Source organism: Xyrauchen texanus, chromosome 9 (genome assembly GCF_025860055.1).
Source record: "Xyrauchen texanus isolate HMW12.3.18 chromosome 9, RBS_HiC_50CHRs, whole genome shotgun sequence".
NCBI lineage: Eukaryota > Metazoa > Chordata > Actinopteri > Cypriniformes > Catostomidae > Xyrauchen > Xyrauchen texanus.
This window is the reverse complement of record NC_068284.1, coordinates 40,474,372-41,005,511: the sequence shown is the minus strand read 5'-3', so window position 1 is coordinate 41,005,511 and position 531,140 is coordinate 40,474,372. Positions and strand designations below refer to the sequence as shown.

Genomic DNA, 531,140 nt, shown 5'->3' with positions numbered 1-531,140 from the left:
ACCGGACCATTCGACTTCGATTACGCAATTCAGTTTGCCCGGCTCCTGCCCCCTTCAGGAAGCGTCCGTGAAATCACGACCCTCTTAGCCAAGGCGCGGTAGAGCCTGTCCCTCCAACCGAAATGAGGAAGGGTTTCTACAGCCCTTACTTCATTGTACCCAAGAAAGCGCGGCTTACGACCAATCCTGGACTTGCGAGTTTTCAATCGGGCCTTGTTAAAACTCCCGTTCAAAATGCTCACGCAGAGAAATATTCTGGCTGGCGTTCAGCATCTAGATTGGTTCGCAGCGGTAGACCTGAAGGACGCATACTTCCACGTCTCAATTCTGCCACGACACCGAACCCTTCTTACGGTTCGCGTTCGACGGCCAGGCGTTCCAGTACAAAGTCCTCCCCTTCGGCCTGTCTCTGTTCCCTCGCGTCTTTACGAAAGTCGCAGAGGCCGCAGAGGCCGCTCGTAGCCCTTGCCCCGCTACGAGTAGCCGGCATCCGCATTTCTCAACTACCTCGATGACTGGCTCATCCTAGCACACTCTCGAGAGTTACTATGCACACACAGAGACCAGGTGCTCCGGCACCTCAGCCGCTTGGGGCTTCAGGTCAACTGGGAAAAGAGCAAGCTCACTCCGGTTCAGAGCATCTCTTTTCTTGGGTTGGAGTTAGACTCAGTCTCAATGACAGCACGTCTCACGAGCAAGCGTGCTCAGTCGGTGCTGGACTGCCTCGCTTCCTTCAAGCCAGGCACAGTGGTCCCTCTAAAACTTTTCCAGAGGCTCCTGGGGCATATGGCGTCCTCCGCGGCGGTCGCGCCGCTGGGGTTGATGCATGTGACACCACCCCAGCACTGGCTCCAGACTCGAGTCCCGAGACAAGCATGGCACCACAGCACGCATCGGGTAAGGATCACCCCCGCCTGCCTCAAAACACTCCGACCCTGGACAGACCTCTGCTTTCTACGGGCAGGAGTGCCCCTGCAGCAGGTGTCCCGACGCGTTCTGGTCACAACCGACGCCTCCCGGTCCGGGTGGGGTGCCGTGTGCAGTGGGCACGCAGCAGCGGGCCGTTGGAAAGGGGCCCCGCTGCATTGGCACATCAATTGCCTGGAGTTGTTGACCGTCCGTCTTTCTCTCAGGAAGTTCCTCCCGTTAGTTCGGGACAAACATGTCCTCGTGAGATCGGACAGCACCACGGTGGGGGCATACATAAATCGCCAAGGCGGCGTACGCTCCCACCACATGTCACAACTCGCCCGCCGTCTTCTCCTATGGACTCAAGTCGCTGCGCGCCACTCACATCCCCGGCAAGCTCAACGTCGTAGCGGACGCGCTATCACGACAACGCCTGCCCGGCGGGGAGTGGAGGCTTCACCCCCAGTCGGTCCAGCTGATTTGGGAACGGTTCGGCAAGGCCCAGGTAGACCTGTTTGCCTCCTAGGAAACCTCCCACTGCCCGCTCTGGTACACCCTAACAGAGGCTCCCCTCGGGACAGACGCGCTGGCACACAGCTGGCCCTCGGGGCTGCGCAAGTATGCATTTCCCCCAGTGAGCCTTCTTGCACCGGTGCTGTGCAAGGTCAGGGAGGACGAGGAGCAAGTCACGTTAGTGGCCCCCTACTGGCCCACTCGGACTTGGTTCTCGGAACTCAGGCTTCTCGTGACAGCTCCTCCCTGGCGAATTCCCCTGAGAAAGGACCTCCTCTCTCAGGGACGGGGCACGCTCTGGCACCCCTGCCCAGACCTCTGGAACCTCCATGTCTGGTCCCTGGACGGGACGCGGAAGAGCTAGCCGGCTTACTGGCGACCGTTGTGAATACAATCAACCAAGCCAGTGCCCCTTCTACCAGGCACCTTCAAAGTGGCGCTTGTTCGCAGATTGGTGTTCTTCCCGAACTGAAGGCCCACAGAGATGCGCTATCAAGTCAGTGCTCCTGTTCCTACAGGAGAGGCTGGACAGGAGGCTGTCCCCGTCCACCCTCAAGGTGTATGTTGCCGCCATTGCCGCCCACCACGATCCTGTAGGCGGCAAGTCTTTGGGCAAGCACGACCTGATCCTCAGGTTACTGAGAGGCGCCGGAGGTTGAATCCCTCCCGGCCAGGCCTAGTTCCCTCCTGGGATCTCTCGGTAGTCTTGGCAGGACTCCAGAGACCTCCCTTCGAGCCGCTTGAATCAATTGGACTCAGGGCCCTCTCTCTTAAGATGGCCCTGCTGATCGCGCTCGCCTCCATCAAGAGGGTCGGGGACCTGCAAGCGTTCTCTGTCAGCGACACTTGCCTGGAGTTCGGTCAGGCAGATACGTCTGTGATCCTAAGACCGCGACCGGGCTATGTGCCCAAGGTTCCTACCACACCATTCCGAGATCAGGTAGTGAACCTGCAAGCGCTGCCCCGGGAGGAGGCAGACCCAGCCCTTTCATTGCTGTGTCCAGTGCATGCCCTGCGCATTTACCTGGACCGCACACAGAGCACCAGACACTCTGAGAAGCTCTTTGTCTGCTTTGGGGGACGGCAGAAAGGGAATGCCGTCTCCAAACAGAGGCTCGCCCACTGGGTTGTCGACGCCATCACACTGGCTTATCACACCCAGGCCGTGCCCCTACCCTTGCGGGTCCGAGCTCACTCAACAAGGGGTGTTGCGTCCTCGTGGGCACTGGCAAGGGCACCTCCCTAGCAGACATCTGTAGAGCCGCGGGTTGGGCAACACCCAACACCTTCGCGAGGTTTTACAACCTCCGCGTTGAGTCGGTTAGCGTCTCGTGTTTTCTCAGGTCCGAGCCCGTAGAACTTCGGTAACACGTGAACCGACCGGCCGGGTGGATCACTTGCGCCCAGCGCCCTTTTCCTGACGTCAATGTAAAGTAGTGCGCCTTCTTCCCAGAGGCCCCACTCGAGTTGGGACCCTGGTCGATTCCTCCCCAGCCCTCCGGGTCCGCGGTTCAGCGGAGGAACTCGCCGACCCAAGCCACTGCGGGTACCCTGATGGCCACCCTGTACTGGTATAGGGGCTCCACAGGTAAAATAAGAAGGCCTCCGGTTCGGACTCCCCTATGTGTAATTCCACGGTTCTGTCCCCTTACGAGCGGACCCCGTGTCTCCCTTAGGCAGTTACAGCTGCCCGGTCGCCGTGCTGTAGCAACTCCCCTTTCGAGGCTGGATCTACCACCGCACCATACTTTCCACACGAGCCCTAAGGCGGCCGTGTGGCGTGTCTACCACTTTTCCTCCCCAAGAAAAAGGGCAGGTGTGGTCTCCGCAGGGTCTGGGTAAGACCCCCTTCCCTATATGCGTGTAAGGGCCCCGGCCGTGATTGCTCTATGCGAGAAACATAGAGAGAAAAGAGGCCCAGCCAGGCTGGCCCGTTCCCATGTTGGCAAACATCGCCTTGTTTCCCTCCTAGGGTAACTGAAGGATTCCGATGTTCTTATGGGGCATTGGGGAAGGGTACGTGCAGCCAGGTACAGATGATGCGCGGCGCTGGATGAAATCCCTGCCCGCCTCTGTATCGGCGGTTCACGTACACGGTTCAGCGCATGGCAAGATTGGAATGGGTCCCCTAGTGTCGCTTCTCCGACACAACGTGGAGAGAGCGACAGAAGGGGAACGTTTGGTTACGTATGTAACCTCCGTTCCCGAGGGAGGAACGACACGTTGTGTCTTTCCTCCGCCATGTCGCTGAACCGAGCCACTGTTGTGGCCGGACCATTTCCGGCTCCTCAGAAAAATCCTGAATGAACTCCCGTATTTGCCCTGCTTAAATACCCGTATGTCCGGGGCGGGGTATGCAAATACTGACTGCCAACTCCCATTGGCCCTTTTCAATAGATCAGAGGTGAATATCGGCGCTCAAGAGAGACCCCTAGTGTCGCTTCTCCGACACAACGTGTCGTTCCCTCCCTCGGGGAACGGAGGTTACATACGTAACCAAACGTTATATTTCACAATCCACAAATTTTGTAGATTAAACTTTGTCTGGAATTTAAAAAAAGAGGAGACCCTCTAATCCAGACTTCACTAACAAAAAAGTACCAAACGCAGACACTATTTTTTCACCATTATCACGATTATTCTCATTTTTTTTTTATTGAGGTATGTAAGCTAATATATTTTGCCATATAATGTTTTTAAATAATTCCAGAATAAACAAAATTATGTGTAATAAATGACTGGGTTTTAGGGTCTTTCCCCAAAAAAACATTAGGAGATTTTAAAAATATATATTATTATGGAGAAGTGCAAAGTTAATGGATATCACATTAAGTTTAAAAAATAAACAAACAAAAAATATGAAATACACTTGACAGAAATGTTTTAAATCTTATGATGTATACAGTATAATTGACACAAGTGTTTTCTCTTTCCTTTTAAAGAACATACAACAACAATAGACAAATCATTTTTATCAGATTTCTCAAATAAAATCTACTTTCAATCTTGAACACAAACTCTCCATTATTGTTTATTTAAAAACTAACAAAAATAATATAGTATACGCATATACAACCAGAATGCATTAATTCGTTATTTTTTTTTATATATATATATATATTTTTTCCATTTCAGCACATTTCTACAATATCAGCAAAATTCATCAGTAAGGAGGGTGTGGCAGTGCCACAGTTACGCCTTTGCTAGAGGTGGGACAGTTTTCCTGACCTGGAGTCAGACCACTGTCACTGATCAGTAAACAAACATACTAAAGTGAATTAAGAATGACTTTGATATAGTTTGTGCTATAACATCTGATCTCTATTGATAAAAACAATCCATAACACTGCCTGTGGGATATTTCTCTGCTTGCGATCCCTTATCATGCAATCCAGTCATGTGGACATGCAATTCTATTGATGCGTGTCTGTGTGCACCATGCAAAGTGCAGCGTTTTAAAATGGGGAGGAGGATGGGGGATGTTCTTCATGTGACATAATCATCTTTATGACCTGGTCAGATGACAACCTTAATCATCATTCAGGATAGCTTCCTGTAACTTTTCCTTCCTGTAACAGACATGAGTCCACTGATGGTATGACAGACAGCAGCAAAGCCAACATGGTCTCATAGTGAAAACGTGACTCTATATACAGTTTTATACGTGTCTCCAGGTACAATTACCTGCAGTTTCCAGGTGGAATTAACACTAGAGGTGTTACAACAACTGTGTGTTTTATTCACTTTCTCTCAAATCATGACTTGAGTGGCTGATTTTGACTTTATAAACACTTCTTTTTCTCTCTATTACTCAGACCCTTCTATGGTATGATATCGAGACACTTTTACTCTAGCACATTTTTTGAAACATTATTTGCATTACAGACCCACCTACATATATACACTTATTCCAATATTATTAGCTTGCATGGTAGCGCACCTCATAGAGCATTGGACTTTGGATTCGGAGGACTGCGGTTCAAAACCAGACTAGAATTGAAGCTGACACGTCAGAGACATCGAAGCGTCACAAACTGGCTTGGTTGCTTCAGAAAATGTGCTTTCATCATCCTTCTGCATTTTAAAACACTATCGGTTAATGTAAGATTTTCGTTAAGAGTAAGGATGTCTGTTTTGTTAAACTCTCATTTCTCTTTTCAGGCACTATTGGTCAAGTTTAGGGTAAAGTTTTAGGTTAGGGAGGTACGTTTTATTAAATCCTCCATCTAAAAGTCACCTTAAAAACTTTGTCTTATTACAACCTAATTTCGCTCGGTTTTGGCACCCCCTGCTGGACATTTCCCTTGATAAATGCAACCACACACGTTATGAAGCACGCCATTTCAGTTTTGCGAAAAACTTTGCAATGCTCACGTAAAATTCATGAGACCAGGCTGGCAACATCCTTCTCAGGTTTCGTCAATCGTTCCCTCTTAGGCTCGAAACATATTCCACGAAACTATGTGAACGCAAATATTCTACATGTAAATTACAATTACATTTATTCACTTAGCAGATGCTTTTATCTAAAGTGACTTCCAGTGCATTCAAGGTATGCATTTTAATAGTTTACGTTTACCCTGATAGCCTAATCGAACACAAGACATTGCCGTTTCTCGCTTCATACTTGACCACTTGAGCTACGGGAACTCTTCAAGCTATGCAAGCTCGATTTTCATACGGAAATATTTCAAAAAGCAATAATGCAGTGCAATGCAGTGCAAGTACAAGTCCTCCCCTTGGATACTGAGGTTTGTTACCGCCAGAGGAATGCAAGAATGGATGTTAAGGGGCCGTACACAAAGAGCATGTGTTGTGTCCGTCCACATGTTTTTTTTTCAATAGTTTTTCTATATTCAATAGCCTTTGACTGTTTCACCCCAGTGCCTTACTGTTTTTCACCATTTCGGGCTGGAGCGCTGTGTTTTTGAGAAGTGGTGACATTAACAAGAACTTAAACTTTTAAAAACGTATCTCGAACACCTGTGTTCTATTCAATGCGATGTGTCTCGCTTTTTTCTTATACTGTAGTGCAAGAACGCCTTTGCTTTGAACGGCACCTTAAGTATGTTTAATAGCAGAGCATGCTTGCAATGTGTTGGCCATGCATTAATGTTTATGTATTTGCATAAGGTATGTTTCTGGCCTGACTGTCTGCACAGACCACAATCAGCAAACCTTTCTTGCTAAAATGTTGCAGCAATGTTTCTCCATGTAGCTGAGATGTATCTTTTCAACATTACCATTGTGCGCATTCCATAACCAACTCAGCTTGTCCGCTGAGGGCAAGGTGTGGAGTTGGAAATTCTTGAGACACCTGGTGACTCCACTGATCTGATCTGACATTATACGCAGCATGTATTGAACACTTTTCTGTTGTTTGTGAGTCTTTAATTCTCCAACTATAGGAGTAAAATCCATTTCTAGGATGGCAAACATCGTATATTGGTCCCACATTGAAAGCGTGGGGCTCTTTTTCTCTTTAGAGCACATAGTTTTATCTCTTTCTCACTGCTGGTGTATTACCTTCTCTTCCCAAATAGTGCTAATTTTGTTGCGGGTCCTCAAAGATTTACTGAAAATGTGACTGTGTTAGTACACGTTTATTTACAACCAGAGTAAATACATGTTGTGTTTTCTTTAAAATGGCCCCTGAAACTTGTTTGCGAAGCGGATTGTGAAAACTTGTACAGTAAATGAGAGAAAGAGACAGAGAGTGTGATACAGCTGGTCTTCATAGGCATTCAGTAGAGGTCGTTTTCATGATTATAAAAGCTTCAAAACAAACATGAGAACACAAGAGGCTCATTTAGTCGTTTTGTTCGCTGGGACCAATTCCGTAAAATAGTTTTCATGCTAAAGGGGCATGTACCGACTAATTCTTTACTGCTGCTAATAACAAGATTTGCTCTATAAACACCAGGGTATTAATTAATAAATAAATAGAATCTAAAATAAAAATGTTGAATGTGTAAAAACAAACATGTTTTGTTGATTGGGGTGGATAATGAGTTGAAAGCAGATACTCATAGCTATTGTTACAATTATTCATGGAACACGTCTTTGATACCTTTTTTCAACCACAGACATAAAGACAAGCTCTAGGGGTGCCATATATCAAATAAGAGACAAAAAAATTACAGAGATCTAAGAAAATTCCATGATATTGTTCCTATTGACGTCAAAAAAAAAGTGGTGCATTTACTAGTTTCCTTTGATGTATGTTTGCATGTTTGTTTTGGCAATGTATCTAACCCTGCCCCTCCACAATCCAACCCAGTCCCAATCCTATACACAGTCCCAATTGGTGGAGACGCCTGTCAATTATCGCCTCAGCAAGACTGTGACCATTGAGAGAAGGTAGAGGTTGAAGCATGGAAGATTCTGGCTGCTTCTGCCTTTGACCACCTTCTTCTTCTCTGACGGATTGTCATAGACTTTGGGTTTGTCCGTGTTGAGGACTATTACACGGGTGCCACGGGAACACTGGTCCTCAGCACACATTCCACTACCTGATCCGCTGATGTCATCACCTATAAGCAAGAACAAAATGAGTGATTTCATACTCATGAGATTTCAGGAATGTTCCACAGCAATGACTACCATCCAAGAGAAATTGATAAGAAGTTTGAATGAACCAATTCGCTAAAATGAATTAGCCTTCCCAGCTTTCACTAAATTTGAAAACAGATGTATCTACTTTAACAATCCTGAAAAATTTAGCTACCATTTTCAGTAGTGCTATAGTAGCAAACTAAGCTAGTTTTTTCAGTAGTTTTAGTGGCCTTTCAAACCGAACATGTTTTTGCTGCGTCTTTGAACATGTTCGGTGTAAACAGTCCTTTATAATAGCTACATCTGTTTTTAAGTCTTTTTTAAGCAAATTTGTCTGATTCGTTTGAATGAATTTGTTCATTTATTCAGTTCATTTTAATTATTCAATAAAAAAAGATTCCCCAAGCTACATTTTTAGTAGTGTAATACTAACTACATCTGTTTTTGAATAAGTTTACGCTGGAGTGTCCAATTAAATTCACGAATTGGTGCGATTGATTTGACTGAATTGGTCATTTCATTTGGTTTATTTAAATGTACATTTTGTAATGTTTGTACTACTAGTGGCACCAAATGGAATTGCCAAAAAAAAGTATGTTTTCAAACAACCTTAGACAACACGCCTTAGACTCATCATGCCCTTTTACAGTGTAAAATGCTATCTGATTCCCTATGAACATATAGGCCATAGTAAATAAAAGTTGATAAACTTTTAATGTCGTAATTAACAAGACCACTATAACATAAACAAGCCGGACAGAAAGCGTTGCAGAGGAATCAGGTCATCCGATAGCATCGCCACATTGTACGGCAGCTTGGTGTGTAGTGGATCCAGATGAGGTAGGATGGTTCTTCTGGTAACTAGTAAGCGTAACGATACATATTCGAGTATCTTATGAATTTATCTGTAGCTCTACAGTAATGAGCTAATTTGTATGACAATACCTTTAGTGTAGCATACCTGTCGAAAAGTAACTTTGTCAAACCCCAAAAATACCCTCAAAGTCCTCCACCTTGTAAATGTGATACCAGTGTTAACTCAGGTTTATCCGTTCTCTGTCTTTTAGCAAATCTTCGAATTTGGCTTTAACATCTGTAGGTGAAGTTAAATTTATTTTCCTTTGTAGATGTCTGCCATGGATGTCCATATTTCCCCAGTTGAACAGCTTACGTTGAGGTACAAAGGGATGGGTGGAGCTGAACGTGCCGCTCAAAATATAAAATCACAGTTTTGATGCAGAGGAACCTCAGTGTTTATACTTTTGGGGGAGGTAAACCCACAAATTGCTTACTTAAAATGGTCAATGAACAAAAACTGGGATAGTAGAACATATTTTGACTTAACAAATGTACATACTTGACCTTAAAAAGATTCCAATTAATTTGCCACTAAATTAGCTAGATTTTTTTTCAGTAGTGTTGTAGTAACTACATCTATTTTTAAATATGAGTCAGCAAGGAAGTCAGATTCATTTTAGCAAATCAGGTCATTCGTTAAGTTAATTTCAATAAATCAGTAAAAAAAAATATACACCGATTCATTTGTTATACCAACTTAATAAAGGGCTTTGTGCACCGAATGCAAATATTCCCATGAGAGTGTTGTTTATTGTATGTCTTTGTATCAAAGTGCCTTTGTATACCAAAGAAACGCGGTAATGTTGATTGTCGATTAGCGGCACCTATTGTAAAGGTGTGAATGGCGATAATTCACCTCACATTTAATGTGAAAGGGCCATTGATCGAATGGTGTGCATAGGTCTTAAGACAGTTATTGTTTTTGTGCCAGATAAAAAATGCTCCGACTTTAGTAAAATTGTATAATTAAAACGACTTGGTGCTGTTAAACAGTTTATATGCAGTTGGTTGTAGTGTAGCTTATTACGTTTTCCACTGGGTCACTTGACTGTAGTTTTAAAACTTTAAATTATTTGTAGCTTCTAGCTTTGCAACCAACAGTTTTAAAGTGTCTTCCTCAACACTGAGACATTTAATAGCAAAATCCACAACAACAGGTCAAGCTTTTTTTAAATCTATCTCTAAATTGGTTTACTCACTGGTGTCCTGGAAGTCCACGTCATTTCCATTGATAGCGAACTTCAGTCGGTTGATCATGATCCTGAGTTGCATGATCTGTTTGCGTACGGTCATGTCTGGTTTGGTGACATCAATCTCTACCTCAGGATTATTAATCTGGCTGGCTAATCCGTCTCCCATCACCTCTGGTAGATACCTGATAGAACACAACACAAAAATAAATATACTACTGAATTACAACAAAATAACCATCCAAGAAAATAACTATACAACTAATAACTACAAGCCTGAGTGACTCACATAAAATAACTACACAGCTGAATAACTCATCAATTTAAGGGCGTCATATCATGAGGAATCAAATTTTCCTTGATATTTTAACATTTAAGTGGTAAATGTACTATAAAAACATACTGTATGTTTCAGAACTCAAAACTTTATCTCTAGCCCAAAAAGAGCATTTATTGTTTCCACCTTGAAAAAATGACTCATTTTATAATCGGTCCCATAGTGACGTAGGAACTTGGCTCATTTGAATAGTCCCCACCTCAACAACATAATCGTTGCGGTGAATTCATAGAAAGAGAGCGGCTGAGGGACTGTTATTTTGTGTGTTTGTTTGATATGTAAGCAATTGTGTAGTCAGCCATTGTAATCACATATTAAACCATGGTTAGTACTCCAGCGTGGAGGCAAATCATGCTTGGCCACAAAATATTGATTTGGCACGTAATTATTTGTATTTTGTAAGAACATGTAGTAAGGAGTGTAACGAAACTCTTTGTAAGGCTGCCAGCTGTCTAATTTTAGCCAGGACATCCACTATTTTGGCCGCAATGAATGCGTTTGGATGCCTATCGTCCTATATTTAAATTGAGATTTGACTGAGGGAGACTATCTCCACCAGTCAACCGGCGAATCGATTGAGGTGGAATCAACCCCAGCCAGTGAAAAATCCCATATTTCTCTTGAACGCTTTCATTCTTTCATTCATGACCGCTTTAATACCTACACAACAGATAGGAACACCAGACTCTCAACAGTCTCTCTAATAACAAACATTACATTTACATGTAAAACTTAATGACCAAGTTTGAGTGTAATATAAAATAACCTACAGAGAGCAGGCCTGTTTTAGAAGTTGTGGTATACGCACTGAAGACATTCTGATTTGAGGAGTTTGAATGTGTTTCTGTTAAAACTGAGGTATAATTAAGCTAACGTAAAAATGCATTTACCTATCAACACTCATGCCGTTCCAACATCTGTCTACCTCACTGAGTCCAATCTCACGATCCACACACATTTTACTGGGCAAATGGACCCAGTACTGCATCATATCCCTCAACATTCTGGAAACATCTGATAACTGAGAAATGGAGAGAAAGGATTCATGGGTCACTGTTACAAATTAGATTTATTTGATGGAACATGAACATCTAGTAGATATCTCCACATCACACAATCAAACACTCACTAGTTTCTCCAGTTGAGCTCCAGGGGTGCTGCCGACCTCGTCTGCTGTGTTTATCCCACGTTTGATTTGGTCATCAGTGATGGAGCTCTGAGCAGGAGAACCACATGCCTGGAACACCTGAAGAACAAACTGTCACATCAGAGACTATAGTAGGACGTGGGTCTCAGGGCTTGTGTTGGGGTTTGGGACAGGTTTGATATAAGGGCTCTGGTTAGATCCGGTTTATTTTTTTAAACATAAAAATGATAAATCATGGAATTCATTGAAGTTCTTCCATGCCATGAAAATATGCCATGAAAATATGGAACATGGTAATCATAAAGTACCATGTTATCAAAGTACCATGGTATTACCATCTGACACTCATTTTTCCTGGGTCTGCCACAGTTCTTTTTGTTAGGGATAGAGCAGAAGTGTAAGATTCAGTTTAGGGAATTTATTATGGTTGAAAAAGGTAAATGTTAAGAATTTAGAAATAAGGGATAGGATTATGTTAAAGAAAAGGTTAAAAATGAAGGCGTTTAAGGTTTATAGTTAACTGACCTTATTGTTAAAAGTATTGAGGTTGTCTTGCATGTAGAGAATAGCCTCAGCAATACGCTTGGGTAGAGACAGAACCACAGAGTCCACACTGTAGGGCCGGCTCAATTTGTCAACGACCTGTAACATAACATCTACACACACACACACACACACACACACACACACACACACACACACACGCACGCACGCATGTACACATACAGAATATACTTCTTTTACATTGTGTTGTAAAAAAGACTGTGTTCGTTTGTGCACATGCACTTAAATAATCATTTTGGGTTTACACCGTTCAGTCGTCATGGCAACGAAGTTGTAAAATTAGATATCATTTTATATTAGATATAAAATGTTAGTAAGTGATGTTATCACAATAAAATTATGTTAACACATTTTTTTTCTTTGTCTTGTGGCTATAATTTTTAAACAGTGAGTATTTTAACATTTATGGATTGGCCGCATTAACTTCCATTGTAAGTGCCTCACTATAACCTAGCTTTTGTTTTTTTTTGTTTTTGAAGGACAAATTGAAAATAATTTTGATAATAATTCAACAAGACAATATATCACAAATGCTGTCGACTGATTTTAACTTCTATTGAACCCAGAGTATTCCTTTAAGATTATCTACATACAGTATTTAACCCATAATGTACCATCTGTATTTCTGTGGTGACAACCTCATTTTTTCTATATTGTCCATTGAAGCTATGAAGGTCTGTAGGTCCTTGTGCATGTAATTCTACAGTAATAAAGGATCCAACTTGGTCCCGCCCACCTGCCAGGTTTTTCCACTCAGAGTTGAGATCCGCTTGATTGGCGAGGCAGCCCTTCATTACGTTCTTACAGTAGTTTGAGCAGGGCTTGGCAAAGGCCACACCACTACAGTGAGGACAGTATGTTAGCTTCATGACAGCCCTCACACATTCAGGGCTCAGAGACACCTGCAAGAGAGAAAGAGAAACTGATCAACATGTCAGTATGCACCAAGAGTAAACATTTATTACAATAACAAGTGATTAATATGATGAGTGATTTATGACTGTAAAATATATTAAGAATTCAATAAATGTTTGCAATATTGTAAATGTTAAAGGGATAATTCACCCAAAAAATTAAAATGTACTTTTATGGAGAAGATTTTTTAAAGAATATTGATGCTGCTTCTTTCCATAAAAAGTGGAAGGTGACTGAGGCTGTCAATCCCTAACATTCTGCTAGACATCTTTTTTTTTTGAGAAAGAAATAGAAATATGTGTTTGGAACAACATTACTTTGATTAAATGATGACAGAAAAAACGGTTTCTGTTGCACCATGAAAAATGTCAAGTCTCGAGCTCCGAGCCCTTCAGTATATGGACAGCAAGCCAAATAAATAAAATAAATAAATGAATAAGTTTATCTCTTCTATACAAGATTACATTAACATACGAACTACGGATGTCCCAACAGAGCTATAACACAGACTCTCACACGCACAGAGACACAAACACTCCCAGGCACATGTATCTTTAATAGACTTGACAAAGTACAGTATGTTGGATGAGTACACCAGCATCCAGTGTATGGTGTAAACACAGATTGCATAATATTTCTGACCGCATCGATGAATGAGCTCAGCTCTCAATCTGAGCGGATTACAGACGTTCAGATTACACGGTTGAGATTGCAGATTTAAGAAACATAAGAGATTACAGTCTCAACAACACCACTCTGTATTGACTCAGTTTCCCATTTAGATTTATTTTTAACATTTCAAAATTAAAAAGAAAATGGATATAGGGAGAGATGGTAAAGACCAAATTAGTTTTGTCCAAAAATATAAGGAAAAATTAAATACACACGTTAACTTTCTGTGAACAATAATCGCTGTACCCTCCTACAGGAGCCTCATGGGAGGAACTGACAGAGGCATATTTGCAGAATAGAAGTATCTCAACATTATTAGGTGAGACACAACACAATTCAACGGCTATTTTCTTCAGTTACGAGAGATCTTTTCTTTAAAGGGGTCATGAAATAGAGAATCACATTTTCTTTGATATTTAGGCATATAAGAGGTAACTGTACAATAAAAACACTGTCAATTTTAAAACTCAAAACATCATCCCAAGTCTGAAAAGAGCATTTATAGTTACCACCCTGCTGAAACATCTCATTTTGAAATCTGTGTGTTTGTGATGTAACGAGACTCATTTGTATTTGCACATCCCAGAACATGTGTCATCTCACCCTTGTCCCCGCCCCCTGGCACGCAGTTTGCGAGACAGAGAGAGAGAGCAGGACAGACAGGCCTTGTGTGGCTAACTATTCCTGAACACCAAAGGGGACCCATCTGGACTATTTTTCATTATTTTTGTATATAAGCATGCTCTAGATAGATGTCATTGACTGTTGTCACGTATTTCACTGTGCTTTTAAAAGATGCGGTGTAAAGTTACAACTCAGAACAGGAGATGCCATTCTCTTTCATTCAGCTGCTCTGCATCTTGCTGTTTTGAGCACAAACTCGTCCTGGATGTGTTTTTCACACATCTATCACACTATTTTTAATTGTTGGAGTATGTAAATATGCACTAGATGGATGGCTTTGATCATTTTGATGTGTTTCTGGTGATGTGCGCTTATGTGCATCATTTCACCGTGCTTTGGACCATGTACGTGCATTTCTTTCAGCTTATATCAGCTTGGATTGTATGTTAACCACTCATAAAATGATTCAAGCTTTGCAAAGGAACTGTTATTGAAGGATGGGGAAGTGAAAGACATTATTAGACCTGAGGCAAAACCGTGAGTAAACAGATTAATTCACAAATTATTCAAATGTCATGACTGTTTGATAGTTAAATGGAAGCGCAGCGTAGTTCTAGCGGGAAGACTAGCAGCTGTACATCATCACATCATTAGCTGGGTAACTCCTAGCCAATCGCATGTAAGCCATTGCTTTATAAGTCTGCTCACAATCTATCACATTGCTGTTTCAGTGTGCTAACATGGCAACCTCCACCACCCCACCACCACCAGTTGAGCCCCGTCCCGCACAGGGGTAGGCTCCTCGCCCCTGCCTCCTATCTCCGGCAGGATATGATGGTTCCGAGTACAACTCCCTCGGACCGCCAGACGGGGCCTAAGCCAAAGAGAGACATTACTTTTCTGTTTTACATTCATCAAATAAATGTAATCTTAAACCTCACTCAAGCCTGCGTGTCTTCCCGATAGAATGGCGCTGATGTGCTTACAGTAAGTGAACAGTTTAATATATTCGGATGTACTGTGTTGAATGCGCGTTGTGTGTAAACCCTGAAATTTAGTTTTAGAATGTTGTGGAGCTTTGTTCATTCTGTTCCAATTGAGTTTCAAATATGGCTATATTCTAGGGGCTGCACAATGTTAGCCAATCATAACAGTAGGAGTTTACGTTAAAGTTTAAAGGACAATGAGGCAAATACCAAGCATTTCAATCATATGATATGATCATATATTACTAAATTATGAATGTTTGGTGCCAAAAAAACTTTACAAACATTATCAGTGGATCTCAGGGAAGATAATAAAATTATACAAAAATAGCATTTCATGGCCCCTTAAATAAAACATTCTTAGAAGAAGTTACAAGACTACTGGATGTTACTTGCATTCAACTCATTCTCACAATTCATGGTGGTACAAAGAAATAAAGGAATTGGACAGAGTGCTACCACATTATTGAAAAATAAGTCATGTGACCATGGATCAGCGCTACAACACATGGGAAGAAGATGCATTATTCTCTGGATATTAATACTGTGCTGTTTAGTTAAAAATAGATATGCCTCTTTCAAAGGAGTTTAATATGTCTTTAAAGTAAACATTTTAATGCATCAAGGTTGCCAAAAATGAAGTCATTTGGCCACATACTGAGACAAAAATATGAAAATCTGTAACTGAAAAAACAAGAACTTGCATCAGATTCCCACACCCCTTAACACACACACACACACACACACACACACACACACACACACACACACACACACACACACACACACACACACACACACACACACACTCACTCACACACACACCACCCTTCAGGGAGACCTGGCAGTGTTTGTTACCCCGGAATGACTCAAGCAAACATTCTTTAATGAGGAGAGAAAAGGAGAACAAGAGATAATAAGATGAGAGAGGGAGATACAGAGAAAAGAAAAATGGAGTGAATGTGAGGAGGAGGATGTGTGAAGATGCACAGGGGAGGAGAGAAGAAAAGAAAGAGAGTGTGAGAGAACAAGTTGAGGGAGGATATTATGGCACATCAAAGCTTCTGAGGATCTGATTCATCAGATCAGAGCAGGGCCAGATAGAACGAGAGTGTGCTGGCCAGTACTGCTCTGTTATGGCGTTTGGGGGGCTGGTGCAGTTCTTGAATGCCAGGCTGGGAGTTCTAGATTCACAAAACAAATGATGTCCGAATAGACAATTAATCGTTCTTTTAAAGGAACATTATGGGTTCAATACAAGCTAAGATCAATTGACAGCATTTGTGGCATAATATTGATTGCCACAAGGATATTTTCCACCTGTCCCTTGTTTATTTCAAAATTGCTACAGTATGGCAGTTAATAAATATTAAAATACACAATGTTTTAAAAGTATTGCCACAAGATGTAAACATTTTAAGTTTTAAGATGACTAGCCTAATAAAATATCTGTTCTACATGACTTTAGTGTGAAAAAAAAACTGCTTATAGAGTTTACCGGCATTGCATTGTCATGGCAACAAAGCTATAATATTGAATATAACTTCACACAGATAAGGCCAGTAAGTGATTTTCTCTTTCTTGAGTTGAACCTGTAATATTCTCTAAATCTGTTCTTTTCCAAATTAAAGGGCAAGTTCACACATTTCTTTTTATTTTCTTTCTTATGCAGAACACAAAAAGAGATGCTGTAGTGAATATCAAGAATGTCTCACATGCACACACTTTTCTCATGAGCACACAACGAACATCAAGTTTTTTGCTGAATTTTTGTAAAAGTTATTGTTTGTCTTCAGAAGACTTGGAATATGATGCATTGCATTGACTACTTTTAAGATACTTTTGGGTCCTTTTTTAAACTTAAATTGAGGCATCATAAACTAGTTATCTTGTTGAACCGTACTTATCCTTATGAATTACCTTATGAATTAACAGTTTAACATTCTTGTTTGTTTTTTCCTCTTCTCATTAATGTTATAGTCTCTGCCCCTGCCGACCCAGGCATGAGGAGACCAGAAGGCTCAGGAGATGAGTCTTTGAGTCTGTAAAAAAGTCAACATACTGAAAAAATAAAACCAAAGTTTTTTGAGGTAATGTTTGTAAACATGTTAAAATGGATTTCATAAAATTGGTATCGGAAAAAGCATTGTTCAAGATATCGGTATCGGTAACGATATAGACATTTTTAGAACGATACCCAGCCCTACTCACAGTCATTTTAGGCCTGTATTTTACTTGCCATCCACCCCTTGTATCTTAATGAGGACTCCACAGCACATATGCAAGAATCTGTCTGGCACCAAAAACAACAAGCTTTATAGAATTAGCTGTGGAGCTTATGCCATGGTAGCTTGACGGCAACAGTGTGTAATGTAATCCTGTTATCTGTTCCAATCTTATCATCTGATGTCATTAACCAATGCAGCCCTGAATCAGACACCCTGGATAACAGATTACACACCTATCTCCGATTTATGATAATTAGAAAGAACTGCTGCGATGTGTCAAAACACATGCTACACCAAATCTAATCAACAGAGGTGTTTGGAGTAACATAATAGGATAAAAGCACAAAATCAACTGACAGAGATATCAGATTTGTATTTTTTTTTAAAGGTAATGGTGGTTTTTCTTGGACAGAAATTAAGCATTATTGGAACAATGTGGGGAAATCACCATATCCAAGACTAGTTCAGAGCCGTAAATTACACTTAATTAGGCTTGTAACTGTTCCCTTCCGAGGGAACTCGCACTGCGTCGTTGAAAACGACTCTTTGGGGAACGCTCCTTAGCGTCGCCTCTGAAGTATGAATGAAACTATTCCAATCTTGATTGGTGTTAGCGTCATGACGTAACATGTGACGGCATAACGGATGCATAAAAGTGGCGCCGGCACACATACACATCAGCTTTAGCTCTTCAGCAAAGCTCTATGTATATTGTTTGTCTTATTTGGTGTTGTTTGTCCTATTTAAAAGAATTATGGCCACCAAGCAGTTCAAGAAGTGCGTGCACCCTGCCCTCGTTTTATTACGGGTAGGGACACGCCACGATTGTGTGTGAACTGTTTGGGGCGCTTAGCGCACTGAGCAGCTCTCGAGGATCTGCCTGTGTAAGTTGTGAAGCACTACCCATGAGAGTGCTGCGCTCGGTTGGCGTGCTTTGATGAGCACGGTCAGGCTCAGCGTTCCCCACGGTTCTGGTCCAGCGTCTGTTGAGGCAGCGGCGATTGAGATCGTGGGGTTGCAGCGGGATCTTGCAGATGAGAATGAGACTGCTGCGGCACTTTCTCATTCTTCATTTGAGGATCCGAGCCTACTGTGAGTGGTGCAGAAGCCGGCGTCGCGGCTTCTTCTGCCCACGATCAGGTCCCAATGCTCGAGCTCTCTGCTTCCGAGGAAGTGGAAATGCTCAGCATTGATCGCGGACGACCGTGAGCAGCCAAACGCGCCGGTTTTCGGCCAGGCTTTTGAGGAGCTGATTCAGGTTGTGGCGTGCTGTGGCCAGACTTAACATTAGCTGGCCACAAAATGAGCAGGAGCGCGCGTCGGAAGCAAATTAGGCGGCGTTTCCTGCAGCAGCGTCACAACCCCAGCGCCGGGGTTTGCCGTTTTCCCGATCTCCACAAAGAGATCTCGAGATCGTGGGATAAACCACATTAGATCCCGTGTCTCCACCCCCAGTGTGGTCGATTACAGCGATGTTTTAGGGGCACGGGATATGGGCTATGGGAAGATGCCTGGTGTGGAGGAGGCTTTGGCCAGTTACCTCTCTCCTGAGTCGGCATCTTCCTTAAAACCCGAGCTGCCTAGTAAGCCCTGCAGAGATACATCTGCATTAATAAGCAGGGCTTACATGGCGGCAGGTCGGGCTGGTTAGTGCCTGCACTCAATGGCGATTTTGCAGGCGTGCCAGGCCGATCTCCTGAAAGATTTAGAGCGAGGGAGGGGCCAACTCCCGAAGATATCGCGGAGTTGCGCAGAGCCGCAGATCTGTCTCTCGGGCAACTAAAGAGGCGGCCCGTGCTATTGGCGGCTCTATGGCAGCTATGGTGACCACGGAGAGGCATCTGTGGCTAAATTTATCGGGAATAAAAGAAAAGACAGAGCTTTTTGCTTGATGCCCGCTCTAGCCCTCTGGCCTGTTGGCGACGCCGTTACATCGATCGTCGACAGGTTTCAGGAGGCGAGGAAACAATCTGCGGCGTTCAAGCAGTTTCTCCCCGTAAATCCAAGTCTAAGTCAAGTAGGGTGGGGCAAACACATCAGCCCCAGCCTTCAGTCAACTCCTCGCGCACGCAGAGCAAAGGAGGCGTTTCCTCTAGAGCCCCTCCTCCAGGAGCTTGGCAACAGAGGAACGGCTCCCAGCGAAGCCCTCCAGCCAGGGGGCCGACCTGAGGGGCGTCCTTAAGGCTAGGAGGGCTTGGGAAGAGGTCCTAACCGGGTGTTAGAACCTCGGAGGGCTGCCCCAGCTGCAGAGCAACCGAGGTTGTTCTCATGGCGGAGTCCTCAGGAAATCGGTGTTGGTTTCCGCCCGTCTCTGGCGCTTCGGGCCACACCAATCTCCAGCTAAAGCACACCGTGCCGTTAACGTCAAAAAATAAAAAACACACATCAATTGTGGTCACAAGCACTGTATCGACCAAATCCTGCCGGTATCCGCTTCAGGAAGTCGAGAACAGTGCTCAAACTACCGAGACCAGCCTCGAGAGGCTGGTTCCCTTAGTAGATTTTGTAGAGGCATGGAATCATCTTCCCAACATATCTGCATGGGTCCTGCATATAATAAATTCAGGGTACAGACTGCAGTTCGGGCACCGCCCCCAAATTCTCTGGGGTGGTGCAGACTACAGTGGTTCGGAGCAGGCTCAGGTGATGGAACAAGAAGTGCAATCTCTGCTGCTGAAGGAGGCCATAGAACGTGTTCATCATTCAGACAGGAGTCCGGTCTTTACAGCCGGTACTTTATAGTTCCAAAAAGGATGGGGGTTGAGGCCGATTTTAGATCTCAGAGTTTTGAACCGGTCTCTGAGGAGGTTCAGGTTCAAAATGCTTACTATTCCTGTCATCGTGAGTCAGATCAGATCCGAGGACTGGTTTGTCACGATAGATCTAAAAGACGCCTATTTTCATGTATCCATCCTTCCATGTCACAGGAGGTTCCTGAGGTTCAGCTTCGGGCTGAAGCTTACCAATATCGGGTTCTTCCGTTCGCCTAGCACTATCTCCCGCACATTCACCAAATGTATGGATGCAGCTCTTGCTCCACTGAGACTTCAGGGCATCCGTATACTGAATTATATCGACGACTGGCTCATTCTGGCCCAGTCTCGAGAAATGGCGATTCGGCATCGAGATGTCGTTCTTGGCCACATTCGAAGTTTGGGGTTGAGACTCAACACAAAAAGAGTGTGTTACAACCATCCCAGTGCACAACGTTTCTGAGCGTTGTGTGGAACTCTGTTACGATGCAGGCACGCATGTCTCCTGCACGTATCGAGTCCCTTATGGCGATGGTGTCCGGGTTAAAGCTAGGCCAGGCCATCACTGTAAAGCAATTTCAAAGACTGCTGGGCCTCATGGCAGCGGCATCCAACATTGTACCGTTGGGCCTTCTACACATGAGGCCCCTCCAGTGGTGGCTGAAAGCCAAGGGGTTTTCCCCAGCGGGAATCCATTTCAGTATAATCAGAGTAACGCGCAGGTGCCTTCGTTCTCTGCTAATATGGAAGAAACCTTGGTTCCTGTCCCAAGGGCCAGTGTTGGGAGCGTCATGTCGCCGGAAAACCGTTTCGACAGACGCCTCCCTCACTGGCTGGAGCGCTGTCATGGACGGCAGCTTGCCAGGGGTCTGTGGCAGGACCATCATCATTCTTGGCACATAAACTGTCTAGAGATGTTGGCTGTGTTCAGGGCTCTGAGGAGCTTCCTTCCAGACATCAAGGGTTACCATGTCCTAGTACGTTCGGACAATACATCAGTGGTAGCTTATCTGAACCGACAAGGAGGACTCAGATCAGCCCTCTGTGCAGACTGGCGATCAGATAATTCTTTGGTCCCAAGGGAAAATACTGTCTATCAGAGCAATGTATATTCCGGGGTTCAGAATCAGGGAGCAGACATCCTGTCGAGGCAGGGGCTGAGGCCCGGGAATGGAGACTTCATCCAGAGGTGGTGAAGTTGATATGGGACAAATTTGGACCATCAGAAGTGGATCTGTTCACGCCTCGAGAGACGCCCCACTGTCCACTTTGGTTCTCCCTCTCACATCCAGCCCCACTGGGGTTGGACGCCATGGTACAGGCTTGGCCGAGGCTTCGCCTGTACGCATTTCCCCGATCGCTCTGCTCCCGGAGTCCTGGAAAGGGTCCGCCAAGAGGGCATCAGTCTACTTCTGGTTGCCCCCATGTGGCCGGCCCGAGTATGGTTCTCAGACATAATTTCACTCCTGATAGCTCAGCCATGGCAGATTCCTCTGAGGAGGGATCTGTTGTCTCAGGCGGGGGCACAGTCTTCCACCCTCGCCCAGAGCTGTGGAAACTGTGGGTCTGGCCCCTGAGGGGGTTCAGTACCTAAATGCTGGTCTATCAGCGGGGTGGTTGAAACCATACTTAGCTCTAGGGCTCCGCCTACTAGGAGATTATATGGCCTCAAGTGGAATGTGTTCTCCACTTGGTGTAGAGAACATGAAGTAGATCCAGTTAACTGCCCGGTGGCTTCAGTTCTGGAGTTTCTTCAAGATCGCTTCTCTGTGGTCTCTCCCTTCCACACTCAAGGTGTACGTGGCTGCCATTTCGCGTTCCATGCACCACTGAGTGATGGGCCTCTGGGGAGGCACCAGCTGGTCATTCGTTTTCTCCGTGGTACATGGAGGATGAGACCGACAACCAGGTCCAGGGTTCCTGCCTGGGACCTGGCGGTGGTTCTCGAAGGGTTATCCCTGGCCCCCTTCGAACCCCTTCAGTCGGCTTCAGCCCAAGGACCTGACGCTCAAGATGGCTTTTCTCTTAGCTATTACCTCTCTAAAGAGGGTGGGTGATCTTCAAGCCCTGGCAGTGACGCCAGCTTGCTTGGAGTTTGCCCCTGGCGGAGTTAAAGCCATTTTACACCCGAGACCTGGCTATGTGCCTAAGGTGCCGCTCTAACACGGCACGTGCCCACGGTCCTGCAGGCTTTTCATCCTCCACCTCATGTGTCGGCAGAAGAAGAGAGGCTCCATTTGCTCTGCCCTGTCAGAGCTTTGAGCTGTTACCTCGAGAGGTCCTCTTCTTGGAGGAGGTCGGACCAACTGTTAGTGTGTTTTGGGTCACCTAAGAAGGGGCTCCTGCCTCGAAACAAACCATTAGTAATTGGATTGTTCAGGCTATTATCTCGGCCTACAAGGTGCATAATTTGCCTTCACCTTTGGCCGTGAGGGCTCATTCAACTAGAGGCATGGCGCCCTCTAGGGCTCTCTTATCGGGAGTACCCCTCCAGGAGATCTGTGAGGCAGCCGGTTGGGCTACCCCAGCACACTTTCATCAGGTTTTACAGTCTGCACCTCCCTAGTACGCCTGGCGACGCGGTGCTCTCGCCCTAGCTGAGTGCCTGAGTTCAGTTTCACCCTAGGGCAGGCCTTTTTCGGCGCGTGGCCTAGTGGGCATTCGTTCCTCAAAGAGTCGCTTAACGACGCAGTGCGAAGTTCCCTCGAAGGGAACGCCTCGGTTATGACTATAACCCTTGTTCCCTGAGAAGGGAACGAGACACTGCGCCGCCCTGCCACGCCCTCAAGGCCTGAGAGCGGCTTGCTTCATCGCTAGGCTAATGTGTATGTGTGCCGGCGCCACTTTTATGCATCCGGTTATGCCGTCACATGTTACGTCATGACGCAACACCAATCAAGATTGGAATAGTTTCATTCATACTTCAGAGGCGCACGCTAAGGAGCGTTCCCCAAAGAGTTGTTTTCAACGACGCAGTGTCTCGTTCCCTTCTCAGGGAACAAGGGTTATAGTCATAACCCGAGACGTTTTCTATGAGACTCAAAGTGGTTTCCCCTCAAGGGGGCACTTATCGTATCAGAGAGCCAAATTCTCCATTAGGACACATTCAAATATCAGACAATATGTTTGTCAAACAGGAGGCATTTGTAAATTATTGTCCAGATTGTTATTGATGCAGTTCATGCATGGCATTGTAACGTGGTACCTTTTATTTACTCAGTGCTTGTCAGGCTGGACCAATGAGTCTCTCAGCTGTGATAAGCCCTAATGCTGAAGCTGTATTTCGCAGTTGAAGTCTAGTAGTATATGAGCGATCGTGGAGTGAGAGGCAATTGCTGATGACTTCAAAGTAACCTCTCGCTGACTTGCAGCGCTGACTGAAATGACCCAGTTTAACTTGCTTATAACACATAAACATTTTCTTATGTCACCACCAAATCTTTATCATCACAGGGAAAAATTAAAAGACTCTTATCAAGCTTTTTACACATGTGTGTTGCTCTTACACTGTTGTTTTAAATGCCAAAACTGGAGTGATAAGAAGAGTGAAACGTCTGACTACTGCTGCTCTCAGACATCAGCACTCAAGGAACATCTCTTGTAAAGTCAGATTCGAGGAACGGAATAACTGTTGTATATTACTTCATCTAACATATCTAATATCTCTATCTCTAAACAACAAGGGATTTGGTCTCTAAAACTTCAAGTAACGAGACACAAAAATGTATTCTATTCATTGGAACGTGACAGGAATATATGACATTTTACAACAATGTAATTTTAGTTTCAGAGATTGTAAGTTCTCAATTTCAGAGGAGGTAACTTATAATTATGGGAGCTCAGATTGTAATTAAAAATATCAGCTGTGCTATTGCTCTCAATATGCCTTGCCAGAATAATCTGTATTCTGCTCTGGGGTGTATTTCCCATACAACGATATAACTTGCTGCTTTACCACAATTGTTCGATGCATCCATTTACATTTTACATTTATGCATTTGGCAGATGCTTTTATCCAAAGCGACTTACAGTGCACTTATTACAGGGACAATCCCCACGGAGCAACCTGGAGTTAAGTGACTTGCTCAAGGACACAATGGTGGTGGCTGTGGGGATCAAACCAGCGACCTTCTGATTAACAGTTATGTGCTTTAGCCCACTACTCCACCACCACTGCTGCATCCTTGAAGAAATAGCTAGTCACCACTGATTCCTGAAACCCTAGTAACTATGCTGCACATCCAAAGCAAACTAACAAGAAGATATGCTTCTACCCACAGGTTAACCACAGAGCTGTAGTTTCAACCACACAACTTTGCAATGCTGTTTGCGAATGTTCGTTGGAACTGTGGGTTCGGGAAAGACCAAATCGTTAAACTATGCTGGTAACAATGGAGCTTGCGACCATAGTTGGCTAATGATGCTTTTGGGAAACACACTCCTGCTTAGGGAAAATTAGTACCACCATTTATTAGTACCAATGCTAATACAATTTGCAAGGTGTATCAGTTCCCTCTTGGACTTTTGGCTTTCTTTGACCAACTCTCTCATTATCTCATATTTTCTGCATTCAATGGTCCCTAAAAGTCAAAACAATAGCATTATAATGCCTTATTTCAACATTCCCAGCTGTGATGAATCTGTGTTTAAAAGCTAGATCTAAAGTTAAGGACTGGACCTGTGAGGTGCACCTGTGTTAGCGTGCTCAAGATTGTTAGCTCTTTTGCCTCAGCTGGTACTATCCCACATATGCACTGTGCTCCAGAGAATCTTTGTGTTATTTATTCAGCTTCAGTGGTATAATCCTTTCAACAGACACACATAAAGGTTTGCATTTTTTCATGATTTATGGAGCTCAAATCCATAAGAGCTATCCATAGATTAGGGATGTGCGAGACTAGTCGACTAAACGGTTCTGATGCTGCTAGTCGACAATGGAATTACAAATCAGTTAATATTTCCCCCATTAAACTGCTCAACATTTGTACACATTTGTATGTTTGGCTAAACTGATTAACATTTAAGCTGTGCTTAAAGTACTGCCATATTAAGGTTACATATTTCAAATAGAATTAATAATACAAATATTATTTTTAAAAAGAGGATATCTGGAGCAGATTTCCAAACGTTTGAAAGTACCTATGGATGTTTTCCCATTTGAGTCTTCTTTAAATCTGTGCGTACTTGTACGTTATTTTTCCGCTGTGCAGGCTTTTTCAAGTGCAGGTGATGATTACCATCATCATTGTGTTAATTTTGCTCATCAAAAAATATATGCGTTTGAGTAAGTAAATGGTAATGGTAAATGGCCTGCATTTATATAGCGCCTTTTTAACCTTAACAGTATTCAAAGCTCTTTACACTGTGACTCATTCACCCATTCACACACACACATTCATACGCCAATGACGGTAGAGCTGCCATGCAAGGTGCTAGCCTGCCATTGGGAGCAACTTGGGGTTCAGTGTCTTGCCCAAGGACACTTCGGCATGTGGAGTCGTGTGGGCCAGGAATCGAACCACCAACCCTACGACAACCCGTGCTAACACCTGAGCCACAGCCACCCCGTAAGTAGCCTAGAAAATGACTGTTTTAGGCTAGGTATGCCATTTTTTATCTGTTGATTAAGAAGGCTATTTTCAACGAGGTGCCAACTGCTTTACAGGTAAAACTATCTTTTATTCTGTGTGCATGTCATGTTTAGAATACATTAGGTTTATTGTAGGTTAAATCACAGGCCTATTTGTTCTATCCTATAGCTTTTTTTAACATCATAACTGTTATTGGTTAACATTCTTTACTGCACAGCTGTCATATTAGATCAATGGCTAATGTACGACTTTTCAGCGCATATTTTTCTCTAGTAGATTTGGCTTTGCCTACCTGTTGGTTATTATCAACAATGTACTGACTGTTTTAATATGTTAAGTAACTTTTACTTGGTGAATTCCGTTTAGAACAGGCTGGGTTGCTGTATTGGTCCTGCACTATTCATTCAGTTGTTTTCAATGAATATGCCTGTTAAATATTCGCTAACGTTGATTCAGTGATTGTGTGTCATGTTCTGTATTTAATGTACAGTGGTCATAATGCAAGGTAAGCACGTTGCAGATAAATGCCCCTTTTCAGCGGAATTTGGCGTCGGATTTGGAATAGATTCATTATTTTAAATGGGTCACATAAACGCATTTTTCTTTATGATGACTGTTTTATGATGGTTGGTTTCTTTTTAGACTAGTTGACTAATCGACTTCAAGATTTTCATTTAAACGTCAGTGAAATTATTCATTCCGTACATCCCTACCATAGATAGATTTATTCTCTTCTTTTCTTTGCCCTGCTTTATAAGGGTCTAGTTGTTCTTGCTGTCCTTAAATGGCACGTCTGATGAGGGATGTTTGCCTGTGTTCAGGGTTGCAGTCTAGATGTCTTTACAGCCGTTCACGCTTTAGTATTTAGAAAGAAATATGGCTGCTCTCTTCCCAGTTTGCTGAGAAAGATGTGTGGCGACTGGCCTACTTCTATAGACACGAGGAGCACACTCTGTCCTTAATAACCATGAATAAAATACAGGAACGTCTGGAGACGAGAGACCAGCTGTGCTTCATTGCTCCTTTATACTTTCATTTCCTTCCTTTATTTCAACCTAATACTTCCCTAATACTCTCTCTCTCTCTCTGTCTCTCTCTCTCTCTCTCTCTCTTTCATTTAGACTCTCCCACTTTCATCTCTAGATATTTTACTCACACAAAACCATTTTATAGCTTTTTTAATAATTGTTTTTGAATAATTGTTTGTCTTCTAAGGCCACATCCACAACAATATATGCATTTTCCTCCACCGAAAACAGATAATTTCGGAAACAGAGAAAATGTTCTCTAGTACATCGAATTTCTATTTCTCTTTCCTCACTTATTCACAATTTTTTATATAGTGGATTTCCATGATTACACTATGTCAGCAAGAAATAAACTAAATTATTGAGTGAATTTTGACACAGAGAGGAACAATACTGGAGTTTGAGGAATCATCTTCTCATGTTGCCTTAACACATGGCTAAATCTGTATTGTAAAAAGTATATTCTGATGCTCAATGATGATATAAGAAAAGTGACAGTAAACCATTCACTAGGAACATCTGTTTGCGACTCATGTTTTCTTACAGCTTTCACTTAACTGCACAAGTTTATCTAGGACACATGAAGGATTTTCTCAGAACTCATCTGGCAGCAGATATGTAGAAAATCTGAAAATATGTGGAACAAAATCACAGCATGTCCATTATTATGAGTTCTTCATGAGTTTGGGGCAGTTTGGTCAAGTGCAGTTTCACATAGAGACGGAGACTGGCTCATGTGATAAGATTTGATCACAAATATAGACTCAAAATCAGTTAAGTCATCTTATTGTGAAAAGGACAAGCATGTATTTTTAATAAATAAATGCAAAATACGGTTTCATATTATTAATAGAAATATTTATGGGCGTTGATCATGCACCAATGTATGATAACGCATTGCTGTAAGAGTCTGTCAGACTGAATTTAAGGTTATTAATCATCGTTGGTGAGTTGCTACAACACCTGACAATTTTTGATGAATTTTTTAAATATGCCACTAGAGGACAATTCCTGATAAAGCTTCAAATTAGTGACCAGAATGTACTGCTGTTTTAAGTAGAAGAAATTTTGTATTTTATTCTTTACTTGGCTATTGAAAAGGCCTATATACAACATTATTCTATGTACTGTACATAAATCTGTAAAATAAAATTCATTGGTGGTTGGCTTCCTTTTGGAACAGCCTTCATGGCATGGTGTATGTCTATGATGCCTTAAAATGCCATCTAGTAAGGCAGATCACTAGGTTTCAGAGTATACATTCTCTCCCTCATTCACACTTTGGTAAAAGAAAAACTCTTAATGATACAGAGCAGGCTAAATCTCCCAAATCAATCATTCCCCCCACCTCTGTTCACAAACATGCACACACACACTGCCCTTTTCAAGTTGTTGTCCCAGAAGTCCCTCTGTGTTGTCAACCTTGACTTATTTTGAAGAGGTCGGAAGCAGAGTAAGGCTCCCTTCACTACTCATTTACATTTCAGAAGAGGAGAAAAGAGACTTGAGATGGGAAGGAGAGGAAAAGAATGAGAAGTAACCAGGAACAACAAAAAGAAATGTAACTGTTTGAAAAAGACACCTGTCTATGTAACTTACAGTATTTATTTACCATTTGGATGTAAATCCAAATTAGATTTCATGATGATCAAGTCTGTAATAGGTATCAATGGCCCACCCCAACACAAATTATTTTAGAATTTATGGCCATTATCAATGAAAATATTCAACTTGGCAACCAGGAAATCTTTATATAGAGCAGAACAACTATTATGCAGCATAAACACTATGCAAGATCAGTGAAACAGGCCTGAGGATAAACCTATCAAGTCTACAGCTGTGCTTTAAAACTGAGAGCAGCTCCTGCTATAATCTCAGCATCAATTGAACAGGCACATTGCTTTTGTTGCCGCATGTTTGTGAGTGGGAGTATTTATTTTGTACATTGATTGCTGCAGCCTCAGGGATATTCATTATGTGTTTTGAATTCCCAAAGTATTGTTCCTACGCAGAGAACAATGCACAGAAAAAGGATTTTCAATGGATTATTTGAAATTCCCCCCCAAAATCGATAAATTCAATGATAATCACATGTAAAAAAAGAATGTCTGTGGCAGAAATCTTTATTCACATGTCTACATTTTTTATGTACAATTTTAAATAGCAAAAGGCAGTTTTACATGTTTTCTCTGTAGCCGTGGGTTCCGTATTTTCAATGAGAGAAAGGCAGCGGGAGGCTGAAAAGAACGAGGTGGCAGCTCTTATCAAGCACGTTCATGAGACAACGGCTACTTAGTTTGTATGACTGCTTACGGCACACACAGCGCAAGATAAAAATAATGAATCATTTTGCGGTTGCTGCGTGTCATTGACCATCTCACAGAGATAACCTTAATCAACTTTTATTTATACATTTCCTTAAAGCAAAGTCTGATCTAATCGATTTCTCCCTGTTCCCTATATAGTGCATTGTGTGTCAATTGCTATATACTGTAGGTAAGAGTGAACAAATGAGAAATAATTCACTCATGGAGAAATATATACAATTTGATTTGCTAAATGTTCTTACATTTTATTAGCTATAACTAAACACAGAGGAATCGCCTCATTCAGAGACAGGCCGCATGCATTCATTCACTATTGAACTGAAGGGGGGGGGGGGTGGGGGGTGTTAACTCCTAAAAAACAAAAGTGTGCCAAAAACCCTGATCCTACGCTTTTTTACTCCAACATGCACCTTCATTAAAACTAGGATCTTGTAAGAGGTATTGGACTTTTCATTATATTGCCACAGGTGTATTTTACGAATGAGATGAATTCTAAGAGGAAAGATGTTTATGAAATTGTATATTGTGTAATAACCAGAAGCGCTGCAACAAGAAATGTTTCTCTCCTCAATTAAAGCTGCAAGAGGCTATTCAAACCGAATGCCTTTTTGCGTCTGTAAGCACTGTTTTTAAATAGTTTTTCTATGTAAACATGCCCTAGATGGATGTCTTTGATCACTATGCCATATCTGGCTGTTTTTCTTTTTTTCCCTCGGACAAGAACATTTTTTAGACACCATGTCAAGTTAAAAAATACCTTTTAAAAATGTGTCTCTAGACACCTGCTTTCTGTTCTATACATTGCACTGCCTAGCTTTTTTAGTGCAAGAACTCATACAGTCTGAACGGACCCTAAAGTGATCAAATCACAGCCAATCAAAACATATTTGATGTCTAAAGGAATAGTTCACACCAACAAATCTATTATTTACTCACCCTCATGTCATTTCAAAACCATATGCAGTTATTTTATGGAACACAAAAAGTAGCTCTTGCCATATAACCACAATTTATAGTGGCTATGAAGCTCCAAAAAGTACAATAAATGCAACTTCACCACTATATTTCAAGTCTTCTGTAGCCATTAGTCGTTTAATTGATAATCTTGATAATCCTCTTCCAATGCTCGGAATTCCAAAAATGGCATGTCACAAACCATTCCCCCCATTATATAGCTATTTGGAGCATGATTCTAGACCAATGAGATTTCATCATGAACAGGGATACCACATATAATGTGATGAAAAAGAAGCCAAGGGACTGACATTTCTTGATGTGCATCTTGGCTGGTTAGGACAAAAAGATTGATAAACATGGAGGACATACGATTTATCTCTTGTGGCTTTATCATTTTGCAAATCACTTTGGACACAGTTGTAAAAACAGAGAAGAAGAAATAGGGAAAGAAAAGTTATACCTGCGAGACTATCCGAACCGCTTCACCACTGATCACCAGAGCCTGTGCAAACGTTCTGGCAGCAATAATCGTCCGTGTGATTTTGGTCTTGAGTTCTCTGGGTGTGTCTCCAAATGGCTTCAAAGTCTCTGACTGCTTGGATACACAGTCCAGATATTCCTCTCCGATACTGTACTGAGGGTTTAAAGCTTTAAAGAGCCTCTCCAGCAGACGGGTCCAGAATTCATTCAGCACCTCCTCCAAGTTGACATTGGACCCTCGGTAATACCGCCGAAGGTCAGAGTACATATCCTGTAGCACCTTTGCAGTCTGGGAGAAGAGAGATCCAAACCCGGTCTGGAAGGAGGTGTGAAGAGATGCTTCAGAACGGTTTATCAGCTCCAAGAAATAATCTGGAAACACACACACATATATATAGTACACATTGATGAGAAGTTACATAACTGAGGATAAGTGTGTACTGTATTTTGTCAATATCAATATTTTAGGTTAAAATTCTAAATGAGGGAAAGTGTATCTGTAAATTGTTACACCATTTTCAATCACATTGTTTCCTTCAATATTTAATTTTAAACAGTCTCGCAGTGCAAAAAAGAACATTTTGAAAGTATTCCTGTGGAGTTTCTCAAATAATATGAGTCCATAATAAACTGCAGTCATAATAATAATTAAATAATAAGCAAAATGCTCTTTAAATCTTTTAGAAGTTTTGGACCCACATTATATTGGGTGTTTTTAACTACTATTTACTTAAGATACAGTGTACTTATTATGTACATATGTGTTGTTGCATTGTATTTACATTTTAAGTACCTGCAATTACATATATAGTTACACTGTTAACCTTAACCCCAATTCTAAACCTTACCCTACCCCAACATTTACCCTAAAACGTAACCCTAATCTATACACTACCCCTAAACCTACATGTACCTCAACCTCACTAGCAGCAAATGTGCATATTGTGAGAATTTTGCAGAACAACATGTAGGTACACAATAAGTACATTGTACTTTATGTATTTTAATGGTATTACATAGTAGTTAAAGACACCTAATATAAGGTGTGACAGAATATTTAGATATAGTATGTAGATATGGCGCGTATATTTTACAGTATACTATGCACTATGCCGTGGGACATGCCAAAATCCCAATTTTAGAATAGCTAAAAAATAAAAAAACAATTAAGTGAAAGTCTTACATTTGTTCATTAAATATTCATTTGCTATAACTAAAGCTTTGTTTTCCCAAAAAATACAGTATCACCAGAAAATATCACCTGGCCATATTAAGGCATCCATTGAAGCTCTGCTACAGGTAATATTGCATTCCTCAATAGATAAACTATAAATAATATCATTAAAAATTATATTAGTTATACAATTTGTAAAGTATATCAGCATAGCAATTCAGTAAAAAGTTAAATAAAACAAATTACATGAATTTCTGTATCTATTCATATTTGGTATGTCCCCCTTATGCTTTAATGGCAACAGTCCAATTATATTGGGGCAGATCACAGAGGAAGTGATCTGCCATCACACACACACACATACACACACAGGCGTGCACAAACTGTATATGCCTGAAGTCGATTAGTGTGATTTGTGGCTGTTGCGTAATACAGAGATCATCATAAGGTGACAGTAACCCGGTTAGATGTCAATCAATGTCACATTATCTAAGAGACATTATTAGAACACAGTAATAAAGCAAGAAATACACACACACACACACACACACAAAATGTACTAAATGTGCTTTATGTGGTATCTAATTTAACTGGTCTAATTCAAGTCAAAAATATTATTTAAAATCACTGAATATATAAGGTCACACAAACAAAACACAATTTGACAAATTACACATCCCATCATGATCATGACTATGAACCCAAACCAGGTCTTAGATTTCTATTGTTAGATTTCTATTTTGATGTGGTTTAGGTGGTTTAACTATTGTTGTATAATGTATTGTTTTATTTAAGATTGGAAGGAGAATGACAAGTCATTGTGCATTTACCAGTGGCGTTTTCTATGAGGAGGCAAGGGTGATGAAAATAATCGACTGCACATAAATTAAACAATTAAAATATTACAAAATGTGAGATCATAAAGTGCATTATAGCATATTTCTGCTACATTCAGTGGCACCTGGGGATAAAGTAATGCACCCAAGCATGAATGTGAGGCAAGGTATTCTTGTACTCACAGCGGGTCTCCACAGAGAATGGGACGAGCTGATATAAGTGGAGTGACTATTTAAAGAGTAAAAAACTAACTGACTCGGAACAATTCTGGTCACATCCAAATCAAAATGAACTTGAAATGACTTGAAACTTGTAAGGTTTGTCAATGAGCTGGTTTTTAGTGAGCACTTGCTCTTAAAGATACAGCCCCAATCCATCATTACAGAGGAGTAGATGACTGATCCGAAAATAAGGTCAATAATAGCAGAACATTTAGAAGATACTTGATATATATACTTCAAATATGCTTTTTGCTGTATTATTGCAGGTGTTATTTTTGAAGCAATGTAAAGATAATAGTTATTATAACGCAAAACCTTAATGGAGCAATATGTAACATTGACATCAAGCATTTAAAATGGGTACTGCAGTCCAAATTCTAAATACTGTAGACAGTTGTCTCCCCTGCCCCCTCCTCCCCAGACTCGAAGCTCACATGGGTTGCCAGGTTGAGGACACGCAACAGGAACGAGCAAACTGACAATGACAAGTGATGAGCCTTACACTGTAAGTTGATCAGCTAATGTATACGTTTGCAATGTTTGTATTCTTTGAAAATTATAAACCAGCTCATGTGGATTTTTTATAACTCTTGTCAATGTTGCGTAATAGATGTTTTGCTGAATTCCATGGCTGCAGCACAACCTTTGTTTTTTGGTTGATTTTCCTTGTTATAATTGCATTTTAAAATTTTAAATAAAATCATTTAAATTAAGTAATTAGATAATGCTTTCTGCTACACAAACTGTGAAGAATAATGTGTAACTAACATGATTTTGTTTTTATATACCATGGTAATACCATGTTTGTTTTTAACATGTACAATACCATGGTAGAACTGTGGTATTCTTTGCAGTATCTTAGTCCAGGGGTTTTCAAACTGGGGTCCAGAAGGGGGTGTTAGGGTAGCAATTATTTTATTCAATTGAGAGCCGTTGTTTTAAACAGGAAGAAATAAAAAGATGCCGCCATAGAATTTCATTTATTATGAAAAAAACATATATTATTTGTAAGAAATATACTTCACTATTCTCTTTAATTTGCTTTAAAACTAAATTTATTGTGAAAAAAATTATACAAATAAAATGTCATTTAAAAATGTTTCTCTGCGGGTTTAAAAATCTTACATTACTGTTATAGACATACTGTTAACTTAATAAAAAGTAAGTATGTTTTGAAAATAAAACTTAAATACAATTTTTTTAGTAAGTACAATGGCACTAATAAAAGCCAATTAATTATTTACCATAGCATATCTTTATAATATCATGGTTACTATTTTAAACAGAGGGTCCTTTGAATCAAAAAGTTTGAAAACCCCTGTCTTAAGCCACATCCACATCAACCTACTTCATTTGAAAAAAACTGTTTTAAGTTTCTTACTTTGTCATTTTTCGAAGTATCCAGTTCTGGAGGCCATTTCAAATACCAAAATCAGTCCCACTTTATATTACGTGTCTTTAATTACTACGTACTAACATTAAAATACATGCAATACAATGTACTTATTGTGCAACTACATGTTGTTCTGCAAAATTCTCACAAGATTCATATCTGCTGCTATACTGAGGTTGAGGTGTGGGTAGGTTTAGGGGAAGGGTATCAAAGTAGTATGGTATTGTATTAATTTAAACACATAATTCTAGACCTCTTCTCAGAAATAACAATGTACTATGTCAATGTGTGCAAGAAGAAGATATGAAGAAATAAGAGATGAAGGCAGGGAAACTACTGTGACCCTCTGCTTTGTCAATTCACCCCTCTCTGCTCTCTTCTCTTTCTAAATCCTCCATCAATCTCTGACAGGCACGCAGGCATAATGACATCAGTGGCATCGTAACAGAACACGCCGGGCTGTTAGTTTGAAGCCACGATGGAGAGACAAGCAGCTGGGGACGATAGGTTGATGGAATGAGAGAAAAAGAGTGAGGGGTAAAAGAAAAAGAGGAGGGATTTGAATAGGATTACACTTAATTGTATTCGTCCATTTTGACAAAGTGCTAAATGACTAAATTAAGGGAGCACCAGCCCTCGCTCATCTTATTCCAGTTTTTTTGTAATGCATACACACAGACACAAACAAACAAACAAACAAACACCCTTCAACAAGCAGTGACAAAACAGACAATACCTAACCCTTAATTTTGACATTGTTAAAATATACATTATGTCAGCCTGAGGTGGATGAGTTTATAAGGTCACTATTTTTCTGTAAAGCTGTTTGGAACTATATGTGTTATGACTTAAATTTAACTCAACTTTATTAATTGGATTAAAGTAAACAGAATGTAACCAAAACGATCTGAATTAAACTGAAACATCAAACTGACTGCAACTGCAACTAACTGAATTGAATTAAAATGAACTGAACACAATTTAACTTAAATTGATTAAAATCAAACTGAACCAAAACAAATTTATTTGAAATTAAACTACTAGAATTGAACTAAAATGATTGAACTGAATTACAATGAACTAAATTGAACTGACACTAATTAAACTGAGTTAAAACTATTTGAATTTAAGTAAAAGACTGAATTGAACTGAATTAAAATTAATCAAACTAAATTGAACAGATATTTTTATGAAATTTAATCAAACTGAAACTAACTGAACTGAATAAAATGTTACTGTACTAAAATAAGTTGAACTGAAATGTAATTAAATCCAACTGAAACACATTTCATTGAAACTTTAGTTGAAATGAATTGAATTGAAATAAAATGAACTATTGAAAATATTTTTTTTATTTTATTAAATGAAAGCTAATTGAACTGAACTACAACTAATTTAATTTTGAGTTAAATTGAAGGAAATTAAACTGAACCAAATCTAATTAGATTAAACTGAAATGTATTAAACTGAACTGAATCACACTGAATAGAACTAATTGAATTGAGTTAAAACTAACTGAACTGAAACACTGGATTGAACTGAATCAACATGAACTGAATTATATTGAACAGAATTTTTAAATTGAATAAAACCAAACTGAAACAAATTGAATGGAAGTGAAACTTTGAATTGAAATTAAATTGATCTAACCTGAACTGACATTTACAGAAATTTGGCCTTCACAAGTACAGTAATACAAGCGTTCGCACACATAAATACTTTTGTCACTTGTTCTTTCAAAGGGTCAGTCACCTCAGTTGAAGAGGTCTGATAGGGGCTTGAGCCCACGTCCAGCTGGCAAAAGATCCAGCAGCGGGGTCATGTTCTCCACCTGTAAGTCTATCTTCACTGCGAGTCAGAAGACATGTCTTTGGAAGTTCATGAATTTCATGAGCCTTACGGTCACAAGCCCAGAGGAGCGCTTTGCAGTCCTGTGTGTGCTCTACTTTAGAGGGCCTCATAAACTCTTAAGCTCTTGCTGAAGGGTCTTAAATCAGACATATGCAAACAGTAGGAGCAGCAGCAGCTGTGGCCTGAATCTCAGAGAATGTTCTGTTTGTAACACACACATCTATAGCACCATGAGGATCTCCACAGGTGCACACAGATAGGACAGTAAGATAGGATTTCATGTTCATGCAGCCCATGATTCCACAATCTTTATATCTACACCGATCAGCCACAACATTAAAACCACCTGCTTAATATTGTGTAGGTCCCCTTGTGCTGCCAAAAGAGCACCAACCCGCATCTTAGAATAGCATTTTGAGATGATATTCTTCTCATCACAATTATGCAGAGCGGTTATCTGAGTTACCGTAGACTTTGTTCGAACCAGTCTGTCCATTCTCTGTTGACCTCTCTTGTCAACAAGGCATTTCCGTCCACAGAACTGCCGCTCACTGGATGTTTTTTGTTTCTGGCTCTATTCTGATTAAATTCTTGAGAGTGTTGTGCGTGAAAATCCCCGGAGATCAGCAGTTACAGAAATACTCAAACCAGCCCATCTGGCACCAACAATCATCCATGCGATTATGTAATCAGCCAATCATGTGGCAGCAATGCAGTGCATAAAATCATTCAGATACGGGTCAGGAGCTTCAGTTAATTTTCAGATCAACCATCAGAATCGGGGAAAAAATGTTGATCTTAATGATTTGGACTGTGGTATGACTGTTGGTGTCAGACGGGCTAGATTGAGTATTCTGTAACTGTTGATTTCCTGGGATTTGAGAAGAATATAATCTCAGAATGCTATTCTGATATGCTATTTTGGTGACATGAGGGGGACCTACACAATACTAGGCAGTACTACCGTGCAAAGCCAAAATGCAGGTTATTTTTCTGAAAACAGAAACTGGGTCTCCTGATTAGCCTATTGAAATATAACAGAGTGCTCTGAGTGACTACAGCATATAGGCTATTTTATACCAGTTTTGAACATCCAGTGAGATTTTAGATTTTAGATCCAGAACTATACATTTCATGAACTTAATTTTAAAGGGATAGTTCACCCAAAAATTAATATTCTCTCATCATTTACACATCCTCATGCCATCCCAGATATGTATGACTATCTTCTGCTGAACACAAAAAAAGGTCCATAAAATGTAAGTGAATTGGGTCAAAAAACTTTAAAGCTCCAAAAAACACATACAGGACAATCCAGTGGTTCAATCAATCCATTGATCCAATCAATGTAGGGTAATAATACCCCAAAAATAACTATTTTTTTTTACACTGTACATCTTGCCTTTGCAGTCTCAACTGACGATCATGATTTCAAGCTCGATTACTCTTCCTTTTGCTTGACGCATGTGAAACACACTAGATGGCGCTAATAAGTGTAATCGAACTTGAAATTATGATCACAAGGAGACTTATAAGATTTATAGTGACAAAGTAGTTATATTTTGGTCTGTTCTCCACCAAAACCAGTTGGGTCACTTCAGAAGAACATACTGTACAATTTTGAAACCTCTGGAGTCTTATGGATTACTTTTATGCAGCTGTTATGAGCTTTTTGGAGCTGTGCATGCCATTCTGTGAATGCTTGTGTGTAATTTTAACTAGAATTAATAGACTTCTTTCATGAAAAGTGAAGAATTTCAGTGCTTGCTTTTGGTTTCCCAAAACTGGGTTATAATCCTAGGTTAGTGTGGTTTTAAAGGACAATGATCATTACTCATATGGCCACATACACATACTGACAAACACATGCTCAAACATGCATTGCACACAGCCTTTTGTCCACCACTGGAAACTTGGGAACTGTTTCAAAATGGCATTCAGAAGATGAAGAAATAGACAGAGAGAAAACAGATTTATAACATAAAAATGGCCATGAGATAGAGAGATAGATAGAAAGAGAGGGAGAGAGAGAGAGAGAAATGTCTTTGGGATCATAAGACTGGGCCACAGTAGGTCTTTCTCAACGTGATTTGCATGCCAACGTGAAACAGCCAATGAGGACGTTCTTGTCACAGATATCCTTGTCACACATAACATCATCGGAGTTGACCTCCAACAGGAAATAATTTTCCTGCATGACTCGATGTGATTGAAAATATTTCTTCAACATATCAGCATTTGAATTGCTTAGAGCTTCAAAGAGCTATTCAAACTCAAAATCAGGACTATAATAAATGTTTTCATCTAACAAAACATTACCAATTAATCTGTAACAATTCAGCCAGAAGTGCTTTGCTGAACATGACACAACTCTCGTTTATAATGCATACATTTAATAATTGTCACAGTTATTCTCCGTTCTGTTCATTGGACTTTTATTTTGAATAGTTTTTTTGTCATTCCTCCTTAGTTTACCCTGGACTACACTACCCATAATGCACCGCCCTCATCACTGCCATCTGTTCCTATTCCTCATCACCTGTTCTCCATTCCCTCATCTGCACCCGCTTGTATAAATACCCTCCTGTTGTATTCATTCCTCGTCAGTTCTTAAAGTGTTATTTAGTTGGTTATGAATTGTTACATTGTTAAGTTTTTAAATGATGTCCACACCAGCGCGTTACCTTGACTGTTTCCCTGTATTTGTTCCACCCCAGCGTCTACTATTAAAAGATTGGAAGTTATCCCTGCCTCTCCTCTCTTCCACTCCTCGAACCAACATTACAACAATGTGATCAGATAATATAGATGAATTATCTTCTATGCTGCAATTTGAATAAATAAGTTATCTTTAACACAAACCCACACACATCTTCAGCTTTATAACTTATGACTGGACTTGTGTCAGACTCGAAACGTTCCTGAATTTAACCAAAATACTGTACAGCAATTAAATATCTTCCTCCTATTTCTGTTTGGGTTAGCTATAGTTTGAGAAAAAAATAAAAACTTGTCCCCAAAAATGGGCTTGATTTAAAAATGTATAATAAAGCAAATATTGTTTTGTTTTTTGTTTTTCAAATTCTAAAAGAACTGGTGTAACTGAGCCAGGTTTTATGGCCTCCTTTTCAGTTCTGCCCACAAATTTTCTATCGGATTGAGGTCAGGGCTTTGTGATGGCCACTCCTATACATTGCCTTTGTTGTCCTTAAGCCATATTGCCACAACTTTGGAGGTATGCTTGGGGTCATTGTCCATTTGGATGACCCATTTACGACGAGCATTAACTTCCTGGCTGATGTCTTGAGATTTCGCTTCAATATATATACACATAGATTTCCGTCCTCATGACGCCATCTATTTTGTGAAGTGCACCAGTCCCTCCTGCAGCAAAGCACCCCCACAACATGATGCTGCCACCCCCATGCTTCACAGTTGGTATGGTGCACTTCGGCTTGCAAGCCTCACCCTTTGTCCTCCACACATAACAATGGTCATTATAGCCAAACTATAACATTTTTGTTTTATTAGACCAGAGGACATTTCTCCAGAAATTAAGATCTTTGTCCACATGTGCACTTGCAAACTGAAGTCTGGCTTTTTATGGCAGTTTTGGAGCAGTGGCTTCTTCCTTGCTGAGTAGCCTTTCAGGTTATGTTGATATAGGACTCATTTTATTGTGGCTATAGATACTAGTTTACCTGTCTCCTCCAGCATCTTCACAAGGTCCTGTTGTTCAGGAATTGATTTGCCCTTTTCGCACCAAACTATGTTAATCTCTAGGAGAAAGAATGCATCTCCTTCCTGAGCGGTACGATGGCTGCATGGTCCCATGGTGTTTAAACTTGTGTACTATTGTTTGTACAGATGAACGTGGTACCGTCAGGTGTTTGGAAATTGCTCCCAATGATGAACCAGACTTGTGGAGGTCCACACGTTTTTTTGGCTGATTTGTTTTGATTTTCCCATGATTTCAAGCAAAGATTCTGAGTTTGAAGGTAGGCCTTAAAATACATCCACAAGTACACCTCAAATTTAGTACACCTCCAATCATTGGCTAATTGTCTAAAAGCTTGACATCATTTTCTGGAATTGTCTAGGCTGCTTAAAGGCACAGTTAACTTAGTGTATATAAACTTCTGATGCATTGGAATTGTGATATAGTCAATTAAAAGTTAAAAAATCTGTCTGTAAACAATTGCTGCAAAAAAATTCCTCATGTCATGGACAAAGTAGATGTCCTACACAATTTGCCAAAACTATAGTTTGATCATTTTAAATCTGAGCAGTGGTTAAAAAAAAGAGTTTTAATAACTTCAACCTAAGTGTATGTAAAATTCTGACTTCAACTGTATGTTTTAAGTTAACCTAAAATGTAAAGTTAATCTATCATAATTATAATCAACTGTATATAAAAGCAATGGAAGTCAATAGTCTCTATTTACATAGTTAAGTAAAAGTGTGTGTTACTTTCAGAAATGATCCCCTACAGTGAACAGCCTCTCCTTATAAATTCTTAAATATCACTGATAATCTCCTCACTCTTTAAGAGAATCCAATATCTAAAACAAACCTACTGCATACACATTCACACAAAATACATCCACAAGTACACCTCAAATTCAGTACACCTCCAATCATTGGCTAATTGTCTAAAAGCTTGACATCATTTTCTGGAATTGTCTAAGCTGCTTAAAGGCAGCTTAGACAATTCTTAGACAACACACACACAAACACCCTAAAAACACATTCACAGCCATACTTAACCTCCAAAAACAGACTCATAACAGCTCATTACCCTCAAACATACTCTTATGGGGCTTTTCCACTGCAAGGTACAACTCGATTCAACTCGATTCTGCTCGCTAGTTTGCAGTTTTCCACTGTGGATAGTACCTGGTACCTTTTAGAACCACCTCGGTCGAGGTTCCAAGCGAGCCGAGCCAATACTAAATGTGACGTCAAAATCCTGCAGGTCACTGATTGGTCAGGGAGAATCGTCACTACCAGCGTCACTGGATTTCCATTTAACCTGACATTAACCCGATAGTTTTAAAGTTAGCAACAGCGATCACATATAATTTGTTCACGCGACTTTCGAATTGTGAAAAAATTGACCAGCTACTGGATGCTTGCTTCTAAAACAACCAGGCCAATATAACTGTTACCAATTGTGTAAAATCACCATGCAACAACTGCTTCAAGCAGCACAATAGAACAGAATAGAATAGAATCCTTTATTTTGGTCACACATTATACACACAGTTTTTTGCATATATACAGTGAAATTTATTAGTTTTCACATATCCCAGCTTAGCTGGGGTCAGAGTGCAGAGTCAGCCATGATACGGCGCCCCTGAAGCAGATAGGGTTAAGGGCCTTGCTCAAGGGCCCAACAGTGGCATCTTGGTGGTGCTGGGGCTTGAACCCCCGACCTTCTGGTCAGTAACCCTGAGCCTTGTTTTTTTTTCGTGTTTAAGATGATGCCACAGCAGTAGAGGCGGCACAACTATGACAATCAGCCTAATCCCACCCACGTTGAGATGGCACTAAACTGCAATGGAAATGCAAGCTCAGAAAGGTAAAGCGAGTAGAGTTGATGTGAGTCGAACCGCAACATGTAGTGGAAAAGTGCCATTAGCTCTGATACTCAGAAGGAATAAATCTCCTAGAGAAAAATCACATTGAACACATTGAACTCCCACCAAACAGCACACACCTGATGACAGACACACTGGTAGATAGACAGACAGACAGATAGATAAAAGTTGAGGTCAGATTACAGTCAAGGCACACAAGAGATTAGAATTGTATCTACACCACTCATCACTGCCTCAGTATCCTCTTCTAAAAGACTCTGTTTCAATTAATTTTACAAAGCTATTAAATTTAAACTTGAAAAATGCGAGAGGAAGAGAGAAAGAAAATCTGAAATCAATGTAGAAATGAAAACTGTCTTTGAGATGAATGATTCAAGAACATTACTGCCAATTTGTTAAATAAAATGACTTTTACAGTTAGTATGGACATAAACTGGAAAAAAGTTTCCACGTCTTTGACAGCAGACCTGATTCAGAGAAGCTATTTTATTACACTCATAACAATATTGACAGATATTCAAATTTTCAGTGTGATTAAGCTCGTTGCAAGGGTCCTAAATAAAATTGCCAAATGAGAGTTAAAATTGCCTTTTTTCCAGTAAACAAATGTACTTTCCAGTTGGCCATTCATTTTACAAGGAACTACAACATAATACATTTAAATAATTTGCAAGAATGATAATTGTAAGACTGATAGATCCTAAGAATGATAATCTGACTGTCACTACAGTAAATTACCCATTTAACAACTGTAAATGTTTATTCAAACATTAACTATCAGATGCTTATTGTCAAGGTTTGTGTAGGAATGAGGCGAGAGTGTATCCAAATGCAGCTCTTTTAATGGATAACAAAAGGGAGGTGGTAAATCAACGAAGAAGATAAACAAACTAAACGGCAGTATGCTGGCTTACAATGCTCTACATACAAACAAGAATCGACAAAGAAACAAGGACAAAGAGGGCATATATACACACAAGGGTAAACAAGATGACAAGTAACATCTATGATACAATTAGGGCAAATTAACTGAAGACAGAGACATTGGAGTGAAACTCCAAAGGAACTTTCAAACAAAGAGTCTCTACAGGAGTCCAATACTTGTCCATGAACGCGGACAGGGGCAGGGGAATGGCCTCCATAGCCGTGGACGCTGGCAATGACAGGAGAACGGTCTCCATGGCAGTGAACGCTGGCTCCCTGCAGGAGGGAGAGGCTCCGAGGGCAGAGCTGCCAGGGATGGAGATTTAGAAGATGGAGCTGCAGGATGCAAGGTCACAAGGAGTGGAGCTGCAGGAGGCAGAAGCTCAAGAGGCAGAGCAGCTGGAAGCTCAGGGGGTGGTGCCACAGGATGCAGGGCCACAGGAGGCTCAGGGGATGGAGCGGGCGGAGCCGCAGGAGTCTCTGGAGGCGAAGCAGACAGAGCCGCAGGATTGTCAGGAGGCAGAGCTCGACGAGGGACAGAAGGCGGAGCATATGAAGCCTCAGGAGGCGGAGCTTCAGTAGGTGGAAAACTTGGGGGGTGGAGCCGCTGGAGCAGGTGCGGAAAGCGGAAAGGCCTCTGTCGAGGGGGTCTCCGGAACCACAGGCGCTAGGAGCAGATGGGCTGCCTCTGCCTCCTGGTGGTCAGCAGTGGACAATGTTTGAGCAGCTGGTAAGGGCAGGGAGGTCGGAGCAGTAAATTGTGGTCCCAAAGCCCAAGTAGGAACCACTGCTCCATGATTTTAAAGACTCGATCTACCACATCCCAGAAAGACCAAGCCTCCATGTCTTCCCATAACTCCCAATCCACAGGCTCATTTAGTCCGGTCAGGAAGAAGTATATCAGGGTGGCCTCATTATAACCCAAGCCTTGAGTTGCATCGAAGAGTACCTCAGCATAAACACCAATTTTGTCGGTCAGCCTTTGTCATGGTTTGTGTAGGGATGAGGTGAGAGAGAGGCTCCAAATGCAGCTCTTTTATTGGATAATGGGCAGAGGCGGGGTCTGGAGGCCTGGGATGCGGCCTCGGGGCAGAGAGGACAGAGTACTTGGAGGCGGCCGCTGGACAGGGGTCACAGGACTGGGCGGCTGGACAGGGTTCAGGAGGCAGAGCCGTGGAAGGCTCAGGGGGTGGAGCTGCTGGAGTCACAGAAGGCAGAACTGCAGGGGGCTTGGAGGGCAGAGAAGTGGAAGGCTCGGAGGGTTCGGGGGTCAAGACGACCTGGAAAGCATATGCTGGCTGTGGGATGGGCGAGGCTTCAGGGACTGGCTCTTTGACCATGGCAGATGTGGGCGCTGGCTTGTTGACCATAACTGGTAGCGGCAAGGGAGCAACCTCTGTGGTCATGCAAACAGGCAGTGACAAGGGAATGACATCTGTGGTCGTGAGCATTGGCAGTGACAGGGGAACGACCTCCATGGCCATTAGTGCTGGCAGAGGGAATGAAAGACCTCCTTGGCCGTGGGTGCTGGCAGCAGCAGGGGAATGGCCTCCCTGGCCATGAGCGCCGGCAGCGGAAGGGGAACGGCCTCCTTGTCCGTTGGCATCGACTGAGGTGTAGGTGCCCTTTTCCTCCTCCTTTTCTTCCAGGAGGTGAGGAATTCTGCTGCTGTGATATCCTCCGCCTCCAGGTGGTCAGTAGTGGGAATGACCACCACTTCCTGGCAGTCAGCAATTCTGGGCTCGGCTGATGGGCTGGGCTTTCCTCTCTGCTTCCTCCTTTGAGGTCCTTTCCTCCTGCCTTACCCCACGCAGCCTCTTGACATGCTATGCATGCTGGTGAGCAGGAGAACCAGTTAAAGAAAAAAAAAACTCTGCTGGGTCCATTTTGGCCAGTTCGTAATGTCATGATAGCAGAGAATAATGAGGATCAGGACCCAAAAGCATAGTGAAAATAAACAGGGAATTTATTAATACATAATAAGTCATAAAACAAACAAAAATGGGGGGAAAGTTTGTAGATTGTGTAAAGCATATGTTGCTTTGATTACTGTAAGAAGCTGTTCTTCCTTAACAGACAAAACTAATCCAAAATGATTTGAACAACAATCAAAATACACACAAATACACACACACACACACACACACAAACACTTGAGTAAAACACTTGCACGTGAAGACAAATAAAGTGCTGAGATATTGAAGACAGACTGATAAAGTGAGAGAAAAGGAAAGAAAAAGACACATATATACACAATTGTGAGACAGCTGCTAGTGTTTGACAAAACACTTGGCTTGAGGGCTCTCTCTCTCTCTCTCTCTCATCACTCAGGTAAAGTGACACACACACGCACACATACACACACAAACGCCATATGTCTAATGGCATTAGGAGATTTTATCAGAGTGGCTCTGGGATATGAAGCACAGGTCTGGCCGTCTGTACAGACAAACACAAACCTGCTGCCCACAGCATCAAGAGCACCAGAACTTCTAATCAAATCTCCCAAAACATTGATCTACCATCAGATTCTGCATCTCTGTGAATAAACAGTGTGAAAAGAAGGGACTAGCCCAAGCCTGTTATATTAAAGGGGCAATGTCATAGAAAACATGATTTGAAAATGTAAATATACTCTAGCATTACTCTGACAACATAAAGCTCCTTTCCCAGTTCATCCAGACAATTTATGGAATCTAACTTTTGAAATTGGGTCATCCAGAAATCATATGATGTCACAACCCCTATTTAGTATTCATTAACGGCAGTGTGAACTAAGCTTAGCCAATCAAAACAGTCTTTACTTATATATAGAAGCCTTACAGGTGCAGTAGTAACAAAAAGGGCTGGGTATCAATACATATTTCCCATTGTGATTTGATTATGATACACAAGTTCTCGATTCGATTCTGATTTTATAGAATTCTGATGCATTTGTATATATTTCAGTTATAATGTCAATTTTGCTTACATATGATACAAATTCTCTCACAGCTGATGATGTTATTAGTGAACCTTCTTACTTGATACATTATGAAAATTGTAACACTTTACAAAAAGGTTCCATTCATTAACGTTAGTTAATGCATTAGGTATCATAAATTAACAAAGAACAATATATTTTTTTCAGTACTGATTAACCTTTGTTAAAAGTTAGTTAATAAAAATACAATTGTTCATTGTTAGTTCATGTTAAAATTAACAAGATTAATAAATGCTGTAATGGTATTGTTCATTGCTGATGTTAACTAATGTTAACAAATTGAACCTTATTGTAAAGTGTTATCACGGAAACAGTGCCCAAATTATGCCATTCAATTGCTAATTATTTAATTTTTTTACAGTAGTTGAAAAATGTTGTATTGAATTCTATTATTGTATTATTACAATAATACAATAATAAATTCCAAAACTGAAGTAAACTTTAAAGTAAAAGATTGATCTTGGAATTTTTAAGAATCAATATCAGGATTGTCCAAATGAAGATCATGATTAATCAAATAAAAAAATCAACAACAACAAGGTCTGTTTAATTCTAATGGTCTCTCTGAGAGTGGAAAATAATCATGAGAAACTAAATAAATAATTTTAGTGCAACAAATACTAACATTATAAGTGGATGTCTGGGGAAAAAAACTCCAATAAAAGTTTACAATATGGCCTCTTTACACCATAACTTATATTATACACTGTAATTAGTCTCTCATTATCCTTATCTATATATGAGAAAAACATTTGATATTCTTATATGACTAAATATTATTTATACTAAGTCACACATATATGATCCTAATATGTTTGCCTTTAGCTGAATGCCATGTTAAATATATTCTTGATGGTTCAAATATTTGTCTTTTGCTCAAAATAGCAGTAAGCACGAGAATTAGCTCAGTGGGTCAATTCATCTCAAACCCATGGGCTGAATAATGGTAAAGTGGCCATTTTGCAACAAGGTCACAGAACTCAGCTTCCGGACACACACATAGACATACATGGCTTGGGTGCAACTCACCATCAAAACTCTTGTATTGGCCATTAAGGGAGGCCTGTAAGGTGCGTCCAGACTCTTTGACTTGCCTCTCAAACTCTTGTCTACTTAGGTTCAGAAGGTTCTCCTCCATTGCAGTGGTACAGCAGGTGTAAGTCTGAGGACACACCCGCATGTGCTCACCTGAGAGAGAGAAAGACAATTAATAATGTTATCATGAACATCATTATACATGCATTTAACTATGCAATATCTTACCATTACAATAAATTACAGTACATGCTAATTTAAAAAGAAAATGTTTGCAATGGATACTTTTGTGTATATTGTGTTATTTGTGTATGTTCTCTTAAAGGTGCAATAAGTATTTTTTTAATGTTTCACTCGACAATACCACAGACCTATCGGTGTAAATTAAGAGGCAAATTTACAAAGCAGTTGTGCTAATTTTGTTTGTGGTATTTCAGTGTAAACAACTGTGTCTTATTCACTAACTCCCGCAATATAGCTTAAGCAGACACAATCGTTGTTGAAATATTGCTGTGTCTTGAGTATTTAAATAATACTCAACACAACACTTGTCTATGTATATTAGGCTCATTAAAGATTGTGTTTCATTCACAAAACTCTGCAATAACCATCGCGCTCTTAACAACTGAGAAAAGCAGGTGGTGATCTGAATTTTATATAAAGAGATGTTTTTCTATTGATCATTTCTGCAAGATTGGAAATTGAGCAGTGCTTATGGCTGTGTTTGTGCCATTGCCTGATCTGCATAATTCCTTTAGTGAATCGTCGCTAAACTAGTGCAGATAAAACTGCGCTTTTACAGATTCAATGCATTCCCTCCTCAGTGTCATGCAACAGCTTAAGCAAACATTTTTGGTTATTGGTTTCATTGTATAAATAAACTTTTCACAGGTATATTTTTCACCCATTATTAATTGACTCTGTATTCGAAAGTGTCTGTTATTAGAGGGTTTACCAAAATAAGGCACATAGTAACTGGCTGGCCTGTCTGTCTGTCTGTCTGTCTGTCTGTCTATCTATCTATCTATCTATCTATATCTTTTTATGTATCTGTATATCTCTCACACACACACAAAGATCCCCCATTTAGCCTTAACAGACTGTAGGGGCAAGTGCTGTTAGCGAGCACCTATGAAGGCCGGAATGGTACACGAGGGGGTGGGTGGCCAGCACCACGCCCGACCGCCTTTGTCTCCCCAGTGACGCTGTTTTACACACCGCACCAGGTACTCATTTTAGGCTGAGTCGACACACACACACACACACACACACACACACACACACACACACACACACACACACACACACACACACACACACATATATTTTCAAAAGAAAGACCATTCCAGATCTGATGTATCTGTATTCCTAGCTTGTATACAGGTATCTGCTGTTTGCTCCAGGAATCTAGGTGAGAAAGACTGAATGAAAGTAAGAGAGAGAAGCACAGAAGTGTACACCGATGAGCCAAAACATTATGACCACTCACAAGTGAAGTGAATAACATTGATTATCTCCTAACAAGGCCACATATCAAGGTCTAGGTAGATTAGACGGTAAGCGAACAATCAGTTTTCATAGTCAATGTGTTGAATGTAGGTGAAATGGGCAGGAGTAAAGACCTAAGCGACTCTGACAATGACCAAATTGTTATGGCCAGATGAATGGATAAGAGCATCTCTGAAATGGCAAGGCTTGTGGTGTGCTCCCAGTCAGCAGTGGTGAGTACCTTTCGACAGTGGTCCAAAGAGGGACAAACTGGCGACAGGGTGCAAGGCTCATCGATGTGCGAGGGCAACAAAGTTGCATAGTCCGACAAAACAGAGGTACTAATTAGTGGACCAAAAACCTCTGCCGCTAATATATAATTTGATTCTCATTGAATTTACTGTTACATCGTCTTCAACAGCAAAGAACTTAGGTGTTATATTTGATACCAATATGTCATTTGAAAATCAAATTTCCAATGTTTGTTGAACAGCATTCTTCCACCTAAGAAATATTGCTAAATTACGATTTACGTCAAGACTAGGTTATTTTAATGCATTACTGAGAGGATTTCCATTAAGTTCAATAAATAAACTTCAATTGGTTCAAACTGCAGCAGCCAGAGTGCTAACTAGAACCAAGAAATATCTTCATATTAGCCCCATTTTATAATTGTTACATTGGCTACCTTTTAAATTTCATATTAATTTTAAAATTCTGTTAACTACATACAAAGCTTTGAATGGTCTAGCTCCTCAGTACTTAAGTGACCTTCTACCACACTATAATCCAGCATGTTCATTATGATTGCAAAACGCTGGCCTGCAAATAGATCCTAGAATATCAAAATCCACAGAAGGAGGTAGATCATTTTCCTATTTGGCTCCTAAACTATGGAACAGTCTCCCTAACACTGTTCAGGATACAGACACACTCAGTCAGTTTAAGTCTAGACTAAAGACTCATCTATTTAGCCAGGCATAAACCAAATTTATTCTTCACTACACAATTAGGCTGCTTTAGTTAGGTCTGCCGGAGCCTGAAACATTGATCATGATCTATAATTCTGCAAAATAATTTATGGTATCTATGATAATATTATTCTATTTGTTTCCAAGTCTCACCCTTGGGACTCCTATCCCGACAGGGATCCAGCCGGCCGGATCCAGCTCTATTCCTTCTTAGTATCGGACTCCACTGTACGTGTCTCTGAGTGATAAAGACAAAATGCTGCCGGTGCCAGCCAGACATCACTTCAGTCCATGGACCTCAGAGGATGAACTGATGCCAACTCCAACCATAAGACATGGGACACTTCCTTTGTCTGAACCTTGGACTTAGAATAGACCTCACCGAAATTACCGGCCGGTTGAACTGCGAAGCACCTCACTGATCTCGGCCTGGATTACCTTGGTCTAATGATGGACTACACTCTTAAAATGGAATAAATAGACTATCAATTAATTGACAACAAAATCCTTCATCAGCCATCTAACAAAGGACAATGCATCTATGTGAACTTCTGCAGTTAATCCAGGATGAACGTCAAAGAGATTAGTCATCATTAGTCATCTTTAGTAATCTTACAGTTCTTACAAAATCTGTGTTTAAACACTAGCCTTTAACACTTAGTTTAATCATTTTAACACTGCACATAAATAAGTAATACTGGCATTATATTCATATAGCAGTTAGCCAGAGTGGAAATGGACCCCAGAGTGAGTCTGGTTTCTCCCAAGGTTATTTTTCTCCCATTAACCAACGTCTAATGGAGTTTTGTGTTCCTTGCCACAGTCGCCTTCGGGTTGCTCACTGGGTTTCTAAATACAATGATTTAATTAATTATTTTTATACACACTTCATAATCGTATTTAATCAAACTACACAATGATGACTCTTAAGACTTTATAGATATTATGGTTTCATTTTCTGTTAATGCATGATTTTCTGTAAAGCTGCTTTGAAATGATGTGTGTTGTGAAAGGCGCGATACAAATAAAAATGACTTGACTTGACATGTGCTGGACCAACAAGTCCGATCGAAGGCAGCTTCACCTCGCAACTTACAGGACTTGAAGGATCTGCTGCTAATGTCTTGGTGCCAGATAAGACAGGACACCTTAAGGAGTCCATGCCTCGTGGGTTGGTACTGTTTTGGGAGCACACAAAGGACCAACAGCATATTGGCTCATCAGTGTATAATAGGTTTACAATGGTTTATTGCATGGATATAGAGATCTGAACTCATCACAGAGCAGAAACATGCTCTCAGAACTCCAGGAGTCAAGCTCACAAGCACCAGACATGACACACAAACACACACACAGAAATGATTTTGTTTCTGCTGGTGCATTGCAGATATTCAGGGGTGAGCTTCTATTTAGTAAATATGTCTGTCTGCATTTTGCAAATCTAACAAGCTTCTAGACATGAATGCACAAATACAAATAAACCCCCAGCTGAGAATTTCTGAATGTGTCTGCTATATGATTGAATAATCAGCATCCCAGCACGGTTATATAATATTGACATTTGAAACAAGAGAGAGGGAGAAAGAGAGAGAGAGTGAGAGAGAGAGAGAGAGAGAGAGAGAGAGAGCTGCTGTAGAGGGAAGGCAAGGCTAAATCGTTATTAAAAGTTTCCACTCAATCGACAAGTGTTCACTCGCGTTTGTGTGAATATAGTATTCTGGAAGTGATGACACTGTTAATCGATATTTTAAAAGCGGCCTGTCTCTTTTTCTCTCTCAATTTCAGATATAATGTGCTTTACTGGCATGAACATTTTACATATGTATTGCCAAAGTATTTGCAGCTTAGCTGCACACAAAGACAATAATGTAAAACAAAAATAGTGCAAAATCAACCAACAGTAACTGACAGTAAAATAACTGAAAAGATCAAATGGACAATTTTCAAGATAGAAGAGAATTCCAGAGTCAAGGGGCAACAACACTAAATGACCTACCACCTAAGAAAACAAATATGAACTTGGGAACAACCAAAAGACCAGCATCAGAGGACCTCAATGAGCAAGCAGGAGAGCAGGGCTTGAGAAGCTCAAATGAATATGGAGGAGCAAGATTATGAAGGATGAAGATTATATACTCTATAATAATACAATTTATGTTAACTAGTATTCTGTTCTTATTCAACATTTTAATGATTAGTTATGACTGCAAACACAGACACAGTCATCCAGGCCATTAAGAGGTATGTATTTGTGTGTGATTGTATGTATCTTGTGTGGCATGCAAGGATGGTGTCAGTATGAAAAAAGTGTTTACCTGTGTGTGTGTGTAAGCATGTGTGTGTTTGTCAGCAGGCGAGAGCACACAGTCAGAGACAGGATGCTTTCTCTAAAGAGCACAGTTCATTTCTAATCATCACATACAAATACTATATAGTAAACAAAGTTGTATATGAGTCTTATCTGAGCTTAATGTTACTGCTTGAGAAGGTTTACATGCCCAAGTCCTATAAAACGGCAAAGGACCCCGTGTGCACTCGTGATGAAACCCTCAAAAAACGTGTTTTCAGAGCGGTTTCAAAATGTCTTGTCGCTTGTTGCAGACAGCTGGTTAGGTCAAAAACTCAATGAATTAATATGGAAGAGATAAGATTTATTGCTTTTCTCACTTTGTTGCAAGCAACAGATCAAGTGGTTAGGCATTATGGTCTCAATATAATGATTTTAAACTTTATGGCCGATACTGATACGGATTTTAACAACAAACTCTAGGCCGATAACAACAAAGTTGTATTTGTTAACATTAGTTAATGCACTATGAACTAACATGAACTAACAATGAACAATTGTTAGATAACTGTTCATTATTAAAAGATAACAACAGAGATAATTAGATAATTGCATTATCTAATGTTAACGAATGGAAACTTACTGTGAAGTCCTACTGCATGCATATCTCCCTATGGTATGCATGTTCTAATGATGGTATGCCCTTATGATGTAATATTTTGCCGATTAAACGTTTTGAGATAAAACATCTCCAGTAATATACACTTGGAAAACCTACAAACTCAAATTGAGTGAATCATTAATGTCTATCCTTCAATTTTGGTCTTAAAATCCAAATTTGTCAGGTACTGTATTTGGTAAAATACACAGTTGCATGGTGGAAAGCAATTTGCTGTGATCTTTTAGCGGTTATTATTCAGTGTTTTGGCCGCAACAACCCCTGTACGGTTTGGACATGTATAGTGCTTGCTAAATTACTCATCTGAGATCAATAAAGTGCATCTCTCTAATCAAAGTGAGTTGGGTTGGAGTTCTATTCTGTTTCAATAAATTTTCGGTAATATAAATGGATTACACAGTAGGTAAAACTAGAAACATATAATCATCCTGTAAGCATAGAAGTATGCAGAAGAAAGACCTAAACTGACCCCTAATAAAATAATTTACTGTAGTATATGGTGAGTAAAGCCAGTGGTATTTTTCCATCTATGGGCACTTATAACCAGGGTTGGGGAGTAACGAAATACATGTAACGGGAATAAGTATTTAAAATACAAAATATAAGTAACTGTATTCCACTACAGTTACAATATAAATCTTTGGTATTTAGAATACAGTTACATTCAAAAAGTATGTTGATTACTGAAGAGATTACTTTGCATTTTATTGTCTTTTAATATTTAGTCCTTTCAGATGTAAAACATTTATACATATAAATGATATGATCCAAAATGCATTTGAACAGTGGTGAAACATTTTCTCATGATGTGTTACATTCATATGAGCAGACAGATAAGTACGTTTGAAGCAGAAGAAATAGAAATAAACCTTGTGTAAATTGTCAGCTTTACGCTAAGCTAAAATGCTATTTCTAGCCATTTTACATGCACGTTACCAGGCACGATCATATTATTTTTATCAAGAAATTTCATGTTAGATCATAATTTCTTTTTCTAGTAAGACCTTTGCTATTAGGGCAAAAATCATATTCTTGATAATAATTGTTGTATTGTTTTCCTTTAAAAATAACTAAAAATCCTTAAAACAATATCAATTTGATTTATCTTGTTTTAGAAACAACTGCGTAAAATATTTAGGTTTTTCAGAGAATGTATTTTTAACATGTGTATTTTCTCTTGCTGTACTGGCAGTTTTTATAGTCAAAACAAGTGAAAAAAATCTACCAGTGCTGAAGAAGTAATCCAAAGTATTTAGAATATGTTACTGACCTTGAGTAATCTAATGTTTTATATATATATATATATATATATTGGTATAATATACAGTCGTAAACGATATCTCTCTCCTCGCACCACCTTCCGCAGTCAGCCTTTATCCCTCTTGGAGGCTTAATTAGCCTGATAAGGGACCGGGTGTGTATAATCACGAACCGGCCCCACCCTCTGCCCTGTCACACATGTATTCTGTAATCTGTAGTGAAACACATTTACAAAGTAACCCTCCCAACCCTGCTTATAACACACACACACACACACACACACACACACACACACACACACACACACACACACACACACACATGTTGTGTTTCCATGTTTTATGGGGACTTTCCATAGACATAATGGTTTTTATACTGTACAAACTTTATATTCTATCCCCTAAACCTAACCCTACCCCTAAACCTAACCCTCACAGAAAACATTCTGCATTTTTACATTTTCAAAAAACATAATTTAGAATGATTTATAAGCTGTTTTCCTCATGGGGACCGACAAAATGTCCCCACAAGGTAAAAAATTTCGGGTTTTACTATCCTTATGGGGACATTTGGTCCCCACAAAGTGATAAATACACGCTCACACACACACACACACACACACACTACTGTTATGTCTACATGTGTTTTTGTTCATGTTTTGTTTTCATGTCTTTTATTTTGGAAGTTTAGTTCCTGTTCATGTCATGTGTTCCCTTGTCATGTGATTCCTGTTTCCCTCCATGTTCATGTGTCTTGTGTTCATTGGTTTATTGTTTAATTATCTTGTGATCAGTTCGGTCTTTTCATTGGTTAACTTGTTTGTTTTGTTCTCCCATATTTTGTATTTAAGCCTCATGTTTGCCATTGTCCATTGTCAAGTATTGTATGTGAGTGTAGCTATTTTTGTCAAGCCATGTTTATGTCTAACCATGTTTTAGTCAAGTCATTGTCATGTTTATGTCTAGTTTAGTTAACATTTATAGTTAGGGTTCTGGATTTCATGTTTTTTTATAAATTGCACTTGGGTTCTCATTTCTTCATCATCATCATTGCCTATGCCAGCAGCAGCCATTCGTTACAAGAACGACTGGAGAAAAAAAAATATGAGTAGGAAAACTCCTATTAGGATCCAATTAGACCACAGAATGAGAATTAAGGAAATTGTTCTTCTATTGTTTTTGTGTGTGCAAAAGAGGGAAACAGAGATCAGTGAGTTAAGGTAATTTCACATACAGTATCACAGCTTTAAAAGCAAGCTATTCTTATAGCTAAACTTGTTAGCTATTGGATGGTGTTGACTAGTGGTTACAGCAACAAAGGTTTGTAGGTTTAATTCCCAAATTGAGCAAGACACTTCGAGACTCCAATCGTGCATTGTACACGCAACTAGTACTGTGGCCAAGCTAAACGTAACTGTGTATCTAGGTCCTTTCTTACCTCCACCAGGTATCCAAACAGTAATTACTCTTTTATTTTAATACCATTTCCTTCTAGCTATTGCTAGAGGTACAGCACAAAACTCCAGACAGGTTAATTATCTGGGTTGGCACAGGAAAAGGAAACACAGAAAAATAACTGCCATTGTCTGCTTACCCATTTCAATGAATAAAGGACAAGTGTTAACGATGTGTCTTTTATTTCAGCATGTTAATTAGCTGAGTGTGCTGAGGGTGTGGAGGTCTATGTAGGACAAAGCAGGTGATGATATCAAGTAGCTGAGTCCAAGTTTGTAGATTTTTCTCTATAACCATAACTGCAAACACACACATTTTTATTTTCTATCATGATGGGGGACTTGTTCTTATACTGAGCTAATTATATTTTCTATCACCTACGTCTAAGGGTTTGTATCCTTCTGCTCTGCTCTGTTTTTCAACAGTTCTTCTATGTAAAAATTCACTAGATGGACATCTTGACTATTATGCCGTGTCTCACAGCTTGGAAAACTGCATTTGTTTTCATGCCAACCGAAACGGAGTAAAATTTTGTCTTGATACGACGAAGCAATCAACAGTTTACATAATTAATCTGTGTGTCCAAAACATCTCCAATTGTAAAAAACCCTGTTCAAACACATAAAACATAATAATTGTACATAAGAAATAATTAATTACACATGCAAATACAACAATGTATTCAAGGTATGCTTACTCTCCAAAGCATGAATAATGACATCTCAACAGCCACTTTTCCACTATTGGGCCAGTGTGAGCCTGTGCTAGCCGGGGCCAATAGCCTTTTTTCCCGAACCTGTACCGTTGTGCACTGGATACGACAACAAAAATTATATTACTGCAAGATATTAACAGCACAAGACAAACAAAAGAATAAGAATTTAGTGAAATATCTGTTTATAAAAGAAGATATTAGATATGGATTCATCTGATCTTATAATCCAATATGTTAGGGATTTGAACGCGCCAAACACCGGCAAAATAAACTGCTTTATGTAATTACCTCACTCAAACATATCCTATTTATACATTATATTTATCGCTATATCCACAACATACATGTCATATTACAACTTAACTCTTTGCACAGACAATGAAGGGAATGAACGGTTGAACTGTTGAGCGCTATTCATAATATGTAAAAACGACTTGTCCCCTGCTCCTCTGGGACAAGTCGACTGCTCAAAAACAGGGGCCACCCAGCCCCTGGCTGTCTAATGTCCTTTGTGAACATCGGACTGACCTCAGGGCAGCTGAAAGGGGATGGCGGAAATCTAAAGATCCAGCAGATCTAGATAAGTATCAGCTTCTGCTTGCAACTTTCTTTGATAACGTTAAAGCTGCAAAAACCTCCTATTACCAGACCAAGATTAACAGCACCACAGACACTCGCAGCTTGTTTAGAACATTCAACACACTTCTCTGCCCTCCCCCTCCACCACCTGACACATCACTGACAGCAGATATCTTCGCCACATTTTTTACTAATAAGGTTACAACCATCAGCAATACATTCTCAGCACCACACCCTGTCAAACACATGTGTCCTGTTTGCAACTCTTCTGTCTCTATGTTCTCTCCTCTGACTAACACTGCAGTCTCTAAACTCCTCCTCTGCAGACACTGCACCTCTTGTTCCCTTGACCCCATTCCTTCTTACCTTCTCCAGGCCATCTCTCCATCCATCCTACTTGGACTCACACACATCATTAACATGTCTCTACTTATAGGCACTTTTTCCACTACAGTTAAGCAGGCTTGAGTAACCCCGCTGCTGAAAAAACCCACACTTAACCCCAACAGATAGAACACTACAGACCAGTCTCTCTCATACCATTCATGGCAAAAACACTTGAAAGGGCAGTTTTCAATTAAATCTCTGCCAATCTCTCACAGAACAAGCTGCTGGATGACAATTAGTCAGGCTTAAAAAGTGGACACACCACGAGACTGCCCTGCTGTCTGTCACTGAATCCCTGAGACTGGCGAAAGCTGAATCCAGATCAGCCATCCTTATTCTGCTGGACCCTTCTGCAGCCTTTGACATAGTCAACCATTAGATCCTCCTCTCCACCCTCTCTAATTTGGGCATCACAGGAACTGTGCATGACTGGTTTAACTCCTATCTTTCAGGTAGGTCCTTCAAGGTAGCCTGGAGAGGTGAGGTGTCTAAGCCACATCAGTTACTTACTGGGGTACCTCAGGGATCAGTGCTTGTGCCACTTCTCTTCTCTAAATACACAACATCACTGGGACCATCATTCAGTCACATGGTTTTTCTTATCACTGCTACACTGATGACATGCAACTCTACTTGTCTTTCCAGCCCAACGACACCACAGTGATCGCTCAAATCGCTGCCTGCCTGGCAGACATCTCGGCCTGGATGAAGGAACACCACCTGCAACTCAACCCAGCCAAGGCCGAACTCCTTGTCTTTCCAGTCAACCCTGCTGTAGAACACAACATCACTGTGCAGCTGGGTACAACTACAGTATTGCCTTCCAAAATGGTCAGAAATCTAGGGCTAACCATCGATAACAATCTTAATTCACAGAACACATCTCAAAGACCGCAAGGTCATGTAGATTTACACTCTACAATATCAGAAAGATAAGACCCATCCTCTCTGAACATGCCACACAACTGCTTCTTCAGTCACTTGTCATAACTAGACTGGACTACTGTAACTCTCTAATTTCAGGCCTCCCTGCATGTGCAATTAGACCTCTGCAAATGATCCAGAATGCAGCACATGTTAGACCTCTCTTTGTCTCTCTCCACTGGCTGCCGGTTGATGCACATATTAAATTCAAGGCTCTGATGCTGCCATACAAAACAGTCACTGGGTCTGCTTCAGCATACCTAAAATCATTTCTGCAGAGCTACACGCCCACCAGAAGCCTGCGGTCGGCTAAGAAATGTTGCCTTGTTGTACCAACCCAAAGAGGCACCAAAACACTTTCCCGGACTTTCAGTTTCATCATACCACGTTGGTGGAATAACTTCCCCAACTCCATCCGGGAAGCTTACTCACTCTCTATCTTCAAAAAATGACTTAACAAATCTTTTCCATGAGCGCTTAACCAGTCACAAAAAGAAAAAAAAGATTGTTCCACTTTAATCTGTTTTGCTAGTGAAACTTTGTAGTATGGCACTTTTCGTACCACTGTCTCCTTAAGATGATTGGCTTATGTTTTACTCTTTTGTAAGTCGGTTTGGGTAAAAGCGTTTGCCAAATGAAAACAATTTAAATGTAAATGTATGGCAGGCACCGTCGATCTGATGTTGCACATTTTCATCAGCCCAAATATTCAGAGGAGTCCTGATTTCATCTACAGACCAGTACTGATGATTCGTCATTCTCTGTTGATCTGTTCAGGTAAGCTGGTAGCTAGATAAAAAAAATTGGGGAATGAGTGGGCCTGGGTAAATCAGTATTGATTAAATACTGACCACCACCCCTAGAGACACGAGTTCAACTCCAGGGTGTGTTGAGTGACTCCAGCCAGGTCTCCTAAGCAACCAAATTAGCCCAATTTCTAGGGAGGGTAGAGTCACATGGGGTAAACTCCTTGTGGTTGCAATTAGTGGTTCTCACTCTCAGTGGGGGGGTGTGGTAATTTGTGCATGGATTGCGGAGAGTAGCATGAGCCTCCAAGTGCTGGGAGTCTGCGTGGTGTCATGCACAACAAGCCACGTGATAAGATGCACGATTGACTGTCTCAGAAGCAGAAGAATCTTTGACTTGTCCTCTGCCACCCAGATGATGGTAAGAAACTGTGCCACCAGGAGGACCTACAAAGTAGAGGGAATTGGGCATTCCAAATTGGAGATAAAATTAAATTAAAAATAAATAAAAATATTGGGGAATGAGTATCTTGGTGCCGAAACCTCTGACCTGACTCAGCTAAACTCCACCTGTGACATCAACCACACGTCAAGCCCCAGTTGGCCTAATAGTGGAAATTTGTCTATTTAATTCCATTCTTTGTCATTAGAGCCATCACTGAGCAATCACTAATTAAAGTGAACGATCCTTTCTGCCCATATTTGGATGACTTCCACCTCTGGATGCAGCAATCTGAATCCTAATACAATTGGTCTACTGTTTACATGAAACATGTATGTAAAAGACAGATACTTAACTATTACTCGCTATATATTTGTCTGTGAGTAAAACAAATAGGATGGATGTATTCTTATCTTTGAGAGCTTTCTAACAACATATGACACATGGCTATTTGATCAGATTGCTGTTTTTTAACGATTACAATAATATGAACAGTGCAAATTTCAGATTTATCTGCAAATCAAAGCAGAGGTGTGTAGTCTTTCCAAGTCAAATGAGGTCAGAAGATTATTTTGGGGAGAAAAAAGTAGAAGGTCAAAATGCAAACATGCATTGTAAAGTACAGCTTCTAAGCTTTAAAACAATACCTATTTTGTGTTGGTCATATATATATAATTTTCTTATTAAAAAAAAAAAATATTCTGATGCAAGCTTAAAGGGTTAAGCCTTTTTCCAGCCAGTGGTTCCAACAATGTGTATGATTTCAGGCTTAAAAAGAAAACGACCCACGATAATATGTTGTGTTTTGGATGCTGGTCTCCAATACTGGGATTCTGGTTTGCTGGTGTCCCAAACATACCTCTTAACTAGTTAAACCAACAAGAGTTCCTTCAACCAGCTTAAAAAGTCAATGCAGCTTAGAACAGTATATTTTACTGGTCCAAAGCTAAACTAGCACTATCCACCAGCATAAACCATCCTGAAGCAGGATGGAAACTCATTATGGTTTAAACTGTTTTTTGTTTGTTTTTTAACAGGGGTGATTTAGCAGCAGGGACTATTTAGCTCGGTGATTTGATTTGAGACATTTAACACACCCGCTCTTTACCTCCCAATCAATACAACACAAGAGCCCTCAAACTGAAGACAAACACACATACTCACACATCGCTTCCCAGGTATGTGATGAATGAGTTTGCCAGTGGCATGCATTTCTCCTAACGATCCACTATAAAAGACTACGATTGTGTAATGGCTTGCATTAACAAGAGCATTTGAAGTGTGTGTAAGCTGGAATCACACACACAAACTTGCACACACATATCCTGGGAGCTTTCAGTACTATAACACAGTGGTGCTACGATGGTATAGGAATGGTATTAGATAGTATTACCGCAATACTTGTAATTAATGATTACCATATCATATACCATGATATCAACATAATCTCAAAGGAACTTCAACGAATAGCATATACTTAAAAAGGGTAATAATACTTATGGTACTGTCAGGTGCAAGCATTTCCATATAGTAACCAATTATCATAATCCTGTTCTCCACTTTAGTTATTATTAGGTTACACAAAAGAGGTCTATTATACATAGAGAGAGCTACAAGCTATCAATTCCAATAATTTCAATGACAGTTGCTAGGCAGGAGCAACTTTTGTTTTTCACCCTTTCAACCACATTTCAGCTTTTTTTATTTGTAGCCTCTTCTATCCATATGATTTCATATCACATTTGTAATAATGACATGACCTGAAATTTCATGAGAGATACACATTTTAACACAAAATTCACAACATTGGAAACTAACATGTTACATTTACTGTAAGTGTTTGTAATATGTAAAAAGTTCAGTGTGCCTGCCTTTGCTGTCTGAATGTGACCTGCAATTTATTAATTCATTAACAGTGACAGCAAAACACCTCACTTACATTTCCACGTGTAGTGTGAAGAAAAAAAATGTTTGGCTTGCAACTGGAAACGCATTTTCATTTGGGCATTTCTAAATTGCGCTGGCTCACAAGATGACAGAGAGGAGCGGTGAACACGTGACGTCGTTGTCATGGTAACAGACACATTGTAAGCCAATTTGCTGAAAGACTAGAATGAAAGAATCATCAAAACACCAACATAACATGGAATAGCAAAGAAGCAGCTTCGTTCCCTGAAAATGACACCAGAGACGATAGTTAAAAGGACATTAAGGATATTTATAAAAAAAAAACGAATCAGAGAGCATGATAACTTAAACCAGGATATGATTAAATTATTTAAGAGAACTGTTGGAACACACCTCAAGAAACCAGGGCTGTCCCGGCTAAACCGGGACATCTGGTCATCCTAATACTGTCAGTGAAAGAATCATGACATGAAAGGCAGTTGAGAAGAAATAATATAAGCCCATCTCAGGCTTTTAAGAGCCCCAACCCTCCTCACACAATCCAGCTTGATTAACCCTTTCCAGCTGGAGCGTTCAAATTTGGGAACAATTATTCTCATTGTTCCTGTCTCAATATCTTTGCCGTCCAATCACCGAGTTTATTTCTGAAAACTGACAGATCCTCAGGACAACATAAGCTAAAGGCACATATGATTGGTTAAGGGGTTACTGGGTGTGAATAATAATTGTATTGTCATCTGCGTCATCCTCCATTTGCCAGAGTGGAGCCAGAGAGGACATCACGGGAGATTACCTCCAGCATTGGATTTGCTTCAAATTGAAAACTGTGTAAAAAAAAACTATTTTAAGGTAAGACAAGATATTTAACATGTGTTGTCAATATTGTCTATTGAAAGTCAAAACGTTTAAGTTAAGAATCATTTATTTGTAGGAGTAACGCTAGTTTTTTTCTGGAAAAATTTACGGTGTTCATCGGACAGGCAGTTAGACTCTATTTTTAAGCACATTTCTGTGAAACTTGCTAAATAAACATTAGCTAGCAATACTATATTCATTTTTAGCTAATACTGATGGTATCATAGGCCTTGACCAGGTCAATAAAGCAGAGATGTAGGTCTTTTTGGAATTCCCTACACCTCTGCTGTAGCAGACGGACAGAAAATATGGCATCTGTGCAGGACCGTCCTTTCCTGAAACCGCATTGTGGCTCCGCAAGTTTCTCCTCAGCGTGCCTAGTGAGGCGATATTGAATAATCCTTGCCAGGACTTTTCCCGGCACACTGAGGAGTGAGATGCCCCTGTAGTTGTTACAGTCTGTGCGGTCCCCCTTCTTAAAGAGATCATCTCTGCCTGGTGCCTTTCAGACTCTGGATCGCTTTCAGTACTTCCTCAACAGATTGCACCTCAGCCAACCACTCACAGGGGGTGACTTCTTCCTCCAATATCTGAGGCACCGCAGCCTCAGTTGGGTCATCCCCACTTTGTCCCATGCTGTTTTCCTGGCTGAGGGATTTCCCCTCCACCTGGATATCACAGAAATGCTCAGAAAATCTGTAAACCTGTTTCCGGGGGTCGGAGATTGGATCACCATTCTTTCCCCTTATGATGGTAATAGGTGTGGTGCTGCAGCTTACTTTTTTGAAGTAACTAAAGAGTAATTTGTGATCACGGGCTGCTGAGGCTGACTCCATCTCCTCAGCAACCCGCGACAACCGCCTATCCTTGCAGTGCCTCATGGCTCTCTGAACCTCCAAGCGAAGGCTGTGGTAAGCCTCCTCATTCTCCGATGTTGGATACTGTAGCTGATGAAAGTGGCCCTGTCACTTTTTCTTAGCCAGCTTGAACACCTCCTCTGTCAGCCAGGGTCTCTGGGGAAGTCTGGACCATGTACACAAAGCAGCCATTGCAGCTGTATGAGCCACAGTCCTAAACCTTGCCCATTTCCCTTTGACATCTGTAGTACTGGGGGACGATGCCAAACCCAGTCACAGGCGATTATGAAATTAGCTAGCTGAGACCATGCCACTAAGTGTTTTAATGGGGACCTGGGTGTACACCCACCACCGGAGTGGAAGAATGGCAGGCACATCTTACAGATAACAAGTCGATAGTCAGTGGTCAGATCAGCTCCACGGCAGGACATGGTGTCAAGGATATGTGCCCGCAGCCGCTGTTCTGTCACCATGTAGTCCAGCAGATGTTCTTTCTTGGACCCGGCATGCATCCATGATGTGGTGTGGATGTGCCGATGCCAGAACAGTGTGTTGTTAATTACAAGCCCCACACAAATCTTGTAGCCTCCTGCCATTGTTATTGAGCTGATCTGGCCCATGCCTTCCAAGGTGCCAACATCCTGGCCAACTCAGGCATTGAAGTCACCCAACAAGATGACTCTATCCCGAGGGGCCACTTTAGCTAGCACCTGTGACAGGAGATCATCACTCCACAGATGTTCATCTTCAGTCGGGGCATAAGTAACCACAACCACCACTACTCGCCTCTGGTTGATGGGATGGCGATCCCAAAGTATCCTGGGGCTTACAGCTTCCCACACCTCACCGCCATGCTCCCACACCCCTTTCATTCTTTTGTTCAGAAGCAGAGCCACTCCCTGTTGGCATCCAGCACAAGCTTAATAAATTTTTTACATTGTAGTTTAGTGGTAGTTTATTGAAAATGTGAAGGGGTTACCAGCCCCTCGCACCCATCCACAGCCGCCATTTGGCCGCTGTGGTGGTTACAAACGCCATGAGAAGGAAAGGCCAATCGGAATTGGATCTCCCCCCACAGAGCTGTCCTCGACAGCATTGCCCGTCCGGCACAACACACTCACACACACACACACACACAAACAAACACACACTGGTTCTCTGATCAGATTCAAATCAAAGAGACTCTAATTGTAGATTTGAATAAGTATCTCAGATTAATTAAATGTTATCTGAGCTTGGTAATACATGTCATTTGGAATCGTTTTTGCTTAATTAATGTCTCTTGAATCAGATGATACAAAATCGATATATCATACGACAGGAAGTGGAAAGGTGTGGCCTCTTTTAGAGTGATGCACTGTTAAATAAATCCCAGACAGAAATTCCACCTACACACTCTTCCACAGAGAGAGAAAGAGTTATCAGGAACATGATGGATTACAGCACGTTTTAGAAATATATGTTTTAGATTTCTAAAACGGACACACTAACACACATACACATTGGCATTGAGAGTGACTGAATTGTAGCATTAAGGGCAAAGAGACGGGATAGATTATCCAATGTATAAAATCAAACAGTCTAAAATATCTTTATATCTACTACTGGATCACTGTGTTAATCTCACTGTGATTGTTTCCAAAAAAATGCAACTCATGTATGCATTTCATTGCTTGTGTGGTCTTCATTGATTATGGATGCATAATTATACACATGCTTAATTGTGCATCTGGATGTTTATAACACACTTCTCTATCATTTGATCATAGCAAATGTTCGTTTAAAAATAAAATTCCATTTTATTCCCTCTTTCCATGCACTGTAAAAAAAAATTCCATTGTAACGTAAAAGGTGGTAACATCTAAATTAACTGTTTTAATTTAGTCAAAATACTATTTAAATTGAAAAAAAAAAAAATTGGTGTTGCTGTTTAGTTAACCTGTCCTTTTTTGCCAAAAAATCTTTTTCCGTTTACTTTTTGCTTTGCAATCACGACACTGACAGCACAGACAGGTAATGTTGAGATAACATTTACATCATCAAGTTTTGCCGGGATGAGTATTTATGATCCACCTCCATAAGATAGTGTGTCTCGCTTATTTACAAGCAAAAATTACTTTAGCAGGCTGACTGGACAGTTTTTCACACGCAGTCTTAACAGCAGTCCTTTATCACTGTAAATGAGGCACTTGAGAAAAGATCTGAATAAAAAGTGATCAGTTGAGAAAATGAGGAGAGAAAAAAACCCTGTCAGATGCTGCATTTTTTTACAGCTGCATTACAATACGAGTGCCACCCATGACTGTGAAATTTTTGAGGAAACATTTATTTTGAGCAACTTTAGAACTAAAATGGTTTTGCAGTTGCTTGTGTAAGGGGTTGCTTGGATTTTTATAATATCATAGAACACTTCAAGTTAAAGGCCTGATATACTTCCAGAGAAGTTCTTCTGAATTCTTTGTTTAGGGATACATTTTTTTTTGAAAGAGCTGAGCAACGGTATACGGTTTGTGAACATTCAGATATCCATCTCATAGCTGTGGGAGGTGTTTAGAGGTACATTTACGTAAATATGAGGATGCTCAAAATGCTAATGTGATATTAAATGTGTTATCAATGACTTTGTCTCATTCTATGAGTAGAATTCACATTAGGTCAGTAAAATAAGCTGTTTCAACAATTCGATGATGATTTAATGTAATAGTGTATGCAGCACAAAATGTGGAATTTGTCTTGTTTACATTCTGAATTAATGACGCTAATGTGCTAACACGCTATAGTCAGCCATTATATGTGCTTTTATTATATGTGTTATCGTCATTTATGATGACACTGATACTACTGCAAAGATGGGTGTATAAAAGAGTGTTAATGTTCAGATTACAGACAAAAGAATGATAATAGGCATCTTAATCTAAAAAAACAATTGCATGATGTTCTTTAAAAATGCCTCTACATGAACGATTGCACCAACTCGCTAATAATGGCATGCCGGTGTGTTCATGTTGACTGATCTTTAATGACTGAACAACTTAAACAGAATTTGCTGTCTGCCTCAAAGTAGGTCCAGGTCATACCTACTGATGACTTGGACCAATGGAAGTAAGAAGGCGTTTAGACGTTCTTACTGCCGTTAAGACTTTTTCCAAAAGTTCACCTAGGTGAGCTGTTATGAACCACCGAAACGAACGCAAAAACACCTTTTTGTCTAGATTTTGTTCTAAATGGCATCACACCCATTTGCTCTTTAATTTCGTATGAAGTATTTTGGTGCCTTAAGGGTAAAAATGTCAAGGAATAAATGCATTTTGGACAAAAAATGTAACAGCAAGACAGACCTTGACGCTTTCTTTACAAAAAAGAACTGTGGTGGTACTGTGGTGCAGTGATGGTATCAGGTGATAATACCATAGTACATTGCTAAATACCATGGTACTAGAATGATTACCATTTTTATGTGCCATGGTATTTATATGGTACTACAAAGAATCCAATCTTATTACCAAGGCAAATGTCCAAAAGTTATGTACCATTCTATTTATTTATGCAAACCAAATAATATATTGGTACATGTTCAATATGGTACAATGATGGGTTCATAATGAAATGCCATGGTACTGTGATGTATACTATGGTACTGAAATTCATGTGCCATAGTATGTACTTTGTACTCCAAAGTAATTACAAGAATACCATTGTACTTGGTGAAAGTGAGCTGAGGGGCAGCTGGTTCTGCGGCCCATGGTACAGATTGTTTTGTTCCAGAGGCGGAGTGATTCAATGACACTGACATGACTCTAATGTAAATCATAGACTAATCTGCTCAGCTGTCAGGCACACTGCACCCATGCAGGTGAGAGCACCAATGACCTACATCTGCACGCTAGCCTAGTTTTGTGTTTGTTCCAGTTTTTGAATAAATCACTCAGCTACATTAACCACATTTGCTGAATTAGAATGAAACTTGTGTGCTTGAGACAGCTTAAACAACTACACAGCATTTGAATGATTTTTATCACATTCACTTATAATGTTATTCATGGCTTCTCCTGACACGTATCTGCATTATTTTATGCATTGCACTGGTGCCACATGATTGACCATTTTGATAAATCGCATGAATATGTAGGTGTACATGTGTTCCTAATAAAGTTCTCAGTGAGTGTATATCAAAATGACATGTTATGATTGGCCAACCTCACAGACCATCGTTAATCATTGCAGACAACTACTTGGAATCTGGAATGAGGAAGTATACTACAGCAAAAAAATCCACTATAATGTTTCCATGACTTTCCAAAGGAGTAAAAAATAGAGAGAGCTGGATAATGACAGTCAGAAGTCAGTCTCAAAAGAAGAAGTTGGCTAGATTTACACCGCTAAATTAGAGTGGAAATGCATCATCACAGAATGTGAAAAGGGTCCATAGGCATTGATATGTAAACATGGGCAGTCATTTCTTAATGTGCTCATAGTTGTGACATAATAACCGCAACTATTTTTGAACAAACTGGTTCTGAGGATTAGTTTCAATATATACTCTGGGGTGGACTGGGGAGGGAGCTTTGCATAATTCACACTGGAGGAGGTTTCACATAGTACACAATTGTTTATGTAAAGAAAGTAAGAGAAATCTTGTTTTCATGACAAAAGACTCTTAGTCCATGCCCTGATCTACAGATGGGCTTTGGTTAATCTCTTATCTCTGCTTGTGTCCTAACATTAATTTCAGTTACAGTCTAGTGGAAAAGACAATCACAATTGTGTCTATGTATGTGTGTTTTGACAGAATGAGATGAGCATGAGATACTTTTGACTTGTGTTATTGTTTGTGTCTGCGAGAGACCGAACACTCCGCTGTTTCATGCACCACACTCTAGAGACACAAAAAGGGTGTCACTGTTGTCTGCCCTGTTTTAGCACCCAGCCACTAAATTAATGTCAGTCCCAGTTTGCACATGGAATTTCCCCATCTTGCAGTCTGTTTATAAGTGTTACACTAGGGTGTGGAGAATGCATCTGGTATTCCTTAAATGGGACGGCATAGTTTCATTTCACCACTGCAACAGAGACACCTGATTCCTCCTTTTACAATGAGTGAATTCATGCCGTTTACATTTCCCATCCTCTCCATCATTTGATTATAATTTAATGAAAAGTGACCTGCTGCATCATTTTGAGTCACTTTGTCTCAGAAACATATTTGAGTTTTTAGCAATAAATGGAAAATCTTACATGTAGACAGACAAACAGACAGACAGACAGACAGACAGACAGACAGACAGACAGACAGATAGATAGACAGACAGACAGACAGACAGACAGACAGAGCTAACTTCTTCTGACAAATAACAAACACACACTATGTAACACACAGCAATCAGCTCAGACAGCAGCTGTCCATGAATCAGCACACACTGTGGTCCATCATGAGGTAAAAACACAATCCAGCCCTTCACTATCTCTCTTTCTTTCACCAGCTCTGCTCTTCACTCCTTCAACACAACACCCACATCAGTCACCAGCCACTGATGATGAGTCACACACAGATCTGTGTTTGTCTGGAGAATCTTGACACCTCAGGCTGGATCAGAGCAAGTGCAAACTTCTTGTTTAACAACAGTTTTTTTTTTCTTTTTTTTTTCTGAACCAACCCTTCTGTCTGTTTCCTCTCGAGTTTGTTCTCTTTCTCCATCTATCTGCTGTTGCTGAAATCTGAGTCAGCTTTTTCTCCAGAGAGTAAATTCACAGTCGCCTCAAACACCACGAGCAGAGCCGGGTATGTGTGTGTTTGAACTAGGAACTAGAGTCAGCTTTGGTGGAATTGATGCAGTGCAGCAAGCAAGGGTCAAAGGAGTCAACCCGAAAATAACCGAGACAAAATAAGTAATAGGAAAGAAAAATTACAAATGAGATCTCTTGAATCTCTCACTACTTTTTTCTAGACAGAAATGAAATTGAACCAAGCACAATCTGAGATTTTTGCTTAAAGTTATTATGAAATAGCATTTACTATCAATTTAACTTCTGTAGATAGATGTGTGATGTATTTCTGTGTGAAACAGGATATTCAAGGGAAAACAATGTAGGGTGGTCTCTATATTACAGGTGGTTGACTAACGACTATATGAATCTAATAATGACTATTATTGAATGTAATAACATTTTGTGAGGTTTACCACTAAATCAAGAAAAAAGAAAAATACACCTAATTAAATTTTTCAAAATGATTATCTTTTTATCTTATACAATACAATTTTGCTTCAATTAAATGCATCTCCTTTAAAGAGTATTTTTAGATGTTTTTTTCCAAGAAAAAAATACTTAAGGTAATATTTTTTATTTTATTTTTTTTGCATTGAGAGGATCAATACTCAAATTATTTATTTATGATTTACAAAATGTGAAATTTTATTATTTATTTAACATGAAAACAATTGCATTTTATAAAATTTAAAGTGACAAAAAAATACTATACTGTATAAGAAAATAGTTGCTTATGGCTGGATCTACTTCTCTTTCCGATAACCTAAAAAAAACTCAGTCAAAAACAGGGCTCAGTCAGAGCATTCATTTATTAAAATTGTGATGTTCTCTTAAGTACATGTGTGTGTGAGAATAACAACAGTAATCTGTATGTCCTAAAAGCGAACATTTTTTTTAGGCAGCAAAATATACAAAAAGAGTACTGTACATAACAGGAAATACATAAATAGGGGTATAACAGGAGAAAACATACATAATCACTTAGATAGACATACAATAATAAGTGTCAAACACACTGTGGAGGTGGGGGTGTGGTTGAGCGCTGATTTGTGAATGGAGAGCAAGACCAGGAGATGAGGGAGGTAAGGAGTTACACCTGTGGGTAATTTACTGCTGAACAGCTGTTCAGTGTTGCTGGCAACAGAGAGATAAAAGGGGAGATGAGATCCACAGAGGAGGAGAGTGACACACACTGACTGTGTGTGTGCGCTGTTTGTGTGTGTGTGTGTGTGTGTGTGTGTGTGTGTGTGTGTGTGTGTGTGTGTGTGTGTGTGTGTGTGTGTGTGTGTGTGTGTGGGTGGAGATTTAGGTTGACATTTTCTTCACCTTAAAGTGCTTAAATAAAAGATGAGAGAAGGAGAAAATTTGTTGGCTCCCGCTTCCTCATTTCAGAAGAGTAACAAGAACCTGTTACAGTAGTGCCGAAACCCTGGATATTTTTTGATGAGGAAACGTCATTGTGGATTCCTTGCCATTCGCCGAAGTCATCAAAACTCTTGCCAGCATCCACTAGACCAAACATCAGACCCTTCTGGACTTAAGTGCAGAGCAGGAGCAGCATTTCCAGGTCCTGCTTCAAGCCCAGGCAGAAGACCGACAGGTATTGCAGAGCTTGATGGCCCAGGAGAGTATTCCAGCCATGACCAAGGCCGCAGCTATAGCATCGCCCCACATCACGCTCTTGATGAGGCAACAAAATGATCCAGAGGTGTTCATCGACTGAAGTGTGGGGCTGGCCGAACACCCAGTGGGCAGTCCTTGCTGTCCAGGTAAGCCCAGCTCACAGCCCAACAACTTCCAATCCCTAACACTATAGAGTATGCGGACCTAAAGCGGGACATCTTGCAGCGGGTCAGGCATAATACAGAACAACACCGGCAGCGCAAACACTGCCGTACAGCAAATGCACCCGTTTTCCTTTGCCCAACAGCTTCGCTATGCCTGTCAGTGGTGGCTTCTGGCAGAGGGGGAGGCGTTGCCTGAGCCGTCAAAATTTAGCTCCACATCAGGGAGACCCGGAGTGAGGCTCCGCCCCTCCAAACCTCGATGCAATCCCCATAGGGGATTTCTCACTGGAGCAGATAAGAGACAAGTCTCTCAGGCACGCCTTTGACGAAGTGAGAATAATTGATGTTCAAAAGCATCAGCCCAGTGTTGTGCTTTCCTATTCCTACTTATTAAACTTATTATAGGTATAAATTTATACCAATTATTAAAGATAGGTTGTATCGAGTGACGCAGGATGCTCAATCAAAAACAGATACAACCCAATTGTTAATTCCAGAAAGCCACTGGGAACGCTTCCAGGTGGCTCATTATAATCCAATGGCAGAGCATTTAGGGCAAATGTGCATGGTATAAACGTGATGCCTTTGTCAGTTGCACTGCCCGAAGGCTTCCTCGTGACTCTTTGCCTCCTGGAACCTGGTGATAACAACATTCAGAGCGTCACCAAATAAGCCAGAAGGCGAAACCAGGGCATCGAGAAGGAAAACTTTGTCCATGTCTCTGATGCCCGACAGGTTGAGCCATAAGTGTCTATCCATGCTGACTAAAGCAGACATAGACCGGCCAATGGCGCGAGCCGTCTGCTTGGTCGTGCAGAGAGACAGATCCGTGGCTCGATGAAGCTCAGAGAAAGCCTATTCGTCGACCGTGGTGCCCGCCTGAGCTGCTGTCTTATAAGCCTTCCCCACAAGTGTGGAGGTGGTCCTGCACAGCTTTGTGGGGCGAGTGGGTCTCTTTAGTGATGATGCCGAGCCAGGCGATAGATAACCCGCAAGTGTCTCTTCTACCTGCAGCATCACTGAATACCCCCGTGCCTCGGCACCCACGATAGTCGAATATGTCGACGTCGAGGGAACGAAGACACGGGAAGTATAAGGTTTCCTCCATGAACGAGAGAGCTCGTCATGGAGGTCATCAAAGAAAGGAAGGGACTGGCCACAGCCCGAGTAACAACCTTGAGTAATTCCTCAGCCTCTTTATTATTGTGCGTGGAATGTTCAGAGGTTCAGCGTCACCCTCGTGAACCGAGGAGGTGCCGAAGCACGCTTCAGGCTTACGAGAAGGATCAGCTGGATCTGGGGAGAGAGTGAGCGATAGGGATGGACCCGTCTCTTGCTCCTCAGCCAGATCTATGCAAGAGCCCCATGATGAAAGAGTGGGCGCTGGCTCTTGGAAGTAAGCGAGACGAGTGCGAAACATTTTGACTGTAAACAGATCGCAATGCTAGCACCCGCCCCACCCCAACGCAAGAGCAGCATGCTCTTCCCCCAAACACACAAAACAAAAACTGGTGTGTGTCCATTTCAGCCACCGCTTGCTTTGTTTATCAGTCATTATTTGTCTTCTTTTTTTTTTTTAAAGGAAAGAGAAAGGTATCTGCGCACTGCCTAAAAATTTTAAATCCTAAAAGAGGAAAGTAGAAAGTTCTGACAGTCAAGAAGCACAACACACAATGATCTGAAGACAAAAGATCTAACGATGCACCTGTGACGCATCTATTTGTAGCCCTGCTACAGGTGCATCCAATGATGTCAATTGATGAAATTCTGGTCAATTTCATTGACGCGTTGCACACATATTCACAGCTGGTCAAACCTAAAGTTGTTCCCAAATCAGTGCAGCATTAAAGTGTAGCTTTTTGACAGGTAACATCTAAGAGGCATAAGCATAGAGTAGCAGAAATATTGCATTTGAAAAATGTGGGTATTTTAGTGATAACTTCTTTCCAGAATGAGGCTAAAGGTGGGCATGGTCATAGTGCATGAAAATAGATGTCTAGTGTGTTGAAAGTACACTGTATGCATTTGTCGGAGTCTGTTATCCCCATTTAAACTGGATTATTTGTACATTTATATTATATGTTTTTACAGGTTTGTTTCCAGAATTAATTATCAGTGGTGATGCTGAGGTCTTGTTCCCATTGTGTGACTGGTACTGAGCATGTTATTTCTATAGATCATTTTAAATTCCAAATCATGTTAATAAGTTGTACATTTCAGATGTTGGCAATAGATTCAGTAAGTGGTGGCAGTTTTAATTATTAGACACAATTTGTAGACATAGAAATTTCAAGTAACATTGACTAGCTTTGTTTCTCCCCAACAACTCCATTCCAACGTTTCACGCCCAGCAGGCAGGAATCTTGTCATCCAGTCAGACTTAAATTCACTCTGGAAAAATGAAATTTTCCTCATATCACCACAGGAGCAATGAACGAGAGGTGAAGGCAAATATAATTTAGCTGTCAGGATGAAGCCATGGAAGGGTTCTGCCGTTATTTCCTGTCAGTTTGTGGTTGAATTTGCATGCTGGCTAAGCTGGACAGGATAAAGCATAAAAATGTCATAACACAAACCGTTAGCAGTTTTCTTTTTCTCAGTAACAAAGTAAAATAACATAAAACTAAATTCTTACCTTTTTTAAGTAAACGTGAGTGACACTTGTAAACCTTGAGGCTAGGGTGTTGTGGTTGGATATTAGCATGGGTTCTGGGTTGCTTCTAGGGTATTGCTAGGTGGTTGCTAGTGTATTCTGGGTATTTGCTAGGTGTTTTTTTACTGGCCAATTGTCAAAAAAGCCCACCCCCAAGTCTCTGTGATATTCTGGACCCTAGATATAGCATCTATGGAATTTACCACCCATTTTTTTTGTTCGAAAATTATAACTTCGATCACATAGAAAAGTAATAGCACGTCTTCTCAAGATGCTGCACAAACGGTGCAGGACTGGTTTCAAACTAAAGTTGAATACTTAGGGTTAGAGATTTTAACGAATTTGTATTTAATTTGATACAAATTAAATGTATAACTTGGATGAAAACAAAACTAGGGACATGCCAATTTGGAAGAAACAAATCCTAAAATGATAGGCATGCTGCAAAAAAACACAAAAAGCATCTCATATGTACCAATAAAATCCAAATTAAAGCTCAAAACATAAACAACTTCTTTGCAACTCATTCAGACTATGTCAAATTCCACACTATACAGAAAGTGATTTCACACCTCTTTTATTTTCCAAGATTATCCATTGTGGAAAAAGTCCATGCAGCCCCATAACAGTGCCTTAACATCACATGGTCACCTGACACAAATGCGCCTGGGAAAGAGTCAATTGACCAATGCTGTTGACTCATGTGAGGCTATAATGTGATATTTCAGCACAATGTGTGCCTTTGAGTGATATCATACAAGCACTGGCATAAACACTGGCAAAAAGTCATCGGAAACATGAGGATTAGCTCCTTAAATCTGACACACTCCAGCCAGTTTCATACGTGAGCGTCCAGGAATTCAGACACTCTGTTTTTTAAATTCTGTTTGACTGATTTGATTTTCTAGCAACAAGTACCAAATAAACACAATATTACACAATCATTCGATCAACAACACCATCCTTTATGTCATGAAAATCAGGTCTAATATTTTGATTAATTGGTCAACTGGCATTATATCACAAATGAAGATATGAATGAGAGCAGAATTCAAATAGGAATCCAGGTTGGGGACGGAGCTGACTTCAGTTTACCCTGAAATGCTGCCCAACCAGGCAGCCTGTTGCCAGGCATCATGCCAGTCAGCTCTATCAGACCAACACAAACACACACACACACACAAACACACTGGGCAAGAAACCACAAGAGTTCATCTGTCCCTGTCTTTACTCAAGTACAATACAATTTACATTTTTCCAATTCCATCATCATTCACCCTCTCTTCTAGTCACCACCCTGAGTCCCGTGCTCTCATCCTTGTCGCTGGGGTCACAAAAAGAGGCCTGTTTCAACTTTCCCATAAAAATATGAGCAGTTGCCAAATCAAGACATGCCAAAGCTGATCCTGATTCAGCATAACACTGACTTTGTTTACACATACTTAAGGCGGGGTCACATTTATCTTTGCACAGCGGTGTTCTGAAATGTCATGTAAAACTTAGTTCCTTTCTACGCCTAAGAGATTAAGACAAAGTGGTGTATTACACCTTGGTTTCTCCCTAGGAATGTGGCTTCTGTGGTTATGTATGTTTTTATATGCAAGTGCGAGTAAAAGACTGGATGTCTAACATCAAAGGATGTAGCACTACATCATATCAGCAAGTCAAGACAGCGAAAAGAATGTAACATTTCTGGGAGTACAGTGGGAAATGGGAAAAATCACACACACAAACTTGTTTTTATATCATGGTGGGGACTCTCCGTAGACTCTCCAATGCCATGCATTTTATGGATTTTATACAGATCTAACGATTATTTCTATCCCTAACCTTCACAGAATTTTTATTTTTATTTTTACATTTTCAAAAAAAACATAGTTTAGTATATTTATAAGCCATTTCCTTCGTGGGGACCACTGGCTGGGCCCCACAAGTTAGGTGATCTTAGGTTATACTATCCTTGTGGGGACTTTTGGTCCCCACAGCGTAGTATAAACATGTACACACACACACATTATAAAATTATACCAGTTTAAACACATTAATTAAAATAATCTCGACTATTGTCCCTCAAGTCCATGTAAATGCACTTGTGGCAGGGCGGAGGGCGGGCGGGGTGGGGCCGGGTCGTGATTCTACACACCCGGTCCCTTATCAGGCTAATCAAGCCTCCGAGAGGGATAAAGGCCAAATGCAGAGGATTGCGCAGGAGAGAGAGATAGTTTACGGACATGTCAGTCATATGTGTGTTGTTGTCTTTTAAGTTTATTTTACAGCATTCAAGCACACTGACTGCACTGGGGGAATCCCCGAGATGACGTAAGAGGGAAACCCCACTATTGCAGACCAAATCTGCAGCATGTTGTGATGGAATGTTAAGGAAACAAACACAGCAACAACTTTGGTATATCTGGAAATAAAGGGAAACAAAAGAGAATAAAAAATACAATACTCTCCCACTCTGCAACAGCTCCAATGGCTACCAATTACATATTGAATGCAATATAAGGTATTGTTGATAAATTTCAAAGCTTCTACACACTTGCTCCTCAGTACATCAGTGAGTTTCTTCGCCCTTATATTCCCACTCGCACTCTATGGTCTGCTAGTGCAAATTCCCTGTTTGTCCCGAAGTTCAATGGGAGGCAGGTCATTTATGACTGTTGAACTTCGGCTTTGGAATGCTCTCCAACAACCCATTCAGGAACTCAACACCCTCTCCTCCTTTAAACTCCATCTAAATTACATCTAAAAACCCATCTCTTCACTCAGTGTCATCTCTCGGTTGCTTGTTAGGGAATATATAAAAATGTTTATGTATGTGTTATCTGTCCAATTGCTGTATTTCATGTATTTGCTCTCATGTAAAGCAACCTTGGGTTCAAGAAAGGTGCTATTTAAAACAAACGTATTATTATTATTATTATTATTATTATTATTATTATTATTATTATTATTATTATAAAATGGCCATCCGTATTTTAAAAAAGTCATCCTCGGACATGATGTTTATCATTTACTCCAGTGTTCCTAGGAAATTACACTGCTGTGGAGAAAGATGGACCCGAGTCATATCTAGGGACAAGAATATCAGTGTTTCCCACAGGATTTTGTGTAACTGTGGTGGGTGGACCTCGGACTCTCTAGTGGGTTCCGGGGGCATGCTCCCTATAAGAAAATTGTATACATTTTAAAGTTAAATGCATCAATCTGGTGCACTTAGAGAGCAAAATTAAGAGGCTAGATCTATGAAGAACTTTTTGTTCTTGTAAACAATTTTGTCTTGTAAACAAGCACCACTCCACCAAAAGTGATAGTTGACCCAAAAACGAAATTCTGTAATCCTTTTCTAACCCTCATGTTGTTACAAACCTATGTGTTATTAATTTCTTCAGTACAGGCAGAATGTTAGACTTAGTTACCATTCACTATTAGTGTATGGAAAAAAGATGCAATGAAAGTGAACGATGACTGAGGCTAATAATCTGCCAAACATCTGCTTTTGTGTTTCACAGAAGATAGTAAGTCATTATTTATTCCCTTCTGATTGGTCAAATTGAGACAGGAGAAATCATCCAGGCCTTTTTGATCTGAGGGCCTTGGGAAATGTAGTCTAATGGCAATTATATTCCGTTTAATAAAAGAAGTCTCTGCAAGATAGACATGCCAAAGATTTATTTATGAGATGGTCAGAACAAACCTGACAATCTCAGTCTCGCTCTTGACCTAACCATAACCCGACCTTAAAGGTCGGTTCACCTGCCGAGCATATAAGATCAAAAATTGACAGCCAGACCATCCACATTTGAACTCAACAACCTTCCAGTTCCATGACCTCTGGAAGTTCCTGATTGGCTAAGGCTGAGGATTCGAAAACTTTATTCAACACATTTGTCTGTTGGTTAAATATTAGTTTAAATACAGTGTCAGTATGATGGTGTAAGAGTCCCTCTGTGCATTCATGTGTGTTTGTTTAGATAAATGTTGTTGGCAGGGATATTTTAGATGTGGCCACTCATATCATTTTACCCTCCACCACAGTGCTGTACAAAGCACTTATTGTCAAACTCTTTCTTTCTCTCTCTCTCTCTCTCTCTCTCTCTATCGCTCTCTCTCTCTCTCTCTCTCTCTCTCTCTCTCTCTCTCTCTTCCTATTATTAAATGCTGTCTGAATGAATGGTTGATTCATGTTTAATTCAGTTTAAAATATGTCAGTCTGCTAAGTGCTGGGCCAAAAACAAAAAGTACATGTCAATGTGCCTTTGGATATTTGAGGAGGCCTATCTTGGTTTTTCATAATATATTTCCAAAGCATTCAATCAATAAAGGAACTGTACTGAATGGAGAAAACATTCAGCATTGGTGAAAGTCATGTAGAACATAAGAGTAAGTATAAAATGAGTTTATACATAATAATCAATTGTACAAAACATGCACAACTCACAAATGCTGTGAGATGATGCAAACAGATCTTAAAGTAGGGTGTAGATCATTGCGAGCTAATGGGAAGGTATTGGTATCATCATTGTTCCTGAGGATGTGGCATTCAATTCTACATTTTGCTGCAGCGTAATTTGGAAAGTTTTCTAAATTGTATAACCCTCATTTACAGAGAGTCGACAAAGAACATTTTATTCTCTAGTTCTTTATGCTTTGTTCATGTTGAACCCAATTCTGATTTGTTTTTTAAATTTGACCTTTAGGACTGACTGTCTGCACTGAATTCCCTATTTATTGCATAACATGCAATATAGTTCAATATAAAGGTATAAAGTGAGCCAACATCAGTGAATTAGCACATACATGTTGCTGTACAAGTACACTGTGTATGACGTAACCCATCGCCTGCCAAATTATGAAAAAAATGAAAAACCTGAAATTTGTTTTGACTGTTCAGACTGAAACTCATTTACAAAAAAAACAGATTTAAATCAGATTTCAAACCACTTACAAATGACAGTGATGTCATACAGCAGGCAACCGTGCTTCCAGGTTCTTGTGAAAACCAGTTTTAATGGTGGATATGGGCAGTGTTGCGATTTTAATAATCTATGAAGCATAATATGAAGTAATAATGTTATGTTAATCATTTTTAGTCATGGTTTATAGTGAAGAAATATATGTAGACTCTTTTAGAACTATTGACAAAACTATTTTTAATTTGATTAAATAAGCCTGTATGATTTTGTCAGACATGTAGGCCTAATTGGTCGATGAATACATACAGTATCCCTATGTCTATCACACTATCTGAAATGTGATATATAAAAATAAAATAATACAATAAGATGGGCAATATGCATCTTTACTGCTTAAATTATTGGTCTATCTACAGTAAATGATAATAAATTATAATATTTGACATATTAAATATTCAAACAGGTCATTTAGACTGAACACATTACTGAATTTGAAATAAATAGGTTAAGGTTAAGTAGTACATTATTTGTATTAGCATATCCATTTACAAACAGCCACTACTTGTGTAGACGGGTTCCGATTCATCTCGCTAAATTTTTCATGGTGTTATGAGACCATCGTTAGGTCATATTATGCCTATCCATCACCGTGGTTGGACTTAAAAACAGCCATTTGTGATCAGAGTTTGTGTGATTCCGAAGTTAAAAGTTCAGCAGCTGTTTGGCAAATACGTCTTAATAGAGCAGATGTGATAACAATGATAGTGATCCATGAAATATAATAATTTATGTCAAATCTTGAGTTTTTCCTAATGCACTGATCCTGATGGAAATCTAAAGAAACCCAAATCTACAATAATCTTTTGTAAATAGAGTGTTTCAACTCCATAAACAGTACATTTTGGACATTGAAGCCAACATTTCAAAAGCAGACCATTTGTAAACAGTAACTTAATCTATAATGTAACATCAAGAACTTTTTTAAAGGGGTTATGAAGGGGTTACAAATTTTCCTTGATCTGTTGGCATATAAGAGGTCATTGTACAATAAAAAAAAACATACTATAAGTTTCAGAACTCAAAATTCCTTCATTGTGATGTCACATAGTTGTAGTTTTATACATGCAGAAGAATTGAAACAACATGATTTTAATCTAGGAAAAACCTAATCTTAATCCTGGAATTCCACAACGTCATAAATTGAAAGACTTAGGTGCCAGTGAGTCTCACATCTGGCCAAAAAAACTAACAAAGAGACTTGTCTAGATCCCATATGACTTGAAAACTTCTCTGCAAAGAGTCCCTAATTTCAAAGGTCAAAGCAATAAAAGACAGAACACACACTCTTGGAGTTCCCGAGAGACTTGGGACACACAAGATTCTGTCCTCTGATATAAACCAGTTTGCTACACTTAGACTCATCAGATCATGTGACATCGTGATCATTGTTCAGCAAACAGCATCTTTAAAAGGACATTCCTTAATATAGAAACATCTCACACAAAGTCACAGTACTTTGCTTAATCAATCCTATAAAATATACAAGACCGCATGGATCCACATACAATACCTAGTCTTGCTAGGTAATTCTGACAATTGGTTTGAACTGTGGTAACTTGTATATCTGACAAATTAATTATTATAGCCTGATATGCCTCTTTAAAATGTGTGTAATATTTTATCCATGTGGTATAACCAGTTAATTAACCAGTATGATTTGTAACCAGGGATTGTCAGGTTTTGTTACCTACACGTATTATATCAATGAAAGAATGTCATGTTTAGTATGTAAACGTTCGCTGGCATATGCAGAGAAAGCTGATCACAACGAATGTTGGAAAGGACATCTTTGGGGATGCGGCCAATTTTAGTTCAGATGTTTCCAAACAGGAAGAACATTCTCTCTGGTCGTCTTCCCTCTCTGCTTGTCTCTCCTGCTCTTCTGATGGCTCAGACTTCGCTCTGGCTCGTCCCTCGTGGTCTTCTCTGGATCTCTTTGGAACCAGATCCATGCCATGTGAGGTCCAAGGAAGCTCGGGACTCAAAGTCCAGAGGAAGCCTCTCCCTCTCTATGGTGCATGAGAAGGCCTCGTTTCAAAGCCAACCTCATCATACATACATACATACAAATAACTATCCAATTTTACAGAGGTCCAAAACATTGACGGAGCGAACTTTCGACCAAGAGCCAAGAACCAAGCAACACAAAGAATGCAAGGAAACACCAAAGACAAGCAAGTACATCTCCAACATTGTGCTCAAATTGCTGGTGTATTAGTTAAACACGTAGGGTAATCCGATAGCAAATCGATGTAGACTCAAAGAAGGGTAAATGGTTCTTCAGGCATTGTCAACAGATTCCATAAAGTTCATTTTCACTGTATTGATAATTTATTTCACATTCTGTCACTCTTTTCACCAACCTGTCTCATGTATATATGTGTTAGATTAGATTTATGTTTAGTTTTTCTGTATTCAAAGATGCTTTGAACTGTGGTATATTTTGATAAATAATCTCATCCCTGTTTCTAAAATATTTCATTTCAAAGCTGTACCTAAATACGTGTGATATAATTTTCAATAAGCCATGAGAATAATATCACTCCAATAAGTCAATTAATCATAATTCACTTATTAAAGCTAGTTCCTTACAGTAGAAATTGTGAGTGGATTCAACAGGACGTTGTATTAGAATTTTAATGGTGGAGAATAATCAAGTTATTTGTCATTTATCTAATTTATAATGGTTGTTGAACGCAACTATTTCCATTATTTATTTCATTACCAAATAATGTACAATAAGGACAGTTTAATTTAGTTCATAGCTCACATATTTCAAGACTCTAAATTCCCTTACATATATTGGTGTTAGAAGACGGGCCAGTAACCGTTCCCGGCTAAATTCATCAGTACCAAATATCCTACATAGTAGTAAGCATTTGCATCTGACTGCTTCCACAACAACACATCAATGCCCACTTTACCTTATTACTTCCATAGTCCCACCCCGTAGTGGTGAGTAGTGAGATGGCAAGTAGAGAGAGCAGGTCAGTCAAGAGCAGAGAGCCAATCATAACAGTGGGTGTTTACTGTCAAGTATTAAAGGAGAAGCAGCACCAAAGCCAAGCATTTCTCATGGACGGTTAGAATAAGGGTGGAAAATGATTATGTTTTTACATATATATGACTTTTTTTTGTTGCAAAAATAATATTTTAAGTGAACCTCAATGAACGTTAAAAGGCATGACATGTTCCTTTTAATCTCCAAAGATCTATATAGTAAACTCAAATACCTGTCATGCATTGGAAAATAGTTATTGATAGGTTGGCTGAACCTAAAGTATTACAAATTACCACTGAAGAACCTAGAATTAGTGTAGTTGTAATATAGAATATCTTCCCATCGTTAAATGGGTAGTTCACCAAAAAGTGAAAATTCTGTCATCATTTGCCCACCCTCATGTTGTAACAAGCCCTTATGACTTTCTCTCTTCCTTGAAAAACAAAAGGGAGATGTTTGGCAGAATGATAGCATTAGACACCATTCACTTTCATTGCATCTTTTTTTAATACAATAAAAGTGAATAGTGACTGATGGTAACAATTGGCTTAAATATCTCTTTTTATGTAAGATGGATGAGGTCTGTTTAAAATACTGATACTGGTTTGAAACAATATTGATGATGGAATTGTAATTTTTGGGTGAACTGTCCTTTTTACACAACTGAGGTCCTTGGCCTATGAATATGGAATATGTGAAGAGCCGCCCAAAACAGAACACACCCTAAGTAAAGATTACGCTGAAAAACACGATTCATGTCAGGCTTTCTAAGGCAGTGACACATTCAACTCAAAGACACATCAATGCTGTAAGCGTCATCCAGAAACTGAACAGCTTGTTATAACTAAATGACCTCACATGTGAGTCATACTCTTTAAAGTCATATGTCAGAGGAAAGGAAAATGGTTACTTAAAAAAAGAAAAGAAAAAAAAACACTTCCTAAAGGGGGAACTATTCAAAATGAAATGACATTTTCTAGAGGGCTTTTAAACAGCAAAACAAATCACTCCAATTGAGGTGACGGATCCTTAAAAACAACTACTCGGTTTTCTAAAAAATGTGAGTGGTGCTTGCCGATGCAAAACCTGCTGCAACAATGCTAGGACGTTGTCATGGGTGAATTGTTATGTGGTTACTTAGGTATGCTAAAGAGGGGTTTAGAGTGTTGCTTTGCGGTTGTTAGGTGGTTGCAAACTGTACAGGCCCAAGACAAAACAATCCATCTCTATGATATTTTGGTCCCTTAACATAGCTCGGTCCCTCCTTCAATGCAAGTCTATGGGATTTTTTTTTTTTTTGCCATTCTATTGTATATATTTCATATTTCATATTGATTAGAAACGTAATAGCACACTTGCTTGCTTTTGTCTGCAATCTGCATAATTGACAGTTGTCCAGTTACTGTAATTATCAGGAGTTACTTATTTCCCACATAGCTGTGCTAGTTTCATGTCATTCGTATAACTCTTCAGTCTTTCTTTTCGCATAATAAAATAATTTTGACTCGGTTGAATACTTTTTTTATTATTTAATTATTTATTTTAGTTTGTTAAGAAGCCATATATAAAGCAGGATAATGTTCAATAAAGCCTTTTACAGTGCTAAAAGAAGACATCCTGATCACCCTGTCAGGTTTTATTCTGCTCTAATGTCCGGCTGACTGTATATTATCCCTTGCATACACAATGATATACTGTATACATGGCACTCAAAGGACTTCAAAGTATATCAATACATGGGCAAAATACATGTTGTGCATATACAACACACTTAAACACTGAACGAGAGATAAAAAAAAGAAAATAAAAGTGCATGGGAAAGAGAGAACAAACCAACTTAGCAATACACACATAGTGAAACACTCCATATCTGCCCTTCCCTCAGGATTGTGTAGGGCCCTCAGTGGGGGCATAGAGTCTCCAAGACCATGAAAAATTCTGTTTGATAAACAGTCTGAGAATTCTTTCCTTACTTAAGTGCAGGACATAAATAAAAACAAAGTCCAGAAGATTAAAAATCACGCATGTTCTCTCTGCTGTCATAAACGCACACATGTTCATACACATATTTACTGTATACACACATACTCTCATATTTAGTCTCCAGTGCTTCACAGGGCAAGAAGTTCATTTGCATGAACATTTTGTCACAATTAAAAATGCATCATATTAAGCTGCTAAATGAGACGTGAAGAGAAAGCCACAACGAGACTTTAGTTGCTTAATTAATGTCACTGTTTTTATTTATTCCTTTTGATAAATTTGTGGACTATTACTTTTAAATTATAATGTTTTATTATTATTATTTTGCATTCTTGGTATTTTATGTGTTGACTTTTATAAAAATAATTTTTTTTTAAAAGTCACTGTTGATATTTGTTTTGTACTTTTTTATATTTATTTTATAAATTTCTTAATTTAATTTACTTATTTTAAATATTTTAAAAATAATAATAAAATAAACTTAGAAATCCCAAAACAAACATATTAACAGTAAATTATTATTATTGTTTTTTTTTATTAATTACATTTTTGTATTTTACTCCATTGGTTAATATTACATTTCTCAATTTGTAATTCTGTTTAGATAAAGAAAGATGCAAGGCAAAGAGGGAACCATTACAAGAGTAATACCAGCAGGCATTTGTAGAACAGAAACAGGAGGATGTGAGGGAGAGATGGAGGATTACAGAGGAGTAAAACAAAGGGAGTGTAGGAAAAAAAATTATAGACAGAGGACAAATTGAAAAGAGGGAGACAGAGAACAAGGAAAGGAAAACGATGTAGTCTCTGTGTGTGGAGAAAAGGGATTACATCCTTGATATTCCTTAGATGTTCAATTTCTCAGAGGCATTTTAATCCCATGGGAAACAAACCCTGAGATCTCTCTCTCTCGCTCTCTCTCTCCCTCTCTCTCTCTTTTGCTCTCTCTCTCTCTCTCTCTCTGCTCTCTTGCGCTCTCTCTCTCTCGCTCTCTCTCTCTCTCTCTCTCTTGCTCTCTCTCGCTCTCGCTCTCTCTCTCTGTTTGTCTGTTGTGTCTCTTCTCTGTCTTATGTTAAACTGAAGAACAAATGCAGAGTTCAACAAGCAGTACAGAACACCACGTCTCTGCCAGAAAGCCAAATGAGCTTGAAATATCCCTTTTTCGCAACCCTCACCCCAAATAACAAACCACACATCACCCATAATGCTTTGATTTTGCCTTATCTTAATTTGGCTCTTGCATGAATGTCTACTGTCCACACCTTCACATTAATCCATGGCTCGTTATAATAAAGCATCCACAATTTTACAACAATCTCACGGGGGGCTACTTTTCTCAGTTCTTGCATCTAGTTTGATTCAAATGGAATGATGAAATATATGTTACAGCCTATATTATGGGCCTTCTTTTTTGACTGAAATTAACAGTCTCTGTAACATCTCCTTTTGAGTTACAATGAAGAAAAAAAAGGAATACTGGTTTGCAACCAGAATTCTCATTTTTGGGTGAATCATCCCTTTAAGAGTAGCCAACAAGTCAATACTCAGCACATACATTAAAAATGGCCACTCCATGTTGACAAAATACAATGAAAACATTAAAGGGTTAGTTCACCCAAAAATAAAAATTCTCTCATCATTTACTCACCCTCATACCATCTAATATGTGTAAGACTTTCTTTCTTCTGCAGAACACAAACAAAGATTTTTAGAAGAATGTCTCAGTTCTGTAGGTCCATGCAATGCAAGTGAATGGTGATCAGGCATTTGAAGCTCCAAAAAGCAGATAAAGTCACCATAAATATAATCCATCAGACTCCAGTGGTTTAATCAAATCTTCCGAAGCGATCCAATTCATTTTAAGTGAGAACGGACCAAAATATAACTTCTTTTTCACTGTGCATCTTGCCATTGCAGTCTCTAGGCACGATCATGATTTCAAGCTCGATTAAACTTCCTATAGTGCGATCTAGCGCTCTGTCCATGGTTCAAGCACTAGACAGTGTAATCAGGTTTGAAATAGGGCTGCTCGATTATGGCAGAAATCATAATCACAATTATTTTGGTTACTATTGAGATCACGATTATTTAACACGATTACTCATTGACTTTGGAAACATCATGCATTTATTGAACTTTAAATTTTTGTTTTATTTTTAACAGTAGATTTCCTTGAACTTGAAATGTAAACCGCACTGGGTAGGGGAGGAGGCTATTGTCATATGATCATTATTTTATGTTATATATGGTAGTCAAATAAAGGATAACCTCTATCACCACCATTTTTAGAAGGTTTGCTCACACTTCTATGGAATGAGATCTAAATTTTCATCATGTTATTGAAGCAAAATCTACCAAATGCCAAAATGTCAATAGTCAATAGTGAAATTTGACAATTCTCAAAACCAGCTTCAAAGCCACGAAAAATAATAACACCATCTAATATGCTAATTATGGAAGAACAGTTTTAAAGTTCATGAGTAATTATTCAAAACTAGTAAACAGCCAGTAATAAAATAACAATAAAAACAGTAAAATAATAGAACACAATTACAAAATAAGAAAATTCAGTGCTTTTTTTAACAGCTTTAAAAGATTTTAACAGCAGTATGCTACCAAGTATTCAAGGAAACATTCAGAATGAAATGCAACATAAAACTACTATTGGACTTTACTCTATGATTATAATACATTAATACTCTTTAATGCTACTAAAGTTATCCAGTCAAGAGCAGTGAGTGTTTTATCGTTTTATTGTTATGGTTGTTTAATTATTATAATGACACATTAGACAGCAGCAGGTCTATTAGCTTACATTTATACTTACAAGTCCGACATTTTAATACTAATCCGCTTTTTTCTCTGCTGTTTACGTTCACTTTAGACATCACTCTTTGTGACAGGCATTTTGGCAGAATTATGAAATGCATTTGACTGTTCAGGTTCACCGTGAGCATTTTCGGAACACACGCGCATGTTCAGCACAATCAAACAGGGCACAGCTGTTACTCGATCCCTTGCGAACTATAACATGACGTGCTCTTCATTATTGTCAACAGCAGAGTAAGAATATTAACTTTGTAATAAGTGACACAGGCCTAGGCTATCACAAATAAAGGCAATTATTTTTTCGTTATTGACGTTTTAATCAGTCTGCTTGTCCGGTCGAGTAAGTAAAATTCTCTTTTACTTGCCCCTTCAAAAATCCACTTGTCCCGAACAAGCGTTAATGTTGAGCCCTGATTAAATATTGTATTCAACATTCTCTGATAACAATATTTTCTTCTTCAGTATAGCTCCTAAAGTAAATGTATGTTGTTTTAAAGGAGTTTATGTATTATTTTGGAAAACAAGCCAAAAAAGACTAATAAAGTATTTTGTTCCAGTGCATAATGGGCTAAGACTACACTCTCTCACCTTTATGTTTACTTTAATCCATCTCTAACTCACAAAAAAACGAACTTTCTCTTCTAAATAGAGCAGCGTATGTCTTCATGATAGGATACATGTTTAGTGTGTTTTCTCCTTCTACGTCTCTCCCTTTTACAGTAAATGCACAGCACACTGAGTTCTGTCAACAAGCTCATCATCATCTCATCGGCTTGAAAGGCTTTAATCTGAGAGCCGTTGTAACACCCTATATCATGGCCCAGCTCTGCTCAAACTCAACTTGATGTCATTAGTCTCCCAGCATGCCTCATTAAAGCCTCCCAGGGTGATCATCTAACCCAAAATGCCCTGAAGTAGAGGATTACACATACAGTGACACACATCTGCACAGCAGGTGAAGTTGAACACCATCAACAAACCAGTATCACACAAGATCCACAGCCCCGAATAAAGGTAATAGATTAAGCCTACGCAGGGGACTTCAAAGGGTAAAAAATATTAGTATGTTAGTGTCATTCCAAACTTTGTAAGGTCCAGAATGATAGATATGGGTCTTGATTTATGTCATGTCAACATAACCTCTGACCTCTGTGTGCAGTATTAACATGTTCTATCAGGAAGACTTGCAGACTTGAGTGAAATTTAAGATTACATTTATTTGATGAATATAAAACAGAAAACTAATGTCTGTCTTTGGCATAGGCCCCGTCTGGCGGTCCGAAGAAGTTGTACTTGGAACCGTCATATCCTGCTGGAGATAGGAGATAGGCACGAGGAGCCTTCCCCCATGCAGGACGGGACTCAACTGGTGGTGGTGGGGTGGTGGAGGTTGCAGTGTTAGCAACCTGAAACAGCTATGTTATAGATTGTGAGAGGATTATAAAGCAATGGTTTACATGTGATTAGCTGGGAATTACCCAGCTAATGGTGTGATGATGTAAAGCTGCTAGTCTTCCCCCTAAACTATGATGCGCTTACATTCATATGAATGAGGAACTACAAGTGATGGTTTTTAAAAAGGTCTATGCTGCCTTATCAAGAAATAAGGTAACTGCTGGTGATTAAATCTTTTCTGCAGTCGTGAAACTATCGAATGTGAATGGGCTTATGTAAATCGAAATGTACCTACAAAAATACCACAGCTGGATCCAACAAAAGCTCTGTGCTTTTCTGTGCAGCTGAAGCAGTTCTGAGGAGCTGGTTGGGAATTGGAAATTAAAGAGCACAGATTTACGTAGCACAAACATGGAACCAACTGCTTATTGGAAATGTCAGAATGCAATTTCAAACAGAGCCAATGTCGATGGAGTGTATACATCAATAACCACAAAACATTCATCATTTAGGAAAGTAATGAAAGTTGAGACTAAACACCCCCAAACACCTGGGGCACAGAAGAGTGGTATAATCACACACAATCACACATTTCTCAACCTCAGTCATTGCTCTAGCGCTGACTATCACACACACAGTAAGGGTGGGTATAAGCAGGGATCTGGTGATACAATTTTAGCAATATCTGGGTCACGGTAAGTGCTTTTCCGCCAATCCTCCGAATGGTAGTGATGGGTCTTTCTTAAATTATTTGCTCATTTTATACAAATCTTTTATATGACTCGGGAATAATGAGTAATCTCACAGAGTGATACGTTCAGTTTGTCATGGCCGTCCAATTGCAAAATGTATAGTTCGTTTTTTGTTAAATTGTCACATGACAGCCGCATAGCCTCTGTACAGGAAACAGAAATTATTAGTTCATCTCCTAGTACTCGAGTATGAGTCTTCCATTCATTTGACACATGACAGCCGTTTAGGCTCTCTATTGGAAACAGAAATGAGTTCATACTCTCAACATTCCTTAAATGCAAGCGGTTAGTTAGGTTATAGTTTTTTAGCCTTTAGCCTTCTTTTCCATAACTTTGTATCTGTTAATAAAGAGTTAGTTAATGCTTTATATTTTATCTTTTATATTTGATATATTTTTATATCTATTTATATATTTTTACCTTTATATGCTTTAAAAAAAAAAAATCGCACTGATAAAGCAAGATGCCTTAAATTCAAGCCCAGTCCCAAACTGTTTATAATGGATTTACAACTTTAATCTTCTCTTCAAAAAATATCACAGACTGCAAAAGCTATGAGGAAACCAATTACATTGATCTAGAGTCAGGTACGGATTACCTGATCCCTGAAGCGGATTAATGACTGTCACCTCAGCTAAAGCCTAGAAATTCCAGACACTGTCCACCTGCTGCATTTATCAATACACGCTCTGAGTGTGTGATTGAGTCTATTCAATACAAAGCAACAAATAGCATGTTTGTTGATAACTGTGAGAATCCGGTCTAGATAGGTGTCGAAAGGAAATGTGTGCATGTTAGTCAAGTAGATCAGTATCAGGAACTGGATGGGTGTGTGAGTGTGTTTTTATACTTCTGCTGTATATCTGATTACTTTGAGGACAAAATTACATTTAAACAAAATCTGAAAAGTTTGCTGAATCTAACCCTCAAAATATGCTTTTTTGGGATGTCCTAAGGGAAGTTAAAAAGGATTAATAACAATGTTTTATATTCTAAAAATGCAAAATAATAATAATAATAATAATAAAGTTGATTTAAAGATAGGGTTAGGGTTGGGGTAAGGTGTAGCCTGTAGTAAATACTGTAGCTTTTATTTCATTATATAAAAGTCTATATGCAGTTTTTCCCAACCAAAACGAACGAGTTGAGATTAGAAATGCCTAATGTCAATAGTAAATTAAAGTAGACGAAATTGTATAAATTAAAAAAGCCTAAATAAAGGCTCATTAAATGCTTATATTTTAGATTCATAGTTCAGATATTTACATTTAGATAGCTGAACGTGTGTGTATTAGGGTCGAGCTCAGAGCTGGGAAGAGTCAGTGTATCATTTGTTTCTCAATCCATCCTTTTGTTTTCCTCCTTTTGTCATCTACAAAGAACAACATCCCAATACCGAGCCAACATATAAACAATGCAGGCCATGCCTGACATCAGACAAAATCAACAGCAGTCAGAAATCAGTACGTTTATGTAACAATGCTAATCACTCTGATTCTCAACAGCTGGACTGACTCATTTACACAAGAGAGAGAGAGAGAGACTACCTCATTTTTGCCTTCATTTAACTTGCTCAAGTAATCAGAGAAGAACGCACTGTGAACAAAGTTTTTAATTCGAATCAGTCTATGTTTTAGTCTTTGAAATGTATTTTCTTATCAGAATACACCACTACATTTTTTTCGCTATAACATAACATACTCACTAAAATGAGTTAAAAGGAAGAACTTTTAAAACATTAATTTGAAATCATACTGAATGATGGCTTGAGTAGAAGCATATACCGTCACTTAAAAGGAATATTCCAGGTTCAAAACAAGTTAAGCTCAAGTGACAGTATTTGTGGCATAATATTAATTACCACAAAAAAAAATGGACTTGCCTCACCTTTTCTTTAAAAACGTATTGTTACAGTAAAGCTCTCACAATTAAATTGAATGGAGTCCAATCAGTAACGTTAAAATACTCTCGGTTTCAAAAGTATAGCCACGTGACATAAACAATATGCGTGCTAACATGATTTTAGTATGACAAATTCATTTACTGACTTTTTCTTTGTCAAGATATATGCAATTTTACAACTTTGTTGCCATGATGATGTAGTCAACAAACCCTAAAACCTTAAAATGAATTTAATCCTCCAAAAACTGTCCTCATTCACTTCCAACACCCAGATGTTGCTTTTCTTTTTCTTTTTTTTTAAAGGAGGGACCAGTCGAAATCATTTTTTGTGGTAATCAACATTATGCCACAAATGCTGTCTTAACTTAAGCTTAACTGGTATGAACCTGGAATATTCCTTCAACCACCTCAGAATTTATTGTAGGTTTACGCATTGTCATTTATATACATTATACATAAATACATCAGTTACAAATCAATTTCTCTACAAAGATTTTAAATGAAATTGAAAAGGCCCCATGAAATAAAATTTGAGTTTTGTGGCTTTTAGTCTTTATTTAGGCTTTTTTAATTTATACAATTTCGTCTACTTTAATTTACTATCAGTATGCTTTGAAATCATTTATATGGATGCCAGTGTAGTCCTAAACAGATCAAAAATATTGATGACTCATCCTGCACTCGCTCATTTTGTCCAATCAAATGTTCGGTAGAATAAGATTGTCCTCCTACTAATACTACCTTCTTTATACTAGTGATAGCAAATCATGTTCATGGCTGTGACATAAACCAAAAGCATTTTGTTTTTTAAGAATATTGCCTTTTGTTTTTCTAATTTTCTGTTTCAACAGTAAATATTTTTGCTTGTCAAGCGATTTCATGGGGTCTTCAAATTCCAGAACCCTGCTGTTGCGATAAATTAAACCAGTGTTTCCCAACCTTTTTTTGTCTCCCGTAGCACCATCAGTAAGGATGTACCCCTTCACTGACACAAATTCCCTTAGCTAATGGTGTTAATTATACAGGGGACCTTCAAGCTTTGTACATTATGAAATCATTATTTTGCTCACATTACAGATTTTCAAAAATGTACAAATTCCATCAATAAATATGATGTCTTGAAATTGCATATATTGTATTGCATATATACAGTATGTTTTACATGCATAATTTAAATATTTACATTGATATGTAGAAGGCAAGCTAAAATAGTACTGTCTCTTTAAGACTACCAGCATATTATGAAGAGAGAATGTGCACGGTTTCTTAAGCATATCCCTGCTATTGTTTTCTAATCAGCAAACTATAAAGAACAGAATAGGTATTAAAAGAGACATTATTCAATGACAAATGGATTGCTTGGATCTCATCTTTGGACAAACATTACAACGGACTAGTCAGACCAAACTTTTAGTCTCAACACAGAGTGAAAAGATCTCGGTGCCCAACTTTGCTTAAAGTAATAGATCGATTTCGAGCATCACATTAGTGCTTGGTATAACTTGCCACTTAAGGACATCAAATATTTCAGTGAGAAATTAAAAGTATGTGCGACCCACTTCAAGCGGAATTCGAACCGGCGTCAGCCGGCATGGGAGGTGGGCGCACTAACGAGGAGACTAAAGGCTTTACACATACTGCACAGCTATCATGTACCAGCTGGCTCCCATTACATATGCACCCAAGCATACTGTAAATACATTGACATGGCAGCCACATTAACTATAAATGCACTGAGGAGCAGGAATCAATTCTCTGGAAGCAGCTACAGTTTTTTACAGATATGGTTAAAGCTTTATCAAAAACCCAATGAACAAGAAGAGGTTTTCAAGTGCACTGTAAATCAGCATTTCTGTGCCATGCAACAATGAGATTGTAACATATAATCTACTGTAATGACTTTAAGGAGAGCCCACTAATAATAATACTGATGTGTCAGCAATTCTCTCATTCAGACTACTTTTCACTCCTCTCTATGTCTTTCAGGCCCCATCCATCTCAACCCTGCCCTTCCTCCTGTGTGGATTTGTGATTCAATTTTGTTGAGTGATGCCATGCGGTTCGGTCACAGAGGAGAGGACCTTCTTTCAAAGCCAAAGAGACAGATTTCCTTTCCTTGCTGTACTAAATTAAAAGAAGCTCTGTTCACATTGACTAGCTACTGTACACCTGTCATTCAATTCCAAGAGGAGGCTGATCTGCTGTTATTGCAGTGGATGCTACTGAAGACAGATATACATACTTCAATATTTTATTTAAATTATCCAAGTTTATTTATGGATGGATAGATGGACTTTACTTTCTTCCATGGAACTGCAAGACCCCATTTACACCTGGTAATAAGATGTGGCTCAGATTATCCAATCTCAAGTGGTCAGGTAAAACACACCATTTACACCTGGTTGCTCAAATGTGTCTCCTGTAACCACCTGTGCTTAGATTACACTTCAAGTGGATTTGGGGGATACTTGTCTGACACACAAGTGTGATATTTGAGCAGTTTTCTCCATTATTTTAGTGAAGTACCTGTATTAACTGTGTGTACTGTTTATATGTGCCCTTGCTTGTTGATATCAGGCGCACTAAAGCAGTTCCGTGAAGTTCTTACTTGTATGTATGCACTTTTTCTAATTTTAGAACTGTTTTTTTAGCACAGTGGTTGACTGACAGGTGAGTGGGTGGTGCTTCGCTGCCATCTAGGACACAAGTCTTTTTGAATACCTCCATTTGTGGTTTTTGAGACCCTGTTTACACCTGTATTTAGCGCTGTCCATCTGTGATCGAAGAGGGGAGAAGAAGAACGATAAGGATTGACACCTGTGGGAAATTATCTGTGTTTCAGTGGAAGCTGAAAAGGGATAGAAATCATTATGTACATTTTGGACCCCAATGTAGATCCCAGAAAGATAGCATTTACAAGTAATTCTGGACATAGTAGGAACACCTACTGTAATGTCCAGCCCGAAAACCCTCCCTGATATACATCCATGAGGCAGCAGACGCATACTGTATATAAGCAAATACCCGAATACAAAATTTCTTTGTACACACCAGGTACAAATCTGGTAGGATTTAAAAGGGACAGAGCTCTGATAATACACCCAAACATACACATGACTGAGCATGATCTGTCTACATCAAAACAAAGCTGGATTATCTGTAATATTTATGAAAAGCTCTTGCTCAGAAGAACGAAAATAGACAAAAAGAGACTAAATATAGAAAAAGAGAAAACAAGTGATAATTTAAAGCTTTGTCTGTAATTACATACACAAAGAGATTACAGTCTATACTATTTGCACGGTGTTATCCTAATGTTAGCTGTTTCTCAGGAGAATGAGAAAGAGACATTTATCACCCTGAGCTTTTAGCACATCTAAAAATACATCATTCTCATCCAACACAGGAAAAAAAAAAAAAAAAAAAGAATCACACTCCTCCATCTCAAAGATGACAGACAGACATTATCTGCATTTAAAAACTGGTGATGAAATATCCAGCTCAGTACTGAAACCAATACAATACTGAACATGTTGTTGGTAGCACTTGAAAGACACCTTGTATGTACTGTATATACATACAATATTGAAGTATTTAAACATCATGGGAGTATTTGTAGGACATTTGGTAGATGTAGATGTACACGGTATGGATTAAAGTGCCCATTTACCTCCACCATTATATGTAGGAACAGTATGTGTGAGCTAGGAATTAAATTAAACTGTCCTTATTCTACATTGTTATGCAAGGAAATTTATAATCGAATTAGTCGCGTTCAACAACCATTAAAAATTTGATAAATGACAAATAACTTGTTTATTTGTCTGAATAAAATTCTCCACCATTAAAATTGTAATACAACGTCTCGTTATATCCGCAATTTCTATTGTAAGGAATTAGCTTTAATAAGTGAATTATGATTAATTCACTTATTGGAGTTATATTATTCTCATGGCTTATCGAAAATAATATTACACATATGTAGGTACAGCTTTGAAGTGAAATCTTTTAGAAACAGGGATGAGATTATTTATCAAAATATATCAAATTATATTTGAATACAGACAAACTTTATTTATTTTCTAAAATAAAACTAATCTAACACATACAACATGGAACAGGTACCAACAGTGAGTAAAGTGACAGAATGTGAAATAAAAGATCAATACAGAGAAAATTAACTTTGAGTCTGCAGACAATGCCTTAAGAACCATTTATCCTCTTTTGAGTCTAAATCAATTTGCAATCGGATTACCCAAAGTATTTAACTAATACACCAGCACTTTGAGCAAACGTCTGGAGATGAACTTGCATGTCGTTGCATTTCCTTGCGTGGTGTTCTTTGGCTCTTTGTAGAAAGTTTGTTCCATCTATGTTTTGGACTTTTGTTAGATCGTTGATAGTTGTTGTCTCGATGGATGATGAGGTGGGCTTTGAAGCAAGGCCTTCCACAAGGAAGACTCGCGACTCCTATTGGGTGTGTGAACCATAGAGCAGAGAGTGAGAGGCTTCCTCGGGACTTTGTCTCGAGTTTTCCTTGGACTCTACATGGCACGGAGGATCTGAAAGAAGCAAGTGACGGTTCCGAATAGAGCGGGATCAAGACAAAAGGGAAGAAAGAGGAGTTCTTCCTTGGGTAGGAAAGTTTTGAATTGAAATTGGCCGCACCCAAAAGGTGTCCTGAGCCAATCAGAAGTGACTTTCCGGAGTCACACGGTCGACTGGGCTTTCCTTTTTAAAGGTTGATATATGATCCTTCGTGGAGGATTCTTACAAACTTCCACTCAAAAATAGTGCATGTTAATCATGAACTTTTATATCTTGAAAACGGTACCAGAGACATGACATTCGTTGTCATTAACATTTTTTAATTGTCTTAGGTCCGTGGATATTAAAGTGTTTCAGTATAATTAATCAGGTGCAAATTATTGTTTAAAGGTCCGGACAGTTTCCGAAGCAGTGCATAAAAAAGTCAGTGGAACCTTTTAAATTAACCCCAAATTACTGAATGCACCTTTAATATTTGAGCCAAAAGAGGAGCAAACAACATAACCGCGCATTACAAAATTATGAATTGCGTAACATTGTGTTTTCTAGGCTATATAACCCATGTTTCATTTTACACATTTTAAGATTTCACTCCCCTTTCAAAGCTACATGTAGATTCTCATTGTCTCTTTCCACATACTGTTAATAAAAACCAAGCCAGCTAGGATGAACAAGTACATAACAGATTTAATGAGACTGCAACTTCATAAATCCAGTCTGTATCTCTCTATTTGTTTCTTTTTTATTAAAAATGTCTTCTGTTCGAATATATTTTTTTCACTTTAATTTGATCTTTTTTCCATACAATGAAAGTGAAGGGTGACTGGGGCCGCCTTCATGGAAGATGCTTAACATCCTACCGAACATCTCCTTTTGTGTTCCACAACAAAATAATCTGAAGAATGTTGGGGCTGCTTTTTGTTCCATAGAATGAAAGGCAACTGGGGCCATCTTTCATGGAATATAGAAAGTAATACAGGTTTGGAACACTTACAGCACTTTTTCCAAAGCTCTGGTGCTTTTGTATGTGCAAGACTTTTATGAGTCTGTTGTTCATACTAAGAGTTTCTCATAACCACCATTAGTGACTGCTATTACGTCAGATGCTTCCATGATGGATGAAGTGAAATTTCTCTACGTTTTCCACACCACCCTACAGCTGCTCCAAGCCCAGCCAAACTAAATATGCTTCCCCCCTTTCACTTACCTGTAGCCCTGCTGCAAATTCACTGTCATGAATGTCCAAATCAGAGTTCACCCTAACTCTAAAGGGATGGTTTACCCAAAAATGAAAAATATAATAATTTATTCATCCTTGTGTCATTCCAAACCCCCACAACTTAATTTCATCCATGGATCACAAAAGGAGAATTATTTGTTGAATATCCTGACCACTCTTTTGAATATAATGAAAGTGAATGAGGACTGGGGCTGACAAGCTTACAAATTATAAAAAAAGCAGGACGCCCCATAGAGTTTCACATGTGAGATCAAACTGCTAGTTCAAATTTCCCAGAATGCTCTTGTTTGAACACCACTTTGATTTTAGTGCATTTAGTGCCCCAGATCCCCGATCCCTGTCTCTCTTAGGTTGTGCCTCTTTTCCCAACCATTCTTTAGTTCTCACAGAACTGTAGAAGCATTGAGCTCCAAGACTCCAGGGGTTAGAGATAGGCTGCTGTTAGAAGCATCAGCACAGAGAATGTAGCAAATGCTAAAATTAAAACAGTACTTGACAATTTCTAAGAACTTTCACGATTTGTTCTAAGTTCTGTCTCTCTAAGGGAGTCATTATGGGAACCTCATGGGTTGGTTCTACTAGGTAATTTAAGAAATGAGTCATAATGAATTCCTTTAAAACACATGTCAGGAGTTATACTGTAGTTTTAACATAGACATCAACATGAAACATGCTTGTTCAACTGAGGATTCAATTTGTGTTCTGAGCCTAATTGCATCAAAATCACAATTTTAGAATTGAAAAAAAAAAAAAAAAAAAATCGCATAAAGACCTGAGGACCTCATGGAGACAAAAATAAATATAACCATTCGAGTGCATCGGTCTGGTTCTGAAAGTAAAAGACCCATTTATTTTTTCTATAGGGTAATGATTCTAACCATAACTTATAAATCTTCAAAGGAATATTCCGGATTTAATACAAGTTCAGCTCAATCAACAGTATACATTGCATAATGTTGATTACCACATCAAATAGTTTTGACTCGCCCCAGCTTTTCTTTAAAAAGTACTACACTACCCATGAATCCAGCAGCGAAAGATTCACCAATCAGAGAATCGTGACAAACAATATGCTGAAAAATTGCCCATGAGTAAACTTCTAATTATGACCCACTACAGATTATGTAATCAAGATTCCCGTCACTCTAAAACTACTTGTATATATCTGAATATATTGCACAACACTTTAAATATATTGATTCTATTCAACTTTGAATCAATACGTTTATATTTTGTCATTCTCAATTCTTCATGGGACTGTAGTTGATTCCCTCATGAAAGACGGCAAGTACACCATCTCGTACTTTTGCCTTCTTGTCTAATTTTAGGCCACATCCACACTAACAAGTTTTCGTTTGAAAACGCATCTTTTTCTCTATGTTTTGTTCTTCCGTCCATTCTGAGACGGTGTTTTTGACAGTGAAAATTTGGCTTTTCGAAAACACTACCAAGTGAATACATTTGAAAACGCCAACTTCACGTTGTAGTGAGCACAAGGAAAATGGAGATATATGAAAACGATGACGTATTTGTTGTTGTGATGCAATCATGTGATCCATTCAACACAAAACAATCAAGATGGTGGACCACATTGTAGTAGCATTGTTGTGCCTGATATATTTACTAGAATAAATAGTTAAAGATAAAGATGGGAAGTTTACTCGGAATTGCTGCTGACGAAACACGAGGACAATTTATCGCATGTGCAGTAAGGAGATTTAAGAGTTTTCATCCGTTTCAGTGTCAACGTGAAACTTTTGGAAAATGCTTGAAAACGCCAGTGTGAACGGAGAGCATTTTGAAGCTGTTTTTGCTTCAAATCAAAGTTTGTAATGTTGTTATTCACCTCAGAGCTGGTTGATTTGGTTAAAGGCTTAAAACTCTTTATTGAAATACTTTATGAAATCTTTTTGGGGGGAAAAGAGAATGGGAAAAATACCTCTCGAACCAAGACGTCTGAAAAAGTGAGCATTTGTATGGACAGAAATATGCAATGAAAGTGAATGGTGACTGAGACTAACATACAGCCTAACATCATCTTTTCAGTTCCCAGAATAAATTAAGTCATAAGGGTTTGTAACGGCATGTGAGGTGAGTAAATGATGACATAATCTTTCGGAATGAACTAACCCTTTAACAGGAAACAAGATGGAAATGCCAATCAGAGGCTTTTTAAATTTCAGGTTGAACTTCAAACAGAAAGACAGAGCAAGATATAGAGGGAGATAGCTGACATATTAAAGGAGTTTGTAAACCCTTTTAAGAGGAAGATGTCTTTAAACATGTGCATGCGTGATGAAATGTGTGTATGTGTTTGAGATAATGTGTTGTAAGTGATTGCAGTGTGTTTTGAAATGTTTATCTCTGGTCACTGTGCACATGATGTCTCTGAAAGACAATGACACAGGCTGAAGGAAGTTAAACGGCAGTAATCAGGATCAGAGAGAAAGAAACGAGTGAGATTATTCTGAAGTCAGAAAGTATCTGTGTATACTTGCAGAGTAAGGTTTTGGTATTTTACGATGAATCAACAATGCTTGTTGCAGCAGATTATTTATTATTTATTACAAATAAATCAAACTGATTTCCAGAGAACAGATTGCCCCTCCATCTCTTTCTCTCAGAGTCAGGCTCAACTAAACTTATTTTGGCTTAACTTCAACAAATTACAATATTGTCAAAGCATTCAAGTAGTTAGAGTAGAGTAGAGGTAAATAATTAAATAGTTTAAACATAAAAAAGTAACACGTATTACCATGTTTTTTGGACATTAATTATTGTATTTCCAAGTGAAAACAACAGCTTAAATCAGTCTAAACTGGTTTGCTGGTCTATGCTGGTTTCCAAGATCAAATGAAAGTAAATAGATCGAAGTAATATACAGTAAACAAATACATACAGTATTTTCACATACACATGTTTGAACTGTCATGTAAATATACAACTATCTGCTATGCAATGTGACCCTCGCTCTTTCTGTCTCTCTCGCTCTCTCTGCCTTCAAAGGATGTCACACAATAGCAAATCCATCAAAAATGTCTTCATATAAAGTCACCTTGTCCTGTCCCATGTCTCTCTCTCTCTCCTCTGGGAGGGCTATGAGTTCTTCACTCACAGGAAGGCTGAGAACTACATTACACTGCATGTATAACAATCTGAGTCAGTAATATGTCATATTTATTGCCTAGATAATTCAACAGGCCTGCAGATTTACATCACTTCTCTGTCCTGGTGTTATCTGATTTCAGAAGGATCATATTCAGCTGCGTTTTGCATCCTGGGACAGAGGCCAAGGTCTCTCTGTTTTTACAGATACAGAGTTTTATGTTTTACCAATTACCAAAAACTCAAGAGTTGGGTGTGTCTGCCTAAAATGGGACAATTACACTCAAAACATATCCATGACAACCGATCAACCAAGCTGAAAAGATTGGTTTGGACCATCATAAATTCCAGTGCTGGCTCAGACTTAACTTCACTGACACATCTCATCAACCGCCCGGTCTTCCAGGTTTGCACTTTACCACATCAGAAAAATCAGACCTTTGCTGTCTGAATAATGCTCTGGTCATTTCAAGACTGGACAACTGTTATGCTCTATTGTCCATTTTCACCTCAACTGACCAATCAGTTCAGAACTTCACTACTGACCAATCACTGTTTCACTTTCGAATACACTCTGACAAACGTAGCCGCAGAGGTTTATGAGTATCGTGTTTCTCATATGTGCAGTGCTCAAGGCTGATGATGTATTTCAGAGGGTCTAAGCGTGGTTCTGTGCTCGATACACATGAAATAAACGGATTGTGTGCTCCGATTTTGGTTAGTTAGCACTTGATAGCGCTGACCGTGTTATATAAGCATTCCAGATATACTTCAGTTAAACATTTGCTTAATTACAAATATGTTAGGCCATTAAAAGTATCTAAACATATAAAGTGTCCCTATGGCACCAGGGTTTTGTGGACCGTGTAGGAGATGAGAGCAGTTCACCATATTTGGAAGGAGGAGCTCAAAGATGTTGTCAACACAAACAACAACACATCTTCCTTCAGTTTTCTGCCAAAAGTAAGTTCAATGGAAAGGAGGAGGCGAGAACCGGCTTGGCAATGTAAATAATAGTTTTAATGATAAACTTAAGCAAAAGACACAAACACACATGACGGACATGTCCGTAAACGATCTCTCTCTCTTCGCACCACTGTCCGCAATCGGCCTTTATCCCTCTCGGAGGCTTAATTAGACTGATAAGGGACCGCTGTGTATAATCACAACCCGGCCCCGCCCTCCGCCCTGTCACAGGCTGATTGACACACACTCCATAAGCGGGGCATGAACGAGGCATGTGCAGCAAGTTTTCGTTTTGGCGCCCATGTTAACAGATTACACCCTTCAGATTGCAAACGTAAGTTGCGAGGTGATGTGTCCTAGAAGCATCTCAGATGCAGTAGTGAGTGGACAGTTTCAGCAATAAGCCTATTTTTGCCACGCAGCTCACGCTGATCTCAGTGGCTCTGGGTTCAAAACTAAAATAATCAGGAGATTTTAGAAAAGACGCAAAAGCAAATAAACACTATTTAAATGTAGACTAATATACATTACCTTTCATAGGTCTGCATGCAAACAAATACAAAATAACTAAATAAAGGAAAGTATTAATACATTACATTGCAGGACTTTTGCCGTATATAGAGAGAGAGTTTAGAAGAGACGGGCCATTGGTATTGAAATGAATGGGAGAAACTGGAACAGATGTTGAAAGGAAGTCCTGCTTTAAAAGAGCCAATCACTTCGCCAGTCTTTCCCCATTCAAGTAGATAAGAGCCGTATTTTATGTCGCTTTTTTATAAAGAAAATAGCTGCCCAGCCTGCCTGAAAGCATTCCAAAGATGACCGCAGAGTAGATTGACTTGACTTGAAAGGAACTTCAATATATTTACCAAATCACGACCAAGTATGCTGACAAACAAGTGCAAGTGACTGACTGTCGTTGCTGTGGGAACCAAGAAAAGAAATGCGGCCAATGTGAAAATGCGGCCCCTTTCACGCCCCTCTCACGCCCCAATCATGGAGTATGTTAATCATGCTATTGACAGCAGAGCATGGGCAAAACATTACTTAATTTTGGTCAGAAGGAATCATTCGTTAGATTGTAGTTTTAACACCTTGTTCAACATGAAAGTGTGAAGATAGTGTTATTACATTTGTTTAAAAAAGAAAATGGGGTGCTTCACATCTGAGGTTTCGGGAACCTGGTTCTCTATTGGTAAATGTATAAGTAAGCAAAACATATCAAATGGTTCATCCCTTCAAAAGAAAAACAATTAACCATGATTTGCGACTTCATTTGATTACTTTTTCATTAATTACTGCTGCCATGATCGATAGAAAATGTACACAAACATCTCTTAATAAAATTCAGTTTACCACTGCGCTGCATTTACAAAAATTGGAGGAAAGCCAATCTACTGTATTATTAGCCTAAATAACATAGAAATCGGGCATGTCTGTGTGGAAAGGAATGACAATGACTTCATTTAAATACTTAAGACACAGCGCTATTTAAAGAAGCGCTGCTAAATGGTCCAAAAATGGCACAACTGTTTAGTGAATTAAACCAAATTAAAATTTCTAAATAATTAAAAAAATATGATAACCCTGCTGTGGACACCACCACATGATCTCATTCAGTGGACCAGCATCCAAATCACAACATGTGCTGGTCTTTTCAGCCAGGAAAAAACATCACGGTAATGTTGCTACAGCATCGGGAAGGGGACAACACATCACAAGAGACAATATTTTATTAAAACACTAGTAGTTCCAGAGACCAAAACCATTTGTTTTTCCTGTTTAAGAGGACAGAGGATAAAGAGACTGAAGAGACAGTCTTAGTATTTCTCTTCCTCTACAATATCCTTTCTTTTTTCTTCACTGATGCAGTGCGCTGCGCGGCTCTGCTGCTCTGCAGGACATCAAACACTGTGGTGAGTTTCAGGCTCCAGAGAGCAGATTACAGCTTAATGCCTTTAACATCTACTGCATCAGCACTAAATACACTTCACTGTGTCTGTCTATGTGTGTGTGTGTGTGTGTGTGTGTGTGTGTGTGCAGCGAGGGGAAAAATAAAATGTGAGTCTGGGAATGCCCTGTTCTCCATATCTCTTCTTGTTATTGATTGGTGATTAAATGCCTTAACCCTAACATGTGACCCCCCCCCCCAAAAAAACATCTAAAATCAAAGCATTTAAATCAATATAAATAAATTCTGAACACAAAACACATGTGCACAGGCTGTTGACATTAAACACTTAAATGAAGTTGAAGTATGTCCTGCGATGTGACACGTTATACTGCATCTAAAACAGTTTAGCTATTTCTTCCATAATTATATGCATATGCATACAGATTAATGACCTCATATTAATTAATGGATTTAGAAACTAATGGAATATTTATACTTTTAAAAATATATTTTTCACTGAAAGACTGACCCTTTAAAATGGACTAGTGTAGGCTAAAATGGTGAAAAACTTACAAGAAATCTATTTGTGGGCCTAAGAGGTAAACATTCCAATTTACATTCATATACATTTTAACCATAAATCTTGATGTCTATAGAAACATCACTTCCATTAACATGTTATGCATCAATTGAACATGGACACAATACACATGCATCAGAAAAAATTGGGAATTAGGTACTATGGCCCACAGCATAAGCGCTCATGCAACTTAAATATTTAAATGTACATGCAAAAATAACTTTTTACCCCTGAGATCCTGCAGTCTATATATGTTAGCATGGATCCCACAGGGCGTTTCTCTTTCGAGAAACCATCATTTTCTCCTGTAGTGGCTGTCATGTCATGGGCTGCCACAGCTCAGGGACCTCATTAGTGTCTCCATGCTCAGCTGCGTCCATGACTTTAACATGACTAACATGACAGCAGCACCTTAATGATCACTGCCAGCTCTAAGGTCACAGCAAGAGGGCGCTATACATCATCATCATCATGGATATTACATGTTGTTGAGATGCTACAGGTTACATTCAGTAGTTCCATCCTAATACTTTTAGGCTTTGTTCACACTGCAGGTTTTCTCAAATACAATTATTTAGACTGACTGTTCAAACTGCAAGTTATATGTGGACAGATCAGATTTTGTTTTCTGTTCAGACCACAGTTGCTTTTGCTAGCAGGTCCACAATAGTTGTTACATAGTAACGATGCACAAGCCTACACACTCAAACTATATGTTCATACAGTATATCTGTATATTTTGCAACAAAACTTTGAAATTAATAGTTTTATATTTGTATAGTTTTTAACTTGATTATGTCATTTACAGTGCTTCATGGGATTGTAGTGTATTCCCTCATTAACCCTTAGATGCATTGAGTCTTTAGAGACCTGGGACCTAATTTTACCCACTGTACCTCATCCATTTTTTTGGAGTTGTGCCCACACCTCTTTAGTATTCCTCCATTTATCACTTATAAATAGTGTAAAATAAAAAAACTTATAGGGTCATTAGAGACCCTAGGCGTGTAATAACTTTTTTTTCAGATTTTTATTTTTTTTTTGCACATCCATAAATTATATATTTTTATGATTATTTAATATCTATATATAACTATCATAGGATATCTATTTTTTTGTTTAATACAAGAGAAATTAGCACTGTATATTCATACTAACCAATACTATATCATGTTGATTTTCTGTGCAACAATGGTCAATTATCAGTATCCCATATACGTGTAAATGTACATAATAAACAGTGCATGCTATTCTTACTTAAGGTGGCACTGTTGTTTCACTTATTGATTTGATTTACATTTGACATGGCCATTTGATAAAGAAAGAACATGGAAGTAAACTATAGCAAGTACAACACATAAACGTATGATATGACTATTGTCATTTGGGCACACTATTGAAATTATGTAAATTGGACATCAATTTAGACTCATTAAGTGCCTGAGAAAATACTTATATGCAGATTATGTGTTATGTGTAACTAAATATGTGTTTGACAGCCAGTTGTGTCTCATTAAATTTCAGAGTGAAAGTAATGAATCCTGTTCTAGATTTGTCCTTATTTGTTGCATTATCTCTTTGATATATGAAAAATAAAACATCATAATATATCTAAATATATTTTATTTTACTATTTTCTAGTTGCCTTGAAAATATTACATGGTTGTGGCATTTTTTAAGTGCCGGGTCTCTAAAGACCCTACATATGTAAGAGTGTTTGGTGAAATCCCCATGCATTTAAGGATTAAAGACATTACACAGTCTTATACCTTTGTCTTGTCGTCCATTTTTTTTTTATCAATTTTTGCTTCAAATCAAAGTTTGCAATGATTCACCTTGAATCTGTTTAGTCTGGTTTATGGTGTAGGACTCTTTTATGAAAGATTTTATACAATTTAAAAATAAAAAAATGAAATGGAAAAATATGTCTGGTACCAAGACAGTGATTTGTGATTAGAGTATGTCCATTGGAGAATGTTCTCCAAGTCTGACTCAACCAATCAGATTCTCCCTAAATATTTTCTGTCACATGGCATCAGTTTGCATGCTAACATTTTGTAAACTAAATCAGGACACAGTTGAAATTGGCTTGCTTCCACAAAATGATTCCTGAGCTGAGAACATTCAGATACAACTGACAAGATCTGTGGATGTCTATCACTGCATCCTTCTAATGTTAGGCTGAAATTAGGTCAGGAACAGATTGTGCATTCTCATAACCTCAAACAGTAGGTAATGTCAGGTTGTTCGGTTGTGTCATCTTTGTGGTGTTCTACTAGATTTCTACACAAGACTCACAGATATGATTGGGGTCACACCATAGCTCAAGGGAATGGGGATTCTGAAGCTCAACTAGTAGAACAAGGCACTAACAAGGCCATGGAAATGGGTTCGATATCCAAGGAACATTCATATTGATGAAATGAATACATTGAATAAATTGCTTTGGATAAAAGTGTCTGCCAAATGCATAAATGTATGGGATTCAAGTCCATCCCGAATGAGTCAGAGAAAAGCTGCTACACAATCCTGAAAGTTCTAATCCAGCCTTATAAATTCAAATGAAGCTTTTAAGACTTCACCTATCAAAAATGTAAGATACTCCTTGAATCAAAGTCTTCCATTTAATAGTAATGCGGATTACTGAATGGAAGCAGGAAGTAAAAAAAAAAATGGGAAAAAAGTGAGAAAAGTTGGAAAAAGGGTCCATGCATTCACTTCACGAAAGTGAGTAAAGATTCATGTTTGTGTTCAGATTTCCCATCCAGACTGCTGACAACAGTCATGCAATGTTAATAATCACACTCGAAAAAAATCTGATTTCCGTAGCTTTACGCATGGGAGCGTAAGTATGTCAGCTCTTGAGTGGAGACCCAGAGATATATCTCTGCTGATAATAAAAAAACTAACGCAGTATAATTGCACAACATTTCCTGGGGGAAAATTCTAACTCTAAAACAATTACTTTCGATTAATTCTCATTTTCTCTGTATGGTTAAGAAGGCACGTGTGAGCTGGAATTGGTCCCTAGACGTTTAGATGTTCTCCTGTCAGGTTCATACTGACAGAGCATGGCACTAGCAATACCACGGCCAAGTGTTCAATTCCCAGGGAACACACAAATGAATGTATACCTTGTATGCAAGTTTCTTTGTATAAAAGCATAGATGCTTTTTCAGATCATGTTTCAGATCTGCCAAATGCATAAATGTAAATGTCAAACAGAATGAAGAACCACGGCCCTTCCCACCACTGCTACCGTCTAATTGAAGCGATTGCAGTGATGGATCACTATGACTGAATGTGTCTGGACATGATGAATGTGTTTATGAGGATAATAACTCCATCACATTAACATTCAGCAGCTAACGCCTGATTTTCACCTCTACTGATCTTCTAAATGGATGATGCTTTATGATCATTACGGAATACTAGCCCGGATCAACTTGTGTGTCACACAAAGAGGATAAAATTTAAAAATGTATTCAGAAAGTAGTGGAAAGCACAGCAGAGGCATTTTAGGTTGTAGAATAATTTGTTGAAACAAAGACCATCCATGGTTTTCAGTGTGTGTGGTCAGAGCATGAAATCACTTCAACTATGTGGACAGCTCACCAGCACGCCCAGCGTGTTTGAGCCCAGCTCAGGGTCAGAGGTTTAATCATTTCAACTTACATTGTGTGTCTCAAAAAGGAAAACTCTAACCCTGCGAGATGAAATGCAACTATTGCACCCTGAACCATGCATTCACACAAACACCAGCAACAATGAATCTTTCAGACTCCAGAATTACAATGTAATCTTTATATGTAAGCATAACTATAATCAATCAATCTATCTATCTATCTATCTATCTATCTATCTATCTATCTATCTATCTATCTATCTATCTATCTATCAAGCATTAACTATTTCCTATCAAATTTAAGGATGCATAAAAGCAGACTATAGACCCATAATTACAAAGTTGTCATGTTATTTGACAACCTTAAATCATATAGTCAAATACAGTAAGAATAACTCTTAAAATGTCACTTTTAACTGGCTGATTTATGATCCGTTGTCAAATGTAGGCTAATAGCATTTTACCTTTTCATTCACTTGAAATTACTATGGGATTTTTTTTTATCATTATTGTATAAGCTACTGTACTTTACTATATATTTATTGCACAGTGTTAACACGTCTTACTGTATGTATTGTAGCTGTTATGTTGCATTTTTACGTGTTTTATAAATGCAATGAAAGAAAATAAGTGAATTTGAATATCATTGTCCTTGTAAGCAATGCACTCTAATAATGACTGTATTCGAAGTCTATAATACAGCAGGAGAGAAGGACCATTTCACTCACCGGATATTTCTGATTGCGGGACTCCGTTCTGACTGAACCCCTTGCTGTGGTAGAACTGCCGGAGTTCCGAGCATGTCTTGGCGTTACTCTCCCCGAATACCTGCATGGTAAGAGCGCACAGCACGAGCAGCACGAGCAATCCCATCCTGGACAGAATAAGTGTGATGTGCAAATCAAATCCAAAGGTCGAAGAGAAGCGCGTCCGTTCCTACGCGGGTAAACGCATCCACGCAGCTGATTTCTAAAGCAAACCTCTGGCTTCAGCAGACTTCAGTGTGCACCGGTTCCTTCCCACGCGAAGTTTCTAATTTAAAAGCAGTAACTTGAATTAAAATGTCAGAGGTCTCAATATAACGCAGAGAATATTCATTCGTATGTAGGAGAAAACAGAACAACTTATGAGGGATGTACAATGACAGCACACTGGAGCGCAGGTCCGGCGCGTTGTGGGTTGTTACTGCTGCGGCGGCGCGCTTGCACTGAGCGTCTCGTGCGCTCTCTGTCAACTCGAAATTGAGGCTGAGCAGGGCGGACGCGAGAAGGCACAATCTGCAGGGCAACGGGTTCGTCTGCCGCTGCCACCGCCCGCGATCCTCCACAGGATGTTACATCAAATCAGCCCGCTGGCCAATAAAGAATGGATTCGATTTCCCCACAGACTCGTTAAACGTCTCTTCAGCATGGATGGGATAAGGATCTCAGGGATTCCTCTTGTAATTTAGGGGAATTCTGACTTTGAGGTGTCATGACCTTATGAAGCGACCTATTTAATTTTTTGACAGGGGTAGAATACAGTCTCTCCAATGTTCTGTATAGGCTGTTGCCATGTTGACTTGAGGTCAATATTTAATATGCTGTTATTTTACAAACATTGGCCGAATTCCAATCGAAAGTGATCATCCCTATGCCCTATTCACTAGGAAAGACAGCGCTCTTGACGTGGGCACTCTGAAGGGAGCATAGCATTACAGTTTAAATATGGCCTTCACTAAAAGTCTTGTGAAAAGCCCTTTGTGAAAAAAAATAAAAATTCGTACTTTTGTTTGAAATGACCCTTTCAGTGGCGTCACCTTCCAGCAAGTGCCCTTCAATGGTGTAAAAATGCAGTTTGTATAGGTTTTTTCCCCCTGCAAAATTTCTAACACCAACTCCTCCCATACATTTCAAGCTAATGTTCACCAAACTCAACACAGACCTTCAGACTGTTCTGGAATAGCAGAAAATAAAAAATTGGAAAAATCCCATAGACTTACAGTACATTGAAGGAATGTTCAAATGGACTAACAGAATGCTCGCTATTTCAAACCCCCAACGGGCAGACATTTAAATGCAAATAAACCCCAACAAGGCCTTTAATCTGCTTGAAGTTTCTCCAGAAAACACGAGTTGTGAAAATTCTATGTTATCTCAGACCTTTATACAGCACAATTTCAATGAAGAGACTGTCAGGCCATCACTCACAGCTTCGTTTCCATTTCCATCAAAAATGTAATATGGTGCTGCTCTGAATAGGGTTCTGGAGTTATCTTGGATAATAGGAAGGTTCTATTACCCTGGATTTGTCCTGGACTCACATGTCTGGTCAAAAATTTCAAAAGGAATGAGATAAGTAATTTAGATAAAATGATACCTATTGGAATTTCAGTAGTAATTTGGGAATTTTCCTGGGATTCTGAATGGAATACTAGCATACTGCAAAGTGTGCAGTTTATGCTGAAAACTGCCTAGAGTGTTTAAAATAGTATGTGAAACAGTACACATTTTGCTACAATAAACATTCCAAACTATATCTTCATCCCCTTTTTTTACATGAGTATGTATTAATTCAGCAATCAGTGTCAAGTTATTGTTTTGGGGAAAATATAGTTAATTTGTCAAATTTACAGTAAATCTATAGAGTTCGGTACAAGTTAAGCTCATTGACTTTAGTGATAAAATCACTAACAGGGTTTAAAAGTGTTACATCGTCATGGGGACAAAGTTGTAGCTTTGTATATAACTTTACACTGATAATCCATGTTAGCATGTATAATGTTTAGGTCTTGTGGCTATACTTTTGAAACTGTGTATTTTAATGTTTATGGACTGGCCCCATTCACATCCATTTTAAGCCCTTGCTGTAACTGTAATTTTTGCTTTTTTTAAATAAATGAGGGATGAGTCAAAATGTATTATTTTCTTTTGTAAACAATATGATGCAGCAATGCTGTTAATGGAGATGAACTTGCACTGAAACCTGCAAAACCAGAACATTCTTTTAACTTTTGGGAATCAAAATAAAATAATCAAACAATGATTTGAAAAAAAAAAATGATTTTAAAGGGCACCTATTATGGAATTTTGAAAATTACCTTTCATGTAGTGTGTAACATAGATTTATGTGAACAAAAACATCCTGCAAAGTTTTATATATGAAAGTTCACCGTAAAAAAAGGTATTGTCTCTCAAAAGTAGGAGTCGACTCTGAGTCAATTTAATGAATCGTTTTTCCAATGAGTCATTTTCCTTTTCGTTGTGTCGACTACAAGACGCTGTGTTCTGAAGTGCATATCAAAAAGCGACCTTTTTTCACTGCCCAGGGACGAGCATGTGAAGAATCAGTGGCTAGAGTTTATATTTACAACTATACCACACAAGTATAGCCCGAACCTTGTGCTGTGTTCGCCTCATTTTAATGATGATTGCTTTACAAACATGAATGCTTTCAAGTGTGGATTCGCGAGCCGGTTGATACTGAAGGAAGGTTCAGTACCAAGTTTATTTGGATCAGCTTCCTCCTCCGAATCACAACCTGTAAGTAATATTAATAATTGTTGCTTTTAGGTGTTTTCTAGCATGCTTAATAAGTATTTGTGTGTGTTGTGTAAGTTACGCTCAACACAGCTTCTAGGTCTCCAATGTCAATTCTTTTTAAATATGTGAAATGTTTGTCGATGTTATTGGAGTTGTCATAAAGAATAGAGCAATAACTTGTAATGCAGTGCTTTACCAATATGTTTATGCGTTGGGCTAACGCAAACAATAACTGATTGGGTGTTTACCACCGAACTTTGGGCTATGATCGCTAACATAAATCAACTCCAATTCCTTCTCTGATTTTGATTTTTTTTACTACAAATCGGCGTTCCGTTTCCGACAATCTCTGCACAGAGTATACCAATCACAACTGACTGGGTCATCTGACCAATCACCGCAGATTAACGTCACGCAAAGGAGGGGTTTGGACAAATTAGTCGTTGAACGAATCATTTGGGAGTCGGTGAGCAAATCAGGTAAACATAAATGTATATTATAAGACAACAAAAGTGTTTTTTGTCATTGCATGCATGTAAAACTGTTGTTGGGGACTCCCAAAACAATATTAGGAACATTTTAAATGCCATAATAGGTGCCCTTTAAAAATAATCAAATTATGACATATCACAGCTTATATTAGCTCCACTTGATTTGAAATACCAATAATAAAATTTAATGAACTAGCCTATTCCATGCAATATGTTCTGTTGTATACTGCACATTTTGGCACATGTACTGTAGAAGGTCTTCCAAATATTCAGAAAATATACAGTATACATAATGCATACAAAGTTCAAGTAAAAGTATGGTGTACTATTCTGTACATGACCCAGATCTTAGAATGCACAGTTCCCAATTGGACATTCCACAATATCCAAAAGGATTCTAAGAGTCAAATAAAATCGTACACCACAAACTGAAATTCATTAAGGAATACTTGACTTGTGTTATTATCTACCTTTCTATCATCCACAAAACAGCTCTCGATAAGAGAGTTGGAGTGTTACATTGATTTATTTATGAGGGAAATAATAGGGTAGAGTCCCAGCCTCTCTATTTCATGTTGCATGTAATTGTCTGCCATACATATTATGGTCCCAGACTGCCAACCCCTCTATGGACAGACCAGATCTTGACACACATTAAAGATACAGTAAATTTCTGAACAAGCTGCAGCTCGCCTGCAACTACTACCACACACACACCAGTTGTTTCTTTAGAGTAAATGTTTTTTTCTGAGCTATGTTTTAGGCCTGCAGTTTGACAAATATGTTTGGAAACACCTCTTCACTCTGAGAGAAATAGACCGACCCCTGGACCACAAACAAGAGCCAGCAGTATATTAAAAAGATAATCCAAAGGAAATGTGTTGCTGAAAAGAGACTAAAGGAGAGGGAAAATCAACAGAAGATTGTTGATATGCAGTGGCACTAAAAAGGGTGAGCAATAAACACAGTGAGTGACAGTATACTTACATAACAACTGAACAGAGCTGCCAGGGACATTTGTGTGGTGCATTATGGGGTGTGGTATGAGTGAAGGTTAAAACCGTTTTATAGAAAGACACTGACTGAGTTAAATGCTTTGAAAAGTGTCCTTTCTTTCCTGTAGCCAAATAGTGAAACTCACTGGAATGACAGGGGAGTTAACAAAAACATTGTTTCTAAAAATAGAATGTTGTGAACCTAAGGTAGTGATGTCTGATTAACAAATGAGTCATTCTTTTGAGTTTTTTACCTATCAAATCAATTTGCAAAGCGTTTGCATATTTGACTATAAAAGGAGTTGTTTTTTGGAGAGTAAAACTATGCTTAGTGATATGTTGGAACAATAAACAATACAATATAATGCATGACAAAACCTTTTCTTCAAACATGCCCCAAAAACTACAGTTATCTGGAACAAACACAATAAGGATCTCTGTTGGTCCATACAATGCAAGTAAATGGTGGCCAGAAATTTGAAGGTCAATATCTAAAAAAGCAAATAAAGACAGCATAAAAGTAATCCATATGACTCCAGTGGTTAAATCCATATCATCAGAAGCAATATGGTAGATCTCCACTTTCACTTTCACATTCTTCTTTTGTTTTTGGCAATTCGCGTTCTTTGTGCATATCGCCACCTACTAGGCAGGGAGGAAAATTTATAGTAAAACAGGTCTTCTGTATTGATGTGTTTCTCACCCACACCTAGCATATCACTTCTGAAGATATAGTTTTTACCACTGGAGTCATTTGGTTTACTTTTATGCTGCCTTTATGTGCTTTTTGGACCTTCAAAGTTCTGGCTACCATTCACTTGCTTTGTATGAACCTACAGAGCTGAGATATTCTTCTTATTCTAAAATGTTGTGGAAAGACATGTGGTTTAATGGCTCAGATTAATCTGTGAATCAATTACAATGTAACAAAATGCATTTTTTGAAAACATATTTAACTAATGACTCTATGGATATTTTTTCTCTCAATAAAATAAAGTAAACTGAATCAGAAAAAATAAATCAGACTACTCAAATCTAAACTCATTGTCTACTGAGATCTGAATGTCTGCATAAGCTGCTAAAAATATATGGTTTGTAATAAATGCAGGCTATTCTCCAGCATTACCTCACAAACAGTAACAATCATAAATAATAAACCCAAAGCAAATTCTTGGTGCAGTTTTATACAATTTGTGCATCAACACAAGTCTCTCAGGGAGTACTCTTCCAAGTCTGAGGGAGAGTGATATGCCATTTCAGTGAATGAGAGGAATAAATTAATTTCATCTTCACAAGAATAGCATAAGCAGTCAGGACTGTTATTTTTGGGATAGCAGCCCTTGTCACTTGGTGCAATAGGTGAGATAATACATAATCAAAGAATAAGAAAACACTAATGTACCGACTAAGGTTATGCACCCTATTTGCTTACCGATACATTAAATATAAAGACAATGTGACGGTTGAGCCTGTTTCTGAAAGCGTATTTTGTCAATCTGTGGTTCAATACTCGATGAAGCTAGTCGTAAATCATTCTCGGTCAACAAATGAGAGGGTTTTTGATGCAAGTATGGAAAACGTGCCTTCGCACTGTGTTTTGGCTGGTCATTGTTTGTTTTTGGTTCATCAACCCTGACTCTTTACAGCAGATTGTTTTGGAAGTTGCATTCAAAATCTGTGTTTGTCAGCAGTAGCATGGAGTCAAAACTCGACTAAGCCAAGATAACCAAAGATTTATCAGATCTGCTGGTCTTGACCCTTACTCTGTTCTCACAGCAGATGAGGTTACCTAGTGGCATTTGTATGTTTGTGAGTGTGTGATCAGCTTGGTCTCTGTGAGTCAGGCCATCAGGGAGTCGAAAGGGCATTCGGTGGTTTGGGACCTGTATTCCGGTCTGTTCAGTCATGTGCTGAAAGGCTTTTGGGAATTGCAGGACTGACTCATCGCTGCCCACTCATCTAACCGTTCATCACAACACAGACATACGACATGCTCGTGATTTTGCTAAAAGACATGTTCCTGCAGGGTCACACGCCACAGTCTAAACAACACAGTCACCAAATCATTTTTTTTTTTTTTTATCCAAAGCGACTTACAGTGCACTTATTACAGGGACAATCCCCCCGAAGCAAACCTGGAGTTAAGTGTCTTGCTCAAGGACACAATGGTGGTGGCTGTGGAGATCTAACCAGCGACCTTCTGATTACAAGTTATACGCTTAGCCCACTACGCCACCACCACTCCACCTGTTGCTAATAACCAATAGTTTTAAATATGAATCATCTAAACGGTTGAATTTTTAATTAGACACACCTGATCCAATAATGAGCTATTCATAGAAGGAAGATGTAAAAATAAATGCTGGATTATACTCCATTTGACAGCTGAGTAGAGTTTGTTTTTAAAAAAGAACAAAACCAAGTACTAAATTTTAAGAACACACAACAAACATACCGTACAGTGGACCACCATGGTGGAATTCTTCATGGCTCAGAGTTTGCTCTTCCATAGTTTAGAAGACATAATAAAGTTCTCAGTGTCATTAAAAATTAAGTTCCCTTTACAACAAGATTCACTATGATGCTGCGCTTTGCTAAGCGCTTTTGGGAACAATCCTGCATTGTGACCAGCTGTGAAAATGTGTGTAACATGTCAATGAACATTGACCAGAATTTATAGCCTCGGCTGGTGAGATCATTAGATGCACCTGTGGCCAGACTATAAATAGACACGTCACCAGCGTGTCGTCAGATCAGTTTTCTTCAGAGCGTACTGTGCTGTGTGTCTCACAAGCCTGTCAGAAACTTTCTTTCCTCTGCTAGGATTTAGAATTTGTTAGACAGTGCGCAGTGAGCCTTTTCTCCTTTCCCTCTTTCTATATATATATATATATATCGTCATGGAGGTCATCAAAGAAAGGAAGGGACTTTTTTTTTAATTTATAAAATAGAAAAGAAAAAGGTGGTAAAATGTCGGAGAAGCAAAGCAAATGATCCCTGTCAACGTTCTATGACTGTCAGGGACGCGCATCAGTTTTGTTTTGTTTGTTTGGGGGAAGAGCATGCTGCTCTCGCATTGGGGCAGGGCGAGTGTGCGCATTGCGACCTACTTTCGGGCGAAATGCTTTGCGCTCGCCTGGCTTACTTCCGGGAGTCAGCGCCCACTCTTTCATCGTGGGGCTCTCCCATATATCTGGCTGAGGAGCGAGAGACGGGTCCGTCCCTATCGCTCACTCTCTCCCCAGATCCAGCTGATCCTTCTCATAAGCTGAAGCGAGCCTCGGCGCCTCTTCGTTTCACGAGGGGGGAGCTGAACCTCTGTACATTTCACGCATTATAATAAAGCGGCTGAGAAATTACTCAAAGTGGTTACTCGGGCTGTGGCCAGACTACAGCTAGACTGGCCACGCAAACAAGAGACCCCCTCCCCCCAAACGCTCCAAACTATAAGACAGATTTCTGTCTGGTGGCCAAAAAAAGAAATACAAAAATAAAATTTAAAATTTTTAAAAAGGGAACGCTATATTAGTACCTTCTTTTCTTTGATGACCTCCATGATGAGCTTTCTCACTCATGGAGGAACCCATATACTTCCCGTGTTCACGTACCCTCGACGTCTTTATACTCGACTATCATGGGTGCTGAGACACGGGGCTATTCAATGATGACGCTTGCGGGCTATCTCTCACCTGGTTCGGCATCATCACTCAAGAAACCCACTCTTCCCACTAAGCCATGCAGGACTACCTCCATACTAGTGGGGTGGGCTTATCAAGCGGCAGGTCAGGCTGGTGCTGCGCTGCACACCATGGCCGTGATACAGGCATACCAGGCTGACCTACTGAAAGACCGGAGTGCGGGTGCAATGCTCGACGAAGAAGCCTTTTCTGAACTTCGTCAGGCCACAGATTTATCTCTCCGTGCGACCAAGCAGACAGCCCGTGCCACTGGTCGGTCTATGTCAGCACGGAGAGGCATTTATGGTTTAACCTCTAGGGCATCAAGGATAAGGACAGCGTTTTCCCACTCGATGCCCCGGTTTCGCCTTCCGGTCTCTTCGGAGACGCCATGAATATGGTTATCTCCAGATTCCAGGAGGCGAAAAGCCATGAGGAAGCATTCGGGAAGTTTTTTCCTCGCTGCACTCAGGGCCGCACTCTGCTAGGCAGAGCGTGGCGAGTCATGCTCCCCCTCGTAAAGACTGGGGAAGGCTTGTCGCCCTCAGCAGCCCCCGAAGCAGGACCTCAGGGTCGTGATTTCTAAAAGAAAGAAACCCTGACGGTCTTGTACCCAGCCTTGTGGGGGTGGTTCCTCTCGGGACAGGGCGCGTGGACCATCCACTTCGGCCCTCCCGATACCCTCACGAAACCTCTTCACTCCCGCCGCCTTTGGTTTTTCGGGTGACAGAGGCTTCCAACAAAGAGTTGGGTGTACCATTGCTTCCTGACTTTACCCAGGACACGGAACACTCGACGTCCCCTCAACAGGAAGTGTCGAAATTGATACCCATCTCAGAGAACCTGGCAGCGTGTAAACTTCTGCAAGGCATTTCTATATGGTTTCTGAACACAGTAGAAAGAGGCTACAGAATTCAATTCGCTCGCAGCCCGACGCAGACACGTCTACTGTGGAAAGAGCTGCAAAATCTCTTGGTCAAAGGGGCCATGAAAGTGTTCCCCTTCCAGAGAGAGAGTCAGGCTATTACAGCAGATACTTCCTGGTCCCCAAGAAAGAGGGGGGGGGGGGGGTTGCATCTGATTTTAGATCTTTGAGGCTTGAACCGCTCGCTCAGGGTGTTCAAGTTCAAGATGCTAACTGTCAAAACGGTCGTGTCTCAGATCCAACATTACGATTGGCTGATCACGATCGATCTCATGGATGCATATTTCCATATTGGAATTCTGCCACAACACATTAAGTTCCTGAGGTTCGCTTTCGGGGACGAAGCTTTCCAGTATCGGGTTCTTCCATTTGGCCTAGCCCTATCACCCCGCACATTCACAAAATGCATGGATGCAGCACAGGCTCCATCGTGACTCCGGGGCATCCGCATTCTGAATTACATAGACGACTGGCTGATCTTAGCGCAGCGCCAAGAACTGGCAGTTCAGCACAGGGATATTGTCTTAGCTCATCTGGTTTCTTCGGGTCTGAGACTCAACGTCAAAGAGCGTTCTCTCTCCCACCCAGGGAATCAATAATAACCTATCTGGGGGTTATATGGAATTCGATCACGATGCGGGCACAGTTGTCTCCCGCTCGTATCACGTCCATATGCACGCATATGCCCCGCTACTCTTAAGGTTTATGTGGCCGCTATTTCGGCTTGCCACGCCTTGATGGCCGGGGTGCCTTTGGAGGCATCCTCTACTCGCTCGCTTCATTCGTGGAGCCATGCGACTGAGGCCTCCAGTTAAGACCAGAACTCCTTCATGGGACTTAGCAATAGTCCTGGAGGGTCTGGTTGAGACCCCCTTTGAACCTCTAGAGTCAGCATCTGACAGACTTCTTTCTTATGACGATTACCTCTCTTAAGATGATTGGGGATCTACAGGCTCTGTCTGTTTTGCCGGCCTGTTTAGAATTTGCCCCAGGTATGGCCAAAGCTATTCTGCATCCTCATCCTGACTACCTTTCTAAGGTGTCTTTTTCGACACTACATCCTGTCACTCTGGAAGCATTCTGATCCCCGCCGTTTTTAACGCCGGAGCAGGAAAGACTTCACTGACTCTGCCTAGTCCGTGCCCTTCAGACTTATGTCCACTGCACTAGCCAGTGGCGTAAGTCAGGGCAATTATTTGTCTGCTATGGGGCCGCAACAGGGAGGCGGCCGCTACATGTGTCACATTGGGTGAGGGATGCTATTGCCCTGGCCTATGAGGTGCGAAGTCAAGCTTCGCCAGTAGGTGTCAGGGCTCACTCCACCAGAGGGGAAAATTCTACAGATCTAGAAAAAAAGACATTTAAGAGATATTAAAGAAATGTTGTAATTTTTTTTTTTTTTTATTTGTTAGAACATTAATCCTTAAAGGAATTTTATGGGTTCAATACAAATTAAGCTACATCGACATCATTTGTTGCATAATGATATATGTTATAAATAAATAAAAAAAAGGCAAGAGTTCCAGTGAGGCACTTACAATGGAAGTGAATGGGGCCAAACTCTGAACATTAAAATCCTCACTGTTTCAAAAGTATCGCTACAGGACATAAACAACATGCATGCTAACATGATTTTAGTGTGATCAAATCGCTGACTAATCTTTTCTGTGTAAAGTTATAAACTACAAATTTTGCAATGATACACTGTACTTAGACTTACATTGACAGATTGTTCAGAACTTGACCCTAGCCACCAGAATATCATGGCTGCCCTTTTGAATTGGTTAAGTATATACAGAGGCCCCTGTTGTCCCCAGTCATATCTAGACACCAATATTTCATAGAGACATGAAATTATAAATTTGTAAGGGTCAACTCATATTTTATTCAGAAAATTTAAAACAGCTAGTTTTAATTTCAAGCTGTTAACCATTACAAAACAATATTTGAATTCCCTCTAAAAACACATTTCTCTATAATAGTGACATGGTTGTGTGGTTTGCTGATCTGGGGAAATGTGGTGGAGCCCATGCAGTGCTGGGCTGGTTTTCATAGCAGGTGGTGGAAGATCTGCTATAGGGCTGTGCTGTTATTATAATGTAAATAAGCTTCTCTGCCCATATTTGCTCCAGACAGACCCATTCGAGTTTTATTGGACCTGACCATGAAAGAGCCGTCAGCTAATGAGGAACAGGAGCTGTGAGTGTGTGTGTGTTGCAAAGGTAGTGAGACACACTCAAACTCAACTTGTTCACACAGTTTCATGCATAGGAAATCAAAGGATTGATGATGGTTAGTTGTCTAAATTAGTGCATATCATAGACTTTTGTTGATTTATATAAAGCTAATTATAATTGCTATAGACAACCTGGTCTCGTAGACTCATGGTACTGTAACAAAAGTTTTGCAAAAGTATTTTTACATGTATCGTAATACGTATCACGACAGTGAAATTAACATTTGAGGTGCTACAACAACAATTTGGCAGTGTGCCGCTGTCAATCCCGACCGCCTGGAGTGATGGAGCAGCTGCCAGGGGCGGAGGAGAGCCATCCCCCAGAAACACGGAGGGGTCGAAAGAAGACCGCCATCCGCAAGGGGAGGAGGGAAGTGACTCCCCGACCGCCTGGAGCGGTAGGGCCGCTGCCAGGGGCGGAGGAGTGTCCCCATGAGTCGCCGGGAAAGCGGAGGGGCGTTGTCTGCCAGGGGTCGTGGGTCTGACTCCGGTCCGCCCAGGGAGGAGCGGCTCACCCTCGCATGGTCCTGATCGAGGACCATGCGAGGGTGTATCGGAGAACCAGCAAGTAAGTTTATTTTTTCTTCTCTCTCTCCTCTTTCTCTCTCTCTCACTGCCACTCCTCATTGGCCTTTTCCCTCTCTTTTAAATTGTACAGTGTTTTTTGGGGGGTACTACACTGTTACAGGAAGTACCCCCCCCAACCCATTTTAATTATTTTTGTTTCCCTCCCCTTGTCCCCTCCCTCATCCAGGTAGACGGGGATGACCTGCCGACAGACGGGGCGGAAGGCACGCCCCTCCCCAGGGAAAGAGGAGGGGGATGTACATCATGCCGGGAGCTCCCCAGCCTGAGAGAAGGAGGGAGGAATGTGGCAGGGCGGAGTGCGGAGCCGGGTGGTGATTCTAATCATGCCTCCGATAAGGATAAAGGCCGACTGCGGAAGATGGTTTATATCCCTTTACAGTGTAATTAGTCATTTTAATTTCATCATTAAAAAAGTTGAACTCCAAAAGACATGAATTGTAATTTTGCAATATGTAGGAAATCATGACCACTCACATTCAAATGGATATTCCAGTCATATCAGTCACCTTATAAAAGCTGTTTTATTCTACATGGAGAGGGTCCCATATGGGGCTGCCATGTTAAGATCACATGACCAGCCGAATACTACTTAACTTAATCTCAGTAACTTAATCACAGTAACCATCCTGTTATTTGACACTTTCACTCAGTGACTACATTCTCATGGACACCAGAAAGTTGCTTATTGTGAGAAAGTGGGTTATTGCAAGAAAGAATTGTTTCCGGTTCACATGCACTGTATAAGCGGTAAACTCTTTACTCCCATATACATGCGGCTCAGTCAGCAAGCAGCTTTTTCCTCAGCAACATAATTTCCCTGCTACGTTTGTGCAAATAACAAACATGGTATCTGTGGAAGACTTCGTTTTATTCTCTGTTGCTTTGCTTTATTTCCAGGTATTCCAGAGTTGTTGCGGTGTTTGTTTCTTTAACTTTCCATCGAGATATGCAGCGGAATTGCACTGTAATAGTGGGGTTTCCCTCTTACATAGAACTCCAGGATTCCCTCAATGTACGAGCGCATATACACGAACGTGAGGGACAGATGATATTTTACATTGGTGTTTGTAAATGGTCATAGTTTATATAGCTTTAACCACTATACTCACAGAAATGTTTAATTCTTTCTGCTGCGTTGACATGTTTTTGGCTTCCATCCTACGACGTATGCACACCCCTCAAAAACCTGCTAGAACACCACTTACGTGTTTACATGGCCACAAAAGCCATGTTCTCCAGGAGAAACCTAGGTGTTTTAAATGGTGCAAAATCCCTGGAATACACTGAAAACTGTTGATTTTAAATTATGCTGCATCCAAGCCACTAGGTGTCAGTGCAAGTCCAAGATGACACAAAAACAAACATTACTGAGTGCACCTTTAAAATCCTGTTTGGGAGAAAATGTAACTCACTTTTAGCACCACACCGTTGACATTTCTCTTTGATGTGTAAGGAGCTACGTAATATAATTTAGAAAAACATTTATTTTCATGAGATCAGGCTGAATAAATACTAACACTACCTCTTAAATAAAAAAAATTTCATTATTATAAATACATCAAGTAAATAAATAATAAATTTGATATATGGTTTCATCAGATCTAGCTAACTTTTGAGGACAATTTTATTAGAATTTATCAAGAAAGTGAGAGAGAGTGTGTGCAGGTATACACTGATCAGCCACAAAATTAAAACCACCAGCCTAATATTGTGTAGGTCCCACTTGTGCCGCCACAACTGCACAAACCCGCATCTTATAATAATATTTATACCATTATCAATAGAGATGGTAAACATTATCATTGTCATTAGAGAATGTATTGGTTCTCTTCATTTTATTTCTCATGTGTACTATCATGTTGGGAGGTGTACATATCATGTGTGTTTGTGTAATTTAATAATACATTATTATGCAGTGTGGTTGTTTAATATTACATGAGGGAGGGCATAAGTCATGCTTAATTAATTTCCCACAGTCAGAACAAGTGTGCATTATATAATTATCATGGTTTAAAAAAGAGGTTATATATCATGGAAAACAATATTGTCCTTGCTTTTTTAAGTCTTTGCTCTACTACTGTATGTAGACATACTGTACTGATATATTCATAACTCAAAACAGTCCACAAAAAACATTCATTTAAATACGCTGCAAAAAAGGCCGTTCTCTTTAAGGCTGTGACATCAGCAAAAGCAATATATGTATCATTATTAAATCACTTACCTTTAGGATCATTCACACAGTGACTCGAATAAAGAGGGAGAGAAGCATTCTGCTATCCTCAGATATTGTTAATTGTCATGATCCTGCCATTTTTATCTTGTTTTATTCTTGTTGTGGCAGGGTTGTGACAGTTTCCTCCACCTCTCTCTCAGGATGTCCATGTGCTTGTGTTTTCTTCTCTCCCTCATGTTTACCCAGGTGCTGCTCAGTAGCGCAATCAGCATTGCTATGGCAGCGCTGATTATCGCTGCTTGTGTTTATGGGCAGCACCTGGTTTCAATTTCCCTTCCTCTTTATATTCTCTCCTTTGCCTTGTCTTCCCTGTAAGATTGTTGTGTTGTCTGCTTGATCCAGTTTTGTCCATTCGTCGTCGTCGTCGTCGTCGTCGTCGTCGTCGTCGTCGTCGTCGTCGTCGTCGTCGTCGTCGTCGTCGTCGTCCTTGTTTTGCCTAGTATTTTATTTATCCCTTGTGAGTTTTGTTTGTATTTTGTTGATTTCATTTTTGTTTCAAAAAACGTATGGCCATCTTGGGTCCTTCCTCAAAATAACCTGACAGAGTGATCGGACCAAACTTTACATTTACATTTACATTTATGCATTTGGCAGACGCTTTTATCCAAAGCAACTTACAGTGCACTTATTACAGGGACAATCCCCCCCCCGGAGCAACCTGGAGTTAAGTGCCTTGCTCAAGGGCCCAACAGTGGCATCTTGGTGGTGCTGGGTCTTGAACCCCCGACCTTCTGGTCAGTAACCCTGAGCCTCAACCACTGAGCACTGGAATCGGTCTCCCAATGCCTCCCCCATTTGCCAGATCCATTGGCCTGCTTTCAGCACGTTCATCCTGTTGAGGTATTGGCCCAGGCGGGATAAGCAAATTTTTTTTGGCTAGTCTGGACAAGCCCATCAGGAGCTGGGTTTGATTTTTCATTTTACCTTTTGGTATTTGGTGGACCACCATTGCTGGTTGGCAGAGATGGAACGTATGCTACGAGGGTGGAACACAAAATCCCTCTCAGTCAACGTCTCTGGAGAGGCCTGCTGAGCCCGTTATTGACCACCAGGAAGCAGCCAAGTCTACTGCATATTATTCGGGCATCTCTCTGGCCTCTCAATGCCTTTGCCAGAGGAAGTATGCTGCCGACCGTCCACCTGGAGGCGGCCATTAATATAGTGCTTTTTACCTCCCGGAAGAGAATGGTCCCTACTCTTCAGGCGCTGCAAGTGTCCATGCCATTCCCCTGTCACTGCCTGTGCTCACGACCACGGAGGCCGTTCCCCTGTCACTGCCTGTGCCTGTGCTCACGACCACGGAGGCCGTTCCCCTGTCACTGCCTGTGCCTGTGCTCATGACCACGGAGGCCGTTCCCCTGTCACTGCCTGTGCTCACGGCCACGGAGGCCGTTCCCCTGTCACTGCCTGTGCTCACGGCCATGGAGGCCGTTCCCCTGTCACTGCCTGTGCTCACGGCCACGGAGGCCGTTCCCCTGTCACTGCCTGTGCTCACGACCACGGAGGTCATTCCCCTGTCACTGCCTGTGCTCACGACCACGGAGGCCGTTCCCCTGTCACTGCCTGTGCTCACGACCACGGAGGCCGTTCCCCTGTCATTGCATGTGCTCACGACCACGGAGGCCATTCTCCTGTTGCCTGACCCTGCTCCCATCTTGGAGCCATCTGTCCTCGCTCCCATTCTGGAGATACAAGTCCAGTTGTGGCTGTCAATGAGCCTGTTCAGTTCCCTGTGGCTGTCGACAAGACCGGACAGGCTCAGGGAACTGGGCAGTTCCCTGAGGCTGTCAGCGTGTCTGTCCAGTTCACTAATCCTGTCGATAACCCCATCCAGTTTCTTGTGGCTGTCGAAAAGAATATCCTGTTCCCTGAGGCCATTGAGGATCTTGTCCTGTTCCCTGTAGCCATTACACCAAGCCATACCATCACACCAAATCAAGCTGCCATATCAAATCATGCCATCAATTCAAGTCTAGTTGCCTCTGCCACGATTAGTCAAGTCATCTCACCAATGCAAACTGTCAAGCTGCCAAACCAGCTCAAGCAGCCAAATCTAATCAAGCCATCATGCCTGGTCAAGCTGTCATACCTACCCAAGCCATCACACACTGTCAAACTGATGTCACCAAACCCAGCCAAGTTACCTGGCCAAGTCAAGTCACCAAGCCCAGTTTAGGCATTCCACCCTGGCCTGCTCCATCAGTGCCACCCTGACTTGTCTCACCAGTGCCACCATGGCTTGTCGTGCTGGATCTGTCCTGGTCAGTCCCTATTTTCTGTTTATTTGGTTGGACTTATGTTTCTGGTTACTTGTCTGTTACTTGTCATGATCCTGCCATTTTATTTTTATTTTTATTTTTTTTTATTCTTGTTGTGACAGTTTCCTCCACCTCTCACGCAGGTTGTCCATGTGCTTACCCAGGTGCTGCTCAGCAGTGCAATCTGTATTGCTATGGCAGCGCTGATTAGCACTGCTTGTGTTTCTGGGCAGCAACTAGTTTCAATTTGCATACTTCTTTATACGTCTCTCCTTTTGTCTTGTCTTCCCTGTCAGATTGATTGTATTTTGAGTCTCCAATCCGGTCGTGTCATTCAGCTTGTCAAGTTTCCTGTCAGTTTGTCTTGTTTTTCTGTTTGATCCATTTTTTTTTCCCGTCAGTTGTTTTCTGTTCTTGTTTTGTCTAGGATTTTATTTCTCCAACATGAGACTTTTGTTTGAAATTTTGTTGATTTTGTTTCACTAAAACATCTATCATTGTCATACTGCATCTCGGGTCCTTCCTCAAAATACCCTGACAGTTACTGATACACTGACATTTTGATGAATGAATATTTCATCACACCTCCCCCATGGCACAATAAAATACTTGATAAATCTGAGAGTTTGTTAAACCGTCTGCTCAGCTCAGTCCATCTTCAAAGAGATTTGAATACACATCCAAACTCTTGAAATGAACTGTCAAAGCAGTTCAAATGTCCATCCCAATGTATACTGTAACAAGTAGAAAGTTTTGAGACCTTTGTTCTCAATTAAAAGGAAATGGCACATAGGGAAAATTCTACATTATAGCTAGGCAATGCACACATATGATAAATCAACCACATGCTCTGTAGAACACAACATGCTTTCGGAATGATTGAGGAAGAGTCTGCCACAAGCTAATGACCTCTGTAAAACTAAAAAGCCAGGCTGTCTTAAAGTTCCTTAAAGCTGTTTTTTAAGAAATGTATGGCACAAAAATGCATGGCAAGACTGAGACAAAGCCACATCAAGACCTTAAACGACCTATCATTTCATTCCTACCTTCATTCGTGGCACACAAAGCATTGAGGCCTGACAAATATAATGGAAGTAGAGCTTTAAAACTAATCACTAGAATTTAGATATACTCTAACTACTGAGAGAATGACTGTGAACCCTCTGTTACAGGCAGACCGCTGGCATTGTAAAAGAGAAATTTCCTAATTACAAGAACTTCAGGCGGATGGACCTCAGGAGTAACCTATGTGTGAGGCATTGTGGAACGAACAAGGGAGTATTGAAATTATTTAAAATAATTTTTTAGTCCCTTCTACCATTTTTATCTTTTTATTCAGGATCTTTATGTTGTTGTTTTTTTATATAAATAATTGTGTTATAATAAAAAAAGTGAATTAGACAGATAGATAGCTAGATAGATAGATAGACAGACAATTAGTTTGATGCATTGAGTGCATGTGCGTGTGTGTGTGTGTGTGTGCGTACGTGCGTGCGTGCTTGTTCTCTAGGCAGTAGGGCTGATCTCAGTATTGATTGGAAGGTGTCTCTCTCCTTTGAAGCCATTCTGTAGTGGATTTACTTCAATGTTTAGGGTCATTGTCCTGCTACTATCACACAACTTCTCCTGAGCTTCAGCTGGCGCACAGACACCCTGACATTATCCTGTAGGATATCTTGATAAACTTGGGAATCAATTTTTCCCTCGATGGTGGCAAGTGGTCCAGTGTTAAATTGTGATCTCTTTTTTAAGCAATCTGTCCAATACCCTCAGCTTAAGAGAGAAAGATAGAGAAAGATACTTAGAGAAAAATAATGTGAAACAATGAAAGAGAGACATAAGCTGTGTTTCTCTATAATGAAAGATCTCTTTCTCTTAATTCTCCACAACTCTGTGTACACACTCGCCATTCAAACATGTTTAATGGGCTCTTTTGTACTGGGAGAACTGGGACAATTTACAAAACTCCAGTGGCTGAAACCACAGGAAGAGAATGACTGATATCTGATCCTTTTTGAACTGAAACAATGAGTGGAATTCAGAACTTCAAAGACATATTAAAGAAGAAATACATATTACAGAATTTCAAACATTGATTCATATACAGTGAGCAATCTCCAAAAATAGGTCCTTACAAGTTCTGAGGTCATTATGTGGTTCAAGACCCCTTCACTGGCTGAGGAGTCAAGCATAGATCAGTATGAAAAATAAGCTCTTAACACGATTTCTGAGGTTCCCATATTATTCCATCTGTATGTATATGTGAGACACTTCTCACATGAAATATGAGAAAATGTATAAGAAGGAAACACCAGAGGGCTAGTAGGAAGAGTTCATAAGTAGCTCAGAGACACTTTACGGTCATCAATCAAAATACATTTCCATAGATTAGATGCTATTTTTTTCAATATGAGGAGAAAAATTGTTAGTTGTCATTGCCTTGGCATGTTAAACTCTTTGTGAATCCTGAAAGAGATCAAGATTGTGTTTTTCTTTCTATTTCTTTCTTTCTTTCCTTCACAGATCTCACAGTAGGTATGACTTTAATAGTTTCTAAGTTTTCATTAATAATCAATTAATCTAGGGAGAAAATGAATGGTATTTTTACTTTCGGAACCAGACGGTTATGCTGTATAGTAATAGTGGCGCTTGCCTTGGCAAACAATTTAAAGAGTCTATACTGAACCAAACAGACCAGGGCCACTCCTGTATATTATTTACCGTCTGCACACCAGAGATACAAACGGATACAGAGAGGATCAAACACACTCATTCCATCCTGTTTTAGTCCTGCAATAGCTCATTCAATGCCTCTGTCTGTTTTCATTTAATAAACTTCAGAATATGCTCACATTCCTGTGGGATCGACCTTTATTATCCGGCTCTCTGAATGCATCATCACAATCCAGGTTTATTTCCATTTGGCCCTGTATATCAGATATGATTTAATACCTCACCACTCCAGTCACTGGAGAGCGAGTGAGAGACAATAATTAATGCTAAAGTTTATGTGCATGTTTATGTGATTATCTCTACTCAATTCTACCATTATCTGTCATGCAGAACTTTAATAGTACATAATTGTCTGCTCCACCCATTAATTCATCACTCTCTGATGAGGGCCTAAAGGAAAATGTAATTGCTCAGAGGTTGCTCTTTCTTAGCTCGGGTCTTAAAGGAATAGTTCACCTGAAAATGAAAATCTAGTCGCCATCGACTCACCTTAATGTCAATCTATACAAATTTCTTTCTTACATGGAACACAAAAGGAACATTTTGCAGAAACCAACGAAGGCAGGTGGAGCCTAGAGAGGCTCGAGGGGTGGAGCCATGGAAGGCGGAGCATGGGAGGCTCGTGGGACGGAGCCATAAAAGGAAGACTTTCACTGGGAGAGACTGGGGAACGACCTCCGTAATCGAGAGCACAGGCAGAGACTGATGAGAAGGTGTACCTTTCCTTCTTGCCACAGGCATTGGCTTTGGGACGGTTGAGGCTAATAGCATGAGCGCAGGCTCTTTGGCCGTGGCAGGCGTGGGTGCTGGCTCGTTGGCCGTGGCATGCGTGGGCACAGGAGCCGTGGCAGGCGTGGACGAAGGAGCCATGGAAGCAATGGACGAAGGAGCCGTGGAAGGCTTGGAGCAAGGAGCCGTGGATGTAGGTTTTGGCCCAGAGGTCCTGCCATAATCCACTGTAAAAGCATTCTCAACATATTCACTGAGCATCCAGTGAGGATCAGCCAAAGGCATCAGTTCCTTCAGTGCACTATTCAAACCGGTCCGGAAGAAAACCACCAGAGAGCGGTCTGGAAAGTGCTCTAAATTCGCTAGTTCTTAGAAATCAGTGGCATAATCCTCAACTGGATGGTCCCCTTGTTTGAGAAGAAGGATATGGACAGCCGCTAGAGCCATGTTGGGTCAGTTCTTCTGTAACAAATGGTTGCTGAGATGAGACAGGAGACGTGGATCTATGTGCAGGCTTAAATAAAAATGACAGTCAAAAAAACAACAAACAAGAACTGACCAAGGAATGCAAAAACTAAATGGTATTTATACAAACAAGAGCTAACAAGGGAATGGAAAACAGGTGAGAACAATGAGGAACAGATGACAGCGGTGAGGGCAGTGCATACTGGGTAACATAATCTGGGGGAAACACTTCAAAATAAGAGTCCAAGGAAACACAAGGGAGACAGACTGTGACAACATTAGACACAATGATTGCTAGTCTGATAAGGTCAAACATTAACTGCAGGATATTCTGGCCAAATAGACCATGGTAGTAACTCATTTATAGATTGTCATTGTTACCAACCAATGGTAACATCATTTCAAGACTCACATGTCCTTGGCAAGCCTATGACTTAAGGATTTATTTTTATAAATTATTGCCATTATGAAGACAAATACACACATGTGCTAGCAAGTGAAATGCTCTTTACCGATTACTGTATAATTATTGTATTTCACTACACACACATAGACGTGTGTGTTTGTTTGTGTTTGTGTGTGTGATTACACAGCTACACATAAACCATATCAATAAAATATCTTACCTATGGAGTAAGAAAAAAAGCCATCTCTGGGTCCCTTTAAATCCTTTCAGATCTTGTTGCCACCTCTGAAAAGCCAATGTTGATTCGGGTTTATTATAGGGACTATGTCATTTTCCCATTTTGCTTGTAGACTCTGCTCTGTTCGGGACTTCTTTGTTTTTACAACCAGTGATTCCCCGGAGGCTTCCATTTTGAATAATCCATGGTAAATTTTTCTCGTTCATTGTGACAACAAACTTTCAGCTTCAGCTACTTTCACACACGCGATACAGTAGCCAGAACTAATTTTCTCTGTATACGGATGTGACGTGACATGCACGGGTGAATGTCGTACGTATAAAATGTCCCAGTTTGGAAGATGGATTTTTGTTGCACTCTCTCATTAATAAAATGTTGTTATTTTAACAAAAAAAGTTATACATAGTTTAACTTTAAGAAATTAACATATGTGTCAGGAGGCATGATTAACTGCATACATTTTTTAACATTGTTTTTTATTCATTTAAGCACACTAATGTGTTTTATAAAAGCAGTAAAAGTACCATAAAAGTAGTCAAAAAAACTTATATTTCAGACCTTCTAAAGCCATGTGATAGCTTTGTGTAAGGAACAGATTTCCATTTCCATAGTAGCTCTCACATCTCATTCACTCTTGCACACATTCAAACCTAATTGGTCGCATGACATGTGAGAAATTATTATATTTGACATCAAACTTGGTGTGATGTGTCATAAAGCATAAGGTTTTAATATGCGTAACTGTGAATGTGATTTAAAAGATTTAAAAAAGTCTGCATCATTTCTCATTAATATGCACTAACTGGCATATGCTGGTTGTCTTAAAGAGACAGTACTGATTTAGCATGTGTTCTACATGTCAATATAAATACTTGTAAATAGTATAAATTATGCATCGCGACAGGGCGGAGGGCGGGGCAGGGTTGAGATCCCACACACCCAGCCCCAAATCAGGCTAATCAAGCCTCAGAGAGGGATAAAGCCCGACTGGAAGCTGCAGTGCGAGAGAGAGAGATTTACGGACAGATGTTCGACACCTGTGTTTGTGTTTGTCTTTTTGTTTAAGTTTTGTATTAAACTATTATTTGTATTGTCAAGCCGGTTTTTCCCTCCTCCTTTCCATGAATCCCTTTACATGCATATAAAAAATAAACTTCTGCATATAAAAATTCTGTCAGTCAATTAATCATTTTTTGTAGTTAATTGCGATTAATCACCAGTTTTGAAAGTGCTGAAATTTTACTCTTTTGCAATTAATTCCTTCTTAGGAAAGAAAACAAACAATATGCAACAATATAATGCGTTATTAACATTTTCTAAACAAAACCTTGCAAAGTATAAAGACTTGCTGCGCATCTGTGATTAATTAAAATGCACCTTACATAGCTTGAAAAATACTTTAATGTCACAATTTACATCTAGCCTTGCTTTGTACAACAAATAGCTGGTTTCCATAACAAATTATGCTGGATTGTGCTGGATTAACGGTAAATGTGTTAATCATGAGTAAGAGAAATTAATGTGTTAAACTTTACATATATATATATATATATATATATATATATATATATATATATATATGTAATTTCCAGGTATTTATTGATGGAATACACTTAATTTGAAAAATCTTCAAAAGCTAAAATGTGACCAATACAATGAAAAACTAATACGAATATAATTTCATATGTAAGTAAAATGGACATTGTAACAGAAATTTGTCCATTTGAATCGATATTGAATCAAATAGGGATAGAATTGAGAGCTTGTGAATATGAATTTGATCAAATCGGGAAACCCTAGAAATGAATGAGACCATTTTTGACATACAGTAAAGACTTTTGATTGCAGACTTTGTCATCTTGGCAAATAAGAACACAGTTTGAGACATTTTTGAGATCTCTTTTGAAATTCTAAGGGAGACACATGAGATTACTGGAGTGTTTTTTTGTGTTTTTTTTTAGAGAATAATCTATGATGCCAGAAATGTAACCAACTGGTTCCGTTTGCTCTCAGTTCAATCTCATTTTTGTCTAGAAGAAACAATTGATTTATTAAAGAGATCTCCATAGAGTTGTGGAAAGAACTGAATGTTCTATCTGTGGTATCTCTCTACACTGGACACTGGGCATCTAAATTATATATCACAGTATAACTGCAAACAAATATTTTTAATGCCGGAAAAACAGCATTTTCTCTTCCCCAAGCTACTCCTACCACAGTCTGAGTAAGCCTCCCCATTCCTTCCTCCAAAGAGGATCCAAAACCCCGGCTGGATTCTGAATCATAAATACTCATTAGTTAGTGCAGTCCAAATGCGGTTAGTTCCTCACTAAAGTTAAGGTTGAGCTCTCCAGCCCTGAGGTGCTGTATTCACTGTGGTTCTGGACTCCTGAGAGCTGAGCTCACAGGCTATGATTGGAATTAAGGCGTTGTTGACAGAAAATAATAGAAAGTGAGTCAGAGAGACAGAAAGCGAGAGAGATGGGAATATTTTGGTTTAGCTCCAGTGAGTGTGATTTAACATTCACATTTATATTGAGAGGAATTTGGTTATTTTAGATTTTCTAGAGTTAAAGCTGTGAGGAGGGCAATGTTTGAGGTAGTTCCCAGCACATTTTGAAATAGCGTTCATTAGATTAAGTGACTAATGCAGAAGAAATTTCTCCATATCTTGAGCAGTAGTTTCCATTTCATTTGTATGTGTTATAATAAGTGGAGATCCAGCACTGGAATTCGTCTTTTTAATGTTATGATGAGTGGTCGTTGTGGCCAGTGGCGGCCCTACCTAATAAGTGACATATGCGACTGCAAAGGCCCCTACCACGGGTTTCAGTATAGCCAAATAATTAGAGTTAATATCACTGGCACATATCCTGGCTCTATACATGCCAGTAATCCAATGGAAACTGTCAAAACTATTAAAATTATTGCATACATGGAGAGAAAAGTATGTGAATTTGACCTTCCTCAGCCTAAGATTTGTGATCTGTGGCTAATTAGTAAGACATTTGATCAGTTGTGAGTCAAATCCAACTTTTGCCAATTTCACTATTGTCTCCATGTGAAGCAAAGACAGACAGAGGCTGAACAAGCCATCAGAAAGTAATTTATTTTATTTTAAAATAAAAATGAATTCAAAAGGTGTAAAGAAAGCACCTGACACTTCAGTGTCATATCACTGAAATTTAGCATATCCGCAGTGTTCTTATTGTGATCGGGGGGCTCACTTAACATTGGGCAGTGCAGAGAAGATGGGCAGATGGGCGCACACACACGCCTTTACAGGTCTATAATTCTTGGTTGCCGGCTTTTACAAGCGGCATCACGGCGGCGACTCGGTTACACATTACCTGGACCTGAAGACCACTCTAATGGGACTTTTCCACTGCACGTTATGGTTTGGTTTGACTCTGCTCGCTTTACTTTTCTGAGCGTGCTTTTCCACTGCAGTTTAGTGCCGCCTCAACGTGGGTGGGATTATTGGCTGATCATCAAAGTTGCGCTGCCTCTACTGCCGTGACATCATCTTAAACAAGACATATACTTTACTGACCATAAACAATAACACGACTGCTAGCTGTTAGCTACTAGCTCATTGTGCTGAATGAAGCAGTTGTTGCATGGTGATTTTACACAACTGTAACAGTTAAATTGGCCTGGTTGTTTTAGAAGCAAGCTTTCCAGTAGCTGGTCAACTAAATAAAGTGAATATTTCAAGCAGAGTATAGAGTTATTGTACTGTGACAGGGTGGCGAGCGGGGCCGGGTCGTGATTCCACACAGAAGGGGAACACAAGGGGTCTCCCCCGCCCCTGGTAGCGGTTCCCCCACTCCAGGCTGTCGGCTGGGAGCCTCTCCCCACTCGCGGTAGCCGGTCCTCTCTTAACCTCGCCACATTTCAGCAGCTGGTAGGGGTTTACCTCCGCCCCTGGCAGCGGCCCTGACTGCTCCAGGTGGTCGGCTAGGAGCCCCTTCTTTGTTAATTGCTGTTGTGGCAGGGCGGAGGGCGGGGCCGGGTCGTGATTATACACACCCGCCTGATAAGGGACCGGGTGTGTATGATCACGATACTGCCCCGCCCTCCGCCCTGCCACAGCTGTTAATCAATTTATATCAACTCAATTATATAAAATAGGTTGTTTTCTATTACAATGTTGTCACCCTATTTTTTTCAACCCTTATTAAAATTAGCCATAGTTTTACCATTATTGTAATACCTTTGACTGTAGTAACCATGTTTTTTTGTTGTTTTTTTTTTTGGGTGGAAACCATGGTTTTGATACAGTTAACCAGTAGCAGTAGCTATGACTGTAGTAACCATGGTTCATTTTGTGGTTATTATTGTTCTACTACAAATACCATGGTTAAACTATGGCTACTGTACTAAAACCTGTTTATTTACATAAGGGAATGTCACCATAATTAAAAATATAACTATCAGGTGATATTTTTACACTTTGCAATCAGACTGTAGAATTAAATATCATCCGATTGTTATATATCTAAAACTATTTTCATATTTAACTTCAATGTAGTTAGCTACTTTTTGTATGTAGCTTGCAGTGTAACTTACTACATTTTTAAAAGAGTAGCTTGACTGCAGTTTAACTACTTTAAGTTATGAGTAGCTTGGGAGACTACAGTTTCATTGCAGCTTTCCCAACACTGCTGGAGAGAATGACCAGAGAGAGACAGAAAGGAATGGGTGTGCTTAAGAGAACCATTCAAGAAGAGTGAGAGACAGACGGGAATAGAGTAAAAGGCAGACAGGAACAGAGTGAGAGTGAATCTGAGACAGACAGACAGATCTGTGTTTGGGTTACTCAGCTGACAGTGCACTGACAAAACACTATTTATAGCTCCTAAATGAACCGACTGAATTTGTGTGTGAGACTGTTTAAGTTCCACTGTTGTTCGTCTGGTTTAGACTAACTAGCCAAACATAAGTTTAGTTGTGTATAAATGCTTATTTGTTTTCAGACTTTTCAATAAAATAAAAAACAATTACCAAAAAGTTCCTTGGAATTACTTTGGGCAATTTTTTAAATCAATCCTAAACCTCTGGGCAAAGGAATGCCAGAAGAATTGTCACTGGAATAAGTTAAGTAGCAATTTGTAATGTGATCGGTATGTTTAGATGAATCTGAAGCTGTGATGCTTAAGAAAAGCCAACTCTTAATACGCTAAGTTTAGAACCTGTAGAAGGAAAGGAAACCTGTGGTAAAAGGGGGTGCAGGATCGGTATCAGATATTCAGAGTCTAGGCCCATTTGAGAAAGAGGAAGACCCTCCAACACATTTGATTGCATTACTTCCCCTCATTCTGTGTTATTTAAAGGCAGCTTGCTGGCTAGGCAGTTGTGTTGGCTCCAGTAGTTGCTATGCATTAGCTGTGTGTGTGTGTCTGCACCAGTCTGACCTGTCAGTGCTACTGACTGAAGAGAGAATACAGAAATAACTGCATTCCTAGGCACATGAGCCGAAAGAGAAAGAGACAGACGGATTCTGGAGTGAAGTTCAAATGGAAATGATTTTAATATAATTGAACGATATTCAAAAATGAAAACAAAACAAACGAAGGCAGACAGTCAGGCAGATGAATAAACCAGAGTAGCTCTCAGTGTGTATGTGTGTGTGTGTGTGTGGAGAGCTTTTGGCTATCCCTGTGATGTTAAAATTTCTCAGAATGTTGTCAGAAATAAAACAAAACCTGCCTTAAAAAAAGTATTAAATAATAGTTCTGTTGCAAACTCTAGAGACATACTTTGCTGTCTGCTGTCTACATAGGCAGACATGGTACATGAAGATCACTGGAGTCTATACAAATTGCACTGTTCCTAGTAAAATACAAGTTAAGCTTAATCAACAGCATTTGTGGCATAATTTTGTTTACCACATAAAATAATTTTGACTTGTCCCTGGTTAATGTAAGAAAAACACATTTACAGTAAAGCACTTGCAATGGAAGTTAATGAGGCCAGTCCATGAACATTAAAATGCACACTGTTTCAAAAGTACAGCCACAAAATGTAAACATTATATGTAATAACATGGTTTTAGTGTAATAAAATTGGTTATTAACCATATCTGTGTAAAGTTATATCCAGTATTGCAACTTTGTTGTCATGATGACATAACACCAGTAAACCTTGTAAACCTAAAGCTAATATAGACTCCAATAAAGACTAATGGTAGCATGTTACTATGTTTATGGTGCAATACTCTAACCAGCACAAACAATACAAGCAATCACAAACAAATATTGGATAAAATAGAGGCATCATAGTTATATGGAATTTTTTACATTTATACAGGTGAAACTCGAAAAATTAGAATATCGTGCAAAAGTTCATTAATTTCAGTAATTCAACTTAAAAGATGAAACTAATATATTATATAGACTCATTACAAGCAAAGTAAGATATTTCAAGCCTTTATTTGATATAATTTTTATGATTATAGCTTACAGCTTATGAAAACCCCAAATTCAGAATCTCAGAAAATTAGAATATTACATGAAATCAATAAACAAAAAGGATTTTAAATACAGAAATGTCAGCCCTCTGAAAAGTATAATCATGCATATGTACTCAGTACTTGGTTTGGGCCCCTTTTGCATTAATTACTGCCTCAATGCGGCGTGGCATGGATGCTATCAGCCTGTGGCACTGCTGAGGTGTTATGGAAGACCAAGATGCTTCAATAGCGGCCTTCAGCTCTTCTGCATTGTTTGGTCTCATGTCTCTCATCTTTCTCTTGGCAATGCCCCATAGATTCTCTATGGGGTTCAGGTCAGGCGAGTTTGCTGGCCAATCAAGCACAGTAATACCATGGTCACTGAACCAGGTTTTGGTACTTTTGGCAGTGTGGGCAGGTGCCAAGTCCTGCTGGAAAATGAAGTCAGCATCTCCATAAAGCTTGTCTGCTGAAGGAAGCATGAAGTGCTCTAAAATGTCCCGGTAGACGGCTGCGTTGACTCTGGACTTAATAAAGCACAGTGGACCAACACCAGCCGATGACATGGCTCCCCAAACCAACACAGACTGTGGAAACTTCACACTGGACTTCAAGCATCTTGGATTGTGTGCCTCTCCATTCTTCCTTCAGACTCTGGGACCTTGGTTTCCAAATGAGATGCAAAATTTGGTCTCATCAGAAAAGAGGACTTTGGACCACTGAGCAACAGACCAGTTCTTTTTTTCTTTAGACCAGGTAAGACGCTTTGACATTGTTAAGCTCATGTCCAGGACCCGGCTGTGACGTGGTGGCTCTTGATGCAGTAGTTGCAGCCTCAGTCCACTCCTTGTGAAGCTCCCCACACATTTGAATGGCCTTTTCCTGACAATCCTCTCCAGGCTACGGTCATCCCTGCTGCTTGTGCACCTTTTTCTTCCACACTTTTCCCTTCCACTTAACTTTCTATTAATGTGCTTTGATACAGCACTTTGAGAACATCCAACTTCTTTTGCAATTACCTTTTGAGGCTTTCTCTCCTTGTGGAGGGTGTCAATGATGGTTTTCTGCACAACTGTCAGGTCAGCAGTCTTCCCCATGATTGTGAATTCAACTGAACCAGACTGAGAGACCATTTAAAGGCTCAGGAACCCTTTGCAGGTGTTTAGCTGATTAGAGTGTGACACTTTGAGCCTACAATACTGAACCTTTTCACAATATTCTAATTTTCTGAGATTCTGAATTTGGGGTTTTCATAAGCTGTAAGCCATAATCATAAAAATTATATCAAATAAAGGCTTGAAATATTTTACTTTGCTTGTAATGAGTCTATATAATATATTAGTTTCATCTTTTAAGTTGAATTACTGAAATTAATGAACTTTTGCACGATATTCTAATTTTTCGAGTTTCACCTGTAATTGACATTTCCCTCTATTCTGTCTGGAATTTGTTGGCAAAAATTAGGAATGATATTTTGCTATCCACCATTTGGAACAGTTTCTATGATGCCTAAGAATTCTGCCTTGATTGGGATCTCACTTGGTTTTGGAGCTGATCAAATATCTTCAATCAAATCTAAACATGCTAAAAGGCCTATTTTAGATTGTAAAGGCTTAGATATACTTCATAAAACTAACGAAAAATGTGTCAAAAGTAAGTTTTTGTGGTTTGCAACAGCTCGTCTGGGTGAACATTTAGGAAAACCTCTAACCGGCTGCTAAACACCTTGCTGCCATTGGTCCACATCATCGGTATGTCTGACCTAACGTCTATAAAAGGAATCGAATCGACTCAAATACTCTCAAGTGACCATTCACTCATGTGTCATCTGCAGCAAAAGCCATTCACACGTGTACCCAAAATAAGATATGCCTATCATAATTATTTTGTCTTTATTCTGAATATTAACACTCTTTTATGAACCCATCTTTGCAGTAGTATCAGTGTCATCATAAATTACAATAACAGAGTGTTTTTGGTGCATATTATGACCATGGATAGCATGTTAGTGCATTAGTGTCATGAATCTAAACAAGACAAATTAAACATTTTCTACTGCATATATGTTACTTCAAATAATCGAGTGGTTAAAAAAGCATCTTCGGGAAGTATATCATTGCCTTTAGTCTATTTTAAATATAATTACATCAAATTAAGACCAATAGATGTGAATGGGACGTTCACATAAGGGTATACTGTATATTCCAACATGATCACATGAGAATTCCAGTACCCTAGGATCGGCTACATTATGCCAACTCACTGACAAACGGCATCCCCGATCAGACATTTTTGCATTGGATCCAGTGTGTTTACCTTCCCTTGTTTCCTGACCGGATTCTGAGTTGAAACCAGGAAGTAATCATGCTTGCATATTCATAGAAAATCGTTATTTGAATGTTGCATTTTTTCCATTAACATTACACCCAACATCACTTACTGATTTGGTCACTGGGTAGAGATTCTCATTTCGGTAAGCACAGCCCAAATATAGTTGAAGAAAAGTCCACCTACTGTTTTTGATTTCACGGTGAGACCAGTCTGTTCACAAGTTTTTGTGTGTGGGTGGAGGGTCTACCGAAAAGATGTCACCACAAACCCACACATAAGGGTTTAACTTTTGTGTGGATATATTTGAAATTGTGCCAAAGAATGTCTAAATATAATGATGTGTCCACACAGTGTGGGCTCACATTTATGACTCAGCTTCTCTGCGGACCCCAGCTCCAGAAAGGTATTTTAAGGGTTTGTAACTCAGGCTAAAACCCACTCCATTTTTAGGGCTCCTGAACACTATTATTCTGAATCAGATGGAAGGAAATCAGGAATTTTTAATGGAGTTTCCATATTTTACAGAATAAAAAAGAAGTCTTAAGTTCCATAAAATTATCTGGAACTTTTCTCAACAATTTCAAATATTTAAAGCTCCAAAAATAATAAAGACCACATAAAAGTAATCCATACAACTCCAGTGGTTAAATCCATATCTTCAGAAGCATTAAAATAGGTGTAGGTGAGAACAGATCAGTATTTAAGCCCCTTTTCACTACAAATCTCCACTTTCACTTTCTTTCAAATTTTGAAAGCGAAAGTGGAGGTTTATGGGAAAAATAACTTTGATCTATGCCGGGCAGAGGGTGGGGCCGGGTTGTGATTCCACACACCTGGCCTCTAATAAGGATAATTAGCCCTCGAGAGGAATAAAGGCCGACCGAAGACGGTAGTGCCACAGAGAGAGAGAGATTTACGGACAGCTGTCCGACAACCTGAGTGTGATTGTCTTTTTTGTTGAGTTTTATATTAAACCATTATTTATATTGTCAAGCTGGTTCTCTACTCCTCCTTGCCCATCGTAACCCCCTTACACTATCATATAACTTTAAAGACATGGATTTAATCACTGATTTTCAGCTTTTATTTCTTTCATCACATCCCCAGTGTGTCAGAAGTTTACATACAATTTGTTAGAATTTGGCAGCATTGCCTTTAAATTGTTTAACTTGGGTCAAACATTTTGGGTAGCCTTCCACAAGCTTCTAACAATAAGTTGCTGAAATTTTGGCCCATTCCTCCAGACAGAACTGCTGTCAGGTTTGTAGGCCTCCTTGCTCACACATGCTTTTTCAGTTCTGCTAACAAATTTTCATCAGACTGAGGTCATGGCTTTGTGATGGCCACTCCAATACCTTGACTTTGTTGTCCTTAAGCCATTTTGCCACAACTTTGGAGCTTTAACTTCCTGGCTGATGTCTTGAGATGTTGCTTCAATATATCCACATATTTTTCCTCCCTCATGATGCCATCTATTTTGTGAAGTGCACCCGTCCCTCTTGCAGCAAAGCACCCCCAAAACATGATGCTGCCACCCCTATACTTCACGGTTGGGATAGTGTTCTTAGGCTCGCAAGCCTCACCCTTTTTCCTCCAAATATAACGATGGTCATTATGGCCAAACAGTTCAATTTTGTTTCATCAGACCAGGGGCCATTTCTCCAAAAAGTATGATCTACTGTATGTCCCCATGTAAATTTGCAAACTGTAGTCTGGCTTTTATACGGTGGTTTTGGAGCAGTGGGCTATTCCTTGCTTAGCAGCCTTTCAGGTTATGTAAACATAGGACTCGTTTTACTGTAGATATAGATACTTGTCTACCTGTATCCTCCAGCATCTTCAGAAGGTCCTTTGTTGTTGTTCTGGGATTGATTTGCACTTTTTCGCACCAAACTAAGTTCACCTCTAGGAGACAGATTGTCTCACAGATCCTTTCTGACACAAAGAACAGATCCTTTCTGAGTGGTATGATGGCTGCGTTGTCCCATGGTGTTTAATCTTGAACGTGATGCCTTCAGGCGTTTGGAAATTGCTCCCAAGGATGAATCAGACTTGTGGAGTTCCACATTTTATTTTATGAGGTCTTGGCTGATTTCTTTTCATTTTGCCATGATGTCAAGCTAAGAGGCACTGACTTTGAAGGAAGGCCTTAAAAAAAATCCACAGGTACACCTCCAATTCAGTACACCACTTACCAGAAGCTAATTGTCTAAATGCTTGACATAATTGTCTGGAATTTTCCAAGCTGCTTAAAAGCACAGTTAACTTAGTTTATGTAAACTTCTGATGCACTGGAATTATGATATTATCATAATTTAATATGTGGTTAAGTTTTTTTGTAATTACTTGAACTTAAGTGTATGTAAACTTCTGACTTCAACTGGTATATATATATCATTGTTTCCCAAAAGAAATTCTGCCATGGCACACTTTTTACAACAAAAAAATTATACGGCACACCACTATCCCACATAGGCTACCCATCATCAATATTTATCCTTTTCAAGAATGTATTATTTCCTTCTTAGTAGCATGTTTACTTATACTGTTTTAAATTTGGTTTCAAACATAAATCACATTGCGTTAGACTTTCTTATCGTCCGTCATTTAGACAGATTATGCATTTATATATTTATGAAGAGAACAGATGAACAACAGAGACACCACACGAAACAGATAAATGTTTTTTTTTTTCATCTGAAACGCGACATATGAACAATGCAATATTACAATATTCCAATTCAATATCGTTAAAATATGAACAAAACACATCCGCTTCGACTTACCGTGCGTTCAGACCAGAGGCAGCGAAAGCGTCAAAATTCGCTCAGGCTGCCCAGCCAACAACGCTTATGAAAATTTGTGGATGCTATGACGTATTTGAAATAGGCTGCAACGTTCATTGAGAATTCTTGGTTTTGTGAACTATATTTAAAGGGGCCACAAAACATCCAGACATGTCGACCGCACTGGGTGCTCGCCTGTAATCAAACACATCAAGGGAGACTGATGCTGAGGCAACTGTCATTAGATTTTGCGTCTTTGCCTCAGACAGACGACTTCTCGTGGCAGTTTTAATTTGGTTCTGGAGGCTGAACTAAGCGCCAAGCGCCGCATTGCCCTCCACATGACAAGAGTTGCAGAAAGCGTCACAGAGGGGCGATTTTATGAGTTTGCAAAAGCGGGAGGTGTGCACAATAAACATTGTGTATCCTGCAGCACTGACGCGAGTCGTGTGAAAGACCCTTAAAGTGTATAAATATCACTCCCTTTTACACATTAGTCATTGGTCTTCACAATCACAAAAGTGACCGATTATGGTTTCAAATTGAGAATTTCTCAAAAAGGTGAGGCGTTTGGATCCCTGAAATTATTATTTTTTTTTCATGCATTTATTTATTTTGTGGAATTTGATTATTTTCCACGGCACACCTGACAATCTTTCACGGCACACTAGTGGGCCACGGCACAGTGGTTGGGAAACACTGATATATATATATATATATATATATATATATATATATATATATATATATATATATATATACACTCACCTAAAGGATTATTAGGAACACCATACTAATACTGTGTTTGACCCGTTTCAGCCTTCAGAACTGCCTTAATTCTACGTGGCATTGATTCAACAAGGTGCTGAAAGCATTCTTTAGAAATGTTGGCCCATATTGATAGGATAGCATCTTGCAGTTGATGGAGATTTGTGGGATGCACATCCAGGGCACGAAGCTCCGTTCCACCACATCCCAAAGATGCTCTATTGGGTTGAGATCTGGTGACTGTGGGGGCCATTTTAGTACAGTGAACTCATTGTCATGTTCAAGAAACCAATTTGAAATGATTCGAGCTTTGTGACATGGTGCATTAGCCTGCTGGAAGTAGCCATCAGAGGATGGGTACATGGTGGCCATAAAGGGATGGACATGGTCAGAAACAATGCTCAGGTAGGCCATGGCATTTAAACGATGCCCAATTGGCACTAAGGGGCCTAAAGTGTGCCAAGAAAACATCCCCCACACCATTACACCACCACCACCAGACTGCACAGTGGTAACAAGGCATGATGGATCCATGTTCTCATTCTGTTTACGCCAAATTCTGACTCTAACATCTGAATGTCTCAACAGAAATCGAGACACATCAGACCAGGCAACATTTTTCCAGTCTTCAACGGTCCAATTTTGGTGAGCTCTTGCAAATTGTAGCCTCTTTTTCCTATTTGTAGTGGAGATGAGTGGTACCCAGTGGGGTCTTCTGCTGTTGTAGCCCATCCGCCTCAAGGTTGTGCGTGTTGTGGCTTCACAAATGCTTTGCTGCACACCTCGGTTGTAACGAGTGGTTATTTCAGGCAAAGTTGCTCTTCTATGAGCTTGAATCAGTCGGCCCATTCTCCTCTGACCTCTAGCATCAACAAGGCATTTTCGCCCACAGGACTGCCGCATACTGGATGTTTTTCCCTTTTCACACCATTCTTTGTAAACCCTAGAAATGGTTGTGCGTGAAAATCCCAGTAACTGAGCAGATTGTGAAATACTCAGACCGGCCCGTCTGGCACCAAAAACCATGCCACGCTCAAAATTGCTTAAATCACCTTTCTTTCCCATTCTGACATTCAGTTTGGAGTTCAGGAGATTGTCTTGACCAGGACCACACCCCTAAATGCATTGAAGCAACTGCCATGTGATTGGTTGATTAGATAATTGCATTAATGAGAAATTGAACAGGTGTTCCTAATAATCCTTTAGGTGAGTGTATATATATATATATATATATATATATATATATATGAATAATATTAAAGTGAAAGACAAAGATGCAAGTTACAGATCTCTTCAGGTCTCAACATTTAAACCAAAGCTGCATATTTATTATTTTTAAAAGTTCAATCAACTGTGGAGATTTATTATTTTATTTCCAACATGAAAAGTTTACGGTCACCACATTTTTGAAACAAGCATTGAATCAATTTATTAGACAATTAGCATACTTCTCATATGTGCTATGTATATCTGACAGGTCTTCAGCATGAACTGAGCTGATCAAACAGTTGATCAAACAAACAAAGCACAGCAAACAAACTGTAATCCTAATTCATTTTTACAACCAAGAAACAACAGTTGTACTGTATAAAATAAAATAAAAATACAAATGGTACATTTATGATTGCATAACTGTTTGGTGAGTGTCCAGTGTGCAAATTATACAACGGCTTTTAGGGTGATACATTTTTTAGAGTAAAAAAAAAACAGAACAGAAGTTTTTTAAGTGATATACTTGATATATTTAAAACTATCATAAAGGTATAAATAATGACAGGATTTATGTTTTGTCCAACTTGGTCACATAGAATGAACGTTCCTACAACTACATTTTTGCAAAGTGAGTTTTAAATGCATGTTCTGCATTTCGAAGCAGTTTCCTGATGAAATTAACATTAGGGGCACTACAACAAGTTTGAGTTTTATTAACTTTTACACAAAATAGGAGTACAAATGCTGATTATGTCTTAATAAACACTTATTACTCACATATTGCTATGTTATTATATTGAAACACTTCGAAATACAATACATTTTAACATTGCATCACAGACCCACCTACTTTTACACACATATTCCAATGTTATTAGCTTCTGCGGTAGCTCACCTGAGAAATTGTTAGACTTCAAACTTGGAAGACCGAGGCTCAAGCCCAGCCAAGCACATAAATTGACACATGAGCCATAATTGTAATAGAAATGACATGATATGAGGTGGTTGTGTCAGAAAATTTGCTTTTCGTGTCACATTTGTTTTTAGGACATTATCGGTTAGGTTTAGGGTAATTATATTTGTCTTGTTTACCTCTAATTTGGTTAGGTTTAAGTTAAAGGTATAGGTTAAGAAGGTACGTTTTACTCATTAGAACCTTCATCTAGGATTCACCTTAAAAGCCTTGTTTGAATACGACACCATTTCACACGCTTTTGGCGCCCCCAGTGGACATTTCAGTGGGAAACTGCAGCAAAACATATGAAGAAGCACTTAATTTCGCTTTACAAAAATGTTGTCACGGTCACTTCATTTTCATGAGATCAGGCTGGTTTTGTCAGTTTACCCTACATTACTGATTTTAACAAAGCGAGCAGACTACTGTTGCTATGGTTACATCTTCCGGTTAAAGGAACTTTAAATGTGCAAATGCACTTTTCGAGTAAATAAATACATGTGATCTACCATTTGTGGTTACTAAAATGTTGTTTGAAAACATTTTGAAATAATCCTTAAACAGTTGTTATATCTAAACCTTTTAGTACTTTTAAAATATATTTTCATAGATTATATTAAAAAAGTAATTTAATTATTTTTAATTCCTTTTACATTTCAAATTCACCATGTATCTGCTTTATGAGGCTGTATGGTTAACTTGCCAATGTTTAAGAATGTATAAAGATGCGTTATCATTAATATAAAAAACACTGTAGAACCTATTTTAGATATACGACAGAAATAAATCAAATAGAGCAAATGATGTGCAATCAGGAACAACAACAAAAAAACATAAAACAGCTTAAAAATGTTTACACACTCATTAGACCTTCTTTGTTTTTGTATTAGAACTAAAGCAATGTTTGAATACTGACTCTTAAATGTTAACATACAATACGCATTATGAACAGACAGCTAAAGAAGCTATTATACAAAACATTTGGTATCTCTAAAGCTCTTGCATTGTTTTGCTTTAAGTTATTTTTTATATAAAACAAAGGCATTCTGCATACTGTATATGTGGGCCTTTTAAAATCTTTTTTTTTTCTTTTTGCAACTGATTTTTTTTTTTTTCATCAAATATTATAGAGCATTCATGAAAAATCTGTAACACACTTCTGTGAGAAAAACAAAACAAAAATATTTGAAATTGAATAAAGTTTAGTGCAATTGCCATTCCCTCAAATTCGTAAAACTCAAAGAGACAGAGTATAAATGATTAAGTTAAATGTGTTTTTTTGTTGTTTTTTTAAATAGAGGCAGTGCACTGGGGTGGTAAATAGAGGATAAACAAATATGTTTTAAGGATTAAAGGGCTAGTTCACCCAAAACGGATATGTTAGGCAGAATATAAGCTGAGTCACCATTCACTTTCATTGTATTGAAAAAAAGATGCACTGAAAGTGAATGGTGACATTGTGGTGACAGTGAGGCTAACATTGTGCCTAGCATCTCATTTTGTGTTCCAAGGAAGGAAGAAAATCATAACGGTTTGGAACAAAATAAGGGGTGATCCATTGATGTCAGAATTAAACATTTTGGTAAATTATTCCTTTAAAGGGATAGTTTGAGCATTTTAAGCCATTACGGTCATAAAGGTAGAGGCAGTGCCCCAGAGCATTGTCAATACTTTGTAAGATTTACGCCATAATTGTGTGTCTCTGTGTGTGTACAGATGGGATGGATTTTGGTAAAAGCTGATGAATTGTTACAAAAATTTAATACTTCATTTAAACATTCATTGTCCTATAAATTCAGCGCCAATCCAAACAATATACATACTACAATGTGCATATCATTCATTATTTTTCAATCAATAATTATGTGTATGTATGTATGTGTGTGAGTGATGGTAATATCTGATTGTGTAGGAAGTATCAGTTTATTTATTTTTCTGTCAGCTGCTCATGAGCGATGTTTCCACAGATGAACATATTTCGTCGTGCATTCCTCAGTCTGAGACTGAGATGATAACAGTTTTGTTCTGATAATATGAATGTGAAGAGAGTGCTAATATTTAAACCCCAGGGAGGACCGTGAGTCTCTTTGATGGGAGTATTCCACAAAAAATGGGGCTGTCACAGATGCCTGGTAACATAATGAAGCAGCCTTAATATGTGAATTTTGGGGCACTGTGTGGATAAATCTCACGAAAACGGTCAAGAACATCAAACTGACATGTCATATTTCACCCCAAAATAAAGAAATAATATATATTGCAAGAAGAAAATGAGATATATATTTTTAAGACGATTAAGTTTTTTTTTTTAGCATTGTGACATTAATTCCATGACAGTTCAGCACATTTATTCTTCGTAAGATGCCTTAATGTGAAAAATCATACACTCACTGAAAACTTTATTAGGAACACCTGTGCACCTACTTATTCATGCAATCATGTAATCAGCCAATTGTGTGGCAGCAATGCAATGCATAAAATCATGCAGATATGTGTCAGGAGCTTCAGTTAATGTTCACGCCATGAGAGTGGGGAAAAAATGTGATCTCAGTGATTTGGACTGTGGCATGATTGTTGGTGCCAGATGGGCTGGTGTGAATATTCCTGTAACTGCTGATCTGCAGGTGAATTAAAGTATAATTTTCCTTTTGAAACAGCAAAATCTGCACATTATTCCAAACATTTGATCACCAGTGTGTGTGTATATTTATAAATAAATATATATATATATATATATATATATATATATATATATATATATATATATATATATATATATATATAGACACACGTATATGTGCAAATAATTAAAAATGTTTCAATGCAAAAATTCTGAATGGTCCTAAAACAGACTTCATTTTCTTTATAAAAAATGAATTTGATTTTAGAGGTGAAATATTTCCCAGACACGTCTTTGTGAGATTCAGCTACGTTTGTATGTAACCAGTGTGTGTGTGTATGTGTGTGTGTGTGTGTGTGTAGTTGAGGCCTTTCAGATGAAAAATAACTGTAGCCCCAGAGTGAGGATGATGTTGATGAAGCTGGCCATGGAAAGTGAAGCATCAGATTCAGGTTTACTCCAGATGATGGGCGACTCATGGAAAGGAACCTTCATCACTTTTTTGGATATATCATCTTCTGTTAGTGCTGGAAACAGAGAGGGAGAGTGGGAGTGAGAGTGAGAGAGAGAATAAGAGAATGATAGAGAGCAATAAAGTAACATCCTATTTACCCAATACACACACACACACACACACACACACACACACACACACACACACACACACTGTCCTGCATGGTGACTCATTGGTGAGGAAATTGTTTCTCATCAGAAAAATATAATAGAAAGCACTTCAAACCACATTACAGCCAATCAAATATAAATACGAGAAATGAGGGATATAACATCCTCCTAATTTACGTGTGTGACAAGTACCTTTATATCACATTAAAAACCTTCCCCCTCCTATAATCCAGAACTCCTCAGTGCTGCTGAGGATTTCTAAAATAGTGCAATATCATGACATTTAAAATGTCCAATTGTGATTATTAAACTGCAAAAGAATGGGATTTCAGGAAATACAGTTTGCATGCACAGCGCAATTCTACTTTTCACACACACAAACACACAAACACACACAGATTGTGTGTGATGCTCATGACACAGTGTTTTCAGCATACGAGTAGCTGTAAACACTCCATTTAAACTCTTCATCCAGTGCTGCTCTAAGAGTTTAGCCTGCGAGTATTTCAGCATTTCATTTGGAATGGGGAGCTTAACGACGATCAAATACTCACAGGAACTCAAAGGTCAAAATAAAAATCTCAACTGAACTGAAAGCATGAAATTATGTACATTACAATATAAAAATATTACTACTGTATAGAAAAACTGAATTCTCAAAGCAGTATACTACTAATAACTTTCTTTGTTGCCCAAGTATCAATTTAGTTTTGATTCCGAGGGACCAGGGCTGGTATCATACCGAAGCCAAATCGTTGGTTTCAGAGCAACCCTACATCCCTTACAATTACCGCTGTCTATGTCTTCCATGCCCTTTACTCTCACCCCGTGTTGTCTCTACATTAGGTGCAACTGTGACTGAGCCCCACCAGATGCGACGCTATTGTGTAGCAACATAATACATTTCTTTTTAAAAATAATATATTTTCCGCATCTTAAACTTGTTTTATGTCTATTATACAATACAAAAGTAAAACAATTTTTTTTATTTTCTCCCAAATTGGAATGCCAATTCCCACTTCTTAGTATGTCTTCGTGGTGGTACGGCTACTCACCTCAATCCGCTTCTGAGGCCATCAATCCGCGCATCTTATCACGTGGCTCGTTGTGCATGACACCACGGAGATTCTGCATGTGGAGGCTCATACTACTCTCCACGATAAACACACAAATTACCACGCACCCCATTGAGAGCGAGAACCTCTAATCACGACCACGAAGAGGTTGTCCCATGTGACTCTATCCTCCCAAGCAACCGGGCCAACTTGGTTGGCCACTACCTGGCTGGAGTCACTCAGCACACCCTAGATTCAAACTCGTGACTCCAGGGGTGGTAGAATTAAATATTATTTTGAAAAGCTCTATTACTAGAGCTGTTACTGTTGCGTTAAAGTACTACGGTACTTGTTTTCATTTTATAAGTACTTGGCCACATTCAGGGGTGTAGCATTCATTATAATGGCATATACATAACAGTAGCTTGACATATACAGTATGATACATTTTGACTCCCCATGCTTGAGCCTGGTGAAACCAAGGAGATCTAGGATGAGCGTTCTACCTGTCAGTCAAACGCTAAGCTAAAACAAGGTTTTTAAAATGTGCTGGTTAAAGCGCATACATGCTTTACAAGTTCACACTAAGTTAATACAGTTACTGCACATAAATAACTGACAATTTTACTGTAATAAGTATAATTGTCTAAAAGGATGCACCAATTTTATGCGCATTCTTTTTGTTATCATGCATTTTTGCGCTTTATTATTATGCGTTAAAACAATGAAGTAATGACTGATGTATGAGACTAATCAGAGACCCTATTCAAAATTCTAACAATACAAGGTAGAAATGAAGATGGTGCATGTTAATACGTATCTTAATACCACGGCACACACATAGCAGGAATGTGAGAGACAGAGAGTGAAGTCAAAACTGATGACTAGGTTAAAAAGTTTTCTTGTTTTGTTTCATTTTTATCAGTCAAAATGACAGACAGCATTTGGAATTTCCCATCAATGTTTAAAAAAAAAAATTCAACCAGTTTCCTTTTCTTTCATAGAACAATCTAATCTACAGATACCAGTCTGGCTTTAAAAAAGGACACCCATGGAGACTGTCCTCTTGTCAGTAGTGGAATTCCTTCAACTGGTGAGAGCAAACTTCAAATCATCTGTCCTTATCCTCCTTGACTTGTCTGCTGCTTTCGACACAGTGAACCACCAGATTCTCCCGTCCACTCTCTCTGACCTAGGCATCACAGGAACTGTGCTTGGATGGTTTGAGTCATACCTCACATGTAGATACGTCAAGGTCACCTGGAGAGGAGGGGTGTCCAAGTCACACCTAACCACTGGTGTTCCTCAGGAATCAGTGCTTGGACCCCTCCTTTTCTCGATCTACATCACTCAGACCTATCATTAAGGCACATGGTTTTTCCTACTACTGCTACACAGATGATATGCAGATCTACCTGTTGTTCCAGCCTGATTGATCCACCATCTCAGCTCGATTCTCTGCCTGCCTCTTGGAAATCTCGGCCTGGATGAAGGAACATCACCTTCAGCTCAACCTTGCCAAGACAGAACTCATCGTGATCCCAGCCTTTGTTCAACCAGGATAGCCTGGAACCTGGGAGTGGTGGTGGATGGCCAGCTTAACTTCACTGCCAACATTTCATCAACCGTCCGTTCTTGCAGGTTCATGTTTTACATAATCAGGACAATCAGACCTTTCCTGTCTGAATATGCTACACAGATCCTGATCCTAGCTATTGCCATTTCAAGTCTGGACTACTGTAATGCCCTGTTGGCTGGTCTCCCAGCTAGCATGATTAAGCCACTGCAGATGTTCCAGAACACTGCCGTTTGGATTGTCTTTAATCAGCCAAAGAGGGCTCACATCACCCCAATCTTGATTTTACTCAACTGGCTGCCAGTAGTTGCCTGCATCAAGACTTTGACTCTGGCCTTCGGGACAGCTAATGGAACAGCTCCCTCGTCCTTCAATTCAATCCACCAGGTCTATGTCCCAAAGCTCTCTGTGGTCAATGAATTAGCGGCTGCTGGTGGTCCCATTGCAAAATGCCACAAAGTTCATTCACAATCATTCACTCTCTCTGGTCATCTGTGGTGGAATGAGCATCCAATATCCACAGGATCTTCTGATATCTCAGCATTCTTTGTCTGTTTCTTTCTTCTGTGCTAGCATTTTTACCACTCCAGTCATTGTGAGAACTAGGCAGTGCGATACTGAAGATATTGTTGACTTTTGTATGACAAATTGCTTGTTTTGATCCTGTCGATTTGCAATTTGTATGTGGATCAATATGTCTACTAAATTAATAAATGTAAATCAGTTTAATTGATTGTTTATGCCCCACCATAAATAATGAGCCCGAGATACCAGTGCTCTTACCAAGGATTGGGAACCAAGATTCGCATTTCTGTGAATTACAGTTCCATTAACAGTTCTCGAATGTGCATTCTTGGAGAAAGGACACCGTACTAAAATATTATGACAGTGTTTTCTGCCATACCGTTCGGTGGCACGGCAACACCGCTACTAAATCCAGTCTCTACTCTCACAAATTTTTTACCCTGTTTAAAATCCCTGTAGCCAAGCATATTTTCTTTCACTATTTCTGGCTTGATCGAAGTGAGTTATTCATATTGTGTGTGTCCTGTGTCTAAACATTGGTTTAACAGAGATTAAGTTGATATTTAGATTTAAATTGGGATTAAGCTACACCAGACACTGTCAGGCTTAGCACTCTTGCGATTATGGACATTTTGAAAGATATAACATAGTACACATCACATGACTGAAGGTTTATACATAGAAACTTCAATAAAAGGCTACCTTTCATGTCCACAGCATTGTTATTAACATGTAATAATCAGTTAATAACATATTGATAGATCTGTTTTCACTAATCTTATTATTTAATAATACTAATATATGACTAATAATTCACTTTAATGTCTTGTCTACATTCAGTTCACATTTCAATGACCACAAGGAAACAGAAGGATATCTTGATTTTAAACTTGCAGTATGAGCCTTCTCTATTCAGACACCAAAGTGACGGAACACTCCTGTCAAATTTTCCACCCATTCCATTTTGACATCATAATGCCCCTATCCGGTATTCCAGACTCTGAGAGGCTCATGACTCCTTCAGCAACAGCATCGGAATCTGCAGCCTAATGCTTTTGTTGTTATTCAGAACAACAAACATTTGGGAGATTCTTGGTGAGAATAAAGGAAGACAATAAAGAATGACACATATGGGAACACACATGTAAATGTCACTATACTCACAAAAATCTCTCTGTTTCTTGTCCTCCTTAAATATCAAATAATCCAGTCAACTCCAAAAAAACTTCACCCATGCCAGACAACACATTTGTTTATTTTACATATGATTTACGTAGACTTTTGCCAGCTCTGATGAAGAAGACAAACAAAAGGCTCTATGTGTGGGATGGAAAACAACGTTCATGCCAAAAGCAGCCATGATCTCATTAGTGGCCATAGGACCAAGAACAAACTGGTCCTCTGTCAAAACTCACTTTCATGGTAATAGAGTAAACAACTCACAATCATTATGCTGACGTGCTCAATAACAGAAATGTTGTCTGAGAGAAAAATTGCCATCATCCAGTGATTACAGGCTGAGTCACCTTCTCTGAAATTTCTGGAATATTCTCCCAGACATTTAGGCCCGTTTGCCATCTAATGCTCTAGTTTAGCATTCACATTCACAGATTTCAGGGAGCTGTCAGGGAGAGGCTTATCTGGCAGATCTCTTGTGTGGTAAAGGTTGTCGTCTTGGTACATGTGTGTGAATGTTGTGTTTGTCTTTGTCGAGAGTGTGAGAGAGGGCGTTAGATAAGACTTGCCAATTACTCACCAATTAGCAGGAAACCCACACAACACTTCAACACAGACCTACATTAAGAGGTTGAGATTCATGCTAGGAATAAGTCTTTCAAAGTTTTCTCTAAATGTCAGTTTGAACAAGAATTCGTCCAGTTGAATGCATGTGTATTTACTACATTTGTTTTTATAGTTAATACAATTCTTTAAAACACATTGCATTAGTTGTGCAAAGATTACCCAGATTAATATGGAAATTGAGTAAGGAGGTGGACAATGTGAGAGTGCAGATTTGTTATCCGGTCCTTTGGTAGAAAGGAGAAAAAAAATCACCAACAAATTTGCCCATCACTGCATTTCAACACGTTCTCACTCCCAAGCCGCCAAAAACTGATGCTTGTGCAAGAGCTCAGCGCCTCAATCTACAGAGGCAAAAAGTGCCCTCCGGCATCAGTTTCTGACACAACCGGCAAGTGCATTCTTTTCAATGAGAAACCTTTGAGGTCAACTGACTGACATAAACATCGTTTAATTAAACATTGGGGTACAGTTTTCTCATCGTGAAATATGTTGGGGGAATGATTTCCATTTTATTTTAAATCAGCAACATTTATTCTCAAAAGTTAATAATCTGTTGTTTATCTGTCTGTACACATCCTGCACTGCTTAAGTGACCCATTTCATTCTGGTATTTTCCGAGTCTTACAATCATTTTATATGAAAAACAAACCCAAATGTATGTTTTTAGTCACCGATTATGGTCACGCGGCATCCACTGTAACACATCCTACACAAGATTTTGTCTCACACATTAAAAAATTTATGACACAGGTTTGATGGGCCATTGGCCCTCGCATGTCTTGTGACCGGTTGTGACAAGCTCAAGTTCGGTTGTATTCATTTTTTCAATGAGACGTGCCGGTAGAATCAGGATGACAGTGCCTTTATAGAAGGGGAATATTTTCAAAGAATAATACCTTCAGTTTCACTCTGCTACTCACACAACACAATCATGTGGTTTGGACTATTATTATAGAGCATTTTTTTAAATAAATGATGGTGACTGTACTTGTTATGTCTTTTATATTGTTGAGAACTGGTTAGGTTTAGGCATAAATGTGCGGTTGGTTGCTTTGAAATATATATACAATCGTGTAATGTACTTAACTGTCTCTTTCATGTTTTATATTGTTGATAATTGGTTAGGTTTAGAAATGGGGTTAGGTTACGGGATATCAAATATTATAAATGACGTTAAAATCAATGGGGTTTCTCAACACGTCAAGGAGAGGATGCCGGGGGCACCTTTGGCATCATCATGCAGATGTAGACGGCTTCTGCACAAGCATCAAAATGGACGTGTATGGAATGAGAACGGGTTGTCCATTTAATTTTGGACACTCCAATTTGTTACTGACAAGCGTGTTTGATAGTTGCGGCAGTTATAAGTCTGCATTTCACCACACCTGGCCACTACTTTTGTAAAAAATAAAAAAATATAAAAAACCTTTTTACTAGAAAAGCTGCATTATTTTGAAAACAGCTGAACTATAGGTAAAATAATACCATGGCTACTTTAGTTCTTGTAGATGCTGCATGCACATGTGCAAATGACTACAAAACATACTCTTTATTATCATTAAAGCAAACACACATATGCTTGAAGTGTCTTCATATATTAGAAACCATCTATTAGCAGTGCACCAGCTATATGGACAGCTGTTTATTGCTCTTAATTCTGCAGCATGTATTTGACCTCGAAAATAAACACTAGTTTATCTTACAGAGCTCATAAACAGGGCACTAATATAGTTGCACTATTTACAATTGTACCTAAATAAACCCAGACCGTCTGCACAAGCGTTTCACATTCAGTTCTTTCTAGACAGAAAAGCAAAATTACAAATCTCTCGAGAGCATTCAGTGCTGCATCGTCTGGTTTGAACACAGTGAAAAAAAGCTAAAACATGACTCTAAAGGTCCATAATAAAACGACAAAATCAGAACACCTGCCGACACTTAAAACAGTTGACCAAACAAGCCCTCAAGGCAAATTAAACCCAATTCAGGGTGACATCTGACCCCTCCTTTTTTGCAATAATGACGGTACTGCCCTACAAACAGGTTTTCCTGTGCAAATTCGTTTTTTACACTCTATTTTTGACAACACATTTTGTCAAAATGGAGCTATAACTGAAATTGGGTCTTTTAGACTATGATCTGTCCCATTACAAACAGGTTTGGCTCAGCTATGCTCAGATACAGAGAAAACGGTGTTAGAATATTTTATAATCCACATTTGGCTGGACAGCCAAAAAAGGCTTTGAAGCAATTTATTTCAGTTTCAGTGTTGCCATAGTTACTGCGTTTTGGCTTTGTAGTGCAGTTTATGTCCACTGTCGACACAACCTGGCTTCACTTACCAATGTCAGTAGGAAAGAATTTCTTAAGATCCTATCATTTGCCATGTAACCAAAACTACATGTGCTACAGACTCTGCTAAACTAAGCCACATTGGGAGGGTACTCATTTGCAATGACTGAAAAATTGTTTAAAAAAAAAAGACAGAGAGAGAGAGAGAGAGAGAGAGAGAGAGAGAGAGAGAGAGAGAGAGAGAGAGAGAGAGAGAGAGAGAGAGAGAGAGAGAGATTTTAAAGTTTTTTTTTTTTTCATCTGAACTCATTGATTATAAACACTGAATATAAAAGCTGCATTGAACCTCTTCAGATTGAGCTGACCATCTGAGATTTCAGAGGTCTCTGTTTTTATAAATCTGAGTTAGACTCATTGACATGACTTGCAGTCTCGCTGATTTTTAGTTGATTCAGCAATGTGGTGTTGTGGTAGGAGACAGACAGAGAATCAGCATTGGTGCTTTTATGACACAGACTTGGAGGGGATTAACAGCTGATGGGAAAGAGGAACCCATGATCTCACACAAAAAATAAATACAAATGTATGATTTTACAATAAGGCTCCATTTGTTAACATTAGTTAACATAAACAAACAATAAACAATACTTTAACAGCACTTATTAATCTGGGTTAATGTTAATTGAAACATTTCTACTTTTTTTAAATAAAAAGTTGTATATGTTAACATTAATGGATGCATTATGAACTAACATGAATTAGCAATGAACAATTGTATTTTTATAAACTAATATTAACCCAGATTAATAAATGGTGTAAAAATAGATTGCTAATTGTTAGTTCATGATACTTACTGTAAAGTGTTACCAAGAATTGAATGTATACATATATAGATTTGTTGTTCTCAACTGGTTGGTAGCGACCCAAAAATAGGTTGCAGTTCTTTTCTGATAGGGATGCAGCCAGGAGGACAAAACAGTGCTTAATGCAAAAGTACAATATAACTGACCAAATAATTGTCCACAGCTACAATGGCAAAATAAATAAGCTGATCAACTATAAAAAGGGAAAGGACTTCTCATATCTTTTGTTGTTGACATCAAAGGCTGTTATGTTCTGACGCAAATCACTTGGTAAAGGCTTGATAAATTTAGCAGATGCCAATATGGACAGGCTGCGTGACATGCCCCCATCTTCGTAAACTTTAAAAAAAAAAAAACTGCCAGGCAAAAGAAAACAAAAACTTTAAATCTAAAAATTGTGCCTATTGTAGGGCCAATTTATGGTAATATTAACACATATTAATCAATTAAATAATTTTTAAAGATACTATTTGCTTATTTATATGAAAAACAATTATTATTATTATTATCATCCTGAGACCTCTGCATGACTTCTGTGTGCATTTTCGATTTCATTTTTTGATTTGTAACTAGTTGCACCTAATAAATAAACAAAAAAACAAACAAACAAAAAACATTTCTCAAGCAGATATATTTCCTAAAAATGTATGTCTTCATATGTGGACAATAGGACTAAGTTGTGAAATTCTAACAAATACCAAGCTATAGATCATTAATTTGTTTATTATGTGTCCAGGAGTGTTAGTTATTCATGTTTTGAGACTTTACAGACATTATAGCTAATTTTCGAGAAAGTTTAATAATTTGTTCTAATTAAAAGTAATGGCCAGCATAATCAAAACACTGCCAATGTTTTTCAAATTTTTTAATAATACAATTCTGAATCTATGTACTGATTATCATTGTTCCATGTCTGCCAAACATTTTTAGTGGTCCAAACATCATCTGCAGCCTGAAACTGAACTGTTGGTCAGATTTTAGGAGTTAATGCACTTAGCTGCATAGAAAAGCTATAGGATGCACCCTTGCTCCCTTGCTCCCTATTTAGTGATTAACTTAACCTCCAGTTTGCTGTCTGTTTGCACTGGTATCAAAAAACATCTAAATGCACCTTGTTTTCATCCAAACTCCATATAAAGCCTCTGAAATTAAAAATTAAGTAAAATGACCCACAAATTTGTTGTCGTGAAAACTTATCTGAAATAACAAATATGTTTTTGGAACGTCTGCCAGAAAACCGGTCCACAGCACTCATCCGAGTACTTCATGTTTATCAGTGTACCAAAGAGTGAAAAATGAACAAAATATTTAAAGCAGCATATAAAAAAATCAATTAAAAAACTAGAGATGCTACTCTTTACAACCAAACAGGATTCAGTGAAAACATTTGAAGAGGTTTCTAATAAGAGGCACTTTTGTTATAGCAAATTCAAAATAGCGAGTCCTCGCATGAGGCCGCGGGGTGACACGATGTTATTATTAATGCTATTGATGCTATATTATGAAGATTTGCCATTTGTGTTCTTAGTAATTGGTTCTAAAAATAAATCTAAATTGTGTTTCTCCTTTCCTTAATCCAACAGAGATAAATATCCAGGCCAGCTTTCTGTTCCTTTCTTTTTTCACAATTACCTCCATCTGACCTTGTTTTCTGATCTCTAAAGTTCAGATGTGTACAGAAATTCTCTGCACTCTACAGGGGCCGTACTGAAGCTGGTCTCTTTCATAGGATCAATAAGACAGTCCTCTCTGAAGGACCCCAATTATCTCATGACAAAGTGTACAGCAGCCATGAGAGGAGTGCATACAAACCAGTGACTATGTGCAGATTCAAAATACCCAACAAATAATGTTCAACTATTTCTTAACATATTAATTGTCTTTTCCATTACCTGTGAAGTAAATGAGTTAAAGTAGTAATATTCCCGGTTATTAACAGCATCTGCATGCTATGGCCTTGGCATTGCTAGAGCCTTGCTCTACCAGTTGTGCAACAGGAACTTTAAATATTTGATGAAGGATCTCTCATTAAGTTAGCAAAAGTACAGGTTTCACTTTTCTGCTTTTAAACCCTGTGAGTGAGTCTGAATTGAAGACAATAACAGAAGCCCTGATGAGGAGGTGTGAAGGTGTTTATGATCAGTGACTGTCCTTTCAAGCTAAAATAAGCATATTTCACACGGATTTGTTTATTCAATTCACAGACTGAAGCCACGACGACCATTTAAATGGAAGGTTGACCTACTGTTGCATGGCAATCTACCTTAAAAGACTGACCCCCCTCTCGGTCTGATAAAGAGCATTCACTACCAACATAATAAAGGCCAGAAAGAGAGAGAGAGAGAGAGAGAGAGAGAGAGTTCCCCTAACACACTGCAACATGAAGCCCTTAAAACCTAAGAGCTGAAGCCTAAAACTATTCCCTTTTGTCAGCTGACTCTGAAACTCACAAACCCACTAACAACTAACAAACACCCGTTTCAGACCAGCACTGCTGAACAAAACCAGATCAGAATAAACCAAATCATAAAAGAAAGCAAAAATTCATATTTGGACCATTGGGAAAATGAAAGTAAAAACCAAAGCAAACTGGAATGTTATCGGACCCTAAACAGAACATATAATCTGGCAGAATATCTCCACACTGTAAGAGATCCAAAACAGAGATGGATCCTCACCAAATACAGACTCAGTGATCACAGTCTGAACATAGAAAAAGGCTGACACAGACAAACATGGCTTCCAAAGGAAGGACGAGTCTGTGCTCACTGTGACATGGGTGAGGTCGAGACAGAGACACACTTTCTCCTTCACTGTGAGAAATTTACAGAGTTGAGAGAAAGATACCTCCACAAACTCTCAAACCTCATGCCACAGTTTTCCAAATAGTCATCAGCCTAATGGCACCTGTTTACTTGCACTGTATAGTCAAAAAGAGCTGAAATGTGCTTGTAAAAATCTCCACTTCGGTTCTGCTGAAGAAGGAAAGTCACACACATCTGCGATGTGAAAGTAAATAATGTTTACTTTCATTTTTGGGTGAACTATCCCTTTAATAAAGCAATTTTTGCTCAGTAGTGCCACTTCATCATAATGTACATAATGTACTCACCCTTACGTTGTTCCCATATGAATTTCTTTCTTATGGGTAAGACAAAAATAATAGCTTGGTCCGTATAATTTTTTATACTATGGCTGTTGACAGTGACCCACTTCAATGCCCAAAAAAGCACCAACATATATCACAAAAGTAGTTAATGTGGCTCATGCATCATATTGCAAGTCTTCTGAAGGCGTACAATGGTTTTGGTGAAAAACAACTCGAAATGTAAGTAATTTTTCATCTTGACATTCATTGAGCTATGAGAAAAGCTTGTTCACAGTGTCATGCATGTTCACACAAGAACTTGCATTGGTTAGTGCACAAAACAAAGCAAGTTCTTGTGTAATTGTGTGCCACTGTGAAGCTTCTCTAATGGACCCATTATTTTCAGAATATACATTTTTAGGCAAACTATTTAATGAAGAAAGATCAAGATGCGTATCTGACCTCTAAACATCCAGACATGTGCAGCTGCACAAGCTCTTAGATCGCCTGGTTTGTCTGTGTGCTTGTGTGCAAGTAAGAAATATTGTATTCACAATGACTTCTGTAAATGCAGGCAGTTGCCACAGACTTCTCCATTGGGATGTGGTCAGACTCGGTCAGAGCTGCATGTAGGAGGACTGAACCACGAACAGAGGTCACAAAACAACACCCCCACAAACACACACACAGAATAGCGGCTTGACATCAGAAGGCTTTGTGATGTTTGGCAGTTAATATCCAAACAAACAGGCAGAGGAAGAGAATACAGGATATGAACAAAGCTTGTAGGTGTGCATTCAACCAAACACTCACCCAGTATGGGTAAAACAAATGGTCTGTGTATGTACACAGTTGAAGTCCACAAAAAATCTGGGATTCAAGATTTATTACATTTAAACAAAAATGAACAAAATAAAACAAAATGTTTTAGGATTTTGAAAAATGTGAAACAAAGGAATGTAAAATTAATTAATATTGAAAATGATTTTTTATTATTATTTTTTTATTATTAATCAAATAACCAAATCTGTGGCATTGATCATTTTAACTCTTTGTAAAAAAAAAGAAAAGTAAGATTTTCTTGTATGCATTGATACTGCACAGGATAGAGTTCATGCCAGCCCAAGTGCATGCTGTCATTAAAGCAAAATTGGTACATACTGTATTAAGAAATATATAAGAAGTAGAAAGAAGAAATTCTAGTCAACTTTTTCAACTTTTCACTTAAATTGTTCACATCGTTCAAGAGAAAAACATGGTGAAGTTGAACGTGTTTGTATGTGTCACAAACCCAGAGCACATCTATCTCTCACACTCTACATTATTAATATTTTTTTTGGCAAACACTGGAATCCAAATGTTTGCGTTTGAAAGCGTGTTTCTGTATAAAATCCGAGGACACTACACCAAAGTGTCATCAAAGAAGAGCTAGGCCACTAATGGGACATACAGTAGATATTTCAAGCATTGAAACAACACACTCCATCCATAATGAGTAACCCCACTTTTCTTCTTAATTTCTTTCTTTTTTTTTCTCACACACAGAAGTACAAACACAGAACACTGGTGGACATTTAGTCCAAAAAGAATTTGTTTCCCAAACACTGCCATTGTTTTTGTACTATAATCCACTAGTTCTCTAAAGGTGCTGCCCAGCTGTTGCGACTGCCTGAAGGGGAAAATTCCAGAACGTCCCGGGCTGTGTACAAGATGTGTACAGGATATGGACAGCATTCAACCGCCTTCCCAAGTTTAGGTCCTGATCCCCTGGATTATACCCAGGACTTTTCCCCAGCTCGCACCTAACTTTCAACTCCATGCAAAGAGGAAAGAAAATGAGTGTGCGAAATTGTGAGATGGGTGGATGGTTTCATCTGGTGTGTTGTTTAGGCTAAGTTGGACAAGAGAGATGCCGTCAACTTATACAGTCGGTTTCATCATCAGTGACGATTGTAGAGGGTCGAAAAGAAGAGTGAAAAGCCTCCCTTAAAGAGACCCCTGGACCGGCATGCTTGGCAGATGTGGACCAAGTTGGACGGATATTGCAAACCTGTCTTAGCAATTTCCCTTCTGGCTTTTATATGAGATCCATAGCAGAGACTCAATGGGTCCATAGGCCACAGTGGCTCTTAACACTGCCTATAAGGGATAGTTCAACCAAAAATGAAAGCTCTGTCATTATTTAGACTACCTTGTGTTTCTTTCATGGAACACAAAAGGAGATGCTTTAGTGAATATCACAGTTCGTCTTTTCAATGCAATGGCAGTGGAAAGTGTCTGTGTTTAAACCTTAAAGAGGTCATGTCATGAGGAATAAAATTTTCATTTCTATTTTGGCATATAAGAGGCATTTCTATTATAAAAATATACTGTAAATTTCAGAACTCAATACTTATTCCCAATGCAATAAAATATTTTTTTGAAACGCCAGTACGTCATTTGGGGGCTCATTAATTCATGACCACCTCTACTTTTTAAAAACATCAACACCTACTTTTACATCAACACACCCTTGGCCCCACCCACTGATGCTTCAGTTCATAAACTGTGAGAGAAGGAAAAACAAGGCCTACTGTGGCCTAACTATTCCTGAACCCCGAAGGGGACCCATCAGGACTTATTATTTTTGTATTTAGACATGCACAGACAGTTTTGAGAAAAAACGCAACATGGACGCGCATTCTTTCACCCATCTGTGCTATTTTTAATTGTTGGAGTATGAAAACGTGCTGAATAGACGTCTTTGATCATTTAGATGCATTTCTGGGGATGTGCATTTCAGTGCAGGATGATACTGGAAACTAGATGTGTGTGCGTTTAGTTCACACCGTGCTTTGGACTATGTGTGTGCGTCATGTTGATGTGTCTTCAGCATATTTCAGTGTGGATTGCTTGTGAACCAGTCATAAACTGGTTTGCAAAGGAACTATTATTGAAGTATAGGGCAGTTAAAAACACTTTTTTGTTTGTTTTAGTTTAGTCTTGGTTTAGTTTAGTTTTATAATGTTGTGGTGCTTGTTAATTCTCTTCAGATTGAGTTTAAAAAATGCTGTATTTGAGGGGCTGTGTTATGTTAGCCAATCAGAACAGTGGGCTTTAATGCTGAAGTTTTAAAGAGTTGCTTATGCCAAAACCAAACATTTCAGACAGAGGTCCAAAGACAGTGTGAAAATTATCATATATTACTAAATTATGACTGTTTTAAGGCAAAACAACATTACTAACATTATCAGTGGGCCTCAGGGAAGATAATACAACTATAAAAAAAATTATTCATGACCCCTTTAAATGTTTTTTAGTGCTAAAAATGTGTTTTGTTATGACACTAAAAAAAAAAGTTTTGCACCATTGATGTGAAATTGGCACAACATGCTTTGTGGTCCCTGCACAATTCGCAGAGCATCAAAGCCTTTGAACCAGTGCACATATATTTTGTGAAATATTTCAGCTGACGTGTCTTTTTCTAAGCACAAATGAATGAGGTCAACAATTCTGTCAAAATAGGATGATCAAGCTAAATTTTCTGACTCAACAGGAGGAAAGCTGCTTCTCAGAGTGTGCTTTTGTCTTGCGGTCGTGACTACACAACATCACACAACAAAATTATTCTGACAATGCTGCAAAATATTCCAGTCCAACTGCATGCCCACGTCAGCATGTCAACGCGAAGCTCATGAGATGTGCCAGACTAGCATCCGATTCTTTGGTATTTGTTTGTTTGTTAGCCTGAGTTTGCACATTTTGGTTGGCAGAAAGAGCCTTTAATTGCCACACGACCAGGATTAGTGAAGTTTGTTTCTAAAATTCACAACACATGCACAACATCATGAGGATGGTTCACCCAAAATAAACATTCTATCATCGTTTACTCAACCTTATGTTGTTCTTGAGATTTCCATAGAACTGTTTTCTTCAGTAGGGATAGCATTACCATGGTAACGTGTTAGTGTAAGAAGCTGAAACCAATTGTTGCCATGCATTTTTGGTCATATCTGTATTGCAGTGCAGTGTTAGTTCAGACACAGTAGGGAAAGACAGGTGTGCAACTGTGTGATTGAGAGGGCTGGTAATTAAGTAACGCTGGTAATTAAGGGACTCAATGGTCATTAAGCTCACAGTGGGATCTCCTTCACAGCCAGGGCTAATTAAAGACCTGTTAAATTGTGCACTTGGGAAAATGACTAAGCACTTTCCTGACATATTAAATGATGATTAAACAGAAGCCACAATGGCCAGCATTGACATATTCACTGAGTCACTCACCAGATCTGGGGATGAAGAACATTTTAAAAATGATTATAAGGAGTTAAGTATGTAACAAAAAGTCACTTGCAAGGTCAAACTCTACCTGGAGCATCTGGGTCGGCAGAAGCCTTTGAGCAGGGGTGCAGGAGTATTGTTATCCTCCCAAAACAATAAAAGAACATCCTTACCAGGAATCTCTTACCAGATTCTCAGTGCTTACAGTTCGGAAATCAAACGTGTTTTGAAAGGCATACTGTAAAATACCGGAGCACTGACCTTGTAACACTAATCTGGTAAAGGATCACAAAATAAACTTCACCAATCAGCACTTGAACAAACATATTCACCTTTTGAAACAAGACAATGACTCATATTTTTTTGGTCAGAACCAAAAATATAAGAGTCTGATCACTTTGCTGGGGGAAACAAAAAAGGTCATAACAGCTTAAAGTCATAAAGATGGTTTTTTCAAAGTGATCTACCAAGTATAAGAAGCTTGAGCAAAGTGGGCTGCCAGGTCAACAAGGTTCAAACACTGGCACAGTAGTCCAGCTGATGAACCATCTAGACCAGCTATACTAAGGGACTGACAAATAGCAAATTGTTTTTTTATTTAATGTTTAATAAAAGTGTGTAGTGTTTAAATATCTACTTAATAAGTTGTAAGTTGCTAGGTGGTGCCTCCATGGATCGGAAATGATGTTCCAGCACATCTCATAGATGCTCAATTGGATTTAGATCTGGGGAATTTGGAGGGCAAGTCAACACCTTGAACTCTTTGTCATGTTCCTCAAACCATTCCTGAACAATTTTTGCAGTGTGGCAGGACTCATTATCCTGCTGAAAGAGGCCACTGTCATCAGGGAATACCGTTGCCATGAAGTGGTGTACGTGCAACAACATTTAGGTAGGTGGTACGTGTCAAAGTAACATCCACATGAATACTAGTACCCAAGGTTTCCCAGCGGAACCTTGCCCAGAGCATCAAACTGCGTCCGCCGGCCTGCCTTCTTCCCATAGTGCATCCTGCTTCCATCTTTTCTCCAGGTAAATGACACCCACGCACCCAGCTGTCCACATGATCTAAAAGAAAATGTGATTCATCAGACCAGGCCACCTTCTTCCATTGCTCCATGGTCCAGTTCTGAAGCTCACATGCCCATTGTAGGCACTTTCGATGGTGGACAGGGGTCAGCATGGGCATTCTGCAGTCTGTGCGGTCTGCACATCCCCATACACAGCAAGCTGCGATGCACTGTGTGGTCTGACACCTTTCTATCATGGCCATCATTACGTTTTTCAGCAATTTGTGCTACAGTAGCTCTTCTGTGGGATCAGACCAGAGAGACTAGCCTTCGCTCCTCATGTGCATCAACAAGCCTTGGGTGCCCATGACCCTTTTGCTGGTTCAACAGTTGTCCTTCCTTGGACCACTTTTGGTAGGTACTAACCACTGCATACCGGGAACACCCCACAAGACCTGCTGTTTTGGAGATGCTCTGACCCAGTTGTCTAGCCATCACAACTAGGCCCTTGACAAAGTCGCTTAGATCCTTATGCTTGCCCATTCACATCCTGCTTCCAGCACATGAAATTCAAGAACTGATTGTTCACTTGTTAAATAATATATCCCACCCTTTGACAAGTGCCATTGTAACGAGATAATAAATGTTATTCCCTTCACCTGTCAGTGGTTTTAATGTTGTGACTGATCAGTGTATTTATTTTAAAAAAAAAATTCATTTGTGTTCACTCGAAGAAATAAAATCATACACATCTGGGATGGCATGAGAGTGAGTAAATAACAAGAATTACATTTTTATTTTAAGTGAACTATCCCACTAAGTCATTCAGAATGACAAGGCTGTTTAAGATTACTCTGTGATGACAATGAGCTCATTGTACGTCTTATTATATGGCCTGAAAGGACAGTTTATATATTATGCTGTATGTATAGCCAGATGTTTTTCTGTGAGCATCATACTTACAAACAATATTTGTTTGATTATTGCTCCATCTCATTTTCTGCACTTAACGTCTCTTTGAACCCAGTTAATAGACTAAATTCCCTCTGTATGTTCACGTTGACTGTATGGAGACATCAAGGCATGCTTTTCTCCCTATATTTTGATGGGGCTTTGAGCCTATTAACACCTCGATCACGTAAATATGAATGTCATAGAAATGTGGCCTTTACCATAATTACAAAAAGTGATGGATCACACAAGAGTGGAAAGGGAGAGATGCATGTAGAGTGGGTTATGCTATCAGTTAGCGAGTGACAATCACGAGCACGCTGCAGGTGGCCAATGGCAGCTCTGCACTGAATGGAGCTGGTGAGGGATGAATCGATAAGCAGACAGTGAGAGACAGTGAGTTAGAGAGAGAGAGACAGAGAGAGAGAGAGAGAGAGAGAGATATGATGGCAGTTTGACATTGATGTTCTGAAGTTTGGCTGGAAACAAAACCAAAATTGTCATGTTAATAATCATGCATGTTGTTGGGCCTATGCAGTTCATGACAATATTAATATATTTCCTGTTTGATTTTAAGGACACTTGTGTTTCATTTTTAATGATAAACAATTGTGGTTCCTTAATTGATCAGGAGGTACTTTCCAAAAAGAATGCTTTTTATTTTTATCTGAATGTCTGTACTGCCTAACAGGGTCAGAGGTTATTCAGGGCTTAGCCCAGACCTTCTGTGGATATTGATGAAATATCAGAATAGACTAAAATTTATAGTAAATGTTTAAGCTAAAGCGCAGCCCGACAGAATTGCAAAAATCTGCATTGTTTTCACATCTTTACGAATACAGCCTTTATTTGCTATTATTTGAACAATTGATAGTCTCGCCCCCAACTCACCCATTGGTTGAGTCAATGTTGTTGCGTTAGGCCGATTAAAAAAAATGTAATAGTGCCACACAAACACAGTGTTTCCAGTTTTTTGGAGAAAAATTTACTAGCGAATGTTTTACTTCCAGTTGTCTCTGCATATTAAACTGGGATTGGAGAAAGTATTTTAACACTGAAAACATTACACACTTAAGCTTTAAATGATACAACTGTGAGGTGTCATTTATATAGTAAATCTTAAAATATTACTGAAATTAAAACTAAAAAAGTCCCACAAAATTGTGTCTCAGTCTCATTTATGCTAAAAGATCAGGTGTATGCTTTTAACACAGAGTACTTTAAAATATGATAAAAACTATTTTTTGTCCCTTTCAGCGTTCCATAGTTCAACACTTGTGTACAATTGACAGCTTTATAGCCTATTATTGAATCATCAGGTGTTTTAACCTCCTGAGACCCGAGCGTGACTGCTGTGTGTATTTTCCATTCCCAACATGGACAAAAATACAAATAACCAAGCATTACAAAGTCAGATTTTTTAATCAACCTGTTTATTATGTATCCAGGAGTGTTGCTTTTTTATGTTTTTGATATGTTACAGACATCAGAAATTAGCATAACTAGATCTGATTTATTATGGCCAGCATCATCCAACCACTGCCAACCATGTTAAAATAACATTTTGCATGAAAGATTCTGAATCTTTGTACTGATTACCATTGTCTTATGTCTGCCAAACATATTGAGTGGTTAAACATCATCTACAGCCTGAAACTGAACTTTTGATAGGACGTTTGGATTGAATGCACTTAGCTGCATAGGAAAGCTATAGGATGCTCCCGCTCCCTTGCTCCCTATTTAGTGAATGACTTTAAAAGTAAACTTTGAAATGCACCTTATTTTCATCCTAACTTTGTATACAGCTCTTTAACTCTCTGGGGTCGACGGACGCGCCGGCTTGTCCTGCTGGATCTGTTTGTCATTAAAGTGGAAACAACATAGAATTATCCATCATTTTGGGGCATACAGATAAGGCTCTACTTTTATTTGTGTACACTCACTATAACAACAAAACCTTGTGCTTTTGTAAAATAAAGAAAATAAAAAGGGTGAGCTTTCAGCAGTCTCTGAAACACATCACAATAAATGAACATGAAACATATGTCTAAAGAAAGCTTAAAATGTCTACTTTTAAATAAAACAATTCAATTTTAAAATAAATATTTTCCTTCAATGTAATCTGTATGAAACAAAGCAATGTACAATTTTGCCTGGCTCAGCTAATTATCCCTAATATGATCACACCCACGGGCAGAGGGCGCTATTCATACGGTAATGTGCTGAGGCGATCAATGCAAATGGTGAACGCCCCGGACTGTGCCTTAAAAAGCATCTAGTTCATTCACTTTTCTGCGCATTTGAAAGATAGCACGATATACAGGCGAGGAAACTCCTGGATAGTGATGAAGAGTTAAAATTGTCCACAGAAGAAGAGCGGGACTCCGATGAACATTTGCATTTTGAAGAGAGATTTGATCCAGCCGAGGATACAATTTTGGATGAGTAAGTCATTTAGTTTTACTTCCATATTAGTTGACATGCTATTTTATATAAACATGTACATATTTTACAAGTGGGACTGTTTCCAGACATGCCATTCAGGATTCAGAGTATTACAATTTGAAATATGTCCTAATAGGCAGGTTTTAGTTACATTTAAATGCTGTTTCGGCTAAAGCAGGTATTTAAATTGTATGCTGTGTGATATAAATATGATATGTAATATGATATAAAAAAATATGAATGTTTAGATTGTATTTTAACTAGTGTTTATGCTGCCTCATTATCATCAACGAAGCTTGTGGTTGCAAATGTGTTTGGGTGTAAATGTGTCAAATGTGATGTAAATATGCCCATATTAGAAAATCACCATATTATAATGATTTATAAAGGATCACTTAGGGATCACTTGGGACACTGAAGACTGCAGTAATGATGCTGAAAATTCAGCTTTGATCACAAATTACATTTTACAATATATTCAATAGAAAACTGTTCTTTTAAATTGTAAAAAGAGTTCAGATGTTTTTACTGTATTTTGGATCAAATAAATGCAGTCTTGGTGAGCAGAAGAGACTTCTTTTAAATGGTAGTGTAGGTCTAAATGTAGTAAAGTCTTTATGTAAAGAAAATGTAGTCTGATTACTTCTTACTTCTCCTCACATTTAGTGATCAGGATGGTTTTCACATCATTATGTTTCAAAAACTCTAGGCTACAAGATCCAGTTCTCAAAAGTCTTGTGGACAAATGTTTAGTATGTGTTATATGGCCTAATTTCAATTACTTAAAAATGAGTTTTTTCAAAAACCATGCATAAATGTTATTTTCTCAAAAATACAAACAATTACACACATGTTGCTCACATATTATTGTAGCCCAGTTTTTGCTGAATACAGTGTTATCAGACTTTAGCCATTAATATGTTTTTAAGCAACTGAAAAAAGCACAAATGCCAAGGCATCTCAAAACTTCTCCAGGGCCCAAAACACCCAAAGCAACATTTTCCAGCTTTTGGATGCATTCATTGTGGTAATGCACTGTAAATATAGGATATTTTAAATGGAAATGCACATACAGTACACGTGGTCATTGTGTTTAACAGTGTGCTGTTTCATGATGAATAGCTCAAATTGTAAAAATGGTATATTGGTTGAAATTAGAGACTCTAGAGACTAATCTATTGACTCAGGTTTGTCCACACACAAGGTTAAGTTAGTTGAGGAAACAGCAGACTGTAAATAGACTAACATAGGTGATAATGAGAAAAGGGTTGTTAGATTTTGCAAAGTTTGTGAGGTTCATAGCACTGTGTCTTAATAAAAGTGTTTTGTAAAAAATGCTAATTTCCTAGATTATGACAAAGTTTGCAAATTTCTCAAGCACATATGTATCTATTACTCTTTGTTTGCAGGGTTATATTTCTAAATATTTGGCACTTACTGCATCTAGATGGGCCAATTCTCAACACAGTTTCTAATCTAATCACGCAATCGCGTGTCATGATCCATCTTTTTGCACGTGCACATACAAATGAGCATTGGAAAGCAGCCCCCAACAGCGCTTGCATACTGAATTGAGTTGGTATTTATATTTTAGTACCTTGATACCAAAGCACTGGTACTTTTGTAATCACTACAAGATGACAAAAATATTTGTAGCTTCACTGAAAACATTTGTGGCTTAAGCCCCGGTAGCCCTTCCCTAGTGTCACCCATGCTGCCTAATGAGAAAGGCTGGAATGGTCCACTTCACAAGCCTTCTCTCTCATTCTCTTCTCTTACTTCCCTACTTCCACATTCAGTCACTGAGGCCCTCTCAATACCCCTGTTGCCACATTAGTGCCGGTTGCTAAGAGATCCTAAAGATTCCAGAATCCCCATGTGCCCCATCTGAACCCACAACCATTTAGATGGTGTTCTGGGTTCCCAGCTTCGGTTACCAAGGGAAGGAAATTGGTATTTTGGAGGAGAGGAGAGTACCAGAGCGAGAGAGAAAGGAGGAACTCAAAGCTGAAAACATCCCATAATCCATCTTCTGCCATGGTAGCCAAATAGTTAGGCCCATAAACAAAAGACAACATGAAGAGTGATAAGCAATAATGAGCTGTCTGAAATGGTCGTCGCCTTATTCTTGGCTCCAGAAAGTATTGACACACAGCTGAATAGCAAAAAAGACAAAAAGAAGACTTGTGGCAATTTGACATTGATAGTTTGTTGGGTATGTTTGCTGTACTGTTTCTTGGAAATTGAACTGGAAAAGAAAAAACAATAGGTGGAGAAACAGTTCTCAGTGGCTGATTATGAATGTTGCTTGTTACATTGTTTTAACATTTGAAGAACGACAACATAACTATACTGTATACTACAGTATAATTCTATATAAACTAAACCTTTACACCTGGCAAGAACATGCTTTTTTACTATCAGAACAGAAAAACTAAAAAACTGATCTACGGCACAAAGCTGTTAGCTGCCGAATAACATCCATCATCCACAATCTCACATCTTGATCATGTTATTGAATGTTTATCACGTCATGTTTAGTGGTTATCCAATAATTGCTAAACTGGTGATGTGTCAGTGGCAGCTGACATTTAGGTTTCGCTGGAGCACGTCCATAAATTCCTCTGAAGTTATAAATCAGTAATTGGTCTGAAATTAATCTGGCATCCGTTCCCGCACAATGCAAACAGAACTCCATAAAAACAAGGGATGCCTCAACACCCACAGAATACTAAATACAAGGATTAGGAGGGTAAATAAAGATCAATGTGTTTGTCTGTCGCTCAGCCAAATGGCTGATAGTTCCCCTAAGATTTTATAGAGAATGAACCACATTAACACATGCTACAGCCTGATGTGTTAGCATCACTGCACCAATAAGCTTAATATGATTTACCCAAGAAGGACAACAACATTCCTATAAACCAATTAGATTTTAGATTTAGGGTCTTGAACAACATTCTTAAACTTTCATTCCGTTTAGATTTCAGTGGATGGTTATGATTAATAGGATTAGGCTTAGGTATGTGGTTTGAAATATGATTGGTTAAAAGAAATGGGTTTTTTTCCAGGACCATCAAAGGATTTAAAAATAATAGTTCACCCAAAAATAAAATGTTGTCAGAATTTACTCAACCTTATTTCAAAACCTGTCATGGTTTTATGTGTTTTTGTTCTTGTCTTTTACTTTGGTAAAACAGTTCCATGCCAAGTTTGTTCCTGTTTCATTGTCATGTGATCTTGTCATGTGTTTCCCATGTTCTTGCATCTTGTCCCCATTGGTTCATTGTGTGTTCATTGGGTATCACTGTCATGTGTTCTCCCAAGTCCAAGTATTTAGCCATCATGTTTGTTATTGTCCATTGTCGAGTATTGTGAATGTATCGTTGTTGGTGTGCAGCGTTCCATGTCAAGTTTATAGTTAAGCCAAGACACGTCATGTCAAGTTTTGTCAATATTTCTAAATCTAAATCTAACAGTCAATCACAATCCTTTTGAATGTTTTAAATGTTGTCATTTGTTGGGGCAAAGTGAACCAGCCTACACAAGGAAGATGGTATCACACTAAAAACATGGCAATGGTGAAAAAATTTAACAGCTGCTTGGTTTAATTATGATATGAGCATTTGATACAGCCATAAATATATACTACAACTGCCTAGGCGTAACATTACAGGATGAATAAATAATGAAAATATTATTTGCCATGTCAGCCAAATCTAATGATGAAACACAGCTCAGTGTGTGAACTATTCAGCCTCCTCGTATCGAACAATGGTGGTATTAATTATCTAAATGTTCAGTTTCTGTTCTGACATTAGCTGTGTGGAACACACCTGCAAATGAATTAACAGCCCTGGAGTCAAAGTTCAAAGCATTTATCACACTGAGCCTGCAGGTCTAGTGCCATGGCCTTGTCATACTAAAGCCCTATCAATTTAAATGCCTTGTCTTCATGACAACGACACCACGAGGCACAAGCTCAGGGGTCAAGCGAATGGTGTGCAATGGTAAGCTTGTGAAATACTGACCTTGAAAATGGGATTCATGGAACTTTAAATGGCATGAACATGATGGAACAGAATCAGAATTAGCTTTATTGCTAAGTATGCTTACACATACAAGGAATATGTCTTGATGACAGTAGCTTCCAGTACACAAACAATACAGCAACAAGATATATATATATATATATATATATATATATATATATATATATATATATATAGTCTTATTGTGTATTTGTATATATACTTATATTATTTATAATATATATGTGTGTGTGTGCATGTTTGTGTCTGTGTGTACAATATACATATTCAAATCTATTATATACAGATGCAAGGGAATGTATGGCAGAAGAGGTATGGTATGTTGGATAAATATAAATAGACTAAGATGTGTATTGCACATAATTATTGCGCAATGTGGCAGTTTTAACTGTTCATGAGATGGATAGCCTGAGGGAAAAATTGTTCCTGTGCCTGACGGTTCTGGTGCTCAGTGCTCTGTAGTTCCGTCCAGAAGGCAACAGTTCAAAAAGGTAGTGGGCAGGGTGAGTGGGGTCCAGAGTGATTTTACCAGCCCTTTTCCTCACTCTGGAAGTGTACAGTTATTGAAGGGAGCACATTGGGCAACCAATAATTCGCTCATCAGTCAAAACTGTCCTTTGTAGCCTTCTAATGTCTGATTTGGTAAAAACTGTCCTTTGTAGCCTTCTGATTTTGTAGCTGAACCAAACCAGACAGTTACTGAAGTGCAGAGGACAGACTCAATGACTGCTGAGTAGAACTGTATCAACAGCGCCTGTGGCAGGCTGAACTTCCTCAACTGGCAAAGGAAGTACAAACTCTGCTGGGCCTTTTTCACAATGGCGTCAATGTGGGTCTCCCACTTCAGGTCCAGTGAGATGGTAGAGCCCAGGAACTTAAATGACTCCACTGCTGCAACAGTGCTGTTTAGAATGGTGAGCGGGTCAATGATGGGGTGTTCCTCCTAAAGTCCACAATCATCTCCACTGTTCTGAGCATGGTCAGCTCCAGGTTGTTCTGACTGCACCAGCGAGCCAGCCATTCAACCTCCCTTCTGTATACAGACTCATTGTCGTCTTGGAAGAGGCCGATGACCGTAGTGTCGTCTACAAACTTCAGGAGCTTGACAGAGGGGTCCTTGGCGGAGCAGTCATTGGTATACAGGGAGAAGAGTAGTGGGGAGAGCACACATCCCTGGGAGGCACCAGTGCTGAATGTGCTGAATGTCCCCTGTCTCACTAGCCGCCGCCTGTCCTTCAGAAAGCTGGTGATCCACTGACAGATAGATGTGGGAACAGAGAGTTGGTGTTATTTAGTCTGGAGAACAGCTGGGACGATGGTGTTGAAAGCTGAACTGAAGTCAACACAAAGGATCCTTGCATATGTCACTTGGACTCTCCAGATCTTGGAGGATATGATGCAATCTCATGTTGACCGCATCATCCACAGACCTGTTTGCTTGATAAGCAAATTGAAGGAGATCTAGAAGGGGTCAGGTTATGTCCTTCAGGTGGGCCAACACCAGTCTCTCAAATAATTTCATGACCACAGACATCAGAGCGACAGGTCTATAGTCATTAAGTCCTGTGATTTTGGGTTTCTTTGGGACAGGAATAATGGAGCGCTTGAAGAAAACTTGTTTTTTAGCTTATCAGAGTAGCTTCTTTTAGCCACTCTGATTTCCTTATTCCTGGCCTGATTGTACAAGATTGTATCCCCACTTCTGTAAGCATCCTCTTTTGCCTGACGAAGCTGCCTGAGTTTTGCTGTAAACCATGGTTTGTCATTGTTGTATGTTAAATAAGTCATAATAGGAATGCACATGTCCTCACAGAAACTGATATATGATGTCACAGTATCTGTGTGCTTTCCAGATTGGTGTCTGCAGCCTAAAATATACTCCAATCAGTGCAGTCAAAGCAGGAGGTTATGTCATAAAGGGGGAGTATTCTCTGAAATACTCATGCATGGATTAACCACAGGGCCAATTGAGCCGTTGCCCATGGGCCTCTAAACACAAGGGTCCTCGACGAGCTCTGAACATTTTTTATTTTTATTTAATGAGATATCTATTATAAATCCATGTAAATGTCAGCCTTCTGTGAAATGACTTTTGCTTGGCCGATCACATGCTGGACTATAGCAGTGCTAGCACAGGCACTCAGGGAAGTGTCTCATTGGTGCAGCATGTTTATTTGAAGGACTGCAGAGAACAGCCTCTGGTTTAAATTAATTTGTTACTGTATATACGCAACATAATTCATGCAATGCAGAATCTATGGAGGACTTAAAAATGTTTAGGTCCTGCATGCATTTAATATTTAATGAAAAAGTGATAATATGTCTTAATAATGCTTGATCTTGCTTCGGTTCATAATTCAAAAGAACATATAGGCCTAATTGGTTGCGTACAACATTGCTCACATTTTTCACTGTAATAATTACTACAAAATGTTCTTAAACTTTCATTCTGTTTATATGAATAATCTGCCAAGTGTCCTGTAACAGAGAGCATTAAAGGAGAACATAGTCATGGAACTAGTGTCATGTAGTGGTAGTAATAATAATATATATTGTGGTTTTTTTTCCCATTTCCTCCATGGGCCTCTCAGTTCTTAATCCGTCCTTGGAATACTTGTCACTGATTGGTCAATGGTGCAATCCGTAGTGAAATATTTGGTATATTAGCCACTAAACAGTCAATTGACTGTTGTCTAAAATACTTTATTTATAAATGAAACCTGATCAAACACAAAAACAACAAAATAATATCACACAATGACAATCTATGTTTTAATGTCACATTTTGTAAAAAAAAATTATAAAATAAAAAAAGTCACCACTGTTCATTTTTACCAACTGCAACTAGTTTAGAAACTTTGCTTTCAAACACAAAAGTCACATATGTCAGTCATTGCTACCTCTAATTCACTAACTCTGTCATTGACTCAAAAGTTCTCAAACATCTCCAGCACATCTGCACATCAAGATGTCTCATCATAATCTAAGAAAACACCTTCTTTTGGCACATGACACGTCCAGAGCACCTATCATAACATCTAAACCTTAGAAATGTGTCTTCTTCTAAAAGACAGTGGGAGGGAAAACAGTTTTTTGCTTATTTATTTTGGTAAGATTTAGTTGATTTAGTTCTAAGGTAAATAAATAAAGAAATATGTGTTTAAAAATGTCCCACTCTTATTATTGGAGCACAGAGGGTGGTGGATTCGAGAACATTCTGTTTTTGGTCACTCCTAAGGTTTACATATTTACCTTTAAGCACCATGGTAAAACTGGGCATGTATTTGGCCTTGCAAGTGCAACCAGAAACAGAGGGAGAAGGTAAACACAGAGAGAGCAGAAGTTGGCATTGCCTTGCAAAATCACAGATGCAGTAGCTCCAAAAACATTTAAAGACAGGAGGCCTAATCCAGTTGACCTCTCTTTGTCAGTTGCCCTGAGCGGTTGGTTGCTGCTGCAGTTGTTCTGTTGTGGTTGGCACTTTCAGTTCTACAGCAGTTAACAGCAGATTCGCTCTCTAGTTTAAGGGATAGTTTGCCCAAAAATACAAATTCTGTCATTATTTACTTAAAGAATGTTCAAGCTGCTTTTTTCCATCATATAAATGTTGGCAGTGATTTTTACTGGTAAGCCTCCCAAAATGACCAAAAAGCACAATATCAGCAGAAATAATATGATAGCTTTAGCGCAGTGGATCCCAACCCTGTTCCTGGAGGCCCCCCAACACAACACATTTTGGATATCTCCCAAATCAAACACACCTGATTCAATTTATCTGATCGTTAGTGGAGACTACAATTGGGTGTGTCAGAAAAGGGAGCTATACAAAATTGCAGCGTTTGGAGGGTCTCCAGGAACAGGGTTGTGTACCACTGCTTTAGAGAAAAACTTCATCTTCACATGTCATTTTGGAACCTGAATAACAACTTAAATTTCATTTCATGGCTTCAGAGGACTTACTGTACACACACTGTATGAATATAGTGTAACTGTCTGGATCAGAAAGTAAAATCCCATACATTTTCTTCCACGTGGGAATTGATATTTAAAAGCTCCATCTAGTGCGCTGCATATGCATTAAGCACTAGGAAGTTCAATCGAGCTTGAAACCATGATTGTGCCTAGAGACTGCAATGGTAAGATGCACAGTGAAAAGGAGTTATATTTTGGTTTGTTCTCACCCAAAATCGATAGAATCGCTTCAGAAGACATGGATTAAAACACTGGAGTCATATGTATTACTGTTATGCTGCCTTTATGTGCTTTTTGGAGCTTCAAAATTTTGGTCACAATTCACTTGCATTATATGGGACTACAGAGTTGAGAAATGATTCTAATAATCTTTGTTAATGTTCTACAGAAGAAAGAAAGACGAGGATGATTAGATGTTGAGAGAATTTTCATTTTTGAGTGAACTATCCCTTTATTTAACATAAACAAATGATAAACAATACTTTTACAGTAATTAGTAGTCTTGGTAAATGTTCATTTTAAGAGGTAGACCGATATATCGATTCTATCATTTAATCAGTGACAAAAGCTACTTTTGGAACTAGGGTTATTGAAAAATCTAAGCTGATATTTGTCGACAGATTATTTATTTATTTATTTATTTATTATTATTCCTCTGTGTTACACTATGACCAGTAAAACCTTAATCTGGTGAATATATAGGCAATAAATGCTTCATTTGGTAAATACTTAAATACAGATAATTGTAACAGAGTATCCGTCATTTTAAGTTATTCCCTTGTGTGTTTTGGGCTTGTTCATGTTCAAAAGTCCTGCTTTATGCACCAAATGTTTATTTTTTGTGGTAATTATTGGAAATTTGGTTGAACAATAAACTGCATCTGGTATTTTATTTACTTTGGACTCTTGTAGCCTTTATGTCATAGTAATGAAATACTAACACATGTTTTTAACATTCTTTAAACTGGCTGATTAATCGGTTGTGTCACGATTCCCTTGTTGTCTGCCCTGGGTTTCACTTGTCATTGTTAAATGTACTACACTTCCCAGAATCCACCTGCCATCACCACTGCCATTTTGTTCATTGTTCTCACCTGTGTCTAATTCAGTCATCACTCCCTGGTTATTTAAGCCCTGCTTTTTGTTCACTCCTTGTCGTTCATTGAATGTTGTCAAGCCTGATCTGTGTTTCCCTGCCTGAGTTTTTAGTTTATGTCTGTTTCCCCCATCAAGGGTTTTTCCTTTGTGTTTGTTTTGTATTTTGTTAATAATAAAGAAGCCTGCATTTAGATCCTCTCTCCTCGCTGCCTCATTCGTAACAGAACGAACGACCGACTATGGATCTAGCAGGGTTCCTCATGGAGCTGACACAGGCGGACTTCTGTGAGCACTGGGAGTTCTCCTACTTTTTCACCAACGTGGCCAGTTGCACCGGCTGGGATGACCACACTCTGAAGGTGGCGTACCGGTTCGGTGTTCCCAAACACCGGTGGTGGGAACTCCCGGAGACTGCACCTGGCGGGAGTACGTGGGACTCATCTTGGAGGAGTTCACTGCCGGGGAACCACCTCTCCAGATCCCAGCTCCCGCCTCTGGGCTTTCCTCTCCAGCCACGGTGAGTGAGCCAACACCCATGCCTGCCGTGGTCAACGAACCAGCGCTGCTAACTTCATCCGCCCGGAGGAGGAGGAGAAGAAAGGCCTCTGCTCTCTAGCCTCCGCTAACCACGGCCAACCAGCCAATGCCTGCAGCCTCGAAGGTCAGTGAGCCAGCGCCTGTAGCCTCGGATGTCAGTGAGCCAGCGCCTGTAGCCTCGGATGTCAGTGAGCCAGCGCCTGTAGCCTCGGATGTCAGTGAGCCAGCGCCTGTAGCCTCGGATGTCAGTGAGCCAGCGCCTGTAGCCTCCGGATGTCAGTGAGCCAGCGCCTGTAGCCTCGGATGTCAGTGAGCCAGCGCCTGTAGCCTCGGATGTCAGTGAGCCAGCGCCTGTAGCCTCGGATGTCAGTGAGCCAGCGCCTGTAGCCTCGGATGTCAGTGAGCCAGCGCCTGTAGCCTCGACCATCCAAGAGCCAGTACCTCCCGAGCTTTCCAGAGCTCCGCCTCCCGAGCTTTCCAGAGCTCCGCCTCCCGAGCTTTCCAGAGCTCCGCCTCCCGAGCTTTCCAGAGCTCCGCCTCCCGAGCTTTCCAGAGCTCCGCCTCCCGAGCTTTCTACGGCTCCTCTCCCAGAGACTCCCGACCCTCCTGCGGCTCTGCCCCCAGAGCCTCCTGCGGCTCCGCCTCTCGAGCCTTCCAGGGCTTTGCTTCTGGAGCGTCCTACGGTGCCACCTCCGTCGGCTCCGCTTCCAGAGCCTTCCTGGTCTCCGCCTCTAGAGCCTCCTATGGCGCCTACTTCCACGCCTCCGCCTGCAACGGCTCCACCTCCCACGGTTCGGCCTCCTGAACCTGTCCTTGCCCTGTGGCCGCCTTCCAGGCCTCCTGAACCTGTCCTTGCCCTGTGGCCAGCTCCCAGGCCTCCTGACCCTGTTCTTGCCCAGTGGCCAGCTCCCAGACCACCTGACCCTGTTCCCGTCCTGTGGCCTCCTCCCAGGTTCCCCAAACCTGTCCTTGTCCTGTGGCCAGCTCCCAGGCCTCCTGAACCTATCCTTGCCCGGTGGCCAGCTCCCAGACCACCTGAACCTGTCCTTACCCTTTGTGCCTCCTTGGACTGCCTGTCTGCTCCCTGTGCCTCCTTGGACTGCCTGTCTGCCCTTTGTGCCCCTTGGACTGCCTGTTTTCCCCTTGTACTCCCTTGGTCTGTCTGTTTGCCCCCCCCCCTCACTCCTTGGACGATATATTTTTTTTTTTTTCTCTGAGGAGCGTCTGGAAGCCGCTCCTTTGAGGGGGGGCTATGTCACGATTCCCTTGTTGTCTGCCCTGGGTTTCACTTGTCATTGTTAAATGTACTACACTTCCCAGAATCCACCTGCCATCACCACTGCCATTTTGTTCATTGTTCTCACCTGTGTCTAATTCAGTCATCACTCCCTGGTTATTTAAGCCCTGCTTTTTGTTCACTCCTTGTCGTTCATTGAATGTTGTCAAGCCTGATCTGTGTTTCCCTGCCTGAGTTCTTATTTTATGTTTGTTTCCCCATCGAGGGTTTTTCCTTTGTGTTTTGTATTTTGTTAATAATAAAGAAGCCTGTATTTAGATCCTCTCTCCTCGCTGCCTCATTCGTAACAGGCTGTTGCCCTTTCCACCACCTCAGATATCGGTATCTAAAACAATCCACTATTGGTTGACCTCTATTAAATTTGGCATAAATTACTATATGTAAAAAAAAAAAATGTTTTATGTATTATAAACTAACATCAAATAACAATGAGCAATTGTATTTTCATGACTTAAAATTAACCAAATTCAGTAAATGCTGTAAAAATATATTTTTCATTGTGTTACCAAAAATTTTAATGCAAGTAAATCACAGATTTTTTTTCATTTTTTAAATCAAGGCATGTTTTCAACCTTTTTTTTTTTTTCTTCCACTAAATGAACACAATGAAAATGTATATTTTAATATTTTATAAAACAATATAACAATACACGATAATTAACTACAATATTATACTAAAACATTTTAAATATCTAAAAAAATAATGCCACTCAGAGACTTCCATAAATATTTTTGAGTGGTGATGCAAACAAGTCGATTTCTTGAATTGAGTCGATTTATTGAAATTGACAGTTTGAACTGATTCATGGAAATTATTTAAACTTACAGTATGAACTTTAACAGTTTTTACTGAAGTTTAAATTGGACAAAACATTTTAAGAGACATCTGTCATCCCACTATTGCAAATAGTGAGGGATCTCAACTCTTTTGGTGACACACCCATTAAAATCTTTAAAATATTCACAAGGTCATTATACTGTATATCGTTAGCAAAGTTATCACAAATATATAAATATTCAATATCAACCATCTCTACTGTGTCATATGTAGTATTTTCACCCAATCAAACTCAATGAAGATGTTTTTATGCCTCAGTCTCATTAGAGGTATACAGGTAAAAAGGTACAGGTTTATCTGAGAATAAATTAGCCATGGAGATCCATGATGGTCTAAGCTGGTCTTTTTAGCAGGGAACCACGTTGCTGAAAGTGGATTTGACATGTGTACTCACAGGGTGTGACCAAGGATTCTCCAGAAGCTTCACAACCATCTTCATCATCACAGTCACCACTGGAGTCCACCCCACTGCCGGTGTCATCGTCCCAGGATTCTCTGTACCCCACACCTGGCATGAACTCTTGAATCTCCTAAAAAAAACATTTTAGATCTCTTTTTAGCTGAATCAAATGTAGAGGTAAATCATTGTGTACAGAACAAAATCCAATATATCAATTAAATCCAGCAGCCACTAGCAGTGAATCCCCTGTGCATCTGTTGAATTTGATGTTAATTATTTGCAGGAACAAATAAATTAAAGTAAAACAAGTATTTTTATGTCTCCACTGAGCTGCCCAAATTGGTTCTTTAATAAACAAGAAGTTCTAGAAGTGAGACTCAACTAACAGAAAACCAGAATGTTGTTAAACATGATCTTTAAAGGTGCACTCTGTAAATTTTTGGTTTATGTTCGCTGACAACTAGCGGCGTAGATGCAGCATCAGGAAAAAACTGAAGTTCCCATTTACTGATGTCATTGTATAAATGCTTTATTTTCAGTCAGGCATGATTCATTTATTACAAGAGTAAAAGTGTCCAATTACAGTGGATTATTGAGATAAAGTAGGCAATATTCGGATGGACATATGACCTAAACGTGGCAGCACTAATAAATATACACTCACTTATGTACTATGGTCCTATTAAAGTGCCCAACACGATCTTCTTCATTTGTAGCCCATCCGCCTCAAGGTTCGACATGTTGTGCATTCTAAGATTCTACTCTGCTCACTACAATTGTACAGAGCAGTTATCTGAGTTACCATAGCTTTTCTGTCAGCTTGAACCAGTCTGGCCATTCTATGTTGACCTCTGTCATCAACAAGTCAAGTCAATTTTATTTGTATAGCACCTTTCACAACACACATCTTTTCAAAGCAGCTTTACAGAATATCAGCATTAACAGACGATAAAACTAATGTCTATAAAGTCGACTAATCATCATTGTGTAATTTAGATAAAATACAACATATCAACAAGGCATTTCCGTCCACAGAACTGCCCCTCACTGGATGTTTTTTTTTTTTTTTTTGGCACCATTCGGAGTAAATTCAGAGAATGTTGTGCATTAAAATCACAGGAGATCAGCAGTTACAGAAATAATCAAACCAGCCCATCTGGCACCAACAATCATGCCATGGTCCAAATCACTGAGATCAAATTTTTTCCCCATTATGATGGTTGATGTGAACATTATCTGAAGCTCCTGACCTGTATCTGCCTGATTTTATGCACTGCCATGTTGCCACATGATTGGCTGATTAGATAATCGCATGGCATGATTGTTGGCGCCAGACAGTCAGGCTTGAGTATTGCTGTAAATGCTCATCTCATGAAATTTTCACACAAAACAGTCTCTAGAATTTACTCAGAATGGCGCCAAAAACAAAAAAACATCCAGTGAGGGGCAGTTCTGTGGACGGAAATGCCTTATTGATGAGAGAGGTCAACATAGAATGGCCAGACTGGTTCGAGCTGACAAAGTCTGTGGTAACTCAGATAACTATTGTGGTAATTGTGGCATTATGTTGATTACCACAAAAAATTATTTTGATTCGTCTTCCTTTAAAAAACAAAAAAAAGCCAGAATGGAGGTTACAGTGAGACACATACCATGGAAGTGAATGGGGCCAATTTTTTAAAGACAGAAATGTGAAGCTTTTAATTTTATAAAAGCACTTGCATCAGTTCTTCTGTTGAAATGTATAATTTAAGCTGTACAGTTTTTTAAATCATAATTTTTACAGTCGTTTTAGGTTTTTGGGGTTTGTAGACTACATCGTCATTAAAACAAAGTTGAAAGATTTGCTATAACTTTACAAATAAATGGTTTGTAAGTAATTTTGTCACACTAAAATCATGTTAACATGAATATTGTTTAGGTCTTATGGCTATAGTTCGGAAACAGTAAGTATTTTAACATTTACAGATTGGCCCCATTCACTTCCATTATAAGTCACACTGTAACCTCTATTTTTACCTTTTTTTTTTAAGAAAAGGAGGGCCAAGTCAAAATTTTAGTGGCAATAAATATTATGCCACAAATGCTCTCGATTCAGCTGAACTTTTATTGAACCCGGAATATTCCTTTAAGTGGCTTTTGCTATGTCCAATAATATTTTAGTTTTTACGTACCATTTTCAGATACTGCAAGGTATTTCAAAGAATACCATGTCATCAAGGTCCATGTCGAAAAAGTAGTAGTTTTTAGATTTCTATTCAGGTGTAGTTCCAACAAGGAAATCCAAACAAGTCGAGCTCAGTTTTTAATTTGTGAACATTAGTTTGGATCTATCTATTTTAAATCTTAACACTCTCTAAGAAATAGTTAGCCATAAATAGCAGTGCAGCTTGTGTAATAAGGGGGTTAACCTGCAGGTCTGAGCCAGCCAGATCTGTGAACAGCGGGAGTTTGGCATTTCTAAATCAAGACTTGGACACATCCAGCCACTTGGTTCGGGCAAGAGCTGCTCCAGAGGACGAGTGGAATGGGTTTGCCCTTGCACAAGCAAAGGATATTTTAAACCACACACTAAGAGCCAATGTGCATGTGAAAACTGTACATACTGCAGGGTCAAAAAGTCTGAGACCACATTGAAAATATTTAAAAAATATATATATATATTTTTCTTTTCTTTTTTCATTCAAACCTGGAAACTAACTGAAAGTTTTAGGATTTAAAAAAATAAAAAAAAATAAGTTATGATGTAAAATGCCAGCTTGAGTGTATGTTGACATTAAAAGGGATAGTTCACTCAAAATAGACCCAAATAAAAATTCTGTTGTTCCACACTCATATTACATATACATATATATTAGAAGCATTTTTGCAAGTAGTTTAAGGTTTTTAGAGACTTCACTGAACATCCAGTCAAATCCACTCCAACACTAAATTAAATCTTTCCACTGACATTTCACTTTAGATTTCTCCTCCATTCCAGTAAAAGACTTTTGAGTGTAGCGAGGTAAAGCATTTGATTTTAATCTTTCGCAGCCTGTCTAAGACTAAATGTCATAACACTTCCTTAGTATACTGTACACTTCCTCAGAAGTCACGGAAGTGCCCAGCAGGGACATAAATGTCAATGTAAAGTTCGAACTCAGATGACCATTCAACCATTGAATCAGCACAATCAGGAGTCGTCAGGCTGCTCACATACATCTTGACCTTTCACATACATCATGACCTTTCACCCCCAGCCCAGGGAAGTTATAAGTCAGCCAGGGAGAGACATGGCTCTATAGAGAAACACGGGAGGTCAGACAGGAGCAAGAGAGACAGGCAAAGAGACAGACAGATAAATATATAGAAGATATTAATGGACAGTAATGACAACCGGCACACACACACACACACACACACACACACAAGGCTAAAACTTCACTGCAGCGGTTTCTAACTTTGTCCTGTTAATGCACATGGGGGTAGATGAACGGCATTTCAAAAACAGCCACGTGCAGATTCTAGCGAACACAGAAGATAAATTGTAACCTTAATTGTCAGTCACCAGACTCTGGAGACAGTATTTAAATATTGTAGAGGGCAAATTTAGGGTACACTTTGGTGTCTCGTAATTTGTTTTTCATTGTCATTATTTCACGCACAACAGTATCTAGAGTTTACTCAGAATGGTGCCAGAAACAAAAAACACCCAGTGAGCTCCAGTTCTGTGGACGGAAATGCCTTGTTGACGAGAGAGGTCAACAAAGAATGGATAGATTGGTTCGAGCTGACAGAAAGGCTATGGTAACTCAGATAACCACTCTGTACAATTGTAGTGAGCAGAATAGCATCTCAGAATGCACAACAATTTGAACACTGAGGCGGATGGGCTACAACAGCAGAAGACCACGTCGGGCACTTTATTAGCACCATAGAGTTCCTGATAAAGTGTTCAGTGAGTGCATGTATATTCTTACATTAAATACTCAAAACTCCCTTCCCAGTCCACCCAGACTATTTATGAAGACTAAGCTGCAAAACAGGTTGAAAATGTCATGCGTATGAAGTCACAAAATTAAGTACATTAACATATGAAATAAATAAAAATATATTATTATCTCTGTCTTGTTGTTGTATTGTTTTGTTGAACACTGGAAGCTCCTGTTACCTAGACAAATTCCTTGTATGTGTAAGCATACCTGGCAATAAAGCTGGATTCTGATATTACCACCTATATTTACTGTACGAATCAACACTTGTTCAGAATTTAGCAACTTGGCCCGCCCTGATGAACAAAGTCTTTTTGGTCAAAGACTTCACTTGCTGTCCTGATAGACCAATTAATGTTTAATCATGTAAAGTAGCCAAATTAACACATAATTAAATGATGTATTTGTGGTTTTGGGACTATAGTCAGCAAACCAGTGATGATCTAAACCAATATGGACAGAGTCTAAATCATTAAATAGAGGGGTCTCTAGAATTTATTTCTCGCTAAAGCACTCTAATTAGACACACTGTAAATAATTAATTAAAGAATGAAAGACTCAGAGGTCGCAGTGACCATGGTTACAGTTGGCTAAAGGCCGAGTCATTCCAATCTGTCTTTCCCTTTAATACTCTGAATAATGGGATAAGGCAGTGCTTTACAAATGTGCCAACAAGTTATTGGACCTAGTGCTGTTTACACATTAAACAATCCTACTGGGATTTCACAGCATTTTTTCTTGATTATTGCGGCCCAAAATGACTGAAATTAATGTGCCTTTTTCTAAAATAAAATTATGCCATTTGCAGTGTGATATGGCTAATACAAGTTCAAGTCCTTTAATATATATATACACCAATCAGCCACAATAAAAACCACCTGCCTAGTATTGTTCATACTTCATTACACCAAAACAGCACCAACCTGCATCTCAAAATAGCATTCTGAGATTATATTCTTCTCACCACAACTGTACAGAGCGGTTATCTGAGTTACCGTAGGCTTTATCACTTCAAACCAGTCTGGCCATTCTCTGTTGACCTCTCTCATCAACAAGGCATTTCCGTCCACAGAATGGTACCATTTGGAGTAAATTCTAGTGACTATCCCAGGATATCAGCAGTTACAGAAATACTCGAACCAGACCATCTGTCACCAATAATCATGCCATGGTCCAAATCACTGAGATCAAATTATTTCCCCATTCTAATGGTTGATGTGAACATTAACTGAAGCTCCTGATCCGTATCTGCATGATTTTATGCACTGCAATGCTGCCAGACGATTGGCTGATTAGATAATAGTATAATTTTGGAAATCATTATGTATTACTAGAACTAAGTACTAGTGCAGTATAACAACACTGAGTAATATGCAGTATATGTGTGGAGGAATTTCATTATCATCTAAGCAAATCCATGGAATCATCTACAAGCATAATACACTATTATGGTACTAACGTAACCCAAAACCCCAATTAAGGATTGATGTAACTTCATGTGAAAATACTGATAAATATTAAGCTTTTTTCATTTAAACAAGGCACTAAATGCAGTAAACTGAAAGCACCTAAATTTGAACGGGGGAGAAATGCTTCAAATTTAGAAGCAAATTCAAACGTGCAATTAATCCTGGTAACTACAAAAAAGATCACAATTATTTGACTCTATTGACAGCCCAGTTAGAACACAATAAATGTTAATTTGATGCCTCTGGAAGGAATAATTTTATTTATTAATTTTTGTTTGTTTATTTCAACTATTTTAACCATAATCTGTATTGACAGTCTGGCTACTTTGAAAGTGCAAAATGTCCGAATTTTTGTCAGTATAAAGTTATGCAAACTGGGAATTCACATGGAATATGAGACATACTCTTTCTGTCTTTCACATACTGTATGCACTAAATATATTCCACTGCTAAAGAATACTGTATAAAGAGAGTTTAATATGCACATAAATATCATCGCCTGTGTATTCCTCTCTTCCTGTTCACAGAAGATCAGGGCCAGAATTGACGCCCTGAGAGAGCAGAAATCACAGCCAGCACAGACATCTGCTCAAGATGATTCCCAAAGCAAGATCGGACAACCTACAACTAAAACACCCCAAAGGGTTAAGTCTCTGCTAGAGTCACTGTTGTTACCAGCTCATTTGATGATCTGCATGTCACTGGAATGCTCAGAAATATCAAGCATGACGTGGTAAAGTGAGAAGCAATAAATCACGTTAACTTAATCAGATTTTTCAACAACAGACACTGTGACAAGCGATACAAGAGGACATTTTGTCAGTCGCTTGGTTTTTATTTCATTCTGTGCTTGGTTGCTCCGCCCACTGTAAAATCTCATTGGTCAAATGTTATGTACCAGTGCTCATATGGGCAACTTGAGTTCGAATCTGGCTTGTGACATTTCCTGTGCTATCATTCATCTACCTTCCCATTTACTTTCTCCTTTAACACTGTCTATAAAAATAGAAAAAGCCAATTAAATTGAGTAAAATTATAAAACAAACATGAAAGTTGTTCTGATTGTCTGTGATTGTGCCACTTTACAAATGTGTTTGGCTTACCATGTTAAAAGCAGCACGAAAAAAAAAAACTATTTATATATCCGATGCATCGCAATCTTCATTTGAACGATTCTTAAATCCAATTAGCGATATTTTACTTTATTAACAACTCTTTACTATGCGAGTAAATCACTTGCATATAAGAACAAATTTGACTAAAAATGTGATTAGCCACTGGCTGGTAAATGAGTTTCAGGAATGAGGAAGTGGGAGAAGGTGATTCCAACTCAGGAATGTCACTCTTTTAGTGTCAAGTGATAAGCAGAGGTGAAAATCATTCACCACTCATCTCCCCAGCTTCACTCTCCACAGCCCGGTGCTTTGCTACACCCCTGCCTCCACACGCTCTTTACTGAACTGCCGGTTTTCTTAAAGAGACAGTACCAATTTTAGCATGTGTTCTACAAATCAATATAAATACTTGAAAATATTATAAATTATGCATTAAACAATAATCATATAATAAAATATAATATATAGATGTATATAATATCATACATGGAAAAAAGCTAAAATGTGACCAATATGATGAAAAACAATTACAATATAATTTGTAAAAATATTTTTGTAATGTTCCTAGTTACAAGATCCCTTATATAATTAACAGAAATTGTGAATAATGTACATTATAACTGAAATACACTCATATGAATCGATATCTAATCAAAATCAGGATCAAATAGAATCGAGAGCTTTTGAATCAAAATTCAGAATTCTGTATCAACAACCAGCCCTAGTAAAAAAGTGGACAGAATTTTTGTTTTTTAACGCAGGACATTTGCAAGGAAGATTTATAAGAAACCTGTTTTAAATTATTATCTAATTTTTCATGTACTTCCAATGAGTAATCGATAAGTTCAGAGTGGTTGCGAAACTATACGTATGAGGGCTGTAGTAATGTGTAATGTCTTTGCTTTCCACCGCAGAATCACTCTGGCATCCAAAAACAAATTAGGTATTTACTCTAAAATGTTTTTAATGTAGCATCTCCTAAAAAATATACAAACTACCACTCTAAAAAATGTCTTAAAATACTGCAGCTCTCTCTCTCTCTCTCTCTCAAACACACACACACACACACACACACACACACACGTCCAGTGGAATGCACAAGATTAAATTCCTCTCTATGTGCGCTACAGTTTCTATTGACTGTAAATCCCATGTTGCCAGAGTGACCAATCTTTTCACAAGAGCAGGCTAAGGTGTGTGTAAGTGTGTGTGTTTGTTTTAGTGGCAAATAGATCATGCTGGTTTGCTTAAAAAAACAAAACAGCGGGGCTCAAGAAACACATTCCAACAGTTAATGACCAAAATGAGGGTAAAATATTACATATTTACCACACCCTGGCATCAAGTAAAAGAGAGAGAGAGAGAAGTTTGAGGGAGAAAGAAAGAAGGAGTGAGAAATTAATGATCAGGTTTATAAATCTTAAAGAAGGACAATAGCTAACTAGAGAGCTGCCAAAAATGTAAGAAGACATTATTAAGACATTTAAGGGCAACAGAGCAGCAATGTGTGTGTGTGTGTGTGTGTGTGTGTGTGTGTGTGTGTGTGTGTGTGTGTGTGTGTGTCAGGCTAAACTCCAAGCTTTCTTTCACACAACTCACTGAAGAGTTTTTTTTATACAGCTCTCTCATGACAACTCACACACGCAAACAAACACACACAGATGCAAACTGGTAGGGTGTGTGTAGTTGACAGCTCCACCCTAAAACAGCCAGTCTCCATCACCTCATGAGAGCCTGTCTGGACCAGTCTAACAACACTACTGACAGAGAGAAGTCTGATTTTTTCTAACCTTTCCATTGCTTTGCCAATACATTGTAACTTGTGTCATGTCAATAATAAAGCACATTTGAATCGAATTGACTTGGATTGAGTTGAATTAGAAACATACAGACAAAAAGTGAGATAGACAAAATAATAGACACAAAGACAAGCAGAAAGAGAGACAGAATAACAAATATTGTGAGACAGATGAAAGTGAGACAGACGGAGCGAAAACAAATACAGACAGAAAGAGAGACATTTAGACCTGAGCAACGCTCAGAAGGAATTTTGGACCGTTCTTCAGTACAGAACTTCTTCATCTCAGCCATAATCTTAGGATGTCTGGTGTGAATGGCTCTTGAGGTCATTCCACAGCATCTCTGTTGGGTCAAGGTCTGGGCTCCAAAAGATGGATTTTCTTTTTCTGGAGCCATTCTGTAGTGGATTTACTTCAATGTATAAAGTTGTCCAGCTGCATCGCCCAACTTCTACTGAGCTTCAGCTGGCATTCCACCACCCTGACATTATCCTAATAGGATATCTTGATAAACTTGGAAATTAATTTTCCCTTGATGATGGCAAGCAGTCCAGCCTCTGAAGCAGCCCAAAGTCATGATGCTTCCTCCACCGTACATTACCGTTGGGAGGATGTTTTCATGTTGGTATGCAGTGCCCATTTTACGCCATACGTAGTAGTGTGTTCTTCTCAAACAATTCAACCTTAGTTTCATCAGTCCACAAAACATTTTCCCAGTAGCGTTGTGAAGTGTGTGGTCTTTGGCAATCTTCAGGGCACAGTGACGCTTTTGTTGGAAAGCAATGTCTTCCTTCGTGGTGTCCTGCCATGATGTTAACCAGTTCCAATGATTCCTTCAAGTCTTTTGCTGTCACTCAAGGGTTCTTTTTGACTTCATTGAGCATTCTGCAGTGTGCCCTTTAAGTCATCTTGGCTGGACAGCCACTTCTAGGGAGAGCAGCCAGAGTACTAAATCGTCTCCATTTATAGCCAATTTGTTTAACTGTTTGTTTGTTTATAGCCAACTCCTGACTCTAATTATCTTTTGTTGATGTCATTAGCCTTTGGGTTCACTTAGTTTTTCCAACCTACACTGTGAATGTTTGAATGATGTATTTAATTTGTACAAGAACAATACAATACTTTGTGTGTTATTAGTTCAAATATACTATGCTTGTTTATTATTGTAACTTAGATGAAGTTCAAACCAGATTTTAAGACAATTTTAGACATAAATGCAAGCAATTAAAAAGGGTTCACCTATTTTTGTTGAAGACAAAAATAGACAAAAGACAGACAAACAGAGCGAAAGAGACTTATTGTCAAGACTAGGAGAGACAGTCAACAAGATAGACAGACAGAAAAATATAAAGACAAAAGATAGACATAGAGAAAGAAAGGAAGAGAGACAGAAAAAAGATTGAAAGAAAAGCACTGACAAAGATTGAGACAGAAAAAATACAAAAAAATGTATGAGATACAGAAAGCGAGACACAAAAAGATGGACAAAAAGTAAGAGTCTGACAGAAAAAAAGAGACAGACAGACAGACAGACAGACAGATAGATAGATAGATAGACAGACAGATTAGACAAACAAAAAAGTGACAGAGGTTTAGAGGGACAGACAGAAAGGCTGAGAGACAGAATTGTTTCTCAACCTTGGCAATAATAAAGCCATTTTGAATGGAATTGAATTGACAGGATGAAGAAGAGACTGAAAAACAGAGACTGAGAGAAAGAGAGAGACCTTCAATCTGAGCCTTTCGTCTCCAGGACAAACAGAGCACGGTGTCTGGCATGGCATACTGCTAAAGTCACTGACCTCCTCTCTCTCTAAGGAAAAGGGATTACACCCACTTAGACTGCCTGGCAAACATGCTCATATTTTCTGTAGACACAGAAGACGTGGTGCTCGCAAGGAGCCGTTATGGAGTCATGATTTCAAATTCAACCCTGAGGATTAATGCTGTGAAATATTGTCCATCAGCCAGTGAATTAACAAGATAAAACCCTATAAGGAAATGTTTGTGAGTCACCAGAGCCCTGTCTCCCTCCAAATAGACTTATTCTATTCCACTAGTTAGCAGCAAGCACTGGAAAATCACAAAATCCTTCAGTCCTTAACCTTTCATCACAAAATCCTGATCTGAAATGTAGGTGCCACTTTAACGCATTTTAGCCCTCACAGATGTTTTTTGTCCATAGACATTCAGTCTAATTTTCAGTTCATGCACCAGCCCTATTGTTTCATTGAAAATCTCAGCCTCTGAGCGGACTAGAAGCTCGGTCTAGATGTTATTAGAAAGCTAAGATCTTCCCCTTTGCGATGATTTATCATCAATTGTCAATAACATATATTGCTTATGATTTGTTTAGCATGCTTTTCCTGCTGGACCGCATATTTTGTTCTGGACATCTAAGATATAACATTGGATTATTCACACAAGAAAGCTCACAGACAAGTAAAAATGGCTCATTTAAAAAAAAGATAAAAGCATATATACAGTTTTTATCTATTTTGGGCTTACAGCAGCAGTGATCGGCACAGAAGAGATGTTTGTATTCGATGTCATACAAATATCATATTTAACTTTGTGATTCTTTTGAAATCTTTCAAACTGTTGTTTTACAATAAACAGTTACAGTAACACACAAATAAACTGTACAGTCACATTCCTGAGAATAAGAGCTTTCATATGATAAATGATTTGTCTATTTAAGCCAAGTAATATAGCTGTATGTTGTTTATGGTTTCAAGCAACATAATGATCGAAGTTCATTTTTTGAGAGGTTTGTAGCAACATATAATTCACAATAATATAGAACTCTTAAAAATGTACAGAAATTGATGTGCGGTCACAGTTGTGTGTCTGTGTATTTAGGCTATTTTACAACATCTTTAACATGGCTCATCCAATAAGAATTTGAAGATGGAACTATACAGTATATTCAATCTCAGCAAATTAATATGTAAGAATTTACACAATCAGCTCTACATTAATAAATCATTTATGTTTATTCATTTAGCTTTTATCCAATTTGCAACTGACTAACAAATAAGTTGAGTGTTTTGTATTTTGCTTGTTTATTTGTTTGATGTGAATGATAGGAGTAAGTGCCCTCACATACATGACTATGAATTAGTTATTAAAGTGTTCATGCAGTTGTCTATATTAAAGCAATAAGCCACAAAAGGCAGTGCATAATTGTTTTTGTTTTTTTATTGTTTTTTTTTAACATGGTTAAGGAGTGTTGTTAAGGACGACAGTATCCATTTTATCTTCACTGGACTGTTACTGGACATTGTTGATTATATGCAGACTGTGAACTCATGGTTGTGCTAAGTTGTGGATCGTGCAGCAGACGTGCATTGGGGAGTGTTCAGTGAACTCTTTAAAGAGCTCTAGAATTCACTAGCCACTTCAAACAGTGCGCTCTGTTCTCCCTGAGGCCACAGACAAGAGAGACAAGCCTTTGATACAGAATACTACTGTGTGGTGACACACACACATACACCTGATACCCAACCAGCAGTGAAGTGAAGAGACCATTAACACAGAAAACTACAGGTCAAGTGAGCAACTGATCAACAAATTCTGCAGATGACCCCATTCTGGCTGCCTGCCTAGACAATTCACACTGCCACCAGTAGGGTGACCAGACGAAATCCAAGCAGTTGTCCCGAATCCCGAATCCTGCCCTAATTGTCCCGAAAATTAGAACAAAGTCTCAAGAGCAGACTCTCGAGTAGTTATAGTGTGATAGAATATAAAAAATTGCTCATTGCCGTCCTGCAGCCAGCTCCTGTCGGCTGCTCATTGCAACCATAGACAGTAAAAGAACGTAGAGAGCTGCAGTAGGCTACGTAGACTACGTAGGCGGCAAGGCGCAATTTCATGCTCAAAAAGTCACAAGGAGTGATTTGATTGGATGTTGCTGATGTTAAAGCGCAGTGTTTGTTTTATTTGTTTCATGATGACACTTGAGTTCAATGGTTTTTTTTATTTGTATTTCCGTGTTTACATGACAGACAGTCATTTCATTCAGAATTCCTCAATAAATAATTTTGCCCAGATTTTTGAAATTCATTAACCCCCCCCCGTTTTCGTCCGTCCCAAATTTTACCAATTCTGATCTGGTCACCCTAGCCACCAGTGTGTGTGTGTTTGTATGTATAAGTGTTGTGTGACATGTAGGTCTGACAATGTTTACTTATATTAACTAATGAGATTATATGAGTTTAACAGCATTACAATGACCGGAATTGGTGCATTTGCCTAATTTAACATTACAGCTGCCTCCGGTTTTGTGTGATTCATCGAAGAGCTGGTCCCTTGTTTTCAATTAAATGATTGGGGGTGCTTTATATCAAATATTTCATTTTAAATCAGGCCCAGATGGGAACTCATTTAACTGCATTTAAACAGAATACACTACATTTAATGGAAACAATAACCATTTATGGGCAAATTGAATCAAAACCAAATCAGTCATGTTAAGTACAAAAGCATTTTAATAATTGTAAAGCCCTAGGGCTATTATGTTTGGTGTGTAAGGCTTTATAATCAAATTTAAATGTTTTTGTGCATGTTTGGGTGTATTTACACAGTGACCATGTACTTACATGTACTTAAGAAACCGGTTTATTCCAGGGTTTTTGCAGAAATCGGCATTGTGAAATTAAGATTACTCCAGTTGTTCTTTAAGAGTAAGCAGTTTAACATACCTTGGTTTCTCCCTAAGAACACAGCTTATATGGCCATGTAAATGTATGAGCATCATTCTTACAGGTATTTCAAGAAAGTGCATGTGCGTGGAATAGACCGGATAACTAATGTCTTAGGATAGAGTCATACATCATACCAACATGTCAACACAGTGAAAACAAACCAATAACAGTGTGCATGTAAACACATATGCCAATTTCAAGTCTTAAGCAGCTTTCTCACAATAAATGGCTTTCTGGTGTCCATGTAGACAAGCTCGTTGTCTTAACTTGTCAGGCTAAACATGAAGTGTTCAGCATCTGTCCTCTGAATTTGTCTGCAAACGTACTACACTGAGCAACTGGCCTTGCAACAATATTACAGCCAATCAGAACATATTTTACATGTAATATTCAACTATGTCGAGCGACATTTTGGACCAATGATATTTAATGAGCCCCACAGAGGGTGGGACTACACAGCATAAAGTGAAAGAAATAGAAACAAGCGACCAGCTGGTTAGGGCTGTCGCTGTCCTTTTCTGCATATCGCTGCCCCATTCGGCATATCGCGGCGCCGTTTTGTGGCCCGTTCTGCATAACAGGAAAAGTCCCAGTTCTCCCGATGGCCAGTCCGACCCTGCTAGCAGCCCAAATGAGGTGGTTATTAAATTTGTTCTCTGTAATGCAGAAAACCAGACTTCCTGTAAAAGAGCAGGTGTTGGAGTACAGTAGTGAGTCCGGTCAGCACAAACCCTCTAGTGATTATTCTGAAACTTATAAAGGGGAAACATTCCCTTTTTATCAATCTCCCTTGACAATATTTACACTCAAGAGTGTAATGGCATGTTGTTTAAGTGTGAGTGTGTGTTTGTGTTTAAACACATTAACACACACACACACACACACACACCCAAAAGCAGCTGTGCCGTTGGCCTGTCCTCCAGATTCCAGTTGGGGATATTTACAGGGAATTAGACGTTTTTATTAAGCTTTAACTGGAGGGGCGGCCCACCGGCAACCTGAACTACAGACAACACACCATGGCTGGACTATTTCACATCTTGTTTAGCATTCACCAAGGAGATTTAAAATTGCATCACATTTTTATGCCCTTCTGCTTGTTTTCAAGTGCAGTTTTGTAACTGTTTGTATGTGCGTGTCATTTGTTTGTAAATGCATTGTGAGCCTAACTTTCTTCCAAACCTTTGCTTGTTCCTTTCATGGAACACAAAAAGGAGAGATTTTAGGCAGAATGACTAAAGTCACCATTCACTTTCATTGTGTGGAAGAAAGATTAATTGAAAGTTAATAGTGACTATTGTATTGTTATGACTAAGACTAACATACTGCCTAACATCATCTTTTTTTGTTCCACAGAGGAAATAAAAGTCCTAACGGTATGGAAAAAAATCGTGAGGGTAAGTAAATGAAGACTGGAAGGAATTCCACCTCGGGTCCAGAATCCAAAACACAACATACGCCTTTTAGCAGGTGAACCATAATCAGTTGTGATTATTTCCCTTGATTAAAAATACTTTTTTGTGGGGCAATTGCAAGCCATATCCTTTATTTAGGCTACACATCCAAAATAATTGCAAATGCTCAGATTCTCCAGACATTCATTTCCTGAATTTGGGCAATAAATTGTTAAATTACAAATAATGAGAACTGGAAGGAATGAGATTAAAATGCAGACTAAAGTGGAGACAAGTCCATCTGAGATGAGTCTACAGACTACAGACACTCTGTTATGTACACAAACGACCTTGTGTGTGTGGGTGGGTGGGTCTCACATACTCAACAGTTATTTTGAAATTTTAATATGAGTGGTGTAGTGTTAGGCCAAAATCTGGAATGGTCAAAGCTCTCTCTTTTAATCCATTTCAGGCTCTTTTCACTTTGATTTGATTGCTTGGTCTGAACCCAAGTTGGATTCCATGCATTTGCAGAGGTCTCTTTTTTCACACTGTAATTATTTGGCCCTGAACTGTGGTGTATTTGCATTAATACTAGTGGCAGGTGTTTACAACTATAGATTAGTAATTGAGTCCCTTTGGTTTTCCTACAAAACTTAACATACACAAAATGTCCCCAAACTTGGCTTTATTGCATTGTGACAAATATTACATGGCGAAAAGAGACATTTGGGAGAGAGGTTCTTATTTTTTATTGTACTTCAATTAAAACATGCACTTGACAGACATCTTTGACTAAACTTTCATTAAATGATCCCAACTCATGAAGTCCTCTTATGACTCTGTTGAGTATATGTGTGCATGAGGCAGATTGAACTGTCTGACACCTCTTCAATGCTCATATCACAGCGGACACAAACACTATTAAACAGTTTAGCATTCAGATTACAAAGGTCCAACAAAAATAACTTGCAATCTCAGAGTTGCCATAGTGACAGGTGTTTCTGAACAGTAAATTACAGATGTCATTCAGACATGACTGAGACAGTCATTCACTGCCAGACAGTAGAGAGAGAGACAGGTGAAAATGAAACAAATGAAAGGCTGAAAAAGAGACATACAATAATTGAGAAAGAAAGAAAGAAAGAAATCATGGTATTTAGGACAAATCAGCTTTTATTCCGAAAGTCTTTTTCTTTCAGTGTGCTGCCTGCTATTTGCATCACAAAAACAGCACTTTACGTAGAGTCGATCCCATCAAAAATCCACTGTTTTCTAAGCATCTGCCTTTTTACATTTTCAATTCTCTCTCTTCTTTATCTCTATCTCTCTCTTTTTTTTATTCCTCCATGTTTCTTTAAACACATATTTCCCCATTCCCCATTTGTCCGATGCTTTTATCCAAAGCGACTTACAGTGCACTTATTACAGGGACAATCCACCCGGAGCAACCTGGAGTTAAGTGCCTTGCTCAAGGACACAATGATGGTGGCTGTGGGGATCAAACCAGTTTTGGCGCATGTGTGAAAAAGAGTAAGTACAATTGTGTACAATTTGCACAATAACTAAATGCACATGGCTTTCTGATCAAAATTGATGAGTTGATTCTCAGTGAAACTGTCATACTCTTCGCAACTTCTAAACATTCTTTCATCGTGTGAGCCATCACATGCAAAATGATCCATTCAATTATCAAAATCTTTCAGACATACATGTACATTCCATAAATATCTATGACATGGATTGTTTGTGATGTCTGCTAAATCTCTGGCCAGACCAACAAGAGCGACGGGATGTACACCAAGAAGATGTGCCCATAATTAAGCTGATGAAGCCCAAGAGGGATAGGGGCAACCGAAGACGGCAGTTCGACAGAGAGAGTGTTATGGGCAGCTGTCCGAAACCTGTGTGCGTGTTTGTCTTTTTGGTTATTGAGCTATTATTTATATAATCAAACAGGTTCCACTGAACAGTGTTACATTGGTGCCGAAATCCAGGAAGGAGGAGGGATGCGCCGTAGTAGAGTCTTCACCCCTACTATCCACCCCAACGGAGCAGCCACGGCCATCCTCTGGGGGACGGAGGAGCCCGTCCGCCTGTGAGCGGAGGAACGGCTGCCGACTGCGAGGGGAGGAGGGGCTCCTAACCGACCGCCTGGAGTGGTCAGGGCCGCAGCCAGGGGCGGGGGGAGACCCCTTCCATCCACCGGAACGCGGCCTGGGGGCGATGGGGCGACCGGAGACAGAGCGAGAGTTACAGGCAGCTGTAAGACAGTGTTTGTCTTTTTGGTTATTAAACTATTATTTATATTATCAAGCCGGTTCTCGCCTCCTCCTTTCTATTAAACAGTGTTACAGTTACGTTTGTATGAATGTCATTTTGTGGCAATTTTCTGTTCACTATTTATGAATTTACATGTAAGAAATGTGTAAAAATGGACATGCAAATGTGAACTTTCTGTTTACATATAACACACTGCTACATGCATATAAATTGGGGATGGGGGCATTCTCTTGTATCTGTCTGAGGGAGAGAGAAAGCGGAAAGGCTCGTCACCTGGGCTGTCATTATCTCTAACACCTGTGTCTTGTTATAGTGATGGTGGAGGGAGACCTGAAAAGGTTGACGGAAGTTGGCTGTGTGTGTCCGCTACTTTTAAAGTGAACTCTCATCGAATCATTGGTGTATATATTTGGCCACTAAGAGCCCTTTTGTTTATGTTTAGTGTGAAGCTGAAAGAGTAATAAAAATACTCACATTGACAACATTGTAACAACATACAAATGTGCATATCCTTTTTCTGTGTACTACACTATTGTACAGTATTGACTTTTCCCAATAAAACTTTTTCCTACTGTTGAAATTGGTATCTAAAAAGCTCAGAGTGATACACAATAGCATTGAGCTAGACAAAACTGGTATTCTTGTATAGTACAGTAAGTAGTTAGTGTCAACAAAAAAGTCAAACAAAACTGAAATTTTTATATAACAAACATTTCCAGGCTTGACTGCCATGGTGAAAAACCATCTAAACATTTTGACCAGTACGGCTCAGATGATGACAAAAAAACTTTTATTTTGGTAGTATTGGCCAATTTACTGACATAATAACTAGGTTTTGAAGCATGAATTTAATGTTTTGGGTCAGTTACTACATTTTGCAGACATGCAATAGAGTTGTGATGTCCCATAAAACAGTTGTGACAATTGCACTTACAGTTTAGAGATTTATTTTAAAATATGAGCCAAAGCAATTGAGAAAAACTGTAATATTGTGAAACTTGTGAGTTTATACTCAGGACTAATTCATTTATTATTTGTATGATCAAGACATACAGACAAAGAGACAGACAGACAGAATAACATGATGGATGGACGGACTGACGGACGGACAGACAGATAGAATGCAGGGAAGGACGGACAGACAGACAGACAGATATATATATATATATATATATATATATATATATATATATATATATATATCATTGGTCCAAAATCCTGTTCCTGATATGTGTTGATTTGGTAAGATAAGAAATAAATGATGCTGGGCACTTGTGTCATGCCTGGTTAGGCAATGCAACACTGTTGTGCTTTTTATGTATGTGTGTGTGTGTGTGTGTGTGTGTTAGGATACAATCGTCCAACACTTGTTTACTGACATCAATGCTTTACATGGGAATCAGATGATTGCTCAGCTGGGTCAGTATTCACTGATTTCATCTGCGGCCCCTGTCTGTCCTCCTCTTTTTAATCCTTTACTTCCATTTCTCCCCATCAAAGTCAGCCTTATTTCCACATGTGACCTCTGTAAACTCCTTTTCTACATGGTTAAAACTACAAAACATCTCACAAACTCTGTACTAGGTGTTGTTAAACAGAGAGAAGCTTCTACTGTCTGTTTATGGTACAGAATATAGAATCGCTTTGATGAGCTATTTAATTCACATCTGAAAAGAATCTCCTGCCTCTGTTACATGCTACCATGTTGGCGTATGTTTGGACTGTCAGGGAGATCAAAATGAAAGCAGAACATCACGCCAATTCAGTGAACGGCAAGAAGTTCCTTAAGAGTTCAACAAATTTCTTAAGATATTATTATATCATGCTATTAAAATTATTCAGTAATGTACAAAGGCTAAAACTGTACTATCATCATGATAGTATTTTCAGTATAACCATAGTTCCCCTTCTGTCACTCGCTCGACGTTGTGTCGATGTAGTGACACTAGAGGTCTCTCTTGAGAGCCTCGGTTACCTCTTATGATTGGTTCCTGGGTTCAGGGCGCCACTCACAGCCACGCCCTCCCCTGGTTCCTTTCTTCCCAGAGGTGCATAATGAGCTGACAGAGTCATAGAGGGCACCTTTCACTGCCCAAAACGACTTCCTCGCTTGTCCGCTCTCACTACCCTTGACGGCGGGGTGGTCCACGGGTACACTGAGCTCCCTCAGGTGGATAAGTCAGTTGCGGTGCACCTGTGCCCGCAAAATGATGCCACCTGGCGGGATCGACTGTCACTCCCCTCCAAGGCCTGTAGGTTGATGTCGTCTCTGGCGACCAATGCCTACAGCATCGCTGGACAGGCTGCCTCTGCCCTCCACACCATGGCCCGCCTGCAAGCCCACAAGGCCAAGGCGTTAAAAGATCTGCACCTGGGTAGTCCTGATCCTGCGACAGACCTCGCCCTCCGGGCCACATAGGTCACAGTGTGCGCACTCGGACAGGCGATGGCCACCCTCGTGGTCCAGGAACGGCACCTGTGGCTGAATCTGGTCTAGATGCGAGACTTCGACAAGGCTCGCTTTCTCAATGCCCCAATCTCCCAGATCGGCCTATTCAGTGACACCATTGAGGACTTTACCCAGTAGTTCTCCACGGTGAAGAAACAGACGGAGGCTATCCAACACATCTTGCCCCGCCACAGCTCAAGATCCGCACCCCATCTGCTCGTCCAGGGTCATCCCCCTGCAGCAATGAAACCCCAGGCAGCTCTGCCCCAGCCCCGGCCCAGCTATTAGCCCCAGCGTAGAGCTCCCCACAGGAGGCGGATGACCCCCCGTCTCACGAACCACCTCCTGGAACCGGAAGGCTCCCCAGCGCTACTGAGACAGGCAACCCAGGGTGAGAGACGTCTGCCAGGGAGCTGGTATCCAGACCACTCCATCCCCCGGTGGAGGGCCGGGTGGAGAATCATTTGTTTCCTTTTCTTTGTTTGCCACACCACCAATGGGCGGGTTGAAAGGCGGTGGGTTGTGGCCAATCTTGGACCTGCAAGTTCTGAGCCGGGCCTTACACAGATTCCCTTTCAAGATGCTGACGCAGAAACGTATTCTGACATGCGTTCGGTATCAAGATTGGTTCACAGCGGTAGACCTGAAGGACACATACCTTCATGTCTCAATATTACCCCATCACTGTCACTTTCGACAGCCAGGCATATCAGTACAAGGTCCTCCCCTTCTGTCTGTCCCTGTCCCTTCACGTCTTCACAAAAGTCACAGAGGCAGCTTTTGCCGTGTTAAGGAAAGTGGCCATTACCTCGATGACTGGCTAATCCTAGCACACTCTTGACAGTTGCTCTGTGCACACACGGACCTGGTGCTTGGGCACCTCAGCCATTTAGGGCTTCGGGTCAACTGGGAAAAGAGCAAGCTCTCTCCGGTTCAGAGCATCTCTTTTCTTGGCATGGAGTCTCAGTCTCAATGACAGTGCGCATCACAAGCGAGTGTGCACAGTTGGTGCTGAACTGCCTGAGTACGTTCAGACTGGGCACAGCGGTTCCACTGAAACAATTTCATAGGCTCCTGGGGCATATGGCATCCTAAGCAGTGGTTGCGCCACTCGGGTTGATGCATATGAGACTGCTTCAGCACTGGCTTCAGACTTGAGTCCCAAGATGGTCATGGTGCTGCGGAACATATCATGTGACCCTCACTCCTTCCTGCCATCGCTTATTCATGTGTGCCTACTTGCACAAGTCCTGTGTCCTGCACAGGACTTGTGCAAGTCCTACAAGTCCTACATCAACACACCGTTGAGTGAGTGACAGACAGTGAGTGACGTCTTGATGGAGGGAACGAGACGTTGTGACCCTCTTCCCACAACACTGTCCTAGCCGCTGAAATTACCAGGACCTTACTCTCAGCTCCCCAGCTCAAAACCTGTCTGAACAGATGCACGCTTCTGTTTGCCAATTCTAATTGGCCTTTTCTCAAAGATAAGAGGTAACCAAGGGTCTCAAGAGAGACCCCTAGTGTCACTACATTGACAAAATGTCTCGTTCCCTCCATCAGGGAACAGAGGTTATGACAGTAACCAAGACGTTATCAGTATAACCACAGAAGTATCATGACCTCATCACCAGATCTATCAAGCTCATTGACAGACCTAAGACACAGCCAATTAATATTTTTGAGTTTTAAATCCAAAGCTCAGACAACACCCATTGTAATCCAAAATCACATACTTTAAATACCTCAGATTGTCAATGTTTACTTTAAAATGCAAGAGAGTATTTGTAAAATTTGTAACAAAGCTCTATGAATATCAGACACAGTTGACTGGTGTCTAATTTGGTATGAAAATATCTTATAGGAATGTACTGTAATCACCCAAACTGGAGTTTGTTCAATAGTGCTAATATCTTAGGAACGGCACATCTGTATATCAATTCGTCAATTAGTGATCAATGTGTAGCAGTCACTAGAGAGCATTTGTCTTGAGCTGTGAAAGATACAGTGTGTGGGGTAATGTCACCAGATTATGGTGTTCCCTACCTGGTTGAACTTCTCGAGCCTGTCTTTGACTTTCAAAAGCACAGGGTCAGCACCTCTGACCCTTACTTCTGGATTTTGCCTTTGAGCATGGACTCCATTGCCCACCACTCTTCCATTATAACTGAGAGGGAAAGAGAGAAACATAAACAGATGGTCAGCCCTAGAGTCAGTAAATAACTTTCTAATAAAGGCCCATGTTTGACCCTTGGAATTTTTTCAGCTTATAAGAGCAATTTTTTTCCAACCATATAAAAACCCCAAAGCATCTTGTCTAAAATAAAATAATATAGAAATAAATATATAAAATAATGGGAGATAGCACACACCCTTTGAATCTTTATTTTGAATAGTTGCCCCTTTTGCAGTGTTTAAGGACAATCAAATGTTTCTCAAATCATTACAAATTTTCTTTTGTGCCTGAAGCTGTTTATGAATCAAGCATAATTTTTTTTTTTTTTCCTCTACATATTTTATGTATTTTCAGTATTTGTATATATGTGTATTCAGTGTTGTCTATATTTTGTGAAGCACCATGACAGTCTGAACAAATTGCTCCATGGGGATTAATAAAGATCTAAACGTAAACGTATTTAGATATGCCAGTGATTCCCAACCGGGGGTATGCGTACTCCAGGGGGTATGTAAGCAGGTTCCAGGGGATACACAAAATTATAATTTTTTGCCTTGTTTAACCTATAAAACAAAATGTATGACTTATAATAAAAATAATAGGGATTAGGGCCGGGTAAAATTATAAATTTTTTGATTAATCACAATCTTCATTTGAAAGATATTAATTTTATATTCATATTCTTCGTTTGATCGAGATATGTTCTGAACTATTCTTAAATAGTTAGACTGTTCTTAAAATTCCAATATAAATGTTTTAATAGGCGAAGTTAAAGTCACCATGAATTCAAAATTGACAATTATTATTTTCTTATAAATAAATGCTTCATTTGTTATTTAAAAAATAACAATAAATGGTTAGCCCTATTAATCTTTATGTGGCATGATTGTTATTCTGATTTTAGTGATTTCAACCTGGCATGATTGTTGGTGCCAGATGGGCTGGTTTGAGTATTTCTGTAACTGCTGATCACCTGGGATTTTCACGCACAACAGTCTCTAGAGTTTACTCAGAATGATGCAAAAAACATCCAGTGTGCGACTGAATAATATAATATAATATATACTGTATTTATATTAGAGCTGTCGGAATTAACATATTAATCGCATGTTAAATATTTTTATTGCAATTAATGCATTTACCATTTATACAGCATAAGCCAGCATAAACACATGTTGGAATGGCGGGACCTTTGTAATGTTTCTGAACGGAGTCATTACACTGATGCACACTTCACAAAAGCGCTTCCCTGTTCATGATAAAATGATGGAGAAAGGAGCATCTTAGGGCTTTTATTTGATGTACAAGACAAGCCCAGATGGGACTCTAGAAATCAAATATTTTCAGCCATATATGTATGTGCATTTTAATTATCACAAATTTGTTACTTGAATAGGTGACATTATATTGTGGAAGGCTTTGTTTGTAAAATGTTAATAAAGCAATATATTGTTACATATTGTTTTGCTTTCTTTCCTAAGATGGAAATAAATGCATTTTGACAGGAAAATAAGTATATATAATGTCAAATTTCAGCATTTTCAAAATCTGTGATTAATCACAATTAAACATTTTTATAGACTGATAGCCCTAATATATATGTATACACTGGTGGCCAAAAGTTTGGAATAATGTACAGATTTTGCTGTTTTGGAAGTACAGAAATAGATGTGGAAGGCCAGATGTACAACTAAACAAGAGGATAAGTGCATCAGAGTCTCTAGTTTGTAAAATAGACATCTCACATGTGTCTCCTCAACACCAGTTTCATGTAAAACAGTAGAGAAGACTCATGGGTGCAGGCCTTATGGGAAGAATTGCAAAGAAAAAGCTTTTTTTCACTTTTGAAAAAGAGAAACAAAAAAAGAAAAGGTTAGAGTGGGCAAAGAAACACAGACATTGGACAACAGATCATTATTATTAATTTCCTGACTATACACTGTGATCAGTTGAATGCCACTTTGGTGAATAAAGTACCAATTTCTTTCCATAAGAGCAAAATCTGTACATGATTCCAAACTTTTGGTCGCCTGTATATATATATATATATATATATATATATATATATATATATATATATATATATATATATATATATAAATGTACCAAGTTAAAATGTCCCTAATTTAATGAACAGCATTAGACTTCTAAACACGAGTTAAATTATATTTAGCCTTTAGTACACATCAATGATTTTGTGTTGATGAAGCAGTTCTTGAGCCTTACTGATGATGCTGTGGGGGTACTTACGGCTAAAAAGGTTGGGAAACACTGAGATAGGCCTAACGGAATATTATTAAATATGTCAACTGTTAAACAGAAAAAATCACTATGGGGGCATTTTTTCCCCCCAAACATTTTAAGTATACTGGGCATTTTTGCCACTTTCAGTGCCATTTTTGCCCCAAGCCCTGGTTAATTCCTGATGGTCAGAAATGTTATGCTTCATTAACATGAGTGATTGCAGCACTCTGGAGCCCTATAGAAAACTTTGAGACCTTTAGAGTCTCAATTTTGTATTCAAATAAATCCTTAAGGGCACGTAATTAAGAAAATAACAATTCACATTGCAAGACAATACATTTTCTGTCATAAGTAAAATAAACAAATGTATAAACAGGAACAGAGTGTGTGTGCATGTGTGAGAGAATAACACTTTCATTTTAAACCCACAAAAATCATCTTTGGGTTGAGGTCCTTTGATAGCTTAAATCTTCAATCCACTGTTTGGCTTTACCAAGATATGAACGACAGTCTAAGACAGGGGTCCCCAAACTACGGCCCGCGGGCCGAATACGGCCCGCCCCCACATTTGGACCGGCCCTCTGAACAATGCCATGCAGAGAAATATTTTTACAATTTAATTTTAAATATGTTTTAATCATATCATATTTGTATTTGATAATACATATTGGCTTTCAGAATAAAATTTCCCTTAGTTATAATTATTAAAGTAGCCAAATTATTTGTTAGATTCACCCGGATTAACGTTCCATCGTGATCGAGCGGGTGCACGCGATCCAGCAAGAAAATTTAAAATGACAACAAAATGGCCAAACGGTTGGGAAAGAGAAAAGTTGATTCAGAATGCAGGGTATTTAACCAAAAGTGGACAAGTGATTATTTTTTTGTTCAATGCAAAGAAATGGCTGTTTGCCTCATCTGTCAAGAAACAGTCTCCGTGTTCAAAGAATACAATCTGCGCCGACACTATGAAACCCACCACAGAGACAAGTATGCGAGTTTACAAGGCCAAATGAGAGCAGACAAAGTGTCGAAGTTAAAAAGTGGACTATTTGCTCAGCAACATACGTTTGTACGTCAAACCCAGTTGAACCAGTCATCCATTCGAGCTAGCTTTCAGGTAGCTAAACTGATTGCAACCTGCGGTAGGCCATTTAGTGATGGTGAGTTCATAAATAAATGTATGAATGCTGTTGCGGAGGAGGTGTGCCCCGATAAGAAAGACATCTTAAATGCGGTGAGCCTGTCCGCAAGTACAATCACCAGACGAATTGAAGAAATGGGGTATAATATGCCCAGCTGAATGAAAAAGTGAAAGAATTCGATTTTTTTGCATTAGCGCTGGATGAAAAAAATGACGTGCAGGACACGGCACAGCTGCTCATTTTTCTTCGCGGAGTTAGCTCAACTTTGAAGTGTCCGAGGAGCTGGCAGCCCTAAAAAGTCTCAAAGGTACTACGACAGGGGAGGATATTTTTGGTAAAGTGTGCCAAACGATAGAAGAGTTGGATCTAGACTGGTCTAAGCTGGCCAGCATCACGACTGACGGAGCTCCTAGTATGGTTGGCGCGTCAAGGGGACATAGTTCACACTGATTAGCCTAATACGCATGAGTAAGTAAATAATTTGATTTCAATAGCAATGAATATGAAAAAATGTCATTACGATAGTAATAATGCTCTTTTAATAGGCTATATATCACTTGATATGTATGGTGCATAAATAATAAATTAATCTAGCATTAGGAGGCATAATACTGTAAATCCATTTAAAATCATAATAAAATCTCCACAATAAATCACTCCGGCCCATGCCATTTTCTGTTAGACTACGGCCCTCCATTATAGAAAGGAAAAATGATGTGGCCCTCATAGAAAAAAGTTTGGGGACCCCTGGTCTAAGAGATCCAGTTGGCTCGGACTTCCAGATCCCCTGGCAGAAATTATACATTATAAAGTCTAATTGCTGGCATGTGTACTGTGGTAGGGGACGGGAGGTGTTAGCTGGTTGTATCCGAGAGTACTGATGAGACAGTGGGTGAGAAACGACTCCTTTGGAATAATGAAAGGGTAACTGAGGCTAATTAGAGTTCTGTAAAAGGCCACAGAGAAATGTGTCTGAACTGCTTAAATACTACAAGAGCAGGGTGAGAGATCAGTTATTCCCAGACAATAAGAGCTAATAGCAAAAAGACAAAGTGAAAGCCAGAAAGAAAGTTTGACCATACAGAATGAGTGAGACAGCAATAAAGAAAATGATGCTGTTAAACAGAAAGTGATTTACATACAAGAGAGAAAGAGTGAGAGAAAGACAATGAAAACAGCTATTTTAGATGTTACCACATGAAGTTCATTTTAGGAAACCTGACAAAATCTTTTTTACAGTGTATCTCTCTTTCCTCTCTACCCTTATCCTAATACCCCTTTCTACTCATCCCTTCTCCCCTTTGGCTTGTTCACTGCAGTAATTGAGTCCTGAATGAATGTCTCGTTAGTAGCTGTGGCTCACTAGAGGTGCACAAGCCAGGAATAAGTGTGTCTGCCCATTCAGCACTTCTTCAGTTTATCCCTCAGCCTGATCTCCAACCACAACCCCTGGATAAATTCACAATCTGAGTATTAACCCATTACATTCACCTAATCTACAGAATATAAGGGACTCAATGTTAGTTCCGGTAACCAGTCATTTTTATTGTATCATTTGTATGTATCATTGTATCCATATAATGAAAGTAAATGATTACTGAGGCTGAACATTCAGCATAAGATCTCCTTTTGTGTTAATTAGTAGAAAGAAAGTCATGCAGGGATGGAACAACGTGAGGGTGAGTAAATGATCAGTTGAATCAAACTGAATACATTTGGTTATGTCAATGTAATTTGTTAAGGACAGATCCAGTAGAAACAGCTTCTAATTTAATACAATTAAATATGAATTTTTAATATTTAATAAGATTAAAAATTTTGGTGAAATTAACACTAGAGGCGTTAATTCAACAACGATCCTCCTTCTTGAAATTGTGTAAATCGTTCGTAAAGCTGTTCTGAGGTAAATTTAAGGAATCATGAAAGTTTTCGTATTTTCAAAACGTTATTTGGTACTAATGAAATATACACCTGCTCCCGGCCACGTGTAAATTGTGTGCAATACATCTGAAAGTGTTTCTTCTTGTCATGACTACTTTAAGATAGAAGTTACATTAAATAAGTAATGAAAAAATAATAATACTAATAATTAATGAATGAAATTAACCTTTAAAAAAATAACAAATTAGTAAAACAAAACAAATTATTTTTTTTATTTTTTTTAAACCATGGCCTATATTTATTTAAAACTTTCCTTTACTGCCATATTTGTTTTTTAAGTGTACACTCTGCTTATCTTTTTTTTTTTTCAGCAGAAGTGCTTGATTCTCAAAAAAATGTATGCCCTCTAACATGATTTTGGACAGGTTCTTTTTGTTTGTTTTTTTAATGAGCTCTAGGTTTAGGTTTCATTAAATCACAGGCATCAGTAAATCACATTTAGTTTATAATGTATGGTCAATGCTAATGCTGTTAAATCCATAAATAAACATATCACAGGCAGGTGCGCACACATTACAATGGGGGAAAATGGATAAATCCTGCATACTTTTACTTTGTGAACTGTTTGATTTGACTGACACAGAAGAGCATCATATGACAGCAAAACCATGCGATGACAGTAAATCCTCACTTTCTTTGAGACGCTATTGTGCTTGCTATATGATGTGAATGGACTTCATTCACAAAAATGATTTCATTACTGTTCTGCATAGATGTTAACAGCATTGTAAAGTGATCAATGGAAAGGAGGAGGCGAGAACCGGCTTGATGATATAAATAATAGTTTTAATGATAAACTTAAAACAAGGACACAAACACACATGACGGACATGTCCGTTAACGATCTCTCTCTCCCGCACGATCCTCTGCAGTCGACCCTTATCCCTCTCGGGAGGCTTGATTAGCCTAATACGGCACCGGGTGTGTAGGATCACTACGGATACCCTCCGCCTTGCCACAAGCATTTACTAGTGAGTCTGTGCCTTCCAAAAATGTTTTCATGGGTGTGGAATATGATAATTTTGAATGAACGTACACACACCCACCTCTTTACGAATGTTTGGATTTCACTAACATACGCATTTTACAAACAAATCTGGGAATACGAAAAGTTTGTGAATCTGGGGAAGGTTTGCGGGAAGGTCCATTTTATGCGCAAATTATTCCCGAATGTATTCCTTTATTTACGAATGTTTCATGAATGAGGCCCAATGATTTTATTCCCTTTCACATATATCAATGCAAAGTAAAACGGCAGATTATTAGTTCATGCACTTGCATATGTCCTGTTCCTCATGTAATGCTATGACTTGTACGGCAATACATTTTAATGTTTGCATTGCATAATAAACGGCAGGGTACTAGTCCTGAAAAGCATACAAGTCGACACATGAGCCAAACGTTTCATAAAAGAACCACAAAATGACAATTTTCATCTTACATTTTCTTTTTTCTAAAACAAACAGTTAGGTTTAGGTTTAGGGTAAAGAGAGGTGGATTTTGTTCATTTAAAACTCAATAGAGCATTAGCCTTTAAAACATCATCTGTTTGTGAGAAAATGTTACTTGATTTTAGTGCCACAAAGAGGACATTTCACTTGCCGCGATACGTGTAAGGAGCCATGAAACATAATTTTGCCAAAACTGTGCCACCACAATCATGTACTTTTCATGAATTTGGGTTTGTTCCTTTAGCAGATACTCATGTCCAATGCTAACATGTCACTTTTACTACAGGGATAATATCACTGTAAAAACTTGGGGTACCTTAAAGCTCATCATATAAGCAGCTCATGAATCACCCATTATAGGAATCGAACCCAGAACCCACTGGTAATCATAAGCCCACAATTTGTATCCGCTAAGCCACATTCACTCCCATTATGGAGGCATTAGCCATTCAAAGCTGATTAAATAATGTCACAAAAAAATTCCCCATATTATAGTTTTTTTATGTTATGAAAGGTGGTATAGCCTTTTGGTTAAAGGCTGGTAACTAAAGGTTGTATATCCAAACCATGTAATGGTTGATCCATGACCTATTATCATGTCACCCTTGAGCAAGACACTTAACCTCATGGGAACTATCCTTGTTACTTGACATGGCAAAATTTTGAGAGAGTCATGGAAAGAAAACAGACAAGTCCTGGCTGTGTTCTGGTAAATGTTTTATGAATGATGCCCTTTTTACTATAAACACAGCAGTTCAGTGAGAATAGTGTCAATTTATAAAACTCATATAAGTTCTTTATGATCAGTTTCCAGTCTGCATGTTTGAAAATGAATTTCATCTTTGCTTCAAAGAGAAAATGTGTCCAAAGTTCTAGACACTTTGATGATCAAGGTTTGGTCTGAAAAATATCAAAAGATCTGTCTGCTGGATCTGGGATGCCTATAGATAGATGCAAAAGTTCAAACTGTATACGTCTGAAAGAGTACACGAGTCACATCATCTATTAAACAGACTTGGAAACACAAATCTAAACCACATACTGTAGTTCACCAAAAAATGAAAATTATGTCATCCTTTCCTCACCCTTATGTTTTTCCAAACTCATATGTTAACCTCAGTCACCATATACTTTAACTATATAGAAAAACGCTGCAATAAAATTGAATAGTGTCTTATAATAACATTCCGCCTTACATCTCCTTTTGTGTTCCACAACAGATAGAAAGTCATACGGGTTGATGAGGCTGAGTAAATGATGACAGAATTTTCATTTTTGGGTAAAATATCTCTTTAAAAACACAGACAAGCACAGACATACAGTATAAAGCCAATCTTGTGCTGCTTTCATATAATGTCTCACATCAAACAAGGCCAACATACATTCTCTCTCTCTTTCTCACACACAGACACACAAAAACATTTCTAATGATGGTGTACTGAGAAAGCCTATAATCCCTGGGCGTGACCCAGAGGACAGAGTTAAAAGAGCCAGAATCCTCCTTACAGAGCACACACGCACTGGCGCTGTTCTAAAATGAAGTGAACTGCCCGCGGTCCACTATGGCAGAGTCCATACAGAAATGGAACCCCATAAGTGACTGATTTGGCACACTCTTCATAGGCAGCACTTCTGTTTATTCAACCCAAAAATATTTTCAATAGGAATCAATTTCAATAGATTCCAATAGAAGAACGACACTATAAATATACATAGCAAATACATATTTAAGATAAAAGAGTCACACAAGCTTTTGTGCGTGGAATGCCAATGACTACCATCCTATTCGTGCTATTTTTGCAGCATACAGTATTCATACTGTGCACAAATAATTGGACAACCTGCTATATTTGGCAAAATTTGTAGTATACAACAGAGTAGAGGTCATCTGATAGTGGATTTTGCCAATACCGATAACTAGAGTGGTGGAAAAGGCCAATACAGATTAATTATCAGATAGTTAAAAAAGTAGTCTTTCCTTACTATGACAAGCACATACATTGAGGCTAAAAGAGTCCAAAACTAATACAATCCCAAAAGCCATTTATATATATATATATATGTGTGTGTGTGTGTGTGTGTGTGTGTGTGTGTGATCCTACAATCGTACAGTTCCATGGTAACAGAGACAGTTCCCTCCAGCAGCCTTGAAACCAATAGCCTTGAAAATAATGATTTTCTATTTACATTTACATTTATGCATTTGGTAGACGCTTTTATCCAAAGCGACTTACAGTGCACTTATTACAGGGACAATCCCCCCAAGGCAACCTGGAGTTAAGTGCCTTGCTGAAGGACAATGGTGGTGGCCGTGGGGATCGAACCACCAAACTTCTGATTACCAGTTATGTGCTTTAGCACCCTACGCCACCACCACTCTATTTGAGCATGAAAAGCAATGAAGCAAGTGTAAAAAAAATTAGTTTTGAGGTGTTTGAAAGGAAAAATAAATGTTATTCTTTGTTATTCTTTCATTGTATAGGAGAATGCAGCTTGGGCATTCTGCTAAACTTCTGCTTTTTTGTACCACGAAAGTCATAGAACAACATGAGGGTGCAGTAAACTATGACATAATTTTCATTTTTGGATGAACAATCCCTTTAAAAAGAAAGTAATTTAAAAAAATGTCCCAATGTGACAGAGAAAGGGAAACAACTAGAAATGATATCTCCGAATGCAAACAGCAGAGCTGCTCTGTAATTAATGGGGTGGCAGGGAGTGAATGAGAATCACTAGAAAGTACAAATCTGATCTGGATAAATTAGAGGTTTAGCACACGATAAATTGGCAGAGAGAGCCGAGACAAAGACATGTAAATTACTAACTCTGGGTTCTCATACTTTCTCAGACTAAGTCTTCTGATGCTTATAGTATGGACAGCTCTATTGTCCTCCAAACGTCTTTCTCAGAACAGAGAGACAATGACAGTCTGCCTGCATGAAGACAAACTATAGAGAAACCAGCAATCATATAGCAAATGTTTGGCAAAAGATTCAACCTCAAGAAAGGCAGTCATTCTTCTGAAGTAAGATGTGAATGCCAGATCTTGTGACCAGAATAAAGAGTCAAAACACTAGTATAGCCTAGTGGTTAAAGATTTGATGATATATTGATAGAGCAATAGACAGAACAAACAGATAGATAGGAGGATGGACGGATGGACGGACCGACGGACAGACAGATAGATAAGGACAGACAGACAGACAGATAGATATATAGATAGAGCAATAAATAGAATGATATATAGAACAACAGACAGAATGAAGGTATAATAGCACAACAGATAGAAAAATAGAATGACAGACTGAAGGGTAGATAGAACAATATAAAGAATTAACAAACGATGGATGGATGGATGGATGGATGGATGGATGGATGGATAGATAGATAATATGATAGATAGAATGATAGAAAATCGGATGGATAGATAGAAAGAAAGAACAAACGAATAAACAAACAAACAAATGAACAATGGATGGAAGGATGGATGGACAGACAGACAGACAGACAGACAGAAAATTTGATTAAATAGATAGAATAATAGACTGAACGATAGAATGAATGATAGAAAATCAGACGGACAGACGGATAGATAGATAGATAGATAGATAGATAGATAGATAGATAGATAGATAGATAGATAGATAGATAGATAGATAGATAGATAGATAGATAGATAAAATCAGATTGATAGAATGAACAAATGAATGATGGATGGGTGGATTCTAACCCTGCTTTTCAGAGAAACATTTGATTGTGAAAATACATGTCTTTTTAAAGGGAATAGTTCACCCAAAAATGAAAATTCAGTAATATAATAATTGTTCCAAAAGTGTATGACTTTCTTTTTGCTACGTAAAAAAAAATACAGATGTTCAGAAGAATTTTAGCCTCAGTGATCATTCACTTTCATTCTATGAAAGAACACAAATTAAAGTGTAATGCAAGTGACTGGTGATTGAGGCTGACATTCTGCCTAACACCTTCTATGCACCACATCCACTTCAGCAGAGTCATGTAAATCTTACAGTTCATAACTGTTTGAATTAAAAATCTCTGCTTAGATCCATAATTAACACTTTAGGAGAGGATTTGAGACCATAAAGAGAACAGCCTGCAAGTACTAGACAGAGATCTGCTCTCAGACTGAATGCCAATCAATAATAACAGGAGATGAGCCAAAATAAATGAGCCTGATTGCAGACATAGAATGTCTAAAAGAGACAGAGAGGTGAAGAGAAGAGATTCTACAGAGATGGAAAGATCAGGGAGAGGAAGGAGTGTGAGAAGATGAGCAAATGGCAAAGATAAACCACAGCAGAGCCGAGCCAAGCTGCTGCACCAGGGCATGATGGGAAAGCAGACTGTGGCTTCCAGTGGCAGGGACAGATGCCCATGTGGCCAACAGCTGTGTATGTGTGTGTGTGGCTTGTTCCTAAAGAGAAAGGGATAGGCCACTGAGGTCAGCCCCTTACACATACACACACTTTTTGGATTTGGTTCAAAGCAAGCGTCAATGTTTCCACACTGTACAACGGTGGCAGACATCCGTGTTTGTGCATCTGATTGTGTTGTTATTGAATGCAATATCAATAACTCTCTACGTTAATGTTACACAAAGGGAAGGACATACATACAGTACGTGAGCGTGACAGAATAAAAGGGAAAGAGGCTAGTGTGTGAGTGTGAGGAGGAGGGTGAAGGAGTGTATTTTGAAGTTAGATAAGGCTGATTCAGTCTGTTATTATCTGGTTGGGGCTCATTAAAAGTCGCCTTCCATAGACTAGGCAGGGTGTGGAACCAACACAGCTCTCATTCAGTCAGCTAGTGCACTGAGACACATATAGACAAACAACATAATTTATTTCATAGTACACACACAAACATGCTACACAGTATAAACCATGCCCTAAATTATTTCACAATGCTACTGCATCACTGGGACAAACGTTTAAGAAAAGATGCAATCTTTATTCAGAAAACAGAACAAGAGTTATTTTACTATAGAGCTGCTCATCCGTGACATCAATTGAACCCGGAGGGCTAATTCGTCATGGATTCCGTCTGAATTTTCCTATGGGTTTTCCTATTGGCAGTTTTGGATTTATGAGTAGAATAAGGTTCTAGAACATAAATTACACCAAGTCATAACTCAAACATAAAATTTGAGGCTGCCATGTTTTTAAAAAATTTATGTTGCAAGCAAGTTGCTAAATAAGGACTACAACTACCACAAGCATGTGAGTGTACGTGCCAAACAAAACGTAAAACTGTCAGTCATTATTTAGGAACTTATTAGCAACATACCTTTTTTTTTTTAAAACACAGCAGCTTTAGGGCCTGGGTAGCTCAGTGGTAAAAGATGCTGGCTACCACCCTTGGATTTCGCTAGTTTGCTAGTTCGAACCCCAAGGTGTGCTGAGTGAGTCCAGTCAGGTCTCCTAAGCAACCAAATTGACCCGGTTGCTAGGGAGCGTAGAGTCACATGGGGTAACCTCCTTGTGGTCGCTATAATATGGTTCAATCTCGGTGGGGTGCATAGTGAGGATGCTGCGGAGAATAGTGTGAGTCCTCCACATGCGCTATGTCTCCGTGGCAACGTGCTCAACAAGCCATGTGATAAGATGCATGGGATGATGTCTCTGACTTGGAGGCAGCTGGGATTTGTGCTCCACCACCCGATTGAGGCAAATCACTATGCCACCACTAGGACTTAAAAGCACATTGGGAATTGCCATATGAATATGTGTACTGTCATTTATGTTATAGCATAAAATGTCCAACTACCTTCAAGCAATATTTACCACAGACCTTATTTTAACCATAAATCCAAAGCTGCCATTATAAAAACCCATAGAAAATTGCAGAGGGAACCCATGGTGCGAAAATGCTAATTCTCTCCCTGGTTTTTGGACTACAACTTGACCAAATCTGTGGAATTACACTTTAAATCTAGCAGATTCAACACAGCCCTGCGAAAACTGAGCTTAAACACAACTTGAACATGTGCTGTGGTTCAGAATGTAGCTGAGAGATTATAGTACTGAATGCTTTCTCAGACCCTTTCCGATTAATAAACCAAGCGTCTGCAGAGGAACAGGAACATTTCAGAAAACAAGGAATAAACAATTTTGTTAGCACACACGTTTTGACACATTGTGCCATGGTGCTCATGTAGATGACACAAGTTTGAATCTAGCATGAAAGATTTTCCGATTTCGTTCCCTCCGCTTCTCTCTATCGTTTCCTGTCCTCTCTCACTTTCCTAATAAAAGTGGCAAACAAGCCAAAAAAAATTCATTTGTAAACAAGTGAAAACAAGTGAACGAGGGAATACGAGTACTGGAAGAGGAAAAGAGGCTAGAGATTTCTGGTAGAGCCCGTTTTAGCTTCAAATTAACTCAAGGAAGTGGCTGTTTATGGGGAAGTTTACTCATAAAACTGCACCCAGTCTCTCAAACACACGCAAAATGGTCACCGTGTTATGCATGGTCACTGTTATAGGCCAATCCCTGAAGCATAAAGTGGCGGTTTGGAGAGTAACCAACTTTACACATGAAGAGTCTGTCCGAGTAAGGCTATGTACATGTGTGAGTGTGACCCTAAGAATGTGTCATTAATTGGTCAGTGGCGACACCCCCTGCAGAGAACTTTCTTTTATTTGAACTCGACCCAGGACCAGATCTCTTTTTTATGTATTTTACACTTTCACTGTTTCCCTCGTTATGTTCCACAGGTCAACACCATACAACACTCAATGACATCCAGATAACATGGTAATGAGGGTGTGTGTGTGTATGTGGAGGTGAAAATCCACAGAAATGTGTTCTCAATTATTTTGAAATTTCGGAAGCAAATCCGGACCTCTCAACTGCGGGCTGACATACACACACACACACACACACACACACACACACACACACACACACACGCGCAGACTATATATAAACACTAATTATTTAGATGCTATGGATGATGTCAATGCCTGAGAGTGCATCTCTGTCTTTCTCTTCCTATATATACTCATCCTGCAGTTCTATTTCCAGCACTGGTTTTAAACTCATTCCTGAGTATGCAAGGACAGCTAAGAAACTTCCAAACTCTCTGCTATCTAAAGTGAGAGATGGACAGAGAGAAAGAGTAAGAAAGTGTCAATAGATGGAAGGGAATGGGAGAGAAAGCGTTCATGCAGTTAAATCGTGTCGATCGATTAAAATTTGTAATCGTATTAATCAGACTAAATCACATTTGTAAAATATTTGCAGAGAAAGCCCCCCCACAAAAAAATTATAATTCAATATATAATTATTAAATAATTATATTTAAATAATTATAAATATAATGTACACTTTGATGCTGTGCTGATTTAGCGCTTTGGGAACGAGAATACCCACGCCGCCGCACTGTGGATGTCCGGACCCCTTACGGTTGTGTAGTTGTGCTCACAAGAGGGTGAGAGGTCTCAGACATGAGCTTGTGATGTTGACTCAAGGACATAAGAGCCCAGAGTGGCATGAACATCCAAACTATAAAATCTTATGAATGTGTGCGGAGAGGACCAGCCTGCCGCATCACAAGCATGCTGCAGAGGGACACCTCTAGCCAAGGCTTTAGAGGAGGCGACCCTTCTGATAGAGTGAGCCCTAATACATACTGGCGAAGCTTGAATGCACCTCGTAGGCCAGGGCAATACCATCCCTCACCCAATGCGACATAGTCTGCATGGTGGCGGCCGCTCCCCCTTTTGCAGCCCCCATGGCAAACGAATAGTTGCCCTGACTTATGCCACTGGCCAGTGCGGTGGACATAAGTCTGAAGGGCATGGACTGGACAAAGTCTGTGAAGTCTTTCCTGCTCCGGCGTTGTAAACGGCGTGGAGCAGTAGGCTTCAAGAGTGACCGGATGTACAGTCGAGAAAGGAACCTTAGGCAGGTAGATAGGATGAGGGTGCAAAATTATTTTAGCCATTCCTGGGGCAAAATCTAAGCAGGCTGGCAAGACAGACAGAGCCTGTAGATCCCCAATTCTAAGTAGTAATTGCCATAAGAAAAACCATCTTGAGAGTCAGAAGTTTATCAGACGCTGACTCTAGAGGTTCGAAGGGGGTCTAAGCCAGACCCTCAAGGACTATTGCTAAGTCCCATGAAGGGGCTCTGGTCCTAGCAGGAGGTTTCAATCGCATGGCTCCATGAACGAAGCAAGCTAGCAGAGGATGTCTCCCCAACGGCACCCCGTCAATCAAGGCGTGGCAAGCCGATAGAGCGGCAACAAAAACCCTGAGAGTGAAGGGGCATGTGCCTGCTGACAATTTTTCCTGCAGAAAGTCCAGAACTGAAGCAATCTGGCAGTTAACCGGATCTGCATTATGTGTACTGCACCATCTTTCAAAGACACCCCATTTATTGACGTAACTTCTTCTAGTAGAGGGAGCCTTAGCACTTAGAATGGTCTCCATAACTTCAGGTGAAAACCCAGTGTAACTCGGTTGGTACCCTTCAGGTGCCAAACATGAAGGTTCCACAGCTCAGGCCGGGGATTAACGGGGCAGTTGATGTACAGTTGATGTACCAATCGAGCTGATGACCCTCCCATTCCCACTTAATACCGCACTCCAGCCTGTCAGGGAGGCATCTGTCATTAGCAATTTGCGACGGCAAGACGCACCTAGAGTGAAACCCAAAGTGAGGGACCGGGGTCTGAACCACATAGAAAGGGTACGAAGCGCACGTCGCGTAACCCTTATCTGCCTTATGGGACTGGCCCTTGGATGAAATTCCCTCGCTTTGAGCCACAACTGAAATGGTCTCATGTGCAGAAGGCGAAAGCAAACCTCAGGAACTTCCTGTGTTGTGGCAGAATTTCTATATGAAAATATGCGTCCATGAGATCGATCGTGACCAACCAATCATGATGTTGGATTTGAGACACGACCGTCTTGACAGTTAGCATCTTGAACTTGAATACCCTGATTGAGCGATTCAAGCCTCGAAGGTCTAAAATCGGACGCAACCCCCTACCCTTCTTGGGGAAGTATCTGCTGTAGTAACCTGACTCTTTCTCTGGAAGGGGAACAAGTTCCAAGAGATTTTGCGGTTCTTTCCACAGTAGACGTGCTTGTTGCGGTTTCACGATAGTGGAGAACATGCCATTGAAACGTGGAGGACGGCGATCAAATTGAATTCTATAGCCTTTTTCTACTGTTCTTAGAACCCACATAGAAACACCTGGCAGTGCGGAAGCTACTGCCAGGTGTTTCTATGTGGGTTCTGAGATGGGTATCAATTTTGACACTTCCTGTTGAGGGGGATGTTGAATATTCCACGTCCTGGACTAAGGCAGGAAGCATGGAACACCCAACATTTTGCTGGAAACCTCTAACTCCCAAATCACAAGAGGCGGCGGGAATGGAGAGGTTTGTGGGGGTATCGGGAAGGTACAGGTGAATGCTTCACACGCCCCTACCCGAGGAGAGCTACCCCAACAAGGCTGGGTGCAAGACCGTCAGGGTTTTTTCTTCTTAGAAATGACTGCCCTGAGGTCTTGCTTTGGGGGCTGCTGAGGGTGACGAACCGGCCCCCAGTCTCTATGAGGGGGAGCACGACTTGCCATGCTTTTTTTTTAGCCTCCCTTCTAGAGGGACCGGGGTGGGGCTGTGCGGCCGACGGCCCCTCCCCCTGAGTGCGGCGAGGAAGGAATTGCCCGAAGGCTTCCTCATGACTCTTTGCCTCCTGGAACCTGGTGATAACTACATTCATAGCATCACCAAATAATCCAGAAGGTGAAACCGGGGCATCGAGAAGGAAAAATGTGTCCTTGTCTCTGATGCCTGACAGGTTGAGCCATAAGTGTCTCTCCGTGCTGACTAAAGCAGACATAGAAAGCCTCTTCGTCGACCGTGGTGCCCACACTCAGGTCCTTCAACATATCAGCCTAGTATGCCTGTAACACTGCCATAGTGTGCAGGGCAGCACCAGCCTGACCTGTTGCCTGATAAGCCTTCCCCACAAGGGTGGAGGTGGTCCTGCACAACTGGGGAGAGTTGGTCTCTTTAGTGATGATGCCGAGCCAGGTGAGAGATAACCCACAAGTGTCTCTTCTACCGGCGGCATCACTGAATACCCCCGTGCCTCGGCACCCAAGGTAGTCGAATATGTCGACGTCGAGGGCACGAAGACAAGGGAAGTATAAGGTTTCCTCCATGAACGAGAGAGCTCGTCATGGAGGTCATCAAAGAAAGGAAGGGACTGATATAGTGTTCCCTTCCCTTTCTTTTTTTATTTATTTTTTGGCCACCAGACAGAAATCTGTCTTCTAGTTTGGAACGTTTGGGGGTCTCCTGTTCGTGTGGCCAGTCTAACTGTAACCTGGCCACAGCCCGAGTAACCACCTCGAGTAATTCCTCAGGTGCTTTATAATTGTGCATGGAATGTTCAGAGGTTCAGCGTCCCCCTCGTGAACCAAAGAGGTGCCGAAGCGTGCTTCAGGCTTACGAGAAGGATCAGCTGGATCTGGGGAGCGAGCGATAGGGACGGACCCGTCTCTCACTCCTCAGCCAGATCTATGCGAAAGCCCCACGCTGAAAGAGTGGGTGCTGGCTCTTGGAAGTAAGATGAGTGCAAAGCATTTTGACTGTAAACAGATCGCAATGCTCGTACCTGCCCCAACGCAAGAGCAGCATGCTCTTCCCCCAAACACAAAACTGGTGTGTGTCCATTTCAGCCATAGAGCGTAAACATGGGAACACACACCGCTTGCTTTGTTTATCAGTCATTCTTTTTCTTTTTTTTTTTAAGAAAAGAGAAAGAGAAAGGATTCTGCGCACTGCCTAACAATTCTCCTAACAGAGGAAAGTAGAAAGTTCTGACAGTCAAGAAGCACAACACACACAGAATGATCTGAAGACAAAAGATCTGACGATACACCTGTGACGCATCTATTTATAGCCCTGCTACATGTGCATCCAATGATGTCACCAGCAGAGGCTATAAATTCTGGTCAATTTCATTGACATGTTGCACACATATTCACAGCTGGTCACACCTAAAGTTGTTCCCAAAGAGCTAAATCAGCGCAGCATCAAAGTGTAGCTTTTTGACAGGGAACACTATGGTCCTAATAAAGTGCCACACATGTTCTTCTGCTGTTGAAGCCCATCTGCTTCAAGGATTGAAGTGTTGTGTGCAAAGATGTGCATTCTGACATTTACATTACATTTATGCATTTATCCAAAGCGACTTACAGTGCACTTATTACAGGGACAATCCCCCCCCAGAGCAACCTGGAGTTAAGTGCCTTGCACAAGGACACAACAGTGGTGGCTGTTGGGATCAAACCAGCAACCTTCTGATTAACAGTTATGTGCTTTAGCCCACTGTGCCACCACCACTCACATGCTATTCTGCTCTCTACAATTGTACAGGAGGCAATATATTGTTTATCACAAGTCTATCATTGGCCTACAGTCCACAGCAATTCATTTTGCAATTTAATTTGTCAATCTGTCCGAGATTATTGTCTGTACATCTGTGTGTTGCTGTTCAGCTGGAGTTTCTCTTACTGACCCCTGCTGAAAGCGGGTGGTACTTCAAGTCTGAATTTTTTAGATCATAGGAATATGCATTATTACAATATAGGGACATGATTAATTGCATTATATACAGTATATTAATTAATTGAATTTTTATTCATTGCAGTTTGTGTTATTATTATTTTTTCTATAATTAATTGCACTGCATTAATGCATTAAATTAACAGCACAAATGTTTTACACAAAATTTAATAAAAAATGCAAAGTCATTGTTTTGATTTCCTAGATGATAACTGGACTCCATACACATGCAACATGATGAGGTCATGTGAAAATGTAGCATACCTCTGTTTGAAAAGTTTATTACGGTTTATTTAAAAAAAAATAGCAGTTGGAATACAGTGTATGCTGCACATTATGCAGTAAATAGTAAGCATCTAATCCATTTTGAACATAGCCATAGCAACTGTCTGTCTCTTTATGGTATGAAAGAGTACAGGCTGCAAACAGAGCTACTCTTTTCACTGCCCCCTATTTTTCTACAGGAGTATTATACTCAGACACAAATTCACTCTTTGCTTTTTTCAGATTAAAGCAGAAAAAAATACACCACCCACCCATTCTATCTTCTATGAGTGTTGTTGTACAAAAACACAAATGTTAATATTGTTTGTCTGAGTTTGTCTACAAAAGCACAGCTGGAGCACAATGTGATCAGACAGAAATCCTGGAAAAGCACTCACACACACTCAACGTCATAACGTCAAGTGGAAAACTGTCCTATAAATATCTTGTGTACAGAATGTAAACATATTCACTGTGGTCCAGCCATGCACTCTAAGTACTGCCAATATATTGGCACAACACTGAATCAGTCACTCTAAAAATACAATAGAAGTATTTGTAATGCTTACATACATTACTAAGGTTGTTCACGCTCTAGCCCAGCGTGCTTTCCACCAACGTCATTCAGATCGATAAAAAACGATCAATGCATCCAGTCGATCTGAATGCAAATGCATCTATAGAATGAAAACTAGTCAAAAGTCTTATAACTATGTCAACAAGATCACTCTGAATATTCATATATATGACATTTTGACTTGCATATATAATGTGACATGTTTATTGCTTTGAAAGAGGGAAGAGCGAGAGAAAGAGAGGATCTCTTTTTCTGACTGTGTCCTTTTAGAAACAACAGGCCAGATGTACACAGCCTGTGCCAACATCCTGGAAAAGCGTTATGCCAGTGGTTTCAAGCTGGCGCTGGGTGATGCCAGACGTTCAGTGGCCAAAATGCTATGACTGAGAGTGGTTATGGCAGAGTGCCATTAAATTAAACACAGAAAAATGCATGTTTACAAACACCTCGCAGGCTCTGAACCGGCTGACATTGGGAAAAAGTGAACAGGTCATACATGTATGCCACACACATTAACAGTGGTACAGTTGCATATAAGCAGAACAAAAAGGTTTGTTAAATGCCTGCCAGAAAAGCACAGCAGCTGTTTGTCAGGCAACAAAACTAAATGTATATAAAGTTTATTTTTCCAGTTTTATTGGATAGAGATAACAGAAAGAATCAAACCTATCTCCTATGTGAGCACCACGGCTAAATATGTCTGACGCATGCATGTTAACCTCTAGGCCAAGACTCAACCTGGTATCAACAGTTTAATCACAACTCCCAAAATACTGTACACCCCCAACCCCCCCAAAAAAACAAAAAACAACTCAAAGTAAGACAGTAAAGGAGCACTTCTGCCACCTAGTGGTGAAAAAAGATTATTGGACAATTCTGTAAAACAAGGATCACCAATTCAGTCAATATTTGATACAGGATTATATGATCCACCTCTTTTATATTAGTTTCAATATTTCATATGTAATAGTAACATGGGAAATACAATAAGTTTAACAGAAACTAAAAAACAGGAACTAAAATCATATAGCTACATCATATATATATATATATATATATATATATATATATATATATATATATATATATATATATATATATATATATCTCTAACCCTCCCATATACACATAAGCTGTGAATACAGAAATTATATCTACAGGTATGCTCACATCAAATATTTTATTTCCACATAGGTGGGGTGTTTCTAGCCTTTCATGATTCACCCATCAAGTCAAACAGTGTTCTGTTATTTTGTTCCCTTTTCTTTTGTTCTACATTTTCTCGTGTATCTTGAATGTAAATATGGAATACAATGCATCTCTAAGCTTAAAAGTATTCACATGCCTTCACTAGCTGAAATTTCTCACAATGGCCTTTCAAAAACTAAAAAGTAGCATTCTGTGACATTACTATGGTATTTGGATTTAAACTATGCTATTTAAATGATATTCTAAGGTATGTGAAATATTTTAGTTGTCCGAGTTATCTAGTCATTTGTAACATTTTGACTTTGACACAGATTTGTTTTCTTAAATGTGCTATATGAATTCAAACAAAATTGAATTAATGCATTATTTCTATAATATTAGTTATGAGCCTTGAATCATTTTCTGACTGTACCCATGAGTAGACAACTTTACTGAGTTGGGATTGTACTAGTGAAAATGTTTTTCCTACTCCATAACAGATATGGTTTTCTTTTTCATTAAGAAAACTGTGTGTACTAGAGAGGAACTGACTTCATACATCCACAATAAATTTGCTTGAGACAAGTTGGTTAAAAAGTATGGATACAATGTCCAAGGAGAGTTATTTGTGAGAACTGTTCTATGATCATTTGTTTGCAGATGCTACTTTATATAATATTCTGTTATCTGTTTATGTAATCACATAAATTTGAGGTCTAAATACTTTTCGGGGCCAAATGTACAGTATATTGCCTGTGGGTGGCAGTGTAGGCTCAAACGATCAGTATCTAACAGCTGACACCAGACATGTTTTGTATTGAAGGAAATATCTGTTTACAGATTAAGATTTATTCTAACTAATAATCAGAATAAACCATTTTCCAGCAAGTCACATAGATAATTATCTTTTCTGTAGGCGTTTGGCACAACTTGGTGCATTAACACAGAATGTGTGATCACAGAGGTGTGTAACAATCACAACAGATGCAGATATTGACAGCTCCCACACTTATATCTGCTGTTTCATGTGGTCAGTTTGCCCTCTATAGGTGGTAAAACCAGCAAAGTACACAACACACACACACACACACACACACACACAGGTGACAACACACCTGTCTTGGACAAATGAGTTACGCAAACACATACACACTTCCAGAGACAAAAATACTTTTGACACCAACAGATGGCAAGCTTGCAGTTACCACAAAGCACTTAAAAATGCACAAACTTTTATGCATCTTAAATCCAAACATCTTGAAACAAACATTAGATTGTGGCACATGACAGAAAAGTTATGCAACAACTATGATGGGACAGATGCAAGTTTAACCACACTCAAAATCATCACTTACACTGGTGGTCAAAAGTTTGGAATAATGTGCAGATTTAGCTTTTTCAGAAGGAAATTGGTACTTTAATTCACCAAAGTGGTACTCAACTGATCACAAAGAATGGTCAGGACATTACTGATGTAAAAAACAGCAGCAGCATTTTTAAAAATATATATTTTTGATCAAATCTAGACAGGCCCCATTTCCTGCAGCCATCACTCCAACACCTTATGCTTGAGAAATCATGCTAAATTGCTAATTTGGTTCTAGAAAATCATTTGTCATTATTGAAAGTTATTTGGATTCTTAAATGAAGCTTAATATTGTCTTTGTGCTTGTTTTTGAGATGCCACAGAATACAATAGACTGTCATGTCTTAAAGTCAATATTAGGTCAAAAATGGCAAAAAAGAAACGACTTTCTCTAGAAACTCATCAGTCAATCATTGTTTTGAGAAATTAAGGCTATATGATGCTTGAAATTGGCAAAAAAATATTTCATACAAAGGTGCACACTACAGTCTTCAAAGGACAAAACTGGCTCTAACAAGAACAGAAAGAAATGTGTAATGTCAGATGTACTAAACAAGAGGACAAGTACATCAGAGTCTCTAGTTTGAGAAATAGATGCCTCACATGTCCTCAGCTGACAGCTTAATTGAATTCTACCCGCTCAATACCAGTTTCATGTACAACAGTAAAGAGAAGACTCAGGGGTGCAGGACTTATGGGAAGAAATGCAAAGAAAAAGCCACTTTTGAAACAGAAAAAGAAAAAGTTGGAGTGGGCAAAGAAACACAGACAATGGACAACATCATTGGAAAAGAGTGTTATGGAATAAAAGTACAAATTTCTTTCCATAAGAGCAAAATCTGTACATTATTACAAACTGCTGGCCACCAGTGTGCATTTATACAGACAGAGACAGCAATTTGCAAAACACAAATTGCAAAGCGAATTAATGTAATAGGTGCTGTGAAAAATATAAAACAGATAGAGAATACGAGACTCACTCTTGGAAAAATTTTAGAAATTAGAAACAGAATTTATGGATAAATCTGGTTGGAATGCAATGGAAAAAAAGTGGAAGACAAAATAAGTAAGAACTGTTTGACATAAATAATAATATTCCATTTATAGATGGCAGCCAATAATGTAAATTATCATACAATCTAGTTTCTGAAGGAAAAGGACATTTGTAACATTCATGAATACTAATACAAGCAGTGAGATCAAGTTTTTGAAGAATTATGGTCTGTGCAGACCATTCTGTTCTTGAATTCATTAAGATGAATTGATGTGTGTTGCATAACTGTCTGTAATTGTGGGAACGGCAGTTTGCAGAATTTGTTTAATTGCTATCAGGTCTGGAAAATCCCTCCAAGACATGCAGTCCAAGTAATGTACTGTGGATAATAGAGTCATTGATTATAAATTAAAATGTGCTCAGATAAAACACCAGATTTGAAATTGTTGAAATTGCAGGTAACAATTATTACCTGTAATGTTGGCGAAGCTACAAATCTACCCATAGGCCCTTCCTTTGATGCAAAATAATTCAGTGTTCCATGTATGTTTTCTAGCATGGTAGGGACTTTCCACTGACTTCTATTGTTTTTATACAGAGCTAATGATCATTTCCATTCCCAACCCTAAACCTCAACCTCTACCAAACCTTTTTACATGTTTACATTTTCATTAAGACCTTCTTTAGTATTTTTACTAAGCTGTTTTCCTCATGGGGACTAGCTGGTGGTCTCTGGTGACCCTAAGGTTGAGAAGCTCTGGCATACACAAACTAAAGGAAAATCCCCTCCAGATCCTTCTCTTTGATCCAAACAGAGAGAAGGTGAATCCAGGATTATGAGGCCACACACAATTCAGCTATTTCTGTTTATGTGAACGACCTGACATAATCTCTGACAATAACTCGACACACATGATGAATGCCACGTGGAGCTCACACAGACAGATGGCCACATTTACATACAGGTGCATTCTCAGACATCTCTACCCAGTAACATACAATGAGTACCACTGATGTGAATGCATGTTAGACTCTTGAGATACAGGTCACATTCGTCACCCTCAATTAAATTTTGAAAATACGCCACTCATAGAACAAACTCAGACTTTGTTCACCTAGGGAGCTTTTGTTTGCTTAAGAGAAAGAAAGTTCGGCTTCTTCCATTGTATTAATAAGGCTTTAGGCATTCTGATTGGATTTTGGTGCATTGCTATACAGTGACTTTGGTGTTATGGGTGGTTGCTTACTGGTCAAAAAAGCCAATCACAAGAGTTTCTATGATATTCTGGGCCTTAAATATGGCTTGAGTACCTCCTTGTAACTCTAAGTTGTTGTTTTTTTGTTTGTTTTACATTTACATTTATGCATTTGGCAGACGCTTTTATCCAAAACCGACTATCCTCCGGAGCAACCTGGAGTTAAGTGCCTTGCTCAAGGGCCCAACAGTGGCATCTTGGTGGTGCTGGGGCTTGAACCCCCAACCTTCTGGTCAGTAACCTTGAGCCTCAACCACTGAGCCACCTCTGCCCACCACTTTATAATTTTTTTGGTATATCGTCTGGTTGACAGAAACGTAAAAACACATCTCTTGCCTACAAGCCTCAAATTGTAAAGATTCAGTGATGTCCGACGTAAAAACGGTGCAGCACGAGTTCCACACCAAAGTTTAATATTAAGTGTTAATGGAAGAGATAGAAGCGTCTGTGTGTGAGATAACCTCAAATCCGTAGAAAGAGCAAAGAGTCATAACTCCTGCTAAACTGAGGCGAGCAGGAAAGAGGATAGAACTGCGGAGTATCCTGCAAGTTGTAACTCAGTGAAATAAAGGAATGTGTTGTCGGACTGTAAGACGGGGTGATGGGATGGTGTTTCTGGAGCCCATCTGGGGGATGGTGTGAATGTGTGGGGTTGAAGTTGTCTGGAGAAAGATTCAGCCCTTGCACAGACGGTGAGATGACACCAGTGTTTGAGTCATACAAAGGAGGGTGGAGGTCAAGGACACCACTGGGACGGGACTTTCATTTACCCTGTGGAAATAAATATGAGCTTTTGTTTCATAACGTCTCCTCTCTTTCCATCTCCTCCCTCTGCTCCATCTCCTTCCCTCGCAACCCTGCTGAAAAGACCAGCATTGCTGGACACCAGCATGTTTACATTCGAGGTCAACAGATCTGGGTTTTTAAATGGCCGATGCCGATATCAAGAGAGCAGGGTGGCTGATATAATACTATACTGTATATACAGTGCACAGTGAATACGAATGTTACTAATAGTTTCCCTATTGCTCTCGTGCGGATCCAGTGAGAGCAGCAATCTACTGACCACTTTCAATTTACTCGGCCGGGATCACCTGCTTGAAGCGTCAATGACTAAAGAAGATACAGGAAATACAGTAGCATATGTTGTTTTTTTGGATGCTGTACCTCAGAACTGAATGCTGGTGTGCTGATGTCCCATCAGGCTTCTTAACCTTAGCCATCAAGCATACCTTGGTCAAACAACTTTGTCAGCTACATTTTGCTGATGAGCCGCATGCTTGTCAGCAATAGCCATGCTTTGATTAGCCCCAAACCTGCACTACTAAACATAACAAACCAGCCTAGAAATAGCATAAAAATTCCTGCTAGTCTAAGCTGGTCTTTTCAGAAAAGGATCTGTTCAGACAAAATAAAAATGTTGTCTTAAATGAAGAAAAAATTACTGGTTGTTTCTTTTATGCAACTACAATGAATGGGGACTGCAGCTTTATGTAAAAGTACCATAAACATATTATAAAAGAGGTCCACATGAGTCAAGCACTATATTCCAAGTATTCAGAAGCCATACAAGAACTTTTGTGAGGAACCTATTGGACACAATTTATATTAGGTGACTTTAAAATAACTACTATGTACTTAAGCATTTGATACATTGTACTCATTATATGTCTATGACCATGGGAACCCGGAGTTATCCACGAAAACCTTCTGACCTATCCACACTATCTCTCCGTAACACGTTTTTCAGAGTTCATAGAGAAGTAGTGATGTTTGATTTGTGAACAAAACATACTTTGGAATTGGATCTTTGGTTTATACAGTCACTAAACTGGTTTGAATGGTTAGTTTTCACAAACCAATCTGGACCAGCAAAGACAGATCAGCAAAGCTATACTTTCTTCTCTCATCTTTCCGTCCTGTTTCCTCACAGCTAATTAAGAGAGCAGAATCAGGGACAGGAAGTGTCCTTAAGGTCAGCACTCTGGAGAAGGGGTCTGAGCTTCACTCAGAGAGATGCTCCTCTCTGAGGGCACTGAGAGCTGCCTACGGGGAGAGTGTTTGAAAAACTATCCCTTTCATCTCCTCTGGGGCTCCCTTCTGATCCCTTGCTCTTTTATATATTTTATTTCCAAGACACTGTTTGTTGACTCATAGTCTCTGCCGTCCAGTACACTGTTTGCTGTTTATCTCTCTCCTATCTCAGTGCATCATCACTGCTTAGATTCACAACTGCACAGTCCTGTGTGAAAGGGAAGACTTAGCCAGGGAGGGGGACAAGATGATGTAATGCACATTAATTTAACATTTACATAACATTTATTCATTTGGCAGACGCTTTTATCCAAAGCGACTTACAAAAGAGGAAGAACATCAGCGAATCATCTTAGGGAGACAGTGGTACAAAAAGTGCCATATTACAAAGTTTCACTATCATCAGAATAGTATACAAAACAGATTTAAGTGCAACAAGAAATGTAAATAATTTTTTTTTTTTTTTTTTTTTTTTTTTTTTTAGTGACCAGTTAAGTGCTTTTGGAAAAGATGTGTTTTTAGCCGTTTTTTGAAGATAGAGAGTGAGTTAGCTTCCCGGATTGAGTTGGGAAGGTCATTCCACCACCGTGGTATGATGAAATTGAAAGTCCGGGAAAGTGTTTTGGTGCCTCTTTGTTTTGGTACGACAAGGCGACGTTCCTTAGCCGACCGCAGGCTTCGTGGGAACGTAGCTCTGCATAAATGTTTTTAGGTATGCTGGAGCAGACCCAGTGACTGTTTTATATGCCAGCATTAGGGCCTTGAATTGAATACGTGCATGAACCGGCAGCCAGTGGAGAGAGACAAAGAGTGGTGTAACATGTGCTCTCTTAGGCTCATTAAAGACCAGACGTGCTGCTGCATTCTGGATCATTAGGAGAGGTCTAATAGCACATGCAGGAAGGCCTGCAATGAGAGCGTTACAGTAGTCCAGTCTAGTTATGACAAGGGACTGAACGAGCAGTTGTAAACTTATTGTTCCATTGTTTTGCACTACTTGAGTGTGCAAGTCTAGAACCCTGTCCAGAATTGGTAAGACAGAGCAAGGCTTAAAGGAATAGCTGACCCAAGAATAAAAATTCTGCCATCATTTATTTACACTTATGTCATTTAAAACCCATGAGAATTTTTCCAAAACACAAAAGGATATATTTTTTTAGCTTTAAAGTGAGTCCCTATTAACTCCCATTGTATTGAAATCAGCCTGAGAAGACATCCTTTTGTGTTACCCAGATTAAAGAAAGTCATACATGTTTGAAACGACATGAGGGGGAGTAAATAATGACATAATTAAAATTTTTGGGTAAAATTTCCCTTTAAGTTCCCTTTTGGTTCCCATAGCCCAATTGGCAAAGCATGGTGCAAGCAACAGCAAGATCATTGGTTTGATTAACAGGAAACACTCACACTGTTAAAAAGTTTACATTAAATGCACTATAAAGGCAGTTTTACATGGGACGCAGTCACCGCTCTTTCCCTATTAATTTTCGATGAGAGAGGCAGCTTTGTTGTGCACGACTGTTTGCGGCACACACCGCGCAAGATAAAAACATTTTAGATTCCCGTGGCTGCCACTTTTCATTGACCAATCAGAGCTAAATTTATTCATAACCAATTAAATGACACTTAGCTTTAATTTATTCAAAAACAACATGAAGAAGAATATACATTAGTCAGAATTTCCTCCTGACATATAACATTTCTTTGAGCGTTTATAGAAACATAAATAGGAAAACAGCATCATATAAAGCTGTGAGTGGACGAGTCAGTGTACCAGGTGAAAATAGACTGCGAAAACATGTATAGCTTATGTTTGGAACATAGAAGACTGTGCAAAGTATACAAATGGGCCATGGACCGTATATTTTAATTTCCTCTTCTGCAAAAGGTGTCTGCTTTATATAAACAGAAAATACAATTGCCCAGGCGGGTTATTGGCAGAGGGTTTTGTGGATATTGAATGTTCATTCTAATTACTGATTTAATGTTATTTATACTATACCAATTTCCATAAAAAATATGAAGTAAAATGCAGAATGTTTCTTTAGTTGTTAAAGAAAATGCAGAACTCATCAAATGTGGAGACAGGTGACAAGACACCATCAATATTTACAATGATATTGTTTAGCCTTCATATTAAACACATGAATATAAAAATAGCTTCTTACAATATTTATAGTTATAACACATTATAACCCAAAAAAATAAGTGCCATTTTATTTCGTGCAATCACTTACATGAAAACTACTACAATATTTACAGTAATCACCTCATAGAAGCAGTATCTGAGCTGAAGCAGTGGGTGGCATTATTAAACTTCTACTGACGTGTTTCGCACTGCTTCACTTGTGAATGAAAAACGCATGTACAAACGAGAAGTGGCAAGATCGCAAGCAAAGCCTGCCGCCCATCACGTCCTGTGTAAAACCGCCTTAAGTCACATTTGGATAAAAGTGTCTGCCAAATGTATAACTGTAATGTAAATGTAAGCTCATGCGCAGTTCAGTAATGACAGAGAGTGACGACCTCATTCCATAACTGAAGTGAATACACAAAATATATGTTTCACTTCTGTGAAACAGTGGGTTGATTAAGGGTTTAGGAAGGAGGTTAAACTTTATGGTTAGGATTAGGTTAAGGCTTAAACTTATATAAAAAAAAGGGTTTAGGAAAGAGGTTAAACTTTATGGTTAGGATTAGGTTAGGGCTTAAACTTATATAAAAAAAAGGGTTTAGGAAAGAGGTTAAACTTTATGGTTAGGATTAGGTTAAGGCTTAAACTTATATAAAAAAAAAGGGTTTAGGAAAGAGGTTAAACTTTATGGTTAGGATTAGGTTAAGGCTTAAACTTATATAAAAAAAAGGGTTTAGGAAAGAGGTTAAACTTTATGGTTAGGATTAGGTTAAGGCTTAAACTTATATAAAAAAAAGGGTTTAGGAAAGAGGTTAAACTTTATGGTTAGGATTAGGTTAGGGCTTAAACTTATATAAAAAAAAACATTACATAATTCATTGGGTCGTTAATTTTTCTCTATTGGAGTAAAATGTGTACGTACAGAACTGTACAAAAGATCTTAGGCACATAAGGTGTTTCACAAAAACATTTATCTTAAGATATTTATGTATATTAGTGTGTCAATAGGAAATATACATTATAGACTCCCAAACATTACTTTTGTAAATAGAATAGAAGAACAGGGAGCCCTACAACAGATAGCATGGCCCCAAAGACCCCCTACTAAACATCAAGTCAGTCTGAGATTAAATAAAGAGACAGAACCAATTGAGACCGCCTAAAAAGATAGAAGAACTGTGGCAAATTCTCCAAAAAGCTTGGAACATCCTATCTGCCAACAACAAAGAAAAACGTTGTCCATGAGTGCCTAGAAGATTTGGTGCTGTTTTCAAGGCAAAGGTGGTCACACCAAATATTGATTTAGCTTTTTTTATGTTTACTGGACTTTGCATGACATTAATTGATAAATGAAAACAGTAGTATGGAAGTATTTTTGAAGACATACTTACTATGCATCATTTTTCACCAGTGCCTAAAACTTTTGCACAGTACTGTATTTGTATAGCAAGCTCATATGATTTCACCATTTTGTTCCACTATTATGAATTGTCATGGCACTGGGTTGGAAGTTTTGTTTACTGGTTGAGGGCATACAATTTTGGAAACAACTGAGAAAGTTATTTGATTTTGAAATATAGTTATTAATTCCAAACACTGTGTGAATATAGCCAGAGAATCATAAAAGGGACTAATTGACTTGGACTGACTTTAAAAGGGACTTACTGTTAAGCCAGCAAGCCTGGAGGACTACCAGACTCTAGTTTAAAACATATGTTGTGCTGGACATAACATGGCTTTGCTGCACCAAACCTGGATGGATGGATATCAGAAGTGTAAAAGCTCTTCATTCTACAGATACACTCAGCTAAAAACCTAACCAAAACATTCATAGGGCTCTTTTTTCGCTATGCGCTACAACCATGCTCAACATCTTATCCAATATTCATGAGAGCTCTAATTCTAAGAGCAATTTTCATGTCAGCGCAAAGCGCAAATGGACATAGCTGGGAGTTATAGCACTACTGTAGGTGTAGGCACACAGACTGTGGGTGTATTGTATGTAAATGAAGTGGTACAAAGTGCAATTTGAAATTGGTCATTGATCGCGAAGACGTTTCAATACCACCTCTTAACTCAGTGCAATGTCCAAATTCAGTTCCTTCACTTGCAGTTTGAAGATTCCACCAGCAGGTGGTAATAAAGTTAATGTCCAAACTCTTAAAATATAGCGGAAGTCGTAGCCATTTTGAGAAAAAAATTATAATTATGAGATTGTGTTAAACTATCTAAATGTCATGGCTTATTTTTTAATTATTATTATTATTATTGAGTTTATATATACAATTGTATTTATGATCTAATTTACATTGGTATTATCCTCCTGTTGTCGTGTAGTAGTGATGTTAAGTCACAGCAAAAGGGGATGGTGGAGGAAGTTGGAGAAAGTAAAATGTTTAGATTTGGTATGATATTTTGACCACTAAATTATTTTGATTATATATTCATTATGTTTGAAGTGCAATTTGAATTAAGAAATATATTTGGTTGAATTTCAATAAATTAAAATTGACCGGTAGAAGTGGTGCGTGCCGATACAATCACTGTTAATACTAGCCATGATTTGAGTGTCAGTAGGTGATAATGATTAATTATACTTTCATTCCCTATAATTTAAAAGAGCATTTATCCAAATTCTGACGAGAATCACATTTTCTATCCATTTAAAGAATCGTGTCACAATCATTGATATATGCCTGGCATTCATCTAGGATGCAGTTAATGCACAAAAGAACGTATAAGTTTATCTTTCTATTCCCTTATTTTATTCCATACAGTCCATTTACACTACCAACTTCTTATGAATGTGCTGTCTTTCTTTAACCCTTTCACACGTATGATCAAACCAGTGTGATTATACTAGGCTGGACTCAGACAAGTACGATCACACAGGTGTGATCTGCAGTCATGCTGCTGTTTACCAGCAAAATCGGTTGTCATAATGACTGAAGCAGTTGTCATAATGAACCAGCTGCTCAAATAGTCTTTTCAACATCACAATATCTTTATTTGTATATGTTACAAACTTTAAAACAATCCCTAAATAAAAGTAAAAAGCCATTACAGTCGGAGCACACTGTTTAGATGCAGTGCTGTGGCAATGTTTTCTGACATCAAAGAATATACAAACGGGTCAGTCCACTCCAGCCTTCTCCCATTCCGTCCATCACAACCACTTCTAAAAGGGCTAGGTTAGAACCTTTTGTATGCTTCTATGACAATACAAACTCAGAATCCCATCTTGCAGTACAATGAAAATATGGCGGTGTTATGATCCCTTGTTGTCTGTCCCGTGTTTTCTGTTTCACCAGTCTCTGTTCAAATTCCATGTCACGTTTTCCTTGTTGTCCGCCCCGTGTTTCACTGTCTTCATGTTAAAACTACATTTCCCATGATCCCCAGCACTCATCACTGCCAGCCTTGTGTCATTGTGCTCACCTGATTGTAGTTTGTCATCATCTTGTATCCAGTGTATATATACCCTGTTTGTTCTCCATTCCCTTGTCTATCATTGATGTTTATGGATGCTTGCTCGAGAACCCTGTTTATGCCTCTCGTGTTTTGTTCCATTTAATGTCTTCCGTGTTTTGTTTCTATTTTTTCCCATCGTGGATGTTTTGTTTGTTCCTGTTTTGGTTGTCTTATTAATTCAATAAAAACCCTGCGTTTGGATCCTTGCCCCTCGTCTGCCTTCCTGCTCATCGTCACAGGCGGCAAGTGCATTCGTGATCGTATCTTATCTATCATTATCAATCAAACATAAAAAAACACATTAAATGTTTGATAATAAATAATCTGACCTTCAGTGCACCCGCTGTGATATAATCTGTCCTCCAGTGCATCTGCTGTGAAAAGGTTAAATCATTGGTGCTTGAGGGAATGGACTATATAATAGGATGCAGACACTGGAATAACCAGAGAAGAAACTAAGATTTAAATTGCACTTGGTCCAGCATTTTTGTGGCAAACCCACTTGTGCCTAGACTTGAAGCATGCTTGCACAAAAATACCAAAACTTAATGGCCATACCCATTTACTTTGCGCTTATGACTAAAGCATTGTGTTGTGCTCAATGCTTGTGCTCTTAAAATAAGGCCCATTGACTAATTGTTAACATGACAACATGTGGCAAATGTCCAGTCGGGAAAATGTTTCTAGTCTGGCTAAATGAAAAACGATAACATTTGTAGAAATCGTATGTCTCGCTTTGTTTTCATTTAACAGATTTTCCACTTTTTTTCTCTCTGCCTCTCTAACGAGGTAAAAAAAATCTGGCAATCCAACCAGACCGACCAACTCCCAAATGAAATCAGCATCATCTCTGCCGCTGATGAGCCTGTAATGTCTCGCCCATCTCTTATCCGAACTTCTGATTTTCAACACAGTGTGCAGATCAGACCCAAAGGTCCCAGAGGTGATGTTATCTGATCAGTTACAGGCTGTGTGTCCCAGGAATGAAATGTGAAATAGAATAGTCTCTCCCAGTCTTGTTCTTGCTCCGGATTTATTCAGATAATTGAATTAAGAGTCTTATATAAGGGGAGTATTTTTCAACAACAGAGCTCTCATGGGTTCTAGAATGCAGCACATGACAAAGACGTGAGAACAATGTTGTTAATTAAAATAAAGCAAATAGAAAGCCCAGAAATAACACAGGCTACCTCAAACAAGCTTGTCAGTGCTAATCAAGCAAGAAATATATTTCAGCCTATTAGATACATATATATATATATATATATATATTAGTGAGGATTTTTTTCTTAACGTCATGAATAGTTTTCATTTGTCAATTAATTTCATACAAGGTGCAGATAAACAAAAAACAAAAAACACTAAATCAAAATCTTTGAGCAACATTTACATTAAGAACAGCACCAATTCTCCTAGGTGCACTTGTGCAAAATTTTTCAAGGTTGTTGGCAGGTTGTTCAAAGCATCTTGGAGAACTTGCCACAGTTCTATGTTTTTAGGTTGTCTCAGTTGCTTCTGTCTTTTCATGTAATCCCAAACTGACTCAATGATGTTGCAGGATTCCTTGTTAGTGATGTCCAATTCTTGAACAAGTTGTTCTTTTGAGCCAATTCTCTGCAAGTAACAGGTCGAGCCGGTACATATCATCGAACTGAATTGAACTTTAGTTCTGGGTTGATGAAGCACAGCTGAAGTACATGTACTGGCTAAGTAGCACGTCGAACTGTCCGACTCAAAAAGAACCGAAATGAGCCGGTCCCACTGACTGTCGAGGATTGGGGAGGATTACCATGGACTTGCTATGTGTTGAGATGTTAATGGTAGTAGCTGATTAAAACATTTATAAACCTACAGCTGTTTGTTTCTGTGTTATTTTTGAATTATTTAAAAATATTTACAAATGAAGGTCTTGAGACTTACAGTAAGTAAGCATTTTTACTTGATGATGTTACTAATACCAATTATTAATTATATATTAATAATATATTCATTTTCTAGTTGTGTTTGTATTTTTAATTACACTTAATGAATTATGTAGCTAACTGTGATGGACATTTTCAAGAAATCTGAATTTCATTAACTTATACTAAAATGACACTAAATGAAGATGATTAGTAGCCTGACACAGAGTAAGAAATGAACGAGTCTTACGAGTTACTAAACCAGTTAATGAACCAAAGAACCTGTTCGAAATGAAGGAATCAAACCTATAAGGCATTTCTAGTGTCCCTATTAGGGATGCACAGATACTACTTTTTCTCTTCCGATTCGTAAATCTCAGTATCAGCTGATACCGATCCCGATCCGATACCAGTGTTGTTTTTTTGCATAATTGTTTAGAATATCTTCACATTATTGTGTGGAACTAATTATTTAAATTAGTTGTCGGACCGATACACTATCCATCTAAAAGCTTCAGTATCGGAGCCGATACTGATCCTGGTATCGGATCGGTGCATCCCTAATCCCCATAATTCAAATTGTTTAAAACACATACTAAACAATGTTTTATTGAAAATGTAAAAATGCAGAAAGTTTATTTTGTGAGGGTTAGGATTAGGGTTAGGGGATAGAATTTATAGTTCGTACATCATACAAAAATCATTATGTCTATGGAGAGTCCTCGTAATGATAGCTGCACCAACATGTGTTCTGGTCCGCAGTATGTATGTGGGTCACTGGAATGGGTCGGATGTCCTCTATCCCATGACTATTTATCACACACACTGAGAATGCATCTGAATTACAACCATCAGAACACTGACATCTCACAATGTGTCTCACTGGTGTGAGATCTGTGGATGAGGGCCACACATGGAGGAAGAGAGAGAACAAGGAGCTGAGATTGAAAGTAAGAGGAGTGAAGGAAGCAGAGAGAGAGAGAGAGAGAGAGAGAGAAAGAACAGATCTGGCTGACTGAATGTTTTCCAGATGTGTGAATGGTAAACAACTGGTTTGTCATCATAAAAATTTGTGGCATTCAGAATCTCCTTGTGAAAATCCCAGAGTCCTCCGGAACCATGACCAGAACACGGACACGCATGGATAGATCCACAATTATTCACATTCATGCAAACACTTTGTTGCTGGTTTATGTCTGATATCTGTAGTTGAGTATTTCCAGAAGCTTAATACCAGAAAAGAGAAATCGAGTCACCATATGCTTTGAAGTGTTCTCTGTGTTTTGCCTACATAGTGGGAACCAAATGTCCCAACAAGGATGGTATATCTGAAATCACCTACAGAACATTGTGGAAATCAGCCAACAGTCTCCATGAGGAAACAGCATAATATACTAAATAATGTCTTAATTAAAATATAAAAATAGAGGGTTAGATTTAGGGTTTGGGTATAATGAAATTAAATATCAATACAAATCAGGATACAAAACAACAAAAGTCTATGGATAGTCCCTATTATGATATAAATTGTGTACATGTGCATGCATATTTTTATTTATTTATTTATTTATTGAGGAATTTAGCTTGATGTACTTTTGGTAGTGAATTAATTTCCCAACTCAAATTTCATATGGGTTAAAGTTGGTGAACTGGAATTTTCAGCATTGACCTACAGGAAGCTTGGTATAGGAGTGAGCTCCGTGTGGGCAATGCTTTGTGCATAGATTAACTGAATAGTCACAATAGAGAGGAAGTTCATTCAGCAACAAGTTTTTTATAATTTCACTCTCCCAGATTATGAAGTGCAGCATAAAAAAAGAATCTGTTTGGCAAGTAGTTTTTGAGTGTTTCTTACAAGTTTGATAATTAAGGTTAATATCTGGCAATTCAGAAAATATTTAAATCATCTCACACTTATAGGTTCTTACAAACTGTCAAGAGTGAAATCCATAAGGAATAAGCTGTCCCAGGAGGAGACAGCGAAGAAAAAGAAAAGCAGAGACGAACCATTGGAGGACACATCAAACTCATCATATCAAACACCAGCCATCTTTCTGGCGTTACAGGGCCAAGAGGAGAGGTTGGCTAATAAAGTTAAATTAGCCATGAGAGAAGTGGTAGAGGATATGCTACCAGCGAAATTCAAACTCTGAAGGCTATGACTGAGTCTTCGAATTCTACAATTAATGAGCATAGACAGGATATCACCCGGCAAGCTGAAACTGGCAAATCATTACAAGCACGGGTAGATACTATGACCACAAATGTGCGAGTGGTTAAACAAGACTTAAGTTCTCACCAGCAGGATATCACATCTTCGTGAGAAAGTGGTTGAAATGGAAGACAGATCATGAGGATGTAATCTTCGGCTTGTTGGACTACCTGAATTAGCAGAAGGAGAAAATGCCATTCACTTTCTTGAGAAGAATTTACCAAAGTGGATCCCCTTTCTCCAGGGGTATATCTCCAATATACTCTATCCGGCAACCTTGAAGGTAAACATGATGGGATGCTGCATCTCTTCAAAAACTTGGAGGATGCAGGAAAGTTTTTGTCTAAACTTATTTGATCTCCGCACTCAACACTCCTCGGATCCAGCATTTCCAACAATCTTACACTTCCCACAGTGTCTGCAGACCAAGAAAACTCAATGGACATTTTATCTGAGCCCATCTAGATCACATTCCGGTTTGCATGTTGGAGATCTTTGACAATATTTTAAATTTTTAGTTTACACCACTGTGTAGGTCCCCCTCGTGCCGCCAAAACTGTCCAATCCCGCATCATGCTATTCTTCTCACCACAATTGTACACAGCGGTTATCTGAGTTACCATAGACTTTATCAGTTCGAACCCGTCTGGCTAATCTCTTTTGAACTCTCTCATCAATAAGGCATTTTCGTCCACAGAATTGCTGCTCACTGGATGTTTTTTTGTTTTTGGCACCATTTGGAGTAAAATCTATATAGACTGTTGTTTTTGAAAATCCCAGGAGATCCGCAGTTACCCCCCGCCACGAGGCCCCACCCACCGGTACGTCCGACGAAATTATTCCCTTGGTCCCCCTCGCCCGGTGTCTGGACGTGTGGCTCACGCTTTCCAACACGTTGCGATGGCTGACCCGGATGTCTGACATGGCTACACAATTCAGTTCGCCAGGCGCCCGCCCAGGTTTGCCAGCGTCTACTTCACCGTGGTTAAGGGTGAGAACGTCGCCATATCACACGTGGAAATCGACACCCTTCTACGGAAGCAAGCAATAGAGCCTGTCCCTCCAGCCGACATTAAGAGCGGATTTTACAGCCCCTACTTCATTTTACCGAAAAAAGGTGGTGGGTTGCGGCCAATCTTGGACTTGCGAGTTCTGAAAAGGGCCTTACACAGACTCCCGTTCAAAATGCTGACATTAAGACGCATTCTAACGAGCATCCGGCATCAAGATTGGTTCGCGGTGGTATACCCAAAGGACAAGTACTTCCACGTCTCGATTCTACCTCAACACAGACCCTTCCTGTGGTTTGCATTCGAGGGTCAGGCGTACCAGCACAAAGTCCTCGTTTTCGACCTGTCCTTGTCCCCTCGCGTCTTCATGAAGGTCGCAGAGGCTGCCCTTGCCCCATTAAGGGAAGTGGGTGTCCGCATTCTCAACTACCTCGGTGACTGGCTAATCTTAGCTCACTCTCAGAATGTGTTGTGCACACAGGGACCTGGTGCTCACGCACCTCAGCCTGCTAGGGCTTTGGGTCAACTGGAAAAAGAGCAAGCTTCTCCTGGTTCAGAGCATCTCTTTTCTCGGTTCCATAATGGCGCGCCTCACAAACGGGCATGCCCTCTCAATGCTGGCCTGTCTGAAGGCATTCAGACAGAAGACTGCAGTTCCCCTGAAACTATTTCAGAGGCTCCTGGGGCATTATGGCATCCTCGGTGGTGGCCACACTGCTCGGGTTGATGCATATGAGACTGCTTCAGCACTGGCTCCGGACTCGAGTCCCGAGATGGGCATGGCACCATGGCACACATCGCGTGGCCATCAGGCCGATCTGTCGCCACCTCTTCAGCCCTTGGAACGGCCTTACATTTCTACGGGCAGGGGTTCACCTAGAGCAGGTCTCCAGGCGCGTCGTGGTTACAACTGATGTGGCTACGTGGCTAAGTTGGCACATCAACTGCCTCGAGCTGCAGACAATACTGCTCACCTGATCCAGGGCAAGCAAGTGTTGGTTCGAACAGACAACATGGCAATGGTTGCATATATCAACCGCCAAGGTGGTTTACACTCCTCTCACACACTGCGAGCCGGGCAACCTCAACACCACTGTGGTTCTTCACAACACGAAGATCCCCAGAGATGCGCAGTCAGCTCAGTGCTTTCCTTTCTGAAAGGAGAGGTTGGAGGGTCGGCTATCCCCCTCCACCTTGAAGGTGTACGTAGTGGCCATAGCTGCACACCACGACACAGTGGACGGCAAGTCCTAAGGAAAGCACGACCTGATTATCAAGTCCCTAAAAGGCCCTAGGAGGTTGAATCCCTCCAGACCTCACCTCATTCCCTCATGGGACCTAAGATTGCCCTCCTGACAGCACTCACCTCCATCAAGAGGGTTGGGGACCTGCAAGCGTTCGCTGTCAGCGAAACGTGCCTGGAGTTTAGTCCGGGCTAATCTCTCGTAATCCTGAGACCCCGACCGGGCTATGTGCCCATGGTTCCCAGGACATCTTTTAGGGACCAGGTGGTGAACCTGCAAGCGCTGCCCCTGGAGGAGGCAGACCCAGCCTAAGCATTGCTGTGTCCGGTGCGCGCTTTACACATCTATTTGGATCACACGCAGAGCTTTAGGATCTCTGAGCAGCTCTTTGTCTGCTTTGGTGGACAGTGGAAAGGAAGCGCTGTCTCCAAACAGAGGATCACCCACTGGATCATTGATGCCATAGCTGCTGTCTACCAGACCCTTCATAGACCGCCCCCTGCAGGGCTATGAGCCCATTCCACCAGGAGTATTGTGGCCTCCTGGGTTCTGACCAGTGGTGCCTCTCTAGCTGACATTTGCAGAGCAGCGGGCTGGGCTACACACAAGACTATTGCAAGATTCTACAATCTCTGGGTTGAGCTGGTCTCGTCCCGTGTCTTAGCAGGAACAAATGGGTAAGTCTGGGTCAACTGAACTGATTACCGCTTGCGGCTAGCACCTTTCACCCCCCTTGAGCTGAATATATGCATTGTTGATTCCCAGCAGATGTGTTCCCTGCTTGAATTTCCTGTTGGAAACGGTGTCTTCCTTGGGCAGAGACCCCTCTACTCGGGGCGGGGTGTGGTCTCCGCGGTGAGTGACCCCCTTTTGGATACTCGACTCATCCCCAAAGGGCTGTTCGACCCTCACACACTGCAGTCTGCTCGTTTCGCACCCCGATCTACGTAACCTAGTTCAGCCAGTTGTGGCGATTTTGTAGGGGACCCCTAATGTCTCTACATCGACACAACATCGAGTGAGTGACATATAGGGAACGTCCTGGTTACTTTCGGAACCTCCGTTCCCTGATGGAGGGAACGAGACATTGTGTCCTTCCTGCCACAATGCTGAACTACCCGCTTATTCTCTGCTCCTGAGCGGTATGCACGTCCACTCCTTTTATACCCATACATCCGAGGGAGGGGCATGCAATTACCACTCGCCAATTCCCATTGGCCTTTTATCAAACATCAGAGGTGTCTCCGGGCTCTCAAGAGTGACCACTAGTGTCACTACATTGACACAACGTCTCGTTCCCTCCATCAGGGGACGGAGGTTACGAAAGTAACCAGGACATTTAAATGAACCAAGTGTCTAGAATTTCATAAACGTAAAAAGGTCTCAATTACATTGATTCAAGAAACTCAATTATAGACGATTGATAGCGACAGATTTCAGAACAAGTTCTACAAATGTGTGGCTCGCTACTCTGCAGCAAATAGAATGAAAGATGTTGCGATTGTACTTGATAGGAATTTAGGAGTAAAAATTGACATCTATGGAAAGGACGAATCCAGTCGGTTGGTGTATGTTTGTATCACAATCCATCATTTAAAATGATTAAATTTATAATTATTATTAGAGGGAGTCCTCTTCATTTGTTTCTTGAATAAATACATCTAGGAAGCAGAGAATTACAAAATTAGAAAATGAAATCCAGGAAATAGACTGACTTTTCAGATCAGAATCACAACTCTCTCAGCCTTCAAATTTGAATTTAATAATTTGCTCAATTAATAGGCTGAATTCACTATTCATCGCACAGGAGTTACATATTATTATCAGGGTGAGAACTCAAGTAGACTCCTAGCAGCCAAATTAAAACAGAATGAGTCACTTTCTATCATAAATGCAATTCAAACTCCATTGGGACCAGATACCTACAACCCACTGGAGATCAATGATCCTTTGAGATCATTTTATTACCATCTTTACAAAGCGGAAACTGCTCTCAAATCATATCTTTCAAAACTCAACCTACCCTCACTGACTAAAGAGGTTAAAGTACTCCTTGATGCACCTCTTACCCTTTCAGAATTAAAGGATGAGAATTCAATGAAGAGAGGTAAAAAACAGGTGGTCTTCCACCAGAGCTGTTTATAGAACTTTGGGATATTATTGGACTGCTCCTCTTAAATTCCATCAATTATGCCCTGGATTCTGGTTCTTTTCATCATGACCAAAATACCTCACTCATATCTTTATTACTAAAGAAAGGCAAATCCTCTTTAAATTGTGGCAATTACAGACCTATTTCATTAATTACCACAGAGCTTAAACGTTTTTGCAAAAATTTTGGTTAGGAGATGGGAGCCACATGTGGGTAAATTAATCCATCACAACCAAACAGTATTTTTGATTTATAATTTATTCTTCTGAATCAGACATCGTGGCTGTATTTAGCATGGATGAACAAAGGCTTTTGATCGTGTGGGTTGGGAATATTTATAGATGGTTTTAGAAGTTTGGGTTTGGGAGAACTTTCATATCAATGATCAGAATACTTTATTCTAATTAGTATGCAGTCGTGCAAACAGGGAATATTTTATTAAAACCCTTTCTATTACAGTGAGGTACCCGTCAGGGATGCCCACTGTCCCCAGTGCATTTTGTGCTGTCAATAGAAACTTTGGTGCAGACAATTAGAATGGATTCACTTATATCTCCATTTCTCATATGAGGCAAGCAACAGAAAACTCTCTCTTTACGTGGATGATGTATTACTTTACTTTACTGACATACACAACTCCCAAATATCTCAAATATGACATGTCTTCATCCATTTCAGTAAATTCTCTGGTTATAAAATGGATTGGGAAAAATCTCTTCTTGTTCTTTTGAATCCCTCAGCGTAAGGTCTTACTGTACATTACCAGCTCTCCCTCATATTCACTGGCAAAATTTGGCTTTTACATATTAAGGTCTATATTTAGGCATGTAAATTATGACAAAGTTAAGCGTGGAGTCTTTGCTGATGGTTTACTCTTAACATGTCACTGCAAGGCACAATCTCAATAATAAAAACAAATGTCCTTGGTCGATTAATTTATTTTCTATGTTACCTACATCTCCACCTACCAACTACCTGCAATCTTTGACCTCTAAATATATATGGAATGGCAAAATCTGTATTCGTCTGCATACAGTACACACCAGCATTTGAAGCCCTCTGGCAGTTTGGCTTTGCCGGACTTTAAATTGTACCACTGGTGTTTTCAGATAAAATCGTTGACTACTTGCTCAGATAAGGAATCTCTCTCCCTGGTGACAGACAGAACAAGAATTAGTAAAATCACAAAGATTCATGGACCTATTGTTCACTGGGATAAAACCCAAAGCAGCATCTAAAGCGTTTGGGCCACTCACAGGCAATTCTTTGCAAATTTCCTCTGATATTCAGAGGTATATGGATTGTATTAACACACTCTGTGACCTCTCTCCTATTTGGCATAATTACAATTTACTGCTGACCGCTGGCTTATACTATAATGCAAGTTGGGGAGTTTATACTCTTCAAGATTTGTGGGGGGGTGGGGGGGTGGATTACTTTAACTTCAATGCCTCAAAAAACGTTACTCTCTGCCGGGATTCCCTTTGTTTTTGTACTTACAACTAAGATCAGCAATCCGTGCCCACGGAGTTCCATGGGACTCTCCTTTACCTACCAATCCATTTATTTCAAAGGTTAACCCTGGACCGTCATCTGCTGAATGGGTGTCTAGATTGTATGAACAGCTAAGATTAAAAAAGGACAAAACTTTGGGTAACTGGATCTTGGAATGGTGATCTTGAGCCAATGGATTTGGGACAGGACTGGCACAATTCTGAGTTGTATGTCTCAAAGTTGAATAAAAAGTTGATCAAAAAAAAAAAAGTGTCCTTTAAAGGCATATTCTGGGTTAAATACAACTTAAGTTCAATCAACAGCATTTGTGGCATAATGTTGATTACCACCAAAATTATGCTGCCTTTATGTGCTATCGCATTACCTACTTCCCACTTCTGAAGTGGTAATGTCGTGTTCAAGTGCTTTGTTGGTGGAAATAACAGAAAATATGAAGGACGCCAAGCTCATTCATGCATACAGTATTTCTATAGGAACTTTCATTTTGACAACATAGCACATAATACACAGTTAGCTTGCTGACGATAATGGAATTTTGGTCAAATACAAGCTATTTTAACAGTTTAAAAAGGTACAACATCCATCAAATGGTTGCTGATATACAGTACCTAACTGAATATGGCCAAAATGGCAAGTGCTAACAATTAGCTGTAATTAGAAAAATGTATAAAACCTGTAATTCACTACAGAAGCCACACTCTCTCCTCAGTCTCCTCCCAACTTGGAAACTCAAGTATCAAAATGAGTTTCCCATTCATAATTATGATTTGAGGGGTCATTCATGTGCAACTTTCATGTGGGAAACTCGTATTTACAATAAATCTGATAGCACATGAAGGCAGAATAAATCCCACATTTTCTTATTCTTAAAAAAAAGAAAAGAAAAGTTAAATTCTGGGTTACAGTGAGGGACTTACAAAAGAAGTGAATGCTGCCAATCCATAAACGTTAAAATACTCAACGTTTCAAACGGTTAGCCACAAGATGTTAACAATAAACATGTATCCATGATTATAGAGTGATAAAATCCCTTACTAAACTTTTCTGTGTATTTATATCCAATTTTTACAACTCTGTTACTATGACAACATAACGTATTGAACCCTAAAACAACTAACAACAAAAAAACTCTACGTCTAAGTCTACGGCTCAAATTTTTAACAGAAAAATAATTGTAAGTGCTTTTATAAAAGGATTACATTTACATTTACATTTATGCATTTGGCAGACGCTTTTATCCAAAGCGAATTACAGAGCCCTTATTACAGGGACAATCCCCCTGGAGCAACCTGGAGTTAAGTGCCTTGCTCAAGGACACAATGGTGGTGAGTATGGGGCTCGAACCAGCGTCCTTCTGATTACCAGATTACCAGTTATGTGCTTAGACCACTACACCACCACTCCAGTAGCTTTGCATTTCTGCCTTTAAACTCTCCAAAAAATTTACCCCATTCACTTCTATTGTAAATTACTGTAACATCAAGTTTATTTTATTTTTCTAAGAAAAGGAGGGACGAGTCAAAATTATTATTTGTGGGAATCAACAATATGTCACAAATGCTGTCGATTGAGCTTAACTTGTACTGAATCCGGAATATTGCTTTAATGGTTGGTTTAAGGGTCATGCCAACAGGAGCTGGTTTTAAAGAAGCTAATGTGACAACTTTAAAGACAGAAATAGAGCGAGAGAGAGTATAACATCAGTGTGTGTGTGCAGTATTTATTCTCTCTGTATGGGTTTGCTCTATGTTTTTAGAGGGCACATTCCTAGGCTGGGTGTTGGGATTCTCTCCTCCACTGTTTCCCACACAGACAGAGCTCACAGGAGGCCCTTTGTTCCTGCTTCAGGCCATGAGGGACCCAGATCCAGCACAGCAGCCCCTGAGAGACCTCCCAGCATTCTTCTACAGGCCGTCCCCTTCCACACCTCACCTTCAACAGGCCCAGAGGTGACCACGACTCACTCTGGTCCTCTCTGTTTATTTACTTCTACTTCTAGCTACCTCTCTCTGGCCATCACTATTTCACTTTCCTCTCTCAAGACACCTGAAACATCTAACCAGGTCTAACCAGACATGATGAAAAAAGTTTACAGAGACCAATCAACCAACAAAATGTCTTCACAGTCGTCAATTATCCTGGTTCTGGATGGTCCGGACAAAAACTCTTGCTTTTTTGCTTATTGCATAGGACACGTTACAAAGAGTAAATCCATAAATTCCATCTATAACATTATAATCTGAGCTGTTGTACCAACAGGCCACGACCATCAACAGCATTGCAAGACATTTTGTTGGTCACTTGTGCTACGTCTAAATTCACATAATCTCAGAGTATGTACTGCGTTTGATGAAGAACGTACTTACATGGCATACTATACAGAAGGGAAGCATGCATATTCGGCCATGGTGTTGGTTTTGTTTCTGTCATATCATGCTGGATATCCCTGCCCACACTGCAAAAAATTATTTTCTTTCTGAGTATTTTTGTCTTGTTTTCAGTAAAAATTTCTAGACATTATTAAAAAAAGATACATTTTCTTAAGAGCATGTAAACACGGTCAACGTCTTGACAAATAAAATATAGATGCAACCCCCTTAAATTGCATGCAGTACCTCTTTTATCCTATATAGAGTTCTCCGGGTTATACAGAGCTAATTGATTACATAATTTCAGATGGTGAAACCTATTCAGCATGCACACACGTTCAGAGTTAAGTTCCAGAAAGAAAGAAAAACCCGCTTATTTTGCAATGTTTTATTTGTTTAACCTGTTGATACGCAAACCATGAAAATGACGTACCTGAACTTAAATGGTTGTATTTACTGGACACAGTTGTAGTATCTTTTGAAAGAAGACACTTTGGGCTTTATTTCCCAAGTTGTTATTTTGTAAAGTTAGAGAAGATTAAGTTTATAGTAATGGAAATATTTTGTGCTGAACATGTTTTTATAATCTAAAAAAAACTATAACAAAAGTGCCAAGACAACCCAGAAATACAATGTTCCCAAAGCCACAAGTCTAAAGAAGTTATGTTTCAAATTTGAAGATGATCTAACAAAAAATGAGGTTCCTGCAACCTTTTTTCTCTGAAAATCGCTGCCTGTGTACAGAGTAAAATTAAGGCTCCACCTTTCAAGACGACACAAAGTCTGACTGCACTTGGCTATTATGAATAAAACTATGCCACATTTTTAAAAATAGACTTTGGAGACCCACTCATTTTGTTTACGAGACTCTAATATATAAGATAATATACAGTTTTACAACATGAATTCTGCTCAGATTGCATAGTTTGTTGAAGAACGATGATGAAGGGTAATTCTTTCAGGCGAGATCTCATGATGGAGATCTTAATGGAGAATATATCAATATTTGTCCGATTTATCACTTTTATGGACAACTCTGGTGAGTTTTCTTGTCTATGTAACGATTAAATTAACTAATATAAATGATATGTTGTATGTTAAATGTCAAGTTGGTCAATCTGAGACAGAGTTGAATTAATCTGTCTTTTGTTTAATTAAATGCATCATCCATGCAGTTATGGGTTCAAAAGGTTTTGCAAAAGGCTTGAAATCCAATGTCGTACAATCAAATTTACTTGATTTAAGTTTTTAATGAGCATGCTCATGTTCATTAATATTAATTTGCTGGGTTAGCACATGCACATGTGAAAACGTTAAGCAGTTTGATAAGAAGTATCAAAATGTTGCATCAGTATGTTTTTTTTATATAAATTTTTATCCCCTTTTCTCCCCAATTTTGGCATGCCCAATCCCCAATATGCTCTAAGTCCTTGTGGTGTTGCAGTGACAGTCAATCCACGCATCTTATCATGTGGCTTGTTAAGCACGCTACCGCAGAGACCTAGCGCATGTGGAGACTCACGCTATACACTGCGGCATCCATGCACAAATCACCATGCACCCCACCAACAGCGAACCACATTATAGCGACCACGATGAGGTTAGCCCAATGTGACATTACCCACCCTAGCAACCGTGCTTATTGTTTGCTTTGAAGCCTGACTCGAGTCACTCAGCATGCCCTGGATTCCAACTTGCGACTCCAGGTTTGGTAGTCAGCATCTTTACTTGCTGAGCTACCCAGGCCCTACTGTATAAATAATAGAGTTTTTTTTAATGTAATTTGCATTATTTTGTGCAGATTTATAATGGATTGTCCAAGATTCATAGTGATTCAACACAGATTCACTGGCTGGAAGAAATTTGCCCCTTACAGCTAAGCTGAGATCTCAAGATACACACACTACCTGGGTAGAGAGAGAGAGAGAAAGAAAGATAACTAAAAGGCCTTTGCACACATTGACACTACACAATTGCATCTATACCATTATACACTGAGATATTACTCATGCTAAGGAACTAGAAATCTTGCTTAAGTGAGAGGACATTTTTTTCCTATAGTTACATTGTTAATAAATTATCTGGCTGTTTACTTTTTCACAAGATTACTGAGCCCATTTCTTTTATATCCTCCTAGAGACGAACCTAGCCCTAAGTATTTGTGAGAGTACAAATATTTTGATACCTGTTTCATATAGTATATGGAATGAAAGAAATAGAAGCATCAGCGAAGACAAATGATGTCCACACAGCAAGCAAACATGGAACTATGCTTCTAACCACAGTTGGAGAGCTGTAGTTCCGAATGTTCGTTGGAACACCAAATCGTAAAATGTTGTTAATGATGGAACTTGCGACAGTAATTGGCCAAATCTTTTGGGATATGCACCCCAGCTTTGACCAGCTTATGACCATAAATGACCAGCTTTGATCAGCTTGAAACCATGTAAAGCTGGTTTTACATGGTTTCAAGCTGATCATTTAAGTTCATTAGCTGGTCAAAGCTCAAGTTTTAACAGGATTTTCCAGCAGGGTAGCTTTTAAATCATTCAGTCTCATTTTTACTGGCAATTTTTGTCTTATTTTCCAGTAAAAATATATATAAAGAAATATAAAAAATATTGAGAAGCAGAATGGCATAATATATGAAGTCTTGTTTTCAGAGAAACCTAAAAAAGATATATATATATATATATATATATATATATATATATATATATATATATATACTATTATATTGTTATAAGCATAAAACATTTCAAAATCTAGGTTTCTCTGAAAAGACAAAAATTCTTATGTCATTTTGCTTCTCAAGAAAACAGCTTATTCCGGAGTTTTGCAGTAAGTGGTGTTCTGAAACATCACATGAACGCGAATGCAGCCGTTTAAGTGATTAAAGGCTGTTAAGAGAAAATGCTTTTAACACACATGGTTTCTGTCGGAGAACACAGCATATCCATGTTAAAGCATAAGTGAAGGTCTAACTGGTTTTTGAAGATTTTGCATTTGTGTATGTGGTCAACTGCATCAGGGGGAACTCCGAAGTCTGAGGGGAAACCCCAATGTATCCTTCACTGCAATGCATCTGTCGCATTACACAGTGCATGCAGCTTTCATGTCTTTAGCAAATTTCGCACATTAAACAACATTCTGAAGTACGTGTACATGAGCTATTATAATTTGATATCCGCAGAAGTTATTACTCCACCCCCTGCAAAACATGATTAACAACAGCTCTATATTGTTGAACCAACGTGGTTCAAATGATAAGTAGGGGTTCTAGCTTGTTTGGCGCCCTGGGGAGTGTGGTGGTGATTCTAAATGAGTTGTTGACTGCCTCGTGCTGCCCATGTCGCCCATGCCTAACGTGCCTAACCATGCCAATGATGGATGTGCGACACAGTTACTATGGTTTCGGAAAACAGTTGTGACTAGCTAGTTCTCAAACCATGCATCATAATATGGTGGTTAATCAGTGAGTTACGTTGTTCTACGGGAAACGCACCCCTAGTTGATAGCTGAACTACCAGCTGGATTTTTTTCTTTTTTTTTCTAGTAAAAATATTGGCACAATCTGAAAACAAGACACATTTACTTGAGAAGCTAGTTTTCAGAGATTTCAGAGAACTTGTCTAGTTTTCAGAGATATCTAACCAAATGTAATAATATTTATGCTTATAAAGACAAAAAATAAACTTGATTCAAGGGGAAAACAAATGTACTTTTCTTACCCCATTGGCAAATAGATTTTTCTTGTTTCAAGCATATACCCCACCAGATTTCATTTGATTTCTCTGAAAACGAGACTTAAGATCTTATGACATCCTATTTCTCGAGCGATTTTTCTTGTTTTGCAGTGAATCTGGTAGACCATTTTAGTCAAGCTCATTAGAGCTGTTAGGCCACAGTGGACCAGCAACACTACATCTACAATGTTCAAAAAACTGCTTGACCACTGTAAGACCTGGGTTTTCCAGAAGGGTACCAATCAGAGGTGAAATCAAATAAATCAATGATGGTTGCTGGGACACTTTGAACAGAATCGTGGAAAACTTGAGAGATAAGAATCCTTATACCTATACAATTGTGAACATGTTTCTTTCAAACACCCAGAGTGTTATGAACATCTTGTCTCTGTTTTGGTTGTCTCACTGGTAGACAGATTGTTCTGTTGGAAGCAATGATCGTTAGGCTGAATTTCAAAGACTGATTAACTAATCCAATAACAGAACAAAAAGCAAGATTAAGAGAAGAAGAAAGAAAAGACAGAAACCGGGATAAAGAAAAGAGAACTCTTTTTGGAAAGCAAAAGAGAGTATGTGTTTTTACTGGAACGCTCCACTGCATGTGAACACAGGAGAGATCACAGCCCTGCATGCTGCTTAAAGTCAGCATGAAATAAAAATGGACCCAATGTACTTTCTTGATACATGTTTCTGGTCTTATTGTGAATGACTCATCAGTTCAAATTTTTCCAAAGGAAAAACAAATACTGTCTACATAATATTTCATGAAACATTTAACACATTTTCCACCTCTGAAAGGACTTTCCACCAAGTGCTCTTATTTTTCAATCAGAGTATGGACTACTATACAGTATGTACTTAATATGGTAATTAATCCAGTACCACCGACTTTATTAGTGGATCTCAACTGGTGGGTCATGACCAAAAAGTGGGTTGCAGGTCTGTTCTTACAACCACAGACAGTAGGGAAAATACAATGCTACAGTAAATGTAGGTTCAACATGTAACCTAACACATAATTGTGCAAAGTTAGGCTTCGCCATTAAAAGGATTCTCAACAGGAGAAAATGTTTATACTAACAGAATATTTGGCACAATGTTTAATGCCATGCTAGTAAATCCAATTTCTGTTGTTTATGCATTTAGAAAAATGTCCTATTCGGATTAAAAAATATGCCTATGTAATGTTAATAATTTTGCATATATTTGGAACCTATGCAGTTAATGGTAATATTAATGAATTCATGTTTTTACCAGGGATATTTTTGTTTACTTTTGTATAATCAGCAATTACAGTACTGTGTTGGGTCACGACACTCCAATTTAAAGGGTTAGTTCACACAAAAATGAAAATTATCCCATAATTTACTGACCCTCAAACCATCCTAGGTGTATATGACTTTCTTCTTTCAGCCAAACACAATCGGAGTTATATAAAAAAAAATATACTGGCTCTTCCAAGCTTTATAATGGGAGTGAATGGTACCTTAGATTTTGAAGCCCAAAAAAAGCACATTCATCCATCATAAAAGTAATCCATACGGCTCCAGGGGGTTAAAAAGGCCTTCTGAAGCAAAGCGATGCGTTTTTGTAAGAAAAATATCCATATATATAACTTTATTAACTATAATCACTGGCTTCTGGTAATGGCCTTCCACACATTAATGAGAGAGTCCAGTTCTGGCATTTGATGTAGGCGTAGGGTAAGCTACAGTGAGAAGTGACGAACATGGAAGAGCAAAGGATAGAGCAAAACAAAACGCCGGTCACAAATTAGAAGTCAACAACAAGGATTTTCAAAGAAAAATGTTGGAGGATTTCAAAATAAGAGAAGAGAAGATTGAGTTTTTTGCCCAGCCCTATTTGTCTGAACCGGAGTACACCAACCAGGAACTCTGGGAGATGGAGTAGGCTGCAGCAGTGGCACAAACAAAACAATTTGGTAGATGGAGAGTACAGGAAACGTGGAGGTCTAAGGTACCATTCACTCCCATTATAAAGCTTGGAAGGGCCAGGATATTTTTTAATATAACTCCAATTGTCTTTGGCTGAAAGAAGAAAGTCATATACATGTCTTGAGGGTGAGTTAAATATGGGATAAGTTTCATTTTTGGGTGAACTAACCTTTTAAAAACTGGGTTTTGAAGCAAAACCAATTGAGAACCACTGCTATCCATGTACTGTATACAAAGGTCCTGCCACAGTACTGCTTTGTAAGGGCATGAATACAGATGAAAACTATACATATTGTTTCTAACTGTCTATCTCTATTTCCTCCTCTCTCCCTCTATGGTGTTGATGGTTTTGGTTGGTTTCAGTAGAGATTGATGGGAGGTGGGGCAACCACATTTTGCTATGGGGAACAGAAAGAGTGAGAGCAAGGGAGAGAAAGAGAGAGAATACTCATAATTGCATGTTCTGCTGATGCTGCTTAAGAAGTTATGCCAGCAGGGATCAAATAGAGTTTGCTGTAGGAGTGTGACCTCTCTGAGAATGAAAGAGAAAGAAAGAGTGATGGATGTAAGAGTAAAAGACTGCCGAAGACCCACAAACACCACAAAACAGCTTTCGGTCAGCAGGACAAACCTCAAATCACATGGAGACAAAAACTTGGAGAATTTGTGAGTGAGATAAGTGAGAGATAGAAGATGGGGATAAGAAAAAAAAAAGCAATTAGAACATTATTACAGCGTGCAATAAATAACTCACGCTGGGGGATGTGTCAGTAAAGGAAAAACTCATGTGTGAAAGGGTTAAACAGAATGTCAGCCTCAGTCACCATTCACTTTCATTGCAACTTTTTTTTTTCATACAAAGAAAGTGAATAGTGACTGAGGCTGACATTCTGCCTAACATCTCATTTTGTGTTCCATGAAGAAAAGAAAGTACTACAAATTTGGAATGACATGAGGGTGAATAAATGATGACAGAATTTTCATTTTTGGGTGAACTATTCCTTTAAGTAATTTCAGGGCGAGTTATCATTTAAGGCGTGAAGAGCCAAAAATCAATTTTCAAAGAAAACATTTCTCTCTGAGAGTGAAAGATTTGTTTTAAATCTATTAGGAGCCAGTCAGCACAGCCCAGAGGTAATTTCTGGTTAATGGAAGAGCTTTGTGGGTGTGTCTGGCTTTTCCATCTGCACTTTCCTGAATTATTATTTGCAATGATGTGTTTCTTTGTTCTTTGAGATCACATACACATGCACACTAGAAGTCTCCAACCAGATCCACCCAGATGGGACTCGAATAACCATCAAATTATTGTATAACATTGGGTTGGTGTTGGGTTTGGCTTTGCAATTAATGAAAACTAAATATATATAAATTAGTTTTTTTATTGATATAAACGTAATGTGCAACATGTGCACATCTCTTAGGCTGTGTACACACTGCACATAAATCCAATTTGATTTTTAAATGAGATCTTTAAGGATGCATTAGTGTATGTTACACTCATATTGTGTCCTTGAATGATGAAATAAAATTCTGATCTTGATGTCAGAGCAGTGAAAATCTGTTTATGGGTTCCCAGCATTGATTGGGGTGAAGGGTTTCGCTAATAGGCTTCTCTTACCTTTTCACCACGTCGTCTCCGCTCCAACATGTAAGCTCGTCCACGCCCATCTCCCCCTCACACAGCGTCTCCGGAAGAATGGCGAAGAAGGACTTATATCGGGAGATGTGCCCTACAAACTCCCTAAAATACAAACAATTAAATAAACAACACATACAAAACATGAATGGCGAGCCTGTAAAACGTAATCACAATTAAGCTTTACGTATATATATATACGTATCATTATTAGTCACATGCTCAGTAAGGAACCAATCAGCCATCTTGAATTTACCATCACATTAACTATGTTCAGAATAGCATACTAATCCAAACTAGCTTCATATATTTGACATCAAAATAGTCAAATCAACTTTATTTGAAGAGCACCATTCAGAAAACATATGGTTTAAAAGCAGCTTTACAGAAAATCATGCCTTAAGCCCAAAGTATTCTTCAGTTTTGACATGAAAATTTCACGTCTACGTACAGTCCAACGTGTTAAAGTATGATTCAAATGACAGTGCACATACACAAGCGGTTAGCGTATGCACACTATGACAAATATGAGAGACTGGACTATTGCCCCTCAGGAGTTTGGACATAATAATGACTTTATATTCCTTCAGGCTGTAATTATACAAATGCAAATCTCCTGACCTCCTCACACAAGCTCTCTTGAGTTGCACATCCATTGTTGTTATCTCAACATTCATCTCCTTGTTGTTTATCAGCGATTACATCTTCTAGTGATGGGTCGTTCATGAATGATTCATTAATTTTGAACAAATCTTGGATGCACTAACTAGTGCAAATAATTCCAGGTGCATTCTGTGTGTTCAGTGATGCACAGTTAGAAAAATCGGGCTGCGCGTGTTCAGTGCTCGAGCCCTCAGCTGATGATGAAATTTGCGTCACTCATCCTGAATGAGGACGCTCAGCATTTGCATCCTTACGAAGTATACTTTGGGGTCTAATGTCCTTAATACGGTGGCCCAGGGGTGCACAACACAACACAATTAGCAGAGCAAATACACGCTGAAAACACAATGGATACAAATGGATTTGGGTCTGCATTAAATTTAAAATTTTAAAACAACATAACCAGTAAATAAATAAGTTGGTGTTGACGGGTAGAAAAGGGGTGGGGCTAACAAATATTACTCAAGGAAAACACACACACACATAAACACTTCCATTTTCTCTAATATACAGTTGCATGCCAGCACACTTTTTCATTAAAAAATAAGTAAAACATTTTTAGTAAATGTGGTCATGCTTACCGTGCAACTTTTTTCAGACTTCTACCTCTATCACTCTTAGAGGATTTCAGAGGGAGTGAACTGAGAATGGTCAAACCCCCAGAGCAAGACAATGGAACAGTCCAGCGGAGGAGGCGGCAAGCAGTTGGGAGGGGAGAACAGGGAGATGGAAGAAACCAAAGGGCACCAAAACAGGGGGACAGGGTGGTGAGAAAGGGAGAGAAAAGTCATGACTCTGGAGAAAAAAAATGTCACTCATGCACATGCAAAATCAAAACATGGATGATGGGTAAAATAACACCAGAGAAACAGCTCAATAAGGAAAGCTCACTTTTTCAGCAACTTGGGTTCCGGATGTTTTTTTGCAGTTTCTACCCAAAAAATAAATCTACACTGAAAATATTATTTTTGACAAAAAAAAACAGCCCAACTAGAGGTATGCAGTGAAGCCATTATCTGTATCTGTATTTGTATTTGTTCATATGACAAAATGATCTGTCTCTGTATTCGGATAGAGCCGGGTGTGGGCGGGGCTTAAACCGAAAGTGTGTTAAAACCACTGATCTATATATAACTGGATAGCTCATGACGTCACAACAGTGAAGCTACTGCGCCGCCATCTTGGTATTCCCTAACATTCTGTACTCCTATGTGTCTCAATGGGAAATCGTCTGTTTTGGTGAGTAATTTGTACCCATCCAGTCACATTAAAACACATTTCTTATGTCTGCATACACTGTATCACAATGCAGTCTTCCTAAATATGTAATTCATTATTTATTTTAACTTTAATTCCCCCCCCCTGCTTATTCTAAATGTGAGCGTGTTATGTTACTCTTTATTGCAGCAGCATTACGTACAGTGGCGCACGTGCGCACGTGTTTCAATAGAAACAAGTTTAAGAAACTGAGGTAAGATATCAGTAGACATTTTCAAACATATTTTTTGCAGGCTTTAAAGTTTTTATTCTGAATACATAATTATGTTTTGTAGCTTTTGTTTACGTTGAACGTGCATTGTGGTTATTTTCTTAGGATAAATGAATATTAGCTATGCAGCTAACGTTAACTTAGTGTGTTATACTGTTATGCATTGTGGTTATTTTCCTAAGTCAGCTTTTTTGGTCAAGTTGAATATCTAATTGCAGATCAACACCGGTTACATATGATAAATATAATGTGGGCTTTCATTAATTCTCTGTGTGTGATTTGTACTTTTTGCAGTGCAGGCCTGAATACGGTCCAGCTCACGGGCATCATTTATAAAGTGATCAATTGGAATAGACGAGGAGCAGGGCAGGACTGGTAATCTGGACTACCGGACATTTTTCCGGTGGACCGACAAACTTTGGGGCCGATCAGGGTGGACTGGCCATCGGGAGAACCGAGCGGGTCGCTGTGTCGGCCGCGATAATCTAAAACGAGCCGCCGCGTTAGCGTAACACTACCCCCAACAACTTTTTGACAGTTATGTCAAATCCCGGGCCGATTTCTCTTTCCAGTCCAGCCCTGAAAAGGTGCACATGGATATTGTTGAAGTTAAACAAGGTAAATTTGCCGTTTGGATTTCAATAAACATCGCACTGAATGCTAGATAAAATTGGAATTGGTTTGCAACAGGAGGAAAAGCTGTATGAGGAGTCAGCCTGGCTTCACTGAAGAGCTGTTTTAACAGAGTAAAAAATTATACTGTCTGTTTTTATTTGCAATGAAGATACTTTTGCAACATGCAGTATAAGTCTCATAAAATTACTGTGTTTCAGATAGTTATAACATTTAATATTAATAGAAAAGTTGACCCAAATATGTAAATTCTGTCATCATATACTCAACCTCATGTCCTTCCAAATCCATGTGACTCTTTTTAATGAAAGTAAATGGTGAGCAAAATAGCTTGTTTTGGTCACCAATGGCTTTCATTATATGGACAAAAACATTTTTTTAAATGTCATCTTTTGTGTTCCACAGAAAAAGTCATACAGGTTTGGAAGGACATGAGGTTGAGTAAATAGCTGTGCATAAGGTCTTAAGTTGGGGTATAAAGTTCAAGGCTTCGTAACTACTAGTTAGTTTGCAACTAAGTTGGTGCTTAATTTGGTTGCTCCACCTGTTCTTTAAGTCAATTTTTTTTATGTACTTGGAAGCTTTTGTTATTGAACAAATAAATATGTATGATTTCCTTGAGTGTGCATATGTCAATAAACCTATTTCTGATTATGATTTAAAATATCAGGGGATTGTTGAAATAATTAAATGCTCACAAGCTGGTATGTAGATGTTCCAGAAATGAATGCAAATGGATAATTCCATTAAGTAAAGGTAAATTAATGTGTGTGTGTGTGTGTGTGTGTGTGTGTGTGTGTGTGTGTGTGTGTGTATATATATATATATATACACACACACACACATACTACATATGAACTTGTGTGTGTATACTATGCTACATTTTTATATTTGGTTCTGGATTTATTCTAAGAGGTACTGTCTAGTTACAATATCAACACAAAGCTAGTCGTTTTTATTAACTTTAAAATTTGTTGATGTGCATGCACCCCCTAAATTAGTTCACATTTACTATATAATCTAGTCAAAAATGGTTAATAATGTTGGCAAATTATGCAGATGTATAATTTGTCAACATTATGAACTAATGAGCATCAACAGATTTAAACTATGAAGGCAGAGAAACATTGCATCCTGTAACAATCTGCAGATGGATAACTTTGCTTTAAAAAGGGGTATTAATACACTTTGGTGTTGTATTTTTACTGTTGATTATTAAAGATTATGATCGTTATGGACACTCTACATGGGGATAACGACTAATGTGTGCTTAATATGTACATAGTCATAAATTACAACCTGTGGGCACTTTAGCCGCATCCTTAAGTGAGTGTTGTTTCGCGGTTAAACGCTGCACATGCCGCGATGCCCTCTGTCGGTAGGGAATAGTAAGATGGCCGCCAGAGCACTTCCGGTAGCTTCACCTACTGCTGGCAGTTTAGAATTCTATGAGCTATCCAGTTATATATATAGATCATTGGTTAAAACTAAATGAAACAGCCATTTTTAAATGTTACTCTTACGTTTATAGTTTCTATTAATAAAATATGCCTTGTGTATGCTTTTTCATAACAATAGCCAAATAATAATTTCACAATTATTATTTAATTAAATATAATTTAATTATACATTTTGTCTTACCAGATGAAGCTGAATTTATTGACCCCTTTAACTGTGTAATATGCTGTTAACTTTGGTTTCTCCTGGTATTTCAGATATTAATATCTGCCTGAAACAGAATTGTCATTCATCTGTTCATGTATAACAACATTATTCTGGAGGCAGTTTGTGTCAAGCAAAATGTGAAATGTCAAGCACACATTTTGCAGTGAATAATACATACAAATTCAAGCATTAAAATAAATATAATAAATACATATAGCCAACAAACAGGTGAAAGTCCTGTAAGTCTATCAGGAATTGTTACGATAGGACATAATAATAATAATAATAATAATAATGTTAACTTTATACAGTGCCTTTTCAGAGCTCAAGAACATGTAACATGCTCAAATTTAGCACAGTTTAAATAAGAACAAGAAGAAAAAACACAGAGCAAGTTTCAGTTTCTTTGACTTAAATAAGCAGGAATATTCAAAATTGATGAATACTATATGGAGCATTTAAACGCTTTATGTAGCACTTTAACTTTTTTCAGAATAATGTCTTAATCAGTTATGAATATAATATCTGTTGGGAATATAAATGTGGTCAATTTTAAGAGATGGCTAGACAAGCTCAGACATTAAATCACCACTTCAGGTCAGGAATACATCGCACTCATGTTTCTCCTTTACTGTATATCGATGCATGACAAAGATTGGCCAGGACATTCTGCTTAACTTCGTGGAAGAAAAAAATTCATGCAGGGTTTGGAACAAAATGAGGGTGAGTAAATGACATTTAATTTTTAGGTGTGCAATCCATTTAATAACCCTGGAGCTCATATTAGGTCTATCTTGAAAGGCTTGTGCATTATCATAAAAAAAATATTTCTCTATGAATTTTTTGAATGGGCTCTTTACTTCCAGAATCCTACAATCAAGTTTTATTATACTTGTTAATGGAGGTCCAGGATGAACATAAACAGACAGACAGTCTGGAGTATTATATTCTCTTGTCAATTGTGTAATGCACTGTATTGTTGTGCACCTTGTGTTTTGACCTCATAAACAGGGAAGTTAATATCTTTTTATGTTTAAAATGGGGTACACACTCATGAGATGGAGACTTCAGTCACATCAGTCTAAGAGAAAAGGCTGATTTATTGTAAATATGGTGCTGGCCGTACAGTCATGTTGAAATCACATGACCAGCCATATACTACTCGCTTTATCTCAACAGTACCTTATAATTTTATGTTTTCACTTGGGGAATAAATTAATCATGGCTGACAGCGAAATGCACATATCAACAATGATATTTGTAACGGAGAACTTTTGCTCTTGCGGGATGCTGAATCACACTGCCTCTAGGTGTCAGTGCAACATGAACAAAAGATTTCTGAGTGCACATTTAATTACTGTTGTCCTAACTTGCCATTCAGAGCACTTCCAAGGATCTTGGTGCAGAGAGATGATGTCATGCTTACAGTGATGAGTGTTTGCTATCCTCTCCTACCCACTCCAACTCAGGAAAAATTTGCACACCGGAAAACGAGCCTCTAATCCATTTATCTCTCTTTGTTCCAGCAGGCAACAGCCTCAATGCCAGTAGCAGCGCTACTCTTGCCAGCGTACCACTTACTGATAGGTATACAGAATAGGCAGATTCTTCAAGGAATGTTCCCGGTTGAATACAAATTAAGATAAATCTACAGCATTTGTGGTTTACCACAAAAAATAAAATCGACTCATCCCTCGTTTATTTAAAAATAAGCAAAATGCTTTGTGAACTCAGAAAGGGATTTTAGGCCTAGCTGATCATTTTTTTAATACGTAGCCACAATATATCTGTGTCCATATAAGTATCAGCTGATTTTAGTGCTATTATATATAATTATAATATATAATATAAATGTATATATGTATATATATTATAATCAGTATTCATCTGGTTAGGCTGACAGAAGCAGATAATATCAGGGATTTTTTTAATACTCTCTTTTTATAGCTATGTTTTCTACTGAACATTATACAGGGCTCACAGACCATTTGAGCGATGAATTTCCTTTACCTTTCCAGCCATCTGTGATTATTGAAAATGTAAAAAAAAAAAATGTAAAAACATCTCAACAAGAAAAATATATTCTCTATAGAAATCCAGAGATCTAACCTGTGAAGATGCGCCAAAATGCCGATCTTATCGGCTCCTGGAACATCCTGTGTGTTGTTGGCAGGTGGAGGTGTGACTGCAGTCGATGGAAAAGTCCTGACTGTGGTGGATGACACGTTTGAAGAGTGGCCACATACCTTATCCACCTGAGAGAGAGAGAGAGAGAGAGACAGAGAGAGAGAGAGAGAGAGAGAGAGAGATGATGATGATGATGATGATGATGTCCAGTTCCCTCAGGAAGATAGAAAGGAAGACACAAGTGTGTGTGTGAACAGAATAAAAAGGTAACAGATTGAATAAAAGCTATAGATTTTATCATTTTTATTTGTATAAATAAATAAATTATTTTAGCTTTCTTCTGTCTTAAAGTCCCTAATAAACAGCTTCTTTGAAAAACTTAATTGAAAATGATGCCTTAAAGGGATAGTTGAAATCAAATGAAAATTCTCTCATCATTTACTCACCCTCATGCCATCCCAGATGTGTATGACTTTCTTTTGTCTGCTGAACACAAACGAAGATTTTTAGAGAAAAAAAATATCTCAGCTCTGTAGGTACATACAATGATGGTGGCCAGAAATATAAAAAAAGCACATACTGCATAGGCAGCATAAAAGTAATACATATGACTCCAGTGGTAAAATCCATATCTTAAGGTGCAATATGATAGATGTGGGTGAGAAACAGATCAATATTCAAGTCCTTTTTTTTTTTACTATAAATCCCCACTTTCACTTTCACATTCTTCTTTTGGTGTTTCACATTCTTTGTGTATATCGTCACCAACTGGGCAGGGAGGAGAAATATAGTATAAATAGTAAAAGAGACATTCATATTAATCTGCTTCTCCCCCACACCTATCACATCGCATTGAGTATTATGGATTACTTTTATGCTGTCTTTATATGCTTTTTGGACCTTCAAAGTTCTCTCCAACATTCACATTCATAGAATGGACCTACAGAGCTGAGATATTCTTCTAAAAATATTTGTTTATGGACAGCAGAAGGGTAAGTAAATTATGAGAGAATTTTAATTTTTGGGTGAACTATCTCTTTAATGTCACTGTTTTTTGTGTGTTTTTTTTCTCCCCAATTTGGAATACCCAATTCCCAATGCGCTCTCTGAGTCCTCGTGGTGGCATTGTGACTCGGTGGTGGAGGACGAATCTCAGTTGCGGAGACCGTCAATCCACGTATCTTATCACATGACATGTTGAGTGCATTACCAAGGAGACATAGCGCGTGTGGAGGCCCATGCTATTCTCCGCGGCATCCACGCACAACTCACCACGCACCCCACCAAGAGCGAGAACCACACATTATAGTGACCACGAGGAGGTTACCCCATGTGACCCTCCCTAGCAACCAGACCAATTTGGTTGCTTAGGAGACCTGGCTGGAGTCACTAAGCACACCCTGGATTCGAACTCGTGACTCCAGTGGTGGTAGTTATCGTCAATGCTCACTGAGCTACCCAGGCCCCCCTAATGTCACTGTCTTTAAGTCAAGACAGTTGGTGGTGTTTCAGACCATGTTTGTTAACTAAATCTGACAAAACCTCCCTTTAGGGACATCCGGGGGACATATACCCCTTTTCGCAAAAATTATTCATAACAAAAATAAATAATATATATATATATATTTTTATAAAAAAATTTGTTCTAAAAATACAAAAAGTTAAACTAGGTAAACATGTGTGGGTAAGGTTTTGTTTTCCTTGTGCAGACATATATGGTTAAACCTGAAATGACATACATTTTGAGGAACAGTCAACAGTCAACAGTCCCCATGGGGAAAACACTTATAAATAAATATTGTCTTAATGAAAATGTAAAAATCCAGAAAGGTTTCTGTGAAGGTTGGGTGATCAACATATAATTAGCTTAGTACATAAAGTAAACAGTAGATGTCTATAGAAAGTCCCATTGTAACAGAAGGACAAATGTGACTGTTTGAAAAAAACTTTCTCATTAGAGACTTTTGCTGTTACATAGGAGAATTTCCCTTTATATCTACACTTGCTTTACCTACAGTATCTCTCCTCCTCTTTCACACACACCATCCATCCACTTTCAGTTTGTAACCTATAAGAAAATCCTCATAAACCACCCAAAACCGCCTACACACACACACACACACATACAGAGTATTTAATCAATGCTGTTTTCATCCCACTAAAAGCTCTGACAGACATCACCAGTCCATTAGTCAAGAGTTGACCCGACTCGTCTTGATGCTGATCCAAATGATTACCCTCGATTTCTGCCTTCTCCTATCAGTCACCTTTAATAATGACCTTTTTTTTTTTTAACAATGAATAAATCCTTATCTCCTGCATGATTTGTCACTGCCCAAGGAGCTTAGATGGGAGGGTGGAGGACAGGAAAGAGACAGAACATTCCCTCTGTCACACATTTTACAAACTGAATGAACAACATCCCGGTTCATCCCGGCAAAACCAAAGATATGGAGAATGCTGGAGACAGCAGGCCCATATTCTGCAGTACTTGTGAGGGCCAAATCTTAAAAAAAAAAAAAAAAAAAAATTTAATTAATAAACACAGTAAAACTTCTTAAAACAGACAAACAAAAACAAACCTTACTAGTAAAAAGGGTCATAAGTGAATAGAAACACAAGCTATCACATGGCTTCAAAATATATAGAATTAGTCATATCGACTACTTTTTAATGGTAACCGCTGTGGTTACTTTCAACTACCATTGTATGGAAACAAGGAGTATGAACATTCTTTAAAAATTCTAATTTTTGTGTCATACAAAACAGCATAGTTGTGTCAAACAGCATTGAAAATAATGACAAAATTTTCCTATTTTGGTGAACTATTCTTTTAACACATTAGAAGCCTGAAGGAAGTATACAATATAGCTGCATAAGCACATTTAAATGCATCAAAGCCAAATAAAAAGTGAAACCTTAACAACACATTCACAAACAAGCACACACCACAGTTGTGGGATTGGTTGCAATACGACAAATGTGTCAACATACTAAAGCAAAAATGGCAAGTGCAGCCATTCACAACAGATCTCAGAACTACAATGGCCAAAATACAGTGAGCTACCATGAAACCCACCACTCACGCACATGCCAATCTAAGCATACCAGCATAGGCAAAGAAGTAGATGAACCCTCGTACCCTGCGACCTTAAAGACGAATTTAATTGTTGTTTAATTTTGAAAATAACAAGCAGGAGGGCAGGAATGACAAAACACACACACACACACACACACACACTTACCTAACTATCTAAATTGGCAAATAGAATAGATTTTTGTTTTCAAATAAAGCTAATTATAATTACTATAGACAAAATATTTTAAAGCTAAAAGTCTTTCCTGAGCTTCTTTCAGTGATTGAAAATATACATTCCTAGTCATTGTCTTGTAAACCACTGGGTTAACAGTAGGTTAGTGAAATTATACGAGTTTTATAGCAATCATTTCAGCAACTTTCAAGAGCATGGGTTTAATTCCAAATGAATGGCACAGGGCCTATATAAAAAAAAAAACACACACACACACACATAGTCAGATGTCTTTTTGGAAACCATGCCAGGGTAAAGGATGAGTATATTTAAACCATTTATAAACTACTGTACCTTTAAAATACTTTATATAATTTTATTTAATATAGACCTTGTATAAACTTTATTAAACATTGATGTGTTATATATCAATTTAAATGAATAAATAATTAACAACTTTTCTGAATTGGAGTCTTATAACTTTAAAAAGCCTTTGAGCTTGAAAGGAAAGGAGAATTATGTGTACTGGCCAAAAATGTGGGAGCGCTGGGAAAATATTTGTGTTTGGATTTTGCTGTATTCTGTGTAGTTTGTTGATTTACCCTCTATTGTAAATATTTTTCCTCCCTCTTTTTGACGAACAGCATGAGAACCATCATTTCCCTGTAAATAAACTCAGCGGTGGATTTTGGACAGATATCTCAAATATACAAGGGCTATCCTTGAAATGCATTTTATCCGGTTCCACTGGTCATTTCTGTATCCTATTCGAAGCGGATGGCATCCAGGTTAGAAATCAGCCAAAATTCGTACTTATTAAATGCTAAAAGGTTAAAGGAGGTTAAAAGGATTTTCTCTCCATCTGGTTGAAGTTGCCCTAAGTCAGGAATCAATTTATTTTCTGTTTGGTAAATTTGGAATTCTGGGAATTCTTTTTTCCCTATGAGGCTTGGTTAATTTTATAAGTTCATATTAATTCAATAACCCCCAAGAGTCTTCTCTCTAAGACATTACAGACAGAAGCAATGGCAAAACAATGTCTTCAGCCATCACACATCGGTATGAGCTCAATGCCCTTGTCCTCATTTGACCTACTTCCTAGACTTTTTGTTATTACATTATTGCAAAGATTTCACCCAAGTTCCTTACATTTATTTACAGAGGGGCTTTTCACTGTAAAAATGTAAACTTTTGGTTCCTAAATAATATTATAAATTAATAACAAAGTCAGTTTCAATTCAATTTGTTCTGCTCCTGGGGCTAGAACAATATTCACCAAACCTATAAAAAAATCTCCCCTCTAGCGTACCATCTAAAATATTCTGGCTCTTGAGTCCTTTATACAGTATCTTGGGGCATTATGATAAGAGTTAGAGGCTGAGAAAATGTTCTAAATGTTCTGTTCTAAAACCAAGTGAGCTGCCTGCTGAGACAGCTTTTTAACCCTCTGGGGTCTGAGGGTGTTTTGGGCTCTGGAGAAGTTTTGACATGCCTTGACATTTGTGCTTTTTTCAGTTGCTTAAAAACACATTAATGGCTAAAGTCTGATAACACTGTATTCAGCACAAACTGGGCTACAATAATATGTGAGCAACATGTATGTACAGGTTTGTATTTTTGAGAAAATAATGTTTATGCATGGTTTTAAAAAAAACAAAAATGTTGTTAAGTCATTGAAATAAGGCTATATAACACATACTAAACATTTGTCCACAAGACTTTTGAGAACTGGATCTTGTAGCCTAGAGTTTTTGCTACAAAATGATGTGAAAACCATCCTGATCACTCATTCAAACAAAACAATATAGTAATTGAACTTTTGTAAGACACTTTTAGTGTTAGAAAGATTGTATGCGAGGAGGTGTGAACTATCATGAATATGGATGTATTTCAAGTTTTGAATGAGGAGACAAAGACCCCTCCCCTGGGTCTATCACAGTGGAATGTGACAGAAAGACTTATTGATCAAAATCAAGTTTTAATTTAAAAGAAGTAATATGACTATACATTTTCTTTACATAAAGACCTTACTTAATTTTAGACATACACTACCATTTAAATGAAGTCTCTTCTGCTCACAAGGCTGCATTTATTTGATCCAAAATACAGTAAAAACATACATAATATGCTGAGTGGTGGTGGCGTAGTGGCTAAAGCACAGGGCTGTTAATCAGAAGGTCACAGGTTCTAACCACACGGCCACCACCATTGTGTCCTTGAGCAAGGCACTTAACTCCAGGTTGTCCCTGTAAGATTGTCCCTGCTTTGGATAAGAGTGTCTGCCAAATGCATAAATGTAAATGTTAATGATTTTCTAATATGAGCATATTTAAAGTGCATTTTACTCATTTCACCTGAACAAATTTGCAAGCACAAGCTTTGTTGATGATAATGAGGCAGCATAAACACTAGATCAAATATAATCTAAACATTCATATTATTTTTACATCATATTACATACTATATTTATATCATACAGCATACAATTTAAATACCTGCTTTAGCCGAAACAACATTTAAATGTAACTAAAACTTGCCTATTAGGACATATTTCAAATTTCAATACTCTGAATCCTGGCTGGGAAGTCCGGAAACAGTCCCACTAGTAAAATATGTACATGTTTATATAAAATACCATGAAAACTAAATGACTTACTATTCCGAAATTGTATCCACTTCTGGATCAAGTCACTCGTCAAATACAAACGTTCATTGGAGTCCCGCTTTTCTTCTGAGGAAAATGTTAACTCTTCGTCACTATCTAGGAGTTTCCTCGCCTGTATCTTGCGATCTTTCAAATGTGCTGAAAAGTGAATGAATTTGTTGATTTTAAGGCACGGGGTGTGGGGCGTTTACCATTTGCCTTGATCGCCTCAGCACATTACCGTATGAATAGTGTCCTCTGTATGTGGGTGTGATCGCATTAGGGATAATTAGCTGAGCCGGGAGAAACTGTACATCGCTTTGTTTCAAAAAGATTACATTGCAGGAGAATATTTGTTTTAAATTTGATTTGTTTTATTTAAAAGAAGACATTTTAAGCTTATTTTAGACATATGTTTCATGTTCGTTTGGTAAGTATTTGTGGAGTTTCAGTTCATTTTTGTGACGTGTTTCGGATATATGCTCGCGAACACAGAGGCTGCTGTTAGCTCACCCTTTTTATTTTCTTTATTTTACAAAAGCACAAGGTTTTGTTGTTATTGTGATTGTACACAAATAAAAGCAGACCCTTTATAGTCTCTAATGATGTCTTACAGTTTTCTGTATGCTCCAAAATGACAGAGTATTTTATGTTGTTTCCGCTTTAATGATGAATAAAATCCAACAGGACGCGTCCGTCAACCCCAGAGGGTTACGGCATCATATGCCTCCTAAGGCAGCTTCTATAGACAGTGTCATGGAACCTCAAAAGTGACAGCCACTCCACATGTTACACAAATGGCACTTTGCACAGGAGACTTGACTCGCTTTTGCTTAAAATAGAGATGTAATGCTCTAACATCACAAGTTTCTAATATTTAAAACAAAAACAAAAAACATAGCAAACACAAACATTTCTCTTGCTTTATCTGCCATCTTTGGGTTATTTTTTTTTCACTGAGCTTGTCTAAATGCATTCTGGGATTGTCCCTTCTGTGAAGGATACATGTGATGTGTGCTCTGGGGGAATATTGAGTTGCATGGTGTGGTGTTGGTGTGTGATGCTGGTTTGTTTATGTAAGAATCCGTTTCAGAGGCATCTGAACTTTTTCAGCAATCTCTTGCCCTTGCAACAATGCATTCTAGTTAAGAGGATCACCCACTATACTAATTCTGAATATGGGGGGAGGATGGATGGATGGATGGAATAATAGAATGACAGACAGAACCCTTCATATAATGCTAAATAGAACAACAGATAGAACGTAAAATAAAACAGACAGACAGACAGACAGACAGACAGACAGACAGACAGACAGATAGATAGATAGATAGATAGATAGATAGATAGATAGATAGTATACACTATGTAATGTCTTAATCCTCTCTGCTCCACAGCCTGCCGATCTGGCAACAGCAATAATACTCAATGCCAGCAATAGATAATGAGAATGGCAATGAAATGGAACAAGAAAAACCCTTTAAATCACATCCAGCCAACCAAAAACTGACAGTCTGCCCATTGACACCTGATTTAGATCAAAGCCAATGGCAGAGGAAGAGTGATGTTTTTTCTGCACAAAATAGACACATTTACTTTGGGAAGTCTTGGAAGATATGGATTATGTTATTATAGGCCATTAGAACATCACAGATCCGTTTTTCACAGCATTTACAATAATAAAAACATCTAACCGCTCTCTCTTGGTAAATGTGGGAGACAGATACTATGCTGAAATTACTTTTTAAACGCCAGTGATGTTTGAATAACATAGCAGTAAGTCACGGCAGATCTCAGCAGTGTTGAATTAAACAGCACTTAGAATGAGGCCGGCCGCTGTGCCAGCATGGGAGGGGAAGCCAGTTTCACTGTTTAGTTAGTGGGTTGTTTTTCATGTAGGGCTAGATTGGAGTGTGGGTTTGTGTGTGTGCATCTGACATTTTCTGGTCTCTTTGTTTCAATTGTTAATGCCACACTGATATTTATACACAGGGGTGTAAAAATTACTCAGAAATTTTTACTTAAGTGAAAGTATGGATACTGTATGAAACTTTTACTCAATTAAAAGTCCAAGTATCTAGACAAAAACATACTTGAGTAAAAGTAAAAAAATCATTCACATTAAATTGTACTTAAGTATTGCAAAAGTAACTTTTTTCCTAGCTAGAATGAAATGGCCCAGTAACGACACTTAATGGTCCCAATGTGGCAGCATCCCTAAATAAAGATCTGGAGAATATTCGCAGGTGGGCAGATACTTGGAAGGTCACGTTCGAACCAAGCAAATGCAAGGCTATGGTTCTGTCGAGAAAGAGGCCTCCATCCCGCCCGGACCTGTTCTTTGGGGCAATCAGAATTGACCTCTTTGAGCAGTTGAATATTCTGGGACTATGTATCGATAAGAAGTTGCTATGGACTAATCACCTGTCAAACATCGGCAAGCGTGCTGGACAGTGTCTTGGAGCTCTGTGCAGGTTGGCCAACAAGCTTGATGTCAAAGGTAGGGCCAATGTCTACAAGGCACAAGTCAGGAGTACCTTGGAGTACTCATGCCTTGCCTGGATGAACGCATCACAGACCACCCTTGGGCAGCTTGACAACATCCAGAAAAAGGCACTGAAAATCATTGGGGAGGATGAGGACACTGCCCTAAGGAAATATGCAATCAGTCAGCTCAGCCATCGTAGAACTGTTGCAGCAACAACTGTGCTTTTCAAAATGCACACTGAGAACTGTCCAGAGGATCTCAAAGCTTTGCTACCCCCACCAGATCTCGTTTGCCGAACCACTCGAAGAGCACGACCAAGTCACGTCCTAAAACTCCCCAAGTCTAACACCAAATGCTTGGGAAGGAGCTTTCTTCATTCGGCTGTAACAACTTGGAATTGCCTCCCCTCTACTGTAGTAGAAATCACCTCAAAGAATGTTCAGGCCTTCAAGAAGAGACTAAACAAACATCTCCTTAGCAAAAAACCTGTAATTTCTTGATGCTTAATGTCACTTATCTCATATTCTTAGTCCTGAGTAGCTGCAGATCACGATAGGCTTTCGGGCCACGAACTGCTAAAGCCTGTATCTGCTAAAGCACAAATAAAAAAAATAAAATAAAAAAAAATCAAGAGATGAGATTGTGTGAGAGAGGATATTGCTAATTCTACCCTTCTAACAGTGCAAATATAGGCATCATAGTGTAAGATAGAGGTAGACCAATATATCGGATTTACAGATTAATCAGAACAGATGGTTGCTTTTTGGACATCTATGCCGATAGTTTTGTTTTCTTTATTGTTCTTTCGTGTTTCTCTGTTGCCAACACTAGAGGATTCTACAGTTAGAACGGCTTGCTTCTATCACCTCAATTAATATTTTGTTGTATCGATTAGATAATCATGTGTTCTAAATTAAAGCGAGAACATCCCAAAAATTGCAGCTATATGGAAACATTGCCCCGTAAGTGTCATGAATGCAGTTTCCCAGCAAGCAATGTGGCTTCCAAACATTCCCAGACACCAATTCTCACCACACAATGCAACGCTCTCAATCACCAGACTTCTAAATACACATCTCTGCATGCAATTGCAGACCTTTTATAAAAGACTTTCAGCGACAGTCACATCACAAAATATCCATTCTATTCCCTTGTGTTTAACGTTGCCAAGCATTCATAGTCTGCCTGATACCTTGTTATAGTTCCTTTACCTGTTTTGACCACAAGTTTACTTACAGCCCTATTATGTCTGTTTGCCGATTGCCTGACCTTCTGCCTGTACTCATTGTTGGATTGTTGCCTAAACTTCATTAAACTGCCATACTGCATTTGCATCCTACTCTCCTGGTGATATTTCATGACAGTAAGCATATACATTACATTGTGTAACAAGCTTCATATCTTGTGAATAATAATAAACCTTATTCCACATAAAACTTCACATATATATACAGTAAATATATGTACATTCACTTAGCACTTTACTAGGAACACTATGGACCAAATAAAGTGCCAATGTGGTCTTCTGCTGTTGTAGCCCATCCGCCTCCAGGTTCAGCGTGTTGTGCATTCTGAGATGCTATTCTGCTCACTACAATTGTATAGAGTGGTTATCTGAGTTACCGTAGCCTTTCTGTCAGCTTGAACCAGTGTGGCCATTCTCCGTTGACACCTCTTATCAGCAAGGCGTTTCCGTCCACAGAACTGAAGCTCACTGGATGTTTAGGAAGTAAACTCTAAAGACTGTTGTGCATGAAAATCCTAGTAGATCAGTTACAGAAATACTCAAATCAGCCCGTCTGGCACCAACAATCATGCCATGGTTGAAATCCCAGAGATCACATTTTTCCCCCATTCTGATGGTTGATGTGAACATTAATTGAAGCTCCTGACCTGTATCTGCGTGATTTTATGCATTGCACTTCTGCCACATGATTGGCTGATTAGATAATCACATGAAAAAATAGGTGCACAGGTGTTTCTAATTAAGTTTTGAATGAGTATATGTATATACAGTATATACCGTTGAAGTCAGAAGTTTGCATACACCTTAGCCAAATACATTTAAACTCATTTTCACAATTGCTGGCATTTAATCGTAGAAAACATTCCCTGTCTTCGGTCAGTTAGGATCTCTACTTTATTTTAAGAATGTGAAAATATTAGTAGAGAGAATTATTTATTTCAGCATTTCTTTCTTTCATCACATTCCCAGTGGGTCAGAAGTTTACAAAAACTTTGTTAGTATTTGGCAGGATTGCCTTTAAATTGTTTAACTCGGGTCAAATCATTTGGGTAACCTTCCACAAGCTTCTCACAATCATTTACTGGAATTTTGGCCCATTTCTCCAGACAGAACTGGTGTAACTGATGGGCCGTTTACACGACAACATTTTCAACTAAAAACGGAAAACATTTTATGCATTTTGGCTGTTCATTTACATGACAACAGCGTTTTGGGGCATGGAAACGCAAACTTTTGAAAACGGGTTTCAAAGTGCAAGATTTTGAAAACGATTCCCTTGTCGTCTCCGTGTAAACATACAAAAACACGAATTTGTGAAAATGGTGACGTCGTGTGCACACGTATTACGTGTTCAGTCTATAGACATGAACTTCGAGAACTTCGTCCTTACCTCCAGGTCCAACAGACCAACATGAGATCACCAGTTGGAGTCCTTAAAAAGGTGCCATGCTTTATAGTCCAGGGTCACTTGTAGTAGTAATAAAGCAACCTCATCGTCCGTCGAGACAAAATTGCTCGATGCTTTCGCCATTTTCATTGTTTGTATTCACCGCTCTGTGGAAGAATGCTTATGTGTGCAGGGGCATGGTGTTTCTTTACAAAGTGACATCGCCAGGTACTGGCCTGGCATGCATAATACAGCATTTTTAGTCATTTTCACAGATCCATGTGAACGGGGATCGTTTTGACAATGTTGTCGTCTGTATATGAAACTTTTCAAAAACGCAAAGGAAAAACGTTTACGTTTTTAGTACATTGTTGTCGTGTTAATGTACCCTGATTCAGGCTTGAAGGCCTCCTTGCTTGCACATGCTTTTTCAGTTCTGCCCACAAATTTTCTATCAGACTGAGTTCAGTGCTTTGTGATGGCCACTCCAATACCTTTATTTTGTTGTCCTTCAGATATTTTGCCAAAACTTTGGAGGCATGCTTGGGGTCATTGTCCATTTGGAAGACCCATTTGCGACTGAGTTTTAACTTCCTGGCTGATGTCTTGAGATGTTGCTTCAATATAGCCACATAATTTTCCTTCCTCATGATGCCATCTATTTTGTGAAGTGCAACAGTCCCTCCTGCAGCAAAGCACCCCCACAACATGATGCTGCCATCCCCCATGCTTCATGGTTGGGATGGTGTTCTTCGGCTTGCAAGCCTCACTCTTTTTAATATAACAATGGTCATTATGGCCAAAAAGTTACATTTTTGTTTCATCAGACCAGAGGAGATTTTTCCAAAAAGAAAGATCTTTGTCCCCATGTGCACTTGCAAACTGTTTGGCTTTTTTAAGGTGGTTTTGTAGCAGTGGCTTCTTCCTTACTGAGAAGTGTAGCGTATTTAGGGGATTCAATTAAAGTGGTGTTTTTCGGCTTGCAAGCCTCACCTTTTTCCTCCAAACATAACAATAGTCATTATGGCCAAACAGTTTTGTTTCATTAGACCAGAGGAAATTTCTCCAAAAAGTAAAATCTTTGTCCCCATAAGCACTTGCAAACTGTAGTCTGGCTTTTTTAGGGTGGTTATTTGCTGTTGTTCTGGGATTGATTTGCACTTTTCACACCAAACTACGTTCATCTCTAGGAGACAAAATGTGTCTCCTTCATAAGCAATATGATGGTTGCATGGTCCCATGGTGTTTAAACTTGCGTACTATGGTTTTTACAGAAGAACCTTTTGGCGTTTGGAAATTGCTCCCAAGGATGAACCAGACTTGTGGAGGTCCACAATTTGTTTTCTTGGCTGATTTATTTTGCTTTCCTCATGAAGTCAAGGAAAGAGGCACTGAGTTTGATGGTAGGCCTTAAAATACATCCACAGGTACACCTCCAATTCAGTACGCCTCCTATCAGAAGCTAATTGTCTAAAGGCTTGACATCATTTTGAAATGTTTAAAATTCTGGAATTTTACAAGCTGCTTAAAAGCAGTTAACTTAGTGTATGTAAACTTCTGACCCACTGGAATTGTGATACAGTCTAATAAAAGTGAAATACTCTATCTGTAAACAATTGTTGGAAAAATGACTTTTCGCATTTGATGAAGTAGATGTCCTAAACAACTTGCCAAAACTACAGTTTTCTAATATTAAATCTGAGTAGTGGCTAAAAAATGAGTTTGAATTACTTCAACATAAGTGTATGTAAACTTCTGACTTCAACTGTATATACATCAGGGACGTGCCGCCAATATAAGCAAGGTAAGCAGAGCTGCCCTAACAGAAGAGTGAAAAGAAAAATGACACTATGAAATATTTAAATACAATTGTTAAATTCATCTCAGTTGAGCAGCACAGACAGTTATTCTTTTCTTCGCTTTGGCACCACCCTGAGGTATAAGCACTTTATGCTACGCTTTCCCGGACTTAGATTCAAAGCACTGTTTACCACCCTTTCATTCAACATTACAAGTTCATTCAAAATTAATCAAGCCCGCTACTACAACTAGCCAGGATAAGCATGCTTACCTAAATGAGTAAGCCAATCAGAAGCTCCTTCCTTCAGTCAAGCTATCTGATAGGCTCGATTTTTGTTTTGCATCAACACTTTCAATTTCACGTAACTAATTATTGTTATTAAGTGCTAAAATGGATATAGTGTAAGCATCGATGACCTTTGGCAAAGTTCATTTCAATTAAAAATTGAGAACGAGAGGATATCGAAACTTAAACAAGCAAGCAACGTTTACAACAAAATTATGCAGATATTAATTTGCAAGGAGAGACGCATGGATTTTGTGTTCAAATAAAGGTACATTTTAAGGTAAAAAAGGTCAAATCTGTGTTATTGATACTAGCTCATAGATACTAGGTCATTGTTTCTGGTTAGTCTGAGGTTATGAAGTGGTGAACTGGCAATCATGTCCTTCTAGTGTTATGCTCTGTCTGTTTTACAGTTCTAACATTAGGGTGCAGTGTCTATTTATATAATGATATCATGTTTATTTTGTAATATTAAGGAATTTAGACTGCTGTGCTTATGTTACATTTGCCTTGTGCATTCAATTTAGGACTGTTGTCTTTGGTGGTCAGATTAGTTAATTGCCGCTGTCCATTTCAGTGTTTCTAAACTGTGGGAAGACTGACATAGTGAAACTAGTAACTTGCAATCTTTTCTTTTTCTTGTATGTCAAAACAAGCTCTTTTGGCACAATGGTTCATTGTATAATTTAATGGACATAAACATGCTCGGTTCAATATATGACAATCTTTTATTTGTGTGATATTAGCAATATTACTATCCTGAATTTAAAACTATTATTACGATTATATTTTTTTTATGTTAAAATAAATCTATTTACCAAACTATTTTTATTTTGCTTCTCTGGCCAATTTATATTGTTTTAAGAATGTTTACATTTTCAATGAAAAACAAGACAAAATAAATTAATTTTCTTTCTTTTTTTTTTTTTTTTTATGTGTAAACACTGTGGCTCTGTGAGATTTTCAATACACTGTTGTGTTTGTTGTAGTGGTCCAACATGTCTCTCAAGCGATGTGAAAGTGCCGGTATAATAGTTTGGAAACCTGTCTGGAAACATTATTTCCAAACATTTTCTAACATTATTTTTGCAATTATGTATGGTGTAACTTGTGGTACATGCCTCATCTGTAGAAGAACATTTAATTAGTAGACACTTTCTTATCCAAAGGGACTTGCAGTCAGAGTCCTTTTTGGATTGATAAGTCAGTTCACCATGTTGGTATTTTTAGGCATATAAGTGAAGCTTCTATCTATTTGAATGAGAAATCGATCAAACCCAGAAGTGCCATTTGACATAATTTCCAAGACAGCATGATCATAAACCGGAGCTGGGTTTTATGAAACATTCAAACAAACTTTTAGTATTTTCACTACACAAAATATATAAACATGCAATATATAATTTTTAGAGAAGTCAGAATTAACGTGCTAATGCATGCAATTAATTAAAAAGGTTTAACGCATTCATTTTTGCAGCGGTGGTCCCACTCACATTCTATGGGTGGTACTGTTCTCTCCTATGATAGAGCCGTGGAGGTTGTTATCTCAGCAAATAAAAGAATCTCTGATAGTGCTTCCCTGTCAGTGATAAAATTATGAATTACCACAGAAGCAATTCAAGTCTTAATTATCACCAAAACACAGAATGAGATGTTTTTGTCTGTAAGTGCTTTTCATGGTGAGTTCAAAGATTCACGCTCTGAAGAGAATCATGAACGCAGCTTCACGATTGCTGTAACAAAGACGATAGATATTGCAATGAATATGCAACCTATGGGGAAACTTGTTCTTTCAATTAGACAACCTCCCACTTGGACTTTAATGACTTGAAGTTTAATGTTACTCGAAATGGTGATATGTGCATTGTCTTTACATTGTGGAAGGTTTTGTTTGGGAAATGTTAATAAAGCATTATATTAGTAGTTTTTATTGATACATAAGTATTTAAAGTGTAAAATTTCGGAACTTTCAAAATATGCACTTAATCACAATTAACTACAAAAAAAGTATGCGATTAATCACGATTTAAAAAAAATAATCGACTGACAGCACTAATAATTCTACCTAATAATTTTTAGCTACTGTGCTTGTTAAATAACTACTAGAAATACAGATAGCTAGCATCAGGTACGCTAAGCATTTGACATGTGTACATGTGACCGTGATGTGTGATTGACTGGAACGCACTGAGGTCGGAAGTGGGAAATTTCACTTTGGATATTCCCTGCTTCGACTTCATCCAGAACAAAGCATAAGCCACAATACCCCCAAGAGAAAGAGAGAGAGACAGAAATCAGCAGGTAGGCCGTAATTGTTGGATATCCAGATTGGCTGAGCATTTTAAGTTTTGCATTTGATGAATACTGGAAGAGCCATAAGCCAGTTTTTCAACCCAGGAAATTTGGCTCAACAGCACTAATTTACAGCTACACAAGTTAGTCCTGGGAACAACAGGTTATATAAACAAACAACACGCCTAATGTTTCTGTTTCAAAACCTAGTTAGGTACCCATCTAGACAGCATTTTAAGGCATCATAAGTAAACTCCTGACATGAAGGCTGTTCCAAAAAGTCGGCAGTATAATTGCACTATGGTATATATGCAATGTATATTTATGCAAAGAGAATTGAATAGCTAGTTTAGAAACATATTAACATCAAAAATGTTTGGAATCAATTGTTAGTCAAGTATCTCATGTGGCTGTCTATAGAGGCAGTAGACAGCAAGGCAGCTCATTAGCTATTGGAATAGAGCTATTGTCTGTCATAATGGGTTAGGTCTCTAAACGTTTCTGACTTGCACATCACAGTATATATTTATCTTTTATGCTCCCTCTCTCTCTCCACTCTCTCTCTCAGCCAAGTTTGTGGTCTGGACGCATAAACTCTGCCTGCCTCACAGGGCTGGCCAAATTTACAGCATCCTCCTTTCCTTCTCTCTGAAAGTGCTGCTTTTCGCTAACATGTGGAGAGCTGAGGATCTGACCCCAGACTGGCTGACTCAGCGGCTGTTAGGCTCACTTTGCTCGCCTCTATCATTTCCACTCTTGTGCTCACTTCGTCTCTCTTGTCTCTTCTCTTCTCTTCTCCTCTTATGCCATTTCCTTTCATCCTCCTTTCCTACTTTTATTTCCTCTCCTCTGTCTTCCTTTCCATTCTTTCCTCCTCTCTTTTTCTTCTCTCCTCTCCTTCCTAATTCAATTTCCTCTCTTCTACCTTCCTTTCTTTTCCTTCTCTTCTCTCATTTCCTACTTTCATTTCCTCTCCTTCTTTTCCTTTTTTTATCCTCTCCTTTCCTACATTTATTTCCTCTATCCTGCCTACCATTCTTTTTCTACTCTCTTCTCTTTTCCTACTTTCATTTCCTCTCCTCTACCTTAATTTCTCTTCCATTATTTTTCCTCCTCTCATTTCTTTTTCTACTCTCCTTTCCAACTTTTATTTGCTTTCTACATTTTCTCCCTTTCTTCTCGCCTCCTCTTCTTTCTTTTGCTTCCCTTTAATTTTCTACTCTCCTACCTTCTCATTTCCTACTTTCATTTCCTTTCCTCTGTCTTCATTTAATTCTTTCCTTTCCTCTGCCAAATTTGACTAGAAACAGTGCAAAGATTCAGTTTACGAGCATAATTTCAGTCTCTGTGTAGTTTGCCATAATACAATCACTCACACATGATTTGCAGTCTGGTTTCCCAGCAAACGGATGACTCCAGCCTAAAATATCTCTGTCTCTCCAAAATATCGATGTAAACAACATTTTGAAAAAAGATGCACTGAGAACCCAGTTGCAGAATTCTGTTGTTTAGAAACCCAAAATTCTCTGTTATAGCATTCAAAGCATTAACGGAATTCAAGGATAGTTGTTTTGTTAAATCCATCCAGTTTGTTACATTAAAATTCGGTTCAATATAAAATGTAAACTGACCCTGATGCATTGTAGTGGCTCCAATGTGTTATGATTCAGTGATTTTTAAGTTTAAATCAGACCACAACAGTGTTGGGGAGTTACTAACTAAAATTAGTGATACTACTAACTTAATTACTCATTTGAATCGTATGAAAGTAGCACAACTGTTTTGAAAAGAGTGCTGCTTTTCCAGTAACAAGCTGAAAATAGCGATGCTGCATAACGTACACATTTCACGGTTTTATTATGGCACATTGTTTTGCCTTACAACTGAGTGAGCGAAGGCAATAATCAAAGACACTCTACAAAAATGTAAGACAGAGTGTTTTTATCAAATCAGTATGTTCAGACAGTTTCAATGAACCAGTTAAAAAAAGACGTAATTTACGTTGCTGCTCAATAGTATTCCCAAACGTCCCATACTATAGTTAACTACTGCTGTCACTTTGTTTTCAATTCAGTTTTATAAACTTTTTTGCTTACTTAGTAATGTGTTCACATTTAATGCAGTCACTATAATTGAGATCCATCCATATTGTGTTTGTGACACATTAATACTGCTAATTTAAAAATAAATTAAATAACCTAAAAGCAAAATTGATAAAATACATTACCCCTTTAAATAGCTTCAGTGTGGTTAGGTATTTTTTGTGAGTAACTTTCAGTATAGAAATTTTTTTTTTAAAAGGGTAGCTTGATGTAATGTAATTTAACTACCTACTAGCTAAATACTAGACAAGCTAAATTTTTTCAACCGGCTTTCCCAATACTGGTCCACAATACATATAAGCTTCTAATAGTACTTTCCTCATGGTATTAAGGCTATACGTGTCTGGTAAGTTCTAGACTCTGCAAAATTTGTTGGGTTCATTTTCACTCCTGACTGATAAGTTCATAAAAGGTCTCATGCCATATATTAACAATGAGTACATTCATTTAAAAATAAATTTGGTATTTGGTCAGTGGGGTGGATCAGTGAAGTACTAAGCATAAGGCGTAAATCTAGATCAAATCTGATCCGATTCCTCATTCCTTGTTGATCAGAAACACCACCTTGCCAGAACCATTCCGTGAATGCACTTAATAATTTCCTGCATCCATATATTTATGTTCACGCAAATGATTATATGGTACCAAAGGAAGAAGACTGCACACTCAGCATTTTTGATGAGGGGAATGACATAAAAATAGCAAGAAAAAAAGTGGGGGCTTTCTCTTTCAATGCAGTCTTTCTTTGCATTAGATGGAAAAGAAACTGCCCCCTTGAGGGGAACAACCTTCTTAAGGTAATTGATTCCTTACTTTGTTCTAATTGGAAAGATGTATTGATGAAAGGATAGTGCAGTAAAATGAAAAAGGGGAAAAAAGGAATCAGGTAAATGAGAAAGAGAGATACACAGGGCTCTTTCACTGACCCCTCTATCATCTCTGACTGTGTTCTGGGCTCTGGAAATCTTCTCTAATCCCATGGGCCTTGTTTCCATTATCTTAAAGCACAAGCTACTTTTAAAATTCCTCTGTAAAACTGTAATTAGAGCCCTCAGTTAAACCTCAGAGAAAATAAGGTATAGCAGCACATTAACTGCTAAGTTACTCCGGACGGTGTATAATGAGTTATTACATTTTTCAGTTATCAGCAGCCCCCTTAAAGCATAGCGTTTCAGTTCAGGGAGAGACTGTCTGTTTCCAGGCAAACAATGAGCGTCACAGCACCCCGGGTGAACTCTGACCTCACTGCTACACATCTACAGTCCCATTCCATCTCCATCTGGGAAATAACATTGCAGTGTAATTCCTGTTGTTCTGTCCAGCAATTGAAGTCTTAAAGGACCATAACCCTGTTGAAATACACAACACTTAGAGACAAAGAAAATGATTAGCCTCTGGAGAAAACAAGTTTACTTGCGTGTTTACATAGAAAAACGATTGCAATTTTTTAATTGTTTTTCTACGTAAACACGCACTGGACAACGGTCTTTGAGTAATGCTTTATCTCCCCCCAGTTTCTCATGCAGGACCACCACGTTTGTTTGACACTGTAAAGTTAAAAAGAACTTACATTTTTAAAAACGCATTGAGACTCATTGCTTTCTGGTTTATTTGTTGCGTTTAACTTTTAGAGGCAGGTGTCACAAAGATTAGTCATTCTGAAGAAGTTTAGATTGCAAAGAGGTCTTCATGTCAATGTTGCATTGTTACACGTGATTCCAGATTGTTTTTCACCCAGAAAAGTTTCAGAACTTGATAAACGGTAAGGCAATGCTTTTTTCTTTTGCCAAGGGTCCGCCGTATCTTGTTAAAATTGTGTTTGTTTAATGTTACCATGCTGTTACAAATGTTTTCTACTATGCTTAAAAAAATACAATCTATTGCAACAAATTTACTTGATTGGAGAAGAAACTATAAAGAGTATGAGCAATTTCGGGTACAGGCTTATAATTTAAGAGCAAGGGTTGGGTTAGGTCACACAGTCTTGGGGACAGACTGGACCAAACCCTAAGGCCTGTACAGACCTTTCATCCCCACCTCTAGTCTCATTCTACAACATCATGCAGATGGAGTGCCTACCAGGGCTGGACTGGTAATCTGGCATACCTGGCATTTTCCTGGTGGGCCGACGCACTTTGGGGCCGATCAGGGGCGCACTGGCCATTGGGAGAACTGAGTGGGCTGGTGGGTCGGCCGCGAAACATGCCGAATGGGCTGTGATAAGCAAAAATGAGCTGCCGCGTTACGCAGAATGGACCACAAAATCAGTTGGGCCAGTTGCCATGTAAAATCCCGGGCCGATTTCTCTTCCCAGTCCAGCCCTGGTGCCTACAGTTTGTCTCATGCATATTGCAGACAAACAAAAACAAAAAGAAATCATTCTCAACATTACAAGCTCCAATCTACCCAGGTTTTTATAAGTTTGCAAGAAGACAAATAAGATCTCAGGATTGACCAAAATGTGTCTATAAATCTGTTTTGGTTTTAAAATTTAGTTGATTTCAGATCCATCCACACCTAAACATCACATAAAAAAGCAAACAGTGATTGGTCACTTTACAAGCCAGTCACACAACCCATTCCTGTCTAAATGGGCAGTTCTTGGCCCAAAAATGCTTCAGTGTGGACCAGACTTTATTCTATTTTAAAAGTCTACACTGAAAAAAGTGAAAGCAGCTCTATGTACAATGCTAAACTAGTACACTCAAAATCAATATAATACATTTATGTTTTCAGATGAGAACATAATTATATGTTGTAAAGTTTTTTTTTATGCATTTTGGCAGATGCTTTTATCCAAAGCGACTTACAGAGCACTTATTACAGAGACAATCCCCCTGGAGCAACTTGGAGTTAAGTGCCTTGCTCAAGGACACAATGGTGGTGGCTGTGGGGCTCAAACCAGCATCCTTCTGATTACCAGATTAACAGTTATGTGCTTAGACCACTACACCACCACCACTTTGAGCTAACTTGAGCTAATGCAACACAATTCTTAATTTCATCTATTGTACACAGTACAAACCAATTATAAACCAATTATGTTTGGACTATGTGAATACAATTTTTTGCACAACAGCATGTCGTCGATTACCTTGAAGCGCTCCTATGGACACAGCGCCAACAAAAGTGCCTTTGGTAAAAATTTCTACGTTTTTTTCACTGAAACCTTCTTTTTTTTGACATTTTATGGTGGTTGGCAAACCAACTTATGGTACATTTCCACCACCAACTGGGTTGGAGTGTGGAGGATCAAACTTAATGGAAAATAATAAAGAAAGAAAGAGAGCAGAAAAAAAGCTAAATCCATTCTATCACTTGTATTTCTTTCAAATATGCTAATACCATATGAAAAGTTATTCCATCCTTATTAAGCAATCTTTTCATTGAGATTTGTTCTCTATCCTTTATATCCAAATTCTCAACTAATCTCAAAGTTTTGTTATCATAAGCTCTGCATTCAACTAGGATGTGTTCAACAGTTTCTTGATGTCCACTCTATTTTAAATATAGATTGATTTAAATGTCCAATTCTAAGTCTAGTTATAATAGTATCTTCTCTTCTATTACCACAGCTGTTTCTTTCAACTCCCAACTTCATTGGTATATTATATAAATGCCTCCATTTTCCTTCATTATCTCATTGTGTTCGCCATATCTCATAAACAGCTATTCTTATTTGCCCTTTTACTTCCATTTTACTCATTGGTACTTTGAGATCTATATTTACATTTACAAGGGTTTCTTAGTTATCTTGTCTACCTCATCGTTTCCTCTCACCCCTACATGTGCAGGAACCCAAATAAATACTACTTTACATCTGTTTTGACTAATCTGAAGTATTTTACACAAAATATCCTGCCTAGCATTTTACCCATTGTAAAGCTATTAATATTGCAATAAATCCTGTTGAGTAAACTGATAAATTATCTGATGTTCTCTTAACTATTTAATACTTGAGATTAGGCACATACACTACAGCTGCCGTTTCTCCTCTTTTTGGATCCTTGGAACCATCTGGTTATATCTGAATCTCTGAAGCATATCTTTGATTTAAATACTGTTGAACTATTATATTTTTTGGCATCTGTCTGGATTTATCATTTATCATCTCATGCAATAGAAAATCTACTTTTGGCATTAGAAATAACCATGGTGGTATTTCAGATATGACCACAATTGGGCATATTTCAGTGTTATTTATTCCAACTATTTCTGCCTCCTTATTTGCTTCCCATCCAAAGCTCTTCAGATTAGTATATTCATACTCCCAACAGTTTTCTAGTATTCTTTTAACCAAATGTAATTATCTCTAACACCTGTCTCTTGCTATAGTGATGGCGGAGGGAGAATTAAAAGCCTCACCAACGCATCAGTTCGGGAAGAGAGAGAGAGAGACGCACACGGCTGTTGTTTAAAGTTAATTTATATAATTAAACCTTTATGTTGACTGTTCAGCCAGTTCCCGCATCCTCCTTGCCTGTCCGTTTAACTGTAACAGCCGCTATAAATAATCTGTTCACGTGTCAGTGCCCTGATAAACATTATGTCCACATACAAGGATTTTGGGACATTATTCCCTCAAAAGTAGAGAAACATGTTAGTTAATTTGAATAACTGTCAACATTAATACATCTGTGGGTCATTTCTTTTCATTTTAATATATATTTTGTTGTATTTTATTTCGTTATCACTGTGCAATACGACTGTATTTATTAACATTAGATAATGCATTCCTATATATATTTACTATGCATATATGGGTTCATCCAAAAGCTGAAAAATTTTGCTTTCAGAGGCTTTATATGGAGTTATGATTAAACTAAGGTGCATGTCAAACTGTTCAGAGACCAGTGGAGACAGACAGCACACTGGTTAAGTCATTCACTAAATAGGGAGCATCCTATAGCTTTCAATGCAGTTCATTGCATTCAATCCTAAAATCCAACCAGAAGTTCAGTTTGGGGCTGCAGATGATGTTTGGACCACTCAACATGTTTGGCAGACATGGGAAAATGGAAATCAGTACATAGATTCAAAATTTTATATTATTATTTTAACATGGATAATAATTGTTTGTTCAACTTTATAGAACATTGACTGAAATGTCTATAACATCTAAAAATATGAATAACCAACACTCCTTGAAACATAAAAAATTTGATGAAAAAAACATGACTTTCTATAGCTTGGCATTATTTAAAATTCCACAATGTAGTCCCACTGTCCACATATGTGGACATAAATTTTTAGGAAAACTGTTCTCTCTAGATTTTTTCATGTCATGTTTTATTTTTCAGGAGGTTACCATTGTGGAGAGGATTGGAGCTAATGTATAGATCAAAGTTGGATACATTGCTACTGAAATATCATTAAGGGATTATCAGTATAATGACTGATTGGGGATCTGTAAACTCTCAGAAGTACCATACTTGTAATACAGTACAAAAAACAGCACCATCACGATTTGAAAAAAATCATCACTTACATTGGCAGCCAAAAGTTTGGAATAATGTACAGATTCTGCTGTTTTGGAAGGAAATTGGTACTTAAATTCACCAAAGAGGCTGATAACTGATAACAAAGTATAGTTAGGACATTACTGATGTAAAAAACAGCACCATCTAATTGAAAAAGTTATTTTTTATCAAATCTAGACAGGCCCCATTTCCAGCAGCCATCACTCCAACACCTTATCCTTGAGTAATCATGCTAAATTGCTAATTTGGTACAAGAAAATCACTTGCCATTATATCAAACACAGCTGAAAGCTATTTGGTTCATAAAATGAAGCTTGGGTGTTTGATTTTAAGTTGCCACAGTATGCAATAGACTGGCATGTCTTAAGGTAAATATTAGGTAAAAAAAAAGACAAAGAACAACTGGCTCTAACAAGGACATAAAGAGATGTGGAAGGCCAGATGTACAACTAAACAAGAGGATAAGTATAGGGCAGGGGTGCCCACACTTTTTTGTTTGATGATCTACTTTTAAATTAATAACTCAATAAGATCTACCAACTAAAAAAACAGTTTAATTTAAAATAAGAAAATGCTTGTTGGGACTACTGCATGGAATTAATCTTCTAATTAATACAAAAAGATATATTAATGTTCAATGTTGATATCACTCAGTTTTAAAACTAAACCCAAAACACCTACAGCACAATAGATTAGAATAGCCAGGGCATTTACCTTATTCTGATGACGAGTAAATATTGACCAGGCGAGGTTTTGTTTATTCAGTTGCCATGACAACTAGGTTTGCACATACGTGCCTTCCAAGGACTTCTGAGAATAGAGCGCAAAATTACTGTCTGATTCCATTCAGTTTTGCCTAATCCGGGCAGTAGCATTGCAATTTCGCACTCCGTTCTCAGAAGTCCTTGGAAGGCGCGTATGCGCAAACCTAGTTGTCATGGCAACTGAATAAACAAAACCTCGCCTGGTCAATATTTACTCGTCAAGTGCAAGTCAGACAGAAACTAAAAGAAGGAAAGACATTATATTTATTTGTATTAAAATGTAACGAAAGTACATTTACATTTTTTGCGATCTACCAGAATTGCCTTTGCGATCGACTGGTAGATCGCGATCGACGTATTGGGCACCCCTGGTATAGGGTCTCTAGTTGAGAAATAGATGTGACACATGTCCTCAGCTGACAGCTTCATTGAATTCTACCTGCTCAACACCAGTTTAATTTACAACAGTAAAGAGAAGACTCAGGGGTGCAGGCTGTTGTGTATTTCATTTCATGTCTGTATATCTTGAACTACATTTCCCATGATCCTCTGTGCTGTGTTGTAGTCTAAAGAGATTTCACATGCTCAGTAAAGAAAAAAAGTAGAAAAACGATGACTCATTCCTCCGTGTCGTGTTTTTCAGCCAAATAAAACGGTTCAAAATGAAAAGATTCATATGCAATAGAATTGGCGACAGGGACAACGAATAACCACCCAAAAGATCGATAAATGCTGGTCGGATTTGCAATGTGGAGATAACGAAAATAAATCCCTGTTAATGGATGTCAACGACTTGGAGAGAGGGAGGAAAAACATTGATTTCAGATAAGTGAATAGATTGATGCTTCTGGTTTGCATAAATCCCCATCCAAGGTTAAAGCCATTTTGGTGGCCCCAGCACCTCAGAATGTCAGTCAGCTGCAATCCTTTTTAGGGTTGTTAAACTATTATGGCCGTATCATTCCAGATTTGGCATCACTGTTGAAACTGCTGCACAGGTTATTGTGTCAAGAGAAAAATTTAAAGTGGACACCTAAATGTCAGGAGATATTTCAGAAAGCAAAAGAGATGTTGCTGAAAACCAAAGTGTTAACACACTTTGATTCCTCTTAACCGTTACAACTGGCTTGTGATGCTTCATCATACGTTGTGGGAGCCAATTGCATTTTCTTCCAGATCGTTGAGCAAGGCCGAATCAAATTATGCTCAGATAAGAGAGAGAACCACTAAGCATTATTTTTGGTGTGCAGAAATTTCATCATTATATTTTTGGGAGGAAGTTTACTCTAGTAACTGATCACTGTACACTCACTAAAATTTTTGGTCCATACACTGGCATACCGTCACTCGCTGCTAGCAGGATGCAGAGGTGGGCCTTGTTGTTGTCTGCACACAATTACGACATCAATTATCACAAATCAGAACTGCACTGCAATGCAGATGGCCTTTCCAGATGGCCTATGCCAGATAACAAGAAAGACAAGCAAATCGCTGAAATCGTCTACTTCAAACAGGTAGAAAACACCCCTGTGACTGCTTTGCAAGTGCGTAAGGGCACTCGTAATGACCCAGTGTTATCTTCAGTCATGGACATAAAAGTGAGTATCCAAATCTAAGGCCTTATATCTCATGGCGACATGAGCTCACAGTGCAGTCTGGTTGTTTGTTGTTTGGAAGGAGAGTGATTATTCCGCCTGCATTACGTAAACCAGTCCTGAAACAGTTACACACTGTGGAGTTGTTTGCATGAAGGAGATAGCAAGGAGCTATTTCTGGTGGCCAGGGGTTGATGGACAAATTGAGGAAAAAGCAAGAATTTGTCCTTCATGTCAGCGAATGACTTTTCAGGAAAATCCCTGGGGTGCAGCGAGGCCGGCTGTGCAGTGTTGAGGCTGAGGTTGCCATTATAAGTTCCACCACTTCTGAGAAAACCATTGAGAAGATGGGAGAAATGTTTAGTCGATTTGGACCACCATTGCAACTTGTATCAGATAATGATCCCCAATTCATATCTCAGGAGATGGTTTCATTCTTGCAGGTAAGTGGAGTACAACACATCAAATCGACACCATACCATTCTTCAACCAATGGTCTGGCAGAAAGTTTTATGCAAACCATGAAGCATGCACTCATCTCAGGGTCAGGGTACATTTTATCAACATCTTCACAGCTTTTTGATAAGTTATAGCATACTCCACATTCAGATGTTGCAGGGAGCTACATCATCCACAGAACTGTCTGATGCTGTTTGTTCAAATGATCCATTGAGCGATGTTCTTCCACCTGTGCCTACTACAAATGTTGCTGAAACTGCTCATGATGTACCAGTTCCTGAAACATTAGCACAGATCCCTCAACTGTTTAAAAATAACAGAAAGCATAACCCCATAGCCGTTATCCTTTAACGGAATGACGTCCACCTAATCATCTGGATTTATAAGTATATTAGGAACTTACCCTTTGTTGCGGGGCAGAATAATCCCCTAGGGTAAAGTTAGGGTTTCACCTGTTGCGATCACCTGTTGCTTCACCCAATCAGAGATGCTGTCAGCTTTCTGAAGATCAGCATTCTCAGTGGAAAATCCATGCGGGGGTATTTCTCCCTATTTCCTGGTTGCTGGTGCGCAAGAGTCATCCATTATAGAATCTGCAATGTCATCTGTCATTTTAAACACCACATCCTCTCCAGTGTGGAAACTCCTGTCATACTTAAGTGGTAAGCACCTTGAGTTCCATAATTAATCAGTCTGTTGTGTCTCTCTGCTATGATGAGCCTTACTGCTTAAGTTGTTAGTTTAAAGCCATTTAAAGCTGTTACCTAGCTTTAGTAGTTTAGTATTAATACGAGCGATCACGGAGCGCTGATCTATGTAAAAGCTGGCTGATGCGGATTCAATCACGTCACCTAACTAGCTCATATTACACACAAAAATGTGGCTTTTTACAAAAAATATTTTGCCACCACCTGCTAATGTAAAAATAAATACATAGAGACACATACAGTAGCTCTTAACACATATGTACTGCTCTTACACTTTAGTTTAGAACAGCACAAACACAAGCGGAGTGATACATACAGTGAAGTGTTCGAGTGCTGATGATGTGAGACCATCAGTGCTCATGGAGTGTTTCTCGTCCAATCAGATTCGAGGACTGGAACTAACTGTTGTGTGTGTGTGTGTGTGTGTGTGTGTGTGTGTGTGTGTGTGTGTGTGTATATATATATATATATATATATATATATACTAATGTGTTAATTCCTAGCTAGCAACAAGAACAGATCAAATTCAAGTTAGGTTAACTCAATTCATTAAGTTTTCCTACACAAAAGATTTGAGAAGAGCCTATATTTTAATTTAAATCAAATAAAATAATTTTCATGGTGTGGAACCAATTTCCACATTTGACTAAAGTTAAACCAAAACATTTTTTTTAAATCATTGTAAAGTGAGGCCATGCAAGACTATGCAATCCCTTAAACCTGAACCAATTAAAAGGGAACAATGGAGAAAAGTAGAGATGTCTAATTGTACAACCAGCACTGACAGTTCAGAATTTAAGAACAAATCTGGACAATTAACAGAATGTGGATTGCGTGAAAGATGCACACACGCACATCATGACTAAAGTTCAGCTGGTATCAAAGCACAGCATCAGCTAAACCTGATGTTAGATGTGTATGACACCTGATCTTCAGGGATTTAACCCCCCCAATAGAGCTCTTTCAGACATGCATAAGGGCATCTAGTGCTGTCAGCACCTACAGTGTCTCGACAGACCCCTAAAACCTGATCCCAGAACACACACACACCATACACTTGCTGAATGCCCTCTTAGGCAGCACACATGATGGGACAGCATGCCAACCACATGCCAACCGCAGTCCGTTTGGGAAAGTATCCCAGTGAAAACCAAACCATTGCTATAATTCCTTTAAAATATCACATACACACACACACACACACACACACAAGCACACACATTTGCAGAAGGTATAGTAGTCTATCATTTATGATCTTTGGAATAAACCTGTAGAGATTCTATTATACTGTGGTAGATATATTTGCATGGCTATATCAGTGGCCAGGACAGCTTTATATACTGCAGGAATGTGGATATGAAAATTTTCAGTACCTCTATTACATTACATATATAACACTTTGCAATATGGTTCCATATGTTAACATTAGTTAATGCATCACAAGGTACCATGAACTAAAAATATACAGTATTTTAGAAACACTATAAAAAGGTCCCATTCATTAACATTAGTTAATGCATTAGGTATCATCAACTAACAATGAACAATATATATTTTCCAGAATGTATTAATCTTTTGTTTAACATTAGTTCATGTTAGATCATAGTGCATTAACTAATGCTGATTTTAAAAATGTATTACTATATGTTGAAATTAACATTAATTAAGATGAATAACTATTGTAAAAGACAATGGTGCCGAGGTGGATTGTGTTGAGTGTTGATTTTATGCTACGTTGTTACTTAGTTGGTGAGATGCAATGCTGGAAACTAAATAAACAATGTCCATTTTTCAAGAATTTTCCAGGACTTATATAAAAATAAAAAAGTAAAATTCCATTACTTTAAGCAGCTTGTACGACCCCTGCATAATGGACGATTGGGGTAATTACACTTTCTAAACTTAAAAAACTTGTGTCTTCAGTGCCTAAGTGCTTAATAAGAGTTATTAGAAGAAATGGAGATGTTTCACAGTGGTAAACATTCAACTGTCCCAAATTTTTTGGTGCGTGTTAAAATCATCTGATTTTAAATTACTTTATATTTTCAAAAAACAAAGAAATTCACAAGGAAAAACATCATGTGTAGTTGTAGTGCTTTCAATGTAGCAAAGGGTGAATATACTTCACAAATCACTCCTTTTTGTTGTTATTAGCATTTTTCATATTGTCCCAACTTTTCGGAATTGGGCTTGTATTGGTATATGTTGAAATTAACTGTAAGTGCTGTAAAAGTTAAATTAATGTTAATGAATACAAACTTATTGTGAAGTGTTGTGTTCTGTTTTACCATTTGTTCATTTATTGTCCAGAAAAATAAACTTTATTGTAATACTTGTACCATTAAGTGTTTGCAAAGTATTCCAAATGTGAAATGGTTTTGGTCATACCACCAACCTCTATTGTACCAAATAGTGCTTTATCAGGAGCAAAATCGCTCGTTGAACAAGCATGGGTTTGTGGGTAATAGAATCTGTTCTGAGGATGATGATGGTCGTCACGCAGTTTCCGGCTTACTATTTTCTCTCACAGCCATCAGTGTGTAAAGAAAACACTGGAGATTTACACATGGCAGTGGACAAAATCAGAGGTGGCCTGCCAGAAACTATTTCCAGGCCTTTTCCACCTCGACCGGTCAAGCACACATTCAAACACCATTTCTCTCTTTCTCATTTCGAACTTGAAATTAGGAACTTCCCAGAAGGACTTGAATGCTGCAGCAGCAGAGCTGAGTTTTCCTATGTGAGCTAAAAAGTCACACATATTCACCCTGTCCTTCATTTGCTTTATTTGACCACAAACTAGTAGTGTCTCTTGAAATATCAAACACAACACATCTGATGTGGGTAAAACAAAAATGAAGAGTGAGAATAAATGAATGCTAAGAGAGAGTAATTATGAGGATTAGTCTCCTTCCATCACGCATTCGGTCAGCCAATCAGATCAGTCAAAAGTTAATGAATCACATTCTGCTCTTAAAGTAAGTCACTCTTTAACAGCTTCTAAATAAAACAAGTCTGATTTTCTATAAACACTGGTAGACAGTTTTGTTGCCAGTATTTTAATGGAGTGCAACATTTAAAAGGGTTTTTTAAAATAAAGTGTCCTGGGTTCACTTTGGCTGGGTCTTTCAAAACCCATAAAGTGGCTTTGAAGTGTGAATTAAAGTTAGCTTGACTCAGTGTGTGATGAATGAGCTTACAGTTTAAAGCACAGAGTGTGTATGTGTGTCAGTGACAAATTTACATACAGAATTGTACAAATAAATTGAGCTGAGTGAGCTGTTTCCAAAAATGTACGACAACAGATAAACTTCCAAAACAATTCATGACTTAATTTGGAAAAAAGCGGAATCACTTGCTAGCTTGTAGTTTTTGCACACCCTGTCCAACATAAGAGCTGCCTTTTTTGTATGCCTTAGTAATCTTTTAGCCTTGATATCCTAAAACCAGCACTACAAGATGTTAAAAGTGAAAGGAATAGTTCAACAAAAATTACATTTCAGTTAGAATTTACAGACACATGTTAACCCCATATTTCTTTCTTTCTTTTTTTTCTTTCTCTTTCTTTCTGATGTGGAACACAAAAGGAGAAAGAAAGAAAGAAAGAAAAGAAAGAAAGAAAGAAAGAAAGAAAGAAAGAAAGAAAGAAAGAAAGAAAATGACTTACATTTTGGATTTAAGAATGAAAGTCATATGGTTTTGGAACATCATGGGGATAAATTATGATTAATGAAAAAGTTTTGGCTAACTATTCCTTTTCTCATATCACAGTTCAAATTGCAATTGGAATATTTGTCAACATGACAAATTGTGCAGCCCTAGATTTAACTATGAACATTACAAGACTATATCAGGGGAATTTTCAAGAAGAGGCTCCAGAAAAGGACAGAGATTCCAAAAGGACCTGGTAATAAAATTATATGAGTTTTAAATCATAAAATGTGTTGCAAAGTGTACTATACCGTGGCAGTGAGCCTTGGCCCATGCAGCTGAGCATAGAGTATGGCTTCCTCAATGTGACCTCTGATCTTCAACAGAGCGAGCTCCAGGTTATGCTCTCCAGCAACCATATGCGTGAGATCCTGCAGTACAGCTACATACTGTCTCCAAGGGGAGTGGAGCTCTGAGAGGCTGGCCAGGCACCCGCGCATCACGTTGAGACAGTATCCACTGCACGCCCGGATCAGGGTGAGCCCGCGACAGTGAGAGCAGTAATGCATGCGCACCAGAGCTCGCACGCACTCCTTGGACAACTCTGCCGTGTCAGTAATGTTCATCAGCTCTGACCCCTCAGCCAGTGCCAGGCTAAAAGCCTGTCCTGCCCGCAACGCGCTCACCAGCTCCTCTGCCATTGCCAAGGGGTGCGGCCCAAAAGGGTTAATGTCCTGCCTAGTCATGCGAAGACAGTCACCAAGCTGGTTGCTGTCAGAAGCGCCCATGCTGATGCTCCCAGCCATGCCGGGATTGACAATACGAGTGTGGACCAATGGGAAGAGATTGTCAAAGAAACTGTTGACGGCCATTTCCACTGAGACATTGCCGGTACCCTGAAGGAAGTGGGAGAGGTCTGTGAAGAGGCAGATGATGTGAGGGGTGATGGAAGATGAGACAGAGGTATATATGCTCTCGAACAGAGAAGTCAGGTGGCTCTGAGAGAAGGAGAGCAGAGACTGGAACGTATCTGAAAGAGAGAGAAAAAGAGAAGCTGAGATTTAAATGAGTGTCTACAATGACGATTTTTCTTTTTATAGTTTCAGAAAAAAATTAATAAAATTCATTCGTATGAAACAGTTTCATTTAAAGAAACAATTCACCCAAAAATACAATTCTTCATGATCATGATTGTGCTATGAGAGAAGCTCGTTCACAGTGGCTCGCGTGTTCACATGAGATCTTGTGTTTTTCAGTGCTAAAAACAACACGTTTTCAAGTTCTCACCTTGAACGAGCTTCTCTCATAGCACTTATGAACGTGCATAGGACATCAAAATTGTTTAGCTGAAAATGACTTTCTGGATATTTCGCACCAAAACCAATCGTATGCCTGACGCATGAGTCGCATGGACTACTTTTATGATAAAAGTATGGGGTTCTTTTCTGAGCTTTAAAGTAAGTCTCTACCAACTGCCATTGTGTTGAAAAGATGGAAAGGGATATTCAATGAAACATCTCATTTTGTGTTACACATAGGAAAGAAAGCCATACAAGTTTGGAATGACATTAGGGTAAAAAAAATGTATGACAGAATTTTCATGAACTATTATTTTAATACACTCAGTAGCATCTTGTTCACAAAATGCACACATAACACATGGTTTAAATTAAGGTTTTTCAGTGGTTCTTTGCAGGTTCACCTTAGATTCAGCATAGAACACTCATCTAATCAAAAGAAGATATTTTTTGGAGATTGAAAATTTATTGATGTACAGTAATTATTATTTATATTATTATTTTTATACTATATATTTGTGGAATTTAAAAATCTCCTATGACATTAGGCTGTGACACTGCAAAAACTCTTATTGTTAGTCAGTGTCTTTTTCTTGTATTCCAGTAGAAATATCTAAACATTTATAAAACCCAATATAAAAAACTGCATAAGATTTTAAATGTGTGGCAGAAGTACAATCCATAAAATCATGCAGATATGGGTCAGGAGCTTCAGTTAATGTTCACATCAACCATCAGAATGGGGACAAATTTGATGCATGTGCCAGACAGACTGGTTTGAGTATTTCTTTAACTGTTGATCTCCTGGGATTTTCACACACAACAGGCTCTAGAATTTACTCAGAATGGAGCCAAAAAACATCCAGTGTACGGCAGTTCTGTGGACGGAAACATCTTAATGATGAGAGTGGTCAACAGAGAATGGCCAGATTGGTTCAAGCTGACAGAAAGGCTATGGTTACTCAGATAATCACTCTGTACAATTGTAGTGAGTAGAATTGCATCTCAGAATGCAAAACATATTGAACCTGGAGGCGGATGGGGTACAACCACAGAAGACCACATTGGGCACTTTATTGGGACCAGAATGTTCCTAATAAAGAGTTTAGGGAGTGTAAGTGTATTTAGAAAGTGTATTTTATTACATATGTTATCCAAATTATATATGAGTTTTATGCTTTCAAAATGTGACAATTCTATCAATGGAACAAGACAAAATACACTTATATGCAAAGACATTCTCAAAAAACATTCTTACATTCTCAAAAAATGTTGTCTTAATATCTTATGGCATTTACGTTCTCAGGAGAATTTATCTTGTTTAATTTTACCAGAAAAAATTTAAAAGATACCGATTTTTGCAGTGTAAGTGAAACCCTCACTTCAAAGAGTGTATCCACAATTTCTATCTATTACCACAACTTCAACAGAATCTTATTCTACCCATATTCTCTATCTACAGTAGATTCAATTGACATGTTATCAATCTAGGAGGTCTGCCTGTATTTCTCTTGTGTGTTGCGAGTGAGTAAGGTGCATGGCTGAGAGTTTGGTGATTGTTTACTTCTCTTTTCTTAGTTCTGTCTTGTTCTATTTGTTTTCTTTGAACTATTTTTGAAAGTTTAAACAAGAGAAGTTAGGGGTAGTGGCCAGATTTGTTTTTGTCTGACAGCCATTGCCTCTGATTGAGGCATGGCTTTTGTACAGCTGACATGTCAGCATGGTATTAAAATACCGGCCGGCGTGGAATGCTCCATTGAGGAGTGCAGCTTGGCTGTGGGAACAGTAGTAGGACATACAGCTGCATAAAGTCAGCATCAAGGATGAACAGCACAGTTGTACTTTTTCTAGAGTCATTTGAAAAGGTCAACTTAGTTGTTGAGTGAGGGGTAGTAGTTATTAAAAATGAGCATCTTCCTGTCTTCCCACTTGTCAATCCTGCAAAGAAGCAATGTGCTTCAAAGTAAGAATGCTGATGTAGCTTTTGCACAAGAGACGCACAGTAATATTACAAAGTAAGTTGATTGGAAAAGAGAATGGGGTGGGGGGGACTGTAATTTTAAGTCACAAAACCAATACGAGTGCTGGTGTTGGAATTTACTTTGCAAAGCACTTTCTTCCATTGTCTTATGGAGATGATTATTGAAGGAATACTTTAAAAGGTTGTTGCAAAATATGATACTGCATCAGATGTTCTAATAAATGTATATGCTCCAGTAATGGCAGCTGAAAAGAATTATATTTTTAGAAAGTTTGTCAAATATCATATAAAACTGTGATCCTGAACATTATCTTCTGTTGGCAGAGGATTTTAATTGTACGGTGAGTGACATTGATAAAAAAAACATCTAGAGCCTCAAACAGCCTCTAGAATGTCATTGATATTTAAAATAGACAAGTAAAACATTTTTTTGCAAGTATGCAGTTGAAGTCAGAAGTTTACATACACTTAGGATGAAGTCATTAAAACTCATTTTTGAACCAATCCACAGATTTCATATTAGCAAAATATAGATTTGGCTATTCGTTTAGGACATCTACTTTGTGCATGACACAAGTCATTTTTCCAACAATTGTTTGCAGACAGATTGTTTCACTTTTAATTGACTCAATCCAGTGGGTCAGAAGTTTACATTCACTATGTTAATTGTGCCTTTAAGCAGCTTAGAAAATACCAGAAAATGATGTCAATTAGCCAATTAGCTTCTGGTAGGAGGTGTACTGAATTTAATGTGTACCTGTGGATTTATTTTAAGGCCTGCTTTTAACTCAGTGCCTCTGCCTGACATCATGGGAAAATCAAAAGAAATCAGCCAAGACCCCAGAAAAACAATGTGGACCTCCACAAGTCTAGTTCATTCTTGGGAGCAATTTCCAAATGCCTGAAGGTACCATGTCCATGTGTACAAACAATAGTACACAAGTTTAAACACCATGGGACCACGCAGCCATCATAGAGCTCATGATGGAGACACATTCTGTCTCCTAGAGATTAACATAATTTGGTGCGAAAAGGGCAAATCAATCCCAGAACAACAGCAAAGGACCTTGTGAAGATTCTGGAGGAAACAGGTAGACAAGTATCTATAACTACAGTATAAAATGAGTCCTATATCGACATAACCTGAAAGGCTGTCAATGCAATTTTTGGCCATAATGACCATCGTTATGTTTGGAGGAAAAAGGGTGAGGCTTGCAAGCCGAAGAACACCATCCCAACCATGAAGCATGGGGGATGGCAACATCATGTTGTGGGGGTGCTTTGCTGCAGGAGGGACTGTTGCACTTCACAAAATAGATGGCATCATGAGAAAGGAAATTTATGTGGATATATTGACGCAACAACTCAAGACATCAGACATGAATGCTTGGTCGCAAATGGGTCTTCCAAATGGACAATAACCCCAAAAATATCTCCAAAGTTCTGTCAAAATGTCTTAAGGACAACAAAATCAAGGTATTGGAGTGGCCATCATAAAATCCTGACCTCAATCTAATAAAAAAAATTGTGGGCAGAACTGAAAAAGCATGTGCGAACAAGGAGGCCTACAAACCTGACTCATTTATACCAGTTCTGTCTGGAGGAATGGGCAAAAATTCCAGCAACTTATTGTGAGAAGCTTGTGGAAGGCTACCCAAAACGTTTGACCCAAGTTTAACAATTTAAAGGCAATGCATCCAAATACTAACAAATTGTATGTAAACTTATGACCCACTGGGAATGTGATGAAAGAAATAAAAGCTGAAATAAATCATTTTCTCTACTATTATTCTGGCATTTCACATTCTTAAAAAAAGTAGTGATCCTAAATGACCTATGACAGGGAATGTACGATTAAATGTCAGGAATTGTGAAAAACTGAGTTTCAATGTATTCAGCTAAGGTGTATGTAAACAACTGACTTCAACTGTACAAGAGTGGTGGGACATTGGGAAAAATCAAATACAACAATTGTTTCAACAATACCATTTCAATGTCACTAAGAGCATAGCAAAAAGTTTCAAAGTTCTTGAAAATTATATTGTTGAACTTCAAAGTGACAGGGGGAAAAATTATATTTTAAGTCTCTAAAGAAATAGAAAAATTGTTAGAGAATCTGTTAGGAGTTAAAGCACAGGGGGCATTGATCAGATCTGTTTCTCAGAATTTTTCGGAAATGGATGCTCCATCAAAGTTCTTTTTTCAGTTTAGAAAAGAAAAATGGCCAACGCAGATTCATTCATTGTCTTAGGTCCGCAAATGGACAAGAGCTCATTGTAGTTTCAGATAAATATCTGAGTTCCATGATGATTTATCTAAAAGCAATTATGCAGAAGATCAAGCACTGTGTGAAGAATTCTTAAGTGGCTTACAACAAGTGAAGGAGACAGCCAAGGCAAAATTGGTGAAGCTGCTGACTGTGGGTGATTTACACTTTGTACAGCATGGACAATAGAATGGTTCCAGGAATAGATGTTATCACGGTTGACTTCTATAAAACTTTCTGGGGTATTTTAGGCAGTGACCTATTGGAAGATGTTTTGTGATAGCATTTCCAGAGATAAACTATATTTCAGTTGAATGCATGCGGTCCTGACTATTTTGTCTAAGAAAGGTGACCTGAAGAAAATCAGGAACTGGAGACCCATGTCCTTACTGTGTGTAGATCTAAACATTTTGTCAAATGCTTTGGCCAACAGGCTGAAAAAACTGATGGGGCAGATCATACGGATTAGTCCTACTGTGTACCTGAGAGATCTATTACTGATAATACTGCTTTAATTACAGATATTTTTATGTGGCCAGACTTACAGGTCAAAAATTTGGTTTAATCTCTTTAGACCAAGAAAAAGCATTTGAACCGGATAGAACACCAATATTTATGGATTGTTCTTAAGAGTTTTGGTTTTCCCCAAGAATGTATTAATATGATTAAGGTGCTAATAAGGTGACATTGAAAGTATTGTTAAGGTCAATGTTGGTTTAAGTGCTCCATTTAAACCTCAAAGAGGAATTAGACAGGGCTGTTCTCTCTCAGGAATGTTGTATTCTATAGCAATTGAACCATTTTTATGTAAACTGAGAAAGCTTTTAGAAGGTGTGTCTTTGTATGGTGCGAAAAGTTTTACTTATCTGCATATGCAGATGATGTGATGTTGGCTGTTAAGGGAAGAAATGATATAGGAAAAATAAAAATAATAGATGAGGATTATGGTAAATTATCATTAGCCAAAGTGAAATGAAGTAAATGTGCTGCTTCGGAAGTACAGTACTGTGCATAAGTTATAGGCACTTCTTTCAAAGTGAGGATTTCTTAAAACAATTATGGCATAAATAAATATGGCATAAATAGTTTTCATTAATCAATTAACATCATACAAAGTCAAGAAAACAGAAAAAGAGCTAAATCAATATTTTGTTTGAACTCTTTTGCCTTCAAAAAAGCACCAATTCTCCAACTTACACATGGACACAGTTTTTCTTGGTTGTTGGTAGATAGGATGTTCCAAGCTTCAAAGACTGACCAGCAAAAAGTGACCAAGGAAGGCGCTCTCTCCTGTCAATGTAAGGCCTCAACATGGCATATCCTAGCTGCTCCAAAAATATTCTACTCCGGTTCATTTTGCCACCACACCACTCATTGTTGATGGCACACCATATCACAATGTATGCACTGATATCCAGGATGTGGAAGAATATTACCTGGGGCCAACAATCTGTCTTTTGTTGAAAGTGTATGTGGCAACCACTTTGTCAATGTTGTCTACCCCTCCTTTTGTGTTATTGTAATCTAACACCATGTCTGTTTTTTGCATCTCTGTTGCTCAAAGATCTATCACTGTGCAATGTGTTCATCAGAGAGTGTGTGTGTGTGTGTGTGTGTGTGTGTGTGTGTGTGTGTGTGTGTGTGTGTGTGTATGTGTGTGTGCCTGTGTGTGCATGTGTCATGTGTTGATGTAATGCAGAGTTCTGTAGGTTAGTTAGTTTAGTGGGGACCATAATGTCCCCATAAGGCATGGAAGTATAAAACCTGAAGGATGTTGTTTGACCTTGTGGGGACATTTTGTCAGGTCCCCATGAGGAAAAACCAGCTTATAAATCATACTAAATTATGTTTTTTGAAAATGTAAAAATGCAGAAAGTTTTCTGTGAGGGTTAGGTTTAGGGGTAGGGTTAGGTTTAGGTGACAGAATATAAAGTTTGTACAGTATTAAAACCATTATGTCTATGGAAAGTCCCCATAAAACATGGAAACACAACGTGTGTGTGTGTGTGTGTGTGTGTGTGTGTGTGTGTGTGTGTGTGTGTGTGTGTGTGTGTGTGTGTGTGTGTGTGTGTGTGTGTGTGTGTATGAGAGAGAGAGAGAGAGAGAGAGCGAGAGAGAGAGAGAGAGAGACTGTTTTGTGATCATTTTGAGACAATTGTTGGACATTTCCGTATGTAATTTTGAGGGAGTAGACGCAACAGCACAACACTTAGAAGGAAATCAAGGAGGATAATGGGAGCATTTCTGGAAAGAGTTAAAGGAATTTTAAGTAAAGCAGATTTGGCCTTGATTATGGAATACAACAATTGACATGTACCTGACATAAGTGAACCTTTCCCAAATATGGAAATTTCACCTGCTTTTGGCATCATCCACTGCTTGATGCCAAAAGAGTAAATGTTTACAAATATGTTCAGTCGGTGGAAAAAGGTTATATGAACTGAGTGTTAAGGTGTTAAACAAAATTAAGCTTAAGTGTAGGACAAACACTCCCTGGAGTTCTCATTTTAGTGTTGAAAATGATTGTAAACCTGAGTGGAGAATACTGTACAAGCCACCACTGACCAAAGATACTGGAGATTTGCACTGGAGAATACTGCATGGTCTTATTGTGTAAATGCATTTACTAGTATTATAAACAGGTCAATTGAAAATATATGTCCATTCTGTCAACACAGAGAAACAATTTTCCACTGTTTTTATATTGTGATAGACTTCAAGCTATGTTTGAAGATATTAAAGTTTTATTTTCTAAAGTTGGATTTATTTATGGTTATAAATATTGGAGAGAAAAAATAAAAAAGGGGCAGTTATTTAATTGTATTGTTGGCCTTGCAAAGACTGCAATATGTTTGACAAGAAGGAAAAAAATAGAAGGGCGAGAAGGACAGAATGTGGATGAAGTTTTTAAAAACTTGATAAAAGCAAGAATAAGACAATAGTTTTCGTTTTACATATCTATGAAGAACATTGAAGGATTTGAGAATGTTTGGAATCATTAGGATATGCTGTGCTATGTTACAGATGATGAATTATTATTTTCTATATGTATTAAGTGAAGTATATGGGATTTGTAGTATAAAATGGAATAATATGTGTTTTTGAGTGCAATGTAATTATCAAGTGTTTTTTAATGTATAATCTGTAAAACTTGTCTCTATTTAAGTACGGTTCAAAATGTAAAATATCTCTCTCTCTCTCTCTCTCTCTCTCTCTCTCTCTCTCTCTATCTATCTATATCTATCTATCTATCTATCTCTGTCTCTTAATACAGACACTATTAGCAAAGATTTGCATCACTTAAATATTTGTTTCTGATGTAAATTCACAGACAACAGATAAAAGAGAGAAACAAGAATTAGTGAAGTGTGTCTGTCTTGCTTTTCTGTTGTTTACTGTCTCTCAAACACAGACACACATTGCCTAGACTTGTGTTCGGTCAGTGGTTTGTTAATGCAGGGGCAGCCTTTCAATTCAACTGTGCTGTAGTCAAGCATGACCACACACACACACACACACACACACAGACTGAACCCAGGGTGCCATTCTCTCTATGGCCAATGATGTCAGACTGAAAGCATGTTAGAGGATGGAAGAGCAGCGGCAACTGGACCGAAACTGAGACCAGGCAACACACAAACATGCACACTCACACAGAAGCGGATCTCTCCATTTCACTCCATAAGCTGTCGAGGCTCCCATTAGTACTGTCAAATTGGACAATACAACAACAGCATTCCCCCAGTCACAACAGCTGCGGCCCCACAAGCGCGAGCACACACACTCCAAACCTGTCTCCATAAGGGGGTGTCGCACTTTTTTTAATGACTAATTAGAAGAGGCAGAGGGCCATATAGCTAATCTGGTGCAAAACACATCACAAGGACTCTCTTCTCCATACCGTGAGCTCATGAAACAGACCTTTTGAAACTGGACCATAATGACGTATTAAAAACTAGAATTAACATTTTTGGAAGAAAATGCGAGTGGTGCCACTCACCAGAAGCGAGGGGATCATGATCTGAAAATGCCATGAGCCAGATTCAAACTCACGATGTCCATATGAGCAAAACTGCTCAATGTATAGGAGCGCATGCACTAACCACTAGGCCACAGGTCCACAGAGACACTATACACTAAAAGCTTTTGAAAGCCCTTCAAATGAATGAAGGGAAAGACAGAAAATTGGAAGTGGAAATCAAAGAAGACTAATGAACGGAATGAGATTTTTTTTTTTAAATAAACAGAAAAGTGGATTGCAGAAGATGAAAGGAAGGAATGGAAAGGCCACTTGCCATGTTTGTTAATGTCTGCCTATGAACCGTAAATGTGCATGCATGTGTGTCTGCCCACATAGGCAAGTTGATTTGGAATGAGAGCAGCAAACCACAAACAGAATGTGCCAGTGTAAGGTTACAGTGTTTCAGAGGGCAGTCTCATGCCACCAGCAAGAGTAAAATCGCCAGAAGCGGCAGAGAGAGAGAGAGAGCCAAGGAGACAGAAGAGAGGGTGTTAAGTGAGGGAGGTGAAATAATTTGGCCTTGAGGCCTCAGATCAGAGTGCTGCGAAACTTGGCCGACTTTGCAATAGTTGTTGTAGGCCATCTCTGCATGGCAAATAGAACTCCTTTAAAGTGTGTTTTTTTCGGTGGGCAAGAGAGAAGAATAGTTCACACAAAAATGAAAATTCTGTCAGTGTTTACACACACTCATGTTGTTTCAAACCCTGTATGACTTTCTTTGTTCCGTGGAACACAAAAGTGAAATTTTGAAAAATATCCTGCATGTTTTCCATATAATGAAAGTGAATGAGGACCGTGGCAGTAAAGCTTCAAAATGACAAAAAAAGCACCATAAAAGTAACTTGGTCCAAATGACTTGTAAAATATTGCACAAGTATTCTAAATCAAATGGAAGATTTGGGTGAGGAATAAACTAAACGCAGTTTTAACATGATAGTTCACCCAAAATATGTTATTCTCTCATAATTTACTAATCCTCATGTCAGCCCAGATATGTCTTTGTTTCTTCTGTTGAACACAAACAAAGATTTTTAGAAGAATATCTCAACTCTGTAGGTCCATACAATCCCATTGAATGGTTGCCAGCACATTGAAGGTCCAAAAAGCATATAAAATTAATCCATACAATAAATTATCCTCCCTGCCCAGTAGGTGAAGATATAGGCAAATAATTTGAATCGCTGAAAACAAAATGGTAAATGATGAATGTGGAAGTCAAAGTTGAAATTTATAATAAAAAAGTAGCAGTAATGTACAATTCATGGACAAATCATTTGAAGCAACTCACTGACTTGATCAAAAGGCAGTAGTTAACAGCTCACTGGAGGGGAAGATTAGCAGTGAACAACTTAAATTCTGATCTACAATATTTCTCGCCCAAAGCTATCATATAAATTCAGAAGACTGCTCGAGTTGTATGGACCACTTTAATGGTGCTTTTTTATTTTAGAGCTTAAGTTTATATTCACTTTTATTAGATACAAGAGAGTGGTTAGGATATTCTTTAAAAATCACTTTTGTGTTCCAAAGAGAGAGAAAAGTCTGGATGGGTTGGAATGACATTAAGGCAAGTAAATAAAGACAGATTTTTCATTTTTAGGGGAACTTTTCCTTCCAAAATGTTTTTATAAAATCCAGTGTCCAAAACCAAATCCTTTCACTTTTGTCCTCTATTTCTTGAAAGCTAATATCTGTGATTATTTGTGTCTGTCTTAAGACACGCTTACACAATGCATGATCCCAATGTTTTCAGATGGAACTAGACACTAATTCCACGAGAATCAGGGATGATCCACATGGAGCTGCAGTCACCTCGTTGGAACGTTGGAAAAAAGGGTATTTAAACATTAGGAAGAAGAAAAGAAGGAGGGAGAGGAGAGTTCCCAGGGGAAATCCAATGAAAGGCAGACAAGCGCACACACCAAACTTAACGCCCCGTTCAAACCAATAGTGGGCTGACAGCTGGGAAAAAGCTATTTGAGACCAATTGTTGCCCCATTAGTGTTTCACCATAAGAACTACCAGACATTGTTCATTTGATCTGTCAACTCTATTTCTGGTTAATTCCATAATTGCAAAGCATCAAACTTTTCAGTCTTTTTTGTTTCATAGAGTACAGATACAGAGCAGATACAACAGTCTTCCATAATCATGGCATTTCTTCTGGTTTGCCCTAAAACTATAGTCCCTCTCAAAAATGTCATACTATCATACAACCAGTACATTTTTCAGTATGTAGTGTGTACAGTATAATGTGCACAGTATGCATATGTTCTGTATAGAATACATGATGTTCAGCATTGCATACTGCATACTTTTTCACATAAAAAAAAACATTTAAGTAGCTAGTAAATACTACGCAGTATGCATTGCGCATTACGCAAATATTCCACTTCAAGTACCGGTATCGTCTCTGGATCCAAAAGTGCACAGCAGAGAGAAATAAAGGTTTAGGGTTAGAACATTTAATACCTGTCACTGGGCTCCAGAGAAAAGCAGCGCTCCATAAGTTATTGGTTTGCAAGCTATGCAAATGCAGTGTTGCAGGGATGCCAGTGAGCCAAGATGGGGGCCAGATTTACAGCCATGTAATTGGAAGTTATACAGCCTCTTATGAAGGTCTTCAAAAGGCTTTTAGAGATGACTAATCCACTTAATGACCAAAACTAATTTCCTAAACACACGCCCTGCTGGCAAAAGGATTCGTTCGGATGAGTAAAACTGAGCAAAATGATGGTGCAAAGATAAGACAAGGTGCTTCCACCTTAAAGTACTGTTGCCGGGATAGATCAATGTTCCCTGGTTTCATGTACTTCACAGGAGTGGATTTTTGTTCAATACACCTTCAGAAATGTATAAACTAATATGTATTTTTATACGGTATTTTAATTCAGATCATATCAACTGTAAATCTACAAGCATTTTTATGTGTTTGCTAGGCAAAAAAAGCAGAAGGGTTGCACAGAAAACATTGGAAACATGCATTTGGACTTAGAAGAGAAAAACTCCTGGCAATTGCTTTGATACTTTCAATTAATTAGTGTTGGAGCTAAACTGTGACCCTCCAGGAATGGAATTGAATAGCTCTGCCCAACATGTTTGGTCCTGTAAAACCAGATAACCCACAGTGACCCACTTTTGTCAGGGCCAAGGGACTGGGGACCCTACCCACAAGGCCATGCAAAATTCCTCAGTCACCACGGTCATCATTCAGAGCATACGGGGGGCATGGTGATCCGAGACACAAGGATCCATTGTCTGTCAATCATCTTCTACCCCAGAAAGCCCCGTAATCCAGCCAAGAGCTTGTGTTTCATACGGCTCTGACTCTGACACAGATATGAGTTCATCACCTCTGGATCGGGGATCTAAAATCCCACTTTAATTAGTGACAATTCATACACCCTTGACTAAAACAGCTGTGACGTGAGAACACGCAGCATTAAACTTCAATGTTAGATGATGAAGAAAGGAGGAAAAGGTTTATAAGAAAAAAGAGAGAGGACATCTTTAACAAGTGATTCAGGAATCACTATAACAACACTGCAAAATATGATTTCCTTAGTATTTTTGTCTCTTTTCCGGTAAAAACATATAAACATCTTTAAAGAAAAATAGGTGTACATGAAAAGTGAAATAAAATAAATAAATAAAATAAAATACAATATTTATGGCTAAACAAAATAAGAAGAAAACCTTTTAAGGGGAAAGTACTTTATTTTTCTTATCCCATTGGCAAATCTTTATTTTTTTTTCTCTCTCTGCAAACAAGACTTTATCTTATGCCATTTTGTTTATCAATAACATGTGGCTTATTTCAAATAAAAAAACGGACTTTTTTGCATTGTAGATACTGGTACAAAGTGTATATATGTACAAAGCATTCTCGTTGGCCTATTAATTAGTGCACGTGCTCCATAAAGACTACGCAAGTTCGAATCAGGCTTTCAACATTTCCTGATCCTGTTCCTCCTCTTCTCCACAAACTTTCCTGTCCTCTCTATACTATCATATCTGTATGTTTACTTACATGCATGAAATCAATTCTAGACCCACTTTATATTAGGTGTTTTTAACTACTATGTACTTTGCATTTGATACAATGTACTTATTTTGTGTTTGGAATAATGTGCAGATTTTGCATTCAACTGATCACAATGTAGAGTCAAAACATTAATAATGTGAAAAATTACTATTACAATTTGAAAAAAAAAAAATGTCCAGAACTTCAAAGAGTTCTCATCAAAAAATCCTCCTTGTGCAGCCATGACAGCTTTGCAAATCCTTGGCATTCTAGCTGTCAGTTTGTACTCTGGTGACATTTCACCCCACGCATCCTTTAGCACTTGCCATAGATGTGGCTGGCTTGTCAGACACTTATCACGCACCTTACAGGCTAGCTGATCCCACAAAAGCTCTGTCCATAACACTTTTTTCCAATTATCTGTTGTCCAATGTCTGTGTTTCTTTGCCAATCTAACCTTTTCTTTTTGTTTTTCTGTTTCAAAGTGGCTTTTTCTTTGCATTTCTTCCCATACGTCCTGCACCCCTGAGTCTTCTCTTTACTATTGTACATGAAACTTGTGTTGAGTGGGTAGAATTCAATGAAGCTGTCCGTTGAGGACATGCGAGGCATCTATTTCTCAAACTAGAGACTCTGATGTACTTATCCTCTTGTTAAGATGTACATCTGGCCTTCCACATCTCATTCTGTCCTCGTTAGAGCCAGTTGTCCTTTGTCTTTGAAGACTGTAGTGTACACCTTTGTATGAAATCTTCAGTTTTTGGCAATTTCATTGTATAGTCTTCATTCCTCAAAACAATGATTGACTGACGAGTTTCGAGAGAAAGCCGTTTCTTTTTGTGCCATTTTTGACCTAATAATGACCTTAAGACATGACAGTCTATTGCATACTTTGGCAACTCAAACACAAAGCCAATATTAAGCTTCATTTAATGAACCAAATAGCTTTCAACTGTATTTGCTATAATGGCAAGTGATTTTCTAGTACCAAATTAGCAATTTAACATGATTACTCAAGGATAAGGCATTGGAGCGATGGCTGCTGGTCTAGATTAGATCAAAATATACTTTTTCAAATAGTGATGGTGCTGATTTTTACATAAGTAATGCCCTGACTATATTTTGTGATCAGTTGAATGCCACTTTGGTGAATTAAAGTACCAATGTCCTTCCGAAACAGCTAAATCTGTAAATTATTCCAAACTTGTGCCTGCCAGTGTACATTTAAAGTACCTGCATTTAATTACATCTGTAGTCATGCTGTTAACTTTACCCCTAAAACTTAACCCTACCCCTACTCCTAAACCCATCTGTCCAGAACCTCAACTTCAGTCGCAGCAAATGTGTATCGTGTGAGAATTTTCAGGAACAACATGTAGTTACACAATAAATACATTTTATTGTATGTATTTTAATGTAAGTACATAGTAGACAATGCCACCTAATATAAAGTGGGACCAACATGCTGATAACTACCAAAATTCAGGCAATGCATGAAAATCACATTTAAATGAGATTTTGAAATAATCATTTTTTTTTTTTTTTTCAGTCCAAAACGTAAAGAGACACGTATATATGACATGTGCACATTGAATGAACTGACAGAACACTAATAAAAGTGTTTACATTTAATGCAAAATTGTGGTAATGGCCAAAAATGTGTGTTGGTTGAAAACATTTTATATTCATGATTTTTCCCTGTTAAAAAAACACTGTTTACTTTGTAAGATCGATGTAAGGTGGTAGAAATAAATGCACCCAAAAAGTAGCAAAAACACCATATAATCATTCTTTTGCACTACACCTTATTTAATTGCTTCACAATCGGTTCAAACCCTGAGTTCAGAAATGATCACTAAACAAACATTTGTGAGTACATAAGTTTAAATCAACAGCACATAATATTACACTTCAGAAGACAAACTAGACATAACCACCTGTCCAAAACTTCTGCTGCCACCCCTACCCCTTCGCCTCCATGTTGTCTTCACTTTCAGGAGAGGAACAGGTGGAGTGTTCAGGGGAATGTTTAACTGATCTCCCTCATCAGCTAGCAATTAAAATGGCTGCCATGTTATATCGAAAGTCTCTAAGATAAACAATACCAAAGATGCCAGAATGTAGAGTCTGTCTGAGTGTATGTTTGTGTGAAAACGCTGCGCTCTCTAAAGGATAAAGTTGATTGGTTAAAGATCAGTTATGTCTTTCTCAAGAGGCAGCTCTGATTTCTGTGCCGATAATATATGTGAACCCCCATTTGTCATCATTTAGCTCTGGAATTTGTTATGATTGAGCAAGAGTGTCTGAAGTCCAGCAACATTGTGGTAAATTGTTGTGTAAATTCAAATAGTTTCTGGAAAACAATGGGTTTGACATATTTGTGTTGCCCAACATAATGAACTAGTGCATTACATGCCTGTGTGTCCTTTGTCTTGGAAATAAGTAAAATAGAACTAACTTTTAACCCAATTACAACTCTGGAATAAGTCTGTCAGGTTTAGATTACATGTCAGATTAGACAGCTGAGGAAAAGAGAATAAAAAAAAGAAGACTTACGGACCCACAGAAACAAAATTGGTCAAGTATTAGGGACTGTTGATCCCTTCTCTCATTATTTACTCATCTTATTTACCCTCATGATGTTTCAAAACCCATTTGCTGTTATTTTTCTGTGGAACACAAAAGTAAAAAAAGAAATTGTGTGTGTGACCAGGGACTGTTAAACTCCAAAAAGGACAACAACAAAAAAAAAAAGATAAGAAGCACCATAAAAATCATAATGTAGACCATTTGAATCATGCACATTATTCCAAGTCTTCAAGATCGTACAATAAATTTGTGCAAGGAACTAAATAATATTGAGGTTATTATTCATGGATTATTTTGCCCTCCCATCAAGTTGTTGTGGTGTCAATAATGTCAATGAACCATTTTAAAATCTGGCCATGAATGTGGGCTAGCTTCAGAAGAGGTAAGATTATCAGTGAAAAACATTTTACATTTCGGTTTGTAGAAAAAAGCTATTGTTTGGCTTCATAAGACTTATTGTGTGCACCAGTTGTTATGCCATTTGTTAAGCTTGATAGTCCCTAGTCACTATGAACTGTCGTTGTTTAGCATGAGCTTCATCATGATTCTTTCAAAATTCCTACTTTTGTGTTACACAGAATACAGGTTTGGCACAACATAAGGGTGAGTAAATAATGATCAAATTATCATTATTGGATGAACTATCTCTTTAATTCCAGAATGAAAAACACTTCTCTTCCAAACTAGACATACTCTACACAGTTCCATCTGTTCAGACATATTAACATCTGTAGTGACTGGTGGCAGTTCTGCCTCATGAAACCTTCACTGATGTTTACCAAGCTCTAGGAAAGACTGAACAACAGGAAATTAAATCATCATCTCTCCTCTCTCTCCTTGTGTAGGGATAGCCTTAAGATGTTGGAAGAGACAGATAGGGTGGAGAGTTTGAGCCATGATTGGGTTTGGATTGTGCATTTGATTGTCCACTTCAGTCTGAAGTAATGAAGTGAATAATGAGACATGAAGTAGTTAGACGTCAACCTAAGAGGCGTGTGAAAGTGGCCACAATGACACTCTAGAGATGATACCACTCCCTCTCTCCTCTGACGTCCATTGGCCTACAAACCACTTCTACTCTTATTTTCTTTCCCTTTTCTTTTAAACATATATCATTAAATCCCATTCTCCCTGCTGGAAAAACCAGGCCACATCAGACTAATCAAGATGGTCAACAAGTTCAGGCATTGTTTCAGAATGCTTCGACAATCATTTTGGTTAGGAACCATCAAGAGATGTTAACCCAAAAAACAACCTTCAAAGTTATTGTTGTGCAAAATTGTTAAGCAGCTCCTCACCAGCTTAGCCAAGGTGATTTACTAGCCTTAACTAAGTTGACCAAAATAGTCTACCAGGTTGACTTAAATCAACCAAGATGATTCAAACCTGGTCTACTGGCTTGAAGTCCAGTGACCAATCTAGCCCTAATGACCAATCTAGCCGACCCTGGACCAGCAAATGACCACAAAAAACAGCTTGGACAAGCCAGAAACAATGTAAAACCAACTACAAACCTAAGTTGGTTTTAGCTGGACAGGACATCCCCTTTCCTGAAAAAAAGAAAGAAAAAAAAACATGGAACAAGATAGCTGTTATTATTTGCTGGTCTGTGGTGGTTTACCAGTTTTGCCATAGTAAAAACATATTATAACTGGGTCGACTGGCTAGACTAGCTGATGACCATCTAAACATGGACCAACTATCTACCATAAATAACCAGCTTGGACAAGCTAGAGATCATGTAAAACCAGCCACCACCTTAAACTGGATTTATCTGGATTTTCTGGTCGGCTTCCCTTTTCCTGAACATAAAGATGACCGACCAGATCAAAACAAGATTCACTGGCTGGTTGTCCAGCTGAGGATCCATCTAGATCACCTGGTACCAGTCAACTGGCCATTAATAGCCATCTAACAGCTAGAAAACATGTTAGCTTGATGTTCTAGCAGGTTTTCCCGTTTCTTGAAAAAAGCAGGTAATTTCAATTGAAGGTGGTCAAGCTGTTTTTGAAACTTGGTAGTATATTATTTTGCAGGTAATTAGTGGTCTACCAGCACCAACCAGTTAGAACAAGATGGCTTACTGACTGGTAGTCCAGCTGATGATCCATCTAGACCACCTTGGACCAACCTATGACCACAAAAATAAGACCAGCCAGAATCCAAGCAAAACCAGCTATGAACTTAAGTTTAGATTTAGCTGGATTTTCTTGTGGGGATTCCTTTTTCGAAGAAACTCGTACTCACTGTTTTAATTTTTAATGTCTTAAACAATTCACTCTCCTCTGTCTCAATCAAGCCTCTCATCATCTGCAGTGTTTGTTGTTAACTAACACTGGTGCAGCTAAGTATATCCAGAGAATCTGCATTTTGTTTTTCCTCACCAAATAGCTCAGCATGCATTCTTTAAAGGAGTGCAGACAGCTGGGTGGCTCAAAATCTTTCTTTAACCTTTGTTAAGCAAACAACAAAAGCATTCATTCTGTCCTGAGCGATTAACATGGGCCAGCACCATTCCTCGAACACCAGCATCTGTCTCACGGCAGCTAGTCAGCAGGGGCCAAATGGGATGTTTAGAATCCATCTATTTCCTCTGTTTCCATGGGAATGACAAAGCAGGTGCATTGCGTGTGAGGTTAAAGCCACTAGATTTGCTCAGAGGTACGGAATGACCACCACTTCCTGTCCTGAGCCCACTCGCTCTGATGCAAGCGCTGAGTTTGGGATGATCCGTCCACTCAGGCCAAAATGTCTCTATGTCTCCATCCTTTTTCTTTTTCTACTTAGGAGATACATGTCGTAGTCCAGGGCCAGCTAAGGAAGTAACATGGCAAGCTCAATTAGTCAGTGGCTAAATCTACTCTCCAAAAAGGCCAAATGATCTGTGGGAGGAGGACGTGGACAAGGAGGGGGCTCCTCAGAGACTTTGAAAGTCATGCAATCACTTACAAGTGAAAGACGAACAACAAAAATGGGTAAAGAAAGAATGAAGAAATGAAAGACAGAAGAAGACAAGAAGGCTTTCCCCACAGCCCATCTGGCAAGGTGCCATCTATAAAGTCCCAAGAAGGCGTCTACTGTCACTGCCGAGCAGTAATGAGATATTTTACTAGAATTCACACACAGATTTTCATTGAAGAACATTTCAGAACTGTTCAAATCTTTGAGTGTGTGCAGTAATAGAAGCAGCTGGTTCTTGGGTCATCTCCTCTCCAAGAGTTAGAGAATTTTAAACTTGTATGGGAAAAGTTTTATGTACGGTTGATCATGAACACAATCTTAAAATTGAGAGGAAATATTTTTTATTTTACTCTTTACTAGAGAAGGTAAAACATAAGATACTATTTCTAAGGTAATTATAAACTAGTTCAAACCAGTTTAAATAGGGGTGAAATGTCTCTTCTCAACATCTCATCTAACTTTGCATAAAAGTTTGCATATTTTTTTAAACTGACAAATAAGTTGATTGTTTTTACTGAAACTTGGGGTCTGTGAGAAGTTATCCTTGTTCTCCTCCCCTTAATCTAAATTCTTTATGCAACATACATCTGCTATTTTGCACCTCTTCAAACCTCTAGGGGAAAATGTAGTGTTGGAAAGTGTGATGGAAACATACACACACATACCCAAGGACAGACAGGGAATGAGTCACTGTCTTCATAAACCCCAGAGAAAAGGAGAAAAGGTCTAACAGCTACTTATGGGAAGGCCTTTACTTTCACGCTCATTGTTGCGTAACTCATTTTCATGCATATTGTGCACAGTATGCTAATTTTATGTATGCATGAAATACCCGAATGGCCTACAATTCCCAAAATGTGCAGCATAATAATAACACAGCACACACACACCATGAAATAATGCATCCTACAATGCAAAGCACTTGACTTGAACTTCTATTTACAAAAAATGAAACAAAAGCAATACGAATGCAGATACTTGTACTCTTCTTGAGTAAAAATTAACTGTACTTACTATGGAGATGAAAACTCACTCAATACAAAATGCAATGTAGTGAGGTCCAGTATAATGTCTCCTAGGAGTAAGGACACAATAAAAGAAAAGGGAGATGTAGGCAAACATAAAAATCTGTAAACAATCTGCAAATCAGCAACAATTCTCAGAACAAGAACATACATGTAACATCATTTGACAACATTGTCGCATACTATTGTTTATATTGTGTACTGCAGTGTTTCTCCTATATGAATTCTGAAGCAAGCAGCTGCTAAATAAATTTAGACTGCTGTTTTATTACAAAAATGTTCGTTTTTTACATGGAAGAACTAAGGTAAATTTTCATAATTTTTATGGACCAATTATGAAACTACTCTTCCTTCCATTTAAAATATGTTCTGAAAGATCTGTCTGAAAAGGCCAATAAAAATTGGCGAGTGGAATTTGCATGCCACTCCCCCAGACACACGGGTATAAATGGAGCCGGCTTGAAACTACTCATTCATATTTGTTCTTCGGAGCAAAGCGGTCTCTATGTACTCCACTGCATGTCCATTCACCTCAAAACATAAAAAGCATTCTAAGCTGTTGGATATTCTCACTGCGAGAGCATGACCATGGCAGCATTGTGGTCACTTAGCGTTGGGGGGGCGATTTGTGTACCCCAATGGGAGTGGTTTTGCCGGGTGAACCCCATGGACCTCACATTCCCAAGTAGGCTTGTTTGCCCCAGTCGAGTTCTGAGATGAGACAGGCAGCTTGCCCCAGGGAGAGTTTAATGTCGCTTTTGGGGCTCGAGAACAGGATGAGCTGTCGATTGCTGCATCGGAGAGCAGGCTGGCATGGTTCAGGTGTGGTCGCACAGTCTGATGCTGACGCAGAGCTGACCGCCATGCTTGCCCGAGCCGTCGCGGCTTGATGACTGCCCCCCCCTTCTGGGTACGAGGGACTTTGAGACGTTCGTGGAGCATCTGGAAGGTTACGTGGAGGCTGAGTGCACTTGCTACTAGGCACGCAGTGGCGTGCCTGCCCCTGAACCGCCAGTCCACGTAACAGTTCTGCTGGTTGTGGCATATTGTATAGCGACCCCTAGTGTCACTACATCGAAACAACATTGAGTGAGTGGCAGATAGGGAACATCTTGGTTACTGTTGTAACCTCCATTCTCTGATGGAGGAAACGAGACGTTGTGTCCCTCTTGCCACAACACTGAACAACCCGCCAAAATGGGACTCTGTCTCGGCTCCTCAGCACAAACCTGAATAAGTGGTTGCAATCCGGCTTCTTTTATACCCTTATGTCAAGGGGAATGGCATACAAATTTGCCAATTTTCATTGGCCATTTCTCAGATATCTCCCATGGGTGACCCCTAGTGTCACTACATCGACACAACATCCCGTTTCCTCCATCAGGGAACTGAGGTTACAACAGTAACCAAGATTTGTTCTTGTAATGCTCTGTGAAAAAAATGTAGGTGATTTTGTTTGCCTTCAGAATTTCCGAGAGATGACTGTAGTTTAATCAGTAGGTGCCTGATGAAAGGAATCTGTAAAGGAGACCAAACTTAGTCACACTGTCAGAATATTTAAATTTAGCCCTATAAAAACTAGGTGTTCATTTTTTTTCACAGATGTTACTGTTTTCAATATCCTAATTTACATTTGCATCCCAAACTCAAAATTAATGCTTTACTGTCAAATGTGCATCTCAATGAACAAAATATGCAATAATATTTGTAAAGGCATGGGTGCTCCCAAAACAGGTGCTGGTGCCACATTTTCAAGTGGCCTTTTGAGGGAATTCCTAACACTGATGTGGCCCAGGCTGAAATTGAAGTTGGCACTTAAGCTATTCCTCCACCAGCACGCATTAATGCGGGTCCGGTGTTACAGGCTCATGGACGTGCACAAAACAGCACCACTGCTGAAAAAACGATAGTTGATAAAACATTTACAATTTTCTAATATCTTTCCAAGAAAGTTCCAGTGGCCAAATACCTATAGAAGGAACTATTATTCTTTCCCTCACAGCAATAAGGCATCTACATTGACTAAGGACCATATATTGCATAGAATGCAGAAAATTTGTACACTAATATTCCATTCTGAGGGATGCATAGCTCAGCTCAACAGAGAGGAATACATATTTTTTGAAAAATTATTTAATCACTATTCTGAACATTATGAACATAGCCTTTGCCATTGATATTAATTTTCTCACTGACAGTGCCTTAAACTCTAAATGTGTCCCCCATCTCTTCATCCTGTTATCATTTATCAGTCTCTTCCCTGAGTTTCGACAATCACAGATATACATCCCCTGAAGCAAAAACTATATTAACTTTATTATTTTACTACAAACACCCACCCATTCTCATGCTGAATGCACTGAAGCTGGATTATTAGAATCAACTCTGTTTACTAAACTTGCTTTAGACAAGAAACCACACAAATGGGAAGATATTCAAACACACAGCAACAGACAGACAACCCAAACAAACACACACCTCCCAGCTATGCTCTTATATTAATGAGGGCAAACCTCAGAAATCCTTCTAATTAATTTTAAGATAAAGTCTATAATCAGATTTTATGAGTGTACACCAAAGGGGAATGATTAATCCATGCTGGAGACAGCAAAACAGACATGGCCTTCTCACAGTCTGTTATATTATTTAGAGAAAAACATATTCTCACAATCATTACAAGTATATTAAGGTGGAGGTCACATGATACCATGCGAGGATCAGATGTGTGAACGGCAAGCTCTGCACACTTTGCTTGTTTTAACACTTTTAATTATATAAACCGGTGAGATTTGATACACACTGTTCTGTAAATGTTCTAGGAGGACAATATGTCAAAGAATTCAAAATCCTCTTTAAAAGATACTTACATTAAAAGATACTTACATGCTCAATCTGATGTGCCCGAGTCGGCCTCGAGCCTGGGAGTCGATTTAGTCAGGGAAGTGCGGTGAGAGATAATGACGAAGGTTGTTACTGACTTTGAGGATCTTGCTGTGAAACATTGCTCGATTACTGCAATGGAGGCGAAGTTCACTGATATGGTTACAAGAGTGGGGGATGTTGAGAAATGATGTTGAGAAATGGATCAATTATCTGGAGTCATCGGAGATGACAATTATCTGCTAATCCACTAGCGACCAAGGTGGATTTGGAGCGTGTCTGGGAGAAGTTGGAGGACATGGAAAACAGTAGCCGGTGGAATAACGTCCGTATCGTTGGAATTCCTGAGGGCGAAGAGGGACAGAGAATGGTGAAATTCCTGGATGGGCTCCTTCAGAATCTGTTTGACATAGCGGTCCATAAGCTGAAAATCGAGCAAGCTCACAGGGTTCCTGCTGGGCGATCCGGCGAGGGAGGCAGGCCCCGATCAATTCTGGCCAAATTTCTGAGATCATCCGATAAAGATCTCATGAGGCGAGGAGTAAAGGAAGGCTTTCCTGGAAAAACCACAGCATTTTCTTGTTTCCAGAATTTGCAAATTTGACAAAAGAGAAACGTGATCGATTCAAGGAATGCAAGAAACTTTTATGTCAATGGAAGGTCACTTTTGCACTGATATTCCCAGCCAAATTTAGAATATATACTAAGGATGACCGTAAAACATTCACATGCCCACAGCAAGCGATGTCCTTCATAAAGTCAATGGAGTAAGTTATCTTGTGGTACTCACATTGCAGCCGGGTCGACCGGCTCACTGAACATTCGTTTGACTATTTGAGGAAACTACACAATTTTTTTGTGCTGGTTCTGCCTAGCGGGTAGAATTTATTTTATAGAGTAACACACCTTTAGGATAGTTTTATGCATGTTTGTTTTGTGGAGTACTTCTTGCAAAGACATTGGAGTGATTAAGTAATTTTTTTGCACGTACGTTGCAGCCGAGTGGATCGGCTCACTGAACATTTGTTTTACTGTTTGACGAATTTGAGCACTTTTTGGTGCTGGTTCCGCCTAGCTGCTGGAGTTTATTTTGTATACTCACCTTAGTGAGTAACAAGGAGTAACACACCTTCAGGACAGATTTATGGATGAATCTACACACTTGTTTTTATTCCACCTATACGCTGGAGTTTGTTTTATAGATTATCTTTTGCAGAGTAATTCTGTATCACAAAATGTGTATAGAAACACCAGAATTGAGTAATCTCACACCAAATTTAAAGCAGGGGTTCTCATAGGTGTGCATGGACTGTTTGAGTTTAGAGGGTCAGACGACAGTTTACATGCACATTTTTCTTTTTTCTGTTTGTTTGGTTCTGGGAGATGGTCAGTTTTTGATGGTTGCTCTAATGTTGGAATGTGGTCTTTATTATCTTGTTTTTGACACAATTTATTTTTTCTTATATGTCAAAATGTAAAATGTTAATATGAGTGGATTGACTCTCTCCACATGGAATGTGAATGGGTTGGGGCACCCCATATAAAGAAGGAAGGTTATTTCTCTTCTTAAGCGTAAGAAATATAATATAGTGTTTCTTCAAGAAAAGCATATTTCCTCGAAGGAAGCTGAAAATTTGTAAGGATATGGGGTGGGAATTTTCTTTAGTGCTGGCTTGAGTTAAAGCAGGGGATTCATTACACTGATGAGTAAACATCTACAATTCAAATGTCTCAAACAGTTTAAAGATCAATTAGGAAGAGTCATTGTTGTTTTAGCTGAAATTCAGGGACAAAGTCTTATTTTGGCTTCATGATATAATATTGGGAGGAGACTTTAATCTTTTAATTGACCCAGTCCTTGACCATAGTGAAGCAAAAGTGTGCAAGCCCCCTACAGCAGCATTGACGCTTCACAGGATGTGTAAAAATCTTGGTCATACAGATATTTGGAGACTTTTGAACCAATCTGGGAGTGACTATACATTTTGTACTTCAGTCCATAAGATTTACCCTAGAATAGATTTTTTTATATATATCTAAGTCCCTCATTTCACCAGTTGCTGATTGCTCAATTGGAAACATTTTAATCTCAGATCATGCCCTGGTGTGTTTAGAGGTGTTGCCACATATGGAGAAAAGGAAATCATATAGCTGACGTTTTAATGTATCCCTTGTGCAAAATACTGAATTCCAACACATGTTGATAAGGCTGAAATCAATGCCTATATTGAGACCAATTGGTCCTCAGTATCCTCTGTGGGCATGGCTTGGGAGGCACTTAAGGCAATTCTTAAGGGCAAGATCATACAATATGCCACAGGGCAAGACCGTCATACTTTGAGTCAGGGAACAAGGCAGGAAAACTTCTGGCTAGTTATATAAAACAGAGTCTTTTTCTACCATTCCCTCAGTGAAATTTGCTGGTGGAGAAATATTTACCACGGTCATTGATATTAACAATGCTTTTTAATAATTATATCTTGATCTTTATAGATCCACATCTTCTTCATCTGAAGAGGATATTAGAAACGTTGTGGAACCATTAGAAATTCCTAAACTAACCGCCAAGCAAAAAAATTATCTTGATTCTGAGATAACCTTGGAGGAGCTTAGCAAGTTAATTAAGGCCTTGCATACAGACGGCTTTGCCGCTGAATTTACATCTTATGCTACAAAACTGGCTCCACTTTGCTAGAAGTTTATATGGAATCATTAAAGAATGGAATATATAGTGATGAGAACACTATACTGTGAAAAAGGCATGATCCTTCGGATGAGATGTTAAACCGAAGTCCTGACTCTCTGTGGTCACTTAAAAGCCCAGGGCACTTCTTGTAAAAAGAGTAGTGGTCTAAACCTGGTGTCCTGGACAAATTCCACCCATTGGCTGTTCTCAATCATGGCTTCTTAATAATCCCCATCCATAAGTTGTCTCTATTAACTTCTCTCTCCTCACCACCAATAGCTAGTGTGTGGTGAGTGTACTGGTGCACTATGGCTGCTGTCACATCATCCAGGTGGATGCTGCACACTGGTGGTAGTTGAGGAGCGTCCCTTGTTAACTGTGTAAAGCGCTTTGAGTGTAGTGTCCAAAAAAGTGCTACATAAAATGCAACATTCATTCAAGATGCATGGATTGATTGTCAGCAGAGAGGACCAGCATGCCGCATCACAAACATGCTGCAGAAGGACACCTCTAACCAAGGCTTTAGAGGAGGAGACCCCTCTGGTAGAGTGAGCCCTGATACCTACTCATGAAGCTTGACCATGCGCCTCGTGGCCAGGGCAATCGCGTCCCTCACCCAATGCGACATTGTCTGCTTGGTGGCGCCCCCATGGCAAACGAATAGTTGTCCTGACTTACGGCTAGTGCGGAAGACATAAGTCTGAAGGGCACGGACTGGACAAAGTCCTTGAAGTCTTTCCTGCTCCAGCGTTGTAAACGGCGGGGAGCAGAAGGCTTCGAGAGTGACCAGATGTACAGTCGAGAAAGGAACCTTAGGCAGGTAGTCCTGGGGCAAAATCTAAGCAGGCTGGCAAGACAGACAGAGCCTGTAGATCCCCAATTATTTTTAGAGAAGTAATTGCCATAAGAAAAAACATCTTGAGAGTCAGAAGTTTATCAGATGCTGATCCCATGAAAGGATCCTGGTCCTAGCAGGAGGTCTCAGTCGCATGGCTCCACGAACGAAGCGAGAGAGCAGAGGATGTCTCCCCAACAGCACCCTGTCAATCAAGGCGTGGCAAGCCAATAGAGCAGCCACGTAAACCATGAGAGTGGGGGGGGCATGTGCCTGCTGACAATATTTCCTGCAGAAAGTCCAGAACTGAAGCAATCTGGCAGTTAACTGGATCTGCATTATGTGCACTGCACCATCTTTCATTGCACCATCTTTCGCTGCACCATTTATTGGCGTAACTTCTTCTAGTAGAGGGAGCCCTAACACTTAGAATGGTCTCGATAACTTCAGGTGAAAGACCAGTGTCCCTCAGTTGGTACCCTTCAGTGACTCAGAGAGAAGTAGAGGGGACACTGCGCTGTCTGTTGAGAGGCAAACCGGTCCACTTCTGCCCTGTAAAATCTCACCCATATTTGTTCCACTACCTCGGGGTGGAGTTTTCACTCCCCTGTTGGTATTTTCTGTCTGGACATTAAATCGGCTCCCACATTCAGGCATCCAGGGATATAAACTGCCCTGACTGACAGGAGCTTTCCCTGGGTCCAAATTAGAATCTGACATGCCAGAGTGTTCCATACAATGCCCAGATAGGTAATTCCCTGAGTGGGAGAAAGAACGCTCTTTTTGACGTTGAGTCTCAGACCCAGAGAAACCAGATGAGCGAAGACGATATCCCTGTGCTGAACTGCGAGTGTTTGAGACTGTGCCAGTATCAGCCAGTCGTCTATGTAATTCAGAATGCGGCTGCAAAGGAGCCAGTGCTGCATTCATGCATTTTGTGAATGTGAGGGGTGATAGGGCTAGGTCAAATGGAAGAACTCGATATTGGAAGGCTTTGCCCCCGAAAGCAACCTCAGGAACTTATTGTGTTGTTGCAGAATTTCTATATGAAAATATGCGTCCATTGATCGATCGTGACCATCTTGATTGTTAGCATCTTGAGCATGAACGCCCTGACTGAGCTATTCAAGCCTCGAAGATCTAAGATCGGACACAACCCCCCACCCTTCTTGGGAACCAGGAATTATCTGCTGTAATAACCTGACTCTTTCTCTGGAAGGGGAACATGTTCTATGGCCCCTTTGACCAAGAGATTTTGCAGTTCCTTCCACAGTAGACATGCTTGCTACGGTTTCACAGTAGTAGAAACCACGCCATTGAAATGTGGAGGACGGTAGAAATACCTGGCAGAAGTTTCCATGCTGCCAGGTTCTCTGAGATGGGTATTAATTTTGACTTCTTTTGCATCGAGAAGGAAAACTTTGTCCTTGTCTCTGATGCCCGACAGGTTGAGCCATAAGTGTCTCTCCATGCTGACTAAAGCAGACATAGACCAGCCAATGGTGCGGAGAGACAGATTCGTGGCTCGACGCAGCTAGGAGAAAGCCTCCTCATCTACCGTGGTGCCCGTACTCAGGTCCTTCAGCAGATCAGCCTGGTATGCCTGTAAAACCTCCATAGTGTGCAAGGCAGCACCAGCCTGACCTGCTGCCTGATAAGCCTTCCCCATAAGCGTGGAGGTGGTCCTGCACGGCTTTGTGGGGAGAGTGGGTCTTTTTAACGATGATGTCGAGACCCACAAGTGTCTCTTCAACCGGCAGCATCGCCGAATACCCCCGTGCCTCAGCACCCATGATAGTTGAATATATCGACATCGAGGGCACGAAGACACAGGAAGTATAAGGTTTCCTCCATGAATGAGAGAGCTCATCATGGAGGTCATCAAAGTAAGGAAGGGACTGATGAGGCGTTGTTTGTGTGGACAGTATAATTGAAGCCTGGCCACCGCATGAGTAATCACCTCGAGTAATTCCTCTGATGATTTATTATCATGCCCAGAATGCTTGGAGGTGGGAAACTCGAAGTCCGCAGACTCAAGAGATTTACGGTCCCCCTCATGAACTGAAGAGGCGCCGGAGTGCGCTTCAGGCTCACGGAAAGGACCAGCTGAATCTGGGGAGAGAGTGAGCGATAGGGACGGACCCGTCTCTCGCTCAGCCAGATCCATACGAGAGCCCCTTGATGGAAGTGTGGGTGCTGACTCTCAGAAGTAAGCAAGATGAGTGCGAAGCATTTTGACTGAGAACAGATCGCAATGCTCGCACCTGCACCGCCCCAACGCAAGAGCAGCATGCTCTTCCCCCAAACATACAAAACAAAACTGGTGTGTGTCCCTCTCAGCCATAGAGCGTAAACAAGGGAACACACACCGCTTGCTCTGTCTTTCAGTTATTTTTTATTTATTTATTTTTTAAAAAGAGAAAGGTTTCTGCGTACTGCCTAACAAAATCTAACTTCTAACTGGGGAAAGTAGAAATTTTCTGACATGCTCATGAAGCACAACACACACAGAATGATCTGAAGACAAAAGATCTGACAATGCACCTGTGATGCATATATTTATAGCCCTGCTACAGGTGCATCCAATTATGTCACCAGCAGAGGCTATAAATTCTGGTTGACATGTTGCACACATATTCACAGCTGGTCACACCTAAATTTGTTCCCAAAGTGCTAAATCAGCGCAGCATCAAAGTGTAGCTTTTTGACAGGGAACCATAACTGGAGTTTTGTGGCTTTTACTACATTTTTGGCTGTTTTATCATCTTCAGGCTATATTATGTCACAAGGGGTTGACTTTAATTAAAACTAAAAGATTTCAACATTTTATTAATGTCAAATAAACTTTTTACCAGGCTCATTATTTATATTTGGTAATATTCAAATGACTTTTATGTTCAGATTTTATTACTTTAGCTTTGTCCATGTCAGGGTGTGAATTATACTGTACACTGACATTCAGAAGGTCTCAGTTGGGGGTATAATTGATCAATAAACTCACCAACCACTTCACAGGAACACCTGTACACCTACTTATTCATGTAATGATTTAATCAGCCAATCGTGTGGCAGCAGTGCAATGCAAAGATCACGCACAGACGGGTCAGGGCTTTCAGTTAATGTTCACATCAATCATCAGAATGGGAAAAAAGTGATCTCAGTTATTTCGACCTTGGCATGATTGTTGTTGCCAGACAGGCTGGTTTGAGTATTTCTGTAACTGCTGATCTCCTGGGATTTTAACGCACAACAGTCTCTTGAGTTTACACAGAATGGTGCCAATAAATAAAAAAAACATCCAGTGAGCGGCAGTTCTGCAGACGGAACTGCCTTGTTGATGAGAGAGGACAACTGAGAATGGCCAGACTGTTTTGAGCAGACAGAAAGTCTATGGTAACTCAGATAACTACTCTGTGCAATTGTAGTGAGCACAATAGCATCTCAGAATGCAAAATATGTTAAACCTTGAGGCGAATGGGGGACAACAGCAGAAGACTATGTCAGGTTCCACTTCTCTCAGCAAAGAACAGAGAGCTGAGACAAAGGCTGTTGGACAAATTTGAAAAATTAGTGAGTATGAATTTTTTTTTTAAGGAGACTTTGCTTACTAGAAATCTACAGTGTTAAAAGTGCATGAAGTTGAAAAAACACACTTCTATTACCTTAGCCATCTTTATGCTAGGGTACCACTTAAAGTTAACAAATTCAGCCTTTAGCAGATATACACATTTTAAACCTTTCAGGAAACTAGACCAAAATATTGATGACCCATACTACACTCCAATAATATTCTCTCTAGAATAAGAATGCCCTTCCCCCTAATACCTATTTATTTGATACTGTATGTAGTGACATAGTTCCAATAGGAAACATGAGCTCATCAAACAATTTCACGGGGTCTTTGAATGAACAATCTGTGTTGTCTTACAAAATGTGCTGATTAAAGAAAAATAATTTTGGGGGAACAGAGACAGAGGGAAATGCAGAGTTGTTTGAACAGCAGAAATGAAGGCTATGTTTGCCGTTTGCACCCTCCTTTGGAGACAGAAATAGAAAATAAAGATGTAAGTGTATGTGTGAAAGTTTGTCCTGTTCTATTGGGGTTGCTGCTGTTGCGGATCATGTTAAAACGATGATCCCTGTGGGCCTGATTTAGTGTATGAGAGAGCCCATTCATTCACACCAAAGCTTGATACACATGAATGAACTGACAGTGGACCTTAATAACAACCGGTGCTCTCTGCCAAAGCACACACAGGGCTGCATCTGACTGAAATTCTTTAAAGCCCTACTGCCGATTATGGTTTGGCCACTGGGTTAGACACACTTGTGAGTATGGGCAAGTATTTTGAATTCCCCTTCCGATGAATTAAAGCAGTAAAAGCTAACCTAAACTCATTTAACTTTGCCTAGACTTCATATTACAGAAGCTAACATAATCCAACATAATATAGCCTAATTAAGCTTAAACGCTTCTGAATGTTTGCAGCTATTTCATACTTTCCGAAAAGACACATCTGAGGCTTTAATCAGGATGATGAGATGTGGCTTCTTGTCACATAAGGCTAATGCCAAAGATGAAACTTTATAGCATCTCCACCATTCACAGTCTGCCAAACCACAGAAAACAAAATGCCACATGCCCTCTCCACCAATCACACACATCACAACCACATGGAACAAACACACCATGCTGTCTCCACCAATTATATGAGCCAAACCATAGGCCCTGAGACAGGTATACAGAGGCAGCCAATCCGTGAGTATCTGTTTGAAAATTAATCTAAACAGTTGGTTTAAAAGGATTATAAAACCTTCTGCGATCAGTATCGCATTCCCTTTTAAAATATATGTGAGGTGATTTAACTGGGTCAAACGAAAAGCAATCAATCCACCCAAACATAAGTCCACATATTCATTCATCATCCACCTATCCAGTAATCCTTCTACAGTCTGTTCATTCATTTATCCATTCATCAATCCATCCTATTTATCTTTCCATTTCTCTCTATTTATATCCTTCTATTCATCAGGGATGGATCAGGAGGTTCGACAACAAAACATTCTGAAGTAAACTAGCCCAGTGGTTCTTAACCAGGTGGCTGGGGCCAAATAAGGGGCCTCAGAAAACATCCAAGGAAGCCCTAAGATGTCTCAAATTTATTAGAAATTTGTTATATTATGCCATCTCAAACTCAACTGACTTGTTTTTTTTCTGCGGAACACAAACAAAGATATCTTGATAGAGATACGATGTGAATATATCCATACAATTCATGTCAACAGGCTCCAACACTTCGAAGATCAAAAAGGACGTAAAGACTGCCATAACGGTAATCCACAAAACTCCAGTGGTTTAATCCATATTTTCTGAAGTAATATGATAATTTTTTGATGAGAACAGACCAAAATGCATCTCTTATTTTAAATCTTGACATCTGCAGTCTCATAGGCACAATCCTGATTTGAAGCTCGATTACAATTCCTTGCGCTTGACACATGCACACACCTGTACGGCACGTGTACATCATATTGCTTCAGAAGACATGGATTAAACCACTTTAGTCATGTAGATTACCTTTATGCCGCCTTCATGTCCTTTTTGGTGCTTGTAAGCGTTGAACTGTATGGAAATATTCACATAATATTTTCATCAATTTATCTTTGTGTTCTGCAGAATAAAGAAAAGGCATAAGGGAGATTAAATTATTAGAGAATTATCATTTTTGAGTTAACTATTTCCCTAACGTTATTATTTCATTAGTCAACCTCACTAATCAATCAGATGGCTGGTGGATGACAAGTAAATTCATGAAAGTGAATAGTTTATCCATCTATAGTTCTATCTTTAGATTATTTTTTATTTTTTGCTTTAGCTTTAATATTTTTAGTGGTGGTGCTTTAAAGGGACTCATTTCAGAGACACAACTTTTTGGAAAGGGTAGTTGGTCTCCGTTTTATCATGGTTTTGTGTAATGAAAAGTTACAGATACTTTTAAATTGTTAATCTATATGCATATGCTGACATACGTCTATGGTTGATGTGTTGCATTTTGCACTGCTTTTAACAGCACCTTGTACCATTAGCGTTGTGTTTTAAAGCTTTAGTTAAAAACTTTTAAATTGCTCAATACCCCTGGGTTGTCCTCTATTCCTCTATGCTATGTTCAGCTGCATTTGAACACAAGAAAGTGTCTTATGTGAACATCTAATTATGTTAGTCTAATTATACAAATCCTCAAGACCAATTAGTTCCTATATCCATCCATCCGCTTACCCTGGAAGGCTGTGGTATGTTCAGAAATTAGAAATTTCAGCTCAAAGCTGTATGATTTGATGTTCTGGGTAGTGTCTCTCAGGACTGCTGCTCTGTAGTTCTCCTCCATTTTTCGCGTACAGCATGATGGCCCAGTGTATTTACATACCGAGAGGTCCACATCTGAAAGAGGGACAGAAAGACATAGCATTCTTTAGACAGTGTATCACATTATTATGGATATAGTTTAATTCTACAGACTATCTTGGGATACTGTAACGTTGACCTAACCACACACATAAACACAGACCCAACAACACCAATGAGACAAACACACCCTCACATGTGATTATGTTACAGTAGCTACCATTTACAGTGACTGTAGTAATGAGCGTGATATTGTCTCTCATGAACTGGAAATATCTAACTGGTGAGAGGATGATTCAATGAAACCTGACACTCCAAAAACCTTTCTCTTTCACTCGCTCGTCATGTCTTCAATTTATTTTCCAGAATGCACCAGGAATGCATGAAAACATTTATGTCAGTTAAAGCTGCATTGTACCTCACATTCCCACCATCCTAGGCCTTATGTAGTCATCCAAACTAGGTTTGGCTTATATTACTACATTCAAAATAGTTTGTAAAGTTGTATTTTAACTTGCAAGTGGAATAGGGTACAAAGAGGCTAAAGGGCCCCCAAAGTAAAAAGCACTTTTTATTTTATTTTCTTTCAAAACACTAAAAAGCAACACAAACTACTACGGTACTTTCCTTAACACCTTTTTGTCACAATCCACTGCAAAATATTCCTGATCCATGAGATCATTGCATGCAAGTCCAAAGTTTGATTTTGAGGTAATATGATTCAATATTTTTTCTAAATTTGGCAAATTTATGTAGCTAATGAGAATCATTGAAATTATCGCATTTGTTTTTGGACCAAATACTTGTTTAATATATTCAGTTTTGTTCAAGGTGATTAAAACCAGTTGATATTGGGTGGGAACAGAACAAAATATAACTCCTGTACATCTTGACAGCAGTCTCCTTGGTGATCATGATTTCAAGTGTAATCGAGCTTGAAATCATAATCGTGTCAAGAGACTGCAATGGAAAGATGTACAGTGAAAAAGGAGTTATATTATGGTCTGTTCTCACCCAAAACCAACTGGATTGCTTCAGAAGTCACAGATTAAACCACTGGAATCTGATGGATTATGTTTATGCTGAATTCATCTGCTTTTTGGAGCTTCAAAAGGCCTGCTTGTATTTGATGGACCTACAGAACTGAGATATTCTTCTAAAAATCTTTGTTTTGTTTCAGCAGAAGAAAGTCATACACATCTGCATTGTCACTAGGAGTTAAATTGGGATTTTGGGGGATCTGACCTGATGACTTGGGCACAATAAGAAAATGGCAAATGACATTGGGTTTATTTAAGCAAGTACACTCATTAAATAATGCAAACGTTCTGTTTAAATTGTGAATAATTATAAACTTTAGAGAGGTAAGAGAGAGAGAGGGTGAAAGAGAGATTCTGCACACACAGACAGACAGACAGAAAGAGAGAGCGAGATATACAGACTGGGCCATCTGCCTATGATGACTGATGTTCAGCCTATGAGGAAGCTTCAATCCATTTTCCAAGCTGTACAGACGTCCTCATTGCACTTTAGAGACACTAGGTCACTACTGCGACTCGTGGGACATTTATGAAGAACTATCTGGGATTGGTTTTCACTAGTTGTGCAGGCAGGCAGACCTTTTCTATACCAGGAACTGATTCAGGTCATCAAATATGAGTGAAAACCACAAGCACCTGCTCTCTGGGATGGCATAAATAACACTGGTCAAGTTAATGATACACATACAGGTACACGTGAAGCAGTCACAAGACAAATGCTGACAATAACATTATGTGTCCGACTGCTTTAGTGATGACATAACCACAGAACACACTGACCTTTCAAACAATTTAATAACAATACTAGGGTGTTTATTCGACTTCTCGCTTTTAGTACTGTGGACATCTAGAGTTAAGTCTTGTTAAAACATTATTCACACTGTCGTGTCACTAGTTTATTTGTCCACTGTAAAATGTCCAATAGTGTATGTATAAGCATGACAAGAGATTTTACTTTTTTTCTGGAAGTCATTAAATTCCCATCACAGTATCATTTCCAGCATATCAAATTCTGCATTGTGTTTCTTGTAATTCTGTGGAGATGGAAATTAAATTTGTAATGTTTTTGTAATAAAATATCAGTCTCTTTTGTCTCACTAAGTCTAATGTCATAGATAACATTTTATGTATTCAAAATTCACACAAATGTATAATATAGTCACAATTTTTGCATAACTTGGCAAAATTACAGCTTGATTGGAAATGATTCTCAACAAAAATATTCTCCTAACAGGTGATATTAACCTAGATTTTTTTTCTAACATCACTTCTCTCATACTTCACCTCAAGCATGATCATTACTGACACTTATTTTGACTTGGTAAATGAGTACACTGACTTGAGAGGGGAAAAAAAAACTTTATTATGGGCACAATTGTTAGGTGTGGTGGAAATACCACCACAACTTTCGGACAGTCATAATTATTGAATAACTGATAGGAATAATTTTCACAGTAAATAATGAAACAGTTTATGTTTACTTAACACTTTGTTTAGATCATAGTTTTAAACTATATGATTTGTATTTTTTTATTATTGATTTTCAGAGTTTGATATTGAAAATCTGGGTCTGCGACAAGACTAAAACATTAATATCTATACATACTGTATAAGGCATTTGAAAAAATACAAAAATAAATGTTAAAAGTGGTTAAAAATTTTCAAGTCAGTTTTAACCATTATTTGACCATCATACTGTTTAACAAAAACAAACAAGTTGAAATGTTAGTTTTACTAAAAATCTAACTAGGACATGAAAGTGCTTGAAGTTGAAGAAATGTCTACATGTCAGCACCAACATCAGCATTGCTTATTAATAACAAATAAAACTGCAAAAACAAAATCTAAATAAATACAATTGACTGGAAAGTAACATCTTCCAGAGAACAAGTTTTACTGAATTTTCAGGATAAATTCAGATAATGACTTTGATTTAGCTGAATAAGGTGAATGTACATTACCTTTATTTATGTAGCGAGAGAGAGAGCGTTAGCGATGGAAAGATTGAGAGAGGGGGGTTAAAAAGCTTTAAGGCTCTATTAACTCCTCCTCTAGTGTCTCCTTAAAACTTAAACGTAAATGCTCACTGTTAAGATTGGTTAATATCATTCAACCCATCAAATTCAGCCATTTTTTAAATTTAATCTAAAAAGAATGAAACTTCAGAACATTATAAAACAAAATTTCAGGGGTTATACATGAAGCACATCAAACACATTGCATCTGAATTAGGGTGACAAGATTCCTGCTTGTGGAAAACGGGACAGCCCCCTCCCAGAAAAATTTACATATCCTTACCTAGGCACAGATCAATGCAAAGTAGAGGGTGCATCAGCATCTGTAACTGTTGTCACCTGTAACTGTTGTACTTATTGCTGGCAGCAATATTTCTCAGTGTGCGCTTGTCTTTCAAGAGTTTATCGTAAAATGCAGAGTAGTGCGGTCTAAAATTAAGATGTACAAAAAGCACTGCCTTCATGACTGTTACACTGAGTCAAGATTTATTCAGTGTTCATTAATGAGAACACATGCTCAACAGATTCAGATATCACAGGCAAGCATAAAACAAACTCCACGACCATGGCTAGGACTCCAAAGTTGATGGTCTTGTTTAGTAATGCGACGAGTGACAATGTTTTTTGCTCAAGCCCACTCATCAAAGAGAGTGGTTTCATCAATCAAACTAAGAGCGGGGATTCTGGAGTAGTGTTCGAGGCTGCTCTAAATGTTTTTCCACTCTGGGATGTCTCTCAGTAGGGCCCACTCATTGTTTTCTGTGTTCTCCAATGAGCGGCTCCAATTCTGGAGGTAATCTACTGATGCTGAATAAAGTTCCCAATCTGTTACTCACTCGACGTTGTGTCTATGTAGTGATACTAGGGGTCACCCAAGGGAGCCCCAAACACCTCTGAACTTTTAGAAAAGCCAATGGGAATTGGCTACTGGAATTTGCATGCCACTCCCCCGGACGTAAGGGTATAAAAGGAGTTGGCTTGCAACCACTCATTCAGATTTTCTCTTAGGAGCCAAGCGGTTGTGTTCAGCGAGCTGAATTACTCTGCCGATCCATTTCATTCCATCCAGGGCGTGTAGGCTTACGTCATCACTGGTGGCTAAGGTCTACGATGCTGCTGGACAGGCAGCCTCCGCCCTGTATGCATTGGCTCTGCTGCAAGTGTACCAAGCCAAGACACTCAAAGAATTGCACGAGGGTAGTCCTGACCCAGGATTGATGCAGGAGCTGCGCTCTGTGACCGATCTTGCCCTCTGGGACTTGCACAGACTCCATGCTGACACAAAAACACATTTTAGCGAGCATCTGGCATCAAGATTGGTTTGCAGTGGTAGACCTGAAGGATGCGTACTTCCACATCTCGGTTTTACCTCGACACAGGCCCTTCCTGTGGTTTGCTTTCGAGGGCCGGACATACCAGTAAAAAGTCCTCCCCTTCGGTCTGTCCCCATCACCTCGCACCTTCACAAAAGTTGCAGTTCAGAGCATCTCTTTTCTCGGCATGGAGTTAGACTCGATGATGGCTGGCTTGCCTCAAAAGTGAGTGCACGCAGTCGGTGCTAAATTGTCTGATAACGTTCAGACGGAAAATGGCGGTTCCACTGAAACAATTTCAGAGGCTCCTTGGGCATATGGCATCCTCAGTGGCAGTCACACTGCTCGGTTGATACATATGGGACCGCTTCAGCACTGGCTTCAGACTTAAGTCCCGAGATGGGCATGGCGCCACAGGGCACATGCTCATCATGTCGTTGAGTTATCACGCAAATACTGATAACTGCAGTAACAATAACTGTAATAACTGTAAAAACATAGCCATGTTTTGTTTTGTTTTTTTGGTGGACACTATAGTTATGGTTAACTTTGGTACATTTTTGGAAGGGATAATAGGTGTCCAAATTTTCTGAAGAGCACACAGGGTGTCTAGATCCTCTAGACAAAACATCTTTAACATCTGTCTCTCTCCAAGCCTTAATTAAGAGACTAAGGACCCCAGCCCAGTGAATTAGGACCCCAGAGTTGTCTGTGGTTCTGCCTGAGTAGACACTACCTTAGTCCCCCTCCATTATGGGGGTTCAAAATCACACCAGGTGATGAATTACACTAGTTCGATTGACCAGATTAAGTCTTTATTCTGTTCCTACTGGCGAAATCACATTGACCACTGGTGACCCCTGGGTCATAGTCAAAATTCCCACCTCAGGTCAAGCAGAACAAGGAATGGCTTACCAGTGCATAACTGAAAACATCTCTCTTGAAATAGATTGTCATGGGTGAATGAAAATGTTATGATTTATTTAGGTTGAGACTTAAGCAATTTCCAGAGTGCAGACGCAAATTTATAGGAAAGGAAAGTCATTAAAAGTAGATGGCAGTCTGCATGTTGTAACCCTTAGCTCCCCCAAGGTTCTTCACAGGAAGATCTTGCTGCTTTAAAGTAATGGCGTACACTGGAAACAGCAGGATATTTACCCACAACTGATGTGCTGTTTTTGGGAGGGACCATGTTGAAAGAAAACTTCTCTCAGAAGGCATGGGCACCACACCTGCATTTCTCAAAGCCGCGGACACTGGTACTGTGTTTTGAGTGAAAAGCTGATGCCAAGAAAAGGGGGGGTGGCATAATTGACTGAAATTAGAGGGAGATGAAGGAGATTGGAAACTCAAAGGGTTTTATAGATGCTCATAGAAAAGTCCAAGTTTAGTTGAATTGAAAACTATGGCTAGGCCAGACAGGAGCTTCAAATACAGTAGTCAGACTGGCAAGAACCATAGACACAAGTGCTCAAAGCTCAGAGAATTCAATCACAGACATTAGGCCATCAAATGTACGCATGCACACACATCCGAACAAAACTAATTAAGAGTGCTCATGTATGCACACCTCAAATATACACTGGTTCTTAGTTTAGAAATGCTGGCTTTGATACATGCAGTTGGGTCAAAGAATATGCCAACCAGGTGTTAAAAAGTCAAACAAGCAGATATATTCTCACCTTGACCTGGTCATTAAAACATACCAGGAATTCTTGTATTTGGCTCCAATGTCACAGCAATCACCACAAGCACGTTCTACAAAAGTCTAAGAATATCTTTAATATTAACTTTTTGGCCCAAAAAAACACAAATGCTTAAAGCACTGATTCAATGTCAAACTTATTTTTATTTATTTATTTATTTAACAGGGACAGTGTATGGCACTCAGCCATACCAGAATTAGCTACAAGCTAAATTTCATCTGTAGTCCCTGGGCAGGAAAAGGTAACATACAATTAACAATCCAACAAACCATATAAATATACCATAAAACGTCATCACGCAAGTAGCCTCTCAGACAACAAAATTTCACATTCTTAAAAAAATCTAAACTTCAAAATACTACCGTAATACTACAGTACTGTGCACCAAGTCTGCTTTCTAATACTCTTTAGTACAGTCAACTCAACTGTGTGCAGAAAGCGCACAAAGACGAGGACTGCCAACGTATCTCAAAAACTGGATTGCACGTGGACAGTCTGTGTAATGTACTGATGATGAAATTTGCATCACAAGCACTGTGCGTGAGACATGCCAGCACTCCAAAAACTGAAGTATACTTTGGTCATACATTTACTAGTACTTTATCGATTTTTAAATCCCAAGATCATTATTTTACTCTATGCGCCAACCTAGAGGGCTGCGAGTAAATCTGTGACCAATCTGTGACCAATTTTGACAAAAAGGTCTGTGATTAGTCACTGGATTTAACACACTGACCTAAGTTCTGATATAAAAATTCTTCAACATGTCTCCTAAAATCACTTAAAGGCACCAAACACAGCAGTCTCAAAGTTTGCTGAAGAGTATTCCAAGATGAGGGAACAGCAAAAGCAAAGGACTTCTTTCCAAATTCTGTTCTCACTTTAGGTACTAATGCAGATAATAAATCTTCTGATAACACGTTATAATGTAAATTGCTCTGGATAATAACATCAATATTATGCTATTATGTTAGCAAACCAACCAGTGCTTTATAAATACATAACAATGCAACAACCTACGCATATTTAATGAAGGCCAGTCAACCTTTGCATCCAGTACACAATGATCAGTTAAACATTTACATCCTGAAATAAACCTCAGAACCCCATGATAAACTGTGTCAAGCATACTGTATGTAATGATAAAGCAATATCACCATAATATAATACAGGTTAAAAAAAACAGCAGCAAATTTTTCTCTATATTCAAAGAAAAACAAGACTTATTTATAAAATAGAATGACAACCTCACTCTCAACTTCCTCACCAAATTATCAATGTGTGGTTTAAATGTAAGGCTATTATCTAATAAAATACTTATATATTTAAAGGTGGACACAATCTGAATTTCAGCCCCTTGAACAGTCTTTAATGGAATTTAGTCATTCTGAGATATTTTTGATTTAGTAAAAATCATGTGGGTTTGTCTAGGTTTAAATATTGAAGTTGGGTTTATTTTTTCCAAAAGCTAACTGTACAGTTTTCAATTTAAAAGCAGAACAATAAACAACCATATCATCAGCGTGCAAATGACAATTTGCATCCTGAACATTACATGCAAAATTGTTAATATAAATATATATAAATATAATAAACAATAGGGGACCCAACACTGAACCTTGTGGAACCCCTTTACAAAAATCAGACAATCCAATCTTACTCAATCTTTGTAGCATTACATTGTGATCCATTGAATCAAAAGCTTTAGATTGATCTATAAAAAGAGCACCACAATGCAGAGCAGAACTGCAGGTATTCTAAAAGAGACGTTTTAGCATGTGTTCTAAAAATCTATGTAAATATTTGTAAATACAACAATAAATGTGTAACAAAATATACATTAAATTTTATATGCAAATTAAAGACAACTTTCATTAATGGAATACATGAATTTGTAAATTTTTAAAGACCAAAATGTGTCCAAAATGTTGAAAAACTAATATGTTGGCCTGATATTTTAATATTTAAAAGGTCCACTGTATAGTATGTTTGTATAAGTTACCATGTACAAATACCATAGTAAATTCCTGTTGTAATCCCACACTTGTCTGGAGATACAACATAATGACCATGTATGTATGTATGTATGGTAAATACAGTAATGTTTCATATTAGTTACCATTTACGAACACTTCAGGTAAGTACCTCTTGTTACTACATATTTGTCTGTAGGTACAACATATTTACCATATATGTAACAGGAAAGTACATGTTCTATAAAATACAGGGCTACCCCCTGTATAATTAAGAGCATTAGCTAGGGGAGAATGTCTTTCATATGCAAGCAAAATGAACATTTTAACTGAAATATACCCACATGAATCTGAATCAAATCGACTTGAAAAAACATTGAATTGAAATCTTGCAAATCGGAATCCAATAGGGAAAACTGCAAGGTTCTGGATGTATTTTTGTCATATAGCACACAAGTGAACTCCAAATCACCCAGAATAATGTTTCTCACAATAAGCCTCCATGTAACTAAGAGGAAAATCAAATAAATATAGGCTGCGATATTTGAAACTTAAATTGGACCCTAAATTGGACTCATTGCTTGAGTTCAAGTTTCAAGTTAGTTTTTTTTTGTCATGTGCACAGGGTAACATGTTACACTGTACAATGAAATTCGTACTTTGTTAGTCTGTCCAATATTCAGCAAAAAATAATAATAAAGAAAAATATAAATAACACAACAGAAAATATAAGAAATATACAACTATATACAGAGAGCTGTTGCTCAGGTGGTGGAGCCGGTTAACCGTTCGATTCCTGGCCCACATGACTCCACATGCCAGTGTCTTTGGGTAAAACACTGAACCACAAGTTGCTCCCAATGGCAGGCTAATGCCTTGAATGGCAGCTCTGCCGTCATTGGCATGCGAGTGTGTGTGTTTGCATGGGTGAATGAGTCACTGTGTAAAGCGCTTTGAAAACTGCTAAGGTTAAAAAAAGCGATATAAGTGCAGACCATTTACCATTATATGCATTTGCATTATACCGCGTTCATTGTTACCGTGGACTTTAACAAAGCCAATTGTAAAACAATAGCACCAAAATACCACCAACACATCAGCATCAACACACGAGGGGACCGGGTTTTGGACCATTGCTATTTACTGCCCGCTTACAGGCAGAAACTGAAACAGGAAGCACCCACCCTCAGAACGATCCAGTGCTGGCTGGACCAATCAGACTCTGTGCTACAAGACTGTTTTGATCACGCGGACTTGGAGATGTTCCGGTCCGCCTCTGATGACGACATCGAGGTTTACACTGATAGCGTAACGTGTTTCGTCAGGACGTAGAGGACGTTGTGCCAACCAAAACAATACGGATCTACCCCAACCAGAAATCATGGGTTAACGGCGATGTTTGCACGGCACTTAATGCGCGGACCTCCGCTTTTAATTCAGGAAACGCGGAGGAGCATAAAAAAGCCAGTTAGGCCCTCCGTAACTCTATCAGTGCAGCCAAACACCAGTACAGGCACAAAATTGAAGGACAGTTCAACACCACCGAATCTAGAAGTATGTGACAGGGAATTAACATCATCACGGACTACAAAGGAAATAAAAACTCCACCGTGAACACCGCTGCCTCTCTCCCGGATGAGCTTAATACATTTTATGCTCGTTTCGAGGACAACAACACCGCCCTCGCGGAGAGAGCACTCGCGGCCGACACTACATAGGTTAGTTCACTCTCTGTCTCTGTTGCGGATGTAACCCGATCCTTCCGACGGGTGAACATCCGTAAAGCCGTGGGTCCAGATGGCATTCCGGGCCGCATCATCAGAGTGTGTGCGAACCAACTGGCTGGTGTTTTTACGGACATTTTCAACCTGTCCCTCTACCTGTCTGTAGTCCCCACATGCTTCAAAACTTCAACCATTGTGCCTGTAGCGAAGCAAGCCAAAATCACTTGCCCAAATGACTGGCGTCCTATTGCTCTGACCCCCATCATCAGCAAATGCTTTGAGAGGTTAATCAAAGATCACATCTGCTCTGTGCTGCCCACCTCTTTGGACCCATTGCAGTTTGCCTACCGCAACAACTGCTACACTGATGATGCCATTGCATCTACAATACACACTGCTCTCTCCCACCTGGAAAAAAGGAACACATATGTGAGAAAGCTATTTGTAGACTACAGCTTAGCATTCAACACCATAGTGCCCTCCAAGCTAGATGAGAATCTCTGGGCTCTGAGCTTAAAAAGCTCGCTGTGCAGCTGGATCCTGGATTTCCTGTCAGGCAGACGTCAGGTGGTTAGAATGGGCAGCAACACCTCGTCATCACTGACCCTCAACACTGGAGCCCCGCAGGGCTTCTCATCCTACTCCAGTATTCCCAATACACACATGACTGTGTGGCAACACATAGCTCCAATGCCATCATTAAGTTTGCTGATGATATGACGGTGGTAGGTCTGATCACTGACAATGATGAAACAGCCTACAGAGAGGAGGTGCACACTCTGACACGCTGGTGTCAGGAGCACCACCTCTCCCTCAATGTCAGTAAGTCCAAGGAGCTTGTAGTGGACTTCAGGAGGAAAGACAGAGAGCACAGCCCCATCCCCTTTAATGGAGCACCGGTGGAGTCAGCAGTTTCAAGTTCCTCGGTGTCCACATTACTGAGGAACTCACATGGTCCGTCCACACTGAGGCCGTTGTGAAGAAGGCTCACCAGCGCCTCTTCTTCCTGAGACGGCTGAGGAAGTTTGGAAAAAACCACCACATCCTCACACGGTTCTACACCAGTACTGTAGAGACCATCCTGACTGGCTGCATCACCACCTGGTACGGCAATAGCAACTCACACAACTGTAAAGCACTGCAAAGAGTGGTGCGAACTGCCAGACACATCATCGGAGGTGAGCTTCCCTCCCTCCAGGACATATATAACAGGTGGTGTATGAAAAAAGCTCGGAGGATTATCAGAGACTCCAGCCACCCGAGTCATGGGCTGCTCTCACTGCTTCCATCAGGCAGGCGGTATCGCAGCATCAGGACCTGCACCAGCCGACTGCATGACAGCTTCTTCCCCCAAGCAATCAGACTTTTGATCACTTGATCTCTCATGATCAATAATCAGCACTGCACTTTATTAATCTTCATCTTATTATCTCACACTGGACTGTCAAATATATTCTCCAAAATATAACTACTGCATATATATTTTTATATACTCTTATTTATTTTTTTTATTGTATGTGTATTCTATATTGTATGTATTGTTTACTGTACATTGTATATTAGTATTATGTTGTTTAAGTATGTGTACATTTGATATGTAAATTGTGTTGTGTAAATCAGATGTTTATTGTAAATTGGTATATGTCTCGTCACTGTCATGACTGCTATGTTGCTCGGAACTGCACACAAGTCTTTCACCTACTGTTGCACTTGTGTACATGGTAGTGTGACAATAGAGTGATTTGTTTTGATATATATAGTAGGATTTAGTGCAATTAGCTGCTAAAGCTGAAGATGGTATTGTGGCAAAATGAAAAATGCTCACATGCCTCCAATCCAATTAGAGTCTATGGTACCATCGCGGACACATAAGATCATCAGGGGAAGACTGGGATCAGTTCTCGCTGGGACTCAAGGATTGGACAGGTGAATGGGGGACTTGCTACACTATCCTACAGGCTACTGATTGAATTGAAACTGTCATTTCAACACCTACAGCCAAAGAACATAAATGATAATGTGAGAGAAAAGAATCAGGGGTGTTAAATTAAATGATTGGGACAAAGTGATAATACCAGGGGTTTAGCAACCATTATAGCTACAACTCTAACAAGTGTTTAAGTGTTTTGAAAGCCATGCAAATAAATATTTTTAGCTAGCCAGATAAAATGACAACTATAAAACCAAATAGAATCCTGTGCCAACCAGCCGCTTCGGCTGGATGAATGCACAAGCAATCAGTGTTAAGCTACCTGCGCCCACTTAACTGCCTTTCATCAACCGCTTCAGGGTGAACATTATATAAATCGAATTAATATTCATGAGCCAAGCATAATCAAAGAAAATCCAGCCTATATTTCACTTAGTCCAGGGATAATCCCAGTGTAGCAACCTGGGGTTAAGTGCCTTGCTGAAGGGAACAAATGTGATAGCTCATGGCTTGTCCCAGCCCAGATATGCATGTACTACACCACTAGGGCTGTGTTCAAATATCGATACCACAATACATCGTTATTTTCCTCAGTGACCTGCAAGCAGTTTTGTTCTTTATGTGAGCACTGCACATGATCTCAGGCAATATCTCAGGATGTGCTCTGAGCTGCATCGCAAACTTAATTTGAATGATCTCGATTCTTAAATCCCAAGATCAATCTTTCACTATATGTGGAAACCCTCTACAATGCAAGTAAATCACTCACTTGTACAACCAAATCTCACGCTATGCAACTAAAAATGTCTATGATTAGCCACTGGCTAGTAAATGTTCACATTTCACTCACTAGTGATTGAGTAGTACAGTGAAGAAGTTATTAGCACATAAGTCCTTTCACTGCAGGTTTAATTCATTCTGTGTGTCCAAAGACAAGATCCACGTATCCATATGTTATTGAATAATGTCTCCTTTAATATCGTTTCTGATTTTCACAGTCAGTTGTTGATTAAAAGCAACAAAAAAGAAATATTGGTCTATTGGTCTTCTATGTACTCACATTAAATACATAGAAGACTATGTACTGTATTTACTGTGTATCTACATGTTGTTCTGCAAAATGCCCACATTTGCTGCTACTAAGGTTGAGGTACAGGTAGGTTTAGAAGTAAGGGTAGAGTTAGGGTTAGGATTAGGGGTTAGAGATAGGTTTTATGGGTAAGGGTTGTTTAGGGGTAAATTTAACGGTGTAAATACAAATGTAATTAAATACATAATTAAGTACATAGTTGTTAAGGCCACCTAATATAAAGTGGGTCCAAGACATTTAATTATAATCACACATGGCTGAGTTAAAGTAATTATGCATGTTGTCCCTTATTATATTGGCTTACTGGCTGATGCCAAGTAGGTATAACTGTAGGCTGGAGACTTACAAATGGGGGCAGAATCTCCAAAAGAAGGCAGAGTTACGCTAATGGGACGGGTTACTCCAAAAGGGGGTGTCACTTCCACTTAATATTTAGGTTAGGGAAAGGGTTAGGTTGGGTGCTCCCTATGTCTTTGCTGGTAGTTTGGAGCTCCCACCCCTTTTTGGACCTCTGCTTGCAGCTACTTTACCCATATTAATTAATATCGAATTGAGATCTGAATCGAAAGCTTGTTAATTGGAATCGAATCAGGAAATATGTATCAATACACAGTCCTATTGCAATCACTTTTAATCCAACAGTTTGCATTTTACAGTTCATGGATTGTGAATGGCCTATATACTGTATATTTGCATCGGATTAAAATGGATGAAAAAATTCGAAGTGGCAGGTAAATGGGATGAATACATTTTGTTTCGTACCCTGCTCTAAACCATGGTGCAGAAAATACAGAAGATCTGCAGTTACATGCAGATATCACATGCAAGGGTGTGTTAGACTAACTCCCTTTAGAAAACGCAATTGCAGGCTAAAATTTCTTTTCTTAGCACAAAATATTTTACACTGCCTATAATGTGACTCTTCTTGTGTATTTATGAATCTAGCCTAAAATATGGGCTATATAAGTTCTATTAAATACACTTATTACAGTTACTTGTAATGATTATCATAAAACTCTTAATTTGAATAAAAGAACAGTGTGTAGAAGTGAGCTGTGATTGACTTGAGTTAAGTCTCAAGCTTTTTAATCCTAAAGGCTTTGATTTATCTCAAATTTAAAAACATGGTTTGATTTTGAGCCAGAATGTTTTAAACTAAAGTAATGGTGGCTCAAAACACTTTAAAAGCAAAACAAGGAAAGGGCCAATAAGTAATTAGCTTTTTTGGTAGCAAGTATTTATTGTACTTTTGTTATCTTTATGGAATTTATTGTGTTTTGAATGGTGCAAAATTATTTGGCAAAAACTATATACTGTTATACTAAATTATGCTCAGAAGAAATTCAGTTCAAAATTAATGTTGCATTTCATATATGGCCTTTGTATTGTGATGAGTATCATATTGTGACACTGTTGCCAATACCCAGCCCTATACGCCACACAAAAACTGTATCTCAGAAAACACTTTCTTTGGCACAAACCTCCAGGGTTTTAGATGCACTAAAAGGACCTTATGCTGAGGGCAGAGAGACTAAAAGGAGGGCAGGCAGGTGTTAAAATCCGGCCAAAAGAAGAGCAAATATGAACAGACCATTGGCCTTTCTTCTCATGCCAGAGATTGAGTGCATGAATGCTATGGCTGTTCTGACCCTTTCATCGTAAAACTGAATTTAACTCAAAGGCCCCATCAAAATGCAATTGATGTTTCACACAAGCATTTACAGTACACATGTGCGGTATTGAATTCAGCAGTGGGATTGATTACAGTTCTGTGGCTTTTCTATTTACATTCCAGTCACATTCAGTCAATGGAGAAAACATTTTCAACTCAAAAGCAAATTGAAAATAAAAACAACAGCAACAACAACAAAAATAAATAATTTATAAATAAACAAATTTACAAATTGCAAAACAAAAAAAGAAGCTAAATAAAACAAATTAAGGAAATACTTGTGTATCTCATAAAATGTATCAAACAATACAGTTATTTGAGGAGTCAAAAATAATTGGTTTCTGCACATAGCGGCTATCATTAAAAAAAATGTGGTAGGCATCGAGGTGGGTAAAGATAGTCAGACTCATTGTGGCTCACAAAAAGCAGTGGTTGTGTGTCTTTGTGATAGGAACAATTTTCTGCTGTAACTGACAACATCCTTTCTACTGCCTCAGTACACATTCCACAATATAGATGCTTGACTGCCAGGCACAGATAGAGGCCGTAACTTTTAAAATAAGCAGTAGACAAGCAACTTTGTTCCATTAATTTAACTAAACCACTTTTAAAGCAATTGAATGGCTGAGAATCCAATATTGATTAATTGTGACTCTACAAGCAGGATTTAATGGTGTGGAGTGTAGATGATATTGACTGTTCTTGAAAATATTTGATTGTTTTAATACCAAGGTCGCTTTGCCTGCTTCATTACATTAAATGAGTCGTAAACTACCCTTCCCTTTTTTTAAAGATTTGTGGAGTGGTAATTGTGGGGTTTATTTGCGTGCTGTCAGTGTTATTTTACAGGCCAATACACTAAAGGAATTATGCAAATCAGGTTATGCAGAAAATATGCCCAACAATGTAGTGCTGAATGTAATTTTGCATTCCACAATACCCTATCTTGTGGATATGTTGTGGAGGATGCAGCAGACTCCAGCAATCTGGCAAACTTTACTGGGACTGCATAGTATTACTCCAATCCTGTGATGCAGGCAACTTAATTGGCTCTTTTAAATGCTGAAAGTGTGCTCGACTGCACTGAGTGTCTGGATATATGCCTTGTATTTATGTTCTTCTCAATCATTAGAGTCAGTGTCCTGAAATCTCCTGCTCTTTCAAATATACTGTACATGTTGCTGTATCCTTTCAAAGTCTCATGGAATTAGCCATCATCACAGCCTGGGTTTCAGAGTTCGAGATTCAGAGAGCTGCTTTGCTTGTCATCTGATCTTAAAATGGACATCCAGTCTCATGCCCTCAAATCTTGTCAGCACTTCTGAAAAGGAGTGGACCCAGATTTAAACCCACTGCAACTTTCTGCTAGACCTTCTCATAAAGCAACAAACAACTTGCAGAGCTCTGTCCTAGAGAACTAGGAGACGAGGTGTGTTTAGAGAATCAAGACAAGAGGGCTCTCGCAGGACATCTCAAAACAATATAGAATGATAGACAGATAGATAGTCAGAAAGACAGACATATAAAAGAGCAATAGAAGGCAAGATAAACAGAATAGCAGATAGAACGATACACAGAATGATTAAATGCTAAAGCGATAGAATGATAGAACAATAGACAGAACGTCAGACAGACAGAATTATATTGATAGAACCACAGACAATGATAGAACAGATCGAACAATAGATACACAGAACAATATAACTACAGGCAGACAGAAAGACAGGCCGAAAAACAGACAGATAGATAGATGGACAGGACAGACAAACAGAACAAAAGAACAATAAAATAAACAGAATGATAGATAGAATAGACAGAAAGACATGATAGTAATAAAACTATAGATAGAATGATAAAATCATAGATTAACAGAACAATACAGTGACAGACAGTCAGAAAGATAGAATGAGAGAACGACAGACAGAAAGATACAACAATAGACCGATAGATTGATCGACAGACAGATAGACAGAGGGACGACAGACAGACTAATAGAACAACAGAACGATAAAATAAATAGAATGATAGACAGAAAGAATGAACAATAAAATGATCGATAAACAGAATGATACAGCTAGAGCCAGAATGATACAGACAGACAGACAGATATACTCAATGTACTCACATATAATGAGTTGTCTTGAGTTCTGCCTGTCAGTGATAGTGGCTGGAAAACATTCCGACATGTCTGAGATTCCAGACTCTTACTCAAACCCTTTTGTTGTCTATGACTGCTATCTTGCATGCAAGCTGACCTCTGGGCTTCAGTCCTGCTGCTTAAAGCCTGTCAGCTGTCACCAAAGGAGGGGACTGCTATGAATGCCGTTAAAAGCATGTACAAATGATCTGTCCTACAACTGTACTGCTAAACACTCACCTGATAAGACTGTTCCAAGATCACCACAAAAGTACAAATTTTATCAAGTATAAATGTCTGCCACTTTCAGATATTTCGTTTATGGCTGGTGGTAGCTGTCTTGCACTTAAGTGGCTGCAGACTCAGCCTTTTTTACGCCAAGTTGCTGTGAAAAATAAACAGACTGTGGTACTCCTGTACTCAACTGCTGGTCTGAGAACAGCTTCGGTTTCTTTCTGTTTTTGGCTCAGTATAGTGCTTTTGATGATAATGAACTTATCCTGGACTTGTGTGAGCATTTTTTCTCAAACCTGGCACAGTCAGACATTGCTGCAGGGACCATAAGGTCTGCTGTGTGATTGCAATGGGATTGCAGGTATAATGTCATCAACTGGCACCTTTTCACTGCATTCTCCATTCTTGTTTTTTTAGAGCTAGTCAGTCTACTCTGTGGCTATCTTTGTAATGCTCCTGGGCAGCTATTTTCTATGGATACAAGTGGATAAACGTATAGCTCCTATCTACATGAATGAGGAATGGCCGTAATTTCCAAAACTGTTGGTTCAGATTATGATTAAATAACCTATATCAAATCACCAGTTATGTCTGTCAACAATTGTTTCATAAACTGTGCTCTTTTAGCTCTGCTCATGCTAAAAAAAAAAATATTTTAGGCTGGTCCAGCTAATGCGCATGCATGCTCTCAAGTTAACTGACAGCCGATATCAGCATCTAAAATGTGATTGGCTCTTTTACCTATAAGGCGGGTCTTACTTTTCTACACCTGCCATATTGGGTGTTCCATTTTCTCCAATTAATTTTAATTCAAGTGGTCCATCTCGGGCTAAGCAGTCTCTGCTTGAGCTCTGTTATATCAGTTGAGTTGTTTGACTTTTGGTCAGGGAGGTGCTCTCTTTTTCATATACAAATAGCCATGTGCATTGACGAATTGTCACACATCTATAACGGATCTCTATTCCGCAAATATACACATGCTTTCATCACTTCTCAGTAGGCTTCACATGAAAGCTTTATTGTTTCTAGATTCTTCTCATGAACCATACTGGTTTGGAAATCAGACACTTCCAGTCTTTCTCAAATTAAAGCATTCTCAAACTTTTTTAATCCAGTTTTTAACTTTAAACTTTTATTTTGCTGACCACAAAAAGGAAATAGGAGAGTATAATGATCTTAGAAAGAAGGCAAAACTGCACTAACCTGAGATATATTGTAATTATTGTTTGCTGTGGCATGGTCTTGCCTTCTCTTGGCTCCCAGAGAGACGGTTTCTATGATATGTCTACAAGTCAGCATTCAGTCATATAAATGGGAGAAATCATTGCTGAGGACACATGACACATACTGAGAGACCAGGCTGATAAAAACTCTTATGAATTTCTTATGCAGAATGAACTAAAATCCTAAGAAATGAGCACAATGATTACTAAAGCTCCAACAAAGTTAAGCCAGAAAACAAAAAACCTGTGCTTCATTTATCCAGGTGTGGAAAAAAACAGAAAAAGCACTTTGTAACTAGGTTCAATGGAAAGGAGGAGGCGGGAAACAGATGAAACATCAAAATAATGTTTAATGAAACACAAAAACAAAAACATAAACACACACACGTGGCATCTGCGTAAGGCTCTCTCCCGAACTGCCGCTTCTCACCACACTTATCCCTCTCCTTGGCTGATAAGCCTGATTGATGCCCTCCTCCTACTCGTCACACACTTGTGTCATAACAACTTGCGGCCCATTACAGCAAACTTTGACTTCCACTTTTGTTGCTCTCCGAGGATGTCATAGTGTACAGTTGTGCCTGCAGCTTAACCAGAAATATACCTCTCAGCCAAAGAACAGGTGTTTTACATCTCCCCTTGACTGAAAATAAACAATTTTGTAATTAACTACTAAAAGGAATATTGCGGGTTCGATACAATTTAAGCTTAATCAACAGCATATTACCACAAAAAAATATTTGAACTCATGCCTCCTTTTCTTTAAAAAAGTACAAATCTAAATTACACTGAGGCACGTGGAGTGAATGGGGCCAATTGTTGGAGGGTTTAAAGTCAGAAATCCTTGTTTAAACTTGTGTATAATTTGAGTTGTAAGGTTGTTTAATTTGTGTGTAAAGCAGTTGGAATGGAAAGGAGGAGGCAAGAACTGACCTGGCAATATAAACAATATTTTAATGATTAACTTAAACAAAAGACAAACACAAACACACATAACGTACATGTCCGTAAACAATCTCTCTCTCGTCGCACCACCATCCGCAATTGGCCTTTATCCCTCTCGGAGGCTTAATTAGCCTGATAAGGGACCGGGTGTGTATAATCACGACCCGGCCCCGCACTCCGCCCTGTCTCCTTGTTGTTTTAGGGTTTAAGGCTTTATTTCGTCATGGCAAAATTGAATAAAACTTTACACAGAAAAGGTTAGTAAGTGGTTTTATCCCACTAAACTCATGTTAACATGCACATTGTTTACGTTTAAAACAGTGAGTATTTTAACGTTTACGGATTGACCATTCACTTTCACTAGTAGCTTTCACACATAAAGCCTTTTCCAGAAAATGAAATGCAATTGTCAGTTTAGAGGTCCTGTGTGAACAATACTAAAATAATTTGTCTATTTCCCTATATGAGAAGTCATAGTGTACATTTGTTGATTTGAACATTAACTGAAGCTCCTGATCCATATCTGCATGATTTTATGCATTGCATTGCTGCCACACGATTGGCTGATTAGATAATCGCATGACCAATAGGTGTACTGGTGTTCCTAATAAAGTGCTCAGTGAGTGTTTATCTCAGAGTTAAATGGCATTTTGGTGCCGATATGTGTGTTGTAGTGAAAAAGAAAAAAAGACGGTAAAAACTTTGCATGTGTGAATAGCAGATGTGGTATATTTACCATAAAAGGCAATCCAGCATTTTTTTTTAAATGTAATTTACCATTTAACAGTGTGTGTGAAGGGCTATTGTAAGTGCATTACTGTAACACAGATTCTTTTTTATATACAGGTGAAACTCGAAAAATTAGAATATCGTGCAAAAGTTCATTAATTTCAGTAATTCAACTTAAAAGGTGAAACTAATATATTATATAGACTCATTACAAGCAAAGTAAGATATTTCAAGCCTTTATTTGATATAATTTTGATGATTATGGCTTACAGCTTATGAAAACCCAAAATTCAGAATCTCAGAAAATTAGAATATTACATGAAATCAATAAAAAAAAGGATTTTAAATACAGAAATGTCGGCCCTCTGAAAAGTATAATCATGCATATGTACTCAGTACTTGGTTTGGGCCCCTTTTGCATTAATTACTGCCTCAATGCGGCGTGGCATGGATGCTATCAGCCTGTGGCACTGCTGAGGTGTTATGGAAGACCAAGATGCTTCAATAGTGGCCTTCAGCTCTTCTGCATTGTTTGGTCTCATGTCTCTCATCTTTCTCTTGATAATGCCCCATAGATTCTCTATGGGGTTCAGGTCAGGCGAGTTTGCTGGCCAATCAAGCACAGTAATACCATGGTCATTGAACCAGGTTTTGGTACTTTTGGCAGTGTGGGCAGGTGCCAAGTCCTGCTGGAAAATGAAGTCAGCATCTCCATAAAGCTTGTCTGCTGAAGGAAGCATGAAGTGCTCTAAAATGTCCCGGTAGACGGCTGCGTTGACTCTGGACTTAATTAAGCACAGTGGACCAACACCAGCTGATGACATGGCTCCCCAAACCAACACAGACTGTGGAAACTTCACACTGGACTTCAAGCATCTTGGATTGTGTGCCTCTCCATTCTTCCTCCAGACTCTGGGACCTTGGTTTCCAAATGAGATGCAAAATTTGCTCTCATCAGAAAAGAGGACTTTGGACCACTGAGCAACAGACCAGTTCTTTTTTTCTTTAGCCCAGGTAAGACGTTTGACATTTGAAGCCCATGTCCAGGACCCGTCTGTGTGTGGTGGCTCTTGATGCAGTAACTCCAGCCTCAGTCCACTCCTTGTGAAGCTCCCCACACATTTGAATGGCCTTTTCCTGACAATCCTCTCCAGGCTACGGTCATCCCTGCTGCTTGTGCACCTTTTTCTTCCACACTTTTCCCTTCCACTTAACTTTCTATTAATGTGCTTTGATACAGCACTTTGAGAACATCCAACTTCTTTTGCAATTACCTTTTGAGGCTTTCCCTCCTTGTGGAGGGTGTCAATGATGGTTTTCTGCACAACTGTCAGGTCAGCAGTCTTCCCCATGATTGTGAATTCAACTGAACCAGACTGAGAGACCATTTAAAGGCTCAGGAACCCTTTGCAGGTGTTTAGCTGATTAGAGTGTGACACTTTGAGCCTACAATACTGAACCTTTTCACAATATTCTAATTTTCTGAGATTCTGAATTTGGGGTTTTCATAAGCTGTAAGCCATAATCATCAAAATTATATCAAATAAAGGCTTGAAATATCTTACTTTGCTTGTAATGAGTCTATATAATATATTAGCTTCACCTTTTAAGTTGAATTACTGAAATTAATGAACTTTTGCACGATATTGTAATTTTTCGCGTTTCACCTGTATATATATATATATATATATATATATATATATATATACTACAGGGCTGTTGAATGCTTGATTCTGATTGGTTGAGAACGTTCTAAGGTGTGCAATTATTTTCAGGAAACGCACGGCTAAAGTAGTTCCAGGCAGGTCTTGACCGCATTACAGTTCCATATCACTTCGCGTAGTCAACTGTAATAACGGAAAATAGGATACAATTCATAACAAGAAGTGACAGCGACAAATCCACTTCAACTTCAAGAGGAAAAAAAATGACAGACTATTTTGATTTTCCGGAAGTAAATTTTAATATTTATGGTGAACATAAACATTTTAACAACTGGGCAACCGCAGTATTGGATAGCTCAGATGAAAAAACAAATAAACGGAAGAGGACATCAAAGGCAGCCGGCAACAACAAAAGACATAAAACAATCAGCGAAGAACAGCTAGACCAACTCGAGGGCGAAAAACATGAAGAAAACACCAAAAAAACAACAGCTTGGGCTGTCAATGTGTTTAACGACTGGCTTAAGCCAAAAAATACTGTGGACAAACTAGAGAGAGACGGGGCAGACTCTTTAAATACCCAGCTGCAGGCTTTCTATGCCACTGTCCGAAACGCATCTGGCGCAGAGTATTCAGTGTCAAGTTTTCTCTCCCTATGAGCTGGACTGAACCGCTATATATCCAAATACAATATCATAGGACAGACAGAATTCAAATCATCCAACGACGTATTCAAGGCCGTCCTGAAAAAGTTTCGCAAAGCTGGGAAAGACTCCAGTTCTCATCATCCTCCCATTTTGACTGCTGAAATAGAGCGCATTCGCAACTCTATGTATCTGTCACCAGACACAGCAGCCGGGCTGGTTCGCAAAGTCTGGTTTGATATTCAGCTGAACCTGGCAAGGAGGGGGCGTGAAGGAAATCGGGAATTAAGAAAGCATTCGTTCGTCATTAAAAAAGACGAAAATGATGATGAATATATTTGCTTATCTTATAATGCAGAAACAAAAAACCACAAAAAGCCCACCGATCCCAACAAAGACTGCTACCGAGGATTCATGTTTGCCAATACAGGGGACCCCTTTGCCCTGTTAAAAGTTTCAGAAAGTACATCGCCAAATGCCCACCTAATGCCACATCCTTCTACCTTCATCCACTGAAAGTCCCACAGGAGGAGCTTGATGGGAGAGATTGCTGGTATTCCCACGAACCGATGGGTGTAAACTATCTTGGAAACATGCTTCCGCGTATCAGTGGGGCAGTCGGCTTATCCAAAAGATACACCAACCATTCATTAAGAAGCACTGCAGTTCAAAAGCTGTCAGAGGCAGGGCTGGAGAGCAGACAGATCATGTCTGTCACAGGGCACAAGTGTGAAACAAGCCTGAGAAGCTGCTGGGCACCTTCCGCTAAAGATAGAAAGACATGGAGCTTGATCCTCTCAGGAAACAAAAGTACAAACGAAAATCAAGCCAAGGATCACCAGGGAAAAAAAACCTCTGCTAACATGCAGCCCAATGCGCTTGATCTGCCATTTTCGATGTCTGACTTCACCATCAGTGGAAACGTGCAGTTTAATTTTAATAAATAAATTTATTCGAATTAACGAATTAATTATAACGTATGAATTAATAAATAAATTAAATAATATGACGCACATGATTTTCTGTCTCATTATTGCAACCTCTGTCTCTCTAATAACTACACTAATAACTGCATTAGTCTGCTGTCAGTGGCTCAAACCTCCGTTACTAACTCTAAAATGACGCTTTGGAATTAGCAACGGAGGCATGGGATTAGATGCGTAAGAAATTAGTCCTACATACAAGAGCGTTTTAATGACAAAAACTTGACAAACGTCTAGAATCACATCATCTGAACAATGTTTCGAGGTGTGGTAACTGTAGTATAAGCGAATAATTGACTCCGGGCGTTGAATTATTAGAAAATAATGCACACCCGGTGTAACGCCACTCGGCCTGCGTCGTGACCGCATTACCACCCCGGGTGTGCATTATTTTTCTAATAATTCAACGGCCGTCGTCAATTATTCCTTACATATACATTTTCTTTTTTATACATTTTTGTGTTAATCAACATTATGCCACAAATACTATCGATTGATCACAACTTGTGCTGAACCCGGAATATTTATTTAAGACTGAGTTGGTCTAGCACATTGTACCTTTGGACAATGGCATAGACTTGGTTTGAACATTGAGAGGGATCAAATGTGGGTCAAGGGGAGGGTTTCATTACAACACATTGCACAATGCATAATAACAGTTCAAATTAATGCACAGATAGATAAAAAAAAAATAGTTTTTTTAAGTATATTCAGTGTAGGGATGCCGTGGTAAGTTTTTGACTGTTAGAATATCATCTGTGAAATAATTTGTAGTTAACCGATTTTAAAATTATATGAACATTTTCATATTATGCAACAGCACTGATGCAAAAAAATGCATATCATAAAACAACTGAATAAACGTCTATGTGGACGTATTTCTGGGGGATATGTGGATGCCAAGGGAAGCCCTACAATAAGAAAACTGATAAATACACACACACAAATAGGAGGTAATAAGAGATGCTCTAATCTAGAGCACACCACCGCTTATGCGCATTCCGAGCTCAGTGATGTGCTTAAGTGTAACAGAGTGTTTCAATAGTGCATAAAAGTGCATAATAGATTATAGTGGGTGCATAACATGTAGTTCACTGCATTAAACAGTTTATTCTTCTGCATCAGTTTATTAAAGCAATCCGTTGTTCTGTCAGACACCCCAACCTAAAGAATCGGCAACAGACTCTAAAAACTGTCCACAACACCTTAAAAATAAACCTTTGGACAATGTATAATACTGGGAACATTGCTTACAGCAGCAAAAGTCAGATCATGACTAAAATGTACATTTATTGTTGAATGTGGTGAATTTGTACAGAAGCAATGCTTTAAATAATGAGGACTTTTTAAGATGCAACTTTTCAAAGTTAACTCTCACTGTAACGCTTTACTGTTAATTTACAGGTAATTTCTAACCATATTCTACTGTATTTCCATAAAACAGTAACATGCTGTATCTGTAACAGAATGGTTGTAAAAATACAGCAGATTTCAGTTTTCAGCCTGTGTAATTCATAATACAGTGTCATACTGTAGAGAAATTGCATTCTGGGATTTATTTCCTTCGCGCTCATTTCAAGTTCAAAAAGTTTCTAAGACATACATTTTAACTTCTAGATTTTAGACATAAAAGTGTTTTTTGTGTCTACTCTTTAGGGATTAATGTGATGATGGGAACAGACATTTGTGCCTGTACTGCAAAATTGATTTGTCAGCAGAACTTAATGAACAAAACCCAGAAATAGTTATTTGTGTAAATAAGATAAGCCAGTGGTGTGTGAATTTGTGTGTAGTTTTTGGTACGCTTATCTAGCGTTTGCCTATGACGAAGGATAAATGGGCGGCGCTGCGTGAAAAGACGGACTGATATGGTAAGCCAATCTTATTGGAGCATTTTGTTCGCGTGAACGGTTTGACCTTGATAACATTAGTTATTGCTTTTGCTTAGTCCCAAGCAAACAGTTCTCACTGTTTTCAACTCTTCACCCAGTAACTTTGATATTTCACGTTATATGTCCAAATGTACTATATCGTTCAAACAACCTGCTCTAAAAAGCTTTTGGTAATGTTATTGTGTCAGTTCTGTGATCGTGCTTTTGAGTCTGTGTTATCATTGTGCCGGCACATGAAAATCCATAGTCATGTTCCTAATGCTGATTTTAAATGTGGCATTCCAGATTGCTTCAGATTCTTTAGAAAGTTTCCTGCTTTCAAGGCTCATATCTACAGGGATCACAAAAAGAGGGCCACAAAGACATCTGTGGAACATGTAGGAAGTGATGCTTTCACTTTAGTCTGTGACATTGATTTATGTCAAGAAAAGTGTAGTGATTTGAAAAACTTCATTTTACACTTGAAGTCTCATATCAAAGAAGGCACCATAGTGCCTTGCCCGTTTCAGTGTAACAAAAGATTTTCTGTAGCATCAAAACTGAACTCACATATATCTAGAAATCTTCAAACCTCTTCAGCAGAAAGGCTACATGATAATATGCGGAGCTGGGGGGTGGCCAGGAGTGGCCATAATGTTGTTCATTTTTTGGCACAATTGAGTTCTTTAGAGGTGAAACCATCTCTATACAAATGTACAAATTTAACATGTGTGCACACCAAGGTTGCCAAACCTCTCTGTCCTGGGTGTCATTGAATCCCCCCACCCCCACCCTGCATGCACTAAAAACTGATAAGAGGAGAAAGTGTTTTTATAAAAGATAATTTTAAGTTTGTGGATCCTGTCCCCATCTGTCTTGGTCAAAATAAATCTGGCAAGGAAATCTTTGCACAGTATATTCCTATTTTGCAAAGCTTTGAAGCTCTGTACTGCTGTAAATCAGTGATGGAACAACATAAGAATACACAATCTGAAGTCAGAACGAAAGATATCCTCTGAGAAATATTAATGAAAACTTGTTGTTCAAAGATGATACAGATTCATTAGCTTTAATCTTGTATCAAGATGCTTCTGAAGTTGCCAATCCTCTCGGATCAGTTAAGAATAAACAAAAGATTCTTGCCGTTTATATGACACTTGCAAATCTGTAGCCTCACAGTAGGTCATGAATTGACCATATGCAGCTGTTGTGTAGAGAACAAGATTATAGTTTTTTTTTGGACAAGATTTGTCCAAACTAGATCTTGAGGAAAATGATGTTGCCTTAGCTGGTGGAAATGTACACAAAGGTACATTGTGTGTGATAGTTCAAGTTAGCCTTGGATCACATGCTATTGGTGGCTTTGTTGAAATTTTCAGTAGAAGTAACAACTTTTGCAGATGTTGTGAGATTGACCATCAAACATTTCACTCAGCACCACAGACAAAGGCATTAAATAGAACTGTGAAGTCGTATGAGCAGAATCTCAAGGATTTGGATGCTGATGGAGCTGGAAGTATAGTTGGTATAAAATGTAATTCCCTCTTTAATGACCTGAAATATTTTCATGTTTGCCAGCCAGGATTACATTACCTTTTTGAAAGGATTGTGTAATTTGACCTTGCATTGTGTATTGATCATCTTGTGAATCAGGAGAAACAGTTTACTTACACTCAACTAAATCATCGCATTAACCATTTCAAGTATCTTGGGAATTATGCACATGATAAACCAGGTGACATAACCCCTGGAAGTGAGAAATTAACTGGAAATGCAGTTCAGAATTGGTGCTTGCTCAAGCTTTTACTTCTTTTGGTGGAAGAAAAGATTTCCAGTCAAATTGAAAATGAGGTATGACAGTTAGTACTTAAACTCAAACAGATAGTATCTGTGCTCCTTCAATTAATGTTGGTCAGATTGCATATTTATCACTTCTAATAGAAGAGTATATCTCCACTACATGTGTCATTACATTTTGAGAGTAAGCACTCATACTTTAAACAGTGTGCAAGAAAATTGCACAACTTTAAGAACCTGAGTGCTACATTTACAGAAAGACCTCCGCTTCTGCAGGCTTACCAAAATGCAGGAAGTCCTTTTCCTGAAAATGTTGTAGTAGAGAGAGGGACAGAGTTTCGTGTAAATGACAACATTCGAGGATCTGTTGCCTGCCATGACTTTCAGCCAGGGAATATGGTGGCATCCAATGAAGTGTCTGTAAATGGAACACTTTACAAAAATAACATGCATGTTATATTGTAGAAAAATTATGAGGCAATTGTGTTTGGGAAGATTCTGTTGATTCTTGTTCATTACTAATCCAATGTGTATTTTGTCACAAAGAAATGCCAGTCTTTTTGTCTCATAGACCAGGGAGTTCACTGCTTGATGTCACAAGGCTTCAACAAATAATACAGGCAGTATTCCTTGAATGTATTCAGGTCACAGACTTGGGTCAAAACACAGGTAAATCGGTCCACAGGCAAACAAATCCAAAACAGTAATCCAGAGACATAAATCCAGTAAACATAAGCAATGGTCATAACAGTAGTCAGAAACAATGGCAGAGAAACAAACACTTGGTAAAGCATATAACTGGCAATACTTTACAATATGGGAGTGTGAATGCAAGGCTTATATACAGAGCAAACAGGAAGTGACATGGCAGTAACTGACGTGGCAGGAAACAGGAAGAGACAGAGTTCAGTATTCAGGTGAAGGCTCCCTCTGGTGGATGGGAGCCTGCTCAGATGTAACAGATGTACAGTTTATGGTGTAATTCTTGTGGCACTAAATTTTTTTTTTTTATAAACCACAGGAGAAAAAAAAGCACTGTGGTTCTACAACCTGTTGAAGTTCTCCCCTTGGTTCCCCCTGAAACCACCTCTACTCTTGGTTCACCACTATCAAGCTCCTCAAGCACATCAGCAAGCAGCCCATCATCAACCAGTGTCACATTCATGGCCTGAAATTCACTTAAGTTAAGTTCACTGGAACTTAATTCCAGAAGGTCTACAGTGTGCTGTTACTAATAGCCAGAGACCTTCCCCTGCTGACGGATGACAAATTATTAGAATCCTTGCTGAAGAAATGAGAAAACAACCCCACCAGATCACAGTGACTTACTATAACTCACCAAATATTCAGGCAGTATCCAAAGACTTTGGCCGACATGATTGGTGACAGGAAGGTTGGTAGTAGATATGTATCTCTTCTCTTACAGCTGAAAGTATGCATAGAGCATCTGAATCGCAAAAGTACACTAAGTCATCATCGGACCCAAAGTAATGACACAGGACCTAGTAGAATACGAATTTCCATTGACGAGTATGGTGGTTCAAGATGGCAGCCTGATCTTACACATGGTGAAAGTTATGACAGTCTTGAAGTGAAGCATCAGAGGATGAAGGAGATATATCTTTATGAAGGAATCTCTTGAGCAGAGAAAGATGTTTGCAAGCTCATGGAGGGGACGTATTGCCTCAAGCATCACATGATAAATGCAACCTCATCACCAATCATGACAGATTTAAGAACCAAATGGCAATATCTCTTCATACAGAGGCATATATATATATATATATATATATATATATATATATATATATATATATATATATATATATATATATGGCCATTTTGAACTGCTCCCTGACAAAAATGTGCTCTGACTTTTGGAATTGTCAATTAAGGAGTGTGGACAAATCATTATTCAGTTCTTTAAAAGCAAGCCAACCAATGATGATATTCGGACCATACTTTCCAGAGGTGAAGACGATGTGGCTGCCATGGTCCTACTGCTGCTCCTTGCACACTTCAAAGAATTGTTAGATGGCTGGTCCTTCAAGTAGATGTAAGTAGTTTATTCAACAAATCACATTCATTTGTAACATGTTTTTTTATGTCTTTTAATGATGGGTGTGCTGTCTTTTTTTATAATTTTGTTTCAGGAATTTGCAACTCCGTCTGACATCCAGCAATCTCTACATCTGCCAGGGAGTCCACGACATCTAATTCCTGGTATGTAAACATTAGGAAAGTTCATCTCTGTCACTCAGCCCAATGCAATCTGTATCTTGATACATTATGAATGATCCAATTAATTTAATAAGAACAAAGTTCAAGAAAACAACCATATGATATGATTCAGTGCTTTTCTAAAATGAGATGATGCAATGCGTTATAACACAATTTGACTGGATACAATGTGATGCAAAGAGTTCATTTCTAACTCTCTTATAATTACTTTAATTATAGAATAGCACTCATTTGCTCCTTTTTGCAGATCATCTTAGCAGAACTCTTGTCACTCACTGTGACAAGCATGCAGGAGCACATTCACATGCTTTAAAAAACACTTGTACATGAAAGCTCAGTGACCTGGTTCATAAAAAAAGCACAGTTTACACCATTTACTTAATAAAACAAATGCCAGTGTTCAATCATCTAATATGTTCTTAAATCCATATCTATATGTGCATTACTAATACACAGTCCAATGCGCTGCCTAGGCATGTTTTTAAATGTAACAGTTTTTTACAGCACATGACTGTGTGTCTTTGTGTGTGTTTAGACAGGGTCTCTGGCAGAGAGAGAGAGCGCTGATAGTGTGAGAAATATAAAATACATTTTAATTGGCTACTTAATATGTATTAAATAAATATCAGAGATGGTATGTTGAAACCACGATGTACAGATTAAGTCACAGTGGAACCCAAAATAGTATTGAAGTATTTTTTGTTTCATTTTCAAGTCAACCTCTAACCCAGATAGCAAAAAATATCCGCACGGCTTCTTTTTGCCGGCGTCCCTAAGCTGTCCGCTATAGGTGCGTCCCACTGGCGGGGATGAAACGTTTGCCGCCGAATTCGTCACTCCCATTTCTTGCGATATGCCGCCCACGAAAAGCTGGCGGGCCGCCCGCTTCATTTTCTCAGGCGGTTGCCTCGGGCTGATCGACCGCGGGCGGCTGGCGGCAAGCCGCTTTGAAATACAAGGATTTCTACTCTCAAAATCGACCAGCCATGTTGGCTATTTTTTGTTCCAAAGACATTAGGGTTTATAACAGTCTTGACTCTTGATTCCATGATAAGGTAAGGTTTAGGAAATGACATTTAAATTACTTTGAAACTCTGAAGCGATTATACAGTAATATATGTCAAATATATTGAATTATTTTATGCACTTGAAAATTGTTTACATTTCTTTGATTGCTGCGCATTTGAGACATGCACCAATAAACCAAAAAGAATTCCTTTTGTAAAACTTACTTGGCAATAAATATATTTATGATTCTGATTAGGTTTTAAAATAGATATTTAATTCATGGTATGAACAATTTAGCAGAATAAATTGATGAAGTTAGACTTTTCACGAATGCCTGACTATCAGTGAACAGTGAAAGACATCTGCAACATGGCCAAAATCTCGGGTAGGCCTATAATTTAATTTTTTTTATTAATTTGCAACCATGGTGATATCTGTCATAAACATGAAAATCCCTGTTTTGACGTGAAGGATAAACTCAATGAAAAAGCAAAATAATCCTCTGGTTTCACAGTTGCGCAGAAATTTCGTTTATGTCTACATTTTTTCCAACCTCGATTTTTTTTTGTTATTTTACCTTTTACAGGTTTTGCAATTATGACCTGTACAAATGTTTAAGAAAGTGTTAAAGTCCCTGTAAAGGCAATAAAAAAAAATGTAAACGCATTATAAATGTTAAAAATGTATTGCTAAAACACATTACAAAGACTGAACTGTGAAGTTCCGCTGTCGCCATATCTGTTTCCGGTTTACTTGCGCGTCGCCCAAAATGTCTGTTTTTACTCGATGTCTCCAGAATCTTCCGAAAATACTGGCGTCAGCGATGTTCATCGCATTGTTGATGCCTGGTCCCCTGCTCCGACAAGCAAGAGGGACAAGGGCTTTAAACTCTACATATCGAGTTATCTGCACAACTACAAGGGTAAGTATTTTAATCTAATGTGGTGTGCCGGCAGATAGCGGCTAAGCTAGTTCAGCCACGTATTCATTTTTTATGTAAGGTTAGTATAGAAGCTTGTTTTTTCTTAGTTTTAAAGCAGACTGTTTGTTAATTTTTGTGATAATTGTAATATAAATTATATTAACTTGCTCTCCTCTCAGTTTCTAATAAAGATCAGGGCACAGGTGAAGTCACTGTCAGGGCATTGTGCTACAGGTCCATGAGGAAAACAGACAAACCTCACAGTTTGAGTGTATGGTGAAGCTAGAATTGATAAGACCGCAGTTACAGGTTTGTTACTTTAATAGCCCGATGTTCCTGGGGACTCGGCTAAGGTTATTCATGTTTAATGTAACTCAAATCAAATGAAAACAGTTATTGTAGGCAGGTAAGTTTCCCTAACTGGTCCCTCTGTGTAAAATGCGTTCTTATTCAAGTTTTCAACTCAGTCATTCGCTTAAGATGCAATCTTGTGTTATAAGTATTAGGCTATCATGATTATACAGTGAGCAAGCTATATAAATAAGTATTTAATATAATAAAAGTGTAGAGCAACAACCAAGGGTGTAAGGTAAAGGCTGAATATTGTAGATTTATTACAATATGTTGCATGTTTGAATTAAAATACCTGTGGATATGCAGGAGCACACACTCTACAAAGGCCTGACTGGAGATTTGCCTGATCTATCCGTCCTTCAGGTGAGTAGGGATACAGCAATAGGAAATTTCACTGTACAGTATGATATATCAACCAAAATCTGTATACAAATATTTCATTATTTTCTTTTTCCTCCCCTTTTACAAACAAATATTCTGCTTCAAAGAAAAAAAATGAAATTGATGTTATCATAAGTGTTCTTCATTATGAACTTGTATGCCATGCATAACATACTGTGGATAGAAATTACAGGGAAAGTTACTGGTATGATAATTGTGGTTATATTATATTACTATTATATTTAGTGTATTGCTAATCAATATATTGTTACTTCCCAGGTGACAGCTGCTCACTTCAAGAGCAGGTGAAGCAAGTTGGGACAATGTTGAAGACATTTGCTCAGCACTGGCCAATCGGGTACAACTTGCAAACAACACCTGTGGTTGTTGGTTTAATTCCCACTGGGGCCACCTGTACATGTAGTAGACCTAGATATAAATGTCATAGTTTAGTAGTTGAAGGACCAGGACTGACTACTTTATTCTTTTATTCTGGGAACCCCTGTAGGTGCAGATCAAACCCTAATGCTGCGACGCCTTGGAGTTTGGCGATGTTGTGCGTAGCATGGACAACAAAATGCTATGCTGCAACATTTCAGTGCCAATGTGTCTGTTGGAGAGTTATCCCTGCCAGGGGATCTGTTACTCCCCCCTAGACACCCAGGAAGATTTGGCATTGCTTGACAACAGTTTGAGGCAGGATAAAGAGCTCCAGCAACGATTTGTAAGTGTGCCGATTTCGTTTATAACGCCATAGGGTAATCTAAAATGTAAAATTAAGATCGTACACTGTATATTCTACAGTCTGAATCCACAGCCTGTCACATTTTAAATTTATGAGAAGCTTCAGAGTAATGTAATTTGTAACATGTTTTTTTTTGTATTTTCAGCTTCGGTTTTTGGCAATCAAATGTGGGAGGGACCTAAAGACAACCGTGTGGCGAATGCTTCAGAGTATCTTCTCTAACCACCTTTCCATCAATACAACCTGGACTGGTGTAGGGGATAAAGCATGTTTTAGAGACATGTTCCTGAAGACCATTGTTCAAAGTAAGTTGGATATTTTTTTATATTTAAGTAGATGTGTATGACCTTATGCCATTCAAATGGAATGACAGATCTTTATTTTCTACAGGAGCCATCCGGAAGAACCCGGCAACCCAGGATGCCACTGATGAGGCGATCCAGGTTAACGCTACGCGTTACCTGAAAGGAGCATCTGAACATGAAGGTGGAAAAGGCACCGCGACAGCTGAGAGGGACCCACAGCCGACCCCTTAAACCTAGGCTGATTACTGACACCCCAGCATCACTGACAACTGGAACCCTTTCTTTATCCTGCAGTCAGTAACATCAAGACCCCTAAAAAAGCCTGCTAAATGTGTCAGACTACACTCACCCAATCCACACTGTTCACTGTGGAAATTGCTTTTTTTTTTTTCTTTTCTCTCGTAACCCTGCTTTGAGGGCAGCTCCTTGGATGAATATGGGATGGTTTGTCCTTTTATACAGGCGCACGAGGATTCACTGAAGATATGCCAATTTGCACTGCCTCATTCTGGAGGTCGGGGAAAACCGGTGATTCTTAGCCCACTACGCCACGCAGTCCCCAACCTCTCCAGACATTCTGATTGGCTGTGTTCTCTACAGCCAGATTTTCTGCTGTTAATTATATTTATTCCCACTTGTTGTCATGTGTAAGTTGAATGTCAAAATATATATTATACCTGTTATCCTGCACATTCCTTGATACCAAAGATCTCAATTATTTCATATACAATTTGCTGCTTATTTCATTGTTACAGTGCTTAACTATTCTATTTTTAAATATAGCTTGTAAATCCTAGATTATACATCTAATACTTGATATTTGCACATTATCTGGTATCAAATATTCTACTTACCGTGACTTTAGTATTGGCTTATTTCATTCGTCAGTGCTTAACGATTCTATTATAGTTTGTAAATCCTATTTCATGCCTGATATTTGATATTGCACATTAACTAGCACCAAAAATTCTACTTTCATTCCGTCACAGTGCTTAACTGTTATTCTATTGTTAAATATAGCTTGTAAATCCTTGTGCCACAGGTCAGCATTGCAGTTATAATGGTATATTCTACTCCAGAGCTTTACTCTATTTTATTACCACTTAACCTATTGTTAGAAATGACTTGTAAATATGATGTTATACCTCAATTTATTTGGTATCCTGCACTTTATTTGGTACCAAATATCCTCATTGCTTATGTTTACTGGTAATTCTTTTCATCCCAGAGCTGACCTCTTTATATTATTAACAATTATTGTAAGTGTTACAATAGTGTTTTTTAAAAATACATTTTTTTTTTACCAAAACTGAATTGGAAACCTGCATGTTCTTTAGTGTGTGTGTGTGTGTGTGTGTGTGTGTGTGTGTGTGTGTGTGTGTGTGTGTGTGTGTGTGTGTGTGTGTGTGTGTGTGTGTGTATATATAATGTTTGTATTTTTCTGTTATTTATATTTCAGTGATCTGACATCTTGTTTCAATGACAGTTACTGTACTTTGAAATGTGGAATTAAAACGCCAAATGGAAATTTGTCTGGTTTGATCAATCATTATTCTTGATAAACTGCATGCTATAAATATATATATATATATATATATATATATATATATATATATATATATATATACAATAAGCGGCGGCAGATCGCTCGGAAAAAGCGTTTGCCTCTGATGGTCCGCCTTCGATATAACGGTGGCGGAACGGCGGATAGCCAGCGGGCCGGCCGCGGAACGGAGGCGGCAGGAAGGCGGCTGCCGCTTTTAAAAAGCGGCTACCGCCGGCGGTGCGCCGTCAAACGTGTTTGCGATATCGCCATTCTGCCGTTTCTACTGCCGCCGGAGCACTGCCAGCGGCCCGCCGACTTATTGCTATCTGGGAAGCAGCCAGCAGTGGATGTTGAGCATGGAAGGTCAAGTTGTGTGTGAAGGAGCACTTCCCAACTTTGTCTCTGGCCTTGCAGCGCTGTTTGCCGCATTCTACAATTTCAACCTCCAGTATCAGGAAGATGCAGCGTGAGCCCTTGAATTTGTTAGACTAAACATCCCGGCCAAGTACGGAAACACAAGCAACTAATTATTTCCTCACTTTAACCGATTCCAACCTTTGGAATATGCAGCATGTCGTCCGCCACGACCTACATCTACCTCACCTCAACAAACAACCCACAAGCAGTCCACGATGGCGAGGTACTCGGCAACAATGCCTTATGTGAAATCCTCCAAACGATTTTTGTAACATTTTATTTATTAAGTTCAATAGTTTCTTTAACACTTATATATTTAATCTTCATATAAGATATAAGAAAGGAGATTTGTTTAAATTTGATTTTGTTTTTGAAAACTAAAACAATTTTTTGTTTGCATTAATAAGAGTGGGTAAATTACAAATACAGTGGTTAAATTCATCAATAATTATCGATACCAAATGATATGAAACATTATACCGTGATACATTTTTTAGCCCAGCCCTAAGTTTAATACAGTTGTTTCTGAACAATATATTGCATGTTTAACATTTTCATCTAGTCATTTATGCGATACACACATTGCAAAGGATACAAAAAAATTTAAGGAATATTGCAACCAAAAATGAAAATTTGCTGATAATGTACTCAGGCCATCCAAGACGTATATGACTTTCTTTTATCCAAGCTCTTACAATGCATACACGCAATGTCTTCTGAAGTGAAACGCTATGTGTATGTGAGAAACAAATCTATAATTAAGATGCTTTTAACTATAAAGAACCGCTTCCGGTCAAAATGTGATTGATCTGTGGTGTTTGTATTCCCCTGTCATCTTGTGAAGAATGCGGATCAATGACCTGTAAATGAGTGTCACGTAAGCACGCAAGTAAGAACTTACCTGCCGTTCATTTCCGGGTCAGTGATATGTTCTTCATATGTTCACTTGCATTGTATTCATAAGAGCTGGGATTTCCTTCTAAAAATCTTGTGTTCTGTTCTGATGAAGTACAAAAGTCATCTATATCTTTGATGGCCTTAGGATGAGTGTATTATCAGCAAATGTTCATTTTTTATTAAAGTCACAGAGTACATATTGCCACAGACAATATTGTTAATAAACCGATGGTGTGATAAGGAGTCAGCAAAGATGTACAGTAAACTTTAAATCTGGCAACCTGACTTCCAAAAGTTATACAGCCATATATCGGATAATATATACAGTTATATCGGATAATTCCCTCTCCGATGACTCCAGACAATAGATCCATTTCTCGACATCCCCTACTCTTTTTATATCATTAAAAGTGTTAAAACTAGCAAAGTGCACAAAGCTCACAACAGAAAACTTGGATAGTTATTTTTAATAAAAAATTATAATTGCAAGGATTCATACCTGTGAATGAAAATCCACCTCAGCATTATCTATAAATGCATTTTTCTAAATCCTCATCCAGTAATATTAAACGACTGTGAGGTCAAACATCCTGCGCAGAGCTTAAAAAATTAGCAGGTACCGCGTGACACCGCCGTCTAGTTGGGCAATACAATATGACACTTGCAGCCACGCAAATGCAAGACATCTCATACAAAATTATTTTCAGCATTGATTAAAAATATACAAACAAAGACATATGCACAAATCACCCCCTTCACAGCATTGAGGGGGACATGTGCTCCCCATCTCCCCCAATTCTATGCCAGTGCCTTTGGACACAGGTTGACCCCCATATTTCAGTGACAATCCATCCTTTCAATCATCACCCCCTGCAGCCAGGCTCTTGGCTGTAGTAGGCATGAGAGAGGAGGGGCACCTAAATAATCAGCAGCGTGCCCACCTGAAGTCAAAGGTGCCCTGTCACCACTACTTATAAAAGGACAGTTCACCAGTTCATCATTACTCACCCTCATTTTGTCCCAAAGTTGTTTGCCTTTCATTCTTTCATTGAACACAAAAGGAGATGTTCACTGTTTTTTTTTCCATACAACAAAAATGTATGGTGACTGAGGCTGTCGTTTTGCCTAACATCTTTTTTATTCCACGAATGAAAGCACAGCATAGCAAGGCAGCATGCCTTCCATTTCAGACACAACCAACTTTACAATTGAACCCAAAGATCTTGATTAGATCAAGTTTGTTTCAGGAGTGTTCGATTAGAGTTGGAACGAGACTATGCAGGAGAGTAAATTTCAAGGAGCTGCATGGATTGAGCACTCTTGTCATAGGAGAGCTAGATCTGGCTGCAAGTCCATGCACTCTGAGAACTCTGGCTCGGCGTATTTGTACACGGTGAGCTCAGCCAGTGTCATTCCAGCAAAGCTCGCTCCTGTTTGCTGAGTCACGCATCCTAGCAGCTGGCTCAATGTATCTGTCAACACTGATTCCCTTAACCTGACATGATCCTTTTCTGAAATTTACCAAGACATATTAACTACAGTACAGAGTTGAGAGCTTTACAACAGACATGGCCATTCACTTGCACTCTCTGATAAAATCTGTCAATGAAACTTGCAAAACATAGAGACCAGAGATCCATTAACATTAATGGAAATAAAGTTATTGATATCAATTTTCCCTGTCAGGAGAAATGGCAACAACATTTACTTTTTGTCACCAAGAGATACAAATTTTAAAGAAATAGCCTAGTTCACCCAAATTTTAATTGACTTGAAAATGTAAACACGTGACTTACTTTCTTCCTTGGAACTAAGACAAAATGTTGGCCTCAGTCACCACTCACCATCCATCCATCTTTGGGTTGTGGGGTTGGAACAGCATGATGGTGAGTAAATAATTATTTATTTATTTTTTTTGTAGAGAATTTTTTTTATATCTATTCCTTTAAATTCCAGCAAAAAATGGTACGTAAACCCTAATACTAGGGAAAATGTAATCATACAAATAAATAAACCTTGATGGGTATTTAGAACTTTTTCTTTCTTTTGAGTTCCCAAAACTTACACCTTTTAAGTAACCTGAATTGTAAAATGTTTTGAGTTTATTGAACTTGTCTCTTTAAATTTGGAACAACTTAAATTTAACTGAAACTGGGAAGGGTATTTTTATTCCCCAGTATGCTTTACATGGCACTCGACAGGTAGAGCAAATTTAAAATTAAGTGTTATATAGTGTGTCTTTGTGCAAGATGAATGTAAAGGGAATGTAAATGTTAGTGTTGAATGTTATGTTGTGTTGTGTTGTTTAGAAGAGTTTCTGTCAGGTTCAAGTTTTTGAAGGGTTACATTTATGGTGAATTGTGGAGCTTGAGATTAGCTTGAGGACAGGTATCAATATTAGATTGTTTTACAGTACTTGATACTGTAAAAATACTTTACTTTAAAAGTACTTTACAATAAACTTGATGAGCATCTGCAATGCTAATCAAAGCATGGTTTATCCAATTAGCATGAATTCAGCATGCTAATGTTCACTCGCTTGTTCTAGCTAGGTTCTCTCTGATATATTTAAGTTGAGACTACATGGTGATTTCGAATTCATTCAGTTAAACTTAAAGATAAGTACCACTAAAATGTATGAGTTCACTTTCTCAATATTTCAAGTTAAGAAAAAATAAATGTGCAAGAGTAGAACAAAATCAAAATCTAACAGTGCTGCTTGCTTAAACTTGTAATTTATTAACTTTTTTATGTTAAAGTAATAACATTTTATGTAACTGATTACCTCAAATTTGTTGAGTTCTGCTAGCTTATTCTGGTTTACAGTGTAGCCTGATGACTAAAGCCTATTGGTCATTCTGATCACTTTTACCCTCTCAAGGGTCAAGTCAAGGCACGACATAGCCTATTATTTCCCTTAATATTGCTTCTTAATATGTTCATATGCATTTTAAACACTCAATAATCTGTAGACATGTAAATATTTTAAATTGATATGTAATATCACTACAATAACACGGTAACTTTGGTGTTAGCCCCCACTGACAACAAAACAAGTTACATTTACAGAAAAACTAAAATACTAAGCGTCCTACACTGTTTGAGGCAGAGTTACGATGATGTTTTGACAGAAACTATGGTTGTCCTTGTACATTTCGAAGCAGGGGACGTCAAAAGGCTAGACAATTCGATGTTCGCCACATTTAAACAACAATATCCTGTCGCAACGACCCTCTTCGACTTATTTTGCATACATGACAAGAAATTGTCCGTGTCGTTTGAACTTACCTGTGGCAGGTGTCTCCGGCACCCATTTGAGAGGACCGATCTGGCGCACCTGAAACGCCGTCTTCACTTCGCGACAGCTGTGAGCACGCGCAACGGACAGTACCACGAGCTCCACAGCGAGCACCGTAATAATCCAGCTCACATTTACGCGCGACATGACGGCATTTCAGTGGAGGAATAAGTGCGATGGAATTGTTTGATGATAAAATATCGTTTGCAAAATGTGTATAGCCCGAGCTGGGGGGGGAAGAGGACAGAGTCTCTTGTTCTGGACTTTCACATGCTGCACCGGCTGTAGTCACGCTGCTGCATCCCGTTGAGTGAGAGTGTCACTAAATTCATTCAGCATGTGGGATCATTCAGAAATCTCTCTCTCTCTCTCTCTCTCTCTCTCTCTCTCTCTCTTCGAGTTTGACTCGCAGTTCATGTAAAATCTAAATTGATTGCTTGGTTTCCACATTTTTGTTACTGCCAAATATAAAATTTGATACAGATGTAATGTCAATGATCAAACAAATAAAATATTGTGTCCTCTCGTGGCAACTAATCAGCAGGCTATTTTGAAAAATGAGATACACTAACAGTACCATTGAACTACCTTTTTTTTGGACATTGTAGCCTATCATGTTAATACCATATTTTCTGGAAATGTAACATATCAAATTATTACCATCTGATACCATCAAATGTAAGTACCATAGTAATCCTATGTTTGTGTGTCCTTTATCAGGCTTAGTACCCCTAAATGCAGTTGTAAATAAAATAGTTCTATATCAAATGTTGGATTTTATGAAAAGAATAATAAATAAGTTCACAGATGAAATAATACATAATGACACTTAATAAACCTTAGTCTGAGTTTACACTGCTGCTGCTACTACTATTCTTTGAAGTACCTTAAAGTGCCATGTAAATACCACAGTATATTAATTCGGAGTGTCTATTTACACTAAGTGCAAATAGCCCATGTTGTTGGCAGAGGCTATTCACATGTGAATAACACATGCAGTGTTATTATTTAACTCTAATAGTGTTACATTTTTAACACCCTATTAGTACAGTTGGGAGTTTATGTACTCTATTGCAGTGTTATTATTTATGTGGCGGTACACATATATACTGTAAAAGTGTTAGATTTAACTCTGTTATTGTTACATTTCCAGTTTCATATCAAACTCAAGACAGCCATAACCAATTTTGGGTCAAATGAAGGCGGGCATATTTGCATTTTTTGTGATGGTGCAGAGACATTAAACTAGTTAATGGGTTAGAAATTTTGTGGATAAAGAGATTGGATAACTAAGTGACTATTTGCACTTCAGTAGTCTGGTAGAAACAGAGGATTTTACAACAAACTGCACCCCTATGTGCAGGGCTGGACTGGGAAGAGAAATCGGCCCGGGATTTAAAAAACATAGCAACTGACTATGACTATGGGGGGTCACAGAACGCAGCGGCTCATTTTAACTTATCGTGGCCCATTTGGCCCATTTTGCAGCTGGCCCACTGGCCCACTCGATTCTCCCGATGGCCAGTCCGCCCCTAGTCGGACCCAATGTGCGTTGGTCCACCGGGAAAATGTCTGGTATGCCAGTTTACCAGTCCCACCCTGCCTATGTGCAGATGTCGTAGCGCTTGGTGTAAGGATAGTATGTGAATGTAGTCACGTTGGAGATTCAGGTTCGAATCCTACCTCTTGATATACTTTTTCCCATGTCTCTAATCTTAATATTTCCTATTATACTACTCATAGTAATAAATCAAATAGATTCATCGCAGTGATTTGGTCACAGTGAAGGTCGGGATTTGAGAGAAATATGTGATACAGATAAAATGAACCATGGTTTTACTGTAGTCATGTGTTTTGGTGCAAACAACAGTGTATATAGTTCTGATGTACTGACCATGGTGTTACTACAGTATCATGTTATTAACAGTAGTTAATAGTAACCATGTTTAATTTTGTGGTTACTATGATTTTACTATAAAATTACCATGGTGATACTATAGTTACTGCAGTATAACAATGATACATTTTTGTTGGGTTAGGGGTTGGTGTAGGGTATCTGTTGGACTCCAAATAAACACAATAAAAATGCTGCAGTGATGCCATTATAATGTATGTTAGTATATAAATAGGGGTGTAAGAGTGTCTGCCACTATTTGCACTAGAGTGTAAATAGCATCTATTGCTGCCATATTAATTTGGTATTATTAAGTACAGTGGTTTTGTGCTAACTTCACGGTATAGTGCCTCTACCTTTTGTAGGAGTAACCTAATTAGACCAAAACCAACAAGGTTCTAAAAAGAACAATAGGTTGTTAAATGGTCATAATAACTGTCAGTAAGATGTGGAGTTGACGAAATTGTAGTAGACAACACACATTTTCATTCTATGTACTTTAAGTACAAAAAGAAGGCAGGCTTTGAGGCTTTCAGGCTTTGGGAGCAAGTTTCAGAAACACATTCGTTTGACAAAAACACTGCCTGCCCCATGTGAAAATCGAACACACTACCTTCAGATTATGAGACTGAAGCACGACCTACCATGCTAACGATGATGTATGTGAACATATGTAATGATGCTTCTAATTGGCTGATGAATGTTTGTATTGTAACTGTTGGTGATTATGACTGGTTGTGTAATTTTCCAAAAGGCACTTGAAGAAGGTTGTTCACTTTTTATTTCATTGTGCATGCGTTCTCAGGTTTAGCAGTGTGTTGTTGTTGTTGTTGTTGTTGTTGTTGTTGTTTTTCTTTTTTTTTCTGATGAGATGTCTCCCTCTGGTGGTCGAGTGGCTTCACTTTATGTAATGAATAAAGTTATGAAATTAAATGTTATGTAGGTTAAATATGGGTAAAGAAGGACAATTTTTAAAGTGGACGATTAAACTTGATCCCCATTAAAAAGGTTAAATATCTTTACTAAATTATTCTTTATGAAGTAAACAATTAACTTTTGGGAAGATTATATTACATTTTGATGCATGGCATATCTCATTTCACTTTGGGGAAAGCAATGGTAAGAAAAATGCATATATATTTGTGCTAAATCTTTTGGCTATATTAATCTTTGAGCCTATACACTGTTGTCCATTTGATGGAATTTTGTTGTCAAATTAAAATTATTATATCTTAAACAACAGGCTAAATATAATATTTTAAGTTAATTAATACAACTAATAAAACTAAAGCATTTAAAAAAAAGAATCGTAGCATTGTGCGGTGACACTGCTCCTGAAGCATACAGTAGTTGGATAAACTTGAATGGCCACTGCGGTCCATGTAACGCCTTGTAATCAATTTTTTTAGACCATATCAATCCAAATGCAAAAAATAGAAAGAAAAAAAAAAGTTTTTATGTTTGGGGAAATATTGTTATTCATTAAATGTGTTAAAATGTATATGTAGGGAAGATGTTATAAGGCTTCTAGAGAGAGCTGTAATTTCTTATATTCCAAATTGGGTTAATGAGCCTTTCAATATAGTGTTGAAGCTGTTGCTATGCAACAGATTTGTGTTCTTTCTGGGATGGTAAAATTTGTGCTCTTTATCTTGGAGTTAATCTAATTAATTTCTTTATCAATATTGCCCATCCATATTCTGCAGTACAATTATTCACATAAAAAAAATGGTAGGAAGGTAGATGGTGTTATTTGTGGCAGATGGGTGTTCAAATTCAGTATTTTTATACTTTTGAGTAATTCCGTGCTGCGGATTACATTTCAGTATATTTAATCCTGTTTCTGAGACTTGTCTTTATTTTTGTATTAATCTTTGTTTGGTTAACTTTTATGTGTTTTAATCGTTTTTTGTACCATATTTAATTGTATATCATATCCATTGCACATACTACCACTTTTATTTAAAAGTGTATTTATTTTATGGAAAAAAAAAGTTTTATTTGTGCTGTTACCATTAATATGATAACTAAACAGATTTGTGTTCCCTCTGGGAAGCCTGCTGTTCCCCTTATGACTGATGTGGAGAGAGAGAGGATAGAATAAAAGAGAGCTGCCCTTCTTCAAACACAGCAATGTCTGGTATACCCTCTCCTCTCTCATTCACACCCTAACACAACAAAGAGACTAAATTGGTGAAGAAGAGGGGGCCTATTGTGCAGACATCAAATAAAACATGGGCTACAAATAAAAATTCTGGGCCAAAACCGAAAATTCAGGATGCACTTGGCCGAAAATTAAAAAAAAAAAAAAAAAGTTATATATATATATATATATATATATATATATATATATATATATATATATATATATATATATATATATATATATATAATTGTATTAATATTATACTTTTAATTAATTAAATGAATCTGAATTGGAAAACTACAAATCAATAAAATTATCACACTTTTATTGAAAGTAACACCAAACTGGACAGAAAATATATTATAACAATATTAAATGTATTATTCTTTATTCAGTTCTTTAACATTCAAATTTAACAGATTTTTTTTTTTTTTTACCAATTATCCAATAAATGTAACGTTCTAGAAAACTCTAATGATATGCAATACAGCAGTCAAGTAATGAACTTAGCAGCTCTAGGCAAGCATCTTGCAAATACAAAAGTTTAAATATGCTACACAGTCATTTTAATTAAAACAACAGGCAGAACACAGAACGGCAGAGGGCCTCTATTCTGTTTATGTAAACGTATTTCCACTTTAATATAAAATTATTGTGCAAAACAGCAGTAATTGATCTAAAACCAAACTCAACTGTAAACGACAGATGTAGCCTCAAGTGAAGAACAAAGTTTTGCAGAAAAAAAAAGGAAAGAGCACAGACATCAAAACAAATGTGACAAATTTCAATTCTAGTGAGACTTTAGTTTAAAGCGTCATGGAGGAAGTCAAGTTGATCCTCTCTAACAGTAGCTGTCCTGACATGCCAAACAGCATTGAGGAGTAAAAGAGCCACACTGTGCAATGCGCCAAAAGAATTATAATTACACATCATCACCTTTACAAAATTGTTTCACGATTTTACATGAGTAAAAGTAGCTGTTATATTTTGACAAAACGTTATAGTTTAATGTGAAATAATCTAAAGGTAGAATCTATTAGATCTCATTTTTGTATAAACAGTGGCAGTTGTAGTTAAAGTTTCAAGATGTGTTTCAGCTAGTATTTATTTTTCATAAATACTATAATTTGTTATTATTATTACTATTGTTTAAGACTAGCTACACTGATCTAACCATGGTAATGAGGAGCCTTTCCTTCTGTAGTAGGCCTATGTATGTTCTGTTTGACTGATGTTTGAAATTTGGAAACAAACGGGATAATAATGGGCTCATATAAGTAAATATGTTCTTACATTTTTAAAAGGGGGGAGAGAAAACTTTCTATAGATTTAGTTGTTGGCATAAACAACAAAAATAATGTCACTTGATGCATGTCCTTGTACTGGAAAAGCATGAACAAAACAATGCAACATTAATGGAAATTATGTAAACCCAGGATACATTAAATACAGATTGCATTTGTTTTACAATGTAAAATCTGTCCTAAAGCAAAACCAGTTGAGAACCACTGAGTTAAAGGTACAGACAGGAGCAGTCTGGCCTCGCTATCGTGCACCAGTATATGTTAATTGTTAATAATCACAGGATATTACTATAAAAGTTCACACAGCTGATGTTATTTTTCATTTATTAGTTAATTTAACATGCTATGCTAACATGTAAACTAACATGCTTTAGTTATATAACATGTTATAGTTACATGCTATTTTTTATCATTTTATAAATCTGTTTATTATAATTCTGTTAGCTTTCTTATTTTTTTCTATTTATTTTCAAAGGGGAGACTTGTTTTTTTTACACATACTTCAATAAAAAAATTGTTTCAAGTTTCAATTATAAATAATAATAAAAAACTGATTAACTGATAATAGTAATTGTTACTATTCGCATTTATAGCTGGCTGCCGAACACTACCTGTTCCGGACAGTAGATGGAACTGTTGTCACTTGGCAGGTGACATGCTAAACCAGGTAGGCCTGCTATCCACTGCTCAGCGAAATTGAGATATTTTAATTATAAGAATTATAAGTGTCTATATATCAGCATTATTCGTTGATTTTTTTTTATATATATATATATATATATATATATATATATATATATATATAAATGCACAAAAACAAAAATGTAACATAATAATTAAAATCACCCAAATAGAGTGGGAGTGGATTCTTGCCTAAAATGTAGCTATAAATGAAATCTTATCCAAAAATAATAAACAACTGGACAATGTATATTTAATTTCTGATTTTTTGTTCTTATAATAAAAACAAATACATATCTCAGATACGTGTTTTTTTTTCTGAGAGGCTATTTAAAAAAAGAAAAATTTATCTCATCTTTGTCACAAAAATTAAAAACAAACATATTGTATTAATATACTTAGAAAGCATACTATTTAGGGGGATAGCATTTGTGTAATGTTTTAAAATACATCTCTCTAATTTTATTTGTCAATAGTATATTTTTGGGTAAGAGGCCAGACCAAATTCCAAATGACCTCATAAATACAGTATCCATCCATTGAAAGCAAATTCTGTAATAGTTTTTCTAATGGAACAATTACAGTATAATCCTTGAACTGAGAACTTCCTTAAACTCAAAGACACTGGATCACACAGAGTTTGCTCTCCTTTTTAAAGAACCTTCATACCAATAGAAATGGTATTTACAACCATTTGGAACTCTTTTGAAGTGGCCTCAAATTGATAGTTTTGGGAAAAATCTGAAAGGGACCATAACTTGTCATCTATGAGCAACTGCATGGCTATCAATGATGAGAATAGTATTACTCAACCAGTTCACAAAAAAAGTGATTTATTCCTAATATTATGATAGTTAAAGCATTAGTTTGTAATTACCTTTCTTAATTCTGCCAATAAACCCACTTTTATGATTTAACCTTTAAAAAATTTTTTTTATATTTCATAACTGCACACCATTATTTGTGTTTTTATCTGTGAGGCTTACTCTAACCAGCAAGTGACTCCCTTATCAAACAAATTCCAGTTTTAGGATAATAAAAGCAGAAGTAATTTACATTTTATTAATTTACAGATCTGCCTATTGATTTACCTTGTTAATTATATTTCAATAATCCACACCTTACACATAAAAATGGCGGGTTTCATGTTTAAATTATTTGATGGCAGATCTTGTTCTTTGCAACAACAAAAAAATTCTCTATAGTTTTGCATGTTGAACACAAACTTTATATCTGTAAGCAAGTTTATTTTTAACAACAGGCAAAGTTTTATAATATATACGTTTTATAATGGTAATGATATGTATAACTATGACTATTTTTAATTTTATTTTTATTTCTTTATTTATTATTTATTTGTATGATTAGTATTTGTAGAAGTTGCCTAATAGTTGTAGTAGTAGTATTATTTGGGACTTTTATTCTAATGTGTCGACAGTTGACGCGTTTCATAGCAGCGTTCAAAAATACTACGTCTCTGGTCTCCGCTTTTCATCTAACACTGGAGGCGCGTCAAACCTTGAGCGTTTCTTCTCTCTGTAACTAGTCGTGTGGTATAGCTGTCTAGTGAATCTGTCTAGCTTCACATATTCGATCAATGACTTTCATCTTGATGAAGAAAAAGAGGTTTAAGTTTAAAGTAGACGTGGAGTTGGAGGAGCTGTCATCTGTTCCTTTTGTGAATGGAGTTCTGTTCTGCAAGGTCCGACTCACGGACGGTGGCTTTTCGGAGGAGTCATCGAGGTGAGAAAAACACACTTCATTAAGTTTTAACTTGGTCATAAGGCATTTTATATATTAAACTATTCATTATCTCAACCATTAGTTTTGCTTTATGCTATTTCATAAGTGACTGTTAATTCTCCAAATAAAGATTTTCAGATAAAAGTTATTGAGAAATTAAGTTTTAATATAATTGGCACGGTTATCATTATTGTTTCTATAGTTTAATCAACACTTTTAACGGGCACACTCTTAAATTTGTTTTTAAGCCCTGGGCATTTGTCTCTTGTTAGTTTTCTGTATGAAACTAAAAGTAAAAGTTGTTCTTTCTTGGGCCAAAGCATGGTTACTCACACAAACAGGAAATATTGTAAAGATTTTAAGATTTAAAGGAGGCGATTGATAAGCTTTATTGACTATTAAATCAACTTGTTAAATCAAAAATGATTTTTTTAAAAGACCCAGACAGTCATCCTTGTTCTAACATAATATAAAGTATATAAAACTGTAAAACTATTGAGTTATGAGTGCTTGTCAAGTTCAGCATCGGCTGGAAACTTAATGGTTAAACAAAAGCTTTAAAAGCAAAAAACAAAACAAAAGTAATGTTAGTTACAGAAATCTAGATTTATTAGATCTATTAGATCTCCAATCCAGAGGTAGATTTATTCTTGTACTAAATCAAACAGCCTGGTTTAATTACACAAGCTACAAGTCTGGTTTTGTTTTTGAATGTATTGCAAGCGATTAAGAGCTTTAAGCTCTTGAAAAGTGTGTTGCAAATAGATAAAACTTGACTGTGGTCAGGAACCAGAGTGTTTTTCTTTTTTTTTCCTGTCTCTCTCTCTCTCTCCCCTCTCACAGGCTCTCCCACTCGCTTTCTCTCTCCCCTCTTCCTCCCCTCATCCTACTCATGTTCCCAGGAGGTGGGGAAGACCAGCCGGCAGCGGAATGGCCGAAGGGGCAACTCATAGGGGAGTGGGTCCGGCCGGTTGGTTCCCTGGCCTGAATTGGTATGTGACGAGAAGGAGGGCATGGCTGGGCCGTGAGATACACGCCTGGCACTGAGTTGCCCCAGTTAGCGGGAGAGAGAGATAAGGAGGCGCCGGAGACGCCAGAGAGGGAGAGAGAGAGAGACGCATGCAACCGCTGTGTGTGTGTGCGTCATTGTTTTGTGTGCTGAAAAGCACTTTTATGTTGTGTCTGCGTGAAACATTTGTGTTATTAAAGTCTATGTGAATTGTTCACCCGGTTCCCGCTTCCTCCTTGATAGGTAAGGCAGGGAGCTGCCACAGTAGACATTCCAAACTGTTCGAATGCCAGCTGTTTCTCTGTTCCAAATTAAACACTGCCAGGGTTGGGAATAACGGAATACATGTAAAGGGATTACATATTTAAAATACAAAATATAAGTAACTGAATTCCACTACAGTTACAAATTAAATGATTAGTATTTAGAATACAGTTACATTCAAAAAGTATTTTGATTACTGAAGAGATTATTTTGCATTTTATTTATTTTATTGTTTCATTTAATATTTAGTCCTTTCAGACGGAAAACATTTATACACTGACCTTGAGTAATCTAACGGAATATGTTGTGTTTTTCAGTCAGTAGTGGAATACATTTAAAAAGTAACCCTCCCAACCCTGAACACTGCAGACAGAGTTATTTTTGATTGCCTTTGGATTTGGTATTGCATTGTGTGTCACGACAGATTAAATATGTACTGACAGAAAATGGAAGAGCTTTTCAAATGAGTACAGAGCACACACACAAACAGTCAGTGAGAACCCCCAATTAAAGGAAGCAGTATTCAGAAATATTCATTATAGTATGTAGAGTGTTTCTCAATCAGACCTGATATAACACCCACCCACCCATCCATCCATAATCTCACTCTCTTTGTCTCTCATTCTCCTGGTTTCTCCTGCAGAGAACCGGTTCTGTCTAACTGTGTTAAATGGAGAAAAAGATTATCCTTCTTATGCAAGATTAGCGCTAATGCAGCGACAGGCATACTGGACCCTTGTGTTTTCCGGGTATCTGTAAGAAAGGTATGATTTAACATGTTCTGATTTAAAAATTCGCCTCTATGGATCAGTAGCTTTTTGCACAAATTTAGTTGGATTGCATGAGGTTTTGATTAATTTTCAGTTTGTTCTTTTATCAAGGAGGTAAAAGGTGGGAAAACATTTGCAAAGGTAAGCCCTCTCTACTAGTACATAATGGCTGTGTAGAACTGGCATAATTCTGATTTCTTCTGTCAGATCACTGGCACTGACTATTGTGTGTGTTTGTGTGTCATACAGCTAGGCTTTGCTGATTTAAACCTGGCTGAGTTTGCTGGATCAGGAAGCACAACACGGCGCTGTCTACTGGAGGGATACAACACAAAGAACACACGTCAGGATAACTCTATACTTAAGGTACACTCACATGCCAGACTTACCTCACTGTGAATTCGGTGACAGTTGGACAAATGTTTTGCTGCTGAAATCGGTCTGCGCTTAGCGAAATTCGAACCACTGCTCCCAGCGTTCAAAGCTGGAAGGTATGGGAATGAGTGAGCTCCATGAAGTTTCCGAGAGGAATGTTCACAGAGTGGCTTCAAAAGCGAGTTATTTTTTGTTTTAGTTTAGTAAATGATGTATTACAGTTAACAGGAATGCATATTTTATCAAACCATATGCTCTAACCCAAACCCCAACCTTAAACCTAACCATCAGTAGAGTAAAAATGTAATTTTAGAGCGAAAATGCACTTCTTAACTGCACTAGCCATTTGTTTATATGAACGTTATTACTTCCTGGTCTCCATAGGACCAGAACCGGTGTCTCAAAGGTTGCTTGCACAATGCAGTAGTACTAGAGGGAAACGTAAACACATTTTCACCGATGCAAAAATGGCCTATGGGGGGTGGCGCTTATGAGTTTTTGGTCAGAAAGGTTTTTATTTCAGGGTACATAAACAATCCGAAGCAACATGTCGATTTCCTGTGTGATCATGTAGCACATACACATACTGTATATATAGCTGGACCAACTTTATAATGAGAGTTCCAACTCACACACACAAACATCAGGACGTTGTACCCTTTGTCTTGAGATCCCTCTATATTTTAGCCTTTGTTTTATTTAAATGCAGTTTCTAGGGGGTGTGTGAGGGCCATGCTACTCCCTGTTCTGCTTCATATTGTTTATTTATAGCATGTTCCAGCCTGTGTAGAAAAATGTTCCAATCCAATACCTATGCCTGAAGCTGTTCACAGCTCCCACAGAATTCCACCACTCTATACCCCTCCACCTACTCTTTGAGCTGTTCAAAGAATGCCCAAATTCCACATGTCATATGGCTGAATGTCTTAACAGGTGTTTTTATGAGTACTAATGAATGTGCACTGTGAATGGAAAAGGAAATTTAGACCGAGCTACTTGTTTATGTAACTACTCACCTAATCTCACTCTCACTCACCTAATCTCACTCTCACTCTCCAGGTGATAATCAATATGCAGCTAATGTCGGGTGATCCCTGCTTTAAAACGTAAGTCTGCCCTTATTTTTAAGCCATTGTGTTGTGAGAAAGGATGAAATTCTTTGCATATTAAATAAAACAGCTATCTGTAACATGTAGAATTTGTCCAGTTGATCACCAGCATATGTTATGTTTTGTATAATTATGTGCTGGCATCCCCACTATGCACTTAACTAACCCTTAAATGCATGGGTGTTTCACCAAACATTATTACATACTTGGGTCTTCAGCGACCCAGCACATATTTTCTTTCACAAAGTGATCTACTAAATTCCCACATAGTGTCACATTTTCAAGACAATTTCAGAATAATAGAATAGAATATATTCTGATTTATTTGTATGCTTTAATTTTCAAATATCAAAGAGATGATGCAACAAATATAGAACAAGATTCATTACTTCCACATACTACAGTTATGTATGTGTACACCTTTGTCACACAGAAAATCTATGTGATAAAGTAGTCATTTGATTGTCTTGTAATAAACAAAAAATATATAGCTTATCCTGTCCTATGAAACGCACATTAAAATATGATTTATGGAAGCGCAAAAAAGTGACAATATTACATATCTCAGGTCTTTAATGATCTTATACATATTTGGTTATCAAGCAGGTATAATAAATATATATTTTGTTACACTATTCAGAAGAGAAAGGTTGAGGAATTGGTTGAGGAAGAGGTGTGGTCAAAACTCCAATAAAGTCCCGAGGTATGCATTTAAGGGTTAACAGCAAGAATTCCTTTGTCAACCTGCTTCACCAGAAATACCCTGCTGGCCAAACGGTCTCAGCAGCTAAGTTTTGGTGGTGAACAACATGGCTTTACTGATCCACCAGCTAGACCAGCATACACCAGCTTGGAGTATGGAAATCAAGACTAGACTAAACGGGTCTTAGCCGAATTACCTTATTGAAACGGTATCCAAACAGCAGAGGCAAATGCTGTGATGCTTTTGTATTTATTTCAATCTCTGCGGGTGTGCCAGTGTGTTTGTGGTAGAGTTTTTCTGTCATAAAACACTTTTTGTCTGACACCAATGTCTGGGACTGCGTGAACACAGAGTCTGAACACAGGAAGTCTGATTCAACCACTTCCTGGTGTCTCTTAGTCAGTTACGCAGTGTTTTTTTCAGTGTCTGTACCCTGAAACCTCTGAAAATTAGTTATGGATTTATTTGGTTGTAAAGCAGATTTGGAATATTGCATATAAATCGAATGGACTTCCCTTCTGATAATTTTATGGTGCTTGTTGTCATTTTTGGAGCTTGACAGCACCCATACCATTCATATTCATTGTGAAAAGAGCAGTGTAAACATTCTTCATAATATCATCTTTTGTGTTCCACAGAAGAAAGGGGACATATTCACATCTTTACATTGTATCTGTACCGGTTTTGTCCACTTTGTGTTTGGGTCTCAACCAACTTTCATCATTATTTTTTGGATCCCAATAATAAGTTAATACGTTAAATTCCCCCTGAAGTGCCTTGATGAGTGCAGTTTTCTTTGGCCTGTTGATGTATTTTCATTGGAAACATTGGTTGGCTCATGCCTTTTTTTAAATAGCCAGCAGGCTTTAAAGTCAATGTCACTTTATTTATAGAGCACAATTGAAAACAACAACAGTTGACCAATGTGCTGTACAACAATTACAGTAGAAAAATATAAATGTATACTACATAAAAATAGATATTCAAAAACAAGGGAAAATGCAAAATACTTTAGACTTTGATTTAAAGTTATGTACTCTCAAGGCAGTTTTAATAAAAATAGGTAGGCTATTCCAGACCTTGGGTGCTACTACAGCAAATGCACAGTCACCTCTTTATTTCAGTTGGTACAGTTTAAAATTTCTGGTTGGAAGACCTAGGAGATCTCACTGGATGGTGTTCAGACAATAGGTCAGAGATGTAAGTTGGTGCCAATTTGTTTGGGGGTTTAAAAAAAAAAAAGAGTAGTAATTTAAATAAAATTCTATAATGAATCGACAACCAGTGCAGAGAAATTAGGTGCAATGTTTTAAAGTTTCCGTACACCAGACAAGAGCCTGGCAATAGCATTCTGAACCATTTGGAACTGAGCAAAAGATGATTGTTTAATTCCTATATAGAGAGAATTACAGTAGTAAAGACTTTTGAAATAAAGGCATGGATCACCCTTTCAAAGTTCTTGAAATAAAGAAAAGACTCTACTTTAGCCAAAACACGTAAGTGGAAAATTGATTTGACAACAGAATGATTGTTTGATAAGCGCACTATCATATAAAACACCCAGATTTTTCACAAACAATTTAGCATAAGTGGACAAGTCACCAAAATTGAGGTTAAGTGTTTTAGAGGCTTTACTTTAAATAGCTGGTTTTCATGCTAGAGCATGTCCAGAAGTGTATATCGTTATTTCGTCATATAGCAATTTAGATTTTATTTCGATTAATCGTTCAGCACTAGTTTTTTTTTTTTTGTTTTTTTGGCAGAATGATTAGTATTTCTGTTGCCTTTTGGGGGGTGTATATAATAATATACTATCTATATTATTACAAATATCAGGGTTAAAATATGGCAGCTGCAGTAAAACCATGGTAAATTTTGTGGTTACTTTATTTTTACTACACATTACATAGTTACTGTTGTAAACCCATAGTTATAACACAGGTCTCTGAAATACTATATTCTGATTGGTCAATGGCACCATTTAGTGCTCTGATATTTCTGAGTAACGACCACATAGCCGGGAATGGGTAATCTGTGTTCACTGTGTGATTTCTATGAGCAAGCTAATAAAATGAATTTATTTATTTGGCACTGTAGTGAGCTGTATATTGAGCAGTCAGATATCATTATTTACAAAATAAACACAACAGAAGTGTTTCGGGGTCCTGATCACCCTTTCAGGTTTATTTTGCAATAACAACTGGCTGACTGTACATTCTCCCTTATTTAATTTTCGGACTGGATGGATAAAGCTATTATGAGGCAAACCAACATTTTTGAGAGGGAACGCAAAATTATTGAAAGAGACAGCTAAATGTATTGTGAGGGAATGCCATACTGATTGCAAAAAAAAAAAACCTATTGCAAGGGAATGCAAAACTATATAAAAAATCGAATTATTTTTTGTCACCCCATATACACTGTATACATAATTTAGTTTTTTATTTATCCACTTGAAACTTGATCTTCATGTTGGTCTGATTGCATTTAAATAGGTTCTTGAAGCTGTTGTAGTTGGTGTAGTTTCAGATCTAATTGGGAGTAAGATAAGGTCTGTCATATAGCACCCAGACACTCTAAAAAAAAGTGTTTCATTTAATTATATAAGCGAGCTGGCACAAAATCTCCCATGAAACAACGGTGTTGTTCTAACAGTGGATTAGCAACTGATATGAATAACAAGGGCTCAACAAAGAGGTGTGTGTGTGTGTGTGTGTGTGTGTGTGTGTGTGTGTGTGTGTGTGTGTGTGTGTGTGTGTGTGTGTGTGTGTGTGAGTGTGTTTACAGTTCTGTCGTCACAAGTGCGTGAATCACGCCCCAGTGAGAGATGTATCATTCCTTCACTCTGGATGGTTGTCAAAAATAGTCACACACAAATCAGAGTGTTTGGTGGCGTTTCCCTATGAGTGAGTGTGTGTTTGTGAGATGTGTAGAGAAGTGTTGCTGGGGTGTACGTGTGTGCTTGTGCATGTGGGAGTGCTTGTACTCTGCCTGAAATGCCTTTAGCCCTGGGTAGTGTGTCAGACTTCTCTGTCAGTGTTGGTTTTAGAGGTACTAAAGCCAGGAAACACCAAATCAGTGCTTTATGGATTAATATCCCTGTGTGGATGAACTGTTATTATTAGTATTCTACAGCTAAGTTTCTTCTGGTGGTAGACAATAAGCTTTTCACATAATTAAACAACACTGGGATTTATAAAACATTTCTAACTGAGACCATAAAAAACATTCTAGAAAATGCATTTCTATGTTCATCCCCCCTTTTTTGTGAAAAACATAAATGTGTCCAAATGTTTTTTTTACTCTTTCAGGCCTCCATCCACTGCAATGACCATTGGTTTTCCAGTAGATGCAGAGTGTCTTCATGAAGACAGAAGAGGAGAAACACAGAAAGCAACTCAAATTTGTACAGGTATCGCCAATCGCCAATCCAAACCCACACACAAGACCACCACCAATCCAAACCCACAAAGAAGACCGCCAACAATACATAATACATTTTTATTTCTCATAAAGACTAGTTAACCATCCTAAAATTAATCTCGTATTACCATGGTAGCCTGCCTAAAGGTGCACTTTTTCCTTGTTAAAACAATTAACTCCTAAAGACTTGAACTGTAATTTTGCAATATACACCGATCAGCCACACCATTAAAACCAACTGGCTAATATTGTGTAGGTCCTCCTCGTGCTGCCAAAACAGATCTGACCCATCGAGGCATGGACTCCACAAGACCTCTGAAGGTGTCCTGTGGTGTCTGGCACCAAGACATTAGCAGCAGAACCTTTAAATCCTGTTAGTTGCGAGGTGGGGCCTCCAAGGATCGGACTTGTTGGTCCAGCACATCCCATAGATTCTCGACCGGATTGAGATCTGGGGAATTTGGAGGCCTAGTCACCTTGAACTCTTTGTCATGTTCCTCAAACCATTCCTGCATTGGCCTACTGAAACAGGCCACTGTCATCAGGGAATACTGTTGCCATGAAAGGGTGTACATGGTCTGCAACAATCTTTAGGTAGACGGTATGTGTCAAAGTAACATCCACATGAATACCAGGACCCAAGATTTCCCAGCAGAACATTGCCCAGAGCATCACACTGCCTCTGCCAAACCTGACTTCTTCCCATGGTGCATCCTGCTGCCATCTCTTCCCCAGGTTAACAACGCACACCCACTTGGCCGTCCACTTGATCTAAAAGAACAAATGAATCATCAGAACAGGCTACCTTCTTCCATTGTTCCATGGTCCAGTTCTGACACTCACGTGCCCATTGTAGGCGCTTTTGGTAGTGGACAAGGGTCAGCATGGGCACTCTTACAGGTCTGCGGCCACGCAGCCCCATAGGCAGCAAGCTGTGATGCACTGTGTGTTCTGACACCTTTCTATCATGGCCAGCATTACATTTTTCAGCAGTTTGTGCTACAGTGACTGTTCTATGGGATCGGACCAGACAGGCTGACCTTCCCTCCCCACGCGCATCAGTGAGCCTTGGGTGCACATGACCCTGTCGTTGGTTCTCCGGTTGTCCTTCCTTGGACCACTTTTGGTAGGTACTAACCACTGCATACTGGGAACACCCCACAAGACACGTTTTGGAGATGCTCTGACCCAGTTATCAAGCCATCACAATTTGGCTGTTGTCAAAGTCGCTCAGATCCTTACGCTTGCCCATTTTTCCTGCTTCAAACACATGAAATTCAAGAAATGAAAATCACTTGCTGCCTAATATAGCCCACCCCTTGACAGGTGTCATTGTAACAGGATAACAAGCGTTATTCACTTTACCTGTCAGTGGTTTTAATGTTGAGGCGGATCAGTGTATGTTGGAAATCATGATCACTCTCATTAAAATGAATACTTCAGTCATATCAGTAACCCTATTAAAAGCTGTTTTATTCCACATGGAATAAAATGGGTTGCCATTTTAGAATCACATGACCAGCCGAATACTAATCTCTGTAACCATCCTGTCATTTGACACTTTCATTCATTGATTAAAGTAATTATGACTGACTGTGAATATTACATTTCTACAATGGCATCTGAAACTGAAAACTATTGATTTTAAATTATACTGCATCCAAGCCGCTAGGTGTCACTGTCAGTCCAAATGTTACTGACTGCACCTTTAAAGGGATAGTTCACAAAAGAATTACAATTATGCCATAATGTACTCGCCCTCATGTTGTTATAAACTCATTGGGCTTTCTTTTATTCCGTGGAACACAAAAAGAGATGTTTGGCAGAATGTTGGTCTCAGTCACCATTAACTTGCATTTTTTCAATATAAAGTAATGAAATGTAAATGAGTAAATTATGAAAGAATTTTCATTTTTGGCTAAAAGATCCCTTTAAGAATCTTACATGTTTTGTTGAGCTATTGCTCCTGCAAGTGTAGTGAATGCTCGCCACTCATTCAGACCATAAACACAATGAACCTAATAATCCTCTGATCTTTTTATTCTAGAAAACCCAGGAAAAAGTGTCTCCAATCTAGGTTCTGCTTCTGTTCCGAATGAACTGGGAAAGTGTGGCCACTCAAGAACCTCAAGCTATGCCAGCCAGCAGTCCAAGCTCTCAGGTTTGTTAATTTCCAGCCTGTTAGCACCAGAAGGGAATGTTGTATATTCATTTTTACCAAAAACAAATCTTTAAAGGAATTGTTCACCCAAAAAAGGAAAGTATGCCATCATTTATTCACCCTCATGATGAAAGTAATAAGGGTTTGGAACAACATGAGTAACTGATGACAGAATTTATATTTTTGGGTGAACTTTCCCTTTAAAACAGAAAAATGCAATTCTAGCAAACTATTCATTCCAGGAACAAAATTTCTATATTTTTTCCTCTCCTGGTGACAAACAATTGCCGACCAATCAAATATACATATGCGATTCTTTTGTGTCATGCATCTGTTAAATGTAAATGAATAGCTGGAAAGGTGATGCTAAAACACCAAAAACTATTTTGTCAACCAACCAGCTGAAAGGTGGATCCCACAATGCAATAAATCGTGTTACATGAGATTTTAAATCATACCGCATTCTCTGCTTTTGATATCAAAACATGAACAGGCACATGCACAACACTTGTTTACATTAGATAAACCGGTAAGAACACTGGTAAAGGTGTTTACAATCAAAACTGGGGTAATGGGCAAAAATCAGCATGTGTCGATCTGTATATGCTTGAGCAGTTTATGACCTTACCCTGATAAAGAAAAACATTGAAGGTGTTTACATGACGTTTCACATTGACGGCTTACTAAGCATATTTGGTGTAAGACTGTGCATTGAAATGTGCTTATTTTGGAGATTTGATTGATCACTAATATTGTTCCATCTGGGCCTTCCTATAGGCTACAGCACGGGTCACTCCCACTCCTCTAGCCTGACAGAGCTTTCTCATAGGAGGAATTTATCTGTAGGCAGTGCCTCCACAGGGATTGGCAGCGCCTCCACAGGGATTGGCAGCCTACCAGAGCCCAGTGAGGAAAGAGAGTGCCTCCCACCTGCCTGTACACCTTTACCCCAACACTTAATTACACCATCACACAGTGGCAACTCAGCCAACAGGTAAATGTGAACTATCATTTTGACTTCTGAGAATGCATCTGTAATTGACGTCTTTGTCAGTGATGTCTTTGTCATCAATGAATGACTTTGTATTTCAGATACCCTGTAAAGCAGGACTCAGTTGAGTCTCAGCTAAAGAGAGTGGATGCTACCAGAGTGGATGCTGATGATATCATTGAGAAAATCCTAGAGGGCCAAGACTTCAGCCACAGCATGCTGGACTCTAGTGCTGAAGGTAATATTCTCATTCACAAACTCTAAACATTCAACTATAACCTTTATTAGACATCCTTGACTAAAATATACAAAGCACATTAATGTTGATCAGATGCTATAATCCTGTGTTTAATGGGCCATATCTTGGAAAACAGAATTCTCCCTTTTCATTTGAAATAAAAGAAAATAAAGATTTTGATGTACTAGGTAGTTTCCTTCACAACTAAAAACGTCCTCCCCAGTCCAATCAGACCATTTATTGAAACAAGGCTGCAAAATTGTGTCATTTAGAGTGTGTCAAAAATATAAATATCAATGAAATGAATTTCATATTCAGCAACTCATTTCCATGCAAACAGATTAGCCAATCATAAAAGAGGCCATTTATATTGTACAGTTGTAAAGGCACTGTTCCATAAACTGCAGGTTTAATTCCAAGGGTTATTAAAAGGCTGGGAAATGGACATGTAAAGTAACATTTCTGTTTTAATTTAACTGTTTTGATGCAATAAACCTTAAATAAAATTATAAGTGTACTTCAGGGGAAAGATATAATTCTACAAAAGTGAATAATATGTCCTTTTAAATAATAACCAGTGTGACTGTGGCAGGGAGGATACACACAAACATGATTTAGTTGCAAGCAGCAATTAATTTACATCACTTTTTGCCAGCATGGTCTGAAGCAGTTCTGACAGAAATTTAGGGAGAATCTGATGAACGCTGAAGGTGGAGTTAGAAAAAGTAGGTTTTCAATTAAATTCAAAACAGTGGACAGGAAGTATGGCTGGCCATGCCAAAATTGGTGTCATCGTTCTCTGCATTACTCAAGAAATCTGAAGAAACCAGGACCTTATTCACACAGCGCCATCTTTGATTTTTGATGGGAATGACAACAAGGATGTGAGGGATAGAAGTACAGTCTCTTCAATGGGCTGTACTGAAGTTTAAAGGGTTTTTGGATCATTCTGTGGACAAAACATTGAAAACATCTTTCCAAGAACATTCAGTAGACCAAAAACTCATAACAACATGAGTTGTGGAAAATTAGATGTGATCTAGGAGGTTTTTACAGCTGTATACTGTGTGTGCCATTGAAGAGATGGTAATTCTATCCCTCAGAGCCTCGCTTTCATTCACATTAGAAATAAAAGATTGCGCTACCGAGAATAAAGCATATAGGCCAAATTAATAAAAAGTTATTAGCTCTCATTAAAAATGAATGGTCTCCTGTTGCTTTGTGGCTGCGAGCTGCTGCCAATGTGAACATGGCTGAAAAGATAGCGATCCGGAATTTGCTGGTACATGTTTAGCCTTTCCTCTGTCAGTGTGCCAAATTACATAACTTTCCTTTGTACAGTTCTATGGGCTGCCATAACCTTCAAGAAGGGAAGAATATTTACAATAAAACAGCCCTAATTCTGGGGTTCAAAAAAGTTGGGTCAGTATGAAAAATGCTAATAAAAACAAAAAGGAGTGATTTGTAAATGATATTCACCCTTTGCTATATTGAAATCACCACAGCTACAAATAATATAATGATTTACCTTCTGAATTTATATATTTTTTAAAAAAATGGCATTCATCTGTAATGGTTATCATGAACATGGGCTTGCGATAACTTTAGTAAACCTTTGTTAGTCAACACCATTCACCACTGCATCTGTGGATGCAAGTTAAGACTTTACTATGCAAAGCAGAAGCCATACATCAGCACTGTCCAGAAGAGCTGCCAACATCTCTGGGCTCTGTCTCATCTTAGGTTGAAAGTAGAGCAGTGGAACTTTAGTTTTTTGGTCAGAAGTTTTTAAAAACACAGCTGTCGGTATCCGAGCCAAAGAGGAAAAGGACCATCCAAGCTGTTATTAGCATCAGGTCCATAAGCCAGTGTCTGTATGGGCCAGGGGTGTGTCAGTGCCCATGGCATGGGTAACACACAGCCATGTTCAACCACTCTTGAATGCAGAATGTACAGACCTTCAGAAATTGTCCACACTCATCAACATCAACAGGATATGCAACCAAAAATTAACATGGACCACATTGTGGTTTTGTAAAACAGAACGTTTGTTATGGTTACCACCATCTCTAAGAAACAGACACAGCAATATTCAGAACTTGCAATTTCCAACTTTTATGGTCACACTTCATATCAGTTGCTTTGACTACTATGTACTAACATTAAAACACTTGCAATATGATGTATTTATTGTATAAGTACATGTTGTTCTGCAAAATTATTACAAGATTCACATTTGCTGCTATTGAGGCTGAGGTATAGGTAGGTTTTATGAGTAAGGTTAGGGTAAGGGTTGGGATAGGGTTAGGTTTAAGGGTAAGGTTAAAAGTGTAACTACAGATGTAATTGATTGCAGGTACTTTATATGTCAATACAATGCAACTACACAAATGTACATAATAAGTACATTGTATTAAATGCTTAAGTGCATAGCAGTCAAAGACTCCTAATATAAAGAGGATCCATTTTTACCAAGAAAACTTAATGCTAAACTTACTTTCTGATAGGAACTAGAACTCTTTTGGTCATATGTGAAACAAGAGATGTTAAACAGGTCAGATCATGTCAGTATATAAGGAGCCTCCAGAAACAGCCTAGTCCTTGAAGAGCAAAAATCATTCAAGACTTGTCAATTTGCCAACAGATGCTTCAGCAAATAATCCAGCACTTTGAGAACAATGCTCCCCAAAGACAAGTTGGAAAGATTTTGGGCTGTTCACCCTCTACAGTGCACAATATATTTAAAAGATTCAAGAAATCTAGTCAAATCTTGGTGTGTAAAGGGCAAAACGAAAACCATTTCTGAATGTGTGTGATATCTGATCCGTCAGATGTCAATATCTTAAAAACGTCATTCATCTGTAATTGTTATAATGCACATTGGCCTTGGATTACTTTAGTAAACCTTTGTTAGTCAACACCATTCTCCGCTGTATCCACAGATGCAAGTTAAGACTTTAATATGCAAAGCAGAAGCCATACATCATCACTGTCCAGAAGCGCTGGCAACTTCTCTGGGCTCGGTCTCATCTTAGATGGAAAGTAGAACAGTGGAACTGTTTTTTGGTCAGATGAGTCCACATTTCAAAAAGTTTTTGAAAAACACAGCCGTAGTGTATTCAGAGCCAAAGAGGAAAAGGACCATCCAAGTTGTTATCAGGTCCAAAAGTTAAGTGTCTGTATGGGCCAAGTGTGTGTCAGTGCCCATGGCATGGGTAACTCACACATCAGTGGGAACACCATGAATGCAGACAAATATGTATTTTTGGAGCAACATATACTCCCATACAGCACTGTCTTTTCCAGTGACGTCCCTGTATTTTCCGGCAGGACAACTTCAAAACACATTCTGCCTGGTTTACAAGTGCATGGCTGTGTAAGCAGAGAGTGTGGGTGCTAGATTGTCCTGCCTACAGTCATGACCTGTCTCCAATTGAGAATGTGTGATGCATTATTAAGCACACGATCAGGCAACGAAGACCCCGTACAATTGTGCAGAAAGACCTACATAATGGATGATTGGGGGAAAATTCCACTTTCTAAACTTAACAAACTTGTGTCTTCAGTGCCAAATGCTTAATAAGTGTTAATAGATGAAATGGTGATGTTTCACAGAGGTAAATATTCAATTATCCCAATCAATTATCCCAGTAAATATTCAGTGTTGCAATCATCTGATTTGAACTTGCTGTACATAAAAAAAAGAAAAAAAGAAGAAAAACATCATATAATGTGGAGTTATAGAGCTTTCAATATAGCATAGAGTGACAATAAACAAATCACTCATTATTTTTTAAACTTTTTGTAAGCATTTTTCATACTGTCACAACTTTTTTTGCAATAGGGGTTGTAGACTAACAGATATGATAGGTGCCAATGCACCTTCAGTGCTTGGCCCTAAATAAACACCTATATATGATACATATTTTGAACCACAAGTTCCCTTAGAAAAATAACGTTGAATATCTTTCCCATCTACATATGAGCACACACACAAACACATGATGACATTTCAACATTAACTCCCTCACACACATACTGGAGTTGCCAGAAATTCACTGTAAAATATAAAAAAGGGACCACTATCATTTTATTAAATGATATAAACTTGATACACTAATCTTCTGAAACTGTACATATCTGCTTTTTTTTATAATATTTTTCAAATTTTACCATAAAATTACATGTATTGTCTAATTTTTACTGTAAATTTTATGTAACCAATTAACGATTTTTACAGTAGCATTTTTTTTAATTACTCTTAAAATATGGAAATGTTTTAGGTATTAATACAAATATACAGCCATGTTCAACCACTCTTGAATGCAGAATGTACAGACATTCAGAAATTGTCCACACACCTCAACATCCACAGGAAATGCATCCAAAATTCCAGCGTGTGCTGCAGAGATGCAGTTGCACATTAACATGGACCACATTGTGGTTTTGTAAAAACAGAATGTTTGTTATGGTTACCACCGTCTCTAACAAATAGAGACCGCATCATGCAGAACTTGCAATTTCCACTTCCACTTCTTTTACGGTCACACTTTATATCAGGTGTCTTTGACTACTATGTACTAACATTAAAACACATACAATATGATGTATTTATTGTGTAAGTACATGTTGTTCTGCAAAATTCTTTCAAGATTTACATTTGCTGCATTACATTTGATTTACATTTGCTGCTGGTATTGGTAGGTTTTATGAGTAAGGTTAGTTCACCCAAAAATGATAAATTATTCCATAATTTGTTCACCCTCAAGCCATCCTAGGTGTATATGACTTTCTTCTTTCAGCCAAACACAATCAGAGTTATATAAAAAATATCCTGGCTCATCCAAGCTTTACAATGGGAGTGAATGGTACCATAGATTTTAAAGCCCAAAAAAAGCACATCCATCCATCAAAAAAGTTATCCATACTGCTCTATGGGGTTAATAAAGGCCTTCTGAAGTGAAGTGTTTTTGTAAGAAAAATATTCATATTTATAACTTTATAAACTATAATCACTGGCTTCCGGTAACAGCCGTCCGCACGTTCACAAGAGAGTCGAGTTCCGGCATATGATGTAGGCGTAGTGTAAGCTCCGGTGTTTGCACGTTGCTATATGGTCGCTTGGGTGGATTTTTTTTTCACTTGTTTTATCATCCTCCATGTGAAAAGTCTGATTGCTTAGAAAAGTAATTGCACATCTCTCTTAACAAGCCACACAATTTGAGGTATAATTCATGTCCGAAGCACAAATAGTGTGGGATGAGTTATGTGCCGAAGTTTAATACTCAAGACGTTTAATTAAAATTTGAGCAATAGTAATAGCATTGTTTGCCTTAGAAAGCACCACTGACATGACAAGACAAAAGTGAGCGAATTGTTCTCAAATGACATCCCATGTAAAATCAATATCTTAATTAATACAATCTTGGATTTATTAACGAATGATCTGTTGTTTTAGTTTAATTTGTACTTTTTTAATCTTTTGCACTGACTTATTAAAGTCTAAAAGTGTTTGTGTGTGTGTGTGTGTGTGTGTGTGTGTGTGTGTGTGTGTGTGTGTGTGTGTGTGTGTGTGTGTGTGTGTGTGTGTGTGTGTGTGTGTGTGTGTGTGAGCGTGTATTTATCACTTTGTGGGGACCAAATGTCCCCATAAGGATAGTAAAACCCGAAATTTGTAACCTTGTGGGGACATTTTGTCGGTCCCCATGAGGAAAACAGCTTATAAATCATACTAAATTATGTTTTTTGAAAAGGTAAAAATGCAGAAAGTTTTCTGTGAGGGTTAGGTTTAGGGGTTGGGTTAGGTTTAGGGGATAGAATATAAAGTTTGTACAGTATAAAAACCATTATGTCTATGGAAAGTCCCCATAAAACATGGAAACACAACATGTGTGTGTGTGTGTGTGTGTGTGTGTTGTAGAGGAGGGTCTGCGGCTGTTTGTTGGACCAGGAGGAAGCACTGCATTGGGCACTCAGCACACTAGGTGAGTACTGTACCGTTAAGTAAAATCCCATCTGCAAGGTGACCATGCCAACTGGCATTATCGGTCCATGCTCCCCTTGTGTAATACAAGGTCATTGTGGCATTTTTAACTGTAGATTATTTGAGAAATAGTTATTATATTACAAGAGATCTGAAAATGTAATAAAAATATGACAATGTAATTCTGTAATGTAATGCCTTTGCCCTCTCGCTCTCTCTTTCCATCATTCAGGGTTGGTGCTGGGGCTTTTGAACAGGTGGTTATAAAGCGCTAGACTGAATGTTTGTGGGGGAAGGTGATGTAACATCCTGTGTTAAACGTGGGGACAGCAGTTCTCTTCGATCACAAGCAGTAATGGACTATTTGCACTTCTGCTTCTGTGTTCTAAGTGGTGCGGCTCAGGCGTTTCCGGTTACAGCATTCAGCGCACCTACATGCAGAGATTTATTAAGGGAAGGCAGATTATTTCTTTTTTTTAGGGCTGTCAGTTGATAAAATCAATGAATCATATTTATGCTGCAAACGCGACATCGCAATTTTGCAATCCGCTGAAATTTGCCTCTAAATATAATTTTTTGTTTTCAAACGTAGCTAAATTCAGCTCCTGAATAATAAATCAAACATATATATATATATAACCTGCAGCAGTCTGCCCGTCTCATTATCATCCGTTTCATTCATTAATGATATTTCATACCAGTTGAGATTCAACGATAAATTCCACAATACAACGATTGCAAATGAATTTTCTTTGGATAAATGTCCCAGATGTATTTATTTGTAAATACTTTAGCTGTTATTTTACTCTGACCATGCTTTAAAGTAACTCAGAACAGAATGAAGCAGTTTTATTATCAAATTAAATAAATAACTGCATTTCAAATGTTATAACTCGTTATCTTTAGCTGCTGTTTATGCATTTGCATTTCAAAATGTATCGATATACTGTAATTATCAGTGAAACAGTGATACAAAATAAAGATTAAAACATTTAATAAAAACAGGTTGACGCGTGCGTTCACCGCATCTTTCTCCTTCCTCACACATTAAATATGGCAGTGACTGAACCACGTAGTTGTTTAATTCAAAAAGCGCCACTGGTGCTGATTTGTCTCCTTTAACCTTTTGTCATTAGTGTTTCAAGCTGATCTGTGGTTAAATGTCTGCCACAGACCTCCGTGTGAGGAGAAACGGTGAAATGCGCTTGGTTGGAGTATATACCAGCCATTGCTTTCTCAGATCAGTTTGGGCTGAATTAAAGAAAAAACTGCTCTTCCACTGAATTTTGAAGCTGTACACGGTACTGTTCCGAATATTTCTTCTCCCTCTGAAAAGATCTGTACTGTAAAATGCTCTTTCAAACACACATTTTAAGTGCCGTTTCGGGAACTAGGCAACAACGGCGCATGTAAACATATTTAACCGGAAACTAGTGGGCCGCACTATTTCAACACTGAAGTACCTCATGAGGATCAGTGCAAGTAGACGCATTCGTGGGCTCTGGGAAGATGGGATTCTACTAACAACATCTCATGGATTTGGAAAGATACTCCGTCGCTGGAATCTACGTTTACAAGGTGTAACTGAAAGGGAAGGTGAGGATATAAGAGCAGAATCCATCTGTATCTGTGACGCAACGTTACCAGGTGGAGGACAAATTCTAGCAGACAAAATGGACACAGGGACATCCCACATTGGGATGAGGCTCCCAAATAGTTCACAAACTCGACCTATCATTATTCAGTTTTCATTGCGGGAGAGGAGAAATGGAGTATGAAAGCAGCGAGGACGGAGGAGTTTCTGCATGCCAACATCGTTTGTCTGAAGATCGTATCGCTTCTGATCGGGAAAGAAGTTAGTTGCTCTGGCTGACTGTCGAAAAAGCTCGAAAGGGGAGAAAAATGGCTCACTTTGCGTGAGACCGTGCTTTCATTGATGGAACTGAAATCGACCCACTGTAACATGGTTGATTGTTATGACTGGTGGATGTAAGCTAACATTTTGCTCAATCTTACTTTGACTTTTCTTATGCTGCAGATTTATCTGATTTTGCTAGCCAGTTACAGGTGCACTTTTATTTACTGAGAGTTGAGCTAATTTGGTCATTTTGTTCTTTGTTATTTTTGTTGTGTTCTTTTGAATGTTTTTTTCCATTGTTTCTCTCAATGCCAGGGGGTTACGATTTAATGTTACATGTAAAGCATTGTTTTTGTATGCAAAATAATTTAGAACAGTTTTTTTATTTTACAGGAGTCTCAATCCATTGGTAATGATACTACATTTTGGAAAAATCAATGGGGAGATGATATTTGAATGGCTCATGGAAAACCAATTTGCTGGGGAAGTTTTATATAATTACAGTGATCCTAAGGGGCACTTTCTTTTATTAGTACTTAGTCTTAATCACTTTTTTGTGATAATGATAAATATTTATGGTTACAATACTTCTATCAAGAAGACTTGCAGACTTGAGTGAAATTCAAGATGACATTTATTTGATGAATATAAAACAGAAAAGTAATGTCTCTCTTTGGGGTAGGCCACGTCTGGCGGTCCGAAGAAGTTGTACTCAGAACCGTCATATCCTGCCGGAGATAGGAGTTAGGGGCGAGGAGCCTACCCCCATGCAGGACGGGACTCAACTGGTGGTGGTGGGGTGGTGGAGGTTGCTGTGTTAGCACACTGAAACAGCAATGTGATAGATTGTGAGCAGACTTATAAAGCAACGGCTTGCATGTGATTGGCTAGGAATTACCCAGCTAATGGTGCGATGATGTACAGCTGCTAGTCTTCCTGCTAGAACTATGCTGCACTTTCATTTCTCAGGAAAAGGCCGGTTGTTTGAAGAGATATGAGAAAATATTCTGTTATGACTTAATATGCAGCCAGATGCATTCATTTGTGTTGGTGGGGATTTTAACAGTTCCTGATAATAGTATTAACAGACTACCCCTCTGCTTCTCCTAATTCCAAATGGAAAATATTCATGGACAAATTTGATTTAATTGGTTTCTGGAGGGAGAAGTTTCCAAATGTCTCACTATTGCTGAAGTGACTTAGGCTATTGTAGGTTTTAAGAACAACAAGTCCTCTGGAACGGATGGCCTGACAGCTGAGTTCTATAAGAACTTTGTTATAGAGCTGGCAATGTTCTTGCCTGAGATATTTTTGGAAAATCTCCAATCGGAATCTCTCCCTCCTAGTTTAAAACAGGGGCTACATACCTTGATACCTAAACCTAGGAAAGACATCTTGTTGATAGACAATTGGCATCCCATCTGTCTTCTCAGTAATGATTATAAGGTGTTAGCCTTCATTTTAGCCAAAAGACTCAAGCTTGTCCTGGGTTCTTTTATAGATGAGACCCAATCAGGTTTTATATAGAAGACATATAGCTAACAATACATGTCTTGTCTTTGATTTATTAGACTATGCCAAACTGATTAATGATGAAAGTTTTATTTTGTTTCTAGATTTTTACAAAGCCTTTGACGCTCTTGAACATGAGTGTAAAGGGATTTAGACGGGCAAGGAGGAGGCGAGAGCCGGCTTGACAATATAAATAATATTTTAATGAAAAACTTAAACAAAAGACACAAACACAAACATGACGGTCAACTGACCATAAACGATCTCTCTCTCATCACACCACCTTCCACAGTAAGCCTTTATCCCTCTCGGAGGCTTAATTAGCATGATAAGGGACCGGGTGTGTATGATCACAACCTGGCCCCACCCTCCACCCTGTCACAATGAGTTTATTCTACAATCCTTTACTAAGCTTGGTTTTGGTGACTCCTGTAAATCTATTAGAACTTGTTACAAAAATGGCTACTGTATCAATCTTAAATCAGGATTTGATTTGTTAAGAGGAGTTTGTCAGGGATATCCTGTGTCTCCTTACGTGTTTCTTTTAGCTGTCCAACTCACATCTTCTATTTTGAGTAGTCATTTGCAAGGTATTGTTATTGCTGACAAACATATTCTTATCAGCCAGTGAGCAGATGATACAACTTTGTTTTTGAAAGAATCACAGATCCTTATTGCTATCGACTATATCAAATAATTTTCCAAAACTTCTGTCCTAACTTTAAATCTTGATAAATGTGAGTTGTTAAGCTATTAAAACCTGCCCTTCTCCCTCTTTGTGTGGTATCCCAGTTAAGACACAGGGGACATATTTGGCATAGTTATATGTTAAGGATGATAGTGCCAGATGTAGATTGAACATTGACCCAGTGGTTGGAAAGGCAAAAAGGAACTTTAATTCCAGGTTACAGAGAGATTTAACGTTAAGAGGAAGGACTCTCCTTGTTAAAGCTGAGGGTATTTTGAGAATGACCTTACCTGCTCTTTCTCTGCATGTTGATAAATCTGTATGTACAGACATTGACAGAATGCTTTTTGACTTTTTATGGAAACATTATGTTTGGAAAAATCTGTTGTGATAAATCATCATGACTGTGGTGGTCTACATTTCATAGATTTTGCCTCCTTGAACAATACCTTTAAGAAAACTGGCTGAAGCAATTCTTGACCAATCCTGATTTAATTTGGAACACCTTTCCCAATGACATTTTTGACAGTGACAGTCTTCATTTTTTATTGATGTGTAATTACAGTATTTCTAAATTGCCCCTTAAATTGTCAAATGTTCATAAGCAAACACTTCTGGCCTGGCACCTGATTTATAAGCATAATTTCAGCCCGCACCATTATTTTATTTGGAATAACCGGGACATTCTTTATAAAAATAAGTCTTTGTTTCCCCCAGATTGGTTAAAAAAAAAAAACATAATTTTGGTTTCTCAATTAATAAATACTGATGGCAAGTTGCTTTCATACTCAAATTTTTTAAGATGTATACCATACTTGTTAATCCACGAGAATTTGCTGAAATGAATGCCATCCCTAATGGGGCCACATTGTTGTTACCATATTCAGTTAGATCTCAGTCTTCTTTGTAATGCCTGTAATACATCCTTTTGAAACCATAACAGGGAAAGTTTGCTTCTTATCCAATCCTTCTGCTCGAAACAGGAGAATTAGTCAGCTCTTTCAGAATGTGAAAGTTCAGAATGTTCAGAATTTGGCCCATCCATTTTGTCTTATTGGAGCTACTATTTTGCTGACGTCCCATGGAAGAAAGTCACATAAATATTTGATCACCAAAAAGTTCAAGTATGTGTCCTATAAATTCCTACTCCAGTTTTACCCTGTTCAGCTTTATTTAAAAAATATATATCCAGAACTTTACCCCCTGTTTGCTTTCTGTGTTGCTGAAGAGGAGTCTGCCTTTTATATTTTCTGGGAGTGAACACATACAGCAACTTTTTGGAAAGACTTTTGTAACTTTATACGGGTATGTCTGTTTTTCCTGTATCATACAAAGATGTCATATTTGTTATCATTTTTATAACATATTATATTATACATTTATTTATTTAGCAAAATTTTTAATGCACAAATTTACATTTTAGTGTGTTGTGCCCTCTTTTGGTATATTTTGTAAGGATTTGAAAATCTATTTTGGTTACTCTTGCTACCTCCAGCAACTCTAAAGCCCTAACAACCTGTTCACTCTGTGACTTTTAGAACGTTTATATACTTTTATAATATGTTTTTAAATGTTTATGCATGTATATCCCTGGCATTTTAGTTCTACTTTTTGCAATAATAATAAATAAAAAATATATATCGTGGGCTTTCGGGAAATCAGTGCTCTCCCTAGTGGCCAAATCGGAGATGTTCAGGGTTAGATGGCTTTGACAACAGACAGCTGCTCTGCTAGCTCAAATTAACCGGAAATGCTTTGATTGGTACTCTTATGTACAAAAATAGACGATAACTGTGTCTCGTTTGGAAGGCTACGTCCTCCGGAGGTCGCACTTGTCGGCCGCATACATCATCGACTTGTTTCATTTTTCATAATTATATTTGTCTTTCTTTTTCTTATTTTGTATCTATTGTAAATGCCTTTTATGTATATGCAATTAAATGTATACAATTGTTAACCTTTTTTGCATTCCCAATAAAAAAAGTTTAAAAAAAAATGAAACGAGACAATTGTGACCTCCGGAGGACACAGCCTTCCAAATGAGACACAGTCTAGTTATCACAATAGTTCAAAAAATGGGACCAAATGCCTGCATGGTGGAATTGAAAACGGTCACCATCACAGATAAAATGTGGGACGTTTTATACAGTTTAATAATGTCAAGATTTATTTTAAAGAATATATATTTTAATGGAGGGTAAAAAAAAAAAAAAGTGCAATTTATGGGATTTCATGTTGTATATTATAAAACGTATATTTGTGTGTAGAATGCTGTGTATGAGGGAAAACAAGAACAATGGGTTACAACCCCAATGCCAAATGCTAATAAAAACAAAAAGGAGTGATTTGTAAATTAAGTTCACCCTTTGATATATTGAAAGCACTAACAACTACATATTATATGATGTTTTACCTTGTGAATTTCATTGTTTTTACAAAATGTACAGGAATTTCAAATCAGATGATTGCAACATGCTCCAAAAAAGTTGAGACGGGCAATTTGAGGCTAATAACAATTTGACGAGTTGAAATAACACTCCAAAAAAGTTGTGACAGTTGAGTTTTTACCACTGTAAAACATCACAATTTCTTGTAATAACACTTATTAAGCATTTAGGCACTGAAGACTGAATTTTCCCCATTCATCCATTATGTAAGTCTTTAACTGCACAATTGTATGGGGTCTTCATTGCCGGATGGTGTGCTTCTTAATGCGCCACACATTCTCAATTGGAGACAGGTCAGGACTGCATGCAGGGCAATCTAGCACCCACACTCTCTGCTTGCACAGCCATGCTCTTGAAATCTGGGCAGTATTGAAGTTGTCCTGTAGGAAAATGCAGGGACTTCCCTGGAAAAGACCTGCTGGATGGCATATTACAATCATCTGATTTGAAATTACTGTACATTTAAAAAAAAATAAAAAAGAAAGCTGAAAGTATTCATGGCTACGCAATAGATGTGTAATAAATATTCAACACACAATAAGAAAATGGTGCACAGGTGGCATTCATAAAATAAATGCTTAGATCATTAACAATTAAGTGTTCCTTCAATTTTATTAGATTGATTTTAATCTGCAAGACATCTGCAGTCATGCACTGGCTGGAGGGTCGTGTTGCCAAGTCCTCTGTAAACGGCATCCTTATTTGGGTGAACTGTTCAAATGTTTCCCTTTGAACATTGTATAGATACAATTCCTTCATTTAATGTCGCATGAGACTCTCGCGAGATTTTGGCCAACCGGGGGTTACCTCCTAGACACGACCATCAGACAGACCTCTTTCCGCGCGCCATCTTGTCCCAGCAACAGAGGGCCTCGATAGCGTCTTCATTTTAAACGGTTTAACGTTCCAAATTCTTATTCGAATGAATTAAGAGACATTATTCCGCCTAATGTTTGCCACGTCGGACGCGTCTCCGCAATATTCGTGAGGTGAATCGATCGTTATTTCCCATTTCGTTCTTTTTTCAATGGCTCTGTGAACGTACAGCCATGGCGGTAAATCAGCAGCAGCAGGCCGTGAGCAAACCGGCCGGCGGGAAACACGGCAACGTTTTGCCGTTATGGGGCAACGAGAAAACCATGAACCTGAACCCGATGATCTTGACCAACGTGCTTTCGTCGCCGTACTTTAAGGTCCAGCTGTACGAGCTCAAGACGTACCACGAGGTGGTGGACGAGATTTACTTCAAGGTGCCGTAATGAGACGGGGCCGATCGATGCACGTGAAGCCCACGGTTTATAACTCACCCGTATCTTTCATTTGTATTGATATTTGTTTTGAAATACTTAAACCTGTGTCTTTTTGTGCTTAAAATGGCTATTTATGAGAATTGAAGTGGATACTGTTTAGCCGTTGAGGCTAACCGTGCCAATTTGAGTGTATTGTCTAGGTTTTTTTCTTTTCCCATTTAAAAAACATTTTTTGCCGCCAAAACAAAGGTTATTGTTACTTCAATGAAACTGTGGAACCTTGGTGTCACATTTAGATATATTTAGTAGATGCTTTTAACCACAGTGACGTAGAACTGTGGAAAACACTAGGCATATACAGCAAAACAGTTTTACGAGTAAAAAGGATTGGTGCAAATGCAGTAAAGTGTATAAATTACGGAATGTAGGGATTAATAAATTGTAACGGGAAGATACGTATTTGTTGTTGGGGAAGTAGTTCGATGAGAACTAAAATAGCCACCACCGTCAAAATATAAAATGACAAATTAGCAAAAAAAGAGAAAACCAATCGATTTAAAGTTTGCCTTAATTTTGAATGGCTTTTATTAAGGTTGACCATTTAGAGTGGGAATAATTTATTTGATTATGAAACATATGAGTCTTATTTTTGGATTACTGTTCCTATGTCACTTCTGATTCCTTATTAAGTTTGTGATTTCTGCTTTTGTGTACCCAGGTCAACCATGCAGAGCCGTGGGAAAAAGGCAGCCGAAAGACTGCGGGCCAGACGGGAATGTGCGGAGGGGTAAGTAGAAGTACGTGCCTTCAGACCCCCCCTCACCTTCATCCTCCCGTCCTCTTCATCATTTTATAAAAGCAAGGGAGAACTTTGTGCAGGGAACACATAAATGTAACTCTGAAGCCTCATTGGTGTGTGTCTTGCAGGTGAGAGGAGTCGGAACGGGCGGGATTGTGTCCACGGCGTTCTGCTTGCTGTATAAGCTTTTCACACTGAAACTGACCCGCAAGCAAGTGATGGGTCTCATCACTCACACAGATTCGCCCTATATCAGGGCACTGGGCTTTATGTACATCAGGTACGACTCAGAACCACCTATTTACATCTATTTAAATAAACACTCTAGTATACACTTACTTGCCACAATATCATAATTTTCATACTATGGTGCGTATCCACATTCAAAACCGGTAATACCGTTGGACACTCAGTGGTGCTATGGTGTAATTTCGGTGCTCAATAGCCTGCACAATAATAAAAAAGAGGCAACAAGCAGAATGCAGGTGTATTGAGACACATTTTTATGTTCTTTTTTTAACTGACAAGCTGTCAGCCGTCAAAGAGTTCCAACTAGGGCATAATTGCATTGGAAAATGAATGAAAAACGCTATTTACGGATGCAAAAATGCCTTCGTTGTGAACGGCCACAGCACCTATAATGAAAAAGGCTATGACCAGGGAGAGAAAAAAAATTGCTCCACATTTGCTTCTAATAAACACTACCTTTCCCAAAAGAATGAATCAATGGAGCCAGTTTTTTTTTCCGTTAAGGGTTTTCTTCTCTGTAATTAATATGCCTTTTCCGTTTTTAAATGTCAATGAAAAGCTCTCCCTGTTGAAAATTGGGTTAATTCGTTTATAGTATTTGACTAACGTGCTTAAATGGTATCACTAAAAATACATTTGGCCTTTAAAGAACACTATGTATTTTATTTTTTTAGAAAAAGCTTTGTACATGAGAGAATTAGTGCATTTCTCCTTATTATTTTTTTACCCTTTCAGGCACAGTGGTTACTCTGCAAAACCACTTTTTTCATTTATAGTTTGCATTAGAATTTAAAGTAGAAACCTTTTATATTTTGTGGAAATATTTAATGTTGTTTAGGGGAGAGAAATAGCTGCAGTTTCTCTGCAAAGTTGGGTCCACATGGTTGATGCTGGTGCTTCTAAATTTCTGCCTACCACCTTGAATAATTTTTCTGTTCCTATACATTTTATTGAAGTACAGAATGAGAATTTATAAAAAATAATTATACAATTATATAGTATATGTAAAATAGTCAAAACATGGTGGTTGCACACAGTAACAACAATGCAAATACAGAAACATGGATAAATGGTGGTTCTTTCCATTTATTTTATTTTTGATAGCCATACCATCAGGTTCTTCAAGTAGTGAGAGTGAGTGCAGTGAGGAATATGAGGAAGAGCTGAATAGTGATTGAATGCAGGGAGATGGAGGCAGTGATACTGAGATTAATGATGGTGACGAGAATACTGTTGAAGATCAGGATAGTGAGCATAGAGATGCATAGACACATATATCAGCTTTAATGTCATCTCTAGTCCTTTGTTGTGTGGTGGTTACTGCTGAAACCACCTTACAAAAATGACCTTTGACCCAAAGTCATTGGTTTTGATATATAGCATGTTCATGATAATTCTTTTTTAAATAATTTCTGTGTCTACGCCTGAAAGGGTTAAAAGTGCAGCAGTTTTTTCATTTGAGTATCTTCTGTCATGAATGTGTATTGGTGTTTTTGAATCACAATGATGGGAAACAATTATAATACGCTCTAATGCAATATTTTTGACAATTCTTTTGATTGAAACATGACAGAAGACGTGCGCTTAAAGGCATTGATCTTGCTTTATCTTTGTCATGTAGCGTCTGTGTTCTCTCACAAAACTCACCAATAGTTGAACCTGATGCGAGTCTGCAGCTGGACGAATCTCCAATTCTCGCTGGATGTGTCTGTGTTTCATGTCAATTTCTGTTAAGTTTTCGACACGTTTGGTCGCAAAATACGGCAAACCGTTTCCCGCCTCGCACAGTTGTCGCTGCCAGTTAGAAGTAACTTCTTCTGTAAGTGTGTGTACACAGTCATTTTGATATGTCGATAAAGAGCATCTGGCTTTCAATGCGTTCATTTAGTCGCAAGCTTGTTAGGTAACTATGTAGCCAATAAAAAATTTTGGCTATTGAAATAGGAACCGTTTTCATTACGTTTCTTTCATAATGTTTACCCATTTTACGGGTATTAACCGGTAACGCCATAATGTGGCAAGCCTAACACTTACCCCATTTACATGCATTTAAGAAAATTGTTTAATTTAGGGTTTTTGCAGAAAGCGGCATTCTAAAACATTTTGTAAACAAAATAGCCAATTAATGGATAAAGCGGTTTAAGCCAAGTGTGTACACTACATGACTCAAGCTTGTCTCCTTTGATGTTTTGAGCCAGCAACTGGTCTGTGACGAGAAGTTTTAGATCCCACGATGAACGGTCTTTTTGTGTGCACATGCCGAGACTAGTCCCAGACACTGCGACAGTTTTCAGAACTGCTTTATATCTAGATGTCTTGTTATCAGATGTGTGTACTGACCCGATGAGCGAGAGACTGACAATGAGCAACAGCCAATGGAATATAGAGAGAGCAATTGACTACTGTCCCTCAAGTTCGTGTGTATGTGCTCAAGTACTTTGGGGAATCTGGGAGTTTTACATCATTTGAAAACCCCATTATTGCAGCGTAATTGTGCTGCAGGGTGTGATTTGAAAGTTAAGGAAACAAACACAACATCTCTAAAATATCTGGAAATAAAGAGAAGCAAAAGTTAAGAATTAAATGGCAAAATCTTTCTTGGATGTCATGTTTATTATTTAAATGAGTTGCAGGGATATTGTGTTGATGTGGTGAAAGCTGCTTAGCAATCGAGTAAGTATACAGGAGTAAAGAGAAAGCCGCTAACACGGTGCATGTAAATACGTACACTGATTTTTACTCTTAAGCAGCTGCTTTAACTGCTTTCTTTTGTCCATGAAAATGAGCTCACTGAGATCAGTGAGAAAACACGGAGCAGGTTGTCACAAAGGAGTCAACGATATTAGTATTGCTGCAATATCAAATTTAAGAGTAAACCAGAATAGTAAAATAGTTAAACGGTCTTGGAATAGGTGTGACTTCAGACATGTTTCTAAAGTTTTGCAGGTATCTGTTGAGTGTAATATTCAACAGTATAACATGGGGTGGGGTATTGTTTATTTTGGAATTCTGTTCATTTCCTTGCTGTTTAACATTGCCATAGATGATTTCACATTTGATTTTATTTGTTTTGTCAAATTCAGCATTGATTTTACTAGAGTTGAGCATGACTGGAATTGATGATAAACCTGTACAGAGGAAGTGCCCAGAATGCTTAACCGTTAAGAATGTAAATTGATATGCATATAGGTTTTCTATTCTGCCTGTTGATTGAGATGAAAGGCAATGTCTCGTTGATTAATATTAAGGCTGTCGATTTTATTCAGTGTGAACAATTTGATAAGAAATGGCTCATTAATCATGTCCCTGTTCGGTAATATGGAATAATCTTACCAATGGAGCATTTCAAGCTTTAAGTACCACTATTTTCTGCAGGGGGCAGTAAGTTGAATTCCAGGTGTATAGGCAACACACAGCTGTACAGACAAAACCACAAAACAAACCACACTTAGACTTGCTTGACAGTAGGTACAACACAAGATGAGAAAACTTTCCAAAAAAAAAGTTGGACGGGGCTCAATATGAATGCAGGGGATCTCGAGACCTGTTTTTCTTATTTTCAAACTATGTTTAACTTGAACGTGCTAGGCCTACTTGAAACTGCTGCATTTATGGCACGATGCAGCCAAGTTGAGACGCTCCAGAGGTGTACGACTGACGCGTGTACATTGATGTGTCCCTAGACAAACCTTGAAATAAATCTCAGACAGATGGACTAATTCAGTTGCAAAATAGATTTGTATGGACTCTGAGCCAATGATAGGCTAATGTTGAGAAAAAAATATATAAATTTCCCTTAAAGCCAACTTTAGTATTGTCTTTTCAATGATTTACTCGTCTGCGACAATAATGTAATGCACTTTATTTATCTGAATTATTGTATTAATATTATATTTTTAAGGGGCTTTCTCATCAAATATTATGCATGTGATTTAAATAGATTAATCAGCATATCATGTAATTAATTGTTTTAAAAAGTTTTATTGATTGACAGGCCTATTTGTGTGTTTATCATGAGATATGTGTCTTTGTGTATTGTAGATATACACAGCCTCCTCCTGACCTGATTGACTGGTATGATGAGTTCCTTGACGACGAGGAGGTATGTCTTCACGGGTAATGCCTTCATCTCTCTTTTAAATTTCTAATGTTAATTACTTAAACCAGAAAGCTTTAGGCCAAATGCTGATTGTGATGCACATTACTGTCCTTCAACCTTTGACCTCATTTGGCTTAATGTTCCCCTTGAGATACATTAAGGTTAAAGGTTAAAACTGCTTTATTTGTGTGGTTTATCAGATTGCCTAGTCTTACTATTTCACTGGGTAGGTCATATCATATTAGATCTGATATTGTAATGCAATGTGTCATTTCATACCAAATGGCCCTTTTGGCTACAGGGGTATGTGAAATGTATTGGTAAGTAACCATTATTTAACCAGGATAAAAAATTCAAGATAAAATCTCATTTACAAGAGTGACTAGGCCAAATGCATCCATAAGGCTGGTGGTATGACTCAATTATTTAGAGACATTTTTATTAGGGCTGTAAATTGATTAAAATATATTAAATTAGATGATTTGCCGAATAGTGGTCCCCCTTGAATACACCACTTTATATATATATGTATGTATGTGTATGTGTATATATATATATATATATATATATATATATATATATATATATATATATATATATATATATATATATATATATATAAAACAAGCTCCACATCATAATATATTGAACTGTTCAGTCAAGCACAGCAGCACCATAAACTATGAAACAGTCATGACATTTAAAACATTTGTGAATGGTATTAGTTACTTCTGGTTGAGTCCCGTAGTGTTTTTAACTCCCCCATCTTTCAATAACAGCTCCTTTTAGAGCTTGAGTCATGTTGTGACTGGTTCACAAACAATCCACGATGATATGAGTGATATATTTAAATATTTGCACTTTTACCGCTCTTAAACACTGCGCACATCACCATAAATGCATCAAAAGGATCAAAGATGTCCATCTAGTGCATATATATGTATACATATATATATTTTTTTTTTCTGATTACATTTATTATACTAAGGTTCCTTCTGGCTCTTGTCTTTGGTATTGCTTGCACAGAAGAGAAGAACGTTTGATGTGTTGTATGAATTGACCATACTTTCATTCTAGTCTTTCTGCAAATCCGCTGGCATGTATCTGGTTACTATTGCAATGACGTCATGTGCTTGCCGCGCGCTCTTTGTCGTCCGGTCAGTCAGCGCAACTAGAATTGTTTTCAACAACTAGCTGAAATAAACCAATCCATTTCTTCATGCTACACGTGAATACTGTATGAAAGGTATGACAGAGTGATTGATGTATAGGTATGTGTTTGAGTGAAATTATGATTTTTGTATTATTCTATAATGTACTGACAACATTTCACCCAAATAAAAATATTGTAATTTAGAGCATTTATTTGCAGAAAATTATAACTTGTTAAAATACAAAAAGGATAGTGTTTTCAGTCCTCGAATAATGCAAAGAAAACAAGTTAATGTTCCTTTTTTAAACAACACTATACTAATGTTTAAACTTGGGGAAAGTTCAGAAATCCGTATTTGGTGGAATAACGTGTAACGTCTTGGCATGCTCTCTACCAGTCATTCACATTGCTGTTGTGTGACTTTATGCCACTCCTGCCACAAAAATTCAAGCAGCTCTGCTTTGTTTGATGGCTTGTGGCCATCCATCTTCCTCTTGATCATATTCTAGAGGTTTTAGTGGAGTTCAGGTTGGTTTTGGGCTGGCCATGACAGGGTCTTGATCCGGTGGTCCTCCATCCACACCTTGATTGGCCTGGCTGTGTGGCATGGAGCATTGTCCTGCTGTAAGAACAAATGCTCAGTTTGGGAGCATTGTCAGAGCAGAAGGAAGCAAGTTTTTGTCCAGAATAACCTTGTACGTGGCTTGATTCATGCGTCCTTCACAAAAAGAATCTGCCCGATTCCTGCCTTTCTAAAGCACCCCCGTATCATCACCAATCCTCCAACAAATTTATAAAGAATTATGAACATGTTTTCTTTGCATTATTCAATATCTGAAAATGCGTCATTTTTATTATTTTGATCAGTTGTCATTTTCTGCAAATAAATGCTCTAAATGACAATATTATTATTTGGTAGAAATTTTGTCAGTACTTTATAGAATAAAACAAAAATTTTAATTTTACTCAAGCACACCTATAATAGTAAATCCAGAGAAACTGCTAATTTTGCTGTGGTCTCTTAATTGTTTAAGAGAGATGTTGAGATGTGGGAGTTGTATTTTGAATTTTAGGTTACAATGTTTTTGTGTTAATCTGTACTTGACATGACCAGTCATTTCATAATTACACATGCAATATGGATAAAATAGGCTACATGGAATTTGTACAATAAAAAAGCTCAAATGTTGTTAAATCGTGAAAAAACTAAATCTAAAATAAAATATAAATTTTCATAGACTATATAGCCTATACAGGAAAGTGCAGAAGTTTGCATACCCCCTTCAGAATGTATACAAATAGCCTATAAGAGATAAGAGATTATATTTTTTGATGTAGTATTGCATTCGAAAGGTTCATAACACAAAATCTACTCTACACAAATCATCCTTTTCAAAAGTTTGCACCCCTTGCTGGTTCTTTTGTTGCCTTGAGCAATAATTGTTTGCACCTTTTGTAATTGTTTTGTATAAGTCCCTCAATTGTCCTAAGTGTCAAAAGCTGGATCTCATCATATTGACCTGTTTCAGTGACGTCACTTTTTCCCCACAGCCACCATATTTGTGACCATCAGTGGTAGGAAACTATGGTGGTGAATGGAAAACTATATCAAGAAAATGTTTTAAAATGCTATTGATCCATGTCAAGTCCCAGGAAAGGTGTATACATGTCTGAGGTCAGCACAAATATTCCCACATTTGACATTCGCAGACATTTAAATATATTTTATACACGATTTACCTCAGCGAGTCTATTGTGTGACCGGCGAGTGCACGCCAATAGGTAAATCACCGTGAAAATCTCTCTTTCAGAAGTTACACAAGTTTGTTATTTTTTTACAAATTAGAGCAGAAAACATTACAAAACATCTGTTATGATTCTAGGGCTGCACAATTAATCGTATTTTAATTGTGATCACGATTTTTGCCCCTCGTGAATAATTAAGCATAATCGTCTGTGATCTTAGTGAGTTGAAATGATCAGCCAGCTGAAGTTGCAAATTGTTGCTCAATTTTATAATAGGCTGTGTCGAAAGATGATTGGTCAAATCACAAGAGCTTTTGAGTCTTATTTTTACTTCACCTGACCAATCGAGCTCTCTTCAGAAGTTTGCCACTGACCAATCACTTTTCAGTTTTGAGCACGCGCTGACATATGCAGCCACAGATGTTTGTGGGTATGTTTCATAAAAAGTACAGTCTTGAGACCATTTAGCATTGCCGCCGGCTAAATTATTACAGAAATATATTTCAGTCCTAGATGATTCCGTCTGTATGACTGTAAGAGCAGTTTATAACTCCTGAGGAATACACAAAGCAACCAAGGAATATTCATGAATAAGAATAATGTTTACATTGAAGTTAGAGATGCACCGATCGACCGGCCAGTGACCGGAATCAGCCGATTGTCCGCATGCTCGGACCGGTGACAAGCTGGTCAGCCTCACATCTTTCCGATTCCAAGCTGGTCCGTTTTGTTGCCAGCTGCGCAGGCAATAACGTCACAGCCGCATGTAAACATGTCATTGGCTTGGAAGATCTTTACTGTGAGTGAAGAATACATAAAGTTCGCAATTTGTAATAATTGTAAGGCTAAAGTAAACCGTGGGGGGAACCAACACAATAACGTTCAGAACAACAAACCTAATTAGACACTTAAAACACCATCACCCAGATGAAAATGCCCATTTAAAAAATAAATTAAAAAAAAGCTACAAAAGTGAAAGCGGCTAAAGCTAGCCAGAGCTCAGAGCCAGCCACAAGTCAGCAGCCTCTCCTATCATTCCTTGGTATGAGCAGCAAAAAGACCATAGCAATTACGACTCCTGGAAAAACCGGGAGTGTTGACGGGTATGGTTACAAGCCGATCCCGAAACGGGTATCAGTTTTACAACTGATATTTGGACATCCAACGTAAGCTTAATGTCAGTGTTGAGCGTATTGGACACTTCAGTTTTGTTCATAGGCTTGTAATCTTTGGAATTGTTTTGTTAGACAAGTAAAAAAAGAGAAAAATGTCCATTTATGAAAATATTGGAAAATGACATAACATCTCTTTTGTTATTTAAAGCAACTCATTTGCAGTTAATTGTTATTTCTACCTCTTTCCAGTCACAGAGCACTTTATTTTGAGAGTTGTTTAAGTGAGAGAAGATCCTGTACCATTTAGAGGGTTGCGCATAGTCAAAGATTGATTTTGGGATTAAGAATCAATATCGAGATCAAATCAAGATTGCGATGCATCATAAAAGTAATATTTTTACCCAGTCCAAATTAACTTCAGATCTCTTAACTGTGTGCTGGTTTCTCTTGTGCACACTCACACGCCCACTCTCAACTGGAAAGGAGTTGCTAATATATTATGCTTTTTAAAAAATAATTCTCCACAAAAACATCTAATTTGTATTGAGCAGAAATTGCTGCCAGGCCTGGTGGTGGTTTTGTGTGTCACTGGACTGCCTTGTTCTATTCTCCAGATGGTCCTTGTGAAGCGGGTGGATTGGATATAGGGTGGCTCCACTCTCTTGGCTGACGTCCGTGAGTGCATTTAGCCAAACTCACTCACCCACCCACTCCACCCCTTCACACCTACTGGTACACACACATTTCAGCTGACTTTTGACCTGCTCAGCATCCTGTCTATTTTCAGTTAGTGCATAGTAATAGAAATTGTGGAAGCTAATTGTTTGAAACTTAAAAATGCAATAGTTAGGTATATTATTCATCTTAATAATTATCAAGTTTACCATATTTGTTATAAAAAGGTTGAAAGCAAGTGTTTTGCAACTAGTCCCTGTTTTCACTTTCCAAGATGTCCAACTTATATTAAAAGTGCAATAAATAATTTTCCACTTTTACCTCTAATGAAATTAACAGCATTTTTGACAAATGTTTAAAATGATCTAAACTTGCATTTAATGAATGACCGATATGATTTTATAAAGATAAAATTGCAACAAAGAACTAATTATAATAAAACTTATTTAGCACTATATTTACTAAATTTCACACTAAACTTTAACTTCCAAGATAAAAAAATATGATGTTATATTTTATTGATATTTGCGTTTTTGTCATTAGAAAAGACAGGAAACTGTTGAGAAAAGAATGGGATAATGGTACAGAGGAGCACTTAAACATTATGAGCTTGAACGTGTCGGTCGCAGCTCTGATATGCGGACCTTTTAAATGAGACTGTGTTGCACAAGGGTCTATTATTGTAGTAACACAATGGCATTTAACAACAAATCGAACCGTTACTGGTCATTTACATGTCTCATTCACTTAATTCACATGCAAGCATTCTCCACGGGAAATTGATCGGTCGATGTGATGATGAAAAAATTCTGAATATTGTTCTATTTATCGCCTCGGCGATATATCGGTCGACCACTACTTGCATCCGATCAGAACTTGTTGTATCTGGCCTAGAAAAGGCTGTTTTATTATGCGTAAATGTAAAGCACCCACATGGTGGCTGCCGTTATAAGATTACAGGACTATCTGAATACTGCTATTAACCTAATTATAGGAGGCTATTATTAAACACTTCTTATTTGCAGATTAAATTAATGATGAGACCAAAATGTAACCGAAATTCTGCATCCGCACTGATAGGTGTCAGTTTAAAGTCCAAAACCGCTGTTGTTTCAGCAAGCAAAGCAATCATTTCTTACTGCACCTTTTATTGAATATTAAGTCAGGTGAGAGCAGAGGGGAAGACTGTATTTGGTCATCACAAAGCATTTTATTCTGGACAGTTTATAATGTAATCCTTAATTAAATGTTCTTTAGGGCACTAGCCTTCAAAGGTAGCATGAGTTTGTTTGGTAAGTGTGTTTGTGAATGTGTTTTTAATTGTTTTCCTCCTTGTCTGTTTAATCAGGAGTTGGACGTGAAGGCAGGAGGAGGGTGCATGATGACAATCGGAGAAATGGTCCGCTCCTTCCTGACCAAACTGGAATGGTTCTCAACACTGTTCCCACGTATACCTGTTCCTGTTCAGAAGGCAATTGATCAACACATGAAGAGCCGACCACGTAAACCTCCGCAAAGAGATGAGCAGCAGGAGGAGGAGAAGGTGGCTGATTCTGGAAGGCATGCAGATAGGCGCTGTTCCAGGTACATTCACTAATTGTGGGTGTGCTGGAATTGTCAAACCAGATTAACAGTGAAAAGAGCCTCTTGATAATATATATCTGTATTAGGGGTGGGAGATTTAGTGTTGACCGTTTTGTTATCAGCCAATATTTATTTCCCTCAGAGTTTCCACATCTATAATTATAGGGACTGTTCTCATTCTAACTGTATACTTTTTTCTAAGGAGGAGATTTAAAAATGAAATGTACTATTTCATATGGTACATTGCTTAAATGCTAAGTTAATTTATTTGTTATAACATTACATTTAAAACTGTTGTTTATTATGGACTATTATTGACTTGTTATTGACTAATTTATTTTTGAGTAGAATTTCATTATTAGTCAATCCCTTTTCTTTTAGTCATTTTATTATCAAGTGTTGTGTGTTCAGTAGGTCTAAAGGTGTATTTAATCAGTTTTTTTATGTATTCAAAAGTGTATGTTCTCCCTTTACATAGTTTACATTTTTTGTGTGTGTGTCTAGGACTCCTAGGAAAAGTCCTAGCCCCAGGAAATCCCAGAACCGGTCCCGGAGTCACAGCCACCACAGAGAAAAGCGTGGTGCCAGCTTTGACCGAGAATTGGAGAAAGAACGAGACCGGCAGCACAAAGAAAGGGAGGGGAAGGACCGAGATAGAGAGAGAGACAGGGATAGAGAGCGAGATAGGGAGAGACGACGTTCCAGAACACCAGACCGAACTGCAGAACGCAGGGAAAGACGCCGAAGTTGCAGTGCAAGCCGGGAGAGACGCAATGAGAGGAAAGACAGAGAGAAAGAGAGGGAGGCAGATAGTGAGCGCAGTCGCAGAAAAGACAAAGAACACCACAAAGACAGAGGTGAGAGAGAGGGGGAGCGGTCGAAAGACAAGAGGAGCAAAGGAGAGGGAGATGAAAGGAGGCATAAGGAGGAGAAAGAGGATAAAAAGCACCGGGATGAGAAGAGAAGCAAGCACTCAAGGAGCAAAAGCAAAGACAGGAAGCACCGAACAGAGCGATCTAGCAAGAAACGCTCTCGCTCTGGCAGCCGTAGCAAACAGGAAGCAGGGGAAGAAAAGAACAGGAAGCGGGAACACAGCCTTGGTAAGGAACGGCCACACAAGCGCAGTCGCAGTGAAGAGCGCTCGCATGGTCGAGAACATGTAAAAACGGAGCACCACCTGAGCCACAGTCCCGAACCAGAAGCGCGAACAAACAGTGTTCAAGCAGAGTCTCCCTGATCCCAGTCTTTTTCTCTTTCTCCCCTCTCTTGAATTCCTTATTCATGTCAGTTTCTATGTCTATATCTTTATCCTCTAGAGCACCACTTGTTTAAATGAACAAATGGAAATGCCTGGGTACCCCACCCCCCACCAAACACACATTGTTATCAAACACTTGTGTAGATATCAACATTTTCTTTTCTACCTGTTCCTCGTTACAGATATCAGGACTGAAAATGTCTTTTTAAATTTACTTTTTTTTTAATTTGCATTCCCCCCTCATTTGTTTTCAGGATTCTCACAAATGGCTTTGTACATACAGTTCAGAGAATGTTTTAAATTTGAACATGGCAACCACAGAGTTCAGTTTGTGGCACAGGCTGATAAGGGCTGTGCTGCCATTGTGCTGTTTGGTTTATTGCTCTGTTGCATCTCATTTTCTAATAAAATTGTTGTATGAAACAAAATTGTATGTCAGTTGTATGTTTTTGATGTCTTTAAGCAACAGAGCATGACAGAAGGGTTCTGGAATAAATATCTCTATTTTCTGTATTGAAATTGTTTTTAACAATAATGTATAAACCTTTCAAGATGGACATATGAGCTCTTAATTTATAAATGTTTGAAAATGGCAACAAATTTCAAATACAAGTTGTTGTTTTTTGTTTACTTGTCATTATTGTTGATTTTGATTACATTATTATTTTGAGTAGGATGAAGTTCAAATACAGTCTTGTAGCTGTTGTTATACCTTTTTTCCAATGATTGAAATTATTATTTATTTTTCATTATATATACTTTATAGATAATGGTTAGGTTCAAGGTTTGAACTCCTTTATTGAAATATTTTCTAAAATCCCAGTGGAGGGATTTTAGAGTGAAAAATATTTCTGTATCCAAGACTGTTGCGAAAGTGGGTGACCCACTGTTGCGTTCTTGTCAATTCATTTTAAATGTAAAAATCACTTTGTTTTTAGTGCAACAGCAGCTAAAATTGAATCACATTTTGTTTTGCATGTATGGTACATTTATTTTACATGCTCTTACTTTGTTCATAATTTGTAAGACAGATCACATGCAGAAAACCTCATGGTATTTTAATAACTAATTTTCCAAAACAAGAGTATATATATATAATGCTTATTTGTTTAAATATATATCATTACAGAAAAGTACACAAAAAGTAATCCTTTAGCCAGAATAAAAGACTTTAGAAAAACATTTGTAAATTAGTGTTAATTTTTTTTTTATCCAGTAAAGCTATTCCACCAGTGTTTTAAACCCTTCATGTAGCATGCTAAAGTGAAGTATTAAACAGTTTTACAAATTCTTAGGAAAGTGCAGGAATTCTCAGAGCCAAGAGTTTAAACAGGAGATGAGTCTTCACTTTCTCCGGCGGAGTTGCTTGCAGTTACAACAATGCGACCGCTGCCAAAGCTGGTGACAGAGCATTGGATCTGTGACGTCATGCAGAGCTTCGTCCTACCAGAGGAAGTAACCTGATACACTGTGTAGTTTGTAGCGAATACAGACTGATTCCATGACACCACCGACAATGATGCAGACAATGTCACATTCAGAGGGGCACAAGGCACTGGAGGAAAGAAACGAACAAAATTAACTGATGAGTTGATGAAATACATTTTAGTGTTTTTCTTGCTCTTTTTCATATTCCTAAACAACTGATACAAACAGCATTAGCCTCTGTTGCTTTAATGAGCTTTCAAGCACCCATGCTGTTTGTTATGTTACCAAGTTTGAGGGTAATTAACCCAAAAATATGTTGAATTGAGATTCAGCGAGTCAGTGCAACATGGCAGCAACAATGAGGGGGCTCATACCACAGCTTTTTGTAGGCCACTGTTATGACAGGGGTCTTCTTTTTCACGTGAATGTATATAATTTTAAACCTTAGTGCACCTTAACTTCTTAATCTAGCATAAATAAGTCTTTATGAGTGTTAAGGTATTGAATATTAATCACCTGTAGTTCCAGAGACAGCAGCTGACGGAACGCTTGAACCGGCAGAGTTCTGCGCCTTGACCTTGGCACTGTAGGAGGAGCCACAGGGTAGCGGAATCTCAAAGAATTTGCGGCTTGTCCAATAGGAGGCAACATCAAAGAATGACTGGATGTTATCCAGAATCCTGCCCTTGATCTCCAGGAGGTATTCAGAATCGGGACAATCCACAGCCAACCAGGATGCTCTCAAGATCTGTGTGCCATTCACTACTGTACGAGGAATAACCCTCAAACCAGCTGGAGGACACAGCGCTAAAGGATAAAGAATCACAGTAAATCCATTAATATTAGTATTTGCCTTTACCAAAAAAAATTGAACCATACATAATTTTGGTTTGATTGCTAGATCCCAACCTGAGTGGAGTTCTATCCCCTGATTTACAGAGATCTCTTTTCACACTGTTTCAGTTTATGTCAACTGAAAGTACCAAAAATCCGGCAATGGAAGAAAACCATGTTTACATGAGATGTGAAATCTTTGGGTTATCCTACAAGCTAAGCCTAAAATAGAACAACGTGGCATTCCCTTACACTGGCAAGGAGAGAAGAAGCTGTTTATATATATATATATATATATATATATATATATATATATATATATATATATATATATATATATATATATATATGGATGTCTGTGGAGGAGTTGATTCATTAGGCTAATTTAACTGCTTTTGTGAGGAAACAGCTCATCACTTAATGAATTGACTGCCTGTCCACTAATCTACAACATGTTTAACACTAAACAATCCTTTTGGGGTGAACTCTGTGTGGAGTTTACTATGGTAAAATTGCTGTTTTATAAGAGAAGACAGACAATTTTGCAACTGGTAGGTGCCAGTTTACGGCACTCCCCATTTGTTTGCATGGTATCCGCAAACGGTGGCATGCTAATTGACTGTTACACTCTCCAATTTTAAAATATGGACATTGTTATCTCTGTATAGAAGATCTATGATTGTATCCCTAACTACCATTTAAATGGATTCGGGAGAAGTTATTTTCTGTGCACGTGAGCAGCTTTCACACCAACCAAATGAATGTTGGCCTTTAATTGATATGCCGTTTGAGGAAATCTCAAATATTAGCAGATGATTGTAAATGGAAGATGATTGATGATTGTTATACCTGCTCCGTCAGTTAGAGGCTCACTGAAGGAACTGTTGCAAACACCATCTGATGCCTTCACTGTAAAGTTGTACACAGTGCCACACACTAAGCCCTGCAGAGTACATGATGTATTCGTGGTCTGGCAGTAAACTGCCGTGGCATTTCCTGACTGAGCAATTCCCACATAGGCCACTGCTCCTGTACTCGCTGTCCACGACAAGGAGGCACTACTGTTCCCACAGTGGATCCCTAAAGTCAAGTTGTTTGGCTTACACGGTACTGCAGAATAAGCACATTACAAGGAAAGTTAGATTTCACAACCTAAAAATTTTTCAGATGGAGACATTCTCTGACTTCTTTATCTAATTATTCAGTTCTATCATTCTGCATTGATGGTGTCAGAATGTTAACTGTTGAATTCATACTGATAGTAATTAAATCGCTGTAGGTTCCAGTGTCTCTGTTCTTTACTCATATATGTCCCTTCTAAATTTCAGTATCTAACTGTATCAGAAGATACAGTATATCAAGTGAGCTTCAATGTATGCACTCCCACTGACAGTCACTGTACATGACTTTGCCCAATATGGTTGCATCGCCAATGGACACTGTTGTTTAGGTCACCTCAAATAGGTATCGCAAATCACTGTTAATGTGAACGCCCCCTTAGTGTGTGGTTAGAGCAGTTGTAGGAAAAGATTGCTGTTTGAGTCTTACCTGTGTGAAAGGTGATGTTAGAACTGGGCAGGCTGGTGCAGTTCTCAGTACTGGCTGAAACTGAGAGATAATATGTGTTGCTGCAGTGTAGATCAGTGAACATGCAGCTACTGTTTGCGGTGTTACACATCCTCACGTCCCCATCTTTGCCAACTGCAGTAAGCAGGTATGACTGGGCAACATATGATGGTGCCCATGACACAAGCACAACGTCTGACTGACAGTCCGTATGGGCCTCTACTGACGTGGGCTGACAGGGTGCTGTACAGGATCAAAGGAAGAAATCAAATCAGTTTGAATCTTGACGCGAATAGCAAACATCTAAGATTTTCTCCTAATTAATCTATAGTGTGTGCACATGTACTTATTTCAATCTTAAATGTGAAATTTATGCACCTCTAATGTTACCATATGGAATTGCAAAATAATAGTAATAGCACGCCTTTCCTCAATAAGCTACAGGATTTGAAGTATCATCATGTCAGTAGCTAGCACAACTAACAGTTTACAAGTTAAGTGTTCTAATGTACACAATTGGCCATTGAACTATTTGTACTTAAATTTGCTTTATAAAATATCAAACTGTTTATATTTTACTAAAAGGAAATGTCACTTGTTATTGTACCAGTGCTGATCTTGTATGGTGGGCTTCGGAGGCCACTGCATTGATTGGAGGATGCAGCCACGATGATGGTGTACTCCATGCCACACTGCACATTTGTTAGGTTGCAGGAAGAGGAGGAGCTATTGCAGGAAAGTTGGGAAAGGTCTTGACCCTCTGCTGTTGCAATGTAGAGAGAACTTCCCATCTTTGCTCTCTGCCACTTTACCTGGATAACATGACTGCGGCATTCAGCCACCACCACGATAGATGACAAGGCACATGGTGCTGGAGAGAAAAAAATATTAAGTATATGTAGAACCACATATCTGTAAAGTGTTGAAAAAGAAAGGGATGACAATGATATTTAGAGCTCTGTAGATTCAATGGATTTTACAAACCGATAGGATCTTCTCAATCTCAAATTCTCATATGCCAGAAAGTGCTAAAGCTCTCTATTACACTAAATTAACACTTGCCAAGCGCTAAATATGAGTAAAATTGGAGTTGATTGCCAGTTGGCTGGTAACATAAGGAACTGCAAAATTACATTGTTTAATAAAATTGTAAAAATTATAGTCTGACCCTTGCTAATGTACACTCACTGAGCACTTTATTAGGAACACCTGTACACCTACTTATTCAAGCAATTATCTAATTAGCCAATCCTGTGGCAGCAGTGCAATGCATAAAATCATGCAGATACAGATCAGGAGCTTCAGTTAATTTTCACATCAACCATCAGAATGGGGAAGAAGTGTGATCTCTGTGATTTCAACCACAGCATGATTATTGGTGCCAGACGGGCTGGTTTGATTTTTTCTGTAACTGCTGATCTCCTGAGATTTTCACATACAACGATGCCTTGTTGATGAGGTAAATGAAGAATAGCCAGACTGGTTCGAGCTGACAGAAAGGCTATGGTAACTCTGATGATCACACTGTACAATTGGAGTTAACAAAATAATGCACTACAATTACAGGATCTCACTCAGAATGCACAACATGTCGAACCTTGAGGCGGATGGGCTACAACAGCAGAAGACCACATCTGGTTTATACGCAGATATATAGGCAGATGGTAGGGTCAGAATTTGGCACCAACAGCATGAATCCATGGACCCAACCTGCCTTGTGTCAGCAGTCCAGGCTGGGGTTGGTGCTATAATGTTGTGGGAAATGTTTTCTTGGCACACTTTGGGCCTGTTAATACCAATCAATCATTGCTTAAATGCCACAGCCTATTTGAGTATTGTTGTCGACCATGTGCATCTTCATGGCCACAATTTACCTATCCTCTAATGGCTACTTCCAGCATGATAATACACCATGTCACAAAGCAAAAGTTGTCTCAAATTGGTTTCATGAACATGACAATGAGTTCAATGTTCTTCAGTGGCCTTCCCAGTAACCACATCTGAATCCAATAAAACACCTTTGGAATGTGGTAGAATAAGAGACTTGCCATATGAATGTGCAGCTGAAAATCTGCAGAAATTGCTTGATGCAATCATGTCAACGTGGACCAGAAGCTCAAAGGAGTGTTTCCAATATCTTGAACAATTTAGGCTGTTTTGAGAGCAAAGGTATGTCCTATCCAGAATTTCTATAGTGTTCCTAATAAAGTACTCGGTGAGTGTCAGTGACCTATGCAACTCAAACACAAAGATACGATACATGCATCTTCAATAGAAAAAAGATCATCCAGAGTAAAGTATCTCTCACGTTTATTTTTCTCCAGAACTATATGTTGCGACACGGGGAATATTTCCCACATTAAAAAATAAATAAATTTAAACCTAAATTATGATAACAAAATGAGAGATGGATATGTGCTGTTTGTCACAAATATGTGTCAAAAAATAGCGAAATAATCCCATTGTCATAGGAACAAGATTATACTGTATATATATATATATATATATTTAAATACAGTTTACAGGTAAGAAAAATGGCTGGTAAAGATTTTGGATCCTGTGTAAAGGTGTATTCACCGGTTTCCAGGTTAAAGGTGTTGCTGGGTGGACTCAGGCAGGCAGCATTTGAAGCAGTGACATAGAAGGTGTAGCTCTTTCCACAGTCTAGGTCAGGTACATTACAATTAGAGTTTGAGGAGGAGCAGGTGGAATTTTGACCATCATCCCCTATAGCCAGCACTGTGTAAGACTCTGCAACATTGTCCACATCCCATGATACCAACGCAGAGTTAGTTACACAGTTCAGTGTACCATTAACCCCACGTGGGGCACACGGACCTATGAAAATTGAAGAGATAGAAAGAGAATGCATTAGGTAAGTGTAGCTATTGAAATGATTTGCACCACCAATCTTCTAATTAACTAATAATCACCATGACTAGCAGTACGCTTATTTCAGGAGCAGTCCTTCTGGATCAACTGGTTTAATAGCCTTACCCAAACCAACCAACTTTCAGTTGCCTTTTTTTTTCTTATCTTGCATTTCTTCAAAACTATAAACATTTTTGTTGTTTTGGTGAATTAGATGTAAGCCTTCTAGTAGTACAACAATATAATTATTCAGAGCAAATTAGCATTTGTCTCAATATCCCCAGGTGATTAAGCGAGTGAGTGTTCTTGTGTTGTCGTACCAGAGGATATGTTGAGGCCCCTGCTTGGTTGACTCTGACAGCTGCCCCTCAGTGCCACCACACTGAGGTTGAAGCTCTCTCCACAGGGCAGGTGCGGGATTGAGCACTGTGTACCAGTACTGTTACAGGAGGAGATCACACCAGTGCTGTGGGATTCAAGCTCCACTCTGAACTGACTGGTATTAACTGCTGGGGTCCAGCTCACCACCACAGAACCCAAATCACACTGCACCTGAGTGACTATGTTCTGAGGGGGGCATGGAGCTGAAAAAAGACAGAGAGAGAGAGAAGCAGGCTGTTATTGAAGGCAACTATGTTGTATCAGCAGCAAACTTTAAGGTAAGGAAAAATATATAGCAAACCTGCAACATGCAAGTTAAGAGGAAAGACAATCATAAAAGAGGTTTACAATATATGCTTAATTTTAAGCTAAATAAAAACATGTTTCCAGATGTATTAATAGAATTAGGAGGTCATAGTTGAGACCACAGGTTTTAAATGGTACTACCATATATGACAGATGGTTTTCTTCACTTGATAATATAAGTAAAACCTTCACACACACACACACACACACACCTGTCAGCACCTGAGACACGGCACTCTTCACGCTCCCACAACCATGGCCCAGTGAGTAGACAGAAACATTATAAATCTGACCACACTGCAGTCCCTGCAGATTACAGGAGGTGGTACTGGTGTTACAAAAGGAGGAATGACCATCATAAGACATGCCCACAGCCATGTAAGACTCAACCCCATTTGTATGCTGCCAAGACATGGACACAACACTGCCATTGTGGATGTCACAAAGCAATGATGTCTGAACATTGCTAGGTGCACATGGAGCTGAAAATGAGAAAGAGAAAACAGAACAACATCACTCTTTAGTGTCAGTAAAAAAAAAAATTGTTAACGTGTATTGAGTTAAAAAAAAGAAAATAGCTTCATTTTTGCATTTATATATTCCGATCTTGGTTACTGATGTACTTGTGAAATATAACATTATGATGCTATGTTCCATTCAACTTGGAAAGCAGGAATTTCCAACTTTCTAAATGGAAAAGTGCAAAATAATTATCTTTTCCAAGTCATTTTCAAACTTGGGCAAAAATCTAGAAGTTATGCAAACATGATGACATCCATGTAAAACAAATGCTAGCCAGTTTCTTTGTATTATCTTCTGAGTATCAGATGAGATTGACATATGACTTTGGATGGATAATAGCATTAAATCAGAGTTTTGTTGTTATCAGACTTACCTGATTGCAGAACCAGGCGTGTGTTACTGTTGTCACAAACTCCATCCAGGGCGGTGATGGTAAGGTTGTAGTTCTGGCCGCAGTGAAGGCTGAGTAGCGTGCAACTGTAGTCAGAGCTTGTGCAGTTGATGCGATGTCCGTCAGTGCCTACGGCCTGGACTGTGTGGCGTACAACATTATCTCTGGGCTCCCAGGTAACAACGGCAGCATTTGTGTCACAACTCAGCTGTGCGCTAGCGTTCTGTGGCTTACAGGATACTGAAAAAAGGAAATAATAATTTCCACAATAAACAGAAAATGTATACGTAATATTATAACGTAGTTGTTAGGCCGCAGTTATGATGTTATTTTCATGTTAATATTTCATTCAATTTCAATCTAAAACCGTATGTACACAAAAACACTGTAAAACAAAAACACGAACTATGCGGATGATAGGGATGAAATATATTTTATTTAACACAATAAGCTGTCATAACAACAATAAGCAGGTAATGTAGGCTATAGATGACCGACAGCTCAATTCACATTTAAATAATAGGCTAAACAATTAAATCTGTAAAATACTGTTTAATGTAGATTGGTATTTAAGAACAACTAGAAATGAGCATACATTCATGGAGAGCTATTTTAACAGGCCTGCATTTTTTTTTTATCCACATGAAGCACAGTGTTGCATATGGACAGCAGGAGATGGCACCATGTAAATGACAGACTCAATGATGCAGACTCACATGAGTCAAAAAGGCACTCATTCTGTGAAATCTCATTACTAAAATTACTATACAAACCTTTAGTCATTGTTGTGTTTGCATGTGTAATTAGTTCTTTATGTACAAATAAATTATTAAATTATAGTTGTAATGTTATAACTTTTGATTGCTTTGCCATATGAACACACAATTTTTCTCAGATACAGCTGGCATGATTAGCAGTTTTTTGGAGCCAACTTATTTACACCCTGAGATGTATAATGCCAAATAAGAGAGAATTTTTGGCTATATATATATTTTATTTTTTTCCAACACCTTCAGAGCTTAATGGGTTAATAGGTCCAGTTTTTATGCAAAAAAATGTGCTTTGCTGCGACTAGGGGTTTCTAAAATGTTTTGGACATTCTGAATCATTATACAGGTATAAGATATTTAAAAAGAAAGAAATACCCTGAAATCATGAATTTTGGTAAACTTGTTAACAGTCACCAGAAAACCTCTAAAGTCTTCCAAAATCCAAACGGTAAACACTATATCCCTGTGAAATTTTTGATTCATTAAGGAATGACAACCAATATAAGCTTTAACATTAATTCTGCAGATAATGATATCTCCCTTCTGGGGACATCCACCTTAATTAAAAAGGTTCATTAAAGGACTACACGTCAATAATGTCTTATAATTCATATTTAAAAAGGCTAAACTGAAGAAATTACCATTGTTGCTTGCCAGTGAAAAACTTGCCGCAAAAATGCTGGGTGGTTGCCCAGATGCTCCGAGTGGTTTTTAGTTGCTATACGGTAGCTAGGGTATTGCTAGTTGGTTGCTTACTGAACCCCAAGTCTCTGTGATATTTTGATCCCTAGATATGGCTTACTTACCAGCAATGTAAGTGATTTTTTTCACCCGTTGTATTAAACGCTGTTGGAAAGTCAGATTGTTTAGAAAAGTAATAGCTCGCCTCTCCTTAACAAGTTGCACGATTTTAGATATCATTCTTGTCTGTAGCCTAAGCGGTGCAGGAAATGTTTGCGCCAAAGTTAAATATTTGGGATTAGGGAAACTCCTAGCCCTAAGTATGAGCAGTGGTAATAGTGATGCTTGCCTAAGCAAACACCAAAAATGTCCACACAAGTACATGTGTTTATAGAGGAAGTGTGTGTGTCAAAGTGAGGTGGATGTTTTTTGTGTATATACCTGTACTCAGCACGACCGGTTGACTTGGTGCGGTGGTGCAGTTCCCATCAGACGCACTGACAGCTATACTGTAGTTCAGCCCACAAAGCAGATCTGAGAAGACACATGCTGTTTCAGTGCTGTTACATACCGATGCATAGCCACCGTTACCCTGGGCAACTGCCATGTAGGAAACGGCCCCCACATGTCGGTCCCAGGATACAGACACGTTTCCAGATGCACAGTCCACACTGCCCTGCACATGACCAGGTACACAATGTTCTGCAGATTGAGGAAAAGAGATGCAAATATATAAGGAAATGTTCTTGAAGGAGTGTTAGTGAGTTTACAAAATGTAATACTACTACTGTGCTCACTATATTTTCAGTATATACATTTTTGCTAAAATGTGCAGGATACAGTTGATCAAACTAAGTGCAAAACTGTATACCACAATGTATTTGACTTCCTTGTACAACACATTAAACTTTTGTTGAATGGTTGATTTTTCAGTCTTGAGACCTCTTTGTACCACATAAACGTTGCCGCATTCTGGATCTGGGCCTTGTTACTCTGTATCTTGGCTTGGATCTTGGTTATCAGGTAAGTAGTTACCCAATAGTTATTTCTCCAGAAGCTGAATTAGTAGATAATTAAAAGTAGTTCATCAGGAGGCATGACTGGATTCAATAGTTATTGATTAGCTAATTGTTACTTAACACAACTATAAAATGCTATTACATACTGATTAGTTAGCACATCTTCCTTAGTAGTTAATCGTAGTGACTTAAGTGTTAATGAAGAATTACCTATTAGCTCTGCAGTAATTCCTTATTAGTTATGCATTAAGTAAGATACAGTATTCTAAAGTGTTACCAGCTTATCTCATTAACGTGCATAGAGCTGGGCAGAGGTGAAGCTTTTAGGTAGAAAAGGACTGAATTTTTCCTTTGTTTCTCACCTAATATGATCGTATCACAAGAAGACATGGATTAAACCACTTGAGTTGATTGGATTAATTTTATGCTGCCTTTGTGTTGTTTTTGGAGCTTTAAAATGTTGGATCCCATTGATTCAAATTGCTTGGACAAACAGACAATTATTCTTCAAAATATCTTAATTTTATAATTTTATTTTGGTTCCGCAGAAGAAAGAAAATCATACGAGTTTGGCGTTGCATTATTGTGGGTAAATGATAAGACAATTATCCTTTTTGGGTAAACTATTCCTTCAAGTACTTTACAAGAGCGGGACTAGTTGTCACATAGTTGGTTTTTAAAGTTAAAGGATTAGTCACCCAAAAATTATAATTCTCATGATTTACTCCCCTTTAAGCCATCCCAGATGTGTATGTCATTCCTTCTTCAGCAGAACCGAAATGACTCAAGTGTACAACTTTTATGCATTATGCTTAATGCCTTTTGGACCATTAAGCAGCCTGCAGCCTTATGGCACCCATTCGCTTTCATTGTATGGACAAAGAAAGCTGAAATGTGCTTATGAAAATATTAATTTCTGTTCTCCTGAAGAAGGAAAGACATGCACATCTGGGATGGCTTAAATGTGAGTAAATCAGGAGAGAATTACCATTTACCAAAAACTTTTTCAAAACATTTCCCTATAATATATCCCTATATTTGCATGTTATTATGGCCATTAGTACTCTATTTTACACCTCGGTTGATAATTACTATTTACTGCAAATTGAAAAAAAATCTAGAAATACCCCATTTATAATAATAATTATCTGTCCTCCCATGCAAACTAAAGGTGAGTTTCTCGTAAGCTGCCACACGTCCCAATTCAGAGAGCCACTCATAAGAGGATAGCTTTCCATGAGACTTCCAGCTTCTCAAAATGATTTTTCTGCCCAGCATTATACAGCATAATACAGAATCCACTGTGATTCAGACTTCCTGATGTGACTAATGGGGCTTTTCCACTGCACGGTACTGCAACTCAACTCGACTCGACTGCTCGCTTTTTTGGGTGTTTTCCACTGTGGATAGTACCTGGTACCTGATACTTTTTTTACTACCACCATGGTCGAGGTTCTAAGCGAGCTGAGCCAATACTAAATATGATGTGAAAATCCTGCAAATCACTGACTGATCAGGGAGAATCGTCACTACCAGAATCACTGGATTTCCGTCACGCGATATCAACCCGTTAGTAAAAGTTAGTAACAGTAGCAGTATCATTTGTTCACACGACTTTCGAATAGTGAAAAAATAAATGGCTGTGCGCAAAATCCCTCTGTGGTCAATAAACGAGGTGAAGATGGTCTACACGTTAGCGATGAGCGAAATGAGGAAAAGTCTCTGAGGAAGTGTCTCAGATGTTGGCCGCACACTGCTATCGCCGAACTCACCAACAGTGTAGAAATGAGTAGAAAAAAAACTTAAAAATGACTACAGAACCATCAAGGAAAAGTGGAAGTGCCAAATCAAAACTGGCAAGCAAAGAGAAACTGCGTCAGTTAACTCTGACGATGGAGGATGGTACGTTTTGTTGACCAGCTACTAAATTTGCAGCTGTCCCACCTGGAAAAGTTCCAGATTCTCCCTATATCCAGTCCGCCTCTGGCCTGCACCTATTTTTTGAGGCTTTATGACCAGGGCATTGAAGCTGTAGGGAAAGTTCACCATCAAAAGTAACTCATTTCCCAATGGTAATGCTTTCAAATGTATTGTTATATGCTATTAGTGCTGCAATTGTACATTAAAGTTAATATGCATCAAATTACGATGTAACTTGATGTTATTTTATTATTGGTTAAAGTTGACACTTATCACTATAACATTATCCAATTTAACCAGTTCTTTTTCTAACCTGTTGTGATATTTGATCCAGTGACAAAAGAGCTGTTGCAAGATTGTCCCTCTGCCAATACCCTAACCGTGCAGGTCTGTCCACATGGCAAGTTAGTTATGTCACATCCTGTTGAAGCAGTCTTGCAGATATATGTCCGTCCATTAGAACAATCTAGTGTTGAAGTAAAGGAGAGAGCTCCATTGCCACCAGACCAGGACACACTCACAGTGTTGTTGCCACAGTTTATTCTGGACTGGATATTCTGTGGAGGGCATGGGGCTGGAGAGAAGACATCAATATTAGATAAATTACAGAATGTCACACCACAGGACACTGGAGAAACTGCTTGGAATTTCATGTAAATTTCCCCCATAAATGCTAAAAGTTAGTTTTGTCAGCTGTTGGGAGTACAAAAGCATACATATGGCCTCAATGCTAACATATATGTTCAGCTCTTTGGCATATTTGATTACCTGATTGGACCTGTACAGCTGTACTGTTTTCACTGCTACAGTTGCTGCCTTTTGACTTCACTGTGATCGTGTATGTCTCTCCGCAAGACAAAGTTGAAAGGTCACAGGAGGTGGACGCTGAAGTACAGTTTGCCGAGAGACCATTAATGCTGATGGCAGTCACTGAGTAGAGCTCCGCCCCCTGACTGCGTCCCCAGGATACTGTTGCTATGTTACTGCTACAGCTCAAGCTGGCTGACACATTTTGTGATGCACATGGAGCTGGGCAAATGATAAAAAACACAATCAGTATAAAGCTTCCAATTAAAATCAATGTTAAATGGCATTCACAAACCATTTTACAACCGAAGAAACATATTTCAGAGAGAAACAGGATGTTCATTGAGGGAGAAAATTTTGGGGCAGGCCTTGATTTTATCCATAAGAAATTGATTGGATTGTGAAAATTTAGCTTTTCATACTAGAATGAATGTTTGCTGTTGATTGTGGAGGACTATCCTCCTGAAACACTGCTGGTACCACATTTTAAGGAGGCTTTTTTTTTTGGACATGGATGATTGAAGTCAAGTTCATCCTCAGGAATATCTCAATGTGTCACAATAGTAATACTACCTTGTCAAATCTATCATGATTCGCGAATATTTCTGTAAACTCACATTAACGTCAAGTGACATTAAATTACAGATGAATAAAAGTCAGCCAATTATTACATTTCAATGATAATTTACAAAGACATTGTTTCTTTCAGATAACATGCACTGATATATATAATACACAATAAATCATGGAACATGTATAAAGACATATTAATTTCAAGTTGACTCAAAAACCACCAGCAAGGACATGTCAATTTAATAATACCCAATTAATTCAGCTTTTTTCTAACCTGTTGTGATATTGGATCCAGTTGCAATAGAGGTGTTGCAGGATTGTCCCTCTGCCACTACCCTAACTGTGCAGGTCTGTCCACATGGCAAGTTTGTGATGTCACATCCTGTTGAAGCAGTCTTGCAGATATATGTCTGTCCATTAGAACAATCTAGTGTTGAAGTAAAGGAGAGAGCTCCATTGCCACCAGACCAGGACACACTCGCAGTGTTGTTGCCACAGTTTATTCTGGACTGGATATTCTGTGGAGGGCATGGGGCTGGAGAGAAGACATCAATATTAGATAAATTACAGAATGTCTCACCACAGGAGACTGGAGAATCTGCTTGGAATTTCATGTAAATTTCCCCCATAAATGCTAAAAGTTAGTTTTGTCAGCTGTTGGGAGTACAAAAGCATACATATGGCCTCAGTGCTAACATATATGTTCAGCTCTTTGGCATATTTGATTACCTGATTGGACCTGTACAGCTGTACTGTTTTCACTGCTACAGTTGCTGCCTTTTGACTTCACTGTGATCGTGTATGTCTCTCCGCAAGTCAAAGTTGAAAGGTCACAGGAGGTGGACGCTGAAGTACAGTTTGCAGAGAGACCATTAATGCTGATGGCAGTCACTGAGTAGAGCTCCGCCCCCTGACTGCGTCCCCAGGATACTGTTGCTATGTTACTGCTACAGCTCAAGCTGGCTGACACATTTTGTGGTGCACATGGAGCTGGGCAAATGATAAAAAACACAATCAGTATAAATCTTCCAGTTAAAGTCAACATTAAATGACATCTACAACCCAATTGACTTCTGTAATGACACATACAGTATTTCAAAGTGAAACAGGACATTCAATGAGAGAGACATGTTTTGAGCAGGCCTTGATTTTATCCATTAGAAATTTATTGGATTGTGGAAATTTAGCTTTTATACTAAAATTGATGTTTGCTGTTGATTGTGGAGGACTATCCTCCTGAAACACTGCTGGCACCACATTTTAAGGAGGCTTTTTTTTTGGACATGGATGATTGAAGTCAAGTTCATCCTCAGGAATATCTCAATGTGTCACAATAGTAATACTACCTTGTCAAATCTATCATGATTCGCTAATATTTCTGTAAACTCACATTAACGTCAAGTGACATTAAATTACAGATGAATAAAAGTCAGCCAATTATTACATTTCAATGATACATTTCAAAGACATTGTTTCTTTCTGATAACATGCACTGATATATATAATACACAATAAGTCATGGAACATGTATAAAGACATATTAATTTCAAGTTTACTCAAAAACCACCAGCAAGGACATGTCAATTTAATAATACCCAATTAAATCAGCTTTTTCTAACCTGTTGTGATATTTGATCCAGTTGCAATAGAGGTGTTGCAAGATTGTCCCTCTGCTAATACCCTAACTGTGCAGGTCTGTCCACATGGCAAATTAGTGATGTCACATCCTGTTGAAGCAGTCTTGCAGATATATGTCTGTCCATTAGAACAATCTAGTGTTGAAGTAAAGGAGAGAGCTCCATTTCCACCAGACCAGGACACACTCACAGTGTTGTTGCCACAGTTTATTCTGGACTGGATATTCTGTGGAGGGCATGGGGCTGGAGAGAAGACATCAATATTAGATAAATTACAGAATGTCACACCACAGGACACTGGAGAAACTGCTTGGAATTTCATGTTAACTTCCCCAATATATGGTAATATGTAGTTCCATCAATTTTGGGAGTACAAAAGCATAAATATGGCCTCAATGCTAACATATATGTTCAGCTCTTTGGCATATTTGATTACCTGATTGGACCTGTACAGCTGTACTGTTTTCACTGCTACAGTTGCTGCCTTTTGACTTCACTGTGATCGTGTATGTCTCTCCGCAAGTCAAAGTTGAAAGGTCACAGGAGGTGGACGCTGAAGTACAGTTTGCCGAGAGACCATTAATGCTGATGGCAGTCACAGAGTAGAGCTCCGCCCCCTCACTGCGTCCCCAGGATACTGTTGCTATGTTACTTCTACAGCTCAAGCTGGCTGACACATTTTGTGTTGCACATGGAGCTGGGCAAATGATAAAAAACACAATCAGTATAAAGCTGCTTATTAAATTCAACATTAAATGACCGCGACCCGACTTCAGATAAGCGGTTGAAGATGGATGGATGGATGGATTAAATGACATCTACAACCCAATTGACTTCCGTAATGAGACATACAGTATTTCAAAGTGAAACAGGACATTCAATGAGAGAGACATTTTTTGGGCAGGCCTTGATTTTATCCATTAGAAATTGATTGGATTGTGAAAATGTAGCTTTTCATACTAGAATGAATGTTTGCTGTTGATTGTGGAGGACTATCCTCCTGAAACACTGCTGGTACCACATTTTAAGGAGGCTTTTTTTTGGACATGGATGCTTGAAGTCAAGTTCATCCTCAGGAATATCTCAATGTGTCACAATAGTAATACTACCTTGTCAAATCTATCATGATTCTCTAATATTTCTGTAAACTCACATTAACGTCAAGTGACATTAAATTACAGATGAATAAAAGTCAGCCAATTATTACATTTCAATGATAATTTACAAAGACATTGTTTCTTTCAGATAACATGCACTGATATATATAATACACAATAAGACATGGAACATGTATAAAGACATATTTATTTCAAGTTGACTCAAAAACCACCAGCAAGGACATGTCAATTTAATAATACCCAATTAATTCAGCTTTTTCCAAACCTGTTGTGATATTGGATCCAGTGGCAATAGAGGTGTTGCAGGATTGTCCCTCTGCAAATACCCTAACCGTGCAGGTCTGTCCACATGGCAAATTTGTGATGTCACATCCTGTTGAAGCAGTCTTGCAGATATATGTCTGTCCATTAGAACAATCTAGTGTTGAAGTAAAGGAGAGAGCTCCATTGCCACGAGACCAGGACACACTCGCAGTGTTGTTGCCACAGTTTATTCTGGACTGGATATTCTGTGGAGGGCATGGGGCTGGAGAGAAGACATCAATATTAGATAAATTACAGAATGTCACAACACAGGACACTGGAGAAACTGCTTGAAATTTCATGTAAATTTCCCCCATATATGCTAAAAGTTAGTTTTGTCAACTGTTGGGAGTACAAAAGCATAAATATGGCCTCAATGCTAACATATATGTTCAGCTCTTTGGCATATTTGATTACCTGATTGGACTTGTACAGCTGTACTGTTTTCACTGCTACAGTTGCTGCCTTTTGACTTCACTGTGATCGTGTATGTCTCTCCGCAAGACAAAGTTGAAAGGTCACAGGAGGTGGACACTGAAGTACAGTTTGCCGAGAGACCATTAATGCTGATGGCGGTCACTGAGTAGAGCTCCGCCCCCTGACTGCGTCCCCAGGATACTGTTGCTATGTTACTGCTACAGCTCAAGCTGGCTGACACATTTTGTGGTGCACATGGAGCTGGGCAAATGATAAAAAACACAATCAGTATAAAGCTGCTTATTAAAGTCAACATTAAATTACACCTACAACCCAATTGACTTCTGTAATGAGACATACGGTATTTCAAAGTGAAACAGGACGTTCAATGAGAGAGACATTTTTTGGGCAGGCCTTGTTTTTATCCATTACAAATTGATTGGATTGTGGAAATTTAGCTTTTCATACTAAAATGAATGTTTGCTGTTGATTGTGGAGGACTATCCTCCTGAAACACTGCTGGCACCACATTTTAAGGAGGCTTTTTTTTTGGACATGGATGATTGAAGTCAAGTTCACTCTCAGGAATATCTCAATGTGTCACAATAGTAATACTACCTTGTCAAATCTATCATGATTCTCTAATATTTCTGTAAACTCACATTGATGTCAAGTGACATTAAATTACAGATGAATGAAAGTCAGCCAATTATTACATTTCAATGATAAATTACAAAGACATTGTTTCTTTCAGATAACATGCACTGATATATATATAATACACAATAAGACATGGAACATGTATTTAAAAATATTAATTTGAAGTTGACTCAAAAACCACCAGCAAGGACATGTCAATATAATAATACCCAATTAAATAAGCTTTTTCTAACCTGTTGTGATATTGGATCCAGTGGCAATAGAGGTGTTGCAGGATTGTCCCTCTGCCAATACCCTAACCGTGCAGGTCTGTCCACATGGCAAATTAGTGATGTCACATCCTGTTGAAGCAGTCTTGCAGATATATGTCTGTCCATTAGAACAATCTAGTGTTGAAGTAAAGGAGAGAGCTCCATTTCCACCAGACCAGGACACACTCGCAGTGTTGTTGCCACAGTTTATTCTGGACTGGATATTCTGTGGAGGGCATGGGGCTGGAGAGAAGACATCAATATTAGATAAATTACAGAATGTCACACCACAGGAGACTGGAGAAACTGCTTGGAATTTCATGTCAACTTCCCCTCTATATGCTAATTTGTAGTTTCTTCAGTTTTGGGAGTACAAAAGCATACATATCGCCTCACTGTTAACATAGATGGTCAGATTTTTGGCATATTTGATTACCTGATTGGACCTGTACAGCTGTACTGTTTTCACTGCTGCAGTTGCTGCCTTTTGACTTCACTGTGATCGTGTATGTCTCTCCGCAAGTCAAAGTTGAAAGGTCACAGGAGGTGGACGCTGAAGTACAGTTTGCAGAGAGACCATTAATGCTGATGGCGGTCACTGAGTAGAGCTCCGCCCCCTGACTGCGTCCCCAGGATACTGTTGCTATGTTACTGCTACAGCTCAAGCTGGCTGACACATTTTGTGGTGCACATGAAGCTGGGCAAATGATAAAAAACACAATCAGTATAAAGCTGCTTATTAAATTCAACATTAAATGACCACGACCCGACTTCAGATAAGCGGTTGAAGATGGATGGATGGATGGATTAAATGACATCTACAACCCAATTGACTTCCGTAATGAGACATACGGTATTTCAAAGTGAAACAGGACATTCAATGAGAGAGACATTTTTGGTGCAGGCCTTGATTTTATCCATTAGAAATCGATTGGATTGTGGAAATGTAGCTTTTCATACTAGAATGAATGTTTGCTGTTGATTGTGGAGGACTATCCTCCTGAAACACTGCTGGTACCACATTTTAAGGAGGCTTTTTTTTTTGGACATGGATGCTTGAAGTCAAGTTCAGCCTCAGGAATATCGCAATGTGTCACAATAGTAATACTACCTTGTCAAATCTATCATGATTCGCTAATATTTCTGTAAACTCACATTAACGTCAAGTGACATTAAATTACAGATGAATGAAAGTCAGCCAATTATTACATTTCAATGATACATTTCAAAGACATTGTTTCTTTCTGATAACATGCACTGATATATATAATACACAATAAGACATGGAACATGTATAAAGACATATTAATTTCAAGTTGACTCAAAAACCACCAGCAAGGACATGTCAATATAATAATACCCAATTAATTCAGCTTTCTCTAACCTGTTGTGATATTGGATCCAGTGGCAATAGAGGTGTTGCAGGATTGTCCCTCTGCCAATACCCTAACTGTGCAGGTCTGTCCACATGGCAAATTAGTGATGTCACATCCTGTTGAAGCAGTCTTGCAGATATATGTCTGTCCATTAGAACAATCTAGTGTTGAAGTAAAGGAGAGAGCTCCATTGCCACCAGACCAGGACACACTCGCAGTGTTGTTGCCACAGTTTATTCTGGACTGGATATTCTGTGGAGGGCATGGGGCTGGAGAGAAGACATCAATATTAGATAAATTACAGAATGTCTCACCACAGGAGACTGGAGAATCTGCTTGGAATTTCATGTAAATTTCCCCCATAAATGCTAAAAGTTAGTTTTGTCAGCTGTTGGGAGTACAAAAGCATACATATGGCCTCAATGCTAACATATATGTTCAGCTCTTTGGCATATTTGATTACCTGATTGGACCTGTACAGCTGTACTGTTTTCACTGCTACAGTTGCTGCCTTTTGACTTCACTGTGATCGTGTATGTCTCTCCGCAAGTCAAAGTTGAAAGGTCACAGGAGGTGGATGCTGAAGTACAGTTTGCAGAGAGACCATTAATGCTGATGGCAGTCACTGAGTAGAGCTCCGCCCCCTGACTGCGTCCCCAGGATACTGTTGCTATGTTACTGCTACAGCTCAAGCTGGCTGACACATTTTGTGATGCACATGGAGCTGGTCAAATGATAAAAAACACAATCAGTATAAAGCTTCCAATTAAAATCAACGTTAAATGGCATTCACAAACCATATTACAACCGAAGAAACATATTTCAGAGAGAAACAGGATGTTCATTGAGGGAGAAAATGTTTGGTCAGGCCTTGATTTTATCCATTAGAAATTGATTGGATTGTGAAAATTTAGCTTTTCATACTAGAATGAATGTTTGCTGTTGATTGTGGAGGACTATCCTCCTGAAACACTGCTGGTACCACATTTTAAGGAGGCTTTTTTTGGACATGGATGCTTGAAGTCAAGTTCACTCCTCAGGAATATCTCAATGTGTCACAATAGTAATACTACCTTGTCAAATCTATCATGATTCTCTAATATTTCTGTAAACTCACATTAACGTCAAGTGACATTAAATTACAGATGAATGAAAGTCAACCAATTATTACATTTCAATGATAATTTACAAAGACATTGTTTCTTTCAGATAACATGCACTGATATATATAATACACAATAAGTCATGGAACATGTATAAAGACATATTAATTTCAAGTTGACTCAAAAACCACCAGCAAGGACATGTCAATATAATAATACCCAATTTAATCAGCTTTTTCTAACCTGTTGTGATATTGGATCCAGTGGCAATAGAGGTGTTGCAGGATTGTCCCTCTGCCAATACCCTAACCGTGCAGGTCTGTCCACATGGCAAGTTAGTGATGTCACATCCTGTTGAAGCAGTCTTGCAGATATATGTCTGTCCATTAGAACAATCTAGTGTTGAAGTAAAGGAGAGAGCTCCATTTCCACCAGACCAGGACACACTCGCAGTGTTGTTGCCACAGTTTATTCTGGACTGGATATTCTGTGGAGGGCATGGGGCTGGAGAGAAGACATCAATATTAGATAAATTACAGAATGTCTCACCACAGGACACTGGAGAAACTGCTTGGAATTTCATGTCAACTTCCCTCTATATGCTAAATTGTTAGTTTCTTCAATTGTTGGGAGTACAAAAGCATACATATGGCCTCACTGTTAACATATATGTTCAGGTCTTTGGCATATTTGATTACCTGATTGGACCTGTACAGCTGTACTGTTTTCACTGCTGCAGTTGCTGCCTTTTGACTTCACTGTGATCGTGTATGTCTCTCCGCAAGTCAAAGTTGAAAGGTCACAGGAGGTGGACGCTGAAGTACAGTTTGCAGAGACACCATTAATGCTGATGGCAGTCACAGAGTAGAGCTCAGCCCCTGACTGCGTCCCCAGGATACTGTTGCTATGTTACTTCTACAGCTCAAGCTGGCTGAAACATTTTGTGGTGCACATGGAGCTGGTCAAATGATAAAAAACACAATCAGTATAAATCTTCCAGTTAAAGTCAACATTAAATGACATCTACAACCCAATTGACTTCTGTAATGAGACATACAGTATTTCAAAGTGAAACAGGACATTCAATGAGAGAGACATGTTTTGGTCAGGCCTTGATTTTATCCATTAGAAATTGATTGGATTGTGAAAATTTAGCTTTTCATACTAAAATGAATGTTTGCTGTTGATTGTGGAGGACTATCCTCCTGAAACACTGCTGGTACCACATTTTAAGGAGGCTTTTTTTTTTGGACATGGATGCTGGAAGTCAAGTTCATTCTCAGGAATATCTCAATGTGTCACAATAGTAATACTACCTTGTCAAATCTATCATGATTCTCTAATATTTCTGTAAACTCACATTAACGTCAAGTGACAATAAATACAGTTGAGTGAAAGTCAGCCAATTATTACATTTCAATGATAAATTACAAAGACATTGTTTCTTTCAGATAACATGCACTGATATATATTATACACAATAAGTCATGGAACATGTATAAAGACATATTTATTTCAAGTTGACTCAAAAACCACCAGCAAGGACAAATCAATATAATATTACCCAATTAATTCAGCTTTTTCCATACCTGTTGTGATATTGGATCCAGTGGCAATAGAGGTGTTGCAGGATTGTCCCTCTGCCAATACCCTAACCGTGCAGGTCTGTCCACATGGCAAATTTGTGATGTCACATCCTTTTGAAGCAGTCTTGCAGATATATGTCTGTCCATTAGAACAATCTAGTGTTGAAGTAAAGGAGAGAGCTCCATTGCCACCAGACCAGGACACACTCGCAGTGTTGTTGCCACAGTTTATTCTGGACTGGATATTCTGTGGAGGGCATGGGGCTGGAGAGAAGAATTCAACTTTAGATAAATTACAGAATGTCTCACCACAGGAGACTGGAGAATCTGCTTGGAATTTCATGTAAATTTCCCCCATAAATGCTAAAAGTTAGTTTTGTCAGCTGTTGGGAGTACAAAAGCATACATATGGCCTCAATGCTAACATATCTGTTCAGCTCTTTGGCATATTTGATTACCTGATTGGACCTGTACAGCTGTACTGTTTTCACTGCTACAGTTGCTGCCTTTTGACTTCACTGTGATCGTGTATGTCTCTCCGCAAGACAAAGTTGAAAGGTCACAGGAGGTGGATGCTGAAGTACAGTTTGCAGAGAGACCATTAATGCTGATGGCAGTCACTGAGTAGAGCTCAGCCCCTGACTGCGTCCCCAGGATACTGTTGCTATGTTACTGCTACAGCTCAAGCTGGCTGACACATTTTGTGATGCACATGGAGCTGGTCAAATGATAAAAAACACAATCAGTATAAAGCTTCCAATTAAAATCAACGTTAAATGGCATTCACAAACCATATTACAACCGAAGAAACATATTTCAGAGAGAAACAGGATGTTCATTGAGGGAGAAAATGTTTGGTCAGGCCTTGATTTTATCCATTAGAAATTGATTGGATTGTGAAAATTTAGCTTTTCATACTAGAATGAATGTTTGCTGTTGATTGTGGAGGACTATCCTCCTGAAACACTGCTGGTACCACATTTTAAGGAGGCTTTTTTTTGGATATGGATGCTTGAAGTCAAGTTCACTCTCAGGAATATCTCAATGTGCCACAATAGTAATACTACTTTGTCAAATCTATCATGATTCTCTAATATTTCTGTAAACTCACATTAACGTCAAGTGACATTAAATTACAGATGAATGAAAGTCAACCAATTATTACATTTCAATGATAATTTACAAAGACATTGTTTCTTTCAGATAACATGCACTGATATATATAATACACAATAAGTCATGGAACATGTATAAAGACATATTAATTTCAAGTTGACTCAAAAACCACCAGCAAGGACATGTCAATATAATAATACCCAATTTAATAAGCTTTTTCTAACCTGTTGTGATATTGGATCCAGTGGCAATAGAGGTGTTGCAGGATTGTCCCTCTGCCAATACCCTAACCGTGCAGGTCTGTCCACATGGCAAGTTAGTGATGTCACATCCTGTTGAAGCAGTCTTGCAGATATATGTCTGTCCATTAGAACAATCTAGTGTTGAAGTAAAGGAGAGAGCTCCATTTCCACCAGACCAGGACACACTCGCAGTGTTGTTGCCACAGTTTATTCTGGACTGGATATTCTGTGGAGGGCATGGGGCTGGAGAGAAGACATCAATATTAGATAAATTACAAAATGTCTCACCACAGGACACTGGAGAAACTGCTTGGAATTTCATGTCAACTTCCCCTCTATATGCTAAATTGTAGTTTCTTCAATTTTGGGAGTACAAAAGCATACATATCGCCTCACTGTTAACATATATGTTCAGGTCTTTGGCATATTTGATTACCTGATTGGACCTGTACAGCTGTACTGTTTTCACTGCTGCAGTTGCTGCCTTTTGACTTCACTGTGATCGTGTATGTCTCTCCGCAAGTCAAAGTTGAAAGGTCACAGGAGGTGGACGCTGAAGTACAGTTTGCCGAGACACCATTAATGCTGATGGCAGTCACAGAGTAGAGCTCCGCCCCCTGACTGCGTCCCCAGGATACTGTTGCTATGTTACTTCTACAGCTCAAGCTGGCTGAAACATTTTGTGGTGCACATGGAGCTGGTCAAATGATAAAAAACACAATCAGTATAAATCTTCCAGTTAAAGTCAACATTAAATGACATCTACAACCCAACTGACTTCCGCAATGAGACATACGGTATTTCAAAGTGAAACAGGACGTTCAATGAGAGAGAAAATGTTTTGGTCAGGCCTTGTTTTTATCCATTAGAAATTGATTGGATTGTGAAAATTTAGCTTTTCATACTAAAATGAATGTTTGCTGTTGATTTTGGAGGACTATCCTCCTGAAACACTGCTGGTACCACATTTTAAGGAGGCTTTTTTTTTTGGACATGAATGCTGGAAGTCAAGTTCATTCTCAGGAATATCTCAATGTGTCACAATAGTAATACTACTTTGTCAAATCTATCATGATTCTCTAATATTTCTGTAAACTCACATTAACGTCAAGTGACAATAAATACAGTTGAGTGAAAGTCAGCCAATTATTACATTTCAATGATAAATTACAAAGACATTGTTTCTTTCAGATAACATGCACTGATATATATTATACACAATAAGTCATGGAACATGTATAAAGACATATTTATTTCAAGTTGACTCAAAAACCACCAGCAAGGACAAATCAATATAATATTACCCAATTAATTCAGCTTTTTCCAAACCTGTTGTGATATTGGATCCAGTGGCAATAGAGGTGTTGCAGGATTGTCCCTCTGCCAATACCCTAACCGTGCAGGTCTGTCCACATGGCAAATTTGTGATGTCACATCCTGTTGAAGCAGTCTTGCAGATATATGTCTGTCCATTAGAACAATCTAGTGTTGAAGTAAAGGAGAGAGCTCCATTTCCACCAGACCAGGACACACTCGCAGTGTTGTTGCCACAGTTTATTCTGGACTGGATATTCTGTGGAGGGCATGGGGCTGGAGAGAAGACATCAATATTAGATAAATTACAGAATGTCTCACCACAGGACACTGGAGAATCTGCTTGGAATTTCATGTAAATTTCCCCCATATATGCTAAAAGTTAGTTTTGTCAACTGTTGGGAGTACAAAAGCATACATATGGCCTCAATGCTAACATATATGTTCAGCTCTTTGGCATATTTGATTACCTGATTGGACCTGTACAGCTGTACTGTTTTCACTGCTACAGTTGCTGCCTTTTGACTTCACTGTGATCGTGTATGTCTCTCCGCAAGTCAAAGTTGAAAGGTCACAGGAGGTGGACGCTGAAGTACAGTTTGCAGAGAGACCATTAATGCTGATGGCGGTCACTGAGTAGAGCTCCGCCCCCTGACTGCGTCCCCAGGATACTGTTGCTATGTTACTGCTACAGCTCAAGCTGGCTGACACATTTTGTGGTGCACATGGAGCTGGTCAAATGATAAAAAACACAATCAGTATAAAGCTTCCAATTAAAATCAACGTTAGATGACATTCACAACCCAATTGACTTCTGTAATGAGACATACATTTTTTCAAAGTGAAACAGGACGGTCAGTGAGAGAGACATTTTTTGGACAGTATATGATTTTATCCATTAGAACCGTCAGTCTTGTTACCTGTCTGTCTCTGTAGTGTGTTGTTAGCAGAAGTGGTGCACTGGCCCAGTGTTGCGTTCACACTGAATGTGTACATCTGTCCACATTGCAGTCCATCTACCACACAAGAGTGACCATTTAGGGGACCACAACCCAGCTGTCCACTCTGAATGCTCACTGCGCTGACCGAGAATACATCTGGACTCGATCCTGAACTTGACCACATCACCACTGCAGAACGTGAGCTGCAGTTCAGAGCCACATCATTCAGTACAGGTACACATGGTGCTGGGGGAAAGGTGGAAGAAAATCAACAGTAAACACAGAATAGTATAAATGTGTGTACATAAAAAGCATTGTAAATACCAAAAATTAGTTTACCTGCAAATAGAGTTGGCAACACATTCATTCTGTTTTTAAAGGTGAAGTGTGTAAGTATAAGTAAGCCATTAGTTGGTTGATTCTCTTGAAAAGTGTAAAGACTTTTACATTTTATAGTGCTAAAAAAACAGCTTATTTTAACATCCTGAGCTCATCGAATGCTATGAGTTTGGAGCAGGACTACATGTTGTTGTTCTTGTTTTTGGACCAATGGCAAGTGGGGAAATAGTTCTGGAAACCTCTTTGGAAACAGTCATAATTATTTTTGCAATTCGTTTGGTGATGCTAGTGGCGCAAAGTTTACACACTTCACCTTTAAGGGAACAACCTATTTTATATGACAGGAGGAAAAAATGACAAAGAGATCACATAGTATGTTTTCATGGAAAAACCAAGGAGTGTGCACACTAGAATAATGGTAATAGGTCACTGACAAGTAAGATAATAAAAATGTGATCTCATCTTCATCAAAGTCACAAGTATAGACAAACACAATGTGCTTATGCTGACAACACACAAACAATTATAATCTTTCATGTCTTTATTGAACACATCCCATTAAACATTAACTGTGTTGTGGACAATGTAAGTGAACCCTTGGATTTAATAACTGGTCGATCCTCATTTGGCAGCAATAACTTCAGCCAATAATTAGACCTGCACAATGTTCAGAAGGAATATTATGGACCATTCTTATTTACAGAACTTCAAGTGCTTCAGCTCAGCCACTTTATTAGGATGTCTGGTGTGAATGGCTCTACTGAGGTCATTCCACAGCATGTCTGGGCTCTGACTCTGTTTGTGTTTGTTCATTATTGTTACTTAGATGAAGACAAATTTATACATAAATGCAGGCAATTCCAAAAGTTTCACATCCTTTTTCTTGCCACTGTAAATGTATGAAATTGTTATATATTAAAATATATTTTGTATATTAAAATATGATTTGCATTACGCTGTAATGAATCATTGAAATCAGCAAAAAGTTAATTGTATGAGCTCAAACCTGTTAAAATTACAGCACTAGTTTGAGAACTGCTGTTGCAGGTGGCACCCTCAGCTAGGACAGTCACATTTAACCTCATTCCACATGGCAGAGAGGTTAGCTGACAGGAAGTCCCCATAGTGTGACAGGAAGCTAAGTTTTGCTGCTGCCCATCTGTGTTTGCAATCGCTGTGTACCCACTTGCTCCTGCGCTGGCATTCCATGTCACCGTGGCCACGCTGGTGTTACACTGCAGTAGTGTTGTAACATTTTGAGGATCACAGGGAACTAAAGGAGACACAAACATGAAATAGTTTCAGAGTTGTTAGTATTAGCAATAAAGCAAAATATATCAGCCATGCCAATATATGGCCAATTTGAGATTAACTGTATCGGCTGATAATCATGGGCATGATTAGATGACTACCAGAAAGGTTAGCTTTTAGTGTAAGTTAGTGTTAGATCCAAAATCTACCAACAGCCAATGTCATTGAAAAATGCTTATTTTATTTACAAAACTTATATATTACTCCATATCATTTTAAACAGATCAGATGTGATTAGTAGGTGATTTTATCACACTTCAATGATATTAATGCTTGTAATGTTTACATCTTGTAACTATACCAAATCTATATTGAAACAGTGTGTATTTTAATGTTTATTGATTTGCCCCATTCACTTCCATTGTAAGCATCTTACTGTTTTTTTGTTTTTCAATAGAAAATATCTGTATAGAATGTATAGTGGGTGTTTGATCACATGACTTTTACCTGGTTGTATCTTAATGGCTGTGGACCGCATGCTCCTGCAGTGACCATCATGGTGTGTGACTGTGACATTGTAGGTCGCTCCGCACAGCAAATTCGGGACTGTGCATGTGTTCAAGTTGCTGCTGCAGTTAAGCGTAGCTCCATGTTGATCTTCCAGCACTGCTGTGTACAGACCACCAGCCAGAACAGTCTGCCAGCTTACGGTTGCAAAATTAGCTGCACAGTCTCTTGTGACCCCTACAGCGACCGGAGCACATGGGGCTACAAAGGAAGGTATGTGAGATTTACTATGCATATAATAAAACATTGTTTGAACTTAATTTATTATTATTTTCCAGAACAAAATTACATTTCATGTCTTCTAAAGCCATATGATCACATTGTATGAGGATTGGACTAAAATGTATTAGTTATTCACTGAAAATCTTGCCCTCCGTCACAGCTCTCAAATCTCATTTGAGAGCTGTGTGCATTTGGTGGCATTGATGTCAAACCTGGTGTGACACTTCTTGACTACTCAAGTTTGAATATTCTCATGTGTAAATAAGATTTGAGAGCTACGGCAAAGGGGAAGAGATTTAGTGAACAACAATGTAAATTTCTGTGTGTTCCTCTCACAAAGTTATTGTATGCTTTCAGAAGACTTGGAATATTGCACATGAGTCGTTTGGACTACTTTTATGGTGTTTTATGTCATTTTTATATATATTAACTCCTGATCACTGTATGTTTTTAATGGAGAGTAAGGAGTAGCGTAAACATTCTGCCTAACATCTTGAGCTTTCAAGGAAGAAAGTAAGTCTTATAATATGAGGCTGAGTAAATGATGATATTATTTTCTAAAATATACCTTTTGATTGTCTTGACAATATTCCAAAACATACCAGAGGGCATCAGAAATGAAGATGTCATTTAAGTACATACTTGTCTGCAGGGTGACGTGTTCACTCTCAGTGCTGTTGCATGCCAAGTTTGTTGCAATGACGTAAGCATCATAGGTCTCCCCGCATCTCAGGCCCTGGAACTCACACTCTGTTCCCATGGCAGTGCAGGTGTACACTGAGCCGTTCGTTGCTGTTGCCACACCGATGTAGAAGATGGCACCGTTGCCAGTGAGCCATGAAAGAGTGGCGGAGTTTGAACTGCAAGTCTCCACAGCGGACACATTCAGAGGTGTGCAGGGAACTATGCCGAGAGATAAAAAGAGCTCTTACAGAAAGTACAGTGGAGGTACAATGGTAAAATCATGGTATCAGATGGTTATACTACATAACTTCAATATACACCATATTACTGTTTGATTACCATATGCTTGTCCCATATCATTTACAAAGTACTTCAAAAACACCATGGTACTAGTAAAAAAACATGGTATTACCTTGGCACCATGTCCAAAATATCATGGTAACACGACTTTACTTTTTTTTTTTAAGTGAAAGAGTCAGTAGGCTACCATATAAATTTCCCATGGTATTTAAATTGAAACTTCAAATAATGCCATGATATTTCATAGTGGATGTCCCTACACTGTGAAAATATGGTAATAGGGTGGTTCATTTCTGTAAGAGTCTTGTACACACCTGTATCTGCCACCTCTGCAAGCACACGATCAGTCATACAGGAATCATCACTGGCAGTAATCCACACACTTATACTCTCTCCACAGTCTAGACCTGTTAGCGTGCAGCTTGTGTTGTGAGATGAACAGTTGTAGAAATCTTTTCGGTTACCGCGGGCCTCCACAACATAGGTCAGGGCTCCTTCAGCCGCATCCCAGCTAGTGAGAGCATTGCCAATGCTACAGTCCCCAGTTGTATGGATGTTCTGAGGCAAACATGGGGCTACAGGCAGATTACAGGAGATTATAAATTAAGATAATAAATTAAACATTAATAGCAATAAATGGAAAACAAAGGCTTATTTCTTACTCTTAAACTCTTAAACTGTGGACCAAAAGGGGGTGCTATATCATGAAAAAAAGTCCACGTATACAAGTCAGGCATATATGGTATCGTTTGAAATCTGACATTTTCATAAATAACCATTACTTCTACTTTTATGTTATGTAAAATAACAAAATAAGGCCTTAAAACATCCAGTTTTAATAAGCAAATAAGCATCACCTAGTGGTTATATGGTAGAAATATTAATATGATTATAAAAGTCTTTAAATTAACACTTAAATAGACAAATCATAAATCAAATGAAAGCTCTTATTCTCAGGAACATGACTGTATAGTTTATTGTGTTGCAGTAATACCATAGTATAAATAAAAAAATAAAAAGTTTTGAAAAGAAAATCATAAAGTGAAATATTATGTTTGTAAAACATCAAATACAAATGTCTCTTTTATGCACCAATAACTGTTGCTGTAAGCCCCAAATAGCTAAAACTTTATATCTGCTTTTACCTTAGGAAGTTCTATATAAAATTAGCCATTGTTTACTTGTCCGTTAGCTTGCTTCTGTGAATAATCCAATGTTATATCTTAGATGTCCAGAACCAAATGTGCAGTGCCACAGGCTGGATTCCAGGGGGGATTGGGGGAGGTAACCGCCCAATAATCAAAACAAGCAATATTTATACCATGATCAATGAAAACATGTAAATGCTTCACGCTGCAACACCCCCCAATGTTCAAGCCAAATCTACACCATTGGCTGCATTAAAAGCATGCTAAAAAATAATCAGAATTATATGTTATTGACTATTAATGATAAATAAATACACCTTTCTAATGACACCTAGATTGAGCTTCTAGTCCACTCAGAGGCCGAGATATTGGATGCGTGTCTATGGACGAACACATCTGCGATGGCTAAAATGCATTGTGGTGCTACCTACATTTCAAATCAGCATTTTGTGAAGGAAGGTACTTCCTGCCATCTAGTGCAATAAAATAAGACTATTTGGTGGGAGATGGGGTGAATAGAACCAAAATTACATGCTTACAAATTTAGGACAATACATTTTTTTTAAACAAAATTCTGTTTATCATAAGATTATAAACACATACAATATTATTTATAACTGGAGTATTTTTTTTATTATTATTTAGGGGGTTCTCTGAAAAATGAGACCAACTTTTTGCAATTATTCAACAGTATTTAAAAATGGTGAACTTTTAAATTTGAGTGAGAAAGATTGCTAGAGGCAGCCTAAAAATGCTTCAGAGTTTCAGAGGTCAATCTCTTTCTGAATGTACTGATTGTGAAGAACCAGAGTGATAAAATTTCATTGTAGTTGACTACTACATAATATTACACAATAAACTGGTCCTATCATGAAAAATCTAATATTCCTTAAATTTTTGGAATAACAGATTTTGAGTTCAAAAAGACAATTTATTGGAACTATGCAGCAAATGCATCTCGTTCCAAAATCTCCATGGTTTACACCACAACCATAAATCAAATTAAGATACCTTAATCCTACTAACTGACAGATAACACATTGAACATTACTTGAAAAGTAATTTTCCTTCATAGAATTTGGGTAAGTTCTTACGAGAAATGTATTAAGATTGATTCAGTTTCATTGAGCCAACATAATTTTGTTGGAATAGGTCAAATCAATGTACTAAAGCAGTTTTATTTAAACTTCATTAGGTTAATCAAACTCAATTTACCAAGGTTTTATTCAATTAATTTTCTTATGTTAGTCCAACTTAATTTATTTTAGAAAGTATGTGCCAGGTGAGCAAGAGTCTATTTAATCACAAATGCTCATAGACCTCAAATCAAGTATTACTTGCTTGAAGTTCATCCTCAACCCAAGCACAAGAGTCATTCTTCACCACAATAGTAACCCCCAAAACTCCAGCATAACAGACTCTCTTTTTAAATACCCATATAAAAGAACATTAAAATGAACAAATCTCCTACTATTCTCATCTTGCTCAAAAATGCATAAAATAACACTTCATTTAAACACTTGTTCACCCTATCCAGTCCACATGCAAAGCATGTTGTGAAATGGAAATCCCCTGCCCAGTTACATAAATGCTAAATTAACACCACAAAAAGTATTCATGTAGTCTCAACTCAACTTGATTAAGTAAACTTAAATTGTAAACATTTCAATTGATATAATGCAGTGAAATAGAATTGTGTTGCCTTAGTTCATTTTAATTAAGTAAATTGAACAAGCAGCAAAAATCCTTTTTTTTATTCAATAAAACTTACTGTCTTCAGAGGGTAAGATTTTAGAGAGAGCATGTGTTGTTGAATTAAGGGGCTATTTCAGTGGCAATTCAGTGATGTTTGCTTTATTTTTGCTGCCTGTCTATTTTAGCAACTTCGCCCTCAACTTTGTGATGCTTTAAATTTTTATTTAGAAATCACCTGTCCTGATAACCACAGGCACTGTGTTTCCGCTGTTGCAGGTTTGTCCTCCAGAGTAGGCCGAGTTAACAGTAAAGCTGTAACTTTTTCCACAGGCTGTGTTGATGAAGTAACATGAGGTGTCCACAGTGAGGCATTCCCTCGTTTCGCCATCCGAGTCCACAGCCATAGCGATGTAGTAAGCCGTGTTGTTGGTGGAAGCCCATGAGAACAAAATCACATTACTGGAACACTCACGATATAACTGCGTGTCTTTGGGTGGGCAGGGTGCTGTGTGTTTGTTTGAGAAAAGGGGGGATTAGAAACATATGGAGAGAAATTATAATATTAATTATATCTTTTCTTACAATTGAGATATGCATTTTTTTTTTACTCTCAGAGAGTCTCAGAGACCCAACGACCCACAGATAACAGTTTTTGTTGGGAACAAATTGCATATTGGATGTCACAGATTGCTACAGTCACACAATAGTCACCTCAGTGCAAGATGTGCTTAAAATTATTTGTCATTGTCATCCCTAAAACAAAATATACTGAAAAATCAGGACTTTTGTAATAAATGGCTTCCGTAAAACATAATCAAGAAGGGGAATTCTATATATCTTTAATCTCTATGCTTGGGTCTCTGTATTTACTCAATCTCTTGTCGTTCCAAACCTGCATAATGTTGCGTGGAACAGAAAAGGAGAGATTCTGAAGAATGTACATGCTCCCCTCATACAAACAATTACAGTTCATAGAGATGGTTGTCAAGCTTTAAAAAACACCATACAATTAAAAGTAGTCCATGTGACTTTTTCCAAGTCTTCTGAAGCCATATGATTGAAGTTGTCATACATTGAAAATCTCACCCTCTGATGAGTCTTTGCTTGCCAATATGCAGAAACACAAGAGATTTAGGAGCTTTTGCATAGGGCAAGATTTTCAGATTGAACAAGTCTGCAATTTTTTATCTGTTCCTCCCACAAAGTTATTGTATCACTTCAGAAATCTTGGAATACAGCACACAAGTCACATGAACTACTTTTATTGTGTTATTTGTTATTTTTGGAACTCAAGAGCATCCCCAATCGGTGTCACTGTATAAAAGAGCAGCATGAACATTCTGCATTATGTCTCCTTTTGTGTTTCATGCAAGAAAGAAACTAATTTGGGTTTGGAGCAACATGAGGGTGAATAAATAATGACATCATTTTTGGTTGAACTGGTCCCTTGTGAGAAAGAGGAAGGTATTAAGAGAGAGAACATATATACATTAAATAGACCAAGAGAAAGGCAACTATAGAGAAGGCAGGTAGATTTACTAACTTGAGGGCTAGGACAGATTCTGGAATACTTAAACAATTCAGTCAGCTACCTGACACCAAAGAAACTTCCAGTCTCAATAGAATATGGAGATCATGTATTCTAAATGGCAGTAATTTTTGGGCGTGTTCCCTCCTTAGACCTGGGAAGAGCACAGTCTGCACTGTGAGAGAATCTCCCAGATGACTAGATCAGGTATGAGCATGACCTTTGGCCTTCAGCTGATGTGGACAGAAAATTACAATAATTTACTTTGATAGTCGGTTGCCTCTGAATTTACAGCATCATTGGAATATAATAGTTTAAGCCAAGCAAAGAGCTTGCCTGTCTGATTTGAATGCAATGAAGGAGAAACACTGGATGTGCAAAATAATAGAAAGACAAATAAATAACTTTATATGAAGTTGCCTTTGCATTTTAAACACAACAGCATACAGCCCCAATTCCGAAAAAGTTTGGACAGAATGAAAAATGCTAATAAAAACAAAAATGAGTAATTATATTCAAACTTTGCTATATTGAAAGCACTACAAGTACACATTATATGATGTTTTACCCTGTGAATTTCATATATTTTTTTTTTATGTACAGTAATTTCAAATCAGATGATTGCAACATGCCTCAGAAAAGTTGGGACAGTCGAGTGTTTAACACTGTGAAACATCACCATTTCTTCTCACCTGTTTAACATCTGTTTCACATCGACTTGTTATTTCAACTCGTCAAATTGTCTTAAAGTGCCCGTCTCAACTTTTTTGGTGCTGGTTACAATCATCTCATTTGAAGTTACTGAGCATTTTCAAAAAAACAATGAAATTCACAAGGTAAAAACATCATTGTGGCAGCGGGGGCGTGTCAAGCGCCCGTCGGGGAGAGGAAGCAGTAAGGGCGCTTGCACCTGAGCTAAATCATGTCTAACACCTGTCTCTAATTCCAGTGAGCAGGGGAGAGCGGCATAAAAGCAGCCACAGAACCTCCTCCCTCCTGGGTTTTGGCACCAATGTAACAATGTTAAGGGATGGGCAAGGAGGAGGTTCTGTGGCTGCTTTTATGCCGCTCTCCCCGTGCTCACTGGAATTAAATTAAATTTTGCATCCCTTTGCAACCAAATTGTAACCATGATATTTGTTGTAAAACTATAGAAATAATACAGGTAATCCAAAACTATGGTATGAAAAATCTCAATCTTAATCTGCCAAACAACAACAAAAATGAAGTTACTACAGTTTTACTAACACAGTGGTTATTTTTGGTACAAGTACCATGGATTTTAAAACCATGATTTCCACCAAAAAACATGCCCTTCCAAAAATGTACCATTGTAATAAAACTGCACTAACCATTTTTATACCAAGAACCAGTTTTAAAAACCATGGTACATGTATCACAATTTAACCATGATGTTATTATAGTAAAACTAGTCATGTTTTTGGCAGAATGATTTTGACATTTATTTCCATTTTTGGTTTTCCTATATTATTACGATGGATTTACTATGCGTATCATGGTTTAAAAATGGCTGCTATAGTTAAACAATGGTACATTTTGTGATTACTATGGTTTTACTACAAATACCATGTTCACAGTTCAATTATGGCTCCTGTTGTAAAACCATGAATAAAACTATTGCAAAGGAACCCAAAATAAATGTAATGGACCACAAAACCATTGTGTGGGAATGCTAAACGTTTTACGTAGGCACTTAAACTATTGCAGGGGAACACAAAACTCTTGCGAAAGAATGCCAAAAAACATCTGTAGATAACTATTGGTTTATTTCACTTGATTTAACACTGTTTGTTTATATACAGTAAAAAAAAGTTTTGTTGCGATAAATGGTTCTTTGTTTAAAAAAGGAGTTTTTGTTTAGTATGGACAGAGTTTTGGGATCCCAAATTCTTTAAGGGTGCCTGGAAGAATCATTAATAGAATCACTAAGGAACCAGTGTCTTGCTTATTTTTCACTCCCTATATTCTTATGTTTAGGGGTGGGCTTTAGGGACAGGGAACAATGACTCTCTACTATGGTAAGAGTTAGAGATTGTTGTAGGGTTGGGCTTTAGGGGATAAGGACCGATCAGGTAGCAGGAAGTAAGAATCTGACAGGGAGTCAGATTTTGGCACAACACAGGCATTGTTAGTTAGTGGAATCGGAGTCAGATCAAGATTAAATTATTTCCTTATGATTCCCATCCCTACCTTTGAGAGAGTAACCATCCTTACCTGTCTCAAAGATGTAGTTGGTGTCAGAAGTACTTTCACAGTCAGAAATGGCTGTAATCCGTACAGTGTATCGCTCTCCACAGGGCAGGCTGGAGATCTGGCAGGTGGTGCCAGTGGATGTGCAGTTAAAGGACGTACCTTTAGCATCCACAGCTATAGCGCGGTACAACGTAGCACCAAATACCACTTCCCAGCTTACTGATGCCGTAGCATCAATGCAGCTGTACTCCACCGAGATTGAAGAAACTTTTGGAATGGCTAAATGAAACAAGAAGTTACAAATTAAATTTCTGAATATCCAGACAAATTAGCCAAGCCTTCTGAAAATGCCATTTTAGACCACCTTATTAATTCAGCCTATGGTTGTTTGTTGGTCTCAGCTGGTTTAAGCTGGCCTAAATGGTCTCCCAGTCTGACCAAGCTGGTGTTAGCTGGTCAACCAGCTGGTCTCCCGGTCTAACCAGCTAAAAACTGCTCAACCCATCAAAACAGACCAGCCTGACCAGCTAGACCAGGCTGGAGACCAGCTAACCACATTTGGCTGTTTTAAGCATGGTTGCTTGAATCTAACAAAAATCAATCTATCTTTTTGATTTGAAATGTTTTCTCTAAAATGGCCTGCTTCATTCTGATGTAGGTGTGACTCACTGGAGGTTGTGTATGTGAAGTTTGATGCCTCTCCTGGTTCCAGGAACATGCTGATGGATGAAACCCCTACTGTATATGTTGAACATGGCTCCAGGTTTGTGATATCCAAAACAGTACTGGAGGTATTCCTATATACAGGGGCAAGTCCGGGCTTGTTTTTGGTTACTGTCACTTGGTAGAGCAGGACTCCTTGGACACTCAACCATGTTACGCGAGCTGTGCTCTGGCTTAACTCCGTCACATTCATGCCACTTGGTGGCTGCACCACTGTAGAATAAAAGCGTTAGACATTATGCTAATGATTGCTTTCAATTCAAAGGGTAACAAACATAGTAAAATAGCCGTTAATCATAAAACCTAATTGGAAAGAACCAGATAGACTTACAAGTCCTAATGGTTTTAACAAGGCTCTTGGCGCCAAGTCCTGCAGCATTAGAGGAATAAACGAAACAATTGTATGCCATGGACGGTTTGAGGTTGTCCATTTGTCCGTTAAGTGTGGTGAATGTGAGGTTATGGAGCTCAGTGTGGAATGTTCCGTTCACAACCAAAATGTAATTATCGGCTCCAGATGCATTGGACCACTCAAACTTGATGGAAGTGCTTGATATTGCTTTAGAAAACGTTATTTGCGAGGTGGCAGGAACTGCATGAAAAATGAAGTAGGAAAACACAGAACAATTATTGACTGATGTCCAACAGATATAATTATGTTTAGTACATGCAAAAGGTTAAATATATATATATATTCTATAATTTACTAATTTTTAAATGTACTCTATCCTTATTTTGTTTCAAACCTGTATGGCTTTCTGTCTGCCATTGAACATAGAAAGAGACATTTTTAATACAAGTTTGCAATTGACAGCATTTGTGGAATCATTTTGATTACAACAAAAATATTTTCGAATTTTCCCTTGCTTATTGAAAAAAATAAAAGCAACATGACGTAAACATTATAAGCGTTAACATGATTTTAATGTGATAAAATCTCTTAGTAACCATATTGGTATAAAAGTTATATCCAATATTAACAACTTCATTGCCGTGATAACGCATTGACAGGTAAAGCCTGTAAGCGATTTTATCTCAGTAAAATTGTGTAGGAAAGAGATTTAATCGCGCTAAAATCATGTTAACATGTATACTGTTTGCATTTTGTGTCTATACTTTTGAAATGTTGTATATTAGGCAGAGGCTACTTGCACTTAGTGCACTAAAATATGCAATAGATGCCATTTACACTTGTGTAAATAGCAACCAAAACATCTTCTTTGCACTAAGTGCAAATAGTGTTAGAGTCTATTTGTACCCCTAATTAAATACTAACATACAGTATAGGGGAATCACTGTTTATTTAGAGTCCCACAGACACCCTAAACCAACCCTTAACCCAAAACCTAAATTTAACCATGGTTTTACTGCAGTAACCTGAGTATCACTGTGTTATTTAGTAATAAAATCATAGTAACCTCAAAATTAAAGATGATTACTATATTAACACATTATTACTGTAGTAACACCATGGTTGATTGCACTAAAACTATGGCTTCTGCCAAAAAAAAACCTGGTTACTACAATATTATTATAGTAAAACCAGGTTTCATTTTACATGTTTAAGCCTTTCTCTCAACTCCCGACCTTCACTGTGACCAAATCACTGCGAGGAAATAAACTTTTATATATATTTTTTATTTATTATTAGAAGTAGTATTAAAGAAAATATTAATAGTGGTGACAGGAAGCAGGGTGGGAAAAGGTGAGACAAATGGTGGAATCAAACCCGGGTCGTCTGCATGACAAAAACACATCCAAGCTGTAGTTACACCTCATGCCACTGCAGCGACACTACAGGTGCAGTTTGACTTCAATTCCTCTGTTTCCACCAGACTATTGGAGAGCAAATAGCCACACTGTGTGGCAGGTGCTATTTACACCAAGCACAAATAGTCACTATGTTCTGTTTATAGATTGGCCCCATTGACTTCCATTGTAATTGCGTTACTGTAACCATGATATTCGCCTTTTTTCTTTTTAGTAAAAATAGTTTAAGAATATACTGGTTGCTCTTTTTCATGCAGTAACTGTATGGGGAATGAATGGGGACTCGTTTTTTTATGGTGCTTTTGCATCATTTTTTAATCTTGAACACTCCAGTCCTCATTCATTGCAATGACATTGAGAAGACTAACTAGTACAGTTCTACTTTTATATTCCACAGAAGAAAGAAAGTCATATGAGGTTTGGATTGACATGAGGATTAACTATTCAATTCAATTCAAGAGTCTGAAAACTTGTCAAGATATGTGTGACTCAGTAACTTACCTGTCTGTGCTATCTGTGAACTAATACATGTCATATAATAGAAATTAAACACTTTGAAAGTCACTAGATAAATGTGTCCTGGTCTTAAGCCTTGGACTAGTTTCTCCGTATTGGACGAAGAGACAGTAGTCAAAACTGGTGCAATGCTGGTTAAATTCACTGCCCTGACATCCAGAACATAGCTTGTTGCTCCTGGAAAACTGGTCCATTTTACAAGGAGAGATGATGCACCGGGTGATGATATTGATGTGATGTCACAGTCTGGAGGACACAAAAAAAATTCCCATGAATTGTTATATTTTAAGAGTTTATAAGAGTGTATTTATAAGAGTTACTTTAATATATTTTTGGTGAAAATATCTCAATAAATTACAGTAGATTCATTGAACTACAGTAAGTACTGTACTTAATGGCAAATACTACTAATATACATAAAACTACAACACTACAGTGTTATTTACTGTATTCAGAACTGCTATTTAATAGTAAAATAAATACTCACTTGCAGTAGCTTTCTTTACCTTAAACCAAAACAAATATATGACACAGATAATACAAGGTTAATGACTGAAAACATAAAGTAAACATAAATCATTATAAAATCACCTTGCTTCTGATAGATTAATGCATACCTGTGTCAGTGAAAACAGTGTTACAAAAAAACACAGTGTCCCTTGTAGACCCATCTTTGGTTTAACCTGTAAGGTGCAAATAAGTTAGGTATATACACTTGCCAATACATTAAGTGAAATCTGAAATCTTTTGTGCTTCTTTACAAGTATACCTGGCCTGCGAGAACCAATCAGTGCTTCCAAAATGAGGACAGGTTGATGCCTCTGGGCAGAAGACATCATATTTTTGTTTGTGTGTGTACTTTTGAGTAAGGGGTGGGGTGGGTGGACTCAGGGTCATTCCTCGACTCATTAAGACTATTAACTTTAAAACTAACCATGTTGTCTATAACACAATCAGTCTTATATTTTACTAATTCCTCAAATGAAAAATACTGTGCATTAAAATGCAGTACATATTGGTGTTGTGGATTATTTTTGAGTGGGAAAAGATATAGGATATGTTGCTGAAGTCATTGGGTTTCAGGAAAACAGGATTAGGATAATTGAGAGAGTGACCCAACACTGACCTGCCTGAAGCATTTTGGTGTACTGTTAAAGAAAGATTGGATTACTTATAATATCTGTAACGCGCACACAAAAAGAGACAGTCACAATGTTGAGTGAAAACTGCTTTATTAAATAAAAGCAGTCCAGGCAAGAGTACAAACAAGGGGCAAATCCAGTGAAGAATGGTCAGGGTAGCGTAGGGTCAAAAGCCGGGAATCAAAGATATAAACAAGGGGCAGATCTAATGAGGGAGGTGAACGATAGCAGGGAAAACAGTTAACAACTAGGGCGAGGAACAAGACGAGACTAGCGGGAACGAAGACAGGGGGACGAGAGGAATGGGGGGCTGGCAAGCTAAGAGGAAACGAATCAGTGGGGAGGTCAAAACTAGACGAGACTAGCAGGGGCAAAACTAGACGAGACTAGCAGGGGGCAAAACTAGACGAGACTAGCGGGGGTCAAAACACGGGAATCTAAATACAATAACCAACCCCAAACAAACGAAAGGATAGTGAGTTATATAGGGGCGAGTGCAGGTGTGAACAATGAAGGTGACGAGACGAGTGCAGGTGAAACTAATGTGTGGGGATAGGAAGCGCGTGAGTGCAGGTGGTCATAATGTTCAGGCTGATTGGAAGAGCGTGAGAAGAGAGCCTGTGAGTCAGAGAGAGTTTACGAGCAAGAGCTCGTAATAGCAAAACCAGGCGTGGAAGCCCGAGGGAGGAAAAGGAGCGTACGAGCTCAAGGGGGCGGAGTGAGGGAGCGGGAAGCGAGCACGCTCGCAGAGTGCATGTGTGCGTGCTCGAGGAAGCGGAGATGGGGCAGAGGAGCGGGGTTCGTGACAGTACTCCCCTCTGAATAGGACGGCTCCTGACGGCCGCGCCGGCTGCGCAGGAGCGTGAGGGAACAGAACGAGCGTGTGAGCTCGAGGGACAGAACGAGCATGTGAGCTCGAGGGACAGAATGAGCGTGTGAGCTCAGGGGACAGAACGAGCGTGTAAGCTCATGGGGGACAGAACGAGCGTGTAAGCTCAAGGGGCAGAAGGCACAAAAGGGAAATGAAACAGTCCATGGGGGTCAATGGGCAGTTCAAGGCAAGGCCAGGGGGAACATAGTGGACAGGCGGGTGGTCGGGAGGTCTAGGGGGCAGCCATAGGGCAGAGACTGGGTCAGGAGGTCTGGAAGGCAACTGGAGGACAGGGACTGGGTCCGTGGGTCTGGAAGGTGACCACCGGACAGGAATAGGGTCCGGAGGCCAGGGAAGAGGCCACAGGACAGGTAGAGGGTCAGGAAGTCCGGGCTGAGCCGTGAAAGGCGGAGCCGTCAGAGGCGGCACCGTAGGTGGCTCTGGAGCTGGGGTCCTGGAAGGCTCCGGAGGTGGAGCCGACGGAGGCTTTAGGGGCGAAGGCCTGGAAGGCTCTGGAGGTGGAGCCGAAGGAGGCTTTAGGGGCGAAGGCCTGGAAGGCTCTGGAGGTGGAGCCGAGGAGGCTTTAGGGCGAAGGCCTGGAAGGCTCTGGAGGTGGAGCCGAAGGAGGCTTTAGGGCAAGGCCTGGAAGGCTCTGGAGATGGAGCCAAGGGGGCTTTAGGGGCTAAGGCCTGGAAGGCTCAGGAAGTGGAGCCCATGGAGGTGGCGCCGTAGGGAGGCTCCAGAGGTGAAGCCCTGGAAGGCTCTGGAGGCAGAGCCGAGGGAGGTGACGCCGTGGGAGGTGGCGCAGTAGAAGGCTCCAGGAGTGAAGCCCTGGTAGGCTCTGGAGGCAGAGCCGGGGAGGTGGCGCCGTAGGAGGCTTGGGAGGCGGAGCCGCAGGAGGCTCGGGAGGCGAATCTCTAGAAGGCTCTGGAGTCTTAGGGAGCAGAGCCGTAGGAGGCTCGGGTGGTGGAGCCGTGGAAGGCTCAAGAGGCGGAGCCCTAGGAAGCTCTGGAGTCTTTGGGAGCAGAGCCATGAGAGGCTCGGGAGGTGGAGCCGTAGGAGGCTCTGGAGGGGGAGCCGTAGGAGGCTCGGGAGGCAGAGCCATAGGAGCCTCTAGTGGCTGAGCCCTGGGAGGCTCTGGAGTCTTTGGGAGCAGAGCCATGAAAGGCTCGGGAGGTGGAGCCCTAGGAGGCTCTGGAGGGGGAGCCGTAGGAGGCTCGGGAGGCAGAGCCATAGGAGCCTTTAGTGGCCGAGCCCTGGGAGGCTCGAGAGGCTTGAGGGGGGGAGCCTTGAAAGACTCGAGAGACGAAGCCCTGAGAGGCTTGAGAGGAGGAGGAGGAGCCCTGAAAGACTCGAGAGGGGGAGCCCTGAGAGGCTTGAGAGGGGGAGGAGCCCTGAGAGACTCGAGGGGCAGAGCCCTGAGAGGCGGAGGAGCCCTGAGAGACTCGAGAGGCGAGCCGTGAGAGGCTTGAGGGGTGGAGCCATGAAAGACTCGAGAGGGGAAGCCCTGAGAGGCGGAGGAGCCCTGAGAGACTCGAGAGGCGAAGCCGTGAGAGGCTTGAGGGGTGGAGCCATGAAAGACTCGAGGGATGGAGCCCTGAAAGACTCGAGAGGCGAAGCCGTGAGAGGCTTGAGGGGTGGAGCCATGAAAGATTCGAGGGATGGAGCCGTGAGAGGCTTGAGGAGTGGAGCCATGAAAGACTCGAGGGATGGAGCCCTGAAAGACTCGAGAGGCGAAGCCGTGAGAGGCTTGAGGGGTGGAGCCATGAAAGACTCGAGGGATGGAGCCCTGAAAGACTCGAGAGGCTGAAGCCGTGAGAGGCTTGAGGGGTGGAGCCATGAAAGACTCGAGGGATGGAGCCCTGAGAGACTCGAGAGGTGAAGCCGTGAGAGGCTTGGAAGGAGGGGGAGCCCTGAGGGACTTGAGGGGTAGAGCTCTGGGAGGCTCGTGAGGAGGAGCCCTAGGAGGCTCGTGAGGAGGAGCCCTCGGAGGCTCGAGAGGAGGAGCCCTGGGAGGCTCGAGAGGCGGAGCCCGGGAGGGCTCTGTGGGGCGAGCAGAGGCTGACAGAGCCGTGGTAGACTCTGAGGGCGGAGCAGAGGCCGGCAGAGCCGTGGAAGACTCTGAGGGCGGAGCAGAGCCTGGCAGAGCCGTGGAAGACTCTGAGGGCGGAGCAGAGGTCTGCAGAGCCGTGGAAGACTCTGAGGGCGGAGCAGAGGTCTGCAGAGCCGTGGAAGACTCTGAGTGTGGAGCAGAGGTCTGCAGAGCCGTGGAAGACTCTGAGGGCGGAGCAGAGGTCTGCAGAGCCGTGGAAGACTCTGAGGGCAGAGCAGAGGTCTGCAGAGCCGTGGAAGACTCTGAGGGACTCTCTGCGGTCTTGAGCACAAGACGAGACTGGGGAGAAGGGGCCCTCCTCCTTCTCTTACATCTTCGGCCAACAGGGGACGTGGCCAAGGGGACGGTCGAGGCTACAGGCGCTGGCTCGCTGACCGTGGCAGGCATGGGCGCTGGCTCGCCGGCCGTGATGGGCATGGGCGCTGGCTCGCCGGCCGTGGCGGGCATGGGCGCTGGCTCGTTGGCCGTGGCGGGCATGGGCGCTGGCTCGTTGGCCATGGCGGGCATGGGAGCTGGCTCGTTGGCCATGGCGGGCATGGGCGTTGACTCGCTGGCCGTGCCAGGCTTCGAGACTGGGGCCGTTACAGGCTTCGGGGCTAGGGCCGTGTAAGGCTTAAAGACGGGGGCCGTGTAAGGCTTCAAGGCGGGGGCCGTGTAAGGCTTCGAGACGGGGGCCGTGGTAGGCTTCGAGACGGGGGCCGTGGTAGGCTTCGAGACGGGGGCTGTGGTAGGCTTCGAGACGGGGGCCGTGGTAGGCTTCGAGACGGGGGTCTTGGTGTGGAGCGCTGGTTCGGTGTCTGCCTCCCCCACAGTGAACAAGGAACCAGAGTACAGTAGGGCGAGGTCAATAAACTGAGCCAGGTTAAGGGGGCAGCGACCACCAGGCATTAATGATGAGGTTGGCTCATTCAGTCCACATTGAAAAATGGTCTTCAGAGCCACCTCATTCAAATTCACCTGGTACGCCAGGACACAAAAATCCATAATATAAGCCTCCACGGTTTGGCTCCCCTGACGCAAACCCACGAGTCGGGCCGCTGGGTCCACAATGCCGAGGGCGGGGTTATGGGTTACACAACCGCTGCCTCGCATAAAAACCCCTTGGTCAGCGTCTGAAGAGCCGAAAAACCTCTCCGGGGATGGAGAGCTCACGGCGCTCGGACATGCATAGGACGCATAAACGGGCTCAGGGGCAGACACAGGTGAAACCGGGTGAAATAAATCAGAAATAGTGCTTACCTGCTGCCCCTGGGCCGTGAGCGCGTGGTCATCACTCCCAGCTGCAAATCCGAGCACAGAACGCGCCGCGACAATCCGCTCTATTGAGCTGCGCGAATCCGTGGAGTGACGCATTGTGACTGTCTACGGTGAGGTTGGTTATTCTGTAACGCGCACACAAAAAGAGACAGTCACAATGTTGAGTGAAAACTGCTTTATTAAATAAAAGCAGTCCAGGCAAGAGTACAAACAAGGGGCAAATCCAGTGAAGAATGGTCAGGGTAGCGTAGGGTCAAAAGCCGGGGAATCAAAGATATAAACAAGGGGGCAGATCTAATGAGGGAGGTGAACGATAGCGGGGAAAACAGTTAACAACTAGGGCGAGGAACAAGACGAGACTAGCGGGAACGAAGACAGGGGGACGAGAGGAATGGGGGGCTGGCAAGCTAAGAGGAAACGAATCAGTGGGGAGGTCAAAACTAGACGAGACTAGCAGGGGCAAAACTAGACGAGACTAGCGGGGGGCAAAACTAGACGAGACTAGCGGGGGTCAAAACACGGGAATCTAAATACAATAACCAACCCCAAACAAACGAAAGGATAGTGAGTTATATAGGGGCGAGTGCAGGTGTGAACAATGAAGGTGACGAGACGAGTGCAGGTGAAACTAATGTGTGGGGATAGGAAGCGCGTGAGTGCAGGTGGTCATAATGTTCAGGCTGATTGGAAGAGCGTGAGAAGCGAGCCTGTGAGTCAGAGGGGGGAGAGAGTTTACGAGCAAGAACTCGTAATAGCAAAACCAGGCGTGGAAGCCCGAGGGAGGAAAAGGAGCGTACGAGCTCAAGGGGCGGAGCGAGGGAGCGGGAAGCGAGCACGCTCGCGGAGTGCATGTGTGCGTGCTCGAGGAAGCGGAGATGGGGCAGAGGAGCGGGGTTCGTGACAATATCAAATATATATCTCACCTTAATTCTGTGTTTAAATAACCCCAGTGTGTAAACCAATTAAAAGCATTATCTAAAGCATTATCTTTAAAAATGTTTTTATCATCCATATAAGTGAAAATCTACCCTGTCATCTGTCCAACTGAGCCTGATCACAGTAAAAGTATGTCAACTTTTTGCAAAATGATATCATGTGACTCCTTACATATATCGAGGCAGATCTATCAGAAAAGACTCGGATTGGAATGATTGAAATTATTACGAATGTAGAAAAAGTTTGGTGAAAGCCTCATCCTTCGGTTCATTGCTTAGATACTTGCTTGAACCGTCAGATCCTGCCAGAGGTGATGGCGGCAGGGGATCAGAGCTTACCTCTTCCCAGGGAAGGGACCTAAACTGGTGGAGATGGGGTGGAGGGGGGTGAAACCAATGGAAGTATGCAAATAATAGAGACAGGTATGTAGGCTTATAAAGCGGAGGCTGTACTGTGATTGGATGAGATGCATGGTTGAATGAAAGTATAAGAATCAAGAGTCTTCTTGCTAGGACTATTGCTTATGCTTTCATTTCCACGGTGAAATGTGCACGTGTCAACTCACTTGCTCTTCAGGACTCCTACTCGTATCCCTGTTCTTTGCACTGCAAAGGAAATTCTCTTATCAGTTGAGCTACCGCACAATTTTATCATGCTTGTACAAGCTTGTAAATGTAATTGGTTATGTAATGCAAACGTTTAAATGTCATGCCCGAAAGTAAAAATGTTGAGATGTCATAAGATTTCATGCATTGTGTGAGGAACCGTGTGAAAAGTAATTGTTTATGAATGGATATTCTGTTCTTTTACTTGTGATTTGTGTGAAAGGGAATACAATTGTTGTGGCGCCTCTAGTGTTCATTTCAGCAGGAATGATTCACACAAAAATCATTTTGCAAAAAAGAAAGTATAGTAATGGGATTCTATTAGACCAGGTTTTTCCAACTGCTAGTTTTATCATCTTGTAAGAAACAATTCTGTTTGTGACTCCAGCCAGGTCTCCTAAGCAACCAAATTGGCCCGGTTGCTAGGGATGGTAGAGTCACATGGAGTAACCTCCTCGGGGTCTCTATAATATGTGGTTCTCGCTCTCGGTGGGGTGCGTGGTGAGTTGTGTGTGAATAGCTCAGGCCCACACTATTCACACACAACTCACCACGCATGAAAAGATGTGCGGATTGATGGTCTCAGGCGTGGTGGCAACTGAGATTCGTCCTCCGCCAACCAGATTGAGGCGAGTCACTACACCACCACGAGGATTTTGGAGTGATTTGGGAAATGGGCATTCAAAAATGTAAAAAAAAAAAAATTCTGTTTGTTCTTTGGACATCCTTTCATCATAATTGAGTTTGCTCTATGGGAGTGGGTAATGACTGACTAGCACATCAGTTAGTTCATCAGTAACGTGTTCTCTTCCTCTAACTCTTTGTTATAAACTTTCAGTCTAGAACCAGAGCACAGCATTTTTAACTCAGAATGTGATTTCCCAAGCCTTTCCCATTGAGAATGACGAATGTAACGGAATGTTTTCCATCTCAAAAAACATGAATGCATCTAATACAGTATGTGGCTTTTATAAGGAATGATAATGTAGGATTAGAGGGTCTTTGTCTGGCTCTCGCTGATCTCAGAAGGAAAAAGCTTTGATGGAAAGTGAATCACTCCCTCCATTCAAAGCCTGAAACACACACCCCCTTCTGCATCCAGCCAGCTTACATTTTGTATGGTGATAACGGCCAGTGTCATGAAGACTAACACAGTGTCTAGGACTGATCCGGTTAGCTTTACCTGTTATATCCAGGAGCAGTGTCTTTCTTTCTCTCAGCTCTTCAAAATTCCCGGATTCCAACCAACTTAATTTAGACCCATAGAGGAAGTACACTTCCATTATTAAAATGCAAGGCTGAGCTAAATTTGATCAATGTCATTTTGAAAATACATTTTTGATGCATATAAACAAAACATTTAACTTTGGACAAACCACATCCCCATTTCTCTAAAATGGCCCAATGTCACGAGGGCACTGCGTGAACTGTTGCTCACATGCCCTATCATGAACACGCACAGCAGATCAACGGTCGGTCCACAGTTTCACTAAATAATGCATTAGATTTCGGTTTGTTTCTCACCATACCTAATTGTATGCTTTCATAACAATTTCATGGAATAATTTATTAGACTTTTGAATTATACCTTTGCATTCTTTTTAAGCTTGAAGAGTTGGTCACCATAAACTACCATTGTATGACATTACCGAGCCCAAAATATTTTCACAATTTCTCCCTTTTTGTTAAGAAAAAGAAATAAAGTCATATAGGGTTATATCAACACAGGGGTGAGTAAACACTGACTGAATTAACATTTTTGGGTGAACTATTCCTTTAAGATTGTGCAAACCTTTGATCCAGTATAGCGTCCATGTCTTTTATTTATTTTAACTTGTGTATTGCCATGTTGTGTAAAAACAAATATTAACATATGTAAATATGTTTCTTGTGTAATTTTTCAGTTTTCAAAATGAATTGCGTGGACACGCCACCCAGCATCACATGATTATAAATGGCAAAATGACTTCCTCTAATTGACCATCCCATGTACTCTTTGTCAATGGTCTTTTTGGAAGTTCCCTTCGTGAAGGAATTCAGTTGTTAATACTCAATATTATAGCTTCCTCTTTCCGCATCACCTGATGATTTCAAGTGTGTTAACTCAAGGAGAAGTATTGGGGTATTCCAGGACCAGGACTGTTTTATTGGATCAGGAACTCTGTGTTCATAACACACCTCACCTTCCGGTCTCTCTCTTCCCACACAGGCATATCTCATCGCGTTCCTCGCTCCTCCCACAGCTCTCTCTTTTTTTTTTTTTTTTGGCCTATTTTTCTCTCTCTATTTCCAGGCGACTGTTTGTCTCTGAGCTAAATGAGGTGTGGCTGTGTTTCTTTTGTGTTTGATTCAGTGTCTTCGAGGTGTGGTGTCAGGTGGAGGATCTGCACCAACTGTATTTTTCTCTGTTTGAACTCCCTCTTTGTTGAATGCAAATGACTTGTTAGAATGTCCCATCCTGTTTTAATTGTCTAAATTCATATTAATACATACATTTGCCATTGAGGTCTTTCTCCATTGTTTACTGGCAAGACAAAATTAAATATATATATGTATATATGAACTGAGTTGTTTATGGCAATAACAAATATATTATTTCTTTTTATATTTCTTCCGAATCAGCCTGTAGCAACTGCAAAATATTGTAAAGAAATTAATTTAGAATTACAGGGGGAATACAAGGAGAAGTCAGTGGGTTGACAATTGACTATTTACTTTCTGGAACATGCAAATATCATTGGAGACAGCCCCCTCCATCCCCCTTTGGATGGGTCCTTGAATTTTGACCTTTACCTCTGGTAACTCAATATCAAATGATGTTTAAATATCATAAAATGGGCTCCATGCCATATTTAGAACAATTCAGTCTATTTAAAACGTCTATGAGATAATGAAGGATTGCAGTGTCTTTGTCTAGCTCTCTTACGGAGCTCACAATGAAGAAAATATGGGAGGGAGAAAATAGACCTGCCTATTCAATTCATAGAATGTAATGCAAAGCACCTATAAAAGAAAACTAAGTATTCTAAGATACAAAGTTAGTGGCACCATTTTCTTAGTATGTTACAAACATTTATATATAACAGAAATAAAAACTGTTTTACACTGGTTTCTCATAATGTTAACATGAGAATTTGGAAGAATTTGTATACATTTTTTTATTTACTTATTTACAAAAAGTCTAAATAATGAATGCTTCATATGGTTTATTCAGAGTGCTAAAGGTTGCTATTATATTTACATGTAATTGCAGTAGAGGTACTTAGGCTTTAGGCCATCAATAAACAAACACATAAAACTAATTCAATGTAAAGTATCAACCAAAGGACACGACCTGGGGCGATTCCTGAGACTTGTGCTGTTTAGATTTCTCTCTAACCCACTTTAGTAGAGGTCAACCCTGTACATGACACTGGTTCAGTCCTTTTGAAGCTTTCTTCAAGTGTTGCTGGAATAATTTTATCATTTAGCACAGAACTTTTAACCGTAAAAAGTAAAAACAGTAAAGTTTATCAGAATATGTCATGTAATTGTGCTTCATTGAACAAACAAAACATATTGCCATTTTGGACATAAAAGTTTGGCTTTAATTGCATGCATTGAGTAATATAATTTGTAGTATAAAATTAAAAAATCCCAATAAAAAGAGAGTGTAAATGTAAATATAAAAGCCATGACACATTTTAAAGTGGTAACAATGTAACTGAAATAAATACTTTATGTACATTTTTGTATCACTTTTTTTTTTGTGCAATTTTCATTGAGCCAATAATCATCTCTATTTGTGGCAAACGGTATATAAATGGGGCAAGATGAAAGGTCTTCGTGTTGAGAAGAAACTGTCCTCCTGTTTATGATGATGACGTCAGAGTACCATATTCTTTCAGCTGTGACCTTTAACAGAACACAAAAAGACATTAGACTGGGACATTTGGGGCGGTTCAACTTTGATCCAGGACTCATAATATTTCATGACTTAAGTGCTCAATCTTAGTGTTGTTCACTTTAAGTAATGGATCCCACAACAACTCCCTTTAACTCCCTGTTGGACTATGCAAGTCTTCTTTCAAGATCTTAATCAAGACTTTCAAATGTAGAAATTATAACAACAGATCAAGATTACCGCCATATTCAATTTAGCATATATGAAATGAGTCAAATAAAACTAAACGAAATGCAAATTTTTCTCTTTTTCAAAAAAGAGTTTGCGACTCCTCATTGCGACTCACGTAAAGGCGTCACCGAATTTAGTCATAATAATTTAATTTACATTACACTACTGTATATTGTTGCGCACCTAACTTTGCCCTACGCCTAAACATAACCAATTTTCAGCAATAATAAAGACACTGACAAGGCAAGAATTTGCATTTACGTGACATTTGAAATAATCACATTATTGTCTACTTTTGACGTCAAACCGTGAATAGTTCTGCACTCAACTCGTGCGCACATTGGATGAACCGGTAACAACATGGGGTAACACGAAATCTGTGTAATGGGCAAAAATCTATCCATGTTGATTGGGTTATTCATAAGCCGTTTATGGCCTTTACGGCAATAAAGGAACAGGGTTTATTGCATTTACATGACTGCACGTGTTGCCGGCTTATGAAGCATAATCAGTGTTCAATGATTCAGGGTAAATGAGCAAGTTATGGAGAAAGGACCTATTAACAGGTAATCTTTGGTACAAAACAAACCCAAATGGGGTTTAAATTTTGAACCCTACTTTTCGAAGCGTCAGCTAATGATTAACAGACAATTCGGATGAAGAATTGTTATGTGGGCAGTGCCAGTGCTATAATGCAGAACAAGAAATTGGCTGTGTTTGAAATGGTATACTACCATACTACTCTTGCTATTTCTGCCATACGGCAGAAGCATTAAGAGTAGTATGGGTAGTATGCCATTTCAAACATGGCTGTTGTCTGCAGCCCTTTTCATGTAGAGTTTAAACTTCAAAGCGGCACTTGAAGATGATGTTGAGCAATTTGTTGATGCCCTGTTGTGAATCATTTGAATGAGTTGGATGTCTCCCTTATCTAACACACCTGATTCAACTCATCTGCTCATTAGTAGAGGCTCCATGAGCAGAACTGGGTGTGTAAAATAAGGGAGACATCCAAAATGTGCAGTGTTAGGGTTACTCCAGGACAAGGGTTGGGAACCATTGGAATACAGCATCAGTTCCCCTCGGTTGTTTTCGCCTTCCGAGAGTGTGGGCATTCCCTCAGTCATTTTCATCAACTGTCGGGCCCATAGTCCCTTCCATGATTCCCTTACGGTCAGCCCCCTTTCACCCCAGGCCCAAGTACTCCTAAACATCCTGCACTGCCAGTAGTTACGCCACTGCTGTCTGCTAAAACGAATTTATCAAAATGTCTTGTTACTAAATAGGTTTGCATGATCTTAGAAAGGTGTCAGATAGCAAAATGCATATGTGTCAAATATTTTGGACCTGATAACAAACACACAACTCTTAAGAATGCATGCAAAGTGGTTAGCCAATCATGAAGTTCCTCTAGTACAACTACAAGAACATGGTGTTAGCAACACTAAAATCAAGGGTTTGATTCACAGGGAGCATACATACTGATAAAAATGCACATTGAATGCAGAACCAATGTAGAGAAACTTTACAAATGAGTTACTATGTTATTACTCTGTAATAAGCTAAATAACCAAAAAGCTTGGTAAAAAAAAAGAAAATCTGTTTCACTTACAGATAGATAAAAACATTAACGTTCACATCTATTACTAGAAAATATCTAAGTCTTGTGTTTTAGCTGTAGCTAACCCTGTTAAGACATTTTAGTCCACCAGTTTTTATGTTTCATATTTCAGAAACACTAGTTAGTCTCTTAATTTTTCCAAACACTTTGGGTCACGTTTATTGGTCATAAATGTAAAGATATCTGTCGCTTTTTCTGTCACGTTTAAGCCAATTCAGACTAAGATACGCGTCTTGATTCCCAAGAGTGCACGTGTTACAATGTATTGTCTCAGACTGTACAGCAATAAGCCAATCTGGAATGTCCACGTGGTCACATGATACAATAATGTTTATCTTACCGTGGATCCAAAAGGCTCCAGTAACTAATGCCCTGTTCCCAAACGCGGGTAATTTACAGCGTAAACCTGTCCCATGAGACCGTGTGTGTGAGTTCGTATTTTATAGGAAAAACTCACATTAGGGGTCTAGTTCATACTCCTCCACCCTCTAAAAAAAGACTTATGGTGATTCATGTGGTACATGTTCCTAAAAGTTTCATATAAATGAACTAGTTATTAAATTAACTAGTTAATAAAAACTAAAATTCTTGCATTAGCAATATAAAGTAACACTGACAATACATACCCATTCCCACAGTGTTTCCAGAACAGGAAACTGAAAAGACAAAGAAATGTAATTCAGTCCAAATAATGATAAAAAAAAAAGAAGAAAAATATAATTAAATAGAAATTTTAAAGTAACAACACAGTGTCTCCCCTTTATTATATTTAATGCTACTAAAATGTGTAAAAGTTAGCATTACACATACTAACAAACATGTTTGTTAAAAGATGTTAAGCAGAATGACAGCCTCAGTCACCATTCACTTTCATACAGAATTATAGAAAAAAAGATGCAATGAAGGTATATTGGAACTGAGACTCAGATACTGCCCATCATCTCCTTTTGTGTTCCACAGAAGAAAAATTAAGGCATCCAGGTTTGAAACAACATACATTTTTGAAAGTATCTTTTTAGTCTTTTCTGCTATCAACGCAAATCATTAACTATTGCCTCTAGTTCTAACTCTGATATTTTGTTAAAAACAATTTCCCCTTCTTCATTTATTAATATAATTCTAAACCTGAGTAGAGTCTTCTGGGGCAGAACATGACTTTCAAGCCGTCCTGTGTTAAAGGAGAGACCACGACTGTGTACATTTCCCCACACAGTATCTCAGCCACATCACACACATTGGACCCTTGTGCTGCATTGCAGGTATAGTTGGACCTGGTACCGTACAGGTCAGCAGTGTAGTTATACAGGCCGGGGGAATAACGCCAGTACACCCGCAGGGTGCTGTTAACCATCTGGTACAATTTCACACTGGATGGACAACACGCACCTGAGAGAAGTTAAAGATAAAGAGAATAAGTTCAGAAAATGGAAGGTGAAGAAATTAAGTTGTGAGGCTTTTGTTAAACACTCACTATCACCATAAAAGTCTTTGAAAATGGCAAATAAATGTTTTTTGTTTTTTTAAATGTTCAATTTTTTATTTTTGTTTTAAAGAAAGATACAGAAATTCCTCTCACTTTTAATAAGAGATTAGGTTCGTGCCCCTCTTTATCCCGCTTTCTCTCTCTCTATCTATATATATACATAATCAGCCACAACATTAAAACCACCTGCCTAATATAGTGTAGGCCCCCCTCATGCAGCCAAAACAGCTCTGACCTGTCAAGGCATGTACTCCACAAGACCTCTGAAGGTGTCCTGTCATATCTGGCACCAAGACATTAGCAGCAGATCCTTTAAGTCTTGTAAATTGCAAGGTGGGGCCTCCATGGATTGGACTTGTTGGTCCAGCACATCCCATAGATGCTCAATCAGATTAAGATTTGGGGAATCTGGAGGCCAAGTCAACACATTGAACTCTTTGCCATGTTCCTCAAACCATTGCATCAATGTGCATGCACGTGCATCAACGAGCCTTGGACCATGTCGCCGGTTGACCAGTTGTACTTCCTTAGACCACTTTTGGTAGGTACTAACCACTGCATACCGGGAACACCCCCCAAGACCTGCCGTTTTGGAGATGCTCTGACCCAGTCGTCTAGCCATCAAAAATTGGCCCTTGTCAAATTTTGCTCAGATCCTTACGCTTGCCCATTTTTCCTGCTTCCAACAAATTAAATTCAAGAACTGACTGTTCACTTGCTGCCTAATATATCCCACCCCTTGACAGGTGCCATTGTAACGATGCAGATCTCTTTGAATGCATTAGTTTATCTCTTGTTTTCTCATTAGTGTATTAATGTAATGAGAATTTAATGAGAATCCCCATTGAGAATAATGAAAATGACAAACAAGTTAAAAAGTAAAATCTTAAGTAAAGGTAACATTATTTGGATACATTTAATAATGATAAACTGAGGAGGACAAACATCTTTAATAGTCCTGAAAACAATGGTCTATTTTCTTCTTCTTTCGAGTTTGTGATGAAATATGACATGTTTTTGAGAGATTGGCCCTATAAATACTGAGAAATACTGTATCTTTATCCTCACAAAATGAAAACAAAAGAACTCTAGCTAGTGTGGCCTACAGTGGACAAGATTCTGATTCTCAAAAGGGAAAAGGAAAGGACTGGGCTCTGCTTAGTCACATGATTTTCATATTACAGTATCAGTACTCAGGATCAGATGGCTTATATTGTTGATGGCTTATATGTTAATAAAAGCTTATTAAAAGGAGAAGGTCAGCAGCACATTGTGAAGAATTGTAGGTGTAGGAGGGGTCTAAACACTCCCACTAAGATATAATATCAAACAATATTCTTTAACTGGTTACTGGAACAACAACAACTTCTGAATGAAAAGTACATCATGTCCTCTTTGTGGAAAATATAAACGCTGCTGCAATACACGAAACAGCAAGTTTATCACTACACTTCAGGTTATCTGGCAAGAGTGATACAGGAGATATTGGCTAAGATGGGAACCATCTTTTTTCAATGTCATTTGAAAAAAAACTAATCTAAATTTTGTCATGCTGGGTAGCTCCACCCACAGGGAAATCTCATTAGTACAAAATTCTGCTCCACATAACTGTGCAATACATCGGTTGGCTATGTTCTGATAAGCAGTGTTGCATAGAGCAGTATTTTCGTTTTCATTATGGAAACCTGAACTTGTCACATCGTGTCCTGTTAAGATGTCATCTTTACTCACTTGAGGAGAAACCATTGTACCTGCACTGTGTTTTATGGCCAGTGATGCTGATGGCCTCTAGGGACACACTGTAGTTTGTGATACGTCCCATCAGGCAGTGGGTGTCCATGGCGTGGCATTTAGCGTGACCTCTGGGTGATGTCAAGCAGGTGACATAGGACCGCGCCCCGTAGCAGACGACCAAGTCACATTAGTCATGGCTTGGGTCACCTGTTCCACAGTCAGAGTATCAGGACAACAGGGCCTTAAAGAGACAAAAGGAATAAACATTATTATACATTGCCTATTTTCAACTATAAACATGAATTTAAAGAAACAGTCCACCCAAAAATGAAAATTCTGTCACGGCCTGAATTGTGGTTGCTCTTTTCCATACAATTACAATGAAAGTGGACTGGAGCTTTCAAGCTTCAAAAAGGTTGAAAAAGTATGAAAAAAGTATCATAAAAGTAGTCCATATTACTTGTACGCTATATTAAAAGGCTTCTGAAGTCATATGATAGCTTTGTGAGAGGAAAAGACCCAAATTTAGGTAATTATACATCTTTCTTAGCTCTCCTTAGCAATGTCATTTGCGAATAGCTCTTTTGAGTCACAACCGGTCTGAAAGGATTCAATAGCAGCTGTTAACTGTTCACTAGAGGGGAAGATAAGCTATTATATATGGTATCAGAAAACATTGTATTTAGAGCGAAAGTTATATGGACTACTTTTATGTTACTTCTGTGTTTCTTTTGCTTAATTTTTTTAATTGGTTGATTAGATAATTGCATTAATGAGAAATTGAACAGGTGTTCCTAATAATCCTTTAGGTGAGTGTATATATATATATACAAATATTTCCTTTTGTGTTCCAACAGAAGAGTTTGGCTAATGTGCAAACTCTTTTTTTAACCTACGATGATTGTGTTGCTTAAAGCTGCACTACGTATGATGTTTTTGGTGAAAATGTTACAAATTGCCATTATTGATTGCATACATAAACATCCAGTGTTCAAAACAATGTTCTTAACTTACCCTGATTCACTACGGTAAGCCTGTAAAAATTACTTTTGGCATAAAATCACTGGCTTATGACGTACATCCTTACGTCGTTATGACATGTCCGTTAGCATAGGAAAGAAAATTCGGCTGTATCGTTCCCATGTTAAAAGTGGATGACGGTAATCCACTGTTTTGGTTTGCGAGTCACTAATAAAAAGAAGAAATAAACTACAGTTAAGTCAGTCACTCTCACACAGTTCAGGACAGCATCGCAACAATCTGGATGGATGTTTACCTGCTATAATGCTTGGATATGTTGTCTGGTAGGGTTGCTGAAGCTTATTTTGCTTGTCATGCTTGTATGTATGAAATAATACTCATGTGTTAACAGACTGCGATGTACAGTGCATCCATTTACATTTACATTTACATTTATGCATTTGGCAGACGCTTTTATCCAAAGCGACTTACAGTGCACTTATTACAGGGACAATCCCCCCAGAGCAACCTGGAGTTAAGGGCCTTGCTCAAGGGCCCAACAGTGGCATCTTGGTGGTGCTGGGGCTTGAACCCCCAACCTTCTGGTCAGTAACCCTGAGCCTCAACCACTGAGCCACCACTGCATCCGGAAAGTATTCACAGCGCTTCACTTTTTCCACATTATGTTATGTTACAGCCTTATTCCAAAATGGATTCAATTCATTATTTTCCTCAATTCTACAAACAATACCCCATAATGACAATGTGAAAGAAGTTTGTTTGAAATCTTTGCAAATTTAAAAAATATTATTTATTTATTTTTAAATCACATGCACATAAGTATTCACAGCCTTTGCTCAATACTTTGTTGAAGCACCTTTGGCACCAATTACAGCCTCAATTCTTTTTGAGTACAAGCTTGGCACACCTATTTTTGGGCAGTTTCTCCCATTCTTCTTTGCAGGACCTCTCAAGCTCCATCAGGTTGGATGGGGAGCGTCGGTGCACAGCCATTTTCAGATCTCTCCAGAGATGTTTAATCAGGTTCAAGTCTGGGCTCTGGCTGGGCCACTCATGGACATTCACAGAGTTGTCCCGTAGCCACTCCTTTGTTATCTTTGCTGTGTGCTTGGGGTCGTTGTCCTGTTGGAAGAGGAACCTTCACCCCAGTCTGAGGTCCAGAGCACTCTGGAGCAGGTTTTCATCAAAGATGTCTCTGTACATTGCTGCATTCCTCTTTCCCTCGATCCTGACTAGTCTCCCAGTTCCTGCCGCTGAAAAACATCCCCACAGCATGATGCTGCGACCACAATGCTTCACTGAAGGGATGGTATTGGCCAGGTGATGAGCGGTGCCTGGTTTCCTCAAGACATGACACTTGCCATTCAGGCCAAAGAGTTCAATATTTGTTTCATCAGACCAGAGAATTTTGTTTCTCATGGTCTGAGAGTCCTTCAGGTGCCTTTTGGCAAACTCCAGGCGGGCTGTCATGTGCCTTTTACAGAGGAGTGGCTTCCGTCTGGCCACTCTACCATACAGGCCTGATTGGTGGAGTGCTACAGAGATGGTTGTTCTTCTGGAAGGTTCTCCTCTCTCCACAGAGAAATGCTGGAGCGCTGTCAGAGTGACCATCGGGTTCTTGAATACGTGAATACTTTCTAGATGCATTGTATCTAAATTGTTGGGGGAAGTTACTGTGACATGTTTATTCATATTTATGACTTCTGAAATTGACTTGTAATTGTTATGTTGCATATTTAAGCATATTATTTTCATGTTAAATAAAGTATATTTTATCCCCATTATTACTTAATCCTTGTTTTATGTTTTTAGTTTACTGTGTTAATATGAGCACTACATAGACATACTACTTACTGTAGTATTACTGTTCACTTGCATTATGAACTCAGGCTGTACAATATAATATAACAATAATAGTCTTCCATTGAACTTTTTTCAGCCATATCATGAGTATCACCTCTTAAATTGATAAGTGTAGTTCAATACAAATATTAATAGTAGATAAAACACTTGAAAATAATATTAAAATGTACTTCGGGTGAGTCCCCCTTTTACTCTATGTAAAAGTGCTTTGAGTGTAGCGTCAGAAAAGTGCTATACGTACATGTAAAATTAATTCAATAAAAAAATGTGAATACGAGTGTTGTTTATCTTCATTAAAGCAAGCAATATTTCAGATTTAAACATTTAATCGTATAACATTATATCAACATGAATATAACACATTATGACTCTGGCTCTGAATACCTCCAGTCATGATCACACACAGGTAAAGCTCAAATCATGAGATTCATCTGCCAGAAGAGCAGTCAAGTGTTCTTCTGCAAATTGCTTGCTATTTTAAGTTTCAACCACATATCTCACTAGAGAGTACAAAGTCACGTAGTGCAGCTTTAATCAAAGAATTATTGCAAAGAGACAAAGGTTGCATTCAAAGTCAATGGGAATGTCACTTCTGGACAGAACAATATAATATCATCAGCAGGGTGAATGATAAGAATGTAAACCATTACTGCCCCTAGTGGCGTGTTTCGAACATTACAGCTCCATCCTGCTCAGCCTTTCCCATCAAACACTTAGGAACAAAGAGACTATTATCTAATTAGTTAATTTGAGCTCTATCAAGGTTTATCTTTGGGTAGAAAACAATTAGATATACAATTATTACATGTAAAAATGTCTGATAGAAACAGACAAAGGACACAGATACCTGCAGTATGCCTGCAGGGTGAAACGTAATTGAAAATCTGTCCCTTTTATGTGACAGTACATCAAGCCATTCCTTGGGGAGAGTTGACATCCTAGTTCACATGGTCTATTTTTTCATTCAGTTTTGGGTCTAAGTCCAGTAAAAGATGCAGTTACATCAATAGTCGATAGAGCCTGAGGTACCCACATGCATAATAGCTGGATTTAACAATACTGTATTATTGCAACAGGTTTTAAATCCCAATTCATTGTCACTTAAACAGCAAGTAGGGCTCAGTTTTCTTGCTATTCTATAGTGTTTGATCTTCTTTAATATAAAAGCTTAATATAAAATGTCCAAAGTTTTTTGTGGAAAGTTATAAGGCATGCTTCATTTTTGTTATGTAAGCCTTATAGTGTTAAGTCATGGATTGAGGATGACATGAGGACTTTACATAATCCATATTAAGTCAGGAAAGTGATGGCTGTAAATAGTGGTTTTGAGATTGCCTGAAACTTTAGATTGTAATGTATGCCAATTTTCTACATTTGCTCTAACATGAGCCATTATACATTTACATTTGCTCATAACATGAGCCGGATACAGAATAGACATATCTGTTATAACACCTCAAACTCTTTCTTTTTAATTTAATTTTCCCTGCTGAGACCAAATACATATTAAACCAGCCTGGTTTGCTGGTCTTAGTTGGCCACCAAGTTGGTTTCCACTGGTAAAGTGGATGTAGAGGGGTTTAAGGAATTTATCAGTTTTTCAGGCTGGGAGACCATGTGTTTGACCAACTAAACCATCTGAAAAACAGCTTAGTCAGGATGGGAGACCAGATAAACCATCTCTTTTTTCAGCAGGGTTTTAGCCCTTTTTGTTAATAAAATATAATATAGCCTATGTGCAGTGCTGGGTAAGTTATTTAACTTAACTTCGTTCCAAACACGTTTGACTTTCGTTCTGTGGAACACAAAAGAAGATGACAGCCTCTGTCACCATTCACTTTCATTGTAGCCTATAGAAAAAAGATGCAATGAAAGTGAATGGTGACTGAGACTGTATTACATCTCCTTTTGTTTTTTACAGAAGAAAGAAAGTCATACGTGTATGGAACAACATGAGTGTATGTAAATTATGTATGTAAATGATGACAGAATTTTCTTTTTTGTGTGAACTGTCCCTTTAAATATCAGAAAAGCACCCTGGATTCGTTTTGCCAACTTGTGCTTTGAAGGTGATGGCACCTGTCGTCTCTGTTTCAGCGTTACTGAGCACGCTCACCGCGTCGTCCATGGCCTCGACCCGCATCCTGTACACGGTGTTCGGTGACAGAGAGTTCAAGGAACCCATCACCGTGCTGCCGCTGAACTGCGCAGACGGCTCGGGCAAGTTTTGCAGCGTCGCGGTGATTTTGTACGAGCTCGCTCCTACATGTCCACTCCAGCGCACCGTTATACTTTTAGAGGTGACGGTAAACACTGATTAAGTGATGCCTGCCAAGAGAAGGTGAGCAATTAGCTTATAGACCCCACTGTTATTATTTATTAGTATTCAGAGATGTATTACGCATAATACGATAAATAGCTATGTCACATTTCGTACCGTTTTGTGCTGCGCATATCTGTAAAATTAAGTATAGAAAGACAAATAATTTTTTTAAAGAAAGATAAAGGAAGTCAAAAAGTATCCATTCGTTCTTTCTTATTTCAGGCTCCCCTATTACACTGTCATATGGTATTGTGCCATTAGTGGCAATGGAAGCTTATTTGAGCATCACTCAGCACATATTTTATATCCAGAGCTATTTCTCTTTCTATCTGGAATGACACTGTACAAAGTAGGTTACAAATGCAACACATGGCAGTCATATAACTAATAAGAACTATTGTTCTATGCTATAACTCTAGAATTTTGTTCTATGCTATATAATAGTTTTTTTCTGGAATGCCAATGCACTTTTGAATTATCATCCAAAATTATACAGCTATTTTCTAACGTATTGTTAACTGCATGCACAATGAGAGTAGAATATTTGTTCTTACCTCTGCAACAGTGATAAACAATAAGAACATTTCGGATAGATGTCAATATTTCGACCCCATGCCTTGAATTTGATGATGTTCCGCTGCCTTGAGGGCAGACTCTATCCTGTGGATTTGACTTTGTATAACTGCAGGGTTGTGACCTTATTGCCATCCAACAGATATTTTATTGTTCTGTGAGTACTGAGAGTTCACGTATGCCCCCTCCCTCTGATTGAAAGTGGACCTATCAGTGCTGCATAGGTACACATCAATACACTTGAGGACAGACACAAAGACTGGGCTGTTCAATATTGTTCTACTTATTGTTGTCAATTATACGAAGAATCAAGCATTCTCTCTACTCACAGGATTTTAAATAGCCTATTAAGTAACTTTGCCTATATTGGCCTCATTCAAGTTGATACTTCTGAATAGAATTGTATTCTTTGTTTCATTTTACTAAGACCTTTTATGAACATGTAAGTTGTGGCACAAATCTGAAAAGAGGCATTTATATCATATTACATACTTGTATGACAACTCAAAAGAATTACTGAGAGGTTTTGTTTACTTGGCTCAGGTGATTTTCAGTTGTGTTCATTGAATTTGCTACACTCTTTTTTATGTTTCTCCAATTTTCGTTTGGATAAATAAAAATAGTAACATATGAGAAAATTGTTAACATAAAGTAAGACTATAGAGCTATAGAGTATAACTCTAGAGCATAATTTGGTGTTGGAATAATTTAAATAATAATTCACCATAAAAAAAGTCAAGCTCCTGAATTTGCAGACGACACTACTGTCATCGGCCTCATCCAAGATGACGATGAGTCTGTATACAGAAGGGAGGTTGAACGGCTGGCTCACTGGTGCAGTCAAAACAACCTGGAGCTGAACACGCTCAAAACGATGGTGATGTAAGCTTTGTGGACTTTAGGAGGAACACCCCCAACACTGACCCGCTCACCATTCTAAACAGCACTGTGGCAGCAGTGGAGTCATTTAAGTTCCTGGGCTCTACCATCTCACTGGACCTGAAGTGGGAGACCCACATTGACTCCATTGCGAAAAAGGCCCAGCAGAGGTTGTACTTCCTTCACCAGCTGAGGATGTTCAACCTGCCACAGGCGCTGTTAATACAGTTCTACTCAGCAGTCATTGAGTCTGTCCTCTGCACTTCAGTAACTGTCTGATTTGGTGCAGCTACAAAATCAGACATCAGAAGGCTACAATGGACAGTTCGGACTGCTGAGCGGATTATTGGTTGCCCCCTGCCCTCCATGAACTGTACACTTCCAGAGTTTTGGAAAATGGCTGGAAAAATCTCTGGACCCACTCATCCAGCCCATTACCTTTTTGAACTGTTGACTTCTGGCTGACGCTTCAGAGCACTGTGCACCAGAACCATCAGGCACAGGAACAGTTTTTTCCCTCAGGCTATCCATCTCATGAACAGTTAAAACTGCCCCATTGAGCAATGTGACAGGGCGGAGGGCGGGTCCGGGTCATGATTTTGCACATCTGGCCCCTTATCAGGCTAATCAAGCCTCCGAGAGGGATAAAGGCTGACTGTGGACGGTGGTGAGACAGAGAGAGAACGTTTACGGGCAGCTGCATGTGTGTGTTTGTGCGTGTGTCTTTTTAGTTAATTAAATTTTGTTTATATTGTTAAGCCGGTTCTCGCCTCCTCCTTTCCATTAATACCTTTACAAGCAATAATTATGTACAATACACATTTATCCAACATACCATACCTCTTCTGCCATACATACAGTGGAGTGGTGGTGGCGTAGTGTGCTAAAGCACATAACTGTTAATCAGAAGGGCGCTGGTTCAATCCCCACAGCCACCACCATTGTGTCCTTGAGCAAGGCATTCAACTCCAGGTTGCTCCGGGGGGATTGTCCCTTTAATAAGTGCACTGTAAGTCGCTTTGGATAAAAGCGTCTGCCAAATGCATAAATGTAAATGTACATTCCCTTACATCTGTATATAACAGATTTGTATTTGTATATTGTACATACACAGACACAACACACACACATATATATATTGTCTTAATGTATATATTTCTATATATACTTATATTTTCTATTAATTTTGTATTTGTATTCTATTATTTGTATTATTATCTCTGTCTTGTTGCTGTATTGTTTGTTAACTGGCAGATTCTGTCACCAAGACAAATTCCTTGTATGTGAAAGCTGATTCGGATTCTGAAAATTCTCTCATCATTCACTCACCCTCATGCATCACAGATGTGTAGGACTTTCCTTCTTCTGCAGAACACAAAATAGTGTTTTAAAGACTATCTCAGCTCTGTAGGTCCATACAATGCAAGTGAATGGTGGCCAGAAATGTTAAGCCCCAAAAAGCACATAAAGGCAGCATAAAAATAATTTATATGAATCCAATGGCTAAATCCATGTCTTTAGAAGTTATATAACAGGTGTGGGTGTAAAACAGATTAATATTTAAGTCCTTTTTTACTATAAATTCCACTTTCACATTCTTCTTTTGTTTTGGGTAATTTGCATTATTTGTATATATTGCCAACTTTTGGACAGGGAGGGGAATTTATAGAAAAAAAAAACTTAAATATTGATTGACACATCATATCGCTTCTGAGTTCGGAGTTTTATGGACTACTTTTATGCTGCCTTTATTTGCTTTTTGGAGCTTTAAAATTGTGGCACCCATTTACTTGCATTGAGATGTTCTTCTAAAAATCTCAGTTTGTGTCCAGCAGAAGAAAGAAATTCATACACATCTGGGATGGCATGAGGGTGAATAAATGATGAGATGATTTACATTTTTGGGTGAACAATCCCTTTAACTTGAGTCTTGAGTCAAACTGTGGGCCTCATAATTGACTCTGCATAATAAGCTGGTAAACGAGAAGTCATTTTTAACATAGAAAACATTTCATACATCAGCTGTTAATGAAAGTATCCATTTACTTTTCGTAAATGTTATTGCAATCTAGGAGAAACAGTTAAGATATTAAATATATTTTTTTGTAATTTTTTGTTCCTATGGGAACTCATATTGTAGTACATTCAGAAAAATGCTGTGTAATTTACAAATTCCATCTGTAGCCAAATGATCAGAGGAAAATTCAGAACCCGTAACAGTCAGTGTAAGATAGATATTCAACTGTATATCTAACAGGGCTTAATTTCCTCGCTGGGAGACATGCAGGAATTTTACCGCTCTTATGTTCTCATAGCAGTTAGACCAAAGTGTCAATTAAAGTTGCATAGCACAACAAATAACTGCTGGATTAGGTTGCTTCAGATCAGGGCTGTTATGCTATACAGCCATCAACATACCTTATTTGTCATAAATAATGTCAAAACTGACTTTGCAGTTTTGCTAAGGCCAGTGACATTTAAATGGAACAGTCTGAAAATCCCTTAGGTCATTAAAGAAAACAACAGAAATGTATATGTTTTGTTATCTTATATCCACTGGTTGTAATGCACTGTCTATTAAATTACAGCTAAATGTAACCTAAAGCTAAATGTAACAGCTGAGAAGATCATAGGGGTCTCTCTCTTCCCTCCATCAAAGACATTTACATAAAACGCTGCATCCGCAAAGCAACCAGCATTGTGGCTGACCTCACACACCCCTCATACAAACTCTTCACCCTCCTGCCATCTGGCAAGAGGTACCAAAGCATTCGGGCCCTCAAGGCCAGACTGTGTAACAGCTTCTTCCCCCAAGCCATCAGACTCCTCAATACTCAGAGACTGGACTGACACACACACACCTGTACACCATCCAACTTTTGCACATGTCCAGAGTTGCACTTTAATTCATTGTCACTTTATACCTGGCTGCTACCTCAATAACTGCTATGTCCATAGAACACTATTTCATAGTATGTTATGTTTACATTTGGCATTTTAGAAAGTATTTAGGAGGTATTGCCCCAAGTGAAGGAGTTCAAGTACCTCAGGGTCTTGTTCACGAGTGAGGGGACAATGGAGCGGGAGGTTGGCCGGAGAATCGGGGCAGCGGGGGCGGTATTGCACTTGCTCCATCGCACCGTTGTCACGAAAAGAGAGCTGAGCCAGAAGGCAAAGCTCTCGATCTACCGGTCAATTTTTGTTCCTACCCTCACCTATGGTCATGAAGGCTGGGTCATGACTGAAAGAACTATGTCGTGAGTACAAGCGGCCAAAATGGGCTTCCTCAGAAGGGTGGCGGGCTTCTCCCTTAGAGATAGGGTGAGGAGCTCAGTCATCCGTGAAGAGCTTGGAGTTGAGCCGCTGCTCCTTTGCGTCGAAAGGAGTCAGTTGAGGAGGTTTGGGCATCTGGTAAGGATTCCCCCTGGCCGCCTCCCTAGGGAGGTGTTTCAGGCACGTCCAGCTGGGAGGAGGCCTCGGGGAAGACCCAGGATTAGGTGGAGAGATTGCATCTCCACACTGGCCTGGGAACGCCTCGGGGTCCCCCAGTCAGAGCTGGTTAATGTGGCTCGGGATAGGGAAGTTTGGGGCCCCCTGCTGGAGCAGCTGCCCCCGCGACCCGACTTCGGATAAGCGGTTGAAGATGGATGGATGGATTTTAGAAAGTGTCATCTTTTGACTAATTGGCTCTACTCAATTACAAATGTGTACTGGTCGGCGCTGCACTGTCTCTTACTGTGCCTATTGTACTGTCCCATACTTTTTGCACACGTTTGCATGTGCACAAATTTTATTTAGTCTGTGTAGTCTCATGTGGTTCTGTGTTTGTCCTACGTTGATTTATGTAGGACCATGGTCCTGGACGAACTTTGTCTCGTTTCACTGTGTACTGTACTAACTGTATATGGTTGAACGACAATAAAAACAACTTGATTTGATTTGAACCTGGACTATAGTCTTTACATGTCTGTATTGGCACATACATTATTTATATGTGCCTATAAAAGACAATAGGTGTCCTGTATGGAACGTCTTCATTTCTGCAAAAATATGGGTCTGTTGGAATCCAAGACCTATTACAAATATAATAGATTGAAATGTCACTCGATTCAGTCCGAAAATCATTTGGAGCACTTTCTCGTTCAGTAAAACAGTATCAGGATACTTTAAAACACATAGAACAAACAGAGCACTGGATGAAGTGGATATTTACCTGCAATCAATTGAAACAAAAGGCTGCAGAGGTAACTTTGAGAAACTTCAGCAATAGTGTGAGATTAAACGTAGTCAACCCTGAAACCAACATACAGTACAAAGCCATTGCTAGAGAAAACAAGTACTTGTGCAATTAGACATTTGATTCAAATCCTTATAGTTACTGAGGTATACAGAATGTAGCAAGAAGGCACACACCTCATTGAAAAAACTGGGCTGGCACAGGCTGGTACTCATATATGCCAGATCTGATTATGAGATGCTTTGAACATTGTGTGCTCAGTCTAGATACTCTGAATGCACTCAAAAAATGGATTTTTGCACCTTGTTGAACTTAGTTACTAAAAATTAGCTTAAAATTGATATCATTGTGTGCTATCAATTTACAGTAAATCTGTAAAAGGGAAGGTCACTCAATTTGAGTTGCAACAACTTAAATAATGTTCATTGGCCAAACAAGATGTACATGATTGTAGGTTCCAAGAATGTACAACGGCATGAGTAACTGTTGTAAATTAATGCCTTAAAAAATGGCTTTTTATTGCAGTATTTACACTGGTGGTGTTGTGTTTGTTGTCCCTTTGGGTTTTGTGTCATGTGAGTGCATCTATTTTTTTTTTAAATATGGTTGTTGAGTGTCACAGTCATTGTTTGTATGCTGGATGTTAAGGACCCTGCATGCCTGGTTGGAAAGCTTGACTTGAAACTCATTTGCAAGATGTCACCCTCTACAAGCTTACAACTTTTTACATATACAACAACATATGCATATTGTATCATTTAAGTTGCCTCAACATAATTAAAATTATGACTATGACACATTTTTATCTAGTAGATGTGACTAAATTAATTTATATTCGAACAAGACTCAACTTCAGTCGAATTAATGTGTTTTTGTTGAAATAATTTAATTGGAAAAATTGTACATTTTCATTGAGCATTTCTATTTTTTGAGTGTGCTATAGGAGAACCAAATGAAACAATGAGCAAAATAGAAGAAAATGTCATGGTGTGTTTTAGTTCAAAGGTTATATATGTACTGGATATATGGTTAGGAGGTCACTATCACAAAAAAAATCTAATAAAAAAAATAATCAGTAAAACAAACGTAAAGCGTACTGAATTACATAGCAACTTACTGGTAAATACATTAAATATATAAAATAAATAAATGAATTCCAGAGAGCCATGTAAAAAAAAAATGTAAAAAATATTGTGTCTCCTACACACATTACAATGGAAAACGAAGGCATAACAGAAGTTTAAAAAAATGCATTACATCAAAATTGGCCAAGGTCAAGTAAGAAGTAAAGGATATAGTATATCTATTTCATATTTGTGGACAGGGGCTGTGTTTACTCACAAGCCCACAGACTAAATCACATGAATCTGGGTCATTGACAGTTTACATTTGCCTCAGCTTTGTCTGATTTTGAATAGAGTGTTGAGCAGAGTGGGAGCATATTCATGAAAGATGTGAAAAAAAGGACACCTAATATGTTCATATTTCCCTTTCATTTTAAGCGTCTCTAAAGTTACTGTATTTTACACTGAGATTGCTCAAGGAGATGGTTTGTAGTAACTCCCCCAGGTGAGAAGTTGAAATAGGTTACAAGACAGAATCCACCTGTCTTGTTGTCTCCATTCATTGTCTCCAGATGTCATGCATTGGAGTGTTAAATGTTTATACAAATCTTTCTTCCAAAGACTCTTAAGCCTCCAAATATCAGGTTTCCTGAGGTCCAGGAAAGCAGTAAAAAGCCATGAGAACTTTTCCAAGTTGAGATGACTGACCTTGGTTATTGACTTTGCCACACTGTCCTATTTTTAATCAGTATCTTTGTCTCTGATTTTTAGTAAAAAAATATGTCAACCAGGGGTTTTTAAACTGGGTGCAGCAAGGGGGTTCTAGGGGGTTTGCAGAAAATTTCTCATTATTATAGAAAAGTTTGTACTTGTTTTGTTTCTTTCTAGGCAGTTTCTTGTCTTTGAGATTTCTTACTGGAATTTGTATGGCAATATTCTCTGTAAAGATGCTTTGGAGCAATATTGTGAGGGTGCAATACAAATACATTAGAATTTAATTGAAAAATGTTCTCTTCAGTATTAAACTGTACATCAACAGTAGTACAGCTTGAGCACCAGCCCCTTTGCCCCTTGGTGCCCAAAGTGCCCTTTTGTCAAAGAAAAAATTCCTCTCATTTTTTTTTATTTATTAAAGGCCCTTTTGTGAATGCCTATGCCAAATCTAAATATTAGTAAAATGTATGATTAATAATTTAGCCTTAAATAAAATGATCCAGATGATGACCTTTTCCAAAGGTCTCTGCACGGCCCTGATCCTCTGCAGTTCAGCTTTGGCCAGGTTAGCAGAAAGAGCGACTGCCAACCTGTCTGTGGTTTGCTTCATCACAAGAACGGCCTGCAAGGCCTTGTCCAATGTCTTATGTATCGATTCCTCCTAATAATAGAGTGGTGTTGGCGTAGTGGCTAAAGCACAGGGCTGTTAATCAGAAGGTCACAGGTTCTAACCCCTTGGCCACCACCATTGTGTCCTTGAGCAAGGCACTTAACTCCAGGTTGTTCCGGGGGGATTGTCCCTGTAGTAATTGCACTGTAAGTCGCTTTGGATAAAAGCGTCTGCCAAATGCATAAATATAATACATAATATAAGCATAAATCACAAGAGTACTGTATATCAAACTATATTCAAAATATTTATAACATAAGAACTATATTTGCACTTTAACATGATAAATCAAACATGCTACTCCGCATGGAATAAATTACATGATAAGACTTAAAAGTCTAAATACTGTCATCATATTGGGCCTCATTTATAAAACGTGATCACACTGAATTTCTGTGTAAATTGTTCATAAATCCATTCTTCACATTTAATGGGACAATTTACATATGAATGCATGTGTACAGAAATGCATGAAACAGAAGTTTTTATTTATTTAACTTTTTTATTTTTTGTACATATATAACATTATTCTTTCTGTTATATTACTCTGGCATTAATTAATTAACTACTCACACTGCTGTAATGGGGTTTTAAAGTGACTAAATATTTACTAAAGTGACAATATATCTCCCTTCTGACTGCTGTAATCTCCCTCAATTTGTTCCTCTTTTGGAAAGTCGTGAAAACGTTATAGTGATTTTTTTTTTATTTTCCTGTTGGACCAATTGGGAGCGCAAGGATAATAATGGCTGTGGTCTTTCATTCACCGCTATAGAAGTTTTCTATTAACCCTACTAGTGTGATGTCACCTTCCACTAGTCCGTGGTGATGCATGTTGAAACAAGACGTTACTGTGAAGCAGGGGCGGGGCCAGAAGGGTGGCACAAATATTAGCTACAAATACTTTTTAAGATGACATTTGAAATCATTGGATTATTTTCTGCTTTTGATGTCAAAATGTAAACGGGCATACACACAACACATTTGCACATTGGATTGGAATTCAGGCCTTTTAATTAAAAACATTAAGGATTTTAAATATAAAATGTTAAATAGTCAAAATATTATATTTAATACCAAAAATAAATAAATACATTTGATAAGAGGTACTGGTATTGGCCTTGATACTACTTGGTATCAGACCAAAAACTAAATTAGTGGTGTAAAAACATTTGTCAGATAAACTCAATTTAAAAAGTTGATTGAACTATCAAATGTAGAGAAAGTTGAGATTACTCAAAGTAAATTTTATGTAATTTAAGGCAGTTCAATTTAAACATTTTAACGAGTGAGCACATACAGTAGAATGTCAAGTTTGGTGGTGAAGTTAGCACTTACAAAATCTTCAGGCATTCATAAAATAAGGCAACATGGGCGATCCACAAATGTGAATGTTTAGGTTTTCGGCTTCTATGCATTTGGCAAGTAATCTGACAAACTCAGTCTCTAAATGAACCAAAGGGTCACAAATTTGAATACCTCTCATTTATGTAGTGCACCTTTACTTAAGTGTGTCTAACGAATATATATTTACCTATAATTTATGTGCTTGTCCAGATTGTTCTTCCTTTTGTGTGAACACATTGTGTGTCTCAGGTGGCATGATGGTGTCTTCTAAAACTCTGCTGATGACATCAACAGTGGCTTTACAAGAAGCGGTGGATTTAGCCAGTATTCCTGGATGACTATGTTTGGGCCATAGCTGGTGATTGGCTGATGGGCTTAACAGATTGTGACGAGGAGGAGGGCGGGCCGGGCCGTGAGGCCGGAAGACGAAGACAAGCATAAGGTGCCAGTTCGGGGGAGAGAGAGCCAAATGTGGCCTCTGTGTGTTTAAGTTATGTTTCAGTTCTGTTATGTCATTAAAGTTATGTTGACTGTTCTGCAGGTTCCTGCCTCCTCCTTGCCCATCCTGAATCCATTACACTGGTGCCAAAACCAGGGAAGGAGGAGGGATGCGCTGTCACAGAGTCCCTGCTGCTGCCATCCGCCAGGGGAGCAGCAGCAGCCATCTGCTTGGGGATGGAGGGGTCACTGCCGGTCACCGAGAGTTGGAGGATCTGCTGTTGTCCGCCGAGAAAGGGGAGGAGCCGTTCCGTCCGCCAGTTGTCAGAGTACTCGCTGTCGTCCACCAGGGGAGGAGCGAGCTGTCGTCCTTCAGAGGTTGGAGGAGTGGTTGAGGATCAGGCGACGGCGTGTCCATTTCCCCATCCCGAGTCAGGTGATGGAGGAGTGTGACGAGGAGGAGAGTGGGACCGGGCCATGAGGACTCACGCCCAATCAGCCGTAGGTGCCAGTTCGAGGGAGAGAGAGCCACATGCGTCCACTGTGTGTGTGTGTGTGTGTGTGTGTGTGTGTGTGTGTGTGTGTGTGTGTGTGTGTGTGTGTGTGTGTTTAAGTTGAGTTAATTTATGTTATTAAAACTTACGTTGACTGTTCAACTGGTTCCCAGCTCCTCCTTGCCTACCTCACCCCATTACACAGATCCATTAGCTTTAGGTATTTTGACTTTAGGTGCCACTTTAGAAAAGTCAGGTAGGGTAATGGACCTGTCCCTGCCTATATTTCAGCTCACTGAAGGATCTGGTCCTGCTGAAGCAAGTCTTATGCGTCTGTGCATCTGCTGTTGACAGATCTAGAGAGCTAGCACTGCAGTTTCACCTAGGACACTCCTCTTCATCATCTTCATCATCCCCTGGTCTTTAAGTTGCATAATTTATGCTGGTCTTGCGATGATCCTTAGACGATTTTGACTCTTTTGAAACATTTGTAATGCTGCAGTATCTTGATACCTCTTGCATATCACTTTCAAGCTATCCAACAGTTGATTATCCAAGATTTAACAGTTGATTCTGTGTCAACTGCTTCATATCAGTTTCTGTAAGGATATGTGCATTCCTACTAGGACTTATTTAACATACAACAATGACAAACAATGTTTACAGCAAATCTCTCTATGGCAAAAGTAGCTTTGTCAGGCCAAAGAGGATGCTTACAGAAGTGGGGATAAAATCTTGTACTATCAGGCCAAATACAGACTGACAACTGAGATTAGAGTGACTAAAAGAAGCTATTCTGAAAAGCTGGAAAAAAAAAAAAAAAACGTTTTCAGCTAACAAACCTTCATCAATGTGGAGAAGCCTGAAAGTCTTTAACAACTACAAGTCATCATCCCCAACACTGTAGGGAATTGGCTAACAACCTGAATGTGTTTTACTGTAGATTTGAAAAGCCCAGTCACACAACCCACACCCTTTCTAACCTTCACAGCATACAAACAGTGCCTCTTTGCTTGACATCATGGGAAAATCCAAATAAATCTGCAAAGACATCAGAAAACAAATTGTGGACCTCCATAAGTTTGGATCATCCTTGGGAACAATATTCAAATGCCTGAAGGTACCACGTTAATTTGTACAAACAATAGTAAGCAAGTATAAACACCATGGGATGTATTCTGTATCCTAGACATGAATGTAGTTTGGTGCAAATCAATCCCAGAACAACGGCAAAGGACCTTATTAAGATACTAGAGGAAACAGGTAGACAAGTATCTATATCCACAGTAAAATGAATCCTATATCAACATAACCTGACAAGCTTTTCAGCAAGGAAGAAGCCACTACTCCAAAACCACCATAAAAAAGAGAATACAGTTTGCAAGTGCACATGGGGACAAAGATCTAACTTTTTGGAGAAATGTCCTCTGGTCTGATGAAACAAAAATGTAACTGTTTGGCCATAATGACCATAATTATGTTTGGAGGAAAAAGGGTGAGTCTTGCAAGCCAAAGAACACCATCTCAAATGTGAAGCCTGGGGGTGGAAGCATCATGATGTGGGGTGCTTTGCTGCAGGAGGGACAGGTGCACTTCATAAAATAGATGGCATCATGAGGAAGGAAAATTATGTGGATACATTGAAGCAACATCTCAAGACATCAGCCAGGAAGTTGAAGCTCGGTCACAAATGGATCTTCCAAATGGACAATTACCCCAAGCATACCTGAAGTTGTGGCAAAACGGCTTAAGGACAACAAAGTCAAGGTACTGGAGTTGCCATCACAAAGCCCTGACCTCAATCTGGCAGAAACATTGTGGGCAGTACAGAAAAAGCATGTGCGAGCAAGGAGGCCTACAAGCCTTACTCAAGTTACACCAGTTCTGTCTGGAGGAATGGGACAAAATTCCAGCAACTTATTGTGAGAAGCTTGTGGAAGGCTACCCGAAACATTTGACCCAAGTTAAACAATATAAAGGCAATGCTACCAAATACTAACAAATTGTATGTAAACTTCTGACCCACTGGGGATGTGATGAAAGAAATAAAAGCTGAAATATATAATTCTCTCTACTATTATTCTGATATATTACATTCTTAAAATAAAGAAGTGATCCTAACTGACCAAGACAGGGAATGTTTTCTACGATAAATTGTCAGGAATTGTAAAAAAATAAAATAAAAATAAAATCACCTCTGATTATGAACACTTTTACCAGCAATGAAGCTGTAGTTGTCAGTGCTACGAACTGAAAACATAAGCTGTGCTACTTCTACATCTTCACCTCCATGATCACCTCTCAGTCTACAAACACAGCATCAAACATTACAATGCATTACAGTTACACGCAATAGATTATGGACTAGCAGGTTAAGTAGAGATAACAGCAGTATTGTGTGACAACAGTAAAGGTTGGCAAATATAAAAGTTTCTATTTTAATACATACTGTTACCTCACAGTATCATTCCCCCAATGTGAATACACGTTACAATTGTGATATAAAGAATGGCATGCTGACATACCTGATTAGTTTGTGGTTGTTGTCTATATGCACCGTGTACTTGGATGCACACACTCTGTCCCACTGCACATGGTGTCCTTGTGCCAGGAGAGCCCCTCAGACCATCCGATATCCAACATCTTGAATCAAGTTTTTCACCTCTGTCATCAACTCATCATCAGTACAGGTGCTATATAATGCTCTAACTGACATATTGTTGTCAGTCAACCTCCTAAACAATGTTGCTCAAGAGACTCCCAGTAGTTTGGCAACACATTTCAGAGGCAGCCCAAGTACAATAAGGTGGGTAAGAGGGTGTTTTTTTTTTTTTTTTACATTTTAATTCTAGGAAAAAGCTTCTAACATTAAAAAAATGAATCCACCAGAGGAATAAAATAACATAAAAAATTACAAGAAAATTCAAACTATATAAAATGTGAAGTTGCACTTTTTGATGCTTGTTTCCTCAGTTTCTATGGGTCCAGAAGGAGTTCTATACGTGCTCCTCTCCACATAAATTAATGGATAACATAACAGCCCATTGTAAAGGTGCAATGAAGGCTCTTTTTTGTGCCTCAGGCTATGAAGCAAGATCATCTTGAGCACTTTAAATAATAAATGCCATATCTGATGCTGCAACTCTGGGCAGATGCTACATGCATGCGCACAGGGGAAGGGGTAGGTTGAAACAGGTGGTTGCTATGACAGGTGGAACCTGAAGTCTTTAGGAGAGCACAAGGTGAACACACTCCGCTGAACATCGACGGCTCCTCTGTGCAGATCGTCAAGAGCACCTGGTTCACCTGGCGGAGAACCTCACCTGGTCCCTCAACACCAGCTCTATCACCAAGAAAGCCCAGCAGCGTCTCTACTTTCTTCGAAGTCTGAGGAAAGCACATCTCCCACCCACCATTTACACTGCATTCTATAAAGGGACTATTGAGAGCAGCTGCATCACTGCCTGGTTTGGGACTTACACCGTTTCGGACCGCAAAGCCCTGCAGAGGATAGTGAGGACAGCTAAGAAGATCATTGGGGTCTCTCTTCCCTCCATCAAAGACATTTACAAAAAACACTGTATCCGCAAAGCAACCAGCATTGTGGACGACCCCACACACCCCACACACCCCTCACACAAACTCTTTACCCTCCTGCCGTCTGGCAAGAGGTACCGAAGCATTCGGGCCCTCACGGCCAGACTGTGTAACAGCTTCTTCCCCCAAGCCATCAGACTCCTCAATACTCAGAGACTGGTTTGACACACACACACACGTGTCCTGAGTTGCACTTTAATTACTGTCACTTTATAACTGTCTGCTACCCCAATAACTGCTATGTGCATAGAACACTATCTCATAGTATGTTATGTTTAAGTTTTTTTTTTTTTTTTCTTTTAGAAACTGTCATCTTTTTTGCACTACTGTGTACTGGTCGGCGCTGCACTTTGTCTATTGTCCTGTTCATTGTCAGAAATTTGTTGTACTGTCCCGTACTTTTTGCACATGTTTGCACGTGCACTTTATATAGGTATACATAGGTATTTTATATAGGTATTTTATTTCGTTGTGTAGTCTCATGTGGTCCTGTGTTGGTCCTTTGTTGTTTTTATGTAGCACCATGGTCCTGGAGGAACGTTGTCTCGTTTTGCTGTGTACTGTACTAACTGTATATGGTTGAAACGACAATAAAAACCACTTGACTTGACTTGACTTGACTTGAAGTCCTCAAGTCATCTGTCAATCAACATTGCTCCCAACAGTTCATTAATGTGCAAATTTTGAATAAAAAAAGAAAGAAAAAAATAATAATAATTTGAAGAGTTTATGTAACAAGAATTACTGAGATAGAGAATTAAAAACCATATTATTTCAGTGATCCTCACGGCTTTACTTTATACTTGATTCAAAGTCAAATAAAAACAATAAGGTTTTGCAACTCTGACAAATGACAGACTAGACGGAAATCATTCCTTTCCAATGGAGAGAGTCGCACTGAGGCTGCGTGGGGTTCCTACCGTCTTCGGATGTGACATTTTCGGATTCGGTTCGAGCCTCGAAAGGTGCGTACACACTGCCAGCGACATCGCGTGCGACAGCGACTCCATACCATTAATTTTCAATGCGAGCACAGCGACTTCCGGCGACACGAGCTGTCGCGACCGTTGGCAACTAGATGTGGCCGTGTCCAGCGACGCGACAAAGTTGAGACAAGTTCAACTTTATTCAAATGAAGTGTGACTAACGGAAGCGACAGCCAACTCTCAGCTCCTGCAGTAACGGAAAGATGAATGAAAGGCTAATTCTTGCTGTTAGAAATTTTCCAGTGCTCTATGATATGTCTCTTCCCATGTACAAGGACATTTGTAAGAAAAATACCGCGTGGAAATGTGTATCTGAGATCACGGGCTCAGACCCAGACAGACCGGCATTTGCATTTTCGCCGCAGATAAACAGCCACTATGGCAAACAGCACGCCTTGTTTCTCATTCATCTTTGATATAACGCATTTTATGTACTGATTCCATTTATATTTAGTCTTTTCCCTCCAAAATGTTTGTTTTTAGTGGCAAGAAAAGAGATTTTCTGTCAGCAGCAATGGAATGACATCCGTGAATGTCATTTATACGTTACTAGGCAACCAGTAGTGGGAACACCCACTGGCGACTTCACCGCCAGCCACTGGCGACCTGCAGCGACAAAGTCGCTGGCAGTGTGTAGGCACCAGCATTAAAATATTTCAACTCGTGCGACCACCCAACCGGAAGTGATGTTTTCATACAAAACTATCAGCACGAAACGAGAAATATAAATATATATTTTTTCTAAACGCCTGATACTTCTGTATTTTGTACAATGTATAAAGTAGAAGTCAGAAGTGATTGTTTACAATGCAAGTCTCACAAAAATATTTTGGAATTACAGTAAACTTGTGATTAAATGTGTACATGTGTCATTTATTTCTGCACACACAAAACCTACATATTTAAAATCCCATTTATGAATTTTCTATTCATATTTGCTGAATTGGTGTTGTTGTTGCTCTTAATTATAATAATATTAACTATAAAAAACGTAATCATGATACAATTAATAATAAATACTGAGTGAATATTAATCCTGAATTTTCTTGAATATGTTCATCTGCTCAAGAAAATCACACACAGTAATGTCATTCTGAGAAAAACCTTTGGTAGCTTATTTTATGAAAAAAAATCAGTTGAGAGCAAAATGACAATTCATCACGTCTACCAGTAGAGGGAGAAATACGACAGTCGCATGCGAATGTCGGAGACAGTAGGCGGTTTTCAATATGTGTGCTTGGCGTTGAGATGTACGGATGTATGTAAAAAGAAAAGTTGTGTCTCAGTTCCTTCCTGAGCCTAAATCTGAAAAAAAGTATCTATCTCTTCAAAAAAAAAGTTTCTCTCGTCCAAAAAAAATATTTTTTTTTCTCTCCTAAAGGACGTAACCTCTATGTGTGATAGGCGCCAGGTAAAATACACGCTATAAATAACGTATGGTCTAATTTTACATTTTGTGGTTTTAATTATATAGCATATAGCAACAGAGAAAGCATTAAAAGCATAAGATTACATGTTTACTGATAGTGGTACCTAGTAGACAAGGTTGGTACCGTATTCCTTTTTTTTAATAGAGAAACAAAAAATTTTGAAGAGAAAAAATATTTTTGTTTTGAAGAGAGAAAAAAGAATGTTGGAAGAGAGAGAAAAAAAATTTTTTGGAAGAGAAAAAAAAAAGGCTCTTAGGCTCAGGAAGGAACTAAGGCAATTATTTATTTATTTATTATTTTATTTCTTCCACCTTGCGGTTCAGGGCTTCCGTAGAGATGCGAAAAGTTAGTTAGAGAATCACAAGAGTTTCTGGACATTCAAATTTAATTGGTCATCACTCTGGGGGTGTGGTTATATTTGAATTATGGTTTCTGATTGGCTGGTCGTCACAACTACGCCTTAGACACGCCCCTTCTGTCTGGGTGAAGTTTTCTCAACAAACAACTCGGAGGTCTCCGAACATATCGTTGTAAACTTAAAAATGTATTAAATTTTCGATCGTTACCACGTGCTTGGATTTAGTTGTTATACATTTCCCCGTTGTTTGTAAAAGACTGAGCCAAGAGGAGGATCCGTGGGAATTCTGAGGAGTTTGAGTGAGTATGATGAGTGAAGTTTGGCCCGTAACGGCCGTTAAGACACAGAGTGCCGTACGCGCTAACTGGCTAACACAACCAAATGAACAATAAACAGCTGAAATATTAAATTAAACTGCAGCGAGCGCGGAATAAACAAAACGTATGTTTAAAAACCGGAAAACCCTTTCGGCGTTGTTCCTGACATAAGCAGTGCTTTCATTGATAGGGGGATGTTACGTTTATAGTTTGATTTTTAAATGTAAAAATTATTTAGCTTCTGTTTGTAGCCGTTATGATTAAATAAAACAAGTGGTATTTGGTTTATTGTAAGATTTGTTGAATTGTCATGACTGTGTTTTTCATCTGGTTTTGTTTAGGTTTGTCCAGAAGTCAGTATTACACATATTTCAGGTATGTGTTTTATATTATGTATACTTTTATTCCTCCGTATGTGCTTTTTAAATGTTTTTTCTTGCTTGAACGTGGGCCTGATTATACTGTTTGCTTTGGGAGTGTCATTATGCTGCTTTATGCATGGGGACTGACATGGTTGAGTGGTATTATTGGCTGTTGCTTTCAATCACTGTTTCCAGAATTTCAGATTTTTACGTTGCCATACAGTATTGTTTCTGTCTAACTTACTTGCTTTTAATTATCTATGTATCTAGCTGTCTCAATGTCCATCTGTCATTTTATATTTATATTGGCTCAATATACTGGAAAACTCATTGCTGAATCTGGCAACTATTTGTTAGTAATTGCTTACTAGGTCACTTTGTGTTTGATTAGTATTTGTAAGGTAGTCTATAAAAAGGGTGTACTTCAATTTCAGCTGTCAAGTGACAGTCATTTATTGTGATGACTGTGAAGTCATAATCACATCCTGTGTGTCTTGGAGGATGTGCTGATGACTTTGGCTAAGTTCACACAGGCAGAAAAAAATCAAAATAAAAAATTGTACACTGTCACGCAAATCCATTTAGGATTTTGTAGTTTGACAAGACAGGACAAAAACACTTTAAATCCAGATTTTTACAAGCCTCATCCAACCCACATTCATAGGTGGTTTGGAATCCGATTAAAATCTAGTTTTACTTAATGTGTATCAGTCTGAACGGTCAGATCGGATTACATGATATGAAATGAAAATGTGAAAAGAAAGATATGGTGGCCAATATAGATCATTTTTGAGTTGGAATGAAAACAGACCTTTTCTATGCGGATTGTGCACTGATTTTGCACTGATATGACTATGCAAAGGTACTCAGAAGGCTGCTTTCTTAAATGTTTTTATCAAAGAATATTTGACATTAGTATTAAACATTGTCAACCAATTCTAGAAGAGAACACTGGGAAAATAAAGAATAAATAAAAATACAATAAATCGTTTAACAAACATCAGTATTGTATGTTCAGTATCAGTCAATTATTGACCATTTAAATAGCTAAATAAACATCATACTGTTTAGTATGTCAAATGCTGACTATATTAATACTGCCATTCAATTAGGGGCAGGTTGTAAAACAAGAAGCATTTACGCCTACCGAGTCAAGAGATATGCAGCGGTGTTGCAACGTATTCTGCTATACAAGTTCAGAGGAAACTTTCAACGGTGGAAACCCAGACTTTTGAAATATTACATTTTGTAAATGCAACGACTGGAATTGTTTGGTTGAAGAGGGTACCAAACTGCGAATCCTGAATAAAACGGTTGAAAGTAGCTACGTGGTCAACAACAGCATAGCGTGAAATCAACACTCAACAGACACAATCCACCACCGCACCGTTGTCTGCTGAGCTGCAATAACATGCTCTGATGTTTACCTTTCAATCTGCTACATTACTTACTGCACTGACAAACTATAGCAAAGAGATGTGATAAACATGAGTGACATAGTTGTCAGGGACAGGGTTAACATTATATTGAAAATGGGAAATGATGGGTCATTGTTTATTAACTTTCCAGTATGTATTTCTCAAAATAGTTGGCAGCTTTACACCGCACCGCTTAACTCCACCCGGTCTGCAGAACCACCATCAGCTCAGTAAACAATGATGTTGGAGCGCACTCTGCTGGACAAACTACGTTATAACAACAATTCAAGCCTGATCAGATCAGCCTGTTTTATTACACATTTCAGCCCTACAAAACTCTCACAGTGGAAGGTAAACGGGGCATAGAGATCACCACTTCTGAATGAATCACACCCATATGCCATTTATATGTTACAGGACATGCAAAGCACTTCAAACCTCTTATAATAATACATACATTGGCTTAACTTGCCTTAAAGGGGTCATATAATGCCATTTTTGTACAAGTTAATATGAATCTTTAGGGTCTAAATGAAAACTTTGTAATATACTTTTATTAAAAATTCTCATTAGTATTTTAAGAAAACACTAATTTTACCTGCTCAAAAACAGCTCTGTTTTCATCACGCCATTTCAGAGCATATGACTTTAAATGATAATGAGCTTTGGTCACCCCGCCCCTCCGTTCTGGAGTTATTCTCCGTATAACTGTTTTTTTGACATTACTTCTTAATCAGTAACATACAAGTAAACCAGGTGTAACTTAGTGTTACCATGTTAACTGTAACACCTGCGTACACAGTTTTTAATAACACAATAACCATAACGCGTTGTTCATTATAAACGTGGGATTATGAATTATATTGAGAACGTCGTAACGTTATGGAAAACATGCCGTAATGTACCCTGAGTGTAAACATTAGCCACATTCATTGTGAAGCGTGCAAGCGATTTGCAAAGATTAATATAAAGGTTAATAAAACGTTACACTTACTTCTTCTGGAGGTGCAGAGAGAATATAAATAGTTGGTACCGAATCTTTTTTCAGCAGCAGCTTCTTAGCAAAACCAGCTTTATACTGACCCTCGTTTATAAAGCAGTCTGGTGAAAAATTATTCGCGCAAACATGAACGCATTGACGTTGCTCGTGGGGAATATTCCCATCGTAAACAAAACTCAGCCACTGCGTCTTCAGCGGTTCAGATTTAGGAACATCAAAATGACTGCTGTGTTCGTTATTACACCGAAGAACAGAACACCACAATCGCTTAGGCGCTATTCTGCTCCAGTGTATCAACAATGATGACGGACTATGATTGACAGCTCGCTCACGAGCGAGGGCGGGTCTGTGTTGAAACACTGCTGTCAATCAACAATCCTGGGAGGGGCGTCCGACCGTGTGTCGATTTAAATCGAACGGCTCGATTTAAGGCAGGGGAAAATATATAAGGAGATTAAAACAAAAACACTGGATGGATTTTTATCATAATACGATGGTTGTGTACAGGCACAGCCAACACACATTTCAGTACAATCAACTTGAAAAAGTGCATGTACAATTATATGACCCCTTTAAGAGATGCTCTAAGGTGCAGTAACCCATACTGGTTGCAAGAAACCACAGCGTGATAAATTATTTAATGTCACGCGAATACGGGACACATGAGCATTTTGAGCATTTCATCACAGGACACAGGTCCTCGTCTCACCTTCCGACCTTTTTTATGCTTTAATACGGGACACAAAGCCTTCAATACGGGATGTTTCACACTCTGCTAAAATACAGGACTCCAAGATAAAAGGCTTGTATGAGATGTTGTAATTTTGGACAAAATACAGGATGTCCCCACTAAAATGGGCAGCAACAACACTAGCGGCAACAAACATTGCATATGCCACCTCTCCCATTTTAAGCCGTTGTCTGTGAAGAGTGATCATGAAAAGCATAATCAATGGTCAAACATCCATCGCTAAAATCTCATGCATGATGAACATACTCAAGTTTGCTGCATCACCATGACAGCTAATGTGGACAAGATGGCATAAGCGACTAGTCTGAAAAGAAAAAAATATAACTTGCAGTTTTAACAGTCACTCAAAAAAAATCGGATTTTTTCGGCAGTGTGAAAAAAGCCTTGTATCTTTTTACCTCTATTCATGTCTCAAGCTAACCTGCCACTGAGCTGTGCTAAGAACCACGCAACTGTTTTTCTGTTACGATGATGATGACATAAACCAGTTTCGTAACTGGCTCTGCTTTTGAGTCCTCTTTGTTCTTCATAATGAACAAGACCGCACAATGCACTTGAAGTTTTTGGCAAATAAAGTTTTTATTTTGTTTATAAGCCCTGACAACAGAGAGTGTTCCTATTTTTCCTCATAAAAAAATTAAAGGTGGAGTAAGCGATTCCTGAGAATGACTTGATATTTGAACTCAACAGCCAAACAAACACACCCCTCCCTTCAGTGCTGCTTCAGAAGCTCCGCCCCCCAAATTCATCAGCGCTATCCACAATATTCCCGAGTTCCATGTAGGGTTGCAACGGTATGAGATTTTCAAAGTACGATAACCATCATAGAAAATATCACGGTTTCATAAAATACATTATTACACAATTATTATTATCGGTTGCAATGAACCTTAAAGGAGTTAAAACGGAAGGGTTTGTTTTTTGGTCGAACAAACACTTTATTATTGAAACTTCAACCCATTTTTTTTTTTTAATGGAAGTATGAAAATAAATAAGAAAATTTGCAGAATTATAATAATAAACTGAATTATAAACATGATAAAATAATAGCATGTAACTATAACATTTTATATAACTTAAGCATGTTAAATTAAATACTAAATGAAAAAACAACATCAGCTATGCGAGCTTTTAAAGTAATGTCCTATGATTATTAACAGTTAACATAACTGAAGGTGCAGCGACAGTGCAGCCAGACTGCTCCTGTCTGTACCTTTAAATCAGTGGTTCTCAACTGGTTTTGCTTCAGGACATATTTTACATTGGAAATCAAGTGGCGACCCACCATTGTAAAAACGTAATCTGTATTTAATGTATCCTGGGTCGCATTTCCCTGCTCTCCACGACCCAGTCCGAATAGACATACGACCCATTTTTGGGTCACGACCCACCAGTTGAGAAACACTGCTTTCACACACACACTCCCTTATGTCTGACTCCCTTGCCTCGCTTCACTCTGACATTTTGTCCGCTGCATGTGTGTTTGTAGAGCAAGTTGACGAGTCTGACAGGCAGTCGAGGAGGAAAGGAGATGCGCACGCGCAGGTTAGATTCTCCATCCGGTTGCATTTTATTTCTCAATACTGTAGATAAGCAAATGTACATCGTATGAAAACCGTAACTTTTCATAACGTGGTATACCGTGAAACCGGTATACCACTGCAACCCTAATCCTTGCTTATATTTTTGTGGTAGTTTGATGCAAACCATCTCAGAATAATCACAAGAACAGACCGTATAACAAACTTCATAGGATGGAGCCCAACAACAAGTCAACACAGAGGAAAGAATTCGTCATTTCTGGGAGTACAATGGGAAATGCAGACACTATACCCATTTATACACTTAAATGTAATATATCGATGGTCCCTCACATTCACGTATATGCCCTCAAATACATTGGGGGAATCCCAGAATTTTATATTAGAGGAAAACCCCACTATAGCTGCACAATTCCACTGAAGGTCGCAATGGAAAGTTAAGGAAACAAACACCGCATCAACTCTGGAATATCTGGAAAATGAAGCAAAGCAACATTGAATAAAATAGTGAAGTCTTTCTTGAATGCCATGTTTATTATTTACACAAATGCCATGGAGAAATTAAGTTGTTAGGAGAAAGCTGCTTACTGACTGAGCTGCTTGTATGCAGGAGTAAAGAGTATGCTGCTTATGAAGTGCTTGTAAATGGGAAAGCCACTTTCTCACAATAAGCCACGCATGAAAACGTAGTCACTGTGAATGATTCATCAGTGCATATAAAAAAAAATTTGTTTTTCTAATTGTTGTTTTTCAAGTTCGAAAGAACTTGGTCTGCCTCTGAAACGGCTAAAATCCAGTCCCGCACTACAAATTTATACCTTGAATATCCAGTTTGGCTCAGAAATATGGCACGTTATGCAAGTAAAATATGTTGTGAATGCACAAACCATTAAGGTATGTTAACTTAAACACAATAAAATAAAAACTCCGCTTACATTTGAAAATATGTTCTTGGAAAATTTCATACCAAAACGATCTACAAAAACTGCATTACTTTTAAGAGTGATAATTACCCAATTGTCTCTAAATCCATATGTTTCTGAAATATGTATTTATTTTTATTTATTTGTTTGTTTAATAGGGACAGTGCAAGTCAATGAACATCAGTATAAAGTACAAGATGTAAACATGCCGGATTTTAGCAACATTGCTAATTTATATCCGTAGTCCTAGGCAGATAACAAAAACAGGGACATTACAAGTGATAATATACAGATACAAATATACAGTACATAAGTGACAACATACAGTTACAGATACACCATACTCAAGTAGAAAAGGGCAGAATACATTATTCAACATGCCAAGTTAAAAGTGATAACAGATATGGTTTCCCTTAAACCCTTGTTTGAAATGGGTCATGGGAGATGAATTTCATATGTAAAGTGGTAAAAAGTCAAATACACAAGTAGAAAGCGGCAATGTACATTGTGTAGCATGCCAAGTTAAATGTGATCACAGATCTGGTTTGCCTTAAGCCATTGTTTGTGATGAATCTTAAAAGTGAGATGTGTAGAGCCAACCCTTTTCCAAGTGGTAGGCTATTCCAATGTTAACTTCCCTTTACTGACAGCACTGTTTGTCTGTAAATAAAAATGTGAGCGTTTCAGTCAACATGGCTCTGTAGCTCCTCAATCTGATTATCTTATTTCCTGGATTAGTTTGGCAATGGCAAATCAGCTTTCCAAATTTCACAGAGCTGTAATATGTTTGAAAGTGACTGACAGTCACCTTTAGAGTTGTTAAAGTACATTGTTGAAGCTTGTTTTGGCGTACGCCTGATTAAGACTTAGAGATGATAGTCAAATTAGTGATCGACTACTACTCTAGCTATACTTATTAGCCATAAGGGAAAATGGCAAGAACAAAAACTAAACGTATAATGGGCAATGGGCTTCATTTGTCCAAGCTGGCACCAGCCATACAGATGTGAGATGATCACTGAAATTTGTCTTGTTCTTATTGCCTTGATTCTATAACTCTATGGCTATGTAAGAGAGGGGTGAATTGTCATGGAGTGAAGGCAGGGACAAAAGACTTGAATACTATTTCTTTCTGCACTCAAAGACATGCTTTCTGGCCTGCACGCATTGCATATTATCAGCACTCTTGCTCTCTCTCTTATATTTTTGTTTTCCCTTTATTTATCTTTTAAAGCTGTCTCTGACAGTTCATATGACAATGTATTATTAAAGATAAACAAATTTTGTTGTAATAAGCAGAATTTGATAAAATAATAAATGAATAAATTAAATATGCCATCACATTTCATGTTTTTTTAGATTTCTTTATTTAAAATAGAGTAAGGATCTATTATTGGATTGTATTTATGTATTTAAAAGTCTGAAAACACACCTTTTACAAGAACTGTATTAAATGTATTTGTGATTTGTTATATCTGCTCTGTACAAATCTGAAATGATCTCATTATTTGGTAACAGACAGCAGAGAGTAGTATTTTAAAAAAAACAAATTGCATTTCCCATTTTTTTTTATTATTTATTTTTTTTTACTAATTCTTAAAAAAAAAAAAGTACTAAAAGAATTAATGGAATCATTGCTTGAACCGTTAAGGAACTGGAATCGTAAAGAGGAATTGGAACTGGAGTCATGAAATTCCTTACAATTCCCAAACCTATTTAATATCTGCCTCCCTTGCATGTATCCGCTGCTTAGTGGGTGTTGCCATGGCATTATGTTCAGAATGAGGCTTCACACTCGGCATCTTGTGTTCTCTTCACAGAGAGCTCCGGAAGAGTGTCCTGGACAAAACACACAATACATACAAACACAGTTCCCAAACCCACTGCTGGGAATAGCCAGAGCCTGTGACAAATATATCGGTGTGGATGAGCCTAACTGTTGTTTTACACCAGGCTCCACGACCAGAAAACTTCAGAGAGACTTCATAAGTGCTTGTGAAAAGTTCCCCTTTTTTGCACACTGTCCTGGGATTCTGTAAATTTTTCTTGTTTGATGGACTACTTTCTGGATTTGGCTTGGATCAGATAATGCTCTTCGATGGCTGTGAGTAGTGCAGTGGTTAGCATGCAGGATGAGGACAAAACCTTTCATGTTCACTACAGGTAGGTTTTCGACATTTAAAGCATGCAACTAAAATCATACTTTTTAATGCTTTGGAGCAAATGCAAAATTAATGAATAAATTTACGCTGATGCTTTCTTAAAGACACTCCAAAAGCGAATTTTCTCTTCACTTACTCATTTGCATTTTTGTTTATTGGTGTAAATGGCTTTCAAGGAAATATGAAAATTTCTAGTCCGTCCATACAATATAAGAGACTTCAGAAGGAAAATGTTACCTAAAGTGTGTGTGTGTGTGTGTTATTATTATTTATCTAAAGCAGTACAAATACACAAGTTTACTCTCTTGTGCTTATATGAGAAACCACAGGTGTGCCGTAGAGAAATAGCCAGGGGTGCTTGTGTCAATTTACTCAATATTTAATAATGCTGTAAATCATTTATGATGGTTGTCTTTTGCTGTTGGTCAGCCTGTGTGTTGGGGCTGCTTTTATCTTTTTCCTTGGCAAACATCTTTTACTCGGACTATGTTATACAGTGATGATAAGGTCTGTTTTGATCCATGTCAGCTCCAAGAGCATAGTCTATACACTATGGAATCTATTGGTGACATTTTAAATGATCTGCATTGGTCTGATTTTCTTTATACACACACTCATAAATATACATATATTATAAAAAATGTACATAATTTTTTGATGCCTGATTTTCCATGAAGCGTTTAAAATTCTAGATTGTATCACTGTTTATTTCTATTATCGGGAATATACACTCACTTAGTACTTTGTTAGGAACACCTGTACACCTGCGTATTCATGCGGTTATCTAATCAGCCAATCATGTAGCAGAAGTGCAATGCTTAAAATCATAGTATTATAGTACCATAGTATTCCTAATAAAGTGCTCAGTGAGTATATAAAAGTAATTATCTTCTATCACTATTCTGACAAAATGTCTATGTATTTGCACCCAGTCTAGACTAAATAATTTTACAGGAATCTGCCTTACACCTTTTACATGTTTGAAATGACATGAGGGTGAATAATTGATGACATAATTGTCATATTTGTCTGAGCTATTCTTTTGAGATCTCATACCAATTTTGATTATTTCAGAAGTAGACTTGGGAACTGAAAGCCCATTCTTGTTCAGAACTGGTGGCATATATATTTATTTTTATTTATTTTTTATCCGGAACTTGATGTTCATAACTTTTTGGTTCCAGAATGTGAAGTTTTCTGCATGTGGAAGACGCGCCTTACTAATATACACCTTGAATGAGCTGGTTCTTTTGAATCCCCGGTTACTGTTGCTCACTCTAACAAGCTTTGCAGAACTCCCCATAGGAATGAATGGGAGATGGTGTGATGAGCTTAGTTTATGGCAAAATATTCTCATAAATGAAATGGATAATATTCTTACATGCACTGGAATGAAAACTGACACTGCAAGGTATATTCATTGTTTTTTGTCAAACAAATTGTTAAATTAAATGGTAATTTGATTGAAGACTGTGAATCAGAATTGAGACCAACTAATATCACAGTCACTTGAAAAGAGAAAAATTTTTATTTGATATCGATTAAGCCCAAGGTACTTAAATTTGTATGCAAATGCTCCACGTCTGCATACAGTCGAATGCAAGCCTGTCAAAGCATACTCCATATAACTGTGCACACATACATATGCGGTTGGCACAGGCGTACTACGACTGCTATGAGACCGGGTATTTGTCTTGAGGAGATTAGACCCATAAACGTCTGCTCATAATGTCTAGAAACACACTCCCTATAATACTGTGAACTGTGTATTTAATATTGCTTATACTATGACTTGAATTGACTTGACTTGAAGTGGCGCTCTTAGTGCACGCTAATCACATATGACAGTGGAAAGCAAAAACACAATCAGATTATCTGTGCAAGTGCTGAGCATGGCAGGTTTTACCAAAGCCATCATAAACCTCTGCCCTCAAAAACATCCAATGTGACGTTGTAAAATGAGAAACTGCTTTATAGAATATTCTTTTTAAAGTCATTTAACTTTGCATTGTTTCATGGTATAATTGCTGCTGGTAAATGTGTGTTTGGAGATTACAGCTTTTAAAGAGACAACAGAAGCACTTTAGATGCCTTTCAGATGTCCTGTTTGCTTTGCTTGTGTGAGGCGGAGAGGCACCAGGTAGGGCCTCTACAAACTCTTAATTGGCTAGTTATTTCATAGAGCTATTTATTTAGAAAATTTCTGGCCTGTTTCTTACCTCACAGAAGTCATGCAATGCTAGATTGATTGGTCTTTGATGTTTGTATTGGATCCTTTAAGTAGTTTCACTGCTTTACTGTAGTATTTTACATTTTTACTAAAGCTGTAATTGGTTTTAAAGGGGTTTGCACTGTGTTCTTTAACATGTGGATAATTCATCTCTATGATGTGTACTGTAATGCACCAGTGCGATCATGAAGTACCAGTAAACCCTGAAACATAGTCACATTAAATGGTGTCAAAAAGAATATTGACATAGGATATACATTTAGTCACTTTTCAGGTTTGTGCTGGGGAAAAGACATTTAACGGGCTCAATTGTTATTTGCATAATTATTAACCACAAAGGTTGACACTAAATTGTTTAGATTGTGAATGGGTTACACTAATAAACATTTTATGGGTGCTTTGTGTACAACCTCTATTGCAGTAGAATTAGCCAAAGAAATCGATTTGATTGCCACACTATCATGTTGTTGAGTGCGTTTCAAATTCCTTCTGGGTTAGAGGACTACACCCAATTTTATTTCTGCTGATATTCATGTAAGACAGCCAAAGGAATGAAAAAAACAATTATGGATCATGTCCCAATACCACTTTTTTGAGAACAAGTATGAGTATCGATACTTCCTTTTTGGTTCACCGATACCGGTTTTGTTTTGTTTTTCTGAATTCTTTATCAACAATTTATTAAAATGTTATCAAAATGGTGTCTAAATAAATTAATTAACTTGAATCAGATGAAAATAGAATAGTTGATTTTCAACATAAAAACAATATAATATTATCAAATTAAGTGCTTTTATAGATAAGGTCTTAGAATAAGTGGTTTCTAACCAGTGTACAGCTGTCTTGGTTGAACACAATGATTTGGATAAGTTTCAGTCTTGCTTTCATCAGTTGCATTCAACCGAAACTGCTCTTCTCAGAGTCTTAAATGACCTGTTAATGCATGGTGATGCTGGGAAATGTATTGGTGCTACTAGATCTCAGTGCCACTTTTGATACTGTGTATCATGGTATATTAGTTGAGAGACTTAGGTGGGTATTTCTGGAAGAGCCTTGTAGTGGTCCTCCTTTTATTTAACAGACAGGACTTTCAGGGTTACTGTTCATAATTATGCCTCATCAGCTGAATCTCTGTCTTGTGGTGTTCCGCAAGGTTCTGTTCTGGGCCCAATTCTATTTGCTTTACATTTACTTCCTCTATGACAATTGATATATTTTTTTTAAATGTATTTCTTACATACTCAAGTAAAAGTACAATTACTTCTACTTGGGTATTTTTTTTAAAAGTAAAAGTGCTAGCATAAATAATTGCTTGAGTAAGAGTAAGAAAGTATCCAATTAAAATAGTACTCAAGTAGGGAGTAACTTGTTACTTTCACAAATGACATAATGGACATTAACTCCCTACTTTCCATTTCATAATATTACAGAATTATAGTTGTTGTTGTTGTTGTTGTTGTTGTTGTTGTTAATGGAAATGCTGTCATTATTCACCATGTTGTTCCAAACCTGTATGACTTTCTTCCATGCAATACAATAAGGAGATTTAAGACCGAATGGTCTTAAATCTAGAAGTTAAAGCTAGAAGTTCTTCTCCCAGCCCTGCAAGGGTCCATCTGCAGAGAAGAATGTGAATCACCAAAAACAAAAGAAGAAGAATGTGAAAGTGATGTTATTCATCCACACCTACCACATCACTTCTGGAGATATTTATTTAACCACTGGAGCCTTATGGATTACTTTTATGCTGACTAATGTGATCTTTTTATTTTTTAGCTTTAAAATCTTAGTGCCCATTCACTTGCATTGTATGGACCAAAAGAGCTGAGAAATTCTTCTAAAAAGCTACATTTGAGTTCAGCAGATGAAAGAAAGTCATACACATCTGGCATGAGGATGAGTAAATGAGAGAATTTTCAGTTTTGGGTGAACTATCACTATCATCAGATCTGGATGAATTTTTCAATAAGAAGAGAGGCTTTGTTCACGTTTTCACCGTAATAATTACTAGAAAGTTTTCAATGTCCCACTGGGACATTATATATAATGTTGAACTTTAAACCAAAGCAAGATCATGTTTTATTAATGCCAACTTTTGCTATTTCGTAGCTTTTAGTTGTTTGTTCAGTGTAGTTACAGTTTTCAGTGTCAAAAGAATTTGAGTCATTAGTTCTGCACACAGTACCACTCACTGCTCCTTAAACGAAGAGTGCGCAGCCTGCATAGCCAGTTGTCTATTACAGGTTCGGCAGACCAAAAGGCATTTACTCTTAATGTGGATGGTTACATAGATTTTTACTGTTAATCAGCCTGAAGTAGCTGTGATAGTTTCCACTCCAGTACGAGGGTGCAGGGTAAATGCATTAATACTGCTTATGACATGCGGGACAAAGCGCACTGATATATTGCTGCAGATATAAAAATGAACACTTAAAAGCTGATGGCTCAAGATCCTATATTTACAGAATCACCCTGAAAATGACCCATCACCATGTCACAGAAAAACCTGCATTATCAATAGAGCCACATCTTACCTCAGCGTGCTGCCTTAAATTGGAGTTGTAATTTTAATCTTGAAATATCTGCCTGTCTTGCTGTTAAATTAAGGCATTGCGTGACTAATCTATAATTTTTTTCACTGTTTGGAGCGAATGACGTGTTTCAGAGTTAGAGCATTTTGCTGCAGCCGTGATGGACTCCGCTTGAGTGACAGTCTGTGACTGCGCGCGCAAATGTGGACTTCCGCTGTCGTAAAACTCCCATTCAGTAATCTCTCAATACGTTTTGCATTCATTTAAATTAAACCTAGTAATGTAACGCTCATTGTAACAAAGTAAAAATATGTTTTTTTTTCTTTCTTTCTCCCTCCATTAGGTATATACTGGAGTGGGAGTAAAAAGTACCCACTTTTAAACCTTCTCTAAAAGTACATTTCTTTCCAAAAAGTTACTCGAGTAAATGTAGCGCGATACTACCCACCTCTGATCTTTTACCACTGTTATACAGATGATATTCAATTGAATATTTCTTGTAAGCCTAAAAAAAATTCAAAACTGTCTGTTCTTTTGAATACATCACCTCTATAAAAGATTGGATGGCGGATCATTTTCAAGTACTGACAAAACAGAAGTCCTAATTTATCCCTCTTAGTTTAGAGAATTCTTAGTTTAAACCTACTCTGCGTAAACTAGGTGTCTCTAGGGCCCATGCTTTGAGTCTTGATTTGCATGTAATTGTTTGGTTCACTCCTGATTCTACCAGCTGAGGAATATTGCTAAACTCCTGGGCAAGTTGTGTCCATAGCTTAGATGGAGATGCTCATATATGCGTTTATCTCCCCCCACCTTGACTAATGTAATTCCCTCTTCAGCTGTCTTAGCAATATATCATTGAGCCACTTGCAAGTGGTCCAAAATGCTCCTGCTAAGCTTCTGACAGTCTCATGTACCACCAATCCTGATTTATTTACACTGACTTCAAATTAAATTTAGAATCCAGTTTAAGATTCTTGTGATTTAAATTTAGAGCCTTGCATGGTCAGGCACCTGCCTATATTAAAGAGCTACTGCAGTCATACAATAATATTAGGAATCGGAGGTCCTCTGATAAGGGTTTGCTGAACGTTGCTCACTCAAGACTAAAGGAGACTGTGCTTTTGAAGTTGTCGCTCCTAAACTTTGAAACTCTCTCTCCCCTTGGTCTGAGGGCACTTTAAAAAGCAGCTAAAGACCCACTTGTTAAGACTCGCTTTTCTTTAAAGGGCACCTATTATGGCATTTAAAATGTTCCTAATATTGTTTTGGGAGTCCCCAACAACAGTTTTACATGCATGCAATGACAAAAACACTTTTGTTGTCTTATAATATACATTTATGTTTACTTGATTTGCTCACCGACTTCCAAATGATTCGTTCAACGACTAATTTTTCCAAACCCCTCCTTTGCGTGACGCTAATCTGCGGTGATTGGTCAGATGACCCAGTCAGTTGTGATTGGTATACTCTGTGCAGAGATTGTCGGAAACGGAACGCCCATCACTGCTTTTGTAGTAAAAAAAATCAGAGAAGGAATTTGAGTTGATTTATGTTAGCGATCATAGCCCAAAGTTCGGTGGTAAACACCCAATCAATTATTGTTTGCGTTAGCCCAACGCATAAACATATTGGTAAAGCACTGCATTACAAGTTATTGCTCTATTCTTTATGACAGCTCCAATAACATCGACAAACATTTCACATATTTCAAAAAAAAATTGACATTGGAGACCAGAAGCTGCGCTGAGCGTAACTTACACAACACGCACAAATACTTAAGCATGCTAAAAAACACCTAAAAGCAACAATTATTAATATTACTTACAGGTTGTGATTCAGAGGAGGAAGCTGATCCAAATAAACTTGGTACTGAACCTTCCTTCAGTATCAACCGGCTCGCGAATCCACACTTGAAAGCATTCATGTTCGTAAAGCAATCGTCATTAAAATGACGCGAACACAGCACAAGGTTCGGGCTATACTTGTGTGGTATAGTTGTAAATATACAGGTGAAACTCGAAAAATTAGAATATCGTGCAAAAGTTCATTAATTTCAGTAATTCAACTTAAAAGGTGAAACTAATATATTATATAGACTCATTACAAGCATAGTAAGATATTTCAAGCCTTTATTTGATATAATTTTTATGATTATGGCTTACAGCTTATGAAAACCCCAAATTCAGAATCTCAGAAAAGTGCGCAGCACATGCCACCTATATATTTATCACATTAAATTGCAGCTTTTTCGGTTTATTAATCAAACTAGGTCTTTACCGTGATTTTTAATGTGTGCTCTGAATGTCTACGGAATGATGTTCGTGCTTCAGATGTTTTTTTTTTTTTTGTATCTGAGGTTTTTTACGACCACGAGTACAAGAACATGAGCGTGATATCAGACCTAATTGCACCTAATTTTGGGACATCCCTAAAAAAAAAAAAAAAATTTTACCAAACAGAATATATTTGTTTATTCTGCCCTCTGCAGGATGGAGGCATCCTGTTTGGACCTGGCTCTGGAGGGGAGCGGCTGTGCAAGGTCGGGGATTACAGCGCTGGCGTTTCTTTCTTCGAGGCCGCCATGCAGGTTGGTACGGAAGACCTGCAGGTTCTTAGTGCCATCTACAGTCAACTGGGCAATGCCTACTTCCATCTGCACGACTACAGCAAAACTCTGGAGTTCCACCACCATGATTTCACTCTAACTAGGTATGCAAACCCACACACCGATTATAAAAATGACACAAGTAGCCTTCAGAGAACTCCAAATTGAACACCTAAATCCCAATGCTGTTTTTTTCTGTCTTAAGGATTAATGAGAATTTAATTATATTTGTATTGATTATTATTAACAGTACTGGATGCTTAATTGTTTACTCAGGACCACAGGGGATCGGCTTGGTGAGGCCAAAGCCAGCGGTAACCTGGGGAACACATTAAAGGTTTTGGGGCGCTTTGATGAAGCGATAGTGTGCTGCCAGAGGCATTTAGATATCACCAGGGAACTTGGCGACAAGGTGAGTGTATAGTCAGCTGATCAGCAGGAGAGCGAGACAATATAGGGGAGCCGGAGACGCCAGTTTGCACGAGAGGGAGATGCACATGGTCGCTGTGTGTGTGTTTCATGTTTTAAGTTGAGTTTGGCATTAAAGTTTACGTTGACTGTTCTGCCAGTTCCCGCTTCCTCTTTGCCCATCATTTACTTGTTACAAATATACATTAAAATTATGGAATATGTTACATTATTCGTTTACACTAAGCGACTTGTACTACAATGTAAGCGTTTCATCCTAATAAAATTGGCTAGAAAAGGACAATCTACAAGAGAGATATAGGCACATTAAAGGAGTGTGAAAGTTCTGGAAAGCAACTTGTTGTGATATAACCATTAGGTGCCACTTACTGTTCTTTTTTTGCATCTGTCAGTGGTCCTCTCTATGACTGGGGGCTGCTCAAAATGTGGCCATGCTACTTGCACGGGTTTCCGTTAAATTCTGTTTTATTTTTTATTTTTTTTTGTTTGTTTTTTAGCCCTTATTGACCCTTCACTAGCATGTGTGGCATTGGCATGTAGGGCACTTTTTTGTGGAAAATAATCTCAAATGGATTGGATAATATTCTTAAGGGGGCTGGAATGAAGAGTGACATTGTAAGGCATATTTATCTAACGGTTTTCTTTTTCTTTTTTTTTATAACAGAAATCTTTAAAATGTGTTTAAGAGAAAAAGTCACTTGAAAAGCGAAAAGTGTCAATTGATAGTGATTACATACCTGATAACATTTAATTATAAGTGAACAGAACTGCTTATAACGCCTCATAACACACTCATTTTGATGCTGTGAACTGTTTATTTACTATTACATGAATCAATACATAAATTAATTAACGTTCAGTTATTAGCTTTAATTTACCTTGGAGGAATTGTAGGTGTCCTCGCTGATGTTATTCATGCTTATTTGGAAATGAGACTATTTAATCCATAATATGCTCTTCTTGATATTTATTTAAACAAAGATTGGTCAGAAATGCTTTAAGGCGGGTCTTAGCGAAGGGTCAGTTGTTATCAAGGAAAATAAAATATTGACTGTAGGCTAGAACAGTGGTTTTCAACCAGGGGACGCACTTCCAAGGGGGCATCAGGTTGACTTAAAATTGATTAATTTTAATTATTTTAATCAGACACATCTAGTTTCGGGTGAGGGGACCTTCAAATATTGTCTTGGACAGTAGGGGGCCTTGGAGTAAAAAGGTTGAGAACCACTGGGCTAGAAGATACATTCTGATTAGGTAAAAAAAATAATAATTAATTCATGAATAAAGCCTATACTACATCTAGAACAAATTGCATTATAAACATTGCCCCCTTTCTAATTTCTTTTGTTTGTTTTTCCCCCATTCACCAGTCTACAAACACATCTGTGTCACTTGGTTTATACTTAAAGAAGTGCAAAAACCTTTTGTTTGTATGGTGATTGGATTCACTGACTGCCACCTATTCTCTGCACTGACACATTCTGTGTGCAACTGAATGTTGTTGAAAGCCTGTTCTAAATATAAATTTAGTCTTGCTGATTATTTAGATCATGCAGTTGTATTAGATGGGTGACATCAAGGGTTTATATTCAAAGTAGTATGCTGTTTGTTTCCTATTTCTTTAAGTTGTTTTAATTTTTTTCCCTATAGGTCGGACAGGCCCGAGCACTTTATAATTTTGGAAATGTGTATCATGCCAAGGGGAAGAGCGTCTGCTGGAGCGGAGCAGAGCCTGGAGACTTCCCTGAGGAAGTTATGACAGCACTTAGAAAAGCCGCTGAATACTATGAGTGAGTTTATCACCAACATGTGTGCGCTTGTGTGTAGATGCCTACAGAGTCATTATCTCATCCCATATAAGATCCCATATAGTTCACACAGATTACAATGTATGATTCCAATTGCTCAGGGCAAGCCTGTGTATTGTGAAGGAGCTTGGAGACAGAGCAGCACAGGGGAGAACTTATGGGAACCTGGGCAACACGTACTACCTTATAGGAAACTTCCGGGATGCAGTGGCCTCACACGAACAGGTGAGTGCTCTGTGTCATGAAACAAATGTGATAGTCAACAGTGTAAAGGCACAGTCACATTTACCTTTGCACGTTGAAATTCCACAGGCGAAGAAGGCATGGGTGGATATTGAGCGTGTGTGAAACCAGCAAAAAACTAATTGCCAAGCAGCCTCATTTTAATGCTGCACTTTATACTCTGGGAGTAAAGTTACAAACAAACTTGCAGCTTAAATTTATTTTCTGTCTATTGTGAATATTCAGTGAAGCTGTGTACTAAGCACCACCCACACAGAGGTCACTGCCAAACCAAGCATCTTCCTATTGGTCAAAGCAGCAAATTCGCTTGTCGAAGTTAATCAAATTTGAACTCCATGCAAAATTTGCGAGGGGGAATTCTTCGCCACTGGAAGTCAATCACATGAATTTTTGAATGTGCCTTAAAGCTTTACAACACAGCCAAACCTGGTAGAGCACTGATCGAACAATTGACATCAACAATTAATAAACAATTTTACTTCCAGCGTCTTCTTATCGCTAAAGAGTTCGGTGACCGCTCAGCAGAGAGGAGAGCCTACTGCAATCTTGGAAACGCCTGCATATTCCTTGGAGAGTTTGAGAAGGCTGCAGAACATTACAGGTGACCACCTGTTCATGCATTTGGCAACTCCATAATGGTTAATAATCTACACTAATATAAGCAACACTTTATAATGTTCTGAACTGTATTTTGTAATATTAAGCAACATTTAGGTTTGGGGGGGGGGGTAGTGATTTAGGACCTCATCAGCTTGTCAGGCACAAAACGTGGCACCTTCCTCTAATGGGCCATTAGAGACAAGAAAAATATATTTTACTCCAACCCAAATGTCTTTTTTCATCAGCCTGTATTTGTTATTATGAGTTTTGTTTTGTTTCTGGCTTAGCTCTGACAGTGGTTTTGATGTATATTGGGTGCAGGAAAGCTTTGCAATTGGCACGGCAGCTAAAGGATCTGGCGGTGGAGGCTCAGGCCTGCTACAGTCTGGGTAACACATACACATTGCTGCAGGACTATGAGAGAGCCATTGACTACCATCTCAAACATCTCATCATCGCTCAGGATCTCAACGACAGGTGTGCTGTCACAGGGAATCATGTAGTAGTAGTAGAAAATTAGTGGTTGACCGATATGGTTTTATTAATGTCTGATACAGAAATCTAGAGAGCAGGGTATAGTAATTGCATATTAATTTATGGAGTTTATGTTTACTGTAGGATTGGTGAAGGCAGGGCCTGCTGGAGTTTAGGAAACGCACATACAGCACTAGGGAATCATGACCTGGCTATGCACTTTGCTGAGAAGCATTTGGAAATCTCAAAAGAGGTATGACCACCTACAGATTAACACATTTATTAGACACTTGGAAACGATTAATTTTCGTTCATTCAGAATATCAAAGTTATTATGTGGTAAAACTGCTGTAAATTCTTTGTAACTGAAATAGAGCATCACTTTTTCAGCCTTCTTGGTTCTGGAACTATTTTTCCAATTCATTTTTTGGCATATGCTTTTAATAAAATCCTCCATAGAAGAATCGTAAGCAATAAAACAAACCAACCAGCTCAGAGGTGAATCACAACTTTACAAACTTAGTTTTGAGGCAAGAAGTATTTGAAAATTAGACAAAAAGACAATGTTACAAGACCGTGTACTTCACAAGGGCAGGAACTACAATCTTGTAAAGCATTGCAAATTATGTGGTAATACAGTGGCAAGAAAAAGTATGTGAACCCTTTGGAATTAGTTGCCGTATAAATTTGTCTTAAAAATCTGGTTTGAACTTCATCTAAATTAACTATTGGTTTTAACGAATAAAACTGAAGTTACTGTATCGTTCTTGTACTTATTGAATATATCAAACATTCACAGTGAAACCCCTAGGCTAATGACATCAACTAAAGCTAATTCGAGCCAGGTTTGCCAACTCCTGACAATCCAATTTATGAAACGAGATTAGAGGTGTTGGTTAGATCTTTTAATTATTAAAGGCACTCAAACATTTTGAGTTTTTATTCACAAGATGCATCTGCTGACTTGGACCATGTCTCGCAAAAAAACTCAGAAGACTTATGATTTAGATTTGTTGCTTTGCATAAGCTGGAAAGTGTTACAAATGTATCTTGAATAGCTTAGATATTCATCTATCCACAGTTAGACAGATATAAATGAAGACAATTTAGTACTATGGCCACTCTCCATAGAAGTGGCCGTCCAGCCAAGACCAAAGGGTTCACATACTTTTTCTTGTCACTGTATATAAAACTGTTCATTTTAGGTTGTTGATTATAAGTATAGAAACGATATATTTCAAGTTTGCTGCAAAATATTTAAAAAAATATATGTACAAATCTATATGTAGTTTAAGGGAAAACGGAGACAAAAATTGCATCATGGGAGTGGGCGGTGGCTCCTGGGCTATTTTGGCCACGGTTCTCTGATTGGTGAACCTTTCTCTGCTGGACCATTGGTTTAGTTGTTCCACAGGACTTCTGCTATAAACACAATTTTTAAACAGTGTAGTTGAAATAATGCAGGTGGGATGGCTTCAACAGAAGCATATACTGTACCATCAATGACTACGTTTATTACGTTTACCTACAACAACACTATTACGAGAAAGTGGTGTTTTGCCACAAAGCAGCATTCCTATATAAGCACTGTATATAAGCGATGTACTCTTTACTCCCGTATACTCCCGGCTTGGTCAGTAAGCAGCTTTTTCCAAAGCAACGTAATTTCCCTGTGATGCTTGTGTACATAACAAACGTGGTAACCGAGGAAGATTTCACTATTTTATTCTTTGTTGCTTCGCTATATTTCCAGATTTTCCAGAGTTGTTGCTATTTGTTTCCTTTCTATGGTGACCTGTAGTGGAATTGCACTTCAAAAGTTAGGTTTCCCTTTCATGTGAAGCTCCGGGATTCCCTCTGTACCAGCACATATATGTGAATGTAAGGGACCGTCGATATTTTACAGTGGTGTTTATAAATGGGTATAGTGTAGGTGCTTTTCACACTGTATTCCCAGAAATGTTTTGTTGACTTTTTGTTGGGCTCCATCCTGTGACGTTTGTTATTCGGTCTTTTCCACGCATATGCGCACACTTCAAAAACCTGTTAGAACGCCGCTTATGTGTTTACATGGCCACATAAGCAGCTTTCCCCTGTAGAAACCTAGGTGTGTTAAACCGCTTTCTCTTAAGTAACAGCAGCTTTCTTAAGTGCATGTAAACGTGGTCCTTGAACAACCTCTGAGCTCATGGTAGGTCTTGTCTTTTAAAGTTATCATTGAAAATCAGTTCATGTTTAAGTTTTACTTCCAGAACCTGACTGATGCACTCTGTAAGGGAATGTGTTTTAAAATATTATAACTAATATTTTTAAAATGTGTGTTTATTATATTGTATTTGCTTAGTTAACTACACAAATTAAGGCAAAGTGGAGTATTGAGTTGTTTTTTTATAAGTGTCCTAATCTCTGCTCTGAAACATCTTGTATACAGACAGGAGATCGTAGCAGTGAGCTCACTGCTCGCATGAATGTCTCAGATCTTCAGATGGTGCTTGGCCTCAGTTATAGCACAAACAATTCTGTCATTTCTGAGAACAAGGAGATCGACTACAAACTGCACGGTATAGCACTCACAGCTGTACAGCACAAACTCCTTTTAGGCATTGTGCCATACTACCTCAGGCACTTCTGGAGGGCTAATCAAAAGAAAGAGTTGGGGGACAGTGTGTGGCCATTGAATTTTTTTTTTAAGCTTTTTTTAAGGCTGCATAGGTTTCAAAATAGAAATTGTTGCTTTCCAGGTGCCAGACCCAGCATGAGCCGGCGGCACAGTATGGAGAATCTGGAGCTGCTAAAACTTACACCAGACAAGATCAATGTGAGTGTAAGCACATATATAGAGCTGCTTTTTTCTTTTTTATCAAAAGTGTATCCATTTATCTGATTGACAAGCTATACAGTATTTAAAGGATCTATGCTGAAACCTAGTGGGCTGCCTCAATCTTGGTATTGTATCCTACATCTCTTTCAGAAATTTAAACATGACCCCTTCAAAAAATGCCAGGACATTTTGCACTGGCTATTTCCCTGCATGAGAAGTTGTAACATTACCTGAAAAGTTCAGTTTTGATACTTTGTGTGAACAGAGTTGTAAGATTAATTATTTGAGTACGCACAAGATCAGGACTTGCTGACGCAAGTATTTTTCGATTCTGTTCATATTTTAGAAGTGGTCTAGTGTAATCCGGCCTTAAATTGCCTACATCCCAGCAGATGAAGAAATTTGTTGACTGATAATATAACTAACTATATCTCAAGAGTTTAATGGCATTTCTGTGCTGATGCGTGAATGTCGCAGAAGGAAAAAAGATTGAAACCATTGCATGTGTGAATAGCAGAGGTTATACATTTACTAGTTAAGTTTACTACAATTTACCAGGTTTTCCTAATTTTACCAAGTGTTGCCTAAATGGTATCTCACTAGGTTTTGGAACAAAGCATAGTCAGGGTTCCCACAGTCATGTAAAACTTGGAAATATCAGGGAATTTTAAAATTGTGATTTTCAGTCAAAGAAATCAGTAATTTTCTAGTTTTCCCTGAGACTACTCGAGCAGTAGCTGATGAGATTTTTAGAGTAAAACTTGCAAGCCACATTGATTTCTGATTTGTAAGTGAATCAACTTTTAGGTCAAAACGGTCACTTGAATCAAACGGTTCCTGGATGGAATTTATTTATTTTTCAAATAAATCTTTCCAATATTCACAAATGACTGAAAGATCATGGGGAAAAAGTCCTGAAATTTCTGAAAGATCATCAATCCCTGTTTAGACAATAAAGTAAAGGGGCATGTTCTTAAATCCCAGCATCACGATTCATAAGGAATCATTTAATCCCTGTACTGCAGGGCCAGAAGTGGACCAGTGACATCCTCTTCAAGCCATCCAAACCCACACTGGCTAAATCGTCCTCCAGACTGTCCTTTGTCAATCGTTTCCGTGGAAAGAAACACAAGCTGCAGAGCAGCTCCAGTAAAATCCTGCAGGATACCAGCAATACACAAGAAACTCCTCAGAACAAAGTAATAAAATCACACACAGAAACCACTACTTGAACACAGCATGGTTACTTTACAACTAGATTCAGATATTATTGGCCCTCCATAATTAACAGATATTATATGACCAGTGTATATATAGATATATATTTAGATATACTGTATACTATAGATGTATATAGATAGATGGTTATATACTTATCAAAGTGTCTAGCATATGTGAAGGACCTCTGTTCGGAGGGGAAAGGAGGAAGCTTTGAGCTTAATGGACATTCAACAAACTTTAATCCAAACAAAACATTAAACATAAAACACAGCTTCATTGTCACTCACTCTGCAGCTCTTCTCCCGGCTTTATACCCCACCTAATCATGCCCTCATCACTCATAGCTGGGCGCGATCATTCGTCCCACCTCGCCCACATTCCTCTCTGTACTCGCTCCGTCCTGCCTGGCCTGCCACACTATTGTCTGTAATGTGTTTAATAATCAACCTTTGACCTTTGTGTCCTCAGCATGGGAGTACAGACATGTTAAGAGATGAGGGCTTTTTTGACCTGCTGAGTCGTTTCCAGAGCAACAGAATGGATGACCAGCGGTGTGCAGTACAGGATGGGAGGAGCCATCTGTCTGTCAATTCTAGCTCCTCCCCACCCACCACCCCACCCAGAACCATCAGGAAATGTTAGTCGCTATTCTTCTGTCACATTATTTAATTTGTTTTTAAATAATTGCATTTAAAATAACATCCAAAAATGACACTTCTGTCATCATTTACTCACTGTCCTGTTGTTCCAAACCTGTATGACTTTTTCTTCCTTGGATATTAAAATTGCCTTTTATCCCACACAAATTAAGTGAATGGTGGCTAAGGCTGTCATTCTGCCAAACATCTTCATATGTGTTCTAGAAGAAAGTCATATGGGTGATCAAGTGATGACGGAGTTAAAATTTTGGGGTGAACTCTCACTTAAACTTGTCACTCTCTCTCCAGCATTCTCGGAGTCTGCTGCGTCTCCAGGGCAGGAGCCGTTTCTCAGACTGTTGGCGAGCGCTCAGGGCAGGAGGCTGGACGAACAGAGGGCGGGAACAGGAAGCAGTCTGCCCGGACTTCGCACCCTGTCTGAACACAGTAACACTGACAGCAGACACATGATTTTAAGCCAAGTCATGGCCAGCATGGATGCCAACGAGCCTGATGACCAGTTCTTTGACATGCTTGTCAAGTGTCAGGTGAGAGACATGTTTGAATTAACAAGAGACCGTATAAGGAGTACAAAAATGAATGGGAAACCTCTCATTTTGAATTGAGCTTAAAGATAGTATGCCATTGTTGTCTCCAAGTAGATAAAAAAATAGCTCCCAATGAGGGAATGACTTGCTTTAAAAGTACTTTGAATTTGCGCTTTCAGTTTCCTCCTCTATATTGATTTATTTGCTATAAAATCAGTATTAGGGTAGGATAGGCTGTTATAATTTGTAGTTGATAGACCAGAATGAAACATTAAGGTAGTGATACTTTAATTTTTTATAATTTTTTGCCCTTTTGTTATCTCTGTCAGGGGTCTCGTCTGGATGATCAGAGATGTGCCCCTCCTCCTCCCTCTTCACGTGGACCGACTGTCCCGGATGAAGACTTCTTCAGTCTCATCATACGCTCACAGGCCAAGAGGATGGATGAGCAGAGAGTGACGCTGCCCTCCTTCCGCTGAACATACACACGGACCATGAATCAGAACTGTGTTGTGTCTGCTCAGTAATGATAAATGATAATGGACAAATATCCTTAAATGCCATTTCATGTACAGCAATAATGAATGATTCTATGTGTGTGTTGGGGGGCTATTTTCTGTAAATAACATATTTTAACTTTTTAATCAGATTCAAGCTCTTTGTACATTTGGTATTTTTTAAGGTTATTTTAGTTTAGGATGTATTGCCTTGTTTTTATGATAATTGCGAAGAATCACACCAATGTATCTTTTGTTACGAGTCTGCAGGATTGTTTGTTTTTATTTATTTAACATTTTTACCATTTGTCCTTTATGTAGTACGAGATGTGTAGTTAAGAGACAAATAGCACTGCATTTTTGTAAAATAACAAAATTTAGGTAACAAGGAAGTGGTTAAACTAGAAAAGAAATATACCAACAATATGTCAAACAAGAAAATACAACAAAAATGAATTTGACATAACTATAGAAATAAAATCCTCTATAGAAAAATTGAACGAGACTATGCTCACCTTATTCAGAGATCTCATCAAACATGAAAATATATTGCAAATGTTTTGAGACTGTTCATTTGTCTCAGATTTTTACAGACTATTTATCTAACTAACTAAAAAAATTCTCCAAAGCTGCAGTATTGGGTGATGTCAGTAGTTCTCCAGCTCCACAACAGTGCTAAAACTTAGCTTTGTAGGCAGACCAGATCTCCATCCATGAATAAATAAGAACCTGTTATTTCTTAAGATCAGAGCAATAGTGTTAAAGACTGGGAGGATTTTGATGTGGAGGTCCATATGGAAAATAAAGAATTAAAAATGAAACCTGACTAAATGATTAGAATAAACAGAATCATGCTGATCTTTGGAAAATCTTAAATCACCTGTAGTTTTCAGTTCAGTATAATTTAGTTAGTGTTAGTCGTTAGTATTCAGTACATTTTTAACTCTAGCACTGTTTTTTAAAGATAATTTAAATAGTATTTTGAAAGACGTCATTGCTTGCAAAATATGGATGACTTGAAGAACCTCTGAAACAATGAATGAATTGGAAAATAAAAACATTTTAATCACGTTCCAAATTGAAATGGACATTTTAATTTATTTAATTTTCATTAAAACAAAATCTCAAATTTAACAATGAAGTAAGAGCAAAGAGTGATTTCAGCAAATTAGGCTTTAAGTCAAACTGTTTGAGAAGGGTATCTGCAAGCACAGCTCCAAAAAGGGCCGTGAGCTCTGAATTGTAACGCCCCCTTTTGGAGTTGGTGTCTTTTGGAGATTCATCCCCTCATTTGGAGGTCTCCGATCTGCTGCTATACCTACTTGAACAGTTTCGAAATGGTTTTGAAATGTTTTGCGGTTACGCTAGGGGGCGTTCATCCCAGAGTGAAACCGTGAATTAGTGCTAAATTCAGGCTGTAGCAGATATCGAGTTAGTTCAGCTATAACTTTAGGTCCATTAATTCAGATTGATTCAAATGACTGATTCAATCACCTTGAGTTTTCCACAGGAAATAAAAAAATGTGTTTATGAGAAAAAAATTTGAGAGATATTTTGTGATATTTAAAGAGATTTACTAAATTAATCTGGAATTTCAATTATTACGCGTCTTCACTTTCTTTTCAAATTAGTACACCCAAGTCCACAACATCAGAAATGCTGCATAGTGCCCATAACACGCCACATAATAGCTGCTTTTGACTTGAGACTTCCAGCTGCATTCATACGCCTGTGACCAGCAGATACTATATCCTCAGTCTGCAGTGTTTTGAGCACTTCAAAACAGTGAATAACTTTGCAAAGCAATTAGTTTAATTGACTCGACGTTTTGGAAACCTTACTTCCTGCCATCACTACTGTTTCATAGCAATGCCATCATCTCAAGATCAAGGTGAAGAATCTGAGCGCACCAGTTCTTGTAAAAGGTTTGGCTCTTTTTCCTGAAGAATTTAGATGAATTTAGTATTCACAGTCATACCACTCAAATTCACAGCACAACAGATAATTCCATGCTATCCTGACTGGTAATATTGGTAAGTGATTTAATTCGCTTCTCATGCAGTTTATCTACATTTTAAACTCCCTAAATGAGAGCTGGCCAATTTTTATAAAAAAGATAACAAATAATTACTGCATCAGTTTCACAATTGTTTAATTTCTTAACTTCTCTGATGAGATTCATATACATATCACCATCCAGATGTTTATAGACCTTGAAGTTTGGGATGATATCCTTTCTGAATGTAATGCCCTCTGTGGGCTGGACAGATGCACCAGGAATCTCAAAAATGTGTGCGGTTTTTATCTGAAATGGCCTGCCTGGTCTGAAGACGTTATTTTTCATTCTGCTCAACTTTTTCTTTTGAACAAAGTATCATTCAATGGGAAAAAGTAGATGTAGAGAACAAGATTGCAGTGTTCTTCCAATTGCATAATCCAATTTATTATTAAAGTTGTAAGAGAGAAGGATGGCTGGACAATTTTGGCTTGAAAACAGGTCAACTCTACAGATTGTAAACATAATGCAACTTTTTGCATGCATGCATCTTTTTTCCTGAAGACTTTCACTGCATCCCTGAGAGAGAGGGGTCAGCCTGTGCTAAACAGGTGTAATGAGGCAGATGGGCCCAATAGTATCCAGCTGCAGACCCGCAGCACCACCAGTTTCAGAACCCCAGCGCCAGAACCCCAGCGCCAGAACCGGAAGTGAGGGGCGGAGATTACGTTCTAAACCGAGTAGCGCCACCTAACGTTTTGGAGAGTACTTTGCTTTTATTACAAATGAAACATCATACTTTATACGTACACTCACCTAAAGGATTATTAGGAACACCTGTTCAGTTTCTCATTAATGCAATTATCTAATCAACCAATCACATGGCAGTTGCTTCAATGCATTTAGGGGTGTGGTCCTGGTCAAGACAATCTCCTGAACTCCAAACTGAATGACAGAATGGGAAAGAAAGGTGATTTAAGCAATTTTGAGCGTGGCATGGTTGTTGGTGCCAGACGGGCCGGTCTGAGTATTTCACAATCTGCTCAGTTACTGGGATTTTCACGCACAAACATTTCTAGGGTTTACAAAGAATGGTGTGAAAAGGAAAAACATCCAGTATGCGGCAGTCCTGTGGGCTAAAAATGCCTTGTTGATGCTAGAGGTCAGAGGAGAATGGGCCGACTGATTCAAGCTGATAGAAGAGCAACTTTGCCTGAAATAACCACTCGTTACAACCGAGGTATGCAGCAAAGCATTTGTGAAGCCACAACACGCACAACCTTGAGGCGGATGGGCTACAACAGCAGAAGACCCCACCGGGTATCACTCATCTCCACTACAAATAGGAAAAAGAGGCTACAATTTGTAAGAGCTCACCAAAATTGGACAGTTGAAGACTGGAAAAATGTTGCCTGGTCTGATGAGTCTTGATTTCTGTTGAGACATTCAGATGGTAGAGTCAGAATTTGGCGTAAACAGAATGAGAACATGGATCCATCATGCCTTGTTACCACTGTGCAGGCTGGTGGTGGTGGTGTAATGGTGTGGGGGATGTTTTCTTGGCACACTTTAGGCCCCTTAGTGCCAATTGGGCATCGTTTAAATGCCACGGCCTACCTGAGCATTGTTTCTGACCATGTCCATCCCTTTATGGCCACCATGTACCCATCCTCTGATGGCTACTTCCAGCAGGATAATGCACCATGTCACAAAGCTCGAATCATTTCAAATTGGTTTCTTGAATATGACAATGAGTTCACTGTACTAAAATGGCCCCCACAGTCACCAGATCTCAACCCAATAGAGCATCTTTGGGATGTGGTGGAACGGGAGCTTCGTGCCCTGGATGTGCATCCCACAAATCTCCATCAACTGCAAGATGCTATCCTATCAATATGGGCCAACATTTCTAAAGAATGCTTTCAGCACCTTGTTGAATCAATGTCACGTAGAATTAAGGCAGTTCTGAAGGCGAAAGGGGGTCAAACACAGTATTAGTATGGTGTTCCTAATAATCCTTTAGGTGAGTGTATGTTATAATGATTCTTTAAGGTACAGTACAATAAGCATTTTAAAACATTGATCTTGTGTAATATAATTGTATATAGTTCTCCGTTTCATTGTATTATGAGAGTTACTTCCTGATCATGATGGTGAAAAATAATGCTTGAAACTTATGGGCATTTTATATAAAATATACTTTATTTCACAAGAACATGTGCAGCATGCATTTTTCTTTATGTAAAATAAAACATGTCAAAAAACTAAAAAAGAGAGAAAATTAAGCATCATTTTAAAAGAAACAATAAAAATATATACAACAAATGACCAATTCACCCCTAGGCCCATTTTATCATGACAATCCTGTATAAATTAAACTTAAAATGTATCAAATGAGGCATTCACTCTCAGGCCCATTTTGTCCTTACATTCTTGTAAAAATAACTCCATGTCATTCCTGAACACAAAATGAAATAGAAAGGGCTCTCTGGAAGCTTCTGACTGTTCCAGGAGATTGTTGTGGGCCTTTTCCTTGTGGTCTTCATTCATTCGAATGAAAAGAGGCTCTTCCACTGGACCCCTGAGCAGATGGCTGTTGGAATGGAGCCATTTAACAGCTTCTTTCATGTGCCGGATTATTGGGAGCTCCTTCATTACAGAATATTAAAGGAAAATGTGACTTTATAAATGTGACATAAATTTATTATATGTTATTAGATATATATATATATATACACACACACCGCCTCACTGCTGCTAAGCGTAGCTTGTTCTTCACATGGAAGGGACTCTTGTAGGGTTTCTGCACTGGAATATATATATCTTGGTTAATTTAAAATTAATCAGAAGAGGGTGCAAATGTAATGGTGGGCTGGAGTAAATGTCCAGTATCTACCTTTCAGAGAAAACCCCAAAGTTCTCCAGAAGAATAAGAGTCCACCATCTCCGTATGTTTGGAAAGTCGCACTGGAAGACAAAAATAGAGAAATCTTGATATTTCAACTGCTACAACATCATAAAGGTCAATTACTTGAACTGGTAATTACTTACAGATGTAAAATCAAAGGGTGCTCCCAAGACAAGATGTAGAGCATACTGGAAAACATCAAAAATTAAGGAACATTATCTCTGTAAACGTCAAATTAAAAAAAATCTTCCTTGTTCCGTATTTAACAACTTAAAAAAATTAAAATAAAAACACCACCACACCAATCATTGGTTTAATTATATCAAAACAATGTCTCACCATCAACATGAAGACTCCACAGTCTACATCACCAATCTGTTGGGGGATATCCTAAAAAAAAAAAAAAAAAGCACAAGTTTATTAAGGGTTTGACACTTCAGCACTCCCAACTTTAGCAGACTTCTTTATAACAACCTTGTTTTTCAGTAGCACCCATGTGCCAGGTGCAATTTTGGCTGTCATCTTACTGCAACAAAAATACAAAAATAATAAAACAGATTTGTTAATATGAAGTTACATTGTGCAGCACACAGTTTGAAGCTCTGAATCCATGCAAAAACACAGTCAACAGTATTTGGGTCTTTCTTGTAAAAACTGTCACAGCATGCAAAATCAGAACATCATGCAAGTAACCATTAAGCAAGTTTATTAAACTCTTGAACGGCAAAACTTGAACACACACATTGAATTTTTCACCACATGATGTCAAAAACTTTAGAAAACGTTACACAACTCACCATGCTCTCCGCCATGCTTGTCTCATTGTCAATAACTCCGCCCCTCACTTCAGGTTCTGGCGCTGGCGTTCTGAAACTGGGGTTCTGAAACTGGTGGTGCTGCGGGTCTGCAGCTGGATATGTCTCGATGGGCCTCCTCCAGTGATCACCGTCACATCTATCACAGGACCGATTCTATCACACTGCAGCCTCTCCAGATCTGCAGTGAGGACAAATCCATCCACTACATGGTACTAGAGGGTGACATGACAACCCCATCACAGTCTGGTCCTGGTGGACTCGTAATGACCGGGTTGAGTGCTGATCCTGATCTTTGACACTTCATCTCTACAGACTGACAGCTCAACCTGAAACCACTTATCAAAATCAACTATGTGAACACAACACTGACAGCAGAGGAGTGGGTGAAGCAGAATAACGTCTGTTGCTACTTTACCCATATTATACAGTTTGCAACATTTACAATTCAAATTAAACATGAAAATTCCACAAGACAAGGGTAGCAAAGGACTGCCCTGAGAATTGAAATGATAGACTTTAAATGACACCATTAAACGCTCCGCTTTGGGAGCCAAAAAAATAAAGACAAACTGTTTGTAAACTTAATTTTGAACATATAGTTTTTATTTCTAACACTGATATTTTGAAGAGGGCACTGTTCCTTTGAATCTGGCCTTCAGGACAGCCAAAGTCTTGAGTTTGATGGTCAGCCAGGGAATGAAATCGGTGGTGACACACAAGGCTTCTTTGGCTGATTGAAGACCAGACGCACTGCTGCATTGTGGACCATCTGCAGTGGTTTATCATTGTGGTGTATCATACTCAGACAGGAAAGATCTAATTTTCCTGAAATTGTAAAGGCAAAAGTGGTTGATATGTGGGCATTGTAGTTGATCATCTGCCACCACTTCCAGGCTGTCCTGGATGGCGTAAATGTAAAACGAGTTACAATTTTAGGTTTTATGCCTTATGGTTCCCAGTTGTCACACTAGGTTCAGGGAGTCTCTTGTTTTCAGTCATTTGCTAACAAGAGTCAACACAGCCACTGTGTATTGTAAAGGGTAAATACATGCAAGGAACACAATACAGTGCACAATTCCTTGTAATGTACATCTTGAAGACCAATTCAGTGTTCAAGTATTGCAGAAGTCAGGAGATTTAACTCTTGAATTTCTCAGTTTTAGGTTTATAAATGCAGGATAATATTCTCCAGGGCTGTAATTCCCTTACATTTTATTTTACTTAGTTATGCCTGTTGTGTTCCTGTTCAAAATGGCTGGCCATTGTAAATGAATGGCTTCATTAGACTACAAAATAAAATTGTTTGAGCACCTCAATACTTTGAATGACGGACCGTCCGTCACTCAATGTAGAGTTCCCTTTTGTGCATTTTTTCAATGTACATTTTTAAATGAACGAAACGTTACAATTTGTCAGCCAATTTAAAAAAAAAAAAAAAAAACCTGCATTGCATATAGCGATATTAAATAAAGTCCACATTCTAGGCTTTGAATCTTCCATTTAGTTCAGCTCAAGCAAGTGGTTAACTACATTTAATTTTTTTCCCCCCTGCAGGGAGTACCCACTTTTAAATAAATTGATTTAAAATGCAAAGCATTGGTATACTGCTTGCACGGATTAAGCAATGTTTTAAACAAAATCACAAAGTACAATATGCCAGAGGTCAAATTTCAGGAATTTGGTGCTACAACATGATTTATAGAAATATATTTTATTGAATTCAAAAGCAACTGGGAGTCTCATGCACAGGGGGAGGAGTAAGTAGTCTCAGACTGGTTACCTTAAAGAAAAAGAAAAGTAAATGAGCTCAGTGGTGTACAGTATACAGGGAATCAATGAGAGCAATCATGTTCCTTTATAGCCTACTTGGTTCATAGTAGTCATAGACTTTGATCACAGCTGGCCTGACATTCTTCACTTGGAAAGCTCTTGTTAGTTGGACCCTGAAACTCAGAGGAACATCTTTCGGAACCTGCAAGACAGAGACAAACATGAGTACTAGCACGCCCATGTGTATTCACAGCCATTTAAAGTGCCAGTCTCTTACCGCTCTCACATACACTAGGACATGATCATCATCATAATCAACACGCTCCACGATTGGTACAAAGGAGTTGGGTGGAGTAAACTATGGAAGAGGAAGTCCAAGGTCAGTTATCTACAGCAAGTTGTTAAAGTGGGTTGACTGATGTGACAGTCTTTGCCTTCAGCAAAACATCAAGTCAAACACTAAAACCAACCGTTGAGGGCTCTGCTGTGAACCCCGATAAGAGTTTAATATCCACTATTACCATGTTGGTACTGGCTTGTGTCCCACTGTATCTACAAGAACAAATATATTAACATTTGCTATGCTCAAGGTACAGAATTAAGCCATTTCATAATTTGATGAAATTTGCCTCCAAATATAAACTCCAACCCCCACCCCCTTTCCAAAATGTTGGAATTACTTGACAGTGAAACTCAGCATCAGTTTTCCAAGGCAGTCACTGGTGACCTTAGCTTCAACACTCAATGAGTTGGTGGTCTGAACAGGTGCTGGGATGTTGTAGAACAAGGCGATCTGTATTGAGGGGATTGATTAAAGTGTTAAATCAAGTTATAATTAAAAAAAAAGTCAAAGCTGCTGAACAATGATGGAAGCCAACATGCAGTGCTGACCTGCACAGACACGCAAGCAGAGCCCTTCACGTCAATAGTATATTTGCCTGGAATATTTCTCAGCGGCTTCTCCTGATACAGTAGCTTGTTTGTCTTATTCACTACAAATTGGTACATTTCTGCCACTGACGATACAGTCGCTGTGCTGGAACCACTGGAGCGGAACAATCTGGCGTACACAGACAGAGCCTGAATGGCTACCACTGTGTCCTAACATATGATCATTAGAATGTGTCAATATATTACATGTGGAAAATACAGGCAACCTAGGTAAACAGTATCATTTAAACTATAGCATTTTAAAATGAAATTGGGTCGAGAAACCTGTGTGGAGGAGAACCCGCCACTGGGATTCTGCTGCTGCACAATCCAGTGTACGATCTGTTTAGCATAGCCCCTGTCGGCTGCAGTGAGTGGATTTACAGTGAGAACAGCTAGCAGCACATACGAGCTGATCTCCACTGCCAAAGAAACAGTTGTTTCAGAGCCAGACACAATTGGAGACCAGTGAAGACCTCCTGCAGCATGACAATACCTTGCTTACCAAAACAAATATTGGAGGTTCTTATGGAAACAGTCAAGATTACAGGGGTTCCTCACCAGTCGTAATGGCAATATTGTCCAACTTTGTTAAAAGTGTCTGTCGAGTGTTAGTCTCTCCAGCAAGGCTGAAAGTGTAGGCAAGCAGAGCAGTGGTGTAAGGGTTCATTACAGTCCCAATGACAGGCCTCAAGCAGGACAAACCCCTGACAACTACAGGATCCTGTAACAAAACCATGCATTAGAAAACAAATGCTTATCTGAGGATCAAGTTTTATCAAGTTCATACCTGCAGATGTACTTACAGAGACTGGAGTGTGCAATTCAAGCAAAGTTATCATAATGTAAGCAGTCAGTGTTACATTATCATCTACGCCACCCTGTAATGCATTGGGGAAGCAATATTTAAATTCCTTAACTCTTGGACAAAAAAAAATAAAAAATTATATATAAATCATACCTTCATTTCATGGTGGTAAAGCACTCCCTCTTGCACAAAACAACCATCTGGACCCTGTTTACTTACTAACCATTGCATTGCATCATGAATGACATTTGGATCGATATATATGTAAATCTGTGCTTGGCCAAAACACCTCAGAACAAATGAAGTCAACCTGGAAGTGATTGAAGAAAAATTAGTTTCTCAAATTTACAGAAGGCATCTGCAAAAGGATTCTACATACCATGTGTTCCCTTGTTCATGAACAAATGCACTGTATGAACCATCAGGATGCTTGTAGTTCAGTTCTCCCTGGTATCCTGTTTTGTATGACAATTAACATGGGGAAATAAGACAAAATAAACCCCAAAATCAAATGTACTTACAGGAACCACAAGCCAAAACATTCTCAGAATTTAAGGTGGTCTTCAAAAATCACGCTTCATTTACCAATCCTTAGGAAGTTAAGGGCTTCCTCTCGGTTGAAAGAGCCACGCTGTTCCACATCCACCTCCACCAGGTAGCCAAGAATGTAAATAATGGGACAAAATATAGCAGCGTTCTGTTCTCCACAGCCAGATGGCATCTTTACCAGGCTATTAAGATTCTTTAATGCACAGCCCAATATGTCCCCTACAAGAGAGATACAAGACAATCTGAAAGCTCTGCATCCAGTGGAAAGTCCTTTATTCCAGTTGTTACACAGCCCCTCTTTTTGCAAAACTTTACCAACAACTGATACCGAACATCTGGTGGATCCACTTATCACATTTGCAGGTACAGTCAGAGTCACCTGTTCCAAGACACTGCTTTCTATCAAAACGCAGAATAAGAGACATGTCAGGATCAAGGCAACCTTAATCTAAAAACTGTGACATCAACTAATGGGGAGGTGCAGACAAACCCTGTGGACACAGCAACCAACTGTAGGTTTTTGTCCTTTCAACACCTTCAGCCTACAAGACAAATTGTATAATATACATATGCATGCATATTTCTACATTAAAATTAGGATAAATATTGAAGACATTCCTGCTTTACTAAATGTGCAGACCTGTACAAGTAGACTTCGAGTGACTACATCAATGCGTCCTCTCAGTGGCACAGTCACAGTCTCAATGCCACACAGATCCCGAGACTTCACGGCCTGTGCACTAACGGTCACATTCAGCACTCCTGCGATAGAATACATTTAAAAGAAATGCCACGTCTCATACACAACACCTCATGAAAGTGGAGTTTAAACAAACCAACAACAAGGGGAATAAGTGTCCATTTAAAGGTCTTCTGCCTATTCGCACAGAGACAGGAGGAATATGGAGGAGCGTTGGCTTGAAGAGTGTAGTTTGAGGAAGCTGCTGGAGTTGCTGTGACCTGTCAGGGAAAGACATTTCATGGAAAGGGGTTTCATATTTGAAAATGCAAATAGTCAAATTATTAGAGACATTTTCTTGGAGATCTCACCATGATGCACTTGGCCAAATAGTTGAAGACAGTGGCCTTCAGCTCAAAACTCTCACCACGAATGATGGAGTAAGGTAGAGAGAGCTCCAGGAAGAAGGGCTGGAACGCAGTCAGCTGAGCAGGGAGAGCCAGACCCAGACCTTTGGAGGACAGGCAGAAAACCTCCATCACCCAAGTGGTAATGGTATCAGGAACCTTGACATTAACCAGAGCTGTTCCAGAAGCACTTGAAGGAAAAAAATAATTAAATTAAGGCACCAAACCAGACTGTCAAAACCAGACAGATTACTGAAGTTACACAATACTTCACTAACCCCACATCATTAAGTTGCCATAGCCACGTCTGTGGAAAGACTTTACGTATGGTCACTTTAGGGGAATTGGCTTCAGAACCTACACTCATTCTTGGTGGTTCAGCAGCAGCAATTGCCATGACTCCAGGAAGAAACATCACTTAAAAGCAAGGAAGAAAAAGCAAAGCCATTAAAATATTTCACATACATTTTTGCAAACCTGAGAGCACATTTGATGCCATGCAATAGTGGTTCAATCATGGACCTGGAGTACCTCTGCACAACATTTTGGGGGAGAAGTCTCCCATATTGGAGACAGGCTCTACTTAAGAGCTGAAGCAATGCATTAATTAACATCCAAAATTGCAGTTCTGGGGGGTACCTCAGGACAATGATTCAGATTCACTGCAATAGAATGTCATGAACAAATCAAAGACTCAAGCAAGGGACACATCAGATGAGGTTTAAAAAAACACACCTTCAAGATCCAGTCTACATTTATTAGTGCTTAATAAAATCATACCATCCTCAAGGTTGCACTGCGATTTTAGTGCAGCCAAGTTAGTTACAATCTTCAGCCCCATATTCTGTCAAACATTAAAAACACAGTACAATTAAAGCATATTAGAAAGTAAATGTTATGACACCAAATGAGTAAGGAAAGCGTTCAATACAATTACTAAACTGGCTAAATCACTGACAAGTACCTTTAAGGTGTAATAAGCCTGGGTATTGCCCTGGGGTCTTGGCATGGGCAAAATGCTCCGAGTACAGGAGGAAATGGATTTACAGGCAGCCAGGGCCTAATAGGCCAACATCCTGGTTCATCCTCTACGTTTAAAGGGTAGCCAGAGAGTGTCTGGACTGGCAGCAAATTGAAGATCTATGATTGGGATACAGAGTGGGCATTCCAGTTGCTGCCAATGTTTTTGGCAGAAGTATCAACTACAATAGATGTAGACAGTTTACCACTGATTTGCAAATCAAAGACTATAAAATTGTGTGATCCAATCCAGTGTATTGTGCAAAAGTAGAGACAAAAGTCCAGTCAGTTCCCATAAATGCAAACAATTTAAAGAGAAGGTGCATTTTACCATGAATGTTGGGGACCACGCAGGGGACCACAACAGAAAGTGTAATTAGAGTATAGAGCACATAATACCGCTTTAGCAGTCAAGCGTCTCCCCGGCTCCAAAATCAATACACTCTGATCCACAGCACTAAGGCAACAAACTGAACCAGGTTCAGCAGAGAGTTGTATGGTGTTGTTCTCTCCTGGAACTGCTTGATCAGGGGAGAACAATACAGAAACCTGTAACAAAACCAGTGTTTAAGTGACAGATCTTGCTGCAAGCACAATTTTAGAGGATGGCGATACACTGTAAAAGGTACAAAGAGACCCCAAACAAGCTTTACCCACCATACCTGGGTTCTTAAACAGTTTTCGGTGTCAACATTTGTGCCATCAGCAACTACACTTTCACTAGGTAGAATGCAGTATGCCAGAATTTGCACTACTGGAGCGAGATTTGGTCCTACAGAGAGCATGAAAGACACTGTGCCACTCAACACTGCATTAGAAGCAGTCATACCAATAGTCTTGTATCCATGTTGAACAATCCCTCCTTTGGACAAGACCTGTGACATTGCAAATTACCAAACAGCACAACCAATAAGAACTACTAGAGGACTAATTTGGTATTATATACAAACCATGTAGACAATGTCGGTGCTGAAGACACGGTCAAAAGTCTCTCCAACAAAAGAATATTTTATGGTGACTGGAAAGGTCACACCGCACTTCAGTGGTTGCTTCAGCTCCACTATAGTAAGTGTACTCCTTGTTGGAGCAGTGGAAGCAGAATTTTGAAAAAGCTGAACAGTTTTCTCTGCTGAAGTGAAGTATGCCTTTTTGTAGCCATTAACATTATCTGGAGTAACGCTAGCCTAAAAGAAAAAAAAGTTAAAAAAAAAAAAAAAAACCCAGACTTCAAAAATTCAATACACAGACAAATTCAAATTCTACCGTCAGCAAAACATCATTGTTGGGAAAACTCCCAGTATTGATGGAGATGGATGCCAGTCCATTGCGGTCCGTTTTAAGAGTCTTGAGCTCTATTGGGGGCCAGCGCCAATGTGCTAAGATATATACAGCTTTGCCTGGAATTGGTGTTCCACTGAAACTGGTAACTCTGACCTGTGTGGTTGGAGAAATAATATATATATATATACTTTTGTTTAGAAATCATCCATTAAACATGTACGAAATTTGTACTTGCCTTTCCCTCTAGAACTGATCCACGTGTAAAAATATCAGGGATCTCCAGAAACTGAACCCTTCCAATTTCATAAGTTAAGAATACCGTTTCAGATTTTGTCATGACTATATCTAGGGTTTTAGAACAGAATCAAGATCTGCTGGTTAATTACACTACAAACATACCAGGCAGAATGCACTCATTTAGAAATTTGTGAAGACAAAAGCTTACCCGTTCCTTCTTCTGTTACACTAGCATTTACTAGGAGTGAATCTTGCAGAGAGCTCTCAAAACTGGAGCTCAGGAAGACAGATGTACTGAAGATAATGGAGGCACAACCAGACTCATTCATCTAAGAACAGAGGAAAGTCATAAATGTCAAAATATACATATAGCCTCCGCAAGTGGCAATAAGGGGCCCCAAGCACACGCCCTTACAGTAGCGGAATTTGTTTTTGACTAGAACATGTACGGGATAGACTTAGTATATTCAATGGGTTGTGCGGTTTTTAAAAGGGTCTTTGATCTCGCCCAGAGTTGTGAATACTAGATGGACCTAAAACCTTTATAAGCCTTCATACAGTGAATGCAGTTGAGGAGTCTGCAATTCTATATCCCAGCCTTGTTCAGTCCATCAAAATTCTAATATATCATTACTGTGAAAAAGGTCTTGCTAAAACAGGCTATTAGGTCATCAGAATGTTGTGCAACAGACTACTGTAATGCATCTGGCAAATTGGTAAAACAGTTTGTAAATTGCTGCTTTTCTGATTCTCAATGAATGGCTTAGGCTAGATATTTGACAATTTATGCACACACTGACACAGAGTAAAGGGAACTCATTGAAGGGTTGAGAAATTCTTTTGATAACCCCGTTGACGTAAACTAAAATTGTGGAAATCCGGCAAACAGCCTAGGAGGGGTTTGAATAAGTAGGTTATAGCCCTTACGGTTGCAGAGATATTAGCAACAATGTAAAAGCCTATAGCGCTAACCATGCCCCTCAGATGGGAGTGTGCATGCATGCCAAAGTAGAGTGTTTGAATTTGGGACCATCCTGACAATTTGGGGGATCTCTACAATGGCCTCTGATGCCCAGACACTTAGGACAGAAATATAAGAATCACTTCGAACACAATAGGGTTCCAGCAGTTTTGGTGTTTGGCCCCTAAATATCAAGTGTAGGGACTCACCAAAGCGGTTTTATCAGAGCACAGAGGAATCACCCCAGTTTCAGTTCTGAACTGAAAAGGATTACGGCACACTTGAACCCATGCTTTACCAGGAACGGGTTGTTCATATGTGTACCTGGGGAATTATACAAGCAACAAAATTAATAAAAAAAAAAATAAAAAAACAATTAGCCTAGTCGTTCCAAAAGGTGGGGGAACTTACCTTCCACAAACCTCAATCTTCAGTTCAACTTCACCAACACTCTGTGTCTGCGGCACTTTCACAGTGATGTCAAACTTGGGTAAAACTGGGATTAGAAAAATATAAACTCAACTTCTGCTAAAAAAAAAAACACAATCATTAATGTTGCTGTACATCAGATGCATGACTTACCATACTTTTTCACCTCAAAAGGCCATTTAAAAATCTGGTCACCAATAAATGCCATCAGCATGTACATGCCTAGTTGAGCTTCTGGGTTTAATTCATGAGAAAGCTGCAATATCCACTTTGATGAGGAAACATTGGTCCACTGACCAATCCTGTTATTCTTACTGTCCTATTAAAATTAGAAAAATATTAAATGCTTGATAAAAGCACCCAAAATGTAATCTGAAGCACAATGCATTGTCCAAACCATGTACAGGTGAATCTTACCTGCACCACAACAATACTGTACTGTAAAGAAGAAGAGTACCACCATTAAAATGTTAGCCGCAATTAGACTCTGTACACATGTGCTTCAGAAGTATTGCATACGTGGTGTTAAGACTAGTATGCACATGCCAGTAATTTGCCTACTTGTACCAATTGTGTTGGTATAAAAGAGATTAAGGAAGAGGGAGAGAAGAGAAAGAACCAACCATTTGATCAAGAGGCACAAAATTGTCATCCATGGTTACAACTCTGAAGAACACTGCAAAATGAGAACAAAAGATACAAATACGACAGGCTTGACAAGAAATGTAGGCCAAATATTTTCTACACTGCAAATATTGAAGAGTCAATCTTTCACAGCTCACCGGTCTGTCCTGGATTATAGATGGGTTTATCAGTTTGGATAAACGTTAAATTGCCGTAACTTTTGAAAAGGACTTTTCTCTCCTCCGACACATTAAAAGACCTCCCCTGAATTATGGCCTTTATTTTTTGCACTGATTCTCCCACAACCAATGGAGCCTTAAAGAAAAATAGGGGTAATTACAACCATCACAAAGCATAGAGCGAATATTAACTGTGGCAGTTGATGATGGACCTGGAAGAGAATGCAGCGATGAAATCCTGTCCTAGAATTCATCTTAAACAGCAACGTATTCAGGTCCTCATTAACCAGATAAATGCTCATTGAAAGGGTCTCATTTGGCTTGTAAAGACTGACACAAAGTTTGGCCTGAGAGCCTGACTCAATCACTACAGGAAATGATACAATGAAAAATCTGTTGGGAGACAATGAGAGAGAAGGTTCAGAAACAATATTAAAACCACACGTTTTAAAAGGTTGTGGTGCAGAAACTTCCAACATGGGCTAAATCTCAAGAGTTTTAAATCGTTCTACGATTCATACAGTAATATAGTTTAGGTGAACAGAAGCCCACAAACTCAATTTAGCCCCATTTAAGACTTCCACATTTGTAGTACAGCATTTCACAGCCACCATAATAAATGTTTAACTTCTCAAAGTTAAAAATCTGAATTTTAAATTGTTCATTCTGTGTGGCTCAGTCTTGGTTATTTGGAGCCAATGTGTGCAAATCAGGCGAGGTGTAAACAAGCAGTAGTGGGAAGAAATAAAATGCAAGATCGCCACACATGAAGTTTTAATAGCCCGTTTGAATCATGTGTAATAAACAAAGACTTGTCTATATAGGCCAAATGGATCAAAAGATAGGACCAAGTGCATTTGAGCTGGTGGTGCTAAACCCAAAAATTTGTCTGGCCATTTAAGCCCATCTCTGGGTGCTAAATTTTATCCATTTCCAAGCAACGGTTCATAGGGCTGCCACAGACCACCATCCCCAAATTATACTTCAAAAATAACCACTTCAGAAAAGGGTGCACCATTCCCTGCTTATTATAGTCCAATCAGATTTAGCATTTTATAACACAAATGCAGTCTGGTGTAGTTTGCCATTTAATTTACTCCCAAAACATGAAATGTGCATTTTTCCTCAGGGAGTGTGCCCAATTTCATAATTTCCATTTAATTGAATTCTAAAAGTAAGAGGGTTTTATTTATTAAATAGGCCAAATATTTGCACCATTTAAAGATGGTGAATATAAACTGTAGGACAAAACGCAACGGCACAGAGAGAGAGACTTTAGTTATTAGGCTTTTTCATTATTATAAATTGAACCGAAGCTTCGAGCAACAAACTCTCCAGCACAGTTTTCAGAAAGCTTCTTGTGCCATCACGTAGCCACATTTCTCAATTCAGGCAACAACAAAACTTGCAAAAATAAACTAACCACTAGTAAAACACCAGTTACCGAAAACACAACAGCACTTAAATTGCCGTTTAAAACCCCGAGCTCGCTTCATACGTTCATTTACCGATTCACTGGAAGAAAGAGACTTCATAAAAACATTAGATGACTTACGGTCCTGATGTTGCGCCATTTACACAGAAGAAGATAAGGCCTAAAATGAGCCATTTCCAAAGACAAATATCCTTGACAGCCATGATTAAATTCAACCATCCACAGAGAATTTACCAACACGTTCAACGTTACAACCACTGAAGAGAAGGACCTGCAACACATTTGACCAATTATTCTTCTACTCAACTAATGCAACTGAATTTGTAATTGGAGAAATCGCTCGGCGAACTTTACTTACTGTTAAAGCTCAACAACAAACTGCCTTCTCCGAACAAGCGAAACTGTGTCATTTAAAGAAGAGATCTCGCCAGTGACTTAATTCAATTACAATAATAGGTAACAGCTGGGATAAATGACATCAGAGGTTTGCTCCTTCTGAATCTATAGAACCAATACGAAATTTCTAGATGTTGTTCCTTTTGCCCTTTTATTGCAGTAACTTGTTTTAACATACTGTATATTTATTGTAGGCTGCTATTATTACAAAGCCACAAGTCCCATATTTTTGGGATAGTCATTTAAACATATATCCCCTTGCAGATTATCAACAGCGTTAGAGTTGTTGTTTTATGAAGGTGTGAAAGCATTAATAAATAATCATATGTTTTTTTTTATTTTATTTTTTTTATTGAAGATTCAAACAAATAAAAAATAATAACAAACAACTGTTATATCACAAATAATCCAATAACAAACAGAAGATACAAGAAATATAGCATGAATAATAACAATAGAATAATAATTTAAAAAAAATTAAATACATAAAATAACAAACTTCAATTGAAAGTATAGTTAGCATTACCTTACATTCTTTTAAACAAAAAATTATAGAGTATAAATCAGTTATTAGCATAGCTTTCTTATTTTAAACCAATTTAAGAGACTCAAAATAAAATTCTATTTCAATTTGAAATAATTTAAAACAATGTTTAGAATTGGAAAATTTTGCTTTATGAATATGACATTTACCTAGTAAAATAAAGGTATTAACAATATTACTTAGCTTTCTGTCTTTACAATCAAAAAAGGTAATAATTTGTTTCCCATCAAGAGTGATTTTTTTTAGTTATTTTAGATGCCAGATAATAATAAATAATCATATGCTATGTCGCGTTTGTCGGCCGCGTCATCAAGCCTGTCTCGTTTCATAAAAGCGAGTAGGACGTTGCATTTTATAAGTATTGAAACACGAAAAGGCTGTGTACTTAGTGATTGTATTTCTGTTTTTTTTTTTATTATGATTTTTTTATATAACTAGTTGTTTTTGTGTGTGTTTATATTATGTTTTCTTTTAAAATACCCTTTTCACTAACTTCGCGAGATTGCTAATGTGACGTCATCGTGACGTAATACCAGTGGTGAACGCAAAGCATTTTGGGAATCCGCGGCACAAACAGAAGGCGCCAGACTTGATTGTATGGAGGGAAGAACGCAGTGTTCAAGATGCCGTCTACCTGCTGTGTTATAAACTGCAATAGTCGTTCTCACGATAGAAGTGGCATAAAGCTTAAGAACGGAAAATCCATTTATCGTTTTCCAGCGTGGAAAAATAATAGTACAAGCCATGTTTCAGAGGTGACAAAATGGAGCCTTAAAGAAAAATAAAGGGATTACAATCGTTTGATTACAATCGGATGATGGACCTGGAAGTTAAGACAGCGATGAAATCCCGTCCTAGCTACGTATTCAGGTCTTTATTAACCAGATAAATGCTCATTGAAAGGGTCTCATCTGGCTTGTAAAGACTGACACACAATGTGTTTTATGAAGGCCTTTAGCCCGTGCAACTGGGGGCTAAAGTCTTCTTATGTTCTTGGGTGCAGGTGGCATCTTATTTTTCTGGATTCAGAGGGCTGTCAAGTATTTAGAACACAATATTTATGTAGCTTTTGATAAAACAGAACTATAAAAGTGTATTTTGAGAAAAAAAACATGACAAGATTGCTTTGCTGTGCTCTCCAATTTAAGGTTATTCAGATTGGTTTATTTCAGCGTGTATATACACAAACACACACACACGGCAAAATTCAGTAACTACCACTGATCTATATATACAGTGTATATATAGATCAGTGGTAACTAAACATTGTCATACCTTCCTTTCAAGACAAGTCAGTCCACTTGCCAGAAATATTGGGAAGGGAAATTTGAAAGCCATTTAACTCAAGGGAAATATACATAGTCAGGGTTAATGATGTGCCTCAATTTCTTTTTTGTCCAGTCTATGAAGTTATTAGAGAATGACTTGAATGCATCTCTACTAATGAACCTGCTTTCAATTTCTGAGTTCAACATTTCGATTTTTTATTGCCTCAAGCTTAAACCATTTCTAAAGGTGTAACCATACAGAGACAGTGACAGGTCTTGTGAAAAGCTGAAATTCTTTAAAAACTAAATTTTGAAAATAAAATGTAGTTTTAAATAATCCTTTATTATTATTTCTTTAAAAAAGAATCAGTGAAAATAAGTGTTTAAAAATATTATTAAGGTTTGGAAAAAAAATGTCCCATCAAATCAGTCAGGTGGTGTCTGTTGTTAAGATCATAACAGAGAAGACCCGTTTTAGATCCTCATGACTGAGTGTGAAGTTGAAGATATTTTGATATTTTCATGGAAAGGTCAAATTGAGTAACTAGGGTATGAATTTAGCACCCGTCACATGAGGGTAATTTTACTCATTTACTGACCTGTAAAACATGTCGGAGTAACATACGACATGAAATGCCATTAGACACAAAGATACACACTTGAATAAAGACACTTGATGATATTCAATCAAGAAAAACAAACGAAAGAAAAGCCGTCAATGTGCATGTCTGATTCTCGGTGTATTCAAACCTCTTGCGTTGATGCTCAAGTGTGCAGCGTGTGTGTATATATATATATATATATAATTTAAATGCAGGGTTGGGAGGGTTACTTTTGAAATGTATTCCACTACAGAATACATGCTGTAAAATGTTATTTGTAACATATTCCGTTAGATTACTCAAGGTCAGTAACATATTCTAAATACTTTGGATTTCTTCTGCACTGGTAGATTTTTTTCATTTATTTTGACTTTAAAAATTCTGCCAGTACAGTGACAAAAATACATTCTCTGAAAAACCTATATCTTATGCATTATTGTTATAAACATGATAAATCAAATTGATTTTGTTTTAAGATTTTTAGATATTTTTACAGGAAAACAATACAAAAAGTATTATAAAAAATATGATTGTCTCACTAGAAAAAAATTAAATATAATCCAACGTGAATTTTCTTGATAAAAACATGATCGTGGCTGGTAACATGTGCATGTAAAATGGATAGAAATAGCATTATAGCTTAGTGTAAAGCTGACAATTTACACAAGGTTTGTTTCTATTTCTTCTGCTCTAAACTTACTTCAATCTTACTTCTCTGTCTGCTCGTCTGAATGTCACACATCATAAGAAAGTGTTTCACCGCTGTTCAAATGCACTTTGGATCACATAATTTATATTTATTAATGTTTTCCATCTGAAAGGACTAAATATTATATGAAACAAATGACAATGACATGCAAAGTAATCTCTTCAGTAGTCAAAATACTTTTTGAATGTAACTGTATTTTAATTACCAATGATTTAAATTGTAACTTTAGTGGAATTCAGTTACTTATATTTTGTATTTTAAATACGTAGTCCTGTTACATGTATTAACATGTTCTCCCCAACCCTGTTTATATGTGTGTGTGTGTGTGTGTGTATATATATATATATATATATATATATATATATATATATATATATATATATATATATATATATATAGTCTTATTGTGTATTCTATATATACTTTATTTTCTATTCAATTTTTATTTTATTCTATTTTATTATTATCTCTCTCTTGTTGCTGTATTTTTTGTGCACTGGAAGATTGTCACCAAGACAAATTCCTTGTATGTGTAAGCATACCTGGCAATAAAGCTGATTCTGATTCATAAATGTTTGCTTGTGTGGTTTATTGGGTTCAATTGGTTACATAGCTAGGCTATAGCAAACATATTTCAATACTAGAACTTTAGTTAGGATGACAAATTATAATTCAAGAGGGTTTTAAACTTAAGTGTTTTAAATATTCAAATCCACTGCTAGAGGGAACCAAACTGATTGGACAAATAAATGGACTCAAACCTTAAAGAAGCTGAGATATAGGACTTGTAACTATTTCTATAACTAACCCCAGTCTCCCCCAAGTGTTAAAGGGGTCATATAATGCCATTTTTGTACAAGTTAATATGAATCTTTAGGGTCTAAATGAAAACTTTGTAATATACTTTTATTAAAAATTCTCATTAGTATTTTAAGAAAACACTAATTTTACCTGCTCAAAAACAGCTCTGTTTTCATCACGCCGTTTCAGAGCATATGACTTTAAATGATAATGAGCTTTGGTCACCCCGCCCCTCCGTTAGGGTTAGCGATTTGCAAAGATTAATATAAAGGTTAATAAAACGTTACACTTACTTCTTCTGGAGGTGCAGAGAGAATATAAATAGTTGGTACCGAATCTTTTTTCAGCAGCAGCTTCTTAGCAAAACCAGCTTTATACTGACCCTCGTTTATAAAACGGTCTGGTGAAAAATGATTCGCGCAAACATGAACGCATTGACGTTGCTCGTGGGGAATATTCCCATCGTAAACAAAACTCAGCCACTGCATCTTCAGCGGTTCAGATTTAGGAACATCAAAATGACTGCTGTGTTCGTTATTACACCGAAGAACAGAACACCACAATCGCTTAGGCGCCATTCTGCTCCAGTGTATCAACAATGATGACGGACTATGATTGACAGCTCGCTCACGAGCGAGGGCGGGTCTGTGTTGAAACACTGCTGTCAATCAACAATCCTAGGAGGGGCGTCCGACCGTGTGACGTCACACGGTCGAACGGCTCGAGTTAAGGCAGGGGAAAATATATAAGGAGATTAAAACAAAAACACTGGATGGATTTTTATCATAATAGGATGGTTGTGTACAGGCACAGCCAACACACATTTCAGTACAATCAACTTGAAAAAGTGCATGTACCGACCCCTTTAAGATGTCACACTATTTGTAAATATAGAAGCTAAATAAAACTGGATGACTTAATTTTAGTCTAGAGTCATACATTTTGAAACATAACTTCCATACTGCAAACTTGAGATACATTCAATGATACAAACAGTGGTGTTAAAAGTCCAATAAACACATTATAATGTGTAGATCAGAAGGGATCATTTTTAGCACCTAAGCCTATAAATATATACAGTGGGTACGGAAAGTATTCAGACCCCTTTACATTATTCACTCTTTGTTATATTGCAGCCATTTGCTAAAATCATTTAATGTGATTTTCTTTCCTCATTATTGTACACACAGCACCCCATATTGACAGAAAAACACAGAATTGTTGACATTTTTGCACATTTATTAAAAAAGAAAAACTGAAATATCACATGGTCCTAAGTATTCAGACCCTTTGCTGTGACACTCATATATTTAACTCAGGTGCTGTCCATTTCTTCTGATCATCCTTGAGATGGTTCTACACCTTCAATTGAGTCCAGCTGTGTTTGATTATACTGATTGGACTTGATTAGGAAAGCCACACACCTGTCTATATAAGACCTTACAGCTCACAGTGCATGTCAGAGCAAATGAGAATCATGAGGTCAAAGGAACTGCCTGAAGAGCTCAGAGACAGAATTGTGGCAAGGCACAGATCTGGCCAAGATTACAAAAAAATGTCTGCTGCCCTTAAGGTTTATAAGAGCTCAGTGGCCTCCATAATCCTTAAATGGAAGATGTGTGGGACGACCAGAACCCTTCCTAGAGCTGGCCGTCCGGCCAAACTGAGCTATCGGGGGAGAAGAGCCTTGGTGAGAGAGGTAAAGAAGAACCCAAAGATCACTGTGGCTGAGCTCCAGAGATGCAGTCGGAAGATGGGAGAAAGTTGTAATAAGTCAACCATCACTGCAGCCATCCACCAGTCGGGGCTTTATGGCAGAGTGGCCCGACGGAAGCCTCTCCTCAGTGCAAGACACATGAAAGCCCGCGTGGAGTTTGCTAAAAACACCTGAAGGACTCCAAGATGGTGATAAATAAGATTCTCTGGTCTGATGAGACCAAGATAGAACTTTTTGGCCTTAATTCTAAGCGGTATGTGTGGAGAAAACCAGGCACTGCTCATCACCTGTCCAATACAGTCTCAACAGTGAAGCATGGTGGTGGCAGCATCATGCTGTGGGGGTGTTTTTCAGCTGCAGGGACAGGACAACTGGTTGCAATCAAGGGAAAGATGAATGCGGCCAAGTACAGGGATATCCTGGATGAAAACCTTCTCCAGAGTGCTCTGGACCTCAGGCTGGGCCGAAGGTTCACCTTCCAACAAGACAATGACTCTAAGCACAATGCTAAAATAACGAAGGAGTGGCTTCACAACAACTCTGTGACTGTTCTTGAATGGCCCAGCCAGAGCCCTGACTTAAACCCAATTGAGCATCTCTGGAGAGACCTGAAAATGGCTGTCCACCAACGTTTACCATCCAACCTGACAGAACTGGAGAGGATCTGCAAGGAGGAATGGCAGAGGATACCCAAATCCAGATGTGAAAAACTTGTTGCATCTTTCCCAAAAAGACTCATGGCTGTATTAGATCAAAAGGGTGCTTCTACTAAATACTGAACAAAGGGTCTGAATACTTAGGACCATGTGATATTTCAGTTTTTCTTTTTTAATAAATGTACAAAAATGTCAACAATTCTGTGTTTTTCTGTCAATATGGGGTGCTGTGTGTACAATGAGGAAAAAAAATTAACTTGAATGATTTTAGCAAATGGCTGTAATATAACAAAGAGTGAAAAATTTGGGTCTGCATACTTTCCGTACCCACTGTATATACAGTGCATCCGGAAAATATTCACAGCGCTTCACTTTTTCCACATTATGTTATGTTACAGCCTTATTCCAAAATGGATTAAATTCATTATTTTCCTCAATTCTACAAACAATACCCCATAATGACAACGTGAACGAAGTTTGTTTGAAATCTTTGAAAATGCATATATATATATATATATATATATATATATATATATATATATATTACACATAAAGGTACATAAATATTCACAGCCTTTGCTCAATACTTTGTTGAAGCACCTTTGGCACCAATTACAGCCTCAAGTCTTTTTGTGTATGATGCTACAAGCTTGGCACACCTATTTTTGCGCAGTTTCTCCCATTCTTCTTTGCAGGACCTCTCAAGCTCCATCAGGTTGGATGGGGAGCGTCGGTGCACAGCCATTTTCAGATCTCTCCAGAGATGTTCAATCGGGTTCAAGTCTGGGCTCTGGCTGGGCCACTCAAGGACATTCACAGAGTTGTCCCGTAGCCACTCCTTTGTTATCTTGGCTGTGTGCTTAGGGTCGTTGTCCTGTTGAAAGAGGAACCTCTGCCCCAGTCTGAGGTCCAGAGCGCTCTGGAGCAGGTTTTCATCAAGGATGTTTCTGTATATTGCTGCATTCATCTGATGATGGAGGCCACAGTGCTCATTGGGACCTTCAATACTGCAGAATTGTTTCGATACAATCCTGTCTCTGAGGTCTACTTGGACTTCATGGCTTGTTTGTGCTCTGACATGCACCGTTAACTGTGGGACCTTATATTGTCAATATTGACAGGTGTGTGCCTTTCCAAATCATGTCCAATCAACTGAATTTACCACAAGTGGACTCCAATCAAGTTGTAGAAACATCTCAAGGATGATCAGTGGAAACAGGATGCCCTTGAGCTCAATGAGTGTCATGGCAAAGGCTGTAGAATACTTATGTACATGTGATTTGTTTTTTTTTTTTTTTCCCCCATTTTTTATTTTTAATAAATTTGCAAAGATTACAAACAAACATCTTTCATGTTGACATTATGGGGTATTGTTTGGAGAATTTTGAGGAAAATAATGAATTTAATCAATTTTGGAATTTGGCTGTAACATAACATAATGTGGAAAAAGTGAAGCGCTGTGACTATTTTCCAGATGCACTGTATATATAAACACACACACACACACACACATATATATTAGAGAGAGATGGCAACTTAAAAGGAAAATTCTCTCATCATTTACTGACTCTCATGCCATTCCAGATGTATGACTTTCTTTCTTCTGCTGAACACAAAGATTTTTAGAGAAATATCTCAGCTCTGTAGGTCTATAGATTGCAATTGAAAGGTGGCCAGAACTTTGAAGGTCCAAAAAGCACTAAAAAGCAGCATAAAAGTATACAACTCCAGTGGTTAAAGGTGCAGCACATAACTGTGTGCTCTCTAGCGACATCTGTGGTTGAAACTTAAAATTGCAAGCAATTTGCGCAAGAACACATTTCGTCAGTCGGGTTTCAGCACTGCTCTTCTGGCGGATGAATCTCATGATTTGAGCTTACCTGTACATCGCCCGTGTGAGACAGCAGGTTCTTATTTCCTATGTTTACAGACAATATGTAGTGCAGCTTTAAATCCATATGTTCAGAGGCAATATCATAGGTTTCATCATCGATATTTAAGTTCTCTTTTACTATTAGTCTCCACTTTCACTTTCACATATTTCTTCATTCATTTTACGATTCACATTCTTTTTGTATATCCCCACTTACTGGGCATGGAGGAGATTTTGATTTATAGAAAAAGGGGCTTAAGTATTGATCTGTTTCTCACACGCTCCTATCATATCACTTCTGAAGATATGGATTTAAACACTGGAGTTGTTTGGATTACTTTTATGCTGCTTTTATAAGCTTTTTGGACTTGGATCTGGCAACTATTCACTTATATTGTAAGGATTATTTGTCACTTACACAACTTGGATGGCATTTTTGGGTGAACTATCCCTTTAAAGCAGATTAAAGGTA

At 38.8% G+C, this 531,140-nt stretch overlaps 8 protein-coding genes across 10 annotated transcripts; 3 read left to right on the top strand and 5 right to left on the bottom strand.

The window, feature by feature from the left end:
- Positions 1 to 4,063: 4,063 nt before the first annotated feature.
- LOC127648588 (glypican-1-like) lies at positions 4,064 to 106,529 on the bottom strand. The gene is made up of 9 exons (XM_052133238.1): positions 105,938 to 106,529; positions 46,647 to 46,805; positions 30,615 to 31,006; positions 12,810 to 12,975; positions 12,035 to 12,165; positions 11,492 to 11,608; positions 11,253 to 11,383; positions 10,035 to 10,210; positions 4,064 to 7,955 (listed from the first exon to the last, which is right to left on the bottom strand). The coding sequence occupies exons 1-9, from the start codon at positions 106,080 to 106,082 to the stop codon at positions 7,747 to 7,749; spliced, it is 1,626 nt and encodes a 541-aa protein (XP_051989198.1). The 5' UTR covers positions 106,083 to 106,529; the 3' UTR covers positions 4,064 to 7,746.
- Positions 106,530 to 143,979: 37,450 nt separating this feature from the next.
- gpc5c (glypican 5c) lies at positions 143,980 to 358,103 on the bottom strand. 2 transcript variants are annotated; one of them, XM_052133236.1, is made up of 9 exons: positions 357,793 to 358,103; positions 318,873 to 319,034; positions 286,341 to 287,059; positions 255,860 to 256,005; positions 250,545 to 250,604; positions 249,283 to 249,405; positions 197,755 to 197,875; positions 176,514 to 176,649; positions 143,981 to 144,360 (listed from the first exon to the last, which is right to left on the bottom strand). In XM_052133236.1, exons 1-9 carry the CDS (start codon positions 357,947 to 357,949, stop codon positions 144,206 to 144,208), a joined length of 1,779 nt encoding a protein of 592 aa, XP_051989196.1. In that variant the 5' UTR covers positions 357,950 to 358,103; the 3' UTR covers positions 143,981 to 144,205. The 2 variants fall into 2 exon arrangements, with proteins under 2 accessions (XP_051989197.1, XP_051989196.1); XM_052133237.1 differs by lacking the exon at positions 250,545 to 250,604 and having other exon boundaries at positions 143,980 to 144,360.
- A 7,232-nt stretch (positions 358,104 to 365,335) lies between these two features.
- Positions 365,336 to 389,007, top strand: LOC127649517 (protein FAM102B-like). Its single transcript, XM_052134661.1, has 11 exons — positions 365,336 to 365,570; positions 367,487 to 367,607; positions 367,725 to 367,754; positions 367,863 to 367,979; positions 369,048 to 369,094; positions 373,112 to 373,212; positions 375,271 to 375,384; positions 376,162 to 376,378; positions 376,477 to 376,613; positions 382,534 to 382,597; positions 382,829 to 389,007. Exons 1-11 carry the CDS (start codon positions 365,425 to 365,427, stop codon positions 382,869 to 382,871), a joined length of 1,137 nt encoding a protein of 378 aa, XP_051990621.1. The 5' UTR covers positions 365,336 to 365,424; the 3' UTR covers positions 382,872 to 389,007.
- A 944-nt stretch (positions 389,008 to 389,951) lies between these two features.
- prpf38b (pre-mRNA processing factor 38B) lies at positions 389,952 to 403,621 on the top strand. Its single transcript, XM_052135092.1, has 6 exons — positions 389,952 to 390,351; positions 391,070 to 391,138; positions 391,279 to 391,430; positions 395,441 to 395,501; positions 401,536 to 401,771; positions 402,276 to 403,621. The coding sequence occupies exons 1-6, from the start codon at positions 390,151 to 390,153 to the stop codon at positions 403,006 to 403,008; spliced, it is 1,452 nt and encodes a 483-aa protein (XP_051991052.1). The 5' UTR covers positions 389,952 to 390,150; the 3' UTR covers positions 403,009 to 403,621.
- A 140-nt stretch (positions 403,622 to 403,761) lies between these two features.
- LOC127649736 (fibronectin type III domain-containing protein 7-like) lies at positions 403,762 to 423,012 on the bottom strand. The gene is made up of 16 exons (XM_052134961.1): positions 422,995 to 423,012; positions 422,869 to 422,944; positions 417,828 to 418,088; positions 417,373 to 417,633; positions 416,487 to 416,747; positions 416,032 to 416,292; positions 413,221 to 413,481; positions 411,311 to 411,568; positions 410,628 to 410,897; positions 410,049 to 410,312; positions 409,435 to 409,695; positions 407,465 to 407,728; positions 406,840 to 407,100; positions 406,141 to 406,401; positions 404,974 to 405,264; positions 403,762 to 404,584 (listed from the first exon to the last, which is right to left on the bottom strand). Exons 1-16 carry the CDS (start codon positions 423,010 to 423,012, stop codon positions 404,355 to 404,357), a joined length of 3,759 nt encoding a protein of 1,252 aa, XP_051990921.1. The 3' UTR covers positions 403,762 to 404,354.
- Positions 423,013 to 452,284: 29,272 nt separating this feature from the next.
- On the bottom strand, positions 452,285 to 483,316 carry LOC127649366 (fibronectin type III domain-containing protein 7-like). 2 transcript variants are annotated; one of them, XR_007971286.1, is made up of 5 exons: positions 483,041 to 483,316; positions 458,013 to 458,236; positions 455,904 to 456,164; positions 455,405 to 455,434; positions 452,285 to 452,937 (listed from the first exon to the last, which is right to left on the bottom strand). XR_007971286.1 is itself a non-coding variant. In XM_052134424.1 (4 exons), the coding sequence occupies exons 2-4, from the start codon at positions 456,127 to 456,129 to the stop codon at positions 452,927 to 452,929; spliced, it is 267 nt and encodes an 88-aa protein (XP_051990384.1). In that variant the 5' UTR covers positions 456,130 to 456,164; positions 458,013 to 458,874; the 3' UTR covers positions 452,285 to 452,926. The 2 variants fall into 2 exon arrangements, 1 of the variants encoding a protein (XP_051990384.1); XM_052134424.1 differs by lacking the exon at positions 483,041 to 483,316 and having other exon boundaries at positions 458,013 to 458,874.
- LOC127649365 (G-protein-signaling modulator 2-like) lies at positions 480,065 to 506,099 on the top strand. The gene is given in 17 exon segments (XM_052134422.1): positions 480,065 to 480,248; positions 480,608 to 480,641; positions 488,082 to 488,424; positions 495,676 to 495,704; positions 495,707 to 495,896; positions 496,069 to 496,204; positions 497,872 to 498,011; positions 498,131 to 498,254; positions 498,758 to 498,873; positions 499,194 to 499,349; positions 499,491 to 499,599; positions 501,778 to 501,907; positions 502,088 to 502,164; positions 503,193 to 503,366; positions 503,857 to 504,025; positions 504,336 to 504,574; positions 504,904 to 506,099. Coding segments are annotated over 15 exon segments (2,004 nt in total). The 5' UTR covers positions 480,065 to 480,248; positions 480,608 to 480,641; positions 488,082 to 488,359; the 3' UTR covers positions 505,054 to 506,099.
- A 6,356-nt stretch (positions 506,100 to 512,455) lies between these two features.
- On the bottom strand, positions 512,456 to 522,347 carry LOC127648856 (alpha-2-macroglobulin-like protein 1). The gene is given in 35 exon segments (XM_052133649.1): positions 512,456 to 512,573; positions 512,660 to 512,765; positions 512,841 to 512,921; positions 513,034 to 513,115; positions 513,244 to 513,356; positions 513,455 to 513,664; positions 513,779 to 513,972; positions 514,055 to 514,217; positions 514,300 to 514,374; positions 514,455 to 514,611; positions 514,681 to 514,756; positions 514,887 to 515,069; positions 515,166 to 515,249; positions 515,341 to 515,392; positions 515,491 to 515,612; positions 515,687 to 515,810; positions 515,901 to 516,126; positions 516,215 to 516,353; positions 516,717 to 516,780; positions 516,901 to 516,991; positions 516,994 to 517,076; positions 517,356 to 517,505; positions 517,619 to 517,831; positions 517,907 to 518,140; positions 518,220 to 518,390; positions 518,473 to 518,582; positions 518,683 to 518,803; positions 519,645 to 519,759; positions 519,847 to 519,931; positions 520,018 to 520,183; positions 520,282 to 520,302; positions 520,488 to 520,540; positions 520,647 to 520,803; positions 520,880 to 521,060; positions 522,223 to 522,347. Coding segments are annotated over 35 exon segments (4,326 nt in total). The 5' UTR covers positions 522,306 to 522,347; the 3' UTR covers positions 512,456 to 512,532.
- Positions 522,348 to 531,140: the final 8,793 nt, after the last annotated feature.

Bases quoted from the DNA above. Each gene is read 5' to 3' on its own strand.
- LOC127648588 (XM_052133238.1), bottom strand. From the start codon at position 106,082: ATGGGATTGCTCGTGCTGCTCGTGCTGTGCGCTCTTACCATGCAGGTA. The intron at 31,007-46,646 runs GTGAGTTGCACC...GTGTGTTTCCAG, and splicing joins CCAATACAAGAGTTTTGATG to ATTATTTCTTGGAGCTGATA. The intron at 7,956-10,034 runs GTGAGTAAACCA...TCTTGCTTATAG, and splicing joins CGTGGACTTCCAGGACACCA to GTGATGACATCAGCGGATCA.
- gpc5c (XM_052133236.1), bottom strand. From the start codon at position 357,949: ATGTCGCGCGTAAATGTGAGCTGGATTATTACGGTGCTCGCTGTGGAG. The intron at 287,060-318,872 runs GTAAGCGGATGG...TCTCTCTTTCAG, and splicing joins ACATACCACAGCCTTCCAGG to ATACGTTCCAGTCTCTGCTC. The intron at 249,406-250,544 runs GTAAGCATGACC...TTTGTATTTTAG, and splicing joins AGTCTGAAAAAAGTTGCACG to GGAGTTTGTAGGGCACATCT.
- LOC127649517 (XM_052134661.1), top strand. From the start codon at position 365,425: ATGACTTTCATCTTGATGAAGAAAAAGAGGTTTAAGTTTAAAGTAGAC. The intron at 373,213-375,270 runs GTATCGCCAATC...TTTTTATTCTAG, and splicing joins AGCAACTCAAATTTGTACAG to AAAACCCAGGAAAAAGTGTC. The intron at 382,598-382,828 runs GTGAGTACTGTA...TCCATCATTCAG, and splicing joins TTGGGCACTCAGCACACTAG to GGTTGGTGCTGGGGCTTTTG.
- prpf38b (XM_052135092.1), top strand. From the start codon at position 390,151: ATGGCGGTAAATCAGCAGCAGCAGGCCGTGAGCAAACCGGCCGGCGGG. The intron at 390,352-391,069 runs GTGCCGTAATGA...TTGTGTACCCAG, and splicing joins TGGACGAGATTTACTTCAAG to GTCAACCATGCAGAGCCGTG. The intron at 401,772-402,275 runs GTACATTCACTA...GTGTGTGTCTAG, and splicing joins GCAGATAGGCGCTGTTCCAG to GACTCCTAGGAAAAGTCCTA.
- LOC127649736 (XM_052134961.1), bottom strand. The intron at 416,293-416,486 runs GTAATCAAATAT...TCTTCTCTCCAG, and splicing joins AGCTGTACAGGTCCAATCAG to CCCCATGCCCTCCACAGAAT. The intron at 407,729-409,434 runs GTGAATACACCT...TTTTCTCTCCAG, and splicing joins CACCTTTAACCTGGAAACCG to CACCATGTGCCTTGTCATCT.
- LOC127649366 (XM_052134424.1), bottom strand. From the start codon at position 456,129: ATGGTTAACAGCACCCTGCGGGTGTACTGGCGTTATTCCCCCGGCCTG. The intron at 455,435-455,903 runs GTTTAGAATTAT...TTGTCTTTTCAG, and splicing joins CCCCAGAAGACTCTACTCAG to TTTCCTGTTCTGGAAACACT.